Genomic DNA, 480,348 nt, shown 5'->3' on the forward strand with positions numbered 1-480,348 from the left:
AGGGGTTTTAAACTTTAAAATAAAAACTCTGGAGGAGTGGGGTTTAAACTCAAAACCCCTCTTGGCTACGCTCATAGATTTTTGAGTGTGTAATTTGCTTTTCTTTTATATTGAAGAGGTATTTTTTATTTTAGCTTCAAACCCCGCTGAGGGGGGGGGGGTTAAACTCAAAACCCACTATGGCTACGCTCATAGATTTCTGAGTGTGTAATATGCTTTTTTTTTTAAATGAAAAGGTATTTTTTAGCTTCAAACCCAGCTGAAGGGGGAACTCAAAACCCATTGGCTACGCTCATAGATTTTTGAGTGTGTAATTTGCTTTTTTATAATAAGTATTTTTTAGCTTCAAACTCCGCTGAAGGGGGGTTTAAACTCAAAAAACCCTTTGGCTACGCCCATAGAATTTTGAGTGTGTAATTTGCTTTTTATATTGAAACGGTATATTTTTATCTCTAAACCCCGTGAAAAGGGGGGGGGGGGTGAAAAGCAAAACCCCTCTTGACTACGCTCATAGAATCTGGTAACTGATGTATGGATAGTCTTATATTGAAGAGAAGGTTTTATTGTAAATTTCGGAGGGGGTTTTAAAACCAAAATCTTCATTAGCTATGCTCTTAGAATTAGGGGATCATTGTTTGCATTCTTTTTTTCTTTCTTTTTTTTTTTTTTTGGTTTTGTTGTATAGAAGACTGCACAACCCCTGGTAGGTGGTTTAAATTCTAAAACCCCTTTGGTTGCGCTGGTGCAAGTGACGGTTTAGAATTAAAATCTCACCTAAAATAAACAGAAACAAAGCAAAAAATCAGTCACTAAATTCCTATCCCCCCTGTGGGGAGGGGATTTCATTTCGGGGAAGGGGTGTTGAACCCCAACCCCTTCTCCCTGGCTACGCCCATGGGTTAGCGCTTGAAACGTGATGCACCAAATTTTCTGACCTAGATTAACGGATGTGCATTCAAAATCTTTCATGCAGCACTGAATTGCAGTGCTGATGGTTCCAGCAAGACGGAGCCATCCTTCACAACCCTTAATAGGTCCACAAAATGGGCTTTAAAAGGAAAACGTAGGTTTTTAGTCTACTTGTGATATCTGATGAGCACTCAATAAGTTGGTGGTGGGACACGCATTTGAGACTCCTTTCAGGACCCTTGCCGAAGGAAGGCTCAGATGACGAAAATATGACTTGCATCCTCGCGTCCAACTGCCGATTTCTGCATTCGATGTGGCGAACTACGCTGGACTCGAAGGTAATACCTATAGAATATAAAATTACTCAAATGTACAGCAATAATCCTTAACATAACGAAACGATACTACTTTCATTTCTAGAATTTTCTTGACCGATTTGAATACAAACTAATGACGCCCCTAATTTTAGACGCGCTAGGTCACAACCACCCACGTCAAACCAGAACTTCTCCTCCTCCTCCTCTGTCATGGATTTCAAACTTAAAAGGTTTACTGTGTTAACCTGACATCGAATCCAGGAGTCTTGTGATCAAGAAGTAATGCATGCAACAAGATTCGGACCTCGGGACTAGATCTACTTTAGACAACAGAAAGTACAAACGTCGGTGTAAAACAACAAAATCATGTCTTCCTCTCCCCCTCTTCTCTTTTCTTTCTACTCACGTTATTCATTCTTGGCTGCCAGACGCTCTCTGGCAACTAAAGTTATGTCGCCCGAATTCCGGACAGGACAACCAGACTCCAACACATGCGCAAGAACTGATTTAACAACAAAAAAATTGAAATAGAGTGTGCGTAAGTGTGTGTGTTGTGTGTGTGTGTGTGTTTTTCCGTTTTACTTTTTTTACTAACTATCTCCTTTTTCAGGGGAAGAAAAACAAAATCGTGGTGGAGGATATATTTTTTTTTAAAATCTCGGGATTGCTTTTATATAGGGCATCTTTCATACCATGCTCAGTGCTGTATGGTTCAATTTCTTTGGGTGTGTGTATGTGGGGGGGGTCCATTCTGCCTTCAGATGCTCAGCATAAGCTAAATCAAGTCAGGATTCGAACTCATCTCAATTGATAGGTAGCCAAGCGTTTGCTATTCAGCCTACACAAATTGCGATATTTGAAGTTCGTATAATGCAAATGAAGATTCAAACCCTTTTTTTTTTTGGTTTTATTTGTCTTGAAACTAGTAAGAAGAAAGATATTATACAAATGTTCTACAATTTTGTTTAGACAGGCTTTTAGAACTTGATGAAAACTTTGTATTTTCTGATCTTTTCTTTTTGATGTTAACGTTTCGGACGTTGCTTCAGACATGAAGATAATTTCATCTTGTCCCATATCTCTCTGCAGGACGGCCTGGTGGCGAGGAGGGTTCAAACACGGGACCATCGCGACGACTGTCCTTTTCTTGAAAGACCACTTATGCTAGCTAAATAATCCAAAATTACTTTGTGATACAAATGAAAGGGTTTAGACATTTGATTCCACAGTGATGAAGAAAGTGCATAAAAAATAATCGTATGATTTGTGAAAATACTTGAACAATACTTCCATGTTTAGTAACCAGATACATCACAAAAAAGCTTGCTATTTATGGATTTGCCGTTTAGTTTTTATTTCTATTGTGTTCTCTATTTAGATCTATATATTTTCATTGGCTCTGTGGGTATCAAAATACATTTTAAAATAGCAAAGTACTTCTACCTCATTGACGTAGAATAGACTGAAACTTCTTTATAAGTTCGCAAAAAAAGATATCATTGTTAACAAGATTACAAAGACAGTTTGTGTGGAAACACAAACTCAAAATCGGCCCCCGAAGTGGTCCACCCAGGCAGGCTTCAATATTTTCAGAAAGAACATCCAAATGAAATTATATTAAAGACAAATGAGAGATAAGAATGGAGAAGGTTGACAGATCTTGTGTAGTGCCCCAACGGTACAGCAGATCAAATGATAGGTGCAAGTGAATGCAAAGTTAGATGTGAACCAGGCCTATCTAGTTCAGACCTTTCAGACCTTGTGGTCTATAGGGCAGATGATGTAAAGTTCATCTGTTTTTGTTGTCATGTAGCCAGCACAACGACCAACCGCCTTTACTTTTACCCAACTAATATCAGGTACCCATTGGAGCTGGGTGGACTCAGAGGCGCCATTCGTTTAAACAATTCGAGAACCTCGAGCGTCTTTCCTGTCGTTAACCGACGAGGCGCCACTTATGTAGATTTTTCTTCTTGTGCTCGAAATGGGGTTCGTCTCTTGTTACAACATTCATTTGAAGATCTTGGTCAATTATAGACATGGAGGTCAAGAATGGCAGGAGCATTGAGACGATGGCATCATAAGACCGAGATAGATCTAGTGCAGAGATGATAGCTAGGAGATGATGGGTGGATGATTAGGTGATAGTGTAGTCAGTGTGGAGATGATGGGTGGATGATTAGGTGATAGTGTAGTCAGTGTAGAGATGATGGGTGGATGATTAGGTGATAGTGTAGTCACTAGTAGTCAGTGTAGAGATGATGGGTGGATGATTAGGTGATAGTGTAGTCAGTGTGGAGATGATGGGTGGATGATTAGATGATAGTGTAGTCAGTGTGGAGATGATGGGTGGATGATTAGATGATAGTGAAGTCAGTGTGGAGATGATGGGTGGATGATTAGATGATAGTGTAGTCAGTATAGAGATGATGGGTGGATGATTAGATGATAGTGTAGTCAGTGTAGAGATGATGGGTGGATGATTAGGTGATAGTGTAGTCAGTGTGGAGATGATGGGTGGATGATTAGGTGATAGTGTAGTCAGTGTGGAGATGATGGGTGGATGATTAGGTGATAGTGTAGTCAGTGTGGAGATGATGGGTGGATGATTAGATGATAGTGTAGTCAGTGTGGAGATGATGGGTGGATGATTAGATGATAGTGTAGTCAGTATAGAGATGATGGGTGGATGATTAGATGATAGTGTAGTCAGTGTAGAGATGATGGGTTGATGATTAGGTGATAGTGTAGTCAGTGTGGAGATGATGGGTGGATGATTAGGTGATAGTGTAGTCAGTGTGGAGATGATGGGTGGATGATTAGGTGATAGTGTAGTCAGTGTGGAGATGATGGGTGGATGATTAGGGGATAGTGTAGTCAGTGTAGAGATGATGGGTGGATGATTAGGTGATAGTGTAGTCAGTGTGGAGATGATGGGTGGATGATTAGGTGATAGTGTAGTCAGTGTAGAGATGATGGGTGGATGATTAGGTGATAGTGTAGTCAGTGTGGAGATGACGGTGGATGATTAGGTGATAGTGTAGTCAGTCTGGAGATGATGGGTGGATGATTAGGTGATAGTGTAGTCAGTGTGGAGATGATGGGTGGATGATTAGATGATAGTGTAGTCAGTGTGGAGATGATGGGTGGATGATTAGATGATAGTGTAGTCAGTGTGGAGATGATGGGTGGATGATTAGGTGATAGTGTAGTCAGTGTGGAGATGATGGGTGGATGATTAGGTGATAGTGTAGTCAGTGTGTAGATGATGGGTGGATGATTAGGTGATAGTGTAGTCAGTGTGGAGATGATGGGTGGATGATTAGGTGATAGTGTAGTCAGTCTGGAGATGATGGGTGGATGATTAGGTGATAGTGTAGTCAGTGTGGAGATGATGGATGGATGATTAGGTGATAGTGTAGTCAGTGTGGAGATGATGGGTGGATGATTAGATGATAGTGTAGTCAGTGTAGAGATGATGGGTGGATGATTAGGTGATAGTGTAGTCAGTGTAGAGATGATGGGTGGATGATTAGGTGATAGTGTAGTCAGTGTGGAGATGATGGGTGGATGATTAGGTGATAGTGTAGTCAGTGTGGAGATGATGGGTGGATGATTAGGTGATAGTGTAGTCAGTGTGGAGATGATGGGTGGATGATTAGATGATAGTGTAGTCAGTGTGGAGATGATGGGTGGATGATTAGATGATAGTGTAGTCAGTATAGAGATGATGGGTGGATGATTAGATGATAGTGTAGTCAGTGTAGAGATGATGGGTTGATGATTAGGTGATAGTGTAGTCAGTGTGGAGATGATGGGTGGATGATTAGGTGATAGTGTAGTCAGTGTGGAGATGATGGGTGGATGATTAGGTGATAGTGTAGTCAGTGTGGAGATGATGGGTGGATGATTAGGTGATAGTGTAGTCAGTGTGGAGATTGATGGGTGGATGATTAGGTGATAGTGTAGTCAGTGTGGAGATGATGGGTGGATGATTAGGGGATAGTGTAGTCAGTGTAGAGATGATGGGTGGATGATTAGGTGATAGTGTAGTCAGTGTGGAGATGATGGGTGGATGATTAGGTGATAGTGTAGTCAGTGTAGAGATGATGGGTGGATGATTAGGTGATAGTGTAGTCAGTGTGGAGATGATGGGTGGATGATTAGGTGATAGTGTAGTCAGTCTGGAGATGATGGGTGGATGATTAGGTGATAGTGTAGTCAGTGTGGAGATGATGGGTGGATGATTAGATGATAGTGTAGTCAGTGTAGAGATGATGGGTGGATGATTAGATGATAGTGTAGTCAGTGTGGAGATGATGGGTGGATGATTAGGTGATAGTGTAGTCAGTGTGGAGATGATGGGTGGATGATTAGGTGATAGTGTAGTCAGTCTGGAGATGATGGGTGGATGATTAGGTGATAGTGTAGTCAGTGTGGAGATGATGGGTGGATGATTAGGTGATAGTGTAGTCAGTCTGGAGATGATGGGTGGATGATTAGGTGATAGTGTAGTCAGTGTGGAGATGATGGATGGATGATTAGGTGATAGTGTAGTCAGTGTGGAGATGATGGGTGGATGATTAGATGATAGTGTAGTCAGTGTAGAGATGATGGGTGGATGATTAGGTGATAGTGTAGTCAGTGTAGAGATGATGGGTGGATGATTAGGTGATAGTGTAGTCAGTGTGGAGATGATGGGTGGATGATTAGGTGATAGTGTAGTCAGTGTGGAGATGATGGGTGGATGATTAGGTGATAGTGTAGTCAGTGTGGAGATGATGGGTGGATGATTAGATGATAGTGTAGTCAGTGTAGAGATGATGGGTGGATGATTAGATGATAGTGTAGTCAGTATAGAGATGATGGGTGGATGATTAGATGATAGTGTAGTCAGTGTAGAGATGATTTGATGATAGTGTAGTCAGTGTAGAGATGATTAGATGATAGTGTAGTCAGTGTAGAGATGATGGGTGGGTGATTAGATGATAGTGTAGTCAGTGTAGAGATGATGCGTATGGATGATTTTGGAGAGATGATTCAGGAGAGATGTTAGTGTAGGAATGATAGTGTTGAGATGATTCTGGAGAGAAGATATAGTGTAATGATGATTCGGTAGAGATATTAGTGTAGGAATGATCGTGTAATGATGATTCGGTAGAGATGTTAGTGTAGGTATGATCGTGTAGAGATGATTGTAAAATGTAAAAATGTTTTACATGTTTCGAATGTTCCTTCAGAGTTGAAGATAGTTTACTTCCTAGTCCAAATCTCCCCGCAGGACGACGGGGGATGGGAGCGGGCAGGGTTTGAAACCTCGACAGTCCAGCGCGCAAACCGCACGACCAGGTTGCGTAAACATGATTACGTATGGAGAAACTAGAATATCTGAGCACTTATAATCAAAATAATCCGTTCTAGTTCTATGAATAATTCTATTTATTGTTTGTTTAAAATAGATGTTAAAAATAAGATCTAGATCTAATTCCATTTCAACTTAGCTTTTAAAAAAAAACAACAACTTAGAAACGTGCCAAAACCTATGTGCGTCATTGCTCATTTAAACGTTGGAGTTGTAAGCCAACGTGTTGAAACTAATCATCCTGTTGCAACTAGTCAAAGAAACACTGAGTCCTTTTCTGTCGTGGACTACGTCTTCTAATATTATGTTTAATAGTCGGACTAAAAAAAAACAACTAATCATCTGAGCAGTACGATACGACAAGGGAGATTTCATCTACGAAATAGAAACACGACCAGTGCCATCGTATGTCACCCTGGCGCCAAGGGGAAGAAACAAATACACCACATCGAAGCTTGTAAAAAAAAATGCAAATGGATTGTTGCGTAGTTTGCGTTAATTGCCCAGATCGTATAAAGTGCTGCTTTTTTTTTTTTTTTTTTACATTCGAGTGTCAAATGGATAGCTTGCTTTCCCATGTAATGAAGTCATGAGCTAGATACATAGAAAATGGTAGAGGACGGTGTCATTGTCCACATGTCAAACAAGGAACTTGTGAATTTTAATTATTTATTAGCGGCCGCCGGCCCCCGAAAGGGGAAAAGACGCTATTAGTTTTGTGCGAAATGTCTGTCCGTCCGTCCCGTTTAGATCTAGTAAACTAGAAGAGATATTGAAAATCCGACTTCACAATATTTTAGACCATTCAAAGTTCTGATGCAACGGCTACTTTTTTTTTCCTGAAAGCGAAAATTCTAATTTTTAAAACTAATTATGCAAGCAGTTTTTTATAAGAAAAAGCTAATTAGTATGCATTATATGTTACACCTAATTTAAGACGAATAGTAATCTTATAAACATTTTCGTAATCATTTTTTCTATAAAGCGAAATTTTTTTTTTTTTTTTTTTTTTTTTTTTTTTTCGAGGATTCGAATATGAGATTGAGCCTTTTCAAAACAATTAACTTATTTAGTTCGAACCGAGTGTCCCGGGTTCGAATCCTGGTGAAGACTGGGATTTTCAACTTCTGAGTCTACCTAGCTCTAATGGGTACCTGACATTAGTTGGGGAAAAGCAAAGGCGGTTGGTCGTTGTGCTGGCTACATGACACCCTCGTTAACCGTAGGCCACAAAAACAGATGAACTTAACATCATCTGCCCTATAGACCACAAACTAGTTATGTCAGGTTCACATCTAACTTTACATTCACTTTCACGTATCCTTTGATCTGCGGGACGGTTGGGGCACTACACAAGATCTGTTAACCTTCTTTCTCCATTCTTATCTCTCATTTGTCTTTGATATAATTTCATTCGGATTTTCTTTCTGAAAATATTAAAGCCTACCTGGGTGGACCACTGGTCGTGCGGTTTGCGCGCTGGACTGTCATTTGGATTTATCGACGATCGAAGGTTCAAACCCTGCCTGCTCCCATCCCCCGTCGTCCTGCGGGAGGTTTGGACTAGGAAGTAAACTATCTTCAACTCTGAAGGATTATCCGAATTATGTAAAACATTTTACTTCGGGGGCCGATTTTGAGTTTGTGTTTCCACACAAACTGTCTTTTGTAACCTTGTTTTATTTGCTAATGTGCACGATGTTTGGATTTTAAAAGGTAAGCAGAACTAGAGAGGAGGATCCTAGCAATGGAATTGAGAGGCTATAGAAAGATTCGAGATACCACCGCCAAAGACCGCATCACAAATAAGGAGATTCGAAACAGGATCACAATGACAATTAGGCCCTACGATGACTTGCTGACCACTGTCAAAACGTTAAGCTAAAACTTTATGGCGATATTACAGACCATCCTTTAGGGATCAGTGCAAGGAAAAGAGGAAGAGGCAGAAGGACAACATCAAAGAATGGAATGACTTGTCATTGAAAACTATTCTATTCAATGCAAAATCAGAGAGGGGTGGAGAAAAACGATCAAAGATTATGTGTGGTGTCCCAACGTTTCAACAGACTCAGAGATGGGTGAAGGTGAAGCATCCCATATATTCTACAAATACTTTATTTAATTGTTTATGAGACAATTGTTCATGTTGTCTACACTAACAATAACCTTTTTTTTTTCCCCTTTTAAATGTTTAGTAAAAGTAGACTATCAGTTTTGACCAGGGTTACTATACATAATGTTAAAAATATCAATCTGTCGATACTCTAAATATAGACCTATATTCTGACTCTTCTGTAGTGTATCAAGAAAATCGATTTCGCGATTAATTTTTTATTAAAATTTAAAGTAGTTACATATGGTTACATGTATAGCATACACGACAAGAGTTGTGTGCCTTTTCTACAAACGCGGGGAAATTGAAAGACAGAACAAACAAACAAAAAAAAACATTTCAGAGCCAATGAAATTTGAATGACTTAAGTCACAGAAGCTTCAGAAAAGCTGACTGCACTATTACGCAAAATTGGCGGAAGTGTGCTTAACTGTAAGTATTCCCCGCGTCTTTCAGGGTTTTGAGAAAGTGTCAGGAGAACCGCACAAATACCTATACTCCTATACTACCAAAATGGAGAGAGAGAGAGGGAGAGAGAGAGAAAATGAGAAGGAAGCGACACATGGTGAAAAGACGAGATTAAAAGTAAACAGGAGAGACAGGGAGACAGAGAAATAACGGACGGAGACCTAAAGAGGTGGCCATACAGTGACAGAAAGTCAGAGAGAAAGAACACACACACAAATAGAAGTGATGAAAACATCGATATATAATTTTAAAGCTGCAAGGAGGCGAAACAAAATGGCATGGAGAGAGAGAGAGAAAATCTATCTTTAATACAAAAGATGTCCAGCTTTTATTTGCATATTGAAAAATAGAAGGTCAGTGCGTGACAAGAACTTCGGAAAACGATAGTTGTAAAATGTATTGGTGAGTTTAATCTGCATAAATATTATATAATGATAGCGTCTCTCTCTCTCTCTGTATATATATATATATATATATATATATATATATATATATATATATATATATATATATATATATATATATATATATTAGCATACAAAACAATCCTAGTATTGAAACAACTGGAAGTCAACAAGGAAGTTGTCATCCGGAGTATATGGCAAGGCTTCTCAACCCTACGTTTAACATTGCACCAACATTTTAATATTCGTTTTTAGAGCAACATGAAGAAGACTGTAGATTTATTAATACTCAAAACAAACTAAAGCAACCAGACAAGACTCACGAGGAAAACAACAAAAACATTAAAAAAAAACAAATCTTATATTAAGTGTAGTTGTATCAATTAGTTTGGATCAGTCATGTCGTTAAGTTTGTAATAGATCTAGAATCTAGACCAACAATAATAAATATGTACGATTACAAATATTTTTTACTGGTTGACGCCAGTTGTTTTTGCTTAGCGCAAGTTCATGCTTTTAGTTTTCTCAATACGCAATGATCCTTTCACTTGTCTGGACCATCTGGGAAACGGAGGGGAAGAAAGAAGAGGATATATGTGTAAATGTTACCGTGATCGCTTTTGAAATGTATTTATGAAGAAAAAAAAAGTTGAACGACCTGTATTTGAACTCGAGGACTAAGACCTCCTCAAGCCAACACACTAACCACTGTGCCATGGAAGTACTTATGAACATAGGTTTTATAATTATCTATTGTTAATTTCAAACTTTTCAAAAAGTAAACAGGGGACTGATTCAACTTATATCACCACCTCAGTCAAGTACAATTTCTTTCCTTGTTCAAGATATTAACAAAATAATTAATTACCAAACTAATTGGTTAACGTTTTTTTTGTAATTGATTCTTGTGTAAAATGTCAGTTTGATTCGAGATTGTGTGTAGGAGAAATAACATGAACAAACATTTTACCTGAACAGACCGACAGTAAGAAAGAGGGATTTAAATAGATATTTCTTGGAATACAGCGACCAAAAAAATCATGTTTATAAATACATGTTAGAAAGAAAAAAATCAGTACACTCATTTTTCACTATATGAGTGTCTAAATAAAAAAAAAATCTTAAAATTTATTTACAACGAACTTATAACAAAAAAAAAGTTTAAAAGCTTTAAGATATCTAGATATACGTGAGGTTAGGAATACAAACCCTAGACTTGAAGTTTAAGTTATGGTAGAAATCCTATGCAGTCAGCACGGATCACACTATGACTGCTCCTTTGAGAATCCCTGGTCGTACATTACAACGAAGCCTATCTGGCATGGAGGAAAATCAATACATCTCTAACACTGGCCAGTCTTCTCTTTCAACGTTAGCCTCACTGATGTTCAATGCATTCACAAAAACTTTTTTTTTGTGACTACATATATTGATGGTATTATTGGGGGAGGGGGGCGCCAAGACGTCGGGTAATGTTGAGGGAGGGTGACGAAAATTACGTACTCTTTCTTTCCTTAATCAATTTTTGGGTAAATAATCTTCCATTATGTGCTGCATGTGTCTTATTTGTTTGTTTATTTTATAGCTGTCGTTCTTTCAGAACATTACTACTTTCTACAACCATGGAGGTACAGATGCAGATGTCAGAACCCGCATTGTTAAACCTCTAGCAGCCTTCCACCAGTTGAAGAACACCTGGGGATCCATGGAAATAAGCACCAACTCCAAAATCTGTCACAATTGTTAAGTCAAGACTGCTTTATGGTTCAGAGACCAACGTCACCACCATCAAAAAAAATACAGGAATTCATCATGAAGATTTGTATGATCCGCTGGCTAGAACAAATCAGCAGCCCATTGAAGTAGATATCCTTCAGAGATGCTGGTTAACATCACAAGGCAAGCCCTCACCTGGAGCACCCAAGGAAAGATGGACGGCCAGGAATACGTGGAGCCTCTATTTGGAACAAAATGCCAAGCAGATGGGCAAGACGTGGGGATAGTTGGAAAACTCGCCCAGAACCGAGACGCCTGGAGGAAGCTGGTTGGTGGCTATGCCCCAGACGGGATTACAGGCAGAGATGAGATAAAACCAATCTAAACCAGGTAGAGGGGGTTTGAACCCGGGATCACGATACTAATAACAACGAAATTGTTTTAAGAGTCTGGGCAGAACCCATTGAATTCGTGATACTTTTCCTTGAAGGAATGTCTTTGCAAGCCTGGGGACCTTGTAAGATTGCCATAACGTTTTATTTATTTATTTTTTGTCAGTTGTTAGCAGGTCATCGTGGGGCCTAATTGCCGTTGTGGTCATGTTTCTAATCTCTTTGTATGTGATACTTAGGATCCTTCTGTAGCATCTCAATTCCATTGCTAGGATCCTCCTCTCTAGCTTTGCAGTTAGCGTCCAAGATTCGCAAGCATATATAAATGTGGCCATGACCAAGGAGCGCATCTGATTTTATATATATTGCTAGAGCGTGATTTTATATTATTATTTTTATCACTATACCTACTTATTACTAACATTATGTCGGAGGTTAAAATGTAGAAAACAAAAGAGCCTAATAACTTATTAATTGAAGTCACTGTTCTCGGCAAAATTTGATTTTTTAACAAATGTTCATAGAATTAACCAACCATTATTTTATTTATTTATTTATTTGATCAATTTATTTGTAATTGTCCCAAAGAGTTCAGTCAAAGATTTTTAGAATCCTGGACCCGTGGAAGCTTCCTTTCATCGGCCTATCTGCACAACTGTTCTGCGTGGAAGGTACTCAAGCAGATGTAATGTGTTACATCCTATTAACGATGGCTCTCGGGTTAGAGGCGAAGGCAGAGTACACCAAGGAAACTCTTGTATATTCCTTATCTGGACCACGTTAGCCGTGCGGATGTCTACCATAAATCGGCCCCTTGAGGAACGATGTGTGGATAGTGACATGGTTGTTGGGGCTTTCTTCTCTCCCCACCAGTGCAATTTTGTCCGTCCTTTAACACCTTTAACTTGGGTTCTGTTTTGCTTCCTTTTTGGCCTAATAGTCTCCTCTAACGGCTGTGAAACATTGCCTGGGCCCCAGGAGGACTGACCAACCTGAAAATGTAGAAAATATCATAGAACCCAGATTAAATTTTTTTTTAAAATGTCCTTTTAATTAAATAACTAAGCGATAACTTGTTTGTATAATGGACCTCATTCACCAATCGTAAACAAACAACACTGAGCCACGTGATTCTCTATCTCTGCTATACAAATTACGATCTAATTTTAATCAAGAATGGTTATCACGTGAAAGTTTTTATTTCGTTGTTTTATCAATATTATCACGTGACCGTTCGTTTTGGTGGATGCGGTCCATTCTAAGCTCTCTTACAGTGTACAATGCAACAATGTCTTATTTAAAATGTAATACTTGTACAGCTTTTCCTAAGAGATACTGCAATGTCAAAAGCCTTTGTCGTTTCTAGACGACCAACTATTTTTTTTTTCATTACAATTTTGACTTCGTAGTTTCTTGAGTAAAATTTGAAATTATTTCAAGACAATGAAAAATATTTAACTAAACGAAACAAATCCTATTTAAGGAATGGGGACACTTTTGCAGCAGTTTTTTTTTTTTTTCAAGCCGGATACTAGATTTTAGTCCATGAACCCAATTAACTAGGATATCTTAATGTGACTACGCAAACGACCAACGGCCGAAACCTTTTCTGAGAAGATTACTTTGAAACCCTGTCGCATTACTGTCGAATTAGCAATCATTTCACTAGTCTCGCGTACCAGGATCCCAATTAAAAAACCGCAGACTGCCATTGACCCTGAACCTAGGGTCAGTCGTGAAGAACAGCGTGTTGTGACACCCTGGCCACGCCTCGAGTAGTCTCGCCAAGCGATTAGTGTCTGAAAAGTGGAGGTGGCGGAGGTGGTGTCTCTGACCTATTGACCTCTTTTAGTACCCGCGGCAACTGGTTGTGACCATCGTGACCTCTTTCTGCCTGGCATTCGACTCAAAAAGCCCCCCGTAATCGCATTTCATTTACAGATAGGGAGTCGAGGGCGGTATGGAGGGGTCAAGCACCCGCTCTGAGTATCTCCGCGGTGTACGATAACGGCGAAAGAGGACAGCGCTGCGTCAGCATAAATAGCAGGACTGACCCTGGTGTCCGCGAGGAGGGTTGTTATCGAAATAACGTGTCTTATCTCCTCGCTGGACGATGTTGTGGACCGTGGCTTACAGCGGTCAGGCCCCGACTGATAAAAAAGACAAGCGTGCAGATATAATTTGTCACGGTAAAGGACTTTACCCCTTTTCCAACGCACACTATAGCCTAAACACGAGCACACACACACACAGATAGTTTTCCTATGACCAAACGATGTGTGATTGTGTTTGCATTTTCTGGGATTTTTCGCCCGATGATAACATGCCTTTTCCAGAGGCGGCCTTAAGAGGTGCCTAGATGGGCTCCGCTTTAGGAGATTCCCTTGTCACCTTCAGCTTTGGAAACCAGACCAGATTTCATAAACGAGGAATTGCTTCTCAATATTTTGGAAGTCTTTCGCGGCATCTATATTATACCAATGAACATGAAAGCTCTTAGTTTTGAAATTCCGTATTGCCAATAACTACGTAAGGTACTATGTTTTATAACAACACCGCCTACAGCATTAGAGGCAGACGAGCCCGTTAGCGTGATGTGGAACGGTATATATTGTCTACGTTTACTGCCCCCGGGCCCGCGTAAGACACTCGCCCGCTGCCTCGCGCACTGCTAAGGCCGCCTCTGGTCTTTTTGTTTCACGAAGTAGGCCTACTGAGATCTAGATGTACCGGTAGGCTGTAGCTAATCATGGCTAGATGAAGTCTTTTTTCTTTTTTCAGTAAATAATTGAGAAAAATAAAAGGTGACCAATGAAGATTGTCAGAAAACGATCTCCTGACTAAATACTAGGTAGCCAAAGCCTTTAGGATTTGTTCAACTCTCAATTTCTACCAATCCTAACTTAGCAGATATCTCAATGCACAAGACGAATGACTGAAGAGAAAAAGAAAATCTAATAGAATGTACTGAGTCTATCGGCTTTTCAAAGCGAAAAACACAAATACATAGATTTACTGCTGCAGGGGTGAACGACTGTATGGAAAATACAATAATCATGCATAGGTGTACCCTGAGGGACTAAGTAAAACAAAGGACGTTTTGGGCCCCCCGCAGTGTACACATATGCATGATTATTTTATTTTCAAAGCATAGATCGGACTTCAGGGCCCTCTTAGAGTTCACAGGAAATGAGCTTGTGCTCATCACAAAGGAGAAGCCTTTCTAGATAGAGGCCATCAGAATGCACCCATATATGCATTCCACAATAATGCAAAATGTATGCCATTGTATTAATGCAAGTTGAACACGATCCTTCTAAAAATCTATCTTCATTTATATAATAAAAAAAAAAACTGTATTGGCTATTACATTAAAAAGGAACGTTACTTTGTCGAATACATGCATGGCGTCTTTGTCCTAGAAGTCATAAATACTGTTTGTAAGGACAGTGTCAAGTAACCCGTTCCATTGTACTGGGAAAGAAAGAGAAATTCTTGTGTATCAGTTCTTGAATAGGAACGAAACAAACCTTGATCGAATATGCAGTAGTCAGCCTAAGTATCGATCCACCTTTTCAGACGTCTCCTTGCTACCCCCCCCCCCCATCCTTCTCTCTCTCGCCTCCACCAAAGTCTAATGTGAACTACTATTCAGGGTTCCAGACTAGAACGGTTTCGTGTGATGTCATTATTTTTAGCCGCTGCCCCCACGTCTGGAAATCTATCGAGCCCACCCCATTTCCTCTCCCCTCTTCTAACTGAAACACTTCGCTAAATAAGTGCCTTAAGTTTAAATATAGTGATGATATTGATAATACAATTTAAAAAAAAAAGCGAACAGATATCTAGGCTTACTTGCAACGTCATAAAAAATGATCAGTGGTTCTCAACCATTTGATTTTCAAGCCCTGATGTCGAGGTATACATGTTATGTCCCAGTCGTGAACCAAGGGTATTTCTTTTGGCTTTATATATGTCATTGGTGACAGGGGCGGACTGGGTGTCAAACTCGGTCCGGGCATTTCTATATCATCCGGCCCATAAATTGTATATTATATGATGGGCATCCGTTTCTATGTATACCTGTCCTCCAAATCATTATGTTAAGATTGATAATATATCGATAACTATACACATGAATACAGTGAATATAAATAGGTCGCTCAGAGGGCCCCTTTTGTAAGAGAATACTATAAAACACTTAATTAAGTGCGTGTCTTAGAAACATCCATGTGGCCCTTATTTTATAAAATACAGAGGTAATTAAAAAAAAAGATGATTAATATGATCCTACCGGCCCAGTTAGGTACCGGCCCACCGTGCATTTGCCCGAATGCCAATATAGCCAGTCCGCCCCTGGTGACAGTTAATAAATGTATACAACATTTTAAAAACAAAATTTGATCTATTTTAAACAGAATACTGTTCTTCAAGATTTCACATTGCATGCTTGCAAAGTGAGAAACCATGGAGCTATCAGAATGCAACCATAATTAAAATCTGCATTTCACAATAATGTACACATTTATGTCATTGTATTAAAATTAGTGCAAGCTGAACACGATCATTCTAAAAACTAACTTCATTTATATAAAACAAAAACATGTATTGTCGGTTAGATTAATAGGGAAAGCAAATAGGCATATACTATAGCAAGAAATTTCCAATAGACAATTTAATAAAGTATTTATAAAGGTTGTATTTATTAATTATTATGAACTGTAGGCGCGACGGATGCAAAACTCCAAACTTTCACAAATATTCGAACAAGAGAAAACAAAATCCAAGCCATATTCTGCTATCATGACTGCAATGTTTAGGATTTGGCTTTCATCAAAGGTTCGATGTTCGATTATTGAAATCTGTTAACAAGTAGATTTCATATTTATTTGCAATAGCTTTATGCAAGTTATTTGTGCTTTTGTTCCGTCTCGTTCTCTATAGATCTAGATGTCTGGGTTTATATTAAAAGGGGTAGATCTAGACTATATAAATATTTTGCATATTCGATTATTATTTCTTCAATGAATATTGACAAACTTCGTGTGAATTAATATACATGTAGACCTAGATCTTAGAAAGTCAGGGTGCTAGATCTAGCACGATTACACTATGCAAACGTAATGCCGGTTATGCTTTGACTTTAATCTAAATCTAGTAGATCTAGTGCTGTGATGTGCGTGTTAAAATCTAGGATCATCACCGAAATAAATGTAGGCTAGATCTAAATGTAAGAAGCAGACGTGCCATTGAAATGACCTTTTACCTCTCATACGCACTGGTAGGCTGTTAAAAGTCGCAATGTTATTTATTGTGGTTTTTCTAGTCTGACACGATTGTGGGCTCCCCACCCCCTTCTGTTTCCCCACCATGACATGGCTCGAGGTCAGCTATTGCGTGTTTAGGCTGCCAGTCGGGTCTGCAATTCTCGTTGAACAGACTGGTCTATTCATCGCGCGACACACAACACACAAACAGCCCGCTGCAGACGTCGAGACGTCAGTGGTGACGTCAGAGGCGAGACAGTTTTACTTTGATCAGCCGCCATAACAAAAATAGCACTGCATAATCATCAAATCGTTAGTTGTGTATGTGTGTGATTAGAACAACTATTTTAAATTTTTAGTTTAATATTTCATTTAATAATAATATTCTCAATGTTATTTTCTTGGAATTAATTCAGAAAGTTGCGACTTTTACTTGAATTAATTATTTCTTTGTTGTAGCGGGAGGATATCAATACACCAGACGAACTAAGTTGTTTACTTATCGATGTCGGTTTGTTTCGTCAAAATAACACAATTTTACAGTTTTGAACTTTGTATTATTGATTTGTAGCTTCGTAATAATTAATTCTGTTAATTATTTTGAGTGAGGAGTAAATTTTATGAAACAAAGCTTTCGAAAATCTGATCGGGAAATTATACCGTAAACGAAGGAGGAAAGCCGTCTGACGGAACAGCCAAATATTTTACAGTCTCGCCAAGTCGCGATTCCCTTCTCCTTATCTCCAACTCACCCCTCTAAAACTCACTGTCGATTCAGTCCAAATTCTGCATTCGTCGAGTTGCGGCACTTGACGCCGCTCTTCGTTATTATGGATTGTACTGTTACTAGTGTTACCGTGTAAGTGTTCAAACATTGTGCATTTTGGATTTATATAGTGATTCTCTTTAGACGATAATAGATCTAATATTTAATAGATCTAGGTATATCTATTTGTTACCAAATGAAAAGGATTCATGGAAGACTATCATTCACATGTGAACCCCGATGTAAAGCGGGTTGTGCAAACCTTTCAGACTGCAGCTGTCCGAAGCCTTAGCGGTCCTAACGGGTTACCGCTTCGAACTGTAGGCGTAGGCCTTCTGGGCCAGCCATCTAAGATGACTTCTAGTGAAATAGATCTAGAGGATTATCAAAAGGCTTTAGTAAATACAAAAAAACTATCGGACGAAAAAAATATTGAATATGACAATCCGATATTCGCCCCACCTCCTTTTCCAATACAGCAAATGCCTGTGTTTACGCCGGTGGATACCACCAAAAGTGAACGATCAGATACGATGTTGGAAGGCGAAACTATCGCATGTTTCAGTGTTGGTGGGGAAAAACGATTATGTTTACCCCAAATTTTAAATACTGTCCTTCGAGATTTCACATTGCAGCAGATAAATGCTGTGTGCGACGAGCTGCACATTTTCTGTTCAAGGTGTAACCAGGTTCAACTTGAAACGTTAAAAGTAATTAACATATTACCCTCGAATGCTCCCAGTTGTGGTCTCATTACCAAAACTGATGCGGAAAGGCTCTGCAATGCTTTATTGCACAGCAACGTTGAGCAAAGCAAAGAGCCACCATCCCGTAATAGCTTCAAAGTATATCATGAATGTTTTGGGAAATGTAAAGGCATTTTAAGCCCGGAACATTATGTTTCACCAGATTCTAAATGCATTTCCTGTGAAGATTGTTACGGGATGTTTAGTCCCCCAAAATTTGTGTGCCATTCACACAAGTCACTAGAAAATCGTACATGCCATTGGGGATTTGATTCTTCAAATTGGAGATCTTACTTATTGTTAGCAAAAGATCAGAATCTCAATGATAATGGGAGACTTCAAGATGCTATTGAAGGAATCAAAGCAAGATTTGATGCTAATCACAAACAGAAAAGACGTCAGGTAGGCTAATTAATTTTATATTTAAAATCTCAATGTCTATAAAAATTAATACAATTCATAGTCAGCAAGACTATGAATACTCCAATTTTGGTATAGACTAAAAGCCTGTTATCTATCATTTAGGTCCTGTTTAATTGGTAAATCAGTTGTTGTTGGCTCAAATCCCAGAAGCTTATTTCATTTGTTAAATTTCATTTTAAATTTTAGTCTATTATATATATATATTTATACCATATTTGCTATGTCACTGTAAAGATCTAGACATTATGTCTAGATCTTTACAGTGACATAGCAAATATGGCACAAAAGGGTCCATTATCAATATGGGTCTTTGAAAGAAAAAAAAAGCTGTCTAAAAGAATTTATGTTTGAAACTTTTTTACACTATTTGTTTAGCGTCCATACCTATGTATCTATGTGGTTCTCTCCATTGAGCAAAAAGCAGACCCATGTTTAGTTTATGCACTAGTTACAGATTTGCTACTGGAAAGGCCAGAAAAATACAATTTTAGTAAATGAAAATAATACTCATTGATAACAGAAAAGTGAAATCTACGGATAAGTAATGGATAGGCATAGAACTTAATTTTTGTACAATGAGATTTTTAAGACCTTTTTTGTTCATATGAAACACCAGATAGTTGTTTTAATTACTTTAAAGAAGACCTACAAGCATTAAATGTAATGATACTAATATTTGTAACACCAGGCACAAATATTGGAAGGTCTTTTTATAATGTACTTGTATATTATATACAGGATGATTCACTTTGTTTTTCATCACTCAAACTCAAACTCCTAAGGACTTCCAACATCACATTTCTTGGAACCTTGCCTATGGATTTTAATTTCATGAAACTATAAAAATGTTGTTAAAAATAGGATTTATGAATACTGTAAAAATTTGACCAAACTTTGGCATCTCTCCAAAGTGTCATGAACAGTGCATATTATCAGATAGATCTGTAGATCTAAATATACAAACAAAAAAAATCTTTTTGCAAAATAATTTTGACTTCTACCTTTTCTTTTCGAAAATAAAATAAACTAGAAAATAATTTTAAATAAATAGATAAAAAACTAATCCAGTGATGGACTTTTACAATGTTTATCAAATTTGAGGCAATGTATTTTCTAGGATGTCGAAATGAAATCCCTTAATTTGAATCCATAGACTTGCTGGATCTATAGAGAGAATATTTTTTATTTTTTTTTAACTATTCTTGAGGCTTGGGACACCTAACAAAATCTCCATAGACTTGTATTGTTTTAAATAAGCAGCAATGCTTAGCTATTTATGAAATTTTTACAATAAATTAGAACCCAGAACCCTTGTTCACTTTTATTCTATTGCATTATTAAACTTTATTGGACAATAGTTTATAAGACAACACCTACAGGTGCAGAGAAGGACAAACCCTTAAAAAGGACAAAATAAACTTAAATAACTATATTTGAAATATATTTTAGGAAACATGTCAGTAAATAAAGGCCCTGTAAAACCACCACATTTCTCAAAGCAACTTTTTTGCAGTATTTTATCATTCAGGCAAACAAAAAATATGTTTGGAACTCTTTGAAAGACATCTTCTTTAGATTGTAGACCCCTCCTTAGTCAAAAAACAGTTTGTCAGTGAGTCTCTCTTTGTCCATTGTGTGTTAATCAGCAAAAATGCACTTACAATGTTTGCATTGTACTCAGGAATGTAAAAGAAAAAAAAATCTTAAGGAGCTCTGTTAAATTAAAAAAAAAACAGCTTTGAACACCTGTTCACAAATAAAGTTGTAAGAAAACATAATTTACATCTATGTATGAGTGCATTTGTTTGTTACAACAAGAAGACAAAAAACTTTCTGAATACTCACAATTTTATACCAAAACCTGCCATGGGTACACGACAAATCATTCACCTGACATTTCGTTCACCCAACATATCGCTCAACGACAATTTTCTTTTTGAAATAATGGCAACTAAAGTTATAATATATCAAAACCCTGTATGTACTTTTAATGTGAATAAATTAAAGACGAGACAAGTATATACTATTAACAGTATGTTACTATTCAGTGAACAATTAGTCATGAACCAACTGTCATGAACAAGTTTTCTGTGAGTCAGGTGTCTGTGTGCAATATGTCGGGTGAACGAATAGTCATGAATGAAATGTCAATGAATGATTTGTTGTGGAACCACCAGCCACAACATCAAAATGAAGGACATGTTCTCCTTTTGACAGATGTCTGGTAACCCCAAATGGACATGTGCTTTGAAGCACTGCCTTTGAATATTATCTAATATATAAAGTAGAAAGTAAGGTGTATGTATGTATGTCCCCGTATAGAAATCAAAACCGTTTGACTGATCTTGATAAAAATTGGCAAAAATGTTCCTTGGGTACCAACTTAGACCATAGTGTATGTATTTTTGCCCTTAAACAAACTTAAGCCCTCAAAAAAAAAAAAAAAAAAGTTGACCAGCTCTCTGAAAGCATTATAACTTCATCAATCTAGGCCATGTTTACATGAGAATAGATCGAATGGATCTATATCTACATCTAATTTTAAGAAATACACTTTGCGCAGATAGTTTTTTAATTTGACACATGAAAATACAAAATAAAGTCCATTGATTTCATTATTTAATAAAATTAACCTTCAAATTTGTGTTTTATAAGCATTTTTTACATAAATTCGTTCCTTATATCTGCGAATGTAGAATTCCTGATGTGCATTCTTTCATTAGACAATACCGTAATGTTACACATCTTTATATTCCTAGATCTAAAACTCTATTTCAACTCTAAGATGTTATAACTTCTCTTCGCAAAGATAGTTTTATACTTTAACATTTGAACATACTAATTATAGTCTATTCATTTCATATTTTAATCAAATTAACATTCAAATGTATTGTTTTTTCTAAAGCATTTTTCATGCATTCGTTCACCCTAAAGCTGCGAAGTTGTGTTAAGAAATATTCTAATAGTTTCATTCATTCGCGTACATCTAATTAAAAAGGTCACGCATATGCACGTGCAAAATGAACTCTGTCCAAGCCAATATTTAACTCTAGATTACTCTTGATCTATGTCTAACTCAAGATCTACTTTATTCTTTTACACATGAGCATACAAAATTAAGTCTATTCATTTGATTTTAATTAAATATAGGCCTTTGTAGGCCTACAAGCAAATGTTTTATTTGAAAAAATGGATTTAAGTATTTTAGCTATTTTGATAGCACCATTCACTCATACTATTTTTACATTTTTACGCATTCGCTTTACTTATAACATTTATTATTTCGTTTCATTGTTTACAAACCACTCTCAGTGACTCATCGACAGTTATATGCAAACAAAAAACCCACGGGCTGCGGGTAATATATGTCTAATATATATATACAGTTCTTTTTTTGTTGAAAAAAAAAAAAAGTTCCAGTACTCATTGATTGGGGTGCTGGTACTCAGTAGTTGATTGCCTAACTTTTAACCACTAAAAATTAATAATATACGTTAAAATACAAGAAAAGTAATAATTTTGTAAAAAGGTGCCGCTACGCCGTATCGGTGCATACCGTCACAAAAAATTCCCTGTATATATATATATATATTATATACATATAAAGGCTATTTTTAACCCCAGGAATATAACAAAAAAATCCATTGTTTGATATTATTCATAGATTTATACCTTCTTGATTAATGTTCCTCATGTTAACATCTTAGATTACAATTCATTCCTTTTAAACCTGTTTTTTTTTAGTTTTAAAAAGAACTGGTTGTCTGTTTGTAAAAAGCTGCTATAATGAAAGTGACACATTAGAGATCTAGAACAGCGGTTTTCAACCTTTTAAGCTCGGCTACCCCTTTTTACAATTCCCCACTCTGCCGCGACCCCAACCACCCTCACACATACAGCAATAGAAGAGTAGACAATAACATTCCACATTTTGATGGTCTTAGGCGACCCCTGGTAAATCGTCAATCGACCCCCAAAGGGGTCGCGACCCACAGGTTGAGAACCCCTGATCTAGAATGTCATTCTTTTATTTCTTATAATGCTCTAAAAAAATTATGATATTTCTTTTTTTTTTTCTGATCTTAATTTCATTTTTTTTTCTGATCCTATTTAAAATCTTAGTGAAACCTAGATCTAAAAATGTTTTTTTCCCTAAACTCACTTTATTAAAAGACTGGTATACACTACTTTTTCATTCTCATATATGTTGTAAGTAATAAAAAAAATAATAATAATAAAAAACTCTGCAGATTATTTGCTACAAAATATGAATGACTTGACCCAGTTTAGTTAGAACATTGAAATTCAGTTAATTGCCCTATAATACTAAGCTCTCTGGATTTGAAATAAAATCTAATACCCTTTATTTATTTATCAAATTTCTGATCAATAGTCTAAATCAGAATAATATATTTATTTACTAGAGATAGCTACATACATGCATAAATATATATATATATATATATATATATATATATATATATATATATATATATATATATATATATATATATATATATATATATATATATATATACTTAAATAGAGTCCTGAAAGACTGATTAGAAATGACAGTAAAAGAATTAGAACAGCAGAATCTGATGGGGAGAATGACAGCCTTGCTCCATCACCCACTCAAGCATGGGATACTGTGAGCCTGAGACAGCTCTCAGCTTTCCACCAATGGCCGCCATCTCTTCTTTCTGCAATCAAAGAAGGAAAGTTAGGCCCACCACCTGCTATTATGAGAGAACAGTGAGTAGACTATCTCTTCTAATATTTAATTGTTAGATTTTGAATTCTTTGGCTTTTTAATTTATTAATGAGACCCATCCATAATCTACAAAGCTCAAGACTAATAGTTTTGCTAATTTTGTAATCAAAAAATTCTGTCATTCTTGGTCTGAGCTGTTTTTGTTTTTTTTTATCTGTAGGTAGTTTTAAAGCACTATGCAGTCCATATTATTATATTTTTACATGTAACCTTGAATTAAAAAAAAACAAACCTCTAAATTTTCTTTCAAACTATAATGAAGAATCACTATTATATATGTTACAAGCCATCATCACACTCCCCCCCCCCCCCCTTTTTCACTTTATTGCTTTATTTACATATTGTACTACACACTAGCACACATTCCAGAATCCCTGGTGGGATATTTTGTTTTAATTTTTGTTTTGGTTTTCATATACATGTATTAACCCTAATCCTCCCCCCTCCCCCCTCCCCTAGTTAGTCTTGTACATCAAATTAATAAAAGGTACAGCTACATGGAACAAAATGATGCAGAATGTATTAGTTAATGCAACCAATTGTGAATGTTCAGTTACAATGCATTCTTTGTTTTTATTTCCAGGTTGGCTGCTATACTACCATCCTATCTCCACACTGGGCCCCCAGTTTTACTAAACCCAGAGAGAGTTGTGCCATATTCTGAAAGTGAAAGGTCAGTAGGTCCTTTTATATTATTCTAGTCTCAAAACTAAATCCTTTAAAATAAGAAGTTATCACCAGCGGAATGAACATCATTTAGTTTGACACATTTAAAGTTTTGATCACATATTTAGGTCTGGCTGTCTTGTCAACGAAAAAACAAAGAAACTATTTGTGATTGTCAGTCAGTGGTGGAATGATTGTTCATATTGTGATTTTTTTTGTTTTGTTTGTTTGCTTAACACATTAAACTTGTGTAACATTAGTTTTCCCGTCACAACTATTTGTTATATATTTGTTATTTTATCTTGTAGTTTTAGTGACCTAAATGTCAAGTCCATTTCCCATTCAATATGTTCTTGTGACCATTGTTCTTTTTTTGGTTGAGTCAGAGGATGTAAGAGTTTTTTTTTTTTTGGGGGGGGGGGGGGGGTAGGCAAGGACATACAAGCAGAGGTGTACTTGTTTCTTTACTATCAGAAACAGTCTCCAGTTAGAATTAAATAAAACTCCACCCTTTTTTTTTTTAAATGTAAAATGTGTGATTTCCTTTATTTAATGCTTATAAGAGACTGGGTCTTCAGTGCTCCCTCTGCTCTGCCTGCTTTCTTTCACTTCCATTGAGCTCAGAGATGAACTACATTCCTAGCTCATAGTCCCTGCAATTGGACACTTTCCTATATTGTATATATCTTAGGCATGAACAAAAAACAATACTGGGCCTGCATTAAAAAGATTTTGTTATAATGTGTATGGAAAAAAAACAGGAACACCATTTAAAGTAACCTAATAACACCATTAAAATAACTGACACAACATGAAAGCAATAGAGGAAAATGAAAAAAAATAGGAACACACATTGTCTTTTTCTCATTCTAGAAATAAAATCTTGACAAGCTTGTCACACTTTGGATTGTTTGATAAACTTGTGGTAATATTGTGTCTGTGTCTTTCAGGGGGATGAAGATCTTGAGTTTGTCTTCCCCGTCCCCATTTCTGTTGAATTGTTCAATGTAGATAAGTTGTAGGCAGCTAGATAGGATGCATACACACTAGTGCAGGGGTTCTCAACCTGTGGGTCGCGACCCCCTTGGGGGTCGATTGACGATTTGCCAGGGGTCGCCTAAGACCATTGAAAATATGGATTGTTTTTCTCTATTCTTCTATTGCTGTGTGGGTGGGGGTCGCAGCAGAGTGGGGGATTGTAAAAAAACGGTCGCCGAGCTTAAAAGGTTGAGAACCGCAGCACTTGTGGCTTAAACGCTCTTTTAGTGTGATTTCTGTGCCAGTTTGGACGTCATTGGCCTATTTTGCAAAGGATGTGGTGATAATTTTCATGTTTTTATTTCCCCAAGTTTCTGATTTTGGTTTTCCATATTTGTGTTTGTCCAAAAGACTTGTGTGCTTAAACTTAAACTTAGTAAGTGATACATTGTGTCTTCTTCTCATCCCTATGAACTTTGTTTTATGGCTAGAGTTTCAAGTGATATTGCTTTGAAATTTTTTTTTTTATTAGATGTGTTTAATAAACACATTTGTATAAGGCATGTAAGGTACTTAACTCCATATTGCGAATTACTCGTGTTTTTAATGAATGACGTAAGAACTCACTAGGTGGGAGATATGGTACTGTTACTGGAGAAATAGGTGGAGGAGGACACAGTTTTATTAATTTTACATTACATTGTTAAAAACCTTTTTTTTTTGTGTGTGTGTAATGGACATAATCAAATGATATTATTTAGTTGTAGTTTTGTTTTTCTATTATTTTTTTTTAAATTACTTTTAATTGCCTATTTCACAAGATTAGATTGAATCCAGTTTTGTTTTCGACCTCTTGGCTGAGGGGGAAAAGAAATACATACAAATACATGTATTGGACCTTGTACTGTCATATGGGAATATGTTGGCCATTGATGCTTGAGGTCATAATTGGAGCAGTTTCAGTCAAACTATGTATGAGTTTACTGGGAAACAACATGGAGATCCGAGTTCCTCAACGAAGTCATCTTTCCTCCCTCTATATTATTGACAAGTGAAAACTATAAATCATTTGTTGGCCAATTAATATAAGTTACTATCAAAAGTTTCGGTGCGCTAGGTTTATTCTAGGCACAATTAGATCAAAGCTTCAACGCTGGAGTCCTGTTATCTACATCTGTTCCTACCATGGGACAAACCCAAAAGAAGAGCCGAATGCACCCCTTGTCACTTTGACATGTTGATCACGTGGCTACAGACAATGAAAGCAGATTAGGCCCACCGCAGCAAGCTTGTCCTGTGTGTGTATGTACACATCTATGTGATTGATCGTGGGGTGTGGGGGGTCGCCGCTGTTCTTTGACCTAGTTTGTCGTTTTCGCTCTCCCCACCCGTTGTATTTGTTTTGGTCACCTTCTGTCCTTGCTTCTTTACAATATGTAAAAGTGTGGATATCACATCAACACAACTTCGTGGTACCGGGTGATGGGCCTCTGGCTTGCCTTTTAGGCATGGTTCAGTGACTCTAAAAATAGATCAGGTCCAACTATATTCAAGAGCCAGGCCTAGCTTGTAATGTATATAGTACGTAGGGAAGGCGATCAGGTTGGAGGCTTTAGTTCATCAAAATAATATTCCGTTTTGAAGGTTTGGAAAGAACTGGCCATAGAGGCTTACGTAAACAAAGATACACTGAAAGCTCACTAACAAAATATGCTCTCTTTCCAAGCCGATCAGAACGTATTTCTTAGATCATCTCTATCCTCTCTTCTAATGGAATCAAAGCTTACTGTTGACATTCTCTTCCTATTCCTTGAAAGAAACCAGATACTCTAAACGTTGGGACTTTCTGGTACTTTTTAGTTTAAAATACACTCTTGACTATATCGCCATAGTTTTTGGTAGATATAAACCTGGGAATGTCGTTAACAAACTTTGATGCATATTTAAGTAACTATTTTTTTTTTTTAGATAAAAGACTAAATCATAAATTACAAATACAAAACCTAATAAAATACTCAAAGTATGACACAATGGCACATTTCTTATTCCATATGCTTACTAGTGCTCCTTCTTCCCTAGTGACATTAGTATGATTAGAGCATGGAATAGGCTGTATGGGTCAGCCAGGAAAACCTAAGCCTAATTTTAGTCACTGATTGCATGACTAGATGGACGCATGGATACGTGTTGAATGTAATTATCTTCTTTTCAAGTCTGTTATTTATAAAATAAGATCAAATAGTGATTTCTAACCAATAAACAGTAAGTCATGTTGGCATTGGTATGTTATTGGGGGAAGAAATCTGGCTAGTTTCTCATTGTGTGGTTTACACTAACCCTTCAGCCTAATTGCTTCAACAGTTTATTTCGATACACATTGATTATATGGCACAACATCCTAATCAGTGTGTTGATATGCTAATACACATTTCACACACGTGTACAAGTTACAAAACATCAAACAATATGGAATCTATTGTCTTCACTCTTCAGATTTGACAGAACAAATGAGTTGCCTGATATATATTTTATGTAATCATACGTAGACTTTTAATAGCTGGCCATTTTTATGTTGTGAAATCCCTCTCTCTCTCACTTTTTTTCTTCTTTTTCGATTTATTGAATTGTGTGTGTGCGTTAAAAGCGTGTTAAGCACACTGTTTTAGCAACTAGCATTTATATTACTTGTGTTCTGCTCAAACCGTGTCATCGGTTAATGTATTCTAATGCTAAGTTTCCGTCTGTTGCATCACCAAAGGTTAGCTGTTTCCTGTGTTGTACAGACACACCATGAGCAGATACACATATTCATTGTGGTGGTTACAAGTTTGCCTTTTCTTATCTGAATGGGGTTTCGACATAATGTCAGTATTCTTTCTGAGAATAGAATAGGAATGATTTTTTTCCCTATTGTCTTTCTCCATCAGGCCATTAAGAGAAAATGTCAGTTGTCCATGTTGCTGTTTTCTTTCTGTTGACAGTGAAAACACATTCTGGGGCTATGTTCATCACCATTATATTCAAGTTTCCATAACACTCATATTTTTGTTTTCTTTCTATAGTGAATAGCCACTTTGAATACAGTTTGTGCCCCTTGTGCCAATGCTTCCTACACACAATACACTTTTAAAAGGATACCCTAACCATGTCAAACATTTGACAAACATTCACTCTATTGCTGGAACTCTTGTATGATAGAACTGACTGAATCGTAGCTGTGTGCTTCAAAAACGTTGAGCTCATCATTTAGATTTTGTTTGTTTTGTGTGCTTAGTTGTCACAAGACGGATCTCTAGTTGTATAAAATAGTGTTGTCGTTGAATTGTCCTAGCTTGCTTTCTTATTGATGTCCAGCACCTGCTCGATGGGATCAAACATTACTCTAGGACTTTTGTTTATGCTTGCCTTTTTTGTGTGTTCTGCTTGCTTATGCTTGTAAACAGAGCCTCATACATTGAAGCAATTATTAGAATTCATGCGATGGATTCGGATAACCCGAAATAGTCGACCATGTATGTTGCAAGACCAACGCTGACAAAAATGTAAAGGGCTTTTATGTTTCCCTCGCGTGTGTCACTGCTTCGACTTGGTCTACAATATGCCACCTGGGTGAAGAAACTATTTCTGGGTTGATCCCCACACACCCCCTTTACCCGAACACTTCACTGAGCCCCCCCCCCCTTTTTTTTTTTTTTGCGTAACTGGCGGCAGCATATCTTGTCTGTCATACTGACAGCAACAAGGTCCACACAAAATCAATACATTAGCTTAGTTCAGGCAAGAGAATCACCAAGAAAAGAAAATATTTACCCCAACAAAACCCCTTTCAGTTCCCTGTAGCGGTAGAATATCAGTTTCTCCAGCTTTACTATTCCGGTTTGTCTGGCTGTAGCACTTCACCTTATCGAGCTGTTTAATTCCTTCGTAACTAGATCTAATTTTATGATTCTTGCCTAGATCTAGCTGCATGCCATTTTGTCCAACACATGCATTTTTCAGCTTGAATTACACACTGACCTAAATAGGCTACTTTGTCTTTTGATTTCGCTATAATCCCCCCCCCCCTTTTTTTCCCCCTTACAAACATAAGCACACGCAATTTGTGCGTGTGTGTGTTTAAATAGAATTCACTGTAAAGAAAGCATTCACGGACCTGGGGGCAAAGGATAAGATAGGGAGAGAGAGGGGGAGTAACGCACGTCGACGTGAAAGACTCTGTAATGGTTTTAACAAGCCGGGGGAGTAACATGAGCCATCATTTCCGGTGGCAGTCTGACGAATACACATGCACACTTTTCTGCCGTGTTCTTACATAAGCCTCTCCCCTCCTCTTCCCGCACCGCTGTTACAGCTGTTTTTAGATCTATCCAGCTACTGTAGATTACGCTATACCAAGCGATAAACGGGTACGCTGAACTCTGCTATCTGTCAGGTTAAGTTGCCTTAACTAGGTGTAAGTGTTAAAGGAAGAACAGCCATGATCACATGAACAACTTCTGATAGAACATTAGTACCAGTAACGGTGTATCAGAACAGTTGGGGGGGGGGGGGGTATCATCACAGGCTTTGACCGTTTCTTTGCTCGCTGCTGCAGGGTAAGGGTGGGCATTTTTGTTGCATTGTCATCAAACCTTGACCCGATTGCAATTTACCTTGAACTTACCGAAACAAGGATGGGGTGGGTCTTGCATTATACAGAATTAAAATGAGTCGGGTATCTAGATCTAGTGGCTGTGGGAGAAAAAACAAACACTACATTATCTATTGCCTATGTTCATGCATCCAAGACCACATTGAGTTCAGCCAATTGAATGGAATTAATTTCTTATTTAGTTCTATGAACTTTTATGAAGGGATATTTTGTTCAGTTGTGTCATTGTTTCATCTGTTTATTAAATGTATAGACATTTCCCATTTATATGTCTGTTTATTACATGTATAGACATTTCCCATTTATGTCTGTTTATTACATGTATAGACATTTCCCATTTATGTGTCTGTTTATTACATGTATAGACATTTCCCATTTATGTCTGTTTATTAAATGTAGACATTTTCCATTTATATGTCTGTTTATTACATGTATAGACATTTCCCATTTATGTCTGTTTATTACATGTATAGACATTTCCCATTTATGTGTCTGTTTATTACATGTATAGACATTTCCCATTTATGTCTGTTTATTAAATGTATAGACATTTTCCATTTATATGTCTGTTTATTACATGTATAGACATTTCCCATTTATATGTCTGTTTATTACATGTATAGACATTTCCCATTTATATGTCTGTTTATTACATGTATAGACATTTCCCATTTATGTGTCTGTTTATTACATGTATAGACATTTCCCATTTATGTGTCTGTTTATTACATGTATAGACATTTCCCATTTATGTGTCTGTTTATATATGTGTGTGTGTGTGTATGGGTTGGGGGGGGGCTATTCTAAATGGCAATCATGATCATAGCAAAAAGAAAACAAAATGTATAAACTAAATGAATGGACAATGAGGATGAGATTCACAGTCTGTATACACTTGTATTTCATATAGTATTAAGAGTATCAAAGGACTAGCTCTATCTCATTGACCTAGGGGTAACATGTGTGTTGTGTTTAAACTGTTGTAAAGCAGCTAGACTCCTTCTTACACAGTTATTGCATACATGCCTTTTTGGCACGTTGTTGTAGGTTTATGTAGCAACTGCATTTCAAGGTTATCTAGGTCACCAGCACTTTACTGCTGTTTGGCATACTAGTTTTGCCCTTAAGCCAGTGTGTGTGTGTGCCTGCATGGATCTGCTCCCTCTTAACATTTTCAGTTTTTGGTGAAAGGTGAATGGAATTGAAGTGCTGGATTATTGTGTATGAGCAGAGAGAAGAAGTGGGAGATTGGGGTCTGTGGCAAAGTAAATAACATTGACTTAAAATAGCAAGAAAAAAATATAGGGGGAAAAAAAGCAGTAACTTGGCATCTGCAGTGTTTTAAAGTATAGTTCAATATAAAAGTTTAAATTGTAAGATTTTTTGTTTAAAAGTATACAAAGTTCTCATTCAAAGATCAAGTTGTGAGCAACAGTTCTCTCTCCCCCTTCCCACATACAATGGATTTCTGTGTGTGAAGTTCCCATTAGAGCAAGGCAGATTGAAAGCTACACACTCAGGTCCAACATTTATCAACAAACACAAAACACATGGTGCTGCGGTGGCTGAGTGTTAAAAGTACTTGGCCTCCAAACTGAGAAGTCTCAATAAGGATTTAGAATTTTGGACTTTTTAGGACACCCCAGAGAGCACTCAGCTTTAATAGCTACTTGAAATGAGTTGAGGGAAGTAAAGTACGTTTGGTGTTGTGCAGATGAGCTTTACATCATCTTGAGTTGGAAACACAGAAAACACACAAGTATCTAGAACTTGATTTGACAAATACAATGTCAAGTGAACACATCTAAACATTTCCAGACATATCTTAAAGGCATTCTATACATTAAATGTAAGCCTCATCATGTCCCATTGAAACAGATGGCCTTTACAGATCACAAGGGGTACTTTATCATATTACTGTGATAAACTAATAAATGATTTCATTATTCACTCACTAAAATGTATTCGTTTATTTTATATCCTATTTACACAAAATGAATGTTTGCATTATAAATTATATCTTCTATTTCACTTCTGTATTCACAGGTACGAGAGGCATTTTACTCCTAATGTCTCTTTAGCCCCATCTTCTGGTCAGAAGTTGTCTGTAGATGAAGAAAATGAAAGGGATGATAAGCACACAGACGTCAAGCCTACACCTTGTCACCAGGACGTCAAGCCTGTGCTCCCTCACAGTAATTTTGAAGGTCAGAATTGGGTGGAGTATGATGTGCCTACAGATACCGACGACTCAAACATGGCCTCACCCACTGAAAGTAATTGTCAAGTTTTGTTTTTTTGTTGGTGTTAGAGATTGTGGCGTTTCATTAATAATGTTGAAAGCTACATGAAACTAAATGTGAAGTAATGAGAATCTGTTTTTAAGAAACATGTTTAGTTCTTATCTTAATAATTACACAGATTCCTTCAAAAAAGAAGATAATCTGTCCTTACCCTTGTGTACATCTAGTCATGCATCTTATTAGAGACTTAACTGTGCTGAGCTTTTGGTTTTCCTTACTGATTCAGGCAACCTGTTCCATGCTCTAATGGCACTAGGAAAGGAGAAGCACTTGTTAGAATTGAAATATGGAATACAGTTAAAGTGAAAAATAAAATTAGCATATAGAATTGTTTTGTCATAAGTCAAGTAATAGTTATAAATCTAGAAAGATTTTCATTTAATAAAAATTATTATATGCAAATGAAAAAATGTTATAACAAATATTACATATTATATGTATATCCATTCTATGGTACAGTACTCAATTGAAAAATATATGTGTATATATATATATATATATATATATATATATATATATATATATATATATATATATATATATATATATATATATATATATATATATATATATATATATATATACAGAAAAGAAAGTCATTCACTTTGTTCATTAAAGACTTGCATTGTGCCAATTGGTTTCCCTGGTTATTTTATACAACTAATTACTTCTAGACCCTTCCAGTTTAGCAAGAAATGTAAGTTAATAACTATTTTTGTACAGGCTCTAAAGATGTATCCATGTCAGAAATACCAGTTTTTGAAAGCACCTTGGAGAGGGAGATGGATTTGGTACGTTCAGCACTTAATGGTAAAGTGGAACCAACACCAGAGGCCCACGCAAGATACCTGCAAGAGTTCTCCAAGTTGAGAGCAAAGACAGAAGAGTCAATTCAGTGTTTGTTTAGGGCCTATACTTTTCTCAAAAGGGTAATTTTTTTTATTTCTTGTTTTGTGGCCTAGTGGTAAAGTACTTGGCTGACAAACTTAGTCTCATGCTTAAATCCTGCTTAAAGTGATAGTAGAATATCATTTAGTCTTCTCAGCTCTTGTATTACAAAGTTTAAATTTAGTATTGGTCAATCAATATACCATTCACATTATAATGTTATTAGCCATTAGCTTCACCTTCACCTGCTACTTGAATGTAGGTCTTGATCAAAACTTTATTTTCTTATCAATGTTGTTAAAATATTTACTTATGGAATGGAGTATAAATGGCTCACTAACATTTTTATGAAAAATCACTAACATTTTACAAAATCTTTTGTTTACTTATAGGAATTAGACTCCGCTAGAAGGCAAAATGCAGAGCTAGAAAACGAGATCCGTAAACTATTTGCAGACAAAGAATATGTGATAAAACTCAGTAACAAGGTAAAGCAGTTACAAACATTTAATACAAAACTTTTCTAGTTTAATATTTTTGTGGTCCTCATCATCTCATCTGTCCCTTTGTCATCATGGGATGCTGTGATATTTCACGAAACCCAATCCTTTCACTCTTTCTGGTCAACTGTCCGTAGCAGAATATTAAGAAAGAGGCTAGTTCATTCTTTCACATTGTCCAGCAAGCTTTTCATGAGATGACCCGTTCTTTGTGCTCTTTCAATATACCAAATCTATTGACTTAAAATATCATGCAACTGTATCTGTCTCAAGCTTCCAGCTATTTTTCTCTTGCTTGGTAGCCACTAAGTCCAAAACATCTGGTAAAAAGTTCACACATTTATCATGATTTACATTTAAAATAATAAATGTGTGATAAAGAGAGTTTCATCTTGTATAAAATAATATTTTCAAACAACCTGATTCACGTCTGTCCGTTCTCTTACCCCTCCCCACTCTCTTTTTGTTTAGTATCATTAATATTGTATTAACAGTAGACACAACAGAAATAATGAAACTAAATGACTGAGCCATCTAATGCTGTCTATAACATGTTTCAGAAAGAGCAAGAAACTGAAATGCGATACAGAAACCTGGAGGCACTGTACCATGAAGCTTGCAGTGAGATCAGTACACTCCAGCAGCTGGTCATGTCTGAGTCAACCAAAGGCAGCAGGTACGCTGGGGCCAATTTGGACAAAGGTTTATCTCGTCTGAGGAAAGCTTTGGACTCAGCTGCCTCACTGGAGCCCCAGAGCAAGCACCTGGCAGCAGATGTTGTGGTTAAGAAGGAGCATGACATAACCGTGGATTGATAACCCAAACTGTCTCTCACATCTTGCGTGGTTCATTTAAAAATATCCTATATCTGTTCTGCAGCTGAGGATGGAAAGGAGAGTTAATCCTCTGATAAGAACCACAACTCTGTGTCTTCTGAAGCAAGTGTCTGTCATGGATGCTTCATTTAAGCTGTACATTAAAACCTGCATTGATATTTTCTGTTTGTATAAATTAATTGAGCACTCAGAGATGTCTAGAGATGCCAAGTGTCATTTGTGATTCTTTTTTATCCAAGTCATTTGTTGATTGATCTCTGTTCAAAAACAAGACTATATTAAACAATTATTAGTTTTAAAAAAAATATAAAAAAAAATTACAAAGAAACATTGATTCAAATGTTACTGACTTTATAAAGATGGCTGTGGGTTTTTGAATAGATTTTTTGTTTTATTCCTTTGACAAAAGAATATTTTGTATCTGGTTGTTGTACAGAGAATATAATATCTTAACTGTTGTGGTGACGTTAGCACATTGTATTTTGTAAATATTTTATATAAATATCTCTCTTAATATACACAGAGTACATTTGTGTTGACAAATTTGTGATTTTTTGTCTCATCAAAGGCAGAGTGCTCTGTGGTCTCCCCTAATGTTTAGAACAAAATTCAGTTACAGTAAAAAAATATCTTAAGTTTTGTATTCACTGTGAATGGCCCTCCCACATGTCATTATATTATGCTGCCATAACCCTTGTATTAAGTCTCCACTTGAAAGTTCAGTTCTCATGTCTGTCTCAAAGTAAGGAAAGTCTGAACTGAGCTAGAAGGGGGTGTTTACATCTAGTCATTAAATATTGTGATTTTTTTTTTTACTTGTTACTTTCTTTTAAATGTGTGTTTGTGTTTTTTTTTTATCTGAAATGAAATGAAGTCCTGAAAATTGAGAGACAAATAAAAGAGTTTACCCTGTAATTAGACTAATGCAAGTCATTCAACTTGCTGCAATGACTATTTTATATTTGTTTGCACATCATGGATCCATGTTATTTACTTCCATTTTGGCTTGGAGCTACACATGGGAAATCATCAGCAGAGTCAAATAATTCTTTTATCTCAAAAATACCTTTTTCTTTTTGGAAGAGAAGGGAATTTCAATACACATTTTACAATATGGCACAAAGTTATTTATCTTTAAGAAGAAAAAAACTCAACATTTGTTTTAGTTTCAATCTGGTAGCCCAAAAAAGGAATAAATGGATTTTTTAAATATTTTTTTTATATAATTTGTGACCTAACAGCTGTACAGCTGAAAGGTAAATGTAATATTTTTAAAAAATCATGAAGTGGATTTCCTCAAATTATTGAGAACAAAAAAAAAAATGAATTGTTGACTTTATCTAAACAATGTTTCAAATTTCATGTATATAGGTTAGTTTCTGATATGTTCATTTAAAAAATCATTGTTTTATTTGAATTTTTACTTTTTTTTTTTTTTTTAATATTTATTTTAAGCATTTTACTTTTAGTCTAAGATTTGTGTATGGTTGCATTTAATTTGCATAGACTATCAAATACTTTGTGTAGAGCTTCAATACTCACCATCTTTAAAGTGTTTCTATTTCATTGAGTTTGTATCATACAAATGAAAGCAAATGGCATGTTCTATGTTTTGTTCTGGGCAGACTAAATGGTTCATTTATTGTTCATTCAGGTTCTACAAAAGAAATGTATTGTTTTAAACTAATATAGAAAGACATGTTTCTAATTCGGTTCCTACTGATCATAGGGCTTGTGCAGTTGGTAGAAAACATTGACTGTCAGGTTATACAAGATAAGTATTTTATGCTGAATGATCAAAAAAATAAAAGCAGTCTTTACAGAGGCAAGTGCTTTAGGTGACCATCAGCCTGTTCTTTGGATTTGGGTTTGAGACTTTCAGGCTTGCAATTAAAGAGTTGAAGCTTTTTTATACTTGAAAATGGACAATATTGGGTTTTCTTTAATTGGAAATAAATTGTATGTAGAGAGTGACTCTGATTGAAGGCAGGATCCTAGTTTTCTATTCCTAGTTTTGTTCCTGTCTACTGTTGTACTTGTTTTTTTTTTTTTTTTTTATCTCTTGTTGCTGCTGTACTAGTTGGCATTTGTTAATAGGGCCACTGATGACCACATATACCTCACACAAGGAGAGTCTGTCACTTTTGCTTACATTTCCTGTGGGCAGAGACAAGATTCTTTCTATATATAATAATAATAATACTATACACACTTTTTGTCTCTATTTTGCTTAGATCAAGGGGTCTTGTTTTAGCTAAAGGGCAAGTGTTCATAGTGTTCAAGGTGTGCTTCAGCAGAGTTTCTTGAATAGATTGGACTAACTACTATTTATTGATTGCATAATACCTGTAAGTTGTATTAGTTTGGATAGAACACTTATCTAAGTAGAGCCAGGAATACATTGACTTTGCTCCTGCAGTTTACTTTTGCTTTTAGGCAATATTGTTTGTGGCGATTGAATTCTTGGGAGGAGTGCACATTGTCCAGTGAACAACAAACTATTGACGCTTACAAAGAATCTGACAAATAATTGAGCCAATAATATTAGACACTTTCTTGGGTGGCAATGCTTTGTAACTACTTTGTGTAGTAAAGGAATGAAATTTTTTGTTTCTATTTGTGTGCTGTCTGTTAATACTTGTTTGATAATAATCACCATTTAAAGCAGCATGTCAATCCTAACATTGATAGTTGTCTTGTTTACACTTGCATTGTATGTGCGCTTCTTCTAATGTGTCCTAATCATTGGGATATACATTAAGTCCTAGGTTACTTTCACATTTCTGTACATTGGAATGTAACTGGCCTCACCCCTCCTTACCCATTCTTTCTTGTATAGTTTGTAAATAAAGAACTACTTAAACCTTATAGTGTCACCGCTTCATATGTCTATCACTTTTCCAGTATTTTGATGGTGGGTTAGAATCAATCTATAGTTGTGCTAAGTAGTCCAAGTCTATGTGATAGGAGTGTCAGTCATCACTACCACCACATAACCACCACTCCTGTGTTAAGTTTTTTTATTTGATGCATGGCAGCATTCACCTTTGAAATATATTTATATATATATATATATAGGTAGGTATATTCTAAACATTTCTAGCCAAGTGTAAGAGTTAGTGCTGCTTAGTGTATTTGTAGAATGTTGTATAGGTACTGCATGCTGGAGACTTTGCTGCCCTTCTGCTCCATGTGTTGTGTTGGACACACAGTAGGAGATAGAACTCTATTGGCCAGTATGGTATATACTCAACCAAAAAATGGCATTCATTCATCCTGTATAAACCATCAAAATCTTCCAAGATTTAAACTTTCTTTTTTTTTGTTGTTGTTTGTTTGACTCATTCATTGTTGTGTATTTATAACACAAATATCTTGAAAAAAAAAAACCAACTAATCTGTCATGTAATTGCTGGTTGATAACTTGGCAGTGTGGACAGAAAGAGATGCAAGTTGGAGTTATAGGGCATGTGGAGTATGTGGCTCAAACTGTCTAATGTGTGTTTGAAAGTCAATGAAATGTTTGTGTGCAATACATGGTGATGTCTGGTCAGCTGTTTTGGACTTGTATATTTTATACATACAGTTTGTTTGAGTTGACACGATAGTTAGTCTATGTATTTCAACTAGTGTATTGTGCTACTTGCCAGTTTCTTGTCACTCCCACATTTCATGACATTAGCTTTAACTAGTGTTACCTTGGAGGATTTCTTTTTTTTTTTTTGAGTACCTGTCTTCCCCCCTCCACTTGTTATAGGTACACTTGGAGTTAGGATAAGTTGAAATGCCCTACTTGATCAAAGTTGTTTCATGGATTCTATTTGGAACGGAAAATGTTTGTGTGTGTAAGAGGTTGGTCACTGAAATGATTTGAATAAACTGCCTTGTTTTTCAATGTGTAGACAATGACAACAGAACAAAACCAACACAAATCTTGTCATATAGTGTATCAGTCGTTTCTTATTGATCTAGTTCTAGCTCTATATATCTAGTGTGTGTGTATGGATGTCTTAAGTCTATCCTGTAAAGGTTGTTGAAGGATAGAGCTGTCTAATTATTTGTATATATTTGGTAAAAAAAATAATTTTTGTGGCTTGTTTTAAATCTCCTCCATATTGATTGCAGCAAACATTTTCATTTAGTGCCATAGCAGCCGGTGGATTTGTATGTGTCTCTTGGTTGTGGAAAGGTAAATTTGTGTTGTTTTTTTACAGGAGTATTACATTTTAAGAAAAGGGGGATCCACAGGGCTGTCTTAACTGAATGATGTGACATGCCTTGTACATAGGTGACTATACAGGCTGCTAGTATTGTAAAGTCAAGACATATTTGTTGCTTTGTGGATAGTGCCATGTTGGTCCACATTCTAATGATTGAATCCCAGACTGTTTCAAAACTTTACCTTTCTGAAACAGTAAAATCACATAGTAGAATTAACTATGTAAGACACAAACCCTTGGGATATGCATAGGAAAGTTTGTTTTCTTTTGTTTAAAGGATGTAGTTTATTAGATATGTATATCTGTCCAGTTGTTTTGCTACGTGACTCCTATTGAATGTTTCTATTTTCTTATGGTCAGTCTGATCCAGTTGATTCTACCTTTAAGTGTTGTACCTTAGTGTCTGTCAGTTTTGAAGTCTCTCTTGGCTTGTTTTTTTGTGTGTGTTTCAATTGATATTGAGTTGAGTAGCAATGTACTGTTTCAAACAAATATTTTTCAAGTTTGTCTTTATTTTTTAGTTAGGTGTCTGGTTCTATTCAAGTCCCTCTTTTAGAATTAAGAAATTGTATTTTGTTGCATTTAAATCATTAGAAAATGCTAATTAGCATGGTATCCATGCTGAGTTTGGTCTCCCCTTATAGTGGATAGGATGGGATTTGTGTGTGTGTGTGTGTGCCATGACAGCCTTGTGTTGAATCACATGACAAAAGTTTTTTTTTTTTTTAATGATGAAATCTGTGATATGCTGTAGGCCACCCCCACAATACATTTCACCATGTGATATGACATACTACACTGGCCAGAAGTTGACTGGCCTGACCTATATCTGGAAGTGCAAGTAGAACAGAAGCCACTAGTTGGTGTGGCTCCCCCTCCTGGTGATGTATAGGAGACACTGTATAACAATGCTTTCTCTAGTTTGTGAACATTTTGTTCTGTTGTGAACACCCACATTGTGGCTTGAACCATGTGTATCATTGAAATAAGCACAAGTTGTACAGTTTCTTTTAATGATATTTACATTTTTAGTTTTTTTCCCCCTCTTTTTGTCACATGGTGAAGTCTATTTACTACATAACTGAGACAAGAATTTAGCCAGTGTTTTAATACCTGATTCCCACACATATTTTTTCAATGATGCATTTTTTTTACCTAGGTTATTATTATTTTTTTTGGTGAGCAAAAACAATGTGTTTGATTTGTTTCATTATTCTGTTGTTGGCTCTTTGTTAAATAAATATTTCATTATGCATAGACTGATGGAATCTTGCTTTTATATTTGAGTATTTTAGTGTGCTGAAACATCTCAAGTAATAAGTTTTTTCTATATTACCAAGTAAATCTTTTATGTACATTTTGATATGTACATTTTGATTTGGAAGAATTTGGAAAAAGCTCACATATTACACAATTGAAAAAAACAACTAATCAGTATCAATAGGAGGTCAAAACATGTTATTTATTTTCAAATAGTTGGAAGAACAACTCTCCACTGAGAAATATAAAAAAACGCAGAGTATACACAAAAAACTATTTTAAAAAATTATCATAAAATTTGCATCAATCACCAATCACATTTGCATAAAAAAATAGTTTAGGTTAAAAAAAAAAGAAATGTGTATACTTATACTTCCAACATTCAATTAAATATAGCATATTAACAATACATCAACAACACATGTTCCGGAAGCTCAAAATTGGAACCAGTGAAATCTGCCCATGTGGAGTATCACCAGAAAATGCCGACCACGTCCTCCAAAACTGCTCTCTCTACCAAGAGGCCCGTATAAGACATTGGCCCCAAATCACCCCAATAGAAAGAAAACTATATGGAGAGCTCCCTGATTTGGAAACCACTGCGCAGTTCATCTCATGTATTGGTCTAGTCATATGAACACTCCAACATAACAATGAGAACGATGAAGAAGAAGAAGAAGAAGAATACATCAACATAGTAGTAGTCTTATTATGAAAGACAAGTTGCATTGATTAAAAGTTGTGTTAAATAATGTAGAAATATCTGAAATCAATGAAGCTCATTGGATGCTTTTAGAGAAACACACTGGGCACCAACAAAATGAAACTAAATTTTGTTATAGATCAAAAGGTCTGAAAGGGAAACTTTACTTACTTTATGCAGACCCTGATGTGACCTACATATTTTGCCACATTTAATGTAGATTAAGCTACTGCCCAGTTGGGAAAAAAATATAATTTTTTAAAAATAATATTTTATTTTACTTTTCAGAATCATCCTTTATATGATGTGTTTTACAAAATGAGTCTTACAATTACAAAAAATGAAAAGATAAGTGAAAAAATATTAATTTTACTTTGGTTTGCATAATAATAATATATATATATATATATATTTTGAGAAGTGAGGATTTACTTGCTCTGTAAAATTGATTCAAAGTGTATTAATGGTGTGGAAATTAGATGATGGTTTATTTGATTTCTACATTTTAAACATTTGTTTTACCTAAATCCTTTTTTCATGGATTAACAAATCAATGTAAGCTTCCTACTTCATACAAACTTAGGATTATTGAACCTAGCCTACTTTAATGTCTTTCTTCCCCAAGACCTGGAAAAAAAAAGAATTTTTTCCTCAACGTGTAATAATTTTCTGGAACTTGCTTGAATCCTTTGGACGTTATAGCTTTTGAAACAAGATCATTGACCTAGAAATAAGCAAAATACATAAAACAGTTTATAGAACAAAGATATATCATTCATTTTTTTTGTAAAAGTGCGCTGAATAACTAATGTAACTGCACTTAAGGAGAGAAGGGGGAGGCTGGTCAAATGCCAGTCTCAACTCCTATGGGCTAAACACCTTGCTGAAGATTAAAGCATTTGTATTCACAGATAGTTCTTCATAATAATGGCGTGATAGCCAAGTCCCTATAATGTAGAACCTAACACATTGCCTAGGCGATGGATACACTGCTGAGTACATAAAATACAAAGAAGGACATTTTGGCAAGATGGACATTTTGGCAACGGACGTTTAAATGGTGCAAAATGTTTTACTCATACATGTTTATCTATTTAACTTTGTTTAAAAAGACAATACCTCCTTAACACAAGTTATAGATACATTATTTTGCTCTCAATAATTAATGCATGCTAGATAAAAAAAGGAACTTTTTTTACACCACTGCCCCCCTCTCCCCACAAGAATAAGTGAAGGTTAAGCAAATGTATAAATCTACAACATTTTATAATATTCTAATGTTAGGCCCTTAGATCTAGACTTAGAAGATGGTGCGCAAAATGTTTCTAAACATTAATTTATTAAACTCTAGAATGAGTAATGCTTACATGCAGAAATACCCGAAGATGTATAGTCCCTTCAAGATTAATTGTTTTTATACTTTAAAAAATTTTAATGGCCAATGAGCTAGTAATTCTTTTCCCGATACACATCAAGTGTCAAATTTCTAGGAAAATCCTTAGGTTTATTTTCTTGATCCATGACCAGATTCCAGCCCAATTCCATGAAAGTAAGAATTAAATCAAGGTATTGCAAAAAGAATGATACATGTTTTGTATATGTGTTTGTGTTCTAAAATATTTTTTTATGTACAGAACAATAGTTATTTTTGTCCATTAGGTTTTAAATTTAAGTTTGTTGTGTAATTATTGTTATATCACCAACATTTCAATGAGTGTGTGTGTTTTAACACACACCTTCCCTATATATATATATATATATATATATATATATATGGGTGTGTGTGTGTGTGAGGGAAGCATGTCACTATCACAGTCAAGTTAAGAGAAAATAAAAATGATTTGTCTTTTATAAATTACCATCAGAAGCTCTCACGCCAAATCCCCCCCCCCCCCCATCCCACTTGAGATAGACTACTAAATGCTAAGGTTACATGATAGACAACTAAAAGTAGAAATGATGAGCTTCATTAGAAACTGCCCAGTGCGCCAAAACAAACAAAACTTAGTTAACACTCTAATTAGACTTTTCAAATTACATTGTTTTGTTTTTTTGTAGTAAGACTTGGACCTTATAACAATTCAACAGATTTAAAAAAAAAAATATTTATTTCCTAGGGATACAGAAAAAGAGTCTTGTCCATTCCTAGGGATACAGAAAAAGAGTCTTGTCCATTCCTAGGGATACAGAAAAAGAGTCTTGTCCATTCCTAGGGATACAGAAAAAGAGTCTTGTCCATTCCTAGGGATACAGAAAGAGTCCTGTGCATTCCTAGGGATACAGAAAAAGAGTCTTGTCCATTCCTAGGATACAGAAAAAGAGTCCTGTCCATTCCTAGGGATACAGAAAAATAGTCCTGTCCATTCCTAGGGATACAGAAAAAGAGTCTTAGAAAAAGAGTCTTATCCATTCCTAGGGATACAGAAAAATAGTCTTGTCCATTCCTAGGGATCAATGAAACACTATTTTTTTATTCACTCATGGGTGTATAAAAAAAAAGAAAAGCAAAGATTGGCTAGATCTAGTTGTTATGTTCTCAAAGACTTGAACTACAAAACTGAAAATGTTTGTATACTCTGATGAAAGGCTTGTCAAAGTAATGCTCACACACACACAAATCAAAGGCCAGAGCAAACGTTTCACTTACTTTCAGCATCAACTCATTGAGATCACAGAGATGAGCAAAATGTGTGAAAACAAAGACTACAGCCTGTATAAACCAAGAACCATATGTAGTCACACGCCATGATGCTACACCTGTGGGCAAGGAAAGGCATACATTAATCAAACTATTCAACTTAACCGATACTAAGACGAGCACCACAAAAGTAAAATACAGTTTTATTATAGAATCATGAAAGCTAATCAGATATATAATTACTAGAGAGAGGTCTTTAACTTTAATTAGGTTAAATTCATTTATAAATAGGGTTGCAACCTACATGCAAAACTAGCCTTTTTAATCATTTTAATTGACAGTTAAGTTGTAAATAACATCGTGAAACTGTTCTAATATTATAAGAAATCTCTCAGAATTGTGAAAAGTATATGATAATAATAATAATAATAATAATAGGAACATTCTCATTGCCTGTCAGAGGGCAGTATTGCCACACCACCAGTAAAATTCCTCAGTGGAAAATGTTAAAGGGACTACAATGAATTTTGTTTCTCTTGAACAAATCTTGACCCTGGCAGTGCCAGAGAATGAATACTCGTTCATTTCTAACATAATAATAATATAATAATCTTTATTACTCATGAGGAACTTTGTTTTACAATTATTAGAGAAAAAAAAATTAAACCATAGCACATAAAATGTATATAATCATACCCCAGTTTCTCTTTAACATTACATGTGACATTTACAACAGTGAGTGACATTTTGTTCAAGGATTTAATTCCCAAAGGAACAAAATAGTATCTTATTGATTTTTGTGATCAGTGTCTTATATTTCCTTTGTGATGATTAAATCTTAAAATCATGAATCAGAATGTGTTGTTTTACGCTTAAATTCTTTATAGCTTTCTTAGCAATGATTTTCTTAAACAGGTGTCCAAGTGTGATTTGTTTGTTGCAAATGATCTTACAAGCAGCATTTAAGATTTTTAAAAGTTTATTTTTATTTTAATGTTCAGATTGCCAAACTAGACAGAAATGATTAAACTTAAAATACTGCTCTTGTCACAGTTTAGGTTGACATTATATGTTCAACTCAGGTCATGAAGGTGAAAGACACGTGATAGCTCTACAGGATGAGGTTTTTCATAGTAGTTTTAATCTTTGTTGTCCTTTTTTGGTGAACATCCACCCCATTGTGGATCAGCCACAAACAAAGAACCGAACATGGCTCAAGCCCTAGGCCAGGTCCTAGGTCGTCCCATTCATAGTTCCCTAGATTAGATGCCTGGATTTGATGCCCTGTCAGACTTATCTTTGTGTCCTAGTTCATCCCATTCCTAGTTCCCTAGATTAGATGCCTGGAGTTGATGCCCTGTCTGACTTATCTTCTGTAAACAAACTTAATGCATGAACCAAAAATGTGTAAATTGCTAGACATATGCCACAGCTGCTAACTTGAATGGGACATTGTTTACTTTTCAAGTCGAATATTGCGTTGAAGCGTGACACAATTTTTATGATAAGGCTGATAGGATGCGCCATAGTTTTTATGAAAAATCTTTAGAATAGGGATGTGTTTCTTCTATGGTCTATTAGATCTACAGGACACATCAACACCTAAAGTTGCCACTGTTTTTCTATTCCCTTCCATTTCAATGTCCTTTGCTGCTTGATATTTGCAATGTACAACACTATCTTCACTTTCTCTATGATGCTTACGTAATGGTTATCTTGCAGTTATTGGTTTGGTAGTCATTTTTGCCCTATGCACAAAATAGTACCAAGATGACGACAAAAGAATTGGCTTTAACTAAAATGTCCCATTCCAGATGACTTGCTATCAGAGTAACCTCATCTATCTTGGTTTGGCTCTGCCATTAAATCTTTTAGTGCATAATATTCTGATTTTAAAAAAAAAGAGTTTTCTGGGGAGAAAAAAAATTTGCAGGGGGGGGGGGGGTTAGTGTTGCTAAAACTAACCTTTTTTAATTGTTATTAAATAACCTAACATATTTGATTTTTATTTTAAAGGAAAATGAATTTGCTACAAAAGTGTAATAAATAAAATAAATTATTTAAGAAAATACGTCATTTAAAAAGTTTAAACTGAGTACAGAAAAACAAAATATAACAAAAAAATTCATTAAAAACTCTATATAATATAATTCTACATTTAATCCATAGATATTGAAAAACCAAAAACCTAAATATAATTTGTCACTTTAAATTTAATAAAGAAAAAAAATTGTATTATTAAATATTCTGGGTTCAGTGATATAAACTAAAAAAGCGAAACCACTAACACAATGTTGTCATTTAAAAAAACCAACATGTCCCGAGTCCTATTTACAGTCAAAACAAAAAAAAAACCAATCACTCTCACATGCCAAAAATAGAAAATAAAGAGAGGAATAATAATTTTAACATTATGTGCTCTATGGGTCATGACGTGAGCAAAGAGTTGTAAGTAAAAAAATACCAGAGACCATCCAGACAACAGTCCAGTATAACTGCAGCTTAAAAGTGTCAGAGGATATAGTTGAATTTAAGGACCAGTATGGATGTTGTGGATGGTCTTTTTTTTTTTTTTTGTAGCACCAAACTGCTGGTAGACAAACTAAACCGCTGTAGTTGTAATATATCTTAACTAATAAAACTTGAAATAACTTGAATAACTTCTTAGTGAACAATACTAAATAGAACTGACATTATAATATAGACAGAATCAACTTGATATGAAATGAAAATAAATGTAGTAGACTTTAGTCATAATATAAATGAACAAAATCATGCTACAATAACACTTCTTTTTAGTCTCAGGTTCTGGTCTGTTCTAACCAAGACCGCTGATGACAATGCTGTTTATCTTACATCATTCACAACCAATCACTAACCTCTTCCCACCGTCACCATAGAAACACACAAACACAAACTCTCTGACAATGATATTACTAGGTTTTCATCATACCAGTTGTGACTGACAAAGCAATAAAACAATCTGAGTGTGTGGGAGTAGAGTTACCATCACTTTGCTCCTGGGCTAAACATTGTTGAATTTCATCAAGTCCTGGATCATAGATTTCTAAAAGTTAAAAAAAAAACAGGTCAATAAAAAGAATGATATCTCCAAAACTGAAATATGGGAAGATAAATAACGCAAACTGATAGGTAGCCCCTGTTGGTCTGTTGTTTGGTAATCTATTCTATATTATTTATAGTTTAATATCCACTCTACTTTCATTGCAGCACACTTATAGGGCACACTAGATTGGATGATGTAATGCAATTAAAAACTTTTTGTATGTTTTATGATCTCACCCCCCACCCAATTAATTATTTGTTTTTTCCAAATCAATATCACAACTCTGACCTCGACTATTTTTAATTGATGATTGTTATTTTTTTTTTTTTTTGGAAGGGAGGTAAGTATCTAGGTATCTAACAGGAGAACATTATTTTTGTTAATTACGTCAATCAGCACAAGGTTATCTAATTAACACTTCAAATTTAAAAAAATTAACATAACAGACCTATGAAAAATAAAACAATGAACAAATAATAATAAAGGAAGGAAAAAAAGGTATGTATCACTTAAAAAATAAAATAATTTTGAATAAAAAAAGCATGAAACTTGTTGAAATACTTGTAATAGATTCTAATAATAGGCCTACATTTAAAAAATAAAGATTGGCCCCAAAAGATAACAATAAAAAAATTTCAAAATCACATCAACAGTTAGAAGCATACATGGAGCTTTCCGTTTGTTACACCAGACATTGAAAAACCTTTGAACAAGAAAGAAAGTAAGAGCATTTTGAGAGTTGTTATTTAGTCTCGCTACAGAGCAGACGTATCCATATTTCTTTTTTGGAACTTAGCACATCTTGGGAGATAAAACTGTCTTCATAGTCGGATTATATTTGTGTAGTTACTATTTGTACGTCTAGCGGCTTATGGTTAAAAGTTATGTTTTAGATCTCATACAATTTGTCTGCTAAAATATGTCTTTTTTTGTCACTACTGTTCCGTGTAATAAAAAATATAATCTGAGCTTGGTAAAGAGAACCCAGTCACACAGATACATGCCAGAACTCTACGTACATAAGAAACCACAACATAAAAAGAGATGTCACACCATGCCAAAAATTAATTGAGTGGAATAGTCAAGAAAACACAAGTTAAAACATTGAGAAAAGTGTAGAATTTACAAGTAACAACCAAAACGATGATGACAGTCACCTGGAATAAAATCTGCAATTTAATTTTGTAGTACAGAATGTATCAAAGTTAAGAAGCTCAAATACAAAAGATTACAATATCCATCAAAAGTTGAAATCAACTGAAACTTTGGAAAAACTTGAATTTCTGAAAACCAACATTCATGAACTTTACCAAAATAGCTGAAGGTAACCAAAAGAAAAAAATCTCCACATAGTTGATACTAACACAGAAACAAATTCTGTTAGGCTAAAAACCTGCTAAATGTAACATCAATTTTATGTATAAAAATATATTTTAATAATTTTATGAAGGATACATTGAATTCATGAATAATAATAATAATAATAATCTTTATTGTCCGTGAGGAAATTTGTCTTACAATTTGAGTTTTGAGTTTAGGCACATCGGCACAATTTAGGCCATGTCATGCCCATAATCCTTTAAGGATCACTCTCCCTTTACATAACAAGACACCAACAATGAAAAAATATGTACATTCAAACCTGACTCACTCATAATTTACATACGAAAAAAATGTTATATCAATTGTTTCTGTTTAATGATTTGATTGCCAGGGGTACAAAAAAGTGTTTGTGTCTGTTTGTCTTTGCTATCGGTGTCTTGAATCTCTTTTGTGATGGTAAAATCACAAAGTCCTGACCCAAAGGGTGATTTCTTATTTCTAGAATCTAGATGTAGTACAAAACCATTATAAATGAAGTTAAGTTTTATAATTCTTGACAGACATACGATATTCAGGACACAAAAAAAAAAAAAAAAGTTTATCATCTATAGTCATGAGTCACCACACCAAATATGCACAGAATTTCTTGGCACTAATTCTTGAATCATTTTTTTTTAAATCACTTATGCCTTTTCTTGTTTTCACAAACAATTACAATGAGTAGTCCTTACATTATATTACCCTTCTCTCTTATCTCATCTGTCCCTTAACTTTCAGGGTAGGGGTGCTGTGACAGTTCAACTAGCCAAATCTCTCCACTTTTCCAAATCAGCTGTTCTAAGCAGGATATCAAGAGAGAGGCCAGTCTATTCTTTTATGTTTTCCAGCCAGCTTTTCTCTTGACGACCCTTTTTTCATGCTCCCTCCACTGTACCTTGAATGATGACTTTTGACAATTAGTCATGTCTTACAATATAACCAAACAAGCTCAGCTTTCAAAGTATTGAGGAGTTCTTCCTTCTTGCCAGCCAGAGTGTTGACTTGTAAAAGTACAAACTCTTTGTCTTCTTTTCCAGATTACTGATACCCAGCATTTTTCTGTAACATTTACTCTCAAAAGCTTGGATTCTTCTTTCAGCCTCAGTGTTCAGTGTCCAACTTTCACAACCATATAGGAGTACAGTGACCACAAACGAAGAATACAGTTTTAATTTTACTGGGAAGCTGATTTTACTATTTCAGATTTTTCACAGTTCAGTAACAGTCAAAATTTGCAACAATAATATTTAGATTTTTTACATCACTGATTACTACGTCAATTATTTAATACTAATAATCAAATGAATCGAATGGAACTCAAAGAATAGCACCCATGCATACCTATGCAATCATGATTTTTACTCAATGTAACCTAGTTAAAAAAAAAAGAAGAGATGATAATATCTTCAAGTAAGATACCTCCTCTACAAGCTTGAATGAAAAATAGCTTTGGCTTGTTGTACAGATTGGGAACTTTACAAAACATTTCTCTGATGTCCTCCACAGATATAGCATTCACTGGGTCATCTCCACCTAGGGATTTTTCACCGTCAGTACCAAACACACATCCTTTAGCTCCATGTGAAAGTATGACCAGTACAAAACATTGGTGCCAGGCTTCTATTCTCTCACTTTCTTTTCTCAGAGTTTCAAGCATTTGCTGTTTGGATTTCAAAATTGAAAAATTTGTTTTAAAAAATAACGTGGAAACTTTCTCAATACCCAAATATCAAAAATACAATACAAAGAACAAATAAGAAAATATTTAAAAAAAAAAAACAGGACTTGAGCCCGAAGGGGAAGAGAAAGCCTAGAAGACCAAAGCAAAAATATGGAGGAAATTATTGGAATAAGAAGCAAAGACGGCAGGATGGGCATAGAACCAAGGAGAATAACCCAGAACAGAATCCAAGGGAAGAATTAATGCTGATTATCTATGCTCCACTGGGAGTCGAAAGGATTCTGTCTTCTTCTTCTAGCCAGCTTTATTGCTGCTGAGCTGTGAGCTCTTTTGCAGACTGCCAAGGAAAAAAAGTGTGCTGTTTTCTTCAGTTGTTCAGCACTGCCGTACAGGGTGTTGGTTATGTTGGGCTGTAGTGGAAGTAGGGTCTGCCTAAGGTGGATTAGGGAGGGGCATTCAAAGAGGATATGGTTTACGGTTTCAAAGGGGTGGGTGCAGTGTCTGCAAAGGGGTAGTTGTGTGGAGTTTATTTTGTTCAGGTGGTAATTTAATAGTGGTGTGTGTCCTGTTCTTAGTTGGAAGATTGTAGATTGTTCTTTGCGGGGGAGGAAGTTAATACTGTCCAGTTTGTTAGGCATAGTCATTTCTCTGTACATGGCTCTGCCTGTGTTTCCTGATGCACATTGGTTGAGCCACTCCTCTTTGTGATTGTTGACTAACATTGACCTTAGGGTGAGGTAGTTAACAGGTCTATCTGGTTGTTCCATAGATGAACCTGCCTTTGATAGCTTATCTGCCTTTTCATTTCCCATGATGCCAATATGTCCAGGGATCCACTGTAGAGTAATATTGATATTTAATTTTGATATCATCTGGTGGATTATCACAATGAGTGTTGTCAACTCTCTTGGGGTGCTGCTGTTAAGTGCTTGCAGAGTAGATTGGGAGTCTGTAAAGACAACAATATCTGATGGTTTTTGCACTCCTTCATATAATTTGTTTTCCACTGTCTGGAGTGCTATGGTAATTGCCTCAATTTCGGCTTGGAAGTTTGAGTAGTAATCACCACAGGGTGCGCTTATCTCAAAGTGTTTATTTTTAGGGAAGACCAGGAAGGCACCAAGACCAGCATTGATGGAAGCTTTGAAAGCCGATCCGTCTGTATAAATATGGATAGCTGTTTTTTGATAGCTTTCGATTGTTTCAAGCGTGCCTACTTTGAGCTCCAGTGGATTTGATTCTTTTGTTAAGGTGTTATTTAGTAAATGTGTTTTGATGGTTGGTTGTTTGTAGTTTAGTCCGGGTGTAATGTTTGAAAACCTGGTAATTTTTTCTCTGTTATTGGGTAGGTGGTGTTTTAGGGCTACTAGTTCGTCAGTAAGTTGGATCAGAGTCCTTTGCTTTTTTTGGTTGTTTTTCCTATTTCTCTGTGTTAGTAATTTATTTGGATGATCGTCCTCCAACCTTCTGTATCTCTCAATAGCTTCTAATGCTGCTCTGTTGCGCCTTAACTTAAGAGGTTTAATATTAAAGTCTATTTCACAGGCTGCTGTGGGAGTAGTTCTCATACCTCCACTAATTAGCCGCAAGGCTTGGTTTTGGATTGTATCTAATGATGATTGATAGTTTTTGTTGGCAGCTACTTGTATGGAGAGACAGTTATCCATTACAGATCTGACATATCCAGTGTATAACTGTCTTAAGGTTTTCTTTTCAGCTCCCTGGGATGTTCCTGCTAGGTGTTTTATTATGTTTAATCTTTGTGATGCCTTTTCTTTCAAATCTGCCATAAAGTGTTTCAGAGACAGTCTTTGGTCTAGTTTTACACCAAGATATGTTGGATTTTCTTCTTTATTTATTTTTCTTTTTGCTGTTTTGTTGCTGTGGCTAAAGATTGAATAAACTGAATTTTCTTTGTTTATTTCCATTTTCCATAATTTTGAATATGTAGAGATAGTTGTAAGGGCTCTATTTAGTTTGGATCTAGTCAGCACTGGATATTTCTCTGTAGTCCAAATTAAAAGGTCGTCTGCATAAAGTGCCTTATTGACCGAAATGAGGTCCGGGAGGTCATTCATGAAGATTAGAAAGAGAGTGCAGCTAAGGGCTGAACCTTGTGGTTTCAGTCAAGAAGGTCATATAAACTCTATAAAAATAGTACAAGAGAGAAAAATGTTGTCAACTTTTCATATCAAAGTGACAAAGTTTCATATGGTAAAAAGAAACAGCATGTTAGAGCATAAAAATTTGATTATTTTATTGGTCCAAATGGAAATTGACTACAATTGTCCACCTCAGCATTACTACTATAACAATAACAATATTGATGCAAACACAAGCAACATACACACAACAGAGAAAAAATAGACACACACACACAACCAGGACTTGATGAATTGGCCTACTTCTGTGTGATGATGAGGAATGACTTGGAAACAGCCTGACTGAAAGGGGGAATAAAGGAGATTTTAAAAAATGTTTTAGCATTAATGTAGACGAGGATTGCAGACAACTCTCCAATTTACAGTCAGCAAATGATGAGCCTATCAGAGCTATGTAGACACCTCAAAAAGGAGCATGATGGGAGAGTAATAAAGCACCCCGGCTGCAAACCAAAGTTGGTGGTTCTTAGTAAGCAAACCAAAGTTGGCAGATCAAAGTAAGAAACAGACATTGTTGAGGGGAAAAAAAAAGGGCTGGTCATTTTGCTGGTCACAAGACCGTAGTTAGTTTACATCTTTTTTTTCAGCTAGACATGATCAAACCACATTTCCTCAACATAATCATTACATTGGCAAACACTTTAAGAAAAAAAAAAGAAATACAAAAGTTAAAACAAAAACTATTTTCATGTAAAAAAAACCCAACAAACTTACTTCTTTGGTAAGGTCACAATAAGTACTGACAATGAAACCTAGCTCCTCAAACAATTTTTGGGATGATTTTCTATCCTCTTCTGATCCAAAACGAATGTCTAAGTCAAGAAAGTTTTTATTGTCAATGATGACTGCATGGCCCCTTGTTTTGTATGTCAATGTATAAACTTGATCCTAGATGGATAAAAATACTAAGGTCAATAGAGTTTTAAATTTAACTATTAAAAATGTTCAAACATACTCTTTAATTGTCTTCAATCAACTTTCAGCAAAGACAATTTATTTCCCTTTTTTATACCCTAAAAAAAAGTATGTTGTTTTTTTTTAAATAAAATTTTAAAGGTATTTTTATTTGATACTGTTTACAAAGGAATTAGGAAATTCTGAAGAAAGACAGCAATATTTTAAATAAATAAATATATTAGCATTTTGTTCCATATATTAATTTTTTTTTATGCAGCGGTGAGATTCAATGCAGTAGATCTCATGGTATTGCTTCCATTACAGTGAACTAGGAAAAAAATCAATTTATTAATGTAGATATTAATAATGTAAAACAAATTTGAACTTTCTAGAATAAAAATACAATTTAATGAGCATCTTTAATATAAGGCAATGGTTGTGGAGTCTTGTTAAGATTCTACGTTTTATTTAATGTAAAACTAAAGTTGAATTTTCTGTGATTAAAAATATTAGAAACCATGTTTCAAGGGGTGATATATATAGGGCAGATGATTTTAAGGTCATCTGTTTCTTTGGCCTACAGTTAACGAGCAGGGTGCCATGTGGCCAGCACGACTATCCGCCTTTACTTTCCTCCAACTAAAGTCAGGTACCCAATAAAGCTGGGTGGACTCAGGGGTGCCTTAAAAATCCTGAAATTCAAAATCCCAGTCTACACAGAGATTAAAACGCAGGACCCCAGGTTTGGAAGCCAAACACTTAACCACTCAGCCCCCAGGTGATAAGTGTAGTGCCTAGTATTTATTTGTATTACACAGTCAAGCGATGGACCATGACACATTGGTAAGTCATAATCCCTTTATCTCAAGGCCAGAAATGCATCATGGAGACTCATCCATTATCTCTTGAGAATGAAGAAGACAATATGAACAAGTACCCAAACTTTAAAAAAAGATTCACTCAGAAAAAATACCAATTAGAGATAATCATATTTTTATACAGATAAAAAATATAGGTCAAAATATACAATATTGATATATACAAATAGAGATGACTTGATGTTTTTCCAGGAGTAATACCTAAAGCTATCTTGTTATCAAGTCATATCCTGAAAACTGGTTTTTAACAAACAATGATGCAATGCATAAACATCACAGAAAAACTGATAAGGAGATTAATTCATAATTAACCCTATTAACCAAAAATATAATATTAAAAAAAGTTTTTAAAGATTAAAGAAAAAAAAAATGAAAGACTGCAAGAAGAGATGAAGATCTATTGAAGCATACTAAAAATAAGTCAACATAACAAATCAGATACTTACTGTGTTTAGATTTTGGTACATAATAGCCAATTTAGAATTACTTTTGACTAACTGAACACTTGTTGTCTTTAGTTGAGCTATATGCTCTTTTGATGGCCAGGCTGAAAGTAAATATTTAAAAACTTTAATTTATTTTTTAACTATGTTTTTATTTTTAAAAAATTATAGCTGTTTTTTTTTAAACATTCTTCAACAATTTTTTTAAACATGTTAAAATATAATGATCATAATTGCTAAGCATTGTCTTTGAGGGAGAAAATTAAGGAAGTGTGCAGTTGTTTATGTGTAAATGCAGACCCAGCAATGACCCACATATATTGTCATATCTCAGTCAAGCTAGAAATTTCTGCTAGGGATCTATTCTATATCTAACATCAGCTCTAGTTAGCAGTGATAGTTTAATGTATTATAACTATATATTTGACGTAATAATTGCTAAGCATTGTCTTTGAGGGAGAAAATTAAGGAAGTGTGCAGTTGTTTATGTGTAAATGCAGACCCAGCAATGACCCACATATACTGTCATATCTCAGTCAAGCTAGAAATTTCTGCTAGGGATCTATTCTATATCTAACATCAGCTCTAGTTAGCAGTGATAGTTTCATGTATTATAACTATATATTTGACGTAATAATTGTTCTGAAAATAAATTTTGTTTTTTTTATATATATAAGATTTTGATGACATTAATATGAAGTTCAAATTGAAACCTAAAATTTTTTTTTTTCAACACATAAAAGATTATATGTAGAATATTTTTGTAAAATTGGATTATTGAAAATGACTTTTGAAATAATATTGATGTAGATCAGAAGTAAATGAGTAAGTAATAAAGCCCATGCACATGCTGATACAACAGAGAATCCCTTTTAACACTAACTCTATTGTTTTCAATCTTAGAATTCCATCCTTTATCATAGATTAGATGCCAGGAGTTGATGCCCTGTCTGACTTACACTCTGCAAACTACTCCCTTCCAAAATGTTTAGCATGATTTTCTTAATTCTATCGAATCTAAGCCACACATAGGTTTTAGGAACATTTTTGGAATGGCTTGTAGGATCTACAGGACTAATCAACACCTAATGTTTCCACTGCTTTTTTATTCCCTTCCATTTCAGCAAGCAATATCTCTTGTTGCTTTACATTTCTGATGCAGGACACTCTCTTCCCTTTGTCTATGAAGCTTATGTAATGGCAAACTTAGTCATATTTGTGCTAGGCACAGACTGATACCATGTGGATGACAAAAGCAAAAATGACCCATTCTTTTTCCCTTGCCCAGAGAATAACATTGTTTGTCATGATTACCCTTTGCCCTTAATGCAACATGCACTCTCTTCCCTTTGTCTATGAAGCTTATGTAATGGCAAACTTAGTCATATTTGTGCTAGGCACGGACTGATACCATGTGGATGACAAAAGCAAAAATGACCCATTCTTTTCCCCTTGCCCAGAGAATAACATTGTTTGTCATGATTACCCTTTGCCCTTAATGCAACATGCAAAGAACATCAGTCTTCAACCCCACAAAAAGTAGGTTATGGCTTAGAATAGATAAAATATGATAATTAATTATTTTTTTAAATATTTACTATCTGGGAGCTTAATTTCATCCAAGGATGTCGAAAAGTCTGAAGGAAAAGTTGTAGACTGTAATTAAAAAAAAACAACTATCATTAATAACTTGAAATATGATTGACGCAGAGATACAAGAAAAACAAGATTACAAAACAGTTTGCATAACACTAACTTGAAGGGCAAGCAATGCAGGTAACTAGACAGGTTTCAATATTTTTCACCACAAATATCAGAGGTTATGAAGTACAATGGGGGCACAGTGGTAGAGCGGTTAAGCTCTTGGCTTCTGAACCTGGGGTTCTGTGTTCAAATCTTGGTGAAGACTTGGATTTTGAATTTTGGGATTTTTAGGGTGCCCCTGAGTCCATCCACCTCTAATGGGTACCTGACTTTAGTTGGGAAAAGTAAAGGCAGTTGGTCATTGTGCTGGCCACATGACACCTTGTTCATTTACTATTGGCCAAAGAAACAGATGACTTTGACATCATCTGCCCTAAGAATCACAAGGTCTGAAAGGGGAACTTTACTTTTATGAAATCTAACCTATCAACAACCAAAGCCCTATCTCCCTCCATAGACATGTGTGGGGTGAAAGTGTAGTTGATGTTTTTATATTGTTTGACTGATTGACATTTTTATTATTAATATTACAATTTAATTTTCAGTTAATAATAAGTAGTTTTAAAAATGGTGCCTTTTTATGACAAAAACTCTACATAATGTGTTGAAAAAACAAATCAGTTCGCTTTCAGAGGAAAAAAGTAGCTATTGCAAACTCTAAAATCTATGAAATCAGATTTTCAATATATTGAAATATAAATGTGAGAGGACTGACTGAGAGACCCCCACAAAACTAAAGCTCCTTTTTTTCTTTTTGGGGGCCACTAAGATGAAGCAGTTTTTATGTTTAAGTACAGCTTTTTAAAATCACAATTAGTCAAAAACTATTTCTCAATTCTTTGCTTTCTTTCAATCTAAAGTAGAAAATCTTTTGAGATATAAGTACAAAACTATTAAAATAATAGAGCTACATTCAATTCACATACTGGTAGATTCTGCAAGGGCTAACAACAAAAATAAAACTGTCTAAAGAGGATGGACAAAGAATTCTTTAAATTATGTCCATGTGGACCAATTATGTTCAAGTAATTTCACTCAATGGTTGACTGTAAATTACATCTTAGAGCTAATAAGACCAATCATCTTTTAAAATCTGAATATGCTGTTTAACTATGCATAGCTTCTAACAATATTGATTAGAAAAAAAGCTAAATTTTATTTAAAAATGCGACTTATATAATTTAAAAGAAATACATTATGAATTACATAACATAACCTGTTGTGATTTTAATTGTTAAAAACTGTAGCACCTCAAGTATGGTGCTAAAATATTAAACAGAATCTTCAATCGTATACATTTCTAGATTACATGCATGAACATTTATGGACAATCTAAGGGGTACTTTTCTCATTAGTTGTACTTCAAAGAAATGTTTTAACTTACATTTTCAGCAGATGGTTTTCTGTCTGCTGCTGGTGATTTGGACAAGTGTTCACTTTCAATTATAATGGACGAGGGCAGTCTTTTAGTTTTACTCTGTAACTCTTTTATATAATGTGATCCTTCTGGCCATAGAAGTGCATCTATTTGATCTGTTAACAATCTTTGAGCCCTTGGCTGGGAATCTAATGTACATGATACTGGTACTTTCACTTCTGTTTCTCTATATATTTCTTTAACAAATGTTTCATCTCTATTACTCCCTGAGTCTTTACTGCGTGGAATTGCATCTAATACTAGCACAAAATAAAAGAGCTTTTAATCAAGCAAAAATTTTTATCAATAGGTTCAAGCTATTCAAACTAAAAATGTGTGTAGAATAGATAAAATCTCTCATGGCTTTTATCTTTTAGTATTACTTGTTGATCATTTTCAAAATCATATAGACCTACTGCTTATAAGTTAGATGGCATGTAAATATTAGTTGTTGTTTTTTTTTTTAGTTTTATAATGTTTATTTAAATTTTTGAATATTTAAAAAAAAAATTCCAACCAAGTAAGTAAAAAGTAAAAAATATATTGATTTTAATTAATTCTACAATTAAATAATTCAAATTATGTAATTTGTATAGTCTATAGAAAAAAAAGTATATAAAATGTCTTTTTTTTTATGCTTAAATAGCAACAAACAGTGCACAATGTAAGAGATTAATAAATTTGTTAAAGTTAAAATTATTTATAAAAATAGCTTAATTAATTAATTAATTAAATAGATTCTTAGTGATAATAAATGGCTTTATTGATAGTAATAATATAAGAATGACAATTATTATGTCAATAATTTTTTAGCAGCCCTCAGAAGAGGAAAGACAGCTCTTATTAATTTTATGTGATCTCTCTGATGTTGTCACGGTTAGAGCTCAAAAACTAGAAAAGATATTAAAAATACAATTTCGTGATATTGCTATGACTCTCTATCTGGCTATGCTAAATGGGACAATATGACACATTAACTCAAAAACGTAATAACTCCTTCTCTAACTGTACAATCGCTGAAATGTAATGGACTCAACTCATACTATATACTCCTGGACTCTCCTTATATCAGGTTCCCCAAGTGCTTCTCAAAAAAACTGAAATGCCACAGACCTGTCTACAAGATCCTATGTTTATTTAACAAGAGATCTTCATGTGACTGATCACACAACTACACAGCTCCAGTCACCTTTTTCACCAGTTCTTTTAAAATAATATTTTAGTTAAGTTGCAAGGGGCTTATTTTATTTTCTGAAAGTGGATCATTTTGTTTTAAAATTAAATATGTAAAATACATCAATTTTAAAACAATTTACTATTAATAATAAAAATTAGGGGAGGCTACATTAAGACAGGGAGATGATTAGTTCTTTAACATTTTATAAGAAAGTTATAAAAACTACATATATATATTAATCAGTATTTTGTTTTCTGTTGCATGAGTTACTAATAATATACAGAATATCTTTATTTTTGTTTTAATAGACGGAATTGTACACATTTTTTAAACAAGATTTAATACACTGTGTTTAGTATTATTTATAATCTGGAAATAAAAAGCTCTTTAGACTCTTGACCAAAGGACTTCTTCCAGAGGGTATGAATGGTACAGTAGCTATTAACCCTAACCCTTTGTTCACAGGTCAATGATAAATATATGATATTTAATCACATCCATTAGGCAAGACTTACGCTGAACTTTAACTTCGTAACAATCAGTTCATTGAAATCTATGAATATTAACAATGTAACAATAATAATAATAACAACAATGTCAGCAAACAAACAATACAGTACAACCCTTTTTGTTCTGCACACGTCATTTTTGTATGAAGGGAGGTCAGATATTTGGTAGTTTGTAGTTCATAGCTTTAAATGTGAAATAGTGCCTCTGACATTGATTACTAAACAGATGAACATTGGGGTAGATCATTCAGGTGAAGCATTTGGGTTAGTGAGACGATAAAATTCTCTAATCATGTTTTAGCTTCATTTCTTTAAGTATTTATAGTGTTTATAAAATTATTTTTCATTTGACCCAGTATGTTTTCTTTGTAGAATATTTATAATTCCTTTACTCTACTGATGTACTTCCTTTTGTGTCTTCAGACTACAAATTGTGTTGTTTTTTTTTTGTGAGCCAGTTTACAGAAAATCTTCTGATCTAAGTAATAACATATATAATTAAGTTAATAATTACCATCATTTGGTTCATTTTTAGATTTAGGATCTTGGATGCTATTTGTTGCTTCTGTGTTTATACTAGTCTCTAAATATCTACTTGGCTGAATTTCATCATTCCTTTTCTTTTCAGCATCTTTATAAAAAATAAAAATTAATACATTAAAAAAAATAATATAATATAACTTGACAACTCAGGGCTCCAAAGTAACGTAACACTTTAATAGTTGAATAAATAACAGCCAATACTGTACAATTGGCAACACGTACACTGTACAAATATCTCTCTGACATTAGCCGTGCCGCCATATCAACTCTTGCACTGGCCTCTCCGTCTCGTTCCGGGCTTGCACTGGGTTCAACAGTTCAGGACTGACTTCACACACTAGGCTCGTTGTGTCTGACTCGATCGCAGACCAAGATCAAGATGCCGGTCCTCTCAACTGTACTTGACAGTACTCCGCACTGAACCGTCGTAATGCTCCATACAGAACCACACCGTTGAACTGTGCTGTAGTCGACCGTGTTCTGAACCCCTGTCATGAACCTTTGCTGTATTGAGCTCTTTTCTCCACTGTCTTGACTGCGACACCTCCACTCTTATATAGAGTCCCTAATGGCCTTCTAGAACCGGATGGAACATCGCTCGACGTTTCTAGCTTCGTCACATGACTACATCCCTCGTGACACTCCTGAGCTCTGTTCACAACAGCGATCCTTCCCAAACCGTCCTGTTGACACTCGACTCGGCTGACCGTCGTAACTCATCATGGTTGACCGCTCGTCTAGCGCTGGCCTGGGGCATTGATTTGATTTTTGATTTGAGGCACATCGGCACAATTTAGGCCATGTCGTGCCTGCAGTCCCTTAAGGTAAGGTATCTCTGTCAGCTCCCCAGTCCGTATGGCTGAGTACTCTAAGTATGTTTAATGACTTTTGGCATTTCTTCTTAAGTTCCTTAATGTGGGGGAGAAAATTAAATTTGGAATCTAAGGTGAGGCCTAAAAATTTTGTAGTTTTCACGACAGGGATCTTCTTTTTGTGTATAAATAGTTCAGGGTCTGGGTGGAGTCCCCTTAGATTACAAAAATGCATACTAACTGTTTTGGAGTCAGAGAATTTGAAACCATTATAGTTTGCCCAACCCTGAATTTTGTTTAAACATAACTGTAATTTTCTTTCTAAGGTGTTCATGTTTTTCCCATAAGTAAAAATGACAAAGTCATCAACATACAAAGAGCACTCTATGCCAGGGGACAGCGCATTTATGATGCTATTTATTTTAATGTTGAACAGGGTGACTGACAGAATGCTGCCCTGGGGTACACCCATTTCCTGGTCATGAGTGTCAGATGCGGAGTTGCCCACTCGAACCTGAAATTTTCGATCTTTCAGGAATTCCTCCACAAAACGGGGGAGGTGTCCCTTAAGCCCCATAAGCGTCAGGTCACGTAGAATGCCATGTTTCCAGGTTGTGTCATAGGCCTTTTCTATATCGAAGAATACAGCTACTAGATGTTCTCTTCTGAGTAGTGCATTTCTAATATAAGCTTCCAGCCTTACCAGGTGGTCAGCTGTTGTCCGCCTCTGCCGGAATCCGCACTGGAAGTTTGAGATCGCTTTATTCCTTTCCAGGTACCTGAGATGAACTCCAATTGGTGACAAGGCAGGGAGACCTAGGTCTCCCGTAGTGCCCTGGTAAGGAACTCTGCTGTTTGGCGTAGTGCCTCGTAGCTTCCATACAAATTTAGTAAACCACTAGATACGTCCTCCCGCAGCTCGCGGAGCTGCGGACACTCTTGCAAGACGTGCGCCACCTTCTCTTCTGATTCCCCGCAGTGTCGGCAACGGGCATCAAAATTTGGCCGGAACCGGGCGAAGTACGCACCTATGGGGCAGTGTCCCGTACGCCACTGCGCTATTGTTGTTTGTTCCGACCTTTTTAGCCTCCACCACGGGTCCTCTCGATTTGGGCGGCGCATGTGCTGCCAGACTCCCCTGGCAGTGTTGGAGTCATCCCAGGATTTCAACCACTTTTCATGTACTACTCTCGTATTACTGTCGTAGCCTGTTGGAACGTACTTGGCGATTCGAAAGCGGGCACGGCCAGCGCTCCTTCTCGTGCTAGAGCATCAGCCACGGCATTGCCCCTCACGCCGCAGTGCGAGGGCACTCACTGCATAACGATGACAGCTCCAATAAGCAGGCGGATGTTATTTGCGGCGCCTAATGCCTCTTCCACCAATTTGGCCTTTCCCCCTAAGCCAGCCATGGCTTGGAGGCAGGACTGGGAATCGGTAACCATTACAACGGTAGTCGCAACGGTTATCTTTTCGCGCAGTTTTTGGAGTACGTGATTTAGGGTATTCGTAATCGCCGTTAATTCTGCATCAAAGCTACATGCGGAGGCCGCATGTGCCTGACAGCTTTTCTGGGTCCAGGTCTAGGTAACAGATATAGGCCCCATACCCAGCTCTTACGGGGTCCTTCATGACCGACCCGTCTGTGTAACAGTATATGGCATCGGCCGGGTAGGTCTTTAGTGTTTCCAATGCCATTTTCCTTAGTAGGTCCGGGTGTGTGTGTCTTTTTGTGGCCCCCTCCAACCCATGTATAGTGAAATTTATGGGAGGGATGGGCTGTCTCCTCCAGGGCGGGCACGTGCTTATCCGTCTAATTGGGACCCGGTCAGTGGAGAGGCCAGCTTGCGCAGTGCATAAATGATGTCCGTTTTATCCTATGTTTTTCTCTCCAATGACTGACTAAAGTGTGGGTCGGGAGCCCTGGTTCGCCCCTTTCCTCCAGCTGTTTAGGAAAGCGCCTGTTTGCCACACACAGTTATAGACCCCTAGCAGGACTGCCAATGAGGGTTCGGGAAGGTGCTTGAGGAACTGGTAATGGATTTCGTCTTCTCCAGGCGCTGTGTCATGTGACTTGTCCAGCGATTCCCTCAGTTCCTCAAGCGAGAACGGTTTGTTGTAGTCTTCATTGTTCTCTGACCTGAAATCAATGGGGTGTCTTTCCTCCCTGGTTTTGACTTTTTGGAACTCTGGCATGTAGTGTGCAGTGGATGATTTTTCTGCTATTGAGGATGCAAGGCAGTCAGCTATTTCTCTGGGGGACGTGACAGTTCGTCCTTGGTTTTTCAAATGCCCTATTGCATTTGATTCTTTCCCTTTGATTCGCCTTACTGCCTTCCAAACCGCTCTAGCAGAAGTTTTGGCATCCAAACTGCCGACAAAACTTCTCCAGGAATTCCTTTTGGCTGACCGTATGGTTTGTCTAGCCTTTGCTCTAGCTATCCTGAATAGCTTTAGGTTTTCCTGGGAAGGATTCTTTATAAATGCAGCCAGTCGTTTTTTCCTATCGCCAATAGCACTTTTGCAAGCTGTATCAAACCATGGTTTGCTAGGCCGTTTTGGATTTGCAGAGGTTAGGGGTACGACTTTCCTGGCTATACTTAGTAGCTTGCTAGCAAAGGTATCAGCTGGGTTCTGTTCATCGAGGATATTTTCTGTGGTATCCTCGGAGCATCTTTTTTGGAATTGTTCCCAATCGGCCTTATTCAGTTTCCACCGCTGAGGTCGTCCCAATGAGGGGAGATTGTTAGTAATGATGATTGGGAAGTGATCACTTCCCCGTAGATCATTGCTAACTGACCATTTAAAGTCGTCCAGAAGTCCGGGGACGCATACGGTGAGGTCAATGCATGAGAGTGATCCAGTTCCTGGGTGCAAGTAGGTCGGTGATGCATCATTAAGTATTCATAAATCATGTTGGAGGAAGATATCCTCCAGCATACGACCTCTTGTGTCTGTATTGTTGGATCCCCACAAGGTGTTATGGGCATTGAAATCCCCAAGGATTAAATAAGGCAGGGGGAGTTGTTTCAATAGGTCCTCCATGTCTGTTGGGTTTAATGGAGAGCCTGGTGGTAGATGCAGGCTGCAGCAAGTGATAACCTTGTGAAGGGTTATCCTAGCTGCTACGGCCTGTAGTGTGGTCTGTAGTTCTACCCTCTCATGGGGGATGCTATCCTTCACAAGGATACAGACTCCACCTGATGCTCTCTCTGCATCCTCAACATTCTTGCTGTAAGCACTATAGCTTCGGAAGCTGATGGTATCTTTCAGAAATGTTTCCTGTAAGCAGACAGCTACAGGAGTCTCAGAGTCCATCAGTAGCTGCATTTCCTCATAATTGGCCTTGAGGCCTCTACAATTCCACTGTACAATTCTGGAATCCATGGCTTATTCTAGATGACCTACTTGGAGCTATTTGGCATTGGGAGGCCCCCGGAGGGGTTTCCCTTTATTCCAGTGACCTTGGTATTTTTATTCTTGGGTTTGGATGGAGAGGAGGACAACCCCCTTTTGGGGGAAGTCTTTCTCTCTGGAGAGGGGAGATCCCTCTGGTTAGAGCGGAGGTTATTTCCTCCTCTCTCACCTCGGGCATCCTCTCCGCTTTGATTTCTCCCCTTAGGGAGTTGGTCAACCTCTAATTCGGTAGAGGTTGGGGTGTCTGGCTGGATTCTCTGAGGAGAACCTGTGTCAGACATGATGTCTCCGGGTTCTCCCGGAGTGTTGGTTTTGACATGCTGCTCTGTCTCCATGCTCTCATCAGCGAGCACAGAGAACCTGTTCTTTAGCATGACAACAGGGCTTTCCTTTTTCTTCGGAGGTGTGTTCTTTGGCGGTGTTTTCTTCTGAGTTGTAGGAGGAGGAGGGGGTGGTGGGGTCAATGTGTGGCTATGGATCTTCCTATCTTAGCAACAGCCTGGGCGTAGGTCTTTGTCAAGCTGAATTGGCCCATGGGTAGGGCCAATACAGCCGATTTCGCCTGGCTGAATGTACATCCATTTCTTGCCTTGTACTCCTGCACGGCAACCTCCTGTTTCCACACAGGGCAGTCCTTGGAGAAGGCTGAGTGGCCAGCGTGACAGTTTGGGCATTTGAACTGGGCTGTGCAGCCCGTGCCCTCATGACCCTCTCCAGCACATCTGGCACACACAGTGTTCCTCTTGCAGACTGTCGCGCCGTGTCCATAACCCTGGCACTTGAAGCACCTCATGGGGTTAGGTATGTAGGGCCTCACTGGAACTCGTAGGTATCCTGCCTTCACATACTCTGGCGGTGTCCTAGTTCCGAATGTGAGGATAATAGTGGCGATTTTGACCTCCTCACCATCCCCGCGCCTGGTAATGCGCCGGGCATGGGTGACTCCTTCAATGCCCTCCACTACTTCCTTCTCGGAACATTCCAGTAGGTCCCTAGAGCTGATTACACCTCTGCTGGTGTTCAGACTCTTGTGTGGCATGACTTCCACTTGGAGATCACAGAGTCTTCTGCATCTTAAAAGCCCATCAGAGTGTATCTTGCTTTCTACTTCTACAAGTAGTTACATTGTCTTGTGTAGCTTAGACACACTCTTGGGCTCTCCCACTACTGACTTGAGTCCCTTATAGATAATGAAAGGGCTCAGCTATGTCAGGCTTTTCCCCTCCTCTGTGCACTGTGCACCTGACCACCAAAAATGATGGCCAGGTAGTACAGCTTTTTGTGGCCTCCTCCTTTTTTGCCTCAATACGTCGTCTCTTGCCCAGACTTAAATCTGGGGCAAGTAGTTTATTGGGTTTTTTTTTATCCATATATATTTTCTTGTTAGTTCGGCACCTGTGCCTCCCACCCGCCATCGAGTCCAACAAGGGGACGGGCCATTCGGATGTCCAGAATGAGCCCGCCAGGGCTACACAGGTGCTATACTCAGTCAGCTGCTGCATCGGACATGTGTCCGATACAACAGCTCCCTAATTGACCCTCCAGCATAGGTCGACGACCTATGTTGGTAGCTCGGCATGACCAGCTGGTTGACCCAGAGCAGGCCATCTGGGCCTCAGGTCTAGGGGAACTTGGAGCCAAAGTGTTGTGTTGTTGTGGTTTATCCTCAGATAGTCACCACTCAAACACCAGGATCTCTTTATCCCCCCCTTACCCGTCGCAATCCACGGCAAACGGACTGGTCTAGGACGTAGTGAGAATTTAAAGTTAAGGAGACAGTGTGATGATCAATGAAAGCAGACTTAGGAAAAGAGGAGGCAGACACAATGATAGAAAAGAAGTAGGGCACTTTTGAGCTCCAAAGGTGCTAAGGAAAGAGGAGCGCAGTTTAACGTCATGTCTCGGGACGCGGCCTGGGGCAATTTGCATCGGCTGACTACACTCACACCACTACCCCCATCTGTGCCACCGCCAGGTTTATAACAGTATGCTATTAAGATTTTTAAAAATACACATCTATTTTTGTATATCTATTTTTAAGAAACAAAAGATTTATTGATGGCATTTAAATTGAAATGCTTAAAATAAAATTAGTCAAATAGTGTTAAGATTTTTTTAGTTTCATTGATAAAATAATATCTCATTGCATGATGACTTTATCATTAAATGCAAAGTATTATTGTAAAAGTTCCTAAGGTACATAGTATCTTAGCTAAAACAATAAACATAATAGTTAATAGTACAATGAAAATATGCTTTTGAAAGTACTAATTTTTAAAAATTGGTCTAATTATAGAGTCAGGGGTGAAAAAGTGTGTGGCTTAATCAATCTTGTAAAGCTTAGTCAGAATGAATGAGAGAAAACAGAGAGTGTGTATGATTGTATGATGTGTGAAGGGCAGTGTTTGAAAGTGGAATACAGTTACGTGGATCAGAATAGTGCTTACTTGTTATTTTAAAAGTTTCCTTACAGATGGAGCCAGACCTGAGTGTAATAAGCAATATATAGAGAAGTATTTATATAGCGCATACCTGATTGTGAAGTTTCAATGCCATTAACTGGCTGCACATTACTGCCCCCAGAATCATCTGGCCAATGAGGTTTATTTTCTGGCATCAATGTGTCAGCAGCATCATAAAGCTCGGCTTCTAGAACTGATTCATAGAGCTTCTGAAATGCATTAGGACCTCGAGTAACTATGGTCTGCAAGAGTTTTTGAGCTCTTTTTGATGGCGCTTTATTCTCCTATTAATGAAGAAGAAAGAAAAATGAATATTTTTGTTGACTTTATTGTTCAAATGTCTTGATGTAGATTTGATTACATATCACATTTTGTCTAAGCATTTACTCTCAAGACTGTCTTCTCAGTTTAGGATTTTTAAATATTTTTTTTTACTTCAGAGCAAGCCATTCTAGTTAAGCTACACTTTATTCAACATTTTCTAAAAAACAAAGAAGTAAATTCAGACATTACCAATAATTAATTAGCTAATTGGTTAATTATTTTATTGATTCATGTCTAGTCAGGTTCAATGAATAATTGTGCAAAGTTTCAACTTGATCTGAGATTGAGAAGTGGGAGAAAAATGTCTTAAAACTTTTTTATCAGAAAGATAGACAGAGTGAGTTGATATAAGCTTTGTAAAAAAATATATTGGCTATTGAGGTGTCAACTACCAAGAATTATCACTGGTATTCTGGAAAAAAAAAAGAGGACTGGCATGAAGATAGCATGCCTGACACTGCTTCTAGAGAAAAGAGAAATTGCACATACTTTACTAATCTGGAATCAACTATCACCAGCTATCTAAATCTTGACAATCATGTGATAAAAGAATTGGTAAAGTATCTGCAGCCATTGCAAAACTATCAAAACAAATCTGGGAAAATGCCAAATTTACAGTGGTTACCATATTGTTAGTTTACAATGCCTATGTAGTTAATACTCAGCTTTATAGCAGTGAGAGGTCAATGTAAAAAAGAAGATGATTAAGTCCTACACGTCATGAATCTAGTTATGCATATTAACCAATGACTTAAATTCTGTCAAGTCACTGGTTTTCCTGGGTGGCTCAGGCAACCCATTCCATGCTCTAACAGCACTAGCGATGAAGGAGCATTTGTTCAAATTGGTCCTAACATATGGAACAAGGAATGTGCCTTTATCTTTAATAGAAGAGGAATGTGCCTTTATCTTTAATAGAAGAGGAATGTGCCTTTATCTTTAACAGAAGAGGAATGTGCCTTTATCTTTGTGTCTTTCTGAGTATTTTATTATATTTTGTTTTTGTATTTGAAGATTATGGTTTAGTGTTTATGTATAATTGCTACTTAATACTTTTGAGTCTTCTCTCCTGAAGGCTTTCTAAATTTAGTGATTTTACTAAAGGTGTTACTCTAGTCAAATAAGAATATTAGTTAGTTATGAATCTCACGTACTGCTCCATTTTGTGTCTGTTCCTGTTTCTTAATATTTTCTTGAGTTGAGGGGTCCCAAACAGAGGATGCATTAGCCTAACCAAGGTTAAATAGCATTTTAGTTTTATGTTGTTATTTGATTTATAAAAATTTCTTTTAATAAACCCTAATGCTTTGTTTGATTTTTTGATAGTTTCATCAATATGGGGATTCCATGACAGTTTTTCATTTATTATAATACTGAGATATTTTGCGTTTTTTGTCTGTGTTACTGGTTTACCATGAAAAAGATAAGTGGAACTTATTTGTTTTAGTTTTTTTGTTACTCTTAATAACTGACATTATTCTGGGTGGAAAGACATGCTCCAATTTGATTCCCATTTCTGTAATTCATCTAATTCTCTTTGTAAAATTTCTGTATCTTGTGATGTTTTTAATGTTCTATATATTATGAAATCGTCCTTAAATAATCTGACTTTTGTTCCTGAACTAATGCAATTTGGTAAATCGTTTATGTAAATTAAAAATAGTAGTGGACCTAAGACTGTTCCTTGAGGTACACCTGAGTTTACTATTATTGAAACTTATTGGTATTGATTTAGACTAATTTAGAGTATATAGATCTAGAGTAGTTTATTTAATTCGGACATTACATGAATTCAGACATTCGCTGTTTTTGTAGTCATTAAATAATTATTTTAATATTTATTATAAAACTAGAGCGCTGTATAATGTGCTTGACCATTTTCCAATGATTCTGACCCAATTTCCTTCCATTTAGCTTTCTTTTTATGTAAGAAAAACGAATTTCAAATTTGTAAGTCAGGTTGTTTTTTTTTCCTAGATGTTACCAGAATGACTTTACCTGTTCCTAGGGTTAAGACTATATTTTTTGATTGGCTAAGTCTATACTAATGAGCCCGGCAATATTTATTCTGTTTTTGGAGCTGATTTATTTGATTCATAAGCCAAGTTGTTTGATTCCATACAACTAAAAAAATTAATAGGGTGTCCGAATTAAATTACAATTTTCTTACCAAAATTTATTTCATAAGGACGGTTTTGGACATCAATGTTAATGACCTTATACTATATTTGTTTGTTTGTTGTTTTTTTTATAGAGAATAAATGGGCAAATGTTTGGAGTGAGCTTGGTACATTGAATGAAGTTAAATGCTTAGATCTAAACCTACTAGATAGATCTAGATTTACATAGAGAGAATATAGAGGATTCAGTTAGGCAAGAATGGCTATCATAACCTGTACTATACTACAAAAGATCATCTATATTAGAAATTTATTAAATTAAAAAACAAAAACACAAACATTCAACAAACATCTAATCATGCAAACATAAAATAAGTCTACAAGTCGGTATTGAAGTCAGTATCCCAGTGACCTAATTTAGGTAGAACAAGTGTGTTCATATTTTTATTTTTCGTGTTCGTATTTATGCATAATTTGACAACATCTTAATGATTTAATGTGACGATCTTAAAATTTAGTTAATGTTAATATAGAATTAAAATCTGAGTTTATTGATGCCTGAATATAGAGACTGCCCGAAATAAATTATGGTGTCCAGAATAAAAAAATGTGGGTCAAATTTGTCCGAATTAAATGAAAACACGGTTAGGGGGTACACCTATTATGACCTATAACTATAAGTAGTCATCCTTATTCTCCTTAAGTTAAACTAAAGAAGATTTTGATACTTCATTTTCTTTTCTATGTTGAAGTTGAACTATTGTAAAATAATGCGCTGTCAAAGTCAAAGTTTCAAATTTGGCCCTAGATCTATAGCCTAGGTCCTAGGTGTCTGAATAGCAATAAACTACTAACTAATAGTAATAATAATAGAGCCATTAACTTAAGACTTAAGCCATTATGATTATTATCTCAGTTTGTTCTCTCTAAATCAGAAAATCCTTAATCCACTTATGCAATGGACCATCAATTGTATAGATTATACATCTACTAAACGTTATATTTTAAATTGCCTTTTTCTTACCTCCAAAATGTCCTCACACATTCTTGTGTTAATAATTTTATGTTTATTTAAAAGACTCAAACAAACAATTTCGACCTGAGGTCTGATTTGTTCGATAAGTAAAGTAAACTTATCCTGAATACGATCTTTGTGTGCTGGTAACATTCCTGTTATAGAATCTAGATCATTTAAGACTTCCCTTGTTTGTAAATTAGCTCTTAATTAGATATTCTATAGATCTAAATGAAAATTAGAAAATTATATTATTCTGGTATCTAGTCAATCTATTTATAGATCTAGATCTATAGATAAAAATGTATCGGTAAACTCCGATTTTTAGGCCAGATTTTTTAAATAAGAGACATGGCATTTATAAAATTATTTTGAAGTTTTTCAAAATGATTGCAATAGTAGGCCACAAATCTTTTTTAAAATAATTAATGGTATGTTAAAAGAGATTGGAACATATTGTACTAAGTATGCTATAACTATAAAGTTGCGATTTTAAAAGCAATTGAAGAAATAATAACAAAAATCAAAAAAAGAATTTATTTAGATCTAGGAGTGAGAACTTTTTTTTTTAAATGTCCCAATTGACAAGTATTGTAACGGGATTTTCCGAACATGGTTTTAAAGAAAAATACTATCTAGATTCATAGATTGACTAGAATTTAGATTATTCATATTGAATGATATTGTAGATCGATCGACGACATCAGTGTATAATCTAGATATAACTGTATATTTAGATCTAGATCTACAGTCTATATATTTAATATTTGCAACAAGAGTCTAGTAATGGTGTAAATACGTCCAGATTTTTTAAATTTTTATATTAAATCTACTTTATCTAATCTAGTATAATCTAGTCTAAATTCTTTGATTAAAAATCTGGTAATTCTTATAATATTATGTTATTTGTGCCAAACTCATGATAATTTATAATTAGTCACTTATTATATTTAAATTATATTTTATATAATAATTAATATAGATTAGATCTATTCTATACTATAGACTTAGTGACGACTTAGTCTTAGACAAATGATGTGTTTTTAGTATTTTTACTTGCTTATCATGACCATCTTATTATATGACATAAATGTCATAATATTAATTCTAAAAATAAATCTTATACTTATATATAGATCCAGATTCTAGATTTAGATGATAGATCTATTCTACACAAAATAGAGCAGTGAGATTCATAACAAACGAATATTCACATTTGACTAGAGTAACACCTTTAGTAAAATCACTAAATTTAGAAAGCCTTCACTGCCTTCAGGACAGAAGACTCAAAAGTAAAGTAGCAATTATACATAAAACACTGAACCATAATCTTTAAATACAAAAACAAAATTTAATAAAATACTCTGAAAGACACAAAGATAAAGGCACATTCCTCGTCCCATATATTAGGACAAATTTGTACAAATTCTCCTTCTTCCCTAGTGCTATTAGAGCATGGAATGGGTTGCCTGAGCTAGCCAGGAAAACCAGTGACTTGCCAGAATTTAAGTCATTGGTTAAAATGCATGACTAAATGCATGACACGTAGGACGTAATCATCTTCTTTTTTGAAGTAACGTCTGTATTATCTAAGATAAGATAAGTAGCATTACAGACGTTATTTCAAAAAAGAAGATAATTGCTGATGATAAATGATCATGTTACATATGTAAAAAACAGACTATTTATAATTTATAGTTTTATCTGTGGCATTTTTTTTTTTACGTCTCGAGAGACAATCTTTTCCCTTTGCTACTTCTTGTGTGACTAAAGAGGCCAATCTTTAATACACAGCTGCAATCGCAGGTTGAGCATTTGTAGTCACCAGGGGCCATTGCATTTTCACCCTTCTTTCTGCTTCTGTTGTGTATGACATCTGCATCCGTGACCCTTCCTTTATGCTCTCTCTCCATTTGGATCTATCCAGTGCCACCTCTTCCCAGCTGCTAGTGTCGATTTTGAAGAGCTTCATGTCGTGTTTGCATACATCCGTATTACGTAAAAGTGGGCGACCAGCGTCTCTCCTGCCTTCTATTAGCCCGCCATATAGAATGTCCTGTGGAAGTCGACCTACTGGCATTCTACGAACGTGGCCAAGCCAGCCAAAGCGTCTGCTGCTGATAACAGAGCAGATGTCCTGGCACCCTGCTCTTCGTAGCACTTCCTCATTGGTTATCTTATCTTGCCACCATATTTTAAAGATCTGCCTTAGGCATCGGAGGTGGAAGACATTCAGCTTTTTTTCCTGCCATGAGTAGGTTGACCATGTTTCACTTACAGCAAGGTGCTCAACACACAGGTCCGGTAGACTAGGGCTTTAGTACTGTCAGTCAGCAATATGTTGTCCCAGACTCTTTTCTGCAACCGTGACATGGTGGCCATTGTCTTGGCTATCCTGTTGTTAATGCCTTTATCCAGTAGAGTGTTGTTGGATATGATGGAGCCAAGGTAACAAAAGTGATCAACAATTTCTTGTGGTTGGCCATTAATGCTTACTTGAGGTGCAGTGTTTGTGTTTTGGACAAGTATCTTAGTCTTGCTTTGACTGATGTTTAAGCCGAACTTCTGGCAAGCAGCAGATAGTTTGTCAACCAGGGACTGTAGCTGAATATCAGAATAAGCCACAATAGCTGCATCATCAGCATACAGGAGTTCCCTGATGAGTAACTTCCTAACCTTGGTTTTTGCCAGCAGCCTTGATACATTAAATAGTTTTCCAGAGGATCTTGTATGGAGAAACACATCTTCGTTTATGTCGTTGTAGGCATAATGCTGTAGACAGGAGAAGAATATGCCAAACAGAGTAGGTGCGAGCACACGTCCCTGCATGACACCACTGCAAACCTCAAAAGGTGCTGATTGGGCTCCATTGAATTTGACAGTACATTTAGTTTCCTCATGAAAGCACTCAATGAACTTCGGTAGTTTGGGAGGGCAACCAACCTATTTTCCTTAGGAGTTTGAAAAGGCCACTTCTGCAGACCATGTCAAAGGCTTTAGTCAGATCAACAAAAACGATGTAAAGGGGTCTGTCTCTCTCTCTCTCTGAATTTGTCCCGCTGTAGTCGTAGAGAAGATATCATGTCTATAGTGGATCTATCACTCTTGAATCCACACTGAGACTCTGGGTAGACTCTAGAAGCTCTCCCTTGCAGCCTGGATAGTGCCACTCTAGCAAAGATTTTGCCCACTATACTGAGGAGAGAGATACCCCTATAATTGTTGCGTTCACTCTGATCCCCTTTGTTCTTGTATATTGTGACTATAGTTGCATCACACATGTCCTGTGGGACATGACCTGTTTCCCAACAGCGGCAGAGGAGAATATAGAGTTCAGGGAGCAGGAGTGATTCGTTGACTTTAACTACTTCCACTGGGATACCATCACTCCCTGGAAATTTTCTATTTTTCATGCAGTTAATTGCTTTTTTGAGGTCACTAAGGCTCGGAAGCTCATGTAGGTATTCCAATACTGGAAGATCTGGTAGAGAAGCCAGGGCGTCATCTACTGTATTTTGTGTGGCATAGACATCGAGGTAGTGTTCTGTCCATCGTTCTAGCTGCTTAGTTTGATCTGTAATTTTTTCTCTAGATTTGGATAGAAGGGGGCCAGGCTTAGACACTGTTGGACCCAGGGCCGCTTTAATGCCGCTATAGTTTTATAGTATTCTATAATTGTCACTGCACTGAACTGTGACTATAAGTATAGTATAAGTATAAGACTATAGAACTATATAAACTAGTTTTAATAATAAAAAACCATTAATATATATATATATAGAGAGAGAGAGAGATCTAGGTCTAGAATTGTAACAAAATATTCTGGTCTGTCTAGATTCTAGATTAGTAGATTCTAGCTTATTTTAGCAGTATTTATAAATATACTCCTTTAAACTAGTCAAAAAAGATTGCCCTCAAATTGGCATGCAGCCATCCCCCATGCATGTTAAGTGTCCAACCCAATGCACCTTTCAAAGGGTAAGTAGTGCTTCTATACTGTCAACACAGCAGAACATGGTTATTTGTAAGGTAGCCTTGCCAGCATTTGCCCATTATGGAGCTAAGGCACCTTCCATGGGAGCGTTAGAGAAGTCAAATACCTTTTTTTAAGCATTTTCAGAGCCATACAATTGTGTGGTGAGAACCACTATTCTTCTTCTTCATTCTCATTTTACACATCAGAGAATTCAGATAAGTAATCCTATATCTGAGATGAACAGCACAGTGTTTTCCAGATCAGGCAGTTCTCCGTATAGTTTTAACCACTGCTTTATAAACATAGATCATATTTTGGTTGCTAGCTCAACAGACCTATTCTGCCTTACCCTTATTTGGAGGTGACCAAAAGCGTTCTTGGTCTTAGCGAGACAGCTGTCTATAGTGATGCATCATTGGGCTCTGTGCTGCCCAGGTACATAAAGTGTCCATTTACTTGAATTTGTGGAGCTGGATTAGTTCCGTTTGGAAATGACTGAAGGTGCTCCCATAAGCACTTTTTCAAGATCAACTCAGACACCATTTTGCATTCACAACATAGAGGAAAGTAGACGGCAGCAGATGGCCTCTGAAAGAGACAGTTTGAGAGCTCTCACATTTAAGGTCCAAAGAAAAGCTGTTGTAGAAGAAGAGGCAGAAGACGTAAAGAAAAATCTAATTAGACCTGCTGCCAATAAATCTTCATACCATTAATAATTGTTCTGTTGGTTTTTTCTTTTAACTCCACATTTCCTCATATAATTTTTACTTTTTTTTTTTTTTTTTTTTTTTTTTTTTTTTTTTTGCATCAAAACCTTTTTTTTTCTTAATCTATTTTCAGAACTGTTTGATCAGCTGAAATACAAAGTTGCTTTAAAATTTGCATTCTCTAATTCTCTTTCAATGAATCAGAACCAAAAAGATATTTTACGGCATAATTATATGCAGTTGGCAGAATATATTATGCCTAGCATTGAACAAGTTTGTAAAAATCTGTGGATGGCAAAAGTCATATCTAAACCAATGATGGAAGATATATTAGAGGTAAACACAAAATATTTATTGCTAATTAGAAATCAAATACAAGTATTTCTATTTGTAATATATATTGGAATGTTACCAGCTCTGACCAATAACCTCTGTCGTTCTCACTGGCTTCTTGTGTAAAAAAAAAAAACAGATTTTTTTTTGCTGTTCTTTTTTAGAGGAATGACTTTATTTGACTTCAAATATTCATCATGAATATTGCTTCATGTTTTGTATGACCATAAAATAAAAAGCATTTCCTTATATAGAATGACATAGATGCTTCGAATTATATTCTGTGCTTAAAAAAATCTGGGTTAATTTTCATGAAATCATTATGAAAATCAGAAAATAAATTATTCTTGTTTATCCATGTAAGAGATTTTGGTCAGTATTTTTTTTTCTGCTTGACTATTAAAGTAGCTAGATATTAGATATAAAACACTTTAATCAATATTTACTTTAAAATAAAAATTTTTAATCCTAAATAAATTTGAAAAAAAAGTGTGTAGTATACAAATATTATCAGAAAATTAGGGTTTTCAATTACATTATATAAAAGTGAAAGGATATAAACATTTTTGTAATTTTTAAGTGATCTTATATAGCTTTTGATCAAGTTTCTCCTCTTCACACAGCTGATCTATCCAATGGCATGTGCCAATACAGTTAGGGGTCAGCGGCGTCGCAGATTCTGCCAGTGTATAGCACTGTGTGCTGCAACTGCCTATGGGTGGCTGGCTCCTGAGTTTTCCTCAGGGTTGACTTCCGAAGCTTTTCCCATGTTTAGGTATAACTGCTTCACAGTTTTCCTTCTCCAGCCATGGCTAACAAGACCCCACTACCTGAAGTTTACTGGTTTAGGTGCTAGTTTTTCCCCTTCTGCTAGTGAAAACAATTGTCAGACTCAATATCTGAGCTACAGGTGAAGGCCAGGAGTTGGACTGGTTGTCAGAGGCTATTTGAGATGCATGCCATTAGGAAGGATTTTATAGGTAGTGGAGTGCTAATATCCATTGCCACTTCTGGCAATGACAACCTTGTGGAACAAATTGCTTGTGATAAAGATTTTTTTAAACACTTTTTAAGCTCAAAATCTTTTTTTTTTTAAATAAAATAAACAAATTGATGTCTATATTTCTAATAAGATAATTAAATTTAAGTGTATAAAACCATATTAAAAAATAACAAGTAACCTCACTAATAATGCATCAGATATTAAGCTCAGAAAAAAAATGCCTGGCTTGGGAACTTCACTTTTAATCCAGCACATATAATTTAGTTCAGGCCTCAATTAAAAACAACAGCAAAAAACAAAATGAAATGTCTAAGAACTATACGTTTAGAAAAAAATAATGACATTAGGATGTTAATGCCATGTCAATTTCATAGCGCAATAAAGAATTAAATAGTTTGGTCACATAGTAAGAATGTCTTTCTCTCTCTCTTTTAGGGTAAAAATACTAATAGAAAAAGAGCCATGGCACTGTTAGATCTTCTTCCATCAAGAGGACCTCATGCTTTTGATGTGTTCTTCAGATCACTTGAAGAGAATGATCTCTTTGAAGCAGCATATTTATTAAAACCTGAGCAACGAAAGTCTTATGAAGATGTAACAGCAACGTTTACTACAAAACCAGCTGAAAAACTGGGCAGTGGTCAAGAAAAAAATAAAGTTATCCATAATCCAGAATTTGATGAGCTTCCTGACAGTAAGTGGATTTTTTTTGTTGTTGTTTAGTTATAACAAAATTTTAATTCATATCACTATACAATTAGTAATGGAATTAAAATAGAAAATGGTTCATATAGTTCTTTGAGGACTAGAATAGGTGGAATATAAATTAATATTAAATCAATCAAAACATTTAGTACTATGTACACACACATAATTGAATGGTGCTCAAGCAAATAGGCCAGAAGAATTAAAAAATTAAAACAGTAAGTTGTGAATATTGAACTCATGACTTCAAATGTAAGCATCACCTCTAACCAAATCATTTTAAGTATATCTATTTTAAAAAAAAACACACACACAACAAAATATCAACTTTTCCTTCCTCCCTCCCCCACATCCCCAAAAATTTTTTCTTGGATTTTTGTGCTATGCCCCACCAACCTTGCAACTGATAACTGATAAAAATACACACTATGACCAACTGCAAAGTATAGAAAACAATATACCCATCAGAGATTTATTGATTGTCATGGGAGACTTGAATGCTTAAGTGAGAAGTAATAAAGAGAGAAACGTATGGGCACCCTTGGGTTTGGCAGCACAAATGAAAATGGAGAAATGTTCACAAATTTCTGACCATTTAATGAACTTGTGATAGGAGGCAGCATTGTTTTCCCATTAAGATGCTACAAAGTAACATGGATCTCTCCAGACAATAAAACAGAGAACCAAATCTAGCCACAGGTCACAGCTGGAGAAGCACATTACTAGATGTACAAAGCAGAATAGGAGCAGATATTGGCTCAGACCACCATCTTTTTGTGGTCAAAGTAAAAATGAAGCTGGCCAGCAATAACACAAAAAGAAACATTAGAAAAAGATTTGAGCTCCATAAAGCAACATAACACTGAGATTAAAAATAAAGCTATCCCTTAAAAATAGATTTGCTTTGCTACAACTGGATGAACTAAACTAAGCATTGATAAATCATGGCACAAGTTAAGAAATTATTCCTGAAACAAGCAGATTAGTTATAAAACATAAAAAAACTAACCAAAGATAGAAAATGTCCTAAACATGTAATCAATTGAGCCAAAACAAGAAACCACAATTAGTAATCAAACAAGACTTCCAAGCAGTTTCACAGAAAGTCACAGAAATGCTTAAGAAGGATACACTGTTCAGTTACAATAATCTTGCAAAACAGGCAGAAGAGGCAGCAGGTAAAAAAAAACATTAAACTTATGTACAAAATCATCAAACTTCTAAGTGGTAAATTGGCTTCTTACAATATGCCAGTTTGAGACAAACAAGGAAAGCTACTTTCTTCAATTGATGATCAGCTTAGAAGATGGGAATAAGTGCTTAACAAACCCAAACCATTAAATCCACTGGATCTAAATGTAGAAACAACACTAGACATAAATATGGAAGGAAAAAATAAGGAAAAATACAGAGTGTACTGAAATGAAGACAGGTAGAGCAGCTGGTATTGACAACATACCAACGAATATCTAAAATGAAATACAGCAACTAATAAAAAAAACTATCAACTCACAATGTAAGAAGTGATGTGGTATCACATTGTTGTTGAAAGAATTTTAGCAGAATCCTGATTAACAGAATAAAGGGAGCATGTTATAAGCACATAAGGGAAGAATAGGCTGAATTCAGAAAGGGAATATCATGTGCTGACCAAATAGCAACACTCAGAATAATTGTAGAACAATGTGTCAAATGGTAGGCTCTTCTTTATACAACATTTGTTAACTTTGAAAAGGCTTTTGATAGTATTGACAGAGATTCTATTTGGGCAGTAATGAGACACTACTAACCAAATAAGATAATAACAATCATTAAAAAAAACCTTTTTGATGATTCCCCCTGTCAAGTAGTCCACAATGGCAAACTAACTAGGGATTTCCCAGTCACATCAGTCAAACAGGGTGGTCTTATTTTCATCACATCAATTCCTTCTAGTAGTGAATTGTGCCACTAAAGAAACAGAAAAGGAATTCAATATACTTTTACACATGAGCTGGGGGATCTGTAATTTGCATACATCATAACCTTATTTATTATCTCACAGATTGCAGGATATGCAAGAAAAAGAGTAGGCCTCAAAATAAACCACCAAAAAACTAAAAGTAGTTAAAATAAACAATAACAAGCTAGAGACATAGAACTGTATTCTCAGACCATAGACCAAGTAGATAGTTTTTTGAAAGAAATAATTTAGATATCGTAAAATATGAATAGAGCCATATTTTTTTGTTTGAATGTTATCATAATTTTTTAGTTGTTTTGCAGGAAACCCTTTAGATATCTTAAAACATAAATATGCAAACAGTAAGCAAAAATTATAATAATCAAAAATGAATAATTTCAAAATGTATCATTTATTTACATTCCAAAAGTTTACTTTGAAAAAAGGCAAAGATAGCCTATGTGTCAGATTTATATATATATATATATACACACACACGAACTTTTACAAAGTTTAATTGTAGGAAATGACACATAGAAATTCCATAACCGACTTGTTTCCGTACATCTGCAATATAGCTGCAAGACGTCAGTCAAGTTGGAATTACCTTATCTTGTTTGCGGCTTTACTTCGTTCTCCAGCATTGTACCTCAGAATCTTGTTCTCAATGTTCTCTTGTTCTCTGAGGAAGTTAGAGATTAACTTGTAGACATTGGAGTGATGTCCGTCAATGCCATCCCTCCACTGAATAGTTTGTTCATAGTAGATTGTCCTGTACACGCATTATGCATTACATAATGCTATCGGAAATCTTGGAGTCACTTTGCGGTTTCGTCTCTGGCGACCAATATAGTTGTCCATCCAATAGTCATACAAATTCCCTACAACACCTGGCCAAGGGTCAACTAGATCTTCGCAGTATTTACATCAGCAGGTGGAACAAATGAGATTAAACAAACATTAGGCGAGAAAAGTGATCACCAGCTTAACTAATCCTGACACGCCTAAGTTCACCCTGGTTTGATCAGAGAGAGATTCCACAGATAATAAAGATTTCTAATTAGACTATGACACATATGTGTAACACACATATCATCATACCTAACCCTTGAACAGGGTTACCACATTTTAAAATCATTATTTTTAGGAGAATGAGATAAAATTGTATGTACTCTCTTTATCTTCAAATATGGCATACTTCTAGATCTATTAATCTCAACAAATATGCTGCCCAGGAGGGTTCACTTACATAAATCCAGTACTTTTATACACATCATAGAGAAGGCTGCGCTATTTTGTCTTGCACATTTTTGTCGGGAAATGTCGCGCTATTTTTTTTTTTTTTGCCGTTATTTTGTCAGGTCACCCTTGGGAGCATAGTCAATGTGTAATGTGGAACAGTGAAGATATTATATAAATATTTTGTCAGATTTTTACCACCCAAAACCAATCTGGAAATCTCATATTTCTGAAAAGACTAAAATGAGAATCTTCATGTCTAATGTCAAGGCAGTCCTACTGGATCTTAAACATGGAGAACAACTGAACTAACAACAACTACAAAAATAAAGGCTTTCATCAACAGATGCTTGAGAAGTATCTTGAAAATACATTGGTATGACAAAGTAGAAAACACTAACTATGGGAAATGGGCAGACTGAGAAATAAGGTACAGATCTTAGAAAGGAAGTTGAGATGGATTGGTCACACCTTAAGAAAAGATGACAATAACAGATCTAGTCTGGCCTTAGATTGGGGAGATGGATTGGTCATATCCTGACAAAAGATGCCAAAGACAGAGCTAGTCAGGCCTTAGATTGGGGAGATGGATTAGTCACACCATAAGAAAAGATGTCAACAACAGATCTAGACTGGCCTTAGATTGGGGATATAGATTAGTCACACCCTAAGAAAATATGCAGACAACAGAGCTAGACAGGCCTTAGATTGGGGAGATGGATTGGTCATATCCTGACAAAAGATGCCAATGACAGAGCTAGTCAGGCCTTAGATTGGGGAGATGGATTAGTCACACCATAAGAAAAGATGTCAACAACAGATCTAGACTGGCCATAGATTGGGGATATAGATTAGTCACACCCTAAGAAAATATGCAGACAACAGAGCTAGACAGGCCTTAGATTGGGGAGATGGATTGGTCATATCCTGAGAAAAGATGCAGACAACAGAGCTAGACAGGCCTTCGTTAGGAACCCCCAGGGTAGAAGACAAAGGAAGAAAATGGCCATACAGTGTATCAGATGAAGCTGGGAGACAGGAAAGAGCTGGGAAGCAAACAAAAAGACTATCAAGAGACCATGGAGAGTGGTGTGTTTTTACTGAGGCCCTTTACTCCGTAATGAACACAAAGGACAGATGATGATGATAACAATGATGATGATGATAAATGTGTGGGGGGCAAGGGCCTGCTCAAAAATCAGTAGTCACCATGGTCATAGAAGAGAATGGATATATTTTCTATTTTAGTCATAATGCATTATTGAATGCTAATATTATGTGCACTTGATGTATTTCATTGGATATCGTTAGTCATTTTTGGTGAAGTGTTCCATGTGATTCTTTATCCCAGTGTGTTAATATTTTATATCAAATAAATGTATTGTCTGCTATTCAAGTGTCAAGTTCTGAATCTCTCTGTTTGTTGTGATCTAATAGTTGTAGTAGTCATTAGTAGACATACGCAACAAAAAAATCGGGTGTGAAGAAGGATATTTAATAAATACACAACAGACATTCTAATAGTACCAGAAGAGGTATTAAATAAACTACAAGTATACATAACTTTACAATTAGAAGTGCATTTATGTGTAGTTATAAAGTCTATTTGATGGATTATTCAGACTTTAGAAGCTATTTAGGAGAAAATAACATGAAGTCAGCAAATAATTTTTTTTCACATCTATAAAATGTCTGTTACCTTTCTATTTAGCATGGCCTTCAGCAGAGGCATTGAAGAATTGTGGTGTCAGAATAATTCAAACATCTGATACTGAACAGCAACAGCTTTACAAAGTTTCTTTAACACCTAAAGGCCAAGTTGGTTTTTTTATTTGTTTAAACAAATCCAAACATTAATTTCATTTTACTTTAAAACACCTTGCTTCATAATCATCCTTTGAATAAAAAAAAATTATTGACATTGACACCTGTTAGATAAATTATAAATTTTATTAGAGAAATTATAATCTTGTAGTTTTCAGCAACTTATACCTAGTCATTGCCAATAAAATATAATCTTTTGTCACATTATTATAGAATGATCTAATTCTTTATATTTACCATTGTGGACATGTAAAAGAAAATGTTCACTGTCCAAGGATATATAGTTCTTTAGTTTGTGCTAAAAATAAAGTTTTGAAATTCCTTTGAAAATAGTTGTACTAAGATGGGATCGTTTTGTTTCATGTAGTTGTAATTTTGTAAGCTCTTGTTGATTTTGGTTACTAAGGATAGGCGGCTCCTTCTTGTATTTTAAAATAGTATCTCTTGTCTTTAGTGATCCATTTCTGTCAGACTTGCTTGATACCAATCCCCATTTCTCTTCATTTTGTTCCCAAATACTACTGATGTTGTTTGGTACATTACATCATGTATATTTCTCTACAACCATCAGTGCAAAGTTTGTTAAAGCGTCTTCCAAATTGTTTGTTAATTTGATGTGGAGATCTGAATAGCCTTGCATGACATATTCAGGCACATGGTGTGTGGATCTAAGTGGGCATCAGCCATATTTGTCTTAGTGGGCATCAGCCATATTTGTCTTAGTGGGCATCAGTCTTGTCTCTGTGGGCATCAGTCTTATCTGACAGGAAACTTATGTGTTATCTGTATCATTGTCAGCATTTTTGGTAGCTACGTGTTAGCAGTATGTTGGTAGTATCACTTTCCATGTTAATATTTTGTTCAGTGCCTAGACCTTGGATGCCTCCGTGAGATACAGTGCTTTGTCTTTTGTCTTAATGCATGTGTTTGTAATGCAGAGCTTGTGGTAAGGGCAGAATCCAACCAGTCTTTGGTCATTCTAGTTCATCTTCCCAAAATTCAAAAGGTCCAAGACAGACTGATCCTAGACTTCTTGAAGGATCAAGTGCTGTTTTTGAGAAATGTTCACAATTGTTTGTTAGAGCTTGGGGGAGTTACCACCTTCTACCAAGCGCGTCCCCAGATGGCGGATAGGGGAAAGACCCTTAGATATATTAGGGTTAGCTGTGAATAGCAAATAAACAGCCGCGGACCAACTGGTTTGCAGTCATGGAGGATGAGATGAAGTATTCCAGTGGTTAGAATATTTACTAAAAACATCTCAGAAATCCAGGGAAATGATTGCAAAAAGTGAGTATAGGGCGCTCTAACTCTAAACCCGGGTAGATGAAACTCGTTAGCTAGGGATAGCAGTTCATCTAGGAGAGAAAACTCCGAAAATAAACACCTGCTGCCTTGCAGATGATCTTGGATGATCAAAGGCTATGGGAGCACACCCAGAAAGAAAAGCAGGCTGAAGTCGGAGTCAATGGGCCTCCTGGCGCATAACACATTGACACGCAACCTCATCTATGTTGGAGTTCAGTAACCATTCTAATAGATGTGGCGTCCTGCCTGTGGAATCCCGACACGCAGGTAGGGGGCCGGGCTCTCCGCCTCGAAGGAGCCCACACAAGCGAGCTGGTGGTTCTTCTGTCTCTGCCTGTGGAGCCAGGAGCAGGGACAAGAAAGTAAATACTACTGGCCAACACTCCAAGACCAAAAGTCTAAAAATCTTACAATGGAACGCAGAGGGCATCCAAAAGAAAAAAGAAGCTCTAAAAATATTTCTGCATGAGAAAGAAATTGATGTAGCTTGCATCCAAGAAACTCATTTGAACAGTAATCTTCGTTTCTCCATTAGAGGCTACACCTGCATCAGACAAGATAGAGAAATCAGACCCAAAGGAGGAATCCTAACCCTCATTAAAAATGACATCCCTACCACAGACATAACTATGCCCAACTCCTCAGAATCAGAAATAATGGGAACTAAGTTAATTCTCCCAGATGGAAATATTAATCTATTTAACTGCTACTTCCCACCAGACAAGGAAATAGAGATTGACCACATACAAATACCTGACCAAGAAGACTGTCTAATCTTAGGAGATATGAACAGTCACTCTCAGAGCTGGGGATACCCAGACCTAAATGTCAGGGGAGAAGAAATTGAAGAATGGCAAGCAGAGAACAGACTTATCTTGCTTAATAAACCTGAGGATAAACCAACCTTTTTCTCAAGAGCCTGGCTAACATCAACCACTCCAGATCTAGCCTTTGCAACTGACAGCTTATCCAAAAAGTGCACCAGAGAAGTTGCAGACCAGCTAGCCACCAGTGACCACAGACCTATATTGATCAGTATCGATACCTCCTTCAAAATATCAGAAAACACCATCCCCAGATGGAACTACAAAAAAGCCAACTGGCACCTATTATCAAAGCTCACAGAACTATACACAACTTCAATAAACTGCAAATCAAATCAGGTTAATAAGTCATTCTCAGCTTTCTCCAAAGCAATCCTCCTAGCAGCTAAGGAATCAATTCCCAGAGGAGCAAGAAAAGATTATATCCCCAACTGGTCTGATCACCTTCAACAACTCCACAATGCCACTATTGAAGCCAGAAACACAGTACAAAATAACCCTTGTATAGAAAATAACATAATCTAAAAGCAGCTAACGCAGTTTTCAGGAAAAATTACCTTTCCGCCATGAGGAAAAGTTGACATGAAAAAACAGAACAACTAAACGTAGATAGAGACGGCCACAAACTCTGGCGTATAGCCAAATGTCTCAACCAGGAAGAAAACAGAACAACTCCTATAGTAATAGAAAAGGACAACAAACCCCTGAAAGGCCAAGAAGCAGCAAATGAATTCATTAATTTTTTCCAAAGCGTAGGACAAATACAAATTAATGAAAGTAGAAATAAAGATGTAAACTCAGAAATACAAGATAAAATTAAAGAAAACAATCCAGCTTACTCCTTGGGAATGACCACTAATCTTAAAATGAACTTGATGAATCCCTAAAAGTCCTCAAACCAAAACAAGCCCCGGGCCCAGACAAAATATCTAATGACATGCTTCTTCACTTGGATCCTCAAGCCAAAAGAAAACTGCTACAAATATTCAATGCTAGCTGGAAATCTGGCAGAATTCCAAACATCTGAAAAAAGCCATTATGATCCCTATACTAAAGCACGGCAAACCAAGAAATAAACTGGATAGCTACCGCCCCATCAGCATCACTAGCTGTACTTGCAAACTGATTGAAAGAGTGATAAATAGAAGGCTGACATGGATCCTTGAGTCAAATAACCTACTCACTGAAGCCCAGGCTGGCTTTAGAAAAGGCAGATCAACAGAAGATCAAATCGCCTTCATCACACAAGAAATAGAAGACGGTTTTCAAGAAAAGAAACCAACAACAATTGTGTGGGTTGACTTAGAAAAAGCATTTGACAAAGTCTGGGAACAAGGTCTCTTGCTCAAGCTAATCCAGCATCACATATCCCACAGAATGTACAACTGGATAAAGGAATATCTAAATAATAGAAAAGCCTTAGTTTGCATGCAAGGACAAAGAAGCCACACAGTGGGTATAAAAAATGGCGTCCCCCAAGGAGGAGTCCTATCCCCAACACTGTTCCTAATATTCATAAACGATCTAAATCAAAACCTACCCAGAAAAGTTAAAAGCAGCATGTATGCAGATGACCTTGCCTTAATTAGCACAGAAGAATATGTAGGAACATCAAAATTTCGATTACAGGATGCTCTTGATAAACTCAATAATTGGTCCAAAGACTGGGGCATGTCTATTAACACAAAAAAGACAACATATACCATATTCTCACTGTCAACAAAACAACAAACAATCAAATTAACATTAGATAAGGAAGCTTTAGAAAAAAATGACAGCCCTACATATCTTGGAGTCACCTATGACCCGAGACTAACCTGGAAAAACCAAATAGATAAAACACAGAGTAAAGGCATCCAGAGACTATCCCTCTTGAAAAAATTAGCTGGCACAGATTGGGGAGCTAATCACAACATCCTGAAAAAGACCTATACCAGTTATGTAAGACCTGTACTAGAATATGGTGCCTCAGCATGGGGCTCAGCAGCCCAAACCAACCTAAGAAAAATAGACAAGGTTCAAAATATTGGTTTAAGGATAATGACAGGAGCAATCAAAACAACACCCATAAGAGCTATGGAGGAAACCGCTGCCCTGATCTCTCTGGATGAAAGAAGAGAAATAAAAATCCTTTCCCAATTCACTAAATTGGAAACCTTGGAAAGGCACCCACTCAGAACAAAAATCCACAAAACTGGCACAAAAAAACGTCTCAAAAGGACCAATTTCATACAGGAATCTCTAAACCTAAAAAAGAAACACCAACTTGAAAAAATTACTCTGGAATCCTCGATACACTATAACGAATCTCCACCCTGGGACAAAAGCCCTCTTCCTACTATAAGGGACCATATTGAAAACATAAAAAGAAAATCTGATTACAGACCAACAGAGCTCAAGGAAATAGTGAACTGTTTTCTACATACCAATTACCCTAGCAATCAGTGGATCAGAGTTTACAAGGATGGCTCATCCCATAAAGCCACCACAAATGGAGGAGCTGGAATACTTATTGAATGGCCAGATGGAGGAAAACTAGAAAAATCCATTGCAACTGGAGAGCTCTCTGACAGTCACAGAGCAGAAAGGGAAGCACTAGCACTAGCTGCTACCATGCTAGCAAATCATCCAAGTTCCCCTCACAGTCAGATTGTCTTGCTAACCGATGCAAAAACAACCCTCCAAAGCTTGCAAAACTCTGATTCCTCTCATATTAAAAACCTCAGAACAGCACTTACAAAGCTCAACAACAACAGCAAAAAAACTGTTATTCAATGGATACCAGCCCATATACAACTAGAAGGAAATGAGAAGGCTGACACACTCGCCAAGAGTGGGAGAACTAACTCTCAAATAAACTCTGCACTCTATCCAGAAGAAATGAAGAAATTAATTGTAAACAAAATAAATGAGAAATGGACGAGCTCTCATCCAAATCACAAGAAAGATGACGCTTACTATAAGCTATCCCAACAAGACCAACGTCTAATCTTTCGACTCAGGACCGGACACAACAGAATGCGACAACACATGCACCGAAAGCTCAAAATTGGAACCAGTGAAATCTGCCCATGTGGAGTATCACCAGAGAATGCCGACCACGTCCTCCAAAACTGCTCTCTTTACCAAGAGGCCCGTATAAGACATTGGCCCCAAATCACCCCAATAGAAAGAAAACTATATGGAGAGCTCCCTGATTTGGAAACCACTGCGCAGTTCATCTCATGTATTGGTCTAGTCATCTGAACATTTCAACATAACAATGAGAACGATGAAGAAGAAAGAAGAAGAAGTTTGTTAGAGGTCTTTGAAGAATTTGCTGTTGTCCACCTAAAGTGAGCATTGGATGGGGGCATAGAAACTGAAGAGATAGAATTTTTCTGATGTTCTCATCATGCTAGTGTTTATTAGATATTCCAAGCCATCAACAGGTGGGACTATCATGGGAAATAGACTGTTCTTGACAGACAAAGTCCACACCATGTAATCAAGTCTCATTTTGTGATTTCCTTTTCCAGTTTCATGTTTCTTGTAAGCTGCTATATACATGTTTAGTCTTTTCAGCTCATTGGTTATGACAGCTGTTTTTCTTGTTCTTGCATCATCAGCAAGCTGAGGGTCATTTGCCAGGTCTGGAAACATTGTCCTGACATTCCAAGTAGCCATTTGCATGACGGACATTTTCCTTTAATTTTTCTTCTTTTATTGCTTAGTGCAAGTTTTCAGCCTGCTTGGGAATTGGATAAAGAGATCAGTGATGGCCCATGTGTCCCTCTTCTGACCTTGCTGATGCAATCAGAAAGAATGCTTTGCATCAAATATGGCAACAAGGCACCAACTCAGTTGTAGAAGCTGTCAAAGGGAATATCATAGTTGATACTCAAAGGGAATATCATAGTTGATACTCAAAGGGAATATCATAGTTGATACTTCCAACGGCTAAGGGGCTACTCTGTAATTTTTCCTTGAGGTTGTTTCATGAAGCCTTAATACCTCAAGGCAGTGGGGATTTAAAGTCAAGAAGTACCCCTCTACTAGAGGAATGGCTTTACTAGACTTTCAAGCTCTATCTATCCAAAGCTTTAACTTTTAGGCACAATCACCCCTTTACCTGTAAGTAAAAACAGTTTTTCCCTCAAAATGTTTTGCCAGGCCTAGTGTCTAAGCCAGATTAAGTTGTCAGAGGCAATTTAAGTCTCATGTCATTGTATACACTTACGAATCTTAATCCCATTGATACCTCCAGGCCCTGAGTAGCTTTAAAACCAATATAACAAAACTTAAATGAAAAACATTTTTTATAGGTTTTATTATAGAAAATAAATAAATAAATAAAATATAGTATACAGTGTCATGTTTCTGCTTTCTTATGGACTGACATATAGGGTTAACTATCAACTCCCTTAGGAAGTATGATGTATTCAATAAATATTCATTAATTTTATGTTTTGGTTCTTATTCAAACAGCTTCAATATTATCAAATGAAAAGTGAAAAAAGAGGAAAAGTTTTGGTAATTAACAATGCTAAATTTGAAACATTAACAGAAAGAGATGGTAGTGGGCAAGATGAGGAGAGTATTTATGAAACATTTCGAGAGCTTAAATTTGAAGTCCAAGTTCTTCATGATAAAACACATGAGGTATGTATTAAATCAAGCAGCATAATGTATCTGTTAGTTTTGTTTAGTTTTTCTGTCCATCTATCACTTCTACATCTCAAAACCTAAATGTGCTTTGTAAAATCTGATTGTTAGCATTCATTTGTCCATCTCTCCGTTTACAAGTAACAAAAATCCAGCAAGGGTTGTGCTAGTTTTTTTCAGAATGGAGAATAGCAAGACCATCCTGCATTATTTTCAAGGTTCCTGCGTTTCATGCAATCTTATGTTTTATTTAAAGGTGCATATTGTTTGCAGGAAGATAGGATTGTGGTTATTCTAATACCTGTACATGATGGCCTGGATATGAACTCCAGACTGTGACCACAATGGACCAGGGTTCAAACATTTTTCTTACCATCTCCTGTCATCTGAGCTAAAATGTCATAATCTTCATTTATGAAATAACATCTGGAGACTAGGAATGTTTCCTATGACTTGTTGTTAACTCAAGTATTCACTTAGGTCTTTATATAATATACTAGCCTGACATTACCCGCGGCCTGCGGGTATAAGTTTGTGTTTACTAATCTAGTGGATTGGATTTAGATGTATGTTAAAGTTAGCTAATGATCCTTTCAAGTTTTTTTTCTTTCGCTACGAAAATAAAATTAGTTTTGCGAAAATTGGTTTACCCGAAGCCGATACATACATATCTATTAAAAACGAAAAGAGCGATATCTTTGTTAAAGGAATGGGATTATAAAGTGAACAATTAAACGAAATAATTTTTAGTACGGGATTCATGAATGAATATAGATCTAGGCCTATCTCAACTCGGCTTCGCAGCTTTCGTAAACGAATGTAGTCTCTTAAAATGCTTTAAAAAACCAAATTTGAATGTTTATTTGATCAAAATATGAAATGATTGGACTATAATTAGTATGTTCATGTGTTAATGTATAAAACTATCAGTGCGAAGAGAAGTTTTATCATCTTAGAGTTGAATTAGAGTTTTAGATCTAGGGATGGGATTATAAAGTAAACAATTAAACAAATTAATTTTAGTACGCGATTCATTACGGTATTGTCTAATGAAAGAATGTTCGTCAGGAAATCTGTAGTCACAGATATAAAGAACTAATTTATGTAAAAAATGCTTTTGAAACACAAAATTGAATATTACTTTTATTATATAATGAAATCAATGGATCTTCTTTTGTATTTTCATGTGTCAAAGTAAAAAACTATCTGCGCAAAGTGTATTTCTTAAAATTAGATCTAGGTCTAAATCCTTTCGATCTTTTCTCATGTCAACATTGTAGACATGGCCTAGATCCATAAAATACTATAGCTGTAATAGAGTCAGACAACTTTATTTTTTTTAGGGTCTTAAGTTTGTTTTAGGGCTACAATACATACACTATGGTCTAAGTTGGTACCCAAGGAACATTCCTGCCAAGTTTTATCAAGATTGGTCAAGCGGTTTTGATGTCTATAAGTAACATAAATACACCTCACATTCTACTTTATAGTATAGATTAATAATTACTTATGTAATATGACTAAAAAAATATCCATCTATCAAAAACAAAAAGTACTTGATTAATTTAATTTAACATTCATGTTTTTCATTTTAAAAATATAAAAAAATGGTCCTTTCACCTGTTACCAAACCATTGGTGCTGCTTTTAAGTTTGTGTGAAAACACTTCCTTTTCATTTCTATACTAGTTCTTGAACTGTTAGAGAAAGAAAAGGTCAAGATGGTTAGCTGAACTTTCGCCTTGATCTATATTAATTATTGACAATGTAAATGGGTTACAATAATAGTTTTTGTTTCACTTGCTAAAAGTTTATTTTTTTAGCTTTTAGAAAAATTGTAATTTTAGTCAACCAAAATAAATTAATAGAAACATTTATTTATAGTTTTTAAAAAGAATAATTGCATTACGCCATTATAAAAATTTATTCTTGATATCAAAGAAATATAGAAACAATTATTGGTTGAAATAGTAGCTATTTTTTTTTTTTTTTTTTTTTTTTTTTTTTTTTTACATTTTAATGTTTTTTATTTATTAGGAAACTCAAATATGTTTTTTACTAGGAATTTCAATCATGTTTTTATTCATTAGGAAATTGAATCAATCTTGGAAACTGAATCCAAAAGTGATTTTAGTGAATTTGACTGCTTTATTCTTTTTGTGTTGAGCCATGGTCATAAAGATGTAGTATATGGTACAGATGGATATTTTGATGAGATAACAAAACAGCCAAAAAACTGTGTACAAATTACCTACCTGAAAAGCAAGTTGTGTACTAATAAATCTCTCATTGGGAAACCTAAGATGTTTTTCATCCAGGCTTGTCAAGGAAGTAAGTTTATGAAGATTTTTAATCTTCAATTTTTGCTTAAATTAAGTGATCCAGTACATTTATTTTAAATCTTAGTTCAATTTTTGCTTAGATTAAGTGATCCTGTACACTGCACAACTCTCTCTTTATGGAGCACAACTCAAAAGCTAGACTAAACTTTGTTTTCCCAACTATTATAGAAAGGCCACAAGTTGTTTTAGTGCAATGATAATTTACTGCTCCACCATTCTATCAATAAGTCTATCTTCTTTTTTTTGTCTTAATTAATTCCATCAATTATTAAACCTAAACCCTAACTTGTTACTCCCCAAAACAAAAGAATGTTACAAATAATATGATGTGAATGTACTTTTTACTTTAAACCAGGAAAGATTTAATAAAGAAGTGTCTAAAAGAAACAAAAACAAAGTGTGGCCCTAATCATGAAGGGCCAAAGCAGAATGTTTTGATGCCACCATTTAGGTATCATGGTCATTTTGGCAATGTACTCATATTGCCACTAGATGTTTTATGTACATTATATGTTTATTTCATTTTAGCTTTAATAAATATGGTGCATATGTAATTTTGCATGTGTTTTTGTGTTCAAACATATTTTTGGCGGTGAGTGGGGGTTGGGGATCAATTTTTCCAAAGGTCCTGGATTCACACCCTACATGCCACCATCTTCTGCTGCCCTGTAAGAGGTTTGGACTAGGCTGTAATACTCAACATTTCTTGAATACATGTCTGAAAAGTTACACATCAGATTTCTCTTTCATTTATTTATTTAGATAAAAAAAAAAAACATTGTTACATTTTAATTTTGAAAATTACGCAACTTCAAATTAAAATTCATTTGTATAAGTTTTTTTAATGCAATATCAAAATGTTTCTTAGTAAAAAAAAAAAAAAGTAAAGTACTGGTTATCCATTCAGACCTAGCAATCTATAATGCAGATGATGTAAAGGTGATCTGTTTCTATGGCCAATGGTTAACAAGAGTGTTATGTAAATAGTATAATGACTAAATGCCTTTACTTTCCCCATTTATGTCAGGTACCCATTAGAGTTGGGTGGACTCAGGGGCATCCTAAAAATCTCAAATTTCAATAGCCCAGTTTTTCACTGGTTCAAAAGCCAAGCGCTTTACCACTCGGCCACTATGCCTCCAAAATGCTTTCAGGTTTTTTAAATGATTTTTCTCTTTCAAATTTTAGACAAGAAAGATTCAGGCCTGTTCATAAACCCTGTGGATCAAGAATCCAATTTAAACTTACCACAATCTGAATCTTCAATGTCTCAAGAGAGTGACATTGACCTTTCGAAAAATCCTGCACTTTCTGACTCTGGCACAGAGAATACATCAATAGCTAATAGTGGTCAGTCAGCAGAAGATCAAACAAAACATATAATGGAATCTGTTCTTCCAACTGAAGCTCATGATGCATATGGACCAAAGCTTCCCAGTCAAGCAGAAGTATTTGTTGCATTAGCAACAACTGCTGGTAATCAAATGTGTTTAGCCTTTAGGCTGTTGTTGTTTAGTAATCCTTGAATTGATAAATATAGTAAGTATTTATTTTAACTTTATAGCAGAAGATCATGCCTTCTGTTTCCATTCAACCATTCATAATAATAATTTTATTTATAAATAGCTGTTAACAAACAAAATGTAGGCAAGGCGCTGTAATAACATTACAAACACAAACACGACAGCTAAAATGACAATTAATCTAAAAAAGTCTTAAACAGATAGGTCTTAATGTTCTTCTTAAAAGTGGTGTAGCATGTTGTCTGTGTGAGATCAATGGGGAGTGAGTTCATGTAGGGATATATATATATACATATGTTCCTCATAGAACTTTTTTGTCTCCTTGAACTTTTCAGCATTAACTGTTTTGTGATCTTTTATTGTTTCTCCCATCTCTAACTTTTGGCTAGTACTCTACATTACATTTGTCTGTATATTTTGTGAAATTTGTTCAAGGTAAATTTCTGTCACTACATACATAAAGTTGTTACAGTTCCTAGTTTAGCCTTTCTGACATCCAGTTCCATCATGTATTTTCCCATATATTTCCCTTAAGACTTTTCTTTCCTGAGTATTTTTTAAGTTTTCTGCATTTTAGTCTGTTTCCACATGTCACTTCCACCCCTGACTAAAATTGGTTTTGGTCAAAGTTTTGTAGAGAGTTTTCTTTGTTTTCCTTGAGATTGCTTTGCTTTTCATTTTTTGGTGAGTGCTTGATTGCCTGCAGCTATGCTTCCTTGCCTGTTTTTTTTTTTCTTTTGTAGTGGTTGGTGGTACAGGGTCACTTTTGGTTTTGTTTTCTCTTCCAAGTGTTGATACCCCATATCTTGTGTTTTTTGTTGAAAAGCATAGAGCTATATGATAACAAGTCAATTTATCTCAATCTTATTTTTATTCAAGTGTTTGAACTATATGTCACAAGTTTATTTCATGAAGTTCATCAAGTGAAACAAACATAATAAACATGTGACAGCTAGAAACATTTTTATCTGGAGAAAGTAATCAATTGTAACAATTCATTTCACTTTTCTTGTTGTGTTTTTTCATTCATTGCAGTCACACTTTCCTCAAGTTTGTTCTTATTGTGTTGTGTCAGTTTTATATTAATCATCTTCTTTTGTTAATAAAATAGAATCCTATTTGGAACCTTTATGTTTGTGATTTAAATCATTAGTGATAATGTAATAGTTATTCTTTTTTTCCAACAGGTTACTTATCCTGGCGAAACACTATGTGGGGCACCTGGTTCATTCGAGCAATCACTTTTGTTTTTGCTAAATATGCCTACAAATATGACCTGAATAAGCTTATGACAATGGTAACATTTCTTTTTCTTTTTTGTACCTGTATTTTTCCCTTTTTCAAAAATCTTTTTGTTTGGAAAAAAAAAGTTATTCAAGCTTGATATTGGGTCACTAAAAACTTTTCCCAAATAGTGGACACATGAAACATGCTGTAGTGGTCTGGAGATACTTTTAAACAATCAAATAAACAGTGAATTTTCATTTTTATTATTTCATCAACATTTAGAATTGTACATTTTTATTGAATAACCAAGTTTATTATTTTTAGTGAAATACTTTACATTATTTTGTAGTCTCATTTTTCAGTCAAATTTATTTTAATAATAATAGAATTATTAGAAGAAGAATAAATGTAAAAAATTGAAATGACTTTTTTTCATTTTCTTACAAACTAGACATTAATATTGTCATTAAAGCAAGTTTGTAAAGTGACTTGGGATCAATTTTGGTTAGCAAATAATGATAGAAAAATAAAACATTTATAAACAAATGTTCACAGGAATTTTACAAGAATATTTTTAGTTAGCTGGCCACATCACAGCTCAGTCCCAGAAACAGAATATTTTGTTTATTTTTCTCTGTTTTAAATCTGCACTGAATCATGAATGATTCACTCCTTATGTTCTTCTTTTTAAATCTATCATTTTCTTGTCTAATTGAATGTGAATGGTTTAGCATTTTCCCCAAGAGACATTCAAAAATATCTCTATTTATGAAATACATTCAATTGTATTATTTGTTGTGGGCTCTGATTTCTGATGTAACTCCAGAGAATCAATCCAATCAAAGAATGAAGTGGTGTATGCATCTGGGTTGCAAGAGAAGTGTAATGAGGAAGTTTATTTCTACATTGGCTTTTCAAAGATTTCAGTTTCTACTAGGGGTGCATCGGATAGTACTTTTTGATATTCGTCGGGAGCCGAATATTGCTGAATAGTGAAATATGATATTTGGTTGGAGCCGGATACCTACATGTTTTGTAATAGCTTGTGTTGATGAACATTTTGTAAAACTGTTAAATAACATACCTATAATCGTATTTTTTTTTTCATTTTATGTACATTAATGTTTTAAACTCTGTTACTGATTGATGAATTAAAGCTTAACAGTATTTATAAACAGATAGGCCTTATTAACTAATCTGTGTAACATGAGTGTGTGTATGTACGAGGCCACCATCTGTAAGGGTGTGTGTGGGCAGCATGGGTGTAGTCTGGATTTTTTTCGGTTTCGGGGGGGGGATTTTTTTTGTTGTGCCCTAGAATATAATATGTTCTTCCTGGAGTTAGTGGAAAAATTGTAGACTCCCCGCCCTTGCCAGCAAGGGGGTCTGGGGGAGCGCTGGCAGCTCCCATAGCGTGAGGCAGAGCCCCGCCGCCAAGCGATATTTCTAGTATTGAAAGCCAACAAAATGCATATTCTGAGGTATCTACAGTGCATTATTAAAAAGTTTTATTTCAGAACCCTAATGTGCTATTCTTACTGACTTAGACCCCCCGCGCCATTCGGCACATTTGGCGGCAAGCTGTTTCCATAAAAATCTGTCACTGGTAATGTCTGAAGCCTCTTCCCACCTGCTCTAAGGACCTCCATGAAAGTGTGGCACCAAGATGTACAAGGATGTCATCGCAACTCTTTTATTATGCGTAATGCATTTTGTCAGAGAACATATCCCGCAAACCTCATGCGACGCTCTTGCATAACCTTATTAAGGGGTCGACTCCCAGTTCAGCTTAGGATTTCCTTGATTTAGACCTGATCTCTATGACTGGCTCCTAAAATCTGTCTTAGCCATCTTTGTTGAGCCACATTTAGTATTTTTCAATTTCGGCAGATGACTATTCACTGCACTTTATTAGTTGAAATGTGTAACCTCTCTTAATTACGCTCTTGGAATTAGGTGACTGCAGTTTGCTTTAGATTTTATATCGAAAAAGGAAGTTATTTCGTCAAATCATCTGTTGGGGGGTTTTAAACTAAAAATCTCTGGATTCAAAATTCAAAACCCTATTTAGCTACGGTCATAGAATTTGGTGACTGTAGTTTGCTTTAGAATAATATTGAAAAAAGAGGTTTTCAACCTCAAAACTCTCTGTAGGGGGATTTTAAACTCAAAACCCCCATTGCTGCTCTGTATGTAAAGAGCATTTATAATGTAAAGTTTCATTTCTATTTATATTAACACGCCTTGTCTTTGTAATAAAAGATGTTTGGTACATATTCATATAGGCTCTATTTTTAAGCACATTATAATGTTTTAATATAAACATTAATACATTCTATAACAGACAATGATGGAACGAGGTCCACTTTGTGCATATTAAATAGGTGTACTTTTTACAATTCAGCCAACTATCCGGCAGTGATATTCGACCAAAGTCGAATATGGTCGAATTGTGAAAAACAGCAGAATATTCAACAGAAGCTGGAGCGAAGCAACTATTTGGTGCACCCCTAGTTTCTACACAGAATAGTAAACATGTAAAGGGAGATAATTAGAAAAAGTTTCATAGTATTTCTGCAAGAACTTTGGTTCGAAAATCTATATAGAGAGGAGAGAAGCTTGTTTCAGGTCCAAATATTCTGTTCAGCTTATACGATTCAAGTTTTTACTCATTTGAATTTATTCTTGAATTTGGAGTCTAGTGTGTATTATTGCATAGGCCTACTAGTGTGTTCAATCTTTTCATCATTTCTACTTGAAGATTAAATTGTTTTATTTTTATAATGAGGAATTCTGTCATTTTCTCAGCGTACATCTGAAAATACCATGACTTATTCAGCACCCTATTGCACTGTAACAATTTCAAAGAACTAAAATGTTGAAACAATGTTGAAATTGGTCTTTACAACTAAATAAACTACATTTTTATTTCCAGGCTTTTGATATCAGTGTAATTATATTAACAATATAAATATTTAAGCATGGGATTTTTTAACATTCTTTTTTTCATGATAAATTTTCATTGGTAGCTCCATAATGAAAATATTCCCTTCTATAACATAGAATATAAAATGATGGTACTTTACTTAATGGAATTACTTTTTAGTTATGCTCACCATAGAAATAATATTTATGATGATGCAATAAGGTAATGTTGCGTTATGCCACCCCATAGATGGACAGTAATTTAAACTGTTATTTATGCTGCAATAATAAAAATGTTTGAAATCATTCTGAGTCTGTAACATCTATCCTTGAATAACAGTAATAGTTTTTTTTTTAAAAAGTAACTGTCAATGAAAAAATATGTCCATATTAGAATAGACTTAAACAAACACATTTCTTATGGTCTTAGGTGACCCCTGGCAAATCATCATTTGATCCCAAAGTGGGGTTATGACACACAGGTTGAGAATCGCTGATCTAAATCATCAAAATATGTGCATATATTTGAATATATATATAGTATTTGGAAAGTTTTCTGTCAAATTGTTTAGGTTAATTTAAATATGTCCTCTGATTGTTCAAGTCAAACCCATGCATTTAAAATTTTAATAAGACATAGACTCCTTCTGAAATGTATGCTATGTTACAAATATATATTATGACACACAATGTTGGAATTATTCATTTCTTCTTTTTCAGGTTAATAGCTTAGTAGCCAAAGCAGAGACAATTAAAGGAAAATATAAACAAGTGGCTGAGAAAAGAGATACATTTACCAAGACTTTATATTTTTTTCCTGGACTGCCAGAGAATTCAATAGATCATCAACAAACTCATTATAATAATTAAATTTTACTAAATATGTGTAATTTTAACATTGAAGGAATTGGCAGATTTTTTAAAGTCACAATCCTTAGTAAAAAAAAAAACTGATAGCAAATGAATGGCATTGAACTTCTTTCTAAATAGAAGCTAAATAAATTAAAATGTTTAAAGCTTTTTTTTTTGTTTATAATATTTTGTGATCCAAAATACCCTTACTTTATTAATTACATTTCAATAAGAAATGTTTATTATAAATTACTTTAAATTGTTATTTCATATTTCTTTTGTAAAAATCAGTGATATTACTTCAAGATTAAATCTATCTGATAAGACTTATTTCTCTGCTCAGGCAGACTCAGATCAAATTGCTTTTAATAAAATTTTAAGTGCCATATTCATGTCAGCAAGTTTGAGGCATATTTTACACATTTCCTAGAAAGATTCTAAAAACGTACTTATAGATTGGCAGGCAAATCTTTGTATGTGCACAGCTTCTCAGTACAACTGAAACTTTGAACTAAGCCACTTGGAAAGCTATTTGCCTGACCTTAAAATTTGTCTTTGTGCTTGTGTCGCAGCTTCTTCTTTCTTCTTCTTCGTTCTCTTTTTTGTGTTGAAGAGTTCAGATTAATAGTCCTATATCGGAGATAAACTGCGTATTGGTTTCCAGATCCGGCTAAATGTCTGGTTATTGAAGCTTGAATTCATGCTGACAATGTTTGTATGACCTGATGCCTTGCTTACTGTGAATTTCACATGACTGATGTTTACTGTGTAATTCACCTGATTGAAGATCACTGTGGATTTCACGATTTAACTTTACTGTGGATTTCACCTGATTTAACTTTACTGTGGATCTCACCTGACTGAAGTTTACTCTTGATTTCACCTGACTGAAGTGGCTTTAATTTCAAGCCTTTTTTTTTTCTTTGTATTAGGACTTTCTCTGAGCTTTAGTTTGGGCATAGCCTCTAAGTCAAAAGTAACAAAATATGTCAATTAGTAGTCAAACAGACTGGATAATCTATCTGATAGTGCAATCAATAACTCCATCAAATGCAACTTAGGTTGGGAATGCAGTTAGTTACCTTGCATCCTGGAAATGGCAAAGATAATTCTTACACCTTGTTAATCCTAAAACTTTTATATTTTATACAGCGGTGTAGAGCCACATGAAGTTGAAGTCTGAGCTTTTTTTCTTTAAGTGACTTGCATTGTCAAGTTAATACAATATCTAAATTCTCCATGGAGTCATAAAGGATTCTTCCAATGTAAGCTAGTGTATGTACTATGGTTTTTCTATTTTAGTATCTGTGAATTAGTCATTGTATTTAGAAACTTTCTAGTTGACAAAAGAAACATCAAATGTTTCAACTCAGCCTGTCTCATTTCTTAAATCAAATAAGTGTAAAGAGAATATTGGTATGATGTTTTTTTTTATTTTAGCCTATGTTCGTTATTTTTAAAGACATCTCTGTACATGTCAATGTCATCACTTTTTATCTAGTTAATCATCACAATGTTAACAAAGAGCACATCATCTCAATGAATTGCTTTGATTGATTTTGTTTGCCGCTGGTTCCAGTGGATTTACATGTTGATTGACTACTTGAATTCTGTTTAAAAAGTAATGTTTAAACTTTGTATTTTCAAAATGTGAAGCTCTTCAGTTGTTTTATTACTATCAGTGCTACTTATATGTATAAATAGTCATTTTGTTTTCTTTTAACATTCAAACTGTTAACCAACTTTAATGATTATACTATATATCGATCTATAAAATAAATATCACTCATCAAAACGTGATCCTGTATATGGTGATAAGATTTAAAAAAAATCTTTAAACAAAATATTTTCTAACTTATGATGCTTCTGTTTTGCTCATTAGAACTACTATGAATGGTGATGTGCATTGAAGTTTCAAATATAGACAAAAGTGAAAGAATTGTATTTTTAGTATGAAAATGTGACAAAAAGGAGAAAAGACCTTTATCTATGCATTTAACCAAAATGATGCTGAAGTACAGCAAAAAACAAACACATTTGACGTGAACATTATGTGTTAAAAAAAAAAATATATATATATATATATATATATAAACATATTATTTTTTTAAATCAATGTCTTTTTGTGGCTGAGAATGTGTGTCAATGTGGATGTTAGTAAATTTCATCATGTTCTTGTTTTAACATGTAGTCTCTACATTCACTCTCTCTCCCTACATTACAAATATGTTGAACTACTGTTTCTAAAAGAATACCTTTAATGTTTGTAGTTTGTCAGAATGAAGGACCTTTTATTGATTAACTGTTATACATACTTACTACAAGTGCCCTAGTTTTACACAAATAAGTTATGATGTTTTGTCATAATTATTTTATTGTTTTGGTAACCTAGAACCCAGTGTTTTTTTATTATTGTGCTACTTTGCTGTTAAGATTCTTCCTTGAGAATCTCTAAAATAAAGTGATTTAACTATTCTTTTCTATTTATGTCTAGATATGTTTTGTTTGTTAAATGTTTTACATGTTTCAGATGTTCCTTCAGAGTTAAGATAGTTAATTTCCTATTCCAAACTTCCCGCATGACGACGGGGAATGGGAGCAGGCAGGGTTTGAACCAGGGACTATTGATAAATCCATGCGACCATGCAGCCATTTTTTATTTGAGAATACCGTTTGTAATCCAAAAGATCATGATTAGTATTTTAAAAGTGAATTTCTAATTACATACAAAGACAAAATTCTATTACTAAAGGAGTGTTATTTGTTTACATGACCTTGCAGAGCCAGATGTGATTGGTCCATTCTCATGCTAGCTAAGCTGTTGACTGTGATTGGTCCATTCTCATGCTAAGCTGTTGACTTCTTTTCTTTCTTTGGTCCTCATTATATATTTACTATATCTTCGATAATGAGTTATCATAAACTATTTACTGCCTGGTTTTATCCTTTAGCATGATGGTCTTTAAAGCCCACCTCATTTAAGCTGATACCCTCACCTAGTGTATTGATCAAACATTTAATGACATTTAATATAACATTAATTGTAGTGATTTCTAAGCTTTTTTATATGCATCTTCCTGTATAGCACTCAGGTCTTTGTCATACAGAAATAATTCACATTTGGTGGTGGCCACAAGTGCAGCTAGCTTCAGCAAGGCAAGGTTATTTTGTCTTTGCTATTCAGATATGTCAAGAGATACATTTTTTAGTTGAATTCTAAACCTTATAAGCAGAGCTAATAGATTTACTAAGTCGCCTGGTCAGTGCAGTTAAGTAGAGCTGGTGTCCATCATATTCTTTGTTTTATGGAGGCATAGGTTGAAGATATTGCCATAGAGTGAAAAGTGATGTACAGGGTAGATGCTTTCACACTAGAACAATTTCATTTGATGAAACATTTAGCTAATTCATTTTGATGAATTGTTTTGGTTCTAAGTTTTAAATGGTAAAATGTAATTGTTTGGCACTTATCTGGTTGGGATTGTAGCACATTCATTTTCTTCTAGCCCGTGGTAAATTTCGAGTTTTTATTAACCAATATCATGTTCAGTTATTTAATCATTTTACTTTTACTGTCAGTGAAGGCACAATAAGTTGCTTTAGTTAAAAAAGATATTGTAAGCATAAAACCTCCCTAAATACCAGTACCCCTCTTTGTACGTTCGCTGTATTGTTTTTTATACGAATTCCAGATCATCTATCAACCATTGTCATTTCAACCACTGGTAAAAACTGATACATTCAAATGCTGTTTCTATTATTAAACTTGTCACTAATCAAATTAGCAATCTAAAAGAGGCATATCCTAGAACTATGATAATTTAACCTAGTATACCTAGTATAAGTGGAGAGAGAGCATAAAGGAAGGGTCACAGATTGCAGATGTCATACACAACAGAAGCAGAAAGAAGGGTGAAAATGCAATGGCGCCTGGTGATTTTATATGCCCAACCTGTGATCGCAGCTGTGTATCAAGGATTGGCCTCTTTAGTCACACAAGAAGTTGCAAAGGGAAAAGATCGTCTCGCGAGACGTAAAATGCCACAGAGACCTAGTATAAGTATAAATAATGTGTTTTATGTTCAGATAAGCTCACATTTTCTACAATAATCACATAAAAAAAGCTTGGCATTATTTTTTAAAAAGGGAAAGATTTAATGTGTCAGTTTCACTTCATGAATCTATTATTATACAGAATTTGTCATGGATTACCATTAACAGAAATTATTTTTATAACTATTATGCTTCTGTGCTTACTCATACTGCAGTTATAATGTAAGATTTAACACAATTCAGCTTCACATCACAGTACTCAATTACCAAAATACCACATGTTGAACAAAACATAAAGGTTTTTATTTTTTTAATAGATTTTTTCAAATTCAATTATTTAAAATGTATTTACAAAACCAAGGGAAAAAAATACAATTGCATACAATTATGCATGTTTAGTTTTTCAGGGAGTAGTCAAAAGCAGGCAGAAAAAAAGTTGTTTCTGGGGAGAGAAAATTTTAAATGACACTCCCTCACCAAATTGTTCAATTTTTTTTTTTTTTCAAATGCTTTTCCTGAAATTGTTATAAACCAAGTTCATGGTGCAGATTTGAACTTCAAAACTATTTGTTAAAGTTGATTTCCCCATTCAAGGAAAATGTTCCCAAGAGCCAGACAAAAAGAAAATCATGAACATTACAAAAACAGCTGTTTTATGGGAGTCACATTCATCAAGATGATGTCAATAATGTCTAACAACCCATCACCAACTGAGTTCACATTTTAACCATGACCTTCAACCTCTCATACAAATCATGATGATAAAATATGTAGTAACACATACTTTGGGAAAGGTTTGGAACATGAGTTTTTTGTACAGGTTTTACTATAAATTATTATTTACACTCACAATAATACATTGGATAAAGTTATAGTCCTGATAACACAAAAAAAAAATGAAAATCTTAAGTCAGTACATATTTTGAAATTGTCTGTCAAGGCTAAAAGTTAGTGTCTAAATCAAATGAAAGTAACTTTGGTGTCTAATACAGAAACAAGAAATTTTTTGTTATAGGTTTCTTTTCCAAAATGGGAAATAAATCTATCAAGAGATCCTCTAAAGTACAAAAAGATAAGGCAAGCAAACATTGCTTTAAAAAAAAAATGGCATGAATTTTAAGTAATTGATTGCACTCAATCTCACAGAGATGCAGGCAAGCAATATATATATATATATTTTAATATATAAATTCAATCACCCAAATCACTGAGCCAAATATACTCAAATTGATGACAGATTTATAAGCATGATTAGCAATAGTAACTGGCTTTTGAATGTGTGTAAACCAACACCAATGAAAAAGCTATATCTAAAAAAAAAAATATGTTTTTATAGCAAAACAAATGCCAAGTACTGCAAGAAATTGAATTAATCTTCCTAACTGAACTAATTATTACTAGAGGTTTTGTACTACGATTGAATTAAAATTAGAAATAAAATAAAAAGATGCAAGATTTTGTCTTAACAACTGTAGAAACATTTTGCATACATGTACTGACTTGGCAATTATCAATGCTTGGACACTGAGAAGAAAAATGTATTATTTTTACCATCACTTGAAAAATAGTGTTGAAATTCTAAGTCAACATATTGAAAACATTTTATTTTGTTTTACACAGTACACATCTATGTACATCACGAGAAAAAAAAAATCCTACCCAAGCTAAATCAATATTAACATTTTTAATCATGCAGTCAGTAACTATGGCCAGCATACTGACTAGCACACTTGTTTCCAATGCGTCAATTTACAATTGCAGAATACAAGACTCTGGAATGGGAGGTCATATAAATAGCATTGTAAACAATTGATTTATATATTATTAGCAATTTAGCCTATCATACAAACACTTATAACATTTTCACTATGTACATCATTTTGAAAGAGCAGATTACAGAACTAAAGTGGACTATGATTAGAACTATTTTCAAGAGGTTTCTGGATCCTCATTTTCTTTCAACCAAGCAAAAAACTGTGTCAATTGCATTAGGCATGCACCTTTTCCTTCTGCCTCAAGGGGATCAGTACTCTGTTCCCATTTTTTACATGCTTCATCACTGATAATATCTTCATCATTTAAAACATCAAAGAGGGTAGCTATAACATCTGAAATACAAGATATTAATGATGGAGATTTGTATTTATGATAATTACATTTATTTTTAGTATTAATGGCATTAGGGTTTCAGTGCAGCCTGAGTCTTCTGAGTCTAAAAAATGTCCTCATTACAATTAATAAAATCCTACTTATACGTTCTTACTTCTTATGCAACTTCTATTTTATTTGTGTCATTCTTTTCAACAAAAAATTTAAAAAATAAAAACATAACAGAGAGCATTAAATAAAATACAAAAAAAAAATGTATCCTTTTAATAACTTCACAGTACAAAGCCTCAGCTTTTATAGCTAACCTTGCACACAAGGCTTTTTTTAGTTTATAACTTTTAGAAGCAAATTGAAAATAACTTTAAAGATTGCAATCTTGCTTTATATTTTTGTCTATATATTTTTATTATTTTAAATTTAACAAGGATAAAGTATACATATAATGCTATTAGAAAGCCATAACAACAAGCTAATCATTTTAGTTCATGTTCGATGATCTAAGATAAAATTTAGTTTTAATAATAGATAATTGAAGCTTAAGTATAAAACAATAATAAAAAGGCTTTATAATTTTTTTAATAGAATGGATTACAATGCATTAATAAAACAGTTAAATATTTACATTACATTTAAATTTAGGCTTAGGTGGACTAGTCAGATTGATGAGTAAAGAGCACTAAATTAATAGTCCTAAAATACTGCTTAAGTCGTTGGGTAATCTGGTGCTTAAATTCTAAAAATCCAATTTGATTTTAACAGCCACTTATAATTGTAATACAAAGAACTACTTACTTGAAGGATGTTCCAATTTATGCATCAATGCCTGAATAGCATAAAGTGCTTGCAGTTCTAAATCAACATTGCTCTTAATGAACAATTGTAAAACATCCTTGCGACTTTTGATACAATTTTTTATAGCATCACTTGGTTTTTTGGTGGCTGGAAAAAATGAATACAGAAATAAATGTATCTTATAATTTATAATATAAAGCAAAAAGTAAGGCATATGTATGTATGTCCCGATTATAAATCAAAACTATTTGACCATTTTTGACAGAACTTGGCATAAATGTTCCTTAGATCAAAACAGAGACCATAGTGTATGTTTAATGTGCCTTCCACAACCTTAGGGCCCTAAAAATAGATAAAAAGTACCTAATTGTATCTCTATTAAGAACAAAACTTTTTAACAAATCGGGTAAACCCGTTTTTCACAGTATTTTATATTTGATTATGAATATTTCGTCCAAGAGCGGATAAACCCCTTTTCCTTTTATTTTCGTGGTAAAATTTTCTTAAAATGTGAAGGGACCATTCTCCATGTTTGACATAGATCTAAATTCAATCCAGTAGATCAGTAAAACCAAAACTAAGGCCTGTATGCTGCAGGTCAATCCGGCTAGTATGAAAATAAAGTCAAACAAAAAAAGACAACAAAAAAACTATTTTTGTTGGAGTTAAAAAAAATAATTGTACAAGAGATCAAGTACTTTATATATATATATATTTTTTACAAATATACTTTTTAAGCCATCAGTAATGAATTCCAAGTGCATTCCTCATTTGCATGACCCATGAATCCAGTTTTAAATCTACATCTTTAAAGAGCCTGAATGAAGCTATTCCACTGTTACAATTAGAGACTCAAAGCATAGATAAAAGCACTGGAGCCCCTATTTCATTACTTAGAACAAATGGATAGAAAAGCAGAAATATGAATAATTTATTATTAGTTTAAAGAGGATTTTAATTTAGCAAAGAGAAAAACAAAAACTACTCACAAGTTATACAAGAACTGGCTATTGCTGTTACTAATGCTCGAATAAACTCATTCTGCTGTTGCATTTCTTGAGGAACATTTTTCTGATAAAAATAATCAAAGGCTAACATAAATAAATTTGTAAACATTAAAAATGCATAAACAAGTATTATTATTGTTAAATTTAAGGCATTTAAATATTGTATTAATTATCTCTTTTTAAGTGAATATTAGGTGACAAATTAAGAAAATTTCAAAAAAATAAATAAGACATGGTGCGGTGGCTGAGCGGTAAAGCGCTTGGCTTCCGAACCGGGGTTCGAATCCTGGTGAAGACTGGGATTTTTAATTTCGAGATCTTCGGGTGCCTCTGAGTCCGCCCAGCTCTAATGGGTACCTGACATTAGTTAGGGAAAAGTAAAGGCGGTTGGTGGTTGTGATGGCCACATGACACCCTTGTTAACTGTAGGTCACAGAAACAGATGACCTTTACATCATCTGCCCTATAGACCACAAGGTCTGAAAAGGGGAACTTAATAAAGACAATGTTCATCCCTAATGTAAATCACTAATAAAAGTACCTCAATATAGTTTAAAATTTCTTTATTATTTCCATTCTCCTTCGCTATTTTCTCAATCTCCTGTGTTATTCTGTCAAAGAAAACTTGTGATGTTTTAGACTGTGAGCCTGCTTTCACTGGAGCCAAGGTGAACTCCAGTTTCTTGTCTTGCAAAAATTTGTCAATTTCAGATTCTTCTAAAAACATTGACCAGTTTAGACCACTGTTGTGCCATAACTGAGCTGCTTCAGTTTCATCCTGAAATTAAATTAGTAACAATAATGTTTTTATTCTAAACAAAATGTATTTAAAATATAAAGCCACTTTTTTTTTTAAACCTTTAAAGAGTTTCATTTACTATTACATCTAAAAATTTCTAAATGCTCAAATTTAATAAACACTAGTGTTACTTAAAACAGTTCACATACATACATCAGGATTCAAATTACTACTATACAAAATTAGTTCAATTCACAGTAGGACTAACTGGTAAGAGCTTAAAGGTTTTTGAAGAGACTCATTGTCTATTATAGTCTATTATAGTGCTATATGCTATATGTAATTTGACAAGCTGATTTTAAGTCTAATCGCCTGATTTAATTTTTTTTTATATTCTATTAAGCCTGTTAATTTAAATAAATCAGTACTTCTAGTATTTCATTTATAATATAATCTAGTTCTGGAATCCAAATCTTTGCACTTGATTTAGTTAAGCACCTTAGTTATTAAGGCTCAAGTCATAAATTTGAAAGAGATACTGAATTGTATTGACATTGTTGAATGAATAATCCAATTACTTTACTCAAAATAAGTTTACTAGGTAAAAAGTTAAGTAATGGTTGCTAGTGACTATAACAGTAGCTTTCGATCTTCCACAGAAAATATGTTCTGCAAGTCAGGGAACATTAGTTTAACCTATAATTCTTCTATTTAAACCTCTCCCCTTCTCACTTTCATCACAAAAGAACTCTCTCCTGATTTTGGTGGTTTACAAAAAAAATCAAATTTACGTCTAGAATAGATCTAGATCTGTAGACAGCATCATTAACAGTTGAATGGTTTTTAATGTGCATAGGGCTATTTAATCCCACAGAATTGTATGCTCTATCATGAATGTGAAATACTAGATCTAGACCAATACAAAGAATAGCCTATTTCACCCCTTTTTTTTATTTTAGATTTCTTAAAGGAAGAGAAAGGTGATCAAAAAATCTCTTGATAAGATGACAGAAATTGCTGCTTTTTTAGATCTAGATCAGATCTATATTACAGATATGTAGAGCCTTGAGCTACTAGACCTAGCCAATTGTCTAAATCTATAGTTAGTAGTACTTTGATCTGGTCACATCTAAATCTAGAATCCTCATTTCACACACAATTTACTTTTATGAGAACAGACTAAAGGTTAGTGCTTGTCACAGTCTCAGTTGACATAGCCTGATTTAATGTTCATGTCATGTTAAGAGGTTAAAAGACCTGCAATTCCTGATGTAGAAAACAGGAAGTAGAATGAATAAAGTTGACTTTTAGTTCAGTCAAGTGGTATCCTTTAGATAGCCTGATTTAATGTTCATGTCATGTTAAGAGGTTAAAAGATATGTGCAATTCCTGATGTAGAAAACAGGAAGTAGAATGAATAAAGTTGACTTTTAGTTCAGTCATGTGGTATCCTTTAGACTGGGCGGTTAAGTGGTATATTGTTGGTCTGGGACGGACAGTAGCGACTTAGAAAAGTCGAGTAGTGATGGCAGTTAGGTAGTAACCTTTGGGTTGCCAGTGGTCTTTTTGAGACATGTATTTCTAGTAGTTAATCAGTATTATTCTGTACAGTGTTACCCGCTGAGATGCAGATGTGATTTGTAATATACTCTGGAGAGTTTAACGTATTGGATATTTTTGATAACGCTATTATGCGGACAGGATTTTCTTGACTTGTAGCACTAACAAGAAGTGCAGTATTATTATTATTGTTGTTTATATGTCTGCTGAAACGGACTTAAGTCAATTTTGGTATATATGTTTGTCACGTGTCAAGAGTGCTCCAGGAAGCATGAACCCAGCATTCCACGACATCTTCAACATTACACCATTCAACCTTTTACAGTGCTATAGGATTCAAATTCATTCATAGGACCTAACATTTAGAAATTTCAAGCATAGATAATGTCAGAATGTCTATAATAGAAGAAAAATTGTTTCAACTCATTTGTTAACATTGATATGATTTCAGCAGGCAAATAAGGTTCTCAGGTTTCTTGTTTGAAGAGCTAACTTCAGATTATCTATTAACAACTTTCTCTGAATGATCAAGATATTTTTGTTTCAAAATAGAAATAATAGCCTTTATCTAGACCAAAACAATTAAATATTTTTTCAATCCTGTTAGTATCAAACAAGTTAATATAAGCTCGGCTCATTATAGGAGAAAAAAATATTTAAAAAAAAAAATGACTCAATCTTAAGGGACACAGTTATGCCAAAATAAAAATTATAGCATGAATGAAAGTGTAAAAACAACAACAAAAGAACAGATCTATTTGTAAACAGAAAAATTGAAGCCATTTTATATCAAATATCTAGATAGTTCAAGAATATTGAAGTCTTTATCTTAATTATGTCTTATAGATGTTACTTGTGCTCACCTTAGTTTCTTTGGCTATTAACAAAATCTCTGATATCAATTTTCCAGCACATTTTTTCTCAATGTTTGTTTTCAATGCTGGAGAAAGATCTGACCAAGGCACTGAACCACCAATTAGCAAAGGAGAAATTATTTGGGCAAGATAAGACCAGATCATAGGTATGTCAATAACCATATCCTCAGCAATCTGTAAGACTTCAGATAGGCTGAAAATTTATGAATTAAATTAAAACTTGTATTAACTAAAGCTTTAAGTACAATCTAAAATTCATAATCTTTTGGCCAGATTTACGAGTGATAGGAATTTTATCTCTCTGATGAAATATTCAAATTTCTCTTATTTTAAAATAAAACCAGATATAAAGTTTAATGTCGATCTTTCCCATTGTACTTAAATATACTCAATTTAGCCAAATTGAACTACACATGTAAATAGCATTCAGCTAGTCATTTGAGTCACTGTGACACTGGTTCAGAAACACAGGTTATCGAATTCCCAAATATTCTGTCTTGAGTCTGTCCCCATTATATATATATATTGAATGAAATAGGAAATAATGAAAGCTCTATTTAACAAAGGGATAATAAATTAAGTCTTTTTCCAATTTTCTAAGTTAATATCTATATTTTTTTTAATAAAAATCAAAATAGTGCAAAACTTTCAGCATATATACTAATAAATGATTTTTTACAAAGCTTATTTCAACTCACTCAGATAACAATATTTCTTCCATATGTCTAATTCTTAAATCAAGATGAAACTTTGCACAATTATTCATTGTCAAGTACAACAAATGAATCAAGTAAAAAAAAAACATTTAGTTAATGTTTATATTATATATATATACACATATATATATATATATATATATGGAGATAAATGTTGCAGTATTGATAGATATGGCAGTAATTGTGCAGTTCTTTCCATTATATTGAGTATTTTTATTATTTTTTTTTTTTACAGTTTGCTTCTTTATATATATTGTATTGACAGAACACAATTTTAATCTTACCCTTTTAAATAGATGTCTAGGGGAATGAGTTTGTTTCTAACCATTTCATGGAAAAATTGACCTGTCAACTCCCTCTTTTGTTTTGTTTTCTCAAGAACATCATTAATACAGGCACTGACTAAAATATCTAGATAAGCTTGTCCCTTTAATTCCTTCAAACAAAGCTTCGCTTCCTACAACAACAAAAAAAAAGAATCATTGAATAACATTGAACACAGAAAACATGTATTGGGGTGAAGGGGAATGTGATGACTGGAAACAGATTGATAAGTACAAAATGATTAGAATAGAAATATTGTAAAATGGAATTCTGGAAGTAAAGATGAAGTTTGTAATTGCTCCCTAGTTTAAAATTTCAATTTCCAAAAATTTTAGCTTTTTAACAGCTTAAAAAACAGATTTAAGATTAAAATTATACAAATAAAATGCAAAATTACAATAATTTCTAGTCAAATTTCTCCCAATGTCAGATTGATTTCTAAACAACAGATGTCACCAAAAAAATCTTAGAACTTACCTCAAGATCCATAACACTAAGGTATTCTTCCAAAATGGTTTTTGCTTTATGTTCCATTTCTTTTTCAGAAAGGGGGTGTATTTTCTTTATACCTGGCTCATCAACATCACCACCTGCAGCTGGCCCAGAGTTTTCTGAAGATGGTCGAGGTGTTATATCACTAGAAGTCATTATATTATCTCTTTCTCGAGAACCTCTAGGTCCTAATGTCCTGTGGTCTTCACGATTCCAGCTATTATCCCTGCTTGAGTTCTGAGACCTACCACCAGATGCAGGCCTAGAGATTTAAAATAAAATTCATTTCATATAATCCTTAAAAAGGAATATGCTTAAAATTTCTAACTACAAGTGTTTATCAGTAATTATTGTAAACTATTTAAATAGAAAGGACTGGTAATAATATTTTTTAAAGATACTTTTGATTTTCTGTTTTGAATAGTAAGATGACGTACATGTAAATATTTTTTTTTTAAATGGTTCATTTTACAGCTAAATTTACGATCATTTACATACCATGTATTGCCAAGAGCATCCCTTCGTTCCCCTTCTGTAATGGATCTTGAAAGAATTTTACCTCGGCCATGACCTACTGTAGGTCCTTGTCTGATACCTCTGTTTGCAACATTATCACCACGGCTTGGGGATTTCTGATAGTTTCTGCGATCTTCTTCCCCAGCTCCTCCGCCACCTCCAGCACGTAGTAAAGAGAATCTATAAAAATAAATATGACTAAATGTAGGTATAATTTTTTTTTTTTTTAATTTAATAGAAAAATGATTTTCAGCTTTATTTGATAATTTTTTGTTTAGCTTTACTGCAGTCTGTCTTAAAGCAAGCTAGAGGTTCCAGAAATATTTTTTTTACACATTTCCATAGAGCTCTTAAAAATGTAAGTGTGCCCTGGTGTTCAGTGAAAACAACACATGCTTGACTGGCCTATACATTCCTTAACATCAATAGTGCTTCAACAGACATCTACCACAAGATAGAAGCACAAACCATATGCAATGAAATGCATAGTGGCTAGACTTAATTACCTCTCATAATGTTCATTATTAAAACATGTTATGCATGTAAAGCATAGTGGCTTGACTTAATTACTAATCATAATAAACGATATTTAAATATGTATGTATGCAATCAAAAGCATTAAGGCTTGACATAATTACCAATCATAATGTTGAATATTATTAAAATAAGTCTAGATTTTAAAAATGGTGACGATACTGCCAATTGAAAAATTGTATAGTATATAAAAATGTGCACCTGTTAGATGGAGCTGGAGCAGGTCTATCATCTTGAGATGGTTGTGAACCACCGAAACTACCCCTGCCCCACATGGCAAACTTGCTGGTTCCACCACCAGGACCAAGTTGAATACTATTTTCATCTACTATATTCTATAAAAGATATGAAAATTAATTCTATTTTACATGAAAATTGACTTTCAGAAAAAAAGACTTACATTAAGTGTCAAAACATTCCAAACACATGAACTTTTTCAAAAATATTTTCTCTTAAATCTTTACTTATTCTTAGACTTTCCTAAAGGCCATCAGAAACGAGGAATTCCAGAAAGGTTTATCTGCACAATTTATATAAGACCTAATTTGCATCATATGGCCTAAGCAAAGCTTATATCTTTTTTTGTTTTGTTTTTGTATTTCATTTAATTAATTGTAAAAATGATTTCCAATCCTAGAAAAAGAAAATCCTTTTAAATTCTTAAACAATTCAGGATTTCACCTTAGATAGTTTCATTTTGCTTGCATCTATTCTAAGGGACTTTGAACCCACTGTATTCCATCCATCATCTTGAACAGCCTTTAAATCATCTTGACGCTCTAAGAACAAATATGTCAATGTTTAACAAATACCATATTAAAATAAATTTCTATAATCTGTCAAAAACATGTTTACCATTAAGAGATCAATACCAAACACAAGGTTAAAGCTATGATTAATCAAAACACAATTTACATACAGAAAAGAGGTGGTTTTAAAAAATGACTTACGTCTACTTCCACGACGACTATTAGGTTGCACAATATCAGTTCTAGGTGGGGGTGGTTGAGATTGCATTAACTGCTTTGTAAATTGCTCTTGCTGGAAATCTTTGTGAACTTCATCTATTTTCTTAGGACCTGTTTGTTCTTTACGAGGTACCCAATTATTCTGACAAGGTGGAAGAAAGAAAAGTACTAAATGTATAGAGAATTAAAACATGAGTAATAGTGCTGACTAAAATTCTTAAAAGTTATGTTTGTTCACTTTGTAGTAGTAAACATTTTGTTTACTATATAAAGCAGTTAAAAAGCTGAAAACATGGATGCACACAAGTTTTTTGTTATACTTACATTGACAGGTAATGTAAATTATTACCTAAAAGCTAGAAACAAAGTATTTTAATCTTTTGCAAAATAAACACTTTCCTGAAACTATTTCCTTTAAAAATGAAATAGTGTTACTTACATTTCTTAAATCAATTGCATCTTTTAATGTGAATTTGATTCTTGATTTTCGCTCTTCAGCAATCTTTCCCATTTGATTAAAATATTGATCCATTCGTACCTAAGAAAACAAGATCTTCATTGTTTTAAAAAACACAAAGAGCAGTCTAACATTTCATTACATTAAACTAGAGTCTATTCAAAGTCTAACATTACATTACACTCAACAAGAATCTATTCACATTAGGTAACATTCAACTAGAATCTTAAGTCATACTTTTGCTTTCTCTGTGTCTAAAACTGATCCCACTGTAGTAAGAAGTTGACAAAGAGAAACTAATGAATCATCATCTCTTGCTTTTAGGAGTCGATATATGCAATCATGCATGATGTTTTCCGTAAGCATTCCAAGTTTAAATAATTCTCCAATAAACCTGTAACAAGTTTAACTTTAAAGTAAATTTGATACATTTTAAAAATCTAAAACAAGAGAATGTAGTATGCAAAATGGTTATCATACACAAGGAATTACAATAACAGTTTAAACATTTCAAAGTAACATTCTAAATGAAAATTTATCTGCAAAAATATTGTTCTCTTAAATCTTTCCTTATTCTACTTTCCTAAAGGCCATCAGAAACGAGGAATTCCAGAAGGGTTTATCTGCACAATTTATAAGACCTGTTTTGCATCATATGGCCTAAGTAAATCTTTAAAAAGATGTTTGTAAAATTCTCTAGAATAGCTAGAAAATAAGGGTCATGTGTTTTGAGAGTTATGTTCTTATTATTTATTATTAATTACATTTTTTTCAACCCCAATCTAATAATGAAGTTCTAGTTCTGACTTTAGTAAGAGTGTTGTTTTAGTACATCTACTGAAATTGTAAATAGAAAATCTATTGAATTTGTAATTAAAAGTTGTTTTGTACATAACGTTTACAGTAAAAATGTTTTTGTATTCATGCTTCAGAAACTATCTGAACTTTAGCTAATTAAATGTGGAAAAGGTTTCTCAATTTTAAAAATGTTTTAAAATAACACAAGCAAAATTTCTAGAGCCTTATATTGGAGAGTCCAGTATCATTCTGTGGTCCAATATTACAGATTCACCTAAATTGATAAAGCTACATACATTTTAAAAAAGACAAAAATTGACACGTTATACAATAAGCAATTTTGGTTCAGTTGAAAAAATAGTAAATTTTAACAAATGACCATCAGAAACGAGGAATTCCAGTACAAAGAATTTCATCACCAAGTTAAGATAATTACTTCATCAACTGGTCAAACCATTTAAAAAAAACCTTTACAAGTGAGCAATTTTTGTATAAACAAAATGTTATGTAAAGGTTGAAAACTAAATATAGCATGTATTGGAAGATTAAATTGTAGACTAAACATAAACTTACCTTATATTGCCATAAAATTTCAATCTTTTCAGTTTCATTTGATACAATGTGGCTTCTATTTTCTCATTTCTTTCATTCTATTGATATAAATACATTTTAGGGTTGGGGTTACATTTAAATGCCTTTTCTAAAATGTAAGCTATTTAACGAAAATTCTCTACATGCTCCACCTCAGATATAGATATTTTATTTATGCATAGATAGGGTGCAATAATGACCTACATATTTTTACTTTTTTGACGCAGCTAAAATCCTTTAGGGTGGATTTATTTTATAATCTGATTTCATTGTATGCACTATTCAGATGTTGAGAACCAGGAGCTGACAGGTGTTATCTATGCAAGTAAGAATAAGCGGACAGCTGAGATGGTCTTGTATGAATCCCTTAATATGCCATCTTTTAGTAAGATTGGTTTTGACATACTGTCATAAGAAAACTATTAATGACAAGCTTATTAGTATGTCATTACTTTAGCATGACTAATTTGTTATGCAGCATTATAAGTGAACATTTTATATGAAATGTACAAGAATATGAACATGTAATGTGACTAACAAATATTTAATAGTTAAAAATAATTTAAAAGGCCATCAGAAACGAGGAATTCCAATGAAGGTTTTATCAGCACAAATTGTAAGAGAAAATTTGCATCATTTGGCCTTATTTTAATATAACAAAAGAATTTTTTTTTTAAATGTAGATAATAAATAAGGGCTGAAAGGCTCAAATCCTTTATGCATAAGACCTGGACAGAAACCCTGCTGTTTTGCATAGTGCATAGATTTCACCATAAAGGTCAAGAAAGTGTGTGGTTTCCTAGACCTGTCAAGACGGAGAAGGAGATCAACAAGTCCAGGGCAGTCAAAAGAATATGAGACAAGGTTACCTCTTCTTTCCCGCAGTGGGAGCACCATGGAAACCTTAATATGCCATCTTTTAGTAAGATTGGTTTTGACATACTGTCATAAGAAAACTATTAATGACAAGCTTATTAGTATGTCATTACTTTAGCATGACTAATTTGTTATGCAGCATTATAAGTGAACATTTTATATGAAATGTACAAGAATATGAACATGTAATGTGACTAACAAATATTTAATAGTTAAAAATAATTTAAAAGGCCATCAGAAACGAGGAATTCCAATGAAGGTTTTATCAGCACAAATTGTAAGAGAAAATTTGCATCATTTGGCCTTATTTTAATATAACAAAAGAATTTTTTTTTTAAATGTAGATAATAAATAAGGGCTGAAAGGCTCAAATCCTTTATGCATAAGACCTGGACAGAAACCCTGCTGTTTTGCATAGTGCATAGATTTCACCATAAAGGTCAAGAAAGTGTGTGGTTTCCTAGACCTGTCAAGACGGAGAAGGAGATCAACAAGTCCAGGGCAGTCAAAAGAATATGAGACAAGGTTACCTCTTCTTTCCCGCAGTGGGGGCACCATGAGTCTAAGTTTGGCCATAGCCGTAAGAAATATTAGCCAACAGGACAGGGCCTGTCCTGCACTATGCTATAATAGCTTGCTCAGGCCTGGACAGCCTCCACTGGCTTTTTGGAACTTGTCCCAGCACTCAAATCAATTTTCAATTTCTATTTTTTAGATTGCTGCCAGAGCATGATGAAAACTCACTGCCTGCTTGGTAGGTTGTGTTAGCCCTCTCTGGTTGCTTAAGGAGTCTGCAATAGTGTTGTAGTCCAACGAGGAAGAAGAGAGAACGAGGAAGAAGAGAGAACAGAATAAGGAAAAAGACACCCATGTGACTCAGTAACCACTACTCTATTACAGGGGTGCCAAAGGGTTGATTTATGTTATAAAAATCTAAAACAAGAGAATGTAGTATGCAAATTGGTTATCATACACAAGGAATTACACTAACAGTGTAAACATTCCAAAGTAACATTCTAAATGAAAATTTATCTGTAAAAATATTGTTCTCTCAAATCTTTCCTTATTCTTTTACCATCAGAAACTAATTCCAGAAGGGTTTATCTGCACAATTTATAAGACCTAATTTGCATCATATGGCCTAAGCCAATCTTTAAAAAGATGTTTTTAAAATTCTTTAACAATATTAAAACAATAACACTGGGGATTTCACACTTAAGCTGTCAAAAGAGTAATGTACGCTTACCAAGTAATTCTAGCTAGAATATAAGGGTCATGTGTTTTTTATAGTTTTGTTCTTTATATTATTAATTACATTAATTGCAGTGTAGATATTGGGGGTCGTAGTCTAGGGCTTTGCAAAGCCTATAGTAAAGGTTTTGAGACAGTGACCACAACAATATGTGTTGCCTTCAAATATACCTCGCCAAGTTGAGTTTAAAGGTTTCACAGTTCGATATGGCCTCCGCATCAAAACTGCAAACACTAACACACAGATAGAGCCAAGAAGCTCAATGTGGGCTCCATACCCTGTTCTTCCATAGTCAATTGATGCTGACCAAATGCACTGGGATTGAAGGCACTGATGGTCTCCATTGCTAGTATTTGAAAGTGGTTGGATGAATGCCTTAGCAAGGTGGCATTAGTCTACTAGTTTCAAGCATATGTCTGGGGTTGTTGGGCAACACCAAGGGGGAAGACGATAAAAATTTTGAATGTTTTTTGTCTATTGGTGAAGAGGCCAGCTTTATCATATAGTCTAGTGGCATGATGTGTAAAAGAAAATATCTGGATATGTCTTCAGCATTTCTGACCATCCACTAGTTTTTTAGCCAGACTTTTATACTGAGAAACTTGTAATAAGCGTAAAATAAATTTCATCCATAATAATAAAAATATTATTACAATAACAAACAAAACTATATGATACACAGGTCTAAAAACTCAACTGGAAAATATACTTGCAATTATAGCTTTATGCTAATTAGTTTAAGCAGTTTTTTTTTGTAATTTAAATCAGAGCTTAAAACTATTGACTATTTTACTTACTCCTTCAGGCATCTCTGATTCAATTTTCTTTTTCTTTTCTTCGGGATCTTCAAAAATAATGCTCTTGTCAGCTTCAAATTCTTGTTGACACTTAGTCAACATGACAACTCTGAAGGTTGCTTGATTCTCTTTCATTCCAGGAGGTGGCGGTACTTTGATCTGTAAAAAAATGTATTTGATATTTCTTTTTTCTAAAATATGTATTGATTAAACATACTTTAAGCAAACTATCATTTTTTTTAATCCTTTTTTTTTATTTATTGAAAGGTAGGGTTTTTAATTTTTATGGCCATTACATTAAAAATTAAGTGGTAGAAACATGACAGTATATTATTAAGCTTACGTGTGTGTATACATCATTAATAATCTAATAATCATTAATGGCCTGTAGTTTCTTTTAAAAATGACTTTCTGTTAAATGATTTTTTTTACACCATTCCATTTTATAATCACATCTACTTTAAAACATGTAAAATGCTCTCTAGACATATCTGTAAGATTCAATTTACAAAAAGAATAACGACAGCTAATTATTTTACAAGATAAACAATTTCATATCCACTACAATATGTGCAACTTGTATGTAATAAAAAAATAATGATTACTTACTGATGACATTACTTTACACAGTAGTGCATATGCTTCCACAAATTTGGTCTCCATGGTAACCTTGTATAAAATTTGAAAAACTTTGATAAATAGATCCAAATAACAAAAAGTGTCTTTAATTATATAATCTTTTTTTGAACTGTATATATACATGTTTCCAATAATAAAATTCAATGTACTAACCTTATCAAAAAATATTTTTACAAGGTCTGTGAGCTCCTCATATGTCTGTATATTCAAATTTCTCATTTCTACAGCAAGGCGCTCAAAATTTGTTGGTGTCAATCTGTTCATAATGAATAGCACATCTGATTCCAAAGATTTTCGCTGTTAAGTAAAATAAAGTATTTTAAATATGAAATAGATAAAATTGAAATTAATTAAATATAGACATTTTAAAATTAGCCTATTATTGCAGCCAACCCCATCACCCCTCGCTACTAATGTGCCCAAACCCACCCACCCATAAATTAACTCATGTAGCTCTTGTTTTTCTGCTAGAAAAGTGGTGTTATTTTGAACTGGCTGGGATTTTTAAAAAGTAGAAATATAGATCTTTGCATAAAAAAAAAAGATGTTTTTTATGACTTTCACTTCACTTTCTATTGGCTTTCAAAGTTGGGTGGGTTTTTTTTTTCCAGACTGTATGTAGAACCTTTTGTGCAATGACCTTCCGATTAATATTTTAAAAATAATATTCAAAATACACCTGACAAAGAAGATGAAAATGATATAGAAGCTGATCATGAGAATTAAGTACTATTTCTAGTTTGATTCTGAAAAAGTGAAGTAATCACTGGGTCAATGAATCTACAACTTCTTGGACTGACATTTTTTGTTTTGTTGATGAAATGGAAACTTTTGATCTAGTTGGGGGGTGTACACAACATTAGTGAGGACAAGATTTTTATTAGCTTTTTATATATGAAGCCATGGTAGAACTCATGGTAACAAACATGCTACAGCAGGAAACAAAAGGTCTCATTAACACCAAGTAAAAAAAAATTAAAATAAAAAAATACACATTTTATATATCAACATAATTTTTGGTGTATAGGCAGGCCTACTAGATTTATACTAATAACATGCCTACGCCCAAGACCCAGAATGTGTTTAAGTGCAGTAGCCATATTGCGTGCAATAAATAAAACTTTAATTATTACTTAAATAACAATGTTAGTTTGCTTCTTTACATTAAATGTAAATAGTATAATTAAATAGAAAATCTGTAGTATTGAATTTATGTCCTATGCTTGAAATCAATAGTTCTTTCTGAATATAAGAATCCATTTGCCTAAACTGAAATCCATCTCTAGCTCTAATGGTTACAAAAAATACATACATATTGTGTCCATTAGTCATTATAGATCTAGATAGATCTATATTACAGAAATAAATCTAGATTTACTTGATTCTAGATCTAGAATATTCTAGAAATTATTGAGTCTATCTATCAATGGCATAATGTAAAATAGGTCACATTCAAAAGATAAAACATACCTTTTCTGTTATTTCTCCTGCATATACAAGTTTAGGTGAAGGTTTCCATGGTTTTTCACTTTGGTGTAAGGGTTTATCATTGGCTGATATTGGCTTTATAATTCTTGTAGCTTCGCCAACTCTCTGTCGACCCCTGCTACTAGTTTTTCCCATTGAAGGTGGATGCTTTAAAAATAATTACAGATAATACTTAAATACATTTTTATTGTTATTTATCTATTATAGTTAAATAAAATATATTTGATGTGTGGTGGGTTATATATAGTAGGTGGGGAAAACATAACTAAATTGTTCAGATTTAAAAACTAGATATACCCTCTGATTGTTGGGAGCTGACTGAACAAAAATTGGAGTGAAATCTGTTGCCATTGATGAATTTCGACCAGGTTCAATTGGCTAAGAAGAAAAGATAGAAAAAATAATCCAAGTAATGTAAGTGACTTCACTAGAAAGATATTTTAAACAAGCCAACATGGTTTAGCTTTATAAAACAATAGTAATTTTTTAAGATCATTTTAAGAAAAGAGCAATAGGTATTTTATAAACATTATATAAATCAAATTTTAGAATTAAATAGAAACATACACTGTCCATAATAATTTCAAAATTTGGCAACCCCTTTGGCTTAGTTTGGGAAAATAGGCAATCACGTAATCGTATTAGTTGATCCCTGTCATATCGTCTCACTTCTGTTCCATCTGAAAATTGTAGAAATTAAACTTTAAGCAAACTCTCCATCTACAGAATTCAGTTACATATATATTTTGGCATGACAAGCATTTCATTTGGGTTATGCTTCTGATTTTTAAAACTGTACTTTTTTGGAAGATTTTGCAAATGTGTTAATAAATAAGCATATTTATAAAAATAAATTTTTGTAATAAACTAGTAACTTCATTTTCTATTTGTATTCTTTCAAACCCTTTATTTTTATAGTTTCAAATGAGAGAGAATGGCACATATTAATATTGCACTCAAATGAGATCTGAAATAAAACTAGCAAAAGAAAAAAAAAGAAAAAGAAAATTATTTACAGAAAAATAGTTTTGAGATTTACATTATGCTGAAATATTTGACTTAAAATACTTGTGGATAAATATAAAACAAAATTTAAATAAATAAATAATTGAAAGCACAGCAGCAGATGCAATACTTTTAAATTAGCAAATGAGGACTTGATGAACATAAAGTTTCTTAAAAGCATAGTGAATAGATAAATTAGTAATACCATTTTCTCTCACACATGAAAATACAGTAAATTTAATAGTAATGTAGGCCTATTCTCAAATAGGCATGGTGACATGTTTCCTTTAGCTCCTCTTCACAAATTGTGAAAAAAATTGTATGATGATGAAAAAGGAAAAATTTCAATTTCTAAAGGTTTTCTTGTTGTTATGAAGATCATTGTACAAAGTGGATTAGCAGATCTACTAAGAAATTGGTGATACAATATCATAATATTTGAATGAAACTTGATGCTTATCTTACAGCCTCTCTTTAGGTTGACACTAATCACTTGATTCCTTGCTTAAAACAAAGTCCTCATTGTCAGAGGGTTAAAGAGGCTTCAGAAAATGACAGCAGGAAAATAAGACTTAAAAAGCTACATCATTAACCCCTAAAGTGCTGAGCTGTTTAAAAATGAGTACATACAAAAAGGAATTACAATTCTGATCTGTAGAGGCTAATCTACCACACAGGTTTTAAGGGTTAAAAAAACTGCTTCAAATATGTGGGTCACAGATGGGTCTTTACCAGATTTAATCTTCATACTGAGGAACTTTAGCATTTAAAATGCCAACAAACAAATTAATTTGTGAAGAAAAACAAAATTAGCCAGACATTCTTTGAATTAAATATTAGGAATGTGGTGACCTTAACATTTTGTTGCTAAACCAAGTGTTATTTTTAACCCAATGACAAAAGCTTGAATTCTTAAATCTCATCTAAATGTTTTTTTCAGATCTATTTAGTAATAAAAATGAAGATGGTAGAATAGCAATTTTATAGATAAATAAATAAATAAATAAATATATTTTTTTAATTTTATTTTTGCTTATAAAATTTTATCTAATTTAGCTAGAAAGGAATATTTTTTTTAAAAAGGCGTAAATTAAGCAAGAAGTATATTTGCACCCAAAATATCTTGCATTTACTTAGAAATTTGCACCAAAAGTCAGTCCCAACAATTTGGGAAACACCACGAATATCGGACAAACTGAGAAAGATTCATTCAAGATAATGCGCTTAGACTAGATTCATAGCTCATAAATATGGGACTAATGCAATTACTCATCGATAAACCAAATTAGCCATGAACAAACAGAAATTGTTTGACTTATTTAAAGTACCTACTTAAACATTAGAGACAAGGAAATACAGTGGTCATTAATACACCATTGAGAAACATACTGGTTAGAGAAAGAATAAAATGATTAAAGATTATTGTGAGCATAAAAGTTTAAGAATGAATTAATTTACAATCTACTTACCAGTTTTAGGCAAGCTATCAGGACTAGGTTTATTAGGTGTTGAACTATCTGTTACATTGACATTTTTCTTTCCTTCCCCATCAACTGGGATTTTAAACAACGGTTCTTTAGAAATGTCATTTTCAATAGTCATTTTATTGATTTGTAGATTTTTTTCATTTGTTTTTTCTACAATTAAAGATTTAGTCAAAACATTGTTTTGTACTTCGATATCTTCTGTTTGATTGTTTTGTAAAACTTCATTCTGAACTGGTGGAAGCTCAATCTCTGTCACAACTGGCTGACTGATAGTTTGAGATATAGAACGATCCACTGACAAGGGTTTCTCCAAATCAGTCTCAGGTGTCTTGTCCAAAATTTGACTCTGTCGATCCGTTGCTACACTTGATGAAATAACTATTTCTTTGGTTGTTGTATCAGTAGTGACATCTGAAGATTTAACATCTTTTGCTATGGCCTTATCTTTAACATGTTTGCTTTCATCAATTGGTGGAGAAATGGGAGGCTTGGTAGAAATACATTCCACTGTTTCATTTTCTTTATCCTGAAAAAAAAAAAATAGGAAGCATTGTAAGTTTAAATAGATAACCAATAATTGCTATATAGATCAGAATTAATACTCTTGTTGAAGGAGTTTCCCACTCCAATAGTTCATATGCCGATCAAATGTGTTTTTACATTTATGAGTAAAATTAAAATAAATACTTCATTGTTAATGTAAAAAGCTAACAATGTACACACAATGTTAAAGTATAATTAATAACAAATTGTTAATATAAGAAAAAAGAAGATAAAACAGGTTAATTCACACAATGAAAACATATTTTCAATTGAAAATGTTAAGTGTTAGAAAAATGTAATATATTTCAGAAATTGTGAATATAAAAAAAAAAAAAAAAAAAAAAAAAAAAGACAACACTTTAACAAATGTTGCTAAATTGTAATATACAAAAAAAAAATTTTTTTAATTAACAATATATATAACAATGTAATTCAAAAATTGAATGCTTTGTTTGTCAAATTGCAAACAAACAAACAAAAAATGAAAATAGTAACACTGAAAAGTTATAGAACCTGTATAAAAAGTTTGAGTGACAAAACATTTCTTAATTTGTATACATATACCTCAGTTATAGATGTATCATTTGTTGGTTTTAAACTCTGATCCTCACTATGTAAAGTTGCCTATAATCAGTGACAAAAAAATGTTGAGGGCAAATAATTTATATCATTTAACCTCATAAATTTAACTACATGGTTAATATTCGTTTCATCTTTTTTTTTTGTCCACATAATATTACTATCTATTGCAAACTTTCAAACCTCAACTGTTTCATTAGATGGTGTACTCTGTTTGCTTTTTTGAATTGGGGGTGTTTTCCGTCCTTTTTTCTTTTTCTTTTTCTTCAATTTGTGTTTACTCTCTACCTAAAAAAAAGAGCACCTGGTGGTCAAAATTTATACTTAATCCATGCATAATAATAAATACTAAATTCAGTGCATTATGAAGTTTCTTGTCAGGAAAATCCTCTTTATATGTTTTAAACTTCTCATGGTGTGTTCTGGTTTATACCTGCAAAAGCACATCTGTCTGTTTTTCAATGTTATCTTTACTGAAATTGTTGTTGATTTCTGGATTATGTTTTGAGCCTTCGATATTACAAATAGAAGAATCAATGTGCCGAATTCCTACATTGATATTTTTAGATATTTCTGAGATAGGAAGGCTTTGAATTTTAGTTTCACATTTTCCAACTTTTTCTTGAAATTCACTGCTTAAATTAACTGTTTCAGCCACTTGTAAGCTTGACTTTGAAAAAAAAAAAATAATTTAAAACTTTAAAATAAATTAACCAAGCACAACATGAAATTTGCTTGGAAGAGGAGTCTTTACAAAAATTATTTCACATGGCTGACATCATACAAGATATTTTGGAAGGACTCAAAGAAATTTAAAAAAAAATGACACAAAGTAATAAAGTTACATTTCAATGTTAAAATATTACAAGTTTAGGCATTTATTGCCTGAAAAATAAATTCAATTATTATTATGCCATGAAAACTAAAAAAAAAAAAAAAAAAAAGATATCTAAATTGTTTATAACAGGCACAAACAGTTATATACATGTATTTTAATTCATTTTTTTTACAAAACTTGAATGCTTGAAAGGGGTTCATATTTTGTTTTTATATTTTAATATTGACATTTACATAATTTAACGTTATGGTTAGGTACTTTATTAAAATTAAATCTAATTACAATTAACATACTGAATAAAATAATTTATCAATTGATAAAAAAATTACTAATAAACTTTCAAAGCAGTGATTAAGAACTGGGTTGCACAAGATAGTTTTTTTTAAATATATTTTATATTTTATGGCCGGATAGTAAAATATGATTTAGTTGTAACTCTGATTTGCAATATATATATATATATATAATATCCGGCCATATCCGGCTCTGGATGAATATATATATATACATGTATATAATATATATATATATATCCATCCAGAGCCGGATATGGCCGGATAGTAAAATATGATTTAGTTGTAACTCTGATTTGCAATTGTGATGCACACAAACATCTCATTCTGCGAAATGTGCACTACTAAGAACTAGTCTAGAGATGAATATTGACAAAGATAATGGAGTTCCGCCCAAGTCTAGAACTTATACAGATGCAGGATAAAGAAAAATGGTCAGTTATTCAGCTGGAGCTACTATCCAGTGCAACCCTATTAAGAACAAAAACATATTTTAAAAGCTAGATAAAAATCAATTTTTAATAATAATTGTTTTAAGAAGTTAATACAAATTAAGTCTCATCATCTAATAAATTAATAAAGGGTGAATGTCTAGTTGTGTGGTATGACTTCAGACTAAGGTCCTGAGTTCAAACTTTCTATTATCCTGTTAAGCTGGAAAAAATATTCATTTCTGAAGGTATTTCAGAATTTAATTTTTTTTTTTATGGTTAAAACAAAGAAGCAAATAAATATTCTATGTTTACTAGTTTTGATTAGAAATATTTGTAGTGGTTAACTTGACAACCTTTAAATCTAACTTGAACAGTACTCATTTACCTCTTCTTTCTGACTTAAAAGATTATAAAAAATTCTTTAAAAAAAAAATGAGCTGGAGTGAAATCCAAATTGAGTTTGAATTATTAAAAAATTGGAATTAGGACTGTGCATTGTAAGTATCAAATGCTGCATTGAAGAGAATGAAATATTTTATAATTGATAAATGTTATATTTAGTCTGAAATACAAGTTATAACATTTTTTTTTACATTTCTGAAACTCTTTAGATCATTAAAATAGTTAGTAGCTAAATTTATGGAACTTGGCATGCCAAAATAAATTATACCTGAACAGAAGCTTGATAGAGATTTACATTGCAAGTGGATTGTGATGTACAAACTGCTTCTGTACATACATTAACACTGAGACTTTCCTTTGGAAGCTTTTCAGTATTTAATGCTATGTCTACTATTGACTGTTTTGTTTCATGCTTTAGCAAATAATTTGAATCCGACTGAACAATAAGAGACGATGGCATATTAATACTGTCTGTAATGGCAATGCTAGATATACTATGAACCTGACTTGATTCTGTCAAGCACTCCTTTGAATTAACCACTACAGCATATTTCCTCAGATCTTTCCAGATGTTTGTACTGATACAAGTATTAGATGAATATTTTTGTTTGAAAGGATTTTGAAAATCTTGATACTTTTCTCTTGAGACATACTGTGCATTCCAAGGACTTACAACAAATTTAACTTGAGTTTTAAGATTCCATGGATTCCTTACAGCTCCACCAGGAGAAACATTTTGAACAACAAGTTCAGCTTTCTAAATAGCAGTTTAATATTTAATAGAATTTTTTTTAACAGCAATAGACGAAAGAAACAATGAACAAACAACAACAAATAAAGAGTTTAGCAATGTCATTCTTAAAAAGTCACAGATACATTTAAAAAATAAGGCTTTAAAATGTTATTACATCAATGTAATAATAACTTTTTAAAAATTTAGAATAACACGAGGCAAGCGCCAGTCAGTACACTCAGACCATACAACTGTTATGTGTGAGCAAATCATTAAGGTGTTTGCATAAGATATTGTACTTCTTGCTACAAAACAAGCTTTTCCATATTGTTTTTATCTATCTGTAAAAATCATATCATTAATTGTGTTTAAAAACTTAAATCCATAATTAAAACCAAGGCTCAACACAATCCCAAATAAAAAGATTTATAATTAGGTCTGGGATTTTTGTTTATTCTACTTAGTAATAAGCCTTTAACACAGCAATGCCCAACCTATGGCCAGCAGACCAAAATAATTCTACCCACAATGTATAATGAAACTGTAGGCTATGATGTGTGCCCCAAATAAGGCTGACTTTAATAAGTTAGGCTGAAGGGCTGGTGTTTTGTAAAAGTTACACTGAAATTAAATTAGTATGCATGTTTAAGCTGAAATTTACAAGAGAAATTTAATTATTGGTACTATTATTATTACTATTTTACCTACCATGTTATGCTTTCAAGATCAAGTATTTATATTTTATATACACCAGTGGATTTAACCCATTAGCTACATCTGCAGTTAGAAACGTTTTCCCGTTTTTGTCCTAAACTATTGTAGAACGTTTCTAAAATCCCATATTCAATATACTTGCTTTAAACTTTAACAGAAGACTTCTTTTGTCTCGTTGCAAGCGTGATTACAAATCATTTTGTGATTGCCGATTCTATTTTTAATAACATCTGAAAGATTTTTATATCTAAATAATTTTTCAAACAAACAGGCCTATAGTCCCCTTGTGCAGACATGCCTACCCAAGACCCAGAATGTGGAACACTCAGGTTGAAAATGTGGAATTTTGGGCCCCAATGTGGAACATAAACGCATTTATGTTTGTCAGCCATACTGTACGCAATAAATAAAACTTCAATTATATTACTTTAATAACAATACTAGTTTGCTTCTTATACATTAGATGTAAATAGTATAATTAAAAGTAAGAAAACCTTTAATTCATAATTATGTCCTTTGTTTGAAATCAATAGTTCTAACTCCTATGTGATTATTCTAGATCTACTTGATTATCTATCCTTTTCTAGGGCTCTACTCTAGTCACTCTAGAAGTTGTCTCTAGTGCTAGATCTAAAATAATTTAAGAGTCTGTCTACTAGTAGTACTAGTCTAGGACTAGACCTACATCTAATAAGTCCTTTAAGTCTAAGAACACAGATTATAATAATTAGACACTATATTAAGTATAGATCTAAATATTTATGTCTAGATCTATGGACTTATTGAGAACTAAATTTATTACATATGATAATGATACATAGAAATCTAGAGATCTATCACCTTCTAATTCTATTTCCCTAGATACTAAGTAAGATAGATCTAGATTTAGATCTATTATCATCTAGACTCTAGTTAAAATAGTTAAATCTAGTTTCTAGTAATCTAGTGCTAGATCTAGACTCTCTAGATACTAATTTAGACTATGTCATGATAAGTAGATATACTATCGTGTCACTATAGCCTTATTTAGATCTAGGCCTTAGCCTTACTGTGTCTAAGTTAATTAATTACATTAAGGTCTAGATCTAGATCTCTAATAACCTATTTGAAAAAAAATCCTTTTCTTAGATTACTTACTTAGAAACCTAAACTTAAATAAGGCTAAGACGACCTAAGTCGCATAAGAACTTAGTCTTAGAAACCAGTTGTCAGTTGAGTTAGTCACGTTAGTGTTAGAATTAAGAATAGCACCTTTGTCGGGAAAAGAAAGGGATTTGAATGGAAAATTAGGCTTATTAGCACTTACTAGATTCTAGATTCTAAGAATAGATCTAGTATCTAGACAGAGTACTAGATCTAGATCTAGTTCAACCATATCTTCGTACATTTAGGACACACCGGGTCCGGGAGGAGATGAAATGTAAACAATAAACACAGACCTAGATATATTTTATTTTGCATTCAGTATTTTCATTTCGCATTATTAATAAATAATGAAAAATCTGCTATTTTTTTTTTGTGTCGGAATTCAGACTTGGCGGAACAAAAAATCGTGAATGCGGAACGGCGGAACATGAGAGCTTTTTTGATGCTTTTGCGGGACGGTTCCGCATAATGCGTGACTGTAGGCATGTCTGCTCGTGGGAAAAAGGGTATTTTTGAAGCTTAATATTCTAACAAGTCGACCCACAGCGTAGCATACGGCGCTATTTTGCAGGGCCGGCCTTAGGCCACTCCTTGCAACCTATGCGACCGCAGTGGGCCCTGCACTTTCATGGGGCCCCCGCTAATTCTAGGTGTAAATTATTAAATTAAACCATTTTATAACTTATAATAGATTACCCGCGGCCTCCTGATTTACCAGCTCGTGGAAATCTCATGAAATTGCAAAACATACGAAAAAGGACTGGAAATCTCCAGAAATTTTTAAAACCTTTTGAAACTCATGAAATATATAGAAAAAAAGGTCTTTTTTGGGGTATCATTCAATATGGAAAATGCTAATCAAACGCGCTGAAAAAAAAACTACATTATGCAATACCCGTAATTGTGGAATCTGGTGAAAGAAGCTTCTCACGCTTCAATCTATTAAATTACTTGAAGTCAACAATTCTCGAAGATAGATTGAAGCATTTGGTAATTCTTACTATTGAGTGTGATCTATGTAGAAAACAGAATTTTGCTACAAGCAAGGCTCGTAAAGTAGTTCTGTACGTAGTAAAGAATGAATAAAATGCAAAGACGAATTTAATATCTAATACAAACTCTTAAATTATCATTATTCGTATCCTTACACAAACTAGGCCCAGCGAAATCAGTTTCGCATAGGGCCCCACAACAGTTGAGTTTAGCCCTGCTAGTTAGTGACGGGTGAATACATAGTAGATTACTTGTTCTCCTCGTCGATGCTTAAAAAGTCAGTTGTTTTATTGTCTTTCCTTACTAGATACTTTTAATTGCTTATAAATAAATCTAGTAGTTTCCCATTGGGAAAAAATATCTTTCATCTTCATAGTGTTCTTTACAAAAAAAAAACAATGTTTTTAAAGAGTGGGGGTCTAAAAAAGGCTCTATTTTTCTAATTTCTATATTAATTTTTATAGGGGATGTGACAAGGGATACTGACCTCATGACAAACAATATATATATATATATATATATATTAAATTTTGTGAAAATATAAATAATTATCATAAAAATGACTTTTTATTCAATTTGGCTAATAAAATCCACAGTCATGAAGCTTTAATTTTTAAGTTCCATTATTCAATATAAACTTTTATTTTGGTTTTATAAGCATCAATTTAAATTATCTAAAAAGGGTGTGCATTCTCTTTTAATTGTATACCAAATATAACATTTTCTGCTAACAAACTAAAAATCCACCTATATGGCTCACTTTTTTAAGAATTATACTAGTATGGAGAGTAGTGCAAAAAGAAATGATACCAGAAAAATTAAAGAGATGTTGGAAAAAAATTGAAAATGTTTTTAGAAAGCAGATTATCATACACACTTTTAACATGCATATTTACTTACATCAATGAAGGCATCCATATCTGTACCAGCTATTTCTTTTCTGTTGATATCTTTTTTCTTTTTATTGTTAGAATTTTTTTTACCATCTTTGGAAACTAGTGGAGAGAAAAAAAAACAACTATCTCTTACTGTACAAATCTACAAATTACAAGTTTGTGTAGATTTAATATAACACAATTTTGGATGATATGCAAAATATTTAAAATAATCATTTAGCAACCTAACTAACAGAAAAAGCACTCAATACAGTGCATTTCCATTTAAGCATCAAGCTATTAAGTTCAAACTTGCATACAGAAATAGATTAACATGACAAATTAAGTAGAAGAAATAAGATCATAACTTTTTTAATTGCCCCAACAAAATTTAACAAAATTTGAAATATGCACATTTCTTAATATGATCAAACAGCATTGATATATCTTTGATAGTGTGGTGAAATAGTTACTATTTGTTTATGTTTGTGTAACGTCGTGAGAATGTGTTCACAACATTGATTTAGTGTGTTACTGTCCAAGTCTCTTTCGTCAGTTCATGTGTCGTTCTAGTTTAATAAAGCCTTGTTTTAGGTTACTCTTCAGTGTTCCTTTATTTCTTATTACAATTTATTAAACTAGAAATTTTCAATTACGTGGATCTATGTGCCTCACGTATCTTTTTTGGATTTTCGTTCAACACTATTCTCAGTCTGTAAGTAAAAGTAGTAATACAAATGGAACGTCTATTTAGGCCAAAAGAGCTGGACATAGAGCCTAGCTCGCCATCGGCTGCCGAGAAGTGGCTGCACTGGCTAACATTTGAGAATTTCATCTCCTCAGTCTCTCACTGCGAGATTGACAAAAAGAAATTACTGGAAAACTACGTTTCTTCGAGCGCATTTCAGTACATAAGTGAGTGTACCACGTTCGATGAATCAATCAAAGTTCTACAAAATGTCTACGTGAAGCCTAAAAGCGAAATTTTTGCACGGCACATAACTCTTTGTCGACAAGAGAACGGACAAACCGTTGACTCCTTCCTACTTAAGCTTAAAAGTATGGCCAAAGACTGTGACTTCAAAGCTGTCACCGCTGAAGAACACAGAGATATCTTCGTAAGAGACGCCTTCATTACTGGACTGGCTTCAAACAGCATAAGGCTGCGACTCTTAGAGAAATCTACTCTAACTCTACAGTGCGCCTATGAAGAGGCAAGACAACTTGAATATGCCCATAACCATGCCATGGCGTATAACATCCACTCTGAAACTCCCTGTGGAGCTAGCGCCGACGAGGAGAGCCTTTCTCCAACGACAAAAGTAGAACACGAGGTGAGTGCGGCGACTAGTAAAAGATGTTTCTTTTGTGGAAACAGCCCACATCAACGCTTTAGATGTCCGGCCCGTGACGCTACATGCAACCTGTGCGGTAAGAGGGGCCATTTCCAGAAAGTCTGTAGATCGACCAGACAGACACTCAAATCTATCACCTCAGCCATAGTGAAAGCAGATGATGAGACGTCTCGGACTACAACCGTTGGATCTTCCTGGGCATCGACACCAGCGTCCGGTCTTACTAAATCTACTATTTCAATACTCGTCAATGGAGTACCATTGAAGGCTCTCGTAGATACGGGGAGCAGTGAAAGCTATATATCTTCTTCAATTGCTAAAAGGTACAAATGGAAATTAGAAACGTCCAGAAACAGAATCTACATGGCCTCTACACATCTTTCTCGCACTACTCACGGCCATATTTTCGCTAAAATAAAGTACAAAGATGAACAATATGAAAGTGTTAAGCTCTCACTACTAGATGGACTAGTATCTGATGTAATCTTAGGGCTAGATTTCATCGGCCAGAACGAAAAACTGATGATCCCATTTGAAGGAAAACGAAGCACTCTCCAGGTCTGTACGCTGAAAGCTGCACGAGTTGAAGCCCCTCGCCTCTTCACTAATCTGGCTCCTAACTGCCATCCCATAGCCACTAAATCTAGAAAATATTCTATGCCTGACTCCAAATTCATTCAAACTGAAATCAAGAGACTTCTATCTGACAAAATTATTGAGCCTTCCACGTCCCCGTGGCGAGCCCAGATAATTGTAACAACGAATGAAAGGCACAAAAAGAGAATGGTTATCGACTATAGCCAAACCATCAATCGATTCACTTACCTCGACGCGTATCCCGTGCCAAAAGTTGATGAACTGGTGCAGGAAATATCTAAATACTCAATGTACAGTACATTTGACCTCAAAAGCGCTTACCACCAGATACCTATCAGGGATGATGAAAAGCAGTACACGGCGTTCGAGGCTGGCGGAAAGCTTTATCAGTTTTGCCGCATTCCTTTTGGAGTGACAAACAGAGTCGCCGCATTTCAAAGGACGATCAACACAATAATTGAGGAGGCAGGGCTACAGGACACGTTCGCTTACGTGGATAACGTTACCATCTGCGGACTTGACTCCATTAGCCACGACCAGAATCTACAGAGATTTCTCAATGCCGCTAAAAGGTACGGTATCACCTTCAACAATGATAAAAGTGCTATTGCGACTAATAAAGTATGCCTCCTAGGCTACGAAATCTCACAAGGGCAATTAAGACCAGACCCCGAAAGATTTCAAGCATTGAGAAACCTACCTCCACCACAAGACATGAAATCACAAAAGCGGGTGATTGGACTACTATCCTATTATTCTCAATGGATCCCAAATTTCTCCAACAAGATCCATTTATTGGTGAACAACAAAGCCTTTCCTCCCCCTGAACAAGTACAACAAGCTTTTAAACAGCTAAAACACGAACTTGAAAACGCTGCTGTGTCGACGATAGACTACAATCGACCGCTAACAGTCGAAACAGATGCCTCTGACATCGCGATTGCCGCCACTCTTAATCAAGACGGCCGTCCTGTCGCCTTCTTTTCAAGAACACTCACTAATAGTGAATGCAGACACTCAGCAGTGGAAAAGGAAGCATACGCTATCGTAGAAGCCCTGAGAAAATGGCAACATTACCTTATCAGTAGACCCTTCACATTGGTTACAGATCAACGCTCAGTGTCTTTTATGTTTGACCAGCAGACCAAGGGCAAGATCAAAAACGAAAAGATTCAAAGATGGCGACTGGAGCTTAGTTGTTTCCAATATGACGTTGTATATCGACCCGGGAAACAAAACGCTGCGGCGGATACCTTTTCAAGGAACCACTTTGCGTCAGCAATGACTGGAGAAGACCTCAGACTGTTACACAACAACCTCTGTCACCCAGGGGTCACGAGACTCCTCCATTTCGTTCGGACTAAGAACTTACCTTTTTCCTGCGAGGACGTCCGCAAAGTGGTAAACCAATGTAAAACTTGCGCTGAACTGAAGCCTAGATTCTTCAAACAGTTTTCAGGCACCCTCATCAAGGCTACCCAACCATTTCAGAGAGTAAGCATTGATTTTAAGGGGCCACTCCCATCTGCTACTCACAACAAATACTTATTAACAATGGTGGATGAGTACTCGCGCTTCCCATTTGCCTACCCATGTCCCGATATGTCCTCATCTACTGTCATAAAGTGTTTAAATCAGCTGTTTTCCTTAGTTGGGATGCCAGAGTACGTCCATTCTGACAGAGGTACGTCCTTTATGTCGAGGGAGGTGCAATCCTTTCTGCACGAGAGGGGAATAGCTACAAGTAGAACAACAGCTTTTAATCCTTCAGGCAACGGACAAATTGAACGACTAAACAAAACTCTATGGAACGCTGTTACTTTAGCACTGAAAGACCTCGATCTCCCGATCTCAAGATGGGAGCTTGTCTTGAACCAGGCCCTATACTCGATTAGATCATTACTATCTACGGCAACAAACGAAACTCCACATGAGAGAGTTTTCCGGTTCAACCGGAAATCCTCCTTCGGGATATCTATCCCCACTTGGCTATCTAGCCCAGGTCGAGTGTTGCTGAGAAGAGAGAACCGATCTTCAAAGTATGATCCTCTCTCGGAGGAAGTCGAATTGCTGATGTGTAACCCCCAATATGCCGTCGTACGGTTGCCAGGCGGTAAAGAGGAGACGGTCTCTCTAAGACGCTTGGCTCCCACCCCCTCCCCATCCACAACAACAAGTGAACCTTCGTTCTTCCCTCAGAGTGAGGATAATGAATATCCTCCAGAAACTCCAAACACGGAAGTACCAGCCAACACCCCTACGGTGATACAAGAAAGGAAAGAACCCCTGGTAGGCTCTGAGGACCTCCGAGCGCTTCCTCTTGAAAATACCCCACTTGACGCTCAGGAACTCACTAGTGACTCCCAAACTGTAGAACAGGATAGTCAACCCCGTTACAACTTAGAGAGAAGAACCAGACCGAACTATAGAGTCTAGAGTTGTTTCTTTATTGCACTACCTATGTTCTACATAAACTGGCATTGTTTATCTCTGGCTACTGATACTAGAGTTTACTTTTCACTTACTTACGTACATGTCTACTTACTACACTATTTGTTAATATTTAAAACAGAAACTAGTAATTGTTTATAAGTCATACAACAGATACTGGTTTTTAGGTTTCTTTGTATCACCATTTATTAATGTTTACAAGAGAAATTAATATTTCGACACTGTTTATTGATCTATTGTATTACATGCACTGGCATTCTCTTTTTATTTATGCTATTGGCCTACTATATTACTATACTTGCTATTTTAATTCTAGGCGGGGTGAATGTGGTGAAATAGTTACTATTTGTTTATGTTTGTGTAACGTCGTGAGAATGTGTTCACAACATTGATTTAGTGTGTTACTGTCCAAGTCTCTTTCGTCAGTTCATGTGTCGTTCTAGTTTAATAAAGCCTTGTTTTAGGTTACTCTTCAGTGTTCCTTTATTTCTTATTACAGATAGGAACAATTTTTTTTTTAAACATAAAAATTTAGCAGATAGGCTACAAAAACAAAATTATCTCTGATATCTTCTATTTATAAAAATTAAATTTAGTTCTTAAGTTAGTTCAATTGGCCTTAACTTTAATGTAAATGACAACCCATCTAAAAAAAAAAAAAAAAGTCTTCTGTGCCAACAAACATTTAAGCCATTAACAAAAATGGATCAAGGTCAGGTTTATCTAAGTACCTATAACTTTGTTTCTCTAATTTTAAACAAGCAGTGTGTCATTTACAATGGAACACATTTCTTCTTGCCCAAAATCTTTAGAGTTAATCAAAATGACACCATCATCTCATAGCCTATTTTAAAAAATAGCATCCTACAAAGAAGACATTTCTTCTGATACTTTATAGATCTATTAAAATATGATTCTATTTCTATATTCATATTTTTCTGTGTAGAAGTTAGTTGTAAAGTACTCTTTCGCTCCCAAGTGCTACTCCTTATTGAGGAAATACTAAAAATTTTGGAGTTCTAGATGGACAAAAGCTATCCTATTCAGGGTAGTGGTGGCTGAGCTGTTCAAGACTTTTTTCTGAACTAAGAAGCCCTATGTTCAAATTCTGGGATTTTGAACTTCTGAACTGTGATGTACATGAAAAACATTGAGGAAGAAAAGGTGGTTGGTCATTGTGTCGGCTACTTGATATTCTGGTTGACTATTTGCCATAGAAACATTTGCTTTACAATTAACTTGACAAAATAATAATAGTATCATCGGAAAGCATTTGTCAAACTATCACACTAAGGTTGCATTGTATCAAGATAATTTTGAATTTCTTATTGAAGTATCAAACAATTAAAAAAAAAAAAAAAAAAAGCTGATAAGACATGAAATGGGAATGCTTATGATTTCCAAAGATGCAAATAAATATTGAGTGGTGTAATTGAGAAAGGTGAATTGCAACAATACCATATCTAAAACCATGACATGAACTTTTTTAGATGAACATTCAGTGCAAGTATTCTGAACAGAGCTTCAAATAAAACTCTTGTTAATGAGCACTTATGAGATGTCTAGAACAGCACTAGGAAAAACTGTTAATGCTTTATCTACTTGTTATACACTGGTTTTGCCAGCTATTTAAAAAGTAGTGAAAAGTAGTGGAGAACCATGTGTTGAAAAAGTCATCTATTACACGTAGTAGGAAAAGATATTTATTGAAAAACGAAAGCAAGGATTAAACATGTCCAGGGTTAGAGACTCTTGGGGTCAAAGCCAGGGGAATGAATTATGAAAATATGTAATTGACTTTATCAGATGGTGGAGAGGAAGGTAAGTTAAAGAGAATTGAATTATGTGTTGGTACAAAAGATGGACACAAACTGCCATCAAACTTTTTTTTGCCTGGTGGCTTCTTGAGACACCTTTGTTAGTTAAATAACAGCAATAATACATTCTTAATAGCAATGGTGTCTGAAATGTGTAAAGATATGTATTTAAAAAAAAAAAAACAGGTGCTGCCCATCATGTATGATTAAATGATTTACTGACTTAATAAAGAATCTGAATCAGATTATTTAAAATGTCATTTAAATGTAATGGTTATTTAAATAATACTACTAAAGGTCATAAAAAGGAATATATTTAGTCAAAGATTTTGAGATGATACTATTTTCACAGCTATATTATTTTAAAACAAATTTAGTGGCTAGTTTATGACTGAAAATATTACCACCCACAAAAAAAAAACTAAGTAGATCCTACCCTAGCTACCTTATACCTATAAAAGTATAATAAAAACATAAGAGTTCAGATTTTTAAAAAAGGGGGATTGTAGTGATTTATTTATTGATTAATTTCTGTAACCAGAAATAGTAAATAAAATCCTAATGTGGATTTCTACTATCACAATACCGGTATAGATCTAACCATTCCATTTGAAAGAAAACAAGTCTTCTGTCAGACTAAGAAATTGAACAGATACAATGATTTTAACCTCAACAAACTAGGCTACAAAAACTGTGTGTAGTTAAAATTCAGTGCAAACAAGCCTACAAGACTTAGCATTGGACTAAGACTAAGTGTTTACTCCTTGTGCACTTGTATAAAGTACTATAAAGTCTAGAACTAAGACCTATGACAATGTCATGTTACTCATAACATGAGGCTGTAAGATTATGCCTAAGTCGGCTAAGTGATTTTAAGATATCAGTGCTCCAATACAAAATGTACTAGATGTAAATTCATCAAAGGTATTTATCCTTTTAACGATTTTAACCTTATATGATTTAGATTTAGTTCATTTAAAAATAAAAGTCCATTTCTAATACTGCTGACACACCACATTTCAAGATGATACGCATTTGTTAGACATTAACACTACAAAGCTACGTAAACAATGTAAGAAATTAAAAGTGTAGATCTAGATTTAAAAAAAAAAAAACGAAACACCACAATAGATTGTACCATATGGTTCAACTGACTCTGTACAAACACGAAAAGCCGGCATTGTAGCCCAGTTTTCATCACACTAGAAGACACGGCTGGGTTAGGCCAGTAATGACCCCATTATAAATGAAGTACTAGGCTAGGTAAGGCGTGTTCTAAAAATAGCGTAGACCACAGCACACTCAGGCAGTGAAGTGGGATGCGATGTAGATTAGTCGACGTGCATACCGGTACCGTAAAATATCCTATGTGTAACCCTCCCCCTAACACTTTTTTCTTTCGTTTGAGTGTCCTTAAAGTCAAATTATAATTAAAATAGGATACAAAGACATGTACACTTACAACGCCCTAATCCTTTAGTCAAATACTTTCAAATCAAATAGCAACTTGATCTAGCATGGTTATTTTACCTTCTAGGACACAATGTCATTCACAAGTTTAGCCTAATCTTATTTTTAGATGTAGATTCTATATATCTAATCAATTGTTCTTAACGGCAGTTCAAAGTTAAAACACTTTGCATTAAAAGTTTACTATATAACTATATACGATTACTAGATCTAGCTAATTCAAACATCACTTCCTGCGTTGTATTAAGATTAAGATCTACAAGTCATCACAAATGTAATTGTATTTCTACTAGATCTAGGTCTAGCAGTAGATTAGGCTACATCTAGAGTCTAGACCTAGCTAGTTTAAAAGTTTCAGTTACGATTATTGGACTACACTAGAATGTAGATCGGGCTAATCAAATAAACATCACTTCTCTAGTAATAACCAAAACAATATATCAATTATCGGAGACTATTACTTTCATTAGAATTAGATCTACCGATACTAAACGTTTTATAGTTACATTTCTTTTCCACGCCATGTCTCCCTATCCAAATAACACATAGATCATTTATTACCTTTCCGACTCATTCTATTCAATGGAAGGAAATGCTTTTCTAACGATGACAAAATGATCAAATAGTTTAGACCAAAACCATGGAAAATGTGAAGAGAAAGTTCTAAATCATATGCACTTTTAAAAGCGTTACTCCATGAGAAGGCGACTAGAACAAGACATAGTCCACGAGAGAACGTGCACACACCACTAAAAAGCTGCTTGCTTACTGGGACAGCCCACCATCAGGTGGTACATAGCAAGAAGGCAGAAGAACCACGTAAGAGCCATGCATGTTGAACATGATTCACTCTCTCCCCAGCCGACAGGGGCTGCCAAATATTTCTACAGCAGTGAGCACACACAACACATGTGGCAGCACGTGAAGACAAAGAACTGTGCTGCGATCAAGGTAAGCTTCATCTACTGCGACACACCAAAGGTCAAGCGACCTTTTAACAAGAGGGTACTATTCGTTGTCATTAGGCTAAACTTGACCCATATAGCCAAAACTAGGCCATGTGGATCAGAAAGACGTAGTTCCAAATGAAACTATTTCGCGAGCTGGGGCATGAACTAGTCGCACACACACACATTTGCTAGCATTGATTTGCACACATTGAAATAGAACTTTGAACAGTCAGCACCAACGAATGAAAAACGACATAAATATCTTTCTTTTTGAAAGCCAAGCGACAAACAAGATTCAAGTAATTAAAGTTTTAGCACCAATTATTTTCCGTTTCTGTTACAAAGAAAAGACTTAAAACTGTAATAAACATTCACGATAGACATTAAGTGGAATAAAAAGGTCAAATATGTAACCTTCAAAATGAAGTGCGTAAAAGCTAACTTCTCTGGCTAAATACAAGTGTGATAAAATTATTACACGTTGATAAAGATGAAATAAAGGCTAGCTCTAAATGTATATTATATACAGGTGAGCATTCAGGGTACATGTGACCTGACGGCCAATTTATTTGAACGCATACACTTTTTCCAACACATTGACAGAAGATCCATACTCTCGTCTCTAACCAGGCCTGCATTTAGACTTCACCCTAGGCTATTTGAAATATCCCCACCTCCTCGTTGTAATCAACACAAGGTAATTTTATCTTCTCTTGTTCCTTCAAAATGCAACTATCTCTGGAACGATTGTTTGGGAGCTGACCCTAAGCTATGGCTATGTTGCGTATAGGTAGAGGTTCTAACAAATATAAACTAAGTCAAAGCTGTTTAACACCCGATAGTTTTTTTTTTAGACATTGAAACAGTAAAAGTAGCAAGTAAATATTGAAAAAAATTAGTAATCTTATAATCCCTGTGGAAAAACAACATTTCGTTTTCCAAAACAGTTTTAGTTTATAGTTCTCCAACTGTGTGCGTTCATGCCTTGTATTTATAAATCAATATTTGAGGAAGTACAAATGACATTCATCACCTATGTGTTATCAAAGAAATAAGTCACGCCAATTCTTTCATTGATCTTGTGTACCGGTATATTGTTTTCGTGTACGTAACAACACTGAAACGTTCTTTGAAGAAGACGTTGTAAATATACCTCCTAGAATCTACCCGCCTTTTTGTTCTGTCCAATTTCTCCCAAGTGACTTGATTAACGAGAACTTCACAAAGCATGGCGTTCCGACATTACATTAGTTCAGGGTGATGACAAATAAAACTGATCAGTAAATCTCTCAAATTATTTCAAAAAGCGTTTTTGAAAACATTTCTTCTATGCAATGTTAGTATCACAATCAGAAGTGACTTTCTGTAAACCAAGCCATCCAATAAAAGAACAAACACCTGAATGATCATTCTCAATATATCAGTAAACATTTTCAAAATCTCAGTAAGTCCAAAATATTGTAACTATTTTCACTTCTCATGTCTTCTTTGCCTCTAATTCTGTTTCTAGTATAACGAGTCTTTAGTCCAACATCAAGTTTTCATTTTTAAATCCATTCAAACTAATATATCTTTCTTTCCAGGCTAATACCGCTAGTATAGTATTTTTTTTTTCATCTACACCAGTTTTTCCCCCCTGATAAAAATGTTCTACTATAACATTCCACTACTGTTATTAAAGATTTTCTGTTGTTTGAATGTGCAAATATTTATTTGTAAGGTTAAAATTAAATTCACATTATTTAGCAGTAGGTTACTAAAAACATTTTTAAGACATGACATTGTACTCTTGTACTTGCATACATTTATAAAGACACCAGTTTTTGTGTTTACTAATTTATATTTCCCTCCAATTAGTACTGGTGTGTTAAGAACAAAAGTATGTGCTCTCCATTACTTACTATAATCATTGTAACAACATAATGCAGACTAGTTATGTTTTCAACTTCATACATAGGTTTATGGTTTAAATCTATGTGAAGTCTAGGATTTTAACTTGTGATTTTTAGGACACACATCCCCAAGTCCACCCAACTCTAAGAGGGTTTCTTCCATTAGTTGGGGAAAGTAAAGCCAGTTGGACTTTGGACAACCTCATAAACTACATCTTTACAGAATGTGACAACACATGTACCGAAAGCTAAAAATTGAAACTATTGAAATCTGCCCATGTGGAGTGTCACCAGAGAATGCTGACCATGTACTTCAGGAATGCACTCTCTACCAAGAGACCTGGGGCCCCAAAACACCCCATTAGAAAGAAAACCATATGGAGAGCTCCCTGATTTGGAAACCACTGTGCAGTTCATCTCACATAGTGGTCTAGTCATCTGAACGCTTCAACATAAAAATGAGAACGAGGAAGAAGATCTCACAAAATGGTAAGGTCTGAAAGGGGTATAGGTACTTTTTTTTTATGTTTATCAATTTCCTTTAAGGTTTTTAATTTGTTCAAAGCATGAATTTATAAAGGCTTCTCAGAGAGGTGGACAAATAAAATTGTCTTAAAAAATGTAGTCACAGGTATTGAAGTTGAGACATCTTAGTATCAAAACTGGATTTGAGTACCAACAATAGTGAGGAAAATGAATGAGCAAGATGGGTTGAAGTAGAATCACAGTGGTGTAGGTCAAAAACCAGTAAATATCTAAACTGCATGACCTTACATCTAAAATAGAACTGTACTGTAGAGCGTATGGTATGGTTTCATACAAAAGAAAATTTCATTAACTCTGATATGAGCTACAATAAAAATGTGATCCCTTGGGCAGATGCGTAGATCTTTGTTGCAGAATGGCAGTTCCAATATTTTTTCCTTTCCAGGAATGTGGAAAACATCAAGTGAAAGTAACCACGTAGTGTCTACTTATAAGTTAAGTGATACCCACATTTCTTACACTTAATTCTGCTGTAAGCCTAGTGCAGTGTTTTTTCCCTTTGATGTCATGGACAATTTTCATTCATAAAACATTCTAGCCAAAATTAATTTTTTGATAATGAAATATTTTCAAAGCAATATAACGTTCGACCTAGAGTTTTCCCCTTGTGACCAATGAGTAGAGATTATTTTTCTCATTTATATAGATATACGTTGAAATTTAAAGAAAATCTTAAAAGCAAAAATCGTTAGGGCTAAAATTGCTCCTTTAAGAGTATAGGATATATATATATCAACAGATCATCTAGATAAGACTATATTCTAATCTAGATTCTAGCTAGTTCTTGATTCTTATCTAAATTAGTAGATTTAGATTAGATCTTAATTTAGAATAGTAGATATATATTTAGATGATTCAAATTAACTTCTTTTATTTTCACATATGAATTACTAATCTTTATCTAAACACAGACATTTATGACTATGATCATTAATGATCTATTTCTAAATGCAAATGTACAGAACAAAGTAATCCAGCAATTACATCTAGATTCTAGATTTAAATAAGATAACACAATTTTAATGCACAAATCAATAAAATCACAACTATTTAGATTTAAATTGAGTAAATTTTCAGACTTCCTAAAAATTTTTGAGAACTCTCTTTACTAGTATTTGTATAAAAACCATCTTTAAATTATATATTTGTTTTAAATTACATTTCATTTTTAATATAAATCTAGATCCAAAATTAATGCAACTATGCAGTAAACATTCAACATTCAGAGTGATATTTAGCTAAGGCTTTCACATGTATAGCAACTTTTTTGTTTGGAACCAAATTTAGTTCATTTGACACTAGGAACACATACGTTATCTCCTTGATTTTCATGCAGTTACCAAATAAATAAGTCAAATTTACATCAAAACAAATGATAACAAGAATAGTTTTTCTTTCAACTAAAGTAGTGATCTCATCAGTCTAGTTTTTCACTACCATTTTTTTTAAGACATGATATTTGGTTGCTGGACTTTCAGTTTCTGTAGACAACGACTAGAATAAATAAAAAGCACCACAGAAAGCAACAGTAACAATGCTTTACTATCTGCAACTGATACTCTTTTTGTCATCATTGTGATAATTCCAAGTGCATAATTCATCTGTAGTCTAATTCTGACTTGACAGTAAAGGAGCTTTGTTAACACATTTGGTATTCTTGTGCTGAATGAATCAATGAAACATGAGCAGGTAAGCATATACTGGCGCAAATTATTGTTCCACTTTCCTTACTAGGAAGTAATCATCTTTTTTGACATATCTGTATTTTATAAGATAAGTAATCACAGGGCAATTTCAGTTAGCTGAATACCAAAAACCAATTGCTTCAATGGGGCTATCCATCTTCAATGTTCGTTATCTTTGTCTCATGTAAAAATAGAAGCTAAATTCTTGTCCATCAACAACTTCAACTAAAATGAAGAAAAGTAGTCTTAATGAAAGTGGTTTTACCTGGAGTGTCAAAAAAAAAAAAATAGAGTAAGCCATTTGGTTATAACATACTTTACTACAATTTAACTATTAGTGGTTTTTTTTTTTTAAAGAGAAAGTGTAACTAGCGGAGAAAAATTGGTAAAATATAACAAAAATATATTTACCTGTCTTTTTCTTGGAATAAAAAAAAAGTGCAGCAAATTGTAATCGTGTCTTGAGAAGATTGTAGCACATCAAAACTTTGTGCATTACACGGTAGCTTTAACATGTCACCAAAAAAAAAATGTTTGTATCAAAGGTAGAATAAGGTAACGAACTTAGATATTATGCATGCCGAGTTGAAATTCATCCTCTACTCTATAATGGATTAACAATAAGCTACTAAAACCATACAAAAAAATTGCAATGAAGAACCGCTATAACAGAATGGGATAGTTTCTTAAATCTTTTGTGTAACAGCTATGTGTCCCAACCTCAGTTACGAGGCTTTTGTTACATTAAAAGTAAACATTTCTAAAGTCAATTTATTGTTCTTTTTGTTTTCTTTTCAACACCTATTATTAGCTTACACTATCTTCATGGGTGGAAGGCGGATGGAAGGGAAAAGTTGTAAAAAAATTGGAAGCAAAGTTGATGGACTGTCTTGCTAATAGCTCAAGAGACTTGGGATCAAACACCATATTGGCCAATTTTTTATTTCAATGCAGATCCAATTCAATAAGTACCTGATTCACATCAGATCAGATCTTATTAGAGATAAGAACTGATTCTTTTTTAGCATAAAGTAGGAGTTTTTTTTTAATTGTTTGTAAAATATGGAATTTTGTTTCCCAGAATCATCTAGCATAGCTATGAACCTATGAAAGATAGCTGCAGAAGCATTTTATTTGAAAATATACAAAATAAAAGTGACATTACCTGATGATTCCTCTAAAACAGGTTCATCATTAGTTTGAGCACATTCACCTGTTGAAATTTCCTTTTCTTTAACAGGCTGCTCAGCTGGATAAATTGCAGGTTTACTTTCAGAATCTGACTCCGGAACTGGAGATGATTGGATCTCAATTTGGGGTGAAGGAGTTGCAATTTTAATGGTCTGTGCTTGGAAAACAGGAATGTCCCCCCTTGATGTTTCTGTTTCAATCTTTTCAGTACCTGTGTTAGACTTTAGAGGCACAGGTTTTGTAACATCATTAATAGATGAAGTATGTGTAACTTGAGGCATTTGATTGGACTGGGGCAAATGAGCAGCTTGCATGGTGGGAGCAGACTGCTGCTGAACTTGATTTGAATGAGACAATTGTGATCTCTGCTGGGGTGCCTGGTGGGGTTGGGGTTGTACAATACGAGAGGCCAAATGTGGCTGCTGTTGCTGAGCATTGTACACTGTTGCTTGAGGGCGAATATTAGGGGGAGGTATAGTTGTATCAACAACATACGAAATTTCCTGTGGAGGGGTAGCAGATCCTGATGAGTGTATTAATGCAGGTCTTGTGTGCGGAAGTAAAACTGGACCAGAATTTAAAGCTGGTTGCGAGTGTGGCACTTGCTGGTTACCTTGCTGAAATTGACTTGGTTGTGTTGCAGTTACTGTAATAGCACTAGGAACATGCACAGTCAAATGTGTTTCTGATGCAGAAGAACTGTTTGATTCATCAGGTGTGTTTAACCTATCTGCTACTAGTTTTGTAAAAGTTTTACGTATTTCTTGATCAGCAGGAGTCATCTGAGGGAAAAAAAGATTTTTGTAAAAAGTTAACAGTACATCCAGAAAAAACATACTTTTTAGGTGGCATTAAACATATCAGGATTATGAAAAAGAAATAACCATTACTTTATCCAAGTGGGCACATAAAATTTGGAATTTTAAACCAAATTTAACATTTTCTAAAAAAATAAGAACAAAAAAGTCATCACAAATAAGCAAAATAACAATAAAAATGGTGGAGAAATAAATCCTAAGACGTGTGTAGGTTATTTTTGTCATGCCATAAGCCCATGATTAAATAAAGATCCAAATATTTTTATCAGTTCCCATAAAAAAAACTGCTATTGGTTTTCTGCTGTTATTCCATTCATCTGCAACACGAGATTTCAATACTGAAAACACTATTGATATCACTTATTGTCAAAAATATGTTTATTACAAATAAACTTTTGATATTCTTTAAGCTAACCCTTTTTAAAATTACATATGCAAATTTATTTCCATATCCATTTTTAAAACAAGATTACTACATTTCATGCAGGTTATACAAGTTTTTTTTACAAACAAAGGCTGCTGTATGGGGTATAAAAATTATTTTTATCATAAACATAGCATAACAAAAACTACAGACATATTGGAGGGTCTTTAAACCTCCTAGAATTCACTGTGTGGTTGTGAAATGTAAATTGCAAAGCTTTATGAACATCTCATTATAAACCCCAAGAAAACAATTAGTACCAATGCAGCAGATAATCAGACCATTTGTAGTTGCCCGCTCAGCTACTGTAGCAAATCTTTATCCACTATCATCAGATAACTAAGTCAATGACTTCTTGTAGAAACGTCATACTATAGACATGTCTTATTAATTTAATTCCCTTTATCATAATTTTGACACTGTAAAGAGGGAAATTAAGCTCAGCCACCATTTCTGCAAATAAAACTTCTGACCTTATCACTTTCATGTTCAAAGAACTCTTTCCAGAATTTGGTGGTTAACAAAAAATTGTTATAGATCTAGATTCTAGATGCAGCTTCACTAATACTATAGCTAATTGATTTTAAATGTGCATAAGGCCCAATTAAATTTTTTTAAGTCTCCAAAATTGTACTGTCCTGAATGTGAAATACTAAAGTAAGAACAGAATTTTGCAAAGAAGCGAAATCCGCACTTTCTTTTTTGTATTCCATAAATGATAAGAAAAGGAAATCACTATAAATCTCTTTATAAGAAGGTAGAAACTGCTGCTTTTGAGTAGTAAGACATCGAGATCCTAGAATGAATAGATAGATAGTAGACATATGGTCAAATCTAGAATAGATCTACTTAATATAGATTTATCTAAATTCATGGTGCCTGACATCATAGAATACAATCTAGATTCTATAAAGTCCAATGAATTAGAACCAAACAATAAATTAATAAACAATTATTCCTAATCTGTTTGAAATCAAGAAGAATCAAAACTGACACAATGAAAGGAACTCTGATTTATAGAGATCAGAAAGATCTATAAAACATGTTTTATTTGTGCATCGCAGCGATGTAAATAGAAATAATAACTCTAGTGGTAGATCTAATAATAAAAGTCAGTTTCTGGGCATGGGGTTACTCTTCTATATAATATTATCAGGGTTAGTAGTACGTTTTCAGAAAAAAATTTTTAGTTTGCTTCTAGTACATTAGTCATTAGATGTAAATAGTATAATTAAAACTAAGAAAACCTCTAGGGCTATCTTAATTATGTCTTTTGTTTGCAATCAATAGTTCTAACTCTATATGATGAATTCCATTGCCCTAACTAGATCTAATGGTTGAAAAAAAATTCATACATTTTGAGTCTAACAGTCATTATAAATCTATATTACAGAAATAGATCTAGTTTTACTTACTATAACAGTAAAATTATTCTAGATCTAGATTCGAGGTGTAGTATATTCTAGAATTTAAGAATTTATTCTAGATCTAATCACTAATAATAATGACTAATCATTAGTCTAATGACCTATTGTTTGTATCTATTTTTATTTGTTACTACCAGATCTAGATTTTTCTAGATCTACTTGATTATTCAGGGTTCTACTCTAATCACTCTTATTCTAGATCTAAATTCTAGAATTAATTAGATCTAGACTCTAGAATAATTAAGAGTCTACTAATCTAGATTTAGGTCTTCTAATTCTAATGACACAGATTAAAGGGAAACTCCGATAGTTTTTCAAATTTTAGTTATTGACTTATTTAAATTCTGCGTAAAAAGTTGTAATAGTAAACATTATATCGTTTTTTATTTAAATGCTCAGAAAATTTTTTATTTAATAAATTAGAAAATTCTTCACGCCCCCAAAAAAAATGGGGTTCTGTGAGATTTTGTTTTAAGTTATTTCATGCGTCACTTCCCTAAACAATACTGAAAGAGAAACTTGATTTAACCAATCGTATCACTTCATTCTTAAAGTAGCTGTTAGGCTTAGTGACGGCCTAGTCCAGAGCTATGATACAGTTATATATATAAACATGTATAGATAGATCCAAAAGCATTAGGATAACCAACTCGAGAAAAAAAAAGTAACATTTTCATCTAAGCCTCTCCCTATTTCAAGAAGTAAATAGATTGTGTGTCTGAATGATTCGAACAAGCTGGTCAGTGTAAGGCTAGTCTAGACTACGTGTAGTCGGTCATGACAAGACAACCAAGCGATAGTGTTTGTTGTGTGTTGAGTGGTCTGGTGAGAAAATACACACTGCCGTGATTAGTCAAGCATGTAAATCTACTTTTAATATGCATTTTTTCTTTGCTTACAAGATCCTAGATCTAACTGCATAGACAAAGATATATTTCTTTTACGAGAATGTAAACTTTGCTGTATGGTCTCCTGTTATACAATAAGTCAGTAGATTAAAACACCTTTGTGACGTCACATAGAAACCTGGTGAAAGTCTGTTTTGGATGCGCAGGAAAATTACGTCAGAAAAAGATCAATTACTAAGTTATTATTGCAAATAAAAAAAAAAAGAATATATTCATTATCTGTAAATCAAAACACATATTATATCAAAAATTGTCAAAACCATCGGAGTTTCCCTTTGAAATAATTCTATTATAAATAGGTCTAGGGTCTAGATCTACTGACTTATTGAGAACTAAATTTATTACAGCTCTAACACTAGAAAATAAGAAATATAGATCTAAGATCATCTAGATTTAGATCTAATTCTAGTCCTACTTCTCAGTTTCTGGATTCTAGATCTAGAAACTAGTTCTAGTAATAAATCTAATCCTAATAGATCCATCTAATCATGATTATCCTCTAATCTAGCTAGACTAGATCTGGATGCATTGTCAGGAAAAGAAAGGATTTTAATGGAGCATTTGGCTTATTAGCTTCTTACTAGAAATTAAAATACTGAATGCCAAATAAAAAATGTATATAGGTCTGTGTTTATTGTTTACATTGCGTCTCCTCCTGGACCTGGTGCGTCCTAGAATTACAAAGATATGATTGAGCTAGATTAGATCTAGATCTATAATCTATATGTAGATCTAAAATAATCTAGATTATATCTAGTAGTCTAGATAGTAGACTGACTTTTCATTAAAAAAAAAATAATTTTATTTGGATTTTAAAAAAAAAAATATTTTTAATATTGCGAGAATTTATTTTAGGAGTGGACAAGATTTTTTATGTGATTAGCAATGACTTATTGTTTGTTTTTTAAGTTTCAGGGGCTATGCATATTTTTAGATGAAAAATTATACTTGCATATTTTCATTTGGGTACTATCTATCAACCTTTATTAAACAAGGTTAAACACAATATATAATGATATACCCAAACCGTTAAATTCTTAAATGAAAAAAAAAAGCATAGATTACCAGGACACCCCAGAAAGTTGGTACATCACATTGGCCAGAAATAAAGTGAGCTTTTTATTTCTTTAGATTATTCAAAGCCAATCACTATTTTTTTTTGTAGTTTTACATTTATAATATTAAATATATTAAATACTTACAGTTGGAGCATCTTCACGATGTTCATCACTATCAGCATGATGACCTTTGCTACTTAATATTTCTGTTGTGATGTCTTTTCCAGTATTAGGATCTGTAATGCTTAAAATTTTTTTCTCTCTATTCTCTGGTCTTGCATTAGCTGTAGCTTGGGGTATTCCAACATTGGGCCATCCATTTGTACTTTGATAATACATGTAGTTAGTAGGTGCATACTGGGTATAACTAACTTGCTGATACTGTGGCACTCTTTGATACTAAAATTTGTTTACAACAAAAAAAAAAAAAGGAAAAAAATTGAAGACTTTTATACAAATTTACAAATGCCCCAGCCAAATCAAGACTGCTTAGTAAAGGTAAAATGTTTCCTTAAAAAAAATTAAATGCTTAAGAAAAAAAAGTTTTTAATAAAAACATGAAGCATTACCACAAAATTTGCAATATTTAGGATATAAGTGAGATTTAAAACAATGTATATTTCAAGAACTAAAAATATGATTGCTCTTAATGTGTTATATAGTTAATAATTCAGAATATTACATTCTCATAACAATAAACATATAAAAGTGAATTACAAAAATACAAACTAAAAAAAAACATATACAGATACATAAGTAAAATCTATCATTTAAAACCTTAACTAAATACCCAGTACTAAATTAATTACTAGAATATATTGTTAAAAAAATGCATTTTTAAAAATCTGAAATACACAGTTCTATCATGGAATGAAACGCATATAAAATGGGAATAGGTGAAGCTAAGACCTTTTTTTTCTTTTAAAGCCTAAATAGACACTTCTTAAGATCTTAAAAAGTTAACTTCTTTCTTAAAATAAACAGTCACAAAACTAACTTTTAAGGAAACAGAAAGAGTTAAAAGTAAGTTAATATTCATTTTAAAAAATAGTAAATGGTCTCAACTTTTGCTATGAAACAAAAGTAAGTTATCCTATCATCCTTTTAAGAGTGATAGTAAACACTGTTATTTAACAAAATTTGTATTAGATGAGGATTAGCTTTAGTAAGATTTACTGACCTGTTCTATTGGGAAAATGTTTAAATACCAAGACTGACTTACATCCTTTTATAGAGCAAAAAATTTAAAAGAAAAAAATATAGCTTATGAGATGTACTATAATAGCTTAACACAAGAAAGAATGAGGACACAAAGAAAACTTACCATATTAGGAGCTGGTATGACTACATTATTTCCCGGAAAAGATTGTGGAGGCATATAGACCAGTGTTGTAGATGGCGCCATAGGCTGTTGGGGTCTCATCGTTCTGGGCTGTGCAGGTGTACTTATAAAATACTGCAAAGGCAAAGCCTAATTTTATCTTAGAGCTCTTGTCTTACAAAGTGAATGCATACACAAGCATGCATCAATGTATCATCTTTTCAGTTATTATAATGAAAATATTTTTAATATCTTAATTTTATTTGGGAGGGGGGGGGGTGTTGATAAAATTTGGTCAATAATAAATCAGTACCAAAATTTATATGCCTTTCTAATAAAGTTGTTAATTAAAAATCATAATTTAATTAAACATTTTTTTTAAAAATACATTTTAGATCATCCTCAGGGGTGCCACTAATTTTTACAGTAAACCCTGAGGCTCAATTTTTTTTATTTTTTATAATTTTTATAAACCTCGATATCGAAAACTTCGCAAACCCAGAAATAAAGCATGTGCCAGCTGAAATTTTTTTAATTTAAATTTTTTCAAGAAACAAGTGAACAATAAAAGTTGCTTAGTTTAATTTGTATATGTAAATTTAAAGTCTTCTTTCTTGTTCTAATCAACTGGACGCTAGGCACAAAATTTTAAAAATCTCTATAAATTACACAAATGAAAGGAAAAAAAGAAAGGGGTGGGGGGTGATAACGTTTACGTTTTCAAAATGGCATCACTTCACAAAATTAGAACATTTAGATCTATATGCCCCCTCTCATATTGTAAATATGAAATAAGTAGGACTATCATTATAATAAATAGAGTTAGTGTGTATTCATTGATGAAGCTTGTAATATAAGAGTTGGTCTAAGAGGTTAATTTAGTACAATTTTATATTAACAATGTTTGCATCCCCTCAATAAAAAAAATAAAAAGCTATTTCAAATGATGTTTCTCTTTAACTCTTTTTGTCATAATTGATGATATCAATGTTTTTTTTTTACCCCATTAAATTAAATTAATTTTTGGTTTTATGAACATTAATTTGCGTTGTGTAAAAAGAGCATGCAACCCTCTTTATTTCTATACCTAAAATAAAATATAATATTTCCTCAAAACAAAAGTTTAATCAAAACAGGGTAGTGAAATACAAACAAGCAAAATGAGTAACTCCATTGGAACGTGGAAAATAATTACAGAGAAAAAGAACTTTTTCCCCTCATTATTCCTTTGAAGAACCCTACATAGTTAAAAATGATTCCATCAATGTACTTTCATGGACCAGTAAATCTATTGCATCAAGATAAAATTGACTTGAGATTTAGTCCAGAACTACTCCAAAATGGACATTGATTTTAAAGCCCTAGCAACAGATTTAGTTTCTAATATTTAAATGTAGATCATAGAATGTGCTGGACTGCTTGTACAGATCTAAATAGGTGTCTAGACCAATCGATCTAGGACTAAAGGCAAACGCGAAGTTAACTTCTTTCATTCTTTTATAAATTTTATTTATACACTCAATAACCAATGATTTTTTTGGTAATTTTTTAATTGCTGCAATATAAAAATCACAGTCCTTCTAACCGAAATATCAGTCAAGATTTTTTAAACCTATCTAAAATTTTGGGAAAACAATGCAAGTTGCATCTCAAATATTGGAAAAAACAATACATGTTTTGAGAAATCTTTTTTCCAGCTTATATTACAATTCAGAAGAAATTAGTTGTGCTTTTAGCAATATTTTTATTTTTTCAAAATGATTTTTAAAACTGGGTGGCTTTTACCAAGTTTAAAATAGAGTAAAAAGCACAATTTATTATTCTAAATCAATAATAAAGAAATGTAACCAAACTTTAATACTTATGACCATCAGCATTTTTTGTTTCATTTTACAAAAAAAAATGTAAGGTCCATTTCCTGAAGTGACAAAATTAGGAAAAAGTTGAAGATTTTAATACTTACTTGCTGGGCAGCTGGGCCTTGCTGAGGTTGTGGAGGCCTCATAGTCTGAGTTGGTTGTTGATAGAAATTACCAGCAGGTTGTTGAATGTTAGTTTGAGGAATGCCAACTCTAGCACCATTACCTGGTGCCCTTGGTTCGTTTAAGGCACTGCCATATGCCTAAAATTAAATATATTCACTTATTGCTTTCATTTTCATGGAAATATTTTATTAAGATGGCTTTTGCTAGCTGAAGAGAAATGTATGGAAGTAATGTAAAAAACCATGGACAATGTTAGAAAATAATAGCAAAAATACCTAGAACATTACCTCTAAAATCTTTTATATTTAATCTATCTTAAAGTGGGTTTGTTTTTGTTGTTTTTTTGTTAAATTCATAAATCTATACATAAAAATGGATAAAATCCCCTAAGAACAGAACTATAAAAATTTCTTTAAAAATTAGAAGTCTAAAACAGTATTGAAATTATTATTTAAAAATGATTTACAACAAATGAAAAGTTATTTGTATTTATTTTTTTTAATCATTAAAAGATAATTTTTGACATAAAAATCAAATAAATTCCTTCAACAATTAAACAGATGTAGCAGGTCTAGCAAAGAAAAAAAAATGTGGTACTATTTAAGCTTTGAACCAGTAGAAGCAATTATGCCTTGAAAGAATGAGCTCTAATAGATTAACACAAAATTCTTAGTTTTTATCTTAACATTTAATAAATGTTAGAACCAATCTTTGATAAAATTAAATACCTATATATTTGCATACCTTATATTGCAGCAATGACTGATCTTGCTGGCCTGTTATATATTCAAAGCGTTGAAAAGCTGGGAAAAAAAAATTTTTACCAGTGTAATTGAAGTAAATTAACAACAGATTAGTAAATCAATAATATCTAAAATAAACTTGATGCCTTTAAGTAGGTTACTGCCTAGTTATTAAATTGTGTATTTAACTTACCTTGGGGATAATACTGCTGAGTTGCTTGTGGAGGAGGTGTGTTTGAGACCTGACTATTAATCATTAAGGAAATATCAACAACACAACAGAAATTGACAATTTACCAATTTAAGTCAACATTTAGTACCAGGTATGTGTAACAAATGGTTTTTTAAATTTTAGGTTAAGCCCAGCATACAAATCAGTTCATCGTAATTAAAATGCAGTCTAACAGTGGTGCATTCACAATATGTAGTTTAATGTTTTGTGTTTGCAATGTTTTACTTTCTTTTTTTCAATAAATTTATTAAAAGCGAAACTGAGGGTGTGTACATATGTACAATAATTTCTGATTTATTTTTTTTGCCAGAAAAACTAAACCTAATGAAATTTCTGAATTTTGAAAAAAAAAAAGAGAAATTTCAAAATCACATCTTAGCTATTACATCTAATGCTTATTGCACAACTAAAAAGGGCTTCAGAAATCTTTTTGCCAATCAGTAATTAAAAATTAGCTGATTATAAACATACTAATATAAAAAATATATTGAAGTTTGTTGTTTTTTTTATTTGCTCCTTCCTCGCCATAACACTAATGCCATACTATAGCAAATGTGTAAATTATGTTTGAAATATTGCAGTAGATAATAGTCTTTATCAGTGTAAGAGAAACAATTTGTTTTCTCACAAAAAAAATAGTATAAAAGAACATTTCTTTGACCTAAAGCTTAACTATAGTGTTCAAAGGTTTAAATTTCTGAATCGAGAAAAATTTCAGTTTTAATTTTTTTAGCTATGTCACAGTACTGTTCAAAACATAGAAATTAATTATTTTTAAACCTACTAACATAACAAAAATGAAGAAAGTTCCATTATTAGACTGAAAGTGGATAATCCCACTGCATTAGACCACAACTGGGAACTTACTTACTTGAGTAGGTCACTGTTCAGCTGCCTCCTCAAGAAGTATCATGAATTCTTAGTATATTTTTGTTTAAATCTCAGACTCAGGGCAAGTAAACTTTATTATGTACTAACATTTTTTTTTCCCCTTTTTCTTCCATGTAGGTGGTGCTATCAAACTAAAAATAAACTATTGAAGTTTTCATTATTGTACTACTAAAGACATTTTGTATACAATTCCGTTTTTGGAGCACCAAGTAAAATGCCTGGCCCTAAAAATTTTTTCCAAATGATTTAATGAACATTTTAGCTTTAATGAATCCATGGTGCAAACAATTAAATTCTGGTAATCCCACTCGGTTCCTTACGGATAATAAAGATTATTATTATTATTATTATTATCTAGTAAAGATTCTAGTTCAAGTCTTAGTGTAATGCTACTTATCTGGGCTATATTTGCTAGTTTCATCCATATCAGGACAAAAAGCACATATAAAAATAGGAATAGCATCTAGACATAGATCTAGTCTAGATATTCTAAAACAAACTTTTGTCAAAATAGTATCCTCTTAATGTTGATATATCAAGATCCAATCTGTGTCTAGATTTCTAAATATAGTAACTAGTCCTCTCTCGGATACCTTCAATTAGAATGAGGTTATCTACACTACTTTAGTACTTATTTACTAAGACTCCAAGAGTCTATTACAAGAGATCTGGAATTAAATCAGAATCAGTATAATTAGTACACTAGATCTAATCAACATGTCAAAATAGTCCAAATAGATATCTAGACTCTAGACCTAGTCTTAACTCTTTACATAAACTTAAAAGTGGATTAGATTCTAGTCTCAAGTCAGAGATCTAGAATAGATCAATAATAAATAGCTAGGCGGAAAAAACATCATCATTATCATCATCAAACCCCATTAGAGTGAGGGCTTGAGAGGCTTAAATCCTCTCTTGCAAAAGCCCTGGACAGAAACCCTGCTGACTTGCGTAGTGCATAAATGTCACTGTACAGGTCGAGAATTTTGGGTTTCCCAGACCTGTCAAGACGGAGATCAGCAAGTCTGGGGCAGTCAAACAGAATATGAGGCACGGTTTCCTCTTCTTCCCTGCAGCGAAGCACCGTGAATCAAAATTTGGCCATAGCCGTGGGAAATATGAGCCAACAGGACAGTGGCCTGTCCTGCACTGTGCTATAATAGCTTGCTCAGGCCTGGAGAGCCTCCACCACGGGGAAGTGTGGTCAGGGCGCCTCATGCGCTCCCAGATTCCACAGGCTTTTTGGGACTTGTCCCAGCACTCAAACCACTTTTCCATTTCTGTTTTTTGTATTATAGCCAGGACTTGATGAAAGCTTACAGCCTGTTCAGTGGGTGGAATTTGCCCTCCCTGGTGAGCCAAAGAGTCTGCAATTGTGTTGCCAGTCACACCTATGTGACTCGGTACCCACTGCATTATTACAGGGGTGCCATAGCCTTGTTTAATGTTATGTGAAGCCATGATGACAGTGTTGATATTGGGGGGCCATGGTCCGGGGCTTTGCAAAGCCTGTAGTACAGATTTTGAGTCAGTGACCACAACAATCTGTGTTGCCCTCAAATGTCCCTCGCCGAGTTGAGAGTCAATGACTTTTAAGGCTTCACAGACTGCCATGGTCTCTGCATCAAAACTGCAAACACTACCACATGGTCCAAAGATTTTGACTGTGTAAGAGCCAAGAAAGTCGATGCTCTTCCAGAATCTATTGATGCCGACCCATCAGTGTATGCAAAAATAGCACTGGGCTTGAATGTATTAATGGTCTCCAGAGTTAGGATTTGAAGGTCGTTAGATGAACGACTTTGCTTAGTGGCATTAGGGTCTACTAATTTCAAGCGTATGTCTGGGGTCGTTGGGCGACACCAAGAGGGAAGGGGATGAAAAATGTTTAGTTGGTTGGTGGAGAGGCCAGCTTCATCAGATAGTCTAGTGGCATGATGAAGAAAAGACTGCATCTGGATACGCGGAAAGAACATGGAGGTGCGGAAGAAATACGACCAATGATTTTGAGATCACGTATTTGATGTTTTTTTTAAACAGGCAGCACTTGGAAATTTATTACAATTTTTGAATGAAATGTGAGTAGTTTTTAAGTTGTGTTATCAATTACTTTAGACAATAGCCTAATTAATGCCAGGGTTCCCCCACCATTCTGAGATTAGGATTTCAGGAGATTTCCAGGAGAAAATATTAGATTTCAGGAGCGTAAAAAACTTGATGCGAACTATATATTTAGTAATAAATATAATAACCAACACCTGTATAAAATTATAAGGTTTTGTTTTTTTTAGCAAATTCAAAAGTAACTGGTTGAGGAAAAAAAGTACTAGTATACCAATAAGCCTATTTGCACTACTCTCTCTCTATATATATATATATATATATATTCCTTTTCTAAGTCAGCATTAGGACTTAATTAAAATCTCTAAAAACAAATGGCAATGTATAACACACTATCAATATCAATTCAACTCAATCTATAGAGTTGATGAGAGTACTCAGAGGTAGAGTTTAGCTAGACATCTAGATCTATATTATCTGGTAGATTTTAGCTAGACATCTAGATCTATATTATCTAACTAAAATATAAATTAGGGTCGCAATGGCTTAGTGACTAAGCGCTCGGTTTTGAAACCTGGGGTCCTGGGTTCGAATCTCGGTGAAGACTGGGATTTTGAATTTCTGGATTTTAGGCCCCCGTCCCCGAGTCCACCCAACTCTAATGGGTACCTGACTTTAGCTGGGTAAAGTAAAGGCAGTTGGTCATTGTGCTGGCCACCCTGCATGTTAACCGTTGGCCATAGAAACAGATGACCTTAACATCATCTGCCCCATAGATCGTAAGGTCTGATAGGGAAACTTTAGTTGTTTTTTAAATAAATTGATTTACTCTAATATCATTATCTATAAATTAAAATTTTATAAAACTAACTTTGTAGCTAGATCTAGTCCTCGATTTAAATCTAGATTTATATCTTTACTATAGAATAGGTCTTTATACTAGTACTAGACTTGTTACTAGATGATAGATTGTATATTAGACTGCTATTTAGTAAAATTTAGTATATATAGAATCTATTATAGAGTCTAGTATATAATATACAGATCTAGAATTCTAAATCTAACTCACTAAGTGTGACTAACTGTCATTCACTAAGTAACTAAATTTAAGTCTAAGTCACTTAACTTAATATGTAACTAAGACTAAGTTAATATATAGAATATAGTATAGATACTATATAGCTGTATAGCTAGTCACTGCTAGTGATTCTGTGAGTCGTGTAACAGTTACAGTCTTAAATTTAAAGACTAACATGTGGAACAGTTAAAATCTTAAATTTAAAGAATAACTAAGTCTAAGACTGTACTTACTAGTTAACTAGATCTAGATTAAAATCTAGATCTAGAGACACTAGATTAAAATCTAGATCTAGAGACACTAGATTAAAATCTAGATCTAGAGACACTAGATTAGTAAAGTACTCTCACTGTCTTATATGTCTCTATAATTAGTATGAGTCTAGATAGATCTAACAATCTGTCTAAGTCTGTAATCATTTGACAATCACGTCTAAGCCTAACTCTTAAGTTAGACATTCTACTAGTCTAGATCTAATCTATTCTAGATTTACGCTCTAAATCTAGGTCTAGTCTTAATTTTAAATTAAAATTTTAATATCAATTTAATCAATAATAATCAACTTCAACTCAGTTCAAATTCATGTCTTTCTAAATTTAGATCTAGATCATCTAGATTTCTATAAAATAGATCTAGCAATTTCATTCTAATTCTAATTTTAACATCAAGTCTTTCTAGATTTAGATCTAGACTATATAAAATAGATAAAGTAATTTTAGGTTTGAATTCACCATATTATTACATTTTTATTAAATGAAAACCGACAATGCCGTTTTTTTTTTCTTAATCGCCTGTAAGATCGGCGTTTTTCATATTAAATGACACCCAAAAAGAGAATTTTGTCTATTTTTCAGGAGATTTTTATGACTTTTCAGGAGAATTTTAATAATTTCAGGAGATTTCCAGGACATTTTTGTATATTTTGCAATTTCAGGATATTTACAGGACATTTTTGTATATTTTGCAATTTCAGGAGATTACCAGGAGCTCCTGAAAATTCAGGAGGCCGCACAAACCCTGTAATGCTTAATGAGGATTTTTTTTTTAATTAATTCTTTTTTTTTTTTTTTACTTATAATGAAAATATCACTTTTTTGTTTTCATCAATACAGAAGTTAGGATAGAGAACAAAGTTTTTGTTTTTTTTTTCATATTAGATATCATGAATGGCCATAATTCTACCAAGTTTTATCGCTGTAAGTAATGTTAAGTCTTACATGGCGCTTACAAAGTGGAAAATGCCATTTAACAAAGAAAATAATGGCCATGGACAGTTTTGGTGATTTTAATAAGTAGATCTATCATCTACGAAACTTAATTCCAACTTTGTAACTTTTGACCTGGGGGTGTGTCTCTTCAGGCCTAGCCAGCGACAAGCTCTCATCTTACTTGTTCCATGTCAACTAATAATGGCTCAAAACGCCACCAAAAAAATATTAACTTTCTAACTGTTAAACATAGTCATAATTAATACACCATTGAAAAGTTCTGTTAAAGAATTGTATGATGTACTAACGAAAAATTGTTTTTTCAAAGATAAATTTTTTATTTCACCTACCTACTATATAAAGCACTCTATGGCAAAAGTCTACAAATGAATTATGTGATGGATGTTGTCGTGAAGACGGTGAACTTTATATGTGCACGGGGTCTCAACCACAAAACAGTTTGTGTCATTTCTAGCTGATTTAGAAACAGAATACGGAAAGTTGCTGTATCATATGGAAGTCAGATGGCTGAGTCGTGGAAAAGTGCTGCAGAGATTTTTTGAACTAAATAGCATTGTTGATGGCAATGAAAGACAGAGACATACCTCAGCTCAGTGACCCAATGTTTTTATCCGATCACGTGTTTCTTACTGACATCACGCAACATCTCAATGCACTCAATTCACAACTACAGGGCACAAAGCAGCTGATTACTCTGATGTTTGACAGCATCAAATCATTCAGATGCAAGCTGACTTTGTGGGCCACTCAGCTGGCAGATGGAAACCTGCTCATTTCTCTTTTCTAGAGTAGTAGGCCTAGTAATTATAGTTGTATCTTTTGGGAACTACAGTTTCTGCTTTTTTATTAGTGACAAAGACAACGTCAACTTATTTTAGTAAACTAAACTGCCTGTGCATGTAATAAACTACATTAAATGTAATTAATAATTATAAAAACTTTATTTTAACATTTAACTGCAGTGACAGTAGTGTTCGTAAAATTTAATGAAAAAACATTCTCTTTTCGTGGTGCGGCCCGCTGACTGGTTGTTACTTTCCACTGCGGTCCACATGCTGATATGAGTTTGAGACCCCTGATCTAGATCTACATTTAGTAGATTCTAGATCTAGAAATCTAGTCATAAGTTGTACTTGTATCTAGAATAATCTAGAGATAAATATATCCTAATTAATTCAGAGAAATTTAGATTCTAGATGAATCTAGAGTCCTAGACTATATAGATCTAGATTCTCTATCTAGATCTAGAATCTCGAGTAGATAGACATCTAAGTATTCTAAGTTAAAGTTAAGCCTAAGATTAAGATGGTAGAGTGTAGATTGTAGATCTACTCTACTCTAACTAGTCTATTAGTCAGAGTCAGACTAAGTCAGTAAGTCACAGTAAGTGGGTGTGGCAAATGTGTTTACCAACCAGAAATTATGTTTATTAATACATTAAAATCTGGACGAGATTTAGATATGCCCATACATTATTTCAAATTGTGAAGGTAAACATATGTTTAGTTAGGGTGACAGATTGTCACAAAGCTAGAATAGTCTAAATTCTAGAGCTTCAGTATGCTCTTGTTTCTATTTATCAGTCATGTGGAAATGCCAATGTAGGCATATTTGAAACTGTAAACAGTTTCTGAAAAAGAACTGATTTCATTGTAAAAACATTAATTTAGCATTATTAAAGGATACTTTCCGTGTCTCGGTTGATTTATTTGTTCCGGGGGTGATATGGACGAATGTCCTCTTGCTTGCATTTCATAAATTTCTTTTAAGAGATTTTTGTCCTCAACTGGGACGATATTAGTGGCTAGTTTTCGAAGACATTCTCCTATGATAAATGAAAAATAACCATAATTTTAAAATCCAACAAAAATTTGAAAAAATAAAAATAATTAAAATATTCTCTCATCAAAATAATTTTACAGATGATTTAAGATTAAATGCTTAAATTTTCAATATGGCCATTATGCAGTACCTGATGGAGATACTTCGGAGATATTCGGTAACGAAATATTTACTTCCGGGTCAAAAAATAGTTGAAATCAAAAGCGCATAAAAATTCATATTAAATGTAAATCTATTATTTATTTATATTTTAAAATTTGTTTTAATAATAAAATAATTCTGTATTCTTTAATAAATTTATTTAAGGTGTTACAAATTATTTACATCGAATCTTAAAATAGCTGCGAAGCTGTCCAATGTGCATACTCTTAGGCCAGTGGCCTGGTCACGTTTGTTAGGCTAAAGTCCTATATACAAACTAGATTCTCTAAATCTAATCTATTTGCTTCAATTTTCTTGTAGAATTTAAAGTACATAGAGCTAGCAACGAACCCTACTCTCTTATAACTTTTCCCCCATTAATATACTCTTTCACACTTCAATTGGAATAATGGTATATCTGTATTTATCATGAATCAAGAGACGATCCAGAACTTTGGGAGGGGATGCGATTTTTTTTTAAGCGTAAATGTTATCTTAGACAGCTAGTGTGTCTGGGAGAGCGCTTTGTGCCTGGGCGGTTTTTTGTTTGTTTGTTGTTGTTTTTTCGGAGCTTTTCAAATGTATTCTCCTTTAGTCTAAATTCTTCATTCAAGATAGTGAGTGGAATACGTCCCCCTACCCCCGCTCGACTGCCCGTGGACAAGCGATTTTTTTTGGCGGGGGGGGGGGGGGGGAGCAGAGACATTGTATACAAATTGTGTAATGAAGTTTGATACTTATTTAAATAAAATTTGCTATTTATCGATATTGTAACCCATCCATCTATCTATCTAATTCTCTTCTTCCCTCAAGAGTTCGGACGAGAAGAAGAAGTAAAGGAAAGATCACTCTCTTATTTCTGCAATTATTTTTCTTTAAGATTTTAATAATTTCCGGATATTTCCTCGACTTTTTCGTATATTTTATTATAAGTTATAAAATGGTTTAATTTAATAATTTACACCTAGAACTGCGGTCACACAAAATAAGACCGGCCATGCAAAAAAGCGGCGTATCCCTCAACAGTTTAAACGAGAAGAAGTAAAGGAAAAATCACTCTTATTTCTGCGGATAGTCCACAAGAAAAGGGGGGGGGGGAGAGAACACACGTAGTCACAAAATAGCAGGGCCGGACCGTTGTGACCAAGAAATATAACTCTTTTTTTTATATTTCTATCTCACGTTAAAAAAAAAGGGGGGGGGGGTATCTACTCTGTAGTAACTATCGAGGCGACAGAGCACGCTCAAGAGTTTGGACACCATGGAAAGATCACTCTTTTATTTTTGTAATTCGGACGGAGGAAGTTATCCTAGGTAATTTAAGAGGCGAAAAAAAAAAAGAGGGGCGAGGAGCAAGTAGTATTCATCCGTCACTAAATAGCAGAACCGGACTTAACCATTAAATTGTAGAGCCCTATGCGAAACGGATTACGCGGGGCCAAGTTTGGGTAAGGATACGGATAATTAAGAGTTTGTATTATGAAATAAATTCGTCTTTGCATTTTATTCATCCTTTACTACGTACAGAATTACTTTGCGAGCCTTGCATGTAGCGAAGTCACACTACATCTATTTCCTACATAGATCACGCTCAATAGCAAAAATTACCAAATGTTTCAATCTATCTATCTACGAGAATTGTTGATCTCAAGTAATTCTTCATTAGTTTGAGGCGCGAGAAGCTTCTTTCACTAGATTCCACAATTGCGGGTATTGCATAATTCCGTTTTTTTTTTTTTTGTTCTTTTTTTTAACGCCCATAGGAGTGGCGTTTTCCATATTGAATGACACCCCGAAATGACAATTTTCGTCTATATATTTCATGAGATTTGTATGAGTTTTCAAAAGATTTTAATAATTTCAGGATATTTCCAGGACTTTTTCATATATTTTGCAATTTCAGGAGATTTCCAGGACCTCCTGTTAAATCGACAGGAGGCCGCGGGAAATCCGTTATAAGTTATAGCGTGAAATTACATTGTAACAGCTATACTAATTCACAGCCTAAATAAGTAGGCCTATGTTAGGTTGATCGTTAAAACATGAGCTGTTTATTAAAATTTAAAAAAAGAAGCGGGTGTTCAGGAAAGAGAGAACTGTCCGGAAAATCTCATTGTAAAAAGATACAATTATTCATGGTAGGCCTATTTTAGGTTCATCGTTAGTATGTGGCCCGTTTATTACAGTTAAAAAAAGGGGGATGTTCTGACCATAATAAACAATATAAAGCCTCGAATCCTGGAGAAGACAGGGATTTTTAATTTCAAGATCTTTGGGCGCCTTTGAATTCACCCAGATTTAATGCCTACCTGACATTAGTTGGGGAAAATTAATGCTGTTGGTCGTTGTGCTAGCCACATAACACCCTCGTTAACCGTGGGCCACAGAAACAGATGACCTTTACATCATCTGCCAGATGACCAGATGGTCTGAAAGTGGTACTTTACTTTAAATTTACTATAAACATACTGAAGCAGCTTGCAACATCTACACTCGAAAGACATTTTTTTTTAAATTCTAAGTAGACTATAGGCCTGTAGTTCTAACGGAATAACTTATCTTCTTATATTATAGAAGTTACTTAAATTTAAAAAAGAAGATATTTAGCCCACGTACTAAGCATTTCATGTATCAATCTAGGGATGCATGTTAATCAATGACATATTGACATAAACTTATCTTATCTTATATAATAGAGACGTTACTTCAAAAAAAAAAAAAAGATGATTACGTCTTACGCGTCATGCATATTAACCAATGACTCCGCCAAGACACTGGTTTTCCTGGCTATCTTAGACAACCCATTCCATGCTCTAATAGCGCTAGGGAAGAAGGAGCTTTTGTACAAATTTGTCCTAGCATATGGAACGAATAAATGTGCCTTTATCTTTATGTCTTTCTGAGTATTTAATTAAATTTTGGTTTTGTATTTGAAGATTATATGGTTCAGTGTTTTATGTATAATTGCTACTTTACTTTTTAAAGTCTTCTACCCTGAAGGCTTTCTAAATTTAGTGATTTTACTAAACTCTGCTAAGCGTCGTTGGTTTTCCTGTCTGATTCAGGCAGCCCATTCCATTCTCTAATAGTAAATGGCACTAGGGAAGAAGGAGCACTTGTAAGAATTTGTTCTAGCTTATGGAATTAGAAATGTACCTTTATCTTTGTGTCTGAGTATTTCATTAGGTTTTGTCCATCAATATGGGCATACAGCAGTGCATCTTTCCCAAACTTTTGACCTATGTGTACCCCTTTTATAATTTTTGTAATAGAGAGTACCCCTCGTCCTCCCCCAACCACACTTTAACCACTGGCGGATCCAGAACTTTGGAGTGTGGGGGGGGCGATTTTTTTCCAAACCCTAACCCTAACGCCCAGTAAACCCTAACCCTATGCATAAACGTGCGTACGACATATGAGAATAAAATAAGACTGTTTCTCAATCTTCGGCGAAAAAAAAAACAGTCTTTCTCTTGCAAGCTTGGGGGTCTGAGAGAGCGCTGTAAGCTTCTTCAGTGGGGTTCGGGGCGAAGCCCCGACGCCAAAAGCGTTTTCTTGCATTTTTCACTGCAGAAACGCATTCTTCTGACATCTACAGCTCATTATTATTCATTGGGGTTCGGGGCGAAGCCCCGACGCCAAAAACTTTTTCTTGCATTTTTCACGGCTGAAACGCATTCTCCTGACATCTACAGCTTATTATTCATCAGTGAGGTTCGGGGCGAAGCCTCGACGCTAAAAGCGTTTTCTGGCATTCTTCACTGCAGTAACGCATTCTCCTGACCTACAGCTCATTATTCATTCTATTATAAAGTGCCTTTTGAATAATTAGAAAAATATTCTAATATGAATTTATAGTCCCTTAATACATTGCAAATACAACTGATTTGTTCTTTGAAAAGATTAGATACCCCACATATTTAGATTAAGGTTTTGAGGATCGCCGCCGAAAAAAAAATCGATTAATAATATTCAATAAAATTCTAGCATAAATTGTGAGTTATAGTCCTAAATTTATTTAACTAGAAAAATATGAGATAGAGTAAAGGTTGGAAAAAGTCGACTAGGAAAAGATTATCTGGCTTTTGAACTCATCTCAACCGTGACTGTTATATTGAAAAATTTCGTTTGAATTATAACTTTTCCAAAGCAAATGTAAGTCTTTCTTAAAATAGTTATGATAAATTCATGTCAAATTATACAAACTCTGTCTGGAAAGGGGAAGGGCGGTAAAATGAAAACGATTAATTCTCGCTCCTTTTTATAATTTCTGTTATTGATTGCATTGGGCGACTCGATATAAGAATTTACTTTATAGCATATATAAATTATATTAGTGACAGATTTTTTTTAATTTTGTAATTTCTTACTATCATACAAAAAGAAAAAGTATTGATTTGTCCGATGGGGGGAAGGGGATTGCATGTATCGCACTTCCACCTGTTTATATTATATAGATATTCGACTAATTTTGTTCACATACTATGATTTCTCCATAAAAGTAGGACCGCCCCCCCACTCAAAGGGTTTAGATGGGAAGGGCGGTGGAGGTATTCGTTCTTCCCCTTCCAATCGACCAACAGGTGAACGAAATAATACAAAGACCGGTTAAAATACCAATAACAAGTTTTAATCATATAGATATTTAATTGATTCTGTTAGCAAGCTGTGATTTCTACAAATAAATAGGACCGCCCCCCCCCCACTCGAAAGTTTATGGGGGGGGGGCGGATTGATGCCATCGCCCCCTCCCGACCCTACTAAATCGGCCAAAATACTAGAAGGGGGGGGGCGAAATAATTTAAAAATAGGTTGAAATATAAATAATTAGTATATATTATTAACAGAAGTAATAAATTCGCATACAAATTGTGTGAATTCTATACTATAATTCGTCCGGTCCCCCCCTTCTGGGGGGGAAGGGGTCGGCCGAGTGGGGGGGGGCGATCGCCCCTACCGCCCCCCCCTGGATCCGCCAGTGACTTTAACCCTATACCACCCTAACCCTAACCCTAATCACACTTTAATTTATTAACAGAACATATTAATATGGGCATAGTTAATGAGGTGCTACGCGTACCCCCTCCAAAGTCTTCCCGTACCCCTGAGGTACGAATACCACACTTTGGGAAACACTAGCATACAGTGTCAATTTGATTCTGGAAATCCCCAATGAATCCGGAAGTGGGTTTACCCATTCTGGGCCGATATTGGCACGATTAGGGTTGCCCGTATTGGTCCCTAATGGGAACCTAATGACGCCAATGTGCAAACGGTACCCGCTCCCATTAGGGCGCCATTTGGGCTATTTAGGGCTGCAATTAGGGCAAAGGGGGATAACCCTAATTAAAACTGATACTGGGCCGTAATGGGCATGTTTATAGGGAAGACAAATCCGTGCAAGTGTTCCTTTAGTCTATATCCTAGTGCCATTAGAGAATGGAACGGGTTGCCTGAACCTTATATTATAAATTACAATGAGTTAGTATCTCGAATTAGCATGCATGATTAACACATAGAGACCAAATCTCCATTATCTTAAATATCATCTCATTTCTGCATGTATGGTCCCGTCTGGGAAAAAAGATCATCAAACAGCTTCCTCCGAGTGTCTCGGTGCTGGGCGATTCGAGTCTCTCCACTCCAACTTTCCCCTGTTTTGCCCATCTGCTTGGCATCAGCTTCCAAAAATCTCTGCGCCATATATTTTCGAGTCGTCTTCTTCCTCTTACCATGGGGCTATCAATGTTTGCCTTTAGCGCTTCAGCCAGTCCTGTAGATTTGCCGTTCTTCAAATGCTTGATTGCGATGCGGATCTCTTCTTTAGTGAGTGAACTGCACTTAAATTGATAGGCCAATACTTCTTTCACTTTCTGCCTCATCTGCTCCTAATCTTATCATCTCTTCTCTGAGCTGGAACTTGTTTAATAGTGTGACCTTTAACTTTTCCTGTTTAGACCAGTCTTTCAAGGCGTAGGTGTCGTTGTCGGGCCACCAGAAGATATGCTCTGAAGCAACATCTGATCCTCTAGCGTTTGACACGTAGGCCTATCCTTCATCCTGAAGAGAGCGACGGAACTTCTTCACGATACAGACGTGGTCAATTTGATTATGTATTGATATGTCTGCAGGTTATACCCAATTAAAAGCCATGTTGCCATCAGTATCCGTTTGCGTTGGTTGGGCCGTAGATCTGGATATTATAATATCTAAGTTATTCCTCTTGTTAAGGTCTTAAAGATAAAAAAAAAATTTAGGGGGGAAATTGATGTGCCAGCATGGACAAAAAAAAAAAAAAAAAAGCAAACAGATACTGAGATCTAGACTAGATCACTTGATCTGACGGTCTTAATTAGGCCTTATTTTATTTATAGGCTAATCCTGCGTCATGGTCTCGATCCCGTCCACAGGCCAGGTTGAGTATCTCTGATCTAGAATGACTGCTTCTAGTTCTATATAGATCTAGATCTAAATCTAGTCTATTTTAAGGTTTCGAGTCCGAAAATTATTCTAGTTTATTACACTGAAACATGGAACCTGAGACCTAGTAGATCTATAATCCATATTCTAGATCTGTATTCATAATAGACTCCCGTTTGATTACGTCAGTACACGTGTGAATAGACACAATAGTTGTCATTGTTTACCTAGATCTAGACATGGACCTCTAGATTAGTCTATCTAATCTACTAGATCTAGATTCTAGATTGACTAGATGTAGATATAGATATATCTACTTGATATAGGCATCTAGATCTATAGGCTTTGGTCTCTAGAATCTAGATCTTGAGTACGTTTTAACCTACAGTCAAGTGTCTAGACTCTATAGTTATGGTATTTACTGATAGATACTATACTAGATGATAGATCTAGATTATTCTAGATATAGATCTAGTTACAATAGTATAGTCTATAGTAATAGTTTTATAACTGCTAACTCTGTCTCTAGTAGAGTCTCTAGTCTAGGTTCTAGATGTAGATCTAGATCTAGTCTAGATTTACTCATATAATTATATATATATATATATATATATATGTCTATATTGAATTTGATATACTAATATTAGTAATAAATACTATTATACTTATACTATTATCTATACTTGGTCTTATAACTTATATAGTAATATAGTGATAGTGAGTTATAGTATATACTATATACTCAGACTATATAGACTCTAGATCTATATAATTGAGTATATATACTATTATAGTTTATTATAGTATATAATTTATAAGTAATAAGTATATTGTTACGAATCTCACTATCCAGGCTCTCTGCAAACTGTACCATACACCACCAACTTAAAGAACTTGACAAGTCAGGGCTCCAAAATAACATAAAGGTCTAATGTCCATAAAATAACAGCCAATACTGTACAATTGGCAGCACGTAGAACAGTACAAATAGCTCTGCGATAACAAATATCTCTCCCATAACACTGTTCCGCCGTATCAAGTCTTGCCCTGGCCTCTCCGTCTCGTTCCGGGCTTGCACTGGGTTCAACAGTTCGGGACTGACTTCACACACTTGGGCTCGTTGTGTCGGACTCGATCACAGACCAAGATCAAGACGCCGTTCGTCTCAACTGTACCTGACAGTACTCCGCACTGAACCGTCGTAATGCTCCGTACAGAACCACACCGTTGAACTGTGCTGTAGTCGACCGTGTTCTGAACCCCTGTCGTGAACCCGCTTTCTGAACCGTCTTGACTGCGACACCTCCGCTCTTTATATAGATATAGGGTCCCTACTGGCCTTCTAGAACCGGACAGAACGCCGCTCGACGTTTCTAGGTGGTCAGATGACTACAATTCTCGGGACGCTAATGAGCTCTGTTCACGACGGCGATTCTTCCCGATACCTCTTGTTGACACTCGTCTCGGCCGATCGTCATAACTCGTCACGGTTGACCGCTCGTCTAGCGCTGGCCTGGGGCGATTTGCGTCGACTGACTACACTCACACCACTACCCCCATCTGTGCCACCACCAGGTTTATAACAATATATTATATAATATTTACTATATTAGTATATACTATAATAATAATTAATATACATTATGATTATCAATAATCAATATCATGACTCATGATTATGATTTAGATTTACTAGATTTAGAATTTAGATTTAGAATTTTAGATCATCTATGATCTAGAATCTAGATCAGTAGATCACTACGGTTACGGTAGATGTCTAGATTATTATCTAATCTATAAACTTAAACTATTACTATATTATAGATTAATGACTACATCTATGAGATCTATTCTCTAGAGACTACATTTAGATTTAAATCTAGAATCTATACTACTTAACTTATATATAATATAACTTATAGTTATAGTATACTAGACTCTATAGTATAATCTAGACTAGAATCTAGAGTCTAGAACTCTAGATTGACTCTAGATTTGTTCACCTGTGACCTAGGTCCAAGGCAATCTTTAAAAAAAAAAAATTATGAATATACTTGAAACCTTTATAGCCATAAATCCATAATGCCCATAACTCAGTAACTCATGAGTAAGGCAGTAAGGTGTAAATCATAATAATATAATAATAATGATTAATGATAGATCTAGCTATAGACTCTCTATATATTAAATTAAATATACTCACTTTTTGGTTCACTTTTATATATATATAATATATATATATATATATAATATAAATCTAGATCTATATATTAAATATATATAAATATATATAATTATAATATAGATCTACATCTAGTATAAAATATAATCGTATGTCGCATATATATATATGTAAACTTAACCGATTAGAATTTAATCTAGAATTTAATGAATCTAGAATCAGTAGACTGAGCAGATGAGATTGATGTTAATGTTATGTTCCTAATCATAATTACATCTATATTAATGTATAAAATATATATATATATAATATAATTTTTATAAATCTATAATAAAATTAATATATATATCATAATATATATGTGATTTCTGTTTATTTCTTGGTATTTCTGCTTATATTAATTATTGTTTAAACAGAATCATCTTGCTGGAGATTATATTTAATAAATGACTTTTTTAAATAACTTAATAACACACTGAAGAAACATCTATGTTCTCTTATAACTAACTTCTTTATTAAACTTCTTTAAATTATAAGTAGATTCTCAATTCAATAACAACTAGACTTATAAAATGAAACTTTCTATACTACAACTTTAACTCATTACTGTAACAACTTTACGATACAAATTCAATTAAAAAAATGTAACTTCAACTACTGGACCCGCAAATGTTTAAACATAAGAGCGTTATTTATATAAAAAAAATCGTTACTATGCAAGGACCTGCTCCTCTGCAAGGACCGTTACCTCTACAAGGACTTTAAAAGTATAATGCGAGGACCCCGGCTAACTTACTTTCCCCTAATTTATACTTTTCTAAACTGTATTTTCCAGAATCATAGAAACTTCTCCCCTAAATATTTTATTAACTGTGACCTTCTAGAAACTAACTATAAATAGATGCTATTTTTTCCCCTTTTTAACCTCTTTCTCTGATTGGATGACTATAATTAACGTGTTTACTCTGGTCTTATGACCTGACCTCGGCTTCTAGAAACTGGTCTGTAAATGTTAGGTTAAATTGTGTAACGTTGTAATGTGCGTTGACATAGTATTATAATATTACATATGAGATTGGTTACTATTAATGTGTTGCGAATGTCGTAGAATGCTGGGTTCGTGCTTCCTGGAGTCACACTTGACACGTGACAAACATAGATACTAGAGATTGACTTAAGTCCGTTTCAGCAGACAAAATATAAAGTTTATTTAATAACAATATTAATACTGCACTCCTTGTCGGTTACATAATCCAATAAGAAACAAAGTCACATCCGCATAACAGCTGTATCAAATATATCCAACATGTCAAATTCTCCAAAATAGACTTCAAGTAACGTCCGCATCACAGCGGGTAACACATACTTAATAATAATAATAGTACAGAATAATAACTACTACAAATACATGTCTCAAGTGACCACTGGCTTCGACTTCCCAAAAGATACTTCTTAACTCAAAATTACTACTTGACTCTCTAAGTCACTACTGTCTGTACTGGACAAAAAGATACTACTTGACTGCCTTGTCCAAAGGATACAACTTGACTGACTGACTGAACTAAAAGTCAATTTTAGTCATTCTACTTCCTGTTTCTATATCAGGAGTTTCATTTATCTTATTACCATCTTAACCAGAGGTGAACATTTAACAGTCAATGTCAACAGAGACTGTGACATGGTCGAATTAGGTCACAGAATCATCTGATATATAGCTCTCTCTATTTTTGTTTTAGATATAATTGAATGTAAGATCAGATGTATGTTATGTATGTAGATCTATTCTATGTCCACCATGGAAATCAAATAGAAATCAAAACCATTTTATCAATCTTGTTGAAACTTGGCATAAATGTAATTAATCATTAGAACTAGATAGAGTATCATACTCATAGAGTTAAACATAGACGTCATGGTGGAGACCATATTATAGTGTCGTCTAAATGTATGTTTAATTTATTAACAGAACATAATAAATATCCCACAACCTGAGGGCATTAAGATTTTTTAAAATACCTAATTTTATCTCTAGTATATATATATTGTTATAAACCTGGTGGTGGCACAGATGGGGGTAGTGGTGTGTGTGTAGTCAGCCGACGCAAATCGCCCCAGGCCAGCGCTAGACAAGCGGTCAACCGTGACGAGTTACGAGGATCGGCCGAGACGAGTGTCAACATGATGGTTCGGGAAGGATCGACGTCGTGAACAGAGCTCAGGAGTGTCACGAGGGATGTAGTCATCTGACCACCCAGAATGGTCGAGCGACGTTCTGTCCGGTTCTAGAAGGCCAGCAGGGACCCTATATAAAGAGCGAAGGTATCAGAGACCAGCCAGTCACAACTTCCCGATCTACAGTTCGTTACAACGGCTCAGTACAAGTCCGAGACGAGACAGAGAGACCAGTGCAAGAGTTGATACGGCGGAGAGATATTTGTACAGTCTTGTGTTACGTGCTGCCAATTGTACAGTATTGGCTGTTATTTATTGACATTAAACTATTACGTTATTTTCAAGCCCAGAGTTGTCAAGTTCTTTAAGTTGGTGGTGTCATTTGGTGCAATTGCAGCGAGCCCAGATAGGGAGATTCGTAACAATATATATATATATATTATATATATATATTTATATATATATATATATATATATATATATATATATATATATATATATATATATATATATATATATATATATATATATATATATATATATATATATACTAGACATATGTTACCCGCGACCCGCGGGTCTTTATTTGCGCATTACTGTCGATATAGTCACTGAGAGTGTATTGTAAACAATTAAACGAAATAATAATGTAATAAGTAAAGCGAATGTGTCAATGTAAAAATAGCTAATAGGCTTAAATCCATTTTTTTAAAAATTAAAACATTTGCTTTTGAATAATCTAGTGGATTGGATTTAGATGTATGTTAAACGTAGCTAATGATCCTTTCACGTTATTTCTCTTTCGCTACGAAAATAAAATTAGTTTTGCGAAAATGGTTTACCCGAAGTCGATACATTCTTATCTATTAAAAACGAAAAGAGCGATAGCTTTGTTAAATAAATGGGATTATAAAGTGAACAATTAAACGAAATAATTTTTAGTACGCGAGTCATGAATGAATATAGATCTAGGCCTATCTCAACTCGGCTTCGCAGCTTTTGTAAACGAATGTAGATTTAGAAAACCAAATTTGAATGTTTATTTGATCAAAATATGAAATGAATGGACTTTAATTAATATATTTATGCGTTAAAATAGTTGGATTAGAGTTTTAGATCTAGGGATGGTATTATAAAGTGAACATATTCTAATTCAACTCTAAGATGATAAAACTTCTCTTCGCACAGATAGTTTTATACTTTAACACATAAACATATTAATTAAAGTCCATTCATTTCATATTTTGATCAAATAAACATTCACTTTATAATACCATCCCTAGGTCTAAAACTCAAGTATAGTAAACGAATGTAGATTTAGAAAACCAAATTTGAATGTTTATTTGATCAAAATATGAAATGAATGGACTTTAATTAATATATTTATTCGTTGAAATAGTTGGATTAGAGTTTTAGATCTAGGGATGGTATTAATATATGATATCAAAATATGAAATGAATGGACTTTAATTAATATGTTTATGTGTTAAAGTATAAAACTATCTGTGCGAAGAGAAGTTTTATCATCTTAGAGTTGAATTAGACTTTTAGATCTAGGGATGGGATTATAAAATAAACAATTAAACGAATTAATTTTTAATACGCGATTCATTACGGTATTGTCTAATGAAAGAATGTTCGTCAGGAAATCTGTAGTCACAGATATAAGGAACTAATTAATGTAAAAAATGCTTTTGAAACACAAAATTGAAGGTTAATTTTATTATATAATGAAATCAATGGATCTTCTTTTGTCTTTTCATGTGTCAAAGTAAAAAACTATCTGCGCAAAGTGTATTTCTTAAAATTAGATCTAGGTCTAAATCCTTTCTATCTTTTCTCATGTCAACATTGTAGACATGGCCTAGATCCATAAAATACTATAGCTTTAATAGAGTTTGACAACTTTATTTTTTTTGAGGGTCTTAAGTTTGTTTTAGGGCTACAATACATACACTACGGTCTAAGTTGGTACCCAAGGAACATTCCTGCCTAGTTTTATCAAGATTGGTCAAGCGGTTTTGATGTCTATAAGTAACATACATACATACATACATACATACCCCTCACATTCTACTTTATAATATAGATATATATATATATATGTAGTATATATATATATATATATATATATATATATATATATATATATATATATATATATATATGTAGTATATATATATATATATATATATATATATATATATATATATATATATATATATATATATATATATATATATATATATATATATATTTAAAATATCAATCCATCAATTATGATAGTATTTGGACAATGAAAATAAATTTGTTGTTTTACATTTTTTAAAAATTCATATGATATGTTTTTATTTGATGAATTTCATTGTTATTCATGTTAAAAGGTGGTGAGGGTCTTTACAATTTAAGGAAAATCTTTTCAGTGCTGAATAATGAAAAGACACAGAAGGGACATCCCCAAGCCCAAACAATTAAGGGACTGCTATGTATAAAATTTGCATGCAATGTATTTCATTGTTTGAAAAATAAAATACATGTTTTCATTAAATCTTTATAACTACTGCATTTTAAAACTCATACAAGATTTAAATTTTACAAGTCTATGATATTTGTCTCATTTGTTTCATTTGCCATCAGGCTTAAAAATGGCACTAAGTCTTGATTCACTGCCCTTCTTCAAGAGAGGTGGAATTATGGAAATTTTTATACATGTCTACCTCGACCTAAAGCTAATCTTAATTGTATACAAAAAATATTAAACTAAATGTGTCTGATGTGTGGACAATTGAAGTCTACTTTTCCATAACTTTGTCTTAGCATTTTAATATTTTATTATCTAAAATTTTTTTTTTCTTGTTAAGAAACAGTATGTTTGCACAGTTCCTACTGGCTATTCAGTTCACATGAGAATTTTACATGTAGTTGATAGGGTTTATTTTTATTATAATTTTATTATAATTTTCATTGTAGGAATATTGGATTGAATGACGAATATGGATAATATCAATATTGTTTTGCACTCTGGAAATAATGGCTCTACCAATCAGTCTAACAGTTCTGCCTGTGTAGATGGAATCCAGTGGATTTTCAGCATAACTGGTGACTGTTGTGTCACAACCAGGGAACAAGTTTCAGCTTACCTTGGATTAGCATCCATATGTCTATGGAGCTTTGTTGGCATTCCGTAAGTGTTTTTAAAAACATTTTTTTTATATGTGTGTGTGTGTTTAAAATAATAGACTAATAAACTAGGCTATTGAATACTAAGAATTTTTAGCTTGACTTAGTCACCTTTATTGTGAAAAGTACTTGAGTTAACTAAGACTAAGACTGCTTTATTGATCCTTACAGAAATCCAAATTAAATGAAATATTTATTAGTGCTTCACACTTACATTCATATAAACTTCTAAGCAAAGGGCATATAGTTGGACATGTAGTATTGTCCCAATTGATTTATAATTGCTTTGGGTCTGTTAATTTAGATGTTTTTATTTCTATTGGTGTCATTAGTCATTGACAAAATGCTGTAAATGTAAATATATTTTTTTAAAAAGGGTACCTTTTTGTGGTATTCTTAAGTACTTATCTGGAACTTTGTGTATTTAATAATCTTAGCCTTAGTCCACCTCAAATTATATTTTCTGTTTTTATTTTTTGTGAAGCATGTTATTATTTCAGTACCAATCACATAGTTGCTATAAGCATTGTATTTTACCCATGTCAGTATAGTTATATAAAATCATTTTTTGAATCTACCTGTGTGTGTGTGTGTAAATAGGGTTTTACTAGCAGCTACTAGTATATAATTTTGTGATGACAATAAATTGAATAAATCATAGAAGGAGGTCAAATTAATCTTACCACTATCTTATCCATTATTATGTAGATTTATTAGTTTGTGGTTAAGTTCACATCCTTTAAACAAAAAAAGCTTCAAAAAATTTAAAGTATAGTTAAGCCTAAAGTAAAGTTTCACTTTCAGACCATGGGTAGATAATGTAAGGTGAACAGTTTAACAAGGGTGTCATATTACAAGCATGTGAACAAACACCTTTACTTTCCCTAACATATGTCATGTACCCATTAGAGTTGGGTGAACTCTGAAACATCCCAAGGATCTCAAAGCTGAAAATGTCAGTCTTTATCAGAATTTGAATTTGCTAGCCCTTTGTTTAGAAGCCAAGCTCTTAACCACTTGTACACCTCACCACACCTTATTAAATAGTGTAGCAAAGTTTCATTTTCAAACATTGAAAGTCATTATTATTAAAAAATTTTTTTTTTTACTTTTGTTGCTAGTCAGTTGTGCAAAAATATGTGCCACCTTGCTGGAATGGTTGGACTGAGCGTTCTCTTGATATTGCAGTGGGTAGGTGGTGACTTGACAAATTTGATTGGATGCATTTTGACCAAGCAAAATAAGTTTCAGGTAAGTTATTCAAAGTTATACTCTGTATATCACTTGATTTTTTTTTAAAATTTATTAGGTAATGTAGAGATGCAATTTGTGATAGGATTATTGTTGTGTTGAAAAAAAACTCAAACTTGGAATACACATTCATTTTGGAAAAGATTAGTTTGAGGTTTGTGAAAATATTTATAAATAAAATATCTATGGCATACAAATATTGTTTTTCTCTATGAACTATTGATAGCATGTTGTAATTAGTCTTCACATTTTAAACATTTAAAATAAAAATAAATATATAAATTATGTGTAGACTCTAATTTGTTTTACATCTCTGTATTTGATTTTTTTAAAAAAGTAAAGATACCCCTTTCATATCTTGGGGCATGTTTCTTTTGCCGATGCTTAATGAGGGTTCATGTGGCCAGCATCTTTACTTCCTCAACATATGCCAAATTAGTGTTGGAAGGACTCAGTGGTGTCCTAAAAATCCTTAAGTTCAAAATCTCAGTCTTGATTGGGATTAAAACTGGAGACCCCTTGGTCTTGAGGGCCTTACCTCAGCCATTACATCCTTATATCTGATAATACCATAGCTCAAAAACTGCAAGAATAGCTTGTTATAATGTAATTAATCTGAATATTAATAAAATCTCAATTCAAAATTGTTATTATTTTATACTTTTATATTTACATTAATGTTTCTACAAAATTCTAAATTTTGTTCAGGTCTGGGAAGGGCATAGAAGTGATCTTAAATTACTTTTCTTTTTTTTTTTCTTTTTGGTAGTTGGGACATAATAAGGAATTTCATACCAATAACAATGTATTCTTTTTATTTGATAATCCCTAGGTCTTTCTAGCTATATACTTTGTTGTACTGGATGTGTTTTTATTGCTTCAATATGTGTACTACATATGTTGGAGAAAGCAAAACAGAAATAAAGGTAACATATTACTTACAATGCAATGACAAATAAGTTTATCTCTAGCTATATTTTAAAAGAAATACAATATTTTTAAACATGTACGTGCAACTTTAAATAAAGCTTTTAGTTAGTAAATGTTGTTTTTTTTCCATTTCCAGGCAACATTCCGCCCTCACCAAAACTTGCCATGTGTTTAATGGGTATCTTTGTAATGTCAACAACCTTAATCCACAATCACTTAGGTTCAACAAGCTCTTATGATGTAAAAGTAGATTATGAAAGTCATTTGCATCGCCAGACTCGCACATTGCTGTCTTTACCATCAGATAAACCAGGAGGAAACTTATTTTGGCAGGTGAAACTGAATAGTGTGTTTAATAGTTGGAACACATACTTATAATGTCTCATAATGTTGCAAAGAAAATGTTTCAATAATATTAATGTTTTTTTCTATAGAGTATAGAGTAAAGTTCCCCTTTCAGACCTTCCAATTTATAGGGCAGATGATGTTAATTAAGGTCATCTGTTTCTATAGCCAACGGTTATGGAGCAGGGTGTCATGTTGCCAGCACAATGACCAACCGCCTTTACTTTCCCCAACTAAAGTGAGGGTACCCATTAGAGTTGGGTGTATTTTTCTATACCTTAAAAAAATAGCATCTATAACCAATTCAATTATCTACTAAACTATTTGGTACATTATAAATGTCATTTGAAACTGCCTTTCATTCCTTGATTTTCTCAGAATTTTTCTCAAGGCCTTTCCTTGAGATTAGTCTTCATAAAGTTTCTTTTGTCTTTTTTTTTTCTTCCTGGATTATGCAGGTAGAAATGTCTTTATGAGACCTTATGAACTTGTCACTTGTATATATGCTATCTTTAATTTGCACATTTGCAACTGCATTTAGGAGATTTTCCTCAGCCCCATTGATCATCTGATCTTGTTATTTACCTCTTCTGTGGGAATATTTTTTCATTATATAGATCTGTGACTTGGATATTTAGTTTTTCAATTTCAATATTAGATTTCCATGATTCACAATTCTCTAGAATTATGGTTAGCAGCCCAAACTTTAGGAGTGATAATAAATCATATCCAGTGTATAAAAATGGTTTCTGTTTTTTAAACTTGTCATTGCTCTTGGATGATTTCATTCCTCAAAGTTAATTAGGTATTGAGCTGGCTATTTAATTTGTCATGCAATGGGTTAAAAAAAAAGATACATTTCTACACATTCTTTTCAGTTGAAAAAAGTTAAGTCTAGAATTTTAATTTTATTTTAATGTTGTGTTATTTAGTTCTTATATAAATATCATTAATCTCTCAGGATCCAAAGAACATTATTGGCTACTGCTTAGGTGTTGTTTCAGCTTTATTCTATTTGGGTTCAAGAGTATCACAGATATATTCAAATGTAAGTTTCTTTAAAAGTGCAACCATTTTAATTAAATTTTTAGTTTGATATCACATTAGCTAGAAGCCTAACCCCAGGAATCAATTTGTTAGGGAATTTACATTTCACCAACAACCACTTCTACCATTTGGTTCACAGCACACAGTGATTGACATTGTAGGGGATAGCTTTGAAAATTTAATACTCATAAGCTTTTATAAAAGTATATTATATACACTTAAAATATTAACCTAGTTGTACTTTATTATATGGCTTTGTTGAACCTAGAGCTTGTAAGCATGAACATGTGAACAAGTTATCAGATGAATGGAAGTGAAAGAGAGAATGAAATTTGAGTCAGTGAGAGAACAATCAGTCAAGTTGTTCAGTCAACTTAGGAGTCGTGTAGAGAGAAGTCAGTAATTTAGTATGCAATCAATCCTGTGAGTTAGAGATCAGTTGAGTTAGCAGAGAGTCAACTTAAGAGTTGTAAGAGAGCAGTCATGTAATTGTGTAATTGATGTAATAAGTTATAACTCTTTGTATTTTCAAATCATGGATTATTATTAATATCTATCTCCTCTGTTCATGTTCATACTAATTGGATTTATCTTGTGCAATTGGTACTATTTCATTGTATGTATATTATTGTAAATAAACATTGTATTCAGTACTAAGGAGTTAAGTTACTATGTGTGACATGTTTGAATGTATACAAGTAGTTCCAAGTATTGTAGTTAAATATCTGGAAAATACGCTACAATATATACACTTTAATATAACAAACTAACAGTCACTGCACGTGAGCACTAATATTAATGTTTTAATAGAGTTGTGGATTATATGAACAACATTGGTGATGAAATAAATATGAACTTGAAGTTTTGTGTCCTGGGTCCATATGGAAAGAATTGAAATTCTCAAAATATTTTGATGCTGTATTTTTTTATTCACAAAAGTGTCAGACTGATGAGCTATAAGATAATCCTGATAATCAGCATGATATCTTGGGTGTCTTTTTCAGCCATTTGCTGTCACTTGACTTATCCATAAAGTCTAGAATCTGACCACGTTAGGAGTAATGAAAAAGGAAGCATGTGAATTTCAGAAATGACTTATCAATAGAAAATAAAAAATATTAGATGATATCAATAGAAAATAAAACATATTAGATGATACGACTTATCAATAGAAAATAAAACATATTAGATGATATGACTTATCAATAGAAAATAAAACATTAGATGATACAACTTATCAATAGAAAATAAAACACATTAGATGCAAAAGGCATTTTAAAAATGAAAGATAAAAAGTATGACAAATGTTTTATATTTTAAAGAAATTTAAGTCATTATTTCTGGGTATTTAAATTTAATAGTATTTTACAATACTAATTATTAAATATACAAGTTCTGTTTTGATTTTTTTTTTCCTCATATAGGTAAGGGCACAGTCAACTGCTGGTCTTTCCTTTCTTACATTTATACTTGCAATATTGGGTAATTTGACTTATGGTGGTCAAATAATCATTCTAGACTGGAGCAGGGACTACGTTGTGGAAAGGTTGCCATGGCTACTTGGAAGTTTTGGGGTTGTCTTACTAGACTGTGGTGTATCCTTTGAATAAGAAAACTTGGTGTTTTATTAATTTTTTTTTTCCCCTCCATTTTCACTTCGTAATAAGAAATTGAACAATGCAATCAGTTTTTATTTAAAGTAATCCCTATGAGCAGCTTTAAAGAAAAAAAAAATTAAGGTTCATTGTTTGTCAGTGGGAAGCGTGGTCGAGTGGCCAAATGCGCTTGAACTTGGCTTGGCTTGGCTACCTAGAAGGGGGCTCGAGGCCTAAAGGCATCACGGAAACCAATTCCTAGATACCCCCTCTCCCCCACTGGTTCACAAATGAGATTGGACCAAAAGCGCTCTGAGCATGCTATAACCATGAAGGTAGCGCTATATAAAAGCTATAATAATAATAATAACCAACTATCATCTCTTTGTTGTAGTTTATAAAGAAATCAAGTACCCAAAGAAGAGTTAATATTTACCATTCTCTCTCTCTCTCCTGCCCACATTTGTCAATAAAAGATTTTATTTACTACGAGGTGCTCTATTTCTTTCCCTCCACTAACACTGGTTAGCTGATAAAGCTAATGGTTCATGTCCTTTTGCTCAACCCTATTTTTCTTTCTTTTTAATTTAATTTTTTAATTTTTTAATTTTGTTAATGCTGACTTAATATGATGCTAAAATGCTAATGAATAGTTTAAATATCTTCCTAGTGTTGTCATTATGCTGTGTTATTGCTGATTCACCTGATGATTTCATGAACATATTTTTTCTTCTTTTTTTTTCGGACATTATTTCTTTAACAAGTAAACAAGATACTTGTTCAATTTACTCGTTACAAGCACAATGTACTAATGATTACAGAGGAACAAGAATCTCTTCTCACCAGAGAATATTTAATCAATGCAGATGACACTGTAGACGAATCAGAAAGAGTGGAGAATACAAATAGTAACTGAAGTGGAAAAAAAAAAGTAATATGTTAACATTAGATTCATACCAACTTGTATTAGGACTTACACACAAAATATAACATTCAGAAGCTAGTGCCATAGGCCTTAGCCAAATAGATTTTATTAAGCAAGATTGAAACATACTTCTATTAAGCTACTTCTAATATACTAGCAATTCCATTTCAGCTTGAAATTGAGCTATATCAACATGCTAAAACTCTTGATACGCAAATGTAAAGTGAAGGATGTATTAATTAGAAAGTATCATAATTTTATTATTAGTATATTTTAAATTATTAGATAACAAAAAAAGGTAATTACAATGTAACATTTTAGGAGTGACGAGATCAAATGATTTGTTTATTTTAAATGAAACAAATGTGTAAATTTAGTCAAGTTTCTATGCTTCAGGGCATTTGCCATGTTATTCTTGCCAATTAATTGAACTAGTCACATGAGTTTTTTTTAAATTTCAGATTCTAGATTCAGAGTTGACTGTATTGTGTCTATATAACTTTTTGTTCTTTTATTAAAATCTTATTAAATACTGGGTAATGGTATTATACTACAGACATGCAGAATTGTTGTTGCGCCACTGACTTAAATAAACATTTTTACTTCTTTGAAATCATTTATTTATCTGTTCTTTCATCAAGATCAAATAAATCCTTTAGTCAGTAAAATAGCTATTTAAGGAAGAAGTTGTTTTTTTTTTTTTAAAGAATTGAATGTATTTACATCTTTGAAATGACAATGTATACTTTACATGCATTGCATTTTATTGGATTCCTTTTATGTCAATGATTCTCTAAATGTTTTTTCATTGGAGAGTTTGTATTTTGAGTCATTTATTTTACTATATCATTTGATAGTATTTATTGCTGTTTTTGTTTTCAAATTCATGAACAAAACTATTACTATAAGATCTTGTCAGAAGATAAGCAGGATTGCTTTACATGGCTCTGCAGATCCAAGTGTTGACTTCACATTTGACATAGATCAGGCAGTTTTCTGTTGGGGCTTTAGGAGGATGATTTAAGCTGTCTTTGTCTTGATTGCTTGTCTTTAGCAAGAGCTTTTTATGTGGGACTAAAATGTATATGCTACATCTTTGTAAGAGTTTTCCAGCTGTCTCTTAAAGCCGGTTGTTATTACTGCTACTTCTTTTCCACTGCTATAATGGCATTTACTGATCAAAAAAGTTTTCAATGTTAATTCTGTGTTTAGATTGACATAAACACTGCTCTTAAGTTTTCCTGTGCCAGGAAGGTCATGATCATGCTGTCAATATTTTTGTGTGTGTACATATTTTATTAGAACATCAAAAGACAACAAATTATACAATATATATATTTATAATTCTTTTGTTTACTTGTTATGTGATATTATTCAGACACATTTTGGGGATGGATTTTTTATAGTATAGTTTCTTTATATATATATATATTTTTAAATATCACTTTTATTACTGTGTAATGGGACGAAAGAGTTATAGCATCTTTTTCTTATTATAATCATTGTCTTCACAGCGGAAAAGAATTGATTATATGCCATTGTTCTTTTTTTTAAGCAATGGTTTAATAAACAAAGAAATCAAAAGATTTATATTATTACATGATTTCAATAATGTATACATCTTATGTCTAGAATAAGCTTTGTATTTCTAATAGCAATATTTTTTGAAGTTCTTTTTCTTCTTTTGATTGTTAGCCAGCATTTTTGGAAGCTGATGTATTATTTAAAATTGAATATCTTAAATAATTCTGATATCATTCAGAGACCAAATAAAAAAACCATGACAATATTTTGAAGTGAATATTATTGCTCTTTATGCCCATTGACAAACTTTCAATTCGTAGATGTATTTTTAGTATTATGGAAATAGCCATAGAGTATTTTGTCTTTGATTTGTCGAGGTCACTCTCATCTTGTTTGGCATCAGCTAAGGAAAGTGATGACCACATTCATTAAGGGGGATTAAAATATATCTGAAATGTTGGCTACTCCTTCTGCCCTCTGGATCATTAGGTCTTTAATGGTTTAAAACAGAATTTAAAAAATTACTTAGAAATGTTCCAGCTATTTATTTGTATTTTATTCTATATCAATGGTCAATGCATGGCTTAAACAAAAGAATTGGTATCCTTTTGAATCAATACTCAACTGTCTCTATTTGCAAAAGAATCTAGTCAAAATTATATTCATGTTCCAGTAAAGAACAAAAAACTACCATGTGGTCATCTTGGAAGTTAATTTACTCACTATAAATACTGCAGTGTTGTTGTTTTTTTTTAAATTGAGAGTTTAGACAGGCTTAAGAATAAATTACAGTGAATTGTTGTAGCAATACAAAAAATCTTTTAGATTGTTTAAAAAAAATCAAATTAGATGAAGTACTATATATTGACAAAATAGTTTGATTTTGCTACTGTCAATTGTTTTTTGATGGAGAAATACCTTGTTTATCACCTTTACCTTGTTAATCACCTTTAGAGTAAAACTTTCCTTTACCCATCTTCACTGATGTTCAGGCTTTCTACTAGATCTAGTATTTAGTATGCATATTTATTCTGGATTTTTGCATTTTAAAATAAACATTTTAAAAATATATTTTTGTTTTTATGGTGTGGTCATTTCCATTTTTTTCCTGCTCTTTAAAAAAAAAAAAAAAGGATAGGGAAAAAGGATAGGATTTCCATCTTTAATTTTTGATCAATTTAACAATAATTACAAAATAAATTTAAAAAATATTCAGCTTATTACAAGAACCTTTAAAAAATGGTATAAAATCTTTATGAACTATCATGTGATTTTAGAAAATGTTTACTAGAATTGGAATATTAAGAGATCATTTTTATATGCTTTTGCATTTGGAACTAATCAATGCTCCTTTAGAAATTAGTTACAAAATTAAATTTTGTTCTTGACATTTCTATGCTCATTAGATAAGTAACAATTTTTGTCTTTTTTTTTTTAAAGCCATGCTCATGTGCAATAATTATTTTTTTTTAGGGTGGAGGGGAACATTTAGGCCCTAATGACTTTTTTGTTTGTTGCCATTGACAAAATGGATATGACACTGATCTTGTCTTAATCTTTAGTTTGATAGACTAGTTAAGAGTTCGGATTATTACAGATATACTATATTTTTTAACATTTTACACACACATCATTAAGATAAAAATATAATATTCTTACTGTCAACCTACTAGATTTAGTCTTATTGTTGATGTTCAAATATAATAGGGTAGTTAATTTTGAATAATTTTTCTCACATCATATACAAGAAAGCAATAATGACTGTTCAAAAATCACTGTTGTGCCTACTGTTTATATTATCTTTTGTGATTCATAATAAAACATTTACTTTTTTAAAATGTGTCATCAGCTATGTCTTGTAAAGTTTTGGCCAAAAAACAAATGTTTTTTAAATTATCTGAACAAAAACATTTACATTTATAACAATTACAGAAAAGAAAAAAAAAGTAAGGGAAAATCTGCAGTAAAATGTTTTTTTTTAAAGAAACTTTCAAGGTCTAATATAATCAAAAACAGCTGGTGTAATTTTTTTGTTTGGTATATGTGTGCAAATATAATAGAATATTGAGAGACAATGAATTGCTAAATGTGCTTAAGAGAAAGGGGATTTAGAAAATAGAATTTCTTCCTGTAGCTTCTAGAAGCTGTTCATATACTGCAACATTTATAAGAAGTTCAAGTAATTGTAGACCTATCCTTCATGTTAAATACTTATGGATAAACTGGCACAAATATTGCAGAGAAACCATTGTTTAAAAAAAAAAAATCAACAGGTCTAATTTTGTTTCTTTCACTTGTGGCTATGTTTGCATCAACCAAAGAGTGTCTTCTCATGCTGAGGCTATAACTGCAGCTATATTAAACATTGGGTCACTTTCAACTCAATTTAATGACTGATAGAAAGATACAAGTATTAACAAAATATCTATAATTAATAAGTCCAAACTTTATCCAAATGTACTAGTTAATCACTAGACAGACAAAAAAAGGGCATTAGTCTTTTTGTTTATTGATTAACTGAATTTAATCAATGTGGTTACTTTTTTTTGATTATGTGTACAACTATAAATATTAGTTTACACATGCACAAAATTAATCAAAATCAATATTATAATCCTAGCCTATAAAGATTGATTGACCTATTGGTCATATGTTAAAGGCAAAGAAATATGAACAGGCAGAACATATGAAATCATACAATTTTTCTAATGCTAGTATAATAAATTAAAAACCACTTCATGTAATGAATAACAAGTTGCAAATATTTTAAACAATGTGGAAGGAATTCATAATTGAAAGAAACCATCAAAAGTTTAATCAACATTACAATCATACAATTAATACATGATCGTTTTGTTAGTCTTTGTCAGCTGTGCTGTCATATTTGTTTACTGCATCTTTAAATATCTGGGCAACTTCAGGATTTTCTTTAGCAAACTTCTCTGCTGTATTTAACTGTAACCAATCAGATGATTTAATCTGCTGACTCAATGTACTCAAGAGATCCTCTAATGTTTCTTCACCTATTAAACAATGAAATAGCAAAGATAGAACTTAAATTACATAAAGTAGAAAAAAAGTTTTAAATTCTCAATCAGCAAGTTCTCCAGTTGTGGGTTATACTGTACCTATTGAAGGATTAGAAAGAAAAAAAACTGAAAGAGTCTCAGCTGTTGAATGTAATACCAGTTCAAACAATTTTAGCAAGAGAACTGAATCATTGGACTTAAAAAAAAATTTCAGTTAAAAATGAGCTAAAGAGACTTGTTCACAAGTTTTATTTGGTATTAATTTATTATTACCAAATATTAAATTTTGTAAAATTTTGATTTACACTTCTGTAGTACTACTACCTGTATTTTAATAATAATAATAATCTTTATTGTCCATATGGAAATTTGTCTTACAATTTGTGCATTACACCAAACAAAAAACATAACTATAAGAAACCAAATTTACTCATAATTTACATGTGACAAGGTTTATATCAGATTGTTCTTATTTAATGATTTGATTGCCAGGGGAACAAAAGAGTGTTTGTGTCTGTTTGTCTTAGCCATCAGTGTCTTGTATCTCTTTTGTGATGGTAAAATCACAAAATCCTGACACAAAGGGTGATCCTTTATTTCGAGGATCTTGTTAGCTTTTTTTATAGATGTTTGTCTCAAACAACTGCCCAAATGGGGTTTGTTTTTGCCAATGATTTTACCAGCAGCATTTAGGATTCTATAAAGTTAATTTTTATTTTTAATGCTCAGATTGCCATACCAGGCAGTGATATTAAAACTTAAAATATTGCAGATGTGAGGGTGAACCAAGGTCTTTTCGCTAACATTAAACGAGGACAGTTTTCTTAGTAATCGTAGTCTTTGCTGCCCTTTTTTGCTGATATAACAATAATCAGTATTTGCAGTAAAATTTAGTTTATTGTCTAGGATAGTACCAAGGTATTTAAAGGTTTGCACTATTTCAATAGTCTCTCCAGCTACAGACATTTTCTGTTGAGAGCCAAATTTAAGAACTAAATAATTATCTTTTAGTTTTTGCTCACAAGATATTCCCGGAAATGTTCCAGAGAAATCTAAGCCTCTTTGCATTGATTAATATTTTTATTTCTTGACTAAAAGCATGTGTCTGTTAAATCTCAAATAAGACCTGCACCTTCACAAGAAGATTTGCTTTTCCACACAAATAAGCTTTCAGAAATTTGAAAAAAAAAAAAATTGACTCCGTTAAACTGAAAAAAATTTACTAAAGATTTAAATTAAAGTCTTAAAGTAAACAAGCCAAGCTTAAATCCATAATGGGTTGAATAAATCCTTGATTCTCTAATTTTGGCCTATAAACTTATTACCACCCAACAACCTGCTTGGCACTAAGCATTATACAACAGCACCCTTATCAAGGTGTTGAATTAACAAATTTATTAAACATGAATTTCGAGTAAAATTATATTATTATTTTCATCTCTCTTAGGACACTCCAAATACAGAATTTATCATGTTGAGAATAATTTATATTTTCTAGCAAAAATCCTAATGTGTATTGCTTAAGATTAATAATGAAAACTGCTTTAACTATTAAATAGAAGATGGGGTAAAAAATTATTAGACTGGTTTGTGAAAGTCTAGTAGCTTTGGAGGCATTTGATTGCAATCACTCTAAATCATTATTCACTTTTAGCTAACTATAATATGGCTCCTTCTGTCTTGTAAGACAATGAATGCACCCAGATCAATCACTGGTTTAGCTGGTTTGAGGGGGCGCATACCTGGGCCTTAGATAAAGAAGTCATGGGTGGCCAATGTGTCATGGTCCATTTCTGGACCTTGCTGATGTGATCCAAAGGATTTGGCACCAATTATTCAGTTGAAGCTGCAGAAGGGAATGTCATAGTTGATACTCCCAATGTCTAAGTGGCTTCACTCCTGATGTTTAATTGAGATTTGTCTCCTGAAGCCTTAGTATCCCTCTCCTAGATGAATTGCCTTACTAGGCTGACAAGCTTCATCTTCCCAAAACTCCTTGTTTTGTGGCGCCATGTCTCTGCCTTCACCTCTTCACCTGTATGAGCAGTTTCTAAGCCACACAAGCATGCCAGGTGTTGGTCAGAGGCTATTTAAGACATAAACAATGGGAGCTTATCCCCATTAACACCCCCAGGCCATGACAACCTTTGAAACTGTACTAACTAAGAATTCCAGAATTCACAACAAGGAACTTCAAGATTGAGTCTTTTTGTGTCAAATCACTTGTTGGTATGAATGTGAGCTACGAATAGGTTATTTTTAAATTCTAAATTATTTGTACTAAAGTACAAAGTGCTCATCTGAATAAACTATTGTCTAATAGAGTTTAAATTCTAGTGAAATATTTGATATTCGAATTTCAGGATATCTTTTGGTCTAACTAGCTATGTTGAATCCTGGTAATTGGACCATGCTGCATTGGTGTGCCATTATGAAAAGAAACATTAATGCAATTGAAAGTTAAAAAAAAAGGACACCCCTTGTGAATGTGGAAAAAGTGACCTGTTGGGAGCAGGGGGTTGGGGGTGTGTGTTAAATGTTTTAGTGTGTGTAAGTTTAGTTAGTTTATTGTGAGTAGGACATGTAAATTGTGTTTTTAACACAGTTTTTAGTTGAAATTTCTGATCTGGTCCTGGTCTGGAGTACTGTATGAAGGGGATATATTATGTTCTTATGTTTTGTATTGGTATAGATCACAGGGTAATGTCTAAGCCTGTTGACTACTACTGTTTTAATTGCCATTATCTAGTTTTTTTATCACTAGCACAAATGCCCAGATGCTGTCATTAGTATTCTGAACATATATGTTTTATTATTCTATTGATTTATATGATATTGCATATGTGGAATTGTCTTGCAAATAAATCTTATGACTTTCGTACTCCATTGTAGATGTTAATATAGATTTTGTTCATACTAAATTACCCTAAAATGGTTAGCTTAGGTAGAATGTCCCTCATTAATATGTACTACCCACTTTCAGAATCATACCTCTATTTGTATATACAACATCACTTTGCACTGAACATTTGGGATCCATCTACACCACATATAAACATTTGTCTAAATCCCGCTATTTACAGTAGGGAGCACAAAATAAGTTCTTTAAATGAACATGCAATTACAAAAACCCTCATGTTTGGTTAGATGATTCACAGCCTGGTCATTGTAATTTGAGTCCAGATTTGTGGATCTGTATTTCAAGAAGATTGTTATTTACTATTCATTAACAACATCTGAAATAATTAAAACTCTTAATAGTAAAGTATAACTGTGGCAGGCCTTATGTCATTGCAAACATTATTTGGACATCTTGGATTTTGTAAATAGTTTCAGTTAGATTTTAGTTAGACCAGTGATTCCCAAAGTGGTCTATATAGCCCCCAAGGGTTTAAGAGCCAAAAAAGTTTTGGAGTTAGACAGTTTCAATTAGATTCTACATACATATAGAACTGTAGACCAATTATATAATACATAAATAAATATGGCAATAAATTAGCTTCTTTCACTTAATTGAATAGACATTGGGTTATTGTAACAGTCACATGATAGCCAATAAACCCTTTGTCACTGAAATAGATGAACTTTATATAAATCGTATAGCTGAAGAAATGTCTGCATTACAAATGTCTTGAGTGTGCACTCCAAAATGTAATGACCAGGCAGCATGGGTCTTGGGGGGTTCAAATTCCACCCCTCCTGAGGGGGGATGTGGAGTTTTGTGACTGATTCTGATTTTTGCTTTGCTTTTGTTTATTTTAGATGAGATTTTATGTTAAGCCATCACTTGCCCAAGTGCAGCCAAGGGGGCTTTGAGTTTAAAATCCCACTCAAGGTGGTTTTTAGGTTAAAACTCCCCTCTCCAAAACTCCATGAGCGTAGCGAAGGGAATTTAGAGTTTGAAACCCCCTACAAAATTTGTTTATGACAAAACCCCTTATTCAACATAAGACTAAAGCATACAACAGTCAACAGATTCTATAAGCGTAGCCAAGAGAGGTTTTGTGTTTAAAAACCCACTCCAGAAGACATTGAGTTAAAACCCCTCTCCTGAGGGTTTTGAGTTTAAGCCCCCTCCACCGGGGTTTGAAGCTAAAAATCACCTCTTCAAAATAAAATTAAAGCATACTACACACACAAAATTCTATGAGTGTAGTCATGGAGGGTTGTGAGTTTAACCCCCCCAAATGGCTCTAAGTTTAAAACTCCCTCCAGATGGTTTTGAGTTACCCCCCCCCTCCACAGATAGTTTTTTGGGGGGTTAAACCGCCCGGCCCTCTTCATTATTATTCTAAAGCAAACTACAATCACTAAATTCTATGAGTGTAGCTAAGGGGGTTTTGAATTTGTTTAGAAAGAAAAACCTTAAGAGATTTGTTATTTTACCCCCCCCCCCCCCGATGGCTTTAACGATAAAACTTCCCTTTTCGATATAAAATCTAAAGCAAACTAGTCACCAAATTTAATTAGCGTAGCCAAGAGAGGTTACAAATTTCTACCAATCGCTCGCTAGGCTCCATTCATAAGATGCAGTGGATAGTAGATTTTGTTTTTGAACTAAACTTTTTAACAGCAGAATAATGCACCGTAGATACCTCAGAATATGCATTTTTTTTTGTTTTAAATACCAGAAACAGTGCTTGACCGAGGGGCTACGTGTGTGTGTGTGTGTGTCTAAGTTTAATCCCCCCCCCAACCCCTACTGAAAAAAAATCCTGGCTATGCCCATGCCAGGCTGATGATAAGAGCTAAGGTTATACTCACCATGTGCTGACTGGCTCTGAGCAATACCACTCTCACCAGAGGTACAATCGTTCACTTGGTATTCCTGTGGTGTATTATCAACAGTTGAGGATGACAAGTCTGCCATATTTATACTGAAATATTTATAGAGGTAGTCTAGATTTTAAATAGTAATAATAGTGAAATAACATTTTGTAAATTTAAAAAGCAAACTTTTTTTTTTGCAATATGATATTAAGATGTAATTCAAATCTAAAAAAAACAATTTGATGAAAGTATTGTTAACTATAAATATATATCAGTTATAAATATACACACACATATATATATTAAGGGACACCAAGATCTATTTTACTAAACTTATATACATTTTTGCAGTTTTAAAGAATAACTATACTGTGTGAATTAATTTTTGATGCTTTTAGTAACAGAAACAAATTAGGTAGCTTTTTCTTTGTTTACAACTGATTTAAAAGGTTTAAAATTCCAAGTTTAGTGGGACACCACACTTGATGCACCTGTGACACATTTGTTTGAGTGTTCTGAAATTGTTTTAAGGAATGAACTATACTAAATTGGAACACCAGAAACACATTATCTGATCAGCACTCATAACATCAATCAAGACATCATGTACTCAAGCTAAAACATATTGTTGTCATCTGGCACTTTAAATATTGCAACAGTTTGGAACTTGATTTTTTTTTTTCAGATTTTACCTTATGGAAAAAATGCACCACCATGAGTCATAAGGATAATCTATTTCTCTACTTCATTCCCTGTGCATTAATCATCGAAAATCACTTTGAACATTACCATTATAATATAGTCTACAAAAAAAAAGACAATTCACAGATCTTGAGAAGTTCTAAGAAATAGATTAGTTTTTAGCAGCCTGTTTTTGAAGGGAATTGTGAAAAATGTGTAATTTCTCTGCTATGTAGATCTCTGTATGTTTTTGTGTTTCAAAGACTAAACCAGAAGATGGATAATGTGCAATCGAAATTAAATGAAAAAAAGATGGACATTTTCACTTTTTAAGCCAAAACTGCAAGACAGAGGACATGACTCCAAAAATGAAAGGAGGAAATGTCCTTTTACCAAGCATATGATCATTATGGTAACTCTTATAATTAATAATTTTAGACCTAATGTATGTAACTATCATGCAGCCTAACCTAGTAGTGTGGTGTATCACTGGACTGTTGTTTCGATAGTTCAGGGTTTGAACTTTTTGGGCTATGAGTATATTGTAGCTTTTGATCTATAAATTGTTTTTTTAAATCTAGATCTAGAATCTATTCTAATAATTCTATATACTAATATAGACTAGATTGATAAAGATATCTAGTAGGTCTATAACTATAATCTATAAGTATGCACTAGGTCTAATACAGTCTAGACTATAACTATTAGTATAGGCATAGGACATTCACATTGGTCTACTAAAGACGAAGTTAAAAAATTAACTTGTTAGTCTAATAATAATTCATAATGTAATATTCAATCCTAAGTCTAAGTCCTAATAGTTAGCCTAAGCCAAGCTTACTAGTACCTCTAAATCTAACTTAACACAACAATAATGTCAATAACATCTGAAACAAACAATATAAAAACAATTAAACTTGTAGATCTCAATGTAATGAATTCTTATTCTCACTGGTTACGTTCTTTGTTGACAGTAAAAAGACACAACTTTTGTTCTAAAATTAAAGTTTGAAATTTGAAGTACTAATATTACTAATAAATAAAGTGTAAAAGTACTAACACTACTTTAGTACTTACTAAGTTAGTACTAATGGTTACTAACAGTAAGTAAGTCAGTGAGTGAAAGTTGAAAGTCTAGACTTAAACTTAAAGTTTAAGCAGTACTCTGACTTAGTGACTAGATCTAGATTCTACTGTAACTACTCTAACTATTAAACTAAAGCTTCTACTCTAGACTAGTACTCAACTACTAGTAGATCTAGAAATTAACTAGAATCTATTTCTTAATACTTAATAAGACTAAGTCTCTAAGTAGTATAACTCAGTATAAGTCTAAGACTAAGACTAAAGACAGGCTAAGCTTTTCTTGTGAGGAAGTCTTGAACTGAAGCCGAAGCAGCTTCATTAAAACCTAGAGACTAGAGTGGAATTTCATTATTTTGAGTTGAGTTAAAAAGCACTTTTATCATTAGTGAATGACTGACTGTGAGTGGACATGCTTTTCATGCTTTGTTTATGATACCTTCCTCTTCCCCTCTATCTACGATGAAATTTTATTGTTTTTTTTTTGTTTTTTTTTTTGCTCACTGACCTACATAAATCTAGAACTTGATATTCAGATCATCTTGATTTTCGTTTTTTTTTTTTTTTTTTTAGATCTAGCTAGATTCTAGATGATTGATCTAGACTAGATCTTGATCAAGTCTACGTTAGATTTTTTTCCAAAAAGTTTTTTTTAACAAACACTTTCTCACAATTTAGTGTTGTTTTAAAGCTAGATCTAGAATATATCTATATAGTCTTATATTTTTATGACCTAAATCAATAACTATTACTCGATATCAAAATATATTTTGCAGTTTTAAATCAAGGGCCTGTGGCGCAACGGATAACGCGTCTGACTACGGATCAGAAGATTCCAGGTTCGAATCCTGGCAGGCTCGAATGTTTTTTTTTTTTCAGTGATTTTTAAAAAAAAATTATAATTGTCATCCAAAAGATCCACATTCAAATAATATAAAATCTAAATTTGTGTAATGGCCACATTTATTTTAATGTAATGATATTTTCTATATCATATTTCCTTTTGAGGTTCAGAGATTCCTGAATAAAATGAGTCCTTTTGAGGCTTTTGACGTTTTTTTGTACCAGATTTGTCGATTTTGGTTTCGAACGGGTGGCTCTCTAAAGATTCCATTTTGGTGAAATAAGGATTTCTATTTCTCTTCTTTCATATAATCATTGAGACGTTGAGACAAGGGCAGCAGTTTATAAAGGGTGTTGTTCAAGGGCGGACTGGGTGTCAAAATCGGCCCGGGCATTACCATATAAACCGGCCCACAAATGGCATGTCATATATTTTCGGTTTGGGGGAGGGGCGATTTTTACCCCACTCCGCAATATATATATATATATGTATATATATTAGTGTGTGTGTATATGTAATTAATCTTCATTACATTCTGACCTTTCATTCTTTCAAACGTTTTTTCTACCATAGAATACTCTCTTCCTATAATTAGTGGAAATACAGTACACACCGCCAAAGGGCAGCTTGGGAGTCAGGGGGAGTGCTGTGAGCTGCCAAGCATTATTTCCGTTATTTTAAACTTAAAAAATGCATATTCTGAGGTATCTACAGTGCAATATGCATGCTACTCTTCCGCTAAAAAAATTCAAAAACCAAATCTGCTATTCAATGGAGTCCTGCGACTGGTAGAAAATGGTAAAATGCTTTTGTTTTTGTATTGGAGGGGGAAGGGAAACCACAAAAACCCTTTTGGCTACGCTCATGAAATTTGGTGACTGTATAGTTTGCTAAAGTTGGCTGCACTGGGGCAGTAAGTAAAGTTTCCCTTTCAGACAATGAGGTCTAAGGCAAGTGATGGTTTTAAGACTCTCCCCTCCCGGCTACGCCCATGTGTTATATTATAGGCGTAAGCCTAATTCTCTACAAAATATATAAAGTTTGATAACGCATCGAAAACTGGATGTATGCATTCGTAGGATTACATAATGTATTCCATTTGTACATGTATGTAGTCTGAAAACTATAAACAATACAATAGCAGTCTAATGAGTTTGAAGCTTTTTTGTATTACTTATAGACCCTATAAACATGCCCATTACGGCCCAGTATCAGTTTTAATTAGGGTTATCCCCCTTTGCCCTAATTGCAGCCCTAAATAGCCCAAATCGCGCCCTAATGGGCGCGCATACCGTTTGCACATTGGCGCAATTAGGTTCCCATAAGGGACCAATACGGGCAACCCTAATCGTGCCAATATCGGCCCAGTATGGGTAAACCCACTTCCGGATTCATTGGGGATTTCCAGAATCGCGCCCTAATCAAGCCCATACTAGCCCCAATGGTTTAGTAACTGAGATTTTCATTGGGGTTTAATTAGGGGAAAACGTTAATTATGCCGTTATGACCCCGTTACTAGCCCCAAAGGTTTAGTAACTGAAATATTTATTAGGGCTCAATTAGGGATAACCCTTACTGTGCCAATATCGTTCCGATACTGGACCCAATGGTTTAGTAAATGAAATATTCATTAAGGCTCAATTGGGGATAACCCTTATTGGGCCCATTTCATGCCGATGCTGGCCCTAATGGTTTAGTAATTGAAATATTTATTAGGGCTCAATTGGGGATAACCCTTATTGTGCCATTATCGTTCCGATACTGGACCCAATGGTTTAGTAAATGAAATATTCATTAAGGCTCAATTGGGGATAACCCTTATTGGGCCCATTTCATGCCGATGCTGGCCCCAATGGTTTAGTAATTGAAATATTCATTAGGGCTCAATTGGGGATAACCCTTATTGTGCCATTATTGGTATTAGACCCTATGGTTTAGTTAGGGATAAACTTTGATGCTTTACTGCACTTATAACACTTGTTCCATACTTTTAATTATTAAATAGTAATTAAAATTAAGGTTTTATTAGGTGTCCTGATGCACATTTATAAAACATACAATGTAGTGTTAATTTTTTTTTTATATATATTTTCTAAACACAGGTTGAATTGATGTATTTCACACTCATACCAAGTATAAAAATGAAATAAAAAATAAAATATAATTCATTTTAAGGATTTATTTATTATTAAAAATGATGACGCCAGAATCAGATAAAACTTGTTATAAAATTCGAACTTAATAAAGCTAATACAAAATTTAATTAAACAGTGAAAAAGAAAAATGTAAATGTATGTGAGACACAAAAATAACTGTGACAAAAAAAATGTAATGTTAAAAGTAATGTCTCATTTAAGAAAAACTATTTTCATCAAACTATTAAATTAGAAATTTTGACTGAAATTTAAAAAAAAAAATACAGGAGAAAAAAAACTTTGGACACAAATGGTATTTAATATAATAAAATAGAAATAAACCTATATCAGTGTGCTTAATGAACATAACCTCTAATTTAAGACAATAAAAATAAAGTTAAAAAAAAAGCTTTAAAGCTTACAATCATCAAGGATACAATAAAATATAAATGTACAAAAAAAAAAAGAAAGAAAATCTAAAATTTTAATAACTGAATAAAAAAATGTTTTGCACAAAAATAAAAATATTTATACATATAAAAAAGTAATAATTATATTTACAAAATTATTTATCTACAACAGAAAGTAAAAATTTAAAAAATTAATTTAATTATAAACGTTGAAAAAAGTCATTAAAAAAATTAGGCTAGGAGCAGAAAACGAATGTTGTAACCATACATATTTATTAAACACTAATTTAATAATTGTCTAGAATGTGGGCTGTGGCTAATTTCAATGAAACAGAAGAAGTTGACGCTGATTACAGACGTTTCTTCAAAAAATAAGATTGTTACGTCTTACGCATTTCATGTGTCAATCTTGTCATGTATGTTGATCTGTGACTTAAAATATGTTAAATCATTGGTTTTTCTGGCTGACTCAGGCAACCCATTCCATTAAAAGATAAGAGAAAGCAGAACGGTTAGAGACGCACTTACTTAATGTGAAAAGCTCTTGCTTACTCCTAGTAGGCCTACATTACAAAAAACGCGATTTGTAGGCCTATATGAATATACCATGACCCATTATTTAAAATATAAATCTCCTTTCATAAAATATCGGATGTGACAACGCTTTACAAATTATTGTAATTATTGTAATAATTTTCATCATTAATGTTGCTCGACCTACTAACCCACTCTTTAGTGGACGAGGTCTTATCTGAAAGCCAATGTGGTTTCAGAGCCGGTAGAGGTACATCTGACATGATATTTGTTCTGCGACAATTACAAGAAAAATGCAAAGAGCAGAACTTATACGCTGCCTTTGTGGACCTCACCAAGGCTTTCGACACGGTCAGTCGCGATGGTTTGTGGAGGATTTTGGCCAGGCTGGGATGCCCATCTAAGTTCCTATCCATTCTCAAGCAGCTTCACGTGGGACAAAGAGGCCAGGTAAGACACAATGGTGCCCTTTCTGATCACTTCACAATAGAAAATGGCGTGAAGCAGGGCTGTGTACTTACTCCCACTCTATTCGCTATCTTCTTTGGCGTAATGCTAGGTCAAATAAGGCAGTGATTGCACGAAGGCATCTATATCCGGTTTCGTTCTGACGGCAGTGTGTTCAATCTTCGACGTCTACTATCCCATACAAACACAAAGAAGATGGTCATAACGGAGCTTCTCTATGCCGATGATTGCGCCCTGCTAGCTCACAATGAACATGACTTCCAGAACTCGGTAAACGAATTTGCATACGCTGCCGCCTCTTTCGGTCTATCTTTAAACCTCGGGAAAACAGAAGTCATGTTCCAGGAGTCACCCAATAAAACATACTTAGCCTCAATGATTACTGTAAACGGACAGCCCATATAGCCAGTCCGCTCCTGGTGTTGTTTTATTGCTCCTGTCATTATCCTTAGGCCAATAGTGTGTAATATGTATATTTTCCTTATAGGTTGACTTGGGGTGCTGATAAACCACATGCATGTAGGCTACAGCATATTCTATTCTAGAGTGGGTCTGATGTAGCCTAGCTGGTAGCCTATAGGCGCCTATGTGATCAGAAAAGATTTGGGTGAGAACTTTTAATTTCTAGATCTAGAAGCAATAGATGTAGGCATAGGTATCACAAAGATCACATCACAAATGAAGAGATTAGCAGTTAGAATCCAACTTGCTAACTACCTAAAAAAAAACAACAACCTGAAAACTTTAACACTATAGTTATATCAAAAGGTCCTGGAAAAAGAAGAAGAGCCAGACAGAGAAGTGATGGGAAGTCAACATACACTCTTTTGTTCCCCTGCCAATCAAATCATTAAAAAGGAACAATCTGATATAAACTTTGTCACATGTAAATTATGAGCGAGTCTGATGTGAATGCACACTTTGGTTTCTTATTTAATTAAATAGACCTACTCAGAAAGACACAAAGATAAAGGCACATTCCTCATCCCATATGCTAGGACAAATTTGTACAAATACTCCTTCTTCCCTATTGCTATTAGAGCATATGGGATGAGTTGCCTGAGCTAGCCAGGAAAACCAGTGACTTTGCAGAATTTAAATCATTGGTTAATATGCATGACTGAATGCATGACGCGTAGGACGTAGGCTAATCGTCTTCTTTTTTGAAGTAAAGTCTGTATTATATAAGATAAGATAAGATTATAATTATAATGTTTTTTGTTTGGTGTAATGCACAAACTGTAAGACAAATTTCCATACGGACAATAAAGATTATTATTATTATTATTAACATAAAAGAATGGACAGGCTTGTCATTGAAATAAATTCTATCCAAGAAACAAAAAAAAAAAAAAAAGAAGAAAGGCGGTCTACAGATCACCCGTTGTGCACCAATAACGGTTCAACAGACTATATAAGGGATAGGCCTATGTGAAGTTGAAAATGTAGGCCGATTTCATTGATTGTGACTAGCACATTTACAATGTAATGTCAATGAAGAGTGGTACTAACACTTCATGTTCCTCTTGAATAGTTTATTCATATTCCTTCAGAAGGTCGCGTGACACACATTTGAGGCCCAAAGAAAAGCCCTTGCCGAAGACAGGCACAGACGACATAAAGAGAATTTATGTAGACCCCCTGTGGACAACAGTGTTGCAAAATATACAAGTAGCCTGAAGTAATCATAGTATAAATGAATAATAGTAGTATAAATAGTATAAATTACTACTATTTATATAGTAGTATTGACTCAGACCAAGAGTTTGGGAAAACCATAAGCTAACTACGGTGACCAAAATGGAAGTCTACAAGGCATGCGTTATGAGTAGGCCTACACTGCTGTATGGCAGTGAATCATGGATCACCTACGCAAAGCAAGAGAGAAAACTGAACTGAGATGTCTCCGTAGGATCTTGAATGTCACATGGAAAGAAAAAGTGTGCAATACTGAGATTCTTGCGCGATCAGGTATTCCCAGCATCTTTACAGCCCTCAGACAACGCCGTTTGCGCTGGCTTGGACATGTTCGCCGGATGGAGGACAAGCGCATCCCGAAAGTCATCCTCTATGGTCAACTCGCGACTGGCACAAGAAAAACTGGTCGCCCCCACCTCCGTTACATAGATGTAATAAAACGTGACCTCAAATCAGTGAACATCAATACTGACAATTGGGAATACATAGCTCTAGACCGCAACAGGTGGAGAGAGACAGTGACCAAGAAAGCTATGGACAGTGAAAGTACATGGGTCTCAGCCCAGGAAGAAAAACGCACAATCCGAAAAACGGCCAGCTCCTCTACCACCGAAGCAAAAGCCACCTTAACCTGCGCTATCTGTGGACGGGAGTGTCTCTCCAAAATAGGACTCCACGAGGAAGTGTGCTCTGAGATGAACCATAGTCGTTCTACGACTGAAAGAGGCCAATGATAAATAAAATAAATAAATCCGGCATGATTTTTTTTCAATGCCACCGGCGTGTAGATTTTTTTTTACACCCAAAACAGGAACATTTTAGAAATTAATAATAAAAATTTTAGCAATTATATAATATGCGAATGTCTAATTTCATCATGGATTTTAGGATTTTAAAAAGCTGGATTACAAGGTCTTTAACGAAGCAAATGCCAATACAAGTAAATATTGGGGAAGACTGATCATTCTAATTTAATGAATCATTGAATGTATGTTGATGTACATTTCTAGACCATCTTGGACTTGGGCAGTAGTAGAATTTAAAATAGACTATCAAGATCTAGTCTAGCTTTTTCAGTAAATAGATCTAGATCATCATCATCTATGTCAGATATTAAAGTGACCCCCTTAGGTGAGTTGTGTAGAGTTTTAGACTCTAGTCACTAGTCACTCACTACTAGTCACTAGTGTGACAGTGTCTCTAGTAAACTAGTTAGTAGTGACTCTAGAGTAACTTACATCTATCGAACACCTTCGTTTTAAGGTACTTATCGAACACCCCATTGTATTTTTTAAAATTATCCTTTATTTCGATGATAATGACGAAACTAGTCCATTCCTATGCAACCGCTATTGTGCATCGTCCATTTCTTTATAGTTAAGTTATATTTAGTTTCATTTTCAGTGCCGAGGATAATTTTTTTACTTATATTCAAAGTGCATTGGTAATATTGGTATAAAAATTTCACTTTTTTTGACCTCTTGGGAAGAGTGAAGTGAGTCTCGGGTTAAGGGTATTTTTTAATGCCAATGATGCTTCAGCTCAACAAAACCTATATAATTAATACGCTTCTAATTAGGCTGAGAAATATTTGCAACTATTTTCTTTAAAGTGTCCTTTGCTACCTAAACATGAAAATTGAAGCTTAAAAATGGGGTGTTCGATAATATCTGTTTTTATATAAGCAATCTCAGCTTCGTAAGATATCGAACGCCATTTTAATGTTAAAAATAAACATCAAAGGGATATAACCCAAAGAAGACAAAATATTTAAATTATATATTTTTTAATTGTTATTTTTTAAAATAATGCAATGCAAAGTACATATATAAATTACCCATGTGTTACAATTTGTATCAGCTATTTGTGGTTTACCGTAAATGTGCTATATTTTTCTAAGTAAATAGATTTACATCGATATGCACTAATTGTACCCATTTTAAAAGCTTGATTTTATGACACATATAGTTTGATGTTATTATCATCGTTGTGTTGCCATAGGAACAATGGGCATAGAATATAACACAGGAACAATGAATTTAGAATATATCCAATTGTGTTTTTTTTCAGATGCCCCATTCTATTTACTTCTGAATTATGTGATAAAAACCATTACCTAGCGCATGTGCTTGATGTGAAGAGATATTAATAAAACGAAAGGGCTAAGGGGGAGGTATAGAATGTAGATATGGTATTTTGAAATAAAAATGTCTTTGGTAGGTAAAAAAAAGGGGGGGGGGAGAGAAATAGTCAAGACACTGTATCAAGAGATCATCAATAATTGATCGACCATTAAAATGTGACGTCAGCCTCAAATACATAGTCAGTTGTGCTTCTCGATCTAGATGTGTGGCGCAGGGTCTAAAAAAAATTTTTATATAAAGTACCATATACCATAAAGTATGATAATGCGCTACAAAGACACTCCTTTGAAACATCACAAATACTCAAAATAATAACAATAACACATTTAACCACTCTCTTATTATGCCTACACCCCCTTACCCGCGCTTTCTTCTTACGCAATTCCACTGTCCAACATTCACACTTTTTCAGTGCAAAGTAACAACGTAAATTTCAAGACTCAATCCAAATGCAGCCATCAGACTAACACACAACAAAAAAAAAGGTCAGTGATAGCCCAACACACAGGTGTAAACCAGGCCACCAACACAGCCCCAAAACATTGTTGAAGTTGTAGTAAGAACAATGTTGAGGGGAAAGGGGGAGGAGCCATCATTCAAGTACCTACGGTCAAGCCGCTAATTAGGTCACAAACACTAGGCGTGATAGATATATAGATAAGTTGTTTGTGTGTGTGTGACAAATACTAAGCATGCTCTAAAATACGGTGTTTTTTTTTTTTTGGTCAACCAGGTGGTTTAGGGAGGGCGGATCTATCTACATCTATAGGTAACACAGCTCGCAAGCTACCATAGCTTTTCAGCACCCCCCCCTTCCCCGCCCAGATCGAAAAATATCTAGCACTGACTTTTGGGCTGTTACATACACTGAGCGTGCTAGATCGGCGGCTAGTTACGTAGGGCCGCGTACCGTATGTTTTGTTTTTAGGTCAACCAAGTCGGTCCAAGTAAACTGTTGTGTCGTTCAATGACTTGGGGAGGGCGGGATTATCTATTGGCTACCAAATATTATTAGGCTCTCACTCAAATAAATAATATCTGGATTTAATTTGTTAATGGCCTTATTATATATGTCTCAAAATAGCTTAGACCTAAATAAGTACTACGGTAATGCGTTACTGGGCTTAGCACCTTCAGTTTCTAAGCAGAGCTGATCAGTGTTAGATTCCTTCGATGTGGACCATGTGAAAATGACTAAAATCTGTCTGTCTTGACATGGCCTAAAAAGAAAATGATATAAATAAAAAAAAAATATAGATTATAACACTTTTGAAACACCATACTTTTCACAAAATTTTAAGATTATAACACTTTTAAAACACCATACTTCTTGTGTGTTCGATAAGTTCTTAATATGTTCGATAAGATAAGATAAAGGTAAAAAAGTGTTCGATAATTTAAGCTTTTGAAATCATCAACCTGACCCACTTTAACATCAAATATAAGTTTAACTATGAATAGTAATAGAATAAAACATGTCTACTTTTTAAGAAAAATGGATGAGGAGTTCACAGATACAATCAGTTTTTTTCTAGGTCTATTTTTACGGAGATACACAAATTCAAACATAAAAAATGTCGGCGAATGAGCTTAACTTGTTCGATATACGTAAGTTACTCTAGTCATTTTACAATTTTAGACATTTGATTTAGTTAACACTTTTAGTTTTACTTTTATTACAATTACACTTAGATCTATCACTTAAATCTTAATTTATAAATTAAAAAATACAGTTTTACTTTTAAAAGTAATAAAAGACTAAAAGTAATAAGGCTAAACTTAAAACTAAAAGAAAAAAAGATAGATCTAGAGTAATTTATTTATTTATTTCTGGACATAACATGAATCCGTACAACTCACTGTTTTTGTGGCCATTAATTTTTTATTTTGATATGTAATATAAATAAGTAATATGAAACCAGCACGCTGCTCTGTAGTGTATAAGTATAGTCTAGTATAGACAGTTTAGTATAGTCTACTATTAGTACTATAGACATAGTGAAGTGTTTATTATATTAATATACTCATATTATATTAATATAGTACGATATAAATATAGATAATAGAGTAGTTTATTTTAACACTCACTGTTTTTGTGGTCATTACATCTTTATGTTGACATTTAGTATGAAACTAGTACGCTGTATAATGTGCTTGTCCATTTTCCAATGATTCTGACCCAATATCCTTTCATATAGCTGTCTTTTTATCTTTCAAATTTGTAAATCAGGTTTTTTTTTTTCCTCTGTTACCATGCTATGTCTATGTTAATGAGCCCGGAAATATCTATTCTGTTTTTGGAGCTGATTTATAAGTCAAGTTTTTTGATTCCATAAAAAAAATAAAAATAATAGGGTGTTTGAATTAAATTATGATTTTCTTACCAAAATTTATTTCATATAGCCAGTTTTGGACATCAATGCTAATGATCTTATAATATATTTGTTTGTTTGTTGTTTTTTTTTATAGAGAATAAATGGGCAAATCTTTGGAGTGAGCTTGATACATTGAATAAGTGTGAAAAAAATTGTTTCGATTAAATGAAGACACATGGCCTCTTTGACCTTAAATATAATAATAAATATAGGTTAGGGGTACAAATATAAGTAGTCATCCTTATTCTCCTTAAACTAAAGAAAATTTTAATTATACTTTATTTTCTTTTCTATGTCAAACCATTATCAAATAATGCACTGTCAAAGTCAAACTTTGAAATTTTGGCCCACAGGTGTTTGAATAGCATAAATTACTCTATTATCTATATAATATTTATAGATTCTAGTAAATGACAGTAAAAGTGAATGGCTATAGATAAATAATAGACTATAGACAGTATGACTAGTTAATAACTTAATGGGTGCAAATTGTCTTTAAGAATTTGTTGTGTTATAAATTGGGAAAAAGTTCTTCATGTTCATGGGATAGATCTAGTAGCTGTTATTTTGAAGTGATATAGATTGATTTTTTAATTAGATTAAGTGGATGTCTCTGTACCAGTGAAGTATTACCATACCAGCTGGTGATTGTAAAGGTAAATCAGACTACTAATGGTTGCTGTTTAAAAAAGTTAAATATTTAAGCAATTTTAAATTTTGTTAGCTTCCTGAGAAAGAAAAGTTGTTAGGCATATAGTATATTTCTGATATGCCATAAGCCATACTTTATACATCTACTAGATATTTTTCTTTCTCTCTATTTATTTCAACTTTCATGGTATAACATAGCCTACTCATTAGCAATTTACCAATTTACTTAACTCTTTCTCTCCTTAATTATTTACCACATTCTGGTGGAATCAACGCTGGTATCGTCAATTAGGAGAGAAAGAGTTAAAGCCAGGCTACTTAATATATACACAATTTTAATTTTCTTTAACTGAATGTTTCAGGTGCTGGCCAAGGTAATTATTGTTTTTTCAAAACACTATCTTAGCTAAATATTAAATTACAGTTTTATGTTTATAGTGTGTAATTAAATATTTTATTTTATACATTTGTGATAAGAATTAAAGTATCACTGCAGAGAAACCTAAAACATGTCTTGATTAAGCTAGCTTGACACATGAACTGACCAAAGATACTTAGACAATAACACACTAAATCAATGTTGTGAACACATTCTCAAGATGTTACCCCAACGTAAACAAGTATTTAGAACTTTTTTTGCACCACAACATTGAACATTACTAGCTATTTTAGCTCAATGAAATACTAAATAGCAAATTTTAAGTTTATCATAGGAATTGTATATTATTTCTTCTATGAAAAAAGCCAGTGATTGTGAACATTTACACCATTTAATAAATAGTTGAATGTGAAAACTGATAATCATTTTTAGGATTATTTTCTGTGTTAATTCTTTTTAGATGTTGGTCGTAGCTGTATTCTTATCAGCCTGGGTGGCAAAAATATTATGTTGGATTGTGGGATGCACATGGGATACAATGATGATGTAAGTATTTATTTATCTTAGCATGCTGCACTTATCCTATAGTCAAGTTGTATTGTGGCCAACACAACTACTGATCAACCTTTCTCCCACAGTTGTGTTGTACCCATCATAGTTGGGTGGACACTAGAATACCTTAAATTCTATATAATAATATTGACCTTTACCAGGATACTCTCGTGTGGAGTTTTTGATCTCCCATCGAGTGCCTCCCCAGGTGGCGGATAGGGGAATGCCCTCCAGATATGGTGGGTACCGGGGAAATAAAATACCCGGGGTGGACCAAAATCAAACCTGCTGCCTTGCAGGAAGTGGAGGGATCCACAAAGGCTAGGGCACCTTACCCGAAAATAAAGGCAGCTATCCAGAGAGCTGAAAGGGGCAGCCCCCCAGATGGTTATGCACAGGGCTAACAACTCTGTCATATAAAAAATACTGTTACGAAAGCTAATACACACAAGAAAACCCGGACAGATCTCAACGGAAAACGACCTAGGCCTGGAAAAGGAAGCAGCTTGGGGTTAGGGCGTGGAGACGAAAGGCCCAGGAGAGATCTGAATGGAAGGATGTGTTAAAGCAGGCCAGAGCCCTCCATGGGCTGTAGCGCCACTGGGATGGATGGATATATTACCAGGATACTAATTGTTCAATATCCAATAGTAATGCATCTTATGTCTAATACTAATTCAGGTTAAGTCTTTGTGGGGATGCCCACGAATAGACGAGAGTCCACCCATTGTACGGGCGGGGTTGTAAAAAAGTCCCCACAAACACGTCCCACATCCATGCGCTGTTCCTCAAAGGGACCGTTACATAAATGGCGCATCCCGCACAGTTAGCTTGGTACAACGAAGGAAAATGGCCTTCGGCCATGTGCAGCCAAGCTTGCGTCGGGGGGCCAAAGGCATTGGAAACAGCAATGTTTTATATAGGCATTGACTCTGGTCTCTCTCAAACAGAACTGTGTTCTCACAGGTTTTTTTTTTTTTACTGTTTGGCGTCCAAACAGGTTTTTTTTTCAAACTAAGAGCTCGAAGAGCCTTCGGCTCAGCTCTTGGACATCAACAAGGTTAAGTCTTAAGTTTTTAGGATTCATGATGGTTAATTTTTTTTTTCCTATTTTCAAAACTTTTAGTTATTGTTAAATAGTTTTTCATTTCTTCTCTATTCCCAGAAGAACTTTTCAAAATTTGCAGACTATAATTAATTAATTAATTAATTTTTTTAGAGACGTTTTCCAGACTTCACATACATTGCCCGGGAAGGGCGGCTAACAGAAAAAATAAACTGTGTTATTATCAGGTGAGTGCAGTACTTATTTTTTTTAGATTTACTGGAAACTTTTATTTGTTCAAGTAAAGTTGAAATTCATTGTAAAATTGTCTTCATATATATAGATATATGGTATGGCAATCTGAGCATTAAAAATAAAAATAAACTCCATAGAATCCTGAATACTGCTGGTAAAGTCATTGGCAAAAAACAAACCCCATTTGGGCAGCTGTTTGAGACAAACATCCATAAAAAAGCTAAAAAGATTCTAAAAATAAAAAATCACCCTTTGAGTCAGGATTTTGTGATTTTACCATCTCAAAAAGAGTTACAAGACACCGGTAGCAAAGACAAACAGACAAAACACTCTTTTGTTCCCCTGGCAATCCAATCATTAAATAGAAACAATTTGATCTAAACTTTTCACATGTAAATTATGAGTGAGTCTGGTGTGAATGTACATTTTTTTTTTATAGTTACAATGTTTTGTTTGGTATAATGCACAAATTGTAAGACAAATTTCCTTACGGACAATAAAGATTATTATTATTATATATCATTATATATATATATATATCATCATATATATTATGAAGTTACTTTTTCCATTGTTATTGAATAGTTCTTTGAGACATTGTTTAAAAGAGGGTAGATACTATGTTTGCCTGTTTTAAGGCAATTTGGATAACTTTTTTTGTCTTTTACTGTCCTCACTAAGATAATTAACCGTGGGGCACAGAAACATGACCTTTAGTGGCTTTACATCATCTGCCCTGTAGATCACAAGGTCTGAAAGGGGAACTTTCCTTTTTTAAAAAAAAAATCCTGTTGTTTTTAGTAGTACTTGAACCCACAAACCTTCACATAACTCTCACCTCATTTTGTTTTTAAAATCATGTTGAATATATTTTTTTGGTCATTATAGTATTATATTCAGTATTGTAAGAAATATTTCTGCAAGCATATAAATCTATCAATTCTACTACTCTAGGTTTTTAATCCTGTGTGATGATCAAAATGCACATTTGATACATTTTATTTTAATTTGTAATGACTACATTGTTACTAGCTTATACATTTTTTAAAATTAATATTATCGGCTAGCAATACTTATTATGACAAGAACATTTTCAAAAAATAGAGAAAGAGGTTTAAAAATTGTACATTTAAACTGTTATTTTTCTTTTTTTTTTTTCGCGAGAAAGACTTATTACTTATTAATCTTACTATAGCCATTTTCACTTGGACCACTGTGGCGCACTGCCCTATATGACAGAAATGGTGGGCTATGATGGACCTGTGTATATGACACACCCTACTAAAGCTATTTGTCCTATTCTTTTGGTAAGTTTAACCATTCAGTATTAATTAGTCTGTTAAAAGAAAAAAAAGGTTTTAAAAAAGGCACATCATCACTTGAAAGAAACATTTTCAAAATGTACATATGTGAATGTAGTTCTTTCTATTAAAAAAATCATTAGAACTCTTAACTCTTAAAAGTCTCATATCTGCTAGAATTCTTTAAATATTTCTAAATAAACAAAAAAAACAAAAGTAAATTTACTGACCTATATTAAGAAAAGTGGATATCTCCAGATTTTCTGTGAGCTAACCTTTGAACTTCTTAAAAAAAAATGGATTTATTTCATTCACATAATAACAGCTTTACTGAAGTATTCTGAGTGAAAGATGACTCCTAGAAAGCCTATTAAGCTAATCCTATTAATCCTATTAATCCTAGAAAGCTTATTCCATAAAAAATGAAAATGAATATACATTGTCACAGTGTATTTTGAGGAGAGCTGCTTTGTATTGTCTCCAAAAGCTTATGACACACACAGATTTAGATGTGCATATAAATAAATAGAACACACTACTAGGATTCACTAAAGAAACAATGTGATGAATATATTTCTCTTCAATTTCAGATGAATAAAATAAATAATCCTTGAATGAAAAAAATAAAACTTGAATAGCGGAGTTGAAATAAAAGACATTAAAGATACAGGCTTACAAAATATAATCCAATAGTGTAGAAGCACATTTTAATAATCCACATGGAACAGTTACTGATGTCTAGGTACTGCCCCCTTTTGATGGCTAGTTTTACATTTACATAATAGTGTAAAATGATCTTTCTAGATAGTTTTCAACATTAGTGGAAATTTCAACTTCCTTTTTTTGACCCTATATCTAGTTTAGGCAAATCAATTGTTGTCTAGAAAATTCTACATAACTTTCCCCTGCATAATCAATGTGAACTTATAATACTGACTACTACTGGTCATTTGTTTTGTGTGCTGACAAGCATGACTCACTGGAGTGTGACATACACAACTAGTTTTTCATTGTTTAGTATTGTTTAGCTCAAAATTTGAACATTTTGGAAACTTTTAAAAGATAAATGATCTTTTTTTAAACACTTCACACACTTTCATTAGTGTCACCAAATCCTTTTTTCGCACATTATTCTTCTTTTTCTTCCCCATTTTAGCAGCCAATTATTGTAGCCCCTCAAACCATTTCTTCACCTTACTTTGACCATACCATTTCATGTCACACTCTTTAGTGCTTTCTTATCATTCTCAGTCTTTCTTATCTATACCACCTGTTCTTCAAGCAGTTTCTACTGCTGCTCATAAAATTGCTGATTTTATAGTCTCCCACCTCTCCCCTTTTCAGCCATAGTTATGGGGATCAAAACATGAGTCATTTTGTAATGCATTTTTGTTTGCTCACTGTGCTATGCTAATCATTTTGTTTTTAAAATACATTTTACTCCTAAAAAGTAAGAAAATTAAAGTAATAGAATCCAATTTTTAAATTCTTTTTTCTTTGGAAAAAAAAGTTTATCATAACTATTAGGTTGACTCCATGACAGTTTTAATAGTTGAAAGATAAAATTATATCGCATAAAGTATATGGAATGGGTATGATTTAGGTCCAGCATTTTATTTTATTGCTGCATGCTTTTCCTTTTTGATGCCTGCAAGTAATTCCATTTTAACAACTTAACTATGTCTCAGTGAATAGTACCAAGACATATATATGGCTCCTTATGTCTCAGAAGACAGTGGATGCACCCAAGGAAGTCAATAGCTTTGGTTTCGTCTTGAGACGGCCCAGAATCTGGTGTGACTGATAAAGCTGATTCAGGAGCTGCAGAGTTTGCCACATTTCATGCATCTGACTTAAGGCTAGTTGACAGGGCAGCTTTCTTCTTCTTTCTCTTGACTGATGCAGTTTTGTTTCTTTTGCACTCGGTGAAGTTCGTACCAGCATGTACTGTCTCTCCATGCTGTCCGGTCTTGGGCTATCTCCTCCCACATACTTTGTTTGATGCCCGTGGTTCTCATGTCATCTCTGTAGGTAGTTTTGGGTGTCCCTTTGGTCTGACTCTCTCTGCAATCTCAGCGTATAATATGTCTTTAGGGATTCTTCCATCTGGCATGCAAGTGACATGACCATGCCAGTGTAGTCTTCTCTGTGTAAGAAGATGCTTTGCATATTGGCCCGTTTCAGAATGTCCTTGGAGACATGATCCCTCCAGGAGATGCACATAATGCGTCACAGGCAGCGTAAGTGGAAGCTAGATAATCTGTGTTCTTGATGCATGTAAGTTTCCCAGCTCTCACTGCCTTAAAGAAGTGTGCTTAGAATGCAGGCATTGTTGACTAGCATTTTGGTTGCCGTAGTCAATTTGGTATTTTCCCACTCGCACTTGGAGAGTTTTGCTATTGCTGCAGAAGCCTTTCCTATTCTTTTTTTGTCAGCTCAGTGTCTAAATCTAGGTTGCTGGCTATTGTTGTTCCCAAGTATGTGAATTCCTGCACCACTGTAAGTGTGTGATTTCTAATATGTATCGCTGATATTTCTGCGACATCTTGTGCCAGGATTTTGGTCTTGGAGAGGCTTAGTGTAAGGCTAAACTCTTGACAAGCAGCTGCCAGAGCATTCACAAGCCTCTGAAATCATTCTTGTGAGTGAGATATGAGTGCCGCCTCATCGGCGAACAGCAGTTCCCTAATCAAGATACGCTGTCTCTTCGTTTTGGGTTTAAGGCATGCCAGGTTAAATAGCTTTCCATCGGACCTACTGTATATATATACTCCATCTTCCAGGGATTTAAAAGTGCTGGTGAGTACCACTGAAAAGAAGATTCTGAATAGTGTGGAGCCAAAACACATCCTTGTTTTATTTTGCTTTTGATGGTATGGCTTAGAGGCGGAACTGTCAAACTTTTACCAAGACATAAGTTTACTTTAACACTGTATTAATGTATTTATTTAAACAAAATGTATTAATTTACATAGAAGTTGTTAAAATGTGAAAAATTCACAATAATTTGGACCTAAGCTGTAGAATACAAATTTAGCTTCCCCGAATGTTATCTATTTTTTTAAAATAGGAAAAGCAAAATAGATTTTTTTTTATTTCTCCCTCTCAAAGATTTGTAGAGTTTTTAATATAAATAACTAGTCTAAAGATAAACTCCCATGAGCCTGAAAAAGGCTGTGGATTATATTTTATCTTGCTCAAACAAATAGACTTAACATATTGTGAACTCTTTATTCAATTTTTTAAAGTATAAACAAAAATAAAAGTGATGTTTGTTCAAATGTTTGCATTCATAAAGAATAAAGGTTATATTAAGGTACGCGTTTAAAGATCTTTTATATGTTACTGATACTCTTTGAATAGTTTATCAAAGTATACATTTTAACCACAGAAAATACTCATTTTCGTTTGTCATTGTAGACCTCTATTGTACTAGTAATATCTAATGTAGGCATAGAATAGCTTGAATAATGATGGTAGTGAACATAAGTAGTAAAAAAATCTTTTTATTGGTAAGGGTTTAAAATAGTATTATTAAAAAATATCAAGTAAGAGTTTTTATGGTTGATAATCATTATTAAACAGACTCCAGATACATATTTTATTGTTTTAATGCTAATATCTGGGCTAATTATAAGACGATTTGAAGTAAAAAAAAACAACTCAAGTTTTGTAATGGAAAAGTGCCACTAACTCTGTATTTGTCCTACACATTTCTCTTAGTGCTTTTCACTGAAACTTTAATTTGGTATATAATGTGTGTGCTACCTCAGGAAGACTATCGCAAGATCACAGTTGAAAGGAAAGGAGAAGTAAATTTCTTCACATCCGAGATGATTAAAACTTGCATGAAGAAAGTCATCACAGTAAATCTCCATCAAGTTATTCAGGTTTGTTTCATTGCTTTGGTTTTCATTTTCCAAAAACACTTTGACATCACAACACTAGGATCTTTTTAAAAACATTTATTTTCTAAATGTCCTATGATTTTGTTTGTGTCTGTGTAACTTGTTACTTAGGTTGATGATGACTTGGAAATCAAAGCCTATTATGCTGGTCATGTGTTGGGAGCAGCCATGTTTCAGATTAGAGTTGGACAGAGCTCTGTTGTCTACACTGTAAGTACTGTGCTTACTAAAGTACTTTCTCAATGAAATATTCATTGCTTATCCTTATATACTCATTCTTATGTGCATCATATAAAGAGAAGTTTTTACAGGTCATCAATTTTGCTAAAGTAAATGTTGAAAACAGGTGACCAGTACATCATCGGCCTTATAGACCACAAGGTCTGTACAGGGAACTTTTTTTAAAATGTTAAAAATAGTTTTTTTTTGACATTTGGGTACCTGACATTGCTCTAGTTCTAACCTTATTGTCACAGGCTATCTTAATGTAACAGAGATAGCTAAATCTTAAAGAGAACCATTATCATTACTCATATCAATTGCATGTAATGAATTGTACAGTTTATTGCTTAGTTCTAGAGCTAATTGACAGTTTTTATAAGCTTTTAAAGAGAGTTTCTTGTGCTAAAATATTACATTTGTAAAACCTCTTTCAATTCTAAACAACTTAATGTGATAATAATTTGAATTAAACAGGGTGACTACAATATGACTCCAGACAGACATTTAGGTGCAGCTTGGATTGATAAGTGTCGACCAGATTTGCTAATCACAGAATCAACATACGCAACAACCATCAGGGACTCTAAGCGCTGTAGAGAAAGAGATTTTTTAAAGAAAGTCCACTGTTGTGTGGAGAAAGGTGGAAAGGTGAAAACAACATTATACTTTATTTTTATTTTTTTTACATTTTTTTTTTTACATTTGTATGTGTTTGTAACATGTAGGGACACCAAATGACATGTAGATAATGATTAATCTGCTGTTATTGATAATTAACAATGGAACAATAAATCTTTTGTTGTGAAAAGTTTAAAAGTAGATATTTATCTCAAATATTAATAGTCTGCTTAAAGAGTACTACTGATTGATCAACACTATTCTTTTTTGATTGTTTGGGAATACAAATTTTATTTCAGTGATGTTAGTTAGCTACTTTTGTTATTGTTATTTACTCTTGTATCATTATATGTTTTTAACAGTTCCCTGTCCTTCATCTTCGGTCACTTCATCCCTGGTCATTTACAATAATAATTGTAAAAAGTATGAAATTAACAATATTTCATAAATATTTTTTTTTTGTGACAAAAAGTGACACATTAAATACAAATAGAATTTAATTTCATAAAAAAAATAAAAAATAAAAATGTATCATCTATAGATATAGAGTTAATGGAAAAATTATTTTTGCGTGTTAATCAAAATCTATAAGATAGATAGAATATTGATTGTAAAAGGTACAGAGGATGATCCATTAATTGGTGTTGTTGTACATTGTCTGTAATTTCTTGGCCAGTGTTGCATATTTCTTCCTTGGACGTTTTTCAGTACCACAATTTATAACTTTAATGTTATAAGGGGGATTAAAACAAAGCACAAATAGGTGATATGAATTGGCTACAGAGAAGGGTGGAAGTCAGCGTTTATTTGAAGAAATAAAACTGTATATCTAGGTAAAAAGGAACTATTGACAAATAAAGATAAAGTGAAAAATTGGCTGTCAGGAGATGAGTTATCAGTGACATGATCATAAGTATTCTAATAGTTTTTCTATCTCTCAAAACCACCATACCTTGGCCATTGATAATTACTTATGCAATATGCATTTAATAGATACAAAACACTTATGCAATATGCATTTAATAGATACAAAACCCGCATTTCAATATATCAACTTATTGACATATATTATTATATTTCTCAAAAAGAATGAAGAGAGACGAGGGAACACTATAAACACTATAATAACTGTCAAAAATATCATCAAACATTCTAAATAAACATATTTATGTATTAGATTAAATGACTACTTAAAGTCAACACTCTATCAGTACAGGAGGGAAAAGTCAGTACTGACTTACTTTGAGCAGTATAAAAGGCTTGATGAATACTTCCCAGCTAGAAAACTAGTGGATGTTTGGAGAAGCAGAAGACTATCCACATGCAGTCTTTTATGCATCATGCTATCTGATAAAGCTGGGCTCTCCACCAACAAAAACATTCAATGCTTTCATCCCCTTCCACCATGGTGTCGCCCAACGACCCCAGAAATATGCTTGAAACTAATAGACCCTAATACCACTAAGCTAAGTCGTTCATCTAATGATCTTCAATGACCTTCAAGCCCAGTGCCATTTTTGCATATACTGATAGAGCAGGCTATGGAGCTTACATTGACTTTCTTGGCTCTGACTCAGTCAAAATCTTTGGACCATGTGCTAGTGTTTGCAGTTTTGATTCGGAGGTCATGGCAGTCTGTGAAGCCTTAAAAGTCATTGACTCTCAACTCGGCGAGGGACATTTGAGGGCAACATAGATTGTTGTGGTTACTGACTTAAAACCTGTACTACAGGCTTTGCAAAGCCCTGGACCATGGCCCCCCAATATCAACACTGTCATCATTGCTTCACACCGCATAAAGCAACGCTATGGCACCCCTGTAATAATGCAGTGGGTACCGAGTCACATAGGTGTGACTGGCAACACTATTGCAGACTCCTTGGCCCACCAAGGACGTAGGACGTAATCATCTTCTTTTTTGAAGTAACGTCTGTATTATATAAGATAAGATAAGATAAGGAGGGCAAATTCCACCCACCGAACAGGCTGTAAGTTTCCACCATGCTCTGGCTATAATTAAAATAACAGAAATGGAAAAGTGGTTTGTTTGAGTGCTGGGACAAGTCCCAAAAAGCCTGCGGAGTATGGGAGCACATGAGGCACCCTGACCACACTTTCCCAGTGGTGGAGGCTGTCCAGGCCTGAGCAAGCTATTATAGCACAGTGCAGGACAGGCCACTGTCCTGTTGGCTTATATTTCTCACGGCTATGGCCAAATTTCGATTCACGGTGCCCCCGCTGCGGGGAAGAAGAGGAAACCATGCCTCATATTCTGTTTGACTGCCCCAGACTTGCTGATCTCCGCCTCGACAGGTCTGGGAAACCAAAAATTCTCGACCTGTATGGTGACATGCATGCACTACACAATACAGCAGGGTTTCTGTCCAGGGCTTTTGCAAGAGAGGATTTGAGCCTCTCTAGCCCTCACTCAAATGGAGTTTAATGATGATGATCAGTACAGTTACACAGTAACTTTAGAAAAAAAAAATTAATTGAGGATAAAATGACTGGGGATGAAGTGGCCAAAGATGAAATCATCGGTCACCATTTTTTAATAGTCAAACCATTCATTTTTAATGATTCAACTTTGCATGTAAAAAAAAAGTTTATATTTATATGATTTCTTAATTTTACATAACCAGTGTTCTCAAATGTTCTCAAAATTATTTTTTACAATATTCAAGTCACAATCTTTTGGAGGGAGGGTGAATGATGTTATATTTAACATCCGTTTTGAAAGGACTATCAAGTTGAGGAATTTCCAAATGTAAGGCTGTATCGATACAAGAGTTTGATAAAACTTTTGTGTAGTAGACCTATACATTCGCTTAACCAGGATTCTTTCTCTGGGGTAAGGAGGCAGAGAGGGGTAGGGAAAATGTTCCATTGTTTTTTAATTTAACATTCATTAGTTATTAAAAGAAAAACAATTGCTATATAAGCTGTTTAAAGGAGTTATTGTCTTTTTAAGAAAGTATTTTTAATGTTTTTCTTTTTTTTTGTTGTTGTAGGTTTTGATTCCAGTGTTTGCTCTTGGTAGAGCTCAGGAGCTGTGTATTCTCTTAGAATCTTACTGGGATAGAATGAATCTCAAAGTTCCAATTTACTTCTCACTTGGTTTAACAGAAAAGGTCAGTTTAGCGCATACATTGATATTCTATAAGTTAAAACAAAAAAAAAAAAAACTTATAAGAAAAATAAATGTGCTGAAATGATTTCAGAACATCAACTAATTGTTTTTCACATTTTGAAAACAGCCAAATATCTACTCAGCACCTTTTATTAATAACTCTTGTAATAGCAATTTCGATGTTAACATAGTTTCAGAATCATTCTGAACTATGTGTCTTTTAATTTACTTTTGTTGTAATTTAATGTAATGTAATTGAATTATGTTTGATTTGTGTCTCCTACCAGGCCAATCATTATTACAAGCTGTATATCACATGGACCAGTGAGAAAATAAAGAAGACATTTGTTCAAAGAAATATGTTTGAGTTTAAACATATAAAGGTAAAAGATACATTGAGAATTTGATTTACATGATTAAAAGCCATGGGTAAAAATAGATTCATTTTTTATCCTATTTCTATTATTTGCTCTCAAGGCTCGCAGGGCATCAACAAGTGAGCAACATTGCAATCTCTCTAGCTATTGCAACAAAAGGACTTCTTTCTTCACTTTCTCATTACTTATCTCCTTGTTTTCTTCTGTCTTTCTCTCTTTCTCAACTGCTTGTTGTGTCTATCTCATAGCAGCTATTCTAAATACATGACTCGCCTATCTGCATCTTCTGAGCTTGATTATATCAATAACTTTTAGAATTTGTTTTTTTGTTTGAGCTCTTCATTAATTTGACTACAAGATGTTCAATATTTGTTTGAAGCTTTTGTTTTTGTAGTGTTTCATGTTTTTTTAACTTTATCTTCAGTGTTTTCTAATTATTCTGTATCAATAAAAAAAGACTTTGTGCATGAGTCTTTAAATATTAATATTTTGGTCACCAGGCAATCTTGCCCTATTTGTATATGTTCCTTAGATTGTTCTGCTTTTTACATCTTAGGTTTAACATAGCTCTTAGTTGTTAATTAAGTATCATGTTATTCATCTCAGTCTTGTAAGTTGTTTTTTTTAAAAGCCATTTGACAGAGCCTACATTGAAAATCCTGGTCCAATGGTTGTTTTTGCTACTCCTGGCATGTTACATGCTGGACTGTCATTACAGATATTTAAACGATGGGCACCGAATGAAAATAATATGGTTGGTACATTTGTTTCTTAAAATTTTATGTATTGATATATAATTTATAAATATAGATTGTGCTTAAATTTTAATATTTTTATGACTGGATGTATCATTTGCACTGTTTATAAATTACAATTTACAATCACATAATCTATTATGATGCAGTTGAATCTTCTTATGTGATCTGCTGACTCATTCTTTCATTACAATGCATATTGCTGTTGCTAATTACCATATTCTACTGAATTTAGGCACCACTTATATTTTTGAAGGATCTGAAATTCTAGTGTGGCATCCTTTCATGTCTTCTTAATTCGAGTCCCATACAACACATGAATCTTCCGACCCATTCTTTTCCAGCCTTAAGTAAAGTGTGGAAAATTGTTTTAGTACCTAGCAACTCAGAGCATTTTGTATGAAATTAACAGCCATTACATGTACTATTTCTTTGGAAAAACCCTGGGGATTTACACACATTTTGGTGTCATGAACTTCTTCCATATCAACCCACATTGGAATATGGCTGCCTTGTTTTTCTTCCACCACATGATACAAGACTCGCCAGCTCCTTATGTCACTGTTTTTTTTTTTGGTCAGCAATTTAATCAATTTCTCTTACCACTTGAATTAGTGGTGTAGAGCATGCTCTTCATTTTTCTTCTTCCTCTTTCTTTGTCCATGATGATGCTGATAACAGGGCCATTATTTTGACTATTGGTTAGGCATGTATACTTGTACATGGTGGGAAATGTTACTGTATGGGCAAGTAAAGAATTGGCCTGTGCAATGAAAAAAAAAATGGCTTAGACTTGTGTCTTTAATTTTTTTTTTAAATCTTCATTAAAAAAAAAATAGTGTGTGTCTAATATTTGATAAAATAAAGTATTTCATGAGATATTCTCAATTTGTTCCATTTTAGTAATACAAATGTATTTTGCTTTAGGTAATCATGCCTGGGTATTGTGTTGCTGGAACTGTAGGACATAGAATTTTGAATGGTGCACGCAAGATAGAGATGGAAAATAAACAAATAGTAAGGCTTGATAGTTTTATTTGTTAATATTTCTTTTTACATCAACAAAGAAAAGATATTTTTGAATAGCACTATTTAGAAATTAATACAAATATTACCTCAATGAACTATTTAACTAAAATTACAATGTTTAATACTGAAAAGTCCATCAAAGGTTTACTAATAATTTCTTATCTTTATTATAGGCTGAGAGCTTATAGGCTAAAGATTGATTTATTTCCTGCTAGTAATGAGGCCATTAGTTTATAATTGTAATTTAGTTTTCAAAAGACTCATGAACAAAATGCACTTTATGTATGTACCAAGTATCATCGCTTATAGTATTTACCTATTTTTATTTATGATAAAAAGTTGTCTAAGAAAAAAAAGACTTTAACATTGGAACTTTCAACTGATTATTTTTTAAATTTAAATTTTATTTCTTGAAGTATTTTTACAAAGCTTATATCAATTCATTCTATCTGTCTGGTAAAAAGTTTGTACACATTATTTCTCACACACTCAATCTTGGATCAAGTTAAAACTTAAAATGATTTTTATTGTACCTAACTAAACTTGAATCAATAAAAAGATTCACTAATTAGTCAATTAATTATTGTTAATTATTTTGTTTGATATTGAATCTGGGAAATAACCTCTACATTTTGAGAGATATAGTTATAGATGTGGAGTTTTTCCCTTAGATAAGCTTTATATATAATAATATATATATATATATATTTTGCTTGTTTAAAATTGTTTAATCAAAATGTTGTATGCATATGCTTATATTCATGAAGGATATGTTGACATAAGTGCATTCAATAAGATGGTCATATTTTCATATTTTCAATTCAAAGTTTTTGACATTGTTGGCGTTACTATTTCAAAAATAATTTTAAAAAATTGTGTAAAAGTAAATTATTTCTTTTCTTTTTTTTTTCAGATAGAAGTAAAAATGGCTGTAGAGTACATGTCTTTCAGTGCCCATGCTGATGCCAAGGGCATCATGCAGCTGATTTCTCACTGCGAACCAAGGAATGTCTTATTGGTCCATGGAGAAGGAGAAAAAATGGTGTTTCTCAAAAATAAAATAAAACAAGAATTTGGTAATCTATTGTTTTTACATTACAGGTGCACTAACTATGTGCATACTACCAAATAAACTGGCATGGATCATTGGGTTTAATTTCTCTTGCTGGTGTCTATACCTCTTTTCAACTACTTTTATCATATTATCTCAAAGTTTAAAATAAAAAAATAAAAACCAAGTTATTATGTTTCCACACAATCTGTTACATTTCATTAATAAGTAATAAATAACAAATATTGCATACTATGGAGCACCATTTGTTTTTCTTAAAAATTCGTATTTAAAATATATTTGAGCTTTGCTTAAATTTAAACACAAACAAATTTACCACATTTTTAAAGATTACTTTTTGATATTTTACATAATTTACTTTGTATGAACATCTTTTACTATTTTTTGTAACAGTGAATTCTAATTGTGACTATTTTCTTTCTTAATGTAGGAGTTGAATGCTACATGCCTGAAAATGGAGAAACAAGTGTCATCAAAGTCAAACACAATATTCCACTAGATACATCCCTGAACCTGTTGAAAAGGCAGCTTGTTCCTGCTGATGGTGATTAGATTTTTTGTTGTTGTTTTCCTCTTGATCAAGAAAATTAGTTTCAAATTTATCTTACACTTGAGTTTTGTTGACTAACTGTTTTCATCATGCAATATTGTAATTTATAGAATCTGAAGAACCAGACCCTAAACACTTAAAGATACTACATGGTGCCTTACAGATGAGGGGCAGTGTAAGTAGCCCTTTGTTTTTACAAAGCTTACATCAACTTACTCTGTCTGGTCAAAAGTTTGTACATATTATTTCTCTGGCACGCATTCTTGGATCAAGCTGAAATTTCGCACAATTATTTCTTTTACCTGACAACAAAAGAACAATAAAAAAAATGTGCTAGTTAGTTAATAAACTATTGGTAATAAATTACTTTGTTTGATATCTCAAACAAGGGAAAGAAATAGTACTTGACTGAAATGGTGGTATAACCTGCATTAGTCCTTTTTATAGATTGTCGTCTGAGGCTTTTTAGAAATTTAATTACATGTCTGATCCAAACTAATTGATACACTTAATATAAGCTTTGTTTTTTTTTTTAAGTATTTTTTTTTCTTATTTTGCTTGTTTTTAGAACATAGTCATAAAGACATAGCTTTGAAGATTTGACTTGATTATAAGGAAATATGAGAATTCCTAACCCTTCATCCCTGGTCACTTCATCCCCGGTCATTTCATCCCCGGTCATTTCATCCCCTGGTCACTTCATCCCCTGGTCACTTCATCCCCCGGTCACTTCATCCCCGGTCATTTCATCCCCAATTAAATATTTTATATATAAATATAATTATGTAGAATGCTTTTTGACATTTTTCAGTTTGTTTTCTTAATGAGAAATCTTATAGTATATTGTAAATCTGGGTGTGTACTTAGCTAAAGCGCTTCTATTGAATGTGGGGGTTGTAATATCATAATATTATCCTGATCGAAGGCCAAGGTTTGGTGGAAGTAGTAAAAAATCATTTGAGAGAAAGAAGTGCGATTAGAATAATTATGATCATGCTGCTGATAACTTATCATCAAAGGCCAAGGTGTGGTGAAAGTAGTGGAAATCTTTTGAGTGATAGAAGTGCGATTACAATAATTATGACCATGCCGCTGATAACTTATCATCAAAAGCCAAGCTGTGGTGAAAGTACGAATATGTTTCACTTTCATTTTTAGCCTTGAAATAAGTTTTTATTTTGTTCTAATAAAGGCGGAGTTCACCCGTCCTCGTGATATCATGTCGCCTGTAAAAGTTTTGCTTTAATTCCTTTTAAACATTAACGTGTTACAATTTTATTATTTAAATAAAAAATGAATACTTTAAATATTGCTCATTTCATGATTTTTTAAATTACAATTTGTTAGATAAAAATGATCTGATGATGAAAATATCAGGAGATGAAATGACCAGGGATGAAGTGACCAGGGGATGAAATGACCGGGGATTAAGTGACGGGGGGATGAAGTGACCAGGGGATGAAATAATCTTCAAATACAAAAACAAAAATTAATAAAATACTCTGAAAGACACAAAGATAAAGGCACATTCCTCGTCCCATATGCTAGGACAAATTTGTACAAATACTCCTTCTTCCCTAGTGCTATTAGGGCATGGAATGGGTTGCCTGAGCTAGCCAGGAAAACCAGTGACTTGGCAGAATTTAAGTCATTGGTTAATATGCATGACTAAATGCATGACGCGTAGGACGTAATCATCTTCTTTTTTGAAGTAACGTCTGTATTATATAAGATAAGATAAGATAAATGACCGGGGATGAAGTGACCGGGGATAAAATGACCGGGAACCGAGAATTCATATTCTTTGGTCTCTTTATTGAAAGTCATGGTTTGATTTCACAGAGAATGCAATTAACTGAGCCATCAGTTGCATTCAGGGAACTTGGCCTGGAGGAGTATGAGTTAAGGTTCACATGTGACATCACTTTAGAAGAGGAAGGCAGTGTTTCTAACACCACAGACAGAATATACAGACTACTACAGCGGTAAGTGATTAGTTGATTTCTTTCAATACATTGTCCTGCTAAATAGTTTGGAACAAGAAACTTTCCATCTCAAGACTATATTCTGCAACATAATGTAATGGTACAGTTTTAGCATTAACATGAATGTTTTTTTTCTGTTTCACTAATAGTACTGTATCTAAATCGTTTTCTAACTGTTCTCATTTTCAGAGAATTCCCTAAGTGTTCCGTCCAGTTTTCAAATGATGGGTCCATCAATGTTGGAGATTCTGTTATTGTTAAAGTATCTGGTGAAGATGATTGTAAAAATATTTTGGTATCCTGGTCACATCAGGTAAATTTCATAAATTCAGCAGTTCTTGAATGACACCATATCAATCTAAAAGAAACAAAATTTTAAGCTTATTTTTGTACTGTAGTTATTAAAAGATATAATTATTATAAATCTTTTGATCCTTGAAGCATTACCTTTTTTTGCCTCCTATTATTAGTCCTTTGATGTTTTCAATAGGATATTAAGCAGGTTGGTTATTTCATTGACGATCTCAGGTTTAAATACAGCAAGCTTTTTTTTTTTGTTATTTTGAAATCTTAAGAAGTCCTTGATTCTACCTATCTTCAATTGGTGCCTCTCATTTGTTTAAAAGAGTGAATGTGATTAGTAAGCTGACAACATAATAGTTCAGTAAAGTAAAAAAAAAGTTTCCATTTCAAACCTTGTGGTTTATAGGGCAGATGATGTCATGGTAATCTGTTTCTGTGGCCTACTGTTAACGAGGGTGTCATGTGGCCAGCACAATGACCAACTGCCTTTACTTTTCCCCAACTAATTAGAGCCATTAGCCATTAAAGCTGGGTGGACTCAGAAGTGCCCAAAGATCCCGAAATTAAAAATCCCACTCTTCACCAGGATTCAAACCCAGGACCTCTGGTTCAAAAGCCAAGTGCTTTACTGCTCATCCACCGCACCTCCTAATAGTTCAGTAAATAACCTTAATATCAATTAAACTTTGCCTTAAAAGAGTGTTATACTTTTATATTTAAATATGGGTTGTGGTGGAAAATAGGTAAAGTGATTGTCCATTAAACTGAGGGTCTTAAGTTCAATTCTTGGTAAGGGCTAAGATGATTAGAATGTCTCCAAGTCCACACTGCTGATCAGTTATATATTTGTTGGGGAGAGTAGAGATAATTATTTGTTTTTCTGGCTTCATCACACTTTGCTTGGTTACATCACACCATGCTTGGTTACATCACACTATGCTTGGTTGCATCACACCATCTTGGTCACCAAAAAAAAAGAGATTAACTTTCATCCATCCATCCATCCATGTGGCGATACAGCCCATGGAGGGCTCTGGCCTGATTCAACACATCCTTCCATTCAGATCTCTCCTGGGCCTTTTGTCTCCACGCCCTAACCCCAAGCTGTTGCAGATCTGCTTCCACATCATCAATCCATCGCATTCAGGGTCTGCCTTTGGGTCACCTGCCTTTTGGTTTTTGCCTGTATAGATTTTCGCTCCTCTGTTATCTGACATTCTTTCAGGTGACCTGCCAAACGTAGTCTGTTCTTTTTTATTTCGTTCACTATTAGTGGGTCTTCATACAATTGAAATAACTCATGGTTAGTGTGTGTCCTCCACCCTGTTTCATCCTGTATGGCATCATAGATTTTCCGCTGATATGTTTTAGAACTAGGGCATTGTTTGTATACAAATTTTTTAGTTTATATATTGTATCACACTCAAATGAGATTTCACAATGAGCAACTTGTTTGCTTGAAATTGAAGGCGCAGTAATGCTGCTGATAAAGACATAACCTAAATCTAGTGTCTATTACAAACAGGAACAGTTGTTTCTCTGATTGTATGTATTTTTAAAAAACTGAACATATTTAAACTAGTCACAGTTAAGCTGACAAACTCAATTCCTTGTTTTCCCTTTTATATGCTTAGCAAAGTTTTTTTTTTAATTTTGGAAGTTTCTACATGATCTGTTTTTATTTTGTATAATATTAATAGCAACACTTTCTGTGCTCTTTTAGTCTATGATGTCATGTGCATGACATTTTGATCTGAAATCGGATATTTTATTTTTTTAAATTTTAGGATGAAGACATTGGGAGTCACATTCAGAGAGTGTTGAGACCTGAACAATCTTAATGTGCTGTGTGGGAGTCATATCCAGAGAATGTTGAGATTTGAACAATCTTAATGTGTGGGAGTCATATCCAGAGAGTGTTGAGACCTGAACAATCTTAATGTGTGGGAGTCATATCCAGAGAGTGTTGAGACCTGAACAATCTTAATGTGTGGGAGTCATATCCAGAGAGTGTTGAGATTTGAACAATCTTAATGTTCGGCCTGTATTGATAAATGTTGTCAATCATGTTATATTTTTGTATAATAAATTATTACTATTACTATTATTCTTTGTTATCTTTTTAATTTTTACTGCCTGGTTATGATGATGTGTACACAGAGATCTGCATAACTACATAAGTTTGTTTTCTAAAAGTGGAACCTTTCAAACCTATGTGCTACTTGGTAAGACCAGTTATAGTTAAAAAGCAAATAAGTTGATTGATCAGTTGAAAATCAGGATTAGAAAATGCTCTGAAACAAATAAATTGCCATTGAATAAATTATTTTAAATATCTACAGGAAAGATAGTGTTCCATTCAACATTTGAATCATTTTTACAAAAAGACCTTACAGAATTCTGCCTTACAAAACAAAAATGTAAACAGTTAAGTTTAACAGTTTTTATGCCTGCTATGGTGTATACTAGTTGATCATTTAGTTGAGCTTTTTAAAAATTCATTTTTTCTATGACTTTTTTTTAGGAGAATAGGAGGGTAGGTTAATTAGCTGAGAGTTATTTTGAAGCTGGCTAACAAATTTAATTTTATAAATTTTAAGAGGTTGAAGAGAATATATCAGAATAGCTGACAACATTAGGAATTCTCTAGCTTCATAAACTTTTAAAAATAGATGTTTAAATATGTTAATAATATATTCTGTAACTGGATTAAATTACAATAACAAATATAAGTTTAAAGTTAATATTTGGCTAAAGACTTTTAAAATATATAGCTAGCTGTCATGATGTATTTTGGAGAGATGCTTAGTATTGTATTACCTCCACAATCATCTGACATGTGTATTGGCAGGTGCCCCAGAGATCTACCCAATACACCATTAGGGCACAATGAAGTGTTGAATAATTTTCTGGAGTCCAATACTTTCTAACTCAATTCAATGAAATTGTTTTCAAAATATGAAATACTTGCACAGTTACAACTTGAATCAAATGTTTTGGTTTAAGTAAAACACAATCAAGATGCAAGGAAACAAAAAGTAAACCAGTTAAGAATAAACACACATGAAACAAATCCCATGAACAGAGAACATGATACTATTTCATTGGGATTCTGTAATGAATGGGTCAACAGGAAATGATTGTTTTTGTTTTTCTATGTTAATTTAATAGCTTTTTTTTTTGTTTTATATTTTTGTAATGAAATACCAACCTTTTCTCATTTATTAACCAGATTGCAATATTACTTCAATGTTAGATCCATTAAAAGATTATTTCTCGAAGCCCCTAGATTAGATCCCAAACTTGTTTTTCTTATAGACCACTTGCCATGTTTTCAAGGTTTTGGTAAACCTTCTGCTTTTGTAAATTCATAAACTTTAAATGTGTTTTCCGCTGATTTGCCTTTGGTGTCAATTGTTGAAGCTTTTGTTAAGAGCAACTCTTCTTGGATTTTTCAAACGAACATATAACAAGAATAAAGTTTTATTTGTAGGCAAGGTTGACCCCTCCACATAATCATGTGTGTGGAACTAATTCTTCTGATGGGAAATCAAAATTAAAATCACGTCCTGTTTAAATGAGATCCTCTATTATGGACCCCTTTTGCATCTCATGATAGACCCCCCCCCCCCAATTCATTAATCACATACGTAGATTCTGGGAGTCGTCATAGACATCTTGGGGTCCATTCTTGGAATAACTCCCCTAAATGTTACACATTTACACTTAAGCCTTGATATATTTATATATATATCAGTGTTTGTGCTATTTATAGTACTCCGAAATTCCCAATATTTTTTTTACCCTCTTAAAATAGAAGAGTAATTATATCATTTTAACATATTGGTATTTTATATTTATAATTATAGATCTAATATTACTAATAATAATAGATCTAAATCATTTCTAGGGAAAATATGTTAAATTCGATTACATCTTTAATAAATGGTATAAAAAAGCCATTAAAAGTTCGATGTGTTGCAGAAGAGAGCTTTCGCCGTTATGGCATAGTTGCAAAGGATTATTCTGACGCAGTTAAAAAAGGAAAAGAAAAATTAAAGGTTTGCCTAACTTTTACTCTGTGACTTAGTGACTGTGACTACTCAGTACTGTGAGTGTGATATAAATTATAATATTATAAAAATATTATTAAAATATAATCATACTTTCACTTTCAGATATCCATTATAATAATTATATGATTATTCATCATTGAGAGATCTATCTTGAATCTTAAAAAAGAAGATGATTACACTTTTCTGTTGTTTTTTTCCATGCCTATGGTGGCTATAGCCTATAGCTTTTTAAAACTTTGTAGTACTCATACAACTTGAATAGAATATTATAAATAGAATCTTATAAATTACAGAAATTCTCTAGAAAGAGGAGATTACATGTATCCATTTGTTAATCTAGTCATGCATGTTAACTTAAAAATTATATAGCTCCTTCTTCATAATTGAAGATGAGCACATTTCTCATATCATATCCTATTGACTCAAAGATGACTGTTAAGTCCAATCTTCGCTTTAAAAAGCTGGCGCATTCGTGGCATGGTTAGGTTTGGTCAGCTAGAGATAGGCCTGCTTTTTCTCTCAGCTGATAAATTACAAATGTTCTTTCAAAAGAGAAGATAATTATGTCCTACACATATCCAAGATTATCTTGGGGTTTAGTCACAATATTGATCAAACAATGGAAAATCAATTCAAGGCTTTAGGGTTTAATAAAATAATTTTTAAGAAATCAAATTAGAAAGTATTTATAACTCAAGTGGTATTTAATCTTGGTTAGATCAATATTAGGAAACACTCACTATTTGGAAACACTCGCCTCAAGAAAAAAAAAGGAATTAGAACAGATACAGGTTTATTGTAAATGAATAATCACATTTAACTATAGAAGCTTTATTAGTAAATGTTCATAGACTTTAGGACAAAAAACTAAAATGTTCAGTAGCACTAGTGCATAAACACTAAACCATAACTAACTAATAAAAAAAAGTTAAAATCATATTTCATGTTCTATATCTTTCAGTACATTCACATCACAGTGCAGTTAGAGCATGTTATAGGTTGCCTGAATCTGGAAAACTAGTGACTTAGTAGTAAAAAGTAAAGAGTAAAGTTTCTCTTACAACCTTACAATCTATGAGGCAGATTAGGTTAAGCTCATCTGTTCCTACCGCCAATGTTTAACAAGCAGGCTGTTATGTGGCCATCACAATGGCCAACTGCCTTTACTTTCCCCAACTAAAGTCAGGTACCCATTAGAGTTGGATGGACTCAGGGACGTCTTAAAACTACTGAAATTCAAAATCCCAGTCTTCAGTGAGATTTGAACCCAGGACACCAGGTTAGGAAGCCAAGTGCTTAATCACTCAGCCGCCCTGCACTGACTTAGTAGTACTGTTTGTCTGGAATTATCCTAGTTGAAAAGCAAAGTCAACATATTAATTATGTTCTAAATTTATTTAATGAATCATGTTCTATTTCTGATTCATGCTGTGCTATGTTAATAAAGCTAGGATACATTGAAAAGAAAAAGTCTGTACTTGTATATATGTACTTTATTTTAATCTTAAAAGTAGTTATGATTGTTTATTTCTTTTAGATACCAAATAATGTTAAAGTAACGGTGGTTCTGGAGGATGATGGTACTGAAGTCACTGACAATGGCTATTTAGATACTCTGCAACCACACACCACACTTGTTTTTCTTAGACCAGGAGAATATTTCCAGTCAGGTTTGTTTACTTCAACATTATAAATGGATGTTGTAACATTGGGACAGACAATTTGAACAAAAGAAGTGTTAAGATCTCAAGTACACACCCTTGTGGTTAATAAAATAAAGTTTAAAGACTAAACACAAATGAGTAATAAGCAGATTTTTAGATTTTGTAGCCTTTGGTTTACAGGTATTATGTATAATAAAGATTATTATTATTAAAACCCATGACCTTTAGTGCAACAGCCAAGTAGTTATCACCACTTAGCCATCATTTCCCTTACAGTACTGACTAAATTACCATCTGTATTGATATACATATGAACAATGTATGTGACTAGATGTATTCCTGGTTTTGATTGCTCCTTCTTAAGTCGGAGAAGAATCTGCTGTGGTTGAACAGGTCTATTATGGAACATCAAACTTTACAACAATTCATGAATAGCAGCAAATCAAATACACACAGCTGAATTGCAAGTTCTATTAACTTACCCTAAATAGTATACACATTACCACAAATCATAGCAATACCACAGTCAGAGAAAACAGAGATACACTTCGACACTATTGCCAATAAACCCAAAATGAAATGGCATCTCAGTACATTTAAATACAGGCAATCAAAGTAAGTAAAAAAGTAAAGTACCCTTTTAGACTTAGTAATCTATGGGGCAGATGATGTAACGGTCATCTGTTTCTGAGGATCACAGTTTATGAGGGTGTCATATGGTCAGCATAATGACTAACGGCTTTTACTTTTCAAGGGCGTCCTAAAAGTCTAGATACTCAAAATCCCAGTTTTCACTAAGATTGGAACCTGAGAGCCCAGAAGCCAGGTGCTTTATCACACCTGTAAAGGCAATCAAAGTGCACTGAAAACAATGAATATCAAAATCCATGTAAAACATGTAAAAGAATTAAATTTATCCACTGACACTGATTAAAAGGCAACAACTATATTAGTGCCAGGATTTTAATTGCTTGATTTTCAAAATCAACAAAATTCTAGACAGAATCAAAAGGTAGTTAGATACCACTCCAGGGGCATTTGAGACTCGCACTGAAACAAAGGCAAAAGTTGTTCAACACTCCCATACCAGTGAAATAGTCCCTCAACAAAACAGAAAGAGCAGACAATAATCAACTGGGACTGGGGAGGGCTAAAGAAATATGACATCACAAGGATAATAAGTACCATACAGATTAGAAAATTAATGAACTAGTAAATAGTTCAAATAGTTTTTTCTTATTTGTAAGAAAAGATATTTAAGATACAGGGCAAGAAAAAAGTCTTTAAAAAAATTGGCGGAGTGAAATGAACATCACAAGAAACAATTTTGAAACTTTCTCTGTATTGTCTTTTTGGTCGGGCATTTTCCTTCCCTTTAAAAATTAAATGATGAAGTAGATAAAGCGTTTCAGTGACATGACTTTATTACTTCACTGAATATTTGCCAATTGTACCACAGCTATTTATGTGGAGTAGATTGAATTGCATTGTTAAGTTTGTTGTATACATTGACTGAGCTTTATCTATCCACACAAACCACATACAACATGTCATTTGTCCCATCTTCTTTTTTTTCAAGACCTGGTCAAAGTTGTAGAAGGACTGCAATTGCTTATTTCTAGTATAAAGCCTGAGGGTATTAAAGAAATTACTCAATTGTTAAAGAAAGAAGAGTCTTATGAAAAACTTGAAATGTTTTCACAACTTAAAGAAGCGTCCCTGATTAATATAGATGCTGAAAAAAGGCAAGATGATGAAGATTGGTTTCAAGGTAACTTTTTTGATAATAATATTTCTATAAACTTGATTTGTGTTTATTAATTGGTAATCTAATAATCAAGCAATATGCTTAGCATTTTTTGTACATTATTTTTTAAAATTTGTTTCTTTGGATTTTTAATTATAATTTATATTGTATAATTAAAAGAAATAATTGTATTAAATGGTAAGGTGCATGCGTTTTGTTTTTGTTTTACTCATTGTTTAATAATATTTTTAAGGCATTGATAAGAAATACAAAACAAAGACAGCATATATGAAATACCTGGCACAGAGACGCATCCGCAGTTATTTTGACTCTGTAAGAACTGATGTTACAAAAATAATTAAACTAGAACTTGATTATTTCATATATTATAATATAATCATGTACTTCAACAGTCTGCCTTAATTTTTTTTTGTTTCATAAGATTAGATTTTTTACTTTAACACATCCATCTGCTAAAGCCACTGAATAATATAATATTCAAGTTCTCATAAAAAGAATCTTTTTGATTGTACTAGTACTGCATTTCCCAACCTATTGTCACCTGGTTAGATTTACCCACACAAACCTAATTTATACACACTAGCTTCACCCTAAATTTATTAGAATGGAATTAGGTAAATACAAAGGAAAAAAATGGCCATATGAGATGCTAATCCTGTTCCTGTGTCACTGATGATGCAGTCAGAGGTCCATGGTGTTAGCTTTGACCTGAATTTGATTTTATTTGGTCATATTTAATTCATCACTATTCTACCATATTGTTTTCTAGTTTTAATGTTTCACTAATAACATATTCCAAGTAATATCAGCTTACAGCCATAATTTCACTTTAACATAAAAATAGTTGAACAAAAAATCCTTTATTTTTAGGGTAAAACTGTAAAATAGATGTCACCATGTCTATCCTTTTTGTTTTAAATGTTATGATTTGACCTAGTTTGAAGGCCTTAGTGTCATTATATTAGATCGCCATGAGATAACTATCAGGGCGATTAAGGCATTTCTAGTATGTGTGTAGTGTGTGGTCCAGATACTTGAGAGAACTACTATTACTGGGATTACTTGCATACTTTCGAGTGTGTCACACATAAATAACTTATCTCCTAATTACTGAATAATTTGTATATTAAACAAACAATGAAATAGTACTAATGGTGAAGATGAATCCAAATATGAACTTATACACATTATCCAATAGATGAGACATAAAATAATAACTTCTTGTCCACACATTGAGTTACAACTTATTATTTTATAATTTAAATATATAATTACTTGGTACTGTCTTGTATAATTAACTTCTCACATGACAAATAACTTCCAACATGACTGCTCTACTCTAACTTCTCTAGATTGACTTTACTTGACTTTTCTACATGACTTCTGACTTAAGTTGACTGTCGGCTTACTCAGCTGCTCTCCTACTAACTCTCAGGTCGACTGCATCCTAACTCGACTTAGTAAAATCTTGTTCTCTCTTTCACCCGTATATCCAGTCATCTGATAACTAATGTTCACATGTTCATGTTTTCCTGCACTTTTTGTTACAGGCCAAGGACCAGATCCAGGAAGAAAAAGACCCCAAGGTCAAAGCTGAGTTGCTTGGTATATTTGACAAAATGAAAACAGAACTCAAGAAAAATGACCAGCATGGACATTATTTTGATCGTAGTTCATCCAAGCAAAAGTTATGTGATGAAAAAGGATGGTTTAAATGTGAAGGACCTTTTGATGAAGATGCCTGTGATCAATCCCACATGATTAACCCATATTCTTCTAAACTAAGAAGACTTGGTTTTATGAATTGGAACCTTGACCATATGTAAGTTTAATTTCTCAACATTCAAAAGAATTGTACCAAAAAATATAATTTGCATACTTTTGCTGTTGGAGACTTTATCACATTTATCCATCCATCCCAGCAGCCCTACAACCCAATTCTAGAGAGCACATAGAAAGTTTATATTAAACTATTACATAATTATAAAAGAATGGAGTGACTGAGCAGTAGTGGTTTAACTTTGGTGGTGATGAGGGTTTTCTTTACTTCTTTTGTCTTTCCAACTAACAAAAAATGGCTTTTTGGCATTAATCTAAAAGTGGGTTTTCATTGTAGTATACGACACTTTATCACTGTATGCCTTTGGAACCAGAGAACTGATTAAATCGTAATATATTTATACATATTTTTTTAAATCTTTACTGTTACTCTCATTACCTTATTAATTGCAGTTGTATATTTCATATAGAATGCCTTTAAAACTGTTATTGAAACAATATTGTTTTGTATTTGTTATTCATTTTAATTAGATTTTTCATTTGCATTGACTATTTTTAAATGTGTCCCAACAGATTTGTTTAGGTATATGTCTCAGAAATGTGTTTCGGTGTTTCTGCAGATGTTTTGAGTGATTTAGTAAGCTACATTAATGTTTGTGTTTCAGTGTTAGTATATAAATAAAAACCAACTTTTCTTATTGGTGTTTTAAATGTAATATTTATCTAAGGGGAAATAATTTTTGTTCTTTTTTTCAGAATTGAGAAAAAAAGGGAAGTGATTCCTAAACTGGTTGAAGCTGCCAAAAAGAAGAGTGGCAAGAAACAGCTCAACCACATGGAAGTCTATAAACTCTTGTTTACAAAGGACAATTTGAAATTTGTTCAATATGAGTGTCATAAGAAAGAGGCCAGATCCCCAACAATCAATGTAGATGATTTTTACTTACATTAAAAAAGGTCATTTTGTATTATTTAAAATATATCCTGCTGTTCAAAATGAATTGTGAATTGTATCTATTACTCATAAAACTCTCACAACTTTCCATTGTTTTAATTTATATCAATTTGCCATGTTGGTTTGTTGTTATATGCAATATTAACTATGCATTATTCATGTATGTTATTGCATCTTTATTGTTAATTTTTACCTTGCTTTTACATTGATTTACAGATTGTATAATCAAAAACAGTGTTATTACATTTGCCCAGACTATCATTTGGAAAATCCAAAGTGTTTTCTGTGTGACCCTATATGGTAGTCTTCCATTTAAGTTAACAAACTATCTACATTTCCAAGCCTTGAACATGGGTTGCAGAGAATCTCAAATTATTTTTGTTAAGATCATACACTTACTTGGCTAGGTCTATTCAAAAAGAGCTGTTGGTAGTGACAGATGTTTATTTGATTAAAGAGCTTTGATTGTGTTGATTGATGCTAGGCACTGCTGGGGTACAAGGAATGCTTTGGAAGCAACAAAGATTTGTTTCTTGTTCCAAATCAATGACAACAAAAAAAAAAACAGGAAATATTTGTTTTTATGCCTTGCATTGTATTTGACACAATTATAATATTACTGTGAATTTGTTGTTTTTTATGCTAATGTATTTTAATTCTAGTGATTTATTTTTTATTTCATTTAAAACATGTCAACTTACACATGTATTTAAATATGTCTATGTTTTTTTTTTTAGAGTTTTATAATTAATATCACAAATGTCTTATATATTTTTAGATGGACTGTGATACTGAATAAATGCCATAATTTTATGACTTCTTTTGTCAGTATGAACTTTGAAGTATGGTGGCTGGTTGTTCAAGTGATTTGCTTCCTAACTGAAGGGTCTCAACTTTGAATCTTGATTCAGGACAGGGATTTAAATTCAGATTTTTCTGGGCATTCCTCAATCATCCCCCCCCTCCCGCATATTCATTTATTTTTTTTCATATTATTTTGTTAGTCTAAAGGGAGATAAAAGTAATAAAATTTCATGCTATTGATTTGCTATTTTTTTAAATCTGAAACTGCATAGAATATTGAATCAACAATGTCATTGATTACTTCAACTTTTTCAGGCAAGAGTGAGGTTATTCATTTCTATTTCTTTTCATAATAGTAAAGACAGAAGTCTAATTACAGTTTTCATTAGTCTCCTAATAGTATTGCATTCATAAGACGCTTGGGTCAAGATCCTAATCTGACACTCCTGCATTCATAAGATGCTTGGGTCAAGATCCTAATCTGACACTCCAACATTCATAGGATGCTTGGGTCAAGATCTAATCTGATACTCCTGCATTCATAAGATGCTTGGGTCAAGATCCTAATCTGACACTCCAACATTCATAGGACGCTTGGGTCAAGATCTAATCTGATACTCCTGCATTCATAAGATGCTTGGGTCAAGATCCTAATCTGACACTCCTGCATTCATAGGATGCTTGGGTCAAGATACTAATCTGATACTCCTGCATTCATAAGACACTTGGGTCTAGATCCTTATCTGACACTCCTACATTCATAGGATGCTTGGGTCTAGATCCTAATCTGATACTCCTGCATTCATAAGACACTTGGGTCTAGATCCTTATCTGACACTCCTACATTCATAGGATGCTTGAGTCTAGATCCTAATCTGATACTCCTTCATTCATAAGACACTTGGGTCTAGATCCTTATCTGACACTCCTACATTCATAGGATGCTTGGGTCTAGATCCTAATCTGATACTCCTGCATTCATAAGACACTTGGGTCTAGATCCTTATCTGACACTCCTACATTCATAGGATGCTTGAGTTTAGATCCTAATCTGATACTGCTGCATTCATAAGATATTTGTGGTTAGATCCTTATCTGACACTCCTACATTCATAGGATGCTTGGGTCTAGATCCTAATCTGATACTGTTGTATTCATAAGACACTTGGGTCAAGACCCTAATCTGACACTCCTGTGGTTTTAAAATCTTGGAGCTCTGACTCAGCTCCTACTTCCATGTAGACTCATGGCTCTTTGTCTTGAAGAGAAATTTTTTTGTTTGTTTTCTAGATGATCAATAGTCTGTAGAAAACATTTGATCAACAAATCTCTAATATAGGAATCACAAGAAAGAAAACATTAGGCATGACTGAAAGAAGACAAAATATTTTATTGAAATTTTATAACCACTCTCAAGATTCAAATCTAGTACATAAAAAGGACATACAATTCTACACTTTATAGAATCATTTTTCTAAATTATATTTATCTCTGTACATTCATTCAACCCAAAGAAAGTTTGAGACAACTTAAAATTGTTGATTCTTTAATTTATTTTGATTTATATCCCTTTCTATAGTTTTATAAAGATGACTTATTTCCCTTTGATCATCACGGAACAAATGTGTTGATCATTGCAAATAAAGCAACATTTAATGAATCAGTTAATAAAAAAAAATTAAGACTCCTAGACTTTCACTTCTATTGCTTTGCATGAACTTCTTTGAATATAATATTATTGAAGTGTATAGAAGCTTGCACTAGAAAGGCTACAAGTAGCAACCTACAAGATATAGTCTAGCTGGTCTATGTTCAACTACAAAAGTATCTTTAAATTAAACTACAAAAGTACATCTGTTTTGTTTTAAAATTTGTTGTTCATCATTGACGCTTCTATTATATCCATACAGCTCTGCAATTATTTGTAAGAGGATATTTTCTTTCTTTTCTATAACAAATTGGGTTGTAGTTTGTGTATGTTACACCACTAGTGATCTAAAAAATTCAATGTAGTATGGTTACAATAATATACAGCAGCTGCTCGTCTAAGTTTAAGAATTGATGTAATTAATAGAAGTCTTTAATACATGGGGTAAAGCATACATTTGTATAGCAGAATCAAATGTACAGGTTTAAAAAATTTATGCAATTATTTCCCCTTTTAATAATGCTAAAACACCAGGCTATTTTACACAGATTTAACGGGATATTAGAATCGCATCTCGAAGTAAAATATCATATTAATATTAACAAAAGGTTTCTAATAACGGATATTAAATAATTTAGATGTATGTTTATTTCTAGCCAACTTTTTACTGAAAGATAAAATAATAAATGTTAAAAAAAAATTACGAATCTAATCTTCTGTCCAAGTTTTTCTACATACAACAAATGACAAAGAATTAAATACAGAGTAAATATATATTACAAATGTCCCTGTGCATTTATTTCATTCAGTAGATATAAAATTTCAACACTATATTACTTCCGAATTTCTCTTGATTTTCTGAGGAGGAGAAAAGAATTAATAATTATTAATCATGATTTTTACAAGACCAGAAAAACTAGATACTTCTGCATGGTTTCTAATGGGTTGTAAACTGTTGAGTAGATACTTCTGCATGGTTTCTAATGGGTTGTAAACTGTTGAGTAGATACTTCTGCATGGTTTCTAATGGGTTGTAAACTGTTGAGTAGATACTTCTGCATGGTTTCTAATGGGTTGTAAACTGTTGAGTAGATACTTCTGCATGGTTTCTAATGGGTTGTAAACTGTTGAGTAGATACTTCTGCATGGTTTCTAATGGTTTGTAAACTGTTGAGTAGATACTTCTGCATGGTTTCTAATGGGTTGTAAACTGTTGAGTAGATACTTCTGCACGGTTTCTAATGGGTTGTAAACTGTTGAGTAGATACTTCTGCATGGTTTCTAATGGGTTGAAAACTGTTGAGTAGATACTTCTGCGTGGTTTCTAATGGGTTGTAAACTGTTGAGTAGATACTTCTGCATGGTTTCTAATGGGTTGTAAACTGTTGAGTAGATACTTCTGCATGGTTTCTAATGGGTTGAAAACTGTTGAGTAGATACTTCTGCATGGTTTCTAATGGGTTGTAAACTGTTGAGTAGATACTTCTGCATGGTTTCTAATGGGTTGAAAACTGTTAAGTAGATACTTCTGCATGGTTTCTAATGGGTTGAAAACTGTTGAGTAGATACTTCTGCATGGTTTCTAATGGGTTGTAAACTGTTGAGTAGATACTTCTGCATGGTTTCTAATGGGTTGTAAACTGTTGAGTAGATACTTAGTTGTTTTTTTTTTCATTAGTGTTACATTAAGTACTTTTTAGTGTGAAAAAAAATTGGAAAAAAAAAGTCTAGTTAAAATAGTGTAGTTCTTGTGTTACAATAATGCCGCTTCAATTTTAATCTCTGCATACATGAATTTCATGACTATTTGGCTTTCTATTCTGTTTTTAATAATGTAATAATGTTTTCTTTTTGGATTCTGAATCCAACATTATTTTTTTCCACCTTGACACTGTTTTTAGTTGAAATTTCCATTCGATCACATAATAATTTATCTTTTGTGTGTGTTGTTTTGGATTTTATAATTAATATTCTTTGAATTTTCTGTTGAAATGAGACGACTCTCAGCGATCTTTTAGTTTGTTTCTATTTTCTAGATTACACCAGTGTGTACCAAAAATACGCTAGAATCTTCCATTGCCTTATGGGATACCAACATCAATTTTGCAACACAGTTACAGTTAAATGTCTCTCAATATCATAGACTAGAAGTTTTCAATTTATGTTTACAATCGCATTTCAAAGTGTGAAAATTTGTTAGCTCGAAATGGATCACGTGTTTGTCCCCCTTCCCCATGTTGCCCTGCCTGAAACTGCTAGTCAAGGATATTAATAATAATTGATTAATTGCCTTTAAATCATTAAGATATAATTAGAATAAATTCTTGCGTAATATTTGTTTGAAATTTCCCATTGAATACAAGACACTTTAGATATATGTTACAAATAGCCGATATAGGCTATTCTATTTTAATTGATTTGGTCAGAGCTGGAAAAAAAAAGGCAAATACTAGTTAGTGGTGGAGATAGTACGAGATGTTGCATAGAGTTGATTGACCAAATATTGGAAGCACTTCGGGTCAAATATAACGAGAAATGGAGGATCAAATAGAAGAGACAGAAACCCATTTAAGCTTGGCAACCACTGCCAGAAGCAAACAGTGGAAATCTGGACGAGTTACATCAGCTTCCAAATAAAATTAAAACTGTTTTCTTCGCTAGTGGACTCCAAACCCCTATATGGTTGTGAAAGTTGGACACTGAATGCTGAGTCTGAAAGAAAAATTTAAGTTTGGAGAGTAAATGTTACAGAAAAATGCTGGGTACCAGATACAGGAAAAGAAGACAAATGAGTTTGTACTAATACAAGCCAACACTCTGGCTGGCATAACAAAAAAAAAAAAAGAAATTCCTGAACTGTGAATAGACGAAAGCTGAGTGGTTTGGTCATATTGTAAGACATGACTCACTTTCACAAGTCATCCTTCAAGGTACAGTGGATGAAGCACAAAGAAATGGTCGCCCAAAGAAAAGCTGGCTGGGCAATGTAAAAGAATAGTCCAGCATCTCTAATTATATTCTGCTAAAAACAGTTGCTTATCGGGAAAAGTGAAGGGATCTTGTTACGAACACTGTCACAGCACCGCTACGAAGAAAGTCAAGGGACATACGATTCAATGATTCAAATAGAAAAAAAGATTCAAAGACACCAACTAAGATTTTTTAAAAATCTAAGCACTTAACTATAGACTAATAAAATGGTTTAGTATAGATACTAACTCTCCTGCTCCACTTCATTAAAAAAATACGATCATACGAAGTAAGAACTGAACTAATAGAATTGTGTTAGCACCTAAGTCAAACACATCTCTTGTGTGTTGTGTGATGTGTTGTCTAATTAGCCCAGTTAAACATTTTAGGCTTACAACAATTTCACATAATAGCAAAAAAAAACAAAAAACAACATTCTATTCCAAGCGATTGAGGACATTAATAGAGTCTATATTAAAAGATCTTAAAAGATCTAGGCAAACATATCACACAAAATACTGCAGACTCATAATTTAGGCACACGTACACACGAGTGAATCAACACACACTTTAGGTAGGCTAACATATATTGTGATGACTTTCAATATTTCTTTTACCTTGTTTTACATCAACCACGTTTTGTTTCAGTAAATTTAGATTCTTGTTGTCTCGCCATCTGATCAAACAAAAGTTTTTGAATTAGAAAAACGTTAGTTAGAAAAAAAGGGAGAAGAATGACGACAATAGAGCTTAAATGCACCAACAAAACAAAAAAAAAAGGGAAAAGAATGACGACAATAGAGCTTAAATGCACCAACACAAAAAAAAGCGTGTTAAAACGAGACCAATAGTTATAGTAGGCCTCAACAGTGACCTGTGACGTCGTAGCCTGTGACGTGGCAACGAGCTATTGGCCTAAACTGCTTACAGGTTGCTATGTCACAGGTCCGTGTTGAAGCCTACTATAACAACTGGTCTCGGTTAAAAGAGCATCGATCCTCCCCATCACTATCTTTACTTATTTTCCGGAAGCCCATGGCTGACTGGTCACGTGGTAAGCTTCTGGACTGTCGGGGTTCTACCATCTCCTATAGAACAGCAGGAATTTTAGTCCAAGGCTTGATAATTTTCTTTTCTGAAGACCATCTTATTACGTCAGCAATTTGTTTCCTTTAGCTCGGCCTTGATAGTTCCATGTTGCTTTTTCGTTTCCTTCTTTTGGTGCTTACCATCTGAAAAAGTCCTTACAATGTCTATTGAATGTAATGCCTCTGTCTTATTCTATTTCTTTTTACACGAATGTGGCTGTGGAGACCTAGATTTGTCTTGATAAGCTGATTACATTTGAGCTATGGATATTCTGTGCCTTGAATAACTTGATTTGCTCTGAGTTTCTTTGGCTGTTTTATTTTTAGCGGCTTCCGTAAGGGGAAAAAGCCGCTATTAGGTTTGTGCAAAATGTCCGTCTGTCCGTCTGTCACACTCAAATCTCGAAAACTAAAAGAGATATGAAAATATTATTTCACAATTAAATGCGGCTTGAAAAGTTTAGGTGAAACGGCTACTTTTGATTTTCTAAAAGCAAATTATTTAATTTATAAAATTAATTATGCAAGCGATTTTTTCTTAAAAATACACCAATTCTAAAACAATTACGTAAATGTAAGAGAGGCAATGTTACAATATTTGTATATTGTAAGAATCAGAAAGTCAAATATATTTATGAAATGTACAAGAAATGATTACAACAAATATAAATAATAGTTAAAGATGTTTTTTCTGGTTAAATTAAAAGAAAACATTTCTGTTTGTTTATAAAGGCTAATAATGCACTTTGTATGTAAATATCATGCACATTTTTTAAAATGGACTTTTTATGCAGCGACTTTTGTGCAGAAGGGTAACGTCGCAACATGCTATGGTGCTAAACCAATTCCTTAAACTTTAAAAAAAAAAATCAGATTTTATTTTTTGTTTAGTGCCCCCATCCTAATAAAAGAAGCTTATTTGTGTGCGTTTTGTCTGTTGGTCGGTCTGTCCGTCACGATTAGATTAACAAATAACACTAAAGGCTATAGTAAATCTGATTTAACCTTTAATTTTTCATTCAAGAATATTGCAATAGTTTTATGTATCTATAATAGATTGTTCCGGAGCTTTTGTGAAAAACAAATCAATGCCAACGAATATTTGTTTGCTCTTCTAACTTATATTAGATTTTATTTCCATGCTTAAACGTTGCAATAAACACATGATCTTTAATACATTGTTCCGTTTTTTTAATGTAAATAGCATATCAATGCTAAATAAAAATATCTATACTGATTTATATTTCATTAACTATAAAGTTGTTCCGGATATTGTTTTATAAAAAATAAATTATGTCAAATGATTGTTTGAAATCGCATAATTGACTAATATTACACTTATATTCTTTGACACTACGTCACTAAATCATCGACGTACAAGCACGATATATCTGTAAAATATGTTCTTTTCTATTTTTTTTTCAATTACAAATCAATGCTGAAAGATTATCTAAAATCGCTCGTCTGACATTTTGTACATATCCGGTAGATGCCATGCTGTAATGTGTAATATATCTATTTATCAATAATAGGCTATTAGTTTGTAACCAGTTTGTTATTAAGTTAAGAGCAATGCGGTTAGCGCGCTGAATTGATTATCTCGACGGTCCCGGGTTGTTTGTTGTTTTACATGTTTCGGATGTTCCTTCAGAGTTGAAGATAGTTAACTTCCTAGTCCGAATCTCCCGCAGGACGACGGGGGATGGGGCGGGCAGGGTTTGAACCCTCAACCATAGATAAATCCTAACGACAGTCCAACGCGCAAACTGCCTATATGGCTGCCTGGTCGTGCGGTTTTGCGCGCTGGACTGTCGTTTCAGGTTTGGACTAGGAAGTAATTATCTTCAACTCTGAAGGAACATCCGAAACATATAAAACATTTTACAAAACATTTTACAAACAACTGCACGACCATGGAGGGTTCATACTCTGCTCGCTGCCATTCTCCGTCGTCCAGCGAGAAGAGAATTTTTTTCAAAATAACATTCAAAACATTCAAAACATTTAAAACAGAAAAAAACAACAACATTTTTACAACGGCAAATGAATCTTTCAAACATTATTACTTTTGACCATCAAAATTAAATCACGTCTGGAGTATTCCTTGTGAATAGGCGGATCCGACAGGGTTCCGACTCCGACGGGAGCCACCTCTGAGTTTGTTTGATAACACAAACTCTCTTTGTAATCTTCTTTTTTTTTTTTTTTTGGTTATTAAGAAATGGATAACATTTTAATTGAATATGACAGCGATAAAATTTTTTTGAAAAAAAAATAAATGTAGGCCTAATTGAGTGATGAGTATTTATTTTACAATGGTAATACTAACGTAGCACACATTTTCTTTCAAAATGCACTTTCACTTTGGAAAGTTACAAAGAGAGGAAGGAGAGGAATTTAAAAAAAAAACAAGCAAAATAAAAAAAATCCTTTTTTTTCATAAAATAAAGCTTATCTAAGGGAAAGAACTACGCGTTTACAACTGCATCTCTCAACAATGTGGAAGTTATCTAAGGGAAAGAACTACGCATTTACTTTATTATTTAAATTAGTTAACAATAATTGATTGACGAATTGGTTAATTTTGAATTTTTGTTAGGTACAAAAAATAATTGTTGAAGGTTTGAACTTGATCCGAGAATGGGTGCGGGAGAAAGAACGTGTACAACCTTTGTACCAGACAGACAGACAGACAGGCAGGCAGACAGGCAGACAGACAGACAGACAAACAGACAGACAGACAGACAGACAGGGTGAGTTGATTTAAGCATTGTAAAAATAAGCAACAAAACGTGACTCAAGAGTACAGATGTTATAAAATTTAAATTATGTAGGCCCACTCAACTTTGAGTTTGAAGAAAATAGAGAAAATGCCAGCCAATAGATAGCTTAGAAATTTGTCACAAACCACAAGTAGGCCAATTCTAATGTGGATTCTTGAAAATCCCTAACTAGTCATGCAAAGCCCCACACTCTGTCCTCTTGACCATTAAACTCAATTAAATATGAATGATGTCAAAATGAAACCCCGGAGACTCACCCTCAATACACTTTCAATAGCTGACTCTGTATCGAAATCTGCTGTTAAATCTCGTCTGCTGGGTGACTCGGCAGCCTGCAAGATGGCGCTGTACAAATCATCTTTGTCTCCTGAATAATAAAACATGATTTGTCAATTTACGTTTTGTAAATGTCGTGTAACATTTAGTTTCTCTAGCCAAGCAGGCTTTTTTTTTTTCTTGTGTTCAACTTGGAATTACGAGGCAGAAAGGGTACTTAAAGCAATAGGTTATATTTGATTTGACAATTCCCATATTTTAGTATTAATAAGATTACGCACTGTACCACTCAGTAGACGGTCGTGGTGGCCGAGTGGTAAAGCGTTTGGCTTCCAAACGCAAGAGCTTCAAGTTCGAACCCTAGTCAAGACTAATTTTGATTTTAAGGACGTTCTGAGCACACCGAAACTCTGACCTACTTTGTGCCAGTAAAAACAGTTGGTCGTTGACCTGGCCACATGACACCCTGGTTAACCGTGGGTTATAGAAACAGATGTCATCATAGATAGTAAAGTCTGAAAAGGGTAATTTTACTTTTTCTTACTACCATTGAGAACGGTAAATGAAGGACATAGATATGAAATGACACTATTAGGTTAGGTTAGTATAGCAAGCAAAGAAAGTTAAAGGGTCAGTTCTACTACAGAGGCAACATCTAGCAATCAAACAGAAGACTTGGACACTCCATCCCGTCAATGAAAACAAACTATTTGTTTATGAACTTTATTAAGTTCAACTAAATCGAAAACATTTACAGTCGTTCACCCGAGCGTGTTAACAAAGCATCTTCACATGAAATACAAAACCAGCAACATTACCGATGTAGAACTGTCCCTAACCACATTAACCAAAGTCTTGCATTGGACAATAACAGAGTAAAGAGAAGGAAACCCTTACAGTGTCATCGACTTCAGTCACACCCATGTCCTATCTAGCATCTATTTATTCTATATCATCATCAATGACTTCAGTCTTACCCGTGTCCTATCTAGCATCTATTTATTCTATATCATCATCAATGACTTCAGTCACACCCGTGTCCTATCTAGCATCTATTTATTCTATATCATCATCAATGACTTCAGTCTTACCCGTGTCCTATCTAGCATCTATTTATTCTATATCATCATCAATGACTTCAGTCTTACCCGTGTCCTATCTAGCATCTATTTATTCTATATCATCATCAATGACTTCAGTCTTACCCGTGTCCTATCCAGCATCTATTTATTCTATATCATCATCAATGACTTCAGTCACACCCGTGTCCTATCTAGCATCTATTTATTCTATATCATCATCAATGACTTCAGTCTTACCCGTGTCCTATCTAGCATCTATTTATTCTATATCATCATCAATGACTTCAGTCTTACCCGTGTCCTATCTAGCATCTATTTATTCTATATCATCATCAATGACTTCAGTCTTACCCGTGTCCTATCCAGCATCTATTTATTCTATATCATCATCAATGACTTCAGTCTTACCCGTGTCCTATCTAGCATCTATTTATTCTATATCATCATCAATGACTTCAGTCACACCCGTGTCCTATCTAGCATCTATTTATTCTATATCATCATCAATGACTTCAGTCACACCCGTGTCCTATCTAGCATCTATTTATTCTATATCATCATCAATGACTTCAGTCACACCCGTGTCCTATCTAGCATCTATTTATTCTATATCATCATCAATGACTTCAGTCACACCCGTGTCCTATCTAGCATCTATTTATTCTATATCATCATCAATGACTTCAGTCTTACCCGTGTCCTATCTAGCATCTATTTATTCTATATCATCATCAATGACTTCAGTCTTACCCGTGTCCTATCCAGCATCTATTTATTCTATATCATCATCAATGACTTCAGTCTTACCCGTGTCCTATCTAGCATCTATTTATTCTATATCATCATCAATGACTTCAGTCACACCCGTGTCCTATCTAGCATCTATTTATTCTATATCATCATCAATGACTTCAGTCACACCCGTGTCCTATCTAGCATCTATTTATTCTATATCATCATCAATGACTTCAGTCACACCCGTGTCCTATCTAGCATCTATTTATTCTATATCATCATCAATGACTTCAGTCACACCCGTGTCCTATCTAGCATCTATTTATTCTATATCATCATCAATGACTTCAGTCACACCCGTGTCCTATCCAGCATCTATTTATTCTATATCATCATCAATGACTTCAGTCACACCCGTGTCCTATCTAGCATCTATTTATTGTATATCATCATCAATGACTTCAGTCACACCCGTGTCCTATCTAGCATCTATTTATTCTATATCATCATCAATGACTTCAGTCACACCTGTGTCCTATCTAGCATCTATTTATTCTATATCATCATCAATGACTTCAGTCACACCTGTGTCCTATCTAGCATCTATTTATTCTATATCATCATCAATGACTTCAGTCTTACCCGTGTCCTATCTAGCATCTATTTATTCTATATCATCATCAATGACTTCAGTCTTACCCGTGTCCTATCCAGCATCTATTTATTCTATATCATCATCAATGACTTCAGTCTTACCCGTGTCCTATCTAGCATCTATTTATTCTATATCATCATCAATGACTTCAGTCACACCCGTGTCCTATCTAGCATCTATTTATTCTATATCATCATCAATGACTTCAGTCACACCCGTGTCCTATCTAGCATCTATTTATTCTATATCATCATCAATGACTTCAGTCACACCCGTGTCCTATCTAGCATCTATTTATTCTATATCATCATCAATGACTTCAGTCACACCCGTGTCCTATCTAGCATCTATTTATTCTATATCATCATCAATGACTTCAGTCTTACCCGTGTCCTATCTAGCATCTATTTATTCTATATCATCATCAATGACTTCAGTCTTACCCGTGTCCTATCCAGCATCTATTTATTCTATATCATCATCAATGACTTCAGTCACACCCGTGTCCTATCTAGCATCTATTTATTCTATATCATCATCAATGACTTCAGTCACACCTGTGTCCTATCTAGCATCTATTTATTCTATATCATCATCAATGACTTCAGTCACACCTGTGTCCTATCTAGCATCTATTTATTCTATATCATCATAAATGACTTCAGTCACACCCGTGTCCTATCCAGCATCTATTTATTCTATATCATCATCAATGACTTCAGTCACACCCGTGTCCTATCCAGCATCTATTTATTCTATATCATCATTAATGACTTCAGTCACACCCATGTCCTATCTAGCATCTATTTATTCTATATCATCATCAATGACTTCAGTCACACCCGTGTCCTATCTAGCATCTATTTATTCTATATCATCATCAATGACTTCAGTCACACCCGTGTCCTATCTAGCATCTATTTATTCTATATCATCATCAATGACTTTAGTCACACCCGTGTCCTATCCAGCATCTATTTATTCTATATCATCATCAATGACTTCAGTCACACCCGTGTCCTATCTAGCATCTATTTATTCTATATCATCATCAATGACTTCAGTCACACCCGTGTCCTATCTAGCATCTATTTATTCTATATCATCATCAATGACTTCAGTCTTACCCGTGTCCTATCTAGCATCTATTTATTCTATATCATCATCAATGACTTCAGTCTTACCCGTGTCCTATCCAGCATCTATTTATTCTATATCATCATCAATGACTTCAGTCACACCCGTGTCCTATCTAGCATCTATTTATTCTATATCATCATCAATGACTTCAGTCTTACCCGTGTCCTATCTAGCATCTATTTATTCTATATCATCATCAATGACTTCAGTCTTACCCGTGTCCTATCTAGCATCTATTTATTCTATATCATCATCAATGACTTCAGTCACACCCGTGTCCTATCTAGCATCTATTTATTCTATATCATCATCAATGACTTCAGTCACACCCGTGTCCTATCTAGCATCTATTTATTCTATATCATCATCAATGACTTCAGTCACACCCGTGTCCTATCTAGCATCTATTTATTCTATATCATCATCAATGACTTCAGTCACACCCGTGTCCTATCTAGCATCTATTTATTCTATATCATCATCAATGACTTCAGTCACACCCGTGTCCTATCTAGCATCTATTTATTCTATATCATCATCAATGACTTCAGTCACACCCGTGTCCTATCTAGCATCTATTTATTCTATATCATCATCAATGACTTCAGTCACACCCGTGTCCTATCTAGCATCTATTTATTCTATATCATCATCAATGACTTCAGTCACACCCGTGTCCTATCTAGCATCTATTTATTCTATATCATCATCAATGACTTCAGTCACACCCGTGTCCTATCTAGCATCTATTTATTCTATATCATCATCAATGACTTCAGTCACACCCGTGTCCTATCTAGCATCTATTTATTCTATATCATCATCAATGACTTCAGTCACACCCGTGTCCTATCTAGCATCTATTTATTCTATATCATCATCAATGACTTCAGTCACACCCGTGTCCTATCCAGCATCTATTTATTCTATATCATCATCAATGACTTCAGTCACACCCGTGTCCTATCTAGCATCTATTTATTATATATCATCATCAATGACTTCAGTCACACCCGTGTCCTATCTAGCATCTATTTATTCTATATCATCATCAATGACTTCAGTCTTACCCGTGTCCTATCTAGCATCTATTTATTCTATATCATCATCAATGACTTCAGTCTTACCCGTGTCCTATCTAGCATCTATTTATTCTATATCATCATCAATGACTTCATTCACACCCGTGTCCTATCTAGCATCTATTTATTCTATATCATCATCAATGACTTCAGTCACACCCGTGTCCTATCTAGCATCTATTTATTCTATATCATCATCAATGACTTCAGTCACACCCGTGTCCTATCTAGCATCTATTTATTCTATATCATCATCAATGACTTCAGTCACACCCGTGTCCTATCTAGCATCTATTTATTCTATATCATCATCAATGGCTTCAGTCACACCCGTGTCCTATCTAGCATCTATTTATTCTATATCATCATGAATGACTTCAGTCACACCCGTGTCCTATCTAGCATCTATTTATTCTATATCATCATCAATGACTTCAGTCACACCCGTGTCCTATCCAGCATCTATTTATTCTATATCATCATCAATGACTTCAGTCACACCCGTGTCCTATCTAGCATCTATTTATTATATATCATCATCAATGACTTCAGTCACACCCGTGTCCTATCTAGCATCTATTTATTCTATATCATCATCAATGACTTCAGTCACACCTGTGTCCTATCTAGCATCTATTTATTCTATATCATCATCAATGACTTCAGTCACACCTGTGTCCTATCTAGCATCTATTTATTCTATATCATCATCAATGACTTCAGTCACACCTGTGTCCTATCTAGCATCTATTTATTCTATATCATCATCAATGACTTCAGTCACACCCGTGTCCTATCCAGCATCTATTTATTCTATATCATCATCAATGACTTCAGTCACACCCGTGTCCTATCCAGCATCTATTTATTCTATATCATCATTAATGACTTCAGTCTTACCCGTGTCCTATCTAGCATCTATTTATTCTATATCATCATCAATGACTTCAGTCACACCCGTGTCCTATCTAGCATCTATTTATTCTATATCATCATCAATGACTTCAGTCACACCCGTGTCCTATCTAGCATCTATTTATTCTATATCATCATCAATGACTTCAGTCACACCCGTGTCCTATCTAGCATCTATTTATTCTATATCATCATCAATGACTTCAGTCACACCCGTGTCCTATCCAGCATCTATTTATTCTATATCATCATCAATGACTTCAGTCTTACCCGTGTCCTATCCAGCATCTATTTATTCTATATCATCATCAATGACTTCAGTCACACCCGTGTCCTATCTAGCATCTATTTATTCTATATCATCATCAATGACTTCAGTCACACCCGTGTCCTATCTAGCATCTATTTATTCTATATCATCATCAATGACTTCAGTCACACCCGTGTCCTATCCAGCATCTATTTATTCTATATCATCATCAATGACTTCAGTCACACCCGTGTCCTATCTAGCATCTATTTATTCTATATCATCATCAATGACTTCAGTCACACCTGTGTCCTATCTAGCATCTATTTATTCTATATCATCATCAATGACTTCAGTCACACCCGTGTCCTATCTAGCATCTATTTATTCTATATCATCATCAATGACTTCAGTCACACCCGTGTCCTATCTAGCATCTATTTATTCTATATCATCATCAATGACTTCAGTCTTACCCGTGTCCTATCTAGCATCTATTTATTCTATATCATCATCAATGACTTCAGTCTTACCCGTGTCCTATCCAGCATCTATTTATTCTATATCATCATCAATGACTTCAGTCGCACCCGTGTCCTATCTAGCATCTATTTATTCTATATCATCATCAATGACTTCAGTCTTACCCGTGTCCTATCTAGCATCTATTTATTCTATATCATCATCAATGACTTCAGTCTTACCCGTGTCCTATCTAGCATCTATTTATTCTATATCATCATCAATGACTTCAGTCACACCCGTGTCCTATCTAGCATCTATTTATTCTATATCATCATCAATGACTTCAGTCTTACCCGTGTCCTATCTAGCATCTATTTATTCTATATCATCATCAATGACTTCAGTCTTACCCGTGTCCTATCTAGCATCTATTTATTCTATATCATCATCAATGACTTCATTCACACCCGTGTCCTATCTAGCATCTATTTATTCTATATCATCATCAATGACTTCAGTCACACCCGTGTCCTATCTAGCATCTATTTATTCTATATCATCATCAATGACTTCAGTCACACCCGTGTCCTATCTAGCATCTATTTATTCTATATCATCATCAATGACTTCAGTCACACCCGTGTCCTATCTAGCATCTATTTATTCTATATCATCATCAATGACTTCAGTCACACCCGTGTCCTATCTAGCATCTATTTATTCTATATCATCATGAATGACTTCAGTCACACCCGTGTCCTATCTAGCATCTATTTATTCTATATCATCATCAATGACTTCAGTCACACCCGTGTCCTATCCAGCATCTATTTATTCTATATCATCATCAATGACTTCAGTCACACCCGTGTCCTATCTAGCATCTATTTATTATATATCATCATCAATGACTTCAGTCACACCCGTGTCCTATCTAGCATCTATTTATTCTATATCATCATCAATGACTTCAGTCACACCTGTGTCCTATCTAGCATCTATTTATTCTATATCATCATCAATGACTTCAGTCACACCTGTGTCCTATCTAGCATCTATTTATTCTATATCATCATCAATGACTTCAGTCACACCTGTGTCCTATCTAGCATCTATTTATTCTATATCATCATCAATGACTTCAGTCACACCCGTGTCCTATCCAGCATCTATTTATTCTATATCATCATCAATGACTTCAGTCACACCCGTGTCCTATCCAGCATCTATTTATTCTATATCATCATTAATGACTTCAGTCTTACCCGTGTCCTATCTAGCATCTATTTATTCTATATCATCATCAATGACTTCAGTCACACCCGTGTCCTATCTAGCATCTATTTATTCTATATCATCATCAATGACTTCAGTCACACCCGTGTCCTATCTAGCATCTATTTATTCTATATCATCATCAATGACTTCAGTCACACCCGTGTCCTATCTAGCATCTATTTATTCTATATCATCATCAATGACTTCAGTCACACCCGTGTCCTATCCAGCATCTATTTATTCTATATCATCATCAATGACTTCAGTCTTACCCGTGTCCTATCCAGCATCTATTTATTCTATATCATCATCAATGACTTCAGTCACACCCGTGTCCTATCTAGCATCTATTTATTCTATATCATCATCAATGACTTCAGTCACACCCGTGTCCTATCTAGCATCTATTTATTCTATATCATCATCAATGACTTCAGTCACACCCGTGTCCTATCCAGCATCTATTTATTCTATATCATCATCAATGACTTCAGTCACACCCGTGTCCTATCTAGCATCTATTTATTCTATATCATCATCAATGACTTCAGTCACACCTGTGTCCTATCTAGCATCTATTTATTCTATATCATCATCAATGACTTCAGTCACACCCGTGTCCTATCTAGCATCTATTTATTCTATATCATCATCAATGACTTCAGTCTTACCCGTGTCCTATCTAGCATCTATTTATTCTATATCATCATCAATGACTTCAGTCTTACCCGTGTCCTATCCAGCATCTATTTATTCTATATCATCATCAATGACTTCAGTCTTACCCGTGTCCTATCCAGCATCTATTTATTCTATATCATCATCAATGACTTCAGTCTTACCCGTGTCCTATCTAGCATCTATTTATTCTATATCATCATCAATGACTTCAGTCACACCCGTGTCCTATCCAGCATCTATTTATTCTATATCATCATCAATGACTTCAGTCTTACCCGTGTCCTATCCAGCATCTATTTATTCTATATCATCATCAATGACTTCAGTCTTACCCGTGTCCTATCTAGCATCTATTTATTCTATATCATCATCAATGACTTCAGTCACACCCGTGTCCTATCCAGCATCTATTTATTCTATATCATCATCAATGACTTCAGTCACACCCGTGTCCTATCCAGCATCTATTTATTCTATATCATCATCAATAATATTAACAACATTTGCTCAGAGCTGTGGTAACATTTAAACAATATTTTAGGAGACTATTCAATTTTAGTCTATTCTGAGCTCAACCCAGGTTGCTAAACGTTTCAACTATGAACTTTGTACCCCTGCTCGACTCCGAATAATCGGTTGATTTAAGAGGGGCAGCTTATTCTAAAGGGGAAAGAAACCACGTGGTAGGACAAATGACCTCTTTGTGGTCAATGTCCAGTAAAACTCATGTTTTATTTAGTGTGCTAACTTGAACTTTTGCGCAGCGACCAGTGGATAATCCCCAAAAGAGTTGCAATTAACTGAACATCTTGGACACTCAACTGTCCGGCATGGCATGTGAAAGTTAACTAGATAGAAACGGTCAGTCAATAAATCAGTTAATTAATTAAATCTTCAATCATTCCAGTCAATCGATCAATTAAACTCCTTCTCTTTCAGTCAATCAATGTATCTATCAATCAATTAAATCAATGTCTGTCTCTCTGCCTGTGTGTGTGTGCTCGTGTGTCTGTCCGTCCGTCCGTCTGTGTCTCTCTGTGTGTTTGTCTGTTTGTCAGTGTGTGTGTCTGTGTCTGTACGTCCGTCTGTGTTCTTCTGCGTGTTTGTGTGTCTGTCTGTGTATCTGTCTCTCTAGTGTACCTGTCTGTCCGTGTCCATCCATCCATTTTTCCTTTTCTTCGTCTTTAAAAATAAAATATCCTACACTATTATCTCACACTTTGCAGTCCAAACCAAAAGTAAAAATTGTGAATCATTTATTTCGAGCTGAAATTTAACATTTTTTTTTCAAATTATAGGCTATTACTTTTTTTTTTTTTATTAATCGTGTCATGTTGACACATGTACATGCATTAAACAGAAACACATTAACTTCTTCACCAGGCGGGAACAGCCACAATGGAAGCAGAAAGGAGCTCGTCTTTTCTCAGATATGTTAAAAAAATGAATTAAAAAAAAAACATTTTTTTACAGTTAAAAAAAGTTTTTCGCCACCTTTTCCGTGAATTTTTCCCATTCACCAATTTGCCCCCTATTTGTACTTTGTCTTCGTATGGGAAAAAAAAGAGCTTAAGTCACTTTGTCCGAAAGTTGTTTCTTTCCACTGAAGTTGACAAACAAATGGTGATCTTTCTAGTTGTTTTCCCAAGCCTGCACTACAGTAGAGTTAAAACGACCGACCCATTAGCTTTCCAGGATTTAAAATGGGTGGAAAAGACGAATCAGCGAGCAGAGCCCTGCCCAAGGGAGATAAGTATCATTTAATTCCCGAATTTAAATTGACGTTTTTTCTCTCTCTCTCTCTCTCTCTCCCTTGCACATGGGGCTAAAGCGAGGCTAACTAACCATAAAACTAAAAACAGTCTCTAAAAGCGAGATATGAGTTTTTATCTCTCTCGAAGGATGCCATTCCTTGGCTGAGTGCGAGACAATATTGACAAAAACACCAGTCATGTTTCGAAGCGGCGAGAAAGATAGGCAGAGTGGCCAACTATCTGATGAACGCATGACCTTTCTATCGAAATGTTAAAACGTCTTAAGAATAATATAAACTTCTATTAGATTTGAAGAGTGAAAAAAAGTCGAGTCGAAGTGGAATAAACTCCATGGTCTGTCTGCGCTACAAATTAATATTCTATATTATATTCTCAAATTCGGTAGATTCTAATGTACATGAATACCTAATAAAAGATAAAGGCACATTTCTTATACCTTGCTAGGACTAATTCGTAGGCCTACAAGTGCTCTTTCTTCCCTAGTGCTATTATAGCATGGAATCAGCCAGAAAACCAACGACTTAGCAGAGTCTCTAATTAACATGCACTCGTAGGCCGTAATTATCTTTTGTTAAGAAAGGAGCGTCTGTAATTTATCAGATAGATAAGATAAACTTGAAAAAATGCTTCGTTTTTAAAGGAGAAGTCTCCATAAAGTAGTCTAGATCTCAGCAGTTTAAAACTAGTCACGTTCATTTCTGGGGAGAAAGAGAGCTAGACTATTCGTTATAAATGAAGATCTTTTCAAATTGAGAAGTTAAAGTCACGAATACAAAGAAATGCCATTCTCGAAACTCATTACACCGGAAACGTTGTGCCATTTTCAAGTTGCAGCTGACCCAACAAACAATCGATTGAATAGTAGCTGATATGGAGAAGATGTAGATAGATTCTTTGATTTTAAACTTCCACAAATTGACCAACCATTCAACACGAGTTCTTCTGGAGAAGGCAATATGGCGTTTTACTGTCTTGAAACACTGGTCACGTGACCAGAAAACATGCATTAGCAGGAATGCATTAGAGAAAAAAAATGCATGGTTGAATTTTTATTCACATCCAGCACTATATATGAGATGCAAAAACTAAAAAAAAGAAATAGGCACTAATGAACTATGACAGTCGAGTTAGTAACTATGTATTTATTTGAGCAATTTGTCAGGTAGGAATGTCCAAGTACTTTTATTATAATTTCATTTGATAAACATTTCAAAAGTGGAAGAAGAAAAAAAAAAGTCAATCCACATCAAGATGTCTTGACATCTGTCTCAGCCCAGTGCACCAAAGTGAGACATCCCTCCCTTCGCGTTTCTGTCGGGCAGAAGATGTAGCAAAGTTCGAGGTCAAAGTGGAAGTACTGATGCTTACATTTGTTCTTGCATGTTACACTTGTGGAACCTCTGGACTTGATCAACTTAATAATATCAATAAATCTAAAGGCATGTCCTATTTGTCAAGAAATAAAAGAGTACTTGTACACCTCCCTCATTTTCTATATTTAAAATGCATATCTCTTTAAAAAATACTTTTGAATTGTGGAGGCCTCCATTAGGCCGAGGCCAGGTGCGGCTAAATAGTACTGTAATGTCGTAAATTAGGCCCTGGTTCTGTTCTGAGCTTTGACGAATATATCACATCTTTGAGTGTCTGCTTCAAGCCAGGTGTTTTTGGACGACTTCTGTTCCTCAATGCTTGACAAGTGATGCGATCTTAATTAAGATTTTGATCTTATCTTCAGCACATTTAGAGTTAAGAAGTTGAATTTAGGTTGTCAAGAAGATCTATTTGAAGATTGAAGAAGGTGAATGATTTTTCTGTTGCATATTTTGCTTAACTTTATATCTTTGATCTTTTAAAAAAGCTTTTTATTTAAATTAAGTTGTGATTTTTCAAATTTTAACTATAAACGAAACCCTTTTCTATCAACTCTGTAAGCAGTCGATATAGGAGTTAAATAAAAATAGTCTTTTAGTGCTAAAAGGATTATACTATGGAAAGGTAACATCCTTAATAGCTTTTGAGATGTGCATGAACATTAGGAATTATATAGAGAACTGTATGAACATTAGGCAAGTGTATCAATATTAGGCATTATATATAGTACTGTAAGAACATTAGGCAAAAGTATAAACATTAGGCATTATATAATATATATAGTACTGTATGAACATTTGGCAAGTGTATTAACATTAGTCTCTAGAAATGTATCAACATTAGTATCTAGAAGTGTATCAACATTAGTATCTAGAAGTGTATCAACATTAGTGTCAAGAAATGTGTACACATTAGACAAATGCATTGACTAATCGACTTACCCCTTTTCCCATAAAAGTTGCCGTGGGATGGTAGCACCACTACTGATACCAACAATACTGTCAAGGTAATACGAGCTAATGTTGACAACATGATCTGATGGTGGGGAGTCTAAGTACGGACACCTGGAAATACACAAGAAATCACATTGTTTTCAAAGATAGATTAATTTGTTGAAATTGTTTTCTGCGAGCAACAAAATTACTTTCCATCTAAACCCGAGTGTCTTGTGTAGATTGAAGTACTACTCAGACAATGGACACAATACTCCCACTCACACAAAAGGTCTATATTATTTTATTTTAGAAGCTCTCATAAAACATATCTGTTATTAATTTCTTTTTTTATATCAGTTCAGTATTTGCAGTATAGAAAAAAAAAAAGACTTACAATAAAAAGAAGGGTGCTCTGGGGAAAGTCTATTCGGACAGTACAAAGGCAAATATAATTGTTCGCCAGCCTCACTGGGTAAGGGGGCCTAAAAAGACACCTTTAAAAACACTCGAAAGATAAGCTTTACCATCAGCTTAGATTTACTTGCATTAAATTCCCTGGTAGCAAATGGCTTTTTCCTTTTCCCTCTCAACAAAGCAGAGGATATGATGAACTGCCCAGTGGTGTTGACGGCCGTTGACTTGTAGCACCAAACTTCTGGTAGACAACTACACCGATGTTAATTATTCTTACAGTTCTGTCGAATTCTATTATCTTTAATATTTCTTCTAGCACCAGAACGTTGTAAAACTATTTCCCTTTTCAAGTTGATATTTTAATATTTCACTTTCACTTCTGCTACCTGTGTTGTTGTTGTTTTACTTCACTTTTACTCGAACACCATATGTTGTTGACAGTCGTTGTGTTAGAGCACCAAACCGCTGATAGACAACTAAACCGCAGTAGGCGTATTATAATTTTAATTATACAACTTAAAATAACTTGAAAAAAATTCTTTTTAAAACCAAACTAAACACACATTTTTAACAATATAGACAAATTCAACTTGAGATGAGATATAGATCTAATAGTAGTAAAATAAACTGATATTTAAACAAAATCTAACTCGCTACGAAAAAACACGTCCTTAGTGTTTCAAAGCTCAACATCGTCTCTCTTGACATCTGCATTACGACAAATCAGCTCCTATTTCATAATCCTGAACTGCACATCCACCAGCCAATCGCCCAATCTCTCATCATCTCTCATCAGCTAGGAAACACACACACACTTCATAACACCCAAACACCCAGTGGCTTCCAGACAGTTGTCCATTCAGTTTGTCGTCTAAAAAATTGTTCTGAGGCTAGTAGGTTGTTTGGACTTTTAGATAAAGTAAGTAGCTCCAGACCTTTGTTAACAGATGCCTACGCCGGATATTAGGAATTAGGTGGCCAGAAAAGATAACTACTGTCAATTTGTAGGAGCGAACTAGATAATAGCCCATAGTTCAATACATCACAAAGCGAAAGTGGATCTGGATAGGACACACCCTGAGAAAATAGCTACCAATGTTGCAAGGCAGGCACTTGATGGGAATCCGCAAGGAAAGAGGAAAGTGGGCAGACCCAAGCAAACCTGGAAGAGGTCAGTCATCAGTGAAGCTGAGGGTACTGGAATGACATGGGAGCAGATGAAGAAAGCTGCTCAGAACCGAGTTCGATGGAGAGGTGTGGCTGCTGCCCTATGCTCCACTGGGAATACACAGGATTAAACCAACCAAGCAGCTTAGAAGGACGTGGTCATCATCATTCTCTGGAGTCATTCCACGAAAATGGCCAGTTCAAATGTTCAGGGAGGGGGCGCGATGGCCGAGTGGTAAAGCGCTTGGCTTCTGAATCAAGAGGTCCTTTGTTAGAATTTCTGTGAATACTGAGATTTTAATTTCGGGTTTTTTAAGCGCGCCCTTGAGTCAACGAAACTCTGGTACCTGACTTTTGTTTGGGAAAGTAAAGGCGGTTGGTAGTTCAGGTCGCATGACACCCTGCTCAATAACGTTGGCCAAGAAACAGATGACCTTTACATCATCTGCCCCATAGAACGAAAGGTCTGAAAGGGGGTACTCAATTCTCACTCTCTAGCTCAAATGTTCATCTCCAGGAACATGTGTTCACATTATTTTGTGTCATGTTCGGATGTAAAAAAAAAATATGAGTTTAAAAATTGCTCCTGGATGAGAGTAGTATTTTACATGGCCACGCAAACCCAGTTGTGACCTGTATATTTTGTCTCATCTAATGCAGACAAAGTCGTTGTTCACCGAGGTTCTTTTAAAGTTTTCTCTTCGTCTATAGCGCCGGTCTTCTGCAAGTGTTTTTCTTTGGGCTTCACATATGCGTACCTTGTCCGTCAGCCTTCGTGGCCTTTCAGAGGCCATCTAAAGCCAGTTACTTTCCTCTATGCCAGTGAGGGCAAAATGGCGCCTGAGTTAATTTTCATAGCGCTTCCGGAGAAAAGGCACCTCTGTTACGCCGTCCTCATAAATAATAATAATATTAGGGCCTAATAATCGCCAGAAAATTCCTCAGTGGAAAATGATAAAGGGACTACGATGAATTTTGTTTCCCTTTAACGAAACTCGACTCTGGCAGCGCCAGAGAATGACTACTCGTTCGTTTCTAAAATAATAATAATAATAATGAATATAATAATAATAATAAACGGTGTATTTCAATCGCCCAAATTTATTGTTTATCAACAATAGTAGTGGTCGAATGGTAAGTAATGCTTCTATTTTATCAACACCGCCTTCCAGCAGAACATGATTATTTGTTAGGTAGACTTGCCAGCGTATGCCCATCATGGAGCGAAATCACCTTGGCAGCGTAGGAAGAGCCTTAGATACCTTCTATAAAGCACCCATGTCTTAGAGCCATACAAAAGTGTGGTGAGAACCACTGCTTTTTAAACATTGATTTTTGTTGCTTGGTAAAGAGATCTATTCCGCCATACACCCAAACTATAAATATAACCAATATACAATGTATTTTATGCTTATAAAAACTGCTGGTCTGTAGACTAAGTAAAAATTATAGATATATTCAAGTAAAAAAAGCCTGTAATATTACTTTCTGTGGGGGTAATCGAAATATCTTTATATTGATATGTAAAATGGTTTCCTTTGCGACCTAATCAGAATGAAAATATAAAACTAAACTTTCAGATTACAAATGAAGATTCTTCTGATATAGTTTATGTTAAGTTCTAGATCAATATATCGAATTATAGTCTTGATGTGGATTTTGTATTGTTGGCTCAAAGAAAGGACATAAAAAAAAGTTTACGCAAATATTTGTTTCAATATTTATGTCACGAGCAAAATATGCATAACTTTGTGTGTGTATGTGTGTGTGTAAAATCTTGCGAAGTTCTTATGGGATGAATAGGAAATATTTCATCAAAGAGACGCTTGACGAATACAATCAGATTTCAATTTCAACAATAAGAAGTTGGCACATGAGAAAAATTGTGTTAAAAACTCGGAATACTTTTTTTTTTAAAATTGTTGAGTAAGAAGGGACATTTATTTTGCCATTTTAAACTTGTCACCTCATTAACAAATGCAGCGTAACACATATACACCATAACACATACACCATAAAACATACACCATAACACATACACCATAACATGTGCATATTTACATATTTCTGAATGAGAAAAACCTTTGCCTAATATATTTCGTTAAATTAAAAGTTTATCTTTGTCTGGAATAAATTTGATTTTCTTAAAACTACCAGGCCTTCACAGCCCTCTTAATAAAACTAATCTATTAATTGAAATTCCTCCCACACAGGGTTGGACTGGCTGTCAATTGCATTACAATCCGACTTTTATATTGTGTAACATATGTTGAGCTACCTTATAGGTACCTGGCCTTAAAAAAAATTCTCAAACTTATCGAAATGGTTATCTGTCCCTTGTAGATTTATCCTAAGATATTCATAAGAACGAGAACTCTATATGTCTAAATGAAATACAGGCAGTATGTCAAAATGTAGAACGCTCCGCCCCTGTGTGTGTGTGTGGGGGGGGGGGGGCAAGACGTCCTCTCAATGAGGTCACGACGTCCTGACAAAAAGGTGGAGGGGGGGGTGTCAAAGCTGGCCAGGTGTATTTTCAATGTAGCTACAAGACTAATACTAAGTCGTGTGGTGTGCACACTGGACTGTCGTTTGGTCGTCTCGATTTTTGCAAACCAACATTTTTAAAACTAAGAATGTCTTATTGATCTTTATTGGAAATGTGTTTGTGATTGCATTTTTAAATTTACAACAACATTCGCCCTTTTCGGGGCACCTTGACATAGTTGTCATGGAGGTGGAGGGGGCGTTTGTCTTCTGAAATTGTTCAGACTTTGCTGAGCGTTAGGTACTTCTGCGCTGTGGTTTATGTAGATAAGTCAAATTAATCTGTTTACATTTCGCTATTCTTCGTCTAGTTTTTACTAGTCTCGTCAAAACTTTCTAATCGTGCCATAACAAGGGACATCATTGTTGAAAAGTGCATCCAAATATGGTAGGATTTTTCGTGTGGTTTTTCCAGCGTTCTTTTTATGAAACTGTCCAAGCGGCGCAGCAGTTTAGATGAAATGTTACCTTGTCAACAAGTTTTTGTATATTTTAGCAGATTTTGGATCGTCGCTTAATAAAAATTAGTCAAGATGTTTTTTTTTAAATGATTTTTTTTCCTATAACCAAGTAAAATGATATTATTATCAATGTTTAAAAAATTGAAATTCAAAAAAAATTAAAAGGATAAAATGTCACAATTATTAAGGACCTTTTCAAATGTATATCATTTTAAAGAGAGTCTTCTGTAACAATATCGACTTAAAACATTTTGAAGAAGACATTTGAAAACGTTTCCACTAACGTACTCTTCTCTAGTTTGTTGGGTAAGAATGGTCGAAACTCTCCCGACTCTCACACATCGTAATGGTGACGACTTATGGTCGAATATTCCTTGTTCCTCTCACACATCGTAATGGTGACGACTTATGGTCGAATGTTCCTTGTTCCTCTCACACATCGTAATGGTACGACTTTTGTGTGACAAAAAAAGTTAGCGATAAAACGTCTTACTTAACACGTACAGACGCACTTGCGTTCTCTCTACATCGTATATCCCACACAAAAGTATCTCGCATAATGTTGGCCTCCCTCAGTCGTGTAACGACTATGGTTCATCTCACACAATTTCTCATGTGGCTGTGGAGCCCTAATTTGGAGAGACACTCCCGTCCACAAATATCGCAGGTTAAGGTGGCTTTTGCTTCGGTGGTAGAGGAGCTGGCCATTTTTCGTATTTTACGTTTTTCTTCCTGAGCTGAGACCATGTTCTTTCACTGTCCATAGCTCTCTTGGTCACTGTCTCTCTCCATCTGGTGCGGTCTAGAGATATGTTTTCCCAATTTTATTACATCTATGTAGCGGAGTTGGGGGCGACCAGTTTTCTTCTCGTATAATAGTATCCTGCATAATAGTATTGGCCAGAGCAGATGTGACCTGAATATTTTTAATTGAATGAATAGTGCGCTCTACACGCTAGGAAAATGCATTTCTCAGCTCTGGTTGCGAGAAAGCACTTCAATCAGGGCCGGACTTAAGGGAGGGCAGGTGGGGCTACTGCCCGGGGTATCCGCTTAATTAAATACGGACCTGACCTCAATATTGGAATATCCCACCACTTTTTACTTTAACCCTTTTTGTTTACATGCCCTCCTCTGACTACGAGAAAAAGGCGTTGAAGACGCCAGGCGGAGGATTCCAGCTACCCGTCGCCTCAGCGTGGCGCCTCCGGGGAAACGTCTAGAAGTGGAACTAGATAGGCTAAGTACGAGTAGCGAACCAGGCCCGGCCGGGCTTCCCTGGGTGAACTTTTGTTGTTTTTTCTCTCATTCGGGGTTGGGATGGACTTCGGCACCTATTCTCTACTGGACTTTTTGAAGGTAGACGCCAGGCGAGAAAAAACAAACGCTTGGCACTCACTGGACTTCGCCCCTGACCCTGCTGTGAGTGCTTTTGGATCTCCCTCTTGACCAATAGTAAATACCGAAAGAACATTTTCTTAAATACAAACACAAATAATCTACTACTAGTCGACCGGTGGCGTAGCATACACCGCTATTTTGCAGGCCAGCCTTAGGCCACTGCAACCTATGCGACCGCAGTGTGCCCCGCACTTTCATAGGACCCGCACTTCCATAGGACCCGCGCTAATTCTAGGTGTATAAATTATTAAATTAATCTATTTTATAACTTATAACAGCTTTCCCGCGGCCTCCTTTCTATTTACCAGGAGCTCCTGGAAATCTCCTGAAATTTCAAAATATACGAAAAAGTCCTGAAAATATCCAAAAATTATTAAAATCTTTTGAAAATTATACATATCTCCTGAAATATATAGACAAAATTTTCATTTTGGGGTGTCATTCAATAAGGAAAACGCCAATCCTACGCGCGATTAACGGCATTATGCAGTACCCGTAGTGAAAGAAGCTCCTCGCGCCTCAAACTAATGAAGAATTACTTGAGGTCAAAAATTCTCGTATTAGATTGAAACATATGGTAATTCTTGCTATTGAGCGTGATCTATGTAGGAAACATAATTCTTTTGAAAGACTGTATGACTTCGATACACGCAAGGCTCGAGTAGTAATTCTGTGCGTAGTAAAGAATGAATAAAATGCAAAGACGAATATATTTTCTAACACAAACTCTTAATTTTCACTTATTATCCGTATCCCTACCCAAACTGGGCCCCGCGAAATCCGTTTCGAATAGGACCCACAATGGTTAAGTCCGGCCCTGCTATTTAGTGACGGGTGAATACAGAGTAGATTACTTGTTCTCTTTCCATGACTTCTTGGGCGCAATGGTTAAGTCCGGCACTGCTATTTAGTGACGGATGAATACTACTTGTTCTCCCCAACCCCTCTGTTTTTATTTCGCCTCTAAAATTACACGGGGTAACTCTAGTTCGTCCGACTTGCAGAAATAAAAGAGTGATCTTTCCATTACTTAGTGTCCAAACTCTTGAGCCATGAAGTGAATTATATATATAGATATCTGAAAAAAAAAACGTACTGGCCTTAACAAAATATCAGTACGTTGTGTAAATAAATGGGCCTAGAAAAGAGGCCATTATGTAAACAGTGTTTGAAATTTCTCTTAGCAGCAAAAGCTCTTTCTGATCTTTGATATTTCTCATCTCAGTAGATTGTTTAAAGCAGAATTGATCAATATCTTTCTGACGGACTGTATCTCTGCGTCTGCAGTCCAGTTTGTAAAATAGTTTTTCCCCTAATATATTATGGCGATGAATGTAAATGTATGTCTTTTCTTAGTGAATGGAACTTCTAGCAGAACTGTATCATGGTGAACTGTTATAGCAGGACTGTATCATGGTGAACTGTTATAGCAGGACTGTATCATGGTGAACTGTTATAGCAGAACTGTATCATGGTGAACTGTTATAGCAGGACTGTATCATGGTGAAATGTTAGGACTGTATCATGGTGAACTGTTATAACAGGACTGTATCATGGTGAAATGTTATAGCAGGACTGTATCATGGTGAACTGTTATAGCAGGACTGTATCATGGTGAAATGTTATAGCAGGACTGTATCATGGTGAACTGTTCTAGCAGGGCTGTATCATGGTGAACTGTTATAGCAGGGCTGTATCATGGTGAAATGTTTTAACAGGACTGTATCATGGTGAAATGTTTTAACAGGACTGTATCATGGTGAAATGTTATAGCAGGGCTGTATCATGGTGAAATGTTATAGCAGGGCTTTATCATGGTGAAATGTTATAGCAGGACTGTATTATGGTGAAATGTTATAGCAGAACTGTATCATGGTGAAATGTTATAGCAGGACTGTATCATGGTGAAATGTTATAGCAGGGCTGTATCATGGTGAACTGTTCTAGCAGGGCTGTATCATGGTGAAATGTTATAGCAGGGCTGTATCATGGTGAAATGTTATAGCAGGGCTGTATCATGGTGAACTGTTATAGCAGGGCTGTATCATGGTGAACTGTTATAGCAGGGCTGTATCATGCTGAAATGTTATAGCAGGACTGTATTATGGTGAAATGTTATAGGACTGTATCATGGTGAAATGTTATAGCAGGACTGTAGAAATTTTCATAAATCGCTAAACCGATAGTCAAATATTTAGTGCCCTTGAATCGAATCGTAAAATTATATTTCTTTGACCTACGTTAAACCACTACCAACCCACCCCCAATCATTGATTTTAAGTGAGAAATTAGCAAGAGTTAAAACGTCTCATTAGTGAGGTGCGTACTTTCAGCCCAAGGCCATGTGAATATATCGAAAGTGGCGAGTTTATCAATTTTAACACACATATGGTTTCTAATTATTAACACCGATCCCAGAGCCAGCATCATCCTCAGCACTAGAATGATAGATTAAGCCAGATTAAACCAGATTAAACCAGAGTCAAAGAATAAGCTAAAAAGTGCACAGAGTTTGTTCATTTTATTTAGAAGTAGCACTCGCCAAATTTGTCAAGTGAAAAGTGTATTAGTAATTTAGAAAATGTTTTATTGGGACTCTTTCTATATCACTGCTATCATACTTTTTTTTTTTTTATTTATTTTTAAGATCTTCCATTTAGAACACTGCGAGGATTGTTTAGAATGAAGGGGAGAGCACTAGAGTCTTTGAGAAAAAAAAGTTCGACAGTATTTTAATGGTTATTGTTCTTTCTAGTATTTGGACGGCTTGTCCTTTGATTTTGTCATTGACTATGAACCAAAATGCGTGACATTGGCCGCGTTGCCGGCAGGGAAAGACTAATAGTATCATCATGGTGAGAACTGGTCGATGCAGTGAAGCTCTAAGTAATTTTGTAATCAGCGAACACCAGTCGGTACTATATATTTATGTCTGTAACCATAGCATTTATTTCGTGACTTGAAAAATGAAGCCCCCAGTAACATTTTAACAGGTAAGTTCTATGTTTTACTGGAATTAGATAAATGATTCTGTCTCTCTCTCTCTCTCTATGTATATTTAAAGGCCCCATCAATCGTCAAGGGATGGTGACATTAAATCAGAAATAAAAAGGTTACTAAAGAAACAAATTAAAAACTTACTTTTTATAGACCGTAATTTGTTCTGAGTATGTATTTGTATAAGTGCTCGCCTGATAGAATAAATGATTTTTTTCTTTTGTTTAATTTACTGTGAAAATGTATCTAATTATATTCTAAACCGTTCCTCCAACCTGCTCTCAATTCTATTGGACGTCTTTCTAGAAATGAGATTTATTGGGGAATACAAAATTAGAAAAGGAAAAGAAAAGAATAATGATTTGTATTGTCTGCATAAAAAATTAATTCTTAGTTAATATATCACAGAAATCTATTTGCCACATAATCACTGGGCGAAACATTGACAGTATTTAACAGAAGTGTTCTGCTAAAATATACAAGGCATTCTTCGCACTCAGTTAAAAAAAAACATCAAAGTTCCTCTGTGTATCCCCCACTCGTGTACCCCCTCTCGTGTATCCCCTCTCTCGTGTATCCCCCTGTCTCGTGTATCCCCTCTCTCATGTATCCCCCCTCTCTCATGTATCCCCCTTTCTCGTGTATCCCCTCTCTCGTGTATCCCCCTCTCTCGTGTATCCCCTCTCTCGTGTATCCCCCACTCATGTATCCCCCTCTCTCGTGTATCCCCCTCTCTCATGTATCCCCCTCTCTAGTGTATCCCCTCTCTCAGATTGGGAAATTAGATGATATTCATTAGTTCTTTTATTTCCCTGTTCCATTTTTTCCTCGTTGCCCTTCATAAAACAAAAACCCGAGAAGACCCTCAAGCTTGACAGGTGATTGGAACAGCCCTTTAACTGGACACAAACTGATATATAGAAACTATTTTTTTTTTAAATCCCGACTTACCGACAAAGGTTATAATTACAATTTTCACTTATGTCCTTATTTGTCTCCTTTCCTTTCTTATTTTTTTTTTTTTACTTTTTCTTTTTTTTCTTTTTCTATCATTCAATTCCGTTCTTTTTGTTTATCTCTATTGTTCTTTCTTTCTTCTTTTTTTTTTTGGTCTTCTTTCTTTTTTTTTTTGGTCTTCTTTTTTTTTTTTTTTTGGTCTTCTTTCTTTTTTTTTTTGGTCTTCTTTCTTTTTTTTTTTGGTCTTCTTTTTTTTTTTTTTTGGTCTTCTTTCTTTTTTTTTTTGGTCTTCTTTCTTTTTTTTTTTGGTCTTCTTTCTTTTTTTTTTGGTCTTCTTTTTTTTTTTTTTTTGGTCTTCTTTCTTTTTTTTTTGGTCTTCTTTCTTTTTTTTTTCCCCATTCTTTCGTTTAAAAAAATATTTTTTGTTTTTGTTTTTTTAAATCCAATATTAATTTTTCTTTCTTGTCTTAATGTAATTCTAGTTGAACCATAAAGTACCATTACAAATTCAAACATTTTAAAATCAAATCATCAGACCCAAGCTAACACTTAGCCGGGATGGGCAAACTTTTTGAGGAACGGGCCGAAAAAAATTTAACAAAAAACTTTTGGCGGGCCACAATTTTTATAGAAAATACAGAAATTTAGTATTAGATTTTATGATATCAGAATTATTCAAAATTGAACTACTGCGCTGTATGAAGCTACGAGTGTTTTGATAATAGTTCTTCTTTATTTGGTTCAGCATCGGAAGTGGTTGTTATTAAAAGTGAACTGAAGAGTTCTTCCTTCAATCTAGTTCTGACAGCTTTTTCTTTTCGGAAACTTTCGCCTTTTTGTTTTTGTTTTAGTCATCGATAATGGATGCAAAAAGAGTGTAATGTTTGGAAGTGAAATGCTCTGATATGTTGTAGCTCTCACAAACAGTTTAAAATAAAATAAAAATAAGGTTCATGAGATTTTATGAGTGTAATTACACCCTGGTCATAGAGCACACATTTTGAGTCGGTTTGTTTTATTTGGGATGAGGTTCATGACGGCAATGAATCCACGTTGTAACAAACAAGAAGACAGGAACTTCTTCAACAATGACCCGTAATGCAGAATTTATGGTATCCTTGATTAAACATTGGTTGAAGTTACTCGTTTGTTGATGTTTCAAGTGAGTATGTTCACGCGCTAAAGTGTTCAACACCCAGTCTGGTATATTCAAGTGAAGAATGTCTTCAAATCTTCGATTTAGGTCGTCATAGAATAATACGTAATAAACATATTAAACAGTAGAGATGGACGAGTTGATTATTATTGAAGTTATACGATCGGATTAACTTTCTTTTAAATTTAATTGTACACAATATTTATCTTTTTCAGGATCCCATTTTGTCGTCTCGCGGACCCCAGTTTGAGAAACACTGTTCTAGGGCATGTAGTTTGTATACTTTACTGTACGGCAGTGAGTCGTGGACTACGTAGGCAGAACAAAAGCATTAAATTCATTTCACTTGCACTGCCTCCAGAGGATTCTGAAAGAATGTGTCGCACTAAGGTATACCCAGGAAAACCAGTGACTTTGCAGAATTTAAGTCATTCGTTAATATGCATGACTGAATGTAGGACGTAATCATCTTCTTTTTTGAAGTAACGTCTGTATTATATAAGATTAGGTACTCTCCCTTTGCCTGGGCTGTATAAGAACGGTAATGACTCTACACTGAACTAAAAATGTGTTCTACGAGATGACCTTAGTCGTTCTAAGACTGGTGGATACACATCTCTTACCTCCCTTCCGAAATGAAGATTGTTACTTCCTAGCGGCCGAGCCCTGTGATAGGCCTTGCCCTTGTACATGTTGATGGCTGTCTAGACAGATTACTCTGGAGATGTCTGGGTTTCTTGTACTGGTGTATTCGTTGTAATGAACTAACAAGTAACTAGACCTCTACACAAGTAACAAGTAGAAAACGCTAAGTCCAAACTGTTATACAACACAGATAACGTTTAATATTAAAAAGGCCACAGTCGAGCCTCTGTCTGTAATATCACGTCATCCCCCTGAAGTCCTAACACCAACTGACAATACTAAAATAAATAATCTCTAACCCAATTAAGTCGTGACGTCACTAAATGTCAGGTTCAAAGTCTGTCAACTGAAGTCAACTATGGTGAGTCTTTATACAAACTAATAATACTAATTTGTATCACAGCACCAAACCACTTGGGGAAAGGGAGGAGATAAGCAACCGGCGGGATTCGAACTCGGTGCCATCACAAAGACAGTCCGGTGTGCAAATTACATAACCAGGCAGCCATCCATGTCAATTTGCGGGACTAAATGAATTATACGTCTCATTGAAATAGGGCTAGAATAGAAGAGACTGTCACAAGTTGTCAAGCGAGCACTTCAAGCAACTGGTTTATGTCTCCCCATAGAAACCCGCATAAATTCTACAATAAACACCATTATCCAACTAATCAGCGGTCTTCATTATACACAATTACAAAAAACACACAAGCACAAACACACAAACTCCAACTCGCTTTAACTGGTGGAACAGAGATTAAAAGCCTTTTGTCAATCTTTTTATCACGGGTCGTTCAATGTCTGGACGTCCTTCCACCTGGCCACTCTCCTGCAGGCTCCAACACACGTTTAGAATACATTAAAATGTAGCAGTTAAAACACTTGTCTTTATTTTTGTCATTGCAGATTTTTTTTTTAAAAGTTGTATTTATACAAGATGCCTACAAAAAGAATTCGTCTACAGGCTAAAAAAATATGAAAAAAAAATTGACCCAATTGAAGCTGTATTTTTGTTTGTTTGTGATAAACAAGATTCTCAACTGAACGAAATGTTTGAATACAGTAGTAGATGGACATTTGGATCTCTCGAATGTTCTAGTATTAAGTAACAACAAATCGTCATTTCAGATTGAGAAACGTAACAATTGAGAGCTAAGGTCATGGGTTGAAGTTCAAGGCTGAGCTTATTTTTTTAGTCTTTTTGCTCTACCTTCTGTTTCTGTATGTGTAATGTTTATCACAAAGCTGAACGTTACATGCTACTGAAGAGTATTGGGTGAAGATCTTGGGACATTTAGAGCTCATCCTTCAGAAGATCGCTGGGTGTACAATACCAAGAGTAGAAAAAAAAAGGTTTATCTTCAGGCCAATGCCTTACTTTGAAGTGAGGAGATCTGGGATTGTTTGGTGATATTGTTAGAAACTGGTCAAGATAGCCCTTCAGAGTACCGTGAGTGAAACACGCGGACAGGGTAACCAGATACACAAAACTGGTTGAATTTGGTCCACGGACTATGCTATCCGCAACGTGGCGCCCGGTTGGAAACGGAGGCAACATGGCAATGGGGTGGCAAGACTCTCGTGCCCATTTAGAAATTTGACTTTGTTTCGCTACAAAGCATATGTGCTAAAAGGGCAGTCAAAGTAATAAATAATAACACTATGTAAACTAATCTTATTATTGAACATATCATCAAAAAATAGTAATAATGATATTAATAGTTCAATTCAGTGTTTACATTACTTCTTCAAAGTAATCAAAGGTTATGCGGAGTTTTATATTCACAAACAAATATTTTATTACACATCTTCTTATTATAAGAATTTGCATTTAGAACAAAAAAATGAATGTGACAACTTTTTAAATAACTTTTGTAAATGTTCAGACTATTTTTTTTTATGTTGAACTATTATCTGAATTGAATATCTTTTTTGATATTTCTTTTGGTATTTGAGCAGACCATTGTATTACAGCTATATTTGTATATGTAAAGCTTCTGTTGTAATGCTTTAAAACAGAATTTATATATAATCACATCTTCACGTTGGAACTAATCTCAAGATTGTTGATGAGTTAGAGACTTAACATTTTTTTTTCCAAATTGCTTTAAAAATCATTGGGGTTTTATAAGAAGTTTATACAATATGCAAACTTTGTTTTTAATAAAAAAGCGCACGCTTGTGGAGACCCTGTTGCCATAATACAATATATTAAATTGTTAAAATCTTGTTGAAAAAATATGGGAACAATAGTTTGCAAATTTAGTATAAAACAAGGTTACAAAGACAGTTTGTGTAGTAACATTAACTAAAAATCGGCCCCACAAAGTGGAACTTACTTAACTTAGGTATACAATTGTAAAAAAAAAAATTGAAAAAAATCTAAAACTGTTTGCATAAATGTGTTAAAATATGGTAGAATATCATTCTCCTTTCTAAATAACCTCTTATGTTTTATTACTATTACTAGTGAATAGATGTAAAACTGGTGTATTTTTATGAAAAAACTGCTTGCATTGTTGATTTAAAAAAATAAAGTTTTCGCTTTCAGAAAAGAAAAAAGTAGCCGTTGCATCAGAATTTTGAATGGTCTAAAATAGCATGATGTCGGATTTTCAATATCTTTTCTAGTTTACGAGATCTAAACGGGACGGACAGACAAATCACACAAAACTAATAACGTCTTTTCTTCTTTTGGGGCCACTAAAAAGGGTTTGCTTACAGATAACCAAAAGTAGTGCACCTGTTTTGAGCAGGAAGCGAGCGTTGTTCAGGTTTTTAATAGCGCTTTGAGTTTGCTCCAAACCAGACAGAACACAAAAACTAATTAGCGAATAGACCATATTGGAGCTTTTCAAATCGCTATTAAATAAAATATTATGATTTGAATAAGTAACTTTTTTTTTGGCTTGCACTCTTTACATAATTATTAAGTATCTAATGTGCTAGCAGAAAATGAGTCAAATAAACTCTGAGGTAAATAAAATCAAGATTTCTCCTAGTAGCAAACGTCCTTCATCCCACACGTGTATCTGAGTAAAACAGTGAAGTAATTATTTCGCCTCTTTAAGTATTTTTAAACATAATTATTTATTTGTAATGTTGGAACTAGGCTTGATGTTTTTTTTTTATGTATGTCAGCCGACTTAGATTAGTTGTCTGTGAAATCAAGATGGCAGACACATGCGATTTTAATTTTTCTTCTTTCCTTAGCGATATTTCAAATATAAAAAGATGATCCACAATTTTATCATTTCTGTTACATTGATATAAGTATAGGTCTGATCAGTGCTTTTTTTTGTAATAAAAATAGGTGCCGGTACTCACTGATGAATTGCCTAACTTTTAACTATAATATATTAATAATAAACGTTAAAATACAAGAAAAGTAATAGCTTCTTCCCCACATTGAAAAAGGTACCGGTACGCCGTATCGGTGCGTACCGTCACAATAAAGCCTTGGGTCTGATACATACTGAACATAAATGTTGAATTAAATGTGACGAAATTAAGGGACAGCTCCGACCAAGGCTCGAACCAGTGACCCTGGAAACGACAACACCGTCTTGCAGTGACGCACTGCAAAGTGAACTTAACCTCAAAAAACATTCTTCTGGTCCAGAGTCATTCGCCCATATGCAAATTACCACCCCCAGTGGTCAATGGTCACATGCCCCAGCTAGCACCACCACCCCACCTCGCCACACCCGAGTTCACTAACAATTGCAACAGAGCCGACACAGACAGCAGCTAGCTGCCCATTGGTAGTTACGTTTACAGCTTAATTGCTCCTACTCACTGAAACTTCTATGTGTAGTTGTGTATTTATGTTGTCCACTTGTCGTATAATATACACAATTAGATAGAGCCATTGTTTGTCTACTACATGCATAGCGATTGTCAGTTAAGTCCCTTATTTTCGTTGCATTTAATTCACTACTTTCATTTAAAAACTTGGTCTTGCTTTTCATTTATGTTCAATACGAATGTATCATTCCTTTGTTTCAGCGCCTAATTTATTTATATTTACTTTTAAAGCCAATGTAAGTATTCCAATAATATAATTATACTCTGTTCCATATGTAAGAATACATATTAGCAGATTCTAGACGTTACTTTAAACGCCAGTATAAGTAGAAATATTACTATAATTTAATAAGGCTCGATTTTAGACGAATGCCGTTGGAGCGTTGAACAGGTTGCCTGAATCAGACAAAACGACAAAACCACAACAAAAAGCCAAGAGAAAGACTTAGTTTAAGTCTCCTATTAACAAGCACGACTAGATCTATAAGTATAACTGGATACGCGTAGGTCAGAATAATATTTTTTTTTAATGGAACGTTTATACTTTTAATATAAAAAGATAAACTCAATATGAATATTAAGTATAGGTCTATATATTATTGTCTCAAGCAAAGTCGATACATTATTTACATATACTCTTGAGCATGAGGCATATGTAAGAAGAATGTTGTTCGTAAACCTTGGCGAGTTACAAAAAAACTTTTTCACAAGTGTTTTATCGATAAGTACGTGCTATAAAACTATAAACAAAAGATGAACTTACTTGGTGGAGTATGTCCTGGTGGAAACGAAACAAAACAAAACAACAAGCTCGATGCCGGCGAGGGGGGAAATGGATGCTTGAGTCCATGAGGACAGTTTATATACCTGCGCCAATGAATGGGCCAATAAGAGCTCACCACGGGATGGGGAAAGTGTAATGGGGCTGGGAGCAAGTGGGTGGAGAGCGTCGCGTGGGATGACACTGAGGGCTAGTATTCAAATGTAAGAATCGCGCGTGCGTGTGTGTGTGTGTGATGGAGTAGGGTGTCATCTATTGGTCTTTAGAGAGCCAGGGGATAGTGGATTCCCCCTCCCCTTTAGCCATATAAATGACTTAAGACTAGTGTACGTAGTGTGGGTTGCTAAGAAAGAGCTTCTTGTACGATGGCATGGGAGGGCAAAGGTGTTTGACCCTCAACTCATATGGCTATAAGGTGATTTACGTGCATGATGGGGCTGGTCCAGTGTGGCTCCCCCTTCCTCCCCGTTTCGAGAGAAAAAAAGTGTTAGTATAAAGTACCAAATAGTTTTTTTTGGCACCAGCTAGAGCGAGATTTCATTTCGTGCTTGAGTTAATCAAAAGTAATACAGCGTGCTACAGTCATTGAAAACATAAAGCATCCCAGAAAAAAAAAACAGAAAAAAAAAACGTAGAAAAAAAAAAACAGAAACAAGATTCCAAAGATAGTTTGCTTGGAAAATCAAAATAGGCCCCCGAAGTGGTCCACCCAGGCAGGTAAAAAGGCAGGATGGAGAATGAAGGTTGATAGATCTTGTGTGGTGCCTCAACGGTTCAGCAGACCAAGGTTAGTTATATATGAACATGGCCTAACTGATGTCTTATAATGATTATCTATTTGTTTTGTAAAAGGTCAATCTCTTATTCAAAGCCTCAAGAAAAAAACATATTTTCTTAAAAACAAAATTCCTTTAGTTTAGTGCTCCATAGCAGTAGTGTAGCTCTGCCGTTCACGAGATAATATAAAAAAAACTGCTTATGAATTGTTGTTTTAAATTATGTTCCACTTATATGCAAACTAAATAAATTTTCTTCTCTTCAAAAATAGTATAGTAGTTATTATGACAGAACTTGCTAAATTTAGCAATACAATTGTAAAAAAAATATTATTATTTTTTGGACAAAAAATCTCAAACAGTTTGCATAACTGTGTGATAAAAATATGATAAATTGTTATCTCCATTACTAAATAGCCTCCAGTGTTTGTTACTATTAATAGTGAATAGTTGTAAATATGCTGTATTTTTATGAAAAAAATTCTTGCATAATTGATTTTAAAAAATAGATTTTTCGCTTTCAGAAAAGAAAAAAAGAAGCCATTGCATCAGAAATTTGAATGGACTAAAATACTTTGATGTGGATTTTCAATATATTTTCTAGTTTACGAGATTTAAACGGGACGGACGGACTGACGGACAGGGTTCCACTACAAATCGTTCACCGACAACTTGTTCATCGACAGTTGGTTCACGACAAATCGTTCACGCGTCCAATCGTTCACGCGACTATTCGTTCACGGCACGGACATATTGTTCACAGACAAATCGTTCACTGGATAGTAACATATTGTTAATATTATATATTTTCGTTGCGTGTTTAATTTATTTACATTAAAACTTTTGTAGCTATTATTTCGAAATGCAAAAAATTTCAAAGATCAGGTCAAATCCGAGTTTATTTAATTTCGTTGTTGTTGTTGTTCATATTTTGTTAATGAGGACAGTATGTGATAAAATTATACTTAAAATAAAAAAAAATAAAAAAAAAGAAATCTTACAAGCTAGCTCAAAAATGTAAACGGGCCCTCACTTTACTATAGATAACATGGGCGTAGCCTGGATTTTGTTTCAGAGGGGGTTTGGGGGGGGGGAAATTATATATATGTGTGTGTGTACATAATTAATCTTTATTACATTCTGACCCTTTCGGAAGACGTTTATTGTTTATTGTAGACTCCCCACCCTTGCCAGCAAGGGGGTCTGGGGGAGCTCGCAGCGCTCCCTCAGCGCGGGGCGAAGCCCCGCCGCCGAGCACTATTTCTGGTATTGAAAGCCAACAAAATGCATTTTCTGAGGTATCTACAGTGCATTATCTTGCTATTAAAAAGTTTTATTTCAAAAACCTAATAAAATATTCTTACTGACTTATACCCTCTCGCGCCGTTCTGCGCATTTTCCGGCAAGCTGTTTCCGCAACTCTTATTTTGCGTAATTCATTTTGTCGGAGAACATGTCCCGCAAAATCTCATGCGACGCTCTATCACAACCTTACTAAGGATTCGGCATATGATTTCTTTGATTTAGACCCGATCTCTATGACTGACTCCTAAAATCTGTCTTAGCCATCTTTGTTGAGCCACATATAGTGTTTTTCAATTTCGGCAGAAGACTATTTACACTTTATTAATGGAGCCCAAGCCACTGGTAGAAATTTGTAACCTTTCTTGACTACGCTCTTGGAATTACATGCCTGTATTTCGCTTTAGATTTTATATCGAAAAGGAAAGTTTTTTCGTCAAATCATCTGTTGAGGGGTTTTAAACTAAAAGATCTCTGGATTTTTTTGTTGTTTTTTTTAATTTAAAACCCCATTTAGCTACAATCATAGAATTTGGTGACTGTAGTTTGCTTTAAAATAATATTGAATAGAGAGGTTTTCAACTCTAAACGCTCTGTAGGGGAATTTTAAACTCAAAACCATCTGGAGGGGTTTTAAACTTTAATGAAAAGCCATCAACTCAAAACCCCTTTGGCTACGCTCATAGATTTTATAGTGTGTAATTTGCCTTTTTTTTATATTGAAGAGGTACTTTTTAGCTTCAAACCTCAACTGGAGGGGGGGGGGTTAAACTCAAAACCCCTTTGGCTACGCTCATAGAATTTTGAATGTGTAATTTGCTTTTTTTATATTGAAGAGGGGGTTTATCGTAAATTTTGGAGGGGGTTTTAAAATCAAAATCTTCCTTAACTGTGCTGTTGGAATTTGGGGATTGTTGTTTGCATTTTTTTGTTTTGTTTTATAGAAGAGGGGGATTTAGCTGTTTTAAACTCAAAGCCCCTGGTAGGGGGTTTTAAACTCAAAACCCCCTGGTAGAGGGATTTGTATCTCAAAACCCCCTGATAGGTTTTTTTTAAATTTAAACTCAGAACCCCCTGGTAGAGGGTTTTTAACTCAAAACCCCCTCGGCTGTGCTGTGGTAAGTGATGATTTAGTATTAAAATCTCACCTAAAATAAACAAAATGAAAGCAAAAATCAGTCACTTAATTCCGTCCCCCTTCCTGCGGTAAAGTTTTATTTTATTTTTATTTTAGTTAACTTGTTTCTATATGTGACCACCCATTGGTAGACTAATTTGATTGCTTGGACTTCAAAAACAAATTTATTGAACAATTTTATTTTGTTGTATTGCGATAAATTATAATTTTTTGATAGGGAACCAAAATATTTCCTAGTGTTGTACATGTAATTAGTTTTTTTCTTAGATGTCTTAATTGATAAGTATTAACCTTAGATCTGTATCTAGTATGTGACGTTCAGAGTTGAACAGTGAAACCATATATTGTACCAAACCTAGTACCATTGTTAAAAATCTAAATTATCTCTCGTAAAAACACTAAAAGGATTGTGGAAAAAAATACTAGTGTGTCTGAGCTAGCCAGGAAAACCAGTGACTTGGCAGAATGCATGACGCGTAGGACGTAATCATCTTCTTTTTTGAAGAAACGTCTGTATTATATAAGATAAGATTTGTTTTTTTTAATAAGATATCAATAAAATGGGTATGTTAATTAAACATGGACCGCTATTAAGAAGATAAGCAAATATGGGTAGGTCGAACAAGACCACATGATGGACATGAGTGTAAAAGAAGGCCTACATGTTGAAAGTAAAAATGTTACCTATAGTAAAGTGAGGTCCCATTTAAATGTTTCAGCTTGCTGTAAGATCTCTTTTTTCTTTTCAGTATAATTTTTTATCACATACTGTCCTCGTTAACAAAATATTAACAACAAACAAACAAAAATTAATAAAGAATTTCGGATCAGGTTCGATCTCTAGCAATTTTTTGTTTTTGGAAATATCCAGTGAACGATTTGTCTGTGAACAATTTGTCTGTGAACGAATTGTTAGTGAACGATTTGTCGCGTGAACAATTTGTCGTGAACCAACTGTCGGTGAACAAGTTGTCGGTGAACAAGTTGTCTGTGAGCGAATAGTCCGTGAGCGATATGTCGCATGAACAAATTGTCGGGTGAACGAAATGTCTGGTGAACGAATAGTCGCGTGAACGAAAAGTCGTGAACGATTTGTCGGTGAACGAAATGTCAGTGAACGAATTGTCGTGTCCCCGACGGACAGACAGAGCACACAAAACTAATAGCGTCTTTTCCCCTATTCGGGGGCTTCTAAAAATAGCAGAAAACAACAAAGAAATATTTACCCTGTAAAAAATACGCATAAAGTGAGACACCACTCTATCGTATTCAATAACAAGATTACAAAAAGATTTTGTGTTATAACACAAACTCAGAGTCGGCCCTCACCGGTTCCGCCTATGGACAAGCGATCCTAAAGCCATGGTTTTGTTTTGATTGTCTAAACTCTAAGGTAATAAAATTTCAAAGAATTCTTTCTCCTCGTTGTTTAGGTGAGACATAATTGAAAATTATTCACAATAAAACTTCTAGACCTTTTAGCAGAATAGTGATGTTTAGAATAGGTTGGCGTTGTTTTTCACTTGAAAAAAAAACTGAACATTACTATTATCGATAAATGATATTTCTGACTTACCTTTACCTTACCTTTACCTATTCCTTAGTCTGTTGGACCGTTTGGGACACCAGGCAAGATTTGTCGACCGTCTTTCTCCATTCCTCCCTTTTTTTTGCCTTGTTTAGAACCTCTCTCAATGGCAGGCCCGTCCATTCTTTAATGTTGTCCTCCCATCGCTTTTTCTGTCTGCCTCTTCTTCTTTCCCTGGCACTGTTCCATGAAGGAAGGTCTTTGCGAGCCCCGTAGATCTTGTAATGTGGCCAAAGGTTTTAAGCTTTCGTCTTTTTACAATAGTTAGCAGGTCGTCATGGGCTCCGATCGCTACAGTAACCCTGTCTCTATTTCTTGGTTTGTGATGCGGTCTTTGAATGTGTTGACTAGGATCCTTCTGTAGCATCTCAATTCCATTGCTAGGATCCTCCTCTCAAGCTCTGCATTCAACGTCCACGACTCGCAAGCATATAAAAATGTGGCCATGACCAGAGAGCGCATCAGTCTGATTTTAGTGCCGAGGGCTAAGCCCTTATCTTTCCATATTATTTTAAGTTTTGAAAGGGCTGCTGTGGACTGTGCTATTCGGGCCAATAGTTCGGGCTTTGTTCCCTCTTCTAAGACAATAGCTCCGAGGTATTTGAAGCTGTTAACACTAGTTAGCTTTTCACCTCCAATACTGATGCCTCTTTTAAAGCCCTGTTGGCTATTGGTCATAATTTGAGTTTTTTCGGCATTTATTTGCATGCCATATGCTGTGGAAGTCTTGTCAATGCGCATCACCAGGTCAGCTAGTTCTTCTTCTGTCCCTGCTAGGCCGTCAATATCATCTGCGAAGCGCAAGTTAGTAATTCTTCTTCCTCCAATGCTAACAGTACCTTCATAGCCCTCGAGGGCATCCTCCATTATCCTTTCAAGGAAGATATTGAAGAGTGTTGGTGACAGTAGGCAGCCTTGTCTTACTCCAACTGTGGTTTTGAACCAGTCCCCAATATTATTGTTGAAGTACACCGCGCTGGTGGCATCCTTGTAGAGGTTCTGGATAACTTTGATTATGTTTTTATTAATGTTGTACTTTTCCATTGTCGCCAAGAGTGCTCCGTGTCATACTCGATCGAAAGCTTTCTTGAAATCAATAAAGACATGGAAAAGATTCTCTTGGTGTTGGAGATATTTCTCACAGAGTATTCTGAGGTTTAGAATTTGTTCTGTTGTGCTGCGACCTTGTCTAAAACCTGCTTGTTCTTCTGATATGATGTTGTCTGCTATGTCTGCTTTCTGACTTACAATACATTAAATTTTGCTAGCCAAAAGAGAAATCAGCTTTTCAATAGCTTTTTTAGTTTTTTAGATCTCAACGTAACAGACTGATGGACAGATAACATAAAACAATTAAAAGTGACTTTTCATCACATGGGGACTTGATTAAACTCAAAATAACAATAAGAATCAGAATGTTATTTACAATGGACAAAATTTAGTTTTTTAATATATTGGAGAAATAACGGGAAGTTTAATTTTACAATGCACTAGTTTTCTTATTGCGCCTATTAATTTACAATAGCAATAGCGCAGGATATTAATTTTCTTTGTAAGATTTTAACTTATAAAACTTGAAATAGCTTTTTGTTTTAAACTAAAACTTACTTTTATTACAATAGAGACACATTTAACTTGAAATAAACGGATATTTAAACAAATCTAACTCACTCACAAAACACGTGTTTACACTCTGGCATCCTGGAGTCGTGTCGCGTTCTTATCCCAGCTTACAAGAGTGCCCACTTTATCTTGCATCATTCTACAAGACTAACATTAAATTAATGCTCTCTCTCTCTACAACTAACAATAAATACTCCCTTTCTATAAAGCCTAGGAAACACACACAGACACTATTCAAACAAGTTAAAAAAGTGAATTTATTTCATGAGAAATTCTGTGGAGTTGGAATTATTATAAGGTTTTTATGACTCTCTGGTTATAGCATTTGTCGCATATTTCTGTCACATGAAAACATTCTAAGTTAACGATATTTGGGCCCACCTTGAAGGCTTCAAATATCAAACTTATTCTATTCGCCAATCAGTTAGCTAAATCACTGACTGTTGTGAAGGAATACATCTAATGAATTATAAAGATAATTTACTGGAGAATTCGAAAGATGATCTCAGGGCTTCTATGCTGTTAAAAAAGGAACTAGATTTCATTACGCTTTTAATATGGAAAATAAAGTAGTGTGAAATCAAACCTGCAGCTTGAATTCATTGAACTTCAATCAAATTATCATCTCAAATAGTTACTTCCTAAATAATTCAAAATAATTTGGAGTTCTTCTGAAGCTTATCGAAATCCAGTTTTCCAAAACTAACATCTCATACTTACAGAATTTCTGCATTGTTTACATCTTCATTTATTTGTTAGCTGTATCAAAAAGCTGTATCAGAAACAGATCTAACGAACCATTTTTGTTATCGAAACACTCACATTAGTTTAACTTGAAAACATTATAACTGATACTAAATTTTCTTTTTCTTTTGGTCAATAACGAGGAAAATAAAAGAAAATCCTTAAAAAAACAAAACAAATCTTATCTAAAGGGGAAGAACTTCGTTCTTAAAACTATATCTTTGACTTCCAACAATGTAGAAGTCATTTCCCTTATTCGATATCAATAAAAATAATTAATTACCAATAATTAATTGACTAACTGTGTATTTTTGTTTATTGATTTATTTTTTGGTAGGTACAATAAATGATTGTTTAAAGCATCTATTTGATCGGAGAATACGTTAGGGGGAAATAGCGTTAACAATTATTTAAGGGGACTAAACCCAACGATTTAGCCATATATGTGAATACTGAAGTATGTTTCCCTTGTTGCTATAAAACAAAATAATTAATTACCTGTGATACTAATTGTCTAATTGGTTACTTTTTTAAATTGATTCATGTCTCGTTTATGTCAATAAATAATTGTGCGAAGTTTCAGCTTGATCTCAGAATAGGTGTGGTAGAAATAACGTGTAGACACTTTTTACCAGACAGACAGAGTGAGTTGATATAACCTTTGTAAAAAATATTATAATTCGCCAAGAATTTTGCTTTTAGTTTTTGGCTTTCTCCTAAAAACGTTTGCTTATCAGTTGTGTAGAGCCACCATGATGCGTGTATCACATAGATTAAATGTTTCTAATATGTGTCGAATATAACTTTTAGCGATATTAAATTTAACTTCAAAACATGTTCACTCAATGGATGATAGCCAAACCTCATGGAGGGGAGAAGTACATTGAAGATAAGAGCAGAGGATACTCCATACATCTTTGAGTTCAGGAGCTTACTTCCCTTGAAAAGACAATGACAGGATTGAAGCGCCTACAGAACTATATCACGTATGCATGTTGATATAGTGGGTTTCATCAGTGTGAAAATGAAACGGTTAACCGTTTGGCGAAGCTACGCTTTTAGACCCCCCCCCCCTCCCAGTGGAATCTCAAACTTATCAGCCAGGATTTGGAAGCCCAACGCTTATAATAATTTCTCGTCCGCGAAGCCCCTACGCGAGAACTCAGACTGTCACAACTTGGACTTATCAGGTAACCGTTGACAGGCTTAACCATATGAATTCTGGGTGTTTTGTATTGATACTAAAAATAGAACAAAAGCCTCCAGCACTTTTCATGTTCCGTCATTTAAAACTAAACTAAATCTGAGAGACGGCAGTGTGTCTCCATATGTTTCATAAAGTACCTCATTACGATGTCTGTGATTTATTCATGAAGCTGGAATAGCGCTGTCTGTTACAAGAGTGAATGGAGGTCAAGAAGACTGACCTCATGAACAAACATTTGTAACGCTAATGTAGAATATAGCATTGGGATCATTTATATTTTGTAAATAGTTTTAAACTTTGTTGAGCATCAGACACTTTTTTTTGCTTGATATTTATTTTCTGACTTCCTCGAGTTAGTCAATGAAGACTTCTAAAATTATTGATTTGACCTCATTGCTTTAATCAACTTGCCAATGTCTTGCTAAAGAGGACCGTGAATCCACTGGCAAAAGTAAGGGAAATAATGTTGTTTATTCTTAATCTTGTTTATTGTGGTTTGATAAACATCACTTTCGTCATCGTTGGGGGCTGAGAGCTTTGCACTGTGATTTTATGTCTCTTCAGGTAGTTGATGAGACCTGGGTGAGCCCAGAATGTTCGGCAGCACACTGGGCAGGTTACTCCAGCTGGAGCTTATGTTAGTTGTCCTGATTTTTTCTCTTTTTTTTTGTAGGAATGTGTGGGTCTTCCATTCTGCAGACGTGGCAAGCCCATCAAAATTGAGATTTCGTCAGGATTGTCTGAATCCACGTTTATGAGGCATAGAGCAACGTGGGGAGGATGACAGCCTGATAGACCTCTGGCTTGGCACTTGTGGTAAAACCCCCTCTGTTCCACACATTTCTAGAAAGTCTAGCATAGGATGCACTGGATGCACTTGCGATGCGCAAGTCGATTTCATTATCGATGTTTCCGTTTCGGGAGAGTGTGCTGCCAAGGGAGGTGAATCTGTTCTCTTATTTTGATATTTGGATCCACTTATGCTCTCCCTGCAACTGGCAAGTATATTTCATCATCAAAATAGTCCTGATGCTTTCTCTCCATAGTATGCTTTGTAGCCTATTGTCCTAAGAACGGTTTCTTTGAAAGATTCCCAGCTTTTGTCTACTCTGGATTCAACTAGAGGGGTGGACTTGAGACAGTTCACTATCGCACCTGTAAACAACCTTTCAGTTTTGTCATCTGACTGGCTGTGCTTAGCTTTTTTAAATGTTTAGGTTTCTGCGGACGTCTCTTTGGTTCGCTAAAAATGTTAAGTTAAAGACTTTTTGTAGACTATAAGACCTTCTAGTTTTATAAACAGGAGCTAACACGTCGGCCTTACATCATGGAGGCTCGAGACCCCGAGAGTCAAGCAACTTGTTTTCTTTGAAATAACTCTTGTACAAGCAGCACGGAAACCTTCTCCAAGATTTCTTCTACCCTCCCTCCCCACCCCTTAACTGGTTCACAAAAGTGACTGCACCATAGTGCAATGTGCATCCTAAAGTAATGAATGTTGTGCTCAATGAAAACAATTCATATAGTTCCAATCGCAAACATTTATTATTGTAAGTCATCTTTTAAAAGTGTTTTTTTTTTAAATTTTACTTGTTTGTTTGTGGATTTGTTCGCGATTTATTCTGTTTGAAATCAAATTGTATTGTTCTATGGCACGAAACCAGTGGAAGAGAATCAATTAAAATAAGTAAAAACTTCACCATCGATATTTAGCTTGACAACTTGAAACAAAAAAACACGTACTCAATGGCCAAGTTGAATGATCAAAACAATCTTATTTTACCTCAAGCTTTTTGTTCAAAGCTTTCAACTAGTAAAAAAAAAAAAATAAATGTTTTTTTCAAGTACATAACACACTAGATCTAGGTTGTTTTGAGCATTACAAAGAAATCAAGATTTGAAACAACGAAAGAGTTTCAATCTATCAAGTTGAGATCTGGGCTTTAAGTTCATATCAAGTTTAGACCTGGGTTTTAAGATCCTATGAAGTTGAAATCTGGGTTTTGAAAGCAACAACCAGAAGTAATTGTAGTAACATCAAGCTTCAATCAAGACAATAGAATTCAATGAATTCGCTGTTTGTCTTGGAGTGAACGAGAGATACTTAGTTGGCAGCTAGGGAGGAAATAATGAGAGACAACTCTTGACTGTCTTTACATAAAGATTGACAGGTGCACCAAGTTAGTTCTTTGTTGGAGTCATTTCTAAACTGGTAACAACTTCCTTGAACAGAATGTGGAATTCTAAAAGCGAACAACATTATCACGAGTGAGTATGAAGACAGAAAAGTTTTGGGGCCACATGGCCAGATTACCCGACGATATCAAAGTTTTGGGTCACATGGCTAGATTACCTGACGATATCGAAGTTTTGGGGCCACATGGCCAGATTACCTGACGATATCGAAGTTTTGGGGCCACATGGCCAGATTACCTGACGATATCAAAGTTTTGGGGCCACATGGCCAGATTACCTGACGATATCAAAGTTTTGGGGCCACATGGCCAGATTACCTGACGATATCAAAGTTTTGGGGCCACATGGCCAGATTACCTGACGATATCAAAGTTTTGGGGCCACATGGCCATATTACCTGACGATATCAAAGTTTTGGGGCCACATGGCCAGATTACCTGACGATATCAAAGTTTTGGGGCCACATGGCCAGATTACCCGACGATATCAAAGTTTTGGGTCACATGGCTAGATTACCTGACGATATCGAAGTTTTTGGGCCACATGGCCAGATTACCTGACGATATCGAAGTTTTGGGGCCACATGGCCAGATTACCTGACGATATCGAAGTTTTGGGGCCACATGGCCAGATTACCTGACGATATCGAAGTTTTGGGGCCACATGGCCAGATTACCTGACGATATCGAAGTTTTGGGGCCACATGGCCAGATTACCTGACGATATCAAAGTTTTGGGGCCACATGGCCAGATTACCCGACGATATCAAAGTTTTGGGTCACATGGCCAGATTACCTGACGATATCGAAGTTTTGGGGCCACATGGCCAGATTACCTGACGATATCGAAGTTTTGGGGCCACATGGCCAGATTACCTGACGATATCGAAGTTTTGGGGCCACATGGCCAGATTACCTGACGATATCGAAGTTTTGGGGCCACATGGCCAGATTACCTGACGATATCGAAGTTTTGGGGCCACATGGCCAGATTACCTGACGATATCAAAGTTTTGGGGCAACATGGCCAGATTACCTGACGATATCAAAGTTTTGGGGCAACATGGCCAGATTACCAGACGATATCAAAGTTTTGGGGCAACATGGCCAGATTACCAGACGATATCAAAGTTTTGGGTCACATGGCCAGATACCTGATGACAGAAAAAACTAGAACATAAAAAATATTATTTAACTTTGATTAGGCCAACAAATAAAAATAGAATATGCATCCTCTGTTTGGGACCTCCAACTCAAGAAAACATTAAGAAACTAGAACAGACAGTTTCATAACAAACGAATGTTCATATTTGATAAGAGTAATACCTTTAGTAAAATCATTAAATTTAAAGACTTAAAAGTAAAGTAGCAATTAAAACACAAAACACTGAACCATAATCTTCAAATACAAAAACAAAATCTAATAAAATATTCAGAAAGACACAAAGATAAAGGCACTTCCTTCTTCCATATGCTAGGACAAATTTTTACAAATACTTTTTTTCCCTAGTGCTATTAGAGCATGGAATGGGTTGCTTGAGTCAGTAAGTAAAACTAATAATTTGACAGAGTTTAAGTTATTGATTAGCATGCATGACTAATTTGACCTAAGGTCTAAAGTACGCGTAGGACGTAATCATCTTTTTTGAAGCAACATCAGTATTTTGAAAGATAAGTAGCTATAAGTCTAAGTATGAAGGTGACAGGTTTAAATGAAATTCTTTTAAATGTTAATGGCATTCATTCAGCAAAGAAAAAGTGTGTTGGGAATTACTAACTAGATCTAAGATTTAGGAAATACCTTGGCATCCTTCTAATGATAATTGTATGATGAATACGCTATCCTACACCTGATTGATGATTAGACTGTACACCTGATGATTAGACTGTACACCTGATGATTAGACTGTACACCTGATGATTAGACAGTTTGTACAACTTATGATTAGACTGTACACCTGATGATTAGACAGTACAGCTGATGATTAGACAGTTGGTACATCTGATGATTAGACTGTACACCTGATGATTAGACTATTATACACCTGGTGATTAGACTGTACACCTGATGATTAGACTGTTACCCTAAGCTGGTAATTTGACTATTGTACACATGATGATTAGACTATTATACACCTGGTGATTAGACTGTACACCTGATGATTAGACTGTACACCTGATGATTAGACTGTACACCTGATGATTAGACAGTTTGTACATCTGATGATTAGACAGTTTGTACATCTGATGATTAGACAGTTTGTACATCTGATGATTAGACTGTACATCTGATGATTAGACTGTACATCACCTGGTGATTAGACTGTACACCTGATGATTAGACTGTTATACACCTGGTGATTAGACAGTACACCTGATGATTAGACTGTTATGCACTTGGTAATTTGACTATTGTACACCTGATGATTAGACTGTTATACACTTGGTAATTTGACTATTGTACACCTGATGATTTGACTGTTAAAACCTGACGATTAGACTATTGACAGCAGCATCTAACGTATTGTTTGATTCACTATTTTACTTATTTAGCCCAACTGTTGGAAGTTAATTACGTTTGACGTCCATAGTTTCATGTGTATATTTCAGGACATGACATAATTGACATTCAACATATTTGACAGAGTAATGCCAGGCAGGTTGTTCTTTAAACAATGATTGGTTTGGATCAGCTCTGGGTGTGCCAGTTATTGGACTTTGTGGATCAAATAGCGACTGGGGCTTTTGTCTCAAGTCAAATCTAACACAATTACCAAAACAAAAGTCTCATTTGAGAGACCACTTTGGCAGTTTGAGAAATCAGTAGTTTCAGAAATTGTATTATCATTATTTGGTTTTTGTTCTTTTCATTCTTCTAGATAGTGTTGGGGCAGGGGGAGGGAAGGGTGCACATCTGTAAGCCCCAAAACGTTAAATAAAAATCAAATTTGATATTTTTTATTTTTTTTTGTCATCGTAAATAGTGCGAAGTGACGAAAACTGAGTTGGTGCGGTCCTATTTGTCAGGCAAGACTTACTGTCAAAGGTCATCCTTCAAAGTGCAGTGTAGGAAAGCAAGAAGAAAAGGTCGTCCAAACAAAAGCTGGCTGGACAATTCTGACATTCTACTAAGGTCAGCTGCTGATCGGGAAGAGTGGAGGTTAGTCACAGCACTTCTAGGAAGTAAGTCAAGGGACTAATGGTGATAAAATACAGCTGTGATGATTTCATATCTACACTCAAGACTTTCCATAATAAAAAACAACGAACTAAAGCAGATCGGTGGTGCAACCTTTGTCATATAAATATAAATACAGTTGCTATTGGTCGCCTCAAAGCAAAACATATTCAAGCGCAATGGAACTGAGCCTTATAACGGTATTTTAAGGCAGAAGTTTCGAGTAACCGGTCAGCACTACGTCACGGGCTAGATATGGCTCGCGCGACTTAGTTTGTATATCAATTAGTGCATTGCGATATAACAAAACATGATAAAGATAGCAAAGGAAACATACGTTCATACCACTTGCATGACAACGTAACAAGAATTAATAGATTTTCTAGGACATTGATAAATGTAAGTATACATGTTTGACTTTGTGCTCCAGTGAATTAATAACATAACTTTTTAAAACTTTAAAAGGACTTTGTGAACTATCGACTATTATGTTGACAGCTCTTAAGTTTACTCTAAGAATGACTCTGTAGCGTACGGTACTTAGCATCCAATATATTCCATTACTAATAAGACATTTCTTTAATTACTGACGACTGACACTCTCTGTTATGGACACCACAAACTCAAAAAGCCAACAGTATTGACTCAATAAAGTCCATGTTACAGGCACTTTAAAGTCAACATTATTGATACCATAAAGTCAACATTATTGATACCATAAAGGGAACATTACTGATACCATAAAGTCAACATTATTGATACCATAAAGTCAACAGTATTGATATCACAAAGTCAACATTATTGATACCATAAAGTCAACATTATTGATACCACTAAGTCAACATTATTGATACCATAAAGTGAACATTACTGATACCATAAAGTCAACATTATTGATACCACTAAGTCAACATTATTGATACCATAAAGTTAACATTATTGATACCACTAAGTCAACATTATTGATACCATAAAGTCAACATTATTGATACCATAAAATCAACATTATTGACCCCTTAAATTTATATGACACCTTTAAGCGTACATTTTCGACCACATTTAGACTGCACTACAGACACCATGAGCACATCAAATCTATACACCCTGTAGCCTAGATTACTGATTCAATGAAGCATACATTTATAATACAATAAGCTATTATTACCGACGCACTGAGCTATACATAATTAGTATACTTGCAGAATACAGAGCTGACATCATGAAATTGAGCAAGAGCTAAAGTATTCTCTTCATGGTGTTTCATTGTTCTCCTATTACTCCTCTCCTTCACGGATACAAAGTAATAAACAAAATAGGTTTAGTTGTATCTGAATAAAGAATTGCTCATAACTTTGATCATATTTGTGGGCTTATTCTTTTTGCATTTACAATTAATGAATTAATATATTAATATGCATACATTAGGCTGTTAGAGAAAGGGGAGAGAAGAATGGAAAAAAAATTATACTCGAGGCCAGATTTTTAATTCTTATGGTACAACCAGATGTTTGGTGCTCAAACCGGACATATCTGTTGAAATTTTGAAACTTATCACGTGACCAGTTTTTCTTTTATTTTTTTTTATTTCTCCACTCGGAAGACTGCGCTGTCCTACGTTTTACAAGGATAAAGTCTGGATTGTTTCAGGGGGAATTTACATATGATCTAAGGTCTGTGGAATACTCAATGAGGATAATCAAATCACAGAGTCCAGTGCGTAAGTGGGACCTGTCAGGGGACAGAACAAAAGAAAGTGTAAATTAAATAGAAAAAAGAATGTGACACACGGACAGTAACCATATCAGTCTCTGCAATACACAGTAGGAAATAGGTAACACTGAAACAATTACAGTAGTAAGCTAAAATCAATTGCGAAATACAGATATGGCCCCGTCCATTTTTTTAGGTGCGTCCTACGTCAGGCAGGCATTGAACTAGTTACTAGTGTATGAAAATCTTTTCTGTTTCCCAGTTACTCGGTCAGAGCGTTAAATCTAGAAAGTCTCTAGTCTAAGAATCACCAAGAAACATGATAGAGTTCTTTTATCTTTTTTTCTATTTTTACAAATGACATGAAATTGTAAGCCTATTTTTTTAGAGGCCCGCGACAGGAGAAAAGTCGCTATTAGTTTTGTGTTGTCTGTCTGTACGTCCGTCCCGTTTAGATGGCAAAAAAACTAAAAAAGATATTGAAAATCTAAAATCATGATAGTTTAGATCTTTCATTGACCTGGTGCAACGGCCATTTTTTTTTCTGAATGGGAAACGTTAAAAAAATTTAACAACGCAGCAGTTTTTGTTTTTCACAGAAACAAACAACAACACATCATTTTTACAACTACTCACTATTAATAGTAAAATTAAAAGGGGGCATGGTGTATAGAGATCAAATATAATTGAAAACAACAATTGATAAGCAGTATTTCATATTATACAAGTTCCATGAATTATACTCTCCCAAACCATTAACCAAAGGGAAAAGTTTCTTCCTTGAGGCATTGAGAATGACAGACCAGCCCTTGACATTTTTTTAAAACTGTAGAATGTCTTGATTGTAGTATAGGCATCTAGGCAGATAACTGAGAATTCGTTTTTGCTGCTTAAAAACTAATACACACTACCATTGAATTGAAAAGAGAAGTCGGAAATTATTTATTGTTAGGACATGGCACTACAAACCACTACATTGGGGGGGGGGGGGGGGGCGATGTCACTTCGCGTTTCAAATCAACACAATGTCAAGGTCATGTGACAGGAGTGAGAGAAATAAAAATGGAGTCCTTACTTTGATTTGAAAAAGTGTAATAAGTGTGACGTCATTTCCATAACGATCGTTCTTCTGTTTCCAAAGTTTTGATTTGATCACTATTACTAATCCGAACGAAGCAAGATGTTTATAGAAGAAGATTTTTATAGAACATTTTTTTTTACTTAACCCAAACTATAACAGCAAAAAAAAACCCCAAACAAACTCAGATCTATACATGCATGTTAAAAACAACGCCACCAAAACTCAACATTGTGAGACTTAATATGGAGACTAGTTTGGTGAGTAGTTTCATGTGTTCTACTGGTCTTCAGACTGCAAACACTGTAACAGTGGGTGAGCACACAAATGTATTGATGTTTAGATCGCTCTTACTTGTGTCAAGGTCGCTCTCAGCCACACGGAACCTGGTCACAGTAACTGGACTCCACTCCTACAACATCCCCACACACTTAAGTTTCCAAACGTGGACGCCCATCAAGACGTGAACTTCTTTGACGATTAGCCGCCAAGCCATTTTTTTGTTCAATGTTTAGGAAAATGTATTTACATCTCATGGAACTAAACTTTGTATCACCGCCTCAAAATAGCTTAGACAAAGTTGTTTGTCTCAACTGTAATGGGTTAAAGTCGAGATCTAGAAGTCAAAGGGCCAGTCGATATTCAAGTCTCTGTGGTCTACGGTTAAGGTGTGTTCTGCAGCTGGCACAATTAGTCGCAGTTAACAACTATGTATAGACCTAAAGCCTTGAAATATAAATCCCGGTCCAGAAGCGTTTCATAATCGAGGCTTTCATCTGGATAGTTAGGCAGTAGCCAGGTTGTTAGGCAGTAGCCAGGTCGTTAGGCAGTAGCCAGGTAGTTAGACAGGTGCCCTCCTGGTCTTTCCCAAAAATAAACACTTTGAAATAAACGCGTTCTGTGGTGATTACTGCTCAAACTTCCAGGCTGAAATTGAGGCTGTCGCCATAGCCTTGCAGAAGAAAACAAAACTCCTTGATGGAATACAAAAACCATATATTGATAGTGTTGTCTTTACAGACTCATCATCCACTCTACAAACATTTACCCGCAGCACCTCATCCAGCCCAAAGAGAATTGACATTTAACATGATCCAACATAGTATGTCAAAATTTAATATCACATTACTGTGTACCTCTGGGCACATAGGCATCATGGGAAATGAAAAGGCTGATAAACTATCAAAGGTGGGGTCATCTATAAAACAACCAGATAGACCAGTTAACTACCTCTCTCTAAGGCCAATGTTAGTCAACAATCACAAAAAGGAGTGGCTCAACCAATGGGAATCAGAAAACACAGGCAGAGCTACGTACAAAGAAATGACCACGCCAAACAAACTGGGCAGTTTAATATTCTCCCCCGCAAAGAGCAATCTACAATCTTCTAAGAACAGGACAAACGCCTTTAAATTAACACATTAACACCAAACACCTAGCCCTCTTTATACACTGAGCCCACCCATATAAAACCGTAAACCATAACCTCTTTTAATGCCCCATCTTAATCCACCTTAGGTAGCCCCCACTCCACTACCACTACAGCCCAATATAACCAACACTCTGTATGGTAGTGCTAAACAACGGAAGAAAACCTATAAGTTATATGTACATAATCAGAACCTAGAATACAACGTGTACATTAAAAGCATGAGTGTCTGTGATCAATCACATCCGTAGCACGAGGCCCTGCTGCTGCGTGTCTGAATACAGCAAGCGTGAACATGGCATGATTTTCCACAACGAAATAGCCGAATTGCTAACACTGGATAATTGTAAGGTAGGCCTACATTATAACACAAACTACCAAAAAGTATTTAAGATTTAGTATTTTATATTTACACAATATATAATTAGAGTTTAATTAACTTCCTACAGTATCTAAACTCTAAATGTGAAAATAAAAATAAATAAAAAATAGCAGAGAACTGAATGTATATTTAAACACATATTTAAAACTGCTTTTCTTTTAAAAGAAGCAGGGCCGGCTTTAGGGCATTGCAACCAATGCGGCCGCAGTGGGCCCCGCGCTTTCATAGGCCCCGCGCTAACTCTAGTTGTAAATTATTAAATTAAACCATTTTAACTTATAACAGGGTTTCCGCGGTCCCCTGATTTTCCAGGCGCTCCTGGAAATTTCCCGAAATTGCAAAGTATACGAAAAAAGTCATGAAAATCTCCTGAAATTATTAAAATATCCTGAAAATTCAAAACATGTTCTGAAAAATAGAAAAAAATGTAATTTTGGTGTATCATTCAATATGGACAACGACTAACCTACTCGCGATTAAAAAAAAAACGGCATTGTCAGCCTTCATTTAATACAAAATAATAGGCCGAATTTTAACCAAAACAGTAAGTTCAATGCTTAATTTACTGTAATAGTCGATGACGTTTAAATATAGATCTTTTTAAAAAAAAAATCAAAAGCGATATTTTGCTAGTCGATAGTAAATCTAAAAGGCATATCTGAATGTTTATCGGCTTTATGTTGTAAAATCTGGCTTCTATTGTAGTTGGCTCGTAAAGTTAATTTGATCGTGATTTGCACTTAGTAAAGAATGAATAAATGCAAAGACGAATTTATTTTCTAACAAAAAATCTTACTTTTCACTTATTACCCTTACCCCTACCCAGACTAGGCCCCGCGCAATCCGTTTTGCATAGGGCCTCGCAATCTGTCACGGGCTCTGAAAAGGAGTAGTTATTTTAAATATATTTGATTGGATTATCTCAATCCGAGGTGACAGTGACCGTAAAGCACTTGACTATAAAACTTTCATGTATTCTGATGGTGACCTTGTAGACATGACGTAATGAGGTCCCAGAATGCCACTTCTGACACCATCAGCAGTCACTTGATAATTGGTCGTGTAATTTTCTTAAGGGCTGTTTGTCCTTGATGAATAAAAGAAAAGTGTTGTTTATTTCTTCAACAAAAAGTGGTAACCTGGTCTAACGAGACCAAATGAGCAAGATTACCAAAATGAGGCAATACAAGTAAGCCCACAACCTTCTGACCACCATGCGTAGTACAAGGATCATAGCCCACTCACGTGTGTTCACTTGATGTTTTATGATCTTAGAATGAGGGCTCAACCCGTCACTTACCGTACATTTGACAGGTTGGACAAAAGGCAGGTCGTTGCCATGAAGCCCCCACCCTCCCTGGTCAATATCACTTTGAGACAAGAGATCTTCATTATCTCTCTCTCTGGTCCTAGCTCTGAAAAACAACTTAATGTACACCTATTGGACTTGGGAGTCAGAACTTAATACAGTTTGATCCCATAACTCAAATCGTTCACTGGTTACCAAACATTTCCGGTCTAGAGTACATGGCTTCCCATGGCATCTTTAGTTCAATTCAAATATCATTCAAATGTGGTTTGGAAATAGGTTTATAAAAGAAATAATAAAATTACCCTGTGAAGTCCAAGAGCACAAAAAACAAAATGATATCGGTTTAATTATATAACTTGAGATTGTATTAAAGGTTTTTGTCATTTTTGTGTTATCTAAACCAGAGGTGTAGTGAGCAAAACGTGCACCCGGGGAAAGCTACTTTATTGGCGCCGCCCCACCCCCATCTTCCATGTACATCACATGGTTGCGTGTGGCGGCCCCCTGAGGGTAGCGCCGGGGCATCTTTCTCCCCCCCCCCACTACGCCTCTGTTCTAAACGAAACTTTTTAAAACAACTAAAATTTAATGAGGATAAAATAAAAATAAAATTCTCTAAAGAAATGAGTGGAGAGCCGACAAGTATTTCAGTCTTAACTCCTCTTTAGTCTCTTTGCGGACATCTTCACAAGAGAAACTTCATTACAGATAATTTTATACTTACTTATATTCCTTTGGACCACTCGTACAAGATGTTAAAGATCTCGTAAAACAGAGTTGAAAAATTGATGTGATTGGATTACCACAATTTAGTTTTAATGTCTTTTTAAATAAAGAGTTTCTGATTGATTCTATAGTCACTCCATCATATGTTCCATTATGCAGGTTACCAAAATACATAGTCGTAGCCAATATTTGTTTCGGTAAGTTTGTTTTTTTTTAATTGGGGACAATTTTATTTCAGTTTTTGACTTCACACACGAACACACACACACAAGCGCATATTATATTATATTATATATATATATATATATATATATATATAAATATATGCTTTTATGTGTAGTTTATTATTGTATACACTGTTCATGGATTTATGTATTATGAATTTAACATATATTCCGAATGGTATGTACGAGTTTCAGTGTGCAGTGTATTTGTATATTAACAATACTAAATGTTGTTATTATCAATGTACTCATTTACAACATTCAACATCATGATTAAAGTTAAAAAGAGCAAAATTGAAACTTTAAAAACCATAAAATATATTAATGTGCACCAACGTATAATTAGCTTAATTATATATATATATTTTACCATCACCTCTTGCAATAATAACTAATAGCGTATCAAATATCATAGACAATCTGATTAATCTCATTTGAAAAGAATGTACGGTAAGGTAGTACATTTATGGATATAACCTGACCTTTCACATAATAGAAATTCAAGTAATCAATTGTTAGTATTGCTGTAAATCTAAGGCAGGTAACTCAACGAACGACAGCCTTCCACGCTTCCCAGGTCCCACTACAGTCTTCAGGCAGCACAAAAGATGGCTCCTCAGTTTCCAAACATTCAGACTCTCCACAATCACTTGATACACTGTTCATTCCTCCCAGACAGCGTATTCCTTGTCCTTGGGCTCGTACGCACCACAACCACTGGTGCAAGGCAGGGTTACAACAGTATGTTTATAACTTAGGTAACAAGAGTCATATCATGTAAACCATAAAATATTATAGGCCTACTCTCGAAGAAACACTTTGAAGAAAATATCATGTCACTCATAATACAAGTAGGAAAATATTAGTATAAAAAATGTGTAGATCTACCTTTTCATATTGTCATGTCATGTCATCTCAATTATAGGCATCATATAGCATTATTTGTATTTTTTTCAAATGTACTATATTATATCCAGTTGCTGAAATATTGTCTGTTTTTCTGACAAATGTATTGCTAAACGATTAACAAACAGCCGTCAATAAGTCATGGGCGTAGCCAGGGGGGGGTTCTTGGGGTTCAAACCCCCCCCCCGAAATGAAATCCCCCCCCTGCGGGGGGGAGGGAACGGAATTAAGTGAATGATTTTTGCTTTCATTTTGTTTATTTTAGGTGAGATTTTAATACTAAATCATCACTTACCACAGCACAGCCGATGCAGTTTTGAGTTAAAAACCCTCTACCAGGGGGTTTTGAGTTTAAATCCCAATACCAGGGGGTTTTGAGATTTAAAAAACCCCTATCAGGGGGTTTTGAGATACAAATCCCTCTACCAGGGGGCTTTAAGTTTAAAACCCACTACAGGGGGTTTTGAATTTTAAACCCCCTACCAGAGGTTTTAGCAGTTAAATCCCCCTCTTCTATAAAACAAAACAAAAAAATGCAAACAACAATCCCCAAATTCCAACAGCACAGTTGAGGAAGATTTTGATTTTAAAACCCCCTCCAAAATTTACGATAAACCCCATCTTCAAAATAAAAAAAGCAAATTACACACTCAAAATTCTATGAGCGTAGCCAAAGGGGTTTTGAGTTTCAACCCCCCCCCCCTCCAGTTGGGGTTTGAAGCTAAAAAGTACCTCTTCAATATAAAAAAAAAAGCAAATTACACACTATAAAATCTATGAGCGTAGCCAAAGGGGTTTTGAGTGTAAATCCCCCTCCTTCATATGGCTTTTTCTTTAAAGTTTAAACCCCCCCCCCCCCAGATGGTTTTGAGTTTAAAATTCCCCTACAGAGCGTTTAGAGTTGAAAACCTCTCTCTTCAATATTATTTTAAAGCAAACTATAGTGACCGAATTCTTTAATCGTAGCAAAATGGGGTTTTGAATTAAAAACAAAACAAAAAAACTCCAGAGATTTCTTAGTTTAAAACCCCTCAACAGATGATTTGACGGAAAAACTTTCCTTTTCGATATAAAATCTAAAGCGAAATACAAGCATGTAATTCCAAGAGCGTAGTCAAGAAAGGTTACAAATTTCTACCAGTGGCTTGGGCTCCATTAATCAAGTGTGAATAGTCTTCTGCCGAAATTGAAAATCATTAAATGTATCTCAACAAAGATGGCTAAGACAGATTTTAGGAGTCAGTCATAGAGATCGGGTCTAAATCAAAGAAATCATATGCCGAACTGGGAGTCGAACCCTTAGTAAGGTTGTGACAGAGCGTCGCATGAGGTTTTGCGGGACATGTTCTCACACAAAAATGAATTACGCGAAATAAGAGTTGCGGAAACAGCTTGCCGGAAAATGCGCCGAACGGCGCGAGAGGGTCTAAGTCAGTAAGAATAGCACAATAGGTTTTTGAAATAAAACTTTTTAATAGCAAGATAATGCACTGTAGATACCTCAGAATATGCATTTTGTTGGCTTTCAATACCAGAAATAGTGCCCGGCTGCGGGGCTTCGCCCCGCACTGAGGGAGCTCTGCGAACTCCCCCACACCCCCTTGCTAGCAAGGGCGGGAAGTCTACAATAAACAATAAACGTCTTCCGAAAGGGTCAGAATGTAATAAAGATTAATTATGTACACACACACACACACACACACACACATATATATATATATACTTTTTTTCCGCGGGGGAGGGGGGGTCGGGGGGGGACCCCCCAAAACCCTCCCCGAAAAAAAATCCTGGCTACGCCCATGCAATAAGTAATGAATATATATAGTCTAACTCAAGATATTGTTTATACTTCAGAACTATTAAATAATTTAAAAGCAATTTAAACACAGCACACACAAAGATAATTCACAAATAAAAAAAAAGTGTATAATTTATTGAATGATATTGTTATTTATGAATGAACAGTGAAAATAAAGTGAGATCTTGAAATGCACAGCAGCTAGTCTTCGATTACTCTCTCCTGGTCAGACGTCACAAATGAATGCATCACGAAGCCAATTCCCACGTGTATCGAAACTAAACGATAACCGAATTAAAGTTACAGTATGTGATGTTGCTTATTCAGGCTGTCTTGAAGTCAACCAATTACTCTGCAATCGTTTGGGTGTAATTGTTCGGGTGTATTACGTGTAGTTGACCAACAAGTCAGACAAAAACAAGTACATCTGTTTTTAACAAGTGAAGAGATGTAGTCAACACTGATGAACAAGTTCACATGGATTTATTCTGATAAAAGGCCACAGTAGAAGTCTCTGTCACTAAACACGTCGTTACCCTGTAATGTTATATCGCTAACTGATTTTTCCTGTCTCTAACCCAACATATCCCAAACGTCACTAGTCCCGTTCAATATGCGTCTACTATGGTGCGTCGCTAAATAACTAAAATAACTAACCTATATAAATAAGGTGTCTAACAGATTCCTCCCCCCCTTGAAAAAAAAATATGTCAATATTTTTCCACTACTGTCAAGTCTTACAAGGGCATTTTCAATTTAAGGGGAAGACCACAAACATAAAATCTTGATCTCTTCATCTTGACATCTTCATCTTGACAGTTTCTCATATTCATGTCAATGTTCATAACAGTTCATAACATTCCAAAATCATCTTCACTAGTACACAGTTCATCATAAAAGAAAATGTGGCATCTTATGGGCACGTCACACGTCACAAATGTTCTTCACTGGCAGTAATCTGATAAAATACAATATTTCAAAAAAACAATTATATACTTTATTTACACATTCAATAATTTTTTTTTTTTCTTACCACCCTTTTATACGCTTTTGTCCATTTTTCTTTTATACTCACCCTTTTCCATAGAACTAACTTTCGTCAATGATATATGAAATGATTCATACAAAAAAAAATATCTATACTTACTTTCAAATGCTTAACATCAAATTTACTTATCTCCCTTTTCCATAACATATAAATGGTATCAATATATTAATATATATTACATACTCAATATAATCATAGTTTATTTACAAAATTATTTCATTTCAATGTCATTCTAGACAATAGATCAGCTACAATATTCACAGATCCACTAATAGCTTTCACTTCAAATTTATACTCCTGTAGTGCTAAGAACCATCTATAAACACGACTGTTTTTCATGCTCTTTTGCTGTATATACTGAATAGGTTTATGATCAGTTAATAATATGAATTTCCTTCCTATTAAATAGCTCTCTAGCTTAGTAATTACCCATATTACAGCTAAAGCTTCTCTTTCAATGACACTATATTTTTTCTCTGCCTCTGACAATTTTCTGCTTACATATAATATAGGATGTAAGTTATCATAGTTCTGCATTAGACAACCACCAATAGCATTACCAGATGCATCAGTTGTGACATAAAATATTTTGTCTTTATCAGGTAGTCTTAATATTAGTTCATGACTAAAAACATCTTTAATTCTGTCAATAGCTTTCACACATTCCTCATTACAAACTACTTTTTGAGGTTTTCCTTTTTTAAGTAAGTCATTTAATGGATTCACTATTTCTGCTAAGTTCTTTATAAACTTTCTGTAATAATTTACTATTCCCAATATGCTTTTAATTTGTCTTTTTGTTGTAGGTATTTCAATATTAAGTACTTTCTTTATGTTATCTTCAATAGGGCTAATCATGTTGTTATTTACTTTATGTCCTAAAAAAATTATTTCCTCCAATCCTATTTCTACTTTTTCTGCTTGAATTGTAAGTCCACTTTCTTTTATTATTTTGAACACTTCTCTTACATCTACCAAATGTTCCTCCCAACTATTATTAAAAATACATATGTCATCCAAATAGCAAATAACATTTTCTTTGTTTCCAATTATCATGTTCATCATTCTATTAAATGTGGCAGGTGCATTTACTAATCCAAAACTCATATAATTCCATTGAAAAATACCATATGGTGTTACAAATGCTGTGTAAGGTTTTGCATTTTCTGTTAAAGGTATTTGCCAATAACCTTTAGTTAAATCTAATTTAGTAAAAAATTTTGCTCCATTTAATTTATGTAAAATATCCTCTATATTTGGCATTGGATATGGGTCAAATTCTGTGATGTTGTTAAGTTTCCTATAATCAATACATAACCTTATATCTCCATTCTTCTTTTTGGCTATCACAATTGGTGAAGCATAAGGAGATGTTGATGACTCAATTATACCTGATTCTAGTAAATTGTCTATTTCTTTCTTTACTTTGTCTTGTAAATGTAGCGGTATTCTATATGGCTTAAGCTTGATAGGTTTTGAGTCTGTTACTTTAATGTCATGTTTAATAATATTTGTTTTTCCTGGTATACTGGAAAAAATTTCTTTGTATTCCTGTATTATTTTAGTTATGTCTTTTGACTTTTCCTTAGTTAAATTATTAAGATTAATCTTTTGCCAAGTTTGATTCTCTTTTGTTTCTATTACAGGTATTTCCTTAATATCATTTTCATTGTGATTTTCATTTGTTATTATCATTAAGCATTCTTCTCTTTCTGAAAATGTATTTTCTATTTCCTCCTGAATGTTTTGTATTAACTCATCTTCTCTATCATGATACAGTTTCAAATTATTTATGTGATATGTTTTAATTTTCCCATTTATTTCAATTTGATAATTCACATCACTAATTTGTTTTATCACCTTAAATGGACCTTTCCATTGTTTACCAATTTTATTTTTCAGGTCATTTATTAATATTAATACATTGTTTCCTACTTCTAGTGTTTTCAATTGTCTTTTCCTATTTAGATTCTCATGAGCACTTTGTTTGTACTTCTTATTGTTGTTATATGCTTGAGTCCATATTTCTTTCAATTCTGTTGTGATTGTTGTTTCACTGTCATTGTTTAATTTATTCTCATTGCTTATTATATTTTCTTTAAACACATCTAATTCATTTCTAGGTTTTCTTCCATGTATTATTTCATATGGTGAAAATTGTGTTGCTTCATGGATGTTGTTTCTATGAGCAAATAGTACATAGTTAATGTAATGATCCCACTTGTTCTGATTATTCTGAATTATCTTTGTTAGTGATCTTTTTAATGAACCACCATATCGTTCACATAAACCATTACTCTCCGAAGAGTATATGTGTTGTATATTGTATTGTTTAGTCCATTTCTTAAATTGTTCTGACTTAAACTGAGATCCCTGATCACTCAATATAATTTTAGGTATACCATGTCTTGTAATTACTTTTTGAGTTATGGCATTAATGATATTCTCTGCACTTGTATTTGATAATGGGATTGCCTCTGGGTATCTACTAAACATGTCTATTACTGTTAGAATGTATTTGTTATTATTTTCAGTTTGAATTAAAGGACCTATTAAATCAATAGATACTTTCTGAAATGGTTCTGTAGGTTCATCCATTTCTTGAATAGGTGCTTTATTCACTAGACTTTTGTTAGATCTCTTTTGACATATGTCACATGAGTTTATGTATTTATTGATTGTTGCTTTCATTTTGGGCCAAAATACTTGTTTTGACAAATTCCTATAACATTTCTTTACTCCCCTATGTGCTGCTAAATTATTATCATGTGTCATGATTAAAACATCTTTCCAATATTTCTGTGGTAAGACAAGTTGTTTTATTTTCTTGTTATCATTACTTGTTTGTCTAAATAATATTTTATTCTCTATACAAAATTTCTCCATTGGATTATTATTGTTTTTATCTGATATTCTTGAATAAATTTTCCCAATAATATTATCATTCATTTGTTCTAATGCAAATGTGGGTGTTGTTTCTTTTTCACTTTGAGATATTTGTGTTTCAAGACTATTTTGTGTTTCATTTTCTATCTCTCTTTCCTTAACATCTGTATTTTCTATTTGTATTACATTACTAGTTTCTTTTTCTTCATCCTTACTTATTACATTTATTGTATTTTCCTGTTTCTCATCTTGTTTATTCATTGATCTTGTTATTACCATACTTGTTATATTTTGTGTTTCTATGTTTCCATGATTTTGTCTTATGTTTTTGTATTTGTTTTGCCAGTCTTCTAATTCTTTTCTTGAACATTCTTTAACTCCTTTTATGTTTCCTACTAACATATCATATCTCATTTCTGGTATTGCAATGCCATCACAATAACCAGTGAAAAATGGAGTTTCAATGTACACCCTTATAGCTTTAAATTCCCTTACAGTGCCATCTGCTAATTCTACTTTCCTAGTAAACCCTTTATACCAATGAGGTTTGACAAATTTAGTTTTTACTGCCAAAGTGTTACAACCTGAATCCCTGATTAATTCCACCGGAATTCTATCTACAAACCCTGGGTACACTGCAAAATTGTTCCTATTTCCTTCCATGAAATATATCCTATCTGTCCCTTTATTTTTGTATTCCCTACTGTAACTCCTATTTCTATAATTTCCCCTGTCATTCCTATCTCTACTCCTATATCTATTGTTATTTTGTTCATTGTATCTATTTCTACTTCCAGACCTACTATTCCCTCTTCTACAGTTAGCTGCTATATGACCTTTTCCTTGACATTTAAAACAGGTTATTTCACTATATTTTCTATTTCCACTATTTGATCTGTTTCTATTTCTACTTCTATCAACATTTTCTTTGGTGTATCCTATTAAATCTACTTTGCTCTTATCTCTATCAGAAAATGGTTTATTTGGATAGGCATTTTTGTATACTCTCATTATCTCTGTTATTTCATCTATAGTTTTTGGGTTTCTTTCTCTAATAAAAGATTGTAATTGAGGATCACATTTATTTACAAAGTTGTCCACTAAAATAAAATTTTTTAATCCCTCATAAGAGCTATTCACTTTTTCTAATTTTACCCACTTATTGAAAAAATCCTTTTCCATATTAATAGTAGTTTGGGGTTCTATTCCTAATGATGGTATATTGTCAAAGTATTTCTTTCTAAAAGTTGTAGCATTATGACCATAGGCATTCAATAACTCTCTTTTTAAAACTTGATAGCTATCATCAATATGATGGTCATGATTTTGGCATATTGTTAGAGCTTGACCATGAACAAAGTCTATCAGTATTTCAGACCATTCTTCTTCAGGCATATTAAATGTAGACATTTTTGCCTCATATCTTTTCAAAAAATCACCAATGTCATCCTTCTGTTCATCAAAACTTTGTATTTTTCTCTTTAGCCATGTCTGCGAATTAGGGTTGTCTCTTTGAGTGGTATAATTATTTGAGTTATTTGTGTTATTTCCTTGTTCAATTTGAGCTCTGGCTTGTGCTGCATCCAATCTCATCTTCTCCATTTTAGCTTCATGTTCTCTAATTTTTTCTCTTTCTTTGTCTTGCCTTTCTATCTCTTCTTTCTGTCTTTGACGTTCCGTTTCTTCCCTCAAAACTTGCTGTACATAAGCTGCTAAGTCCTTTCCTTTTAGCTCCATGGCCTTTCCATCCTGCATAGCTGCTTCCTTAACCTCCTTAAGGTCCACATATGATGATGTAGCCATTGTGTTTTATATTTTATATATATTTTACTTAGCCTATATTGGTTATGGCTATACTTTAAAAGTTTTTACACACTTTTATACCAGTTTTAAGTGTTATGTCTCTATCTATAGATTTAGTAAATGTATAAATCTAGTCTGAGTTATATTCAGATCTGTATATTAGGTCTAGTATCACACAAATTTAAATCTAGTATATTATAGTATGTATAATAATACTATTTAGATCTATAGTTATCAAGAGCACTATGACTTTTAGATCTAGTATGAATAACTATGATCAATTTTAAAATCTGGTAAGTCTGGTATGACTGAAGTCACAGTGAAGTGTTTTTAACTGTTTAGAGTAAATTCAAAGACTGTCTAGAGTCTAGATCTAGAGTAGATTATGGTTCTATTTAACCATACGAAACAAATATGTGTATACAATGTCAAATATATCTTCAACAAGATATATATATTATCTAGAATGTACTACCTTCATTCATTTTTCAATTAATAATATTTCAAATTAGAGTCTAGATAATTAAATTGTACCAAAGAGATGTACAACAATTTGCAGATCTATATTTAGCCAGACGACAGTGTTTGACTACATAGCCAGTTTCGGCATTATTCTCATGGCAAAATCATATTTGATTTTAACCGCTCAAACTAAAATTATTTTAGTCTGATTCACAGTAAAAGAATCCTACCCGCACTTTCTATCATTAAGTGAAAAAAAATACAGATCTAATTAAATTAATAAAAATAAATAATTTAAAATAATATAAACAAATGAAATAATTAAATGAGACTATCGCTATGGGTTGGGATATGACAATATGGCACACAATGATGACGTCACGAAGTAACCAGGCAACAACGGATATGACGTTTACACAAACAAAACAAATTACAACTCTAAACGTATAATATAGCTTTTCATCTAAATTACGTCTTCTACCCCGACGGGTTTTAAGGCGCACCACCTGATTTTACTCAGGCTAACGTACCAAATTTAGACAAAATCTATTTCTAAGGGCAATCTAAACATATACTAATAAGAAAAATGGCACTTAGCTTTTGATAAGAAAGATCCCTTTGTTCGGACTCCCGAATATGCTAGATCACAACAAATTCCACTGCCTCTCTTCCAGTTCTGACTCTGTTCTCCGGTGCTACCAGTATCCCACGTAATGCCACAGATGTCCTGATATGCCACAGCAAAATGTTCCAGTTTCTTTGACGACTGTTGATGACCGTATGTGTAGTTCCGACGACTTTGTGTACACAGTTACTGACGAATAGGTTAACGGTTCTTCTGACGATGACTTGACTTGTGTAGATGACTACTGACAAATAACAGTCTCTTGACGGCAACTTGATCTGGACGACTGACGAATAACGAATTTCTTGACGATGTCTTGATCTGGACTGACGAATAACGGCTTTCTTGACGATGACTTGATCTGGGCTGACGAATAACGACTTTCTTGACGATGACTTGATCTGGGCTGACGAATAACTGTTCTCTAAAATAGTTCACTGCTTCTGCTGCTACTCTGGTAGTACGACGAAGTTTGCTGTTGTACTCTGCTTCACTAGACCAAACTGTCCAATGTAGACTAGGTGAAACCAAGGTCACCTCCGACGACGTTCCGTTAGACGATTAACGGTTTTTACAACGAAATTAAGTGGATGTAGCTGTTTCCACAACTTCACTGCTAACAAGTCTAGGTATGGTCTAGACCGACGAATACTAAATATATCAATATTCAGTACTAATAAAGATTACTTCACTAACCTTCCAAAGGTTAAACACAGTGACCGTTATAAACGTGGCAAGCAACCGGTTCAATGAGCAAACTGCTCCACAATAATCTCTCCAAGGGTAAGACGACAGAGCGATTTCGATTTAGTTAGCTACCAAACTTGTAGTACTCACAATACTTCTGACAGCGGGCAAACTGTCCTTCTCGAACTGGCGAGGTAAAACTTGATACTCGATGTGGCTCCTATGACGAAGAAAAAATATGTCCAACAGGTTCACTAACGATCTCTCACCCGTTATGAATAAACGGTTTCTCTGGTTGTAGGTCGATACAGCATATGAAGATCAGGCTTGCTTTGATAGTATACTGGTTAAGTAGACCAGACGTTGCGATGATTACGGTCCTGACGAAGGTCACCCTGAGTTAACGGCTCGTTGAACGTGCGATCAAGAACATGTAGATCTAGAACAAAGTCACTCTGCGATGATGCTGTGTTCAGCCGTACTCCGATGAAATCTTATATCTTCGAGTGCACGACCCTCACCTGAGTAAACGTTCTGCTTCGAGGTCCGGTTCGATGTTCAGCTTCATCAGGGGTCCGGCTTCGAGGTTCGGGGTCGCCACTGTGATGTTGCTTATTCAGGCTGTCTTGAAGTCAACCAATTACTCTGCAATCGTTTGGGTGTAATTGTTCGGGTGTATTACGTGTAGTTGACCAACAAGTCAGACAAAAACAAGTACATCTGTTTTTAACAAGTGAAGAGATGTAGTCAACACTGATGAACAAGTTCACATGGATTTATTCTGATAAAAGGCCACAGTAGAAGTCTCTGTCACTAAACACGTCGTTACCCTGTAATGTTATATCGCTAACTGATTTTTCCTGTCTCTAACCCAACATATCCCAAACGTCACTAGTCCCGTTCAATATGCGTCTACTATGGTGCGTCGCTAAATAACTAAAATAACTAACCTATATAAATAAGGTGTCTAACAAGTAACACTTAATGGCCATTGTTCTTATTTTTTTTTTACAGAATAGCTCAATAGATTGCAGACAAAACATTTCACGATCTCTAGTTATTTTAAAATTAACCCTAAAACCGCTGTGAAGATGTTATCAAGACTGAGGCATCCAGCACGAGTCTATTAATTATTAGTGGCTAGAACTATGTAGCCACACGGACTCGCCACTTTACAAGACGACACATAAAGTGGTCATTAAATTTTTTTTAAATGATCCAATGGATTGAGGAGGAGGGGAGATGGACTGGGTAAGACATTCAACAAGATCCAAAGAGCTTTCCAAACATGGCAATAAGCTTAAACAGTAAATTTAAGTTCCTCTTTCAGACCTATAGGGCAGATGATGTAAAGGTCATCTGTTTCTGTGGCCAACGAGAGTGTCATGTGGCCAGCACAACGACCAACCGCCTTTACTTTTCCCCAACTGATGTCAGGTACCTATTAGAGTTGGGTTAACTCAGAGGTGCCCAAAGATACCGAAATAAAAAATTCCAGTCTTCACCAAGATTCGAATCCGGGACCCCGGTTCGGACGGCAAGCACTTAACCGCTACCCCCCCCCCCTCCTCGTCTCGTGCAATAATCTTAGGTACCCATGTAACTAACACGTTAAATTAAAAAAATACTTTTAAAAATCAAATCTTATGATATCAATTAATTGAATCAATCATGTCATTGATTTGTTACAGATCTAGAATAACAATAATAAATGTGTGCGTATTGGAAGTAGTATTACCAATTGTTTTTGTTTAGTGCAATTTCATCTTTGTAGCAATGCGCTATGGGCAATCACTGTGTCGGGAAAGGGGGGGGGGGAGGATGATTTCAAAAGCAATTTGAAAGAAATAAAAAGCTGTTCTTGAATTCGAACTTAAGAATTCAAGCCTCCTTGGCGCAAAGCCAACACTCTAGCCTCTGAGATAGACAAGTGCTTATAAAAATAGAAGGTTTTATAGTATCTCTTGTTAGTTTCAAATTTTTAGGCGACGATCTAATTCTCTACACAAGGATTATATCTCCTTAGCTAGTATTGTCTCTATGTAAAACACAATTCATTAATTACGACTATATATAAATGGTTCGATGATGACCAGTTTTGTCATCCATGGGGCTGAGGTTTTGTGCCTCCTCATGTGGCTGGTGAGACCTATGTGAGCCCGGAATGTTCGGCTGCACACTGGGCAGGTTATTCCAGCTGGAGCTAGTGTCATTGGGCCTTGCTTTTTTTCTCTGGCGCTTTTGTTCATTCATTGTTTCGTTTCCTGAACTAAGATTAACTGACATGCTTAATTTAAAATGATTTGTTTTTACTACTAATATATGGCTCTTTCTGTTTAGAAAGACAATGGATGTGCCACATACCTACATTTATATTATGTGAGCAGATAAATCACTGGTTTCGTTTTTTTTTCTTGAGTCAAAAAAAAAAAAAGAAGCAGAAAACAAAACTTAATTTGGGTGATAACTTTTTACATTGCAGCTAATCAATAGTTTAGTAGTTTGTTGTTGTCGTTTTTTTTTAATAAACGGGAAACAAATAACTGGAAGAATACAAAATATAGCAATTTATAAATACTTTAGTCAGTGTTTTTTTTTTCATCCCATATTAACATTATGATGAGGGGAAAAACGATATCGAGTTGTTTTTTTTTAAAAGTAATTTACAAGAGAGAGCAAGAGAGGACAAGAGAGAGAGAGAGAAAGAGAGAGAGAGAGAGAGAGTGAACAAAAAGGGAGGAGGGAAAGAGTAAAATGGAGAGGGATAAAGAGTGACAAAGAGGTGGAGAGAGATAGACAAAGAGAGAGAGAGAGAGAGTGAAAAGTGAAAGAAAAGAGAGAGTAGGTCGGCCTATCCAAGACTACTACTAACTCACAACCAGCGTGTGAAACTATTTCCAGGACAAAGGAACATCAATACAAAAAGAAAACTCCTATCTAGGTTGAAATACAACCTATAAACGTTCTATCTATAGGTCTCTAGGCTTTTCATTGCCTCATCCACACAGGACACTAGTCACATATGTGAGTTCGAAGGACAATAGTCAAACACGTGTCACTTCTCACAGTGGATTAGTTCTTTATCTTCTTGCAATCTGCACACAACCTTTTTTTTTTTTGCTCTCTCTTGCGTTTGTTTAAACACAAAGTTTCAAAACGAGAGTCTCTTCTATTGTATTTAGTTTTATTTGAGCGAGTTTGAATTTAAGAATATTTGTCATAAATTTACTTTCTGGTGGACTATACAGGAAAAGGTTTTATTTGCTTTGCTCGTACTAATGACTTTGTAATTCTAAAAGTATAAAACTATAGGAAAAGAAACCTGGAGAAATAAAACATCATGAATGTATAGGCGTTTGGATAGAACTGTTGAGAGCTGATGAAATGTTGAAAGCAAACAAAACTAAAGATAGAAAGATTCGTAACAACTAGACCTACTAACAAGTTGGGATATTTGGTGTGGTGTGTATAGAGCTTTGAATCTAGAAGTGATATTTCGTGTGTATAGAGCTTTGGATCTAGAAGTGACATTTGTTGTGTATAGAGCTTTGGATCTAGAAGCGACATTTGTTGTGTATAGAGCTTTGGATCTAGAAGTGACATTTGTTGTGGTGTATAGAGCTTTGGATCTAGAAGTGACATTTGTTGTGTATAGAGCTTTGGATCTAGAAGTGACATTTGTTGTGTATAGAGCTTTGGATCTAGAAGTGACATTTGTTGTGTATAGAGCTTTGGATCTAGAAGTGATATTTCGTGTGTATAGAGCTTTGGATCTAGAAGCGACTATAGCATTAAGCATGCAGGTAGGAAATATAAAAATTTTCAAATGTGTTTACATCAGGGTTTATATAAACAGGGTCAAAATTGTAAATTAAGGTAGATAGTTTTAATCAAGAAAATTGGCGTTGCTATTCAGCTAATCTGAAAGAAACTCACGCATGGTCCATTGAAACAAGAATATAAACATGTTTATAAAAATTAATGATTGGAATTGTATATAGGTCGTTTTTTTTATCTTAAAGTTCGAACTATCCAAAATGTATCTAAAACATTAGAACCTCAGTCATCTAAAAATAGAACTGAATTTTTTTTTGGTCATTTTTACGCGTGTTCAATTTGATGTGGATCATCCAACAGAAGTTACTTGAAGTGGGCATTGCATCACAAGCTATGCAAATATTTCTTTGATTACCTCGTGATGTGCACGTGTAAGATGAGGAGGTCCGCATGAAGGTTAACACAGGGGCGTAGGAAGCCTGAGTAACATTAAAAGGTCAAGCCCCGAACAGTGGCGTCAAAACATCATTCTAAATATCTATATACCTATATATATATAATTCTCCTCTTCCCTAAGAGTTTTGACGAGAAGAAGAAGTAAAGGAAAGATCACTCTCTTATTTCTGTGTTACGGTCGTAGCGCAGCATGGTGTGAATGAAAATGATGCGAATTAGGATATTGAATGGAAGTGGGATGAAAAAGGTGGAAGCCGGAAGGGATGGATAGGAAGAGAATTGGAAAATAGGATGTTTACGTCATTTGGGATAATATTAAAGTATTTTTAGATTAAAACCTGAGAGTGTCTTATTATTTGTGAAGAGTCTTGTGTCGTAACACAGATTTCGAGGGGCCAAGTTTGGGTAGGGAAGCCGATAATAAGTGAAATTTAAGAGTTTGTATTAGAAAATAAATTCGCCAAAGCATTTTATTCATTCTTTACTACGTACAGGCCTTGCGTGTTGCAAAGTCATACAGTATGACATGATAATTCTGTTTCCTACATAGATCACGCTCAATAGCAAGAATTACCAAATGTTTCAATCTAGTTCTTATTTTTTAAATTTGTTTGTAGTGTCGGTAGAAAAAATCGTAGTAGTTATCACGAGTAAAAACAAAATCTTAGTACCCACTACCCACCACGAGGGAAAAAAATCTTATAACCCACCAGGAAAAAAAATCTTACTACCCACCATGAGAAAAACAAATCTTAGTAACCAACACAGGTAAAAAAAAAAGTCTTAGTACCTATATAAATGCCTTTAATATTATAAAAACTAAAAAAAAAACACGTCATATCGTGAAGAAAGGAGTACTTGTACATTTGATTTTATTTCCCTTCATATCTACTAGTTGATATATAAGGCATAGGCTCTCTGCAGGTGTACAGTTTTGCACTGCGGTAAAACCGGCCTTGTCAGAGGCATCTTTATTAACTGAAATTTGATTCTAGTTTATTCTGTACCAAGTACTGCACCCCATTAACCACACAACATACATCTGTATACTTATGCACCACATATGCGCTCATATTTCTAATGTGCTTAACATATTTCTAATCCGCCTATAGGCGGCTCATTTATAATACAATTAAGTATATTATAAATAAAAACCTGTTAAGTGTTCTACTTGACCTAAGATTTGTTGGATTAGAAAGTCAGTCAAATTGCCTTGAGATCTATTACATTTGTTAAAATCGATTTATCGCCTACTAAACAATTGACAAATAGGCAACAGGTTTTCCGATTGAATTAGAAGACACCAATTCCGAATTAAAATTCAATTACCGAGAGTCCTACTCGTTGTGATTGCACTTTTAATATTTGAACGTGCATTGAATTAGAGCTAAAACAAATCTGTGCGGGAGTCTCAATCGTGAGCGTACACAGTCTTAGGGTATGAGTTGGGGTGTGTGTGTGCTACTTTGTTTAGATCAGCGGTTCTCAACCTTTTAAGCTCGGCGACCCCTTTTACAATTCCTCACTTTGCCGCGACCCCCCCCCTTTACACACACACAGCAATAGAAGAGTAGACAATAACAATCCATATTTTCGATGGTCTTAGGCGACCCCTGGCAAATCGTCAATCGTCCCCCAAAGGTGTATCGACCCACAGGTTGAGAACCCCTGGTTTAGATGCTGGAAAGATGGAGAGAGAGAGAGAGAGAAAGGTGGAGAGAGACAGAGATGAAGAGAGAGACAGAGATGGAGAGAGGCTGAGATGGAGAGAGACAGAGATGAAAAGAGAGGCAAAAAATGGAAAGAGAGAAAAGGGTGGAGAGAAAGGTAGAGAAGAAGAGAGAGGCAGAGATGAAGAGAGACAGATGAAGAGAGAGGCAGAGATGAAGAGAGACAGATGGAGAGAGGCAGAGATAAAGAGAGACAGAAGGAGAAAGAGGCAGAGATGAAGAGAGACAGGTGAAGAGAGAGGCAGAGATAAAGAGAGACAGGCGAAGAGAGAGGCAGAGATAAAGAAAGACACATGGAGAGAGAGGCAGAGATAAAGAGAGACAGATGGAGAGAGAGGCAGAGATGAAGAGAGACAGATGAAGAGAGAGGCAGAGATAAAGAGAGACAGATGGAGAGAGAGGCAGAGATGAAGAGAGACAGGTGGAAAGAGAGGCAGAGATGAAGAGAGACAGATGAAGAGAGAGGCAGAGATAAAGAGAGACAGGTGAAGAGAGAGGCAAGGATAAAGAAAGACAGATGGAGAGAGAGGCAGAGATGAAGAGAGACAGATGGAGAGAGGGGCAATGAAGAGAGACAGATGGAGAGAGAGGCAGAGATGAAGAGAGACAGATGGAGAGAGAGGCAGAGATGAAGAGAGACAGATGGAGAGAGAGGCAGAGATGAAGAGAGACAGATGGAGAGAGAAGCAGAGATGAAGAGAGACAGATGAAGAGAGAGGCAGAGATGAAGAGAGACAGGTGGAGAGAGGTACAATGAAGAGAGACAGATGGAGAGAGATGAAGAGGGACAGATGGAGAGGCAGAGATGAAGAGAGACAGATGAAGAGAGAGGCAGAGATAAAGAGAGACAGGTGAAGAGAGGCAGAGATAAAGAAAGACAGGTGAAGAGAGAGGCAGAGATAAAGAAAGACAGATGGAGAGAGATGCAGAGATAAAGAGAGACAGATGGAGAGAGAGGCAGAGATGAAGAGAGACAGATGAAGAGAGAGGCAGAGATAAAGAAAGACAGATGGAGAGAGAGGCAGAGATAAAGAGAGACAGATGAAGAGAGAGGCAGAGATGAAGAGAGACAGATGGAGAGAGAGAGGGGAAGAGATGAAGAGAGACAGATGAAGAGAGAGGCAGAGGTGAAGAGAGACAGATGGAGAGAGAGAGGCAGAGATGAAGAGAGACAGATGGAGAGAGAGGCAGAGATGAAGAAAGACAGATGAAGAGAGAGGCAGAGATAAAGAGAGACAGGTGAAGAGAGAGGCAGAGATAAAGAAAGACTGATGGAGAGAGAGGCAGAGATGAAGAGAGACAGATGGAGAGAGAGGCAGAGATGAAGAGAGACAGATGGAGAGAGGGGCAATGAAGAGAGACAGATGGAGAGAGAGGCAGAGATGAAGAGAGACAGATGGAGAGAGAGGCAGAGATGAAGAGAGACAGATGAAGAGAGAGGCAGAGATGAAGAGAGACAGATGGAGAGAGGGGCAATGAAGAGAGACAGATGGAGAGAGAGGCAGAGATGAAGAGAGACAGATGGAGAGAGAAGCAGAGATGAAGAGAGACAGATGAAGAGAGAGGCAGAGATGAAGAGAGACAGATGGAGAGAGAAGCAGAGATGAATAGAGACAGATGAAGAGAGAGGCAGAGATGAAGAGAGACAGGTGGAGAGAGGTACAATGAAGAGAGACAGATGGAGAGAGAGAGCAGAGATGAAGAGGGACAGATGGAGATGCAGAGATGAAGAGAGACAGATGAAGAGAGAGGCAGAGATAAAGAGAGACAGGTGAAGAGAGAGGCAGAGATAAAGAAAGACAGGTGAAGAGAGAGGCAGAGATAAAGAAAGAGATGGAGAGAGAGGCAGAGATAAAGAGAGACAGATGGAGAGAGAGGCAGAGATGAAGAGAGACAGATGAAGAGAGAGGCAGAGATGAAGAGAGACAGATGGAGAGAGAGAGGAAGAGAGACAGATGAAGAGAGAGGCAGAGATGAAGAGAGACAGATGGAGAGAGAGAGGCAGAGATGAAGAGAGACAGATGGAGAGCGAGGCAGAGATGAAGAAAGACAGATGAAGAGAGAGGCAGAGATAAAGAGAGACAGGTGAAGAGAGAGGCAGAGATAAAGAAAGACAGATGTAGAGAGAGGCAGAGATGAAGAGAGACAGATGGAGAGAGAGAGGCAGAGATGAAGAGAGACAGATGGAGAGAGGGGCAATGAAGAGAGACAGATGGAGAGAGAGGCAGTGATGAAGAGAGACAGATGGAGAGAGAGGCAGAGATGAAGAGAGACAGATGAAGAGAGAGGCAGAGATGAAGAGAGACAAATGGAGAGAGAGGCAGAGATGAAGAGAGACAGATGGAGAGAGGGGCAATGAAGAGAGACAGATGGAGAGAGAGCCAGAGATGAAGAGAGACAGATGGAGAGAGAGGCAGAGATGAAGAGAGACAGATGAAGAGAGAGGCAGAGATGAAGAGAGACAGATGGAGAGAGAGGCAGAGATGAAGAGAGACAGGTGGAGAGAGGTGCAATGAAGAGAGACAGATGGAGAGAGAGAGGCAGAGATGAAGAGGGACAGATGGAGAGGCAGAGATGAAGAGAGACAGATGAAGAGAGAGGCAGAGATAAAGAGAGACAGATGGAGAGAGAGGAAGAGATAAAGAGAGACAGATGGAGAAAGAGGCAGAGATGAAGAGAGACAGATGGAGAGAGAGGCTTAGATGAAGAGAGACAGATGGAGAGAGAGGCAGAGATAAAGAGAGACAGATGGAGAAAGAGGCAGAGATGGCAGAGATGGAGAGAGAGGCAGAGATGAAGAGAGTCAGATGCTGGAAAGATGGAGAGAGAGAGATGAAGAGAGAGACAGAGATGGGGAGAGGCTGAGATGGAGAGAGACAGAGATGAAAAGAGAGGCAAAAAATGGAAAGAGAGAAAAGGGTGGAGGGAAAGGTAGAGAAGAAGAGAGAGGCAGAGATGAAGAGAGACAGATGAAGAGAGAGGCAGAGAAAGGTGGAGAGAGACAGAGATGAAGAGAGAGACAGAGATGGAGAGAGGCTGAGATGGAGAGAGACAGAGATGAAAAGAGAGGCAAAAAATGGAAAGAGAGAAAAGGGTGGAGAGAAAGGTAGAGAAGAAGAGAGAAGCAGAGATGAAGAGAGACCGATGGAGAGAGAGAGGCAGAGATGAAGAGAGACAGATGGAGAGAGAGAAGCAGAGATGAAGAAAGACAGATGGAGAGAGAGGCTTAGATGAAGAGAGACAGATGGAGAGAGAGGCAGAGATAAAGAGAGACAGATGGAGAAAGAGGCAGAGATGGAGAGAGAGTCAGAGATGAAGAGAGACAGATGGAGAGAGAGGCAGAGATGAAGAGAGACAGATGGAGAGATAGGCAGAGATGGAGAGACAGATAGATACGGAGAGAGAGGCAGAGATGAAGAGACAGACAGATATGGAGAGAGAGAGAGGCAGAGACGAAGAGACAGGTAGATATGGAGAGAGACATATGAAGAGAGAGGCAGAAATGAATTGAGGCTGAAATGAAAAGAAAGACCGAAAAGGAGAGAGATAGAATAAGTACTAAAGAAATGCGTTCATGTTTTCGCGTTTATCATTGAAAAATTAATTTTCAATACAACTATTTATTCTGTAAGTTTCTAATGTTTAAAAACATTTCGACCAAGAGACGCTAATAATAGTATGCTGGCAACATTGGTAGTTCTGTGTACTTGGTAACATATGGGTATTGGTAGTTCTGTGTACATGATAACATATGGATATCGGTAGTTCTGTGTACATGATAACATATGGATATTGGTAGTTCTGTGTACTTGATAACATATGGATATCTGTAGTTCTGTGTACATGATAACATATGGATATTAGTAGTTCTGTGTAATTAATAACATTAGGATATTCGTAGATCTGTGTTTTTGGTAACATTAGGATTTCGGTAGTTCTGTGTACTTGGTAACGACCTGAGACGTGGCAACGAGCTATTTGTCTAAACTGCCCACAGGTTGTGACGTCGCAGGTCAGGGTTTTAAGCCTCGGCTTATCACGTTCATAAAGGCAATAGAACCGAAGTGTACTATTTAACCTCAAAGAATTTCTATAGTGGAGAGCTGATCCGTGGCGACATTCATACTTTACGTCACTAAGAAAGACGTATCTAAATCCCTTTGCCCTATTTACATTCAAATAGTTTCTAAGTTATATCTTGGAGCTACATTGGGTCTACACTACAGTCAGCTGACTGAGCAGTCCCTAACCACTCGCTGGACAGGCTACAACCACAGAAATCTTTCTTATTAAGTCATGACGCTGCCCATGTACATCAAACCTAACGTTTACATAAGTCAGAAAATAAAAAGTTATTCTATATCCCCTCCAGGATTATCCCCCCCCCCTTGATATCTCTGTCACTGAGATAATCACATTGTAAAGCTACAAGCATTGAACTGTTGCCCCAGAACAGCTGTGATCAGGATTTACTGTCAGACGTGTACGTAGAGTCAATTTGTAAAGGATAAACTGATCGATAGGTTCGAAATGGTTACAGGAAATATCGGTGGTCAAAAAAACAAAAAGCCAAAACATAAAAAAAAACACATTTGTTATCATTTTGCTGCCATAAATGTCATATAGGCGTTACAGTTGTAACATGAAATTAAGACGCCTCTTTCACATGGCATTTAGCTGTTACTGTCACAGCATTACATATTAGTGCTAACGTCATAACATGATATATAGAGATTACAGTTTAACAAGATTACAAAGAGAGTTTGTGTTATCACACAAACTCAGAGGCGGCCCCCGTCGGATCCCTGTCGGATCCGCCTATTCGCAAGGAATATTTAAGACGTAATTTTATTTTGATTGTCAAAAGTAATAATGTTTCAAAGATTCATTTGCCGTAGTAATTTTTTTTATGTTTTACATGTTTCGGATGTTCCTTCAAAGTTAAAGATAATTAACTTTCTTGTCCAAACCTTCCGCTGGACGACGGGGGGTGGCAGCGAGGAGGGTATGAACCCGGGACCGTCGAGATAATCAGTCCAGCACGCTAACCGCACGATCAGGCATCGCTGTTAACTTACTAACAAACTGATTACAAACTAATAGCCTATTATTGATAAAGAGATGTATTACAAATTACGGCATGACATCCATCGGATATGTGCAATATGTCAGGCGAGCGATTTTAGATAATCTTTCAGCATTGATTTGTAATTGAAAAAAAAAGAAAACAACAGATATCGTACTTTCAAGTGAGCGTCCTTGATATTGTTTATATTAAAATCTCTCCATCTTTGATATAGGTTCCATCATATTGCTATTAGTCCTCTTATTTCTTCATTTTCTTTCAATTCTTGTTCTATCAACGATCTCCAGAGCAGGGCACACTTCTCCTGAGTAGCCCAAGACACACGACCAATAACTAACAGAAAAAATATGTACACCTCACAACACAGGTCCAGCGGTCAAGCTGGTAACTAAGGAGCAAGTGGCAACCTAATACACATTACATGCCCTTATATAAACTTCTTAAGGGGAATCACTCCTGTCTTTACAAAAGCTCAAAAATAGTTAACTCCCATTATGTGAAACTTGCTATACTTTATTGCTTGTAATCCATATACGAAATAAAAAATCCAACTGTAAACAGAATGCAGATCACAGTGATTAACTTAAGTATGAAAATCCCTTATTTAAAAAAATTGTCAGCAAACTTTCACGAGACGTCCCACGAGAATTAACAAACAAAAAAAAACCAACCCAAAACATCGATTGTTTAAAACACAAAATGTCAAAGAAAAAAAAACTCATTAATTCATTGCATTCACGTCAACATATTTTTGCAACTAATCATGAGGGATACAAAATGATCATTAAAAATTTACTTGAAGAGATTTGCTCTAGGAGCTAATGTTCTTATTCAGAAAAAATCGATACATTTTTGTTTTGTTTTGTTAAAATATTCATTTGATGTCTAACAGCGACATCAATTGAGATCCAAGTTTTCATTAAATTGACAGCGGCGCCATTTTTCAGCGCTTTACACTCCGTGGGATCAATTCAAATGTTTGTCTCTATTTGTTTTGTTTTACTTGTTTCGGATGTTCCTTGAGAATTGAAGATTATAACATCTTAGAGCAAACATCCCGCAGGATAAAGAGGGATGGCGTCGAGCAGGGTTGGAACCCAGAACATTCGAGACGACAATCCAGAGCGCATTTCAGTCATTAAAGTCTTGATGTTCAGTAGTTGACTATGAAAGGCACATTCCTCGTCCCATATGCTAGGACGACTTTGTACAAATACTCCTTCTTCCCTAGTGCTATTAGAGCATGGAATGGGTTGCCTGAGCCAGCCAGGAAAAACACTGACTTGGCAGAATTTAAGTCATTGGTTAATATGCATAACTAAATGCATGACGCGTAGGACATAATCATCTTCTTTTTTGAAGTAACGTCTGTATTATATAAGATAAGATAAGATATGATAAGATAAATGTTCAAATATGAAATCCAGATGATAAGGTTTGAAATACTGATCCCATTTTTTTTTAAATTATTTTATTAACAAGCGCTGTATCCATTGTAAAAAAACAACAACTCCGGACAATCATCATCATCATCAAACTCCATTAGAGTGAGGGCTTGAGAGGCTCAAATCCTCTCTTGCAAAAGCCCTGGACAGAAACCCTGCTGTTTTGTGTAGTGCATGAATGTCGCCGTACAGGTCGAGAATTTTTGGTTTCCCAGACCTGTCGAGACGGAGATCAGCAAGTCTGGGGCAGTCAAACAGAATACGAGGCATGGTTTGCTCTTCGCAGCGGGGGCACAGTGAATCAAAATTTGGCCATAGCCGCGAAAAATATGAGCTAACAGGACAATGGCCTGTCCTGCACTGTGCTATAACAGCTTGCTCAGGCCTGGACAGCCTCCACCACGGGGAAGTGCGGTCAGGGCGCCTCATTTAAAAAAAAAATAAAAATAAAACTCCGGACAATAAATTTCAGATGACTTTATAAATAGATTACTTTTCAAAGCATGAAACAGCAACATTCCAAATACATTCATTATTGATGGAATAATTCAATAAAACATAAACATTGTGAGTGAAAAGTTTTTTCTTGTTCCATTGGCAAGGTAAAGTGCATAGAAATGCATTTAAGTACTTCACTTTTTCTTTAGAGAGAGGGAGGAGGGATATATATATATATATATATATATATATATATATATATATATATATATATATATAGAGAGAGAGAGAGAGAGAGAGAGAGAGAGAGAGAGAGCGAAAGAGAGAGAGAGAGAGAGAGAGAGAGTGAGAGAAAGAGAAAGAGAGAGAGAGAGAGAGAGTGAGAGAAAGAGAGAGAGAAAGAAGAAAGAGAGAGAGAGAGAGATGGTAGATAGATAGATAGAGAGAGAGAGAGAGAGAGAGAGAGAAAGAAGACCACTCAGCCATATAATTTAAAAAGCAGCCAACTACAGTACTTCTAGAACACAATGATACATCATTAAAGAAACTAAATTTATATGTCTTATATGTAAAAAGACACACAGTTGACATTTCTAAGGTCATAACATCAATGCACTTGAAGAATTAGCTGAATTAAATATGAATTCGAGAAAGCCAAAACAATAACTTGTGAATAAAGTGGCCATTAATGCAGTTAAAGTGTTCTCTCTCTCTCTTACTATAGCTAGGCGGAAGTTGCTTTTTTTTTGGGGGGGGGGGGGGGTTGTTTGTTTTTTTTCCATATAAATTCAGAATGTTAGTCCAGTGCCAGCCAGGAAACATGGTCACTTTGAACTAAAGTATCATTCAGACGGAGGATTACCACCTCCCGTCGCCTCATCGTGGCACCTCCGTGGAAACATCCGCCCGAGGAAGTGGATAGGCCAAGTGGCTCCCAGTGAGTTACCACTGTATGCTCTAGCGAGTGTACCTGCACGTGGTGGGGATGTGAGACATGGCTCCCAGTGAGTTACCACTGTATGCTCTAGCGAGTGTACCTGCACGTGGTGGGGATGTGAGACATGGCTCCCAGTGAGTTACCACTGTATGCTCTAGCGAGTGTACCTGCACGTGGTGGGGATGTGAGACATGGCTCCCAGTGAGTTACCACTGTATGCTCTAGCGAGTGTACCTGCACGTGGTGGGGAGGTGAGACATGGCTCCCAGTGAGCTACCACTGTAGGCTCTAGCGAGTGTACCTGCACGTGGTGGGGATGTGAGACATGGCTCCCAGTGAGTTACCACTGTAGGCTCTAGCGAGTGTACCTGCACGTGGTGGGGAGGTGAGACATGGCTCCCAGTGAGCTACCACTGTAGGCTCTAGAAAGTGTACCTGCACGTGGTGGGGAGGTGAGACATGGCTCCCAGTGAGCTACCACTGTAGGCTCTAGCGAGTGTACCTGCACGTGGTGGGGATGTGAGACATGGCTCCCAGTGAGTTACCACTGTAGGCTCTAGCGAGTGTACCTGCACGTGGTGGGGAGGTGAGACATGGCTCCCAGTGAGCTACCACTGTAGGCTCTAGAAAGTGTACCTGCACGTGGTGGGGATGTGAGACATGGCTCCCAGTGAGCTACCACTGTATGCTCTAGCGAGTGTACCTGCGAGTGGTGGGGAGGTGTGAAAGACTTGCTAACCAGTCCGAGACACCCATTGCTTCGTTCCCCAACGGGGACCATACGGGTGGTGATGGTTCCCCCACAGGGTTATAATTGCTGGCAATAATTATTTATTTCAACTGACTTAAAAAGTTTGTATCTTTGTGTCTTTCTGAGCATTAAAAAAAAAAGAAAATTGAAAATAAATACTTAAAATTAAACCAAATCGGTAACTGTAGGCTTAAATGCTTTAAAAAAACACATTGAAAAGTAAATTGCATTATGTAAGTAGTTTATTAGTTTAATAATATGCCATTATAATGATCGATATTATGGCCTCTGACGCTAATTTCATTCGTATCACTAAGCGATATAATTTAGATCTAGAGATTTTCATCTCTGCTGCGCATACGTGACCTCTCGGTTCTCATCATTTAGACACAGCATGTAAACATGGCCTAGATTTATCTTATCTTATCTTATCTTATATAATACAGACGTTACTTCAAAAAAGAAGATGATTACGTCCTACGCGTCATGCATTTAGTCATGCATATTAACCAATGACTTAAATTCTGCCAAGTCACTGGTTTTCCTGGCTAGCTCAGGCAACCCATTCCATGCTCTAAGATACAATACTTGTTTAGAATTGGGCAACTTTTTTTTGAGGGTCTTAAGTTTGTTTGTGGGCTACAGTACATACACTACAGTCTAAGTTAGTACCTAAGGAACATTTCTGCCAAGTTTTATCACAATCGGTCAAACGGTTTTGATTTCTATACGGGGACATACGCCTCACATTCTACTGTATATCCTTATGAGTTCTCAGCTACGGACGTAATATATGCGATAATAAGAAAACCTGCTTATTTATTGTTGTCATAAATTATGTTCCACTTAAATGCATACAAATTGATTTTTTTTCTCTTCAAAAATAGAAATAAACATTTATTTGTAAAGTAGTAGTTAGTATGACAGAACGTATATAACTCAGCGATACAATTGTTAAAAAGATTTTTTTTGACAAAAAATCTAAAACGTTTGCATAAATGTGTTAAAATTACGGTAAATAGTAATCTCCCTTACTAAATAGTCTCTGTCTTTGTTACAATTAATAGTGAATAGTTGTAAAAATGGTGTAATTTTATGAAAAAACTGCTTGCATAGTTTACTTTAAAAATTTAAATTTTCACTTTAAGAAAAAAAAAAGTAGCTTACGAGATCCAAAATGGGACGGACGGACAAACCACACTAAATTATTAATAACAACTCATAAAATGCTGAGAAAGACACAAAAAGATACAGTCACATTTCTTAATCCGTAGGCTAGGACAAAATCGTACCAATACTCCTTCTAACCAAGTGCCATTAAAGCATGGAATGGGTTGCTTGTATAATTTAGGAAAAACAAAGACTCAGCAGAGTTTAAGTCTGTGTCAAACATACACGACTAGATTGACACACGGTACTCGTAGGGCGTAATTATCTCCCTTTCGAAAGAATGTCTGTAGTATATAAGAAGAAGAATACTCTAAATTGTACTGCTGTATGCATATACAAATGTACGTATCACTTTTATATGCTATGTTCACTGTCTCCACAGGCTTTTATTGATACCTACAAGCTTCACAACCTCATATCCAGGGAAATAACGCCCCTGACGTGTCCAGGCTATGTATGGGCGTGGCACATATTCTACGACTGTGTTCTGACTACAGCGAATCTATCCGGCTACTTTCTTGCTGGGGTCTCGTCTGTGTTATGGCTGGTAGGATGGGTCATGTGAGTTCTCAAATTATATATATATATATATAATAATAATAATAATAATCTTTACTATATATATAATTCTCTACGTTGCCCAACCATGCGGGACAAGACGCACGCACGCCGACTCTCTAACCCTCAATGAAAAAGTCATGGAAAGATAACTCTTTTAATTCTGCAAGTCGGACTAGAGTTATCCCACGTAACTTTCACAGCTACAAAGAGCGCGACTGAGAAAAGAAAGAGAGGGGGGGGGTGTCTTCGTTTGTCTCCGAAGCTTTGTTAGCGGCTTATGCTACGCCGCGGGTCGACTTGTATAACAGAAATGTGTAAACATGAAAATGGCATGAAGGATCTGAACTTAATCAAAATAGCTTCAGGAACAAGATTCCACCACAATCTCAAAAGTAAATGATATCTAGAAACAAGAAAACTAGTAAAAATATTTTTTATATAAACAAAGCTTAAATCAAATATATTTGTATCAATTAGTTTGGACCAGTCATGTAATTATATTTGTAATAGAACTAGATTATCAATAATAAATCTGTACGATTAGAAATATTTTTACTGAATGTTTTTGTTTAATAATAATAATAATAATCTTTATTATCCGTAAGGAAATTTGTCTTACAATTTGTGCTTTACACCAAACAAAAAAACATTATAACTATAAGAAACCAAAGTGTACATTCACACCAGACTCAAACATAATTTACATGTGACAAAGTTTATACCATATTGTTCTTATTTAATGATTTGATTGCCAGGGGAACAAAAGAGTGTTTATGTCTGTTTGTCTTTGCTATCGGTGTCTTGTATCTCTTTTGTGATGGTAAAATCACAAAATCCTGACACAAAGGGTGATTTTAGCGCAACTTCATGCTTGTAGCTTTCTCAATGCACTATGATCCTATCATTTTCCTGGACCAGTTGGGAGAGGATGGGGAGAGAAGGGTATCTGGGTGAAGGTTTCTGTGATAGCTTTTAAATCTATGTATGACTTGAATTCGAACTTGAGGGCTCAAGCCTCCTCAAGCCAACACACTAAACACTGTACCAGAGAAGTGCTTATGACAAAAGAAAGTTTCATAGCTATCAATTGTTAGTTTAAACTTTTAAGCGACAACCTAATTATGTACACGAAGTATAAAGGGGACTAATTAGACTTATACCGCCATATTTTTCAAGTACAATATCTTTCCCTTGTTAAATACCAAATAAAATTATTTATTCACAATAGTTATTTAACTAATTGTTTATTTTTTTATGAATCTTCTGTAGTCAGGTAAAAAAAAATTCTGCAAAATTTCAATTTTGATCCGAGTTTGGGTGTGGGAGAATAAGGGTGTACACAAATTGTACCAGACAGACAGTAAATTGATACAATCTTTGCAAAAATACTTCTTTGAAAAACAAAGCTTATCTAATGGGAAGAAACCCACATAAAACAAGCGTATATCTCAATGCTGTAAGTTTTTTCCCTTTTCGATATATAACAAAATAATTCATTCGATCTAATTAATTATTTTAAATTGATTCATGTTTCATTAGGTACATTGAATAATTGTGTAAAATTTCAACTTGATCTGACAATGGGAAGTGTTGAGAAATAACATGTAAAACAAATGAACCACTGGAGAGGGGTGAGAGGTATCTGGGAGAAGGTTTCCTTGCTGTCTCTTCAGAAGCAAAAAAACATGCCATCGAGTCTGAATTTAAGCCTCCGTGATGGAAGGTCAACTTGCTAGCAACAGAGCTATCCAAGTACTTATCAAAATAGAAGATTTTATTGATTACTGTTAGTTTTAAATTTTTAGCGACCGACCTAATTCTCTACATAAGGTTTATCCCCCCCCCTTCCTGAGCCTAGTATGTGATTAATAAATTAAGGCTAATTGATTAACTAATTGGTTAATTATTTGATTGATTCATGTATTGTCATTGACAATGAATAATTTTATAAAGTTTTAATTTGACCCGCGCTAATCACGAGATGTACCAATAGAACTGTAAAAAGAACAGCGCCCTGGCTATGTCGCCTTAAGGAATGCCAGATTGGCAAAAATAGCACGCTGTCAAAAACAGGTAACCCGCAATGGGGCATCGAATAAAATGGCTTGAATATGTAGCAGCAGAAGTACAACAGCTTGGAGTGCGTGCATAATGATAAAAAGCTCGGAAGAGAGACCGGAATGTAAAGATGTGTTGAAGCGGGTCAGGATCTTCCAATTGGGGGGGGGGGGGGATGAATAGATCAATGGGTGTAACCAAACTTATGAAAACAAATTTGTTCAGTCATGTGCAAGAGTCTAGAATAGATCTAATTCTAAAGATGAACAACATTCTAACTAATCAATTTAGAACAATTGGTATTATTTTACATATCTATCAGATTAAAATTGCAAGCTGATATTTTACAATGACAAATATTGTATTATTTTATTTTTGTAGACAAGTAAGACATGTCTATCAAGTATCTGTGACGTCAGTGTGGTTTCTAGTATGGCTGTACCTTGTCGCTGATGTCTTCAGTTTGATCGGGGCGGTCATGTCTATGCAGATCATGCTCATAGTAAGATTCATGTGTGCTGTAGGTAGGATAGACATACTGTTGAAATAATGTCACACGCATCGACAGACAAGTGGTGCTTTCATTCATTGTATTCTATTCATAACATATTTACCGGTAAACTCGGGGTGTCAAACCCCCCCCCCAACAAAGAAAAAATAATTTCCCCCTAAAAAAAATTATTTCTTTTTTTTACTTTATGTTGAACATTAAAACTGTAAAATAATTCATTGATTGGCTACACACGAAATGTTGTTTTCGATTCTATTTTAAAACGTTGTTGTTTTTTTTTTGCATGTGTCAAAAGTTATTAAATAAATTAAAAATGTACAAACATTGAGTTTAACATATTTTTTTTATTGGAGATTATTTAAGAGCTCCTTAAGGAAATGATTTTAAATTTCCCTAGTCAATACTGGTGTTTCTCGGCTGCTTCCGAAATGGCAAATCAAGCACTGAACAGATCTACGTCCTGCTAAATTTCGTCAAAGAAAGCCTGGAATACCAACAAATTGTAGATACAATAAAAAGTTTGATAGCGACTATCGGGATCTCTGAAGAAAATAGCAAGAAAATAAGGCATCTCAATTTGTCCAGATTCAGCGACATGTCTAAACCAAATACAATAGTTGTGTCACACCAGACGCTGGAATTCGAGACGGATTTGAGATTAGAGTTATCTTATCCACGTTTCTCTTTCTTGTAGCCATCGACGATGTCGATACATTAATACATAAGGTGAATACATTAAACAGTTTCCATGGCGAAAAACCAAATTGAGTTGGATTTTGCTGACATAGTATTACTTTGAAATACAATTAAATGTATACACCAGATTAAAAGATGAACATAACATAATACATAATGATAATGAAACTAAAGCAAACATTCTAAACAAATACTTTGCATCAGCATTCTCAGCCCCAGGAGACAAAGACATATTACTGAATTTGAACCAAGTAGACAACATAGAAGATATAGTAGTACAAGAAAATGGAATTCAAAAACTATTAGCCAACACCAAACCAAATAAAGCTTCTGGACCTGATGGTATTCCAGCTAGATTACTCAAAGAACTAAGTAATGAGCTAGCCCCAGTGTTCAAAATACTCTTTCAGGCTTCACTTAACCAGGGCAGAGTACCAAAGGACTGGAAAGAAGCTAATGTCACCCCCCTATTTAAAAAAGGAGAAAAATCTGACCCAGGGAACTACAGACCAGTATCACTTACCAGCATCACATGTAAAATCCTAGAACACATAATATGTAGCAACATCATAAACCACTTAGACAAACATAATGTCCTCACACCATACCAACATGGCTATAGGAAATATAGATCATGTGAAACACAACTAATAGGACTAATTGATGATTTTTCAAAAGGTTTAGATAATAGTGAACAAATAGATGCTATCTTACTAGATTTTTCTAAGGCTTTTGACAAAGTTCACCACCATAGTTTGCTTAAAAAATTAAAATATTTCGGCATTAATGGTCCACTGCATCAGTGGATTAAAGACTTTCTGATAGGGAGAGAACAAACTGTAATAATAAATGGCTCTAAATCAACACCGATAACAGTAAACTCAGGTGTACCTCAAGGTACAGTCTTGGGTCCACTACTATTTTTAATTTACATAAATGATTTACCAAATTGCATTAGTTCAGGAACAAAAGTCAGATTATTTGCAGACGATTGCATAATATATAGAACAATAAAAACAACACAAGACACAGATATTTTACAAAGAGAATTAGATGAATTACAGAAATGGGAATCAAATTGGAGCATGTCTTTCCACCCAGAAAAATGTCAGTTGTTAAGAGTAACAAAAAAACTAAAACAAATTAATTCCACTTATCTTATTCATGGCAAACCAGTATCACAGACTAAAAACGCAAAATACCTAGGTGTTATAATAAATGAAAAACTATCATGGAATCCACATATTGATGAAACTACAAAAAAATCAAACAAAGCATTAGGATTTATTAAAAGAAATTTCTATAAATCAAATAAGAACATAAAACTAAAATGTTACTTAACCTTGGTTAGGCCAATAATAGAATATGCATCCTCCGTTTGGGACCCCTCAACTCAAGAAAACATTAAGAAACTGGAACAGACACAAAATAGAGCAGTGAGATTCATAACAAACGAATATTCACATTTGACTAGAGTAACACCTTTAGTAAAATCACTAAATTTAGAAAGCCTTCAGGACAGAAGGCTCAAAAGTAAAGTAGCAATCATACATAAAACACTGAACCATAATCTTCAAATACAAAAACAAAATTTAATAAAATACTCTGAAAGACACAAAGATAAAGGCACATTCCTCGTCCCATATGCTAGGACAAATTTGTACAAATACTCCTTCTTCCCTAGTGCTATTAGAGCATGGAATGGGTTGCCTGAGCTAGCCAGGAAAACCAGTGACTTGGCAGAATTTAAGTCATTGGTTAATATGCATGACTAAATGCATGACGCGTAGGACGTAATCATCTTCTTTTTTGAAGTAACGTCTGTATTATATAAGATAAGATAAGATGACGGATAAAGACGTCCTCAGAGTGATGCATAGTGGATGCATTTACCCAGTACCTCCATCAACATTGGTCATACAGATCTTGAACAAATAGAAAAGTTTACCTATTTAGGGAGTGTCATCTCATGCGATGGAGATGCATATCATGGTATGTCGGATTAGAAAGCAGAAGCTGTCTTTCAAAAAGTACAGCCTATCAGAACAAGCAAATCTATTAGCAAATCATTGTCCCAACGGCCACCTACACTTCGAGACGTGGAAGGTTGAAAAGAGGCTGATGATAATCCTACAAACAAAATACAGAGATAATGTCACCAATTAAGAACTATTTTCCCACACAGACATTCGTCGTCTAAGAGAAGTGGCGACTTGAACGTCGATTGAAATTTGTGAGACATATCATTACACAAGACGAAACACGTTGACACGTCAGCCTCACCATGAATGCGAAAAAAGGAAGTAAAAAGATATGGCCTTCCACGTTTAATCATGGCGTCACACCATTTTAGAAGTCCTGAATTTCGTGAGCACCAGCTGGGAAGTGGCTGTGAAAGTCGCCTTAGACTGATTTCTGTGGAGAGAGATTGCAGCTCTATGTGTCGAATGGCGCGAGAGGCGCTTACATCTTTGTTTTTCTCAGCATTTTACAATTAAAAATGTTACGTTCGCCACTCAACTGGTCAGATAAGATGTTTGGGGTATTGCCTTAAGCTCATTTGTAGTTGTCCGGGGCGAAGCCAAGCATTTTTCAGATCTCTATGCTCTCTTGATAGATCTCTACATTAGATCTCTATGCTCTCTTGTTAGATCTCCACATCAGATCTCTATGCTCTCTTTTGTTAGCTCTCCACATCAGATCTCTATGCTCTCTTGTTAGATCTCTACATCAGATCTCTATGCTCTCTTGTTAGATCTCTACATTAGATCTCTATGCTCTCTTGTTAGATCTCTACATTAGATCTCTATGCTCTCTTGTTAGATCTCTACATTAGATCTCTATGCTCTCTTGTTAGATCTCTACATTAGATCTCTATGCTCTCTTGTTAGATCTCCACATTAGATCTCTATGCTCTCTTGTTAGATCTCTACATTAGATCTCTATGCTCTCTTGTTAGATCTCTACATTAGATCTCTATGCTCTCTTGTTAGATCTCTACATCAGATCTCTATGCTCTCTTGTTAGATCTCTACATTAGATCTCTATGCTCTCTTGTTAGATCTCTAAATCAGATCTCTATGCTCTCTTGTTAGATCTCTAAATCAGATCTCTATGCTCTCTTGTTAGATCTCTAAATCAGATCTCTATGCTCTCTTGTTAGATCTCTAAATCATATCTCTATGCTCTCTTGTTAGATCTCTAAATCAGATCTCTATGCTCTCTTGTTAGATCTCTACATTAGATCTCTATGCTATCTTGTTAGATCTCTAAATCAGATCTCTATGCTCTCTTGTTAGATCTCTAAATCATATCTCTATGCTCTCTTGTTAGATCTCTAAATCAGATCTCTATGCTCTCTTGTTAGATCTCTACATTAGATCTCTATGCTCTCTTGTTAGATCTCCAAATCAGATCTCTATGCTCTCTTGTTAGATCTCTACATCAGATCTCTATGCTCTCTTGTTAGATCTCTACATTAGATCTCTATGCTCTCTTGTTAGATCTCTACATCAGATCTCTATGCTCTCTTGTTAGATCTCTACATTAGATCTCTATGCTCTCTTGTTAGATCTCTACATCAGATCTCTATGTTCTCTTTTTAGATCTCTACATTAGATCTCTATGCTCTCATGTAGATCTCTACATTAGATCTCTATGCTCTCTTGTTAGATCTCTAAATCAGATCTCTATGCTCTCTTGTTAGATCTCTAAATCAGATCTCTATGCTCTCTTGTTAGATCTCTACATTAGATCTCTATGCTCTCTTGTTAGATCTCTAAATCAGATCTCTATGCTCACTTGTTAGATCTCTAAATTAGATCTCTATGCTCTCTTGTTAGATCTCTACATTAGATCTCTATGCTCTCTTGTTAGATCTCTAAATCAGATCTCTATGCTCTCTTGTTAGATCTCTAAATCAGATCTCTATGCTCTCTTGTTAGATCTCTACATTAGATCTCTATGCTCTCTTGTTAGATCTCCAAATCAGATCTCTATGCTCTCGTGTTAGATCTCTACATCAGATCTCTATGCTCTCTTGTTAGATCTCTACATTAGATCTCTATGCTCTCTTGTTAGATCTCTACATCAGATCTCTATGCTCTCTTGTTAGATCTCTACATTAGATCTCTATGCTCTCTTGTTAGATCTCTACATCAGATCTCTATGTTCTCTTTTTAGATCTCTACATTAGATCTCTATGCTCTCTTGTTAGATCTCTACATCAGATCTCTATGCTCTCTTGTTAGATCTCTACATTAGATCTCTATGTTCTCTTGTTAGATCTCCACATTAGATCTCTATGCTCTCTTGTTAGATCTCCACATTAGATCTCTATGCTCTCTTGTTAGATCTCTACATTAGATCTCTATGCTCTCTTGTTAGATCTCTACATTAGATCTCTATGCTCTCTTGTTAGATCTCTACATCAGATCTCTATGCTCTCTTGTTAGATCTCCAAATCAGATCTCTATGCTCTCTTGTTAGATCTCTACATTAGATCTCTATGCTCTCTTGTTAGATCTCTACATTAGATCTCTATGCTCTCTTGTTAGATCTCTACATCAGATCTCTATGCTCTCTTGTTAGATCTCCAAATCAGATCTCTATGCTCTCTTGTTAGATCTCTACATCAGATCTCTATGCTCTCTTGTTAGATCTCTACATTAGATCTCTATGCTCTCTTGTTAGATCTCTACATTAGATCTCTATGTTCTCTTGTTAGATCTCTACATTAGATCTCTATGCTCTCTTGTTAGATCTCTACATTAGATCTCTATGCTCTTTTGTTAGATCTCTACATTAGATCTCTATGCTCTCTTGTTAGATCTCTACATTAGATCTCTATGCTCTTTTGTTAGATCTCTACATTAGATCTCTATGCTCTCTTGTTAGATCTCTACATCAGATCTCTATGCTCTCTTGTTAGATCTCCAAATCAGATCTCTATGCTCTCTTGTTAGATCTCTACATCAGATCTCTATGCTCTCTTGTTAGATCTCTACATTAGATCTCTATGCTCTCTTGTTAGATCTCTACATTAGATCTCTATGTTCTCTTGTTAGATCTCTACATTAGATCTCTATGCTCTCTTGTTAGATCTCTACATTAGATCTCTATGCTCTTTTGTTAGATCTCTACATTAGATCTCTATGCTCTCTTGTTAGATCTCTACATTAGATCTCTATGCTCTCTTGTTAGATCTCTACATCAGATCTCTATGCTCTCTTGTTAGATCTCTACATCAGATCTCTATGCTCTCTTGTTAGATCTCTACATCAGATCTCTATGCTCTCTTGTTAGATCTCTACATTAGATCTCTATGCTCTCTTGTTAGATCTCTACATTAGATCTCTATGCTCTCTTGTTAGATCTCTACATTAGATCTCTATGCTCTCTTGTTAGATCTCTACATCAGATCTCTATGCTCTCTTGTTAGATCTCTACATCAGATCTCTATGCTCTCTTGTTAGATCTCTACATCAGATCTCTATGCGCTCTTGTTAGATCTCTACATCAGATCTCTATGCTCTCTTGTTAGATCATCAACCCTCCTCGTTAGGCTCCCCCCCCCCACCAACACACACAGTTTGACCCAAACCCATTTCACCGGTTGACAAATACACAAGGCCCCGGGTATAACTTAATGGTGACCTCACACACTCCAATATGCTCATACCCAAACCGCAAGTACAAAAAAGACAATATTGATGGACCAACCGTTTTTTGACAAGTCACTTTGTTCTTCTGTAGATTCTGAACGATGTCATGGTCTGTTCTGTGGAAGTTTGTCTACTGGCATGCCTTGCTCTGATCACGTGTTCTAAATGCTTCAAAGTCATTGGTTGTAAGAGTCGTTCTCCGTTTGTATGTATTCCGTTATTTTAGTGGAAGCTATTTTAAGATTAATACTTTATCTTCTATTTGTTTCGTGGGTTAATCTTTGGTTATAGAACATCCGTTATACATACTAATACATACTATTTCACAGTTGATGCAAACCTCTACAAACAATTTAAACTATTGTTTTCCAAGCCATCCAGCGGGACTGTCTTTCTTGCATTAACATTTGTGTTCATCTTGTTGGTTGTAAGTTTGACGAACACTTTGACTATATTTTCTGGCATCCAGGAAATACCGATGGTAGGTTTTAAGCCAATATTACAATTCAAACAATGAGTGAAATGATGCAATTAGTAGTGTAGGTCTATAATAATAAAGATAAGCGCTGATATTTATTATTCTTTAGCATAAATAAATTAATTTACTTTATAAGTTTAAGTATAACTATATCACTCTATTTATGTATCTATATATGGTTCTTGGTGTCTCGGAAGACAATAGATGCGCCCAGCTGAGTCACAGGTTTTGGTTTCGTCTTGAAACGAGGCAAAGTCTGATGTGGCTAATCAAGCGAATTATAACTAGAACTACACTTCTAGAGAATCTGCGTATGGAATGTGCATGTCTACGTATATGTTCAAACAAACAATTTATTTTTTCACTTTCAGACACACGAATATTTTGTCTTGTTTACTTTCAGACACACGAATATTTTGTCTTGTTTACTTTCAGACACACGAATCTTTTGTCTTGTTTACTTTCAGACACACGAATATTTTGTCTTGCTGACGATGTTAGGTCGATTGTTTGGATGCTTAAGTTGTTTTTGTAGATTGGGCATTGAAGTGACCCTGGTCAGAATTATTTCTGTAAGTAGCTTTAGCAGTATTCTAAACAATTTTAGGCTGATTTTTTGAAAACATCTCATGGCCTGCTTTTGAACCTCTCTTTTAGACTAAATCCTAAATGATTTAGATGTACAGCTTATGAAAGATGGGCGAGTCTTAGTCCTCTCTGTTGTCTCTTCATTATTTGGAATTGTGCAGAAAACTAACTTAGAAATGAATGATGAATCTTTTGTTCCAGCTAAAAGTAAACAAATTCTATTTTTTTAAACTAATTACTACCCAAGACACCAAAGAACTGTATGGTGTTCCCTTCTAAGTTATAAAAAGATCAAATGGTCTTTTAAAAATAAAATGTGGATTTTGAGTTTGTCATAGCTTTTGTGTAAATGTAAGTTGTGTAAATAAATAATAAGCATGTAATTTTAGTTAAAAAGTGTAACTTTATTCTAAAAAAAGATAAAAATTCTAGAACAACAATGTTGTATACATAGACATAAATAAATATTGACTGGCCGATTAAAGAGTTTTATGAAACGAAAATTTGTGACTTGCAATTTTGTGTACTTTATTATACAGCATTTATGAGCAGTATAAAAGTTAAGTATTCATATCTATTTCAGCCATAACCTATATAAGTATTACATATATTGTAAATAAGGAGGCAGTGTAGTTTTGTTTAATCTCTAAGAATGAAGATCATGCAATTTTTCATAATTCGGAAATCCGAATACAATAGATATACATGTTTTCAAGTTACATGAAGTTACTTCCTTCGGCCAGTCTATATTTATTTATGTCTATGGTTGTATATAATAATCAAGTGAAGTGAAACAATGGGGCAGAAGAATATGCGAGAGCGAAATTGAGATATAAATGATCAAGATCAAAACACTGGTCGCCGACAATGGGTTAAAGCTAGTCGATAGTTAACAACACTTCACTTTGCTAATGTGAACAGGTGAACACATACAAAATAAAGTTATAAATGTAGGTTGTAATGAAGCAAAAATTGTAAGTCAGAAACAATGTTCATTTAAATAGTTTTAAAAAAACAAAAAAAACAAAAAAAAAAAAACAGGCGCACACATAAAAACACTTTAGGAAACTCTAAAAGAGAACAAGAATGAGAGAGAGGTAAAGAGGGAGGGAGGGAGAGAAATAGGGAGATGGGGAAGAATGGAAAGAGAGATAGAATATATGTGTTGAAAAGTTTTCATCCGGAAAGCAAGTTTGATGACTAAATAGAACAAATTCTTCTGTTCTACTAGATCCACTAAGTTGTCATCTAGAACATTAGGACCACATGTCCTGATATAGAGATCTATGTGTACCTTTTTAGCTGCCAACTTCAACTGCAAATGTGTCCTGGAGAATCAGCTGCTGTATACACGTCCTATCAGACATGTTGTTTCTTCTAGCCGTCTTGTTACAGTCTGGAGGTTTTCAAATGGCTATCTCAACTCTACCTTGGCTCATCAAGAGGTAGATTTATTTTGTTTTAATTTACACTGTTATATTTACACTCAGAAAGATAGTATTCATAGTCAAACTTTTACAACATAAGCACAATGTGTACTTGTATATGCTTATTTTTTTCAGATTTATGCAAGCATTTTTACTCATATGCGTATCCTTAACAATAGAAATGTTATAAAATTGTGTAATAAATTATTTTAGTTAAGTATGACGTAACTACATTAATACCATATTGGCTGGAGGGGATTTCAACGATGAATCAAAAACTCAGCAGGATCCTGTGTACAGTAACATGGTAAAAGAAAATAGGCTAATATTGAAAAATATAAGGTAACCTAATACATGGCGTAACAAAACCTGCTGTATTTTGTACACCAGAAGGACTAATATATATAGCTATTTATAATAACCCACCATAGATGCGAGTCCCCAATATAGAAATAATTACTAAGATTTAAAAGGGTTGTAGCCGGAAGTTACCGACAAGTGACAGAGCAGACGTGACCTTGTAGTTTCCAGTATCGAATTTAGACCACAACGCATATTCCCTCCCCTATTATAGTTTCAGTGTTGTTGTTTTTAAATCTTAAAATAACTTAATGAGGATATACCATTTTTTTCTTTTTTTCTCAAAAGAAATACTTCGACACCAAATCAAAAGCTGCAAATACGTAACCCTTTAGTGTGAGACAGTTTAGTTCATGATAATTTGTTGGCTGTGTCCATTGACGACCGGCTATGTCCATTGACCACCGGCTATGTCCATAGTCCATTTGTTATGGCTGGCACTACTAAGAGGGTGCTAAAGAGGGAAAAAAGCTCTTGTAATAATTGTAATTGTCTTCAGTTGTCTTCCTCCCTGGGCGCTAAATACCTCAACCAGGACCTGATTTGTAACAGTGTAATGTTTTTTTTTTAACTTATTAATATTATAAAGTACATTTCTAGTGTAACACGAAGTGGGTAGGGACATCTACAATAAGTACTGTCCATGGCCCCCTCTTGCTAAAATCCGGCATTAGTGCCAACAAAAATGAAAAATAAAAAATCGCAATAATCTTAAGCTCACAGTCTTATACGAGGGGTAAGAAAACTGCCCAGGAGGTAGATAGTGGTGTGTTTCATACATGACTTCTTGTTGTATCTGGTGTACAAAATAATGGCAGTGTTGATAAGCTTTTATCAAGGTAAATGTTACTCTTCATTTGCACTAGTTAACAATGTAGAATGAGATTTTCTAAGCTCAAAATAATTTGAATATGAAGGTAGCATTAGACTTTAACTCCGTGACAGTGGCGCCAGTTATTTAAAAAAAATGGGATACACATGAAAATGTTTTTAAATTTTACAATTATAATTTACTGTGGGGAACTCTCTCCAATTCTTCCAATGTGAATGCATTGACCATAGACGTATATAAGTCTATGGTATTGACTATTGACATTTTCACCATAAACTAAACAATGTCAATGACGCTAAAACCGAACTTTAATGTTGACAATTTTTAAACATGGGCGAAATGATTACAATTTTAGACAATTCGATTCTGCAGTGATAAAAGTGCACACAAATTAAAAAAAAAAGAAAGCTTACCAAAACTTCCTTGATTGTGTACGCCGGATACACCAAAAAGCTAGTTATTTATAAGTTTTTTTTTCCGAAAAACTCTAATATCTGTATGCCATTTTTATTTGTCTGGATCTTCCTGAAACTTACATAACATTAAAGTAAACTTGTCATTCAAATTATCAGCTCCAGTTTGTGCCTTACTACAGTCAGTTACAGTTAACAATTAAATGTATGTATATAAACGTTTTAAAAATCTAAAACTTGGTCATCGCTTGGGTTTTCGTTTCCACTGGTTTAATTCTGAACGTTCACGCTATTGAGAGTTATAACTGGTGGAATAAACCAATTTAAAGATTATTGATAAGTTCATTAAGTGTTTTGAAATGTTATTTTAAACACAAACGTCGGATGTAGGAGAGGCATAAAACCCCAGTGCAAGGCCCTCAATCCTCTGGATGACAAAAGTGGTCATCAACAAACCACGATGGACAAACTATAGATTGCACTGTATAAATATCAAAACAAAAAGTGATTATATATTATATCTTGTGTAACTCTATATCAGTCAACGTTTCTATGAGCCTGTAATGGGCGCGGGTTGTTTAGAGCAGTGTAACATGTGCATGTATACACATCGCAATGAATTCCTTAACTTGGTAAAGAAACTATGCTGTTTGACATGGACATCAGTGTGCTGTCATTCAGACATTGCACACTCAGCGGACACTGGTCAGCAGGACGGCGGGAATAAAGTGAACTTAAAATACAAGCAATTGGTCGATGGGTAAGGTCTCATTTTGATTTTGTAAAGTGCAATGTCCACAGTAGGCCCCTATTCATGTCAATAAATAAATCTATGTATTTGAATCCAAATGTTTCAGCAATGCTCCCGAATCGGGACTTGGCTTAAATGGGAAAAAAAGATGAACAAGCAAAATATAAACATTCTTTTTTTAAAACTCCGCACTTACAATTATAGCTCTCAAGAATATAGAAGATATTTCCCTTATTTGATATCAAATAAATCATTGATTACCAATAATTTATTGAATAACTGGTTAATTTTTAAAATGATTCATGTTTTGTTAGGTACAATAAATAGTTATTTAAAGTTTCAACTTGATCCGAGAGAGGGTGTACGAGATAACGTGCACAAACTTTTTTATCAGACAAACAGACAGAAAGACAGACAGAAAGACAGAGTGAGTGAATAGCTGCTTTGTAATAAAAAAAGATTAAAATTATATATTCTTTTCTACAACCACGGCCTATGGGTCATATCAAGCCGATAACACGGTGCTGTCCGACCCACTGAAACTTCTACTTGAAGTTCTAAGTGTAGTTACACAGGCTTAATGCCTTTCAATAAGATGTTTGCGGTGATCTGGACTGTGATACGTCTGTTGGATATTGTTAATGCCCCACAGGTCGTGCGGTTCGCGCGCTGGACTATCGTTCGGTCGCCTCGACGGTCCCGGGTTCATACCCTGTCTACTGCCATCCCCCGTCGTCCTGTGGGAAGTTTGGGCTAGGACGTAGATTAACTTCAACATGTCAAACATTTGACAAACAAACATTTTACAAAAACGTTGGACAGCACTGACCTAGATATAAAGTTTTGTTGTATTGTCTGAGATATAATCCACTATTTACACATAAAAACTTAATTTAGCCAAAATAAATTGTTCCATAAAGCTCGTCTTGCAGCACCAGGCGTAAGGGAGAGTAACTCATTATTTAATTCCGAATTTTACTATAATTTCTTTGCCTTTTTCTTTCTTGTATGTTACATATGATATTCAAAACCTACTCTATGGGTGAACTATGTCAATACTAAACATGTCTTCGTTCACTAGATCTGAAAGTGATACCAGTGAAGACCACATCCTCTATGACAAGGCCTGGACTGCTGTGCCCGCCAAGTTTGACCAGCAGTATCAGCAGGTAGCCTTCTGTTCTAGACTTGTGTGTGTCTGTATAGAATGCAGCTATTGCGATTTAAGTACCGAATTAAAGCATCCCTTGACCACTATTTATCTCCTAACAAACAAAATTAATTTGGTTAATTATTACTTTTGAGGACAATGTTTATTAGACCAATATGCTAACTTTGAGTTTGGGTGATTCATTTAAATATCTCGTGAAGAAAGTTTTACAATTTTAGATGGAGTCTAGATCTTTTAAGAACATTCATTTCATTTTTTTTTTGTAACAGGCTGCTTTCAAAGTGTTAAAATTGTAAATGTCAATGTATTTTCTCACTATTCGAATTGCAAATGTTGTTTACTTGCTTATATATTGAACACACCAATATAGATCTATTTAAGTATCTACAAATACAAATAGACGCAGAGACTTAATAGTTTCCATTTCATTCTTTGCGATCTATGGGGCATCTGTTTCTTTGGCCAACTGTTACAGGGCAGGGTGTCATGTGGCCAGCACAACGACCAACCGCCTTTACTTTCACCAACTTAAGTCAAGTACCCATTAGAGTTGGGTGGACTCAAGGGCACCCTAAAAATCCCGAAATTTAAAATCCCAGTCTTCAACGAGATTCGAACCCAGGAACCCAGGTTCGGAAGCCAAGCGCTTGGCCACTCGGCCAGCGCGCCCCCGGACACTTAATACAATACTTTTTTTTTTATTCCATATATTCTGTTTGCCGGTCAATGCAACATTATCTACCCTCCCCCCTTCCTATATTTTTTTGTACGATAATTCCCTGTAAGTCCTAGCTGTTACTTGCGATTCTGTGTTCTCCATAGTAGGCTAATTATGGCTTTCTTTTTAAAAAAAATAGTGCATCTCGATCTAAGTCATAAAGTGGCTGTTCTGTCCCCCCTCCCCCTTAAATTTTTGTGCTCATCCTACACGTCCTAACTATTATCGGCATTGAAAGATAAAATTTAAATCAACGTGTAATTTATTTCATTCCAAATAAATAATTAATGCAAAGTGAAGTATTACGTTGAAGTATCAAAGTTGTTGTTCGGTCCAACCAACTGATTATCTCCCCTTCTCTTCACTAGCACTAAGAGCTCAACAAGCCGACATCGACACCTGTTGCCAATACGATCTTATCTTTGTAATTTATAATTCAGTGCATTAACCGTGCAAAGAGAGACAATAGAAAATAGGTCTAGACAGATTTATGACTGTGTTTATCTTGACAAAATAAATAAATAAGCCTCTTTCATCTCCTGTTCCAGTAGGCTTATCTGCCATCTCTACAGCGAATCTAATATACCTTTCAGCTGATCCAATACAATTCTTAATATATTTAAGCTTATACCCATACCTCACGACGTTATTTCATTTCAAAAGCGATTCTTTTTTTTAGGAGGAGAACATTTGTGGCTTTGAAATTTATTCATCTTCGTTGCCACTGTTATCTTTGTGTGGTCTGTCTGTCAGTCCGTCCGTATGTAACATTTAGATCTTACTCTAATAGTGCAATTTCCCTATCATATTTAGGTAGAGTGAAACGAATACTTTTTGTATTCTTAAGTGAACTTTTTTAAAAATGAAATATGGTATGCGTGTAGTGTACGGTCGTTGACTTGTGGCACCAAACTGCTAGTAGACAACTAAACCGCTGTAGGCGTATTTTTATATTTTAACTTGTAAAACTTGAAATAACTTGAACAATACTAAATATGACTTTTATTAAAATATAGACAAAATCAACTTGTTATGAAAGGCAATAAAATTAATAAATATAATAGACTTTTGTAACAATAGAAAATGGTATTTTAAACAAAATCTAACTCACTACAATAACACATCTTTTCAGTCTCACGTTTTGGAGTCGTCTGTCCTAATTAAAACTGCTGACGACAGTGCCATCTATCTTGCATCATTCACAACCAATCGCTAACTTCTTCCCACCGTCACCATAGAAACACACACTCCATAACAATGCGTCTAACTGCCATGTGACGGAAGTCCTAGAATGTCTAATAAAATAGTAGAACTCTGCTTTTTTTTTTTTATTATTGGAAAATAATAAATTTTGAGTGAATATAAGTATGATTTTTTCCCCCTGCAGTTCAACAATATCGAACAGCTTGGGTTTTTGCAGAAGTTAGATCATCGTCATGACGTCATTTCTACAACAGAATCTGATTGGACAAGTCTAAGCCAAGAACAAGAAATAACGGTAGCGCCATTTTAATAACTATAATATCTTATTGGTGTGCGTAACTCGATGCTCTTTATGAGTGAAATATTCGAAGTTAAGTTGGCCAATACTTTAAAAAATCTGTTGCGATAAATGAAATTAGTATAGTGTGTTCTTGTATAATGAAAAAGGCATTGGAATTGTTAGTGTCACACTTGATCGCACACATAGCAGCTATCCAAGCGTATAAGAAAAGGCAGAATAGACAACCTATCGGGGTCATTGTCCAGTGTCATTATTCTGTGTTATTGATGGCCTAAATTGTTTAACAATTCAACAACAATATCATATACCAGTCTTGTTTGATTATACTATTTGTACAAGTGATTTATGTTTTATGTGAGTTTGTTCTTCGCTGGATTACTTGTTTTATCGAATTGAGTTTGAAGATATTCAACTCAATAACAAATATATTCTACACTGTGTTTCTTCAATGTGTTTAAATAGATGCATATAGGCAACTCCGAACTCGCAAATGTCACTTAATTTGAGATGATAATAGTATCCGCTTGTTAAATTAGTTTAGAATGTGTTATTTATAGCGGATGATGAAGCACTATTATTTCTGTAAAGGTTATTGCTAAGCCTCGATAGCATACGAAACACGAATGGTCCTATGTATAATGAACTCCATGTAGATCTAGGACTACTTTCTAGCACCACGAAACGTATAGCACTACTATTACATTGTTTCTAACAGAATGTGACATACTTTGTGTCACGGACACTCACAAACATTCACTTCAAAATCCTTAGACCCTGGCTCTGTACCTAACATTAGCAAAATTCAGTTTAGCTGTTATTTAGGCTCTGGGCTATCCATATTGCTACTTTGTTTCATTGTTATGTATTTAAGTCTCTCCATCAAGCTGCCAACATTTTAGAGTAGGCCTACTGTTGTGACTATAGAGTTAACAGACATCCGGTAAAAAAGAGGATATGTCAAGCCTTTGAGGTCAATTCTTCTGAGAGGCATTGACACGTATAGTGTGAATATCGGTAAAGTGTGAATATCGGTAAAGTGTGAATATCGGTAAAGTGTGAATATCGGTAAAGTGTGAATATCGGTAAAGTGTGAATATCGGTAAAGTGTGAATATCGGTAAAGTGTGAATATCGGTAAAGTGTGAATATCGGTAAAGTGTGAATATCGGTAAAGTGTGAATATCGGTAAAGTGTGAATATCGGTAAAGTGTGAATATCGGTAAAGTGTGAATATCGGTAAAGTGTGAATATCGGTAAAGTGTGAATATCGGTAAAGTGTGAATATCGGTAAAGTGTGAATATGTCTGGCTTTCACTTGTTTTGTTTTTTTCTACAATTGTTGGCCTATATTATCCACCAATGGAATTCATTCCTTTATATCATAGGGTTTAAACGCAAACGTTTTTGATTTTATCAGATCTTTCATGAACAGGGTTGTGTGATTCGAGAACTGGGCAGGTCCTACAGATTGCGAAACGGATTGTGCGGAGCCCAGTCTGGGTAGGGATACGGATAATAAGTGAAAATTAAGATTTTGTTTTAGAAAATAAATTCGTCTTTGCATTTTGTTCATACTTTACTAAGTACAAAATCACTGTCAAATTGACTTTCCGAGCCATCTACAGTACATTTTAGCTTTCTCATAAAAAGCCGATAAACATTCAGATCTGCTTTTTAGATTTACTATCGACTAGTTAAGTATCTCTTTTGTTTTTTTTAAAGAGGTCGAAATATATTTAGATCTTTATTTGTATGCCAGTGACTATTAAAATAAATTAAGTATTTGAACTTCTTCTTTTGGTTAAAATTCGCCTTATTAATGAATGTTGAGAATCGCGAGCAGGATTGGCGTTTTCATTATTGAATGACACCCCGAAATGACAATTTTGTCTGTTTTTAAGAAGATTTGCATGAGTTTTTCAGAAGATTTTAATAATTTCAGAAGATTTTCATGACTTGTTCGTTTATTTTGCAATTTCAGGAGAATTCTAGGAACCCTTTAAAAATAATTTACAATGGTTTTGTTTAATAATTTACATCTAGATTTCACGCGGGGCCTATGAAAGTGTGGGGCCCACTGCGGCCGCATAGGTTGCAGTGGCCTAACACCGGCACTGACCGAGCGGCTTTACTCTTTCTCTTCGTAATTATTTTCCACGTTCCGACGGAATTATTCATTTTGCTCATTTGTATTTCACCACCCTGATATTATTCAGCCTCAATTTCGTTTGTTATCAGAAAATGTTAATTATTTGCGTAAGAATTAAAAGGGAAATGCATGCTTTTCAATATAAAACAACGTAAAGTTTATAAAATGAAACATTAATTAAATTTAATGAGGTCTAATCAACGATAATATTGTCAATTAGGAGAGAAAGAGGTAGCGCGGAAAACCCTCTCCCGTTACCCTCTCTCCCCACAAAATATATTGGACCAGAGCGCTCTGTGGATGCTATTAGCATGAAAGTTGCTCTATATAAAACCTTTTTTTTTTTAAAACATTCGTATAGTTAAGGTTGCTTTTTTTTTTGGCCAATACAGGCATAATGTTGACGTTGAAAAAGTTGGGTTCATCAACGGAGAGAGAGAGATAGAGAGAGAGAGAGTGAGAAAGAGAGTGAGGGAGAGAGAGAGAGTGAGAGAGAGAGTGAGAGAAAGAGAGAGAGTGAGAGAGAGAGTGAGAAAGAGAGAGTGAGAGAGAGTGAGAGAGAGATAAAGAAGAGAGAGAGTGAGAGAGAGAGAGAAAGTGAGAAAGAGAGTGAGAGAGAGAGAGAGAAAGAGAGTGAGAGAGAGTGAGAGAGAGAGAAAGAAGAGAGCGAGTGAGAGAGAGAGAAAGTGAGAAAGAGAGTGAGAGAGAGAGTGAGAGAAAGAGAGAGAGTGAGAGAGAGTGAGAGAAAGAGAGAGAGAGTGAGGGAGAGAGAGAGTGAAAGTGAGAAAGAGAGTGAGAGAGAGAGAAAGAGAGAGTGAGAGAGAGAGATAGTGAGAGAGAGAGAGAGAGAGAGAGAAAGAAATGCAGGCCTACTGTTCAATAAGAGGCAGTTTTTTTTTAAATAGACATTTCACATACTGCCATACGAACAAACATCTTTTTAAGACTTTGTCTTTTGTCTTCTTTTGGTTGTGTAGAAGTCTGATAACACTAAATGTGTCACTAGTTAGGCCAATGACCCAGAGAATGAAAAATATCTGTGGATGACATATATTGTGTCACTTGTAATATTTTCTAAGTACACTGTAAAGTCACGGATAACAAAACTGTTCAAATTCAGTTGAGTCATCAGTCATGATAGATTTACACAGTCCTAAACTGGATGGCTTTGAGTTCATAGAGGTCTGGGTTTGGGCAAGATCGCACCTTGTCATCCATGTCGCCACGTTTCAAAATAATGCAATTGAAACTTATGATTGAAAATTATTAGCATATTGTTTATATTAATGGCATGCTGCTAGTGACGTGTGCATAACACATTAATGATGTAAAAAGCGACGAGTATGAGTGATTTGATGTTCTAAATTGTACCAAACTTGTTTTACAGATCAATCAGTATGAAATCAAGGAGAATGGCAGAAAGAATGAAACAGGAGAACAAACGTTTCGTCATTTATGTCATGATTTGAAGTCAGACAGACCAGACCTCTCCCTAGACTTGACCTCGTCCGTGGAGAGAGTTAAATCGTGGATTTCTTCCTCCACTCCAGACGAGGAAATGCCGCCAAGTTTGACTTTGACTTTAAATCTCGATTCGCCCCACAGAAATGGTGACTTAAACTCAGAGTTAGATCACCGGAGAATGTTTTATAGTGGAATGGTGTTGTCCCCAAGAAAGAACTCTTTCTAAAAAAAAACATTTTATCATTTATAAGTTTTGTTGGCCACCACATCTGTGTTGTTCCATTGTGACAATGAATCTAGAGAGAGAAAAACTAATAGAGAAAATATCGATTGAACACCTTTTTTTTTCATTTCTTTGTTTCCTAATAAGAAAAAAAGGAGAATGAAGAGATTAGTGAAATGAAGAGATTAGTGAACAATTCAACCAATTTTGGATTTCTCTCTATTTACAGGGTGGCCCAAAAGTAGGTTTACAGTTATTTAACTACCTGTTATATGGTGACAAGCTCTCTCCACAGAGATTGGAAGAATGTGGCTATGTTCAATCTCTGAGAGATTCAATTGTTGATGTTCACAGGTAGAACGAATTCCCCGCTGTTCTAGTGTCGACTTTTTAAACAAATAGTCTACGTGATAACTGTAAACCTACGTTTGGGTCACCTTGTATAGGCTAGCGTAGTAATAACATCTTCAATCATTGGCATTAAAAGATGTAGAGAGAGTTAGAGTGATTTAATGTTCTGAATTGTATGCATTTGTATCACAGGTGAAACCGTTTAAAATTAAAGGGGAAGACAAAAATAATGAATGGCATGAAAAAAACAAACTTATTTCTAAGATAACATTCCTTTGGCAGCAATATGTTATTATTGATTTTATTGGATTGAATGATTTGTTCTCTGTTGTTATGATTAAACGACCGGTGATTTGTTAAATGATTATATTTATTTATTTTGAAATTAAATATACGTGCTTTTTAAATTGTGTTCAGCTATAAACTTGTTTTGACCCTTTAAAAAAAACAAACCCAGATCTCCATGTTCCACTGTCTTTTCCAGAATGTTACATATCTTACCAGACTTTTAGGATATTACTCTAAATCTTACATGGTCAAGTACATAGCGGAAGGTCACTTTATTTGCGTGCTCTATTGGGCTTGTGACAGAAGTGCTCATTGACATTGTATGTGAAGTGTGAGCCGAATCCTGTTTCATTTTCTCGTTTTGTCTGCTCGGCTTGAATAGTTGCTCTTTATCTCGAGAATCTGAAGAGTTCTTCTTAGCAGTTGTTGCTGAATGCCTCTAATTTCCTTATGGTGGCATTATACGGTCATCAGATCTTGTGTCATTCCCCAAAGATAATACATATATTATTAAATGTCTAGGAAAATCGTTAGAGCCGTTTTCTAGAACAGCTGATAAGAAGAATTGTGAAATATATATAAATATAAATATATCCTTACTCAAGTGTTCATCAATGACTGTGAGCAGTTTACATTTACTTTAGCGTTCATTGTTGGGTAATATGAGGATAAATGTTTGGATAAGAGTAACATTGTTTTTGCATGCATTCAGTGGGTGACCGGGAGGGGGGGTTGTCCCGCCATCTTATCTTATCAATATTGTGTTTTGTAAACCATATTTGGTTTCTAAAATATTATATTGTAGAAAAAAATAAAATCTAAGTAGTAGGCCTACAATATTGTTGTTTTTTTTTTGTGTGTGAAACTTGTACGCTATAGAATTTAATTAATTTGTGACGCCTTTAGGCTTTAAGTTATTGCCTTGTGTGTGTGACACCTGCGGACTTAAAAACACAGTCCGCGAGTCGTTCGTGACTTCTTACGTATGTAAGAGCCTTTGCTTGCATCAACCTTTAGAAATATCTGCGCTCTAGTCTTTTGTTTAAAAAATGAATTGCGGTATGGTAAACAAAAAATACAATAAACACAGCCCCAAAACAAACAAATTGCACTTTGAAGGAAATTCCAAGTTGAAATTTTATTCTCTGAGACATTTCACAAGAAATCGGAAGTGTGCAATTTTCAATCATTTTTTTTTTTACTAGTAGAAAAAGAAAAAAAAAAGAAAACTCGAATGAAATATAAAGCATGAAAGGAGACAAGGTTTCTTACTTATAATCAATTATTTTAAGTCGCTGAACAGAGTGAAGTTGGCCAGTATAAATAGAGCTGGGAAAGTTTCCCTCAAAATTTACCCACAATGCTGTCGCTAATGCTAGTTGTGTCGGCTGCTGCCAGTCTTGCTGTTCTACAAGGTAATAGTTATTGTTTATTTAGCCCTTGTTGTTTGGGGAGGGGGGGGGTGTTTAACTCCTGATAACTAATTCCATCGCTCGTGTAGGCGTTTATGTAGCTTATAATTTGACATAATACTCCATCTACAAAAGAGATTAAAAAAAAAATTATATCCGAATTTCTACGGGTCAGAAACATTACAGATTTTTTTTTATTTTGATTTTTTTCCAATTTTTTTTTTTCGAATTTTTACGTCTGTCAAAACTGTCGAGATGAAGAAGTGTCCACCTGTAGCATGCTCGTCATAAGTCAATACAGCTCCGAATTTACAACAGTGCGTCTACCGAGGGTCTTACCCTCCAAAAACTAAAAAATATACTCTTTTTAGAGCTAAAATATGCATATCAAATATTTTTTTAAAAAGGAAAGTGAGATTAAAATTTAAAAAAAAAATCTTTCTTCTAAAATATAGCATGCTTTTAGAAATTAGCATTTTCATTCATAAAAGGATCTTAAGTAAAGCTTTTCAAAATTGTGGGGCCTCCACAAAATCGTCCCCGGGGCCTCCACTTAATTAAATCCGGCCCTGCTAATTAGTCTGTACTAAACACACGAACTCCATAACATCTGTACAGCTAACAACGGCAGTTTAGTATCTGGATTAATAATTAATTTTAGACCATTGCTTATAATCTGATTCTACTTAACTTTTCTATAACAGTACTGAAGATTTTTAATATTAGTCTGTAAAGATTTAAACAAACTATTGAATAGTATTGACTCATTCTATACTTGTTACCATAGATCTTTTGTCTCTATTATATAATGAGTTCTATGCGTTGTTTGGTTCAAGTCGATGCTCAAAGTCGATCCTACAGGTGTCAAAGTCGTGAAGGGAGACAACCCAACTTCTCGGATGACTCGTGCGCAACTTTCTTGGTTTGTTCCAATTACTCTGGACAGCTGCGACGGTGCAGAGGTGGGCAGCAATATGACTTTAGTTCTCAGGTAATGTGCTTCATACAAATGTCAATGTTTAGGGATACTGAAGGACAAATAAACTATAAAATCACTTTCTTTCAAGAGTTTTAAAATGGTTGTCTCCCTTAACAAGATGCTACACATTTTTTTTTTTACTATTATTACTGAAGTTTTTCTGCTATCGGTATCAAAACGATAGCTAGACTATATTGATTTATATAAACGAAATTTAAAAAAAAAAGCATTTCAGCATAAGAGAAAGACACCATTTTTATATTATTTCTTAAAAGATTACTTTACACATAATGGCACATCCATCCATCCATCGCAGTGGCGCTACAGCCCATGGAGCTGGAGCTTTGTGTACATATAATCAGCCAAAGGATTATAATTAAGCTCTGCCTTTTGGAATGGAAAATTAATTCCGACTAGTTATCGTATCTCGGACCCCATAAGAAAATACATTTAAAAGTGAATGCCAAAAAAATGTCAATAATTGTCAATGCACAATAATACACATAAGTATTTTTTTTTTCATAGCTTTTTTTTGTACAAAATAAAGTTAGTCTAGGCCAGTCTAGGGGTTAAGTTTAGATAATTTTTTTTTTCTATAATTCTATTCTGTTTCTCGACAGTCTTGTAAAGCCGACTCCGAGGTTGCTTGTCAGCAACAACTTAGAAATCGGCCAAGCAATCCAAGCTCGACACCCACATCTCCTCCATCCACTGAAAACAGCAGAGAGTCTGCAAGATCCAATACTCTCCTCACTCTTCTCAATGCTTTGTTTCCCCAGCAGGCGAATAACGGGGGCATTGTGGGACTTCAGGGGAACATTCCACCAGGCATACTTCCGGGAGGACTTCAGGGCATCGTTGGAGCCGGACCTCTTGGAGTTCAAGGTGCTGCTCCTCAAGCTCCAAACCAAGGACTTTTTCTGAATTTTTTGGGCAACAACGCAAACGCGGGATTAGGAGCTCAAGCAGGGGGCATTACAGGACTTGTACAGTACAATAATCTTCAAGGCGGTGCATTAGGAAACCAGTTAGACAATGATCTGTTTGGTGGAGTAGTGGATCAAAATGTGAATGTAGTTAACGCCAATGGGCAAAGAGCAAAAGCACTCAATGGGCCAGCATTCTCCCCTTCTCAAAAACCAAACAACTTTGTTCCTAATTTCAACCAGAATTCTCCATATATACCAATACTGAATCAAGTTCCACAGAGCTTTTTGCCAAACACTCCAGTAGCACAAGCGTTCGCCGGAAACCAGATCCCACAAAGCCAGACACAATATACATCAGAGTCGCAGATACCTAATCCATCCGACTCTCTTGAACAGGAAACAAAACCTCAGCTGACTGTTACTTTCAGCCAGCTACCACAGCCGCAGTCGCCTGACATTTACAGTCAGGTTCCACAATATCAACCGCCATACACAGCAGAGAGTTTTAATCAATTTCCCCAAAGTCAATTTTCTGACACTCCACAAAGCCAGTCACAGTATGGACCTGTCAGGTTGAACGAAGTACCAAAAGAAACTACTTACAACAATGTGCCTCAGCTGAGTGGTATATTGAAATAATTCATCAGGTGACACTCAATCCGCTGTCAATCTCATATTTATTTGGTATTTCATGTTGATGCTTATCTATAGTAGAAATTGTGTGTCAGTACTATTATATAACAACTATTTAGTACACTTGAGACTAGGTCGGTTAATCTCGAGGTTAAAAACCGAATAGTCAAGTTTTTTTCCTTAAAGTGAGTAGTATGTACTTGAGGTAATGTTATACATTCTGACTGATGCATAAGACTAAATCTACTTCCACTTAGCAGTAATGTAGTCATTGTGTTACTTCATAACTTAAATTTCAGCAAAGTAACTGTGGAATGACAACTTATTTAGATTCAGCAGAGTTCTATAAATAAAGGGGAAATGCCGAAAATAAAATACAAATGTTTGATAGGGCTTGCAGTTTTTCGCGCATGGTGGTGGTCAGGTTGGGAATCTGTCCAAAAGCGTTCTTAGCACCTGGGAGATAAAAGGAATACGTGCATGAACTTTGATGAGGCTATAGGTGCCCGATAGTTTGAGATCTCGTAATCTCTGAGTGGTACTTTCGACTATATACAGTAGATAATATACACACTGGCAAACATCTAAATAAACCAGATTAAATTGCTTTTTTTTGTTTTTTTAATCTATTCTCAGTATGAGATTCAGTTATTATAGATGTATTTGACGATTTTGAAAAGCATGACAAACTTGAAGGAATTTTGATGTTAGCATTATTATTATTTATTGAAGTTGATGTCATTATTTGTGATCTATTGGATATTATTAAAGTATTATTGTTATTTCATGGAAAGTATTATGTTATTCATGGCGTTGAAGTTTATTTAGTAATAAGTAATTCTAATTGAGTGGATATCTGGAGTTAAAGTGTATCAAGTAATAATTGTTCGTAATAGTAATAATCAAGTCAACCCCTAAGGAGCCAAGTCAAGCAAAGCATAGAAATGAACCCTGACAGAGTGCTTAACTACAAAACACAAATTAACAAAAACTCAAAAGACCACATTTGAGACTTCATATATTTTTAATGTATTAACTCTGTACTGGGTTCTTTAAATTATCAACACAACTGCCCAAGCAAGAGAAGAACTCATCAATTTCCGTACACTTATGTTTTGAGTCCACATTTTCTCTTCACTGAGACAGCATCAGGCAACTGAGTTCTTCTCTTGACTAGACTTCAAACGTACACACTCTCAACAAAGTAACGAATCAGAAGAAAAAAAAAACTGAAGAAAAACCCAATCAACTGCTCCAAACCGGGAAACAATGATGAGGAGAAACATAGCACTGACTAATAAATACATGATTGTAACTGGAGTTCAGGTTATTGATAGCTTACATTTTCTATGGGAACTGTCAATTTGGACAAGTTCATTTAACTACTGAGTCATTTGTTTTGAAAAAATAATAATTAAAAAAAAAAAAAAACTTAACTTTGTGAGCTTATCACATTATTTAAAAAGTATTGGATTTTTTTTTCATCCCTTTTAAAACTTGTTTGTATACAAGAGCAAATGCTAAAAAAAAACACTACTAACAAACATGACATAAGAAAATCTCTAGTATTTAATATTAAGCAAAATGAAACATATTTCTTAAAACAACTTTCTTTAAAGCCTTAAATTACATAAAATGTTCTTTTGAAAATGTTCAATATATAGAATAAACTTGATTCTTTCCCTTTTTTATTAAAAAAAAATACGAGAATGGAATAGCTTGTGAACAAAACTGTACCAAGAGCAATGATTTAGGCTGCACTTAAGTTATGACACTCATTGCAGTACTAAGATCAATGACTTTGAATGCAGTGACACTTTTGTCCAGCTAACTAATGGTATGAAATAAATGAAGTCTAGAAAATATTTATCTATATATAGAATAGAAATTGTAAAAATCCTGAAAGAAAAAAAAAGGATTATGGGGTTCATGCATTGTATTTCAAGAATACATTGAAAACCTGGAGTCTGGTATTGTAGCAGAAGCAATTATTAATGACATGAAAATAAATGTTTTTAAAAACTTTTGTTGACACTTTACCAAATGGAAAAAATAAATTGCTTGAATGGATTTTAACCATCTAGTTAATACATACAATCTATTTTGTATCAATGTTCTTGCAATGTGTTTGCTTCTTGGTTACAGTATATTTGAATAGCATATTACTACTGGAGACAGGGGTTATTTAATAGAATGTTTAAAGTAGGATCAAAACTTCCTTACTGCTAGCTATGAAGTAGCAACTCCTGTGTTTTAGCATTACAAAAAGTTAAAAGACTATAAGGTCTAGTTTTGGATCATCCTAAATCTGGTTTGAGCAATAGCTTGGACAGATGCAATGTCTCCTCCACCCAATGAAACAACTCATAGCTCAGAGTAAATCACAACAGATGGCAATGTTAGAACAAAATAAAATTAAATTCTCTTCTAAAACAAAATGTCTGCACTAAGTTTCCCTGGTCAACGTTCATACAATTTTGTTATTTACACAAGTTGTGACTCAGTCTCCCTAGGATGAATCTAACACTAGCTTCTAGTAGGCCATTCCTCTCAGCTTTACATTTACCTGAAATAGTTCCCCTTTCAAGATCTTTGTCAACACAAACAAAGAAAAAAAAATAATTAGAAAAATGAAAACACTGGACAAGCCTATGATTCCACTATATACACATAGAATAATTTTTATAATATAGAATACTCAGTTATATAAAACACATACAAAGCACTAACACCACAATCAAAATTACATACTGATACACCCTGTGAACAGTGATATACAGGCCAAACACATCAATACTTACATTAGACTAAATCTAGTAGACCAACTACAAAATAAATAAAAAATAGTCCAAGGAACATTGTGTCTTTTTTAAATCTTTTTAGTGATGGCATGAAATTTATAAGGAAGTTGAAAAATATTTTACATTATTTGTATTTCACTACTACAAGTACATAATTTCACAAACTCAAAGAGAAGAGGCTAATCAGTCAATAGAAAACAGATGTTTTAGTATGCAAGAATATATATATATATAAGAGAATAGCATATCACTTCCACTGCAAGCAACAATTATACCACAAATAAGAAGATATAATTATCTTCCGACCAACAAACCAAAGAAAATCTATAAAAACACCACAGGTTTGTGGTAAACACCCACCCATTGTAATATTTAAAAAAAAAAAAACAGCTATCACAAATAGTGAGAGAAATAAAAAAACATAATTAAAAAAAAAACACTCCAGCAATATTTTGTTTAATGGTGACTCCATATAAATAAAAAAAAAAACTTTAGTAGGACTCCAAGCAAACAGATCAAACTGTGTTTCTAAAGTATTCTGATTTAGTCAAGCACTCTAACAAAATAGAGATTTATTTTTCATCAATCTTATCAATCTTGCTTTTAAACTCTATAATTCACTAAAACCTTGGTTTTATCTCATGTAAAACTGCAACCACATCAATCTTTTTACCTTAAACAAAATCTGTTGTACTAAACTTACTATTTGGTCTTTTGTTTGAAAACATCAATGAGAGAACAGATTCTTTTCTCATTCAACAGCACACTACACCCTCCCTCACCTAGTTAGAACAAACTTGGGTCAATGATGCAAGATATAATGAACAAACAGAATTTGTAGAGTAACAATATGATATTTCAACATGTTATGTTCCAATTATTTCTAGCTTCCAGCTCAGTGAACGTACGCACTCTTTTATTCTATTACACACACAAGTGAGTGGTATCCTTTTGTTTTTAGTACATGCACTAAAACGTACATTTTATTATCAGAAGCAATTTGCTCCCTGGGTTGGTCAAAATAACAGTCAAAAGTATCATTTTCCATCATCACCAACTCATTTAGCTCCCACATGTCTGTTTACTCATGGTTTTGACAAATTCTAGTATAAAAAAAATCTATTTAGTGAGCTTATCAACAATACATTCTCTACTTTGTATTTCAAAGAGCCAAATTGAAAATAATAAATTAAGTTGCAATGTAAACCAAACCCTCAATGCAGTCTAGAATGGGACAGATATAACTCAGTGATAATATGAAGTTTGTACATATGCTGCTGTACAAGTCAGTGGACATTATCCCAAATATAATCACCAGACAAAATGCACTTTAAATCACTATACCATTTAGACAGACTGACAAAATCTGGAGGAAAAAAAAAAAAAAAAACACTGCTTACAAGACAATTGTGTATACATTTATGAATAATCCTGGAGTTCAAAATACATAACCTCATTCATATCTGAATCTTTCTCTGACAGCAATCATCTGTACATTAACACCCACACATATCACTGTCCACCTGTTGTTAGTTCCACCCTGATCCTGCTTTAGCTGGCATGGAGCCCCAACTGGGCACTTGGCTGGTTGTTACAGTGTGAGGTGCTGGTGGCATCTCAGCAGTCTGGTTGCCCCAACCAAGGAAGCTGTTGTTGCCACCACCAGCCCCAGTCACCACTGCACCGTTGGATGTTCCCATTGGTGCTGGTGCATAAGATGTGCTGATACTATGAGGCGCAGCCGTAGTGGTAGCCACAACCAGTTGATCCCCATTGGTGGTGGCACCTCCACTTTGGTGCGTCAGGCCTAATGGTCCCCATCCTGTTTGACTGCTTAGAACAGCCTGGGCTGCGGCTAGCATAGCATGATTGAGCTGAAAAATAAGAAAACATAAGGGGCTTAAAAAAGGGAAGGAAGGTTTTTAGTTGAAATTATAAACAATCTGAGCTTTTACTACTTTCTTTTACAGTCAGTCAAATCTGGTTAGTTCAAATTGTATCTTATATGTGATAACCAAGATGATCAATGCTGTTCTAGATGCACACACCAGGTTCTTAAATTGATCTTTTCAAACTTTTGGTATAAATTGAGTAGATTACAATTTAACAAGAATTGACTATTTATACTGAATTTTATATCAAATAAAACAATAATAAAAGCTCTAGACTAATAAACTCTTTGGAAGTGACACCATTTGTTCAAAACTCAAATTTATGAAAAATAATTTTTAACAACAAAAGTCAACAATTGTATTTAATAATATACAATTCGGAAAATCTGCCCGAATTCAAATTATGGTTTATGTTACATATATCAGTCCTGCCTACCTAAAAAAATCTAAATGTTTAAGACTGATGGTCAAAATGTGTATTTTGGCACCAGAATGTGTAACACTTGCGCGATCGACAATTTTGTAGAATATGTATATATATATAATTTAAAAGCAAAATAAATTATACCTAGATCTAGATATATATTAAAGAAGACAATATCCTTTTTAATTAATACAGGCCATCAAATCTGTATCACAACTGCCACTAGTCAATTTAGAATCTAGATCTATATAATCTATTATTAAATAATCTAGTTAACCCTTTCATCACTATGCAGTTGCCTACCAAAAACTGTCCCATCCCTAACAAAAGGGGCATAACTCCGTATTTTTGACAACATATGTTTTTTAAAAATTCACAGAAAAAAAACTAATGAAGCAAATTAAGTCAAATTTTGAAAGATTAAAGACAAATGGATAAAGTTTAATATAAACCAAAAATAATGCCAATATAAGAAAAAAAGTACAACAAAAAAAAATGTTTATGGAGCACTTGACGTTAAACATGACTTGGAAGTGTCAGTGAGTTATGAAATTTAGAGAAACATTCTCCTTTACAGAGTCTTATTTGACAGAGATTACATCCATAAACAGTTTCATGTGCTCTGTTTCTTTTTCCAAATTGTTTGTTCTTCATACACCAATGGCAGGCACGTTTGTTTCCCACCATTCGAATGAGCCTATGCTCAAGAAGATCACTCATGCCAACTCCTTGAGTTGATGGTTGGAGATCACTTTGCTTCCTCTTACGAACAATGTTTCCCTTTAGAAGGGCTGTACTTATCTCAAGCCGAAACTCTAGATGTCCTAGTGATAGGCTTTTGGGTCTGGGCCTGTGAGAGGTAGCATAAATGATCCAGCTGTTGATGACAGCAGTCTGGAGGAGAAATCGAAAAATGTATCTCCACCATTTGACAGATTTCCTTCCTACTGGATAGTAGGATGAGAGCTGATCAAATCTGTCAACACCTCCCATTGATTTGTTGTAGGTATTAACAGCAGATGGGACTTTCACTTGAAAGTTGCCACCTGGTCCTCGGCGAGTAATTTCAGCGGTACCTGAAGTGGTGTTGGTACTCAAAAGAGTGACACAACGTTTATCCTTCCAGGCTGTAGCAACGAGATTCCCTTTCTGCCTAACCATGACGTCACCCTTTTTAAATTTTTTTAATGCCTTGGGTTTGAGATCAAGAGGCCAACCTTTTCTGTTAGGTCTTATTGTTGAACAGCAATAGGTTTGCTGACGCAAAAGGTCCTCTGCTAACTGAACTGAGCTAAAATAATTGTCAAAGAAGAAATGATGTCTCTTTCCTAAAAACCTTTCACCTAATTGAGTAACTATATAATGTCCAGTTCCATGAGGCATAGGATCCTCAACTTTACCAGTATAAATACTGAAATTCAACAGATACCCTGTAGATGCATCTGTTGCGCACCAGACCTTGATGCCCCAAGGGTTAGGTTTTCCTTTGATGTACTGCTTCCACATGAGTCTCCCATTGAAAGGTATCATTGCCTCATCTAGGCTAATATTTTTGCCAGCAGCAAATCTTCTAGCAATATTAGTCCTAATTAGGTCTAAAAAAGGTCTGACTTTGTGTAGGGGATCATGGCCAGGGTGACCTCGAGGTACAAATGTTGTCGCATCGTTGAGGTGAAAATACTGGGATAGTTTTTCAAATCTTGTCTTTCCCATAGAACCAGCCACCCCATCAACTCTCAGGCGTTCATCTGATGCCCAGTACATTTTGTATTCAGGTAAAACATGAATACCCATAGTAATATAGATATGAAACAGCAGCTTGATTTCTGAAGCAGTTGTAGGCTGCCATGCTCTGTCGACTTTGCCTTCTTTTTGTTGACGATAATTGGCATATAAGTTAGTTTGCACAGCTATATGCTCATAAAAGTTTTCAGGTATTAGAAGGCTAAAATAATCAAAAGGAGTAGCATCATATGGTAGATCATGTGTAGGTCCACATATTTCAGTAAAATTCTCTACCACAACATCAGTAGTAGTAGCACTCCAATCTCCACTGTCATTGTTTAGATCTACTAGATCTAGGCTAGTTTCATCTTCACTATCACTAGAATCGGACCCAAATGGCTCCAATGAAATGTCAATATCACTTTCCCCATCATTATTTTCAGGTTCTAGATCTAAAACTTGTGTATTACCTTCGTAATCGTATCCAGTATAGTCTCTAAACATACTCAAAATATCTTCCATTTTCGCCCGATGGCAAAAAAAAAAGACAATTTTCAAAAATTCACAAAAAGTCGATCGTTTAAGCTAGTATCATCAAATAAGCATGTAAAAATAGCACTGTTATCGCTCTCTAATGTCAGAGTTAGAAAAGGTATAAAATCAATTATTAAAAACTCGAAATAGCGCCGGTAACGAAACAACCTAAAATCGGCGACTCCCGGCGACTCTAGTTGTCTACCGGTAGAAGCGACTCCCGGCGACTCTAGTTGCCAAATGGTTAAGTAGTTGCAGAGCTCTAGAGACTAGATCTAAAATCTAAATCTACTTAATACATTAATTTATATTCATTTCTAATACTACAGTAATAGAGATCTGGTCTAGATACCAGAAAAGACAAGTAGAACAAATCTAGATGTATTATTAAGTTAATAAAGATCTTAATCTTAGCCTAAATTATATAAATTAGATCTAGATTCTAGATCTCTAGTGGTTGTACTTTAGATTTACTATTTAATTATTAAATTAAATCTTCTAGATCTAAATTTAGATCTACACATCTAGATCTAGATCTGGACTCAAAAGTGTTACCGATCCTGTGGATCTGCTACAAACATAGATAGGCCTACTAAAGAATCTAGATCTAGATGTTATCGATCTAGATCATAATACTAAATTAGATCTAAATCTCTAGATCTAGAATGTAGAGAATTGTAACGTAATGTCTAGCTAGACTCTATAGTAGTCTATAGGGTTGTAGTCTAGACTCTAGATCTATTCCTGTATAAGTAAGTAACCTAGATCTAGAATCTTTTGAATCGATAGCGCTTCATATATATTTTTTTTTTTATTAAAATGAATACGGGAATCAAGAATTCTTCATTTGTATTCGACTTTTTTTAAGCTCCAAAATAATTAATTTCTACTTATGAACTTAAAAAAAAAAAGTCACATTGGTGTAGCAGTTAACTGAACAGAACCAACCCGCCACTCCCTCACTCTTCATTTCTAGACTAAATCTAATTGCTATCAAGAACCAATCAAACGTATAGATCTGGGCACAATGTGTTCACCCCACCTTTCTTCTAATAGCAACTCACCTGTAAAGCTCCAAGTCCTAAATTCCCAATGCCCATATTGTTTCCAATGCCTCCAGCCACACCCAAGTTACTATTGGTATGGTTTGGATTGCCTCCCCTGCCAGGTCCCCAAGACCCTTGGTAAGGAACATGTCCATGGCTAGGTACCATTCGCCTATCATACCTGTAAACAAAAAAGTCACAAATGATTTACAAGTTGAAATGAAACTTTTAATTTTCTTTTATACAAGTAGAGTAGATATATCAACCCATACAGGTAATCCAGTTAATCAAACCACTGGTTAATTAGAGAAGCTGTACATTAAATTCTGAACTACCAAAACAAACCCTATTGTTATAATCCTGCCTTGCACACCACCAATCAGGTTAGTGCAAAGGGTGAAGTTGTGCACTGTTTGGAACTAAACTAGAGATGATTGTTAACATGAGAAAACAAGAATTTAACCCAAGTGTAAGGGCTGCTCTTCAGGCAGACCTTGTTATTATGTGTTTGTGATGTCCTTTAAATAAAGACCTGTCCTTGTTGCGCTGCTTCCCTTAGCAGAAGGACAACTCAGAGCTGTTTTTCTCATGGGACTTGAAAATGGATGTTGACTTGCAGAATGAAAGTAAAAATGATGACGGAAATATGGAACTTCAACAGATTAAAAATAATGAAAAAATTGTATCCACCAACAATTCTACAAAGAAAACAGACTTTGACAGTGCAAGTGTTGCTTGAAATGCAGAGAAACACTTGACATCATTACAAGACCAGGAAACTGATGCCCCTAATGATGCTAAGAAATGTAATGAAACTTAGAGGTGCAAACAATTTCACACAGGAAGGAAATGGAGGCAGTTTTCTGGCTGCAAAAGATGTTTGTTAGTGACGATTTTTCCAGTGCAGTCCATCTAGAGGACGCTGGATAATGTTCTTCAAACACTGACTGGAATTAGTAAGACAATAGTTTTTTTTTAATTAAGTTTCATATGCAGAGAACCTATAGGCCCAACAGGTTGAAAATTGTTTCAATTAAACTGGCTAGCAAATGTATGAAAAAAGAAAAAAAGTTCATAAGCAACAGTAGTTCTTGTTTTACGTAAAAAATGACTAATCCATTGCAGTAGACGGTTTATGTCAACAGCCTTTTTTATATTTGAAGCAAAGAGTGGAAACAAAACATAGATTTTACTGTTATTTGATTACAAAGAGCTCAACCTGAATGGGTTATGCAATCTTATTGTTCATTGAAAATAGCATACTAACACATCAATGTTTTTTCTTGTCTATCTAGTACAGTCTAAAAACATAAGTTTTACTGATATTTAGAAAGCTGTTTCATAAAAAAAAAAAAAAAAAGTTTAAAAATTATACAAAGATAATAATGTAATAAAAATTATATTTTTTTGGTTCAACTTACTTTTCACTGGCTTTAGGTGCAGCTCCACTTATATGCACACTCGCTCCCTTGATTATATGATCTTCCCCACAAAGTCCCTGTGCAGTTTCAGGGTCGGCAAAGCTGACAAATGCGAAAGCTCTAAATGGTTTTGGTATAAACACATCTACTACTTCCCCAAATTTGCTGAAGTACTGACGTAGATCCTCAGCTGTCATTTCCTCAGTGCAACGTCCCACAAATACTTTGCGGTTCATCATTTGCTGTGCACCTTCCTTTAAAATATAAAATTTTAGCATTATTTGTTTTAAAGGGTAAAATTTCTTAATAGACAATTAACTTGTTTTTCTAAAAAAAAATGTAATGTGTCTACATTGAAGGAAAACATTCTTTCATTTCTTTTTTTTTTTTGTTTTAAAAAGTACTAAACTTACTTTGCACATTTTATTTTTAATGGTTTAACACAGGGAAAACTATAGATATTATATAAATTTGTTCTTGACTTTATTTTGCATTTCTTAAGATTTAACTCAATCACCATTAACTGATTTCAAAGTTCTCATTGCAGTGGTAAGAAAAGAAACATGAGAATACATAAATATAGATTTATAATATTTTTGCACTTTTGAAAAAAACAGCAATGCCAGGTGAAAAGCATATATTGTGTAAGAGACCAATCAAGGTCAAAACCTGAATGTTAAGAACCCCTATAGGCAAAACAAATTTGTTGCTTCCCAAGTTTAAACAGGGTAGCTATCTATTTAAATCAATGTTAAAATACAAACTTTTAAAGGCTATTAACACATTAAGATCATCATTATTTTTTGCGAATCTATATGAATGAAACCTTAGTAAATGTCTCATTTGTGAAAAGCTGATATAGTTTCTAAAAAAAAAAAAATCAGGCATAAAGTAAGATAAGGGATGCTCACTTTTGAGTTAGGAATACGAACATCACACCAACGTCCATCAATCATGTGCCTTTGAGACATACATTTGACTTGGGATTCATACTCAGCAAACCTTACAAAGCCAAACCCTTTGGACTGTCCACTTTTTGGATCCTTCTTCACCTAGAAATACAAAATCTCAAATTAATATATAAAAATACAGGATAGCTGCAACAATCTTCTTCAAATTACAACTGAGCTTAAAAGAAACTCACATGATGGCACTTTATTATATTTCTTGACTAAGATGCCATGTTTACAATATCCCTCAACTCCCCCAAGGTGTAGATCAATTTGAGTATTTATTTCTAAAGTAGTAACATTTAAGTTGTAGAAAGCCTACTTCTCTGATTTGTAATCAAGCAATTTTGTTATTATGATAATTTTAAAAATCAAACAGATCTAACAATGGCCATCCTCAGTAGCAGATGTACTACTAAACTTTTACACTTAGGCTTACAACAAAGATTTAAACTGAGCGAATGCATTTCCTATATAAACAAGATAACATGCTGAATATAATAATATGTATAATAAACTTGTTCAATTGGTAAAAATATATATATATAATGCTACTTAATGTAAAACTGAAAATATATATATATAATGCTACTTAATGTAAAACTGGGCTCATGTATTGAAAAAATAAAATGCATTATTAAGCGACATAAGCTTAAAATCTGAATGAATGTTCAAGACATGTAAAACAAACACAAAACATTTTATAAAAACACTAGCCGGATATGACCCGCAAGCCTCAGTTTGTGTATCACTGATCTAGTGCATTGGATCTTGTCAAATTTGGCAACATGGTCCCTTAACACTGTTTAATATTCACACGAAAAGGAAAGTAAACTAAGATAATAGGGTTTACCAATTTAGCCGACATATTCATAGCTAATATAAAATACTGTGAAAATGGGTTTACACGATTTGTGAAAAGGTTTTGTTCTTCAATAGAGATAAATTTAGGTATTTTTTTTATTCTTAGGGTCCTCGAGTTGTGGGTTTGACATTTAGCATTCACTACTGTATTCATTATGATGTAAGGAATGTTCATGTAAAATTTAATCAAGATTGGTCAAAAGGTTTTGAATTTTAACTGGGACATACATACAAACATTCCTTATAATTTGCTTTATTAATTACATTTCTTAACTATCCAAGACTACACATCTGATATATATATATATATATATATATATATATATATATATATATATATATATATATATATATATATATATATATATATATATATATATATATATATAATCAAAAACTCACCAAGTGATTACCAGGCTTTCAAGTCAGCATTGTTATCTGGCCTCGCATTGCTGCCCAGCGTTACATAATTTGCCCATCTATTCATTATTCACTTCACAAATTATTCAGGTGCTTTAATTACTACCACCTCTAAAGCTATCTATGTAATACTATGCTTATCATTTGATATATTATTACAAGACAATAACAGGAATCCAGTTGTTTATGATCCATAAATGGAGAGAGATAGATGGAGTTATGACATATTTTTACACAGACATACCTCACTGTCACCACTATATTAACCCATTAGCTCCTTCTGCAGTTGGAAACGTTTTCCCGTTTTTGTCCTAAACCGTTGAACGTTTCTAAAACCCCCTAAATTCAATATACTTGCTTTAAACTTTTTAAAAACAAGATTTCTTCTAGTCTCGTTGCAAGCGTGATTACAAATAATTTTGTAGATTACCCATTCTATTTTTAATAAAATCGGAAAGGTTTTTATTTTTTAAATAATTTTTCAAACGAACAGGCCCATAGCCCCAGTGTATAAGCCCCCACGTGGGGAAATGACTATTTTGAAGTTTTTTATATTCTAGTGGTATTAAACGTATATATTTTTTAAAACTAGACATATAGTTCTATTTTTTAAAGTTATTTGTTTGTTTATTTGTATTAAATCTTCAATTTGATTATTTTTTGCAAAATACATAATTTTTACGATTTTTTAAATACAGAGTTATCCCTCCTTGCTTAGGACTTTGAAGGGGGTTTTTTGAACCGGAAATAGGAGCTATTGGGTTAAGGTTCTGAACACTCAAAATAAAGCAAGATGTGGTCTCACCTGAACCATTAGTAGTTCTCCAAACTGTTGAAAATATTTCCGCAGATCATCTTCACTGCTTTTCCAAGGAAGACCTAAGACAATGAGGTCACTGCATTTCTGACGTTCAAAGCGTTTGTAAGGCTTCACCAAAAGGGTAGGTTCAGAAGATGTGTGAGAATTTTCTTTATTAGCTTTCTCTCCTTTTGGAAACAAAAAATTAAAAAGGTTAGGTGGACTGAAATGAGAAGTTAAATTAATTAAATTACTCTAGATCTTTAATGTAATTCTCCTCTAGGTGTAGATAATTGTCAGAGAAAATGTGAGGGATTATCCTAAGATCATTTGAGATTATCAAATGTGTTTTACATCTGCATAAAAACGTGTGTGTGGAGAACAATATTAAAATGACTAGATCTAGATCCTCAAGTAGGTCTCTATTCTAAGTGTGAGTGTGTGAATGTTTTCATGAAAAGGGAGGGGGGTGGCATAATATGGTCAGTAAAGATGGGGTTATTAAATGTTAATTAACGTGCCTCTCTAGATCTAGATATTAACTGACAAAATAAAAATAAATATATATATGTACTTTTAAAAATCAAAAGAATATTATATACAAAAGCCAAATTGATGGGTCTAAAAATTGTGTGTGCAAACGTTATAATAGGGTGTTGGAGGCCCTTCGCTTATGGGATGAAAGAGACAAAAAAAAACATAATTTGAGGTGTGAAAATTTTGTTGGAGGAGTGTTGTAATGCAGACCTTTTACTGAGGGGTTAGAGACTGTTCCTAGCAAAAAAAAAAAAAACAACATATAAAATTATATACCAAATATTTAAACCATTGCAAAGCATGGGTATCAGATACTATAAATAGTGCTTTTTTTTGTGACGGTACGCACCGGTACCTTTTTTAAATGTGAGGAAAAAATTATTACTTTTCTTGTATTTTAACATTTATTAAAAGTTAGACAATCCATCACTGAGTATCGGAACGTATTTTTTTTTTTTTTTTTTTTACAAAAAAAAAGCACTGAGAATAACTATAAATATTTATTTTTTAGTTACTAGTATAAAAAAAACAACCAGGCAATTAGTGCATATCAAGACATGTTAAACATTTTTATTCAAATTATTATAAAATTATGATTAATACTTCCTGGTAAGAGTTTTCAATTGCCTGAATGTTTTGATTTGTTTTTATCAAATACAAAATACTAGAACAAAACAGAAATGTTAGACATATGTCAGTGTCTAAGTAGACATGATAGTAGTATCAACCTTTAAATAGCTTAAAACAGTACTTTATATTTATTAAAATTTGAAAATAATTACAAAGGAATAATTGTGTTAAAGTTAGATAAATTTGGTCTTTCATTTTAGAAATATAGGCAATGTATATAATATATATAAAACAAAAGTTATTGTTCTGAATTAAATTCCACAAGTAATACTTCAGAGAGACTTTCTCTCCTAATTAACGATACATACCATCATTGATTTGACGCCATTAAATCAACTTAATTTTTGGGTTTATAGACTTTAATTTGTTTTATAAAAAGGGCATGCATCTATATATCAATTATAACATTTTTTGGATTAAAATAAAAACGTTGTTTGCATTTAACCCTAACAGGCTAGTGAAATACAATTGGGGAAAAAAAGAATAATTCCTTCTGAATTCGGAAATAATTACGGAGAGTTAATGACCATGACCATGAATGTAGGTTTCAAAAAGTTTCATTTGCTTGATTTTTATATAAAAAAAAATTAATACATCTACTGACCACTGCTCTATTTGTAAAACAAATTTCCTGCAGGATAAAAAGTCTAGCTAGATAAAAACTAAGAGTAATATATAGATCTATTTATATTTATAGGTACCTCCATAATCTAGAATCTAGCTAGACTCTAATGGACCTCATTCACCAATCATAAACAAACAACATTTAGCCATGTGATGCTTTATCTCTTCTATATAATTTACGATCTCATGTTTAATTCATGATGGTTGTCACGTGACAGTTTTTTCCATTGTTTTATCAATAAGATCACGTGACTAAATGTTGTTTGTTTACGATTGGTGAATGAGGTCCATTGATAAATTACATTTAAGGCATTAATATCACTTAAATAAACTAGATCTAGATATGTGATTTATAATATAGATTTAGATCTATTGAATAGATTTAGATCTATTGTAAATAGTTTAATAGTGAATATTGTGTATTGCATTCCATTGGAATCAGCCAAAGGTAATAAGAAATTTATATGAAATATGAATGAATGAATGACCTAGATTCTACTTCTACTTCTAGGCCTTTATCTAGCGATGTTACAATATCCGGTGACACACCCCTTTTTTTAAATCAAAAAACTGTTTCGACTTTTTTCTGACATTTTTTAGACACACCTTAAAGGCGCACTTTGTTAACCTATTAATTGAATACTTCTCTGTAAAAGAGTTATAGTTTTTGATTGACCAATAAAAATGGCTTCCGGGAATGAAATTACGCTTTCCCACGTGGAGTAGAAGGTTTCTAATTATTAGACTTAAAAAAAGGTTCGATTTCCCTGTGTATAGTTTAAGAAGCTCAACATTCCCACGCCTTTTGACTCTCCAGTATTGTAGAGCATTTTTCTGGCTAAATTTCAGTGCTTTACTTTTCACATAATAATGAGCACTTTGGATGCTATTAATTTTTTAATATTTAGCAGTTGAATCTAATGCTGGAGGCCATTGTTAACCATTGTAATTTTAGCCATCTTGTTTACATGCCAAGATAATAGTGATTGGTCATGTGACATCTAATAATTTTCTGATAGGTTGAATTATTATAGCAGTTAAAAAAAACTTAGACTGAAATGATGTCAAAATGGCTGACATTGATTTATTTCTGCAGTTACGCATTTTGAAATAGATGTAGATTTAGATCTAATGGGTATATAATAAGCAGCTTAGTGTTCAGAGATTTTAAAAACAATAAACCTTCCTTTGAAACATGTTTTTGGACTAGTTGTTTAATATATAAGAAATGGCAAGCATATTTATTCAACACATTCAAATCTCCTCACATCGTGCCCATTGGTTGCTATGATAAGGACAAGCACACATAAAAAATTTATTTTCTTTCAACCAGGAATCATACAGACATAATTCATATAAATTTAGAAGGCTCATTCAAATCTACAACATATCTGTCAAGAAGATTCTTAAAATAATTTTTCTGAAAAAAATTGTAACATTCCTACTTTATCTAAATATAGCTTTCCTAGGAAGTCATAAGGCTGAACAGGTCAAACATTTTTAGTAAGGTAAATAAAAAGAGTGGGGGAGTTCTAGATCTAGCCAATTCACAATCCATTCAATCACTTCAACAAAAATAACAATGTTAATAATTTTGTCCATAATTGTATTTGTAGATTCTAGATATTATCATACTATAATAATATAGGTCCAGATCTAGCCAGTAATTAGTTCCCCTGAATGTGACCTACTTTTATCCTGCAAGCACAAAAATTGTAGCATAGGAATTCCTATATAACTTCATATAGATCTAAGTGATATGACAAAACAAAATTGCTTCCAAGCTTTATCTAGAAAAACTTTAGATCTATAACTAAACAAATGATCTTAGGTTTGTTTATTATTAAAAAGAATTGTACACCACAGTTGAAAAAACAACAACAAATCTAAATCTTAATAATAAAAGGCTACTTTGCTATTATTAATAATCTAAATTAAATTCTAGATCTAGTTACATCAAAATTGGTTTTGATACAAGAGGGCGCTACGGTTGAGGGGAGGGAAAGCGTCAAAACAGAAGGAAACAATTAAGTTAAATTCTTAAATAAACAAAGAAAAGTATTAAAAGAGAACTTTTCTTACCTTTAGGAAACACAACTATGTAGACTTGTCTTCCCCAGTCAGTATCAGGCGGATATAATCGGCCGTCTGACAATCGCAATCCCCGAATCGTTCCCGTTTCATGATTTCGGTACTTCAATCCGCAAGCCCCGGGGAACTGAGCTGACAACGTCGTCAAAAGAAGTGTTCCATCATCTTCACTAGGTACCTCCATAGGCTCATTGCCTTCATTCTCGGCAACATGTATATACTGGCTCATTGTTCCTCAATGAAGGGAACGCCAGTTCCCCAAGATAAAATCCTACTTGAGGAAATAAATTGCCCGCCGAGCTCCCCGGGTATAGCGTAGGAAAATGGCTGCTCTAGCGCTTAGCAATGAATGATGGGAAAACAAACGCAAAACCTACACTTTATTTTTTTAATTAACTTAATACAGTGAAGTCATCTATTAAATAACACGTTATTTTTTAAAGGTAATGTTTATTTATTTGGTAATTATTAAACTACGAGACACAATTCAACAAGTTTACAATAGTCCCGTTCGAAGCGAAATAAGTTGCGCATGCGCAGGGCTAATTGACATAATTTATTCCGGTACTGCTAGGCCTCGGCTAACCGAACCAAATAGATCTACTGATATAGTGAAACTGAAAGTTAAACTGAGTTTTATTTTTTAACCTGTTCTATGTTACATCAAATTGCTAAGCAACGATTTCAAGATTTCCCTTAGCTTGTAAAGTGGGCGGGGTGTAATTTAGTAATGGATATAGTGTATTTGATATTTTAATATGCAAAACTCACCTATTTATAATCAATATATCTATATTAACTATAATGACTATATAAATCGCTTACTGGGATTTCAATTTTTTTTTTTTATATTTAGAGCAAGAGGAAAGGCCGCTATTAGTTTTAAATTGTGTAGTCTGTCCGTTCGTCCGTCATGTTAGATCTAAAAAAACAACAACAAAAAACTAGAAAAGCTAGACTAAATAAAAAATTTGATATTAGGTACCGTATTTTGTGGCCTGCTAATAAGTTAAGTTGCTACAACTATATAGTTCTTGTCTCCTTAAAGCAAACAGTTTATTTTTTTAAAAACATTATAATTATGTAAGCCGTTTTTTATATAGTCTAAAAAGTACACCCCTTAAAAAAATACAAAAATATAACGGATATTTTAAGCTTATTATTATCTTATTTTATATGTTACAACTAGGCTAAATAAAGCATTTATAAAAAAAAAAAAAAAACAACTAAGAATGCACATTGTATACCTATATTTATATGTAGCCTACAGACGGTTATATTTTCACGATATTTTAGGCTAGATTAGGACATAGGCTAATCATCTTCTCTTCTGAGGTAACGTCTGCATTTTATAAGATAAGAATAGTGGCACGCTAGGCCTACAATCAGGGCCGCCGCTACCTATTGTGCAATGTGTGCATTGCACGCAGGCCCGGCCAAATTAAAATAAATTAAGTAGGAGATGTCGTTTTATCTTCTAATAAGACCTTGTTAAATGTAAACCGCTTTTTGCAACAATATGGGTGAAAACGTTTTGAAGAAAACATTTTAAAACGTACACGTCTCTGCTAGTGTGATTCTTCTGAATTTTTTGTCTCAAAATAGTCGAATTTCTTCCTTCTATTGCACTTTGTTATAGTGACGACTTTTGTTTGAAAAAAAAACAAAAAAAAACGTCCGCGACAGAGAAGTCTTATATACTTAACAGGAAGGATATTTTTAAAAAACTTACGCCCATTATAGTAGTCTGTGCGCAATATGTAGGCCTACCTAGAATGTCCCTCGCATAATACTATTGGTCAGGGCTGCCTCTTTATTATTAGATATAATATGTCCCTCGACTTTTTTATTAGGATGAACAGTGCGTTTTGAAAGAAAACACGTCAATATTAGCCTTATTAAAATTCTAAGAGAAAAAGGCCAGAAGACGCTTAGTGCCGAGTCACGCCTGGAATTAAACCCCTTGCCGACTTGAGCGAAAACCTTCAATTCTATCTCCATGGAGAAACTTTTACGCTTTAAAAAAATGCAAAGTTAAAATTAAAAATAAAACATCTTAGAGGGCATGGGGATACGACAAGGATGCGAATAGGAAAGAAAAATAAATCGTCTACAAAAACATTTAAATCAAAGACTGCTTTAGGTACAGTGTCAAGCTCGGTCTTAATGATTTTTTTTTCTAAAAAAAAAAGGGGGGGGGCAGCATTTTAAAATTTCGCACGCAGGCGGCCACAACCCTCACGGCGGCCCTACCTACAGTGCAGCATATATACCAAAGATTTGTGCCAAAGGCCTTTGAGACCCCAAAAGTATGGGAAGTATTCTTTACAATAATAATTAAGAAATATTTAGTTATATTTGTGTTAATTAGTAGCTTGTAATAGTTCATATTATAGCTTCTGCTTGTCGAAACCTGCCTAACTGCATTTTGTAGCCTACATGGAAGGATCCGTCGAAGGCAGCATGCGTTTCGATAATACAAACTCGTTGTAACTTTCTAAATTTATCAAGAACTAGAGTCTATATTTATATCTTGCTTTTGTTGAAACGTCATTTCAAGACGGTAGGTATAAATATGGGTCTAAAAGAAAACATGTTTTTGTACCTATGATTAGATACCAATTAAACATAATTAATGTAGCCTAAGGACTCAAAGAGCATTTAAATATAATGTAGCCCACTGAGATAATGGTCTTGCTATTGCTATTTAATAACGGAGTCAACAAAAAAAGCTAGCTGTGGCATTTATACTCTCCCGCCTTGACTACTGCAATGCCGTGCTAGCGGGTACACCAGATGACAAAATCGCCTAGCTGCAACAAATACATAACAACGCCGCACGAATAGTTCTAAGAAAAACAAGACGAGATTCTGCTACTACTCTCTTGCGGACACTTCCAGTGAAAATGAGAATTGATTACAAGGTGACTACACTTTGTCAACAGTGTATCTATAATAAAGAAATGCCCTTGTACCTTAGCGAACTAATTACTCCATATGTCCCTCAGAGAGCCCTGCGCTTAATGGACTCAACGCTTCTAGCGCTGCCACATTTCTCCCTCAAAAGCTACGGTCTGCGTTGTTTTTTTTTTTTTTAGTGCACGGACCAAAGGTTTGAGACTCACTCCCCATTGATCTCAGACAACCTGCTACATTACATTCAAGAAGAACATCTGTTTAAAACGTGTTTATGTTTGTAATGTTATCTCAGCGCCTTGAGCCGACATTTTGTTTGTTAACAGCGCTCTATAAATTCAATTATTAGCCTATTATTATTATTGCGACCTTTAAACAATGAAATTGAGACCAAAAAAAAAAAAAGCTATGTATGTTGTCATACCAAGATGTACGAAGCAAGTAAATTGGATGTCTGCCTGGTCGTGTGGTAAAATATGCAGAGTCGTCTCAGTGGTCAAGTGCTCGAACCCTTCTGCCCGCCGTCATCTCCCGCCTCCTACGGGAGGTAGGCTAATTGAGTCTTCAATCCTAGAAGAGCCTCCTGCGGGATGTAGGCTAATTGAGTCTTCAATCTTGGAAGAGAGTCCGAAAAAATGTAAAACAAAACAAATAAAAGAATCCACACACTACTCTGCAGTGCAAACAGTATTTCGCTTCTTAATTCTCTTTATAACCCACTAGTCGGATGGGTTATCAATCATTAAGCCTACCTACTTTTATGGGGAAAAATAATGTTTCGGAGTTTAAACCCCCCCCCCAATAAAATACTTCACACATTGACCTGTTTACCTACCAGTCGCTGGGCTAAATTAATAAATTCTTAGCAAAGTTCCACAATTGCGTGAGTGTAGCGGGAAGCCCCCCCCCTCCCCCTAAAATAAAAATAAACAACAACTAAAGCAAAAATAGTTACCAAATTAATAATCGTAGCCCTGGTGGTGGGGTGGGGTTAAAAAAAAAGCATTCAAAGGACTAAATTTAATAGAACACCTAGCAGGAACATCTTGAGGCGCCGAATAGAAAACTTTAAAACTGTTAGGCCTATACACTGGATTTGTTGTCTTCCCATACAAACAACAGCTAGCGAACCCATCAAACATCAGCAGACACAGTCCCAAATCAAAGCTACAACTAATTAGTGCCATTCAGTGGAGGTACAAGAACAACACCTACAGCAACCTGTGGCTCCAATCATTGAACCTGTAAAGTTAAGGGCAGCACTAAATGGCTTCTATTTAAATATAACCTACAGGAGGTTGGGACCATCCTGACAACCAACTGACTTAAAGATAGATAGAAATAAATCAAAAGAAAAAAAAAACTGTTTCAAATTACAGATGAGCTAGCGCTAAGCCAACATCTACCCAACAAATAGAGACCAAGAAAAGTATCAAATTGTAGAACATAGCTCTGAGCAATATCGCAAACAACCAATTATCGAAACACATTTAATAAACAATAATTTTAACAAGGAAACTAATCCACTAGAACTCAAAGTAAGCCTAGGTATCCTAGAAATAATAGAAGGTTATCCGAAAAATGGCTATCTACTTATAAAGTGTCTGCCTGGTCGTGAGATATTCGCTCTTAACTGCCAGTTGATGACCTTGATGGTACTGGGTTTGAACCCTGCCCACCACCATTCCCGTCTTCCTGCGGGAGGTTTGGGCTAGGATGTAGGCCCTAATTATCTTCAAATCTGAAGGAACATCCGAAACATAAATGGAGATCTTGGTGTCCTCCTGTAAAGAATCGCTTTTGAGATAAGTGCTCCCTGTTCTCAAATGTTCAGGCCGAAACCAAAGCAAACACGATTGCATTCATTTGTTCCACCTGGCGAAGTAAATACTGCCTTCGAAGAATTTGTAGGTATATTGGGAGGACTATTAGACTTTATTGGTCGCCAGAGATGAAACCGTGAGTAACTCCAAGATTTCCGATAGCATCATGGAATGTTAGAGATCGAGTGGTCCTACAGGATCTACCACGAAAAAACAATTCAGTGGAAGGACGGCAAAATGCATTTCAGCTTATCTATTGACGGTTATTACCCCTATATCTCTCAGAGTCTCACTTCCTCAGAGAACAGGATTCTGAGGTAAAGCTGCAAGCAAGACAAAGTACCTCCAACTGAACAGATGTCTTGCAGCTCTACTGCCAATGTACGTTAACAAGCCACTGATGGAGTTTCTACGTATCCATGGATACAATGGAACTATCTTTGCGTGTTTTTGAAGTGCACTTTTGAAATGTAAATGAATGATATATTTTGAAATTATTTATTTTAGCTTAATATAATCCTTGCATATTTTTATTTTAAGATATCTAAAATATAACTATATTTGAAGTATATTTAAAATAAATGTAGTAGACTTTAATGATAGTATCTGTATCTAAAATCTAACTCACTACAACAGCACAACTTTTCAGTCTCACGTTCTGGAGTCGTCTCCCCTCACAAAGACTAAGTAACGACAGTGCCACCTATGTTGCATCATTTACAACCAATCGCTAACCTCTTCCCACCGTCACCATGTAAACACACACACACACTGTGCCTTTTGACTTTCCAGACCTGCTGTGTACTGTGCAATTATGTCTAGTAGTTCAGGCATGGTTCTTTTGTTACTGAAATGCCTGTATCAAGATGCAAAAAAAAAAAGCTATTCTGAGATCGAATCCCTTTTTTTTTAAAAAAATGAATGATATTATGGAGATACATAGAAATGTTTAAAGAAATAGACATTTGTCTTCAATTAAGTCTGTCAATGATAATAATGGTCTCATAGTTGTTAATTTAAATGCATTTTCATAAAAGTATATGTGTAACATTATGACCCACTGGGTCATCTACAAGTTTATGTAAAACACAAATTCCCTTTTTTCCCCTATAAGTTAAGAGTTAGACATATCTATGCGAACACACACATAAACTCGTAGGGCAGAATTTGATTATTTATTTTATTATCTCCAGGTATGAAAATTAAATTAAATACAATTTTGATTAGTACAAATGATTACCTTAAATACACTAAGAAACACAAATAATGATTTGAATGTGAAACTTTGTCATGTAATACTTTTTTAAAAAATCTAAGCTATTATGCCTTTGTGTACCCACATTAATTAGAGGTGGCTAAACACTTAAGCCTTGAAAATGTAATAAACATTTCTAGAATGAAAAATACACAAATTCTAATATGGACTTTCTCAAGAAGTGTATTTACTAAGGATTGTGATTCTCCTAATGAATAATCAGGGATTAATCTTTTATCAATTCATTCTAATGTGTAAAGTATAAATAAATTAACAACTTGAAAAGATAAATCAGTCTGATAGTACAAATTTTTTTGTTTAAGTAATGGGAATGCTTTTTGTCCCTTGTTTTTGTTTTTTTACACAACAAAACTTAAAATCAACAATGTTTAAACATCTCAGAGGAGCTACATATTACCTGGAACAATAGTACTTTTTACAATGATAGTATGTACTATCTTTCTTGACATTGTACACAGGTGCCCCAATGAGTGGTGGCAGAGAGTAACAATGGAGACACACACTCAGGTGTTGGAAATTTGAATAGATTCACAATGAGATGAGCTTGGCATCAATACATATGTCAGATGGTGGTCGTAAAGATATTTTTTTTAAATGTTCACATCCAACTTATCCAACACGATGAATGTTTATTACATATGATTTATGACATCATTGGTAAGCATCTCATCACACATAATCTGGCGAGAGCATGAAATCTGACAAGGACGTAACAGACAATTCGTAATGAACATGTCTGACTTTGCTTGTGAGATGAACATACTGACACTTCATTTGCTTGTGCTTTCAACACATAACTCTCAAAAAGTCCAAACATGCAATGATATAAACACATTTAATACATCAGTCCACACTGATTCATGGGGAACTAGTTCAGTGAAGGCCAACAAAGTACAAAGCAGACCGAGATTCAACTTATAGTTTAATCAACTAGAACAGAATCACTAATAACATTATTGAATACATTACAACTACATCTTTCCTTATAATAAACACAAATGTCTCCAGAATTTATTATCTATATTTACCCCATTGTGTTATGATTTGTTACTTTTTAACAAAATTTTTTAAAGTATGTCTTTTATTTCACTCATGAAATTTATGAATTAAGCCTGCTGAAGAAAACAAATTTCTAGTAATACAAATTTCATTCAAACATTTGCAGGACTCAGCAAGGATTCAAAGATATAGTCTTTCAAAAAAATAGTTTAAATATTAATTTATGTTTTGAATAGTCATTATTTTTGTAAAAATACATAGGATGAACATTCTGGCCAAAAAAAAAAAAAAAAGAACATTGATCATTTATTTAGTTTGAAAATAAAACAACAAAATTAAAAGAAAAAGTAAAACTCAAATGTGGTGCTCAACTTTAGACCATTTTTCGTGTAAAGCCTTATTACTGGTCTGCTTACTGTCACTTGGATACATTACTAGGCTTTGGATAATCAACTTTTGGATGGTACTGCTTGCACAAAGTTGTTTCAGAATTAACAATACATGGAATGTTATGAAAGACAAATAATATATGTATATAGATTTCAGTAGCAAAGGTTAAAACTGATGAGTTTTAATTTAAATAAACATTTCATTTTCTCATCGTGCTCCTAAAGACAAATATGGACTCTCTTAAAGTATTACAATGTTAAAAATTAATAATTGGTTATATTTGTCATATTTCTTTATTTTTATATAGTAAGCTTTTTGAAATAAAAAAAAAAGCAAAATAAGTAAACATTTAATTTTGTTTATACTTAATACAAATATTTAAATATAATACATGCATTGAATTGTTCTTTCAGAGGTCTTACACTGTAATGATGGAAACTGATACACAATTCTAGGAAGCTGATTTGTTGCAAGAAGGCAAAGAGCATTATACAAGAGTTCAATGTAGTTGTAGATTAGATGGCAAGCATATCTTATTCATAGCTACTTTGTAATGGTAAATATATGTTTCAAATGACCTAAAATGTTAAATTATTGAGAAATTAAATAACTATGTTTTTTTTAAATTTTATTTTAAAAGGCCATATACTTTATTTGCCAACAATTTTAATTGAAAATATTTCTAAAAACACAAATCTTTTTGAAAACTAAAAATCTTTGTGAACGAAATAAAAATATTCCAATTTGAATAATATTAATGCTACTGATAAAGTCTTAGTATTAATGGCAATGTCTTCGATTTTGAAGGCTGAGTGCAGTGTTTCATAAAAGTACGCAGTCTTAAAAATGTAAGTTAAAAAGGGCATTACAGAAATGATCAAAATCTGTCATCACAAGGAGAAATAATATGCTTTTTGTCAATAGCCTCTTACAGTGTTAAGTAGTTTGAAATGAGAGCATGCAAATAAACAAAATGAAAAATAGCAACAGCTTCGCAAGAAGAACATCTAGTTTCCAGAAATCCCTTCAGTTTCACTACAAGTTATGTGAGCAAATCTTCTGAGCAAGAAAACAAAATCCAATCTTTTATTTCTACAAATAATTACTGAACAAAATGAACACAATGTTTGTGTAAGTTTCAGAGTTTAAAAAAGAAGACAACATCACTCACTACATTAAATACTGACCAAATTAAAAGTAGTTGTTGAACTCAACACCAGAAGTGAACACAATGTACGCATAGCAATGTTTGAATACAACATCAATTTACTTACCATCATTTAGCACTATAATCTTCTTGGGATGAAATTTGGCATTCAAAATATGTATCCACAATAAATAATAGCTTAAAAATATTATACAGTCATAACTAACTTGACATAACTAATATTTACAATCTCAAAATACACAATTTGAAAAGAAAAAAAATATTTGTCTTCTTTCTTGAAAATCCCAATAATTTTATTTGCTCATTGCCATCAATGATTTGAAAAATGTATAAAATTATCAAAAGAAATGTTATAGTTATCTTATTACAAAAACTGCTCATAGACAACCATTACAAGCATGGACAAGTGAGATTAATTGATAATATATTACTATTAAAAGATATTTTGAACAGCAAATATAACAAAAATTGTTATTTCAAACATGAAGGAATGTGATCAAATAGTTGCAAATTTGTATTGGATCTAAAAAAAAAAGATTGTTTATGGTTAAAATATCTAGAAAGTTTTTGGGGGCTAAATAAAATGGGCATACATAAATGAATAGAATTTATTTTAATTTGAACATTTTTTTCTAGGAAAAGAGGTTATTAAAGTAGAAAGAAGTGTCAAGCATCATAATCTTGTCCTAAATGCTAATCATTGAAGTAAGAAGTAGAACTTACTTCTTTACATGCTTTAGATGAAATAAATAAATTATTGTATTGTTGTTGTTGTGCTTCTGTACAGAGAGTCATAAGAATCACAATATTTGGCATAATAAATGTTTAGACAGCGACATCATATTTTTTTTTAAAAATATATATTGCAGTGTTTCTTTTTTTTTTTGGGTTAATGAAATCTTGAAATATAGAAACAGTGCATATTTTTTGGTCAAAACTTTGGTTCCGAAAAGGAACCTGTTGTAATTTGTTAACTTCACAGTTAGGCCTGTATTATTGCACATAATAAAAAAAAATATAAAGACAAAAATAAATGTTGTAAGTAGATGGTTGCTAATGTAAGTAGAAAGTTTTTAATCTGAGATTAACGTTTTGAATTTAACACTTAAGAATTCAACCTAGTACAATTTTAATTCAAGGACAAAAATCATTCTGTACAAAACAATGCATCAAATGAGCAACACTTACAAATATTAAGATATCACTGATGGTTAAGATATTAATACTAAAATTTCCCCTTCAAAGGAATCTATACAGTAGATGTCAGAGTTCACATTCATATAACCAACCATATAGATGTTGCATACAAAACCTTGTCTGAACACATTCATGCAACAGATATACTCTTGTTATTTTAAAATGCATATTATACCAATCTGATCCAGCTCTAGATGCTGGTAAAGTGAAGCTGAAAACAGTGGAACCATGAAGTTTTATACAAATATTATAATTGGTTTGCCTGTACACTTCCAACAATGACTTTTACAAAATTGTGAAATACTTTTTTTTTAGACATTGTGAAGTGGTCCACATGAACTAGGTCTATGTACCATGATGATAAACTGTACAAGTTACTGCCACTTTAAGCTTTCAATGAGACACGCACACATACAAAGAACTAAGTCACTATAGAGTAATGAATACATTGGTACAGGCACAGACCTCAGCATTCAAGTTAATTGCACTTCATCAAGTTACAAGCATTGGCCTAGGTATTAAAAAATACAAAATGTTACATTAACTTGAATCTATTTAAAACTTAAAAAAAATATAACAAAACTTTCCTTTCTACATGAATAGGCTGACAATGCTGAGTATGTTTCTTGGTTGAAAATGTCCCCCACACCATTTCATAGATTTGACTATTACACCATACAAGATGTTATTCTAATACAAGTAAAAAAAACAACAATATACATTAGATGTAATAGTGCTCCCTAATCAAAGAAGTAAACAGACATAAAATCTGGATTAAAAACTACACAAACAAACAGGACTCTACTAGAAAGTAGCTCAAGATTATGCTTCTTAAAGAAATGTTATTAATGTCTTGTTAACTCATTTTGAGAAAATTCTTGAGATGCTATCAACAATCTGTAGCGCAACCTTAGATTTCTGGCTCGCACATGACTATTGTTGATTTCTTCAGTATGACTAGCAGGAAACCAACCTTTATTTCCATCTCGTATTCTTTCCCCTTCACACCAGCCTGAAAGACAAAACAGTGAATTTCTTTTTTCATTTTAAAAATGAAAGTGTCAAGTAAGAATTAAAGGTAGTCACCTGCCAGCAATGTTTTTGATTCAGAATATTGCCAACTTCCAGTTTTCAGACATATAGGTCTCATTCTTCTTATTTATTATATATACGTTAGTTCAAAAAAGAAGTAAAAGTCTATACAAGAGGTTAAAAAAAAGTGCTCTTCCAATACTATCCTCTCAGTTGTTTAATGGTTAAGTATGTATTGTCTTGCCAATCAAAAAAGTTTGGGGGTCAAAAGAGCTGCGTTAACTATGAAAGGGAGGGAACAGGACAAAGGAAATGTCCAACGTACCTTTAATATAATTCAGTATATTTATTAAGGTTTGGTTTTCCTTATTTTATTTTAAGTTTACTAATAGAACAATTGAGATAATCTATCTTGTCAACAACAAAAAAACAAAGAAATATTTGTAATTAAAAACAAATTGTAAATGAGACACTAATTCTTTTTGTAATTTAAACATAAATAAGAATGCCTAAGTCAATAACAAATTTTTAAAAATTAATTTTATTACCACTTATTAATTTGGTAGGTACATTCCATTGTTTTAAATAAAGAACACTGCCATCAACTTCACCATAGGTCATAATTTATTGACATTTAGTCATGAAATATTTGTGTTAGCATACTTCTATGTGTACATGTCACATTCTAAAGGTGCCTAGTTGATTAGGATGTAAACATTGCTCTATATATTAATGAAATATATGTACGTCAATTACTTCATATTTTGAGTTTTTGGCACAGCAGCACAATTTAGGGCTTAGGTCATGTTGTGCCCATAATCCAGGAGATTTTAAAGGGAACTCCGATGGTTTTGACAATTTTTGTTATAATATATGTTTTGATTTACAGATAATTTTTTTTTTATTTGCAATAATAACTTAGTAATTGATGTTTTTCCAACGTAATTTTCCTGCGCATCCAAAACAGTGACTTTCACCGGGTTTCTCTGTGACGTCACAAATACGTTTAATTTAATCTATTGACTTCTGTATGACAGGAGACCATACAGCAAAGTTTACATTCTCGTAAAAGAAATATATCTTCGTTTATGCAGTTAGATCTAGGATCTTGTATGCAAAGAAAAAAATATGTGTTAAAAGTAGATTTACATGCTTGACTAACCACGGCAGTGTGTATTTTCTCGCCAGACCACTCAACACACAACAAACACTATCGCTTGGTTGTCTTGTCATGACCGACTACACGTAGTCTCGACTAGCCTTACACTGAACAGTTTGTTCGAATCAGTCAGACACATGATCTATTTACTTCTTGGGACAGGGAAAGGCTTAGATGAAAATGTTACTTTTTTTCTTGTGTTGGTTATGGCTTTTAGATCTATTTATACAAGTACAATATATATATATATATATATATATAAAACTGTATCATAGATCTGGACTAGGCCGTCACTAAGCCTAACAGCTACTGTAAGAATGAAGCAATAGGATTGGTTAAATGTAGTTTCTCTTTCAGTATTGTTGAGGGAAGTGACGTTTGAAATAGCTTAAAACAAAATCTCATAGAATCCTGTTATTTTTGAGATGTCAAGAATTTACTAATTTATCTAAGCATTTAAATACAAAATGGTAAAATGTTCACTATTATAACTTTTCACTCAGAATTTAAATATGTCAATAACTCAATTTGAAAAAACTTGGAGTTTCCCTTTAAAGATAAGGAGACAAAAGTGTAATTATGTGACAAAGACCTATAAAATAAAGTAGCACCCAAGCTTATGAAAGACATGTTATTTACAAACATGTTATTCATGGGATGAATCCTGTACCTAGATCTGTATCATTTAAATAAACAAGCAATATTATAAATATTTGAATTGAAAAAAAATAATTTTTTTTTTGTAAAAACAGTTAATTTTTCATCTCAGCACACACACAAAATTTCCAATCTAAAAAATGTGATAATGAAAGACAAATACCATCAGCCATTTTGCGAGTCACATTGATGACATCTCCCTCTTCTAACGTAATCTCATCCGGCTGCTGAGCAATATATTTCCTAACACACTGAAACTGTGGACAATCTGTGAGAAACAAGCACACATCCATTAAATAAATTTCTGTAATGACAAATTGTTTAAGGATATTACTTAATTCAATGTTAATATATTATCCAAAAATAGTATTGATATAAAACATTAATTGTCAAAATATTTCAGGGCTCAATATTGAAGAGTATCTTATAACATGATAAAATTTGTTTTTATCTAACAATTTAATCATGACTTACACATTTTTTAAATTTGCTAATCAATTTTTACACCTCCCTTCTTTAAAACTTTTATTCGTTAATGACTTTTTAAAACTATTACAAATACAAATTAAGATTAAGATTTTAAATTATATGACTAAAAAAGGTTATTTTAAAAATAATAATTCTTACCCCAGAAATCATAAATTCTTTCATTGTCAGATGTGGTCTGTGAAGGTGATAAAGCATCGATCCAACGAGCTCGCTCACTCCTAAGATAAGCACATTAAATAAGAAATAAACATTAACATTTTCAATAAATAAAACAATGACTGACTTACAACATATTTATTTCCTCATAATTACATAATCTTTGAATTGCAACAATTCTCTACACACAACAAAAGGTAAGTGGATGTTTACATACTCAGATTTGCAGGACAGGATCAGTTCCACTTGTTTATTTTCATGGTTCAGCAACATAGCTAGCAACAAAATATTGGGAACGCCTGCTGCCGCTGCTGAAGTAAAGTGTCTAGACTTTTCTGGGTTGTCTATGGCTTCAATACACAAGGCATTTCTCTGGCAGTAGTCACGCACTTGGTAAGTATTTCTGAAAAAAAAAAAACATGACTGTACAAGCTTGATGTAATATAGATATTACAATGTAAACAAGTAATAGCTTAAAATCTAATTAGTAGTGACAGGCAAGACTATTGCATTCATTGGGAGGCTGGTTGACAGAAAGTATTTATGTAAACATGATGGAATAGACTGCAATTTCCCAAATAATAAATAAATATAGTAAGCATAAAGGATGTGGTGGCTGATCGAGAGTTCTGGTTTAGAATTTTGGTGAAGGTTAATTTGGGGGATTTTCATCATGATAGTAAGAAGATATGTTATTAATAGCACTTGGAATTATATAATATAACGAAAAGGTAATAGATTTTGCTATCTGTGTCTTGTATCTCTTTTGTGATGGTAAAATCACAAAATCCTGATTTTTCATTTCTAATTTTTTATTTTTGCTTTTCTTATGAATGTTTTTCTCAAACAGCTGTCTAAATGGGTTTTCTTTAACCAATGACTTTACCAGCAGCATCAGTCAACCCAACTCTAATGGGTACCAGACATTAGTTGGCTAAGTAAAGGTGATTGGTCATAATGCTATGAGCATAATACTGGCCACCACAGGACACTCTTGTTAACTGTCAACCATAGATAAACAGATGATCTTTACATTATCTGCTCTTTAGATCAGTCTGAAATGTGTAAGTAACTTTTTAAAATTTTGTGCATAACTAATTAAACATACTCAAGATCAAATGTTAGTGACCTACAGCTGTTCTTGACGTAGGAGAGAAACATCTTTTTACTAGTATTCCAGAATTGTGGCTACATTTTTATTCTTACAACAGTAGCAAGTTTCTTAGTAACAACCAGAGCTTTTTTTGTAACGGTACACACCGGTACTGCGTACCGGCACCTTTTTGAATGTGGGGAAAAAAATTATTACTTTTCTTGTATTTTAATGTATATAATTAATTTATTAGTAGTTAAAAGTTATAATGACTGAGTACCGGCACCTATTTTTTTTTTACAAAAAAAGCACTGGTAACAACTTTCTATGAACAGTTACAACTTTCTTTGAACAGAAACAACTAAGAGATTTTGCTTAGTTTTACAAATTTCAGAAATGAAAATTATTATATTTTAAGAAGAAGGTCATCTTCACAAAGTAGGAAAATAAAAATATATAATTTAGAGAAAAAAAAAATTCAATAATATTTATTAAATACCTAAATTTAGAAAAGTATATATGGAACTCACCCTTTTTTCTTTGTCACCAAAAGTATGTCATTAAAAAGAAACAGGTAGACATGCTCTTTCTGTGGGCCCAGCAACTTACTCAGTGGCTTACGAGATGTCCCATCGCTCTTGATAAGTGTCATCTCCCCTTGCTTGACCAGAAAACGTGATGACGAAACTAGAGGGAATTCCTAGAAAAATAGTGGAACAGAATAATTGAACTTTTTACTCTGAACACTTTATTAGATTAATTTAATTAACTGTTCATTAAATCAGTGGTCAATTTAAAAATGATAGGAAAAACACAAAATGAAATAAAATATACCTTGACTTTAAACTCAAGATTTGAGGCCAAGAGACATATCTGTTCTGTCTGCTGCATCTTTTTAGCTGCCTCATCACATCGTTTGGCAACCTTGATAAAAAAAATTAAAATAAATATACAAAACAAATATTTTGACTTGAGTGATACTTTTTGGAAAAGTTCCGTAAACTATGTCAAGAAAGAAATAAATTATTAAAAGTGTCACCTTTGTGAGACTGTCCAAAGCTTTCTTAGCACTAGTATGTTTGGGAGTGCCAGCCTCTAGCCTGTGACATATGGCATCTACAAGAAGTGGCATACGTGTAATCCTCTGCATGGGAAGTAACAGAAACGAGGCCAAGGGAAGAAATTGACATTCTGGATTTTGCTCCAATTTTTTTACAGCTTCATTGAATTCTGGCTTTTGCCTGTAAAAATTTGTAATGCATTTTTAATAACTAATGGATCAATTTATATGTATATATAAATCTTTATATTTATTTATTTATTTTAAGAATAATTTTGTGAATATATATATGTAAATTATTGCATGATAAAGACTAAAAGGGAGACAGACCTTGCAATTTATAGGGTAGAGGATATAAAGGTCATCTGTTTCAATGGCCTTAGGTTAACAAAAGTGTCATATGGCCAGCACAACAACCAACCGCCTTTACTTTTCCCAAACTAATGTCAGGTACCCAATGGAGCTGGGTCGACTTAGAGGCACACTAAAGATCCCAAAATTTAAAATACATGTCTTCACCAGAATTTGAACCCAGGACCCAGCGGTTAAGAAGCCAAGCACTTTACCACTCAGCCACAGTGCCTCCACAGGTCATTATACACGGGTATTGTATCAACTAGGTCAAAAGAAAAGTGAATTGATTTTGTCAGCTCTAATACCTATCTATATAGCAGCAGCTTCACAGAAATCAAGGTGGGATTGCGAGCTATTTTCAAATGCATTTGAGACTAATGTTTATAATTAATAGCATATGGTGAAAGATATAGTTCCTTTACCCTGTCATTGACTTACTTCAGATTATTGAGCATTCTGTCCTGAAAGGCCTGATTACTACAGTATCTAACATACGGCTCAAACTTGGTAGATGCGTGGTGGTAAATAATGTCACAAACATCCTTCATGTGACAAGACTCTTGCCATCTAGCTTCCAGGTCTTTCAAAAATCTATCAAGAAAAGTAAATATTGACAGAAATGTATGCAAAACTGAATATACCTTTTGTTATTAGTGTATCAATTAACTGCAGATCAAGTAATTTTTTTGAGTTTGTGATAGGAGTATTTTATCAAATTAAATGCTTATTAAGCTAAATGTGTTATAGTAGATATTCCAAGCACAACAATCTTTATTTTGGAAGGTAGTTAACATTTGAGAATCCCCCAATAGTAATGTGACCTTAATAGAGGGGATAAAATGGTGACTAAAGTAACATTCACAGCAGAGGTATCAATACCAGCCTTTAGTGCATTACAGGGATAATGTTAAATGTAATTAATAACATATATAATTACTAAACTCACAAAGTCAATTAAACTTGATACATTTTGATTTATTTATAAATTCCAGAATCATACACTAAATTCTACATATTTCTAATCCAAACATTACATTTCTTCCTTATGTCCCCTTCTTATCAATTCTAATTAAACAATGTCAAGTTCCACTTTTTGAAACATCTTTGCTCATATTACCAAATAACGTAAGACTCACTCTTCACTAATGTCCTTGATGTGACCAATATTTGAAAACAAAATTTGACGATCTCTTCTCGAGATGACTCCTTTATCTGATGATTCTGCTGAAAACTCAGGTGCCAGAACAAAGACATTAATGAGCACTTTGAGGGACTTCAAGTAAGAGGCTTCAGAAGTCATTATCTCAAACATTGCCTGTAAATAAATCAAAAGGAAATTGTACACCTCTATAGTTGAGGGACTTCAGTAAGAGCTTCAGAAGTCAAAAAGAAATTTTACACCTATATGGGGGGCTAATTTTTGGAAACAATCATCTTGTTTTAAAGGTGCAAAGTTTCTAAGCCCCTGTAAGAAATGTAACCTTCAATTTGGCTATATCAAATATATTTTAATGTATTTGGATCGCATTACTTGTAAAACGGCAGGTAAATGCTGGCAGATAACTTCCAAATAAAGTCTGTTTTTAGCAATTCCTCATTCATTGCTTACTACACACCAGTACGTCTGCTTACTAAATACCAGTACTTGTTTGTTTGTAAAATGTTTTACATGTTTCGGATGTTCCTTCAGAGTTAAAGATAGTTTACTTCCTAGTCCAAACCTCCTGTAGGAAGACGGGGGATGGAAGCGGGCAGGGTTTGAACCCGGGACCATCGATAAATCCAAACGACAGACCAGTGTGCAAACCACATGACCAGGCAACCATCCTTCAATGTCATAAATGATATATTAAAAATGTACATACCTCTTGAATTTTCTTTTCCTGATCAGACAGAGTCTGTAACAAGCCACTTTCAATAACCTAGTGATATGATACATTTAATGTAATTTTGGTACTGCTAATAGAGTTAATAGCTTAAATAATATTAATCATCATATTTTTTTATGTGATCTGTAAAATAAAAAATACAATATCTTTTCAAGACTTTGAAGGTTGAAATATCTTAATTCTTCAATTGTTAATTTCTTGTCATTGAGGAGACAATTTATTGGGTATTTTATTTTTAGTATTTGGTATTATACTAAATGCCTCCCACAAAAAAAAGACCGGTAATTTAACAATGGTAGTTCTAGCAGATGCCATTGGTTTAATGAATGTTTCACTTCATTAATATTGAAAGTTATGTTATACCCACCTCTGGCATCTGACACCATAATGCTCGGTGAAGAGTTCCGCCTCTTTTAAATACATCTTCAATAACAGATCTCCGCTGAGGTTTATCCTTGGCATTGGGTGCAGACAAACTTGCAGGGTCAATTTCTTTATTTTCTTTTTTGGCCTGATCAGCTACTGTTGAAATACTGGAATTGCTAAATGTTTTCTCAAGCAGCCTCTCAACATCTTCATAGAGTGATTCTGATCAAAGAAAAAAAAAATTAATCTAGTGGCAGTCAAATTAGAACAAGAGAGTGAAATGTGCTAACTTAACATTTTTGTTAGCACAAAGAAATAAACAATTGAGTGCTACATGAAACTTTTAATACCCTTTTTAAATCAAGATGTAAGCATACACATATTAAATTGATTACTTGGTTCCCAAATACATCACAGTACTGAAGAGTACAAGAAGAAACATCAAAGTCTTCTAAACTAAACTCTCCAGCAAGAGCTCTGACCCACACAACTGACAAATTTTAGGTGGTAACTGAAAGTTGGAATGAGGTTGAAAACTCTGCTCTACATTCCTTACTTTTTTTTACTGGTAGTTAATTGGCTATAAAAACTGTCTCCAAGAGAAACTTTTCTAGGGGATGTGAAGGTGAGTGGCATCAACCACTTGGCTACCTATCAAGTGGCTCCAGTTGACCAGGAATTTAAAATTAAGATTTGATTCCAGCTGAGTGCCTAAAGGCAGCATGAAAACCTCTCAGATACACCCTCAATAAAGAGTGGACAAGAGTGCACTAAGAAAATTATAGCATGAAAGACACACTACACAAAAACAAATTGCAATTCCTGATCAATATAGCACATTTCACCAGAAGACTAGACCAATGTAATTAAGTAAAATACCCCTATGATGCTATTCACTACAAATAAGTAATGATGATGGCGCTTTGTAGTCTTTGAGCATAGATTCATTTATTCAATCATTACAGGGTCTTCGACAATGAAAACTGAAAATTGGTAACCAGCCTGTCTAAGTCTATACCACCTTATCCATACACCCTAACCTATTTTAACCACTGGACATGTTCACAAGGGAATAACTTAAGGGAGAACTAAGACACAAGCTATCAACACAATGGCATGCACAAAAACTCTTATCTAAAGGTCATATGTTTCTATGGCCAAAGAGAGTGTCATGTGGCCAGAGAAACAACTAATTGCCTTTAATTTCCCCAATAAATATCAGGTACTTATTACAGCTGTGTGGTCTCTGGAGCATGTCCCGGAATTAAAATTTTCATTCTTCACCAAGATTCAAACCCAAGACCCCTCATTTCAGAAACCAAGTGCTTTACCACACAGCCACTTTGCCCTTATTCTAGGATAATGAAAACAATTATAAATGTAATTACATGTAACAGTGGAAGAAAACTTCAAAAAATATACAATAAATATTTCAAAATGTAAAAATATTTTATACCTGTTTTTTTCTCATTTTCCAGGTAATCTTCATCTGACAGCTCATCTGCTGTTGATTTATCAGATCTAATGCTTTTAATCATCTTGTCTTTACTGTACCACTGATACAAAGGTTCTGACTGGAATCTACTGACATAGATATCTGCTGTCCTGCCATAGATATGCTCATCTTCCTATAAACAAAGATTAGTCCATTTTAGACAGGCAGGTAGAATGATACACCTATTTTTGTGATATAAATTTATACCAGGGACACTGTAACTTTCTAAAAAAAAATAAAAATAGAGTGCTTTCAGTGTTTCAATGGGTTGTCCTAAAGAGTAACTTTCTTACTAAGACAAATGTTTAACAAACTAATTCTTATTTTGGTAAACTTACTAGATCAACATAAAGGTTCTCATCACTGCCACCTCCTTTCAGCTCTGGGAAAGCACTGATGTCAGGATAAACATAAGATGAAGCTGATAGAGATGATGCTGAAGAGGAAGGTCGACTGGCATTGCTTGACTTTCGGCTACAAGGAAATCAAATTTAGAAGAAGAAAAAAATGTATTTTTTATAGAAAATAATTAATTAAAAAAAAAATATTCCAGAAAAAAAAAAACACAGTGAACAATGAACTAAAGAAGCAAAGTAAGTAAAGATTAAATCATTTTACACCAAAATTTAAATTCTGAAAAGTCCAATTAAAACAAATTATTCATATTGAACAGTATTAAACTATAGAAACACACATTTTTTACAATAAAAACAACACATTTGAATTAGGAACAAAAGAACAAAAATACATGATGAAATTTATTTTTCGATGATTAAACAACAAAAAAAATTATTTCAACTAGCTCTAGCAGAAATATACAGAGATTTGGTTGACCAAGTAGCGACTTTGTAAGCAGCTGTTTTTTGTTTGCTTTTCTACAGGATTTATTTCAATTACTTGATTGATTGGGTCTAAATATAACAAAAATCTAAAGCATTGACAATTTGTTTCAAAATTTTTTTTTTACAAAAGTTGACTAGATAATTTAAAAATATCAAAATATTTTTTTTTTGTAATATAAACTAAACACAAATTGATTCTTAGGAATTAACAGCACTGGGATAGTCTAACACTATTTGACTAACATGCTAATGGTAGTTCAGACAAAGTATCGTAGCCAGGTCAGACCAGCAGCTTCATGCCATTCCAAGAACTATGAATGTCTTCAAGTGAACACAACACACAAGGAGAAATTTTCTAGTCTGCACCAGGAGTTGATTTTGTGAAACAAAATCCTCTTTTTTTGTTTGGTGATAGTGATTCTGATTGAATTTGACAGACAATGGGAAGTATGTGTATTTTAAACTTGGAAATGTATCATTATTAAACAGTTCAGTTTTTTAACAATGAGCTTTGAAAGTAAGACTTCTAGAATTTGGAAGTAAACAAATGGTACACTTTCTTTCTTATGAATGATCTAAATCAAAACAAAAAGACACAAGATCCATAAGATCAAGTATACATAGAAACAGAGCATTTCTAAACTAAAAAGTGCTATACAATAGTAGTTAGGACAGAAGTGAATAGAATTTCATTTTTTAAGCATCTTAGCTGAAGTTTATTCTTAATTGTCAGTAAGAAGTTCAAGTGAGTGTGAGGATATTGCACATAATATTCTACACATACAATTGTTCTACAAAGGCAGAAATTATAAAAAATAAAAAGATAATGATAACAAACTTTCAAGCTAAAACAACAAATTTAATTACACTAAAAACCTGCAATGATTTGAAATAAAAATGTAGACAAAATATCCACACTATTGTATGACAATATTTGGAGCTATGAAAAAGAAAACACATATAAGACTATGGCAAACTTTTAATCAAGGGTACTAGCTGTATGGTCTAAAAATTAATTTTTCATTGGGACTTTTAGTACTATGGTTTATCTAAGATTTTTTTAAAGAATAAAGCAATGTTAGCAAACACTGTTATTGAACTAAATGCCAACATTATTGAGGTTGTAATTTTTTAATTTTTTTTTGTAAAGGTTAGTTCTATATCTATAGATTTTCACTTTTTTCACAGTTTAAATTAATCTAGGTATTAATTCTATGTTGATATATTTTTTGTGAAGATTTACTAAATAAAAAAGTTTAAATAGTATATCTCTTTCTAATATTAAGTCATGACAAGCCTTTTTTTTAAAATTTCTTTCATTTAAGTAGAAATCAAAAGTAAAAATAAAAATAACAACAAAAACAACAAAAATTTCACACATCATAAGACCTTAATACAATTAAACATGCAAAATTAAAGAACACCCAATCAACATCTACAAAGGATCATCTTCTTTAACCTTACCCAAAAATGGATTTCTTCTTCCTATTGGTGGAACTGAGAAGTAAATGGGTCAAGGTCAATGAAACACTATGATAATCATAATGATCAAATAAGACAATTTGTACAATCATCTCAGCTGTCAGCACATAAAAAAAAACAAAAAAAAAACTTTCAAACTATCAACTTACTCTGTTCTTTCCAACTTCTCCACTGAAGACACAAGTGCTGGCTCACATTCAACATAGTCTGTTCAATAGACATAAAATGTCAGACTAACTTAAGCAAAATGAGGGACATTTCTGGCAAAACTTAAATCCTAAACTATTAATAGTAATAAATAATAATATTTCAGAGTCAAAACAAACACATTTATCCTAACAGCCAATCTAACCTGGATAACATTTTCTTTCCATGATTAAATATTGACTAAAAGTTCTGTAATGTATGAGTGAAACTGTGCTAGGAACGTATATTTTCTATGCTATCATTCTACGTTTACTAATGTACAGATTGCAAGAAAAATGTCATCAAGGACACCAAAGGTATATTGTTATTATTAAGTTATTACTCTTAAGTCTACAAGTAATAAAGACTTTTTACCTGATTTCCCAGAAGCTGGTGCCAAATCAGAAAGATCTGAACCAAAGGAGAACCTGTCTTTCTTCCTATTAAAATGATACAAACAAGAAATTATTGGATTGCTGGTGCAATTTACAGACTGAAACATTCATGTGAAACAAATTTCTAGAATTAAAAAGTTTATTTGAACACATTTATCAATTTTTACATAGTGTAATGTTACATATAAATATACAAATATACAAACACAAAATATTACACTAGTGGTAGATGATACACAAGAAGAATACAATGAAAATAGTAGTTAAATATATATTTAAGTTGAAAGTACAATTACTTGAAGACAAAAACAACTGATGTGTCTGCACTCTTCTCTTTCAAACATCTTCAGTGTCTTTTCTATCAAGCAGCTATTTCTTTCTGATTGTTTTTTGAAATTTTAACACTACTATTTCTTTCTGATTGTTTTTTTGAAATTTTAACACTAGTCTAATGTATGTGTTTGTTTGCATATGTTGACCAGTTTATGTGTTTGTTAAAATATAAAATTTTCTTAAATCTTCTTAGCAGCTATTGAAATAATTTCTTTCCTTTTTTTTTTTGTTGTTTCATTGGAAGCAACACCTATTTGAGCTTATATATTATTGAAAATATAAACATGCACATAATTTCTTTTCCTTTCCTATAAATTTTCTCCATAGTATCTAACTAAAAAGTTTTTAATGAATAGTTTAAAATAGTCATGAGAAAAAAAATCTTTGCATGAAATTTAACTGTTGTATATATATATAAAAATGAAAAATGGAAATCTAAACTTACTTATTCCCATAAAAGTTTCCAGAAGATCGGGGTGCTGGCGGAGAAACAGGAACAACAGTATCTAGACTCACTCCAAGGGTGGCCTTGTTGGACAGGGCTGGATTCCTGGGTGGGAGAGGGGGTGAGTTCTCTGGTGGCTGATTTAATACTTTAGATGTTCGTGGAGGAAGGGGAGGGGGTGGCGGCATGTTGGAAGCCATAGGAGGATAGGACTGGCTGTTAGCAACTGTGGACAGATCCTGTGAGTAGGAGGACGTTGTGGCTGCTGATGCTGTAGATATGCTGCTCAGTGTGATGTCTTCTCGAGTGAAACGGCCGCTGCTTCTCTCACTACTGGTTCTGGATATAGAGTCCACTACATCATTATCCAGGTCATCCACCTCTTCAACAAAATCTCCTTCTGAATCAGTGCCAGCTAGGACATAAAAAGAAAAATGTTTAGTAACATGCAATGGCATTGAAAGTAAAACATTATTTTAGAATCAAGTAGATGTATAGACAATTTCCAATTAGTTTTTTCCTCCTTTAAAATGATTAAGTATTAATAAAAGAAAAAACCCTGGACTTAACATGTCTTTATCTAACTAATTAACTGATCAGTATATATCAGAGTTAAAGAACAACTTTGATATGTAAGAGTAAGGATGCATTAAAGTTGAAGATTTAATTACCTCCTTTGATGTCACATTAAAAAAAAAGTTAATCCATTATTTTTTTATTTTTTTTTAAAAAAGATTTTATGAATATTTCTAGATTTAAAGAGAAACTTAAATGCTTGACATCAATCAACATTCAAAGATTTACCTGATTCAACTGAAGGTTTAGATTTTTTGTTCTTGCCTTTCTTGTTGGAGAAAATGTTCTTCAACTTTTTACCCAAAGTTTTATTCTTGTGTTCACTGCTGGCGGGTTTATTGAACTCTTCTAGGTCTTCGTAAAAACAGTCTTTGTCATCAGTAGCACCGCTGTCACTCTCTGCCTCTACATCCTCATACTCTGTCCCTGAACTGCTGCCATTTGTTTGTTCACCATCTGACTGAGCCTAGAGATGAAAGACAATCACAAGTTATATATTGAACATCATGTGTCCTCTGAACAGGGCCAGTCCTACAGATTGCGGGGCCCTATGCGAAACGGATTGCGCAGGGCCTTTTCTTGGTTGTGATAAGGATAATAAGGAAATAAATTCGTCTTTGCATTTTATTCATACTTTGCTAAGTACAAAATCACTTTCAAATTAACTTTACAAGCCATCTACAGTAGATGATAAGTTTTCCAACAAAAAGGCGATAAACATTCAGACCTGCCTTTTAGATTTACGATTTACCATTGACTAGCAAAATATCGCTATACCCAAACATGTGAAAGACTTCGGGAGTCAACCCCAAGGAAAAATCAGGAGTTGGCCACCTCAGATAGTTTGCACTACACATTGTTACATCCTGGCAGAGCCTGCAGTGCTGCTAATTGAAAACTGTATCTGCACTTGAGTTCCTTAGCATACTTCAGCTTTGTAGAGGGGGGGGGGGAACTGCTGTGTGGGCAACATCATTCTGACCTTAGCTATTGCACAGACATTCATCTCAATTCTATGAGATAATCCATAGTTGCTTTGCAACTGAAAGAGGTCAAACATGTGTCCTCTTTAACTAGCGAGGTAAATGTTTAAAACACTAAATCATATCTTACAAATACAAAATATGGAGTAATAAAAAGAAAAAGATACAAAGATAAAAACAGAGTTTTTTCTGTATGCTAAAATAAACAATAACTTTTGTTTCAAGTGCCTTTTGTGCTGATAAGCGTGTTCTGTGTATCAATCCGAAAAAAAAAATGACAAGGACATAATTGGAACATAATAGTGATCTTTTCTTTTAATATATATATATAACATTGAAAGATAATATCATGCCAACTTTAAAAAAAAAGTTCCTGTCCAGTTAAAATTATTAATAAGTACGAAACTAGCTCCAGTTAAATTTAGTATTTCATCACTAAAATTACAAACAGCATTACAAACTACAGGCATTAGAATTGAACCACAGGTAAAAGAATTAACTGAAATTGACTTTCAGATATTTTTAGAAAGCTTTAATAAGTAGACTAGGGTCCTTGAACAAGCTATTACACCACTACATGGATGAACAAATTGAATAAAGAAAACTTGACTATATGGATGAAAAAACTTAAAGGAAGAAAACTGCTTACTGTTTTGTCTTCAGAGTCTCCGACAGATTCAGTAGAAGTTTTCTGTTTCTTCTTGCTTCCTCTTTGTTTCCTACGAGAAATACTTCAATCATTATTCTACAATGATTCCATAATAACATTAAAACCACATAATTGTATTTAAATTAGTAAACTGTACTTTGCATACTTGAATTGCCAATATAAAAATAAACAAGGTCCAAAAATATATTCTATGAGATATCATTTATAAACTTTCATTTCAGGTCTTTGCTGGTACACTGGTAGTGCAATATTTATAACCAGAGCTGCATAATGTTTTGGCTTTAATGAGCCACTTTGAAGTTAATTTTAAAAAAATAAAATCTTTGTTTTATAAAGTTTTATCTGCTTTAAAAAAATATAATGAGAATAAATATCAAAATGCAAAGATAAATGATTCTAAAGAATGTTTGATAAAGTTGTTGGACTATTCAAAATGATCAACATTTCAAATGCATGTGGCATTAGGAGGTAGGAGAGTGTAATATAGCATGCATATTTCAGAGACAATCCTTTGCAATTCTTTTATGACTATAAGCCAGAAAAGAAATATTGTAACATCATAACTGCATCAACTACCAGTAGAAGGTTACACTCTGCATCTTTTATCTAAGTAGTAAGCTCATTGACACTCTCCACTGAATACCATAAGTCAACCAACTCTGAAGGCATGCAATGCCAGAGAGGTGAAGCACTTCAAGGCTAAAGAAACAACCAAATAAAGATGAAAATTCAGAGAAAAGAAAGCACAAGATGAAAATATTATCAGGACTACATTATCTGCTTCAAGGCTCCTTAATCCACAAAAAAGGATAAGGCAATAGGCATTAAGTTCTTGAGATGCTGAATGTACTATTGAATTCTACTGCTATCCAGTAATAGCAAACAGGATAAAGTAAAACCAAGTAAAACCTCAAAATTCAGGAGATGTTGAATGTAAAGAATGTTTACAATTGTCTACCAAAGCATTAGTCTACATAGGATGTCTGAATCATAACACTTGGACAATTAATTCAAACACTAGTCTCAAAGCCAGACCAAATGCAAACACTGTCATAAGTTATTAACTGGAAGTCTTCTTTTTTTTTTAACAAAAGTATTTTGAGCTTAACCATCATTCACACTTTAGTTCTCACTTTTCATGCAAGCTGGAGATGTTAAACATTATTCATAGCAATCCATTGCCCAGGTTAAATAAATGTGTGTACATTTCATGCTAATAAATAATCAAATATTTCATTGTGTTTTTTTTTTCACAAGAGAATTCAAGCAAAGGGAGCGAAACAATAATTGGAGGAAACCTTTTTTTTTCTTTTTTTTTTTGGGGGGGGGGGGGGGGGGGGGAGAAGGAGAAACATAACTACTTCTTTGCAAATAATGCACAAAATGCAAGTTGGCTATTTTTAAGTGGATATTTCTGATTGTAAACTTACAGTCTTTGAATGGCAATTTTTTTAAAATGTTTCATTTGGCTGTTAGAAATAAAAAGATTAGTAACAACAAGTAGAGACAAAAAAGAGATGTTAAGGCCTTGAATACAGATAACGTTTACCTTTATAGAAAGTTATTACACAATTGACAAAAATTATTAGCAAATATACTATTATTTCAACAAAATTCTTTTGTATGACTTAAATGGTGAGTAAATATTGTCTTTATAAGCAACATGTTAAAGCTTAATTTTACTTTCTGAATTTTCTCAAACAATAATTGGGAAGTTTTATATGTAAAGGAGTGAATCTCTACAGAAATAATTTTCTCATTATTTTGACAAGAATTATTTCTCATGTAGTTTATTTTGGTGTCAGTTGTAAAAGTTGACTACAACAATAAAAACATTGTTCCCTGACTCACCTGTAAACACCTAATCTTCTGCTGGGTACTTTACCAATTTCATTTGGCGATTCTTCTGTGGAAGTAACTGAAACTGAAATAATGCCAAAAAAAATAATGTATCAGCTATGTTACTTTCACATTTAAAATCTAACTCAATTCTGATCTGAAAATAATAATTTCCAAAAAAATATTATGCATGACTGACAGACAAATGACAATGTAAGTAAGAGAAGTTCATTTAGAGTAGCAATATGAAATTTCTAGCATAAACGAGGATATAGTAACTTAGGTCCTCCCTTAAAGAAAAAAAAAACAATAGCTTTTAAATATGGAACATTTGATATACTGACAAGTTTCACTGAGCATGTTTGTAAAATGTTTTATATGTTTTGGATGTTCCTTCAGAGTTGAAGATAATTACTTCCTAGTCCAAACCTCCCGCAGGACAACGAGGGATGGGGGTGGGCAGGATTTGAACCCTGGACCATTGATAAATCTGAACGACAGTCCAGCGCACAAACCACACGACCAGGCAGCCATCCTGCATTGATTTTTATAGCCTTAAATTGGAACAAACTAAATCTAAATTTTGAAATTAACAAGTGAATATTTTAGAAATTTGAATGGCTATATAAAATAAAAATTTGGCAAAAATTAACATTACAGGGAATATTACAGTGGACAACTCAGCCAATATAAAATAAATGTTTACAAAACAATTGGTGTGTTGAAACTAATAGAAAGCAATAGGTCAATGTAATTTATAATCATTATGAGAAGAAATGATTTGCTAGGTTACTGAAGTTACTGACAACTATAAACACCTTAATAGACTCTAGTACCTTACATCTCTAAAAAGCTCACACCACAGATAACTTCTTCCAGAATTTTTTAAACATTTTCACATTAGAAATAGTAAGAAATGATCATCTAGATGTATCATTCTATGTGTTGTCTACCTATAGAGAATAGGTAAACAACACATGACATGTTCTCAACCAATCAACATACCACTTCAATATTAGGACTACACAAAATATGTTGAACAGCAGACTTATTCCTATTGAACACTACAGTGGACAGGTCACTCTCTACTGACCTTATACAGTAACAATGGCTTCAATATATCCAAAGAGGGAGAAAGCACAGGTGACCAGCCTAGACTAGACAGGCACCTATACCTATTTTTATCTCTACACACTTTCTTGTCAGACAAGTGTACAACGGGTCCACAACACAGCAGATTATGTTGAAGTGCTATATGTCAGTGACTATTGTATGTGTGTCAATACTAGTCTACAACCACGGGTGCACACAATTGACTAAAAAGAAAAGGGGGTGCACACAGTTGACTAAAAGAAAAAGTGTTGGCGTGTAGCCTACGTGGGAGACTGATAACCTACATTCACAATGTTATCAAACAAACTGAATAATGGGAGGGGGCGGGGAGAGGTATTTACTTAAAGGGTAACGGCTATTCTTGACTGCTGGTACAGGAAATCAAGGCTTTGAATAGTTGCCATGTGATGCTGAACTCTACAATAACTTTGGCGTCTGTTATTATTAGACATCAAAAAGCTAAAAATACAAATACGATCCTCGTATACAAGATAAAACAGTAATTAATGAACACTTTTCTGGGCTGTCCCCCCCTCCCCCCCCAAAAAAAAATCCGAAAGGGCAGTTACTCAAATAATACGGTTGCATTGCTAAAAAAATCGAGACTGATCTAGATCTACGCCTTTTATTCTTCTTTTTTTTTTATATATATTGTGAATTAGTAGTGTACAATGCAACAATGATAGGCGTACTAATGTCAATGTCACATGTATGAGACTTCACTCAGTGCAGCTTAGGAAAGTGTGAGTGTGTGTGTGCTAATGCCAATGTCACATGTATGAGACTTCACTCAATGCAGCTTAGGAAAGTGTGTGTGTGTGTGCTAATGTCAATGTCACATTTATGAGACTTCACTCAGTGCAGCTTAGGAAAGTGTGTGTGTATGCTAATGCCAATGTCACATGTATGAGACTTCACTCAATGCAGCTTAGGAAAGTGTGTGTGTGTGTGCTAATGTCAATGTAACATGTATGATACTTCACTCAGTGCAGCTTAGGAAAGTGTGTGTGTGTGTGTGTGCTAATGTCAATGTCACATGTATGAGACTTCACTCAATGCAGCTTAGGAAAGTGTGTGTGTGTGCTAATGTCAATGTAACATGTATGAGAATTCAATCAGTGCAGCTTAGGAAAGTGTGTGTGTGTGCTAATGTCAATGTCACATGTATGAGAATTCAATCAGTGCAGCTTAGGAAAGTGTGAGTGTGTGCTAATGTCAATGTCACATGTATGAGACTTCGCTCAGTGCAGCTTAGGAAAGTGTGAGTGTGTGCTAATGTCAATGTCACATGTATGAGACTTCGCTCAGTGCAGCTTAGGAAAGTGTGTGCTAATGTCAATGTCACATGTATGAGACTTCATTCAGAGCAGCTTAGGAAAGTGTGTGTGTGTGCTAATGTCAATGTAACATGTATGAGAATTCAATCAGTGCAGCTTAGGAAAGTGTGTGTGTGTGCTAATGTCAATGTCACATGTATGAGAATTCAATCAGTGCAGCTTAGGAAAGTGTGAGTGTGTGCTAATGTCAATGTCACATGTATGAGACTTCGCTCAGTGCAGCTTAGCAAAGTGTGAGTGTGTGCTAATGTCAATGTCACATGTATGAGACTTCACTCAGTGCAGCTTAGGAAAGTGTGTGTGTGTGTGTGCTTATGTCAATGTCACATGTATGAGAATTCAATCAGTGCAGCTTGGGAAAGTGTGTGTGTGTGTGTGTGCTAATGTCAATGTCACATGTATGAGACTTCACTCAGTGCAGCTTAGGAAAGTGTGTGTGTGTGCGCGCTAATGTCTATGTCACATGTATGAGACTTCACCCAGTGCAGCTTAGGAAAGTGTGTGTGTGTGTGTGCTAATGTGAATGTCACATGTATGAGACTTCACTCAATGCAGCTTAGGAAAGTGTGTGTGTGTGCTAATGTCAATGTAACATGTATGAGAATTCAATCAGTGCAGCTTAGGAAAGTGTGTGTGTGTGTGCTAATGTCAATGTCACATGTATGAGAATTCAATCAGTGCAGCTTAGGAAAGTGTGAGTGTGTGCTAATGTCAATGTCACATGTATGAGACTTCGCCCAGTGCAGCTTAGCAAAGTGTGAGTGTGTGCTAATGTCAATGTCACATGTATGAGACTTCACTCAGTGCAGCTTAGGAAAGTGTGTGTGTGTGTGCTAATGTCAATGTAACATGTATGATACTTCACTCAGTGCAGCTTAGGAAAGTGTGTGTGTGTGTGTGTGCTAATGTCAATGTCACATGTATGAGACTTCACTCAATGCAGCTTAGGAAAGTGTGTGTGTGTGCTAATGTCAATGTAACATGTATGAGAATTCAATCAGTGCAGCTTAGGAAAGTGTGTGTGTGTGCTAATGTCAATGTCACATGTATGAGAATTCAATCAGTGCAGCTTAGGAAAGTGTGAGTGTGTGCTAATGTCAATGTCACATGTATGAGACTTCGCTCAGTGCAGCTTAGGAAAGTGTGAGTGTGTGCTAATGTCAATGTCACATGTATGAGACTTCGCTCAGTGCAGCTTAGGAAAGTGTGTGCTAATGTCAATGTCACATGTATGAGACTTCATTCAGAGCAGCTTAGGAAAGTGTGTGTGTGTGCTAATGTCAATGTAACATGTATGAGAATTCAATCAGTGCAGCTTAGGAAAGTGTGTGTGTGTGCTAATGTCAATGTCACATGTATGAGAATTCAATCAGTGCAGCTTAGGAAAGTGTGAGTGTGTGCTAATGTCAATGTCACATGTATGAGACTTCGCTCAGTGCAGCTTAGCAAAGTGTGAGTGTGTGCTAATGTCAATGTCACATGTATGAGACTTCACTCAGTGCAGCTTAGGAAAGTGTGTGTGTGTGTGTGCTAATGTCAATGTCACATGTATGAGAATTCAATCAGTGCAGCTTGGGAAAGTGTGTGTGTGTGTGTGTGCTAATGTCAATGTCACATGTATGAGACTTCACTCAGTGCAGCTTAGGAAAGTGTGTGTGTGTGCGCGCTAATGTCAATGTCACATGTATGAGACTTCACCCAGTGCAGCTTAGGAAAGTGTGTGTGTGTGTGTGCTAATGTGAATGTCACATGTATGAGACTTCACTCAGTGCAGCTTAGGAAGGTGTGTGTGTGCGTGCGAGAGAAAACGAGAGGGAGAGACTGGGAACCAGAACATAAAATATTCTATGTTTTGATAATGAATGACATATATTTTAATTTTACTGCAAATCTGACCCTGAGAACAAAACAAAAGTTGGCAATTTTATCAAATAAGTGTTAAGTATGTCAGTTGTAAATGAGTGAGAGAGACAGGGGAGAGAGAGAGAGAGAGACAGATGGGAGAGATGGGAGAGAGAGAGAAATGTAAAAGAGACATAGGGGAGAATGATTGAGAGAAAGTCAAGTGAGATTGGTGAGGGAGAGACAAAGTAGAATGAAAACAAAACATGGTACTAAAGATACACATTATTCACTTGAAAGGAAGGGAATCGTTCGTTATAATCCCGGGCTTACACACTTTGTTCACTAATCACCACCACCATTCGGGAGTCATTACCTTTTTTTTTTTTTACAGCTAAACCCGTCAAAAATGTCAAGACAATCTTACAACTGAACGAGTAAATGACTGGCGCATGTTGGGTATTTGATAGCTATAGGACCATCAGACATCGAAACAACGACAAAAGTTCCACTAAGCGACACTGTGGACGTATCAAAGCCTTGAATCAGGATGTCAAGATCTCCTCAACATGTCTTGTACGTTGGGAGAAAACACTTCAACCATTTAGTAGCCTAAGTCTAAAGATTTGCTTTACTATTTGTCAGTTACTTGTGTGGTCTAACCGAAACACAAACAGGAAGGTCAAGATACAATCATTTGAACCTAACAGTTTTCTTTGAAAAACAAAATAGACCTAGTGTCCAATGGTTGATGTAAAAAGGGGGAAAGAGACAAGGCGGATATGCCACACACACCCTTTATTTTCCCCACATTTTTAGCTGTCTATAATAAGGGAAAAGCCGCAATTCACTTTGTGCTATAAAGCACTATTCAAAAATCCAAATCACGTATCGTGATCAAATAGTTACAAAGGCTACTTTTTTTTAAAAGCGAATTCTTTCGTGTTTTTTTTAAATCTTAAATTAAAAAAAAAAAAAACTTTTTTTTTTCATATGGACTCTATACCACTTTAAATGTAAAAAAAAAGGTTATAATCAAACAGTGGACGTACATATATTAGCTGAAATTTAAAAGAAATAGTTGCATGTGTTTATAGATACAGCCACTAGGCCTTCCTAGCTGCCTGGTTGTGTGATGTGCGCTATGGTCTACTAATTCTAGTCTAGTAATTCGTACGAACACGTACTAGCAGCTTATATTTTGAACTAGCAGCTTCTATGTGGTACTAGCAGCTTTCAAGTGGTACCAGCAGCTTTTATGTGGTACTAGCAGCTTCTATTTTGAACTAGCAGCTGAGGCTGAAAGAAGAATTCAAACCTTTGAAAATAAACGTTACAGAAACATGTTGGTTATCAGATACCAGGGAAAGAAGACAAATTAGTTTGTACTGTTACAAGTCAACACTCTCAATACTGTGAAGAGACGAAAACTGAGCTGGTTTGGTCATATTGTGAAACTTGACTCCTGTCTAATATCATCCTTCAAGGTACAGTGCAGGGAGGGCGAAGAAAGGGTCGTCCAAAAAAAAAGCTGGCTGGACAATGTAAACCGGACCAGCCTCTCTCTTGATTTCCTTACTAAGAAAGAACAGCTGCTGACCGGGAAAAATGGAGGGATTTGGTTACAACGAACTGCCACAGCAACGACAAAAGTCAAGGGACAGATGAAAGAGAGCAGCTTCAATGTCCGTGTGTAAAGCAATGCGAGAGTACAACCTGACACATACTTCTTTTCGTTTCTATTTTTGAAAGGCAATGCTTGCAATCATTGTATCTGAGGTGTCTACAAGAGAAACGAAACAAATGGTGTTATCACCCTATCCCCCCCCCCCAAATATACACAAATAAAAAAAATGCACTTTTTTTTTTTACTTCTACTGAGAGTTGTATGAGTCATCCATTTAATAGACTATATAGACTACAATTGTACGAGTCACCCATTTAATAGACTATATAGACTACAATTTAAATATACAATATAAACAAATTGACCGATTACAGCTATAATTGGGTTCGGGATATTACACTTGCGGAGTATACGCGTGGGCTCTTCAAGCTAGTGTTTATCAAATGTAAATAAATGTAATCCTACTCTATGTTCACTGTTGGGTTCTAGGCCACGGCTTTAATGTGTTCTTTCAATACAACAATCACCACAAGACAAAGTGAATGCCGCTGGAAATGTTATAAATCATCTGCTGTATGCTTACAGCCCCTACCCCCCGGCCCGTTGTTCACGTCCAGAGCTCGACAGCTAAAGGGAGATAAAACCATTTTGCTGTTGTTGTTTTTTGTATGGGTGCACTATTAGTTCAGCGGGCCTTGTTCGCGGCAAGAATTCTTGTGTCACGTGAACAATTTTAACTGCATACCAACTGACTACGACTCATCGAGTTGCACTCACATTAGAGTCACTGACATAGATCTAGTTCTACGTTACTGCCGGTAGATGGCAGCTGCCATTTCAATGTAAATGGTTGAATGTTTATAACACTACTGAAGTTCCACCCATCTTACTTGGCGGCGAACAAGGTCTACTAGCAGAATACTTTCACAAACAACACAGTGTCTACGAGTGATGGTTACAAAGACTCGCGTGTTCATTACCAGCGAACACATTCTAATCACAAATAGCAGAATGAATCATGATTCTTTATGAATTGAAAGGAGTGCGATCGTTATGTAATCTATTGATTATATTTCCTCGCTATGTAATCTGTTGATTATATTTACTCAATAATTAATCTGTAGACTATATTTCATCGCTATGTAATCTATTGATTATATTTACTCAATAATTAATCTGTAGACTATATTTCATCGCTATGTAATCTGTTGATTATATTTACTCAATAATTAATCTGTAGACTATATTTCATCGCTATGTAATCTGTTGATTATATTTCCTCGCTATGTAATCTGTTGATTATATTTCCTCGCTATGTAATCTGTTGATTATATTTACTCAATAATTAATCTGTAGACTATATTTCATCGCTATGTAATCTGTTGATTATATTTCCTCGCTATGTAATCTGTTGATTATATTTACTCAATAATTAATCTGTAAACTATATTTCCTCGCTATGTAATCTGTTGATTATATTTCATCGCTATGTAATCTGTTGATTATATTTCCTCGCTATGTAATCTGTTGATTATATTTCCTCGCTATGTAATCTGTTGATTATATTTACTCAATAATTAATCTGTAGACTATATTTCATCGCTATGTAATCTGTTGATTATATTTCCTCGCTATGTAATCTGTTGATTATATTTCCTCGCTATGTAATCTGTTGATTATATTTACTCACTAATTAATCTGTAGACTATTTTTCATCGATATGTAATCTGTTGATTATATTTACTCACTAATTAATCTGTAGACTATTTTTCCTCGCTATGTAATCTGTTGATTATATTTACTCAATAATTAATCTGTAGACTATTTTTCCTCGCTATGTAATCTGTTGATTATATTTACTCAATAATTAATCTGTAGACTATTTTTCCTCGCTATGTAATCTGTTGATTATATTTCCTCACTATTTAATCTGTAGACTATATTTCATCGCTATGTAATCTGTTGATTATATTTCCTCACTATTTAATCTGTAGACTATATTTCATCGCTATGTAATCTGTTGATTATATTTCCTCACTATTTAATCTGTAGACTATATTTCCGACACTTTTTTTTTTCAATTGAATTTAATAATGTTTGACTTTGAAGATAATAGTTCAGATAACACTCAAATCAAGTAAAAAGAAAATAAGAGATTTGTGGAAACTCCATTCAAGTTGAGAAGAGAGCAGCAGTTCGTTTCCAAACTCATGAACTTCAGACAACGTCCCCAAGCTTGAGTCAGTCTTCATGCTTAGTTGAAGTAGAGCTACTTAGTAAATACAGATAAAGGGATGCCACGTCCTCATCGGTAGAACTGTTCCCCAGGCAAGTGGTTCCCCCACTATCTTACGCAACCAACACAAGACACAAAATAAACAAAAAATGTGGAGAAACCTCGGATAACATTGTGTTCGGTGCCAATATGTTGGGAGCACCTAAACGATCGCTGTTGTTGTTTTGATTCTCTTGTGTTTCATTCATGGCTAGAATAAGATACTAGCCATTACACTACAGACAACAACAAAAAATTGCTTTTATGAAGCACTGAGAAGTACAGACAGACAGAAGAGAGAAAAAACAAAGAATCTTGTGGAAGAGGAAGCGTTCATCCATTCTAGTACAAGGGGTTCTACACATAGGGTTCTACACATAGGGGTTCTACACATAGGCTTCTACACCTAGGGTTCTACACATAGGGGTTCTACACCTAGGCTTCTACACAGGGTTCTACACATAGGGGTTCTACACCTAGGGTTCTACACATAGGGGTTCTACACATAGGCTTCTACACCTAGGGTTCTACACATAGGGGTTCTACACCTAGGCAACATGTCAACAATTGCACCTGACGGGCCAAACCTAATGCCACTGTACTCAAACCAGCATCTAAGAGATAGAGGAGGTCATAGTGTGGTGTTGTTTTAACTGTTTCCGTACAGGAAAAAGAAAAGGGGGGGGGGGAGCAACGTTGGTGTTGTGTTACGCCCACGCGATGACTAAATAGCTGTAGGAGTCTCCCGAGTCATACTGGTTCCCCCTTAACAAGTGGCCTAACAGTGCAGTGACAAGACACTAGACACAAATAGACAAATGGACACTACAAATGGACATTACAGAAACAAAAATTGACACGACTAACAAATATCGGCCTAGAATACAGACAACAGGTCAGGCAGACGATTGCAACAAGACAAAGACATCTGATAGAGATGTGACTAATTAAAAGACGAATAAAACTAAACAAGTTTAAAAAGACAAAGAATAAATATTTTCAAAAGAGAGCCGCGTGTCTATGTTTATTTCCACCGCGTGCAGTATACACGCAAACTAAGTCATGCTCAAAATATATTTTAAACACCAGTACAACCAGACATTCAAACAAACATTCAACCCTTCAATAATAACACTCTTTTTGTTCCACTTTTTATACCACATCTATTACAATTCGAATGTGTTAGTCACTGAAGAGGAGTATCTAGTGACTCTAGTTCTATACAATTACTCATAGTAAGTAGTTTTGTGATTTCGTACTTTAGTATTTGTAGTGCCTTGTGGGAAAATAAAGACAATAACCACCAGCCATACTAACAATAGATACACATCTTTTCAAACAAGGAAATCTAGGGTAATTAAAAGGTTATCTAGTCAAGTTGTCTGCAGACGTTTTTTGTTCAATGGTTCTCAACCTTTACACGTCTTGAGTAGAAGTCACTTGTTAGATTATGTCAATGACTTTTTTTTTAGTCTTGGGTAGAAGTTCGTTGTCAGCAGACGTCAAAACGACCATTTATTTCTGCAAGTTTTAGGTACCTGTAGTGAGATGTCATAGATTCATGTACTTTTGCTAGTTTGTGCTTCTGGTATACCGTATTTCAAACTGAAGTAGGGACGATCCAACTGGCACTAGTTACATTCAGTTGTTGATGTAATCGTAGTGCGTATAAGGTGGATACATTCAAGATTTGTACTTTAAAGCCTCACCATTACTGTGGCGATGAGCTTGCCTTCAGCTACACTGTAAACTTTAAGGTCCATTGACACCTGCGTACAATCCCTACTGGGAATCTCTGGGAAGTGGATTGAGTTTAATTCAGTCAAACTTTGTGTAGACCCTACAAATGATCTCAAGTCAGATCTGTCTGACAAGAGGCATAGCAAAAGATACAATAAACAGCCCGTCAAGTGTCTCGAATAAAGACAAGCCTGAGGCGTGAATACAATCAACACAGGGAAAAGGGAATAATAAAAGAATGTTCTACTGACTTGTCACAATTAGTGCTGGTTTCATAAAAGACTTTCTCTTTTGTCGTAATTTTTTCTTCTTTGTATTCGCGTTTATGGCCGTCATAGGAGAAAGCCACTATTGGTCTTGTGTTGTCTATCCGTCTGTCACGTTTAGATTGCGAATACTAAAAGCCCTATTGACTCACTGGCGGATCCACTCGGACGAATTTTAGTATAGAATTCACACAATTTGTATACGAATTTATTACTTATTTTAATAATATATACTTATTATTTATATTTCAACCTATTTTTAGATTGTTTCGATGGCATCAATCCGCCCCCCCCCACCATAAACTTTCGAGTTGGGGGGGGGGGCGGTCCTATTTATTTGCAGAAATCACAGCTTGCTAACAGAATCAATTAAATATCTATATGATTAAAACTTGTTATTGGTATTTTAACCGGTCTTTATATTATGTCGTTCATTTTTGGCCGATTGGAAGGGGAGGATCGAATACCTCTACTGTCCTTCCCATCTAAACCCTTTGAGTGTGGAGGGGGGGGCGGTCCTACTTTTATGGAGAAATCATAGTATGTGAACAAAATTAGTCGAATATCTATATAATATAAACAGGTGGAAGTGCGATACATGCAATCACCTTTCCCCCATCGGACAAACCAATACTTTTTCTTTTTGTATTAAAGTAAGAAATTACAAAATTTAACAAATCTGTCACTAATATAATTTATATATGCTATAAAGTAAATTCTTATATCGAGTGGCCCAACCTCTATTCTTTAATGCAAAATGCAATCATTAGCAGAAATTATAAAAAGGAGCGAGGATTAATCGTTTTCATTTTACCGTCCTTCCCCTTTCCAGACAGAGTTTGTGTAATTTCACATGAATTTATCATAACTATTTTAAGAAAGACTATGCTTTGAAAAAGTTATAATTCAAACTAAATTTTTCAATATAACAGTCACGGTTGAGATGAGTTCAAAAGCCAGATAATCTTTTCCTAGTCGACTTTTTCCAACCTTTACTCTATCTCATATTTTTCTAGTTAAATAAATTTAAGACTATAACTCAAAATTTATGCTTACATTTTATTTAATATTTATTAATTGAATTTTTTTTTTCGGCGGCGATCCTCAAAGCCTTAAACTAAATATGTTGGGCATCTTATCTTTTCAAAGAACAAATCAGTTGTATTTGCAATGTATTAAGGGACTATAAATTCATATTCAAGGTCCTTTATAATAGAATGAGTAATGAGCTGTAGGTCAGGAGAATGCGTTACTGCAGTGAAGAATGCCAAAAAAACGCTTTTAGCGTTGAGGCTTCGCCCCGAACCCCACTAATAAATAATGAGCTGTAGATGTCAGGAGAATGCGTTTCAGCCGTGAAAAATGCAAGAAAACGCTTTTGGGTATATATATATATGCTGTACGCACGTTTATTCATAGGGTTATGGTTTACTGGGCGTTAGGGTTAGGGTTTGGAAAAAAATCGCCCCCCCCCCCACTCCAAAGTTCTGGATCCGCCAGTGTATTGACTATCCTATTTCCTATCGTTCACATTAAAAATACGTCAACCTTTGGTCTTATGTTTACATCTGTATAACTTTATAGTTAAAAACCAATTCAAGCTATTTGATAGACAAACTTTTGTATTTCAATACCGGTACATTGATGATAAACAAACAAACAAACAAGAAGTTGTATGGGTTCGGGAGACAATCGTAAAGAAAAAACCGGCGCTAGTGATCCTTAGGCAGCTTGCAGCACACAGTGCTATAACCAGCCAGCTACTGACCCCAAACTGTATCGGATTTTAGCCGTTCCTTTGGACAAATCAGCTGTGTGGAGATGGAGGGACTGCTATGTGGAGAAGGAGGAACTGCTGTGTGGGAGACATCGTCCGTTCAACTCGTTTATCCAAAACCCCAAATTAAATAAATGTACCCCAATCAAAAAGTCTTACTCTGTTCAATGCATAGTTTTTGTTCATGTCGCTGTTGTGATCAAGGCTTCCAATGGATCCTCACCCAATTGTCTCGACACTTCAACATAAACTCAAACGTCCATGGGGTATTTACACCATAATTCAGTTTATGTTATAATCACAACAAATTTCCATAAGGATCAATAAAGCAGTCTTAGTCTTGGAAAAATAAATTGCACTATTATCGTAAAAACTTTTTGCACAAAACAATAAACAAATCATGCTCCACAAAATATAAATCTAAACTTCTATAGCTTTAATATTTGGTCTGTGTCCACCATAATTCAGTTTATGTTATAATCACAACAAAATTCCATAAGGATCAATAAAGCAGTCTTAGTCTTGGAAAAATAAATTGCACTATTATCGTAAAAACTTTTTGCACAAAACAATAAACAAATCATGCTCCACAAAATATAAATCTAAACTTCTATAGCTTTAATATTTGGTCTGTGTCCACCGCCTGCGCTAGAAGTGGCATAATATGTAGGTCGCAGCTGGGGCTGCGTAGCCACGAGAAATACTGCACTCCTCATTAATCTTCGGACTCGAAGACAAGTCTTATTATTATTCTAATTAAACACAAGCAGTTCTAGAGCATATTCAATACGGTAGATGGGATGTGAGTAGTGAGCGTAAGGCAGAGGAAAAAACATTGTCACCATTCAATGTGTCACTTTTGTTGAACACTATCTTGTGAAGAGTTCCTTTCATAGTTTCCATACGGTATTATTTCTAAGCCAGGAACAATTGAAGCTAACCTCAAGTGTTTTACATTTCAAATGATAGGAAAATGAAAATATAATAGCAATAACTTGACATATATTTGACACTCTTTGACACCATTAAGACAATGTGCCTGAAAAAAAAAGCCCCTAGTTTATGATCAGACTTTATTTACCGTAATTAACATAAAACATGAAGAAAAAAAAAGTTCCTCTCGAGATGTTCTTAGGGAATGTGAGGTTCACCTGTTTCCGAGGGAATGTGAGGTTCACCTGTTTCCGAGAGAATGTGAGGTTCACCTGTTTCCTAGAGAATGTGAGGTTCACCTGTCTCCATGCCCAGCTTTTTGACCAACTGCTTTTAGATCTACTTTTCTCATCAAATATCAAGAACACTCTAGAACTAGACTTTACTAGACGGGCTGAAGAGCGGACCAGGTCTAGTAGTAAATTATCTTATTAAAAACTACAGCCTTTCACAGTTTACCATATATTCACTTTGGTTAACAGATTTGCAGTTACATTATCTTTCACTCTAGTTTATAATACTTTGAAATTAGCCAGGCCAAGTTGTTACTTTTTTTTATTTCCTTCAAAACTATTGCATTTAAACAACATCGACGGTTTGTTAGACAACATGAGAAGACTACGTCAATGCTAAATATTAATTGCGTTATATTTGAACGAAATGTCCCAATAAAATGGTCATACTTGTACAGTGGGACATAACATACGAGCGGTTCTCATATTTTGGTTTAGGGCGTGGTGTGCACATGATGAGGATCTCAAACTTTTTAGTTTAAGACTCAAGGACCATTCATAAATTAAATATCGCAGGTTACTGTTATGATCCAGCACTGTACAGTGTGTACACAGTTTGGTGTTTTGGGTTTTGCCAAAGATCGAGAACCCTTGTGCAAGGAGTATAAACAAAGCGCATAACTGAGAGCCAGAACGTTTATCACGAGTCTTGTCATGGTGGAACTCCACGACCCTCCAGACCAGCCCGAACGTTCTGTTTACTCAAGAAACACATGAGTACATGGTTACGATGGAGTAGTAATACACGGCCAAATATGAATACATTGCTACAAATGTACGACATGTTTTGTTGTGTTCCTACAGGCGAAAAGCAATGGAGATCTAGCTCGATACTGTCTGGATTTTCGTAACTTAACAACACCATGCATTTCCTTTGACTCCGTAAAAGAAGATAAACCATTCACTGTCTTGAGCACTTAAAAAGGAAAGTACATCTAGATTCTAGAGTCTACAACAATGAGTTCCTACTCAAGCGCAAAGAGTATTAGATCTAGTGATGAAACTAAACGCAAAAAGTGAAACAGTTGGCCGCCATATTTATCTGTATACTTCAGCTACCCACAATACATGTGTAACATAAACACAGTTTGCCACAAAGGATTGCAATGGCAAATTTTGGACACTATTTTTTGAATGATAGCGGTTCTCGAAATTTAGTCAGGGCCCATACAACATTAAATGAACGCTATGTTATATATAAATATCAAATAAACAGTTCAAGTATGTACCTATAACTATTATATGAGCAGTTTATGTATATATTTATAAATATAAAATGAGCAGTATATGAAAGCTTACCTTGAATTTCAAAATTAGCACTTAAGGTATCTACAAATAGGCCTATCAAAATGAGCAGTGTATGTATAGAATCTATAAATATCAAATGAGCAGTGTATGAAGCTTTAGCAGATATGATGAATCAAATGTTTTTGGTCAATGATATTTCGAACAACACAGCGACATCATTAGCCATGATTGATTACTTTGATGTAATTTAAGTCAATCTTTATGCACTGCAACAGTCCCCGATTTGAGGTCCACAAGTTCAAGTCACAGTGTTCAAGATGTTAAAGATTGAAAACCTCTACGCCTCTAGCCAAGAATGTAATTTAGGGTTATTTGAAATAGACTCAATCCACACGAGTCTAATGAGATTAAGTAGCAACACTTGCATAAAGGAGCCAAAACACTCTGTAAATTTGTACAAATAGATCTTGACCTTTTTACACAGTCCTGTGTTACTTTTGCTTTCCGGTAGTAAAATCTTAATGAAATTTCGCAACAAAGACCTGAGCTTGTGACTTAAAGGGTACAGTAGTGAGTGTGCAGTACAATAACCATTTGAAAATTTATTGTTGATGTTCAGCTGACTTACTTGATTTGCGTTATTTATTTTTTTTAGATGTGTAACTCTTCTCTACATTGAAGGCAAAATGTAGAGCTTTTTCCAGTACTAATAATAAATACCATCTGCTTCCATAGTCGTACTTAGACAGAAATTTAAAATATGAAGTGAACAAAAATTGTGTTTGAAAAGCAAATAGTTTCTAGGTCATAAATGAAAGTTTCTAAATGCACTAATAAATGGCAGATATTAAATCTAGGTACATTATTTGTTTTAAATTATGGAAAGCAGCAGTCTTCAAATATATGTATCATAAGTGTGCATTTTTACTAGAACATTAAGAAGTTATACTTTTTTTTTATAATATGAAAATACCTTTTTCACCAAAGAAAAGGTTTTATTTAATTACCGGGTATTTATCTATTTATGTTTTGAAAATTAAAAAAAAAAGCCAGTTTTACTTTACGAAGCGGTCAAATGAAATATTTTATTTAAAAAAAAAAAAGGGGGGGGGGACGAGGGAAACTAAATGACGTATTGTGTAACCTGCAAACCAAATAAATTCCAAAATGCATTTGCACTGGTTTGTTTGAAAAGTCTCACTAATTGAAACACACAACTAAATTCAAAACGTTTTTTGAATGGTATGAAGGAATTCATCATTTAGAAGCAGTGCTTAGAATCTTTTAAATAAATCGTATTTCTGCCTTTGCAGTTTTTGAAGAACAAAAATATCTACGGCTAATGATCTTAGGAAAAAAATATCTCATTGGGACAGATGACAACTGATAGGCAAGCGGCCACGCTGTATATCTCATTGGGACAGATGACAACTGATAGGCAAGAGGCCACGCTGTATATCTCATACAGAATCTGTCTTTCTAACTGGTGATGAGCAATACACTTACATGGTCGTTGTTGGGATTACCGAAATGTTTTAGCCAATCGAAGTCATGCAGGTTGAAATAACAAGATTGAATTTCTTAGAATGTGGATCCGTCACTGTCGCGTCAAAAGTGATCAGTTTACAACCATGTATGTATTTAGTTCAAGTAACACGTGACACCAATACATAGACGAGAAATTCTACTTATACAAGGCCTTACAGAACGAGATACTATAACATACAGAAATATAACTCAGTGGTTTTAATTGATTAAACATAGTGCACTGAGTCCTGAGCCTCAAGGATGCTCCAAGCACGGTAATACGTCGAGATGGTTCAAATCTAAATATACTAATTCTGCCCTTCAAAATGTGATACGATTACTTTTTACTTCTAGTGTACACACATCCCTGATAGAGGCTTAAGTGTGATAGGCAGGCCAGGTCTGCACAATGGACAAATCCCTCAAAAAGATTCTTTATGGTCAGATGCCGGAAAGTGGGCTCATGGCGTTCCAAGAAAATGCTTCAGGGACACCATCAAAGCCTTCTGAGAACCTTCAGCACGGGCAATGCCACCTGTGAAAACTGGCGCAAAACCGTCGAGGACTAGAAAACAGCCTTGGCAGAAGAAAGGCACCAGAGAAGAAAGTCAAGACAACTCGCACAAGCTGGAATAGCTTGCCCAGTGTCGAGCCGCACAGACCTCACCAGCCATACTAGAACGCACAAAGCTGCAAGCCCTCAGACCTCTGGATGACAAATGTGATGATCACAACGGGCGGACTATATTTACTTGAAGTACAAGACCAAAAACATAACTTATGGGTCATTATATTTTGCTGGGTGGGAAAAAAAAAGGAGGGGGAGGGTTGTGGTTCAGAAAACACGTAATGTTAAGACATAAATGTAAACTTTGTGTTGAGGTCATAATACTTCATAAATGGATGACCTTTCTATTATAAACTACTTTTTTTTTTAAAAGTTACGTTCAAAACATAAGCGGACTGTAAAAATATAAGGAAGTAGTTTCTAGCGAAACACAGTAAGAGCCTTTATTAGCATATCTCGCCTTTTTTGTGTGTTACACAAGACCTGCCATTGTCTTCACACAAGTGATATATTAGCTAATACTTTAGTATGACCTGTGTTTGAACAAACTGTTCAAACAGTGAAACTGATCCTTTAGACATGGAACTAGCAAGTGCTCTAGACCTATAGAAATAGGTATCGGCAAAACACATTTCACTACGTGCATTTCAACTAGTGTTAAGCAGTGGCTCTAATCCTACAGACATGGAGCTATCAACTGCTCTAGACCAATCACTCTGACCCTATATGGACATAAATATTGGCTAATCACGTGCACATAAACAACTGTCATTTCTCTAGTCCACAGTTCAACGTATTCTACTGCCACAGAAGAAGACTCTGCCTTCACTTTCCTAGGAAGACGTTCTCAAACCACCAACATTTGAGGACCAGTACAATCTAGTGTCAGCTTATGTCATAAAATAAGCGACTTCTAGGATTAGGTTTTTTAAAAAAAAATGTTTAATACCGGGACCAGCAATAAGAATTTACTATGATCAATGAAAATAATCGTTATTAACAAGATACACGTGTCTGATTGCTTAATGTTAGCAATTTGTAAAGGGGAATGCTTCCACACACAGACACACAAATGAAAAGCGTACATCTCTGAAATTTAAACAACATTCCGTCATGTTGGTATGAGAATTTTAGACTCATTTGACAGTTAGAAAATGATCTACTATCTAAAAACCACTTCCACAAGATCTGCCTCAGAAAAATACTGAATGTTAAGTGGCAAACCAAATGCCTGACACAGAGGTCCTCCGAAGAGCGGGCCTGCAAAGCATCCATACAATGCTAATGCTTTCTCAATTGCGATGGACCGACCATGTCTGCCGAATGGACGACTCCCGCATCCCTAAAAGACTCCTTGACGGCCAACTAACGAAAGGAAAGCGGGCACAAGGTAGACAAAGAAAAGGTTTCAGAAACAGACTTAAAGCATTTCTTATCATAGACGCTGCGGCCTGGGAGACTCAGCGCTGTGAAAATTGGCGCCAAAATTGCAGAAGACAAGAAAACAGTTTTGCCAGAAGGGATGCGCCAGAGAAAAACAAATCAAGGCAACTGACCAAAGTTCCAGCTGGAATAAACTCTCCAATCCGGGATCACAGGAGGTACAAAACCGCAGCGCAAAGCCATTGCCCCCCTGGATGACAAAATGGATCGTATAGCAATTGACAAAACTACTCTAGATCTAAACTAAACGCAAAAAGTTTACTGTCTATGTTATACTCTTTAGAAGAGAAAAAGAAAAAGGACTTATTGGCTCTCTGCATTATACGAACACGACCAATATGTAAATGTTCAGTGTCATATTTGTAGTGTAAGTGGGATAGTTATTTAGAGGAACACCGTGACTGTATCACCCACTTTTAAGAAAGTGTTCCAGATATTTGTATCGGAGATTTTCATACATGGAGGCTTTTTGACATATCCTGGTGTACAGAATATGAAAGCAATGATAAAAGTACTGAGTAAAGTACTTTAATAAACCAATATATAACGTGTGCACTTTTCAGCACTGTAGATTCAATTTTCAAGCACTTTCAAGTGTAGTAATAATTATTATTTAATATTTAGTTGAAACTGTGATCTCAATATGGCGTCTTTGACAGTGTTTATATTTTTTAATTCTTTTAAAATCATTCTCTTCAGTTTTCTTTGGGTTCCATTACATCGCCACCACACGTCTTTATATCATGTCTCATTGCTTCTCTTTCTTTCTTTTTTTAGTGAATTGTATTGCTTCAAGAATGTAAACGGGATATTAAAACTTAAAGTGCCAACAAAGAGCAGGTTACGTGATTCAATGTAAATGTGAAACTCCCAATATGGCTTCCATTTTTAGCGGCCCCCGAAAGGGGAAAAGACGCTATTAGTTTTGTGTGAAATGTCTGTCCGTCCGTCCCGTTTAGATCTCGTAAACTAGAAAAGATAGTGAAAATCCGACATCACAATATTTTAGACCATTAAAAGTTCTGATGCAACGGCTACTTTTTTTTTTTCTGAAAGCGAAAAATCTAATTTTTAAATCACGTATGCAAGCAGTTTTTTTTAAAGAGAAAAAGCTAATTAGTATGCATTATAAGTTAGACCTAATTTAAAACGAATAGTAATCTTGTAAACTGCATTTTCTCGAACAATTTTTTGAGGAATCAGTTTTATTCTATTTTTTTTTTTTTTTGAGGATTCGAGTAAGAGATTGAGCATTTTCAAAACAATTACATATTTATAAAAATTCAGATAGGCCAGGAGAGGCGCGGTAGCTGAGCGGTAAAGCGCTTGGCTTCCCAACCGGGGGTCCCGGGTTCGAATCCTGGTGAAGACTGGGATTTTCAACTTCGGAATCCTTGGGCGCCTCTGAGTCCACGCAGCTCTAATTGGTACCTGACATTAGTTGGGGAAAAGTAAAGGCGGTTGGTCGTTTTGCTGGACACATGACACCCTCGTTAACCCTAGGCCACAAAAACAGATGAACTTTACATCATCTGCCCTATAGACCACAAGGTCTGAAAGGGGAACTAGTTAGGCCAGGTTCACATCTAACTTTGCATTCACTTGCACCTATCCTTTGATCTGCTGGACCGTTAGGGCACCAAACAAGATCTGTCAATCTTCTTTCTCCATTCTTATCTCTCATTTGTCTTTGATATAATTTCATTCGGATGTTCTTTCTGAAAATATTGAAGCCTGCCTGGGTGGACCACTTCGGGGGCCGATTTTGAGTTTGTGTTTCCACACAAACTGTCTTTGTAACCTTGTTAAAAGATGTATTTCTAAATGTTCACAATAGACAGTAGGTAAGCACCTTTATTTATATATCAAGTAGAATGTAAAGTGTATCTATGTATGTCTTTTATACAAGTCAAACCATTTGGCCAATCTTGATGAAATCTGGCAATAATGTTCCTTAGAATCATTGCATAGACCACAGTTTATCTTAAACGTGCCTCCCATATACATAAGACCCTAAAAATACATTGTTAAAAATACCTATCTCTATAGAAAAAGAAACCATTTAATAATGCAAATCGGGTAAACCCATTGTCAACGTATTTTATGTGCGTTAATTTAAAAGTGTTAAAACCATTGCTTTCTGATAGACAAGGAATGTGACATAAATCAAATTAGTGACACAACTAGATCAGTGATGGGGGGGGGGGGGAACTAAGACCCGTGGGTCATATCCGGGTTGTATTTATGTAAAGCTGTATATATGCAGTTATATAAACTTTTTTTTTGGTTAATTTGAACGTATATCCGCTGTGCATCATAAATGGCTGACTCTTTGTTACAAAAAGAACGTATTTGTCAGAACAACCAGGCGAAACAGATAAAGAGCTGGCACGATGTGACTTTAGTAAGACAACAGATAGCATTTTCTAAAGAAAACACGCCCTTTTTAATATCGCAGTGGTGGGCTAGTGTAGATTATGAGGTCACTAAGTCAAAGCAAACTTGTATATATATATATATATATATATATATATATATATATATATATATATATATATATTTGTGGTGTTATATGTTTACCGCAAACACACTTATATAACGCCCAAACAGAACTTGCCATTTTTTTTTAACAGACGAAGACATGGCTTGCTAATATTGATAGTGTGAGCTAAGTCATTTCTGTTAAAGAAGAAAATAACACTATTAGAGACTACTTGATGTGGAACTGGTACAAAGTGCCACGCCTACCTCCTTTACGTCTCAGAGCTACTTTAGTTTAATCATTGTTAGTGAAAGCAAATATTAATTATAGTAGTAAGTAGTAAAGTACCCCTTTCAGACCCTATGTGAGAGACGATGTCATTCTGAAAAGGTCATGTTTCTGTGGGAGATTATTAACCCATGGTTAAGCAGGGTTTCATGTGTCCATCACAACTTCTACTCGCCTTTATTTTTCTTCAACTAATGTCAGATACCCATTAGAGTTGTATGGACTCAGGGGAACCCTAAAAATCCCCAAATTCAAAATTCCAGTTTTAACCGGGATTTGAAACCGAGACCACTCGCTGGGAAGCCAATCAATGTTATACTAACAATTATAAAACGTTCTAATTTAAGATGGCGATTTTTTCTGTATCTAACCCAGTGTGTTATTTCCACTGGAAGCCGTGGTGGACCTAACATCAACTTCTGACGATGCTTAATTAAAAAACCAAGATATGATTTGTTCTTTTCTTACTCAGAAACATTAGGATCTACATGCATTTCATTCCTACTATCGTAAGCAGACATGTAGCAGAAATTCGCTTGATTTTAAGCGCACTACACTAAGATAATGTCCCATTCAATGAAACACCATTATGAACTTAAAAATAAGATGCTTATTTGGTTAAAATAAAATTTAAAAAAAAAAAACAAAAAAAAAAAAACGCAAAAAGCTAAGGCCTAAGATATTCTAATCTGTTTGTTCCCCCCCCCCCCCAAAAAAAAAACTCTTACTTCCGTCTATACTATTCTATACCTAATGTCTAACTGATCAATGCTAACAAGACCAAATCCCTTGTCATAAGGATCTACGTAAAAAAATGTAAATGCATTTAAAAAACGTAGACTAAGGAAGTAAAACCGTGTCACAAGATCGTCTTGAATTGCAAAGACCTTCCTGCAGGAAACAGTGCAAAGGAATAGCAATGTTCTCAACAAAAAAAAATGTCAATTGCATTTCTTTCTAAATGTATGCAAGAGCGGACATAATTTTGTCATCAGATTTTACTTTTAAAAAATGTAAACCTTGTCAAGCAACAGGCATTTTGCTTGGGGGTTATATTAATTGTAAGTAAAGAATATTTAGGTTATATCCGTTTTAAAGGCAGTGTGCTCATTACCAAGCTGACATTAAGAATTAAACATGAAATAAATGAATGTTAATGAATGGTTTGTACATCATGCCATGTCAAAATGATCCTGTTAGTGACAACGCCAGTCCTTTGAGCAACAAAGAGCTATTTAGGTTTAAAGGTAAAAGTCTTACCTCTTTGGTTCACTGTTTCGTAAATGTCATCCTCTCCATCACTTGCTGACTTGACTTCCTCTTCCCCTGGTATCCCTTGATAGAAGTTGTCACCCCCAACATCACTGGAGGCGGTGGAGCTCGTCTGGCTTCTGGCTTTCTGAATTTTCCACTTTGGCGGACCTTCCGCTTCAGGGTTCATCTTATTCACCTGTTTGACGAAGTCTGAGACCTTCAGCCCTTCCGTAAAAATGGACTCCTCTTTTTTCTTCCTGATTATAATTGGCACATCCTCTTCCAAGTCCACCTTGTGGAGCTCACGCGCCTTCTGCTGAAGAATAATGTGATCAGTTTCAGATTCAGCCCAGGGTATTGCTTCTGTGGGAACACCTCGCTGAAAATCAAACATCAGTCTTTCAAATCGTTCACTGCTTATTTTACGGGAGAGTCTCTTCTCTGAATCAGGAAGGGCTCCTTTGTTCTGCTGCTGCTCATTCTCTTCCCGTAAAGCTTTGACGTTCCTCAGTTTGACCTGAGTAAATTCTGGTTTCTCTTTTGCGCTGCTAGGTGTCTGGACTCTTTCTACTTTGACTTCTAAGACTTTTGACCGGGTATTCAGATCTTTGCTGTTGCTGATATCTTTCGAGGGTTGAGATTTGGCTGCTGCCTCTTGTGGTTTCTGTTTGTATGTAGTCACCTGTTCACCGCTATCCAGTCTTTCTATTTTAATCTCCCTAGCCACTAGTCTACTGGTTCTTTGCACTGGCGGGCTGCTCTGCGCTGAGTTACATTTTTCGCTGCCTGAACTTTCGTCATTTTTTTGTATTTTGATTTCTCTGGCAACCAGTCGAGTGGATCTCTGTAACTTAGGACTATTCCCCTGAGAACTACTTTTTCCTTTATCTCCCACTACACTGGCATTGAAAAGGTCTGATGTACTTTTGTTCACAATATGAGAACCAATCTCCGTCTTCCGCTCTGTGCCGTTTCTAAATTTGTTACTTATTAATGTGTTAGGAGCGATTTGCACACTGACGTCTGATCCTGTGGATATAATATGCATGACAGGCAGCTCAAGCCGGCCATCCTTGTCTTTTTCAAAAATATGTTTACCATCGCTGGAAATCAGAGTGTTCGTGGAGTTGCGATTGATAGTTGTGGAGTTATTTTTTGGACCCGGTTCCCATTTTTTGACCGCCGACGGTGCTGCAGTCGTGGATTCTTGGACTGAATTGTTTTTGCTTAAGCTTGAAACGGGGCTGATTTTGGAAGACTGTGCGGCTGAATACGGTCTGGCAGTGGTTAATGTTACTGAAGAGATTACTTTTGAAACTGTGGTTGGTGCTGAGCTTGAGCTGCTGTCCACTTTTACAGAAGACGTGGAGTTCGAGACCACTTTCGAGGACAGCTGTGACGTGGTTGATGCCCCAACAAGTTTGCTGGATGACTGAGTATTAGAAGTAAATGTGGAGTTCTGCTTTAGAGATGACTGGGTGGTGGATGATGCAGTGGAGCCTATCTTTCGCTGCGCGGCAGCTTGCAACGATGAACTGAGGGATGAAATGGTAACACTAGAAGACTTATAGCTAGGTGATGCCAATGTGGGAGACTCACTGCCAGAAGATGGACCTTTCCTATCAGACAGTGGGCTGTGGGAAGTTTTCAACTTGAGAGGAGCAGACGAAGCTGCTGATTTGTCTGCATCCCCAGCAGATCCAGAGACACTACCAGGATCAAATTTAGCTTTCAGATCTTGTACACTTGCAGGTTTCAGAGGTGTGTGAATGGAGGCCCTTGGGAGCCTTGCAGTTGGGGCGGAGACTGGAGCATTATTTGAGGCCATGACTAGTACCAACTATTATCTCATTTTTTTGTTCAACTGACAAGTTAACGTTGGGTGTGTGACTCAGACTCCCAAGAGTTAATCATTTACATTCAACAATTTTGTTGAGTTAGTAACACAGTATGCGCAGGTTAGAAAAGTGCCATAGCAGACTTCTAGAACTGGAATGGAAACTGTTCTAATCTATTGGGATACACCATGCATTTAACATTCACATGTTCCTCTCATGTTACATACATCCTGGAAGATAGTTAAAATATCTTTTAGACAGAATGCATAAAACGTCAGTTAGTTAAAATCCATTTTAAAAAAAAAGCAATTAAATAGTAGAGTCAAACCTCTTAAGCATGTCAAATACTTATTACCCCTTAAAAATGTGAACTGTTGTCAGCATCTTCAGAATACAATTTGAAGTCAACTTTAAATTGTACAATTACTAGAACATGTAGTACAAATACCAAAGTGAGTCTCAATTGTGAATCTAAAGCACAGAATTGTATTTTCCTTGAGAATTATAATAGAATAGCCTTATAATTAGATAGTTCTAATGTAAAAAAAAAAAAGTTTAATTTTGGCCATGATCCAACAATTAAAAATATAGATAGCTATGCTCAGTTTCAAAACAAATAAATATTTTCATGAAAATTGTACTTAGCCAGATAGCTTATTGAGTACAAAATGAGATAAATGAATAATTACTGACTTTTTAAGTAATGCTAACTCAAGGGTACTAACCAATATGAGTACAGAGAAAAAAAAATTTTATCAGAGGTTTTTAAATGGCTGTCTTATATTGAAAATCAAAATTGTATTGCTGAACATACATGGATTCTAAAATATTTTAGATGCAGCCAGTCTTGAATATGTGGGAAATTAATATATTACACTTAATATTTCAACAATCTCGGTATTTTAAATGTAAAAAAAAAAAAGGCACAAGGAATAAGTTGGAAAAGTTTAAATTACAAATTAGTAGAATATTTATATGACAAGAGGTTTGACAGTAAGATAATTACTATGTCTAATAGAATTATATTCTCCAAAGAGTAAGAATCTATGTTCATGCAATAACAGGTTATTTATTCAATGTTAATTCTTGCATGTCAAAAAATATCAACATCAACAACTGCTATTGATAAATGTTAAATTTCAGAATTAACATTTAGTGTTAGCAAACACAAACTTTATAATGATATTGTGCCCAAAAATAAATCCACTGAACACACAAATATATAAACTAATTTCAAAGAAAAGCAGTTCTTTTCAAATCCTTTAATTTTTTGTATGAATATTCATCATGTATCGAAAAAGAACTACTCTTAATTTTAGTTCTTATTTTCAGTACATGTATATCATTACAATTATTATTTCATATGCCTACATAAATTTTTAAAACCAGAGAAAACATTATTCATTTTTTCCCCTCAAAGTTAAACTCTAGAAATAATAAGCCTATGAATTATGACATGAAAAACATAACTAGAGACTTCTTTATCAGATAGAATTGTCAAGTATTTGTTGAAGTAGTTTTTAAGTTACAGTACAGTAAAGGCGTTGTGTGTGAAATGTGAAAATAAAAGCATCGTTTTATTCATTAGCCAAGTGTCTTTTTGTTGTTTTTTTTATCTTTGGTAATACTAATTTGGACAAAAGTGTCATAGTAGGCCTACATTAGTATATAATTAGAGATGGGCTGATGTCTGTTGTTTATACAACACACTAGGGCATCATCATGATAAGGTGATTTTTTTTTAATTTTGCCAGGTCTCATACAAAGATAATCTGTGAGTACTTTCTGGATAAATATATTGTTTAGTTTGATTGTGGAGAAAAACATGTATCACTAATAAATGTGATCAAAATAGCGAGTTAATTTAAAAAAAAAAAAAAAAAAACACTTCTGATGAAACACATTCACATTTTTACTGTCAAGAAAAGTGGACTGGCATTTGGTCATAAAATAATCACAAAACAGGACATTCATTTTCCGAGACTAAGCTAAACAAGTTTTACAGTAAAACTACTTGGTTGCACTTATTGTTGTAAGTACGTTCTTGAAATTACAAAATTTGCTCTTGAAAAAGCAACTTATTAGACTGGACCAAGAAGCTAACTGTAGACTCAAAGTTAACTCTCATGTTATCTTGGTACAATATCAAAGTTTATGACCAAACTGATCCAAAGCCCAAATAAAATTTAATATTAAATTACTGATGACACCGATGTTCTTTTTTTTTTTTCAATTTGGCCACACATGGAGATTTTTTTACAAATTAAATTATAATCTATGGAATGACTGATCCAAAAAATAAGAAACCAATTAAACTCTCAGAAGTGATAGCATTAATTAATAATTAACTTAAACAGCGCAGTTATAACAATGTAGGTCCTGGACGATGTAGTTTTAATTTATAAAATGTGATTACCATCTATGTTTTCTTTTTAACTCCCTACTAGGACCTGTATCTGTTATACAATGAGCCAACAACAACTTTAATATCACCAGTCAAAATATAGTATGTTTTTTGTAAGAATCATTTCATCAAAAAAAAATTAAAATCTATATGAGCTTAATGATAAGCCAATAGAAGTATGGGGCTTACATGAGTTATACAAAAAAAAAAAAAAAAAAACTATGAAAGGTTATAAAAAGCTTTACTATGAAACAACAATATTAACAGACAAAAATACTATGAAACGTTGTAAGCTATACTACGATACAACAATAACAGCAAACACAAAAATGAGAAGACTAGTTGGACTTGCTTTAAACAGATAATGTTAGTTTTTCCACAACATAAGAAGAAGAAAAGATTTTATAATAACAGAAAATTAAGTTTGAAAATAAAACATTTGGAAATGAACTAATTATGACTTTAGTCAAATACCTTGTTCTTGTTGTGTTAGAGAAGATAATATTGTCTATGTGCAAGCTTTTAAATTTGATGAAAGGTGATCTATGTTAAGCCTATATTAGTCAAATTGTACTCATGCAAAATGCTATTGCCTTAACTAACAAAAGAAAAGTTATATTAAAATAAATAATTTGACAATTACAGAATTAGTTGAACATATAGATTTAGCTAATCTATCATCTAGTCATGGAGATTACAAAAAAAAAATCGAATGGAATGTATGTATGTATACAGCAAGTGAAAATAATGGAAACTGTTTATGAGAACAGGCAAAATAGTTAAAGTTAAGCACACTAGTTAATACCTATCTACAGCAAACTGATCCAAAATCAATTTTAGTTTAAATCTTATTAAATGAATAAAACAACATTTGTTTCTATTCATAGAAATGAAATAAGCATCATTCACTTGATCTATATATATTATAATTTATATGCTTACTGACCTACATAGCTGTTAATAAAGGAAAAAAAAAAAGAAACCAAACTAAATGATGTACATGGTATCTAAATTTCAAGTTAAGAGATCTTACTAAATCTAGAATGAGACATACACAAGTATACTAGCTCTTGATTAGTAATGACTTTTTTTTTATGACAGTGAGAACACTTCTAGACTCATATCACCAGTCTAATACTAGATATCTAATATATTATAGACCTACATGTTGAGAGAGAAGAGAAAGAGAGAGCTAGTACTTATTATTTCACTAGATCTAGATCTTATCTACTACACTGTCTAGATTCTAGATCTAGTGCTACTAGAGACCACTACAACTACAGTACAGTCTAAATATTTGTCTAGAATAGAATGGAAAATATTATAGAATCTAAAAGTACTGGTATTAGATCTAGATTTACTATATATATGTATAGTATTAGGTCTAGTATTATAGTATATATCTAGACATTCTGACATAGATTATAGATCATTAGATGATTTAATGATTAGATAATGATTAGATGTAGATCTATTAGTAATAAATATCTATCATTCTAATACTAGATTAGTTATCTAAATACTAGAGTAACTTAAGTAACTAGATAGATTATTGACTGTAGTAGCGTATAACATATATAATATATATTATATACTAATATAATCTTATGATATATATATATATCTAGATCTAGATTCTAGATCTATATAAAATCTCTACTCTAGATTCTAGACTCAGTAGATCTAGAACTAGTCTACTAGTAGAGAAGAGTGATCTTGACTCCATTTAATACTTAGTCTTAGATTTAATTTTTAAATCATAATGATAATGCCCAATGGTCTCTTATCATTTATTCATTATCAGTCAGAAAATATTCAGATTTATTTATCATTTTATCTGTCTCTTTACTCTTATAATTTAATAGAGATCTAGAATGTTGAATATAATCTAGATCTCATGGATATCTATATTTTGAGTCTTGTCTAGATAATCATAATCATAATGATTCACAATCATGAATCAATGCCCATCATTCATGTTAGTGTCCTAGACTAGTCATGATAATCATATAAACCATATCAGGATGATAGGTCATAGTCTCCCTCCTAGATCTAGACTTCTAGAGTCTAAGAGTATTCCAGATCTAGAATGTCTAGATATCTAGATCTAGATAGTAATCATGCTCATAGTTGATAAAAATGATTTTTTTAAATATTTTTTTTTATGTAACCTGAATTTTTTAAAAATGATTTAGACTTAGATCTAGATCTAGATAGTAATTACTAATTAGAATTAGATCTACCCCCTTCCCTTACGTTTAAGTTACAAATATAATAATTATTAGAGTTCTACTCTATAAACTATAACCCTGTCCCTACAATCGTAACAATGTAGGTTGCATATTCATGATTATATACATATATACTAGATCTATTACTATACTATATAATAATAGATCTATATACTATACTGTCTATACTACTAAAGTCTACTACTACTCTGTCGTCTCTGTCTACACTGTCTACAGTGATCATATTATCATTATTATCATTATGAATGATTATGTATGATATTATTCATATACAAATACAATACATTTTATACATTGAAACATATTCTAATTCAGTTTCAGCTAGCTATTTTGCATTTTATTATCAAACTGTGCGCTACGGGTAGATCTATTGCCTTTATTTAATAAATAGACACCAATTCATTTCTCTATGCAAGTAAGTAGCACTTAATAGGCATAACATTTTCATTCATGTCCCCAAAAAAGAATGAGTCACTAAGTCGGCTTTTACCCAGGTGAAAATTAGATCCTACTTTCGATTCCGTTAGAGGGCGCCAGCTATAAGTTCATTTCCGTATTGTTGACATTCACTCTAGGGTTAAAGTTCGACTTTTATATTTACAAAATAATAATAATAACATTTGTTTTTCATCGACTATACAAGACTTGCAGAACTTTACTTAGCATTGGTTATAGCAGGCTTTCCCATTCGTTTTTAAATCTTTAAACATTGATCATCTTCAAGGACGGACTGGCAATAAAGACATTTACCCAATGGGCCAGTAGATACGCCTCCGAACAATGGAATTAATATGCTACAGAAAGATCCTAGGTATCAAAGACCACATCACAAATGAAGAAATAGGACACAGGATTAATACAGCAATTGGACCACACGATGACCAACTAACCACTGTCAAAAAAAAAAAAAACAACGCAACATCACAAGGTCATCGGGGCTTGTAAAGACCTTCTTTCAGGGAACAGTATCAGAAAAAAAGAAGAGGCAGACCGAGAAAGCGATGGAAAGACAATATAAAAGAATAAAAAGGAATGTCATTGAATGAAATTATATGCAAGACAAAAGACAGGAATGTCGAAAGACGGTCAGCAGATCTTGTGTGGTGCCCCAACGGTTCAACAGGCTATAATGGATATGTGAAGGTGAAGTCCCGTAAAATATTTGTACAATTTTCTCTTATAAAAGGGGCCCACGGAGCATCATGATAAGACATTGCATTATATATCTTTTAGAGACTTAATAGTGTAATACTAATCTAACACAATTTCCTAAATAAAGGAATATCATATACTCGAATAGCGACGAATTAATATGTCTAATAGAATTATAATACAATATAATACCTTCAATCCTTTAACCTTCAATGAAGTCCAGTAGGGAATCTCGCCGATGGCGCCGTTATCAAACAATCCTTTAACAGATTATGCGATTTGCAAGCAAACGTAAGGTCAGTAAGCACTACTTTATTATGGTCCTATATGATTTGCAAGCAAACGTAAGGTCAGTAAGCACTACTTTATTATGGTCCTATATGATTTGCAAGCAAACGTAAGGTCAGTAAGCACTACTTTATTATGGTCCTATATGATTTGCAAGCAAACGTAAGGTCAGTAAGCACTACTTTATTATGGTCCTATATGATTTGCAAGCAAACGTAAGGTCAGTAAGCACTACTTTATTATGGTCCTATATGATTTGCAAGCAAACGTAAGGTCAGTAAGCACTACTTTATTATGGTCCTATATGATTTGCAAGCAAACGTAAGGTCAGTAAGCACTACTTTATTATGGTCCTATATGATTTGCAAGCAAACGTAAGGTCAGTAAGCACTACTTTATTATGGTCCTATATGATTTGCAAGCAAACGTAAGGTCAGTAAGCACTACTTTATTATGGTCCTATATGATTCGCGCAAGTGTGAATATACTCAGGTGAATCTATAACGGGGTTGTCTTTTTGAATGCCCTAATTTAATTAGTCTTATGCAATCTCAGTTATCCTTACATCTCAACATGACCAACACTATGTATGAGCAGCTGGACAAAAAAACAGCACGCTATTTTTTCTTTGGCACAGACTGCAAAAGAGCCTACAACTCAGCAGAGAAAAGCTGGCTAGAAGAAGAATCTACAACTCAGCAGAGAAAAGCTGGCTAGAAAAAGAAGAATCTACGACTCAGCAGAGAAAAGCTGGCTAGAAAAAGAAGAATCTACGACTCAGCAGAGAAAAGCTGACTAGAAAAAGAAGAATCTACGACCCAGCAGAGAAAAGCTGGCTAGAAAAAGAAGAATCTACGACTCAGCAGAGAAAAGCTGACTAGAAAAAGAAGAATCTACGACCCAGCAGAGAAAAGCTGGCTAGAAAAAGAAGAATCTACGACTCAGCAGAGAAAAGCTGACTAGAAAAAGAAGAATCTACGACTCAGCAGCAAAAAGCTGGCTAGAAAAAGAAGAATCTACGACCCAGCAGAGAAAAGCTGGCTAGAAGAAGAATCTACGACTCAGCAGAGAAAAGCTGGCTAGAAAAAGAAGAATCTACGACCCAGCAGAGAAAAGCTGACTAGAAAAAGAAGAATCTACGACCCAGCAGAGAAAAGCTGGCTAGAAAAAGAAGAATCTACGACTCAGCAGAGAAAAGCTGGCTAGAAAAAGAAGAATCTACGACTCAGCAGAGAAAAGCTGACTAGAAAAAGAAGAATCTACGACTCAGCAGCAAAAAGCTGGCTAGAAAAAGAAGAATCTATAACGATACTGTAGTATATGACGGAGGTATCGTAGGCCTATACGGTTTACAGTAGGCCTATTCTGCAGTATCAAATAGTCTAACGACAGGTACAAACACATTATATTGGCCTCCTTCAGTCGTAGAACGACTATGGTTCATCACGAACACTTTTTCATATGGCTGTGGAGCCCTATTTTGGAGAGACACTCCTGTTCACATATATTGCAGGTCAAGGTGGCTTTCGCTTTGGTGGTAGAGGAGCTGGCCATTTTCCGTGTAACATGCTTTTCTTCAAGCACAAAACGTTCCAACTAACTCACGTATGCATGTGATCACTACACATGTTAACAAACACACAAAATGTGAGCCGGATTGTATAGTAATACTATTTTGGCACCTTGTCCGCCTCTGGTCTTATTGGATAACAATAAGGTTCTATTAAAGCTCGTGCTCCCCCTCTCTTCTAAAGGGATGACCTATCTTTACACATGCACAACCTGCACTGAGTTGGTCATGCTCACTCTATCGAGGGTGAAGGAATCACAAAATTCTTTTTCTATGCAGAGCGAAAAGCGTACGGGAAATTGGCTTCTCCGTTCCTCAGACATAGTCAGGAGTGGCGGATGGCATCAATCCAGCGCTAGATCTGTGAGAGAGGCATGTGATGGCACAGCAAGTAGGCCAAGTTCTATACCCACAATACGCCACAAAGGCCTGGTACTCAGCTTATAATTTATGTATAGGCCTACTCAGTCTAAGTAAAAAAAAAGTGTAGGTAAGCTAATTACACATGGGCCTATAATAGACTAGGATCTATAATAGAAATTTACTCCTTGACACAAAATACCTTGAGCTTACTATGTATGTAATGTTTGAAAATTCCGAGAAATTGTGTAAAGTAGTTTTCTTCATACATGATGGTAGTTTTAGATTAGAGGATTGCAATGATCTCTCTCTCTCTCTCTCTCTCTCTCTCTCTGCGGCTTCAACTTCTTTATCAAAACTGCCTGTACCAAACCAAGTTCAGTAATTAATTCTATAATGAGAGAGAGGACTGTATTTACATAGCGCAGTCGTCCTATCAAAAAGAAGCTTCCTTTGTATTGTGAAGATAGTAAATGAAAGTGAAATTTGAATCAGAGCCAGGCTAGAGAAGAGTTCGGGCTAGGAGAGTGGTGATCAAAGCCAATGGGCGTCTTTATTTTGACATGAAATAAGCTACACTAACACAGTCATTATGATATGAAAACTGATAACCCATCTCCAGTGTTGCAAACTGTTGGCAGGAAGTATAGAAGGGGAATAACCCATGTTTTAATGTGGTTAAATTGATGAATGCTGATGTTAAACTTAGAAATAACTTACAAGAGTTAAAAAAAAAAACAACTCCTTTGACCATTAACATTCTTAATAAATCAGACCAAAGGTTTTCATATTGGATTAAACAAGTAAAAAAAAATTATTATAGTAAGCAATATATATTTTCAAAAAATACTTTAAAAAAAAATTATACTAAGTAAAGGGAAAGCACCGTTCAATTACTCCTATATCTCTATGCAAGGTTCATCATTACTTTATCTATACAGAGCAAAATTAATTAATTACCATTAATTAATTAAATAATTTGCTAATTTTTTATTGATTCATGTATTGTTATCGACAATGTGCGAAATTTCAACTCGATCCGAGAATGGGAAGTGGGAGAAAAAAAAACGTGTACAAGCCATTTTAAAAGTGGGCTGTTTCAATTAAACGTAACAGGTATATATTTAGGCCTAATATATTTCGCTGGCAAAGGAAAAGCTAGAAAATGCTGTCAGGTTTACTAAAAGTGCTAAAAAAAATGCTGTGGGCGGATAAGGAGGTTCCGGGCAAAGTAGGCCTATTATGTAAAAGTTACGATTTGCAGAATGCAATAAGAAAAAACAAAAAGCGCCAGCCAAATATTATATTTTAACAAAGAACTAGATGCAGAAGAATAGAAACCTAGATATCTTCTTGAAAAGGGAGAAACTGTTGTGTAGATGATGGATCTACAGTTATTCTAGATTTAGAAATAAAGATCCAAAAACAAAAAATCTGTGGATTCGGATTTCCACCTTTTAGCCAGTCAAAACTAACGAGCTCCTCCTTATAGATATATCCTTTTAATTAGAGAACACAGAATATGAAGCCGATTGCATGTAGATAAATTTACAGTATGAAATGTTAAGTCTATATCATTTGGTTGGAATAATTTGCCCGCACAGCGATTCCCAAATCTCCACGCAGATGATGTGTTCAAAGGCAAGTTCAGATACAGTTTGGAATCAGTGGCGTCACACACCACAGGTGTAGCACTTCATGCTGCCTAAGTGTAGCAGGCTCTTGATTTTTCCTCAGGATTAACTCCCGAATCATTTCCTATGTATGGATATTGCCCCAATGTAGCAGAGGTTGGGATTCAGATTTCCTTCTTCTACATAGTTAGCCAACCAAAGGTAACGAGCCTCTACAGCCCAAAGCATTCTGGAAATAACTAACAGGAAAAATTATTTGAGTGTGTTAGCGTGTGGGATTCGCCTTTTCAGGGGCCCTTGCATTTTGACATTCGACATCATGACATTAATAAAGGTCGGATGTAATTTGAAGACGAAATCAAACAATAGTTCGTGTGTGAAGGATGGACCAAATTGTGAATAGAATGGAGTTTTCATTTTGAAGATAGCTTAAAAGTTTCATTCATCTTCTATAATTCTTATAATTCTCAGGGCCAAAGTAAATGTAGGCCTAGTGTGTAGGGTTTTTATTTTAGGACGATGCAAATTAATTGTCTTGGGGGACGTTATTTGGGCCTTTCAATTACAAGTGGGAAACAATTTAATGAGTGGTGATGTGTGTGTGTGTGTGGGGGGGAGTGCTTTTCATTAATCATGTTTAATGCCGGAATGGGGATCGTTATAATGCTGGCAGTCCGAGAATATTTTTTAAAACTATAACTAATGGATTAAAGAAGTAAGTTGAAACAGTCTAAATTCGTGGGTTGTTTGCCATTCCACTGAAGGATGACAGACCCCCCCCCCCCAAAAAAAAAAATACAGGCCTACCATTGACAAATGGCAAAAAAATAAATAAAAAAATGTCCCTATTAAAGAAAAAATTGCCAACTCTTTCAACCGCAACGAATCATTTAGTTATATAGGCCTACACATGTAGCCTTTCTATGCTATGTACCGGTGATGTGGGAACATATAAACACTGACACATAGACATAGAAATAGGTCTGTGCGCTGACAAAATTCCATTTTGTATTTATCGTGTGTTGTTGGTCGGTCGTTGGCTTGTGGCTCCAAACAGCCAGTAGACCTACAACTAAAAATATGTAGACTTATATTTTTAATAAACAAACTTGAATAATGAACAAAATTCTCTTGTGAACAAAAACTCAATATAATTTATTACAATAAAAACAGATCTAACTCGAGATGATATAGAGATCTAAGAGTAATGAAATAAACTGATATTTAAACAAAATCTAACTCACAACTAAAACACGTCTTTACTATTTTATCTCTCAAGGTCGTCTGCTGTTCTTAACCCTTAAAGTGCTGAGCTGTTTTTCAGTGAGTGCATACAAAAATGGAATTACACTTCTGATGTTTTGTGGCTAAACTACCACACGCGTTTTAAGGGTTAACATCTGCATTACGACAAATCAGCTCATATTTCATCATTCTGCACCGCACAGCCACTAACCAATCGCCTAACTTCTCCTTATCGACACCTAGAAAATACATAAACACCCCCTACAAAACACTAACCTTATATCAATTCACTCCTTTTGTTTGTCTGGTAAAAATATTGTACACGTTTTTTCTCCCAATTTCCATTCTCTGATCAAGTTGAAACTTTGCACAATTCATTTTAAATGACAGCACATGAATCAATTTTTAAAAAAGCCAATTAGATTAATCAATTAGTCGTAATTAACTAATTTTTTTTTAATGTATTAAAAAGCGTCGGGAGATCCGTGATAACAATAACGTACATTCGCACCAGACAAACAAGCAAGCAGACAATATGGTCGTTTGCTAAAATTTTTAAACTAACAATAGGTTAATAAAACCTTTTATTTTTATAAGGACTTGAATAGCTCAGTGGCAAAACACGACGGCCCTCTATTAGGATGCTCGCAGCTCGAATTCAAACTTGGACTACTTTTTTTTTTTTTAATGGCTTTTGAAAAAGCAGCACGGAACCCTTCCATACAACCTCGCACACACAAGGCCGGTCCAACAGATAGCGGGGCCCTATGCGAAAGGGATTGCGCGGGGCCTAGTCTGGATAGGGATAAGGATAATAGGCCTAAGTGAAAATTAAGATTGTTTGTTAGAAAATAAATGATTAAGTCCGCCCTGCTATTTAGTGACGGGTGACAGTAGATTAGTTGTTCTCTTTCCATGACTTCTTGGTCACAATGTTTAAGTCCGGCGCTGCTATTTAGGGTTTGTAAAATTATTGTTTGTAAAATGTTTTACATGTTTCGTAATGCAGGTAGCCTATTTGGTTAAATTTTGAGTCATTGAAAATTAATTACCTTACATGATTGATTCAAAATAATTGATGCTATTTCTCTCCATATAGGCCTAAGCGAGATTTCTAAATCTATATTATAAAGTAGAATGTGAGGGGTATGTATGTATGTATGTATGTATGTATGTAACTTATAGACATCAAAACCGCTTGACCAATCTTGATAAAACTAGGCAGGAATGTTCCTTGGGTACCAACTTAGACCTTAGTGAATGTATTGTAGCCCTAAAACAAATGTAAGACCCTCAAAAAAAAATAAAGTTGTCCGACTCTATTACAGCTATAGTATTTTATGGATCTAGGCCATGTCTACAATGTTGACATGAGAAAAGATAGAAAGGATTTAGACCTAGATCTAATTTTAAGAAATACACTTTGCGCAGATAGTTTTTTACTTTGACACATGAAAAGACGAAAGAAGATCCATTGATTTCATTATATAATAAAATTAACCTTCAATTTTGTGTTTCAAAAGCATTTTTTACATTAATTAGTTCCTTATATCTGTGATTACAGATTTCCTGACGAACATTCTTTCATTAGACAATTCAGTAATGAATCGCGTACTAAATATTAATTCGTTTAATTGTTTACTTTATAATCCCATCCCTAGATCTAAAACTCTAATAATAATAATAATAATAATAATAATAATAATAATAATAATATTAATCTTTATTATCCGTAAGGAAATTTGTCTTACAATTTGTGCATTACACCAAACAAAAAACATTATAACTATAAGAAACCAAAGTGTACATTCACACCAGACTCACTCATAATTTACATGTGACAAAGTTTATACCAGATTGTTCTTATTTAATGATTTGATTGCCAGGGGAACAAAAGAGTGTTTGTGTCTGTTTGTCTTTGCTATCGGTGTCTTGTATCTCTTTTGTGATGGTAAAATCACAAAGTCCTGACACAAAGGGTGATTCTTTATTTCGAGGATCTTGTTAGCTTTTTTATAGATGTTTGTCTCAAACAACTGCCCAAATGGGGTTTGTTTTTTGCCAATGATTTTGCCAGCAGCATTTAGGATTCTATTAAGTTTATTTTTATTTTTAATGCTCAGATTGCCATACCAGGCAGTGATATTGAAACTTAAAATATTGCAGATGTGAGCGTGATAAAACATAGCCAAGGCCTTTTCGCTAACATTAAACGAGGACAGTTTTCTTAGTAGTCGTAATCTTTGCTGCCCTTTTTTGCTGATATAATTCAACTCTAAGATGATAAAACTTCTCTTCGCACAGATAGTTTTATACTTTAACACATAAACATATTAATTAAAGTCCATTCATTTCATATTTTGATCAAATAAACATTCAAATTTGGTTTTCTAAAGCTACATTCAACTACGAAAGCTGCGAAGCCGAGTTAAAGGCCTAGATCTATATTCATTCATGAATCGCGTACTAAAAATTATGTCGTTTAATTGTTCACTTTATAATCCCATTCATTTAGCAAAGCTATCGCTCTTTTTGTTTTTTAATAGATATGAATGTATCGGCTTCGGGTAATCCCATTTTCGCAAACCTAATTTTATTTTCGTAGCGAAAGAGAAAAAACTTGAAAGGATCATTACGTTTAACATACATCTAAATCCAATCCACTAGATTATTCAAAAGCATTTTTTACATAAATTAGTTCCTGATATCTGTGACTACAGATTTCCTGGCGAACATTATTTCATTAGACATTACCAATGGTTACACATTAACACATCTCTCTACTGAGTCTATTCCTAGGCCTAGGTCTAAAACTCTTATTGAACTCTAAGATGATAAAACTTCTTTTCGCAAAGATAGTTTTGTGCTTTAACACATAAATATACTAATTATTGTCCATTCATTTCATATTTTAATCAAATTAACATTCAAATTTGTTTTTCTAAAGCATTTTAATACATTCGTTCGCTGTTCGCTAAAGCTGCGTAGCCGTGTTGAGATAGGCCTATATTCATTCATGAAAAAAGGTCACGCATGCACAGCACAGAATGAACTCTATAAAAGCCAATGTTTAACTCTAGATTAGTGTAGATTTAGATCTATGTCTACCTCAATATATACTTTATAAACATGAACAAAATACATACAAAATTTAGTCTATTCATCTCAAATTTTAATCAAATATATGTAGGCCTACAAGCAAATGTTTTAATTTGAAAAAAAAATGGATTTAAGCCTATTAGCTATTTTGATTTCATAGCTTCATTCACACTATTTTTACATTGACACATTCGCTTTACTTATTACATTATTATATCGTTTAATTGTTTACAAAACACTCTCAGTGACTATATCGACAGTAATGCGCAAATAAAGACCCGCGGGTCGCGGGTAACATATGTCTAGTCTATATTATAAATTAGAATGTGAGGTGTATGTATGTATGTTACTTATAGACATCAAAGGCGCTTGACCAATCTTGATAAAACTAGGCAGGAATGTTCCTTGGGTACCAACTTAGACCGTAGTGTATGTATTGTAGCCCTAAAACAATTATAAGACCCTGAAAAAAAAAATAAAGTTGTCCGACTCTATTACAGCTATAGTATTTTATGGATCTAGGCCATGTCTACAATGTTGACATGAGAAAAGATAGAAAGGTTTTAGATCTAGATCTAATTTTAAGAAATACACTTTGCGCAGATAGTTTTTTACTTTGACATATGAAAATACAAAAGAAGATCCATTGATTTCATTATATAATAAAATTAACCTTCAATTTCGTGTTTCAAAAGCATTTTTTACATAAATTAGTTCCTTATATCTGTGACTACAGATTTCCTGACGAACATTCTTTCATTAGACAATACCGTAATGAATCGCGCACTAAAAATTAATTCGTTTAATTGTTTACTTTATAATCCCATCCCTAGATCTAAAACTCTAATTCAACTCTAAGATGATAAAACTTCTCTTCGCACAGATAGTTTTATACTTTAACACATAAACATATTAATTAAAGTCCATTCATTTCATATTTTGATCAAATAAACATTCAAATTTGGTTTTCTAAAGCTACATTCGTTTACGAAAGCTGCAAAGCCGAGTTAAAGGCCTAGAAGGCTAGATCTATATTCATTCATGAATCGCGTACTAAAAATTATTTCGTTTAATTGTTCACTTTATAATCCCATTCATTTAACAAAGCTATCGCTCTTTTCGTTTTTAATAGATAAGAATGTATCGGCTTCGGGTAATCCCATTTTCGCAAACCTAATTTTATTTTCGTAGCGAAAGAGAAAAAACTTGAAAGGATCATTAGTTAAGTTTAAAATACATCTTAATCCAATCCACTAGATTAGTAAACACAAACTAAGACCCGTAGGCCGCGGGTAATGTCTGGCGAACATCCTTTCATTAGACATTACCAAATAGTTACACATTAACAGTGATTAACACATCTCTCTACTGAGTCTATTTCTAGGCCTAGGTCTATAACTCTTATTGAACTCTAAGATGAAAAAACTTCTTTTCGCAAAGATAGTTTTATGCTTTAACACATAAACATACTAATTATTGTCCATTCATTTCATATTTTAATCAAATTAACATTAAAATTAGTTTTTCTAAAGTATTTTTAATACATTCGTTCGCTGTTCGCTAAATAAAGCTGCGTAGCCGTGTTGAGATAGGCCTATATTCATTCATGAGAAAAGGTCACGCATGCGCAACACAGAATTAACTCTATAAAAGCCAATTTTTAACTCTAGATTAGTGTAGATTTAGATCTATGTCTACCTCAAGATCTACCTTATACTGTAACACATGAACATACAAAATTAAGTCTATTCATGTCAAATTTTAATCAAATATATGTAGGCCTACAAGCAAATGTTTTAATTTGAACAAATGGATTTAAGCCTATTACCTATTCTGATTTAATAGCTTCATCCACACTATTTTTACATTGACACATTCGCTTTACTTATTACATTATTATTTCGTTTAATTGTTTACAAAACACTCTCAGTGACTATATCGACAGTAATGCGCAAATAAAGACCCGCGGGTCGCGGGTAACATATGTCTAGTATGTTTTAAAATATTTTACTTGTTAATGCTTCAGTTCTATGAACATAAAACTACGAAGCCTCTACTTTACACAGCACTGAGTAACAATATAATGGTTCATTCCTATGGATGTAGCGTTTCCCTCAGTATTTGTTCACGGACTGACATAATATGATAATAATGACAGTATGACTTCTATTTTAACTAGACACTATCTGTGAGCATTATCTCAAATGTAGGTCTACAATCTGTCATATTTTTGTAATTTGTATCTTCACTAACTTAGGGAACCATACGCGTTCCTAATCATCTTCTAAGTGTCTTACACAAAATGCCAAAAGTGACAACTCACGATTGATATTCTATAATCTATATGATCTCTTTCATCTTTTTCTATTTAATCTTCTCTATCACTGCTAGGCAATAGCCTCAATGTTTTTTAGAGGCCCCCGAAAGGGGAAAAGACGCTATTAGTTTTGTGTGAAATGTAAACTAGATGATTGAAAATCGGACATCACAATATTTTAGACCATTCAAAGTTCTGATGCAACGGCTACTTTTTTTTTCTGAAATCGAAAAATCTAATTTTTAAAATCCGTTATGCAAGTATTTTTTTAAAGAGAAAAAGGTAATTAGTATGCATTATAAGTCAAACCTAATTTAAAACGAATATTAATCTTATAAAGTTCATTTTCCTTTTTTGTTTTTGAATGGGAAGAATCCGTGACATTGAGCCTGTTCAAAAAATTAGATCAATTATAAGACATCAGTTAGACCAGGGGAGGCACGGTGGCTAAGCGGTAAAGCGCTTGGCTTCCGAACCGGGGGTCCAGGGTTCGAATCCTGGTAAAGACTGGGATTTTTAACTTTGGAATCCTTGGGCGCCTCTGAGTCCACTCAGTTCTAATGGGTACCTGGCATTAGTTGGGGAAAAGTAAAGGCGGTTGGTCGTTGTGCTGGTTACATGATACCCTCGTTAACCGTAGGCCACAAAAACAGATGAACTTTACATCATCTGCCCTATAGACCACAAGGTCTAAAAGGGGAACTAGTTAGGCCAGGCTCACATCTAACTTTGCATTCACTTGCACCTATCCTTTGATCTGCTGGACCGTTGGGGCACTACACAAGATCTGTTAACCTTCTTTCTCCATTCTTATCTCTCATTTGTCTTTGATATAATTTCATTCGGATATTCTTTCTGAAAATATTGAAGCCTGCCTGGGTGGACCACTTCGGGGGCCGATTTTGAGCTTGTTTCCACACAAACTGTCTTTGTAACCTTGTTAAATTTAGTTTTTAAACAAATGTTAGATCTTTTTTAGTGGCACTACAGCCCATGGAGAGTTCAACATCTAGATACAGGAAATGGTTGTCATGTTTTGTGTGTGTGCTACTGAGCTAAAAGGTCATCGCGGCATGCCACCAATTAGCACTCAACATTATCTGGAGTGGAGAAAGAAACGGGACTCACCTCCTAGGCGAGATCGTCACATTTTGTTTGTCCTAAAATTTTATTGACTCAACGTGGCTGTAAGAGTTTGATGCCGTTGGGCGATTAGGCCCATGGCGACCTTCTGACCACCATAAAAAAAAAAACGCAGGTTAAGGCTGCATGGTCATTTAACGTGATCTTCGTGGCTCGCTAAATGTTCTGCAGGGAACATTACCAGGAAAAAGAAGGAGAGATGGACAAAGACGAGAGGACAACATTAAGGAATGGGCTGGCCTGTCTATGGAAGAGACTCTAGTCCTGGCAAAAGACAAGAGAGAATGGAGAGAAATCCAAAAGAAAGTAATATAATAATTAAAAAATTCAGTAAGTTAGTGTATACAATATTCTTTTTAATAGCTAAATATTTGACCACATGACAATCAAACTAATATACTAAGGACTGCCACACCCACAGTTTCTTCATCTTGTAAGAAGTGTGTGTACATCAATGAAGGAGAAACATATGCTCTGTGTATGTGTGTGTGTACATCAATGAAGGAGAACCATTAGCTATGTGTATGTGTACATCTATGAAGGAGAACCATTAGCTCTGTGTATGTGTGTACATCAATGAAGGAGAAACTTTAGCTCTGTGTATGAGTGTGTGTACATTAATGAAGAACCATTAGCTGAGTATGTGTATGTGTGTGTACATCAATGGAGGAGAACCATTAGCTCTGTGTATGTATGTGTGTGTACATCAATGAAGGAGAACCATTAGCTCTGTGTATGTAAGTGTTTGTACATCAATGGAGTGTGTGTGTGTACATCAATGAAGGAGAACCATTAGCTATGTGTATGTGTACATCTATGAAGGAGAACCATTAGCTCTGTGTATGTGTGTACATCAATGAAGGAGAAACTTTAGCTCTGTGTATGAGTGTGTGTACATTAATGAAGAACCATTAGCTGAGTATGTGTATGTGTGTGTACATCAATGAAGGAGAACCATTAGCTCTGTGTATGTAAGTGTTTGTACATCAATGAAGGAGAACCATTAGCTTTGTGTATGTGTGTGTGTACATCAATGAAGGAGAACCATTAGCTCTGTGTATGTATGTGTGTGTACATCAATGAAGGAGAATCATTAGCTTTGTGTATGTATGTGTGTGTACATCAATAAAGGAGAACCATTAGCTCTGTGTATGTATGTGTGTGTACATCAATGAAGGAGAACCATTAGCTCTGTGTATGCATGTGTGTGTACATCAATGAAGGAGAACCATTAGCTCTGTGTATGTATGTATGTGTACATCAATGAAAGAGAACCATTAGCTCTGTGTATGTATGTATGTGTACATCAATGAAGGAGAACCATTAGCTCTGTGTATGTCCCATTGCACAAATAGGAAGTTTATTTATTACTTCAAGTCAGAAAACTGGGGGAAACAAACAACATAATTTTAATAATCCATTCTCATAAACCCAATATTGAAAATACTGTTAAGTCTCACATATAGTTATGGGAACACATTGTACAAACAGACGTTACAGAAAATGGAGAAGGATGAATGGCTAGTCAGTGAATATGAAATCAATGAAGAAAAATGAAGAAGCTTTATTGGTAACGGGCCTGTTGATAATGTAATGGGTATGGCCACAATGTGAATGTAAAACTAACATATAGGCCTACTAACTACAATCATAATCTCTTGAAAACAATAGGCCGTAACAATTAACATGTAGCATCAGTGATAAACAGAGATAATGGAAAACAAATTATAGAAACAATTGGGATGGCCCACTATATAATACTAGAGAAAAAAAATTCAAATTATATATTCTTATCTACTTTGTGAAGAGATTTTTTTTTAAAATTAATTTTAGTTTTCAACAAGAATTTTGGAGGAAAATCAAAATTTAAATCTGCATTAAAAAAATCATTAAAATAACCTTTTCATTGATGTGTAACCAACATTTAATTTTGAAAATTTAATGAAAAGTAAACATATTCATGACCATTATTAAATTAGAATAAAAAAAAAAAATTCATAATGAAACCAGTTTATTTTCACATACTTGTCATTATCATCTCAAACAAGACCTCTTGAAAGAGACCCAAACAGCTTATAGCACATATTGACGTTTGGTAGCTTGGTAATTAAAAAGAGCTTTAACTATATTGCCCACATTGATAAACTGTTTTTAATATATAGAAAACTATATATTACCATTTGAGTTAAAGAACTTTACACCAGAAGACACTTGCTTTAGGATGCAACTAGGCATTACTACAGAAACCATATCTAGAGCAGTGAGATCAATAGGTCAGTTGAACATTCACATGAGCTTCGTGACGATTGTTAAAAAAAATAAATAATTTATTGATCCATGCCAAAGGCCTTACAAACACGAAATAATGAAAAGAACAGATATTCTAAACAATGGGTGTAACTCTAGTGATGGCAGAAAATTAAGAGATGAAGGGAACTCAATAGCAAATCAAGTGTGGTGTCCCTGAAAATAGAACAGGTAAGGGTGAAACCAATCATTAAAAATTGATTTTAACTTTAAAATCCTTGTTAATCTTAATTGACATTATGGTTTCAAGTATTTATTTTAATTATTACTTAAGCCATGACACAGAAATAATTTTTTTTTTTAAATCCCAAGATTATTTTGTTATAATTTTTGTTAATGCTTTTAAATAAAAAGTGTCTCTTTTCAACGAACATACAGAATTAGAAAAAACAAGTTTTTACTTTGCACAAATGGAATCAATTGAATGCATATAAAGCTTGTTTTGTTTTGTTTGAGTACATACATCTGAGCCTCATTCTCAAGTAGGTATGGCATTCAAAACACTAAATCACAGTAGGTCAAAAGTTGACAACAGGGAGCAAAACATACAACATAGGTCAGTGATAACCAAGTCTATCAAAAACAACTAATTAAAAAGGGCCAGCCGAAATGCAACAAGAAATCAATTAATTTAAGGATGTTACTGTGCACACAAATAAAAGTATATCTGATATACACTGTCATAGAGGATTTGTATTAAATGTAATCCTTTCATTAAGCATAATTACACTTTTTTTTAGTTAGAGTGTATATTCTAATATACTGGTTTTGTGCAGTTTCAAAATGGTGAATGCACTATGACTGATTTTGTAACCTAAGCAAAGAAAATGGTATGCTGCTGGCCAAAGAATACCTTTAACATGTCTGGGTAAGCTGAACTCTACTTCAGCCCACCTTCCCAATAGACCAGCATTTCTTAAGCTGTACTCTATGGACCACTGTCATCTTCTGTTTGAGTTTACTCATCTCTCTATCTCTCTGGAAGTCAACAGTTTTAGAATTAAAACCTACATCTACACAACCAGCCTATAATGTTTGCTAGAGGCACACATTTATGTTGTAACTCTCAGCAGGAACACATAATTCTCAGCTGGTAATGAGTCTTTATAAACAACACTGTCTCAATGGGGCAATGTTGCTTCATTAAAAAGAATATAATAGCTATGGCTTAGAGGTGTGCATTAATTCACAAGATTCTGCAGTGCAGCAGCAAAAAAGCTGGTTAATAGAAGAATGTGAAAATGTGTTTCCAGTTGGTAAGTCTATCCTTGTTGGGTAACATAAAATAAAGTATCTTTCTAAAAAAAAATGTGTAAACAGCATTTCTGTGCAGTAATTTACAATTTTTCTCATTTCTGAGAAGGAAGTCAATAAAAGAATTTTAGTATAGTAAAATGTACATTTAAGATTTTTTATTACAAAATATAGTCTTAAAAATATTTTTTTTTCTCTGCTTGTTCTCACACACATCATGTGGAGATCAATATTTTGTTTTCAGAAGCTTATTGCTCTGAAAGTGCAATAGTTAATAAGTAGTTAAAAGTACTAAAACAACAAACAAACATGGACATTATTGAGTTCTTAAACATTTAACTAACAACTTCCAATAACACATTTTAAATACTATGTGCATAGACATTTGATGACATTCAAAATCACTAATTTGTTTAATTTCACTAATACAATCTATATAGTCACTCAGTCATATCACATTTCTTTCATTCATTCAAATAATCAGCTTGAATATTTAGCTATATTAATGCAATGTTTCTTTTTTTTTTTCTTTTTTTTTTGGAATGTAAACTGATGTTTCCGTATCAGAGAAGCCTACACAATTTTTGGAAATTTGATAACATAAATATACTAAATATGTAAAATGTTATAAAATTAGTTATAAAAGACAATGTAGAAATACAAATAAAAATAGTCAGTGCAAATTATTGTACTATTGATTTATTGTGGGGAAACATATTTTTTTTTAGCTTTGCAAAATATAACAATAAAAAAGTGTGCCATCAGAAAAATGCAGGGATACATTTCTTAACTAAAATATTTCATATCATTAATATTTTAAAATGACTAAAAAAATGTAATATTTGCAATAATGTGATTATTTGTGTGTGCATGTGTCATCTCTTGACATCTATAATACAACTAAAACTTGTTTTAAAAACTGACAATAAATGTTCACATTAAAAGAAAAACAGCAACAGGCATTCTGTACCACCCACCCCTCCTTCCCATACTTGTCTGCTTCATACCAGTAAAACATTAAAACTAACAGTTCATTGGAGTTGCTACAAATGTCTATTTATTATCTAGCCAAAAGTAGGACTAAAGGGTTAGTCACAACAAATTTACTAGGGATCAGAGTGAAGCCTTGATTCCATCGATTTCGTAAAACATTTAGTGAAGTTTTCAACATGGCATGAACATCTCTTGTGAAATTTCAATATTATTTTTTTTTAAATTCTAAAGCCAGATTGTCTAAGTGTCAATATTGTTTATATTCTGATACTGCATTGATGAGTCATCTGGGGGCAATCTGAAAGTTGTGTCATTAAGTATTTAGAATTAATAAACTCCTTAGGCAAGTAGATAATGCTTTGAATTACTTTTTTCTATACATCCTAAAGTTTTACTTTAATTACAAATAAATCATTTTCATCATACCAGTTTTAAAAGGTCCGGTAAGACAATAAAGAAATTAAATATTTTATTTGGTACTTTATACCAATAACTATAATAACATTAAAAACAATGGATTCTCTGTTAAAAGTAATTAATATTTCATAAATATCAAAGCAGTCATTTAGACATTAATTTTTTTCCCCTTATTTTTTTCAATCATTTGTGATCTCAACTACAAAGATTCATAGCTTTGGATTAGATTAAGTCAAAGTAAAAATGTATTTTTTTATGTCAAATTTAAAGCCCCCCCCCCCCCCCCCCAATAATTCAGTGTCTTACTTGACATCCCTCTTTCGAAAACCTGGATGCGGCAATGGAGGGACAGGTGGAGGGTGTCCCATAGCTTGAGCTCTCTTTGCAGCCTCTACAGCGCCTGTGGCATATTTGATGTTTGTATACTCTCTCCCTGCATTGGTCTGAAAATATTGTTAGAGTCTTAACAGTTTGTTTGAAAGAGAAGGAAGAATTATTTTTTATTAAATTTCCAGTGATTTATCTTCAATGTACTTTGTGCCAACTCAACTCTTTACTTTTTTTCTTGGTGAATTCTCTTTCATATGTTTAAGTACATAGTTTTCTTTTTCAGAATCTTTTTGCCAAACTTAATTTGTTCTATGACTTACCTGCCCAGCTAACTGTCTTTGCCTTTCTATTTCCATGTATCTCTGAACAGCTAGGTAAACAAACTGATACTGACTTTGTGTTTGAACTAAACCAGACCTCTGAGCTCTGACCATCAGAATTGATTTGAAAATATCAATATCACAATCAAAACCTGAAGAATAGAAAAAAATTTTTTTTACTATTATTTTGTACTACTTACTAATTAGCTCATTCCTTAACTAACTCCCTATTTGTGTGTCAAGATTCCATTGGAGAACACTGTGTGTCTAAGAATCAGAGTGAAGGCACAACTTTCACTTTTTGATATAAAAACTAAATGATTATAATTAATCATTAATGTAGACTGAAAAAAACAACAACACACAAAGTGGCAGTTGGTTGTTGTTAAGGATACAAGAAACTCATGAACTGCTGATGTGAAACTATTGAAAATAAGTGAACTTTATTCCATTTCTCAATGAAAGGTAACATAAATTAAATTACTATTTAAGTTAATGTTATCAACTTGGCAGATTTGTGTTAAAGCAAAGCACACAGGCCTGGAATCAATAAAATTACAGTAAAAAAAGTTTAGAATGTAAAGAATGTACTTCCAACTTTATTATGTATATCACATTAGCTTGGCATTATGATCACAGCACCTTCAAAAACTAGTCTACTCTTGAAACATTATGGATTTTGAAAGGGACATTACCAACACTTACCATGTGTTTTGATCTGGTTTATGATCATATCAGCAACAATAAGAGTACCAGTCCTTCCTATACCAGCACTGAAAGAAAAAAAAACAAAAAACAAAAAACAACTATATCAAACATTTGAAGATTGCAGTCTCAAGCATTTGCCAAACCATCAAACAAATACAGTAATGACAGTGTATCTCAAACGTTTACCAGTGGCGCCCCATCCCCCAACAAATTGAGCATGTTTGTGCCCCCCCCCCAGCTGAGAGAATCGGGTATCGATTTATGCTTCCATAGTGAAATACAGAAGGATTTTAAGAAAGTAAAGAAAAAAAAACAACATAAAAACATAAGCAGATCAAATTAAGTGTAATAAAGGAGGCAGCACTGGACAAAATTTTTATGTGAGGGACATTCGAGGTACAATTAGAACACAGACGTCTCAAATGGGTGTGATTGTGATAAAAAACTAAAACATTCTACATTTCAAAAGATCCTACTTAGAAGATTAAACTAATATCTTAACAATTTTAATTTTTGAAGCATTTTACTTGGTTAATATTCTTATATGGATTTATAACTACAATAAAATACAATTTCTCTGTCTCTTAAAAAATAAATAGACTGACTTTGCCCTTTCAACCTGGCCACACAGATTGAGAAATGCTGCTTTATTACATTGGAGTGCTATATTCCATTCCTGAAGAAAGTTTATGCTAGAATACTGGTAAAACAGTGGTAATTGAGTGGCTAAAGACTATATCTAACCTGCAATGGACAACAACAGGGCCAGGACTTGGTAATGAGTCTAAGAGATTGTTAATTCTCTCTAAGAAGTCTATCATTGAGCCAGGGTCATCAGGAACATTGTAATCTGGCCAAATCATGTAATGAAACTGGTAAATTTTACGAGGTTCTTCTAAAGGCTGAAAACAAAATAAAAAAGCAACTTTACTAGGAAAAAACCTAGATATAATAGTATATACCCCATCTCAGATCAAGCTGAAATTTTGCACAAATATTTCTTTTACATGACAACACAAGAATCAATTAAAAAAATAATTAACTAATTAGTTAGTTAACTATTGGTAATTAATAATCTTTAAATATTAATCAATTATTTTGTATAGTATGTCAAACAAGGGAAAGAATATGTACTTGACTGAATGATATAAGCTAAATTAGTCCCCTATAAAGGTCGTCATCGGAGTCTTAGTAAACACATGAAAAATAGTATGAGACTTTAGAAACAATAGATAACTATACAATATTCCATGTTCGTTGGCTCTCCACTAGTAGAGAAGCCTGAGAAGGCTTAAGCCATGAATTCTAATTCAGGTTGTTCCCCCCCCCCTTTTTTTTTATAAACGATTTTTTATTGTTAATCTAGATCTATTACAAATTTAATTACATGACTGATCCAAACTTATTGAGACAACTATGCTTAATACAAACACTTACTTTGCCATCTTTATTTTCTTTTGATAGCAGCATTTCTCTTTTGATGTATGTCTGGTCACCAGTTTCATTCAACAGCTTCACTCGATACTGACAAATAAATTCTTTTTTCCCCGTACTATCTGGTTGCTCGAACACAAACAATTTCTCTCCATTTTCTTCTTGCAATGGCCAGTAAATATTAATTTGTATCTTTCAAAAGAAAAAGAAACATACATTAAAAATATAAAGCAATTCATCATAGTGCATCACTTCAGTTTGCTTCATTTTTATTTCTTACTAAATTTTTCACTGAATGATAAGACATTTTCTTTGATTTTGAAGATCAAGTGTGAGTGAAATATTTTACATGACCATGCAAACCCAGTTGCGACCAAAATTTTCACCACATTTTATTCAAAGACGTTGTCCACAAGGGATCTTTTTTTTTTCACCAGCTGCAGTTTCTTAGGCAAGGGATTTTCATTGGGTCTTAAATGTGTGTCCTGTGACTTCATAAGAGCTCTGTAGCTGTCTCTTTTAGAAGCCATCTGCTGCTAGCTGTCTTCCTCTATGCCAGTGAGTGCAAAATGGTATCTGTGTTGCATTTGAGCATCTATTGCGCTTTGGAGGGGGGGGGGGGGAGAGGGGGGGGAGGTATGTTTGACATGCGACCCTTCCACATATAAGTGTATAGCACAGAGCAGCTGTTGAGTGGTTAGTAGGGCCTCAACACTGTTAACACTGGCCTCCAGTAGAACATAGTAAGGAAGTCTTGCAAATGTATGCCCATTTTGGAACATTTGTGTAGAATTACTTATGTTAGAAATGACAGCAAAAGTATATTGTAAATTAAAGGCATATTGTACAAAGCCTAATTTTTTTCTCACTAATAAAGAGACTACCTCTTTTGCTCTAACAATTTAGTCAATGGGAAACATTCTCAGAGAACATAATTATAAAGTTCAAAAACTTTATCACATATGTGTCTTTTCAGCTTAGGATAGCATTGCTTTAGGGGAGAAAACTAATAATGGGATGCAATGCTTGTTTGTTTTACATGTTTCAGATATTCACTCAGTTACATCATAGCCCATACCTCCTTCAAGACAATACAGATAGCAGAGGGCAGGGTTCAAACCCTAGAGCTTTGAGACAACTGAATGACAGTTCAGAGCGCATACCACACGACCACAGCCATCTCAAAGGAAATAAGAAAGTTATAACATGTTACCCCCACCACACCACCATGTGCACTGAACTAGGTCCCAAACCTTATTGGTTCTCTTATCTTAGCATATGAAGTCAGGGGTAGAGATACATTCATAACAGTACTTAGAGAAACATGGCAACAAAATATGCAAACTAAACACTTACTTTTCCTCGCTCTGTAATCCTGGCTAAATTTATAATGACCCTTGAACCTTCTTGCCATATCATTCTATAAAAATCAAGCATTGTACTTGTTAAAGGACCTTGTGTGGCTATGTACTTCCTCTTGGGTTCTATCATCTGGTCATCATCAGTCTACAAAAAACATTTTTTGTTAAAGCATGGCATAAAGAGAATTTAGAAAGAGAAAAAAAAAGGAACTAGGAGGAATCAAGTTAATTTTTTATGATATCACCATCATCATCATCTTTCCTTTGCATTCCTCATGGAACATAAGGCCTCACTAAAAACATCCCAGTATCCATGGTCACTTGCTAGTTTTTTTAAAGGCTTTCCAGCTCTGTCCTGTCCTCTCTGCTTCATCTAGTACACTGCGTCACCACGTTCATTTTGTCTTCCACTACATCTTTGTGCCCTGAGGGTTCCACTCTAAGACCTGTCTAGCTCTGTTGTTGGTATCTTTTCTAAGGGTGTGACCGATCCATCTCCACTTTCTATCTAAGATCTGCACCTCTATATTTTTTCTGTCCACTTATCTCCCACAGTTTGGTGTTTTCTATTTTGTCATACCAGTGTATTTTTAAGATATTCCTCAGACATCTGTTGATGAAGGTCTGTACTTTTTTGGTGATGCTTCAGTTGTTCTCCATGTTTCAGATCCATTCAGTAGGACAATCTTGACATTAAGAATTAAAATTTTCTTATTTTAGTCTTGTTAGAAACTTGGGGAGATTTCCAGGTGTTTTTAGGTGTGTAAATTTATAAGACATTTAATGTCTTTATCTCTTTCATCTAATACACTGACTTCATCCCAAGGTATATAAAACAATCTACTTGGTCTAAGAATCCAGTTCTATGTCTCCAAATTGACTATTGTTTACTTTTAGTATTTTTGTTTTTGGTGATTTATTATGATATACAGTAGCTTTTTATGTCATGGGGTAGATTATGCTGTTTTTCATCTACATTTTTACTTTAGAAAATTTGTTAGTGTGTGGTCGGATGCAGGGTTTTGTATTACAAAATTGAAAAAGGGAAAAGGGGGAGGCGCGGGGAATCAATTTTCATTCTACCTCATAAGTAGGTCTCCCTCTGATTTTATTTTATACACATTTCTAAAGCTTGCTGTTTATTTGCCCTAAATAAATGATGTCATTAAATGTAAATATAGTCAGGAATGTTCTTACATCCAATTTACAATCTTTAAGTCAACATCAGGGTAACAATAAACAAGCTCTTACATGCAAGGTAAGCACTCTGCAACTTCAACCACATAGCATTTAATTTCTTAAGTAGAAAAAAAAAAAAATTCAATATGATCAATCCTACTAGTTACTTACCCATACAATATAATTAGCATTGATATAGTCAGTTCCCAAGTCCTCATTGCCATCTGCAAGGACCACCCGAGTGTAATCATCTAAATCAAAAACAGTAGTTATTTCTTAAGTGAGCTTACACATTAAATAAATTTTTTTATTTTGTTTACACCCTTTACATGCTTAGAAATGAGCATAAATTATTTAAAAAAAAAAAAGCCAATAAATAAATATTTAAATAAGCTTCTTACCAAAAAAAAAAAATTAATTAAAACCAATAGCTAATTGTTACTTGCAAAGGAAAAAAAAAATGACATTACATTTACAAAATTTACTGTGGCTTCACTTACAGGGTAATATGTTTTTATATCTATTTTTAGCTTTGTTTTCTGGTTTACTCCCTTTTTCTCTTGAGAATCTCATGCCAGTGAATTCACACTGTTGTAATTGCTACAAGGAAATATTTATTACACATGAACCAAAACGATGTTAACGTTTAAATGCTAAGAACAAAAGCCTAATGTAAAGTGTTTTAACTGAGTTAACTAATTTAATAATTTTTATTTATTTATTATTATATTAAGGAAAAGAAGGGAAGAAAAATAAAGAAAAAAGAAATGTACTTAACAAGAATTTTGTCTATAAATAAAATAGAAATACTTACATGAAACTCTCCCCAAAAACCTTCATGAAAAGCATTGTTAGATTTTTGACTGTCCTCATCTTCAGACTGTAATTGTTTGATTCTATTTTCAAGCGATGAAGCCATAACTCGACTATTATATAAAGGCTGTTAAAAATAAAATAAGCAAAAATAAAAAAAATAAAAAGATTTCCCATGCAGAAAAATTCATTTGTTACATTAATAAGTTACAAACAAAACATATCTTCAAATCCCTTCACATATCCCTTAGTCTGTTGAACTGTTGGTCATTGGACACCTTTTTCATTCCTTTCTGTCTTTTGCCTTGGATAGTATTTCTTTCAATGACAGGCCTATCCATTCTTTTATGTTGTCTTCCCATCGCTTTTTCTGTCTACCTCTTCTTCCTAGTACTGTTGTTAAGCACTTGGCTTTCGAACCTGGGGTCCCCTGGGTTCGAATCTTGGTGATGACTGGGATTTTGAATTTCCACTCAACTCTAATGGGTACCTTACTTTGGTTGGAGAAAGTAAAGGTGGTTGGTTGTTGTGCTGGCCACATGACAACCTGCTCGTTAACTGTTGCCATAGAAACAGATAGCCTTAACATCATCTGCCCAATTGATCGCAAGGTCTGAAAGAGGAAACTTTACTACTAATTTTAGTTAACAGGTCATCATGGGTCCAATTGCTATATTAATCCTGTTTCTAATCTCATTTGTGATGTGGTCATTGTAAGTGATACCTAGGATCTTTCTGTAGCATCTCAATGCCATTGCTAGGATCCTCTAGATCTGCAGTCAGTGTCCAAGACTCGCAAGCATATTAGAACCACACTTCTTAATTAATTCCCCCAAAGTGTCTTACTACAGAATGTCAATGGGATATGCACAACTAATCCAGATTTTTTCCTGGCATCAAACAACTAAATCAGGTAACCTTTCCACCTTCATTGTTTACAATGGTTTTAAAAATCACTGGATAATTCAGTAGTAATTGCAATTATTCATTCAAACCAAAAATGATACAATGTACATTCTAAATAAAAGTTAAAGGTAAATGTCTATGTGTTGACAAAATGAGATATAAAATTTCAGACAGAGATGAGATGCTATAAAACCTATGTTTCAATTAAAACACAGAATGGGTGAATAAAGGTATTAGTTAAGGTCACCTAGGTGCATGATTCATAGAATGTCTTCGACTGAGTTGACAATTGTTTATGGCATAGATTATCCTAAAAAGCACTTTTTTAATCAGAAAATAGTTTACTTATAACTCATGCTGAACTATTTGCTTGGAAAGGCTATCACATTTATGGAAGGCAACACTTTTGTTCTTTATCAGGATGAAACTATTCAAGTGTTAACTTTTCTTCCCCGCTTGCTTTTAAAATTGATCAATTTAATTGAAAGTATGCATATATAGTGTAAAGTGTTGTGATCATCTAAGTTTAAGGTGATCTATAATGATGCAGGTTCAACATCAGAAAAGGTTGAGTCATCACTAATATTTTCACTTTACAGAACACTTTATTGGCCAAAGTAAATCAATTATCACACAAGTTTTTACTGTTATTTATGTCACTACTTTTGGTCAATTACTTTCTAAACATGTACTGACCATTGATATTGTAATTCTACACATTAATCTTTAAGCCTTTCATTAAATTATTCAGTGCTCTAGTTTATTATAGAATACAAATGCTGTAAGCTTCACTTACATGTTTAATATATACAACTGTTCCAGACGTTTCTACCATTGGACTTTTTTTATAATGCTCTACTAATTCACTAAGAGAATCAAACATTTCTCCTCCTCCAACATCATATTTGTTCCCCTGAAAAGAAAAACAGATTGACCTTTAAACAAACAATTAAATAGTTGATCATAATAAGTCGAGACATATTATCTACATATTCTTAGCTATTTTAAAACAGAAAAAACAAATGTTTTTTTTAATGTATTTCTCTTTCTAATCTGCTAACAAGAGTTATCTAAATAAAAAAAAAAAGATATAACATTCTTTTTTTTTACAATTAAAAAATAAAACAAAAAATACAACTACTCAACAAAGGAAAATAATTTTAGTGTAATTAACATATTAAAAGCCATTTAAAAAGTTGTTACCTGACATCGTATTTTCACATGTGTGACTCTGTCTTCGCACCTCACAGAAATGACAAAATCTCCAGGTTTGCTTTGGCTTTCTCTCACAAGAAAACTAGAGTTCTTACCCTTCTCTAGTAGAAGACGTTCTGCTTCTCGGCCAGTAAGATGACCATGAAACCACCTGGAGAAGAACAAAACAGTGTTTCAATATTTTCTATTTCAATGCTTGATATATCATAACAGCAAGAAAAAAAAATCCTTTTAACATTATGTGCAACTAAAAACAAAGATAAATCTGACAGGTTACTTGGGGATACTATAGACCACTCAGATAGACTTTATTCCTGTTTCTATAAAATTTACTGAATAAGCTATTTGGAAAGGTGTCTAAGTTTCTAGCTGGGAGAGAACAGACCAAGAAAGTCCACTAGTCAATTACACTTATGTTTATTCACCTCTCTGGAGTTGGATCCATGGATGCCATTGGGTATTTCAATTTGATGACTGCTCCATTTTTTTCCCTCAACTGCTCCTGATTTTCCATATAATACTGAACAAGTTCTGACAGTGTAGCAAATGTTTCACCGCCATAGAGGTCATATGAATCACCTGTGTTTTGAATTTTTATGTGAGTAACCTCTCCATTTCGCCTAAGACAATGAGAAGATTTCAAATATAATGTTAAGAATGATTGTGTAGTAAGACTTTCAAGTACATTCACAATGCAGGAGAAAATGAAAATAATTGTGAATTTAATCTCAACAGTTATAATTGAAAAAATGTGATAAAATTTTCTATTAAAGCCCTAATGTACCTTATAGATAATGTGTAAGCACCTTCTGTGCTGCTTGGTCGTGCCAAAAAGCTCCAGTCTTGGCCTTTTTCCATTAAAAGCCTTTCGGCTTGTTGCCCACTGATATTGGGGTGAAACCATCTGTCAAATAGAATGAAATTCAATGTCAACAGGACAAAATCAAACTAATTTCCCCATCATGTTGGCTTACTGATAAAGTGCTACACCTTTAATTTCAATGACAAATGGTTAATAGTTATGTTTAAAAAAAAAAAAAAGAATATTTGTTTAAAACAATTTAAAAATGAATTACCTGAACATTATGAAAAGTTTAAGAGAAAGCATTCATTGTTTTATTGTTAATTAGAAGTTAAGAGCCACCACTATATATGTTTTCAAGTGGTCACATTGAATTCAAGCTGAAATCCTAAATTTTTTTCAATTGTTTTACATTCTCTGTTTAAAGTGAAAGCTAATACTAACATTTGAAATAGTGATGGGAACTAAACTAAATTTTAAAAGTTAAACTAAAACTAAGTTTCAACTAAAATAAAGCAGTTAAACTAAAAGTTTATTTTGAATTTCAAAATATATATATTTCAACTTTGGCCTTAATTAAATTTTTTAAAATTTAACTAAAAGTTTGTAACTTTTTAGTTCACTTTTGCTCATCACTACTGAGAAATGACCTCTTTGTATAGCTGTGTCACTTTATAGGAGTGACCAACAAAAGTAATAGTTTCTCTTTCAACATAAAACAAAAGTGACTAACAGCGCCGATGCAAAAATGTTCAAGTGTTTAACACCAATAGAACATGTTTTCTACAACTATTCCATACCAAAAAGACATTATGATAAACTTCTACTAGAATGGTTCTCAACATTTTAGATAAGTGGTTCTCTGTGGCATCATTTAGACCAACTGCTTGGCAGGATACTGGTCAATGTAAATTGTGAGGATCCCTAACTGTGTGACCCTTAAAAAGCTTGTCTTTTAGCTGTGAGATCATGAATGGAATCAATCAGCACCTATTATTCTTTCAAGTTTTGACTTCCACCCACTCATCTGGCCCAGAGTCAATAAACCCTCATGCCACAGCCATTGTCATCACTCACAGAATTCATAGCAAGTAAATCTCAGCATGTGAAGCATCACCCCCTCCCCACACACACACACACCCACCATTGCAATTCAGTTCCTTCTATGAAACACAGAAAACACTGAGATACTAGACAATTAGGTCACTCATCAAAACATCAGCTATCAGTGAAGTAAACTATCTTCATATTTTAGTTTCTTTTGTTAGTGTTTCCCCATACCTTGTTATCCCCCCTTTTTATTTGTACATTCTTTTATAAACATCTAGAGTAAACTTTTGACTTATTGGCTTTCATCCATGTGTCTGTATGCCTTACATTAGATAGTTTATGGGATAACCAACATTAAAAAAACTTTGACAAAACTGGGACAAATAAAATTAAAAAAAAAAATCCTGCCACATTGACCTGCTGGTTAACAACCATAGTTGTACTTCATCTATATATAGTGACAAAAAAAGTCCATTCAACATCTCATGAGCACTATTGTTTAGTGACAACATTTTAGTACTGTTTATATAGCACAGCTCTCATCTTCTGTTATATTTCCTTGTCAATCATAATATTGTGACATGAATTTACTTCCCTGTAAAACTTATTGAGTGATAAATAAATAAATAATTATAAAAAAAAAAAACAGTTAAGAGATTCCGTTACAGGGTTAAAAATACATGAGATAAGCTATAACAAAAGCCGAATGTAAATGTTGAGAAAATGTCTGCATAAAAATGGCTTCAAAAGTGAGTCATGATACATCACTATTTAGAATGAATGAAATCAAACATACTTTTCTAGGTAAAATAATGAATGACTCAGACCACTTGATAGAGGAATGTTATACTATTATTGAATAAAAAAACAAACAAACAAACAAAAAAAAAAAAAACAGTATTGAAATGATTTCTAAACCTATCTTTGGCTTTAAGTCTGTATCACATGCAAATAGAATGACACTCATTGAATCATAACATCATTTAGTTCATCACCCTAAAATAATTATAAAATGAAATTTTGGAATAAACAGAATAAAACAGAAAAGCTAAAAAAAATTTTTTTAAAAGTGGGAGGGGGAGAATAACAGCACACAACAGAAAAGCCCCTACAAAAAGTTTAAAGAAAGACAAAAAAACAACTCTGTAATTCTGTAAAAAAAAAACGTAACTCGCTTTGGAAAAGCCCTTTACTAAACTTTACAGAATTTCCTTAACGTGTTTGAAATATGACAGAAGTTTGAAGATTGTCATTACCTGTAACATTACTTTAAGGGGACACTTTATTGATTTGCCTACATTTACCATGTTGAATTGATGCTCATGTTTGTTTTTTGGCTTTAAAGTTTGAGAAATTTTAAATTAAACATGACTACATTAATTTAGTTGCGTCTTAAGGAGGGCAGACTAGATTACACCTGGATCTAATTAATTACTGGGACATGGCAGGTGAAAAAAAAAAAATTAAAAAAAAAGTAAATTGTATCTGTTAGTACAATAGTGTTTACGATGAATAATAAAAGTGACAGAGAAACTAAAAAGTGACTAGCCATGAAAACAACCCTCAACTTTGTTTTTTAATTAGGCACGGCTGCTGCTTCTTACAAAATGTCACATGTAAATGTAAACAAGAACAAAAATTAGAAAGACATGTACGCAATAGAATGAGATCCTCCATCAAGTCAAATCTGAGAGGCTTGAAGTCAGTTACAAGCAGGAAAGGAAGAAACAGAGTATGCAAAAATTCCTAACATATTCTTTGTAATTATTTAGATATAAGCAATTTAATGTGAGTTTTAGGGACTATTAAATTTCACAATCTCGAAGCCATTCGAGATCAGTATTTCCCAGACAACCAAGGTCGATGACGTAGTTTAAGGGAAATTAGGTCAAATTTTTCAGTTTATGGCTTAGCGTATTTCCCTATTCCTTTTTACAGGAATGCTAGTTTCTAAAAACAAAGGCGACTAAAACACGCCAATTTATAAAAAGTGGATGTTAGAGTTGGGGAAATTAGGTCAAATCATGCAATTTATGGCTTTGCATGTTAGATCTACTGTTTGTCGGCTTATTCTTGATCTAGTCAAGCGAACAGCGTTTCAGCCCACGCAGTACCGCGAGCCTCAGTTCACATGTTTCGTTTTAGTCAAGTTACGCAATTTATGGCTTATGTTACTGCTTCAGGCTTATTTAAGTTCTAGATCTACTGCTTTTGATCAAGAGCAGAGGTCTTTTCTCAGATCATTAATGATGTACGAAGTAGACCTAAATTTAGATCTAAATCCAATTAGATGAAGTCTAGATCTAGTAATAGTAGTATTGGATATTTAGAGATAAGACCTATCTATTTAGACTGATCCGATCGAGGTGCTGGGCCTAGACCTAGAAAAACAAAGTTTAAAATTATATACTCTATCTATACACTTAATAGTGATTATTAACCTATAGTCGTCCCTAAATAGGCCCAATATGGGAAAAAAACAATTATTACAATGTGAATGTTGAGCTCATTCAATGTAGTTATTGTAGTATACGATTATATTTAGTTTGAATCTAGAGTCACAACCCCGTACAACACTAGGCAAATAGCTTTAACTTAAACCATAACTTAGACTTAAAAGTAGTCTGATTTAGATCTACAAGTAAAAAAAGTACTAGATCTAAATTTCTAAAAACTAATCTATAAGGCAAAAATTAGACCTAGATCTACCAATTCTATAATTTTATTAATATACGAAATATGGATTTTATTACACTCTTATTTAAATATATTCGTACCGTATATTCGGGCCTATATACTTACATAGTTCTATAAATATATATCTAAAAATTAAAGAGTTTTTATTTATCTCACGCTTGACTCATTTGTTGATTGGAATAGAATCATTAGATTATTAGATAGTTAAGTTAGCAAGTTAATCTGTAACTGTAGGTAACAAAGTTTTAAATTGTGTTTAGACTATAAATGAAAGAGATTATCCTACTGGAGAAGGAGTTGTCGTTTTTTTCTTTTCTCTGGGAAGTCAGGGAAGTGGAAAATAAATTATAGTATCAATATAATGTTAAGTAATGCATATAGGCTACTGTTGATGTAATTATGCAACTCATTTTATTATATTTTAGTAACCCAATTATTGCCAGTTAATCACTGAATATATATATTTTTTTTTATTGTTATTAAAAAATGCAGAGCTATTCATAATTTAAAGTGTTTAATAAATAAGGCTGGCAGTCGAGTCGAAAGATTTATGAGAAATGCAGTATTTTCCATGGCTACGCAGCCCCAGCTGCAAACTAGATATTTTGCCGCGTCCAGCGAAGACATAACCATATTCAGCTGGTGGTCAATTTAAATGTTCTTTACGATGTCTACGTCTTCCCTCATCAGTGGATTTTCTTTTGGCCTCTAATATGTATTCCACGTTGCAATTTCTAATAAATAGCATCATTCGAAGAATGAGATCCAACTTATTTTTTAAAAATGTAACCCCTTTACAGATCAAGTCATCATTGCAATGGACATTCAGATCTGCATTAACATAAAAATGATCTAAATTTGAATAGGTTTTGAAACGCAGAAAGTTGTGTGGTTTGCATTCTGAACTGTCTTCTCTGTGGTCTCAGGTTCAAACATTGACCACTGCCATTAACTAACATTCTGCTGGAGTTTTGGGCTATGACATAATAATATTAAATCCTGATTCGAAACTTTGTCTAAACCTAGCAAGTGAAAAGGAACATACTAAAATAATGTTGTGTGTATAATGAAGAACTCTATTAAAATGTGATTTTGTATTTACATTTATTGGTATTTATTATATAAAATAAAATTGTAGAATGTTTCTGTGATTTGTTTCACAGGGAATATTGTATTTCCAAAATGATGAAAGATCCATCTAGTAAACTTGTCTGTATGCCACATGTCATATATGTTTTCTGTAAAATAGATTTTAAAAAATTTATTTATTAACATTCATACTTAATTATGTATACATATATAGAACTAGTGGTTATATATATATATATATATATATTATATGTTATACTGATTATCTGATCTAACATCAACATCTAACTCTTATTGTTCTTAATAATAATAAATTACTCTACTCTAGGTCTAGGCAATCTAATATATATATAAGACCAGGGCCGGTCTTAAGCCATATATATAATATGCCATAGGTTGCAAAGTTCGTAAAGTAAAGTTAATTTGATCGTAATCTTGTACTTAGTAAAGATTTAATAAAATTCAAAGTCAAATTTTTTTAAAATACGAAATCTTAATTTTCACTTATTATCCTTATTCCCACCCAGACTAGGCCCCACGCAATCAGTTTCACATAGGGCCCCGCAATCGTTAGGACTGGCCCTGTTTAAGTTTAAGACTTAAAGAAATGTCACATGTCTTTAGTAAAAATCTGTATTTTATAATACCAATATAAATGATGACTTATTATTTTTTTAGATCTAAAGTTTAGCCTTATTAATAAGTATAGTAAGGGCTAGTAAAGAGTATAAATATATTCTATATACTACTATATAGTCAATATAGATTTAGCTTAGGCTTTAGGTTTAGTCCTTGACTATTATAATATTATATTTATATCTATGAATAATCTTTATGCTATTGCTAGGACACTACTCACTAGGTCTTACTATTACAGAACAGAGATATACAAATTCAAGCATTAAAAAATGTTGGCGACTGGGCTTAGACTAACTTAGACTTAACATAGAGGCTAGTCTAGATTACTCTAGATCTACTTAAATTAGTTAAATCTACTAGTTTATAAACTATTACTAGTACTACTAGTAGTATTACTACAATTAGTACAATAATACAAGTCAAGTATTTATAAACTAGATCTAGATTTAGTGAGTGACTAGTAAAAGTGTTAGAAGGCCTAGCTAGAATTAGAGATATAGAAAATAATATAGATAGATCTAACCATTTAGTTTTGTTATAATAACAATTATAATAGACTAATAGTATACTATTAGTATACTAGTACTATTAGACTTAGTCTAAGTATAGTATACCTAGACCTAGTCCTAGATGATCTACTACTACTACTAGTACTTGATGATACTAGAGAGTAGAGTAGACTAGATCTAGTCTAGATAGATCTAAACTAGTGACTAGTCCTATTATAATCTATCTATAATTATATTAATTCAATAGTCTGCTCTAGAATATATTTTGAAAAAGTAGAAGAGTTCTCTTCAGGGCATTTTGGTGCATCCCATGATAAGTATTATTTAAAATTGTTGGACAGCTAGATTTAGATAAGTTTATCATCTGAATCGCTATCAATAACATATCCAGCCATGTCTATTTTTATTTACATTTTCTCAGTCCATTACAATACGTCACTTCCGGTTTCGGCCATTGAAGCTGATTTTCAAATCTCGTTATTTTTTACACTTTCAAATTACTTTTTCTAATATAAATACGCTTTTCTAAAATCTCAAATTTTTAGGAACTAACTTTGATGCTATCTACTATCTAAATCAATCGCTATCTCAATTTCGAAAAAAACCTCTTCAGTTGGTCTTTAAAGTTTGAGTCAATACTTTTTGCTCAATGCTTGACAATACTTTTTACTTTTTGAGATGTTTTCTCATCAACAATATGTGTCACCAAACATATAGTGATGAATTGTATAATTAAACATGCATTCCATGTTAACAGAGTTCAGGAATGCAAAGCATTCAGATCAAGCTGAAATTTTGCACAATTATTTCTTTTACCTGACAACACACAGAATCAATACAAAAAATTAATCAATTAGTTAATTAACTATTGGTAATCAATTATTTTATTTGGTATCTTGAAGGAAAAAAAAAGTTCCCCTTTCAGACCTTGCGATCTATAGGGCAGATGATGTAAAGGTCATCTGTTTCTATGGCCCACGGTTAACGAGGGTGTCATGTGGGCAGCACAATGACCAACCGCTTTTATTTTCCCCAACTAATGTCAGGTACCCATTAGAGCTGGGTGGACTCAGAGGCGATCAAAGATCCCTAAAATCCCAGTTTTCACCAGGGTTCAAACCAGGGACCCCCAGTTCAGATGCCAAGTGCTTTACCACTCAGCCATTGTGCCTGGGTATCTTGAATAAGGGAAAGAAATTATAATTGACTGAAGTGATGGTATAAGCTGAATTAGTCCCTTTATAGGTCATCATCTGAGTAAACACAAACCTGAAAAATAGGACAAGACTATAGAAACAATAAATAACTGTACAATCTTCCATGTTCATAAGCTCTTCACAAGCAGAGTAGTTGTAAACCATGTTGGCTTGAGAAACCCAAGAAGGTTTCAACCATGAGTTCGAATTCAGGTCATCCCCCCCCCCTTAAAATTTTTTTTTTACAAATACATTTTTATTGTTAGTCTAGATCTTCAATTACAAATGTAATTACATGACTGTTCCTAACTAACTGTCAACTTACAAACTGTCAAAGGCGACAAAGGAGACAGAAGGGGTCATATCTGATTTGACTTGATGTCTGAATTCTATATTTAGTGACAATCTAGTCCTAAATTCTAACCTCTATAATTATGTATGTCTACAAGTTTCAACTAGGCTCTGTTATATAGACCTATCTATAGTATATTGACTAAATACTTGACCTCTATACTAGACTATCTAGATCTATTTTCTATAGAATGTATTCTTCTAACAGAATTTCTACTATTTTTAGATCTAGAGTAAAGCTGCCTTATCGAACAAGTTAAGCAGAATCATGGCAATTTTTCACTTTTGAATTGTTGTAGCTCTGTACTGGCTAGACCTAGATAAAAAATGAAAACATCTATAAACTTGTCATACATTGGTGACTCATTGATCTATTAAATCAGATGTGTTGCCAAGTTTCAACATGCATAGTTAAAATAAAATCTGATGTCAAAGAGGGGTGGGGTAGGTTTGCCAAAGTGTATACCTCATCAGACAAATTTTTTCCCAATGACAACGAAATTAAACGCCTTGTTAACCATATCAGACAAAATGTATAATTAATTTTAAAAATGTTCAATCATATAATTCTTTCATTTCAGGTATTTTCTGGTCATGCAACAGGTGCACTACCATAATGAGCAAAAGAAAAGACTACTTGCCAAACAAATGTCACAGTGATAGTTCAAAATTTAGGCATGGTCAATGCTATAAATAGATTTCACAATGGCAGATGAGAGCACTGAACATTAAAGACAACATTGCATAAAAATACATGACACTCAAAATTATTTTTTTTTTAATATTGTAGCATTTTCTAAACGGTATATACACCTTATTTAACACAAAATAACTCTGAATAGGTTTGATGGAAAGCAAGGAAAGTGTAATATGCATGTTCTCATTTCAATCCTGAAGCTAAACTAAATTAAAATATGTAAGTCTTGTTTGGCTTTATATATACATTAAGTTCATGGGGCTATACAACACTCAACACCCCCATTCATGCATATGAGATCCAAAATGGATGCATTCATACCAGTGTGCTTTATAGGGTTATAGTGCTTTATTCTTGAATAGGGATACAAAACTAAATATGTGTTAAAAAGTAGAAAAATGGATTGTGCACAGTACTACTACAGTATTTCTATAATAACCATCAAAATAAAGATACATTGATAAAAATATAATATGGTGAAATGTTCAATATGGTGTACAAGTCCTTGATAAGTTGAAATTGTTGATTAATTAAAACATTAAATTTTAAATAATTCATCTAGAGTCTAGTATAATCTAGATTATTCTAGAATAATCTAGCTAGCTAGATCTAGATCAAAATCTAGTTTCTAGTCTCTATAGACTATAGAGAGATATGATCTCAATAACTTTCAATAACTGAATGACTTAAGTTTAACCTAGATTCTAGTATAAGTATCATTCTAGAGATCTAGATTAGTCCTAGCTAGATTTAGTCCTAGATGATAGATCTACTGATCTAGTCAATTTAGAATCTAGATCTGGACTCTGGACTAGAGTCTAGTTTTAATCTAGAGTGACTTGATGATTAGAGTCTAGATATAGATAATAAATATCATAATAACGGCTACAGACAGTACAGTGACAGGCTATAACCTTATACTAATGTAATACACTATACAGTGACACTAGTCACTAGCAACTAGCTACAGTCCTACCTTCTTGATGCTGCCATGTCTGACTGAATGAAATTCCACTAAGACTAGATTTAGATTACTAGTCTAGATCTAGATTCTAGTCTAGTAGAGTAGATCTAGAGGTAGTCTAGATCAGCAGATGCAGATGATCTAGTAGATCTTTCAGAGTCAGAGTACTAAAATGTCATTGTTATGTTACTCCTCAACAAGTTACTGAGACGACTGAGTTACTCACTGACTGTCAGACTGTCTGAATCTCTCTAAGTCCTATTTCTGATTGAGACTTGCCTTGAGTGATTGATTGTACTTGTAGCAAAAAAAAAATAAAAAAATTATGTCGAATATGCCTACACCTCCACTTGGTTAATAATTTAAAATCAACAAGACTAATCTAGATCTCTATATGGATCTATGTAGTATTTTTCGAGTTGCCCAAATCGTTATTTAAAATGCGATAAAAAGGCATGGCATTTCTGATCTCATCCCACGAAAGAAAACGATTTGACTTCAGGAAATAAAAATCATTTGTGTTTAGGTTGAATAATAGTACTTCCTGGTGCACTTCCTTTTTGTTAGAGTTTGACCAAAATATTTTGGTACAAAGTTATACCTATTTAAAACATGTATTCTAATAAAAAGAATATTACAAATAACTTTGTGTTTATTTTCTTAGCCTATTCATGAGACCTAATTTAGTGTCATTATCCATTTCGGTCATGCTTGGAACTAAAATCTACGGATTATAGGAGATGGAATAAGAAAAGTTTTTTTTTTTTTTTAATCATAGTGTTTTGTTTTTTTTATGTAACAATTAATGATCCGAGTGCCCTAAAATGCTTTGTTCTTGTAAGTTTCTTTTGTTTTAAAAAATGGCTTTTTTTTATAGATAATAATAATTCATAATAATAAGACGAAAATGCCGCTACCATTATCATCGCCGTATCACTAAATCATAATTTAACTCTTTCTCTTCATAATTATTTACCACATTTTGGTGGAATCAACGCTGGTATCGTCAATTAGGAGAGAAAGAGTTAAAAAAACGGAGATGGAAAACATGGGAACCTAGGCTTGGAGATGAAGCGTTTATGGAAGTTATCTAAAATAACAATATACCCCATTGTTATATCAACCGAGGGGATAATAACAAATGACCTCACAATACCTTCAAGGCCCTTAGCATTCCTAAGAACATTCTCGTTGCCTGTCAGAAGGCGGTACTGCTGCAGACCTGTCACATCACCAGAAAATTCCCCGGTGGAAACTGATAAAGGGACTACGATGAATTTTGATTCCCTTTAACGAAACTCGACCCTGGCTGCGCCAGAGAATGAATTCTCATTCTTTTCTAGCATAATAATAATAATTAATAATAATAAACCAGAAAAATTCTCAGTGGACACTGTTTAAGGGACTAAATGAATTGTGTATCTCTCTAACGATGCTTGACCCTGGCAGAGCATGAATATAATACTACAGTTCGTTTTTAACATAACAATAATTTTATTTATAAAGCGTTAACGAACATAAAGTAGGCTCAAGGCTTTATAATAACATAACGGGATAAATACAAGAGTTAAAATGACAAACTAATCTTTAAAAAGCTTTGAACAAATGTTCTTCTTGAATGTAGTGAATAGGGGTCAGGGGACTGTGTGTCGAATTCAGCCTAGCCATTTTCATACCGTCATAAATTGTATATTATTTGATGGACATCCGATTCTAAATACGTCGCTCAGAGGGCCCCTTTCGTAAGAGAATACTATAAAACCTTTAACAATTTAATAATAGTTTTTCTATTTGTTTTTGTCTTGAAGGAAAAATCATTGCCATCTGTCTTTCGATTTGATATGTGAAAGTTTCTTTGAACAAGATTGAAGAGTACAGTTATCTTGGTACATGCATTTACGTTGCGTTTATCGTTAGCGGTCAATAAAATAGCAGGTTAAGCACGTCCACCAGTTTATGATAGAAGAGATATCAGAAAGTTCTTCCCATGCTGAGTCAAAACGTTGATTTGTATCGAAGGAGCACTCACTGGCAGCAGCATGAATTAACTGCGTTTTCTTGGTATTTCGGTAATGAAAATGCAGATATCTCAGGCACTGAACAAATGTGTTTGAGCGTTGGATTTGTTGATGGCGATTGTATTCGAGGAGAGTTCATTGGTTTTGTCCCTGTTGTTAAGAGAGACGCAATTAGGGGCGGACTGGCTATATGGGCAAACGGGCAAATGCCCGGTGGGCCAGTACCAAATGGGCCGGTCTGGTAGCGACCAAAGAAAAAAATCAATGCAGACAACTTTAAAAAAAAAAGTGATAGCAGCAAGACACAAAGGCCAGAACACGTTTTGTTGTTGTTGTTGTTTTTTTAATTATTATTACAATTAATTTTGTTTGAAATTCAACAAGAATAAATTTTAAGAATTACACTATACACTGTACGTATTATCATTTGTAAAACGTTAGACCGTACTTTCTGATATGCATGAGCGGCATGGCCTTCAACACTACTTTGGTGTCTTCGAGACTGTGTTTGGCCTGATCATTTTGCTGGTCGGCATGGGCCTTTCATGGCACTCCTATTTTTTGTTTTGCTCCTTCCCTCACCCGTCTTTTGATGGTTCCATGAAGTTAACGAAAAAGAGGGATGGGAGAGGTTTAGTTAGAAAACATTGATATAATGCGGCAAAAGGGGAGACAATTAGCTCTTTAACAAAACACATACACACAGCCGCGAAATAGCAAACCACCCAACTTATTCATAGCTCAATATGGGTATAAAGTTCTACTTTCTGCGATTTGAAAAGAAAAAGTAAGTTTCTTGTTGTTTATTTGTAATAACATAGATCTAAAAATACTACACTTAAGGCTTACAATAAAAAAATATTATTTAATTTAAACATAAATCTAGATCTAAATCAATTTTATACCGTTGTGAGTAACGGCAAACTTATGCTTAGTATGAAGTCATTGATGATGAAAATTATTACAATAATTTATATAGCGCTGTCACATCCGATATTTAATGAAAGGAGATTTAGAATCATTTATATTTTAAATAATATATTAATATACAAATCTCGTTTTTGAGAATGTACTAGGACGAAGCAAGAGCTTTTCACATTTAGAAGTACCTCTCTAACCGTTCTGCTTTCTCTTATCTTTTAAAGGAATATATATATATAGTTCGTCCATCGTAGTTCGATTATGACCACTTTGTCATCCAGGGGGCTGAGGGCTTTGCACTGGGGTTTTATGTCTCCTCGTGTGGCTGGTGAGACCTGTGTGAGCCCGGAATGTTCGGCCGCACACTAGGCATGTTATTCCAGCTGGAGCTAGTGTCATTGGCCTTGCTTTTCTTATCTGGCGTTTTTATTCTGCCAGCGTTGTTCTCTTTTCCTCAACAACCTGTGCGCCGGTTTTCACAGCGCGACGTCATGATGCTCTGTCATGTGCCTCTGTCTCCCAGGTGGATGGGTCTATGCTGAACGCGTTCAGAGAAGCGTTTTCTTTGACCACCTTGCGAGCGCTTTCCTTCGCTTAGTTGGCCATACAAGAGTCGTTTAGGGATGCGGTGGTCTTCCATTCTGCATACGTGTCCTGCCGATCACAGCTGGGACTGCATCAGGGTGTGTGGATGCTTTGCAGACCCGCTCTTTGAAGGACTTCAGTATCTGATATTTTGTCTTGCCATTTGACATTCGGTATTTTTCACAGACATGTCATGTGGAAGTGATTCAGTTTATTTGCATGTTAACTGCATGTTTCTGAGGCATAGAGCAATGTAGAGGAGGATGACGGCTCAATAGACCCCTAGTTTTGTATTTGTGGTGATATCACTTTAAAGGAATGTGTTGTCAGGCTGCAAAACCAATGATTTAGATTATTTTAAGTCACAGATCAACATACAGGACTAGATTGACACGTGAAATGCGTAGGACCTAATTATTTTATTTTTTGAAGAAACGTCTCTAATCTATAAGTAAAACCAAAAAGTTTGAAACTCATTAAGGTTGCTATTGTAGTGTTTATAGTTTTCAGACTACATACATGTAGATCTATAAATAGAATTCATCATGCAAGCCTACGAAAGCATACATCCAGTTTTCGATGCGTTATCATACTTTATATATTTTGAATAGAATTAGGCTTACACCTATGATAAAACACATGGGCGTAACTGGGAGGGTAGGAATTCAAACCATCACAGTCCAATATTTAAACTACATGCGTACATATTACTTCCTAATGTGTCTTAAAACGAATAGATATTAATTAATAATATCGTTTTATCCCGTGCTTTTAAGAATTTGCGCTTATAATACTGTCTCTAATTCAGTATTCCAATACAAAAGTAAAGCATTTTACCATTTTCTACCAGTCGCTGGACTCCAGTGAATGGAAGATTTAGTTTTTGATTTTTTTAGCGGAAGAGTAGCAGGCAATTTGCGGGTAGATACCTCAGAATATGCAGTTTTTAAAGCTTAAAATAACGGAAATAATGCTTGTCCCTTGGTGGTGTGTACTACCTTTCACTAATTATAGGAAGAGAGTGTTCTAGACTAGAAAAAAAACTTTTTTAAAGGTTGAAAGATAAGAATGTAATGAAGATTAATTACATATACACACACTAATATATATATATATATATATATATAAATTGCGGAGGGGGGTTTAACCCCCCCCCCCCAACCGAAAATATATGACATGCCATTTGTGGGCCGGTTTATATGGTAATGCCCGGGCCGATTTTGATACCCAGTCCGTCCCTGGACGCAATGTCTGTGTCCAGGGGCGGACTGGGTGTCAAAATCGGCCCGGGCTTTTCTATAAAATTCGGCCCACAAATTCTCAATCATGTGATGGGCATTCATTTCTAGGTGTACCTGCCCATAATAATCATTGTTAAGTTTGATAATGTATCGATATGCATGCATACAATGACTCTATATCTTTATAAGCAATATAGCGCCTTTTTAAATCAGCAATTATTTAGGCCCTAAAAGGATGAAGCCTACTAGTAGCACTGTCTACATTTTATTTTCGGAAAATGTGTTTGATTAAAATAGTATCACACTGTCATGTATATGAAAGATTTGTTTAAACACGACGCTCAGAAGGCCTTTTATAAAAACTAATAAGAAGACTATTATAAAACCTTTAACAATTTGAAATGTGACATGGTGGCTTCGATCAGGCCATTTCGGTGGCTTACCGGCTCATTTGGGTACCGGCCCACCGGGCATTTGCCCAAATGCCCATATAGCCGGTCCGCCCCTGTCTGTGCCTAACGTCATTGTCAGCGAATACATTGTTTATAGTCTAGACATAAACAAACTAATCGGACTAGGCTTCGATGGTTGCTCTGTGATGGGTAGCATTCAGAACTGTGTTTAGGTAAGGACTCGTGAAAAATATCCAAAAGCAGACTTTGGTTGTTGCGCGTCCCACAGACTAATACTTGTTATCATTGACCTGAATGACGTTTCAGATATACGCAATGCTGCTGGTGTCATCAAGAAGACTATCTATTTCTTCCGTAACAGTCCAAAGCGTTGGTGCTAAGTTTACCTCTTTTGTGTGAGACACGATGGACAGAGAAACACTAATTCATTCGCACTTTAAATCACAACTTTGAGAAGATCCTTGACTTCTTCTTCTTCGGTCTCATTGTTATGTTGAAGCGTTCAGATTACTAGACCAATATATGAAATGAACTGCGCAATGGTTTCCAAATCAGGGAGCTCTCCATTTAGTTTTCTTTCTATTGGGCTGATTTGGGGCCAGTGTCTTAGATGGGCCTCTAGGTAAAGAGAGCAGTTTTGGAGGACGTGGTCGGTATTCTCTGGTGATACTCCACATGGGCAGATTTCACTGGTTCCAATTTTGAGCTTCCGGTACATGTGTTGTCGCATCCTGTTGTGTCCGGTCCTGAGTCGAAAGATTAGACGTTGATCTTGTTGGGATAGCTTACAGTAAGCGTCATCTTTCTTGTGATTTGGATGAGAGCTCTTCCATTTCTCATTTATTTTATTTACAATTAATTTCTTCAATTCTTCTGGACAGAGTGCAGAGTTTATTTCTGAGTTAGTTCTCCCACTCTTGGCGAGTGTGTCTCATTTCCTTCTAGTTGTATATGAGCTGGTATCCATTGAATAACAGTTTTTTTTTGCTGTTGTTGTTAAGCTTTGTAAGTGCTGTTCTTTGACTGTTTGAGGTATTTTATAATAACGGTTGTGAAACCAGACAAACTGCACATGTGTAATCAGTGCCTGCTTCTTTAGTGTTTCTGATTAGCCTTTTAATTGTCGTCGATTATTCATCCGTTCTGAACCAGTTTCCGAGATGTTGCAGTCTGTCCGTCTTAGCATAAGTGGCTCAACAGCATATCAGCAGTCTCATTAAAGACTTAATTAAAAAAAAAATTTGAGTATGCTGAGGAACACTTCAGTGATGGCGTCCTGAGTAAGGCGAAACTGCTGGCAGACAAACTTGGTAATGAGTTGGTGCTGCCGCAAATTTGCAGTCGACAGATACACCGAGCAAAAACCACATGTTTGGATTTTGGGATTACACGGCTTTACATTCCGTATCTAACTGTAATTAGTTTCTTTATTAACGTCTCGCTTTTCAAATAATAATAATGCTAAGTTCAACCTGTTTGGTTCGCATGCTAAAAGGATGCAAGAGCGGCAACTTTCAGAAGAATATCAGAACTGCCAGATAAGCGCTCATTGCCGGCTTGTCCATCGCGACGAGAAGCAATTCAGTAGTAAAGCTGTTTACAGTTCTGGCAGCGTTTGCATTTGTTTGATCTACCGTTGGGATACACGGGCAGCAAGGATAAGCTTACCAATTGTACAATAAATAGTTTGTTCGCATGTTAGTTTTTTTTTTACATTTTTATTTGATGAATCAAGTATTTACTGTGAACTTAATATCGCATTGGTATGGGCGTAGCCAGACGGGGGGGGGGGTGTTGGGGATCGTAATTTAGTGACTGATTTTTTGCTTTGATTCTGTTTATTTTAGGTGATATTTTAATACTAAACAATCACTTGCCCCAGCGCAGCCAAAGGGGTTTTGATTTAAAACCCCCTACCAGGGGTGTTTTGCAGTCAAATCCCCCTCTTCTATAAAACAAAACCAAAAAAAAAAATGCAAACGAGAATCCCCAAATTCCAAGAGCATAGCTAAGGAAGATTTTGCTTTTAAAACCCCTTCCGAAATTTGCGATAAAACCCCCTCTTCAATATGAGACTATTCATTTATAGTCACCAGATTTTATGAGCGTAGCCATGAGGGATTTTGTGTTTAAAAATCCCCTCCACGGGGTTTGGAGATAAAAACCACCTCTTCAATACAAAAAAGCAAATTACACACTTTAAATTCTATGAGCGTAGCCAAAGGATTGGAGTTTAACCCCTCCCCCTTTCAGCGGGGTTTGAAGCTAAAAAATACCTCTCTATATAAACAAAAGCAATTTTAAATTACACATTACACACTCAAAATGTTACGATCATAGCCATATGGGTTTTTTAGTTTAAACCCCCATTCAACGGAGTTTGAAGCTAAAAAAAACCTATTCAATATTTTAAAAAAATGCAAACTACACACTAAAAATCTATGACCGTAGCCAAAGGGGTTTTAAGTTTTAACCCCCCCCCCCCTTTTCAGCGGGGTTTGAAGCTGAAAAAAAAACACCTCTTCAATAAAAAAAAAAAGCAAATTACACAGTCAAAAATCAATGAGCGTAGCCCAATGGGTTTTGAGTTTAAAGCCCCCTTCAGCGGGGTTTGAAGCTAAAAATAATACACCCATACAGAGAGTTTTGAGGTAGAAAACCTCTCTCTTCAATTTTATTCTAAAGCAAACTTCAGTCACCAAATTCTATGAGCGTAGCTAAGGGGGTTTTGAATTTAAAAAAAAAAAAAAAAACTCCACAGATTAGTTAGTTCCCCCCCCCCCCCTCCGAATGATTTTGACTATAAAACTTCCATTTTTGATAGAAAATCTAAAGCAAACTACAGTCCCCTAATTCCAGGAGCGTAGCAGGTTTCAAATTTCTACCAGTGGCTGGGCTCCATTGATAAAGTCCAGTGAATAGTCATCTGCCGAAATTGAAAAAGACCAAATTTGGCTAAATGTGACAAAGATGGTTAAGACGGATTTTAGGAGTCAGTTCTAGAGATCGGGACTCAATCAAGGAAATCCTATGCCGAACTGGGAGTCGACCCCTTACTAATGTTGTGACAGGGCGTCGCATGAGGTTTGCGGGACATGTTCTCTGACAATATGAATTAGGCCTACTCATAATAAGAGTTGCGATAATATGACATGCAGGCAATTACCAGACACTATAATAAAAACTGATAACGTCACCAGTTCTTCTTTCAAGTTCTTTGTCTTCATCTTGTCTTATAAATTAGGCCTACCTATGTTACTTCAAAAGAAAAGATACATAATTATGTCCTACGCGTTTCACGTCAATCTAGTCATGCATGTTAATCAGTTTTACTGGCTGATTCAGGCAACCCTTTCCATGCTCTAGGCCTACTAATGGCTCTAGGGAAGAAGGGGCATGTGTAGGCCTACGATTTTCCCTCGGATATTTATAAAGAAATACCAAATTAGCCAAAGCTAAGGATGCAGATTTTGTAGACCTAGAATATTTTCAAGATCTATATCTAATCTAAACAGTTTTATCTCATCTTATATGATACTAACGTTACTTCAAAAAAAAAAAAAAAAAAGCAGATGATTACGTCCTACGAGTTATGCATTTAGTCATGAATATTAACCAATGACTTAAATTCTGACAAAGCACTGGTTTTCCTGGCTATCTAAGCTCAGGCAACCCATTCCATGCTCTAATAGCGCTGGGGAAGAAGGAGCATTTGTACAAATTTGTCCTAGCATATGGAACGAGGAATGTGCCTTTATCTTTGTGTCTTTCTGAGTAGGCCTATTTTTATTAGATTTTGTTTTTGTATTTGAAGATTATGGTTCAGTGTTTTATGTAGGCCTATAATTGCTACTTTACCTTTGAGTCTCCGCCTATCCTGAAGGCTTTCTAAATGTAGTGATTTTACTAAAGGCGTTACTCTAGTCAAATTTGATTATTCGTTTGTTATGAAACTCACTGCTCTATTTTGTGTCTGTTCCAGTTTCGTAATGTTTTCTTGAGTTGAGGGGTCCCAAACAGAAGATGCATATTCTTTTAATGGCCTATAAATAACCAAGGTTAAATAACATTTTTTAGTTTTATGTTCTTATTTGATTTATAGACATTTCTTTTAATAAACCCTTATGCTTTTGTTTCATTTTTAGCGGCCCCCGAAAGGGGAAAAGACGCTATTAGTTTTGTGTGAAATGTCTGTCCGTCTGACCGCCTGTCCGTCCGTCCCGTTTAGATCTCGTAAACTAGAAAAGATATTGAAAATCCGACATCACAATATTTTAGACCATTCAAAGTTCTGATGCAACGGCTACTTTTTTTTTCCTGAAAGCGAAAAATCGAATTTTTAAAATCAGTTATGCAAGCAGTTTTTTAAAGAGAAAAAGCTAATTAGTATGCATTGTAAGTTAGACCTAATTTAAAACGAATAGTAATCTTATAAACTTTATATTTTCTTGAACATTAATTTATTTGCGGAATTTTTTTTTTTTTTTTTTTTTTTGAGAAATCGAATAAGAGATTGAGCCTTTTCAAAACAATTAAATTATTTATAAGACTTCAGTTAGGCCTGGAGAGGCGCGGTAGCTGAATGGTAAAGCACTTGTCTTCAGAACCGAGGGTCCAGGGTTCGAAGACTGGGATATTCAACTTCGGAATCCTTGGGCGCCTCTGAGTCTAACCAGCTCTAATGGGTACCTGACATTAGTTGGGGAAAAGTAAAGGCGGTTGGTCGTTGTGCTGGCTACATATATGACACCCTCGTTAACCGTAGGTGTGACAGGTGGGGAAATGTGACGTGTGTTTGGCACGTTTTATGTCTAGGGGATGATTATTTTTAATGCTATCACACCCCCACTTATCAGCATATGAATCGGGAGCAGGCACGCAACGAGACAAAGCAATGAAAGATAGATACAAAAGTTAAAATAAAGGATATTTATTTACATAAATATACATATAATAATAAAAGGGGGAGGGTTTGCCTCTATCTCTAGTATATCCTATATTTAATCATCACTCTTGCACATAATAAGAGAGTATGTCACTTTGTCCTCTGACTTAGCTGGTATTCCTGTTGATGTCGCAGCTGGCTGTGTCCTGGCTTGAGGTTCTGCAGCTGGAGGTGGCGCTCTAGCGGATAGAGGGACGCCGGCGATATAGTTCTTGTGGAGTCTCAATCCCCAAAATCTATTATCTGTAGTGGGCACAGTAGGGCGGGTGGCCGGCTACCGTGGGCACAAGGTTACTGCGGGCAGAGCGGATCTGCCGTGGGCAGCGTAGTTGACAGGATATGTCCGGTGAGTTACAGGGGGTTGGCGTAGCTATGACGTCTCACACAGATCTGGTCTATAGGGACGTCGCGCCTAATAGCTTGACAGGTGGGCTGTCGAGTAGGCGGGCAATGCCGATAGCGCCAAGTAGTAGAGTTGAGTAGTGTCGTGTAGACACTGAACAGCAACAGCAAATAAATAGGCAGACACCTGAGGGAGGCTGCGGATAAACAAAGACAAGTTAGGACATGTCTCTCATGCATCTTATCGATGCCCTCCACTGAGGTGCATTCGTCAGATTGGTAAAATTGCTTTAGAGCATAATTGGGAGAAGATGACAAATGGGGTTTGGAATAATAGATGGCTGATAGTAGCAATATAAAATGTACATAAAAGGGAAAGTAATAATATAAAAATGTACATAGCAGGGGAAATAATAATCTCAAATAAACAACACAGGTGGATAGAGAAAGAAAAGGGGGGGGGTGAGTTGGGCGGTGGTCAGCGATCCAGATGGTTTGTTTACATATGACCGTGGGTCGAGAACAATGGAGCGTGCTCGAATGTCCCTTCAAGCGTCGCAACTCTCATTAGAGTAAAATGAGTAAAGGGGAGATAATTCGTTACAGGGGAGATAACTCGTATCTCTCTTCTAGACGCAGTATCAGTGCGCTAGTAAGATTATCAACGCGGTCAACCGAGATAAAGGAAGTAGACTAAGATGTACAAATATATACATGGTTGCATCAACGATCAATTGAGCAACATAGCATTAATAGATTAATGCAATACTAAAATACAAACATAGCACATGTTTATGTTTTCTACTTACGCCAGTGAGAAATACACAATGCACTAATTAAATATAAATGAACTAGGCAAAATACACATGATAATAGCACAAAAGTAATTAAGATGGAACTTGTGATTAAGTTCGGCTTACCACCAGGTATTCCTCTAGGAGAAAGAATGTATGAAGTAGTCCAGACTCAATAGCTCAGCTCGAATGAGAATGAAAGAGAGTCTGATTTGAGTGGGTTTACTTTATATATGCCTGGAAAGTGCGGGCGGACACAGGAAATGCCCTAGGCTAAGATTTATCTTACACGTGGGTGGATTTGACTCGAGGTGGGAGCCGCACCTTGGAATATCACGCGGTGTGTTGACCAGGGTAATCTCTTAGATCAAAGAGAGACGTGAGAGAAGGGGGGGGGGAGAAGGATTAGCTTGCATTCAAACCAAGGTGGTGTCAACCGCGACCGTCAGTCAGACATCCGGCGGATAAGACAAAGGAGATAGTGTGATTATCTTTCCCCGATCAAGGGAAGATAAATGAAAGGACTGGCCTAGTTTTCTCCAAGGTGGTGGACTAAGCCTAGCCTGGAGAGGAAAAGGTGGGGCGGGTGGAGAATTTAGGGGTAGGATGGTGAAGTAATTAAAATAAAATAAATAAATAATGAAAAATAATAATTAATGCTGTGATAATTTAGAGTGACTCTGACAGCGAGTTTTTGACTTGTCACATACGCCGCCGCCAAGATGGATCTATCGCAGAAGATCCATAAAGTGCGAGCAGACTGATGTCACTCTAACTTTAAGATCAGTTGTTATCACAGCATTAGAAAAAAAAATTGGAAAAATAAAGGGGTGGCCATGCCAGGAGGAGAGTCTGTCCAAGTCTGTCCGTGGTCTACTTTCCGTCCCTAATTATGTAGTCACCTGGGTGAAACATGTGGGGCTGCTCGGGAGAGTAGATTGGGCGATTGGATGAGTAATAATTCCTTCCTGGGGCGGATTGGGGAGCGTGATTGGGGCTTAGGCGGGGTGCCCAAGGCACGTGTGCTCGTTGGGGCTTACCTCCGAAGCCGCTGTGAGGCGCTTCTTCACGAGAGTAAGTGGTCAGCTTACCTCGGTATCGTCTGACACGATCAATGTCAGAGAAGAGTGGCCTGATAAAGAATGTGGAGTTCTGCCGGAGAACGTCCAGACGAGTGCGATAATCTGGCTTACATCGTGGCTTCCTGACACGGTTAATGCCAGTGGAAGGTTGATATTGAATGGTGGCTGAGGAGCCAGAGTGAGATGTGTTTCCACGAGCGCGGGGGTTCGGCTTACCTCGTGACTTCCTGACACTATCAATGTCAGGGGGAGCTTGATTCGGAATGGTGGCTGAGGAGCCATGAAAAGGAGTGAGTCCACGAGAGCAAGGGTTCATCTTACCTCGGGGCATTCTGACACTGTCAATGTCAGAGGAATGTTGCATGATTTTGGCTGAGTAGCCTGGGTCAAGTAGACCCTCACGAGTGCGCGGGCACACTTTAACTCGTGACTTCCTAGCAGTGTCAATGCCAGGGCAAAGTGGTTTGAGCTTAGCTGATGAGTCGGGAAAAGGCGGGTGAGTGTGGCGACCAGGGCTTCCAACCAGCTGGTTGCTGCCACGTCTCTGCTTCGTCGATCTACCGACGGGCAGAGAGAAGTACGGTTTGTTGACTACTCCAAGAGGGATATATTTGGAGCCTAGAATGAAGTCGTACACTGGCGTGTCCATGACGGCTGCGTCAATGGTGCCATGCACGTACTTGCATTCTACGTGGACCCTAGCAATAGGAAGAATCTTTGGAGGAATCTCACGGTCAAGGGACTGAATCGTCACAGTTCTATCTGTAAGATCAGCCTGATCAACCAGTGCTTTGCAGATAACTGAACTTACCGCACAGCCTGTGTCAAATAAGGACCGGACGTACCGCCCGTTAACCAGAATGGTCTCTATCCCGGGGGAAGACGAGACAGGGTGAGGGAGTGCCGGTAGGACTTCCGTTTTCGTAGGGCCAAGGGCAGCGTGTTCAGGGGCCACAGTCAGTGTTGATATGACGTATGGGTCGCCCGCTGTTCTATCAGTGCGTGTTTGCTGATTAGACACAGAGGGTTTGGGGACCGCGGTCATTACTGAAATGCGCTGTGAGGCCTGCTGCTTTTGGCGGTTGGGTTTGTGGCTACGCATGCTGTCGTTGCAGTCACGGTAGGCACGGTTAGTTTTGTTGCCACGCGTGCGGTTGTAGCAGCTACGGTGGGCTTGGTTGTTCTGGTTATGACGAGGCTTACGTGCTGGGTAGTCTTTGTGCAATGCTGGTTGTTGGATTGGTGCCTTTCTAGGTTGGGGTTTGCTTGAGGGCATGGGCTGGATTGGGGCATCGCAGTTTGCAGGACCATTGGACTGAGCAGGAGGGTTGGGCTGTGTAGACAATGTGGAATTGTCGAGAGGAGGGATATCAGGTATGAAAGTCTCATTCTTAGCAGCAACTTCTGTTTCCGTTTGGGCAGTGTACTCAATTTGGACATGAGTTGTGGTTTCGCTCTCCTCTGTTTCCTGGTCTAGTCTTGTGGGTGTGGTGCTCAGCTCCAAACTCTGCGGTCTATAGCGCTGTCTGATTTCCTGTCTAATCGCATTCAATGCCAACTCATGCTCCCTTGCTAATCTCCTTTCTTCCTCTTCCTCTTCTTCCCTTTCCTTTTCCTCCTCCTTTCTTTTTTCTTCCTTTTGAAATGCCTCAAAACGTTCAATCACATATTTTTTTCGTTCTGCCTCATCATTATATAGGGTGGCCGCTATTTCTTTGAATTCAGCTATTTTCTGCATTAAGTCAGAGTGCTCTTTGGAGAATGTGCCACTGGCCATAGTGGTGAGGGGTGGGTAATGAGAGGTACTAGGATGGTGGAGGGGCCGATAGAATGGATAATAGGATTGAGCTAGAATTAAAGAAAGTGGGTTAGCGAAAATGAGTCGCTGGTTATAGGAAAGAGTGCAAAAGGAATGTGGTGTCTGCCTACGTTAATCACAAAGTTCCTGCAAGAAAATATTACACATGAAATGCAATAATAATAAATAAATGAAAAATATGACAGAAGTGACACTCTTGATGATGCGAAGTGATGATGCTTGTAAATAATTTTTAGGGAAAAAAAAATTATTGATATGGAATTTAGTTATTGCTGCCTGTTCGTGCCTGCTGTACTAATGGGTTAAATCCACGGACGGGCTCGCCAAAATGTGACAGGTGGGGAAATGTGACGTGTGTTTGGCACGTTTTATGTCTAGGGGATGATTATTTTTAATGCTATCACACCCCCACTTATCAGCATATGAATCGGGAGCAGGCACGCAACGAGACAAAGCAATGAAAGATAGATACAAAAGTTAAAATAAAGGATATTTATTTACATAAATATACATATAATAATAAAAGGGGGAGGGTTTGCCTCTATCTCTAGTATATCCTATATTTAATCATCACTCTTGCACATAATAAGAGAGTATGTCACTTTGTCCTCTGACTTAGCTGGTATTCCTGTTGATGTCGCAGCTGGCTGTGTCCTGGCTTGAGGTTCTGCAGCTGGAGGTGGCGCTCTAGCGGATAGAGGGACGCCGGCGATATAGTTCTTGTGGAGTCTCAATCCCCAAAATCTATTATCTGTAGTGGGCACAGTAGGGCGGGTGGCCGGCTACCGTGGGCACAAGGTTACTGCGGGCAGAGCGGATCTGCCGTGGGCAGCGTAGTTGACAGGATATGTCCGGTGAGTTACAGGGGGTTGGCGTAGCTATGACGTCTCACACAGATCTGGTCTATAGGGACGTCGCGCCTAATAGCTTGACAGGTGGGCTGTCGAGTAGGCGGGCAATGCCGATAGCGCCAAGTAGTAGAGTTGAGTAGTGTCGTGTAGACACTGAACAGCAACAGCAAATAAATAGGCAGACACCTGAGGGAGGCTGCGGATAAACAAAGACAAGTTAGGACATGTCTCTCATGCATCTTATCGATGCCCTCCACTGAGGTGCATTCGTCAGATTGGTAAAATTGCTTTAGAGCATAATTGGGAGAAGATGACAAATGGGGTTTGGAATAATAGATGGCTGATAGTAGCAATATAAAATGTACATAAAAGGGAAAGTAATAATATAAAAATGTACATAGCAGGGGAAATAATAATCTCAAATAAACAACACAGGTGGATAGAGAAAGAAAAGGGGGGGGGTGAGTTGGGCGGTGGTCAGCGATCCAGATGGTTTGTTTACATATGACCGTGGGTCGAGAACAATGGAGCGTGCTCGAATGTCCCTTCAAGCGTCGCAACTCTCATTAGAGTAAAATGAGTAAAGGGGAGATAATTCGTTACAGGGGAGATAACTCGTATCTCTCTTCTAGACGCAGTATCAGTGCGCTAGTAAGATTATCAACGCGGTCAACCGAGATAAAGGAAGTAGACTAAGATGTACAAATATATACATGGTTGCATCAACGATCAATTGAGCAACATAGCATTAATAGATTAATGCAATACTAAAATACAAACATAGCACATGTTTATGTTTTCTACTTACGCCAGTGAGAAATACACAATGCACTAATTAAATATAAATGAACTAGGCAAAATACACATGATAATAGCACAAAAGTAATTAAGATGGAACTTGTGATTAAGTTCGGCTTACCACCAGGTATTCCTCTAGGAGAAAGAATGTATGAAGTAGTCCAGACTCAATAGCTCAGCTCGAATGAGAATGAAAGAGAGTCTGATTTGAGTGGGTTTACTTTATATATGCCTGGAAAGTGCGGGCGGACACAGGAAATGCCCTAGGCTAAGATTTATCTTACACGTGGGTGGATTTGACTCGAGGTGGGAGCCGCACCTTGGAATATCACGCGGTGTGTTGACCAGGGTAATCTCTTAGATCAAAGAGAGACGTGAGAGAAGGGGGGGGGGGGAGAAGGATTAGCTTGCATTCAAACCAAGGTGGTGTCAACCGCGACCGTCAGTCAGACATCCGGCGGATAAGACAAAGGAGATAGTGTGATTATCTTTCCCCGATCAAGGGAAGATAAATGAAAGGACTGGCCTAGTTTTCTCCAAGGTGGTGGACTAAGCCTAGCCTGGAGAGGAAAAGGTGGGGCGGGTGGAGAATTTAGGGGTAGGATGGTGAAGTAATTAAAATAAAATAAATAAATAATGAAAAATAATAATTAATGCTGTGATAATTTAGAGTGACTCTGACAGCGAGTTTTTGACTTGTCACATACGCCGCCGCCAAGATGGATCTATCGCAGAAGATCCATAAAGTGCGAGCAGACTGATGTCACTCTAACTTTAAGATCAGTTGTTATCACAGCATTAGAAAAAAAAATTGGAAAAATAAAGGGGTGGCCATGCCAGGAGGAGAGTCTGTCCAAGTCTGTCCGTGGTCTACTTTCCGTCCCTAATTATGTAGTCACCTGGGTGAAACATGTGGGGCTGCTCGGGAGAGTAGATTGGGCGATTGGATGAGTAATAATTCCTTCCTGGGGCGGATTGGGGAGCGTGATTGGGGCTTAGGCGGGGTGCCCAAGGCACGTGTGCTCGTTGGGGCTTACCTCCGAAGCCGCTGTGAGGCGCTTCTTCACGAGAGTAAGTGGTCAGCTTACCTCGGTATCGTCTGACACGATCAATGTCAGAGAAGAGTGGCCTGATAAAGAATGTGGAGTTCTGCCGGAGAACGTCCAGACGAGTGCGATAATCTGGCTTACATCGTGGCTTCCTGACACGGTTAATGCCAGTGGAAGGTTGATATTGAATGGTGGCTGAGGAGCCAGAGTGAGATGTGTTTCCACGAGCGCGGGGGTTCGGCTTACCTCGTGACTTCCTGACACTATCAATGTCAGGGGGAGCTTGATTCGGAATGGTGGCTGAGGAGCCATGAAAAGGAGTGAGTCCACGAGAGCAAGGGTTCATCTTACCTCGGGGCATTCTGACACTGTCAATGTCAGAGGAATGTTGCATGATTTTGGCTGAGTAGCCTGGGTCAAGTAGACCCTCACGAGTGCGCGGGCACACTTTAACTCGTGACTTCCTAGCAGTGTCAATGCCAGGGCAAAGTGGTTTGAGCTTAGCTGATGAGTCGGGAAAAGGCGGGTGAGTGTGGCGACCAGGGCTTCCAACCAGCTGGTTGCTGCCACGTCTCTGCTTCGTCGATCTACCGACGGGCAGAGAGAAGTACGGTTTGTTGACTACTCCAAGAGGGATATATTTGGAGCCTAGAATGAAGTCGTACACTGGCGTGTCCATGACGGCTGCGTCAATGGTGCCATGCACGTACTTGCATTCTACGTGGACCCTAGCAATAGGAAGAATCTTTGGAGGAATCTCACGGTCAAGGGACTGAATCGTCACAGTTCTATCTGTAAGATCAGCCTGATCAACCAGTGCTTTGCAGATAACTGAACTTACCGCACAGCCTGTGTCAAATAAGGACCGGACGTACCGCCCGTTAACCAGAATGGTCTCTATCCCGGGGGAAGACGAGACAGGGTGAGGGAGTGCCGGTAGGACTTCCGTTTTCGTAGGGCCAAGGGCAGCGTGTTCAGGGGCCACAGTCAGTGTTGATATGACGTATGGGTCGCCCGCTGTTCTATCAGTGCGTGTTTGCTGATTAGACACAGAGGGTTTGGGGACCGCGGTCATTACTGAAATGCGCTGTGAGGCCTGCTGCTTTTGGCGGTTGGGTTTGTGGCTACGCATGCTGTCGTTGCAGTCACGGTAGGCACGGTTAGTTTTGTTGCCACGCGTGCGGTTGTAGCAGCTACGGTGGGCTTGGTTGTTCTGGTTATGACGAGGCTTACGTGCTGGGTAGTCTTTGTGCAATGCTGGTTGTTGGATTGGTGCCTTTCTAGGTTGGGGTTTGCTTGAGGGCATGGGCTGGATTGGGGCATCGCAGTTTGCAGGACCATTGGACTGAGCAGGAGGGTTGGGCTGTGTAGACAATGTGGAATTGTCGAGAGGAGGGATATCAGGTATGAAAGTCTCATTCTTAGCAGCAACTTCTGTTTCCGTTTGGGCAGTGTACTCAATTTGGACATGAGTTGTGGTTTCGCTCTCCTCTGTTTCCTGGTCTAGTCTTGTGGGTGTGGTGCTCAGCTCCAAACTCTGCGGTCTATAGCGCTGTCTGATTTCCTGTCTAATCGCATTCAATGCCAACTCATGCTCCCTTGCTAATCTCCTTTCTTCCTCTTCCTCTTCTTCCCTTTCCTTTTCCTCCTCCTTTCTTTTTTCTTCCTTTTGAAATGCCTCAAAACGTTCAATCACATATTTTTTTCGTTCTGCCTCATCATTATATAGGGTGGCCGCTATTTCTTTGAATTCAGCTATTTTCTGCATTAAGTCAGAGTGCTCTTTGGAGAATGTGCCACTGGCCATAGTGGTGAGGGGTGGGTAATGAGAGGTACTAGGATGGTGGAGGGGCCGATAGAATGGATAATAGGATTGAGCTAGAATTAAAGAAAGTGGGTTAGCGAAAATGAGTCGCTGGTTATAGGAAAGAGTGCAAAAGGAATGTGGTGTCTGCCTACGTTAATCACAAAGTTCCTGCAAGAAAATATTACACATGAAATGCAATAATAATAAATAAATGAAAAATATGACAGAAGTGACACTCTTGATGATGCGAAGTGATGATGCTTGTAAATAATTTTTAGGGAAAAAAAAATTATTGATATGGAATTTAGTTATTGCTGCCTGTTCGTGCCTGCTGTACTAATGGGTTAAATCCACGGACGGGCTCGCCAAAATGTGACAGGTGGGGAAATGTGACGTGTGTTTGGCACGTTTTATGTCTAGGGGATGATTATTTTTAATGCTATCACACCCCCACTTATCAGCATATGAATCGGGAGCAGGCACGCAACGAGACAAAGCAATGAAAGATAGATACAAAAGTTAAAATAAAGGATATTTATTTACATAAATATACATATAATAATAAAAGGGGGAGGGTTTGCCTCTATCTCTAGTATATCCTATATTTAATCATCACTCTTGCACATAATAAGAGAGTATGTCACTTTGTCCTCTGACTTAGCTGGTATTCCTGTTGATGTCGCAGCTGGCTGTGTCCTGGCTTGAGGTTCTGCAGCTGGAGGTGGCGCTCTAGCGGATAGAGGGACGCCGGCGATATAGTTCTTGTGGAGTCTCAATCCCCAAAATCTATTATCTGTAGTGGGCACAGTAGGGCGGGTGGCCGGCTACCGTGGGCACAAGGTTACTGCGGGCAGAGCGGATCTGCCGTGGGCAGCGTAGTTGACAGGATATGTCCGGTGAGTTACAGGGGGTTGGCGTAGCTATGACGTCTCACACAGATCTGGTCTATAGGGACGTCGCGCCTAATAGCTTGACAGGTGGGCTGTCGAGTAGGCGGGCAATGCCGATAGCGCCAAGTAGTAGAGTTGAGTAGTGTCGTGTAGACACTGAACAGCAACAGCAAATAAATAGGCAGACACCTGAGGGAGGCTGCGGATAAACAAAGACAAGTTAGGACATGTCTCTCATGCATCTTATCGATGCCCTCCACTGAGGTGCATTCGTCAGATTGGTAAAATTGCTTTAGAGCATAATTGGGAGAAGATGACAAATGGGGTTTGGAATAATAGATGGCTGATAGTAGCAATATAAAATGTACATAAAAGGGAAAGTAATAATATAAAAATGTACATAGCAGGGGAAATAATAATCTCAAATAAACAACACAGGTGGATAGAGAAAGAAAAGGGGGGGGGGTGAGTTGGGCGGTGGTCAGCGATCCAGATGGTTTGTTTACATATGACCGTGGGTCGAGAACAATGGAGCGTGCTCGAATGTCCCTTCAAGCGTCGCAACTCTCATTAGAGTAAAATGAGTAAAGGGGAGATAATTCGTTACAGGGGAGATAACTCGTATCTCTCTTCTAGACGCAGTATCAGTGCGCTAGTAAGATTATCAACGCGGTCAACCGAGATAAAGGAAGTAGACTAAGATGTACAAATATATACATGGTTGCATCAACGATCAATTGAGCAACATAGCATTAATAGATTAATGCAATACTAAAATACAAACATAGCACATGTTTATGTTTTCTACTTACGCCAGTGAGAAATACACAATGCACTAATTAAATATAAATGAACTAGGCAAAATACACATGATAATAGCACAAAAGTAATTAAGATGGAACTTGTGATTAAGTTCGGCTTACCACCAGGTATTCCTCTAGGAGAAAGAATGTATGAAGTAGTCCAGACTCAATAGCTCAGCTCGAATGAGAATGAAAGAGAGTCTGATTTGAGTGGGTTTACTTTATATATGCCTGGAAAGTGCGGGCGGACACAGGAAATGCCCTAGGCTAAGATTTATCTTACACGTGGGTGGATTTGACTCGAGGTGGGAGCCGCACCTTGGAATATCACGCGGTGTGTTGACCAGGGTAATCTCTTAGATCAAAGAGAGACGTGAGAGAAGGGGGGGGGGAGAAGGATTAGCTTGCATTCAAACCAAGGTGGTGTCAACCGCGACCGTCAGTCAGACATCCGGCGGATAAGACAAAGGAGATAGTGTGATTATCTTTCCCCGATCAAGGGAAGATAAATGAAAGGACTGGCCTAGTTTTCTCCAAGGTGGTGGACTAAGCCTAGCCTGGAGAGGAAAAGGTGGGGCGGGTGGAGAATTTAGGGGTAGGATGGTGAAGTAATTAAAATAAAATAAATAAATAATGAAAAATAATAATTAATGCTGTGATAATTTAGAGTGACTCTGACAGCGAGTTTTTGACTTGTCACAGTAGGCCACAAAAACAGATGAACTTTACATCATCTACCCTATAGGCCCAAACCACAAGGTCTGAAAGGGGAACTAGTTAGGCCAGGTTCACATCTAACTTTGCATTCTCATGCACCTATCCTTTGATCTGCTGCACCGTTGGGGCACTACCTTCTTTCTCCATTCTTATTTCTCATTTGTCTTTGATATAATTTCATTTGGATGTTCTTTCTGAAAATATTGAAGCCTGTCTAGGAGGACCACTTAAGGGGCCGATTTTAAGTTTGTGTTTCCACACAAACTTTCTTTGTAACCTTGTTTTTTTTTTTTTTTTTTATAGTTTCATCAATATGGGGATTCCATGACAGTTTTTCATTTATTATAACATCCAAGTATTTTGCGTTTTTAGTCTGCATGTTACTGGTTTACCACGATTAAGTGGAATTAATGTCGTTTTAGTTTTTTTTGTTACTCTTAATAACTGACATTTTTCTGGGTGGAAAGACATGCTCCTATTTGATTCCCATTTCTGTAATTCATCTAATTCTCTTTGTAAAATTTCTTTATCTTGTGTTGTTTTTTTTTATTGTTCTATTCTAGATCTAGATCTATATATTATGTAATCGTCTGCAAATAATTATCTGGATCTGACTTTTGTTCCTGAACTAGATCTAATGGTAAATCATTTATGAAAATTAAAAGTAGTAGTGGACCTAGCTTAGACTGTTACTTGTTACTTGAGGTACACCTCGAGTTTACTGTTATTGGTGTTGATTTAGAGCCACTTATTATTACAGTTAGCCATGGCCCATGGGCATGGCTTTCCAGACTTAGACTATTATAGACAGGGGCGGACGGGGTGTCAAAATCGGCCCGGGCATTTCTATAAAATTCGGCCCACTAATTCTCTATCATGTGATGGGCATCCATTTCTAGGTGTATCGGTCTTTAAAAATAATTAACTTTGATAATGTATCGATATGCATGCATACAGTGAACTCTATATCTTAATAAGCAATATAGCGTCTTTTTAAATCAGCAATTATGTAGGCCCTAAAAAGATGAAGCCTACAAGTAGCACTGTCTTAGTGTCTACATTCTACATTTTATTGTCGGATAATGTGTTCGATTAAAATAGTATTACACTGTAATGTTTGTGAAAGACTTTTTTTAAAAACACGACGCTCAGAGGACCGTTATACAAATAAAAATAATAATATAATAAGAATATTATAAAACCTTTAACAATTTGAAATGTGACATAGTGGCTTCGATCAGGCCATTTCGGTGGCCAACCGGACCATTTGGGTACCGGCCCACCGGGCATTTGCCCAAATGCCCATATAGCCAGTCCGCCCCTGATTATAGACCTAGAATCAAGATCAAGTTATAAACTTAGACTATTATAGACCTAGAATCAAGATCAAGTTATAAACTTAGACTATTATAGACCTAGAATCAAGATCGTTATAAACTTTTTTTTTTTTAGTTTAGCAGTTAGCTTGATATTAGATCTAGTTGCTTGATCTACGTGCGCACAATTCTTGCGCACAGGTCAAGCTGCCTAACCCTAACCTTTCTTCCGGCTTGTTAGTCACATCAAACTTCCCTGGAGTAAAGTTATTGGATATACTTAAGTTTGCCTAGCAAGGTATAATCTTAATCCGTTTTCATTTATAACAGCATTTTGTCTTTAATATTATTTACTTTTGTTGATCTTATTGTAAATTGACGTCTAGTGCAAATTGTACAGTAATTTCAAATATTAGATTAATTGAAAAGATAACAAAATGGCCGCTTTCTCATACTTTTATGAGGAGTAGTCTATCGCTATTCATATTGCTACTTCCGCACCTAGACCTATCCTTGATCTAGAATCTAGATTGATGATATTCTAGATCTAGATGATCTAATAAATACAGATCTAGATCTGGAGTTTAGTGTTTAGATCTCTTTGTCATGTTTAATTTAATTTAAACTTGTTTCCTATGACACTATGTTAGTATGTAAACTAAAAACTATACTTACCGTAGCACTATAATCTATACTATACTAATTAACTAATATACAGACACAGACTAAAATACTAGTTTATGTTACTAATGTCATTGTTAGTATCATTGACTAAGAATGTAACAATCTAACAAGTGACAATGTTATGAATGTTGAATGAAGACGTAAATAAGTAATAACACTATTCTATTCAATGTTACTTAGTCTAGATCTAGTCTGTAGTCATCTATCTCTAACTAATCTTAATTATTTAATTATTATCATTTATCTAGAATCTAGACAATACTCAGTTACTGTCTATAACTATTGACTAGAATCACTAGATCTAGACGTATCAGTATCATCTATAAGAATTTCAGAATCTATCTTATCTGTCTAATTAGTCTAATTCTAGATCTAGATTTAGATCTTATTCTAGTTCTACACTGTCTGGATTATTATATGATTATATCTAGGCTAGATTCTAGATACTCTATAATGAGTTATACAGGGTCCGTAGCGCTCCTAAAAACTCCTAAAAAATGAAAAGTCTCCTAAAATCCTAAAATTCTCCTAAAAGTTGCGGAAAGTCTCCTAAAATTTTGTCCACTCTCCTAAAATTTTTACCCAATATTTTTTTAAAAATATAATTTTGCTTATTTCTTGCTAAAAATGTGAGGGGATAACAACAGCGCTATTAGGCATTCTGATCGCATGACCTTACGGGCTGGCTGTGTTAATGAGCTGACCAGTGACGTGTCTACACCGCCTTTCACCCACTTGTGAAGCGCGACCTCGTGATTGAAAATGGCCTTGGCTCAAGCAAGCATTTCACCTGGCAGTATTTTTCTGAAGTCAGCGTAGAAATGTTTGTTTCCATTTATTGTTACCACTAAAGACGCGCTAGATCTAGTCTGTAGTGACTATTGTCTATAATTAGAGCAATTACCAGACTAATTTGTAGGCTACATCCCTCCGGGCCCTCCCTCACCTAAAATCTTCTTCTTGTAAGTGTAAGAGTGACGTCGCATGGAAAGTCGGTAAATCTTCTAGATCTAGCTAGTCTCTAGTAACTGTAATAGTATCTAGATTTAGATCTAAATTAGATCTAGTGACGATAATTCGCACCTAACCTGAAAACTCAGTGAATTTTAGTCAATTTAATGATCTCGATACATCTAATATATAGATTACTCTAGAAATACGCTAGATTCTAGATTTACACTAAATCACTTTGAGTCTAGTGAAGATAATTAGCACAAAGAAGTGAAAAGCCAGCAAATTTAGTGACTTAGAAATACACTCTAGATTTACGCTAAATCACTAGAATATATATAGTGAAAATATTTCTCTGAAAAGTCCGCGCATTTTAGTGACTTAGATCTAGAGTCTAGATCTACTGTAAATTCAGTAAAGATAATTCTCTCACAGCCGCGAAAAGTCCGCGCATTTTAGTGACTTAGATCAAAAGTGTCTAGACCTACTGTAGATTTAACAAAAATATTTCGCATACAGCTGTTAAAAGTCCGTAAAATTTATTTCACTCGTAAAAGCGAGGGAAACTAGGCCTATATGGTTGAAAATGATTCTGCTAGGAAAAAAAATGTGAATAGGTCTAGATGATCATTACTGTCATAGTCACTCATATGATAGATCTAGTATTCTAGTTCTAGTAGTCAGTAGAGCTGCAGTACATTAGAATTAGATATTGAGTAGTCTTGAGTAAACAGTGAAATGTAGATTATTCTAGATCTACAGACTACATCATTACAATGAAGCATGATTAGATTTACAGTTACCCAACTTTTTCTTGCTAAGTGCTACAATCCTGCATTACTTAAAATTTATAAATCTTGAGCAGAATATACTCCACTTAGATTCTACATCATTCTAGAAATCTAGATTTTTTAATAATAGGTCTAGCCAGTTGCGATCCCTGTAATGAGTAAAATATAGTGGTACTGTATTATCTTATCTTCTTTTTATTTCCAACCTAGATAACATTTTAACAAAAAATATGTTTAGTCCACATTATGCAGAGTTTTCAGGACTCCTATGTTCTGTATTCAGGGTTTGTAGCACTCCTATAATATCCTAAAATCTAAAAAATGAAAAGTCTCCTAAAGTCCCTAAATTCTCTTGAAACTTGCCAGGTTTTTTAAAATTTTTACCCAATATTTTTTTAGCGGCCCCCAAAAGGGGAATAGACACTATTACTATTAGCTTTGTATGGAATGTTTGTCCATCATGTTTAGATCTCCTTAGCTTATAAAAATTATTGAAAACCTGACATCATGGTATTTTAGACCTTTTAAAGTTCTGATGCAGCTTTTTCTTTTTTCTTTTCTGAAATAGACAAATTTAATTTTTGAAATTAAATATGCATGCAGATAAAAACAACATTTTTACAAATATTCACTATTAATAATACAAAAAAAAGCACAGAAAGTATATAGTAAGGGAGATGCCTATATATCTATATACAACTGTTTTACCAAAACTGTCAACCTCAAAGTTCTCACGCTACAGCTACTTTTTTCTTTTCTGAAAGCGAAAAATTTTATTTTTAAAATCAACTATGCAAGCAGTTTTTTAAAAATAAAAATACACCATTTTTACAACTATCCACTATTAATAATAAAAAAGAAAATAAGCATGGAGAGTATTTAGTAAGGGAGATGCCTATTTACCATATTTTTCAGCACATTTAAATGCAAACTGTTTTAGATTCTTTTTTTAAATTGTATTAAATACTAAATCAAGTAATTTCTGTCATACAAATACAAAAAAAAAAATGTTTACTTTTTTTAAAGAGAAAAAATGTATTTATTATGCATTTAAGTGGAATATAATTAAAAACAATTAATAAGTAATGTTTTATATAATATACATGTAAATTGCATCACCATCCTCTAACTCTGTACACTTAACTAAAGGGAAAAGTTATTTTATTGAGGCTTTACAAAACAACAATTAGTCATTCAATAACATCAGTTACACCAGTATTACATTTAACTCTGTTAGACTGTTGGGGCACCACACAAGATCTGTCAACTGTCTTTCTCCATTTCTCTCTGTCCTTTGCCTTTGATAGAATTTCATCCACTGACAGACCTGTCCATTCTTTAATGTTGTCTTCATCTTCATCCTGGTACTGTTCCCTGAAGGAAGGTCTTTGCGAGCCCAGAGGGCCTTATGATGTGGCCATAGAGTTTGAGTTATTGTTTTTTGACAGTGATTAGCAGGTCTTCGTTGGGTCCAATTGCTGTATTAATCCTGTTTCTAATCATTCATGATGCAGTCTTTGAAAGTGACACCTAGGATTTAACAAAATCTTCATAACTTTATTATCTTCATAACTATCAGTTCATTGAATACATACGAATATTAACTATGTAATATTAATAACATTAATAAATCTCAGTATCCTGTGGTATCAAATTGTTAGTCAAACTAACAATACAACAGTGTCAGCAACTCTTTCGACATTAGCACTTCTCTTCTTTTTGTATTGATGGAGATAGAGTTGTAGTTCATAGTTTCTAATATTCTTTCTGAAAATATTGAAATCTGCCTTTTTACCTGTCTGAGTGTGCCACTTCAGTGGCTGATTTTGAGTTTGTGTTTCCACACAAACTCTTTGTAACCTTGTTTAAATATAATTTTGCTTATTCCTTGCTAAACAATGTATGGGAAAAAAAGCAGTGTATCTAGGCTATCTGATCGTGTGACGGGCTGGCTATGCTTGTGATCTGACCAATAATGTGTATACATCACCTTTCACACATTTTGTGGAGCATGACCTTGTGACTAAAGATGGCTTTGGCTCATACCATTATTTCTACAGGAACGAAAAAATAGTTGATTTCTCTCATTATTAGGACTGTTGTCGCATTAGACTAGTCTATGGTGAATAAGCGTATTCTTAGAGTAATTACCAGCCTAACGTGTAGGCTACACCCCTCCTGGCCCTCTTTCACCTAAAAACTAATTGTACCGTAACAGTAAGATGATTTCATGTGAAAAGTCCATAAATTTGAGTGACTTAGATCTAGATCTAGCTAGTGACTGTCTAGCTATGTTAGATCTAGTGAAGATAATTCACACCTAACCTGATAACTCTGTGAATATTAGTCAATTTAATGATATAGATATATCTTATGTCTAGATTACTCTAGATGAGAGATTCTAGATTATGCTAAATCTAGAATTAAGTGAAGATAATCTAAAAAATGTCATGAATTTTAGTGACTTAGAATACTTAGATCTTACATGTATGGTAGATTTAGTGAAGATAATTCAAATACAGCCATGAGAAGTCCACAAATTTTATATATTTATATAGTGACTTAGGTCTAGAGTCTAGATTACGGTAGATTTAGTAAAGATAATTCGCACACAGCTGTGAAAAGTCAGTGAATTTTAGTGACTGAGATCTAGAAATATCTAAACTGTCTAGATTTACGCTAAATCTGGTGCAGATAGTTCACACATAATCATGAAAGTCAGTGAATTTTTGTGACTTATAATACTTAGATGTACTGTCGATTCAATGAAAATATTTCACACACAGCTGTGAAAAGTCGTAAGAGTTATTTCTGTGAAGCCCAGTAAACTAGATGATTTAAAAAAAAATTGTGCTTGAAAAAAAAAAATGCCAATAGGTATATATATATATATCTCGCCAAGATTCATCATTATTTATTTATTTTTTTTGCAACTACAGGTGACCCAAGCTTAGCGTGATGCAGACTATAAAGTGTGTAGTTGTAGGTGATGGGGCTGTTGGTAAAACATGCTTGCTAATCTCATATACAACCAACAAATTCCCTTCAGAATATGTACCAACTGTAAGTATTAAAAAAAATGTTGACTATCTTTAGAAATACTATTTATGAACATTAGTAGAAATTTCTGCTGCTTGAAAAACTGCTGTTGAAAAACTTTTAATTACATTAAAAGTTTTATAAAAAATTGATTGAAAAAGAAACTAGGATATGTTTTTGTTAATAGCTGAATTAAACAATTTTTATAAAGTAAATTTGAACCATCATCTTGATTGAATTACAGAAATAATATTGAATTTGTGCTTACACTCTGGTTAAATTCAAAACATCTTGAAATCAAACTTGATTAGATCTGATAAGATAAAATGCAAAAGCAGGTCATAGACACATAAAAATTATATATATATATATATATATATATATAAAATTTATAAAAACATGCATTTAGATTTTGCCTTGAACTTTAGAATTCAGTGCTTAACAGTTCATGAAATTTATATTGCTTGTGGGTGATTTGTTTTGCATGTTGCACATGTTCAAGGGTTAAATATGTTAACTTTTATATTTAATGCCTTTGTAATCTAAATAATATATCAATGTATCATTATTTTACTTTATGTAACCAGGTATTTGATAACTATGCAGTGACTGTCATGATAGGAGGTGAACCATACACATTGGGGTTGTTTGATACTGCAGGCCAAGAAGATTATGACAGGCTGCGACCTTTGAGCTACCCTCAAACTGATGTTTTTTTAGTCTGTTTTTCTGTTGTTTCTCCCTCTTCCTTTGAAAATGTGAGAGAAAAGGTATGTATCAAGTGTGTATGTATACAAATTTAAAATGAATAGAAGCCTGTATTATCATTGTCAGTTCTAAACTGCAGTTATCACCTGACAATTCATGTCGTTATAATTATTTTCTAACTGAATCTCAATTCCAGAGCTCTCTAAAATTTCAATATGATAACATAATACTATCTTTATCGTAATCGTAGGGTTCTGTCTTGTGTTAGGATGATTTGATTTTTGGCAAATTATATGTTTAATTACTTAAGGATGAAAACAAAAATATTTATTAGAAATATTTATTGATACACAGCTTGCCACTATAATATATTCTTATGATAAATCCAAGTTTGGAAAAATATTGATCACATTTGAAACTTGCATTAGGCAATAGTATACAATTAAAGCTTTCTGGCTACGAGTTTTTAACTATGGTACCATGTTAACTGATACTACATGTACTAGTCTCTAACTTTAACTTGTCTCTCTAACAAGCACCACTATCGAACACTTCACCAAGATGTACTGACCATCTTCTTAACCGACTTTTACCTACTCTTTGATGACCTTGAATTCACTCAATGCCCATAATACTTTTTAACTATCAAAATGTACCTTTTTTTTTAAAGTGGGTTCCAGAGATCACACATCATTGTCAAAGAACACCTTTTCTTCTTGTGGGAACACAAATAGATTTAAGAGATGATGCCACAACAGTGGACAAGTTGGCTAAAAATAAGCAGAAACCTATTTCTTCAGACAATGGAGAAAGGTTAGCTAAAGATTTAAAGGCTGTCAAATATGTGGAATGCTCAGCACTCACACAGGTAAATATTTTTTTTATCCCATTTGCAGCTAAATATTAAAATCCTTGAGTTATGAAACTTTTTCAGGTGTTGTCTATGGAAAGCTGTTTTTCTGCATTACAGTAACAGACTTTCTTTATTAGCACTCTATTAGCTAATTATAATTGCTATGAAAATATTTGCATTGACCTGTCAATTGAAGCCGATAAATTGTTTTTATTTTATTCTGAGATGAAGGTTGCTTAGCCCGTCAATTATAGCCCTTTAGAATGAATTACCTTTGCTTTTCTTATCCAGTAGAAAAATCTTCTGACTCTTTCAATCAACAAACGTTTTCAATCCTCAATTGTGGCTCTTAAATTTAAAATACCCTTTCTGTGCCTCCTGCACGCCCCCCCCCCCCCTTTTTTTTTTTTTTACCTTGTTCATAAATATGAAATGATCCTTTAAACACACTTTTGAAATGATTTCCTTATGCAGTTCTAGATCTAGATAGGATATAATACATCTGCACCAAAAAGTGCTCTTGCACGTCTTTTACTAAATGAAAATGATCCTCTTAATCCAAATAACCAGCTAGTCCCGTTACATAAATATGTCATGAATTTGAGTTTTTGGCACATCAGCACAATAATAATCATTCAAAGATTACTTTCCCTTCATATACTTAAGTGCTCAGCCTGAATAACCAGCTGGTTCTGTCAACCGGGTTTGTCAGTATTTGGTTTTATTGGTTTTTGCTCTTAAACCTTTTTTTTTTTTAAATTATTAATTATTTTGAAGGGATGATCATTATTTTAAAGTATTGCATTTGTTTATTTTATAGAAAGGTCTGAAGAATGTCTTTGATGAAGCAATCTTAGCAGCCCTTGAGCCACCAGAACCCCCCAAGAAAAAGAAGTGCCTCATTTTGTAATTGGTTCAAATGCAATAGGAACATCTTATTCAAATGTCTAGTTTGTTTTTTTTCTGGGATATTTTTTTCTTTTGTGCATTGTTCTTTTTTGTTTAACCTTTAGGACTTGCCATTGCTCGGTTTTGGCAGTCTGGTAGTTAAGAAAACAAATGCATTTAACAAAAAAATTATTCTCTCTATCTGTTGGTCCAGGCTCTTATTAGGTGGAGAACCATTAAAATGTTTTCCAAAAAAAATGTTATGAAACATCAATTTTCCAAACTTAGTAGGACATAAATCTCATGTCCTGCCAGCATATGTATTTCTTGAATTTCTTTTGTATGCATCTAACAGTATAGAAAACAAAAGTAATCGGCTTTGAAAGTAAATCATTGTATCACAATGGGATGCCATGGCTGGTAGAAGAGCTCTGTTAATGTTGAAATGATTCAAATTATAAGTACTTTTGCTAGTTTAGTAGTAATTTTATAAGTGGTCAGTTTTGATTATTGATTTATTAATGGTGGTATAAAATTTCAGTGAGGACACTTTGGTTTTTCATTGTTTATGTTCTTTACTTTCATTACTCATGAACTACTGTCATTTATAATGTGAGCTGATAAGGCAGGAGAAATTAATGGAATTCAATTTGTAAAACTTCACTATCGCAGAGTTTCAAACTTCATAAGCCTGAAACAAAATTATGGCTATCAGATTTATTTCCTGCCAAGTTCTGAGCTCTGAAAAGGTGGTGGCAAATGTTCAGATGAAATAAGCATTGAGACTAAATAATTCCCAGCGGGGTCCAAGATTTCTGCTCATTGTTCATGCTTTATAAAATATATATAAATACATAACATATATATATATCAATATTCTTCTCATGCAAGTTATTTCATATACCATTTAAACTGTGGAAAACAAAAGAAAAGCTTTTTTTTTTTTTTGGCTACCAATACATAAGTTATTTATACGTATATATCATTGTGTACATATTTTGTGATGGTTGTTTGTGAATGCTCTTCTTTGAGCAGGGTTGAACTTTTTGGTGTGGATGAACTGCGTCAGTGAAGTCTTCAAAACTACTTCTTTCACTGGAAATTGTATAACGTTTATCAAATGCTGTTGTGCATTTCAGTGAGATGTGTGATTTTTTTTTTATCAAGCCTTTTAATGCATGATTTACACATTTAGGTTTTTTCTCTATGTTTCTCTGAACTATTCTATTGTAGATTTTATTACCGTCACATTGTCCTGTTTTATCACACAATTGTCAGAAATAAAAAAAAAAAAAAAGCATGTATAATTCTGTCATCTGATTTTTGGTTGCTTTTGAACAATGCTCCATAGTTTTAGTTTGGATCATGTCAAATTTTGAAGAATAAAACATGTCATCTTTCAAGTTTAACGTGTTTGTCTTTAAACGGAAAATGTTAACATGCTAAAATACTGATTTAATGATCTTATGAAGTATAAAAACATATTGCTTAACCTTAAAACAGATATGATTGAATAAGTTAAATTATGCTTAATCAAAAACCTTCATATTTAGTTACCAGTATATTATTGAACCCGAGTTAAGACAATTGACAGCAAGGGAGCATCAATATACTTCAAAGAAAAACTAAGTTACATGTACCTTGATTCCTTGAAAAGCCAAAACATAATCAGTAGTTTCTATGACATTTTTACTATTTATTCGAATTTGTAAATTTATGCATCATTCATTGTATCCAACTGTTGGCCATGCTACTTACCAAAGGATTTATCCCCTCTGATGACAAAATGGAATGGGAATTTTTTTTTCATTTTCTTTCCTAAAAGCCAATGTTAACATGAACTTTACCTGAAATACTAATGTCTAACAACAGTTTGAAGAAACAATGTCCTGTCTTTATCAGAGCT

General features: G+C 34.6%; 15 protein-coding genes, 2 long non-coding RNA genes and 1 other non-coding gene across 45 annotated transcripts; 9 read left to right on the plus strand and 9 right to left on the minus strand.

Moving 5' to 3' along the window:
- Window positions 1-12,201: 12,201 nt before the first annotated feature.
- On the minus strand, window positions 12,202-17,158 carry LOC106068183 (uncharacterized). 2 transcript variants are annotated; one of them, XM_056009166.1, is made up of 3 exons: window positions 16,951-17,132; window positions 15,979-16,040; window positions 12,202-12,676 (listed from the first exon to the last, which is right to left on the minus strand). In XM_056009166.1, the coding sequence occupies exons 1-3, from the start codon at window positions 17,054-17,056 to the stop codon at window positions 12,320-12,322; spliced, it is 525 nt and encodes a 174-aa protein (XP_055865141.1). In that variant the 5' UTR covers window positions 17,057-17,132; the 3' UTR covers window positions 12,202-12,319. The 2 variants fall into 2 exon arrangements, 1 of the variants encoding a protein (XP_055865141.1); XR_001217849.2 differs by lacking the exon at window positions 15,979-16,040 and having other exon boundaries at window positions 16,951-17,158.
- Window positions 17,159-17,795: 637 nt separating this feature from the next.
- Window positions 17,796-39,962, plus strand: LOC106068182 (ski oncogene-like). Its single transcript, XM_013227489.2, has 7 exons — window positions 17,796-18,865; window positions 23,433-23,641; window positions 24,244-24,333; window positions 32,002-32,231; window positions 32,982-33,187; window positions 33,539-33,634; window positions 34,207-39,962. Exons 1-7 carry the CDS (start codon window positions 17,927-17,929, stop codon window positions 34,459-34,461), a joined length of 2,025 nt encoding a protein of 674 aa, XP_013082943.2. The 5' UTR covers window positions 17,796-17,926; the 3' UTR covers window positions 34,462-39,962.
- A 181-nt stretch (window positions 39,963-40,143) lies between these two features.
- Window positions 40,144-69,545, minus strand: LOC106059294 (cell death protein 3-like). 2 transcript variants are annotated; one of them, XM_056009164.1, is made up of 11 exons: window positions 69,303-69,545; window positions 65,905-66,118; window positions 59,115-59,231; window positions 56,882-57,174; window positions 55,392-55,449; window positions 53,797-53,897; window positions 52,290-52,463; window positions 49,152-49,392; window positions 46,257-46,370; window positions 43,313-43,422; window positions 40,144-41,389 (listed from the first exon to the last, which is right to left on the minus strand). In XM_056009164.1, exons 1-11 carry the CDS (start codon window positions 69,444-69,446, stop codon window positions 41,270-41,272), a joined length of 1,686 nt encoding a protein of 561 aa, XP_055865139.1. In that variant the 5' UTR covers window positions 69,447-69,545; the 3' UTR covers window positions 40,144-41,269. The 2 variants fall into 2 exon arrangements, with proteins under 2 accessions (XP_055865139.1, XP_055865140.1); XM_056009165.1 differs by lacking the exon at window positions 46,257-46,370.
- A 348-nt stretch (window positions 69,546-69,893) lies between these two features.
- Window positions 69,894-97,591, plus strand: LOC106078266 (caspase-3-like). Of its 3 annotated transcripts, none has more exons than XM_056008663.1 (9): window positions 69,894-70,175; window positions 74,110-74,312; window positions 75,748-76,006; window positions 80,910-81,016; window positions 87,622-87,795; window positions 89,888-90,128; window positions 91,328-91,615; window positions 92,850-92,959; window positions 96,535-97,591. In XM_056008663.1, the coding sequence occupies exons 2-9, from the start codon at window positions 74,172-74,174 to the stop codon at window positions 96,682-96,684; spliced, it is 1,470 nt and encodes a 489-aa protein (XP_055864638.1). In that variant the 5' UTR covers window positions 69,894-70,175; window positions 74,110-74,171; the 3' UTR covers window positions 96,685-97,591. The 3 variants fall into 3 exon arrangements, with proteins under 3 accessions (XP_055864638.1, XP_055864637.1, XP_055864636.1); XM_056008662.1 differs by having other exon boundaries at window positions 69,894-70,084; XM_056008661.1 differs by lacking the exon at window positions 69,894-70,175 and adding an exon at window positions 73,241-73,271.
- A 3,423-nt stretch (window positions 97,592-101,014) lies between these two features.
- LOC106078265 (eukaryotic translation initiation factor 4 gamma 3-like) lies at window positions 101,015-158,469 on the minus strand. 6 transcript variants are annotated; one of them, XM_056008656.1, is made up of 33 exons: window positions 158,393-158,469; window positions 158,107-158,245; window positions 151,123-151,175; window positions 150,931-150,989; window positions 150,165-150,323; window positions 148,205-148,336; window positions 147,025-147,279; window positions 142,220-143,027; window positions 128,317-128,411; window positions 122,297-122,533; window positions 122,047-122,151; window positions 121,849-121,908; window positions 120,724-121,267; window positions 118,817-118,929; window positions 118,547-118,627; window positions 118,232-118,396; window positions 116,915-117,058; window positions 116,732-116,791; window positions 116,123-116,281; window positions 113,180-113,256; window positions 112,046-112,202; window positions 111,791-111,889; window positions 111,334-111,493; window positions 111,065-111,162; window positions 110,585-110,718; window positions 109,832-110,029; window positions 109,319-109,595; window positions 108,802-108,974; window positions 107,790-107,994; window positions 105,169-105,405; window positions 104,610-104,691; window positions 103,621-103,767; window positions 101,015-102,827 (listed from the first exon to the last, which is right to left on the minus strand). In XM_056008656.1, exons 2-33 carry the CDS (start codon window positions 158,169-158,171, stop codon window positions 102,649-102,651), a joined length of 5,517 nt encoding a protein of 1,838 aa, XP_055864631.1. In that variant the 5' UTR covers window positions 158,172-158,245; window positions 158,393-158,469; the 3' UTR covers window positions 101,015-102,648. The 6 variants fall into 6 exon arrangements, with proteins under 6 accessions (XP_055864631.1, XP_055864630.1, XP_055864633.1 ...); XM_056008655.1 differs by having other exon boundaries at window positions 148,205-148,351; XM_056008658.1 differs by lacking the exon at window positions 122,297-122,533 and having other exon boundaries at window positions 148,205-148,351.
- Window positions 158,470-164,687: 6,218 nt separating this feature from the next.
- On the plus strand, window positions 164,688-181,106 carry LOC106080075 (lysosomal amino acid transporter 1 homolog). Of its 4 annotated transcripts, none has more exons than XM_056008224.1 (8): window positions 164,688-164,818; window positions 172,148-172,361; window positions 173,479-173,608; window positions 174,441-174,534; window positions 174,675-174,871; window positions 175,845-175,931; window positions 177,355-177,525; window positions 178,298-181,106. In XM_056008224.1, exons 2-8 carry the CDS (start codon window positions 172,162-172,164, stop codon window positions 178,439-178,441), a joined length of 1,023 nt encoding a protein of 340 aa, XP_055864199.1. In that variant the 5' UTR covers window positions 164,688-164,818; window positions 172,148-172,161; the 3' UTR covers window positions 178,442-181,106. The 4 variants fall into 4 exon arrangements, with proteins under 4 accessions (XP_055864199.1, XP_055864200.1, XP_055864198.1 ...); XM_056008225.1 differs by lacking the exon at window positions 164,688-164,818 and adding an exon at window positions 164,989-165,007; XM_056008223.1 differs by lacking the exon at window positions 164,688-164,818 and adding an exon at window positions 165,158-165,210.
- Window positions 181,107-182,463: 1,357 nt separating this feature from the next.
- On the minus strand, window positions 182,464-190,069 carry LOC106080073 (1-aminocyclopropane-1-carboxylate synthase-like protein 1). 10 transcript variants are annotated; one of them, XM_056008233.1, is made up of 3 exons: window positions 190,046-190,069; window positions 187,768-187,880; window positions 182,464-182,997 (listed from the first exon to the last, which is right to left on the minus strand). In XM_056008233.1, exons 2-3 carry the CDS (start codon window positions 187,871-187,873, stop codon window positions 182,831-182,833), a joined length of 273 nt encoding a protein of 90 aa, XP_055864208.1. In that variant the 5' UTR covers window positions 187,874-187,880; window positions 190,046-190,069; the 3' UTR covers window positions 182,464-182,830. The 10 variants fall into 10 exon arrangements, with proteins under 10 accessions (XP_055864208.1, XP_055864207.1, XP_013096835.2 ...); XM_056008232.1 differs by having other exon boundaries at window positions 182,464-183,027; XM_013241381.2 differs by lacking the exon at window positions 190,046-190,069 and adding an exon at window positions 189,977-190,027.
- Window positions 190,070-190,324: 255 nt separating this feature from the next.
- Window positions 190,325-190,397, plus strand: Trnar-acg (transfer RNA arginine (anticodon ACG)). The gene has a single exon. It is a non-coding gene; the product is annotated as a tRNA-Arg (tRNA).
- A 6,331-nt stretch (window positions 190,398-196,728) lies between these two features.
- LOC106063009 (integrator complex subunit 11-like) lies at window positions 196,729-220,384 on the plus strand. The gene is made up of 18 exons (XM_056008002.1): window positions 196,729-196,757; window positions 201,159-201,170; window positions 201,636-201,721; window positions 202,947-203,020; window positions 204,223-204,334; window positions 208,102-208,218; window positions 208,348-208,446; window positions 208,933-209,106; window positions 212,088-212,207; window positions 212,494-212,589; window positions 213,215-213,337; window positions 214,266-214,355; window positions 215,281-215,443; window positions 215,870-215,983; window positions 216,100-216,164; window positions 217,832-217,974; window positions 218,164-218,287; window positions 220,065-220,384. The coding sequence occupies exons 1-18, from the start codon at window positions 196,730-196,732 to the stop codon at window positions 220,116-220,118; spliced, it is 1,794 nt and encodes a 597-aa protein (XP_055863977.1). The 5' UTR covers window position 196,729; the 3' UTR covers window positions 220,119-220,384.
- A 1,741-nt stretch (window positions 220,385-222,125) lies between these two features.
- On the plus strand, window positions 222,126-231,184 carry LOC106063010 (DNA fragmentation factor subunit beta-like). 2 transcript variants are annotated; one of them, XR_001216921.2, is made up of 7 exons: window positions 222,126-222,338; window positions 223,891-224,023; window positions 225,597-225,788; window positions 226,018-226,097; window positions 227,336-227,607; window positions 228,138-228,201; window positions 228,321-228,458. XR_001216921.2 is itself a non-coding variant. In XM_013221321.2 (6 exons), exons 1-6 carry the CDS (start codon window positions 222,195-222,197, stop codon window positions 228,514-228,516), a joined length of 1,017 nt encoding a protein of 338 aa, XP_013076775.2. In that variant the 5' UTR covers window positions 222,126-222,194; the 3' UTR covers window positions 228,517-231,184. The 2 variants fall into 2 exon arrangements, 1 of the variants encoding a protein (XP_013076775.2); XM_013221321.2 differs by lacking the exon at window positions 228,138-228,201 and having other exon boundaries at window positions 228,321-231,184.
- On the minus strand, window positions 230,694-266,898 carry LOC106063011 (uncharacterized). The gene is made up of 5 exons (XR_008774346.1): window positions 266,771-266,898; window positions 250,462-250,584; window positions 238,070-238,179; window positions 234,559-234,617; window positions 230,694-231,829 (listed from the first exon to the last, which is right to left on the minus strand). It is a non-coding gene; the product is annotated as an uncharacterized LOC106063011 (long non-coding RNA).
- A 23,672-nt stretch (window positions 266,899-290,570) lies between these two features.
- Window positions 290,571-297,899, minus strand: LOC129922487 (uncharacterized). Its single transcript, XR_008774488.1, has 2 exons — window positions 296,317-297,899; window positions 290,571-291,062 (listed from the first exon to the last, which is right to left on the minus strand). It is a non-coding gene; the product is annotated as an uncharacterized LOC129922487 (long non-coding RNA).
- A 2,829-nt stretch (window positions 297,900-300,728) lies between these two features.
- On the plus strand, window positions 300,729-335,729 carry LOC106072908 (uncharacterized). 2 transcript variants are annotated; one of them, XM_056009071.1, is made up of 12 exons: window positions 300,729-301,418; window positions 313,788-313,966; window positions 316,406-316,526; window positions 322,986-323,079; window positions 323,224-323,375; window positions 323,744-323,944; window positions 325,263-325,405; window positions 325,523-325,550; window positions 327,631-327,752; window positions 328,825-328,912; window positions 331,020-331,130; window positions 334,672-335,729. In XM_056009071.1, the coding sequence occupies exons 1-12, from the start codon at window positions 301,413-301,415 to the stop codon at window positions 334,972-334,974; spliced, it is 1,548 nt and encodes a 515-aa protein (XP_055865046.1). In that variant the 5' UTR covers window positions 300,729-301,412; the 3' UTR covers window positions 334,975-335,729. The 2 variants fall into 2 exon arrangements, with proteins under 2 accessions (XP_055865046.1, XP_055865047.1); XM_056009072.1 differs by having other exon boundaries at window positions 300,730-301,418; window positions 323,840-323,944.
- A 1,146-nt stretch (window positions 335,730-336,875) lies between these two features.
- On the plus strand, window positions 336,876-340,344 carry LOC106072921 (uncharacterized). The gene is made up of 3 exons (XM_013233383.2): window positions 336,876-337,025; window positions 337,859-338,013; window positions 338,622-340,344. The coding sequence occupies exons 1-3, from the start codon at window positions 336,971-336,973 to the stop codon at window positions 339,567-339,569; spliced, it is 1,158 nt and encodes a 385-aa protein (XP_013088837.2). The 5' UTR covers window positions 336,876-336,970; the 3' UTR covers window positions 339,570-340,344.
- A 224-nt stretch (window positions 340,345-340,568) lies between these two features.
- Window positions 340,569-356,834, minus strand: LOC106072920 (TAR DNA-binding protein 43). The gene is made up of 6 exons (XM_013233382.2): window positions 356,313-356,834; window positions 352,446-352,627; window positions 350,318-350,458; window positions 349,407-349,660; window positions 348,004-348,166; window positions 340,569-344,238 (listed from the first exon to the last, which is right to left on the minus strand). The coding sequence occupies exons 1-6, from the start codon at window positions 356,548-356,550 to the stop codon at window positions 343,894-343,896; spliced, it is 1,323 nt and encodes a 440-aa protein (XP_013088836.2). The 5' UTR covers window positions 356,551-356,834; the 3' UTR covers window positions 340,569-343,893.
- Window positions 356,835-362,223: 5,389 nt separating this feature from the next.
- On the minus strand, window positions 362,224-408,895 carry LOC106072918 (serine-rich adhesin for platelets-like). Of its 4 annotated transcripts, none has more exons than XM_013233379.2 (23): window positions 408,814-408,895; window positions 405,611-407,672; window positions 383,604-383,676; window positions 383,183-383,221; window positions 381,732-381,801; window positions 380,328-380,565; window positions 379,524-379,938; window positions 378,726-378,790; window positions 378,314-378,371; window positions 378,147-378,179; window positions 376,179-376,314; window positions 375,802-375,973; window positions 374,347-374,567; window positions 373,956-374,012; window positions 373,227-373,405; window positions 372,529-372,681; window positions 371,716-371,917; window positions 371,511-371,600; window positions 371,207-371,376; window positions 369,801-369,986; window positions 369,566-369,645; window positions 369,102-369,206; window positions 362,224-367,102 (listed from the first exon to the last, which is right to left on the minus strand). In XM_013233379.2, the coding sequence occupies exons 2-23, from the start codon at window positions 407,430-407,432 to the stop codon at window positions 366,936-366,938; spliced, it is 4,731 nt and encodes a 1,576-aa protein (XP_013088833.2). In that variant the 5' UTR covers window positions 407,433-407,672; window positions 408,814-408,895; the 3' UTR covers window positions 362,224-366,935. The 4 variants fall into 4 exon arrangements, with proteins under 4 accessions (XP_013088833.2, XP_013088832.2, XP_055863439.1 ...); XM_013233378.2 differs by lacking the exon at window positions 408,814-408,895 and adding an exon at window positions 408,616-408,748; XM_056007464.1 differs by lacking the exons at window positions 383,183-383,221; window positions 408,814-408,895 and adding an exon at window positions 408,616-408,747.
- A 17,339-nt stretch (window positions 408,896-426,234) lies between these two features.
- Window positions 426,235-448,669, minus strand: LOC106072917 (tyrosine-protein phosphatase non-receptor type 11-like). 2 transcript variants are annotated; one of them, XM_013233376.2, is made up of 15 exons: window positions 448,150-448,669; window positions 438,928-439,047; window positions 438,569-438,763; window positions 438,132-438,294; window positions 437,725-437,841; window positions 436,024-436,149; window positions 435,710-435,809; window positions 435,381-435,460; window positions 434,026-434,175; window positions 432,673-432,861; window positions 431,980-432,137; window positions 431,233-431,300; window positions 430,528-430,679; window positions 430,184-430,320; window positions 426,235-429,758 (listed from the first exon to the last, which is right to left on the minus strand). In XM_013233376.2, exons 1-15 carry the CDS (start codon window positions 448,164-448,166, stop codon window positions 429,701-429,703), a joined length of 1,830 nt encoding a protein of 609 aa, XP_013088830.1. In that variant the 5' UTR covers window positions 448,167-448,669; the 3' UTR covers window positions 426,235-429,700. The 2 variants fall into 2 exon arrangements, with proteins under 2 accessions (XP_013088830.1, XP_013088829.1); XM_013233375.2 differs by lacking the exon at window positions 448,150-448,669 and adding an exon at window positions 439,220-439,363.
- A 22,129-nt stretch (window positions 448,670-470,798) lies between these two features.
- LOC106072916 (cdc42 homolog) lies at window positions 470,799-478,606 on the plus strand. The gene is given in 5 exon segments (NM_001311275.1): window positions 470,799-470,826; window positions 475,894-476,017; window positions 476,581-476,763; window positions 477,372-477,569; window positions 478,375-478,606. Coding segments are annotated over 4 exon segments (576 nt in total). The 5' UTR covers window positions 470,799-470,826; window positions 475,894-475,912; the 3' UTR covers window positions 478,465-478,606.
- The last annotated feature ends 1,742 nt before the right edge of the window (window positions 478,607-480,348 follow it).

Source organism: Biomphalaria glabrata, chromosome 13, assembly GCF_947242115.1.
Source record: "Biomphalaria glabrata chromosome 13, xgBioGlab47.1, whole genome shotgun sequence".
In the NCBI taxonomy this organism is placed as follows: domain Eukaryota; kingdom Metazoa; phylum Mollusca; class Gastropoda; family Planorbidae; genus Biomphalaria; species Biomphalaria glabrata.

What these genes read in the sequence shown, in the direction of transcription:
- LOC106068183 (XM_056009166.1), bottom strand. Translation starts at nt 17,056, where the DNA reads ATGGTGGGGAAACAGAAGGGGGTGGGGAGCCCACAATCGTGTCAGACT. An exon ending in CCTACCAGTGCGTATGAGAG is followed by an intron (nt 16,041 to 16,950) that starts GTAAAAGGTCAT and finishes AACTGTCACCAG; the next exon opens with GGGCGGACTGGCTATATTGG. An exon ending in GCCGGTACCTAACTGGGCCG is followed by an intron (nt 12,677 to 15,978) that starts GTAGGATCATAT and finishes CTACATTTTCAG; the next exon opens with GTTGGTCAGTCCTCCTGGGG.
- LOC106068182 (XM_013227489.2), top strand. Translation starts at nt 17,927, where the DNA reads ATGGAAGACTATCATTCACATGTGAACCCCGATGTAAAGCGGGTTGTG. An exon ending in CCATATTCTGAAAGTGAAAG is followed by an intron (nt 24,334 to 32,001) that starts GTCAGTAGGTCC and finishes CTGTATTCACAG; the next exon opens with GTACGAGAGGCATTTTACTC. An exon ending in CCTATACTTTTCTCAAAAGG is followed by an intron (nt 33,188 to 33,538) that starts GTAATTTTTTTT and finishes GTTTACTTATAG; the next exon opens with GAATTAGACTCCGCTAGAAG.
- LOC106059294 (XM_056009164.1), bottom strand. Translation starts at nt 69,446, where the DNA reads ATGTTACCAGCACACAAAGATCGTATTCAGGATAAGTTTACTTTACTT. An exon ending in GAAAACCATCTGCTGAAAAT is followed by an intron (nt 55,450 to 56,881) that starts GTAAGTTAAAAC and finishes TTTTAATTACAG; the next exon opens with TCTACAACTTTTCCTTCAGA. An exon ending in TGTACCAAAATCTAAACACA is followed by an intron (nt 52,464 to 53,796) that starts GTAAGTATCTGA and finishes TTATCCATCTAG; the next exon opens with GATCAAGTTTATACATTGAC.
- LOC106078266 (XM_056008661.1), top strand. An exon ending in CTTTAACACCTAAAGGCCAA is followed by an intron (nt 81,017 to 87,621) that starts GTTGGTTTTTTT and finishes TTATTCAAACAG; the next exon opens with CTTCAATATTATCAAATGAA. An exon ending in TGAATAAGCTTATGACAATG is followed by an intron (nt 92,960 to 96,534) that starts GTAACATTTCTT and finishes CTTCTTTTTCAG; the next exon opens with GTTAATAGCTTAGTAGCCAA.
- LOC106078265 (XM_056008655.1), bottom strand. Translation starts at nt 158,171, where the DNA reads ATGCAAGCAAGAGGACATTCGTCCATATCACCCCCGGAACAAATAAAT. An exon ending in TGATAGCTTGCCTAAAACTG is followed by an intron (nt 118,930 to 120,723) that starts GTAAGTAGATTG and finishes TACAATTTTCAG; the next exon opens with ATGGAACAGAAGTGAGACGA. An exon ending in TAAAAATATTTTTTGATAAG is followed by an intron (nt 116,792 to 116,914) that starts GTTAGTACATTG and finishes ATTTTATACAAG; the next exon opens with GTTACCATGGAGACCAAATT.
- LOC106080075 (XM_056008224.1), top strand. Translation starts at nt 172,162, where the DNA reads ATGACGAATATGGATAATATCAATATTGTTTTGCACTCTGGAAATAAT. An exon ending in AAAGCAAAACAGAAATAAAG is followed by an intron (nt 174,535 to 174,674) that starts GTAACATATTAC and finishes TTCCATTTCCAG; the next exon opens with GCAACATTCCGCCCTCACCA. An exon ending in TATCACAGATATATTCAAAT is followed by an intron (nt 175,932 to 177,354) that starts GTAAGTTTCTTT and finishes TTCCTCATATAG; the next exon opens with GTAAGGGCACAGTCAACTGC.
- LOC106080073 (XM_056008232.1), bottom strand. Translation starts at nt 187,873, where the DNA reads ATGGCAGACTTGTCATCCTCAACTGTTGATAATACACCACAGGAATAC. An exon ending in TCAGAGCCAGTCAGCACATG is followed by an intron (nt 183,028 to 187,767) that starts GTGAGTATAACC and finishes ATGTAATTTAAG; the next exon opens with TTCTATCTTTGCTATTTCAT.
- LOC106063009 (XM_056008002.1), top strand. Translation starts at nt 196,730, where the DNA reads ATGTCAGATATTAAAGTGACCCCCTTAG. An exon ending in AGAGCTCTGTTGTCTACACT is followed by an intron (nt 208,447 to 208,932) that starts GTAAGTACTGTG and finishes TGAATTAAACAG; the next exon opens with GGTGACTACAATATGACTCC. An exon ending in TAAAATAAAACAAGAATTTG is followed by an intron (nt 215,444 to 215,869) that starts GTAATCTATTGT and finishes TTCTTAATGTAG; the next exon opens with GAGTTGAATGCTACATGCCT.
- LOC106063010 (XM_013221321.2), top strand. Translation starts at nt 222,195, where the DNA reads ATGTTAAATTCGATTACATCTTTAATAAATGGTATAAAAAAGCCATTA. An exon ending in AAGGAAAAGAAAAATTAAAG is followed by an intron (nt 222,339 to 223,890) that starts GTTTGCCTAACT and finishes TATTTCTTTTAG; the next exon opens with ATACCAAATAATGTTAAAGT. An exon ending in AATTGGAACCTTGACCATAT is followed by an intron (nt 227,608 to 228,320) that starts GTAAGTTTAATT and finishes TCTTTTTTTCAG; the next exon opens with AATTGAGAAAAAAAGGGAAG.
- LOC106072908 (XM_056009071.1), top strand. An exon ending in ATGCTTCAAAGTCATTGGTT is followed by an intron (nt 323,080 to 323,223) that starts GTAAGAGTCGTT and finishes ACTATTTCACAG; the next exon opens with TTGATGCAAACCTCTACAAA. An exon ending in TACAAGCAATTGGTCGATGG is followed by an intron (nt 327,753 to 328,824) that starts GTAAGGTCTCAT and finishes TTCGTTCACTAG; the next exon opens with ATCTGAAAGTGATACCAGTG.
- LOC106072921 (XM_013233383.2), top strand. Translation starts at nt 336,971, where the DNA reads ATGCTGTCGCTAATGCTAGTTGTGTCGGCTGCTGCCAGTCTTGCTGTT. An exon ending in CAGTCTTGCTGTTCTACAAG is followed by an intron (nt 337,026 to 337,858) that starts GTAATAGTTATT and finishes GTTTGGTTCAAG; the next exon opens with TCGATGCTCAAAGTCGATCC. An exon ending in AATATGACTTTAGTTCTCAG is followed by an intron (nt 338,014 to 338,621) that starts GTAATGTGCTTC and finishes GTTTCTCGACAG; the next exon opens with TCTTGTAAAGCCGACTCCGA.
- LOC106072920 (XM_013233382.2), bottom strand. Translation starts at nt 356,550, where the DNA reads ATGAGCCAGTATATACATGTTGCCGAGAATGAAGGCAATGAGCCTATG. An exon ending in TTCGTATTCCTAACTCAAAA is followed by an intron (nt 349,661 to 350,317) that starts GTGAGCATCCCT and finishes TATATTTTAAAG; the next exon opens with GAAGGTGCACAGCAAATGAT. An exon ending in TAGGACTTGGAGCTTTACAG is followed by an intron (nt 344,239 to 348,003) that starts GTGAGTTGCTAT and finishes CTTATTTTTCAG; the next exon opens with CTCAATCATGCTATGCTAGC.
- LOC106072918 (XM_013233379.2), bottom strand. Translation starts at nt 407,432, where the DNA reads ATGGCCTCAAATAATGCTCCAGTCTCCGCCCCAACTGCAAGGCTCCCA. An exon ending in AAAATTGCCATTCAAAGACT is followed by an intron (nt 381,802 to 383,182) that starts GTAAGTTTACAA and finishes TATTTCTCGTAG; the next exon opens with GAAACAAAGAGGAAGCAAGA. An exon ending in ATCAAGGACATTAGTGAAGA is followed by an intron (nt 372,682 to 373,226) that starts GTGAGTCTTACG and finishes TTTTCTTGATAG; the next exon opens with ATTTTTGAAAGACCTGGAAG.
- LOC106072917 (XM_013233375.2), bottom strand. Translation starts at nt 439,251, where the DNA reads ATGCTTTCTCTTAAACTTTTCATAATGTTCAG. An exon ending in ATGGATCCAACTCCAGAGAG is followed by an intron (nt 438,295 to 438,568) that starts GTGAATAAACAT and finishes GTTCTTCTCCAG; the next exon opens with GTGGTTTCATGGTCATCTTA. An exon ending in TTTCGAAAGAGGGATGTCAA is followed by an intron (nt 429,759 to 430,183) that starts GTAAGACACTGA and finishes CACAACTTTCAG; the next exon opens with ATTGCCCCCAGATGACTCAT.